This window comes from Pogona vitticeps, chromosome 12 (assembly GCF_051106095.1).
Source record: "Pogona vitticeps strain Pit_001003342236 chromosome 12, PviZW2.1, whole genome shotgun sequence".
Taxonomy (NCBI): domain Eukaryota; kingdom Metazoa; phylum Chordata; class Lepidosauria; order Squamata; family Agamidae; genus Pogona; species Pogona vitticeps.
In genome coordinates, this window is record NC_135794.1 from 11928347 (window position 1) to 12413889 (window position 485543).

Genomic DNA, 485543 nt, shown 5'->3' on the forward strand with positions numbered 1-485543 from the left:
TAACCCTGTCTTTTGCCAGGGTTCAGAGCCTGGTTATATATGAAGTTTCCTGACCAAACTCCAGTGAGGGGCACTTGACCCAGTGCTTCTAGCAAATGAAGCCCATCTTCACAATCAGCAGGATTTTTCTGTCCTCATCACAATTTACCAGCAATTAAACCCTCTCCTAGCTCCAGAAGAGGTAACATTTTGCCATGTACACAGAGGACAACAACTTTCCTTTCTGAAGAATTTACTCTTTAGTTATTAGGTACATGTGTATCATTCTGTTCCTCTAGTGCAGTGGTCCTCAACTTTGGGCCTCCAGATGTTCTTGGACTTCAACTCCCAAAAATCCTGGCCAGCAGAGGTGGTGGTGAAGGCTTCTGGGAGTTGTAGTCCAAGAACATCTGGAGGCCCAACGTTGGGGACCACTGCTCTAGTGAGCCAAAAGGCGGTGTTTATTGATCTCTTCTTCCCCATATTGTCCGTAATAATGTACTTTAATATGCTATGGTAAAATATGGTATGGTATGGCTGGATAGCTCAATGAGTTTGGTTGCATTTGTCTGAGGAAGTAAATTTGTCAATGAAAGCTTACATAAAAATATAGCAGTTATTCTTTAAGATGCTACACTTCTTTGTCTTTTTTATTTATTTATTTTGCCTCAGTGAGTTAGGTATTTCACTGTGGAGCTAGAGGCTGGTAGTTTAATTCCAGAAGAGCCAGTGTGCATGGCATTCAGCAAGTTGCACAGACTGGGATGCCCCCAGAAAAAGAGAATTCTAGACTACTTTTGAGTACTGTCTACTAGAAAACCCTGAAAAGGGTCGCCATAAGTCAGAATTGCAAGAACTAGAAAAGATGGCAAATGAAAAATCAACAGAGAACAATGACAAAAGCATGGAAGACAAATGGAGGGTAGAGGTAGATGCAATAGTGGAAGAAAATGTATCAATAGAGGTACAACTTATGGAACAACCCAGAAATCATGAGTTGATGGTATGGCAGATACCACTGAAGGGGGGGGGAACCCAGATTAGCCAAAACAAAGAAAAACAAAGGCTTTCCATTTTGCACCAATTACAAAACAAGCCAGTAAAAGATCTACTGAGATGCAAACGTAGTAATCAGAACAATCCCAACCAACACACTATATGAAATAAACCAGCTCATGTATAGCACAACTACAGTAATAGCCATGAAACATAGTTACAAGCTGCAAAACAAAACAAAAAAACAGAAAACCATTGGGCTACCATATTTCAAAACAACCAGGAAAAATCAATAATCTGTTATACATGTATGATCTAAAACTATATGCAAAGAGTCCCACTGAGATAGAATCACTGCTAAACACAAGCAAATATTCAGTGGAAAATATTTAAATGAAATTTGGAATGTGCAGCTCTGTCTATACACCATAGCAAGATCCAAAAACTAGATGGAACAGAGTGAAAAAATAGCAATATTATAAAATCACTATCAAGTGATGAAAATTATAAGTACAGTGGAATACTAAAAGCAGATAACATTCTGCACACAAAAGTTAAAGAACTGAAAGAGAATATTTCAAAAGACTGCAGAAAATATTAAAATCAAAGTTAAATGGTAAAAATATAATCAAAGCCAAAAACAGACTGGCAGTCCCAGTAATTAGAAGCCAAGTGGGAATAATAGATTGGACCCAAAATGAATAAGAATAATTGCATTAAAAACTTGGAAACTAATGAACACTATATCCCAAAAGTGATGTGGACAGATTATCCTACGAAATATTGCAGGTCATAGATATCTGAAAATACAGCAGGTGATAGAGGAGGAAAAAGGAAGCCTAAATGATTGTATCAGTACAAGGAGAGAAAAATTACTTCAGGTGGTGAAAATGGAGAATATTTCAAAAACAACAAAAACAAAGGCTTAGTATAAGAAACAACAATTTGAATATAAATTATACAGTTGGAAAAATAAACCACTACATGGACAACACCTGAGAAATATTGATGGAAAGCATCATCATGATTCAACATAGGCATGGTTAAAACTGTGACCAACCACTAAGGAAGAACCTGAAGGCTTGATTTTTGCTGCACAAGAACAAGCACTCTAAACCAATGTAATGAAAGCTAAGATTCAAGAAATTGGTGCTAACAGCAAATGTTAATTCTGCAAAGAAAAATATGAAACTATGTCGCACCTCATCTGCAAATGTCCAAAGATTGCAGAAACAGATTACAAAATCAAATATAATAGAGTGGCAAAATTAGTGCCAGCCTTCAAAAACCCATGGGAATGTCAGGTAGAGAGGGTGTCAGAAAACAACAAGGTCAAGATCTTGTGAGATTTCCTAATCCAAACTGAGCATAACACACCAGACATAGTAGTAATAGAATGAAGAAATGTCTGGATCATTGACAATTGCAGGAGATGCCAGAGTTGAAAATAAACAATTGGAAAAACTAACTGTGACAAACCCAGACCTACTGGGATCTGTCACACAGTTACACTAAGCTGCCACCAACCATTCCCTATAAAAAGTCACACAGACCAGGGATGGATTTTTAAACAATAAAAAGAATAAGGTTTATTTTAAATACACACAGGGAAAAATAAACAATCAGGTGAATAGGATAAAGTAACGTGGCTTATTCTCACTCATACATACACACAGTTTGGTTCACACAGAACCCTTACTTGAAGCACAGACCCTGAACCTATCAGTTCTGGCTAACCAACAGACACCTGAACCTATCAGGTTGGTACTCTGACACACAGTAGTACCCTGTCTGACACACAGACTCCCACAACAGCTTCTTCTTCCCAGCTGCTGCTTCGTCACAACCCAGTGTCTCTCAGTGTCTCTCAGTGTGTCCTTTCACCACACAGGCTTCACATATATATACAGTACAGCCCCTCCTCCTGATGTCCCGCCTTCCACTCCCCATAGGATGGAACTTTCCCTCCAAACCCATGACAGACAGGTAACACCAGTGCTGTATGTAACACCTCCCCTCTTTATAAGTTGTTTTGTAGGGGGAAAGCTAACGTGCTTTTCACCAAAAAACAACCTGTATAAAATACACAACAACAGTTATACATACCATATTATACTTACTCATACTTACACTCTAAGTTAACCATAGCAATTATGCATTTAAACATTTACCATATACATTACATCAATTTACCTTTATTCATACAAACCAAATTCAAAAAACACAGGTACATTTAACTTTTTGTCCTCATTATATACATATAGTCCATGTTCTTTCGCCGTCTTCATTCTTCAGGTCTTCTTGATAAAGCGTCAGCAACACAGTTCACTGACCCTCTGACCACCTTCACTTCAAAGTCATAGTCCTGTAGGTTTAAAGCCCACCTCATAAGTTTGCTATTGTGGGTCTTCATTGTCTTTAACCATTGCAATGGTGAATGGTCAGTACACAGAATAAAATGTCTTCCCCAGATGTAAGGCTTGGCCTTCCGGATCGCGTAGACTATGGCCAAACACTCCTTCTCCACGGTTGCCAAATGTCTCTCACCTTTTTGAAGTTTCCTACTCAGGTAGGACACTGGATGCTGGTCACCATTCTCATCCTCCTGGCACAGAACTGCTCCTACCCCGCTGTTAGACGCATCGGTGTAGATGATGAACTCCCGGTCGAAGTCTGGAGCACGCAGGACAGGATAGTTGATTAACGCCTCCTTCAACCTCTGGAACGCCGCCTCACAGTCGCTGGTCCACGGGATGCGGTCATCAGCCGTCTTCCTCGTCAGATCGGTCAGCGGAGCCGCGATCTCGCTAAACCTCGGGATGAACTTTCTGTAGTAGCCCACCAACCCAAGAAATGATTTGACTTTTTTCTTGGTGTTGGGTCTAGGCCAATCACGAACAGCTTCTATTTTGGCCTCCAGGGGTTTTATCATTCCTCCCCCTACCATGTGACCCAAGTATTTTATTTCTGGGCTACCCAGCTGACACTTGCTGGCCTTTACTGTTAGCCCTGCTGCACTTAACCTCTGCAGCACTAACTCCAGGTGTATCAGGTGATCTTCCCAGGTATTACTGAAGATCCCTATGTCGTCAATGTAGGCCACTGTAAAGTCACTGAGCCCTGCCAAGGTCTGGTCCATCAGCCTTTGGAATGTGGCTGGTGCATTTCTGAGACCAAAGCTCAGGACTCGAAACTCATAGAGACCAAAAGGGCTGCAAAAGGCAGTCTTTTCTTGATCCCTGGGATCAATTCTTAATTGCCAATATCCCTTTACCAGGTCCAATGATGAGATGAACCGACAACCCCCTATGGTTTCAATCAGGTTGTCTAGCCTGGGCATTGGGTAGGCATCAGGAGTGGTTACACGGTTTAATTTCCTGTAATCGACACAAAACCTAATGCTCCCATCAGGCTTGTCCACAAGGACTATCGGAGAGGACCAAGGACTAGAAGAGGGGACGATTATGTTCTCCCTCAGCATCTCGTCCAGCTCCTTCCGCACCTTGTCCCTATAGGGTCCCGTTACTCGGTATGGGGATACTGCCTGCGGGGGTGCATCCCCTGTGTGGATCCGATGCATCACTCCCTTCACTATCCCCGGCTTGTTGGAAAACACCTGTTGATATTTACTAAGCAGCATTTTTAGTTCTTGCTGCTGGTCTTGGGTGAGTGCAGGACTGATCTTTACTTCCTCTGGGTTGTATTTTACTTCCCCTCTACCCTCCCAGAAGGGTAATTCAGCTTCCTCACTCTCAGCTGCTTTTATCGCGAATAAAACCCTCTGTTCCCCTCTGTAGTAGGGTTTTAGGGCATTCACATGAACCACCCTCCTTGCTTGGTTCTCCTCCTGCTCTATAAGGTAGTTCAGGTCTGACATCTTGGAAATGACCCTGTATGGTCCTGCCCATTTGAGCTGCAGTTTATTCTCTCTGCAGGGCCTAAGCCAAAGCACTTCCTCCCCTGGGTCAAAGTGCCTCTCTCTAGCTTTGTGGTCATACCATGTTTTCTGTCTGACCTTCTGAGCTTGCAGGTTTTCTGCTGCCAGCTCTAGATTTCTCCTTAGGTCATTCATCAAGGTGTCTATGTAAGTCACAGCGTCTTGTGGGTCATCCTGGGTGATCTGCTCCCAAATTTGTTTGATCAAATCAAGGGGCTCTTTCACCCCTAAGTGTGCAGCAAACATGTCAGAGTGACCCCTTTGTAAGATCATGGGGCGATACTTTTCAGGTACCACCAGCTGACTTCTGACCCCATCTCCCCCTTTTGAGATATTCCTCAGGGTTTCTCTATATAAAATCCCCCTTTTCTCCAGAAATCTCACTGGGGTTTCAGGTGTTAGCTGGGCGTCAGTCACCTGTTCAAAACACTTTTGGAGAGTGGCGTCTGCCTTTTGCTCCTGTCCAAATCTGCTGTCTGTGGTTAAGGTTTCCACCACAGCTTCTGAACTCCCCTCTGCTTCCGTCTCTGGCTCATCATTACCCCCCTGAACTGTCCCTGTGGTGGCTTGTGAGCGTGTAATCACTAGCACCCGTTTCACATGTTCAGCCAGGTCATTTCCCACGAGCACGGCTGCTGGCAGAGTCGATGAAATCGCTAGCCTCCAAACTCCCCTCCAGCCTTGAAAGTTGACAGGCACCTCTGCTACTGGCAGAGAGATTACCTGCCCCTCAATCCCTGCCACCTTCATGCTCTCATTTGGGATTATAAACTCCCTAGGAATAATATCTGGATGGCACAGGGTTACCTGGGAACAAGTGTCCCGCAGCCCCCTATACTGACGGTCAAGTATTCCTACGTCCACCCCAGCTGTCTCAAACAACTGAGAATCTGTTTTTATCAGCAAGCAGCGCTTTACCTCCATAAGAGGACCATTTTCCTCAGCCTGATCAGCAGAGGTAGCTGTTCCAGACTGAGTAGCCATGGCAACAGGCTCCCTCAGTGACACTGAGCCTTGCTCTTTCTGGACACAGAACACAGCTTTTGGCTTGGTCCCACTAGAATTCTGAGGCACCATTCCTTTTAGCTGCTTTAATTTCTCACACTCTGAGATTAGATGACCCTTTCCCTGACAGAAATAACATTTTCTGGTGTATTTTGATTCTCTCTCATCTTGTTTTGGTTTTCCCTCCACAATCTGAGGTCTTAGTTTCATGTCTGAGGGCTTCCCTTCACCATGGGCCCCTCCCCCTTGCTGGCTTCTCCCTGGTCCCTGAGAGTACTTGCTGTAGGTTTCTTTGGGTTTACCCACAGATTTCCCCTCACCCAAGGGCTTTCTTATTTGGGAAATAAAATCTGCAATCTCTGCGGCTGCTGCCACAGATTTCGGTTTCCTTTCCCTCACCTGGAATTTCAATTCCCCATGCAGGACTGAATAGAACTGTTCCAGTGCTATCAAGTCTTTAAGCTGTTCATAGGTCTCTGTCCCCTCCTGCGATAGCCATTTCTCAAGCAGCCTCACCAATTGGGCCCCCACTTGGGTAAAAGTCTGCTCTGGCTTCTTGGTTAGGGACCTGAATCTTTGTCTCAGCTGCTCTGCATTTATCCCATGTCTGGCAAACACCAGTTTTTTAAACTCTGCAAAATCTTTCATCAGTTCCTCAGGCATCTCGGCATAAACCTCAGCCAGGCTACCACTGATTAAAGACCGCATGATGGTCATCTTCTCAGTTTCCCTCACTGAGAAGTCCACAAACGCTCTTTCCACTAAGGAAAAGAACACCTCAGGACAATCTCCCTTGTGGTACACAGGGAATTTCTTCAGGTCAGCTTTAGACAATTGGCCTCCCTCAGTATCCCTATTATTATTATTATTGTTCTGATTCATCAGTTCCAATTTTTTTAATTCAAACGCCATTTTCTCTCTCTCCATTCTTTCTTCCCTCTCCATTCTCTCTCTCTCTAATCTTTCTTCTTTTTCCAATTTCTCTATTTCAAATTGCCTCTGCCTTTCCCTTTCCCTTTCTTCTCTTTCCCTTTCCTCCATTTCAAATTGCCTCATCCTCAGTTCATGCTGTTGGGCTATGAGCAATTTTCTAAGTTCTGGGTTCTGCTCTCCTGTGCTGTCACCCTGCACTGAGCCAAATTCATCCTCAGAACCTTGGTCAATCTGGGGGTCTTTCACTTCACTCATTTCGGCCATCTGGCTTCGAGTCAAGGGCATAATCCCCCCTCAGAACAGGCTGCTTTAAAAAGTCAAGCCTCAAAATAAAACGACCACTTTTTTTCTTCTTGCCTCAGAACCAGCTCTCCCTAGAGATTGCTGCTGTTCTTCAGCACTAAACTTGCAACAGTATCGAGTCAGAGCCTACCCCCCTCTGCTGGGCCTCTCAGCTGGCAAGCTAGATCACTGTTGCTACGCAGTTTTGCCTCAGCTTTTTCCCGCCAAAACTAGGCTGCCTCAGAGCACCTTAATCTAAGTCTCCCCAGTTGGCACGTTCTTCTACTAGCGCACCTCCCCGTGAGGTACACCTAGAAGATTACCTACGCGCCTCAGACTGTCCCTGACTAGACCCCCCTTGCTCTGGGCACACTTGCCAAGGCTTTGCTGGACCACTGGACAACTGGACCAGTCGTATCCCACACGCTGGACACCAATCAATGTGACAAACCCAGACCTACTGGGATCTGTCACACAGTTACACTAAGCTGCCACCAACCATTCCCTATAAAAAGTCACACAGACCAGGGATGGATTTTTAAACAATAAAAAGAATAAGGTTTATTTTAAATACACACAGGGAAAAATAAACAATCAGGTGAATAGGATAAAGTAACGTGGCTTATTCTCACTCATACATACACACAGTTTGGTTCACACAGAACCCTTACTTGAAGCACAGACCCTGAACCTATCAGTTCTGGCTAACCAACAGACACCTGAACCTATCAGGTTGGTACTCTGACACACAGTAGTACCCTGTCTGACACACAGACTCCCACAACAGCTTCTTCTTCCCAGCTGCTGCTTCGTCACAACCCAGTGTCTCTCAGTGTCTCTCAGTGTGTCCTTTCACCACACAGGCTTCACATATATATACAGTACAGCCCCTCCTCCTGATGTCCCGCCTTCCACTCCCCATAGGATGGAACTTTCCCTCCAAACCCATGACAGACAGGTAACACCAGTGCTGTATGTAACACTAACAAGATACAAAATGTTCCTGGCAAACCAGAACATCTTGCTTGTGGATATAACTCACTTCATTGGTCCCCGTGGCCATCGTGGCTTTGGGAACAATATCAAGAAATTTCACACAGTGTTATAAGCAGTTGCAGATCTCAGAAATTACTCAATGAGAGCTACAAAAAATGGCAATATTAGGAACAGCATACAGTGGGGTCTTGACTTGAGAACTTAATCCGTATTGGAAGGCAGTTCTCAAGTCAAAAAGTTCTCAGGTCAAATCTGCATTTCCCATAGGAATGCATTGAAAACCATTTGATCGGTATCTACTCTTCCATCCATAGAAATTAATGGGAAGCTGCTATTCCTCCTTCAACCACTAGAGGGAGATATTTTGTTTCTTTTTTTCTTAGGTCAAGAAAGGTTCAGGAAAGGCAGGGAAAATACAGTCTAGGCAGTACAGTGGACCCTTGATTTACAGAATTAATCCGTATTGGAACGGTGGCTGCAGGTCAAAAAGTCTGTAGGTCAAGTCTCCATTGAGCTACAGTGTATTGAAAACCGATTAATCCCGTAACAGGCCGTTTTTGTTCCATTTTGGTTTTTTTCTGGTCTGTAAGTCAAATCTCAGTCTGCAAGTCAAATCTAAATTTTGCGGCCAGAGACGTCTGTAACTCAAAAAGTCTGTAAGTCAAGCCATCTGTAAGTCAAGGGTCCACTGTATATACTGCGCCGATATTTAACAGATACTTAAGTTTTTGTTTAAAACTTGTATCTGTTATATAATACCAATAATTTTTAAACAATTTTGAATGATTGCCTCGTGTTTTGGACTACTACTACTACTAGTAGCAGTAGCAGTAGCAGTAGCAGTAGCAGTAGTAGTAGTAGTAGTATAACATGATAACATAACAATCAGATGCCAGATGAGAGGGAAAGGATTACAAATCTAGCATCTGAAAATAGCATACAGTAATTTAATCCCCATTTTTAAAAAGCCTTAGTTTAAGTAAGGTACTCTGTATCTGCAATATGGCCCTGATTTAACAAGCTTAAAATGCTATCTGAAAAAGATATAAAATCAATCTGACATAACTTTTTTAAGAGAAAGCCATGCTGTAATCATAATATTCTTTTCTAAGTGATCACAGATTCATTTTAGAACTTTCCTTGGTATCGATGTAAGTAAGACAGTTTCTCAAGTCTTCTCTCTTTTTTCTTTACCCTTTTTGAAGGATAACTTTTTTTCTCCATTTCCAGTTTTCAGAAGTTTCTCCAAGAATTCTCAATGATAGAAAAAGGCTCTAAAATTTTATTTGCAGATTAAGTGCTTTTGCAGGCAGCTCCTCTGACCCTGGAAATCTGAATTCAATTTAACAAGCTTGGTGTCATTTTATATATTTCTTGGACTGCAGCTCCCTCACCGCATCATGCATCCCGTTTTCACCAGCTTGATCACTGTTTTCCTTCTGGGACATTAAGTGAGTGTTTACCAGTCCTGTCTTTTTCTGTCACCCATTAGCATTTCTCCATACTGCCCTGCAACAGACCAGTTGCATCTTTATTTTTCCTCTTATTTCAAATGTTGCAAAGAACCACGGCTTGTTATTATTTTTGTAATGCCTTCATTTTGATCCTTGGGTTTTTTCCCCTGCCAAACAAATTTCATTATTTTTCTTTTAAACTCCTGTATGAGTGCTTGCTTTAACAACATTGGTATGGTCTGAAAAAGAAAGATCAGTTTAGGTAACACATTCATTTTAATTCCTGCTATTCTTCCCATCAGTGAAACTTGTAGCTTATCCCACTTTTCCAAGTCTCTCTGTATCTCCTTAAAAACTTTCCTATTATTATCTTTTATCAGTGTACTTCTTTTGTTTGTTATCTGAATTCCCAGATATTTGATTCTTTTTTCCTCTTGGAAGTCCGTCGTGTTTGTCAATTTGGGGACCTCTTCTCTTCAGATATTCTTGCCTAAAATTTTTGTTTCCTGTCGATTAACTTTCATTCCTGCCATTTCCCCAAAGTTTATTAGTGTTTCCCTCAGTTCATCAATAGATTTACTGGGCTTCACCTCAGCTGCAAGCCTGAGCTCCTTCTGAGGTCCTCTTTATTTCCTACAAAATATAGATAGCTCATTTATCTGCCTTAGTGATTTGCCTCTCTTCTGTTTTGTATACATGTCTCTTCCACATCTCAGTTTATCGAAAAGCTCCTTGCGCAGCTCTCCTGACTTCTTCAGATGCCTCCCACTTTTCTTTCTTGGAATTATTCCTTCGCCATGCAGTTGCTGCAACTCTTTGATAATTTGGGTTGCCTTTTCTGCATCTCCTCCAGTGCACAATACCCTTTTTTTATCTATAGTGACTAGAATTGTGAATAAGCATTGTAAACAGGTGAAATAACACCACAGATTGCTGTAAGACCTTAATTATTTCAGAGGGGTTTTTTCCCTCTCCGTTTTTTAATAATGGCAGCAGGATTTTAACTCTAACAGAACAGCCCAACAGTTAGTCACTGTTTTCAGTGAACTACCTATCGTGACTCCAGTGTCAATCTCCGGGCCAGTCTCTGTGTGAAGAGGACAGTGGCAATTGCATTCCCACCCAGGGCCTGGAGCTCTAAGTGAGATACCTCTGGACTCCACTGAGGTGTCAGAAGACTGGGAGGGAAAACAGGTGGACAAAGGAGGAAAAAGGAGGAGAGGCCCCACTTCCAGGACGGTGGGTCTCAAACCAAGGCCCTGCCCGTGGAGGCCGTGACAGAGACCTTAGGAGGAAAGAGAGTGCTTGCTTGCCCCTGGTGCCTAGGGGGAGGTAAAAGCCACCTTGCCACAATACGAGGCAGAACCCCAGAGGAAAAGGCCTGGCAGGAGATGGGCTGTCAAACTGAGGAGATCGACGAAGTCGAGGTCCTGGCTGTCCTGTCAGAGAGGAGGAGCACCTGGAAGAAGGGGCTGGGGTGGGAACTGTTGGATGGTCAAGCAATCTAGATGTAAATTTCAAAGGGGAAGGGCCTGCAACACAAACTAACTTGTTTGCTTGTTTGTTTACATGCTGACCAATTAGAAAGTTTGTTGTTCCCGGGTAGGGAGGCTCCACCCCTGTTTCCGGCCCTCCTGGCCATGAGGTGATTCAACCACCATTGTTGGTCACCATTCCTGCACACGCTCTTCACCTGGAAAGATGTAAAGGTTCCATGCCGGCCCACTGAGCCTGGAGACCTCTCCAGCCACGTGGGGCCAGACCAGAAGAACATTGTATTCGCTATTTTTATTCCTGTATCTACCTGAAACCTTCTAAATGCTTATCTTCGTGAGTACAATATAGATTTCTTTCTTTTATATAAAAAAGGCCTCCTGAGTGTTATTCTTGAGTGCTAGTGTTTGGTGAGGGGCGGGTACAAAGGGAAACTTCTAGCTAATTCTGCCTGAACCGGCTGGCACTTCTGCTGTGCATTTGTACTGGAATTCAGTACAGTACCAGAACTCTCAACAGGTTATGGGCCCAGAGTGACTAAACAGCCAGAAAAAAAAGGAAAAGATTAGCTAAGAAGTATTTTTCGGGCGTTTGTTGTTTTCCAAGTGTATATTGCATTTCTTTTTCTCCCCCCCCCTCAATATACCAAACTAGCTGAAGAGAGTTTGCTATTGTTTGCTTGTTGATTTTGTGCTGAAAAGGAGGCAGGAATGGCAGAAAAGAAGGAAGTTAAATTGCCAGCCTTAACCTCATTTAATTTTGTGAGATGGAAACAAAGACTATTACTGGAATTTAAGGGCATGGAGCTCAATGATTGCTTAAATTCAGACAAACCAGAAGAAAGCAAAGCTAAAGTAGAATGGGAAAAGAAAGATATAACTGCACAAACAATAATTTTTCGCAACTTAACTGATGAACAATTGGCCTATGTTGCAAATTGTGAAACAGCAAAAGAAATGCTCAAAAATCTGGAGGAATCTTTTGGGATTGCAAGCCATCAAACTGAGGCAGCATTAATTAAGGATTTAACCAGGATCCGCTTAAATAATAAGAAGGATTGTGAAAAACACATATCTGAATTTTTAAATATTACAGATAATCTGATTGCATCTGGTCATCAAATGCCTGATAGGATGAAAAGGGGATTTCTGCTAGCATCCCTAGGAGAACGTTTTGATGCTTTTGCCTCAGTTGTAAATGCACAACAGTTGTCTTTTGATGCCAGTGTTAAGGCTCTGAGAGATGAATGCAGAAACCAGGCAGTAGGCTATTTCAGTTCCCAAGAGGCAAGTGGATCAAATTACCTGATTCAAAACAGGAGCCATAGAAAGGCTCCGCCCCACGACCAATCACGTATCAGCTGCTGGTCTTGTGGGAGGAAAGGACATAAATCAAGGGACTGTGACGCCCACAAGGAGGCTCCAGCCAATGGGAGCTCTCACCAAGTTGAACAAAGAGCTAGCAAAGGCAAGAATGCAGCTTCTGGTCACAAGAGGGACAGAGCTACAGAAAGGCCAAAGAAAGAAACTAAACAGAGTGCATTTATAGCTTATGAAGTTACACCGAGCTACCAGAGAAATAGAGGCTCATGGATTATTGACAGTGGATGTTCACAGCATGCTACGCATGACAAAACATTTTTTAAAACTTTTGATTCATCAGCCAATGGGCAAATTAAGGTGGCTGATGGGAACTGTGTGGAGGTGCAAGGCAAGGGGTCTGGAACTTTGATGTGTCTAACACCAAATGCAGTCTATGAAACTACTGTAAGTGACGTGGTCTATGTTCCCAACCTTGACTGCAATATGCTCAGTGTGTCAAGTCTCGCGAAAAAGGGTTTTGATGTACATTTTTATGGTGAAAAATGCACAGTTGAAAAGGACAATGAAATATATTTGGAAGCTTATGAATCTAATGGCATATATAAAGTCAGTCTCTTAGATGAACAGGTGCAGATCAACACAGCGCAGACGGTGCAAGAAGAAGTGAGCAGCCTGGACCTGTGGCATCGCAGATTTGCTCATAGAGACACAAGTGCAATCCTGGAACTGCACAAAAGGAACCTGGTCAAAGGACTTGAGGTAAAGCCACATGACAGTAACAAAACATCCAGGTGCGTAAGTTGCCTTACAGAAAAAGGGGTCAGACCCTCATTTCATTCAAGTACTGAACAAAGAAGCACAAAAGTGTTAGACTTGATTCACACTGACTTATGTGGACCAATTAATGTACCATCGATGGGAGGCAACAGATATATTCTAATTTTTCTGGATGATTTTTCAAGGTACTGTGTCACCTACCTACTGAAGGACAAGAGTGAAACCCACAACCTTCTGAGGAAATACGTGGCCATGGTGAGCAACAAATTTGAAAGAAAACCTAAGGTTTTTCAGTCAGATAATGGTGGTGAGTACATTTCAAACCACACACAGACATTCTTTGAGGAACAAGGTATCCTACACAGAAGGACTGTTCCATACACACCAGAACAAAATGGAGTAGCTGAGAGAAAACTAAGGTCTCTTCTGGAGATGACTAGATGCATGCTTGCAGATGCAGAGCTACCCACCAGGATGTGGGGTAAAGCTATTATAACTGCTACTTACCTTCAGAACAGACTACCAACAAAAGCTACCACAAAAACACCATTTGAACTTTGGCATGGTAGAGTCCCAAACATCTCACACATTAGAGTTTTTGGAAGCATTGCATACTCTTACATTCCCAAAGAGAAAAGGCATAAGTTGGACTCTAGAACTGAACAAACAATTCTTATTGGGTATGCTTCAGGTGTCAAGGGTTACAGAGTCATGAATCTGAGAACTGGTGAGGTCAGTACAAGGCACGTGGTTCACTTTGATGAACAAAGGAAGGCTGACAAGAGAGGGACTGTGCTAGACAACTCTGATGAACAGAATCAATACAGCCAACCTCTCCTAGACATACCTATCCCAGTGCCCTCACAAAACGAACCAGAGGAAGAGGAAGATGAGGATGAGATGAAGAATGAGATCAGTACACCAACAGAAGGGGATACAGATGAAGCAGTCAACAACTCTGCAGAACCAGAGGATGGCACCACGCTGCCAGAGGTTCCAGAACCAGAGGTCCGATGCTCATCACGATCCAACAGAGGTGTGCCGCCGCTTCGCCTGTCCTACCTTGCAAGGTCGCCGCAGACAGACGAGCCAGCGAGCTGGGAAGAAGTTGAACAAATGCCAGCACAAGAGGGAGCCAAATGGAAACAAGCTGCGAAAGAGGAGATAGAAGCCCTACACAAGAATGAAACATGGACATTGACAAAGTTACCAGCAGGAAAGAAAGCAATCGGATGCAAATGGGTATTCAAAGAGAAAAAGGGAGCAGATGGACAAGTGGAACGCTACAAAGCAAGATTAGTTGCCAAAGGATTTCTACAAAAGTATGGAGAAGACTTTGATGAAACCTTTGCTCCAGTTGTGAAACACAGCACTATAAGAATGCTCCTGAGTATTGCAGCATCCAGACAGATGCTAGTCAAGCACCTAGATGTCAAAACTGCATTTCTTCATGGCGAAATTGAAGAAGACCTCTACATGCGACAACCACCAGGCTTCATTGACAAGAAGCACCCCGACTTTGTCTGCAAACTGAAGAAAGGCCTTTATGGACTGAAACAGGCAGCCAGAGCCTGGAATGAGAAGTTGAACAAAATGCTACTTCAGCAAGGCTTCACGCAAGGAAGAGCAGATCAGTGCCTGTATACTAGGAACAGGAATGGACACTACACATATATTCTAGCCTATGTTGATGACCTCATAGTAGCAACCCATGAAGAAGGGGAGTACAGAGGTATAGTACAGAATCTGAGCAAAGAGGTAGAAATAAAGGAGCTGGGAAATGCGACATATTATTTGGGTATTCAAATTGAGAAAGCAGCAGATGGCTCATATTTATTGAGTCAGAAACAAAAGATACTTGAACTGTTAGATATGCTAGGTATGCAGGATGCCCATGGTGCTGCTACACCAATGACTACAGATTTTTACAAAAGTAAAGAGAAAGGAGAACCTTTGCCCGACAATAACCAGTATAGAGCAGCTATAGGGAAGCTCTTATACTTGACAACTACTGCAAGACCTGATATTGCCACTGCAGTAGGAATATTGAGCAGAAAAGTCAGCTCACCGACACAGAGTGATTGGACAGCAGTAAAAAGAGTAGTTAGATACTTGAAAGGGACCATGGACTTTAAGATAAGACTGCCAGCTAGTGACACTCCAAAACTTGTGGGAATGGTAGATTCGGACTGGGCTGAGGATCCAGAAGATCGTAAATCCACTAGTGGTTTCCTCTTTATGTATGGGGATGGTCCTATCTCATGGGGCAGTCGTAAACAGGATGTTGTAGCTTTGTCTTCCACAGAAGCAGAGTTCATTGCAGCGGCAGAAGCATGCAGAGAACTGCTATGGCTGGAGAAGCTGCTGACGGACTTCGAGATAGAAGGAGGAACACCGTTCCAGATGATGGAGGACAATCAAAGCTGCATCAGGCTATCGCATGCAGAAAAGATGAACGCGCGCACCAAGCACATTAGTGCGAGACATGAGTTAGCGCGAGACCTGGTCCAGAGGGGTACCATTCAGATGACCTACTGTCCGTCCACGGAGATGAGAGCAGACATCCTGACCAAACCTCTACCAAGAGATCGCTTCCAGAACCTGCGAAGCTTGATGGGACTTGTTGAAATTTAGCATGCTAGATTGAGAAGGGGTGTTGGATGGTCAAGCAATCTAGATGTAAATTTCAAAGGGGAAGGGCCTGCAACACAAACTAACTTGTTTGCTTGTTTGTTTACATGCTGACCAATTAGAAAGTTTGTTGTTCCCGGGTAGGGAGGCTCCACCCCTGTTTCCGGCCCTCCTGGCCATGAGGTGATTCAACCACCATTGTTGGTCACCATTCCTGCACACGCTCTTCACCTGGAAAGATGTAAAGGTTCCATGCCGGCCCACTGAGCCTGGAGACCTCTCCAGCCACGTGGGGCCAGACCAGAAGAACATTGTATTCGCTATTTTTATTCCTGTATCTACCTGAAACCTTCTAAATGCTTATCTTCGTGAGTACAATATAGATTTCTTTCTTTTATATAAAAAAGGCCTCCTGAGTGTTATTCTTGAGTGCTAGTGTTTGGTGAGGGGCGGGTACAAAGGGAAACTTCTAGCTAATTCTGCCTGAACCGGCTGGCACTTCTGCTGTGCATTTGTACTGGAATTCAGTACAGTACCAGAACTCTCAACAGGAACACCAAGGAGGGCTTTTCAGAAACATAATATGAGGCCATGGAATCCCCTAGAGAAGGGAACTACAGTATACATATCTTTAAGGACGTTGGTGCAACTGCGGGTCCAGAAAGGAGAAGGAGAAAAGCATCCACCTCCCAGCCTCCAGACTGGTCACCCTACTGAGAGAGGAGTATCCATCACCTAGAAAGGAAGATGAGGACAGAGAGCAGAACTGGAGAGCCAGTGGCCACCCAGCTCTGACACTGGTGGAGAAAAGGCCAGTGGGAACACCAGCACCGGATGAGAGAGAGAGGATATCAGGCCTTTGGGCTGGGGGGAGTTTGGGGGGCTTTGAGAGAAAGACCACTCGCATACGTGCCCTCATGGCATGCATCCTGACCCTTGCTCCTAAGTGCAGCCTCGTCCTGGCACAGCCCCAGCTACATTGGCACTGGCCAACTAGCATTGTTCTTGCCAAACTGTAATTCTATTTTTGTCACATTACAACAAGCACGTGATAGGAGTGCTCTTACTCTGGTTTGTAGGTAACTCATAGTAAAAAGCTTGCTGTGGGCTATCTACAACACGTCGCTCCAGCCTAGGCTATTTATGAACACATTTAAGAACTCATACCAATATTGCACCTAGAGGAACCCCATTGTTTACACCTCCCTGTCGAGAGAATTGTCCACTTACTAGTATTTTCTGATTTCTGCTCTTTAACCAGTTGTGATTCGACCTCATCCTATAACTGGATGCCCACTGAGATTATGCAGCTGTTACTACAAGTCTCCTGCTTTGTATCCCACCCCTGAGATTCATGTCATGTGCCAGGCTGTGCCTCTTACCGATGACCATTTAGAGCCCAAATTTTAGCGCCACGAAGGCAGAAGCCAGGCCAGCTCTGTTATGGACCTTCCCAGGAGGGAAATTCTCACCTAGGACAACATTCCCATGAGAAAGAAGCCCTACACTGGACTTGGCACTTTTGGGGCTGCCAATAAGAACTGGGAGGAGAGGGGGACACAGGTGCCCTTGGAGTCAAGGTCCTGTGAGGGCAACCTCTAGGTGGGAGGGAAGTTGAACAAAGAGACACGGCAAAGAAAATTGACAGCTCATAGGGCCGTGTGAATTGCTCCCTGCACACTTCCCAAGCTCAGGGTGACAACAATTAAAGAGGAGAGCAGTGAAAAGTCACACTTAACAAATAGAGCTGCTTCTCCTACAGCTCTCGCACTGGATTCCATGGCCTTTGACCCTTCCTTTCTCACCAAGGGATTCTCCTTTCTTTTCATGCCCCCCCCCCAGCCAGGCACAGCTCCCTTTCCCCCACTTCCTAGGGCAGGCTCAGGACTCCAGCCAATGAGCCCTGATGTGGGGCCCAGCCAGCCTAAAATGCACTTCCTTCAATGGTTCTGGCTCTCATCGACCTCCAGCCCCCCCCCCGGTTGTCCTTCAGCAAGGCCACAGCCTGCTACAAAGCACAGAGCGTCCCCTAGGCGCGGCAGGCAGAAGGCATGGCACCAGCTGGGTACCACGGGCAAGGCACTCTCTGTGCCAGAACACCCGTCAGCACAAGCAGGACCCCATCCATGGCCCGCGTCCTGCTCCCTGGCCAGCTCCATGGCTCGCCAAAGACAAAGACAAACATTGCACACATTTTGCGGCTCACCACCACTGAAGGGTCTGTTGCTTTTTCACTTCTTTCTGTTTGTTTTCTACTCCACAATAAGGAGAACAAGCAACTCCATTGGAGTCCAATAAGAATCTTCATAAAAATGTATGGAGGCTACAAATCACATCATCTCCAGTGTCTACGTATGTACGAATGCCAGGAGTATGCTTTGGTTTCCTTTGAAATTAAGAACTCAAGTAGAATATAGTCATTTCCCTTCAGATTTCCTCTTGCTGCCACTTCTTCTACCAAGTCATCTCTATTGGTAAGGATCAAGTCCAGGATAGTTACTCCTCTGGTTCTGACAGATGGTGCTACTCCACTGCGCTTTCTATTGTTTCTGTTCTTTTTGAAAAAATTACGTCTTTCAACTGTTACATTTCAGTCATGGGAATCATCCCACAAAGTTTCAGTTATGGCTACTGAGTCATATTTGCCCTCCTGAACTAGGATTTCAAGTTATTTCTCATATTCTTGCCATTTGTGTATAGACACCGGAGATTGTGTGATTTGATTGCCTTCGGCCAGAGAGACAGTATAAAAATGAAATGGATGGATGGATGGATGGATTTGCAGCCTCATTAGAGGCACTTGGTCTGTTCCTCTTTTTTATACATACCTTCATCTATCTTTACCTTGTTGATTAGCAGCAATTGACAGTTTATGCCACTGCAATTACCCTGCTGTAACCAGCCCATAAGATTCTGGACAATGAGTTTCAGATTCCATTTCCTGTCTGTGGAATGGGAATAGTGGCCTTTATATAACTTCACAAGATCATTGTTAGGATCAGTCAGATAACAAAAGTAAAGGGTCTTAAGAGGATCACTACAACAGAGTCCCTATTCCCTTACTCGTATTTACAAAGGTCGTGCAGATGTGTTGGCCATCTCAATGGATAAACTGTGCTGCTTCCCCCCCACATAGAAGGTAAGGGAATCCCTAGTGGTCTGAGCACCAGGTTAACTACAGGAAAAGTGAACCTTCAGTGCAATGAACAGAAACCACAATGCCAGTACAGGTTCCGAGGGATGTAGCACAAGCAGGATGCTAAGCAAAGAACAATGGCTAGATACTGAGGTTCACCCTCTGCTGTCTTCAAACTGCAATTGCTCCAAAGTTAAACCAGAGAGAGAGCATGTCTGAGCCGGTGCGGGTCTCCTGTATATGGTAGTCACCTGTAAGGATAATGAGTGGACCTGGGATAAAGTGGTAGCGGGTCCAGGAATAGGAGCCTGTGTTGGTAACGAGCGGTGGGGGCACTTCGGCAATGAGGCTGGATAGATGGCATGCAGTTTGGTAGGAGAAGACCACTTGAGATGGCCGTTGTTCAGTCTTGATACGGAAGGAAGGGGTTGGAACTCCTCATTGGAAAAGAAGCCCCAAGTACTGTGGTGGGCAAGGGTCCCTCTAAGACGGGGAAGATCTCCACCTGCCTCCGCGCAGCTCTGTTCCTCCTCCGCACAGCGATCACATCCAACCCCCTTTGGTTCCAGTCGCAACAGAACCTTGTGCGCGGGGGAGCGGAGTCGCACGCACCTGCAAGGGTGAAGTCGCATGAGAGAGGTGAAGCCCCGCCCAGTGGGGCTGAAAATTAGAGGGTATGTAAGTGGTGGGGAGGGTGACCCTGTTGAGTCACAGCAGTAATAGGAGTAGTGGTGGCACCTAGACGCCAGATAGAATCATGGGTCCATTGGCTCTTCTCAGTATGACCTGGGCTGGTGCTCATAGTAGGTGGGATGATCATAAAGAGCGACACGCTTTGGGTAGCGATGTACAGCCTGAATATCAGGCTATGCTGATGGTCATTGACTCAGAAGAGGCTGAAGTGGCTCAGTATCCTATCAGCAGGTGTCTGCAGCATGACAAGCTTTCCTTGCCCACTTGCAAGGCAGCAGAAGGTCCACCACAGTGAAGGCTGAGTCAGAACTCTGGGCCTACACCAGCAAGCATCCCATAAACCTGGGGCTTGAACGTGCCAATTGGAGAAGTGCCGTGACTTCAGCCAAGGTCCTAAGGGGCTGGTTCTGGTGAACGCACGCTAAAGTTCTAGAAGATTCTGTGAACCTCTGCACACATGCAAAACAACCCTATTGTGTGCATTTACAGAGACCACCAAGAAGAACTTACTTTTTTGTACTCCACTTCTTCCAGCCAGCACACCAGGAGTTCAAATGAGTAAACTCTCCGAAATAGGCCAATTGCAGTTAAGTTCCTTGCCCCTCATTAGATCTCAAGAGACTGGCAAGAATAGATCTTCTTTGCTTCTCTGGGGACCCACATTCGATTTTCAGTGCCTAGGATCCCCCTGTTCCAAGTGTTGAGACATGCACTTTTTTGTCTGTTCAGAACTTGTCTGCTTCTCAGCTGGATACAGTATTCCCCTACAGAAGAGCACCCAATGTGCCTTCCCTTCCCTTCCCTTCTTTTTTTACTCCAAGGTGACATAATTCTTTTCTATCAGTGCTGACTTTGGAAGAAGGAAAAAAAACCCTTTTTTTTAAAAAAAATGTTGTTTGGAGACAACTGAGCACTCCTTTGCAGGTGGCCACACGTGACCGAAAGAAGAGAAAAATGATGCCAGTCAGTCAGAGCAAAATTAAACCTTTCCTGCCGGATGAACAAAAAGAGGATAATTTCCTGCAGAAAAGATATGAATCCCAATTGTGCTTTACTGCATTGAGCTTTATGTCATGTAGCCGGGTTTTAATTATTTCCTCTGTCCCAAATCTGATGCAAATTGCAGAGTAAATGGCCAGTGAATTTGCCCACTGATTCTGTTGCAGCAGAAACAACAAAGCATGACGCAAACTGTCATTCACTTATCTCTTACTTGGGAATTTTCACCCTCTCACCAAACATGAGTCTTTTGTGCAAACCATGACATTTAAAGCAGCACCCAACCCTGCTTATTTTGACAGTGTGGATTATAAAAGCCAAGCAGCTCCTTGAAGGTTCTACTCAGTTCCTTTATCAAACAAACCTACTGTGTCGAACAGACAAGATTGCCAGTTTCCTAGCCACAGTGGTGACTTGTGACCATGTGCACAAGCCGCAGTCCAAACACTGGTCTCTGTTGAAATGAGCAAGAGGGTGGGGGACCATCACCTAAAACTAAGATCATAGAGGAGGGGCAGAGTGGGAGAACAGATAGAATGGCTGGAGAGATTTAAAAAAAGGGGGGAGGATGGTAGTGACTTTATATGGGAAGTTGGTTCTTCCTATATAATAGGGCTAACATTCAAGGAAGCTCCATTGCTGCCTATTATTTAGAAAGGGGTGAGCTGTCTTCCTCTCTGTCATCTATTGTAACCTAGGTGTTCTTGGACTGCAACTCCCAGAAACTCCAGCCAACACCAACTGGTGGTGAAGGCTTCTGGGAACTGCAGTCCAAGAATATCTGGATTACCCAAGACTGGGAATCACTGGTGTATTGTACGGAGCAAGTGAAACTGTTTTGAGTTGTCAGGCACCTCCAGCAGTTTTGCCTGCCTTGCACATTAGATAAAAGTGAGGGAAATGGCTCCCAGCTTTCTAAACAGCAGGTGGACAGTAAGGATGCGATCAGATGGTAACATAAATTGAAACTCAGTCCAGACAAGATGGAAGTGCTGTTAGTGGGTGCTTCGCCGGACAGGTTGGAGGGCCATTTCCCTGCCCTGAATGGGGTTGCACTCCCCCTAAGGGACAGGGTCCGCAGCTTGGGGGTGCTCCTGGACCCCAGTCTAACACTGGAAGCCCAGGTGGACTCGGTGGCCAGAGGCGCCTTCCTTCAGCTGCGGAAATTACCAGCTACAGCCCTACCTGGATGAGCGGAGTTTCATGAGAGTCACACATGCACTGGTAACATCCCACATAGATTACTGCAATGCGCTGTACGTGGGGCTGCCTTTGAAGACGGTCCGGCGACTGCAACTGGTCCAGAATCGAGCTGCGCGGCTGGTGAGTGGTGGGGCTGCTAGAGAACACATGCAGCCAATTCTGTTCAAGCTACATTGGCTACCAGTTGCTGCCTGGGCCCGATTCAAATTGCTTGTTTTGACATATAAAGCCCTACCTGAAGGACCGCCTCCTTCCATATGAACCTACCCGGCAGTTAAGATCAAGGAGGTAAGAGGGACGGCAAAGGGCCTTTTCGGCAGCTGCCCCCACACTATGAAATGCCCTCCGGACTGAAATGCGTCTGGCATCGACACTGATGACATTTTGGTGCCAGGTAAAAACCTTCCTGTTCCAGAAGGCTTTTAATTGAAATAATATTAGCTGTGGGTCCTGTGGCAATTTTATATATATATTAATTGTATTTTAAATGTTGAATTTTATTGTATTTTAAATGTTGTAAGCTGGCCAGAGACCTTTGGGTAGTGTGGTCAGCATATTAATTAATTAATTAATTAATTAATTAATTAAAGTTTGTGATGAATAACCAGAAAGGGTCCTAGAGTTACACACACACACACACACACACACACACACACACAGCTGTTTCTGTCCTCCTCCCTCTCTCCACTCCCACCATGCTTTTGAAACTGAATATATAATTCAAGAAACTTCTTTAATTTACAAATTTGGAGTTGCAAAATTAAACAGAACTTTTTGGACAGGAGGGATATCATAGTCATGGAGAAAAAGAGTTCATGTCCCACCCTTACCTCTCACCTGATCCTTCCAGGACCTCTGATATGGTCACTGAAATGTGGTGCAAAATAAAACTCTGTCGTGCAAAGCATGGTAGGAACACAAGTAAGAGGCCACCAACAGTAGCTCTACATGCAAAAGGCAGTTGTGTACATCATGAGAGCATGTAAACTAGAGCAGGCATTGCAAAGCTTCGTCAGAGGTCTGTCAAGAACAAGGTGCGATTGGATTAACAGTGGGGGCAGGGGAGGCCAGTGTGTGGTCATTTGACACACAGAGAGGCCGCGAGAGGAGGCATTACAGAGCTTGGAGGATGTTGGAGAAGAGGCGGAGAGGATTGGGCCACTAAGAGGCACCCCAGAGACGCCCTGGTCCCACTCTTTCTCCCAGCCACAGGACTAGCCACCTCACAATGTCTCTCTCTCAAACCACTTCATCACCGGCTCCTTGTTTTCTGACACCCAATTGATGTTGGCCCGGGTCTTCTCCAGAGCCTGCTCAAGGGCCCGGGTGCCCGAGCCAAACCCCACGTCCATGTTGTCTGCTTTGAACTGCTCCAGCTGTCGTGAGAGACAGAAAGGGTGGGGTGAGAAGGATATTCATCATCATCATCTTGTACATTTGTTAAACTATACTCTGCACTGCACACCACTTGCTAAAAGGTTCTTGATAATTTAATTTTCCACACGATCATTACTTTTTTTCTCCATATACATCCCACTACGCTCCACCCACACTAGAAAGGATGACATCGCCAAGTGGATGAAGACGAACAATAATTTATCTCAGTAGCTGTATTTTTAAAAGGGATGAAAATTGAGACTGATTATATCAATTTTCTTATATAAATGTACGTGTGTGCTTCATTTTTCTTTAAGAAAAATCTGTGATTTCATTTCTGCTCTAGAGTTCCAACTGTGTGTGGTCAGTTGCCCTCATGAACGTTAGGAAAGCGAGACTGCCGTCCTGCCCTTGAGAGCCGCTGGCTGTATTGGTTGGCCTGCGATCCTCCAAGCACCTCTCCAGCCCAAAGATCCAGGTGGGGCCTTTGGGAGAAGCAAATCTACTCTTTGGACCCTTTCCTGCAACTTTTCTTGGACTGCGGTTCTCGGGGTCCACCTATCAGTCTCTTTTCCTGTTTCCGTAAAGGGGAGGCAGGGTGTCTTTTCTCGGCCATGTGCTCTCCTGGAGCGTGGGTGCCTCGCTAGACGATGATAATCCGTTCCACTGAAATCGCTGTTTAGCGAAATCATTGTCTAGTGAAAAGCATTTCCCCATTGGAATGCATTGAAACCTGTTTAATGTGTTCCAATGGGGAAGAATCGTCGTTGTCTAGCGAAGATCGGCCATAGGAAAGCCGCTTTGTGAACCGCTGATCGGCTGTTTAAATCGCTGTCTTGCGAAGCTTAGGTCCCGAAAACCCCTGTTTGTGAGCGTGGAGGGAGCTGTCAAAATCCTTGTCTAGTGAAAATTGGTGTGCGAAGCAGGGACCAAACATTGTCCAGCGAAATTCCCCCATAGGAATCACTGTTTTGCGAATTGCTATAGCGATTGCAAAAAGCCAATGTCTAGCGAAAAAACTGTCATGTGGGGTAACTGTCTAGCGAGGCACCACTGTAACTGGGTTTCGGGTTTAGGCTTTCCTATCTGAAATGTATTTGATATTAGTTATTTGATATTCTGTGTCAGGAGACTGTTTCATTGTGGGTCTAACTGGGACTCTTACAGCCTCCTGTGGCTGGATTTTGACTCTAATGCATTGGCAAGTTGTGAACCTGGCTGTAGAGTTTCAGTTCTGGGCCTCCCAGAGGAACAGCCGGCCTGTGGGGCCCTGGGCAAGCTGCACAGTCCCAGGATGTGACCCAGGACGAGGGAACGGTAAACCACCTCTGAGTATTCAATACTTAGAAAAACTCTGAAAGGGTTGCTCTGTGTCAGAAAACACCCTTAAAAAGCAGCATAGATACAGATGAAGTGGAGGATTAAGAAAGAAAGGAGGGAAATGGGGCACATAAGACAAAGACAATAGTGCAAGAGACGATGCTCATCTGGGAATGTTTTCTTTAAAAGGGCAAAAAAGTTCCCAAATGATGAGCTGAATGCATCTCAAGCACCAGAAAGAGGACATGTTGGGTAAAGCAAAGAATGGTGGCCCAGAAGAAAACGGGGGGGGGGGAAGGGGAGAGAAGAGCAAAAACTCCTCAAACGCAAGAGTGAAGTTCACTTTAAACGTGGGTCCCACAAGAAAGGGCCATTACCTGCTTGAGTTCATATTCAGAAGCAAACCTCTGTGTCACTCCCTGGATGAGGTTAGAGAAAGAGAAGGAACCTCCACCATATCTGGTTGCCGGGAAGTGGGGATTGGAAAAAAAATGGGAGAAGGTTAGCCCAGGCAGGTGAGCAGTCCTCCTCCCTGACCCCCCAACATCCACCAACCCTCTCATCATCAACACAACACACTCACTGGTTGAAAAGAGTCTTCCAGTTGGCACGCACAAAGTCCCAGACCAGGCTCTGCCCAATGACGTTGCTCGCAATACTGGTGATAGTGGACGTGGCGTCCTGTCGGCGGATCTTGCTGGGATCCAGAGTATATTGAAGGTATCTGTGGGGTGGGCATGGCCATGAGTTGGGGCACCCTCTCCCCACTCCCCCCCCTCTGTTTCTGGTCCAGCTCCAGAGCCCACGTCTCCTTCTTCATCTCTCTTCTCCTAGTCTTGAGTACGGATCGAATTGGTGTGGAGGCCACAGGACTGAACTCTGGCGCCACAAAAGGGCTGCAGGACGGGCTCCTCCCTGCTCATCCCAGACAGATTGACTTCAGTGCTCCAGATAGCTTTCCCCACACCCAAAACAAAACAGAAAGCCTGTGACGATGGCTAGAAGGCCACTTGCCTCTGGAGGATCCAGGGCTCCTTACTGCAGGTAAGGGCTGAACGGAGTTTGTCAGCCTCAACGACCACAGTAGCATTCTTGAACATTTCCCAGGCAAAGTCCCAGGCCTCCTCACCACCTGTTTTGATGGCGCTGCAGTAGATGGAGGAGCGGAGGTTGGGCGGGATCCTGAAAGCAAGGTAGGAACTATGAGGAGATGGTGGCCAGGGGTGCATTAAAAAGCAAAGGGTAGGATAGGAGGAGAACATTCTTCATCAAAACAAACATGGTAGCAATTAATAATTAGTATGTCCCAAATGTTGCAGAGGAAAAACTGTCTACATCAAAGGCATCAGCATGTTTTTGCTCATCCTGCATAATGTATCATTAAAATGCAAAGGGAAAGCATATGGATATACAAACGATGGAGCACCTGAAATTGTGCAGGATTTTTGGAGAGGTTCACAAGCGGGTCTTACTGGTTCCTAAGCAAAGTCCTTTGCAACGCTAAGTGTCTGACTGGCCTATAAAAGGGGTGTGTTATGATGATCTAGCAAGCTTAGCTGTCGAAGAATCGTAACTCACCAGCACAGCTGTCTAAAAGTGCATGTTTACTTTGATAATGCCATCTGATGATAAAGTGGGCTGCTGTCCGTGGAAGTGGGGGTCTTTAAGCAGCCCCAAGAGGGGTCTGGGTTGCCCTCTAAGGACCTGCAGGAAAGGGTGTGACCCACTGGACAGCCCTGAACATTGAACGAGGGTGAACCAAACCCCAACGAGGCCATGGCCTGCTCCGAGGTGAGAACGTCAACCAGTCCTTTCCTGGCATTTTCAGAAGCAACAGGAAGCAGCACGGACAAGGTAGGCACTTACGGGTTCACAGCAGGGTTTCTCCTCCAGGCATCGAAAAAGTCTGTGGCAAGCCTCTCGCACTCAGAGTTGCCATAGGAGCAGGCGGTGCTGATGGCTTGAATCTGGTTGTACCTGAGTCACAAGGACAAAGCAGTTGGGGGGGGGGGGGGAAGGGACAGAGCCTATAAGAATCTCTGTCCCCTTCCTTTCACTCCAGGAGCTGTTTCCCCTCTACCTCCTGGGGATTGTTCCCCATGGGGCTAATGGGGAAGGATGCCCTCCACCACCACCTGCAACCACAAGGAATCCACTCTGGCTCCCAGGCCATTCTAGTTTCCTTTGGTCCTTCCCTCCCTCCCCCTCCCCCCCCCCACTGCCCCACAAGACTCACTGGTCCATCAGGCTGTTGGGGATGGTGGCCCAGTTGGAGGTGATGTTCTTAAAATAATTGAACAGAGGAGTGACCTGTTTTTGCACATATTTCTGCAAAGGGAAAAGAGAGCACAGCGCTGGATTTTGCCAACTGTGACCTTCACAGCCGCCCCAAGAAGAAAAAGAAGGAGAATTTGGGTGCCTGACATCATGCCCCTTCCTCCCTGACCAGCACCCTCTGTAGGAAACTCCCTCCGGTGCCCATTGCAGTGAAGGAAAAGGGAGGAATCTCTCCTAGGGAAGCCCACGTTGCTGGCGTGCCCTGTCCGTCTGGTCCCCCCCCCCCGACCCCTGGACGTGGCTCACCCTCATGGGCCCATAGACTTCGGAGCGATCGAACATGAGCCGGAAGTAGCCCAGGTTGCTGACGGCAGCACTCCAGGGCAAGTACTCCATCTCGTTGGCCAGGTAGCGTGTCGTGTCCAGGGCCAACACTGTGCTGACGTGCTTGGCTCTGGAAAGGGAAAACAGAGGAGACAGTTCAACGGGGCGGGCGAGTCGGAGGCCGGCTGTCACCCCCTCTCCCACTTCCCTTCCCAGTGCCGCAGCCAAGACCTGTCGGCAGGACTTCCCCTCCCTGCCCTCCATGAAGGCTGGGGCCTGTTTTCAGTGTCTGAGCACCAGTGAAGCAGCCGGGCCACAGAGATGGCTCCTAAGCACGTGCGCTAGCCATCTCTCTTGGCCTCCCTGCTCAGGAGCCAAACAGACCCTTATAGGGATTTCAGGGACAAGGAGGGGTTAGGGTTTCGCAGGGGGAGGGGGCTTCCTCTCTGGCCCTCCGCATTCCCTATTTCTTCTTTCCACAACCTCAGTTGCTGTCTTGGAGAAAACCATATGCTGTACATTTCACATGGGATATGCAGGAATCTCTGATGGGCCGAGTCATGCCCCAGACCTAATTCTGCCCCAAATCTGACACGGAGAGGAACAAAGAGGCTTCTCCAGGGTTGGATTATGTTCAGCAAGTTCAGATGCCCTGCAGTATTTTCATTTCCCACCAGAGGGCATTTGGACACAGGTTTGGCTAAGACTGTTACTTCTTTCAAAGGGACGTGGTGGCGCTGGGGGTTAAACTGAAAACCTCTGGGCTGCAAGGACAGAAGACCAGCCATTGTAAAATCGAATCCACATGACTGAGTGAGCTCCCATCACTTCTCCCAGTTCCTGCCAACCTAGCCGGTCGAAAGCATGCAAATGCAAGTAGATAAACAGGTACCACCTTGGTGGGCAGGTAACAGCATTCTGTGTCTAGGCCACGTGACCACGGAAACAGTCTTCGGACCAACGCTGGCTCTACAGCTTGGAAACAGGGATGAGCACCACGCACTAGAGTCGGACACGACGGGACTAAATGTCAAGGGGAACCTTTACCTTTTTTACCTTGGCTAAGACTGGCAAAAAAGAAGCAAACTGATGGATGGGGTGGAGCAAAACGCAGAAGAGTGGGTGCAATCGGGCTACGATTCCCAGAGGAAGGCGTGCAGGGAAGGAACTATTTGCTCACCTGGCCAGGTTGAAGGCATCATCAATCATCTGAGCCCGGTTCAGAAGTGGAATATCCTGGAAAAGAGCAGGAGTTACTAAGCAGGTTGACCACGAAAGCAGCAGACAAGAGCAGGTGGGTGGGAGGGAGCTAGAAGGAGAAGGGGCCTCTGAGAGCGAAGGGCAACTGGGTGAAGGCAGCCGGCTGCCCGAATCCAGTCCAGTCATGGAAGAGATTCATCTAGCTCATACGCCTGGGTTCTTCCATTGGTTTTGAGTACAGGCTGACATTTCCGGCTGTATCAGAACTGTGGCCCAGTCCCAGCCCCAGGGCCCCCCGGCTGGCCACTCTGAAACTGTTTCAAGAAGCCAAAAGGAAGAGATCAGCAGCAGATGGGGTGGGAAAGGGATGCCCCAGGGCAGCTCCATCAGTCTAAAAAGCACAGAGGAGGTGGGAGGCCAGGGAAAGCAGCCAAGGAAGGCCAGGATGCAACAGGGACAGGCAGAAACACTGGGGTCGGGGAGCCTGAAAAAGTGGCCATTTGCAGAGCAGCACGTGCAGGGACTGAGAGAGCAAGACGTGAAACTCGTAAAGACCCCGTGGATATGCAACCCTGCAGCCCACTTGCTGACCTCCAGCCACATAATTCTGGTCATCTCCTTCCCATCTAGAGACCAGCTGTTGCAGGTGCGGTTCCATTGAGTGGAACAACCTCTAGGCAGACAAGTGAAAGAATATTTGGGGAAGAGCCTTTAAGTCTACCTCGTGTCTGGTCAGCAGCTGCTCCATAAGCCGGTTCCAATTTTCCAAGTCGTAGTTCACCCGGAAATAGCCACTGACATCAATGTTGAGTAACAGCCACTTGTCTGGTGTAGCAGCCGTGGCAAAGGTGTCGTTTTCAGCTGCAAGGAGAAAGAGCAGGGACCTTCTGTCTTGCCATCAAGAGGCAGCAACCCCAGGGTGGACTTTTCTCTCCTCTTTCCCTCCTAAGCTGCTTGGGGAGGAGGTCCCCCAGCCCAATGCCAAGCAGAGCTGCAATGAACACTGGGGAGATGGCCAAATAGCTGGACTGGTGCCACCCCCAGGGGCCACTCCCAGTCAGAGAACCAGGGAACATGAGGTGGGGCAATCTGCAAGACACCGAGGAGCTTCCATCTTGGCGCATGGGAGAGCTGCCTCTTTCCACCCAGCCTAGACAGCAAGGACCCTATATATTTCTCTGCCCAGCTGGAATCAAAGGGATCGCATCCCCAAATACCTGTTTACCAGAGCTATAACTAGACACCTGAGGCTTCACATCTCTGAGTAATGTGAGATTGTCAAGGTAGGGGAGAAGGGAGCGGAACGGGAAGGAACACCTGGATCTAAATGTACAACAGCCATACTAGTCTCATTACACACCTTCCTGTTTTTGTTTCCTTCCACTTGAGGAGGAGCAGCAGCTGGGGGTCATATATGCATGTGGCATGGTTGGGTTTATGGCTCTTAAGCAGCAAATACCAGCAGGTGAGTGCATGTCCTCCGAGCAGCAAATTTTTATGCTCACTAAACTTCAGCAATTTGGATCAAAGCCTCGGTTGCCTCACCCTAGTGATGGCTCTGGCTCTTAGCCACGCTGAGGGCAAGTAATCTGGGCCCTGAAAAGTCAAATCTAAGACATTATTGCAATATCCTCGCTCTGCAGCTTCCTGGGACAAGATAAAATATTAGGATGACACAATTGAACTGTACCTTCTTTGACTGTGAGCCAGTACATGTTTCTTGGAGTATCTGAAGTCATCCAGGAAATAGGGATAATCCAGGTGTAACTGCAGAAAAATGAGACATCAAGTGGGTCTTGGGCCTCCTTTATCCTCATCATTTTATTGTAATGGTTCCCACTTTGGATAACCCAGGTGTTCTTGGACTATAATTCCCAGAAGACTATACCACCAGCTTGCTGGGCAGGGTTTCAGGGAGTAGAAGAGGGAGTGGGCAACTACACAGCAGAAGCTGCAAATGGGTACATGGCTCCATCTAAACTCTCTTTTTTTCTCCAGATAATTTCTCCATAGAACCAAGTGTGCGCTCTGGAACGGAGTCCAGATTTGGTATCTTCATGGATTCTATGGGCCAAGGCTCCCCACTTACTTGAATGCAGAGGGGCGCTCAACAATAGATGTAGGGTCCAGTAGGAAATGCTGCTGGGAGATATGCCCAGTTGTGGTATCCACGGTCACCACTGGGAAGCCCATCTGTAAGGTCCAGGTGTCCATGATCTCCTTGATAGTGCCGGGGAGAACAAACTTATCCTCATCTACTGCCTATCCAGCAAAGGAAGCAAAAAGAGGGTTTTGGCAGCCATATATTGAACGTATCCGATCATTTCCTGAACTCTCTACTGGCTTCAAGGCATATTGATAAGGCTAGGCCTGCCAGTCTCACTGGAATATTTGGCCTCTAACCTTATTGATGGACTTCCTTAGACAGCTTGGAAATAGCCCACTCTAGTTTCTGCGTCAAGAATAGAAGAGGCTGCCTTACAACAAGCTAAACCATCCTTGGTAAAATAACGGTGTTTATAGATGGGGGAGGGGTTGCACTAGATGTAATTTGGTTTGACTTTGATGGGGACAAAGGTCTCTTTCTACCAGGAACTCCAAAGGAAACTCAAGAAATATGGGCTGGAAGCATGTCATGGGTGATGGCAACAGCTCTTGACTCCAGATAAGCATCCCACTCTTCCCCCCCGCCCCCACCCCACTAATTCTGGCTGCCCCACATCCTCTATATCAGGCAGCCTGGAGGCCCTGCCAGTGCCTGCTGTGCCCACTGGCCCCCCAACTCTCAGCTCCTTGCTGCCTGAGCCACTGAACAGAGTTCCTCCTTTACTTGGGGGCACAGACCTACCAGGAAGGAAAGGGGCCAGAGCAACACAGGATTTGGACACAGCAACAAAAGCAACACTGCCTTGTTCCAGGTGCTGTCCTTGCACCTGCCAGGTGTGCCAACATCCAAAGAACAATGCCATCCTGCACGCACTCAAGCCATCTCTATGACACATGAACATCTAAATATGATCCTCTATGCCAGGAGAAGGGACGTGGTGGCGCTGCAGGCTAAACCACAGAAGCCTGTGCTGCAGGGTCAGAAGACCAAGCAGTCGTAAGATCGAATCCACGCGATGGAGTGAGCTCCCATCGCTTGTCTCAGCTCCCGCCAACCTAGCAGTTCGAAAGCATGCAAATGTGAGTAGATAAATAGGGACCACCTCGGTGGGAAGGTAACAGTGTTCTGTGTCTAAGTCGCACTGGCCATGTGACCACGGAAGATTGTCTTCGGACAAAACGCTGGCTCTATGGCTTGGAAACGGGGATGAGCACCGCCCCCTAGAGTCGAACACGACTGGACAAAAAATTGTCAAGGGGAACCTTTACCTTTACCTTTATGCCAGGAGAAGCCTGCCATCTAGATCTGAAGGGAGGAAGGGGAGGGGGCAATACAAGTCGGGGGGGGGGCAGAATTAAAGGAACCAAGGCACCCAGCACTGCCAGACACCATATAGGTTCCCCAATGGCTGGACAAACAGCCTGGGAATTACACTGAAGGCTTCATAGAAAAGGTGGATTTTGCTGGGATATTAGAAGGAAAGGACAGAGGTAGACCAGAGTGGGCAACCAACAGACTTTATTTCAAAAGCCTCCGCAAGCAATCCGTTCAGACCTCTGCTTCTCTTATAGCCTAGCCAGGGCTCATCCATAAATCCCATTTGCTCCTGTTAAAGAGGTGGTTCTGCCATCCATTGATCTGGATTCGTTTAACAGATCTACTTGATGTCACTGGAGACTCCAACTGACCCCTTCCACTTCCCTTCTACTTCAGGATTATTATTATTTTTTCCCCTTGGGAACGGGCCACCCAGTTCATTCCAGATGTGACTGCGCTTGTTTATTTCCACCCTGCCCGCTCCCAGCACACAACCTTCAAGGAGGGATTCAGCCCCCAAATTTAAATCAAGCAGAAAAACAAAGCACTGTCACCACCACCCCCAGGACAGATGATCTGGGAGGGAATGGATCGGAGGAGAGAACCTTTGGATCCGTTCGTGGGGGCCGTGGAGCTGGGAGAACGGAAGCTATCAGATGGGAGGAACACTTGGAGAGATCGGTTGAGGAACTGTGGGTGAAGCCAACACTTCAGGACACCTGAGGGGACCCCTGGGGAATATGCTTCTCAGGTAAAGCTGGCACCCTCATAAAGCAGGAAATATAAATGGTGGTAAAGCCCACAGGAGGGAAGCAGAAGGGCTGGGCTGGCAATGCCGGGCGTCAGTGACATACTGTTGAAAGCCTTCTGACAGCCCAGCAGCCACCGAGGAGATGGCAAACTGGCAGAAAATGTCAAAGTGAACTGAGCACCTGCCCTGGGAAGAACGCATGGGATTTTTTAAAAGGCCATTTCTTTTGCTCTTTTTGTTCCACCAGGATTCAACCAGAAACTGAGAGAAAAGGATGATGAATGAAGAGACTGTACCCTAAGCGGGTTCTCTTGGAGGTCACATGGAAAGGCAAGAGCCCCTTAATGCTCTGGCCCAGCACCAGCCTCCCCCCCCATCATCCCCGGGGGGCCTGCAGGGGCACGGATGCCAGACTGCCAAGATCTGGGCAGGGGTAAAGCTACGGCACATAAAGTCCCAAGTTCCCTTCCTGGCCTGACAACTCTGAAAACATCCCTGCCAACTAAGCTATCTTTAAGAAAAGATATGAAGATGATCAAAGGTCTAGGAAGCTTCTCCTCAGGTGAAAGTCTGGGGTGAACGTTGTGCAATGATTATCCCGGTCTTCCTCTGGAAAGGCCAGAGAAGGGTCAGGGGAACAGCAATCTGCTCTGCTATCAGTGATGGCGGAACAAGAAACAATAAAGGTGCCAGTCAGAGGCAGGAGGGGAGGAGCAGGACGACCTAGCAGGGACAGCTGCCTATGCAACTGCCTGGTGCAAAGCCAAGTCCAGCCAGGACAAAATGGAGGGGGAGGACCCTTCCCACCAAAGGAACCTTTTCTGTGGAAAGAGGCTCCTGGTCACCAAAGGCCACCCAGAGCAGTCCCTTGAGCTGGAGTCGGTGATGGCTGGCATTTTAAAAGGGTTCCCACTCTGCCCCAAAACGTACCCTCTGCAGGTGCACCCAGAGGTCATCGTAGATGGTATTTCCGTACGCAAAGGTGTGAAGGTATGACTGTGGAGAAAAGAAATTTAAATGAGACGGCCTTTCCAAGGGTGGCTGGTTTCCTGGAAAGTCACCCCCTGGCATCTAAGGAAGGGAGCCATGGACTGAGGGCCAGTGTGGATTCTGGCAGCACAATAATCCGGGATCTTCATGTGATCAACGAAACTGAATGCATCTGTAAAAGGGACTGTGAATGAAGCTGCAGCGAAACCGAATCACACAGATTTGGCTTGATGATGTAGCCACACCTTCACTCAGCTTCTTGTCTCAAATTGCAGAGGGGGGGGGAAGGCAACCAACGAAGGACATTCTGCCCACCTCCCACCTTTTGCTTGCCCACCTCAGGTGACAGTGTGGCTTGGGCCACATGACCCATTGCAAAGAATCTGGGAAGTACTAAGTGAGGAGGCACACCCACCCCATGGTGCACCATGGGGACAAGGCCTTACCTGAAGTCCTTTTTTAAAGCGGTCCTCTGTAAGGAATTCCGAGAGCATACGCAACACGGATGCCCCCTGCATGAGAGAGAGAAGGGAGGGACTGTGAAGGGGGAGGAAAGAGGGTTCCCTCCATCCATCCTCTCCCCCAGACCCACATGTGTTACATTCAATGATTTCCCAAAGGATCTTTCGGAAAGAGCAACATTTACATGAGTTTGTGAGCCTCCTAAGGCTCTACAGTGATCTCCCCCAACATTTCTTGACAGAGAATCTGCCTGTGATTACCTGGGGTGCCCAAATGGTAAGGACTGGGAAATACTAGGAGAACAGCTGCAGTTGTCATTTGGATTTCCAGCAGCCGGTGGTTCCATGTACAGGAAGGACAGCACGGAATTGTTTAAAATAAATGCATTACCATGCTCGGGTAAAGGACAGGATGGGTCAAGAACCACACGCATCGTCCCTGAATATCCTCACCTTGCTATAGGCAATGGAATCAAAGACTTCACTGATTTGTGCTGGGCTGTTGATTTCATCTTCTTCGAAGGACAGAGGATGGGAGGAAACCAGCGCATCAATGGCCATCACCCGGTACATTTCACTCGCTACCATCAGGTCTGTCTGCAAATTAATTTCTCAACACTGAAAAGCCTGCCCTCTTTGCATTGTGCTTCTTCCCCTCCAAAGAACTAAGGGGAGGGGGGGGATACGTGCGAGGAATCCCCTCCCATCCCCACAAAAACCCTATGAGGCAGACTGTGCTAAAAGAAAGGAATCGCCTTGTATCTCTGTAGGGCTTTGACTGCCACTCCTCTTGGTCCAGCCTCATCCAGAGGGCACCCTGGATCTCAGAGCCCCTGGGGCAGCATGCTCTGATCATGCTCTCGGGGCACTTCCTGCACAACAGGGAAGCCTTTTTCATCACAAGTAGCCACTCGTCTACCACCAAAGAAGAAGGGAAACCCTGCACCCAAGAAGATGCCGCAGAGTCTCCTCACGGGCCACAAGTGCAGGGATGTTTAAAAGCCAGCTTGATTATCACAAAACATGGGGATTATGATTCTGAGGGGAAATGGGAAGAAGGTTTTGGGGAAGGGCAGAAACCCAGGCAGCACACCCCCTCAGAGCCCCAGCTGGCAGGCATCTGCTCTCCCTGTCTCCGCTGCCATCTCATCTTGGCAAGCAGAACTCCAGCAGCGGAAGACCCTGCCCAGGGCCTTGCATCCCCCTCCCCTTGAAAAGAGGACTTACAATGTTCCACGTGGGCTCGGCTGCATTGGCACCAAGATATTCCACGTATGACGCAAAGCCCTCGTTCAGCCACAGATCGTTCCACCAACGGAGAGTCACCAGGTTCCCAAACCACTGGGGAGAGACAGGACGCTAGTCAGCCACAAACCCTCCATCCTGAAGAACCCATCAGGAGCATGCCAAGTGCCCAGCCAACTCTCTGAACAAATGTTATACAACCCTAGGAGGAGAGGACCTGCTGCCAGAGGATGGCCTGTGGGAGCCAGCCAGCCAAAAAAAAATCCTTTTGCATAGCTCCCAAGCAGCTGCGATACCCCCAGCCCGAAACACAAGAGTACATACCTGGTGGGCAAGTTCATGAGCGATGACGGTCACTATCCGCTCCTTGTTGCCAATGGAAGAGAAGTTTGGGTCAAAGAGCAACGAATTCTCACGATACGTCACCAGCCCCCAGTTCTCCATGGCTCCAGCATTGAAATCTGGGAGGGCCACCTGGTCTAAGGAGACAAGGTCCCATTAGCAGATGATAGAACCACCCCTGGCCTATTAGAGTAACGAAGCTGTTAGCTTTCTTGAAAGCAAGAAGGTCTTTTAAGAAACAACCCCAAGCATCCCTTTGGACCCACAGAATTTTTAATCGGCACTGATAAGCTACGGGGCTTGTGTGTGATGGTATTTAATTCAACTGTGCATTCTAATCATAGTGATATTTTCAGCTACAAGAAATTGAAATGTCATTCTAAGCTCTGATTTTGAAAATGTCGAAGTTGAAGGGGAAAGGGATGGCCTATAGTCTACGTGGCAGAGCCAGAAAGGGACGACCGTGTGGGTCAGGGATCCTTGCTTGAGCGTTCCGATTCAGCTCCCTCCTCCCCCTGAACAGTGAGTGCTCCTTGACCCTGTTTCAGCTTTGCACCCGACATCACACCAACCTGACTTTTCCAGAGGATAACTTGTGTTGTAGTGGCTCTCAAAGAAACTGAGGATGGGCCCAGTGATGTTGAGTGCATAGTCGCCTTGGCCTTCTGCGATGGCTCGGGGACGGCCCCAAATCCGGATCTGAAAACGACAAAAGCAGCTTAAGAAAGGCTGGGCCTAAGTAATCTAGTATATTAGGGGTCGGTCGGTCGGTCTGTCTGTCTGTCTGTCTGTCTGTCTGTCTGTCTGTCTGTCTGTCTATCTATCTATCTATCTATCTATCTATCTATCTATCTATCTATCTATCTATCTATCTATCTATCTATCTACCTACCTACCTACAGTGGGGTCTTGACTTGAGAACTTAATCAGTATTGGAAGGCGGTTCTCAAGTCAAAAAGTTCTCAGGTCAAATCTGCATTTCCCATAGGAATGCATTGAAAACCATTTGATCCGTATCTGCTCTTTTCCGTCCATAGAAACTAATGGGAAGCTGCTATTCCGCCTTCGACCACTAGAGGGGGATATTTTGTTTCTTTTTTTCTTAGGTCAAGAAAGGTTCAGGGAAGGCAGGGAAAATACAGTCCAGGCAGGACAGTACCAGGCAGTCCGAAGACTGTCTCCCAATCCACTCTCTAAACGCTGGGAGGAGTGAGGAAGCAGACAGGCACCCTTTTCACTGGCCAACAGTTAACTAAAAGTTCAAATTTTGCACTTTCCCTGCCTCTCACGTGGTTTTTTTTCAGTTCTTAACTCAAATCTAAGTATGTAAGTCAAGTCAATATTTTCCTATGAGAGCGGTTCTTCAGTCAAAATGTTCTTAACTCAAGCCGTTCTTAAGTCAAGACCCCACTGTATCTATCTATCTATGAAAGTACAGCCAGCAAACCAAGTCACAAATCAGTCAATCAGCAGATAAAGATCTCCCAACATGTGCTAAGTCAGACAAAAAGTCAATCAAAAAAACTTTCCAAGGAGAACGTATCCTAAATACAATAGATATAGTCCATATTATTCCACTTCAGATGTCTAAGTTTGAGGAGGTAAAAAAAGAAAGAAGAGGCAAAGCCAGGTGATTCAGCATTCTGGGCAGCTTTCCAGACCTTGAGTGAAGGGAGATAAGATAAGGTTTTGTGGAATATAGAGTCCTAAGGAAAAAAAATAATAAAAAAGGGAAGAGCAGTCTCTTTCAGCGTCATCACAGATTTTCAAAAACGACAAGAAAATTAAAATAATGAAACCCAAAATTTAAATTTTTTTTTCAACCCCTCCCCCAACCACACTCAACAGAAGAAATAAAGTCAAAAAGAAAGGAAATGAAACCCCAATCTATTCTCTTTCGTAATCCAAGGTGTCACTCCGGTCATAAGCAGTTTTCTTGGACAAAATCAAATCGAAATGGATAAGTAATCTTCCTTAAATAAACTTCCAGCAAGCTTTAATTAGGTTCTGGTGAATAAACTTCCAGTGGGTGTAGGCACCTTCAAAGTGATTAGTATTATTCAATAATGTTCATTAGTAACAGAAACACTAAAGGGAAACTTTACAGATAAATAGTTCAGCAGCTCATCAGGCTGAGATCTCTTTTTAACAAGCTTTAATGCTCTGTGTTCCTCCCGTCTTCTTCAGCAAACCATTTCTCCCTTGTTCAGTCTTCCAGCCTACTCTCACCTATCTTCATATATCACTATAGCTTTATAAATGTTCACCTCAAATATAGTAATGTCATAAATCTGTTTACAGCAATATCTGTAAATCTTGGATATATAGTTAGAATGGTAGGCTGATATACAATCACAGCATTTATTTATTTATTTATTTATTTATTTATTTATTTATTTATTTATTTATTTAATACCCCACCTATCTGGCCCACCGGACCACTCTAGACGGCTTCCAAATATAAAATCAAATAATAAAACATAGACAAATACATAATAATCAAACAAGAACAGCAGTAAAAATAAAAAGGAAAAGTAAGAAAAAATCAAGAGTTGGCTGGAGGGAAGGCCTGAATAAACAGCCATGTTTTTAATTGGGTTTTAAAGGTGCCCAGCGTGGGGGCCGCGCGAATCGCCGGAGGGAGATTGTTCCAGAGGCAAGGAGCCACCGCCAAGAAGGCCCGGTTTCGTGTCTTCTCCTTCCGGGCCTCTCTCGGCGTCAGGCTCCTCAGCCTCACCTCCTGACTCGCGCGGCTGATCCGGGTAGACCTTGGTGGGAGGAGGCGTTCCACCAAATATCGAGGTCCTAAACCGTTTAGGGCCTTATAAGTGAGCATTAAAACTTTGAAGTTGACACGGAAACAGATGGGCAGCCAATGCAATGCGGCCAGCGTTGGAGAGATGTGTTGATATTTTCTCACTCCTGTAAGGAGCCTGGCCGCCGCAGTCTGCACCACCTGAAGTTTCCGTGTCAGCCTCAAAGGCAGCCCCACGTAGAGCGCGTTACAGTGATCTAATCTTGAGATTACGAGCGCATGCACCAAGGTAGTGAGCGCCCCCATGTCGAGATAGGGTCGCAGCCGGGCAATCCGCCAAAGATGGAAAAATGCAGTGCGAACTACCAACGCCACCTGAGTTTCCATGGTGAGCGTCGGGTCCAAATATATGCCGAGGCTGCGGACCCCACTCTTCGCGGCCAAGGTGGTCCCCCCAAATGTGAGAGAGCCACCCAAGCCACCTACCACGGGGACGCCCACCCTCAGAACTTCCGTCTTATCCGGATTCAGCCTCAGTCCGTTCTCCTGCATCCATTGCAGTACGGCCCCCAGGCAGCGCTGAAGGGAAAGGACAGCATCACCTGCAGTTGGTGAAAAGGACATGTAGAGCTGGGTGTCATCGGCATATTGATGACACGAAGCCCCACACCCCCTGATGACCCCACCCAGCGGCCTCATATAGATGTTAAACAGCATTGGGGAGATAATCGACCCTTGTGGGACCCCACAATTGAGAGTCCACAGGGCTGAGACATTCTCCCCAAGCTGAACTCTCTGGGGATGGTCCCCCAAGAAGGAACGGAGCCAGGCCAGTGCCGAGCCACCAATTCCCAACTCAGAGAGCCTCCCCAGGAGGATACCGTGGTCGACGGTATCAAAGGCCGCCGAGATGTCGAGGAGGACCAGCAGGGAGATTTTGCCCCTGTCGGCCTCCCTCAACAGGTCATCGTACAGGGCGACCAATGCCGTCTCAGTACCGTGACGCGGCCTGAAGCCCGACTGAAATGGATCCAGGGCATCCGTTTCGTCCAGGTGAGCCTGGAGCTGATCGGCCACCACCCTCTCAACCACTTTGCTCATGAAAGAAACATTGGCGACGGGCCTATAATTGCCAATTTCGTCCGCCACCAAACTAGGTTTCTTTCTTATGGGCCTAATGAGTGTCTCCTTGAGGGTGGATAGAAATCTACCCTCAAGGAAAGACTCATTTATTATTACTGTGGCCCATTCTGTTGTTATCGGCCTGGCTGCTTTGATTAACCAAGCCGGGCAAGGGTCCAAGGAGGAGGTGGTGGCTCGGCAGCAGTCAAGCACCCTGGAGACGGAATCAGGCGTTACAGGCTGAAAAGAATCGAAAGTCACCGGGTAAGACTGGACATCTGGCTGGACATCTCTGCTCGACTCACTGTTTTTAAAAATGGAGAGAGCTCCCGGCAGATGGCCTCCACTTTAGATTTAAAAAAGGCTGCAAACTGGTCAGGGGAAAAACTAGGGGGAGGCCTATCACCTGAACCAGTTCCAGATAGGTCGCGCACTATACGGAATAACTCCGCCTGCTGGTTGGACGCTTCGCTTATCCGGTTAGCGAAGAATGATCTACATGCAGCCTTTACCTTAGTCAGGTAAAGGTTAGTTGCGACCTAGGAAGAGTTACTTTTAAATACAGTACTAGATAAATATTAACAGCTACATAATTAATAATTAGAATTACAAAATACTGTTATAGGTCTGAATTTGGACTTTCCTTATACAGTATATTGTATATATTCTCCTATGTTATCTACTCTTAGAAGGGATTATTTAGAATTATTATGAAAATAATGATTTTTATTGTGTTTGTTCAAATCCACCCCCTCTAAATGTATCCTTGTCCCAGTTATCCCCTACCCTGCCCTACCCTTTTAAAGATGATGATGATAATGATAATGATAATGATAATGATGATGATAAGAATAAGAATAAGAATAAGAATAAGAATAAGAATAAGAATAAGAAGAAGAAGAAGAAGAAGAAGAAGAAGAAGAAGAAGAAGAAGAAGAAGAAGAAGAAGAAGAAGAAGAAGAAGAAGAAGAAGAAGAAAGTCTGGGCCCACTCCACCTGCCATGCCCAGAACATGGCCAGCTTAGAGGTACCTGCCCTGTGACCTCAAGGTTCCTGAGGAGGCCAAGAAAGAAATCACCCTCCTAGAAGGACTCCCTCACTTCTCCTACCTGGATCGTGCCCTCATACGTATCCACAGAGTCAAACTGGCTGACAATGAAGGCAAGCAAGTAGGTGGACATTTTGACGGTGGTCTCAAATGTGGTCCTGTTCCAGAGCTCCCCATTTTCCATGATCATCTGCTCACTGCCTGAGAGGAGAAGAAAGGAGAACTGGGCCTGTCAGGTGCATTATCCTCCAGCCCAACTGCCACCCCTTCGGCTTGTGATCTCAGACCGACACTGACACTGGCACCCCAAGGAGAGGAAAGGAGGGGGTGTGCAGCACAAGAGACAGGTTCTTCCCACCCAGCCACTCTCCCACCACAACCGAGGACCCGCTGCTCAGGGATGGAGTGCCTCTTTCCCAGACAGAACAAAAACTTCAGACTCTGAATAAACATCAGGAAGAACTTCCAGGCTGCTCTAACTGCGGAGCTGTTCAGCAATGGAATGGACTGCCATGGAAGGCAGTGGACTCTTCTTTGTCTAAAGTTTTAAAACAGAGGTAGGAAGACCACCTGTCCGGGATATGTTACCTGTGCGTATCCTGTATAAGGAGCGGGTTGGACCCAAAGACCCTTGGGGTCCCTTCCTGCTCTACAATTCTATTGTGATCCTTGAGGCAAGACTAGAAAAACCCACCAGAAATCCTTGGAATAGTGCTGCATCTGCCGCTCTTAAGCAATATCAGCCACACTGGGCTTGATGGACCCAGGATCTCACTCAGTATCAGGCAGCTTCTGTGGGTCGCCCCCATTCAGCCCCACAAATGCCAACAGAATTGCAACCGTTGAGGTTCCTGGATCGTCAAACTCAAATCCTCAGTTGGTGTTCAAGTACCACTGACTGGCCCCATGTACCCACAAGCATGCTGTCACAGCAGGCTCAACACACTGGGGAAATGGTCCAGTTCCTGCAGATACCAAGAGGCCTTCAGAGTTGAAGACCAATCCTTCCCTCATCCCTCTCGCCTTCCTTTCTCCGCCCCCCCCCCAACTTTCCCCTCTTGACTTTCAGGGAAGCATTTACTACCCCCTTGACAGAAGAAAAGAGGGATAGGTGGGGAGGAGGCCAAGGTGCCCCGGCTTCCTCTAATCCTGCACCGAGCGTGTACCTTTCCTCCCCCTTTGCCCATTATTCCCTTACTTTGGACAGGCATGTTGGAGAGGGCCTTGTGGTCAGACAAATGGATCAGCACCACCGAGAAGCTGGCCTTCATGGCAGGCTCATCAAAGCAGGGGAAGGCTTTCCGGGCATCCGCGGCTTGCATCTGCGTGGTGGCCAACACCCTGGAGGAAGAGCAAAAAGACTGCTCGACACATGGAGCTTGCCACAATATCTAGCACCACCACCTTAATTTTAAAAAAAAATGCCCCACCAGCCATCTAGGAGCTTCTCTAGGTCTTGAACACACACGCACAGGCAGAGTAGTGTACAGACATAGGGCTCACAGGGTCACGTTGTCAGTCTCCATTGGCAAGAACAATTACCTTCCCTGTCCCCTTCTCCTGGCAGTTCCCCGCTAAGCTTCCTTCTCCACTGCAACAGGAACGGGGGAAATTGCCAGCAATTTACTGAATTCTCCTTGTTGCTTTACTGCACAATGTATTTTGGAGTCTCGCAGCCATGGACAATGGCCTGGTCAACCATCTCTGCCTAGTGGAGCAGAAAGCTGCGGGACCTGCTTTGTTGACAGGGCTCAACATGGCAGACTGTATTTGTGGGTTTACTTGGATGCTTAAGCCATGGAGTCACAATCAATAGCTGCATGTCAGAATTTAATCATTTCACACAAGTGTGCACCTGTGCATGCACACACGCATACATGCACAGCCAGAGTGCACCTTTGCGTCTGACTGAAGCAAAGAGGGAGGCTGCTCATCAAGAGTGAACAAGGAAATAAGAATGCTGAGGTTTTGCAGGAGCGAAGAGGCCCCATGCTCAGAGGTATATCTCTGCAATTTCTCCCTGGGCTGGCACAGGTCTGGGTCCCAGAGCTTGGCCCCGCATTTCTTAAAGGAGTCCTCCGCAGTGCATCAGCTTCCTGCAAAGCCATTCTGCCCCTTTCCTGCAGAGCCCCTACAAATGTCTCTTCCTGACATAAGCCAAAAGGAAAAGGGCAGGAACGAGGGACTGGAAGCACCTGCTCTCTCTCAGAGCTTGACATTCAAGAGTTACATCAGGGATAAATCACCTTGGTGAGACAGCTCAGCACAGAAAGCAGCCGCAGCAGCCATGCCGACAGCAACGTATGGCTGCGGGAGGATCAAAAAAGGAGCTGAAAACCAGTGGGAAGAGGCAGCACATGGTTTTGAATAGAAGGAAGGAGTCAAACTGTCCCTTCTTGCTGAGGTTCCTCAACCTCGGTGATTTATCCTCCAAGCTTTTCTATAAGGGTTACCAACTAGAGGCCAGGTGGGTTCCTGTCTCCTTCCACCTGCATATTTTGCCCCTGCTGCTCCAGTGGATGCCACCTTCCCACAATTACGTACCACTCTCAGCCTCCAGGTTCTTTCCTTGCTCTTTCGCAGACATGTAGGCTTGCTGGTGGGCCATATTTGCTGCTTGGGGACAACTCACCCCTACCCACCCATGAAACATTTCCCTCCCACCACTTCCTTCCACCTACTTGGTTTGGCCATCCTCAACGTATTCACTGCGGTAGAAGCCAGCCAGGTCATCTGCCAGCTCGCCAATAAAGCTGGTGTGCAGTTCATAAGCTTGGCCTTGCTGGAGAAGCCCACCGAGCTGTACCACCAGGTAGTCCCTGTTTTCCTGTAGCCATGTCTGAGTGATGCTAGGCGGCACGGCACTGTCCACTCCAGTTAGGGAGGCGAGGAATCCCCCTCGGCTCGTGTAGTTCAGCTTTTTGCTGTGGATGAGGATGAGGTCTGTGCTGTTCTGGCACCTGAAGCGCACTGTGCTGTTGCCATGGAAGACGTAGAGGCCATCACCGTTGCGAGTCAGGAATGGCCTGAGGGTGACATTGTAGTGCTCAGGGACTAGGCTTTTGGGCAACCGGTAGCTGTTCCAAGGATTGTCTGGCTGGGTTGTGTTGCCAGTGCCTGTAGTGCTGATGGCAGCGTTGCCGGTGGTGCTGATGCCAGCATTGCCCGTAGTGCTGGGCCCAGCGTTGCCTGTAGTGCTGGGGCCGATGCCACTTGTGCCAGCACCACCGGTACTGACGGCATTGACTGCTGTCGAGCTGCTTGGGGTCGTGGCAGACACAGCATTTTTGGTCTTTTGCTTCTCCTGCGCGTAGACAACCGAAAGGGCGATGATCGTGGCCACAGCAGCCAGCCCAAGGACAATAAAGCCAATGCCCAAATTCTTGCTAATAAAGAAGCCTTTGGCCATGGTTGGGATGCCAGGAAGGAGTCTGTGAGAGGAAGGCTCAGTTAAGACACTGCATGCCTTTAATACCCTGGCTTAGGATTTATTACCCTGGGTTAACTAGTCAATCATTTAACAGCCAAGAGGTGGGTAAAGGTCACTGCTATAGTACTCCCTAGCCTTGAGCACAGTATCTTCTCTTGCCTTGAGGGATAGTTAATGGAGAACTGTTTGTCCAGGTACTGCTCCTGCAGAAAGGGAAAAAAAAAAGGGGGGGGGGACACTCAGTAGCTTTTAAGAATGAGCATCACTCCATCCTGAGCAAATTTGACTCATGGTAAGGATGGGATCAGGACATACAATGAAGGAAAACGGCCCAGGAAAACAGGGGATCAGGGTCTGGGGCTTTTGGGTCCACTGATTTTACCACCTCTGGAAGGAAGAAGAATAGCTGGTGACTTGTATTCCACTCTCTCAGCTATGGATTCAGAAAGATTGTTGTATTCTTGCTCTACCATGAGATCCTGGAATTCTCTCTTCTCTCCCACCCCATTAACATGAACGTATAAAAACATGTGGGTGGGTAAACTGGAATTTGTCTTGCGAGGGCACAACTGCTCACCTATCTGTGCTCTAGGGAAGATTTTTGCACTAGGTCCCAGTGATGGACATCCTGGGCTTTGCCTGAGGGTATGAAGACAAGCCACAGGTATATCCAAATGTGAAGCCAAACTTGCCGTTTGGTTGAGCGGCTTTGTTCGAAAGGCTACTAACAAATCAGAATGATCAGAGTGTACATATGATGTATTGTTTGTTTTGCAGTGGCTCACTTCTGCTTTCTCTCCTTCACCAACACCTGGAGCAAAAAGCACAAACAAGACCTTCAAATGTGCTTTTTCGGGACATAAAGCAAACTGCTTCAAAAGGCAATACATACATGCTATTTTGGCACACAATTGCTGAAGATAAATAATCAGACTGAGACATCTGTATTCGTGATTGTCTGATATTGCTCCTTTTTAAAGTTTAAAATGCTTCTCATCTCATAATCTTTTCATTTTGAAGTTCTTGTTTAAATCAAATTATTATCCATATGCTGTCTCATCAGCTATATTTTTTAAAAGGATCCCTCCATTGTGTAAGCTGGTCAATAAAGCAACTGCACATGTCATGCGAAAAGTTAGTCAACATCCTGAGTTGACAAACTGTTCAGCAGAGAAGGTGAACCTGCCATAAGTGGTATCAAGGTAGAAAATAAGTACTGTAACCTGTTATATTCTGTATTGTTTATTCCCCAGAATGTTCTAACTAAACGCATCCCAATAGCCTTGCCTCCGTCACTGGCTGCCCCCCATTTTGGAGGGGAAGAAAAGCATAAGAAGAGAGCCGAGTCCTGGCAAGAACCTTCAGGACATGCCTCTGTGTGTGTGTGTGTGTGTGTGTGTGTGTGTGTGTGTGTGTGTGTGTGTGTGTGTGTGTGTGTGTGTGCATGTGTGTGTGTGCGTGCGCGTGCATGTGTGTGTGCGTGCGTGCACACACACACACACACACACACACACACACACACAGAGTCTGAGCTCCCCCCCCCAGATCTTTCTCTTGACTTTGCTAGATACTGAGAACTTGCTGAATTTCATTTAATGTCATGAAGAACTACAGCCCTTCTAGTTGGAAGGAAAGACATTGAAAAAGGCTGGGAAGTCAGTTTACCCACATTGAAAGACACCTTTCACATAATGTATGCCCATGGTATACCTGGAGGCTGCTCTTTGTTTGTTTGTTCCCCAAAGGGACACAAGTCAGCTCACATCATCAAAAGACCATTTTCAAAAGCTCGAAACAGTAAATTGACAAATATTTAAAAAAGAATTAAACAAGCATTATTTTAAAAAGAGAAAAATAAAATCAATACTAAAACAAATTTAAAACAACAGCGCCCAAGCTCCATTTAAAAATCCCTCTCAGGCCACCAGTCATAAAGGAAAAGCCTGCCTGACAAGAAAGGTCTTTGCCTGCTTGAGGAAGGACAGCCAAGATGGGGCCAGTCTGGCCTCCAGTGGGTGGCAGTTCCAGAGTCTGGGAGCAGCCACAGAGAAGGCCCTCTCCCATGTCCCCACCAAGCACACCTGTGAGGGTGGTGGGACCGAGAGAAAGGCCTCCTCTGGTTATCTTAATGCCCAGGCAGGCTTACAGAGGGAGATGCGGACTTTTAGATAGCTTAGACCCAAGCCGTTTGGAGCTTTATAGGTTAGAACTAGCCCTTTGAATTGTGCCCAGAAATGGATCAGCAGCCAGTGGAGCTGCTGTAACAGAGGAGGTATATGTTCCCTGTTACCAGTTCCAGTTAGCAATCTGGCTGCTGCATTTTGGACCGGCTGAAGTTTCCAAACACTTTCCAAATGCAGCCCCACATAGAACACATTACAGTAATCCATCTGAGATGTAACTGTGTCACCATGGCCAGATCAGACACTCTATAAAATACTCTTGTCATCCTGCCTGATCATTGCCTCATTTCTGTGTATTTCTGCAGATGATGCTCCTATCCCAATCGTGGCTGATGACAGATAATAATCAGGATATGCCCCTGAAAGTAATTTTCAGACCATTCCATATACACCAAATATTATTTATACATATGTAGCTCTCAAGAGCGATGGCTTCTTGTCTCCTCTTCTTCTTCTGGGACTTTATCAATTAATAATGTCTTGAGCGAGTTGCAACTCGAAATGAGCCTTAATCATACATCTCCATGACCAAAACATCACTCTCTTTAAGATACGCAGAGGTTTCTCACTAACGTTTCTCGCCTGAAACCTTAGTGTTGTGCAACATATACAGTGGTGCCTCGCTAGACGATGATAATCCGTTCCACTGAAAACGCTGTTTAGCGAAATCATTGTCTAGCAAAAAGCATTTCCCCATTGGAATGCATTGAAACCTGTTTAATGCGTTCCAATGGGGAAGGATCATTATTGTCTAGCAAAGATCAGCCATAGGAAAGCTGCTTTGTGAACCGCCGATCAGCTGTTTAAATCACTGTCTTGCAAAGCTTAGGTGCTGAAAACACCTCTTTTGTGAGCGCGGAGGGAGCTGTCAAAATCGTCATCTAGCGAAAATCGGTTTGCAAAGCAGGGATCAAACATGGTCCAGCAAAATTCCCCCATAGGAATCACTATTTTGCGAATCGCTATAGCGATCGCAAAAAGCCAATGTCTAGCAAAAAAACTGTCATGCGGGGTAACTGTCTAGCGAGGCACCACTGTATTAACACCTATTGTGGTCAGTACGTTTGAGAGGGACTTACACCAAAAATGACACTTTGGACAAAAAACACTTCCGACCCATCTCACAGGGACCATTGTTTGGGATGTAGCTTGTTTTGGTTAAGTGTCATCAGGCATTGGGCCTGAGAGATAACTTGCACAGAAACGAAGCACTGGGCTGGACATGGCACATCTCATGTTCTGGCTGTCATGGGAGCATGTATGGCTTTCAGATGACTATCCAGTGACTTATTCCTCAATGTGACTTAGGGCCATTATATGTTGAAACATTTTGCAACAGAGGAGGGGGAAAAACTCTTTTAATCAGAGGGTGCTAAAACATTAGGCTAAACTCCAAAAAGTTTAGGCCCAATAGAATTTGTTAATCTTTAAGGTGGTTGTTCTAAAAAAAAAAAAAAAAAGGGACCAACGGTTTGCTTTTCTCTCTCCCTGTCTCAAACCTACGATCTGGGTTGGCCTGGAGCTCATTCAAGTGAGCAGCTGTACCGTCATAATCCCACTCCTTACCTGAGCTGCTTGGGTTGAATAACAAACTGAATTACAAACTCTTTGGGGCCTTGTGGAGGAGGTCCCATCCTCTCAGCGCACACGCATGACCCTGTTTCCAGAAGTGCTGCTGACTCTAACTTCTCCTCCTCCTCCTCCTCCTCCTCCAGTGGAAAGAGGACCCAGCTCTTGCGACTCACCTTGTTACCCCCATTCCCAGCTTGCTCTCTCTTTGCGGCTGTTTTTTCCACGGGTTCCCCGCCCGGGCTGGGTCCCAGGCAGCTTTGCCTGCTCTCTGTTGCTCTCTCTCTCTCTCTCTCTCTCTCCAAATCCGTCACAAGGAGAGGGTTCCTTCCAAAGCTCTAAAGGAAGTAGCCAGCCCCGCACTGATCCTTCCCTGTCTTAACTCTTGGGCTGCTGGCCTGGTCAGAAAGCAGGCAGTGGGACAGATCAACAAGAGCCCTGCGTTGGGAACAACTGGGGGCGTTAGCAAGCTGGGAAGCGGGAGCAGAGCCGGCTGGTGAGCGTCTCCCTCACACCACACCATTGGGGGTTTTGCTGGCCCTTAAGCACTGCCCCACATGAACACAGACTGGAGACACACAGAGAAAGAGACAGCGACACCACAATCCCCGTGCACACTGAAGCCACCTCCCTTCCAGCTTCTAGACCATCACATCTGGAAAACATCTGTGGATAAATACTCATCAAGGGAGGAGGAAAGAAGGGCTGTAAGCTGAGATCCCCTTATGGGGGTGGGAGGAGATGGAGGCTGTGCACATAAGGCTTCAAGCTTTCTTTCTTGTTTTCTACAGCCCCCTAAGAGAACCAACAGTTTCAATGCCAGTCTGGTTCCTAGTTCACTCAAGCAGTTCTGGAGCAACGAAGCCTGCTGAGGATCTGGCATTTTACCCACTTCCTCTCTGCTGCAGCCTGTTGGCCCTTCCAGTCCTGTCCAGCCCTGCCCTGCGGCCCAAGAGGTCATCGAGATGGAACTGAGGCTCCAAAAAGCTCCTTCCTTGGGGCACCAACCAGCAGCAAGCCACCAAATGTGGTGGCAAAATCATAGGGGCATTGCTGTAGGCATGAATGGCTCAGTGGTTTTTAGGCACCTGGCTGTGGAGCCAGAGGTTGGGAGTTCGATTCCCCTGTGGGGTTCCTTCACAGGGGCTGGACTCGGTGATCCAAAAACTCTCTTCCAGCTCTGCCGGGCAGAACTCCAGCCGTGGGCAGTTCACTTTCTGTTAGCCTCAGCTCCCCATCAGTTAAACAGTGGTCTGCCTTGCAGGGTTGTTGTCTTAGCAAAAACAACGAAACCACATGCGAAGCTCAGCGATAATTTTTTAAAAAGTCCAACATACATGAGAAATCACAACAGCAGGCATAGAATCCCTGGCCCAGCTTGTCTTTGGAAAGCACAGAGGGCTCTATAGATCACCCACAGGAGGGAAAAATAACAGGGGCCTCTTACCAAGTACCACTATCCCTTTAAGCTCCATCTCTAAACACACACACACACAAAGGAAGACAGACAGTGGCTCCTTCCTCACTGGTGGGTATTATTATCCTTCTTCAGAAAAAGCCAAGAAGGGGCAGGAGGTGACCACGGGAACATTCCTTCCCAGTCCCGTCATCATTAAGCCGCACAGGATGGTGCGTGGGACGAACCCTTTGAGAGCCGGCAGGCATAGCCCTGCCGCAGCCGCTGGAAGCTGTGGGCCCTGGAGGGGGTGGGAGCTAGGCTGGGGAGAAAGAGGGTGGTCCCTGGAGGACTCACTCCCCCTTTGGCCACAGACAGGTGGAAGGCAAAAGGAAGCAGGAGGGTGGCTGTCACCACAGCCTCCGCTCATGGCATCGGTGTGCTCACATCAGGAAGGCCCTTGAGAGAAACCGCACCTGCAGGTCAGTCCATCTTTCAGCGACTGAAGTGGAAGGAAACGGCCACGCACCGACCCATCCAGAGGCACAAAGGGGTTCTGCGTGTTTTACTGATTCCAGTGCCTCGTCCTCTCACGAGAGAAATCACCACAAGATACCACAGCCACCACTGGCTTTAAAAAAAAGACTCGGCACATCTGTGGAGGAAGCTCTCTCCCACTGCCTGCATCGAAAGATGATTCAGCTGCCCATTTCTAGAGAAGAAAAACCTGTTGAACTTGGCCACAGGGAGCAAAAAAAGTCTTTGCTGGCCCTGCCTGAGAACCACCAGCAGGATTCAAGTGCAAAACGGTGGCTCTGACAGCACTAATAATCAAGGAGCAAGCACAAATCCAGCCCAAGAAATGGGGGATCCTCCTGACACGAAGCTCACAAGTGCTTTCCATGTATTAATCCCGTTCAAATGTTCTTTTTATAGAAAATAATTTCTGACAGTTAGTTCTTGCTATTCATCAGCAACCCACCCAGAGATCCACGAAGAGATCCTTATCGCCTTCTCTCAAGCTATCCTTGCCTTGGACGTGGCAATGCTTGGATAATTTTTGCTCCTTGTGACTTTAATGGGCTCATAAGGAAGTAGGCAGCGCACCGCCTAAGGTCCACAGGGGGCCACTTCTTTGGTTACCTTTGAGATTGTCACTCAAAATCTGTCCTGTAGGTTGCTCTGTAGAAGAAGAGGGAAAGAGAGGAAAGGAGGAAGGAGAGCCAAGGATTTAGTCAGTCATTTTGAAATATTGGAAACCAAGTACATTCCAAACATAGCCTTTTCCATCTGTAGCAGAGTCAGAGTTGAGTTAATGTGCTCCTCAGTTTTTCCTTCCCTCCAGAATTGTATGTGTTTCGTGTAAAATCACACCATCCACAACATCATCTTCAGGATTTGTTTTTAAAGCAGGGATTAACCATATTGGTCGAAAACATATTTCTAGATCCATATTTGAAGGGACAACTTTATTAGGCCAACTGAGAAGCCCCCTCCCCCCCTCCAAAAATAGCGTGCAAGCAGTCAAGAATACTATGCCTTAATCAGGGAAGATGTTAAAAGTGGCAGCAGGGAAGGCGAGAAGAAGAGAGGCGAGATCTGAAGTCCTTGCTGTTTGTATTATTTATTTCAAGTTTTCAGTTCACTTCATGTGCATTATCTTTTTCAACTCACTTCAATCTTCTCTCCTGCCTGATTTTCACGTTAAGACAGCCTTGGTCACTTGGAAGAATTAACTTTGCCAGGTCAGAGACAACAGGATCTCTTGGCAGCCCTTAACGCTATCCATCTTGGTATCTTGCTGCAGTGACCTGGTCAGCAGGGGGACTGGTGTCAAGGTTGTTTCCACTCCTGCCTGCAAGACCCTTGTCAGAGGTGGCATTGAGAAGCATCCCTCCATTGCCATGGCAATTGTATGCTATTCTGTCTCCCCGCCTGCATCTATATATAAAGACTGGGCAAGAACATCAGCAGTTTTGGGGTCAGAATGTCAGTAAGAATAATACTGACATCCAGCTCAATTTGTTACACAACCTGGATTGGAGATGGGAAACAAGAATAGCTATGCTGAGTTGAATTAAGTCCAACTAACTTACATGGAATCCAGCAAGATCTTGTTCATGGGAGTTTTCAGGTCTGAAAATTAGTGGGCGCTCTATTTTGGATGCATATGTTCCAAGTGCCGACCTGTAAGTGGTGGCACTCCTTTGCCCGGTCTTCTCACTGCTGGTTCAGGCAGCTGCTGTAGTAGGGACTGCTTTTTCTTATCTTCAGCTGGAAACTGAACAGTCCCCCAAGCTCTGGTAACCTCTCTTTTGACTTGTTATTCATGTACTTTACCAGGGGCTACTGCATAAAATAATCCAGAAGTTACAGCTGGTGTAGGGACGTGGTGGCGCTGTGGGCTAAACCGCAGAAGCCTGTGCTGCAAGGTCAGAAGACCAAGCAGTCGTAAGATCGAATCCACACGACGGAGTGAGCGCCCGTCGTTTGTCCCAGCTCCCGCCAACCTAGCGGTTCGAAAGCATGTAAATGCAAGTAGATTAATAGGGACCACCTCGGTGGGAAGGTAACAGCGTTCCGTGTCTAAGTCGCACTGGCCATGTGACCACGGAAGGTTGTCTTCGGACAAAACGCTGGCTCTATGGCTTGGAAACGGGGATGAGCACCGCCCCCTAGAGTCGAACACGACTGGACAAAAATTGTCAAGGGGAACCTTTACCTTTACCTTTTACAGCTGGTGTAAAAGTGTCTGCAAATACGCTGTCAGGGAATAACATCAACGTAAGTGTGTTGGTTGCCTACCTGTGACTGAGCCAAATATAAGGTGTTGGTGTGAATGTCCAAAATCATGAATGGCTTGGGACCCCAGTACCCCGTCTTTCCTGTCCTTCCGCAAGCAGGCAAAGACCTTTCTCTTCAAGCAGGCTTTCCCTGAGTGACTGGCTGTCTAAGAAGAGTTTTTAAAAAGGATAGCAATGCTTTTATCTGATATTTTAAATATAATGTTTGTTTAATTCTTTTAAAATATTTAAATAACTTACTGTTTTTGGCTTTTAGATATTATCTTCTGAAATGATGTAAGCCACCTTGAATTCTTTTTTTATAAGAAAAAGGTGGGTTAAAATATTTTAAATAAATAAATAATATTGGTATTACCCAGACTGGGATTTTTATGAAGAGGAAAAAAATGAGTAGAATTAAGAGCATTATGCCAGAAACCCTTGTAACAAACTTTAAGGTGGGCAAATAATATTAGCCCCCCCCCACCGTACTGCTGATACTGAACTTAACAAGGAACTTAAGAATCACCAGCAGTGAGTTGTTGAACTGTATTACTATTACTTGGTCTGTTGTGTTGTATGTTGTGTGGATACTGTGTGCTCTTAGGCGGGGTTCTGGGTTTTAGGATTGTTATGCGGGTGTGTGTGTTTTGGTCTGGTCTCTGAGTGTTCTTTGTGAATTTTGTTATACTGTATGTGTATACAGTGTATATACGTTCAATGACAAAATTATTATTATTATTATTATTATTATTATTATTATTATTATTATTATTATTATTATTATTATTATTATTATTATTATTATTATTATTATTATTATTATTGTATGGGGATCTGATCCTGAAAGATACCACCTAGTATAATAATTTGATTAGTCCTTGCTTGCTTATTATTGCACCACCACGTTCACAAACAAAATCAGAACAAGCTCCTGGGGAGTTTAGATGAGACCAAATGAGATGCAAGAAGGCTAAAATGCAATCTCTATAACCATATGTACACACAAAGAAAAAACTGGGAGGGAGCAGCATATTGGACGGAAGTTAGGGGTCTATAAAGGAAGATAACACTCTTTTCACAGGCTGCTTTCCTGTTCTGTTTTCCACGTTCCCAACCCCTCCAAATGTTTTTCCAGAGGGACAAACAGCAAGCTTGGGGCCGGGAACTGTTGGCTATCTGCCCTTGATCCCATCTGTCCCTATCTCAGCTACTTGAATCCTTACTGTTCACGAAACATTGTTATCCTAGTGTTTAAAAGGTACAATGGATCAATCTGGGCAAGCCCTCTGACGAAGGTGTGCAAAAAAACAAAAAAACGCCCTGCTCTCCAAAAAACACCAGGTGACGCTGCTGGAGTTCTGGGAGGATTTTTTTTTTCCTCTTGGGAAGAATTTGTTCCAGAATTGCTTGACGGAGAAAGTGTATGAGCCTCAAGCAGCTGATAAAAGATGTTGTCAAAGAGCACAGAATTGTTTGTTGCTCCAATTATTATGACTGTGTTTTTAATGCCTGGGAGGGAGAGAAGTACTTGGAATTTCAGCCCTGTGTGCTAAAGCAATTTGGCCAGTTTTAAATACAGTCCTATGGACCTTGATGGTGGTGGCCCTGTTTGCTGCTCCGCCTCAGGAAGCAATATGGCCCAGGCTCCCCAACTCCTTAGTGGTTCAGAGCTGGCTGAAGGAGTATTCGCGATGCCAGACTGAAAGGACATTACAGTCGTTGGCCTTCAGCAGAGAAAGGTTTGTGCTGAAGAAGACAACAAGTAGCCCTGAGGGGCCCCTGGGCTACTAGTGAATCCAGGTGGCCACTGCTTGGGGGGAGGGAAGGAAGCCACAGGGCATTTCTGCCCCACCACCTTCCACCAACTTGAGGGGTGCTTACAGTTTCCTCTCTGCCTGCCAGCTGGTGCCTGCTGGGAAGGAAGAAATTGACTAGGAAATCCTGGGGCAGAGTAGCTGCCCAAGAGCAAGGAGAGGAGAAACAACCACCTTGTGTGAATCCTCCAGAAAATCTTCTTTCCTCTAGGAGGGTAGGCTCAGGTGGCCTTCTGTGCCTTGTAAGCACATGCCTATCCAGGATTGGGGTGCAATAAATCTGCCATAACAAGGGGGCAAAAGTCCTACCAGGAGAAAGATCAGCAGTCCAATCAGCTTGGCAGGAAACCCCCTGTTGAGCTGCATTTTGCTTCCTTGAACGTTTCAGGAGCCCTGAAGGGCTGAACAAAAAAGAGAAGCAACAGGAAGCCACCTGGACCAAAGGGTGCTCAGGCTGGTGCAAGGCCTCCTCCCTCTTCCCCTCTTAGTAAAGGTCACCAAGCTCCCTGTCAGGAAGGACCTGCAGGTGGAACATGTGCAGGTAGGCAAGCAACTGGACCGCTTCAGGCAGCCTGGCTGAGCTCCTGCCGGCAGCATCACAGGGACAGGTGTGGCTGCAAGAGGGCTGGAGGCACCACCAGAAACCACAACAAACTCTTTGTAGATACACCTCTGATGAACCGGGCCTCTCTATCACCATCCTCCCTCTTAGCCTTCACTGCTGTCCCCAACGTATGCAGGTGGTAGGCATGCCACTTTTCGGCTTCAAGGGGCTCAAGGCAGCTCCCGAAAGAGCGTGAGAAGCATCCAGAGAAGTCATGAGAAAACCACATGCTGTCAAAGCTGCGCAGGATCCAGTCGGGCTGGGTGCTTGCCCTCTGGCCCGCCTTGAGATGGTGGTTTTCCTAGCTTCTTTTCATAACTGTTTGGGATTTTTTCCCCCCTGATCATGCGGTTGAATAAATGTTGTTGATATTTAGATGAAAAATAGGTAAATAAAAGTAATACTTTGCTCCTTCTTCTGAGTGAGCTGTAGGACAACTGGCCCACGAGTGGCCAAGAGAGTCCCGATCTCTCCACACACCTTCAAACCTCTGGGCCAAGAAGCTCTGCAAGTGAGACAGCCAAACCAAGGGCTGACTTCTAATTACAGTTCCCTAGAATCCAAAGGGGCCACTGACTCCGAGGCAGAAATGGACCCCTTTCCTACAGCCCTCAATACCAGAGCTGCCACCTGACATGCCGGAAGACAGAGCCCCGCCCAACGCCGCTGAGTCAGCAGCCCTTCCCAGGCCTTCGGGGTAAGGTGCTCTTCCCCTGACAACATTGATTATAACTGATGAATTGTTTTATGGACTCTTGCTCTCTATCAAAGTTGCCGATGGAGAGGTTCCCAGCCAAGAAGATGACTCAAGCCGAAAGAGGAGTTGTGGAACCGATAGTGCCGCCTGCCGCTTTGCCTACCCACGCTGCTAGAAAGCACCCCTGTGCCCTCTTTCCAGCATCTTTTAGAAGAAATGAGCTTTTCCACTTTTGAACACTGGACAATTTGGTTCTAGGCGGAAGCACCTGGAGCGTCTCACCAAACACACATCAGTATGAGAAACTATAATTGCTAAGTGCCATGAAGGAAAAGCTGCTGGATAGTCCCAGTTGGCAGGGGTGGCCCCCCAAAGAGTAGCAATGAGCTGCAAGGACCTCCTGGACCTCCTGTGGAGGGGTGGAGGGGTGTGCGCAAGCAACCATCAGCTCCACTCCCAGCTCCTGCACGACCTAAAAAGTTGCATTCTGCATTCTTCCAAATACTAACTAGGGTCCTAAGAGCATCATAACTTTCAAACATCCACAGTCAGCAATACTCAGCATTCAGGTTTACCTGACGAACCCGCAAGACAGACCAGCAGCCTCCCTGGAGAGATGGAGAAATCGGTGCTGCACAATCAAGGCAAGAACTTGCTGTTCTTTGAAGCAGAGGAAACAATGGCAAGTGGGGCTTCAAGCATAAAGTTCTAGCTCTCCAGTTGGGCAATCTTCTGTGGGTGTGGCATCCCTTTCTTGGACTGGCTTAGCTGGTTTCTTTGGAAGCGATGGAAATCAGTGGGCCAACGAAGTGACAGATCCAGCCAAAAGGTGATGACTTGATTTTGGGCTTTCTCAAAGGATTAGAATCTAGGGGTGGGTCCAGCTGCACAGTTCTATGATTCTATGACTTAAGGCCAAGACTTCCTCTTCTTGCACAATCACAATAATGCCTGCTGGGAAGAGGATGCTTAGGTCATTTGAAAGCAGGCAAATTCTCACTTCCAAGAAACAAAGATGCTAGAGATTGTGCCAGCATTTTTACAAGGGTGAATTCAGGAGAAAGCACCATGACCAACAGCAAGGCTGACAGCTCAAGGGGAAGTCACACATAAGATTCTTGACAGCATCTTCCGATAGAGGACCTCAGAGAGAAGTGCTCTGGCTAAGACTCTGGCAAACAGCTGCCTCCAGTCAGAGCACAGAAGGCTTCAGTGGTGGGCCAGCAACCTTACCTGACAGCTTCACAAATCTTAATATCACACATCAATCATTTTGTTTTTTAAAAGATCCAGGAAGAAGAATGCCTTCCAGCACTGATGGCAACAGAAGTACAAACGTTCTTGTCTTTTCAGCCATTCATAACTGATTATACCACAGAGAACTTTTTAGTATCTTCCAAGTGATTTTGAGAGTTGATATACACAAATAGTTATTCCCCTTTTAAGGGACAATGCTTAAATTGGCTTATATTTTGAAGAAAAGGGAGCCCCGAGATGCCCATGCCACTTCCTGCCAATCTCCCATCTTTCAACCAATGATTTGCCCTCCAAGGTGATGCTTACTGCAAACATCATCTTTGCAGGTAGATAACCTCTGCTGAGATTGAGTAAACATCTGAACAGAACCTCTTTTTGAAAGCATGAATATTATAAGAAGCAGTTAGGTATTATAACTAACATAACTGTCGTAAGAAATAGTTACCTGACAACTTCATAAGTCCCAATATCATACTTCAATCTGAGTAAATACCCTGCAAGACAGGTTGTAAATTTATTAAAATATGGGTTTCCAAGTGAATCCTGCTATATTACAAGGGCGAAATCCTAGGAAAAGTTGAGATACGTTTTGCTGAACTGAGGCTGGGGAGGAGCAATACTGTATTTATTTTCTGTTTGTTTTTGTTTTACAGTACAGTATAGCTGCATGATAAACCAGCTATGTTGTTGTACTGCAGAGCAAATCAAATCTTGAAAAACAATGGTTAGGCCCACCTTTTTTAAAATTTGGAACAAATCCAGGGTGCAGGTGTGAAATATTGATCCATGTGGCAACCCCAGACCTACTGGAGTATGCCACCCTGTAATTATGCTGCCACCAACCATTCCCTGTAAGGAGTCACACAGACCAGGAATGGATTTTAATAAATAAAAGAACAAGGTTTATTGAAATAACAAACAGGGTAAATAAAAGAATCAGGTAAATAGGATAATGTAACGTGGCATAACCCCAATCACACACATACAACAGATTGGTTCCCACTGAACCCTTTAAGGTAACGCACAGACCCTGAACCTATCAGTTCTGGCTACCTAGAAAGAAACCTGAACCTATCAGGTATGTACTAACTGACAAACAGTTGTACCCAGTCTGACACACAGACTCCAACTTCTAACTCTCCACACAAGCTCCAAATATATATACAGTACAGCTCCTCCCCCCTGATGTCCCGCCTTCCACTCCCCATAGGATGGAACTTTCCCTCCAAACCCATGACAGACAGGTACCATCAGTGCTGTATGTGACACCTCCCCTCTTTATAAGTTGTTTTGCAGGGGAAAAGCTAAAGTGCTATTCTCCAAAAAAACAACCAGGATAAAACACAAAACAGTTATACATTATCATACACAATCCCATACTTACTCACTCTAGGTTAAACATATCACTTATACATTTAAACATTAATATTTGCAATACATTAAATTACCTTTATTAATACAAACCAAGCCTGTTCAATAAACAGGTACATTTAACTTTTGGTCACCAAAATATACATAGTCCATGGTTTCTTCGCCGTCTTCACTCGTCGGGTCTTCTTGACAAGGCGTCAGCAACACAGTTCATTGACCCTCTGACCACCTTCACTTCAAAGTCAAAATCTTGCAGGTTTAAAGCCCACCTCATAAGTTTACTATTATGGGTTTTCATTGTCTTTAACCACTGCAGTGGTGAGTGGTCAGTGCACAGAACAAAATGTCTTTCCCAGATGTAAGGTTTGGCCTTCTGAATCGCGTATACTATGGCCAGGCACTCCTTTTCCACGGTTGCCAAATGTCTCTCACCTTTCTGGAGTTTCCTACTCAGGTAGGACACTGGATGCTGGTCACCATTTTCATCCTCCTGGCAAAGAACTGCTCCTACCCCGCTGTTAGACGCATCGGTGTAGATGATGAACTCCCGGTCGAAGTCGGGAGCACGCAGCACTGGATAATGGATGAGCGCCTGCTTCAACCTCTGGAACGCCTCCTCACAGTCGCTGGTCCACGGGATGCGGTCATCAGTCTTCTTCCGCGTCAGATCGGTCAGCGGAGTCGCCATCTCGCTAAACCTCGGGATGAACTTTCTGTAGTAGCCCACCAACCCAAGAAATGATTTGACTTTTTTCTTGGTGTTGGGTCTAGGCCAATCACGAACGGCTTCTATCTTGGCCTCTAGGGGTTTGATCACTCCTCTCACTATCCCCGGCTTAATTGAAAAAACCTTATGATATTTAGTGAGCAGCACTTTTAGTTCTTGCTGCTGGTCTTGGGTGAGTGCAGGACTGATCTTCACCTCATCTGGGTTGTATTTCACTTCCCCTCTACCCTCCCAGAAAGGTAATTCAGCTTCCTCACTCTCAGCTGCTTTTATGGCAAATAAAACCCTCTGTTCCCCTCTGTAGTAGGGTTTCAGGGCATTCACATGTACCACCCTTCGTGTTTGGTATTCCACCTGTTCTATAAGGTAGTTCAGATCTGACATCTTGGAAATGACCCTGTATGGTCCTGCCCATTTGAGCTGCAGTTTGTTCTCTTTGCAGGGCCTAAGCCAAAGCACTTCCTCCCCTGGGTTAAAGTGCCTCTCCCTGGCTTTCTGGTCATACCAGGTTTTCTGTCTGACCTTCTGAGCTTGCAGGTTTTCTGCTGCTAGCTCTAGGTTTCTCTTCAGGTCATTCATTAAAGTGTCTATGTACGTCACAACATCTTGTGGGTCATCCTGGGTGATCTGCTCCCAATTTTGTTTGATTAAATCAAGTGGACCTCTTACTTTTTTCCCAAACAAAAGTTCAAACGGACTGAACCCGGTACTGGCTTGTGGCACTGATCGATAAGCAAACAAAAGGGATTGCAGCTTCTGGTCCCAATTGTTTGGATTCTCTGCCAAGTAAGCCCTAATCATGCGCATCAGAGTCCCATTGAACTTCTCAGTTAACCCATTACTTTCGGGATGATAGGCAGTGGTTTCCTTGTGTTTAATTCCACATAACCGTTTCATGAGCTTTGATGTAAACGATGTGCCCAAATCTGTGATTATTTCTGAGGCAAATCCCATCCTGGACATATACCCCACCAAGGCATCTGCCACTGTGTTAGTTTCGATGTTAGTCAAGGGAATGGCTTCGGGGTACCTCGTGGCATGGTCCACAATGGTGAGAATGAACCGGTTCCCCCTCTTTGTGGCCTTGGGCAAAGGTCCCACAATATCCACTCCTATACATTTGAACGGGGTGTCAATCACAGGCAAAGGGCACAACTTCGCTTTGGTCCTGTCACGGTTATTCCCCTGCCTCTGACACACATCACATTGTTTACAGAACTCCTTGATCTGCTTCCCTATTTCAGGCCAGTAAAAATTTTGTGTGATTCTCTGCTGTGTTTTGTTCACCCCTAAGTGCGCAGCAAACATGTCAGAGTGCCCCCTTTGTAAGATCATGGGGCGATACTTTTCAGGTACCACTAGCTGACTTCTGATCCCATCTCCCCCTTTTGAGATATTCGTCAGGGTCTCTCTATATAAAATTCCCTTTTCCTCGCGAAATCTCGCTGGGGTTTCAGGTGTTAGCTGGGTGTCTGTCACCTTTTCAAAACACTTTCGGAGAGTGGCGTCTGCCTTTTGCTCTTGGCCAAATTTGCTGTCCGTGGCTAAGGTTTCTACCACAGCTTCGGGACTACCCTCATCTGCTTCAACCTCGGGCTCTTCAGTACCCCCCTGAACTGTCCCCGTGGTAGCTTGTGAGCGTGTAATCACTAGCACCCGTTTCACATGTTCAGCCAGGTCATTTCCCACGAGCACGGCTGCTGGCAGAGTCGATGAAATCGCTAGCCGCCAAACTCCCCTCCAGCCTTGAAAGCTCACAGGTACCTCAGCTACTGGCAGTGAGATCACCTGCCCCTCAATCCCTGCCACCTTCAGGCTCTCATTTGGGATTATATACTTCCTAGGAATAATGTCTGGATGGCACAGGGTCACCTGGGAACAAGTATCCCTTAGCCCCCTATACTGATGGTCAAGTATTCCTACGTCCACCCCTGCGGTCTCAAACAATTGCGAATCTGTCCTCACTAGTAAGCAGCGCTTGACCTCCACAAGAGGACCATTTTCCCCAGCCTGATCAGCAGATGTAACTGTTCCAGATTGAGTAGCCATAGCAACAGGCTCCCTCAATGGCAAGGAGCTTTGCTCTGTCTGGACACAGAACACAGCTTTTGGCTTGGTTCCACTCAAATCACGAGGCAAATTTCCCTTTAGCTGCTTTAATTTCTCACACTCTGAGATTAGATGGCCCTTTCCTTGACAGAAATAACATTTTCTGCTGTACTTGGAGTCTTTCTCATCTGGTTTTGGTTTTCCCTCCAAAATCTGAGGTCTTGGTGGTTTCATGTCTGAGGGCTTCCCTTCAACCTGGGCCCCTCCCCCTTGCTGGTTTTTCCCTGGTCCCTCAGAGTACCTGCTGTAGGTTTCTTTGGGCTTACCCACAGTTTTCCCCTCAGCACCTAAGGGCTTCCTTATTTGGTAAATAAAATCTGCGATCTCTGCCGCTTCTGCCACCGATTTAGGTTTCCTCTCCCTCACATGGAACTTTAGTTCCCCATGCAGGACTGAATAAAATTGTTCCAGCGCTATCAGGTCTTTGAGCTGCTGGAAGGTCTCTGTCCCCTCCTGAGACAGCCATTTCTCTAGTAGCCTCACCAGTTGGGCCCCCACTTGGGTAAAAGTCTGCTCTGGTTTTTTTGTGAGTGACCTGAATCTTTGCCTCAGCTGTTCCGCATTTATCCCATGTCGGGCAAACACCAGTTTTTTAAACTCAGCGAAGTCCTTCAGCAGTTCCACTGGCATCTCTGCATAGACTTCTGCCAGGCTGCCACTGATTAAAGATCGCATAATGGTCATCTTCTCAGTTTCCCTTACTGAGAAGTCCACAAACGCTCTTTCCACGAGGGAAAAGAACACCTCAGGGCAATCTCCCTTGTGGTACACAGGGAATTTCTTCAGGTCAGTTTTGGACAATTGGCCCACCTCAGAATCTCTATTGTTATTATTGTTCTGATTCATCAGTTCCAATTTTCTTAACTCAAACGCCATCCTCTCTCTCTCCAATCTTTCTTCTCTTTCCATTCTCTCTCTCTCTAATTCCATCTCAAATTTTCTCTGTTTCTCCCTTTCCTTTTCCTCCATTCTTTCTCTCTCTAATCTTTCTTCTTTTTCCATTTCCCTCACCCTCAGTTCATGCTGTTGGGCTAGGAGCATTTTCCTGAGTTCTGAGGTCAGTTCTCCCGTGCTCTCTTCCTGCACTGAGCCAAATTCCTCCTCAGAACCTTGGTCTCCCTGTGGTTCTCTCACTTGCCCCATTTCTGCCATCTGGCTTCTAGTCAAGGGCATAATCCCCCCCCAGAACAGGCTGCCTTCAAAAGTCAAGCCTCAAAATAAAACGACGACTTTTTTTCTTTTGCCTCAGAAACAGCCTTCTATAGACTGCTGCTGTTCCTTCAGCACCAACTTGCAACTGTTGCCAGGCAGAATCCACCCCCTCTGCTAGGCCTCTCAGCAGACAGGCTAGATCACTGTTACTACACGCAGCTTTGCCTCAGCCCTTTCCCGCCAAAACGGGTTGCCTCAGAGCTCCCTAATCTAGTCCCCCCAATCCGAGTGTGCACGTTCTTCCACTAGCCTACCTCCCCGTGAGGTAAGCCTAGAAGATTACCTACGCGCCCTCAGATTGTCCCTGACTAGACCCCCCTTGCTCTGGGCACACTTGCCAAGGCTTTGCTGGACCACTGGACAACTGGACCAGTCGTATCCCACACGCTGGACACCAATCAATGTGGCAACCCCAGACCTACTGGAGTATGCCACCCTGTAATTATGCTGCCACCAACCATTCCCTGTAAGGAGTCACACAGACCAGGAATGGATTTTAATAAATAAAAGAACAAGGTTTATTGAAATAACAAACAGGGTAAATAAAAGAATCAGGTAAATAGGATAATGTAACGTGGCATAACCCCAATCACACACATACAACAGATTGGTTCCCACTGAACCCTTTAAGGTAACGCACAGACCCTGAACCTATCAGTTCTGGCTACCTAGAAAGAAACCTGAACCTATCAGGTATGTACTAACTGACAAACAGTTGTACCCAGTCTGACACACAGACTCCAACTTCTAACTCTCCACACAAGCTCCAAATATATATACAGTACAGCTCCTCCCCCCTGATGTCCCGCCTTCCACTCCCCATAGGATGGAACTTTCCCTCCAAACCCATGACAGACAGGTACCATCAGTGCTGTATGTGACAATCCATTGTTGTAGTTTCACAGCCTGAGAAATTAGATGTTTGAAAGATAATTAAAAGTCACAGTATGAATGGGTTCAGATTCCGGTTGGGTTGGTTCCTCATTTAGGGCGGGAAGTATCACAGGAGTCGCCTTCTTAACTTTAACAGCATCATCTTTATTGGTTACAGAAGGTTCAACATTATTAGGAAACGGATCGAAGAAACTCAATTCGGGCAAAAAGCCAAAACTGTCCATTGCATAATCTGTCCTCTCACCAACCGAACTCAGACGGGTGCAGGACCAGATCTCTCTGCATGTCGGCTTCCGCAGGGGTGCGCTCCGCACCGTGCAAATGTTGCCGCAACATGGGTGCCTTGCCCAATCTCCTTCTATTGGAGGAGTGTTGTGCCGAGCATCTGGACGGATGACTTGGCGGCCCGTCCCTTTGTTCTTAGGGAAGACCACCACCGACCATTCAAGAGTCTCGTAACTCAACTCTTTCCCTTCTCGAGGTGGCGGATCAGGAAGCAACCCTCCCAACTTTAAGTTAGGAAAATCCCTCAGCAATTCTTGGGTCTTCACCCATTCGTATTCTCTCAGCCTCTCAATCTCCTTCTTCCTTCTTCACAGCTCTATTTCTACCTCAAAGCGGCATTCACCCGCTGGTATTTATACTTTCCTCCCACAATGACAGTTCCTGCTCCACCCCTTTTGCGCCTTCTCTCTCCTCCACTAAACTAACTTCAAACTTCCCGCCTTTTCGTGTTTCTCTCTCTGGGGTCGAGTTTTCCATCTGGTCTGCTTGTTTTTGCCCGTTCTCTATTTCCCTTCCCTCTCTGGGACTTTCGCTAGTAGGGGACAGCACAACCTCCAGCAGTACTCCTTCACACACAGAAACCATCAAAATATAGGGTGTTGGTATTTTTAAGTAAAGAACAAAAAAACAAACAGACATGCTTTAAAGAAAGCAATGGAAGGATAGTCCTCCAGCAAGGGACATTGTGCCATGTACCTCCAGGGAATAAGCATACGATTTTATAAGGTGTATTCAAAGTATTTCTGAATTACAAAAGCCCTGAGTGCTTTCAGTAAACATTGCATCAGGACTTCTGAGACCAAGCTCTTGACTCAAGTCTCCAAAAAGGAAATAAACTCCAGGTCTGGGGCAATCTGGACCTCTGAACCTGTCAATCAGGACCCAATTAGCTGATTTCAGAAGGTGAACAGTTTAACTCTTTCCGGGCCAAAAAGGGATTGGTGCTGGAAAAGAGATTCTGTGTCTGGTTGTAAAAATATTTTAAAAGATTTTTAAAAGAATAAATATTCAGAAGTTCACTTATTAAACTGTGGAATTATTGGGGTGAGGGTTGTGGTGTTTTGTGTTTTGTATGTTTTTTTTCTTTATGGCTGGGGATGGTCTTACTTGATATTAGCAGAGCTTTGGTGCCTATATCCTGTCATAGTTTCCAGCCTTCCATACATCTTGTCACTATACAATTTTCTAGTAATTAAAAAAATATTCAAAGATGTTATATGTCATTAAGCTGTTTTTGATGTGTGATGACTATATAGGTTAATGACTTTCAAAAGGTGCTAACAGCACTGCACAGATCTTGCAAACCAACAGCATCCCATGTTAGGTTGTTCTCTTTTTAATGCCCTCCCCCACAATATTGTGTTTTCTCCAGTAACTAACAGCTATGGCTTCTTTATTGAGGCAATCTATCTCATGTTAGGTCTTTCTTTCTTCCTACTGCCCTTTCAGCAGCTATATTCTTTTCTGGTCAGTTCTGTATTTTCATTCTATGTCCATGGTAGGTTAGCCTCAGTTTAATCCTTTTGTTCTAGTGAGAATTTAGGCTTCACTCGATTGAGCACCCACTTTTCTAGTTGCCTGGCTGTCTGTATCTTCTCCGACTCCACATTTCAAATTTGTCCCTGTTTTTCTTCAACTTTCTTTCGCATATAATGGATGATTTTGATTTCCAATGACGATTTTTGCTAACTCTCAGTTTTCCCTTTTTTAAAAATTTCGAAAGATGAGAAGACATCCACCACTCACTACTATGCACACTTTTTGATAAATAGCCATGGTTGCTTTGCATTTGGGTAAGAAGTGGTAAGGAGTCAACTTCTCGGATTTTCCCTAACTTAAGTGTCACTTTGTGAAGGTACTGATACAAGTAGTTATCCTGAAGGCCACCTTGACTGCTGCCATTGGTGTTGCCAAAATTCACCCTAACCATAACACTTTGGTATGTAAAGCTTGGCATCCTTCTTCCTGTTGGCAATGCGGGCACAATGTTATGCAGCAACATTGGGCCATTTCCTAGAGTTTTGAACCATGTACACTGTATACAGAAGTACAATATGCTAAATTAATAAACTGGAGGTTTTTTTGAACTGAGTAAGACCCTTTTTTACAAAAGCCACACCAGCTTTCTCTTTCCTCTTCTTCTCCTCCAGAAGACAGCAGTTGCCTCGGAGGGATGTTTGCCTGTTCTATAGCTGCTCCAGCCAGAGTGGCAAAGGGCAACTCCATCAGCTCTAGCAGCACCCAGATTTTGGCCACTTGGGGCTTCTGTCACCTGTTCTTCTCAGGTGATTTTCAGCTGGGCGACTTCCAGCAGCTACAGCCATCATGCACTAGTTATAGATTGCTGCAGCCAAGTCACTGCCTTCAGCACAACAATGGAGCAGGAGAGGGAATCGGAAATTAGAAACAGAGATCAGGGACCTCTGCCATGTTCTGCCTTGCTTTCCAACAACTAATTCAAAGCTGCCCGCCTTGCCTTGGGTCCCTTCTACTGCCAAGACAGATTTCTTGGTGAAGGGTGCCACCATCAGGCAAAAATAGGCTGTGTGACATATATTTAAATGCTGAAGGAAATGGGAAGCAAAATGGATTGAGGCCACATTATGGCTTATGAGATAGTGCTTGACAAGGCGGTTAGTTAATTTTCCCTTCCCCCACTTTTTTTTAAATTCCTCTAGTTGACATGACTGTGCTGACAGCAGGCCTCAATGACCATATTGTGCTGCAAAGTTGGTTCTTCAACAAATAAGTCATTCTCCCTCCTGTGTATTTATTGAATATTTATTTTATCTTGAATGATCAACTTTAATCATTTGTGCTTTCTGTTTTTTCTTATATGATAGGATGTATTCTGGCTTTCTGCATTTGCATGTTCTATAATGTCTTGGTTTTCATACATTTTTTTCAGTACTTCGTCTCTGATCATCCTCTCAATCCAAGAAATCCTGTAATGAATCCACATTTAATATGCTTCTGCCTTTTAAAATACAGTAGTTGCTTATATTAAAGTCCACAATTCCATAGCATACAATGGAACTGAGAATACATGGCATTTCTCATACAATGCATAGTCCCAAAGCCATTGTTTTTGTTGTGTATTACCACCTTCATCTAAAAGAAGCTGTTCTTATTCTTGTTGTTGTTGTTGTTGTTATTGTTGTTGATGATGATGATGACTGATTGATTGATTGATATACCGCATATCTGGCAGCCAGGACCACTCTGGGCAGTTTACAACAGATAAACAAACAACAGAAAAACTAAATAATACATATAAAAATAATAATAATACAATTGGGGCATAAATCAAAGACAGTTGTGTCCGCATAGCGACGATAATCCGTGCCAAAAAAATTGTCACTATCCAGATTCCTCGCTATGCGGGGCAAAAAACCGCATAGGAACGCATTAAAACACATTTAATGCGTTCCTATGGGGGGAAAACTCACCGCTATGTGGAAATCCTCCATACAGCTGCCATTTTCGCCGCCCGGTATGTGAGGAAACCGCGCAAAAATGCTGCGGGTGGCCATTTTGTTTACCCGGCGGCCATTTTGGAACCGCCGATCAGCTGTTTTCTAAACATCGCAATGCAAAAATTGGTAAGCGAAACGCTTACCGATCATCGCAATGCGATTTTTAGCCATTGAAAACATCACAATGCGATAGCTTTTGCGATCGCAAAATCCACATCACTATGCGGATTTGTCGTTAAACGGGGCGCTCGCTATGTGGGACACCACTGTATCATAAAGTGCAATAAAACAAGTACAATACAATAAATTACAGTTAAAAGCATAAAATATAAAAGACATATATATTTGTCAACAGGCTCCACCCTTTCATTCTGGATTCTTGACTGCATTTCTTGGGCTGCTTGCTTTTTACTGGTGTGAGGGTTCAGGTTGGATCTCGCGTTGTCTCCCTTCCTCTCGTATTCCCATATCTCCAAACACGGACACCATTCGTGGTTGCAGTGGTTGAACATTTACAGTATTTCAGAACTATCAAATAAACATGTTTACTTCAACTGGAACACAGTCTTTCTCCTTTCCATCCAACTGGGCCGGAAAGGGTTTCCACTCTTCTTGAACGAAAGGGTACCCAAAACCCAAAATCTAGGGGTCTGGTTTCTCAGCCAGTATCCAGTCCTTTATTGTTGTCCCCGTTGATATAGGTAACAGGGGCATGGACACTTCTCCCAAAAATTCCTCCCACTTTGTCCTCTCCCCATGAAGGTGTGACAAACCCAGACCTACTGGGATATGTCACACAGTTACACTAAGCTGCCACCAACCATTCCCTATAATAAGTCACACAGACCAGGGATGGATTTTTAAACAACAAAAAGAATAAAGTTTATTTTAAATACACACAGGGAAAAATAAGCAATCAGGTGAATAAAATAAAGTAACGTGGCTTATTTTCACACACACCAGCATACAGTTTGGTTCACCTAGAACCTTTAACTTAAAGCACAGACCCTGAACCCATCAGTTCTGGCTAACCAACAGACCCCTGAACCTTTCAGGTTGGTACTCTGACACACAGTAGTACCCTGTCAGACACACAGACTCCCACAACAGCTTCTTCTTCCCCAGCTGCTGCTTCGTCCCTCCCAGTGTCTCACAGTCTGTCTCAGCATCTCCCTCTCACCACACAGGCATCACATATTTATACAGTACAGCCCCTCCTCCTGATGTCCCGCCTTCCACTCCCCATAGGATGGAACTTTCCCTCCAAACCCATGACAGACAGGTAACATCAGTGCTGTTATGTAACACCTCCCCTCTTTATAAGTTGTTTTGTAGGGGGAAAGCTAAGGTGCTTTTCACCAAAAAAACAACCTGTATAAAACATACAACAACAGTTATACATACCCTATAATACTTACATATACTTACACTCCAAGTTAAACATAGCAAATAGGCATTTCAAACATTTACCATATGCATTACATCAATTTTACCTTTATTAATACAAACCAATTTAAAACCAGGTACATTTTAACTTTTTGTTCTCATTATATACATATAGTCCATGTTCTTTCGCCGTCTTCAGTCTTCAGGTCTTCTTGATAAGGCGTCAGCAACACAGTTCACTGACCCTCTGACCACCTTCACTTCAAAGTCATAGTCCTGTAGGTTTAAAGCCCACCTCATAAGTTTGCTATTGTGGGTTTTCATTGTCTTTAACCATTGCAAGGGTGAATGGTCAGTACACAGAATAAAATGTCTTCCCCAGATGTAAGGCTTGGCCTTCTGGATCGCGTAGACTATGGCCAAACACTCCTTCTCCACGGTTGCCAAATGTCTCTCACCTTTTTGAAGTTTCCTACTCAGGTAGGACACTGGATGCTGGTCACCATTCTCATCCTCCTGGCACAGAACTGCTCCTACCCCGCTGTTAGACGCATCGGTGTAGATGATGAACTCCCGGTCGAAGTCTGGAGCACGCAGGACAGGATAGTTGATTAACGCCTCCTTCAACCTCTGGAACGCCGCCTCACAGTCGCTGGTCCACGGGATGCGGTCATCAGTCTTCTTCCTCGTCAGATCGGTCAGCGGAGCCGCAATCTCGCTAAACCTCGGGATGAACTTTCTGTAGTAGCCCACCAACCCAAGAAATGATTTGACTTTTTTCTTGGTGTGGGGTCTAGGCCAATCACGAACAGCTTCTATTTTGGCCTCCAGGGGTTTTATCACTCCTCCCCCTACCATGTGACCCAAGTATTTTATTTCTGGGCTACCCAGCTGACACTTGCTGGCCTTTACTGTTAGCCCTGCTGCACTTAACCTCTGCAGCACTAACTCCAGGTGTATCAGGTGATCTTCCCAGGTATTACTGAAGATCCCTATGTCGTCAATGTAGGCCACTGTAAAGTCACTGAGCCCTGCCAAGGTCTGGTCCATCAGCCTTTGGAATGTGGCTGGTGCATTTCTGAGACCAAAGCTCAGGACTCGAAACTCATAGAGACCAAAAGGGCTGCAAAAGGCAGTTTTTTCTTGATCCCTGGGATCAATTCTTAATTGCCAATATCCCTTTACCAGGTCCAATGATGAGATGAACCGACAACCCCCTATGGTTTCAATCAGGTTGTCTAGCCTGGGCATTGGGTAGGCATCAGGAGTGGTTACACGGTTTAACTTCCTGTAATCAACACAAAACCTAATGCTCCCATCAGGCTTGTCCACAAGGACTATTGGAGAGGACCAAGGGCTAGAAGAGGGGACGATTATGTTCTCCCTCAGCATTTCGTCCAGCTCCTTCCGCACCTTGTCCCTATAGGGTCCCGTTACTCGGTATGGGGATACTGCCTGCGGGGGTGCATCCCCTGTGTGGATCCGATGCATCACTCCCTTCACTATCCCCGGCTTGTTGGAAAATACCTGTTGATATTTATTAAGCAGCATTTTTAATTCTTGCTGCTGGTCTTGGGTGAGTGCAGGACTGATCTTTACCTCCTCTGGGTTGTATTTTACTTCCCCTCTACCCTCCCAGAAGGGTAACTCAGCTTCCTCACTCTCAGCTGCTTTTATAGCAAATAGAACCCTCTGTTCCCCTCTGTAGTAGGGTTTTAGGGCATTCACATGAACCACCCTCCTTGCTTGGTTCTCCTCCTGCTCTATTAGGTAGTTCAGGTCTGACATCTTGGAAATGACCCTATATGGTCCTGCCCATTTGAGCTGCAGTTTATTCTCTCTGCAGGGCCTAAGCCAAAGCACTTCCTCCCCTGGGTCAAAGTGCCTCTCTCTAGCTTTGCGGTCATACCATGTTTTCTGTTTGACCTTCTGCGCTTGCAGGTTTTCTGCTGCCAGCTCTAGATTTCGCTTTAGGTCATTCATCAAGGTGTCTATGTAAGTCACAACGTCTTGTGGGTCATCCTGGGTGATCTGCTCCCAATTTTGTTTTATCAAATCAAGGGGCCCTTTCACCCTTCTCCCAAATAAAAGTTCGAATGGACTGAACCCGGTACTGGCTTGTGGCACTGATCGATAAGCAAACAAAAGGGATTGCAGCTTCTGGTCCCAATTGTTTGGATTCTCTGCCAAGTAAGCCCTAATCATGCGCATTAGAGTCCCATTGAACTTCTCAGTTAACCCATTACTTTCCGGATGATAAGCAGTGGTTTCCTTGTGCTTTATTCCACAGATTTGCCATAAGCGTTTCATGAGCTTTGACGTGAACGATGCCCCCAAATCTGTGATTATCTCTGAGGCAAATCCCATCCTGGACATGTACCCCACCAAAGCATCTGCCACTGTGTTAGTTTCAATATTAGTCAAGGGTATGGCTTCAGGATACCTTGTGGCATGGTCCACAATTGTTAGGATGAACCTGTTCCCCCTCTTTGTGGCCTTGGGCAAAGGTCCCACAATATCCACCCCTATGCATTTGAACGGAGTGTCAATCACAGGCAAAGGGCACAGCTTTGCTTTGGTCCTGTCGCGGTTATTCCCCTGCCTTTGACACACATCGCATTGTTTACAGAACTCCCTGATCTGCTTCCCTATGTCAGGCCAGTAGAAATTCTGTGTGATTCTCTGCTGTGTTTTGTTGACCCCTAAGTGTGCAGCAAACATGTCAGAGTGCCCCCTTTGTAAGATCATGGGGCGATACTTTTCAGGTACCACCAGTTGACTTCTGATCCCATCTCCCCCTTTTGAGATGTTCCTCAGGGTTTCTCTATATAAAATCCCCTTTTTCTCCAGAAATCTCACTGGGGTTTCAGGTGTTAGCTGGGCGTCAGTCACCTGTTCAAAACACTTTTGGAGAGTGGCGTCTGCCTTTTGCTCCTGTCCAAATCTGCTGTCTGTGGTTAAGGTTTCCACCACAGCTTCTGAACTCCCCTCTGCTTCCGCCTCTGGCTCATCATTACCCCCCTGAACTGTCCCCGTGGTGGCTTGTGAGCGTGTAATCACTAGCACCCTTTTCACATGTTCAGCCAGGTCATTTCCCACGAGCACGGCTGCTGGCAGAGTAGATGAAATCGCTATCCGCCAATCTCCCCTCCAGCCTTGAAAGTTGACAGGTACCTCTGCTACTGGCAGAGAGATTACCTGCCCCTCAATACCTGCTACCTTTATGCTCTCATTTGGGATTATAAACTCCCGGGGAATGATATCGGGATGGCACAGGGTTACCTGGGAACAAGTGTCCCGCAGCCCCCTATACTGACGGTCAAGTATTCCTACGTCCACCCCGGCTGTCTCAAACAACTGAGAATCTGTTTTTATCAGCAAGCAGCGCTTTACCTCCACAAGAGGACCATTTTCCTCAGCCTGCTCAGCATAGGTAGCTGTTCCAGACTGAGTAGCCATGGCAACAGGCTCCCTCTGTGACACTGAGCCTTGCTCTTGCTGGACACAGAACACAGCTTTTGGCTTGGTCCCACTAGAATTCTGAGGCACCATTCCTTTTAGCTGCTTCAATTTCTCACACTCTGAGATCAGATGACCCTTTCCCTGACAGAAATAGCATTTTCTGGTGTATTTTGATTCTCTCTCCTCTTGTTTGGGTTTTCCCTCCAAATTCTGAGGGCTTGGTTTCATGCCTGAGGGCTTCCCTTCACCATGGGCCCCTCCCCCTTGCTGGCTTTTCCCTGGTCCCTGAGAGTACTTGCTGTAGGTTTCTTTGGGTTTACCTACAGATTTCCCCTCACCCAAGGGCTTTCTTATTTGGGAGATAAAATCCGCGATTTCTGCGGCTGCTGCCACAGATTTCGGTTTCCTTTCCCTCACCTGGAATTTCAATTCCCCATGCAGAACTGAATAGAACTGTTCCAGGGCTATCAAGTCTTTAAGCTGTTCATAGGTCTCTGTTCCCTCCTGCGACAGCCATTTCTCAAGCAGCCTCACCAATTGGGCCCCCACTTGGGTAAAAGTCTGTTCTGGCTTCTTGGTGAGGGACCTGAACCTTTGTCTCAGCTGCTCTGCATTTATCCCATGTCTTGCAAACACCAGTTTTTTAAACTCTGCGAAATCTTTCATCCGTTCCTCAGGCATCTCGGCATAAACCTCAGCCAGGCTACCACTGATTAAAGACCGCATGATGGTCATCTTCTCAGTTTCCCTCACTGAGAAGTCCACAAACGCTCTTTCCACTAAGGAAAAGAACACCTCGGGACAATCTCCCTTGTGGTACACAGGGAATTTCTTCAGGTCAGCCTTAGACAGTTGGCCCCCCTCAGAATCCCTATTATTATTATTGTTCTGGTTCATCAGTTCCAATCTCTTTAATTCAAACGCCATTCTCTCTCTCTCTAATTCAAATTGCCGCTGTTTCTCTCTTTCCCTTTCCTCCATTTCCCTCACCCTCAGTTCATGCTGTTGGGCTATGAGTATTTTTCTGAGTTCTGGGTCTTGCTCTCCTGTGCTGTCACCTTGCACTGAGCCAAATTCATCCTCAGAACCTTGGTCAATCTGGGGGTCTTTCACTTCACTCATGTCTGCTATCTTGCTTCGAGTCAAGGGCATAATCCCCCCTCAGAACAGGCGGCTTTAAAAAGTCAAGCCTCAAAATAAAACGACCACTTTTTTCCTTCTTGCCTCAGAACCAGCTCTCCCTAGAGATTGCTGCTGTTCTTCAGCACTACTTGCAACAGTATCGAGTCAGAGCCTACCCCCCTCTGCTGGGCCTCTCAGCTGGCAAGCTAGCTCGCTGTTGCTACGCAGTTTTGCCTCAGCGTTTTCCCGCCAAAATCAGGCTGCCTCAGAGCACCTTAATCTAAGTCTCCCCAGTTGGCACGTTCTTCTACTAGTGCACCTCCCCGTGAGGTACACCTAGAAGATTACCTACGCGCCTCAGACTGTCCCTGACTAGACCCCCCTTGCTCTGGGCACACTTGCCAAGGCTTTGCTGGACCGCTGGACAACTGGACCAGTCGTATCCCACACGCTGGACACCAATCAATGTGACAAACCCAGACCTACTGGGATATGTCACACAGTTACACTAAGCTGCCACCAACCATTCCCTATAATAAGTCACACAGACCAGGGATGGATTTTTAAACAACAAAAAGAATAAAGTTTATTTTAAATACACACAGGGAAAAATAAGCAATCAGGTGAATAAAATAAAGTAACGTGGCTTATTTTCACACACACCAGCATACAGTTTGGTTCACCTAGAACCTTTAACTTAAAGCACAGACCCTGAACCCATCAGTTCTGGCTAACCAACAGACCCCTGAACCTTTCAGGTTGGTACTCTGACACACAGTAGTACCCTGTCAGACACACAGACTCCCACAACAGCTTCTTCTTCCCCAGCTGCTGCTTCGTCCCTCCCAGTGTCTCACAGTCTGTCTCAGCATCTCCCTCTCACCACACAGGCATCACATATTTATACAGTACAGCCCCTCCTCCTGATGTCCCGCCTTCCACTCCCCATAGGATGGAACTTTCCCTCCAAACCCATGACAGACAGGTAACATCAGTGCTGTTATGTAACATGATTTCCCCGGTTCTCCCGGTGCCGGCCTCCTCCTCATGTCCCATGCTCGCCATTCGATCCTCTCTCATCTTTCCTGCTCTACTTTCTTCCTCTCTTCTCTTATCCTCTTTCCCTACTCCCTCACCTTGGCTTCTCCCCAGTGTGAAGGTCTTGGGGGAATCACCACTCTCCTCCTGTGGTCTGCTTCTTCCCAGGGTACTTTTAATCTCTCCAATCAGTGAGTCCAAGGATCTTCTAACCAGATCCATTCCCATCCTGGTGGTAGTGTCTCTTCCTCTTTTATCTCCTCTCCTTCCCCTGCTTCTACAGTACTACTACTGTTGTTTCTCCTTCCTCCCCCACCTTCTAATTTCCTTCCTCTCCTCCTCCTCCTCCTTTCCTACCTTTTCTAATTGTTCTCTTAGCTCTCCCATCCACCCTAAGCCCTGCAACGATTCTTCTCTCTTGGCCCCCTTGAAGGAATCCTCCAAAGTATCCTTTGAGGCAGCTAACAGTCCATAGTCCCCTTCTATCTTTCTTTCCTTTGCCAACTGTGTGACAACTCCCAGATGATGGAATGCTCTCCCTTGGGAAATTAGGTTGGCCTCCTCCCCTTTATCCTTACGCTGACAGTTGAAGAGCCACAATTTCAGACAAGCATTTAATAATTCAGTCCTGCATGCTTGTTTTTAGCTTACAGTACTTTGTTTTTAATTTTTTTTAATGTTTTAAATCATTTAATGTATTTGTAATTATTGTGATGGTTTAATTCCTTTTTCATTCATAACATATTGTGTTTTTAATTCTGCTTGTTTTAATATTTTTATTTTTTATTTTATTTATTTATTTTATTTATACCCCGCTTATCTAGTCATTTCGACCACTCTAGGCGGCTTACAACATAAGGATAACAAGTTCTTAAAAAATTTATAACAATTAATTGATTAAATGATTCTATAAGATGGGAAAAATAAAAATAAATCAAATAAAGAGAGAGAGAAAAGGAAAGAGGACAGGAATTAACTGGAAGGGAAGGCCTGCCTATACATCCATGTTTTTAGTTGGTTCTTTAAAGTACTTAAAAAAATTTAAAAATATTGTGAGCTTGTTACCTTAAATATACATTTTAATTGGCACTTACTTGACATATTTAAGAAAAATCATAACTACCTAATGCCCACTGGAGATGGAGGTCTTGTACCCTTGGCTTGCAACTGGACTCCTAAGCAACATCAGCTCCAGGTTCAAGTCCCCATTCAGCCATAAAGTCACCTTTACCCATCCTAGCCTACTTAATGTGAGAACAAAATGAGTAAGAACAGTGTGTGTTGCCCTGAATTCCATGGAAGGCAAGGAACAAACAAAAAGCATTCTGGGCTCAGTGACCATTGCTTCTTGCAGGCTTAGGTTCGTGCTGTTCTTACCTAACAAAACAATCATATGCATGCCTACTCTTGCTGCCAGGAAAAAGGGTACACCTGGGTTCTTAATAGCTTCTCAGTGGATAAATCTATTGCACCCAGGCCTAACCCATATCACAGCAGAGCCATTATACTTTTTTTTTACACATGTGGAGATTTCCCTGTTTCCATACCACCTTGTTTAAAGAGAAACACAAAGTGCTCAGTTGTATTTTTCTTCCCAAGACTGCAAAACATGCAAACACCTTGCATTTTAGTGGCACAGAAAATATGGCACAAGAGTTCTAAGTTATACAGTGGCTCTAGCCACTGAATAGTTGTAACTGATGAGAGGTTTCCATGTCATCTTCCCATAGAAGCCAACAGTGGAGACTGTATTCTTTTCCCTTTTATTTTGGCAAACTTTTAGTTACAGCTATTATTCAGGATACTGCTGTTCTACCTCAGCCTGCTACTTCTGAAAGCTTGAGGTCTCTTCTAGTGATTTTTACCCAAAGGGAAAATGCAGAGTGGCAGTTGTGTGGTTTTCTTACCATACCCTGGATACTGGAGGACTAGTTTTTGGTGGGAAACATCTGATCCCTGAATGCAGTTTCTAAGGAGCAAACATTAAGCAACTGTGAGTGGGTTCAATATTGGGAAAACCCCATTCCCCTTTTTGTTCCCCAAAGAGTGGAGACAGATCTTCTTGATAAACGTTTCTTTTTTTTTTTTCCAAACACTGGAGAACCAGGAACAACTTCAGTTGGACCAACAGATCCTTCATTTCCCCTGCATTCTACATAACAGTCCCTCAACTCAGGCGTTGCAAGAGAGTTCACCATCGGGGATTCACTCCAAACTGTTTGAAATCTGTGGGTTTTCTTGTGGGCCTCCTCACACTGCGACCTATGGTACTGCAACAGGGGTGTTGAGCCCACTCTCCCTCCGAGGGCATTTCTGGGTGAGACATCACCACCAGTTTGGCCCCCTTCTTCCATTGGTCTTCCTTTTTGGGATAGATAGATATCTACCGTCCATTCCATGGGTTCTGCTTCCCCCAGCTGTACCTCAAATCCTTCCTTTCTGAAAGGAAACACAAGTGTTGATTAGGTGAATACAGTATCTAGAAACAGCAGTTACAATACAGTCCTATCTAGTCCAATTCCATTAATCCGTACTGAGGCAGGAAATTTGATTGTCTTTAATGGGCCAAAGAAAATAGAAAATATCACTGCTTTTGTTTGTGACTTCATGGTTACCTTTGGTTGGCCTTTAGCAGTCTGTAAAACTTGAAGAATTTATGTCATCAGAGACTGGACATCATCAAGGAATAAACCTGTATTGTTTGCCAACATTAACTTCCATTACCTAGTCCACTTTTTACGTGCATGCATGTGGATCTGATCTCTGGATGCCTGTATGAATTTCATTGTATGGGTTTACCATGTATATACTTACAATGACAATTATTGTTATTATTGTTATTATTGTTATTATTGTTATTATTATTATTATTATTATTATTATTATTATTATTATTATTATTATTATTATTATTATTATTATTATTATTATTATTATTATTATTATTATTTCAAATTAATTCTGGCTTGGGCACTGCAGACATTTACTTGCTGGCTGTGTTTTGCATTACCCAATGAGCCTTTCTGGGGAGACAAGATAGATGCAGTTTTGAGTTCACTGTGGGGGAACTTGCTTTATGTAAAATGAGGTACGTAAAGTTTATGCCTTTCCAACATTCAGTAGGGCTGTGGGCTACCTTGTGTAAAACCAAGACTGCATCATGTGAGAAGACCCATTTCTTTATCCTCTTCCATTAATTTCCTGAAGCAACAGATAGACAAGAAAGACTTAAAGTAAACTCATCTCCCCCTGTAACATGTTGCCAGATGAAGAGATAATATCCTAGAACACCAGCACATCCTATGCCTTTTTGATGGAGCTATGAAGCAATTGCCTGAGTATGGAGCTCAGTATAATTCTAATCACAGATATGGAATTCAGTTCTTGATTTTGAACATCCACTTTTTGTTGCATTTGTTGTGAGAAATTGATTAAAGTCATTATCAAACCTAAAATGAACTGAATAGCTCAGTGGTTTAGGTCTCTAGCTGCAAAGCCAGAGGTTGGGTGTTTGATTTCCCACTGGGCCTCCTCGACAGGGCCTGGACTCAATAATCCATATACTGTAATCCTTTCCAGCTCTTCAGTTCTATGATTATTGATATTTATTGGCATTTATTGATTCTCAAGCCTGGAGACATTCATGTTGATGCTTAATATCCAACTTGAGAGTCTGCAGACCTTCTTGGACCATCTTTCTTAATATGCAAAGTACTTTGAGATCAAATAATTCTTTCTCAGCCAGCTTTTTTTTTTAAACATCACACCTAACAAAGTGACTTGGAGAGCTTGAAAATTTGAAGAGGACCTCCAAAGCTTGCAGCAATTGGGGTGGTGGTGGATACAGACGTAGTAAATATGTAATCGTGACTTAAATGAATCCACTCCGGTTCTTCAGGTAAAAGTTCTCATTTTTTTCTTTGCTCAACTACCTCAACAGTTACAACAATGTGCTTGCAAAAAGCTGGCTGAGATGGAGTTAAGAGGAGCCACAGACTGGACGGTTCTTCCCATCCTGCAGCAGGAGGGCGAGCTGCTGCAGAGGAAGAAATAATGCCAGGCTTCTCTCTCTCTCTCTCTCTCTCTCTCTCTCTCTCTCTCTCTCTCTCTCTCTGTCTCTGTCTCTCTCTTTCCCCCTCCCCTCATTCCTGCTCGAAGGCCCCTCGTCTTCCACCCCGTTGCCAGGCAACCCGCGTCCACAGCCTGCGACCGGGGAGGGCCGTACCGGAAACCTTGCCTGGGCGCTGAGAGACGCCGCTCCGACTCTGCGCCTGCGCAGAGAGACGACGACGACGAGAGCGTCACGAGCTCGGGCGGGGGAAGAGAGCGGATGGCCAAGCCACAGGCACGGAGCGTCGGCACAAGGGTGCCCCTGGGGACGTGAAGAGTGCGCTTCCAGGGGGCAGCTGTTCGGGTGGCTTCGGCTACGGAGCACCCCGCTCGCAATGCAGCTCAGGGCAGCAGGGGGTGGGGCGGAGGGCCCCCCCCGCTGAGAAAGCGGGACGTGTCTGATTGCTAGGCAACGGATTGGCTCTTCCATCCTTAGCGCGGGAACTCTGTCGCGCGGCCGTTCTTGCACGAAAGCGAGAATGGCGGGGAAAACATCCGAGCGGGAAGGGGGTTGCACGGGCAGGTGGATGCAAGCTAATCCGCTAGGAGAAGGAGCCCTGCCGAGTCTTGCTGCCTTGGCAGCCGGCGTGAGGAAAGCGGCTGGGGTGCTGGAGTGGAAGAGAGGCTCCTCCAGCTTTTGGGGGGCCTGAAAGACTGAGGGCTGGACGGTCCGGGGTGCTCCGCCGCCTTTCCCAGGACTTGGGCGAGGAGGCCGTGACTGCTTGCCAGCTGAGAGCGACTTGGGGCCGCCTGTGAGTCTGGGTGGTCTCAAGGCCGTGCAGACCCGGAGGAGGGGCAGGAAGGTGGGGGTGCACCTCTTCCAGGAGCGAGCTCAGCACCGAAACAGTTCCCTTGCTTTGTCCCAATGAGCTGCTACTGGTGGAGCAGCAACAGCAGCCACAAAAGGAGGATACCCTGGCCCTCCTGGGGAGTGCAGGGGATCTAAGAAAGTTCTGTAAGTGTGCAGGTTCTTGGCAGTGTGGAAATGGATGAATTAAATAACTATGCAGAAGAAAAAGTTCTGGGACCTACAGAGCAGAATTAGATTCAGGTCTCCCCTCAGTAGACCACCCCTTATTGCTTAGTGCTCCTCAACTGGCGCTTACTGTCTCAACTCACTCAGACATATTGGTAAAAGAATAAAAAGGGTTCCATTTACTCACAGTTCTGATTAGATCAAAAACAAACAACATTCTGTAAAAAAATAGTGATTATTATATGAATAAAGTTTAACCGGCTAACCAGCTTCATAGTCTGCTTACCAACTACAGTGGTGCCTCGACTTACGAACTTAATTGGTTCTGGAACTCAGGTTGTAACTCAAAATGGTCGTAAGTCGAAGCACCATTTCCCATAGGAATGCATTGAAATGCAATTAATCTGTTCTGGCCGAAGAGAAAGATCACCAAAAAAAACACTGCAAGACCCATCTGAAACACAATTCGTTCTGGGGGGGGGGGGAGAAAAGCAAACTGCAAGACCGTTCAGAAATGCGAAAAAGCAAACAAACTGCAAAGCCCATCGGAAATGCAAAAAAAGTAAAGCAGAAAGCAAACAAACCATGCAAGACCCATTGGAAATGGGGAAAACGTAAAGCAGAAAGCAAACAAACCATGCAAGACCCTTCGGAAATGCAAAACAAGGCAAAGCAAAAGGCAAACCCCGCAAGACCCATCAGAAATGCAAAAAAGAAAGGCAGAAAGCAAGCAAATAGTGCAAGACCCTTTGGAAATACAAAAAAAGCAAAGCAAAAAGCAAGCCCCACAAGACCCATTGGAAATGGGGGGGGGGACACAAACCATCCAAGACCCATCACAGCATAGAAACATAATCCCATCACCCAGCCCAAAACCACGCTGCAAAACCCACCCAGAAGTTTTTTTAAAAAGCAGAAAGCAGCACCTTACCTTACACGGCAGTCCGAAGCCTCCTCCAATCGCACACTCTAACCGCTGGGGCAAAAGAGCTACAAAGAAGCAGCTCTTTGCCTACCAACGGTTAGCAATTTGAATTCCCTGCCTTTTTTCCCTGTCTTTTTTTGGTTGTAACTCGAAGCTCCGGCCGCAATTTGAAGCAAGATTTTGCAGCCAGAGCTGGTCGTAACTCAAAATGGTCGTATGTCGGGACGTTCATAAGCGGAGGCACCACTGTGCATAGCTCACTCCTGTCTTCAAACTGTCTGACTAAAAAGAGCAGGAAAAGAAGACCTGAGTAGAGAGCAAAAGCAAAGTGTGTGCTACTAAAGCACTCTCAGGGTGGTTTACAATTTAATTGTATAGGCTACACATACCCCCCCCCCCCGCGCACAAGATGGGTACCCAACTTCGGAAGGATGGAAGACTGAATCAGCCTTGGGCTGGCTGCCAGAATCTGCTGGGACTGTAAACTGACTGTGAGCAGGGTTTAGATTGCAGTGCTACCGTTTAATTATTGTGCCATGAGGACGTGGTGGCGCTGTGGGCTAAACTGCAAAAGCCTGTGCTGCAGGGTCAGAAGACCAGCAGCCGTAAGATCGAATCCACGCAACGTAGTGAGCTCCCATTGCTTTGTCCCAGCTCCTCGCTAACCTAGCAGTTCGAAAGCATGTAAATGCGAGTAGATAAATAGGTACCATCTTGGTGGGAAGGTAAAACAGCGTCCCCTGGTCATGCTGGCCACGTGACAACGGAAAACTGTCTTCGGACAGGCGCTGGCTCTATGGCTTGAAAAGCGGGATGAGTGCCGCCCCCTAGAGTCGGACAAGACTGGACTAAAAATGTCAAGGGGAACCTTTACCTTACTACCGTTTAATTATTGTGCCATGAGGAGTGGCTTCTCTTTAAAATTCTGAAGCAGAAAGGAAACATTTGGCTACTGCTGGGTTGACATCCACCTCAGTCCAGAAAGGTCCCTCCCAGGCTGGGCCCTGAGCTTTCAGGTGTTTCGGGACCCCTCTGGCACTTCAGTCTTCTATCCAACTAAAGCTGACAGGCTGACTCTGGTGCAGTAGGTACAGTACTAGACTGGAGTCCTTAGCCCTATATCCATTTTGAGGGTCTCCTGTAGTTCCTTTAACCCTTGGACCCCAGTCTGCCTCAACTAAAATAAAATAAAATTGACATGCCCCCTAGGCTTCAGCCTAGTCAGTCTGATGAATAATACGGCATGCTCCTATCCAAAACCCCTTAAGGGCAACATATGAAGGTTGCTGTAATTCCAGCGTGGTTCTCTCCGCCAGCTCCCACTTCAGTTTACTCACAAGTAAACAAGGGTATCCTCTTCTTTTGCCCACCTTTGGTCTTCCTTTTGTCACTGGACATCTCTTTGAGGGAAAGGAGCGTGAGCAGCCTTTCAGGGAGCTGCTGAAAGGCATTCCATCAGCGCTGTTGAAAACGGAGGATTCAGAGAATGCAAGTAGATGCACTGCAAACCATACTGGGACAAAAATGTCTGAAGTTCACACAGTGTGTGGTAGCAGTCTGCTTTAGTTTGTTAGGGATGGTAAGACCCATAGTGTTAGGAGTGGGCTCATTCAAGCCCAGTTGAGCAGCTGCTCAATGTCCCCTAACAATCGGAAAGCAAACTCAGTGGAAAACATTCTGTAGAAAGAAAACAAATGACACAGTGCCACTCCGTGGTCTCTTTATAGTGCAGTCACTTCCAGTCATGGCACATCTCAAAAAGACTATTGGCAAACCATGATGAGTGTTCATGTGTCCACGAACTAGTTCTTCAATTGCAGAGGGAGCACATCTTATATTTGTGAGGCGTATATATTCATCTTAGCTTCTGTTTTCAGAAGGCTATAAAGCACGACCATGATTTGGATAAAATTGGGAGGACATGGTGCTGGATCCTGAGCATTCCATTAAGCCGTTCCCATAACTGATGTGAAATATGTACAGTACTGTAGTTTCTTCTTGAATTATTCTAGCCGACTGTGATTAAATTGCCTGAAATCCCCCCTACACTGGCAAAGCACAGCACAATACCAGCAAGATAGCTGTCTTTTCCTCGCCATCCAGCCCCAACCACAGCAAAGGACGTTCTTTCTCTTTTACTGAGTGTACTAACAAACTCAATGCCTGGGTTACCTATAGTAGGGAGTGAGAAAACAGTTGCTCTGGAACAGCTCTGCAGATGACATAAACCTAGGAGGGACAGCCCAATATTATCTGAGACAGGACCAAGGCCCAAAAAGTCTGGACAAGCTAGCTAGACCACTAGGCCAAACCTAACAAGATGATTTTAAACAGATATTTAAAGTCTTATTTAGGGTACCACCAACAATACCACCCAGTAAAGCACATGCTTGGCACACGGTGGAAGTATACATGGAAAGAACCTGAGGCTTAGTGGCTCACAAGCTGAATGTAAGCCAGCAGTGCAGCACCCTTTGAGGAATGCTAGAAGGAGCTGCATATGTTTAGTTCAGAAAATAAAATAATAGCAGCCTTCAAACAGCTGAGAGGAAGACATGCAGAAAATGGGGCAGGCCTATTCTGTGTTGCTTCTGAGAACAGGACTGGAACCAAAGGTTGCAGATTTAAGTTAAACATTATTAGAAGTTTCCAAAGAGTGACAGCTGTTCAGCAGTGGAATTGATTGCCTCAAGAGATCTTAATACAGTATCTCCTTCATCTAGACCAGTGGTTCTTAACCTTTGTTACTCGGATGCTTTTGAACTGCAACTCCCAGAAACCCCAGTCAGGACAGCTGGTGGTGAAGGCTTCTGGGAGTTGCAGTCCAAAACTCCTGAGTAACCCAAGGTTAAGAACCAGTGGTCTAGACTGTTTCAGCAGATCCCTAGACAATCATGTCACTGAATCCTGCACTGCGGAGCCTACACTGAGCATGGGTTGAACACAGTGATCTTTAATGGACCTCCTACTCCATGATTCTAATAACCAGACTATATGGGAAATTATATGAGGATACATAGATGGGTAGGATGACAGCTCCAGAGAGATAGCTGTGTTATCTGTAGTCAAAGTTAAGTCAACAAAGAGTCTTGTGGCATCTTAAAACGTCTTATTTGGCATAAGTGTTCACGGGCTCTAGTCTATTCCTCAGATGCTGTGATTTTTCACTGTGTGTGTGTGTGTGTGTATATGTGTGTATATGTATTTTACATATGTGAAAGTTTGCATTTGCATGGTAAACAAGTGGGGTTGATTGACAATTGAATGGGGAACGTGTTCCAGGAATGACAGCTATCGAATCTGAGAAATGTAAATGAATGGAATGTTTATGAATGGAACTGCAAACTCATTGAACTACATGTTTCTTTGCTGGATAGGTCCTGTTTGGTATATAAAGGAATATTTGAAGAAGAGTCAAACAGAGTCAATTTGTGCTGCCAAGGCAGAGCTGTTAGTGAACATCTTGAGTGTGGAAAGAGAGAGTAGGAATGAGTCAGTCTGTTTGTGAAGAGACTGTGCATAATAATGTGGTCTTGTTAGTATCTGTGTCAACACAAGTATTTATCTGTATATGAAGAACAGAAAGTTTATGTTATAAATAAATAAATAAATAAATAAATACTGAAAAAACTGGCCGCTTGAAATATTGTTCTTTTTTAATGTGTTGACTGAACCTTATTTGTTTTTAATTAAATTATTTTTGATGTATACAACTTTATTATTTTATAAATAACAATCACCAGAGATATACCCACACATACTGCTAGTCATTGCTATGACATGTGGATTATGCAGTATCACCAAAGGAAACAAGGCTCTGTTTTATCAAGAACAATATTTTAAAAAGGCAACGTCTAAATCATCAATGAACTGCATCAGAATTAAAACAGCAGTCTAAAAGGAATATGGGTTGTTTGCCTGGATTTGATAGGGATGGTCCAAAGGAAGGAGTCCCTATTCACAAGTTTAAATGTTAACACCAAGCTTAGTGCAAAGGTTTGGGGACTGCTGTCACTTGTGTGGCACCACACACAAGTAGTGGAGGTGGATGCATTTGAAGAATGTGAACAGCAGTTCGCAAAATTTATGCCAAATACAATATATTAGCATTTAAAACATTATAGGACTCTTTTTCACTGTGCTGCAAGAAAACCAACAAAGATATGCTAGACAGGATTGGATTAACTAGTTGACTGGCTCATGTGCCAGCCACATGACTGATGTATTTACTCTTTCCCTTGGAAACCCAGAGGCATTGTGTTGAGTTGTCTGTGACTCCAAAAAGGAGTAGTAATAAGGGGTTGGGGTACGGCATCCTTTATAACATAACTAGTAGGGTCATACCTTTAGTAGGCCAACAGGAAAACTAAACAAAAAGTACAGTGTTATGTGCATGCATCATCAGACATGGGGTTATAAAAGAAAATAGGGGAGAGTGTAGGAATTAGGAAAGGAGAGCCTTTCTGTGATTCTACAGGATGATGGTCTCTATTCTTGCAGCATCTCCCTATCGCTACCTAAAGTTACTGTTATGTTTAGAAACTCCAGAATAGGAACATTGCCTATTTAAACTAGATTGCTGCTGATGGAATTACAACTAACTGGCTAAGTTATTTCTAAAGTTATTGTTTTAAAATATTTTTGTTTCATTTGAATTTGTTTTCCTTGAGTATGATTATCTTTAATTTCTTTGAAGGACATTTTCTGGGAGAAAGGCAAGAGATGAATTTAATTAATAAATGAAAATATCAAGCTGTTTATATACAGATAGGATCTGTGCATTGAGAGTTGTTCCCTTATCATAGAGCCTTTCCCCTTTTGCTGTTAAACGGCTGCTGCAGCCTGCTTCCTCCTTTGTTCGAGGATTCCGAAGCTTTCCCTGTGAAAAGCACCTTCCAAACACATGAAAGATGTTGCCCAGGCTCCCAAAGCAGTCGAGCTCACATAATTCTTCTTTGGGGAAGTATATAGTTCTTCTTTCAAGTTTCGCTGGGGCAGAGGGGCACAGAAAGAGGACTGGGTTGGGTAATGCATATAGCGGTGTCTTGAACGGTACTTCCATGGATGGCAAGTAGAAATGTTATGCCTTGTTGGGCAGCAAATCCTTTGTGGATCGTGTCAAAATTTCCAGGAATGTGCCTTTGGGACTACTGCTGTTGAACTCCCTCTGCAGGAACTGCACTGCTGTTCAGTTTGGCAGTCCTGCCAGCCTAGTTACCGCCTTCTGTGCAGGGAAAATTGTGGTACCAAAACAACAACAAAACCGATGCTTTGGAGTGCTTTACTCTGGAGGGAAAGCGAATGCATGCGAGAGGGTGGGTGGCCGAGTGTTTCCATCAGACTGTAAAGGGGAGAAGCGATTTATCCCCTTTGGAATAGCCTGACCTGGGCTTACACCAGTGAAAGAGAGCAGGTTCAAAGAAGCAAAGGACACCCTTAGAGCCCAGAGAGTGAAACGGGCACTGGTGTGCGCGCGTGCTCCCACCAGCAGGCCTCGGGGCACGGCGTTGCACCCTGATGGGCTTGGGCCCACCCTAGGCACGCGCTGGCACCCTCTTCCCCCCCCCATACCCGACAGGCCGAGGTCCCTGACCGGGCCCAGGCTGGGGGGGGGGGCTCTGTAGGGGCCACGACGCTTTTTACTGGCGCGCCTCGCGGGTGGCAAGAAGGGCCTGCCTGGGCCCCACTTTGCAGGCCACATGGAGGGCGAGGAGGGCGGCGGCGGCGGCAGGGGCTCTTGGCGAGGGGGCTCGGTGTGAAGGCCCGGAGACGAGGGGGGGGCAGAGCGCAAGAGCGCGAAAGAGGAAGGCTGCTTGTGGGGCGGAGGAGGGAGAGAAAAGAAAACTTGGCGAGGGACGGAGAGAGAGAGGGAGAGAGGAAGTGCGAAAACAAAAGCGAGATAAAAGGGCTGCTGCTGCTGCTGCTGCTGCCGCCGCTCTCCCTCCTCCGCTGCTGCTGCGCCTTTCTTTCTCTCTCTCTCTCCCTTTTCTCCGAGCTGGGCTAGGAGGGGCTGTTTTGCATCCCTTCACGTCAGCCCTGCCTCATTCCCTTCTTCCTTCCTTCCTTCCTTCCTGCTCGAGAGAGAGAGAGAGAGAGAGAGAGAGAGAGAGAGAGAGAGAGAAAGGGAACCGCCAGCCATCGAGGAGGAGCAGCCGGCGGCGGAGCCCAGACCGGCGGCAGCAGCAGCAGCAGCAGCAGCTCCGGGAGGCGAGGTGGTGGCGGCGGGGCCTCGCCCGGCTGCCCCCTTCTCGCTCTCTCTCCCCCCGAAGCCCGGCGGCCCGCCTGCCCGCTCGCCCGCCCGCCCCTTGCCAGGCCTCCACGGGAGTCCCAGCAGGGTGAGTTCGCCCCGTGACCGGCCGGCAAAAAAAGCGCCTCTCTTCGCGGGCCGGAGAAAGGGTCTCGGGGCCTGTGGCCCGCTGGCGACCGCTTTCCACCGGCCACCTCGGCTGCCCGGGGCCGGCGCGGAGGGAGCGAGAGAAAAGAGCGATGGCGCCTGGAGGAAAGAGAGAGAGAGAGGGAGGGAGGGAGGGAGGAGGGAAGGAAGGCGAGGGAGGGAGGGAGGGAGCGAGCCAGGCAGGCAAGCAAGCAGGAAGGGAAGGGGAAGGGGAAGGGAGGCGCACCCGGCCGGGCTCGGGGCTGCGGCTCCGCTCCGGCGGGCAGCACGTGGGGGGCGCTCCTTCGAGGCGGGCCGGGGCTCCCCGGACGGCAACTTTCCCCTCCGCCCGCCCGCCCGCCTGCCTGCCTGCCTTCCTCTCTGCGCGAAGTTTGGCTCGCCCACCTAGGTGAGAAGAAGGGGAGGGGGGGAAGGAGGGAGGGAGGGCCAGCCGAAAAGGGTCTCTCCTCCGAAGCCACGATGGACGCCTCCACCTCCTCCGGGACTCGGCGCGTCTGGGGCTCGAACCTGTTGCGCACCTTCGCATTGCCGCAGGCTCGGTCCCCGGAGCGCGCCCTGGCTGGCGAAGGGAAGCGCCGGCTGTCCTCCCTCCCTCCCTCCCCCGACTCGACTCTCCACCCCGCTTCGCGTCTCTCGGCGTGATGAACTTAAAAAACAAACAGTTCGCCCCCCCCCGACTAGATTGGGGGCTGGAGAGCGGGTCTCTTGTAGCTCCCATGCCGAGTTTGCTGCCTGCCGCAGCCTGGCCGCGAGGCTGAGACACCTCGCAGGACCCGGGGTGCAAAGGATCGGGCCGATTTGCTCTTCTGCTCGGCTGTCAGAGCCTTTTTGCCCCCCCCCCCAACGTCAGACGCTGGTGCCCGGTTCTCTCCCGACAGGAGAGTGGAAGAAAAGACTGCCAGTCACGTCGTTTGGTGCAGCATCTTGGCTGCCTGCTGCTTGTGGGGGGGGTTGGTACGGGGGTACCACTGCGGTCTGGACCTTTGGGCACCCCGGAGTGGACAGGTCCCAAAATGGTTTTATTGATGGGCGTAGGAGCGGCTCTCGCAGAAGGGGTTGGCCTGCCCTGTAGTACATCTTATCCATTTCTTTCCTTGGCCGGGACCCCTCTTCTCCCTTCCTTTACTTCTCCCTTTTAGAAGTAGTTTGGAAATGTACTTCAACGCTTTTAGGAAAGGAGATTTTCAAAAAGTATACAGAGAGATATTTTACAGAGAGAGATTTTAAACCTATGAACAGCATGGTGGACACTGATGTTTGTTTGTTTCTAACAAACGAAATGTTTGTTTTTCGCTCTGAGTGTCTTGAAGTTTTGGCCTTGAATTGAAAGTTTGACTGTTAAGGACTTAATAGAGCAGATATTAGAAAAGGGAGTTTTGGGATTGGCAAAGCCGTAGTCCCATAATTTGGCCTGGAGGTTTCTTGCTGAATTATAGGGATGGGAGTTTTTGTTTATTCTGAAAATCCTGTCCAGAGTGGATACCGAATATTTCCCAGGAGATTTCACCTGAAGGATACTTGATATGTGTGCAATAGACATCATGGGAAAAGGCTGTCTGTTCACTGTCTCCCCAAGACTTGGTCAAAGGTGCAACTCTGCTCTGGTTAGAGAAACCCCTTAGCCAATGTGGCTTCAGATTCCCCATTTACTCTGAAAGAGTTAAAGATGCTCTCCGACTTTCAGCTCCCTTTCCATGGTTGGAAAGAGGTTATGTGGGAAGAAAGACCTTCCTTTTCTGCACAACTTGTGAGGAATAGTCTGGGAAGAGTATGTTCCATTGTGAGGAAGAAATGCCTGCAAGGAAAGATTAGGTCTTTAGATAGTAGTCAGTTAAAGGCTATGATTCTGTGTCAACATGCCGATAGGTTCATACCAGCTGCTCTTTAAAATAGCAATGATAGTAGTAGTAGGATTTGTATACAGTCTTTTGCTCCAGAAATCCTTAGTTCTGTGCTGAAGATGGAACTCAAAGAGTCTCATAGCTGTCAGCCTCAAGAAGTTGTTGTCCATGTGTTTGGAGGCTCGGATATAGCTTTTGTGTGTGTGAAATACCATGCTATTCCAAAACTCATTAACCCACTGAAGAGTTAACACTTTTAGTTGCCAAAGAGAAGCACAAATCATTCAAAACACGTACACATATATACCTTTTCTCTCCTTGCCTTTGATATCATTAAGTTATTATTTGAAAGAAGAAAGAATAGAATATATTGAAAGTACGCCGGAAACTTTCAAATGTTTTGCCACTGTATTCTCAAATACAGTGTATTCTCAAATACGTTTTGCCACTGTATATAGATGCTGCAGAATTTTCTGCCTGCAGGGTTTATGGTTGAACAGAATGAATGAAAAGATACAGCTCAAGTCCCATCTGCAGGACAGTAGTTCTCCCACCTATGCAGTATGGGGGGGGGGGGGGGACAAGGCATTTGAAACGGGATATGAAGTTCCAGGACGAGGGTGGATCCTGCAGTAGGTATTGCTTTTCTTGCCATAGAAGCTGTAGAGGAGCAGCAAATACATGCAACTTTGTGTACTGTTTCTGTGTACTTGGTTGTTTAAAAAATAGCTGTTGGCTGATTGTATTATTATGAGAGGTTTAAAAGGTTTGAAAAACATGTGCTGCAGGAGGGAAAAATTACATGTACCCTGTTTCCCCTAAAATAAGACCTAACCTGAAAACAAGCCCAAGTATGATTTTTCAGGATGCTCATAATATAAGACCCACCCCCAAAATAAGCCCCAATTAATTGAAACTCCACCCTCCACTACTGTGCAGCAACCAGAATAAGATGACAAAGATGACACGACTGTATTTAAGTAAACGTAGATTATTATATACGACAAAAAATCCCCTGAAATTAAGCCCTAATGCTTTTTTGGAGCAAAAATTAATATAAAACCCTGTCTTATTTTCAGGAAAACAGGGTAGTTGCAAAAGGGATCCATAAACAGTAGATTTTGGTTCCTGAACCACTTTGCTTTTCCCATATGGCAAAATGGTGGGAGAAAGTAGGTGACACTATAGGTATAATGTGTAAATGTGTAACCTTTATGCAAAAGGTTCAAGAAGCACAGCTTTATTTTTGACTGCTTCCAAGCTGGTGTTTTACTTATATTAATATCTGGAAATCAGCTCTGAACATTTTAAAGTATACACACACACACACCTTAAAAAGCTCATGAAAAATGTAGGTAAATATATTTATTTTCCTGAATCTAACTAACCTTAGCTAACTGAGTGATATGTCATGTTTCTTCTCCAGCGAAAGGTCCAGAATGGTTCCTATCAATCCAAGCACCGGACAATATTACATGTGTGCATAATAGAGTTAGATTGGGCTGCAGGAACAGCAGCATTTTCCTTGTGATGTCTGTCCATCATAGGTGATCAGTTGTAGAAATGAAGAAGGAAGGAAAGAGTCCTAGAATTACAGAAGAAAGATAATTTTTATCTTTCCTATTTCAGTCTGCCTATCCTTGCCACTGAGTGCATGTGTGTATGCATGCATGCACACCAGCATGTACTCTGCAATATTTTGCAGTATCCCATGACACTTTAGCAGTCACATTTGCCATAGCTTCACCTCTACATACTTAGGTATTATTTCCTCAGTGCTTTACAGCCATTGGCATCTTTACATCTTGGCATCTTGGCAGCTGTTTTGCCTCTTACAGTTCTCCCTCTGTTTCTTCCTAGCCCTTTTCCTTCAATTGGTCCCAAGAATGTTGGGAGGCCTTGTGTTCCTCTCCCCCACTACCACTATCTATGGGGGGGAGGAGAGCAACGTTTCCATGGAAGCTGCATTCCCCTTCCAGGATCCAGTGTATGCCAGCTGTTCTATGGATCTTTTAAAACTCTTTGAGATTAAGGGTACTTTGGTTTATGTGTGCTCCTAGAGAACAGTATTCAAATTAAAAGAAATGATTTGGGGAAGAAGGCCGGAGATGTTCCTTGTGGAGGCCTTTTGTGCGGTGAACATAATGGGTTGCTCTCTTTTGCTTGAAGACTAAAATATGAACATTACTTCCCTTTTCTAATTTGCTGTCTCATAATTGTTCTCATTGTTGAGCATTAATCCCAGCACCACTCTTACGCCATATGAGCCTTTCCAATGGATTACCCCATCACCCTGCTACTCCTTCTAACTGGATCTTGAGCTGCTCTGTGGCCTGCAACGGCTGGTCCGCATTTAGACAAGGAGTAGGCAGCTTCTGGTTTTGCAAATGCTTTTAACCACACATTCCATCATCCTTAGCCAGCCAGCCTGTTCGCCATCCCTGATTTATATGGACAGGTTCTTGGCATGAGCTGCCACTTGAGATGTGCACTGTGCGCGCGCATTCTTTCTCTTTGCAGCAGCTTCATTGTGGAGTCCAACCTGGAAGGGCATGGGCGCGCGCGCGCACACACACACACACACACACACACACACACACACACACACACACACACACGTTGTTTTGAGAAAAAAAAAGAATCTTGAAGTCAGTTCTTGATAGTCTAAGGAGGACACTGTCCAGCAGCCTTTTTTCTCTTTCAGGCTGTTTTGCTTCTGTTCTTGAGCCCAGTTCTTCAGCATTTACGTGGAAGTGTGTGCCAAACGGTGGCTGTTCCTCAGTCACAATGGACTAACAGAACTAGGCTTTGTTTTTTTCATTTCTCATCCCTGGAAGAAGCCTAGCGATCAGAATAGTGTGAACTGGATTGATCAAGGAAACATATACCGTAATCCCAGTATCCTGCTTGTAGTAGTGGTAGCAAGGAATGTGTGAGAGAAATGGCCTTTTATCATTTCTTTAGTGCTAAAGCATAAACTTGCCTCTGAAGGTGACTGTTGAGGAACAAATCACTGTTGATAGATTAATTTGCCGTGGCTACCGCTGATGGCAGCAAATCCTATGAATGAATTATGTATGTTATGGGGAAGAAATCCTTCTCTCCTCTTCTATCAGTCCTTGGCCCCCAAGCTTCTAATATTATGGGAAGGTCTGGGTTTTCTGGAAAGCTTGGAACTGGAAATCTTTCTGCAGCCATAAATGGTTTGAGATCTGACTGTGCATGTTATTTGACTTACTTTTTAGACTTCTTACTAAATAAGTGATTTATAATTTTCACTAAATAGGACCTGATAATTTTATGTGCTATATAAGTTCCTTTAAAGTGTCCCAGTAGCCAGAGATGGCTAGAATGAAACATTTCAGTAGAGGAAAAAAATCATACTTGGCCTGCAATTACATGTATAAGTTGTATCAGCTTCAGGTTGCAGAGCAAGGCGGAAGTGGCACTGCGTCAGCAGAATGTGAGGGGTTTCTCTGTCACTAGACATTGGCTGGTGTGGGGTTGCACAGTGTATTTGCAGCATTGCCACAACGCTTAAGGCCTGAAAGAAGGTGGAGGATTAATATGGGCGGAAGGATAGAACTTTTGCCAAATGTATGCCATTTCAAACTCCAGTGCCAACTCTGTTAGGTGCCGTCAAGTAACATCCAACTTGTGGTAACCCTAGTAGGGTTTTCAAGGTAAGTGAGATACTTAAAGACTCATTCTGCCGTTACTGCCCCACAGTGAGTTTTCCTGGCCAAGTAGGCATTTGAATCCAGGGATCCTTAGTCACAGAATCCTGAAGTTGGAAGGGGCCTACAGTATAAGGCTATCGAGTCCAATGCCATGCTCAGTGCAGGAATACAGATCAAAGGATATCTGCTGGGTGGTTGTCTACATTTCTCTTGAATGCCTCCAGCATTGGGGCTCTCGCCACCTCCTGAGGCAATTGGTTCCACTGTCGTGCTGCTCTAACAGGTAGGAAGTTTTTCCTGATATTCCCTTGAAATCTGGCTTCCTGTAACTTAAGCCCATTGCATGTCCTGCACTCTGGGATGATCGAGAAGAGATCCTGCTGCTTCTCTGTATGATAGCCTTTCATGTATTTGAAAACTGCCTTCTTTTCTCAAGGCAAAACATGCTGAGTTCAAGTCTAATCCATCACTCCTATTCCATCACTCTCTTCACTAGGCCACAGGGGCTCTTGCAGTGCCAACTACATTGCATCTATTAATAAAACATAGCCTGTTGGTCTTTATGGACAGGAAGGTAGAATCCATTTCTCCCTCATGTCTTTGTTACCACAACAGTGTAGGATACCAGTCTCAGCACTCAATGGGAATACTGTCGCTTAGGTCAGTGGTCCCCAACCTTGGGCCTCCAGATGTTCTTGGACCTCACCTCCCAGAAATCCTGGCCAGCAGAGCTGGTGGTGAAAGCTTCTGGGAGATGTAGTCCAAGAACATCTGGAGGCCCAAGGTTGGGGACCACTGGCTTAGGTGACAGGGTGTGTGGCATGGAATTACCTGCCCTAGGAAAAGCACACTGCTCACACTCATCTCCACAGCACTCATGACTCCAGAGATAAACTCTGAAGACTCTAGTAGGAGCTCCCCCTCCACATCTATAAGTTAATATAGCTGGAGAACACACCATGCCACCTCCCTTTCTGAGCAGCTGTAGCTAGTGGCTGCGCCTTGACTAAGCTGCTTTGATGAAACTATCTCTGACAGCAAGCCATGTTTCTCCTGCTCAGGGCACACAATGCCAATCCTACATGCAGGAGTCTTTCCTTCAGCCCGCACCTTCCAGTCCTCGGGGCTGCAATCCAAACACTTCTTTGGCCATGCAGGATCGCAGCCTGGGTCATGCAGTCTGGCAAACTGTCCCATTGCAGCTTCTTGCAGGGGAGACGTATGTATTGCCCAGACCACAGCTTATGCCATGGGAAGACCTGAGGCAAATGGACTGTTGAGGAGCATAGGCAGCGCTAATCCCCATCTCAACAACCTCTGGCCATGCATCTAGGAAAGGTGCAGTGCTCCAGTGGGCCCACATTTGCTCACTCCTCCCAGTGCCCCTCTCCATGACAGATGCAGAGGGCAAGACCTGTCAGCTCTTATCCACATTCATGGAGATCAAAGTCCTCACCACCTCCCAAAGGTCTTTCCCATGGGAAGTCTTTGTGACTCTTTTTTTCCCCAGAACTCCAGCGCTGTCCAAGAAAATTGGCCATCCCGTGTTTTTGACCCCTTTGCTTCTGTAGCAGACAGACTTAATTTTTGGTATTCAGTCACTGGAACTCTGTTCAAGGCGCAGCCTTGGTTGACCTTATGGCCACTGGGACAAGGGGTGGGTGACCCCTTCGCCCCCTCCGTGCTTAGCTTGTGGACAGGTCTCTTGCAGCAAAGAGGAGATCCGGGAAAAGTGTGCTGCTGCTGTGGTGTGTGAAGCAGTCAGCTGAGTGGACAGAATTCCCTTCCTCTACCCAGGACGATAAATTGCCTGTTAGACAAAAAAGGGGGAGGGAGGGAGGGCGTGTAGGTGTGCTGGAGGGCAAAAAGGGCTAGTGGCCTATGCAGTGCTCACCTTGGTCGGCTCAGGGACCTCGTTCTCTTGGGGATGCCTGTTTGTGTGAACCCATTCCGAATGTTTGTAGTGAGGAAACATAGTGTGGATTTGAACCCAGGCCCTTCTGTCCATTTCCAGGACTAGGAATCCTCTTGCAGTCTCTTCTGACCCGGTGCATTTGCAGTATTCTGGACTGCAGCTGCCACCAGTGCGGCCACTGGGGGAGGGCGCTGGGAGCTGCTGTCTCACAATATTAGGAATGTCTCCCTTCCCCCCCCCCTTTTCCCTATGTGTAGTACTAGGGCCATGAACCCCAGGATAACGGAGGGAGCAGAATGCCTTCTAGAGGGATTCAGGAGACTGAGTGCTGTATTTGTGGAGTGGCTTTTATTCTGAGGACAGAGTTGGCTTCCTAGCTCTTGCTTCAGTTCTGGCTGTTGATGGCCAAGGAGAAGAGGGGAAGGGCCTCTTCCTGACATTGGTCTGGATCAGGAAGAAGTTGTTGGCCCTCACAGGTTTTGAAGTTCAGCCGGCGGTCGCCTCAGCCAACGTGACCAGCAGTTTGGGATTCTGGGAGATTAAATCCAAAAGAGCTAGTTTAATAATTATGTCCTCCCCCCCAAAAAAATGTCACACTGGCAGGTACTGGTGGGAGTTGCAGTCCAGAAATACCAGAAGGGACTGCAGGAAGATTCCTAGTTCTGGGAATGGACAGAAGGGCCTGGGTTCAAATCCATGCTATGATTTCTCACCACAAACATTGGGAAGGCGTCCACACAAACAGGCAACCTGAGGGCGGTGCTTCTTCACCTGACTCTCTCCACGGGGACGCAAATCCCTGCTGTGGCCAAGGCTGCCTTTTTTCATCATTGGCAGATTTAATAATTGCAGAGCTGGTTGGACAGGAACTTCCTGATCACACTGGTTTCTGTGTTGTTAATCTCTAGCATTGATTACTGCAATGCTCTCTACACGGAGCTGCCTCTGAAGGTGGTACGGAAGCTTCATCAGGTATAAAAGATGGCAGCTAGGTTAGTATCGTCGGCTTCTGAGCCAAATTCGAAGTGTGAGTGTTAATTTATAAAGCCCTTCAGAGCCTGAGACCTTGTTACCTCCCAGAGCATCTCTCCTTAAGATTGTCAGCCTCAGCCCTCTGGTCTATCCAGGCTTGTGGTTGCAAGTGCTCACACCCAGGTGAGGCCTGGAAAACTACCACTAGGAACCAAGCTTTCTCGGTGATAGCCACACACTATGGGACATGTTGCCTGTTGATGTACGCCAGTTTCCCTCCCTTCTGCCTTCCAGAAACATGTGGAAGCTGAACTTTTCAAAGAGGCCTTTGGTAACATCCTCCCCCTTGTGATGCTCTCCCTGACCCGCATGTTTTAATTTGATTTTTGTTTACTGTTGCCTCTAATTGTGGATTTATGTTGTGGGCAGGTTATTATTTCTTTTTCTTTTTTTATTGGCCACCCAGAGTAGTGCTTTGTTACCAGATGGGAAGGGTAAAAATGCAAGCAAGCAAGCAATAAATTAAATAAATAAATAAGTTTCTTAACATTTAGGTGGGGTCATATGGAAGAATACAGTTGTTCAAATAGCTTGGTCCCAAATGGATTTGAGTCTGAACTGAACAAAAACAAAACAAACAACTAGGACAACAGCAATATGGTATATTAATGTAAATGATAAGAGCACTGACTGTTTTTAAATGGTTGTAGAATGCAGTGGTTATTCAAAAGAAAGATGTGCTTCTGCTGTGCTAGCAAATATATTGTGTGCAACCCAACAATGTAGAATCAACCCATACACATATTCACTGTATTTCCTTACAAAAGTCACTATGCAATTATTAGAATGCTAACGATAGCCAGCAACAATTGCTGAGTAACAAACTACTATAGGCAGACAATAATGTATAGATATTTAATGCAAGGCAGACAAAATTTGTAAATATGAAATGTAGCCTGGCAATTTAGTATTTTGTTGTCGGTCGGGATACAATTTATTTAGAAGCATGAGCACTTATTTTGAATACCTTTGTTGCGTTTTATAAATCTTTGCACAACAGTTAGGGATTTTGTACCCACATTGTACAGGGTTTCTGAAGTCTGCCCAGAAATAGATTGCTAGTCAGTGAAGCTTCCACAAGGAAGAAGTCACAGACTTTCCCTGTATCCCTGGTGGAGTATTTTCTCACACCTACCCCCTTCTTCAGTGAACTGGTAGAGGTGGTCCCTGCTCTGATTTTACCTATTCTCCTTTCCTGTGCTCCAAGAAAAGTTATCTACTCATGGATCAATCAGTCTATCCTCTTTGTAGATCTCCTCTGTGGGTGCTGTACTGTCCCTCACAGAATCAGGCTGAAATCCAGTTGCTTGTCACAATAAGGGTGCAGTCAGAGGTGAAGAAAGGATCATTATTTGATTGAACCAGAAAGGGTTGCTTTGCTGAAAGTGATCTCCCTTAAAGTCATGCTTTTATCTGTTGGGATTTCACTCAAGTCTAGCCCCAAAAAAGATTAGCCTAGTGACTGGGCTGAAAAGGTCTAGTCTGGACACGGATCAGGGTCAAACTGGGTTAGGGTTAGGGTGGGGCTATCGCCTCTGTGTTAAGTGATCACCTGGGAACAGCTCACACCTGACTGTGTCATACGTGGTCCAAAATGCGAGTTATTTTCCTGTTTGAGTGCACCCTAAGTCACAACTAGAGTAGGCCTATTGAATCAGTGGAACTTACAGAGGAATTAACTTACTAACCCCCCACTTCTTCAGTGGGGCTACTCTAGTTGCAACTTACTACACTAAGCAACAGCATTTCAGCCATAGGGTTTGAAAGAATTTTGAATGTTATTTAGTTCAAACGCCTGCTCAGGCTTAGGATGCGAATACTGAATCTCTGAAATGCCAGCATCTGTTTAAACCCTTCCAGCAAAGTGTTTCACCTGTTAGATAGTCTGTTCCACTGTTGAAATGCTCCTAGCAATAGGAACTTTTTCTTGAGGACTAGCGCAGGAATGGAGAATACAGTATTCTATATTTAGAATATTCTCTAAATGTTCTATGATGCCAATCAGCCCTATCTCATATGGCAAGTTGTAAAATCAGGACAGCCATAAGATTGGTCTGTCCGTGGTCTGGCTGAAACCTACTTCCCTGCAGAAAGGATTGGTTCCAGTCCTGCCTTTTGGAGCAACAGAAAGCAACCCCGTTCCATCTGCTGCATGATAGCAGTTCAGGTAATCTGGAAACCCTTTAAGTATCTCTTCTTAATCTTTTATTTGCTGAAAGAAAGAAAGAGCGAGAGAGAGAGAGAGAGAGAGAAAGAAAGAAAGAAAGAAAGAAAGAAAGAAAGAAAGAAAGAAAGAAAGAAAGAAAGAAAGAAAAGAAAGAAAGAAAGAAAGAGAAAGCTCTTTCAACCGTTTCTAATACGTCTTGGTTTCCAGACCCCTTCCTGTTCTTTGTATGCATTCCAATATGCAAGTGCCCTTCCTAAAATGTGCCAAAACTGGTCATAGTACTGCAAATGTGGCCTGACTAATCCAGAATGGAGTAGAGCTGTTACCTCCTGTGCCTAAACTGGAACTGTACATGCTATGCTTCTGTAAAGAAGCCCATGAGCTTTGATGCTGCTTTGTGTGCAGTGCTGGCTCATGTTCAGTTTGTGGTTAATTAAGATACCTACGAACCTAATAACTGAAATCGTTTTCATGTACGCACCTGCCGCTTCAGGTCCACTCATCCCATACTTGTGCCTTCAATTCTTTGTACCTAAATGCAAGACTTTACATTGATTTTTGTAGAATTTCATCTCAGAGGGTTTTAGTCCAGCATTTTAGTTTGTTAAAATGAAGATGGTGAAGTTTTGGAATCATGGTCTCACTTCTGTGATGCTGCCTCTGTGTCCTCTGCTTTGACAGGTTGGACTAGAAGACCCTTGTGATCCCTTCCAACTGTACATTATAGTATTCTGTCTGCAGATTTCATAAGCACCCTGTCCATTATTTTATCCAAATCATTTAACAATGTTGAATCAACACAGTGGCACTATACTTGGCATTTTGCGGTACTAGAAATCTCCCTCTAGTTGCAGAGTGACTAATGAGCACTGGCAGAGTACAATACTAGCATCCAACCCACATTTTACCAGCTTGCCAAAAAAGTCTGTCCTAAGGAACCTTGCCAGAAACCTTGCTGGAATCAAGGTTCATTTTCATCAGGATTTGAAATTATAAGTACTGTACAGGAGGGCAGGAAGAAGAAAGAAAGAAAATGAATAAATGATAAAGGATATGATCATAGACTAAGCATACACCATAATATAAGCAGAAAAGATATCCAAAAAAAGATTTGCTTGGATTTAGCAATGTCGTTACATCTGCATAACTAAAGAAGCAAGGTTTTCTAACCACCGCACATGTTATCTTTCCAGGCATGGAGTATTACTCTTTCAGAAAAAAAGCCTTAAGATTGACCATGTCAATGACATTCTTGTGCTTTACTGTTGTTTTTTCAAAGTTGTGTAGGTCTGGCATGACTTATGGCACAAGAAACTTTGCCTTTATGTAGCATGATCAAAACTATTTAGACATTACAAGGGAATTACCTGTAGCTGAGTTCTTAACTTGTTCATGGCTGTGTACAAGTTACAGCTGTGTAGTTCCTGTGTTGTTGTTTAGTTGTTTAGTCGTGTGCGACTCTTCATGACCCCATGGACCAGAGCACGCCAGGCCATCAGCTTCAGGATCTGTCCTTCCAGTGAGCACTCAGGGTTGATTTCCTAAAGAATTGATAGGTTTGCTCTCCTTGCAGTCCAGGGGACTCTCAAGAGCCTCCTCCAGCACCACAATTCAAAAGCATCAATTCTTCGGCGGTCGGCCTTCTTTATGGTCCAGCTCTCACTTTCATGCATCACTACAGGAAAAACCATAGCTTTGACGATGCGGACCTTTGTCGGCAAGGTGACGTCTCTGCTTTTAAAGATTCTGTTGAGGTTTGTCATCGCTCTCCTCCCAAGAAGCAGGCGTCTTTTAATTTCGTGGCTGCTGTCACCATCTGCAGTGATCATGGAGCCCAAGAAAGTAACATCTGTCACTGCCTCCATATCTTCCCCTTCTGTTTCCCAGGAGGTGATGGGACCAGTGGCCATGATCTTAGTTTTTTTTATGTTGAGCTTCAGACCATTTTTTGCACTCTCCTCTTTCACCCTCATTACAAGGTTCCTTAATTCCTCCTCACTTTCTGCCATCAGAGTGGTATCATCTGCATGTTGGAGGTTGTTGATAATTCTTCCGGCAATCTTAATTCCGACTTGTGATTCATCCAGTCCAGCCTTTCTCATGATGTATTCTGCATATAAGTTAAATAAGCAGGGGGACAATATACTCCTTTCCCAATGTATCGCAGGGTAATAGACATTGTTATGTCTATCAGTTGTGTTCAGAATGGGGCAAAGAAATCTGGATATGTGTCCTCGGTGTCATGAATATATATTGGCTTCTCTTATATCTTGTCATGTCACTATACAATATTAGTCTTTTTTTCAGTATTGGTTAATGCTTGATGGCACCCCCTGCTGCAATGTGTGTTGTTTCCCCAGTCTTTGCTTTTCAGAGTAATGTGGTTCTCCTTCCTGATCTACACTCTGCATGCACAGAATATTGAAACTGTTTCACCTCTGTGTAACTAGAGTATAGAATTCTAGTCAAACAAAGCTAAAGCTGTATTAGGATATTATTTTTATGGGGATATTAATTCAGGCATGTAAAAACATAGCAGTAGAGAATGTTCCTTTTTACATCACTGTTGGAGAGAGGGTCAAAGTACCCAATTCTAGAATTCTTTATCAGATGTTTATAGGTTGGTTATCTTCTCTCAACAACTGCGAATCAGAATTAGGCTCTAAGAATGCAATTGCTTCCCTGGGCTATCTATTAGGATCAGTAGATTTTAACTTGTTTGTACATGATCTAGAGTTGGAGTGAACATCAGGGTTATCAGTTTTTTTTTCATGAAAGGACCCTGTTATTTCAGGTAGTTAGCAGTTTTTTAACAGGGACCCTATTATTCCAGGTAGTTAGCAGTAGCAGCTCATGGACCAAACAGGGGGGATGCCTCACCGTAAAACCTCAGAGGAAGCCTTTCCCCATTCAGTCTATGACCAGTCTGTGCTGGGAAAATTGAAAATAAGTTTTAAGGAGCTCAACCTTGAATGAATAAACATTAAAACGTGAAATGCAGTTCAGTGTAAGAGAGTATAAAGTGATGCACACTGGAGGCAAAAAAATTAAGAAACAAGTAAATAAAAATCCTACCCTCTAGTAACTGCTGGTCATAAATAGAAGAAGATTAAAAATAAAGCTGTTAAATAAAAAATAAATAAAACTGTTCTTAGGCTGATCCATGGTGCAACCACATTTGCAGTTTGGAGCACAATTCTAATCAGCGTACATGAAAAAGGATCTTGCACAGCTAGAAAAGTGGAGCGAAACATCAACCCAGATGATTAAGAAACTGATGCTGTCTTACGAGGAAAGGTTACAATAATTGGGGCTGCTCAGCTTAGGAAAAAGGTGATTCGTAATGTGAGGTTGGCAGAAGCGTATGAAGTTATGCATGGTCTGAAGTAAGTCAGAAGGGAGACTCTTCTAACTGCAATGGATAACCACAGATGGTTATCCATTGCAGGTGAATGATGGGAAATTCAGGACAGATGTAAGGAAGTACCTCTTGACGCCATAGTTAAAACTGTGGAATTTGCTACTACAAGCTGTAGTGACCACCCCGACTTAGGCTATATATCAGAGTGCTGGACGGCCTGCATGTCTTGCTGATAGGCTTTTGTCAGTACCTGGTTGGCTATTGTGCCACACAAAAACTGAACTAAGTACGACTTTGGTCTGATCCAGCATGGCTTTTCTTAGGGAACAGAGGAAGGAAGTACGCTGGTTTAACTTGAGCTTTTTGGAAGCTTGACAGAAGCTTAAGGTGCTTCTAGCAAAAATGTTTGTTTAATGGCTTTTCTTGCCACCCTGAAGATGCCAACGAAGGTTGTGCTGAGAGGAATCTGGGTTGTTTGTGAATCACTTTTTCAGCTACAGAGAAAGGCTGTGGTGCTCTGTTCATTACTGTGGCTGACTTTTCAAAGGACGTTTTCGTCCCCTGTGAATAGACAGTGGAGCTGTAGAAACCGCAGTGAAGCTTCTGGGGCTTATGATGAGTTAGAAATGTTCTGACTTTGGCTGAAGTTGCAGTTTGGTTAATCAAGTGGTCACACAGGTTCTTGTTGATTTGAAATGCTTTCTTGGCTCCTTAGTTCATCTTCTGGTGGAGATCTTGGTGATATTTTTGAAGTAGAGAACGCAGTTAATATTACTATGTGTTCTGTAGACATACACACTACTGAGACCCAGGATGTCTTTCTACACTGGACAGTTGTGTTATATTTATGAGAGGAGTTTAGCTAACTATGATCCCCCAAATTTGGTATCCCTGCACAACCTATGCCAATTTTTTTTGCATTTGTTTTGCCAAATTTTGCCCCAGAATGCCCACATTCTGCAGTGCTGTCCAAAACCATGTGGCCAGGATTTGGCTGCAAAATGCTGAAAGAACTTCCACAAAACCTTGGCACATATTTTGAGAGAAAAGACAGAATGTGGGTTTGAGGAGACCAGCAGGATCTCACACAGGATACATCAGTTACATCGTTTGGGGTGGTGTTGCAAGAGTCAGGTTATTTTGGTTGGTCTTTTCTCAGGAACCGGCTGCCTCAGAAGGGGGTCTGCTCGGGGTGTGTGTGTCCCTTCCATTTTTTATATCATTCTACTATTTAAAGCCACCTTGGATCCTCCTGAGGAGAAGGTAGAATATAAATATTTTAAATAAATAAGTAATAAAAAATACAGTTTGCACTGCAGCATGATTTTGCTTATAATTAACAAAGCTCATGAGAGGCTTATGAGATTTTCTGTCTAAAAATACACTAATTTTTGTGTGTACTACAATTTCTGGTTTCTGTTCTCAATGTTTTACAGTATTTTTCTACTCCTAGTATGCCAAAAAATACAGTACGTGTGCGGAGGCACACAGGGTACAGCAGTTTCTCTCTCTCTAGTTCATTGTCTTCCTCATCCTCCCTAATATTTAATATATTTGCAAATTAAATTACGTAACTTTGGATGCTGCAGTCCCATATGCATTTGCTTCTACTAAACAGTGGCTGAACTGTTGCTTAGCATAGTCAGAACTGGAGTAAACTCACAGAATCAGTGGGGATTTGGTGAGTCAAGTCCTCCATAAAATCCATTGATTCAGTGGACCTAGTCTAGTTGTGACTTGCTACCCTAAGCAACAGGATCTCAGCCAGTGAGTCTTTTCTGAGAAGGCATATTTGGTAAACCAGGGATGAAAGCCCTTTGAATGCTGGTGGAGCAGAATATTCTGCCAGCAAAGTTCTACATCGTCTTTCAACTCGCTATCGCACAAGAGAACCAATTTGAGCAAACATGTCCAAGAAGTTATTATATTTTTCCATACACATCTCCCCCCAAAAAAATCTTGCAATATATCCATTGCATGTGAGCAACCTGACATGTACAGGATACCCCCTTCATTTGATAAGAAACTAGATGTGGCACATATTACAGTTTTTCTCTGAATATATATTTCCAGGAAAAACATGTGGATTTCTGTACATCTCCAAAGTTTCCATATATTGTACATGTCTAACCTTTTCTAAAGACTGAGACTGTATATGTGTTGAACTTGAAACTGTGGAACAATCTTTCTTTCTTTCTTTCTTTCTTTCTTTCTTTCTTTCTTTCTTTCTTTCTTTCTTTCTTTCTTTCTTTCTTTCTTTCTTTCTTTCTTGGAAGACAAAACTCACATAGTGTCTTTCAGTTAAAAAGATAATGTGGATGTGCACTGTAAACGAGCTGGAGTGTAATTTTCTTCCCACATAGAGCTACTTATGCTTCCTGAAGTTTCTCATGGTTTAGTATACCAAGGGTGTGGCCTGTTTCTTGCTGCTGAGAGCAATGCAAGCAACAGCAAATGGCACTTCCTCTTGAAGAAGGAAAGGGACAGACAGAGAGAGAGAGTCGTGCTGCCCTGAGGTCCATGCCTTATCACCCTTGAAGTTCATCTCATTTTGTAACCTTTGCTTCAGCCTTGAGGGTTCATTCTGTCTCCATTCAGCTAAGGACAGTGGACATGAATGAATGAATGCATCCATCCAGGGCACTTTGCTCTGGATGCATTCATACCATTTTGTCTGCTGCACAAGGACGAGAAGCACCTCTTTGCCCCACCCAGTCCCCTGATTTCCAAGTGGAACGCAGTAGGCATCTCTTGATGCTGGCTTGTTGGGCTGAATGACGCTGCTCTTTTTATGGCTTCTTCTAAGATAACCTGATCTTTAAGTGTACCAAAGAGTCTTTTAGTGTTTTAAAGTGAATTAATAAACCATTAATTGTCTTAAACAACCTTATACACATTTACAAAAACAATTGAAATAATTTCTGGCAACTACAGCCATTTCATGGTTAGCTATTGTTTCCTTGATTTGCGTCACAGAGAGCCCAAGTTTAGTTGCTGTGTGTGCTAAACAATGGCACGGAAAGATTCAAGTCCCACCACTGGTCAAGCCCTCAGTACTTCCGAACGCTGCTGTGGAGGCTATGCTGTGTCAAGGAGGATGGCCAAGCTTTCCATTACCAAAGCACTCTCAACCGTTACTGGATAAGCTGTTGCTCTGCTCATGATTGCTAGATGCACTCCTAGATGCAGTCTGTGAAACAACACCATGGCCACCTAATGTCAGGAGATAGAGGCCAACTCATCAACGTTGTCTCTATTTTGCTGAAGAGGCTTAGCAAGATCATTATTGCTTTCCAACTGTGCATTATGATTTCCTTGGCTTCAGTTCTGACCTTTGGCCATTCCCAAAATTAGTGATCTTCCTGTTGCACTCGTTTGGGTTCAGGTATGAGACTTCAAGTATTTCCTGCTAGCCCATCCGCTGTTTCCTTGTCTGTCCTTTCCTTTGAGGTGTGTAAGAGAGAAAAAAAGGACTGCTTCCTTAGAATCCGAATGCTATCAAAGTGAGCGACTGCTAACCAGAATTTTGTTGAACTGAAACCCTCCATCTGTTTGCTAGCTCCTGTCAGAGTCAGCTATTGAATCAACTGCTGAATGGTCTATCAACACCCGTGTAAATCACTTGGATTCAATGCATCTTCTCTAGTTGGAGCTAACAGTTGATTTATGCCAGTGCTTTGAGGCTCTTTCCCAAAGATTTTGAGTGGCTGGGCCTCTTTGGAGAGTGTAAACATTTCTTTCTTCACAACAGAAGGCAGGCGGATGGGATGGTCTTTTGTCTAGTCCTCCTAGAATCCAGTCCTGCAGAATCTGTCTGTCTGTCAGTGGAAAGTTAGCTCTTTGGGTGCTCCAGAGGTGGAGGTTGTTCACAATAGGTTGTTTGGTTGTTCCTTTTATCTTCAAATAGTTGCCCAACCCTTTAGGAGAGAAAGCATTTCTCCTGATGCTTTGTTTTGCTGAAGCAGAAGCTTGCCTCTTAAAACATTTTTATTTTCCATGGCATGTTTCTATGATTCCTAAGCAGGTTTCTTAGCAGTGGCTCCTCTCTTTCCTTTAACCAGATTCTTTTTTTTCTGTTGGGTTCAGAATTAACTCTTCTTTCCCCCTTTCCTCTCCCCCACTGGAAAGAGGGGGAATGTAGAAAAGAAGAAAGGGTTTATACATTGTGCTGGTGATTGGCACAGCCTGAGAATCAGGGGTCATTTTGTGTAGCTGTTTCTTTTCAGGCATTCTCTCTTTCTTTCTTTCTTTCTCTTTTTTTTTCTCCCTTCCCTGCACATTCTATTCAGGCTGAAGGCATTCTTCCTTTTCAGAGCCTTCCTGCCTTTCCCTCTCTCTTTCTCTCTTACCCCCTCCCTTATTTTTCATCTCTTTTCATTCTGTTTCTCTCCACCCCCTTGAGGCTCTTTCTCTCCCCCCCCTTTCCTCCTTCCTCTATTCGGTTCCCTTTTTTTATTGCTTCTTTTTAAATAGAACTTCTATTTTGAGAGAGGACAGGGAACACTGAGGAGGAGAAGTCATTTCAGCAAGAAGGAACTTGAAAGTCTTTCTCCATTTGCTTTAGCAAAGTTGTTTTTTTTCCAAAAGAGAACTGGAAGTCTTTTGAAGAGAGCCCTGTATGAAAATCTCCTCTCTGCCTTGCTCCTAGGGTGAGGGCTCCTTCCACAAGCAACACCACCCAAGAGCGCTCCAGAGTTATCAACAAACTTATTTCCTATGCTCACTTTGTAATTGCCACCACCACTATTTAATTAGGAGTTGGTTTCTACCTCTGGTCAAGACCTATAGAAAGTGGGGTGAGGGGAGGAACAGCATCCGTCAGGGTGGGGCACTTTCTTCAAGATGGGTCAATTTTGCCTGGCTTTCACAAGGAGAGAGAGAGAGAGAGAGAATCAGCCACACTTAATGTTGGGATCACAATTTCATTATATATGTTATTCAGGAAACAATCCCAGGAAAAGCAGCTGTGAAATCATGCAATACAATCTTGCACCTGGAAGCTTCTAGATGTGCACGGCTGAAAGGAGGACTGCTGAGTCCTCATAATTCAAACTTAGTCATTAAAAAACATACCCAGTATGTTAAATGTTTGGCTCTTGAAATCATTATGATTAGTTACTCCTTCTTAGCAGTAATTGAGCACCTTTTGTAATATAGGTAACATTGGCCAGGGGTTTGGATTCTCAGTTTTGAATTCACAGCCAGCAGACTCTTGGACAGAGGGCGGGGGACCCGGGTGGCACTAGAGATTTTCTCCCAGGGCAGCAGGTAGGCGTTCAGAGGTTCCTTCTTGTGCCTGGTTCTCTTCTAGAATGTTGCAAGGTTCTCCTTTGCATGCACGTGTCTGTGACATCAGCCAGCAAAACTATTGGTGCAAGACAGTTCTCATGCTTTGCCAGAGGATTGCACTACATATTTTACCTAAACTGTTGTTGTTCTTTGCCAATCTAACCCTGGCAAAAAATATCAACCAACTTCCCTCCCCTGTTTGTGAGGCATGACTCCTGCTTTGGATGAGAACAGGTTGGACTCCCTGATCCTTGAGGTTCTTGCCTGCTCAGTATCTCTATGATTCTATGAGAGAGAGTCGTCCAAGAAATATGTGAACAGGCCTTGCCTGGAGCACATGGATTTCCCCATTTCTGAACAGCTCTTAACAGCTGGCCACCAGGATTAAAGAGAGGTCCTTCAGGTAGGAATAGGAGTGGGCAGTATCCATTACCTATTTATTTTATTTATTTATTTATTGTATTTATACCCTGCCTATCTAGTCATTTCGACCACTCTAAGCGGCTTACAACATAAAGGATAACAAGTTCAAGAAAAAATTATAACAATTAATTAAATGATTCAGCAAGATGGGAAAATTCAAAATAAATCAAATAAAGAGAAAAAGAATAAAAAAAGGAAAGAGGACAGGAATTAACTCGAAGGGAAGGCCTGCCTATACATCCACTTTTTTAGTTGGTTCTTAAAAGTGCCCAGCGAGGGTGCAGCGCGAATCTCCGGAGGTAGGTTATTCCAGAGGCAAGGAGCCACCGCCGAGAAGGCCCGGTTTCTAGTTCTTTCCTTCCGGGTCTCTCTCGGCGTCAGGCTCCTCAGCCTCACCTCATGGGTCGCGCGGGTGACCTGCTGTTGGAAAGAAAGAACAGAATAATGGAAGCATCTGGTTCGCCATCAGTGGAAGCAGCAGGACTGAGATGAATCAGGCGGTGCTATAGTTGGGCCACTCAGCCAACTGCTAGGTGGTTCTGCCCTGATTAACAGTCTCGGTCGGAGTTATTTCTAGAAAGGCAATGCTCTGCAAGTGTGGTGGAATGAACTTCATTTATACAAAAGTACGATTACAGTAACTTGGGAAAGTGTGAAGGCAGGAGAAGGGGACGACAGAGGATGAGATGGTTGGACAGTGTCACTGAAGCGACCAACATGAATTTGACCCAACTCTGGGAGGCAGTGGAAGACAGGAGGGCCTGGCGTGCTCTGGTCCATGGGGTCACGAAGAGTCGGACACGACTTAACGACTAAACAACAACAGAATACCAGGAGGCAAACATCTGCACCCATGTTGGCTGTCGATGCTTGTACAGGAGATAATGCTGGCCAGGCCTGCCTCCTGGGATGGAGCCTGTGAAACTTCAGCCTGGTATAAAGCAAGGTTTTTGTTGTTGTTTTGTTGCAAGAGGGTCCTTCCAGAGGAACGAAGGAGCCTGTGAGGAAGACTGGCTGAATTCTTTGGAGCATTCTGTTTGGCCAAATGCTTGTGGGCTGCCAGAAAGGCTGATGTTCTAAGAGAGGGCCTGCATTCAAGTAATGGAGTCTGGTAGTGAAGAGTTTTCTTAACTGGGATTCGTATCTAACATCACCTGGAAATAGAGATGGGGCATCAGCGAAGATGAAAGAAGAAAAGGGGGGAGTGAGAGAGAGGTGCAGTGTTGGAATACAGAAGGAGATCAGGAGATTGATGAAAGAGAAAAGAGAGAGATAAGAGAGGCACAGAGGACAGAACCACCAAGCTGAGAGAGGCGTTGCTAGGGAAACGGAAAGAATGAGAAAGCAAGGGAAGGAGAGAAGAGGCAAGAATCAGAAATAGAGGGAATGAAGTGGGTGGGAGGGCAGTGGATTTAAAGAGACAGGAAAGCGGGTAGATGTGGAGGCTTGAAACGCACGCGGCTGGCTGGGACCCTCCATTCCAGGCAGGCCAGCCGGTCCCACCTCAGCCCCCAGCCTCGCCTGGCCCTTCTTGGGCTTTGAGGAGGCTTGGAATGGGGTGCAGGTCCCCTGCCCTGCCGAGGGGTGGATGGCTTGGGTGCAGCATTAATACTCCGCTGACTCGGTTCAGTAAGGGAAGCAAAGTGCATCCTGTGCACATGTAAGCTATTGAAATGAAGGTGCCGCCTCAGCTTCCCTGCTCTACCCCCACCCACTCACCCACCCACCCCATCGTTGTGTCTGAGTTTACACACAAAAATGGGTCAGGCATGGAGGCCAGCCTGTGAGTAGCACAATGGGTTTCTTCTGCTTTTTCCTGGATGACCTGATGGGGCACAGTTTTGCATGGCTGGGCTCCTTGCCACTCCATCACAGCTTAGCCCCCACCCCTAGCAGCCTCCTTTCTTCCTTCCTTCCTTCCCTCCCCCCTCTTTCTCCCTCTTTTCTCCCCCCACTCCTTCTCTCCTTCCTGCCTCTCCCTCTCCTCTTTGTCTTGGCCTCCACACACCCTGCCTGCCTGCCTCCCTTCCTCATTCCCTTTCTCTCTCTCTCTCTCTCTCTCCCCACCCCTCCTTTTTTCTTTTGTTCACGTATTCCTTCTCTGCACCCACTATGCTTCCCCACCCCAGGGGTCAAGGGGAAGCTGCTTTTCCAGGCAACTCTTGCTGAGTACCAGACTATTTCCCCCCCCCCCCAAGTGTTCAAAACAAGGAAGTTCTGTCTTGGTTCCATCCAGCTGTTCCCACGGCTGTGCCTTAGCCCCAGCTTCCTTGCCTGTGTTCCTTGAAACACAGAGCCCAGGAAGCCAGTCTGGCACTGGACTCTCCCCCAGCCTTAAAAAAAAAGTTTCAAGACAGAGATGCCCCTCCAGGTTCTCCCTGCAAGGATGTCCCTTTAGGGTTGCTGCATGTTCTGGTACCTTGACTAGAGTAAAGGAGGGGAGGTACTGGTTAGGCCTGGTGGGCTTCATGGTGGCCCATTCAGAGCGGTCGCTCTTCCTTAGTGACGGGACCTCTGCTGGTGTTTGTCCAGCTGCTTTCCCCAGTTAAGGCCACCCCTCTGGCTTTGTCTGGCCTTCTCACCGCCCAGCCATAGAGGGTGGCACTGAGTGCATCTATTCCTGAACAGATCCCCCCCATCAGGCCTGATTCTTTCTTTCCTTTCTTACCATTTTCACAACAAAGGGAATGGCACAAAGAAATCTTGCTAAAGCAGGCAGCCGGGCTCCCGGCGCTCTCTGGGGTTTCCTGTGAAAGTGTGTGCTTGCTCGTTGGAACTCGGCCTTGGTGCCGCTTCACATACAACCTTCACCCCTTCAATTTAAAAAAATTCCATATTGTCTGGACAAGGTATACCAAATAAAAGTTTGCTGCCAGCTGGCTCATTGGTACCTACAACAAGTAGGGTCTTATTGTAAATACATGCACGCCTCCCTCGTGTCCCTATAGGAATCAAGAAGTTTGGGGCACACCCTATATTGGGCTCCAGAGCCGTAAAGAGGGAAAAACACATAAAGAACATCAATGTTAGCAATCTATGTCCGTAGTCTGCCTATGAAATTCCTCTTCTGCACCATGTTTCTGGTCTCACTGGCCATGACAAGAAGCCTTAGGCCCTGTTAGTCCCCTATATACACATTTCTGATCCTAGGGGGTCACATTTCCTTCCCCTAAACCAGGGTTTTGGAGAGAAATGTTGTCTCATATAAGCTCAGCATTTTCTTCTACCTGAATTCAGAGAGTTCATCTCCTGCAGTCATATGTTTCACCTGCCCCTGTTCCCTCCAGCTCTGTTTTTCTTATTTTGCATTCAGGAGGGTAAAGCTTAAGGGGTATCTTATGAGCACCAGTCATCTTCAATCCCACATCATCACTTTTCTAGGTCCTACTATGAGGTCTTAAGAGTATATCTAGACTACACAGTTATAACAGTTTATATCCCTTTGCCTGCTATGGCTCCATCCTGTGGAACTCTGCAATTTGTAGTTTGACATTCCCTACAGAAAAGTCTGGGGCAGTAAATTAGAATTTCTGCTTAACAAGCTCTATTGCTCCAGCAAAAAAATAAAAATTCTAATTCCCTCACCAAACTACAAATCCCTGTTTACCATGGGAATTAGCAGAGGTAATGGAAAAACTAGAGAGACTGGCATGCTGCCTTTGTGGACCCAGACGTTCTGCAGGAACATCAGCAATCTAAACTCTTACCTGTTGGAGTAGGTAGTAGGTATTACCTGAATTGAAAGGTACAGAGCTAGCAACTGGCACCGTGTAGGGACTGCTTGATAAAAACATACACAAAATGTTGGGTCACAATAAGGAGAATGGGTTTAGAGCAGTACACACAAACAACACGTCTGTCGGCCTGCCTAGAAAGATGGGAATTTCCCCACCTGTGATAATGAACCAGGATTTAAGCCCAGAGGATGGAGAGGACCTCTTTTGTTGAGAGTTGTGTGGAACTCGTGTGAATTCCCCCAAAAATGTGCAGCAAGAAGTGCCAGCCGGTTAGGCAAAATTAGCTGGAAGTTCCCCCTTTTTTGGTACTCTCCCCTCACCAAACACTAGCACATAACAAAATACTCAGGAGGCCTTTTTGTCATTGAATAAAGAAGTCTATTTTATTCACATGAGGTTATCATTCTTAAAGGTTTCAGTTTGTTACATAATAAACATTTTAAAGATATGAAAACATGTAGCTTAATGTGTAAAGATCTGAGAGGGAACAAGTGATTGTCTGTTTTGAGGTTTAATCACCTCGGAGAGAGAAGAGGCAGTTACAGACCAGTAACAGTCAAAGCTTCCCTCTGATTGGTTAGTATTCAAAACTATATACTAGCAAGTTAGTCTGTGCACTGGATGGTCTTTCCCCTTTGAAATTTACAGTTAGATTGGTTGACCATCCAACACATCCAACATCTTTGAGGTGCTGATCATTGTGATGCCTAATCTGAAAACGAATGCCCTGGAGAAACTTTTAAAACAAATGTAATTTAGCATGCAAAGCTGTGAAACTTTTATACTTCCTGTAATTCACATGCCTGGCATATACAGACACAATAGCCCTGGGCTGGACTCTGCTATCTGGTAGGCTCTATCTAGGATGGCCCATGGCGAACTCTTGCTCATGACTGCAGGGACCGCATATTGATGTTCTTTGTGCAAAACAAGACACATCTTATCCCAGAGAACAATGAAGATGTTTCCTGGTGAGAGGATTGTGTGATATTGGATGTCTTATTAGGGGGCGGGGGGGAGGTTGGTGGTTTTTTGGGGGGGTTGTTTTTAGTGTGGGGTCAAATTTAGCTGGTTGGATAGTTCTATGATATAGCGCAACTGGCTGCAAAGTCAGAGACTGAGCATTTCATTCCGCACTGTGAGAAAAGCCAAGCTGGGTCATCTTGAACAAGTTACACAGTCCCAGAGTTAAAAAAAAACACACACACACACACACACACACAGAGAGAGAGAGAGAGAGAGAGAGAGAGAGAGAGAGAGAGAGAGAGAGAGAGGACATTTTGGAGTACTTTGCACCTAGAAAACTCTGAAGTCACCAATGGTTCAATAAAAATACCTCCCCACCAATTGCATGCTAAGCTTTTCTTAATTTAGATAACACCCCTTCCGGAACATTCCCCCCCACTGCAATGCTAGTCACAGATTCTGGCTGGAGATGTAAAAAAAATTTTTTTGGAGGGGAATCCATTTTTTTCTGGGGAAAAAACAGGGAAAAACATTTTTTTTCCAGGGGGAAAAATGGAGATTTCAGACATTTTTCATCTTTACTAGTCACCATAAGTCAGAATCAACTTGATAGCACCAAATTCAGCGATATAAAGCCCATCTAAGACCGAAACAGCTGTAAAGTAACTACTTTTTTTTTAACTGTTGAGGTACAGATTGATTGATTGATTGATTGATTGATTGATTGATTGATTGATAGATAGATAGATAGATAGATAGATAGATAGATAGATAGATAGATAGATAGATAGATAGATAGATAGATAAATAAATAAATAAATAAATAAATAAATATCCCTTCGATTTTATTCAGCATCCTTGGTACTAGTCTACCATTTTTGGTGGTGTGGGTTGTGTACTGAGCAGCTTCTCTTTTTGTCTTGTTCTTTTAGGCGGTTCTGGATGGTGTGAGGCATGGATCGTTTTGCCACCTCTGGAACACAGACAGACGCGGTGGTCGTGCTCTCCCTGGCGCAGGCAGCCGTCCTGGGCTTGGTCTCTGAGAATGAGTTCTTTGGCGCCACTGCCAGCCCTGGGGGCTTCTTCTCAAGCTTTGCAAGCAAGATGGATGACACGGCAGCCCCACTAGAAGGGAAACAGACGGAAGGGAGCCACCACTCGGACAACGAAGCCCCGAGCCAGGCAGAAACCCCCGAGGAGGAAGGGATGGAGGCCGAGGCTCCCTTTGGGAAACATGCCCGGAGGAGAAAGCGCCCCCCTGTCAGGCTGCTGCCCAAAGTGAAGCATGAGGAAGGGGAGGCCGATCAAGAGGAGGAGGAGGAGGAGGAGGAGGCCTACGAGGTGCCCGTCTCAGGGGAAGAGCAGGAAGAGCAGCCAGGAGGCGAGCCCGCCTGCTTGGAGGATCCGGCCTGCGAGCCGACGGTGCAGAGCAGCGCCACCAAGATGATAGACCTGAGCGCATTCCACAGGAAGCCTCGGGGCCTCCGGCCCCTGCGGAGGCCCCCGTGCCAAGACCTCTCGCCCGGCACGATGTTTGAGGAGAGCGCCCCGCAAGCCAGCCTGGATGGGGCCGAGGCCTTCCCGCAGAGGGACTGCAGCAGCTTCCCGCCCGGCACGCCCACCCTGAGCAGCCTGGGGGACCACCTGCCCAGCTCTCCTTCCGAGCAGGGCAAGAGCAAGGCCGCCTTCCTGTGGCCGGAGCCCGGGGATTTCGAGGCCGAGGGCCACGGGGAGCACAGCAAGAAGGTGCAGCTGGACCGGCTGGACATCAACGTGCAGATCGACGACTCCTACCTGGTGGAGAAGCGGTGGCAGTGCCGCCTCTGTGAGAAGTCCTACACCTCCAAGTACAACCTGGTGACCCACATCCTGGGCCACAACGGCATCAAGCCCCACTCGTGCCCCCACTGCAACAAGCTGTTCAAGCAGCCCAGCCACCTGCAGACCCACCTGCTCACCCACCAGGGCACCCGGCCCCACAAGTGCCAGGTCTGCCACAAAGCCTTCACCCAAACCAGCCACCTCAAGCGCCACATGCTCCTGCACTCCGACATCAAGCCCTACAGCTGCCGCTTCTGCGGCCGTGGCTTCGCCTACCCCAGCGAGCTGAAGTCCCACGAGGGCAAGCACGAGAGTGGCCGCTGCCACGTCTGCGTGGAGTGCGGCCTGGACTTCTCCACGCTCACCCAGCTCAAGCGCCACCTGGCCACCCACCAGGGCCCCACCCTCTACCCGTGCCCGGAGTGCAGCAAGTCCTTCCACTACCGCAGCCAGCTGCAGAACCACTTGCTGAAGCACCAGAATGTCCGGCCCTTCGTCTGCACTGAGTGTGGCATGGAGTTCAGCCAGATCCACCACCTCAAGCAGCACTCCCTGACGCACAAGGTAGGCCGAGCGGGGAGGAGAAGGGCCTGGGATTTAGGGCTGAAGTGATTGGGGTGCCTTTCCCGAAGCATGAGCCTAAGGGGTCCTCCTCACCAAATAGAAAAAGCCACGTGTGCTGCTTATATACCACTCCATAATGCTTAAAAGCATTCTCCAGGCAGTTTATAATTTAATTTATGCAAACTATATATGCCCCCCATCCCCCATGAGCTGGGCAATTTCACTGACTTCAGAAGGATGGAAAGCTGAATCAATCTTGAGCATCTGCCTGAATCCACTGGGACCAAAATCAGGTCTTGAGTGGAATCTTGACTGCAGTACAGTGGTACCTCGCTAAATGACAACCCCGCTAAACAATGAATCCGCATGACAATGACTTTTTGCGATCGCTATAGCAATTTGCAAAACAGTCATTCCTATGGGGGATTTTCGTTGGACGTCGATTAGGTCCGTGCTTCGCAAACCGTTTGTTCGCAAGACAGCGATTTTTTCGGCTCTGCAAAATGGCTGTCCTGTGTTTTCCGGACCCATGTTTCGCAGAGGAGCCATTTTTACAGCTGATCAGTGCTCACAAAATGGCTTCCCTATGGGCGATCTTCGCTGGACGACGAGGTATTTTCCCCATTGGAAAGCATTAAACCGGGTTTCAATGCATTCCAATGGGGAAAGGGTTTTCGCATTATGACGATTTTGCTAAGCAGCGATTTTCCCAGGATGGATTATCGTTGTCATGCATACTGCATTTTAATCACTGCACCCCGAGACTTTCTATATTATAAACTAATATAAAGTGGGTGGGTTTGTGGGTGGGATAGGCATGTCTCTGCTTGACTGGGCAACAAAACTTTAGAAAGGCAATCATGAGCAAGATATGGCATTCCAGGTGTTGTGAGATGGTAACGTCCCCCATCCCCTCATCGTTGGTACGGATGGAAGTGGCCGCCAAGCAACAGGTGGAGGACACGCTTTGTCTGCCCTTGCCCAAGGACGGTTTCTTGGTTGGTTCTTTCTGGCAAAGAAACGTCTTCCTCCCACTGGCCAAGGGCCCAGCTTCTACCTCTCCATTTGGACTTCCAAGAGAGAGGAAGACATGTAGGGCTTGTGGATCTCCCGTTCTGTCTCGCACTGCTCTGAAAGATCCCTGGAAGGTTGGCCCAGAGGGGGACCCAACCTGGCCAGGTTCACTCTGCTTAGTCTTTGTCTGTGATTCTTCTCAGGGTGTGAAAGAGTTCAAATGCGAAGTGTGTGGAAGGGAGTTCACCCTCCAAGCCAACATGAAGCGGCACATGCTGATCCACACCAGCGTGCGCCCTTACCAGTGCCACATCTGCTTCAAGACGTTCGTCCAGAAGCAGACGCTCAAGACCCACATGATTGTGCACTCACCTGTCAAGCCTTTCAAGTGCAAGGTAGCTGGGCTGAGGGGGAGGGGAAGGGAGGGGGCTGCGGAGGGACCCGGAGGGAGAGGGCTGCCAGGGAGAGGGAGGGCCAGGCCTGCAGGGGGGCCTTGAAAGGGCTCCCCAACAATCCGTGTCTCTGTCTAGAGCCTACATGAAGGTACGACACCCGATGCTCACGTGTCCATGTTCAGAAACATGGTTGGGAGGGATGGGGCCGAGGCCTCAGCTGAGCTGGGCTGGGGTGGGGACCCATTCCTCACCCCCTGGGGTCCAGCAGCCCTTGGCCTGGAAGGGCCAGGAGGGACCTGCACAGACCTGGAGTCCTTGCTCCTCTGAAGGCTAACAGCTGCCTTCCCCTTCAGGTGTGTGGGAAAGCCTTCAACCGCATGTACAACCTCCTGGGCCACATGCATTTGCATGCAGGCAGCAAGCCCTTCAAATGCCCTTATTGCTCCAGCAAGTTCAACTTGAAGGGCAACCTCAGTCGGCACATGAAGATCAAGCATGGCGTGATGGACATCAGTCTGGACAGTCAAGGTAGGTGAACCGGGACGGGAAGGAGCAGCAGCTCGGAGGCCTCCACGAAAGGGAGGGCCTTTTCTTGGCAAAAGGCAACACCAGGGCTCCCTCTGCAGGCCGCTGCTGCAACTGCTGAGCCCGCCTCCCTCCCATGGAGGGGCTCACACAGAAACCTCTGACTTCAAACCCCCAGCAGTTGCCCCCCCACCCCCGACTCACTTTGTCCTCTGTTGTTTGCCCAGATCCTATGCTGGACCTGCCAGGCAGTGAACACGCAGAGCTGGATGGACAGCCAGAGATGGAAGACTACGAGGAGGAGAACTCGTACGACTATGGGGTGGTGGGGAACGCTCCCGACGGGTCTGCCCTGGCAGAACAAGCCATGAAGGAAATGGCCTACTACAACATGTTGTAGCGGGGGAAGAAGCAAGAGGCAGGCATCGTACAGAGAAGAGGGAGCCTCTCTGGGCAGGGGGGGGGGGCAGACCACCTGATTCTGCGCCTCCTGCCGTTTATCCCTGCAATGGACCTGTGGAAGCCTCACCTCCCCCTCTTGCCTCAGTTCTGCTCAGAGGGGACGCCCATACTTTCCTCCCCAGCCATAAAGGGCCAGAAGCATCCTTTGCGTCATTCTACCTCCCACAGCACCTGGCAAAGGTGATACTGCGCACCCAGCACAAAAACATCCCCCTTCAGAGCAGGAGCACCCAGAGGCTGGGTTGCAGAGCCCGATCGGATCCGCCCCTGGATGTCTCCTTTACAAGCTACCTCTGCCCTGCACCAAAAGGATGGCCGGGGCAGGGGGCTCTGGCCCCAAAACCTGTGGGGCTGGAGCACGGCTGGGCAACCTGTGGCCCTCCAAATGTTGCTGAACTGCAGCCCCCATCCCCCTTGGCTACACGGCTCGTGGAGGTTGCAGCCAAGCACATATGGGGGGGCGGTACATTTCCTAGTAGCCCATGAACCTCCACCCCCACCCCTGCTGCCCTCATCCTGGCAGAGCAGTCCAGCCAACCTGCTGACCAGAGCTGTCCTGTGCAGTTTGTGGCCATGTTAAATTATTATGTCACTTCCACAAAGTGGATTATACCACTTGTGCATAGATCTACTGTGTTTATTTTCCTGTTCCGAAGAAGTTGAGCAATAAATATTCTTTGACAGAAGCACCAGGTGGTTAGTGCTGGAGTAAAGATACGGGAGGGGGGGAGGGAGGGAAGAAAGCTGGAGAAGCATCTGTAAGCTGGCCAGGGGAGCCTTTCCTCATCAAGAGTCACAGCAGTGGATTTGTCAGCACTAGAAAACAGAAGCCAAAGTGAAGAAGCAAAACAGGGTGTAAAAGCTATGCTTTAATCGTTCTGTTGGGCCCCTTGGGCCTGAACCACCAGACATAAATTACAGCACAGAACCTTCATCGCTGCCGTTTAAGGTGGGGAGACTAGCACTGAGCCTTCCCCTCCCCCCCCAAGCCAGCCAGATAAGTTCTTGGGCCCCTGCGGGCCACCTAAAAAGAGTCTAAAAAAAACAACCATCAGAAAACAGCTTATAAAAATGTTTTCCTGGTTGAATGGCCGGAGCTTATTCTGTTAAAAAATGAGGTAAAACACCTTCACTGAGTGCCTCCCGGCTCTTTCCAGCCTCCCTGGGCAGGCAGCTGCTGAATGCTTCTCCTACTGCTTGCCCAGCGCTTTGTCCAAGTTGTTCTTGATGGCGTCCAGGAAGTCAGTGGTGTTCACAAAGTGCTCGTTCAGTTTCACACTGGAAATGCACAAAGTGGGGGCAAAGGTTAGCAGCTGAAAAGGCTGGGGGGGGGGGCTACTGGTGCCTGCTGGGCAGGAGCCCCCACCCCACCCCTAGAGCCAGTGGGGTCGCTGCTGGAGAAGAGGCTCCCACGTGGTCAATATCTCCCTCTCTCCCTCCCCACCTGCTTACTTGCTTAATCCATGGATGCAGCCGGCCAGATCTTTTGTCATTGTCCCGCTCTCCACCGTCTCGACACAGACCTTCTCCAGAGTCTGGGCAAACCTGGCAAGGGGGCAGAGATTAAGGCTGAGATAGGAGGAGGTGCAGGAGGGGAAAGCCAGGCGCAGATCCTGCTGTGGATGCCACTGTTCTCACCTCCTTGACAAGGACAGGATGGTCTGGGGCAGCCCAACATTTTGCAAGATTTCCTCAGGCTTGCTCTGCCAGGATCTGCCTCCCCTGCTCATCCTTGGGGTTCCCATCAATCACATACACCTCTGTGTTCTTCCAGCTGTTGCCCCACCCCGTGGATCACTTCTGTGCACAAGCCCAAGGCAGCCTCCGTGCTCCCCAGTTCTGCTCTGAGCCCGGTGGAGCTGCCAGCACTTCCCCTTCTCCCACCTGCCACGATGCGAGGCACCATCCTTACTTGATGAGATCCGGGGTGTTGTCCAGTTTGCCCCTATGCTCTAGGCCTCGTGTCCAGGCAAAGATGCTAGCAATGGGGTTGGTGCTGGTGGGATTGCCCTACAAAGGAGAGGAAGGGGGTGAGCATGAGCACGGGGGTTGGCAAAGTCACTTCTGGCCAGGACTAACCCACATTGACGAGCCTCTCATCCTCAAGCTCCGAAGTGGCAATGCCATGCATGACCAGGAGAGGGAGCACCAAGTCTTTGCTCACTCACCTTCTGGTGCTCCCTGTAATGGCGTGTGACAGTACCGTGGGCAGCCTCAGCTTCAATGGTCTTCCCATCCGGGCACACAAGAACGGACGTCATGAGGCCCAGGGAGCCAAATCCTGGAAACAAAGCCAACCATCAACAGACAAGCCCAGCCTGCCAGGGGAAGGGGCAGCCAGGATGTGTGTGTGTGTGTGGGGGGGGGGAATACTTGACAGTACTTTGGGAGAAGAGGTAAATTGCTCTATGGAACGTACATCACACCTCTTGGGGCACTGATTAGAAGGGGCTGGAGCTTATCAAGCTTCCTGGCCTTGCCTGGTGCCATCGCCCTCCTGAGAACTCTCCACTGCAAAAGCACTTTGGTGGCCACTGAGGTCACCTTTATAGATGGCTTATGCTCAAGGGCAGAAAACTGCCCTTTTGATTCAAACGCCATGTTAGGGAAGGCCTGTAACTCAGGAATCAAGCACACAAATTGCACACTAGCACTCCCAGGCACAGTCCCTGGCCGTGCCACCAGGCAGGCCCGAGGAGGACGTCCTCTCTGGAATTCCTGGGAGCTGCTGCTGCTGCCGCCTGTCAGGGAAGAGGGTGCTCAGCCCTGGCCCAACATGGTTGGCAGATCTCCTCTTGCAGGCCACAGAGGAACCAAGATTGAGTGGAGGTGGGGTCGTCATGCGACAGCCAGAGACTCACCTTCCCCATCACCTTCCCCAGGGCCCTTGGTCTGCAGGAGGTGCCCTTTAGGGTCCCAACACAGTACCCACCTTGGGCCAGGATGTCAGACTGGACGTCGCCATCATAGTTCTTGCAAGCCCAGACAAAGCCGCCCGACGACTTCAGCACCTGGGCCACCATGTCGTCAATGAGACGGTGTTCATACCAGATCTTGAGTTTGTCGAAATTGGTCTTGTAGTGCCTGGCAGCGTAAGGCAGACGATGAAGGGGGGAACAAAGGGGAGAGGAGGCAGCTAGGCTCCAAGGCCAGGCTGCGACAACACCCTCGGTGCCCTTGAGTCCTGGGGTGGCCTGGGCTCTTCTTGCTCTCTGAGATGGAAGGAAAAGGAGGCACCACCACGGCCACTACCGTTGCCCCCCACACCCTGACCCCTCATCTTAGGGTGGTGGGGGTGGCCCTGCCTGTCCATCCTCTCTTCAAAGCGGCACTTTGTGCAATAGATAGGAGACAAGCAGTGACACGATACAAGGCAAATGGACGGATGGGGAAAGGAAGGCAAAGCAGGGAAGGAAGGACACACAGAGTCACAGACGTGTGGAGCCAAAAAAAGGTGGCAGGCTCAAGCGCAAGGCTGGAGAAGGAGCCAAAGTTAGGCAAAGCAGGCAAATGCTCAAAGGAAGCCCTCGTGGCCAGACTCCACCACCGGAGCCAGGCTCAGCTCACCTCGGTGCACAGGGTCTCCCTGGGAAATGCTGGATAGGGGAGGGGATGTTAACGCCCAGCTAGTCATCCACCCTCCAGGATGGCAAGCCAAGAGAGGACTGGACCGGCTTACTTGTCAAAGATTTCCTGGAAAATGTCCTTGAAACGCCCATCGTAAGCCTTGAGGATGGTGTTCTTGGTGCTCATGTAGAGGGGCCACTTCTTCTGGATGGCATACTGGAAGCAGCTGTGGGCGAAGCCGGAGATGGACTGCAAGAGGGACAAAGAAGGGAGTCGGGGAGGTCCGGAAAAAGCCTGTAATCGTGGGCCCAGCTCCAAAGCATCCCCCTTGAGGAGGGTGGGGAGGCACGTCTTCCCTAGGAGGGTCCCCACCCCTGCCCTCAAAAGGCCACACTCTCACCTCATCCGTATTGTACATGCCCATGCCGACGCCTCCGCCGGGGAAGTTGTAGACTTCCCACTCCTTGACTCCGCTGCCATCTTTGGGAGTGAAAATGATCTTAAATGTCCCCGACTTGTCCACAACAAAATCTGTGGCTTTGTACTGAAAAGCAGAAACCAAAGATTATTGACCTCCGTGGTGCCTCAACTTCCCACTAGCTAACGTACCCCATGGCCCCACTTCCTCATGCCCCCCATCTCCACAAGTTCTTTTAATATAGCCTTCCTAACGCGGTCCTCTTTGCTAGCTTTGTCCCCACAGAATATCACACAGTATCTGAATTCAGGAGAAACCTTTCCAAAAGCCAAGCCTCTGTCCCTTAAGGATGATGGGGATATGTTATCAATAGTGCCGGCCAAAGGGGACGGTGACACAATGGGCATCAACGGCAAACCCTTCCAGTAGGATCCCAACCGGATTCCCCTCCTGTCCTTCACTTCACACTGTCTTTGGTTCTTGCTACAAAAGTTCAGCTGCCAGATTCTGTGCAAAGCGTGGAAGATGCCCCGTGTAGGCATGAAAATGAGCAACTCTGCTGATCCTGCTGATTTCCGTGCATTATTTCAGCAACAATAGACACGTCTATGGGGGAAGGACAGACTGGAAGCAGCTTCTAGCCGTCCAGATCATAAAGAACAGGCTGAGGGATGAGGTGGGGCAGGCTGTGACCCTCCTTTCCCACAACACAAAAGGGGGCAAAGGGGCAATGAGAGCGTCATCTGCTGCGTCCAAACCATGTCCCAATTCCTGGGCAAGCTGTGACTTAACAGGAGACCGACCGCGACGAACGTGTTGGCAGTCTTTTCCAGATGCCCTTTCCAGCCACACGAGAGGAGGACCCTCTCAACCCACCTACCTGGTCGCCATGGGCGTGCCTGCCAATGGTGATAGGCTTTGTCCAACCAGGGACCAGGCGAGGAATGTTCTTGCAGACGATTGGTTCTCGGAAGACTGTCCCGCCCAGAATATTCCTGATGGTGCCGTTAGGGCTTTTCCACATTTTTTTCAGCTTGAATTCTGGGACAATCGGAGAGAAAAAAAAACAGAGCCCAGAGTAAGAGCACATTTCCATGGCTCCAGAATCGGCCCACGTGGCACCAGACACCCCTTCATTCTTATCAGGCTTGAACCTTACGAAGGAAGTTGACCTGCATGACCTGGAGTGAACAGCAGCTCTGGAGCAACTGCTTTCAACCTCTGGCCTCCTCTGGAGTCAGCAAACAAAAGCAGGATCTCCACTGTAGGGCCAAGGGCCAGATGGCCCACCCTCTGAGCCCACCCACAGCTGCACGTACCTTCCACTCTGGCCTCATCGGGGGTGATGGTTGCACACTTGACAGCCACACTGTACTTCTGAGTGGCCAGGGCCGAGTCAATCGTGACCTGGTCATCCGTCTGGTCCCGATGGGGCAGCCCCAAGTCAAAATACTTCAGCTGGACATCCACATTGGGCAGGATCAGCTGGAGGGGGAGGGGGACTGAAATTGAGTCAGGAGCAAGAGGCAGGCAGCCACCCTCTCCGGGAGGTCTGTGAGTCACCAGCGAATTGTTGCAGGTTTATACACGGGCTTTTCCCAGGCCATCCGATCAGAGCTCTACTTCACAGAGCTTCCTAGTACCGAGGTCTTTTTTTAATTAAACACCTTTCTAATTATACAAAAAGACTTATTTCGTAACGTGTTCTAACATATTACCTCCGTTTTATCTCAAGGTAGCACTTCAGATGCAACAAAAAAACACCCTCCGAGCTCTCAGCATTTTGTACCTTCCTTGCCCCCCCCCAGAGCACATGTCGTTGTCATTGTCGAGTTGTGTGCAGCATCTAGTTGCGCTAGAGCCATGTTTCCCAACCTGGGGGTTGTGCTAAGTGCCTGTTGGTCACTTTATATGTGTCATAACCCTTAATCATATCTTCCTTGACCTTTTAGAGTGGGATATTAAAGTTAGGGTGTTTATTTATGTATCAGAAATAGGCCCTTTGGGGGAGAAAGAAGCCTCTGCTTTGTGAGAAGGGATGGCTTTACCCCATTAACATGCTTTTTTAATGCAAACATGGCAAGGGGTGGGGTTGATGTTTACTCGGCTGTGATAAAAAGGGGTCACGACTCAAAAAAAAAAGGTTGGGAACCATTGCACTAGAATCAACATTCACCGACAAATTTGAAATCATGACGTGGAAAAAATGCCTCTCTTTCTCTCTCTACACACACACACACACACACACCATTTCACTTTATAAGGCACACCTCCTTCTCTCGGCCATCTCTTTTCCTAAGCCTCAGACTCGTGTGCTTCATCCAATCCCCTTGTCATTACAGTAGTTGCCATCTTCCGGCTTTCTACCTTTCTCAGAACTCCACCGCATACTTTCAGTGTGGCCAGATCCAGCCAGGTCAAACAGGTCATGCCTGCGGTCTCGGCCCTTTCGCGTTCAGGCCCTGCCCGCTGGCTGCCCGTTGGCCCAGAATGTCAACGTACCTTCTCTTTGATGAAGGCCCAGATGATTCGGGTCATCTCGTCACCGTCCATCTCCACCACTGGGTTGGCAACTTTGATCCTTCCTCTGTCAGCATCTGAGGGAGAAGAGGTCAGAAGGCTAAAGGCCTCAAGCCACCCCCTCTTCTGGGAGCCAGGATCCTGGCCACAGCCCTCCCCCTGCCACTACTACTGAGGAGGCCCCTGTCAGTGAGAAAGAACCTCTGCAAACTGAGGGAGTTTACGGACGACGGAAATCGTGAGAGCAGCCGCTTGCGGCCCCTCCAGGCCATCGCTTTGGGGAGGCAGAGGAACCCTTGCTTCCAACGTACGTACGGTGCCCAGCCAGGGAGCGGCCCCCATCTGCCCCACCCTTCAGCCAGAGTCTCTCTCAGAGCCCCATCCATTCCCCAGCAGTTGATGAGACAGTGGGCTGTGCCATGCCAGAAAAACCCCAGAGTCTTGGATTGTGCCCTGTGTGTCCATCCCAACACACCAGTGCCAAAACCGATCTGGACATGAGTACCCTTAACATCCCGCTCTCGGGGCAACGGCCTGTTTCCCCTTCCAGCAAGGCCCGTCCCTTCGTAGGCGACCTACAACTGAGGCCGGTGGTTAAGCACTGGAAGGATGGCTACAGAACAGAAGCGGCAAGGGGCTCTTCAGGGAGCAGGGCAGACCGTCAGCCGGCAGCCGACCCGGCCAGGGAGAAGGGAAAGTGAATTAACTGCTGCCACTGCCCAGCAGGGCTCTAATCCCAAAGCCTGACTTTCACAAACCGCCCTAATCTGGGCCTCGGCCTGTGCCTGCCCAGGGGGGGACCTTCCTCCTCGCAGTCCAGGACAGAGGCAGAACCGACAACCACGCCACAGTTCCTGCCGGTCAAGAGACAAGGTCACCCTCAGAGGACAGTGGGCAGGCGGGCAAACACACTGACTGCACCTCTCTCTGTGTGTGCGTGCGTGCAGCTGCCGGCCAGGCGGCCTCTCCGTGACTGAGCTGGCACTCTTCTTCTCTGGGAGAGGCTCCCAAGGCAGACGGCCAAGCCGGCTTCAAGCGAGGGGGGGGAGAGGAGGTGCCATCCCAATTCTGGGTTCAGGCTCTGGCCAGGCTCCCCAAATGCATTTGGAAAAGAGCTGCAGCTCAGCGAGGGGAAATTTCACCTCCTCCAGAGAAGCAGACCCAGGGAAACAGCCCCTCTGGTGTGCCAGTTGGATTGGATTCGGTGCCTTGAAGGTGGCAAGGCTCCTACAGAAACCGGGGCAGATGCGAGCTCCCCCTCCCCAAGCCCAGCGGAGGCCTGACCTAGATTCCCTGGGGGGGGCGGGTTGGCGCAGCCCTAAGGCACCCGAAGGGGCGCCGGAGATAAAACACAGGCCAGCGATGTGGGTGCAGAGAATTCAGGGGGGCTCCAGTTGCTGGTCAACGGGAGGGTGCAGGCCACGGGGTGGGGGGTCCTCTCGGTACCCCGAAACAGGTGCTTCGTGCCCCCCCGCCACCCACCCCCGCTCGTGTTTCTGCACAGCTGCTCACGGAGGGGGGGCATCGGGGCGCCCTTGGAAAAAGGCCTGCCCAACTTCTGCCCCAACGCGAGGGTGTCCCGCTGCCATCAGGTGGCTGGCGAGGTGAAGGGCAAAACTGGCACCGGCGGGGAAGGGTCCCGGCCCGGAGCCGAGAGGCCGGGGGACAAGGCGGACCCACGACCCGAACGCGGGACCCCCGCGCCCGGAGAGGGGCTGAGCCCGGGGCCCCACCCCAGACGAGCTTCGGGCGGCACTAAATATAGTCGCCTCCGGCGGGGCTGCCGCCAAGGTCACCGGCAGAGGGGAAGGAGGACTCGCCTCGCCGGGGCGCTTCGTGCGCCGCCAAAGGGAGCGGCCGGCGAGGCGACCGCCGGACCGAGAGCGCAGCCCTCCCCGTAGGCGCCTCGGAGGGAAGCCCCGCGAAGGCTCCGCCGCGCCAGGCCCCACAAGAGCGCCGCGCCGCGCCCTGCAGGCTCCCCGGCCCCGGCTCCCCGCCGAGCATCCGGCCCCCACTCACAGTGCCGTCGCGGCGGGCGAGGCGAGGCGCTCAACACCCGCAGCAGCGCGGCTGGCGAGCTGCCCAAGACGGCCGGGGCCGCGGCGCGGAGATAAAGAAGGGCCATCGCGGCGTCGGCCGGGAGGACGAGCGAGCCGAGCGGCGGCGGGCGGGCGGACGAGCAAGAGGAGGAGGAGGAGGCGGCGGCGGCGGGGAGAGCAGCGAGCGGAGCCTCTCCCCCCGGCCTCTCGCTGGCTGGCTGGCTGGCTGGCTGGCGGGCCTACCCCACGAGTGCCCGCGCATTGGGCCCTCCCTGGGGCGGGGCGGGCGAGGAGGAGGCGAGGCCACGCCATCGGAGCCGGGACCCTCGCGGAAGGGGAGAGGGAGGAGGAGGAGGAGGCGCGGGGCCCCCCGGCGGCTTCCTTCCCCAGCCTGGACGGGGCGGGAGCCACGTGCGCTTGGGGGCCGCCGCTTTCCCCGCCGCCTGCTCGCTCGCTCCCTCTCGCCCGGGGCGGCTGCCGGGCCTTCCCGCCTCGTGCAAAGCGCCTTCTGGTCTTGGGTTTGCCTCGGAGGCCAAGGCCGAGCGCGATAACCGGCAGCCGCCGCCGCCGCAGCCCCAGTCCGTCGCTCCAGCGCCAGCAGGCCGGGGAGGGAGGGAGCCGCTCCGGGGAGGCAGCTGCAGGCGAGGCGCTACCGGTTCTCCCCCTCGGCGCTGCAGGGCCAAAAGGCTCTCTCGCCTAAAGAGGCGGGGGCTGCGGCCGGAGAGAGGCCGGCGGGGCGAAGTCAAGCGCCCGCCGGCTGCCAGGGTTAGTCTGCAGCCGTCCAGGGAGCCGGCGCTTCGGGCCCCTTGAGAGCTGGAGCGGAGCCCTGAGGGAAAGAAAGCTCCTTTGGCCCTGGGCTGGCCTGCAAAGGCTCCGCGGGCGATGGAGAACCTCAGAAGAAGAGCCCGGCTGGATCCGGCCAAGGGCCCCTCGAGTCCGGCTCCCTGACTCTCACGGAGGCCCCGCCAGATGCCTCCGGGAGGCCTCGAGAGACCTGCCGCCTGATCCCCCTCCCCCGCATCCGAAAGGGAAGACGGGCCTCCCCCCCCCCCCCCGGGCTTGGTGGCCGAGGCAGAGGGTCAGCTTTTCCCAGTCCTGACCTAAAACTGTAGCATTTCTTCATTTAAATCTTTGGGCATTAGGTTTCCAAGTTGCCAACCTCAGAATACCTTCTCCACGAAGAGAAGTTTTATGTCTAGACTTCGCAATGTCTTCTACATCACAAAAGGCCAGTTCATAAGCAGCCGGTTGCTACTGTACATGATATTGCCCCTGGTCCTTTATATTTCTACACAATGTACCAATCATCTGTTCTGTGGGGAAGAGATGTGCCACACATGATACTCCATTGAAAAACATAGAGGACTGTCAATTTTAGTGTCCACTGTGCACATGAAAGATTAACATTTTTGGCACATTTGCAAAAAAAATGAAACATGTCCGTGATGTCTTTTTCTAGAAGATGAGCTGGACTGCTTTCGATCAGCTTCCAAGCCGGATCAGTCCTTCAGCTTTCTCGAGAATTCTACTCTGAATCTAGGGCATCCTCGCACCTGGTCCTCTGCAGCTTGTCGGCAGCCCCTCACCCACCCAAATAAGACTGCTGTTGTTGGACTTTGGCCCTTGACCTTTTACCAAACAAGTTGGGGTATAAGGCTCATGTTTGGGACAGCATTGTGATTACTTACAGATAACCTTTTCTATGTAAACCTAGTTTTGTAACAAAGCTGACTTGTGTCTGCATAAACAGATAAAGGAGCTGTGTCTCCCTGTCTTCAAAATTGGGCTCTGTGACAAGACATTGTAAGAATTTTGGGTAAAAGCTCCTATAACACAAATAACATTTCCAATTTGTTTCCATTTATGCAGATTTTTAAAATCTAAGTTTTTTAAAAGATTGAAGTTACCTGTGTAAGTTGCATTATCATTATCATGGCAATGATGATGATATACTGTAGATATACTGTAATTAGTATCTCCAACATGCAAGGACTTTAGATCTTTGTAGCACTAATTTCAAGATACAGATTCTAAACACCTTTCTGCCTTGAGTCATGATTTATGCCTCTAAGACAGCCAGTTGTAGTATTTGAGCACAACCCATGAGAGATCTAGAGAAAAGAGGGAGATCTTCATATGGGTAAATTCCACAGTTAAACTTTAACCAAACAAGACTTTTTGGTTGTTTATAATATATTGTCAGATGCATTTATTGTCATGAAATGAGTGCCTATGGGGAAGCTTTTCCTTCTTTTACAAGATCAGAAAGGCTAGGAGGAAAAAGTTAATAGACAACTACCAGATGCTCTAGTCTTGAGGAACAATTTCCGCAGAGCTGCCAGGACAGTTTTTGGAGTTTCTGTTGCTTGCCATTCATTCTTGGAGTGTGCTGTTTTGGGGAGCTTCGGTACATAGTCTATTTTTTTTTTACAAATGTTCTAAAACATCTCTACAATCGTTTGTATAAAGACGTTTGTTCATCCAGTGGCTATTTATGCCTGTATAAGGAAAATCCCCTTCACTGATTGCTGACTTGTCGTGGCAAAAGGGCTTGAGTAATTCAGAGAAGCTATGATGGGCTATGCCATGCAGGGACACTCAAGATGGACAGGTCATAGTGGAGAGTTCTGACTAAATGCAATCCACTTGGAGCAGGAACTGGCAATGCCACTCCAGTATCTTTGCCAAGAAAGCCCCATGACCAGAAACAAAAGACTAAAAGATATGATGCTGGAAGATTGGACCCTCAGGTCGGAAGGCATCCCACATGCCACTGAGGAAGAGCGGAGGACAAGTACACGTAGCTCCAGAGCTAATGAAGTGGTTGGGCCAAAGCCGAAAGGACGCTCAGCTGTGGACGCGCCTGAAAGTGAAAGGAAAGTCCGATGCTGCAAAGAAAAATACTGCATAGGAACCTGGAATGTAAGATCTATGAACCTTGGGAAGCTGGATGTGGTCCAACAGGAGATGGCAAGAATAAACATTGACATCCTGGGCGTCAGTGAACTAAAATGAGTGGGAATGGGCGAATTCAATTCAGATGATTACTGTATCTACTATTGTTGGCATGAATTCCATAGAAGGAATGGAGTAGCCCTCATAGTCAACAAAAGAGTGGGAAAAGCTGTACTGGGATACAATCTCAAAAATGATAGAATGATTTCAATACAAATCCAAGGCAGACCTTTCAACATCACAATAATCTCGGCGGTGGCTCCTCGCCTCTGGAACAACTTACCTCCTGTGATCCGCAGGTCTCCCTCGCTGGGTGTCTTCAAGAAGCAATTGAAGACATGGTTGTTCCGGCAGGCCTTTCCATCATACTCCTCTTGACCCCCCTCTTTTTTGTTTTTGTTTTTTGTTTTGTGTATTATATGATTTAATGTAGTGCCTTCTTCTTTTAGAATTGTCTGTTTTCGTTGTTTTGTATTATTTTTATGGTTGTTAGCCGCCTAGAGTGGTCCGTTTGGACCAGATAGGCGGGGTATAAATCAAATAAATAAATAAATAAATAAATAAATAAATAAAATTTATGCACCAACCAACAATACTGAAGAGGCTGAAATTGACCAGTTCTGTGAAGACTTACAACACCTTCTGGAACTGACACCAAAGAAAAATGTTCTTGTCATTATAGGGGACTGGAATGCTAAGAGTTCAAAATGAAGCAGGGCAAAGGCTAATAGAGTATTGTCAAGAGAACAAGCTGGTCATCACAAACAACAACACAAGAGGCGACTCTACACATGGACATCACCAGACGGGCAATACCAAAATCAGATTGACTATATTCTCTGCAGCCGAAGATGGAGAAGCTTTTTACAGTCAGCAAATACAAGACCTGGAGCTGATTGTGGTTCTGACCATCAGCATCTCATAGCAAATTTCAAGCTTAAACTGAAGAAAGTAGGAAAAACCACTGGGCTAGTCAGGTATAATCTAAACCAAATCCCTTATGAATACACAGTGGAAGTGAAGAACAGATTTAAGGAACTAGATTTGGTGGACAGAGTGCCTGAAGAACTATGGATGGAGGCCCGTAACACTGGACAGGAGGCAGCAACAAAAACCATCCCAAAGAAAAGGAAATGGAAAAAAGCAAAGTGGCTGTCCAACAAGGCAAAGAGAAGACTCTCTGGAAAAGACCCTGATGTTGGGAAAGTGTGAAGGCAAGAGGAGAAGGGGATGACAGGACGAGATGGTTGGACAGTGTCACCGAAGCTACCAACATGAATTTGACCAGACTCCGGGAGGCAGCAGAAGATGGGGTCACGAAGAGTTGGGCGTGACTTAACGACTAAACAACAAAAAAAGGAAATTTGTTTAAGCCTGGGCAGAGAAAAATTATTGCTTATTGATATGCATGTTCAAGAATAGAACAAGCGCCTTGCTAAGGAGTGGCAATTTGTTTCCAATGCTCACAAGATTTCCCTTTTCAAGCGTAAATCACCAAAAGGACTCTGGCCAGTGTTTGGTAAGTTGGATTTAGCATAGAATTGCATTTTTTTTTTACTCACCAGCATTTTTGTTTGGTTAATATCCAATCTTAATCATGTGTCTGGAGAACTCAGTGCTTTCTCATTCCTTTTTGTCATTTTAATTATTCCCAATAAAAGTATTAACCTCTTGTGCCCTTGGGTCAATGGGTGGGTGGCTGACCCGATTGGTTTCTAATGGACATGCAAGCTGACTACACATCTTGCTCTTTGATTTAGGTGATTTTATTCAGCAGGAGAGAGTTGGATGTCTTACTTCTGCCTGGCAATTTGGGAACAGGAAATCAGAAAAGAGATCATCCCGTTAATTGGCAGAAAGATAAGGTGCAAAATCCCACAAAGAGGAAAAATAACTTATTCCAGCCAGAAGACTGGAGCATGAAACCAAAGAGGCTGTGATATCCACACTCTAACGGTGGAAGAATTTTCCTTTGTCCTGCTGTTACCTACCTTTTATCTAGAGATCCCTCTTGGAATTTTTCTAGAGTTCCACCTTCCATGAACATTGATGATTCTGTTTCTCCCTCTACCCCACCTTAAATTAGGCCCTCAATGCCTGAAACATCTGCTTCCTGTATCCCCATCGGCCCTCTAGATGGCACTGCCCCCTCATTCCCAGGGACCAACAGACAATTTTGAGAAGGAACCATCTGTGTAGACCTGTTTTGGAAGCCAGTAGAGGTGAAGTTGCTCACCTTCCACAGGGAATAAGGACTGAGGACGTCAGGCAACACTGTAGCACTGGAACTGAGCTTAACCCCTTCTTTTCCAAAACGTCGGTGGTCCTTTCTTCCTGTGCTTATCTCTGGATATGGTTTTCAAAGTGCAATAATAAAAAAAAAATCTGGCAGCAGGGACAGATCCTTTCAACTTACTAGACAGTGTGTGTGCACTTAAGAACAGGCAGTTACACCAAGATCCCTTCTACATTAGCCCAAAGTCTCACTAATAGTCCACTATTTTGTTTCCATACCTGATATGATGCCTCTGGAAAGCCAACAATTAAGACATGAATACAGCAGCCCCCTGAGTATGTGCGAAAACTATGTGCAGGATGAAAGGCCTATGCACTGATTTTTTTTCATGTGTCAATCTAGCACCACAGTGAAGGCTTTCTGATGTTAATGTAAGCTCCACCAAGCCAGAAAACTGTTACGGCATCTGCCTTTGGTTCCAATTTCCTGGCTTTGCACAGCGTGGACCAATATGGAATAGCTTTCACTCTAGTCTTATAACTAGCAGATCTGAAAGCAGCAGCAACAATATGAATTTTCCTGTTTTTTTAAAGAGAATTTTGTCTTTGCAATGTTGGCTGTACACCAAGCAGTATATGAACGTATATGTCAGCCTATATGATACATATGCCAATCTAGCAGTTCGAAAGCATGTAAATATGAGTAGATAAATAGGTACTACCTTGGTGGGAAGGTAACGGCGTTCCATGTCTAGTCGCACTGGCCACGTGACCACAGAAACTGTCTACAGATCAATGCTGGCTCTATGGCTTGGAAATAGGGATCAGCACCACCCCCTAGAGTCGGACACCACTGGACTAAATGTCAAGGGGAACTTTTACCTTTATGATACATATTTATTTTGCTCATTTATGAGTCATCCTATAGATGAAACTCTCAGGGTAACATGTAATTGTGGTCACGATTTTTTCTCAAGGTGCACCCTTAGGTGTACATCTCAGACAAAAAAGGTGATTAACCATGTTTGCTATTATAACAAATCAGAAGCATAATAATAGGATAATACTTTTATTATGAATAGCCCAAATCACAAACTAGGAAATCAGTTTTTGAGTTATACTGAACATTTTTTTGAGCTAAGTTAATTACCATATACTGTATGTGTTTTATGTGTCATCAAGTTGGAACCAACTCATTCCCTATAGGGGTTTCAAGGCAGGTGAGATACTTAGGGGGGGAGTCTTACCATTGCCAGACACTTCCCCATAAGAACTATGCCTGAGCAGGGATTGGAACCTAGGTCTCCTGTCCATCACTTTGTCCACTATACCACACAAGATGCTGTATTTCTGAGTTATGGTGACCCTTTTCAAAGTTTCCTAGGTGCAGAGTGAAGTGGTTTACTCTTTCCTTTACTGGGACCATTCTGGGATTGTGCAGCTTGCCCAAAGCCACACAGGCTGATTCTTTCCTTGGGAAGCAGCAGTCAAATTCCCAGCCTCTGACTCCTAGCCAGAATTATCAGAAGGAAGGCTTTATTGGACTCCCATCCTGCAGTTTATAATAAATAAGGTATGTTGTCTCTCTGTCCTCCACGGCCTTTTCTTATAATTGAGGCTTCCATAGACTCCTCCCGTGGTCTCCCTAGTCTGGAATCATGCACCCTTCCCCAAATCCCTCTGCCAAATCTCTTACGGCATTCCTCAAAGTCCCAGAGACTTGTGTTCTAGGCATCCTGCACTTCCATAAACGTCTGGAAACTGCACAGGTCTGGTGTTCGTAGCACTTTGACGCTTGTACTTGTAAGGGCCCAACACACAGGATCCTGGGAGACGATGTCAACTTCTATCTTTATTTATTTGTAAAGCCTGGAGCCAATTCCACCAGCTTCGCCATGCTTCTGAGGGAGAGGTGGAGAGGGTGGAACGCAGGCCTGCTGAGCTTCACCATGTATACCATAAATTTTATTGTACTGAGCAGTGTGACACAAGAGGGTAAATAAAGTACATAACCAGGCAGAGTTCATCTTCCTTACAACTCCTCCAGAAGCACTGCTAAAGAAACGGAATGGGCCCCAGGCTAAAAACATCAAGAAGCTTCTGCGGTCCTTACCGTTAGCTCTGTCACAATGCTGACACAAATGAATACATCAGTGGAAGAGCCCTTTCACCAGGATGGGAAACAAAGCACTTGAGCACGGCAGCGCTCCTGGCCTTGGTCTCTCCGGCCCTCGGCCATAACAAACAAGAAAGGATTGAACGGGTTAGGCAAACATGGGAAGTTGCTTTCACAAGGGGGAGGGGACTTGCAAAAGAAGGGGATCCAAAAGATAACAAGTTCAGACTTGTCCATTGTTCATAGTTCTAAATATTGTCTTTTAATGATGTTAATCACTGTTGTACACTCATTGTTTTCACCTTTAAATATTGTCTGCTCCACGGGCACTTGCAATTCTAAATGAGCACTTGTTGTGCGCCGCCTTGGGTCCTTTGCAAGGAGAAAGGTGGGGTAAAAATATGATAGATAGATAGATAGATAGATAGATAGATAGATAGATAGATAGATAGATAGATAGATAGATAGATAGATAGATAGATAGATAGATAGATAGATAGATAGATAGATAGATAGATAGATAGATAGACAGACAGACAGACAGACAGACAGACAGACAGACAGACAGACAGACAGACAGACAGACAGACAGACAGATCATTCCAGAGTTGCCCAACTGCTAGTTAGCTAGCTAGCTAGCTAGCTAGTTAGTTAGTTAGTTAGTTTAATATACCACCCAATTAGTGCCAAAGCACTATTCTGGGTAGTTTAGAGACATTTAAAAGCCAAAACAAACAAACAACGGACACTAAAATATAATGCAGAACATAAGCATATAAAAGCCAATAGTACCAACAAATTTTCACAAGCAAGCAGACTAGATGGGAGGCACTTGCTCAAGGAATTGCCTGCTCCTCCTTGAAACTCCACTGGTGCATTAGCAGCCTTCACAAACCAGTGCTTGGCCTGTCCTCCTTTCTCTCAGGGTGTGTGCTTCCCCCGCCCCACACGCACGCGCACACACACACACAGATAGGAAACCAAAGACAGGCACAAGTTGGTGCAGGAAGGTAGGTGTGTGCTCTTGAGAAATAAAGCCCCCCCAGCTGCCAGAGACCCACATTCAGCACTGATACAACTGCTCTGCAGTCTCTCCCCCTTTGGAAAGTGTAGCCTGTTCCAAGAGCATAGGCCAAAGGGGACATGGCAGCCCCAAATGCTCTGGGGTCCCAAGCCTTCTAGTGACCACTTTCCCTCTGCCTGAAGTCACATTCGTTAGAAAGACACTCTGCACAGAACGCCCCCAAGACTCCCTCTGCAACATGGAAAGCCTGTGAAAATACTAGCAACAAATCCAGCTTCAGAATGAAACTAAATACAGTATTCATAATTTTGTTAGCTGCTGCTATCAGAGGCAACAATGGGTCAGGAAACCCTTTTTCGAACTGCAGCTCAGAATACCACCAAATGAAGGAAATTAAGGAAAAGACATCCTATTTATTTTATTTATTTATTTATTTTATTTATTGCATTTATATGCCGCCCATCTAGATATGGTCTACTCTGGACGGCTCACAACATACAAGATAAAACAATTTAAAATATACACAGTTTTACATAAATAAAAACAGAGCGATATAAAATATAAATCATGGGTTTACGATCCTAGAAACTAGAAAAAGTATATCCAAAATATTACAACATTTTGACAAAAATTTATGATATGCCTTCACAAAAAAATGGTCTAAAAAGACTTGTCAATTTTCAGCACTTGCTGCACAGGGGCAATTTTTACTAGTTTCTTTTGAAATTGGGCACCTTTGTAGCAGTTTAAAAGAAGACAATGGATGCCAAGGGTTCATTCTATTAAGTCAGCATTTATTTATTCACCCCATCCATCTAGTGGGGACACTAGGTGCCAACAGCTGTCATTTTTAGAGACACTAGAATTGGGAGACTAATAAAGGCAGGAAGCTCTTATTTGCACTGGCCTATGGCAAGGTTGACAGATTTTAATTTCTTGGGCTCCATGATCACTGCAGATGGTGACAGCAGCCACAAAATTAAAAGACGTGTGCTTCTTGGGAGGAGAGTGATGACAAACCTAGACAAAATTTTAAAAAGCAGAGACATCACCTTGCAGACAAAGGTCCGCATAGTCAAAGCTGGTTTTTCCAGTAGCAATGTATGGAAGGGAGAGCTGGACCATAAAGAAGGCTGACCGCCGAAGAATTGATGCTTTTGAATTGTGGTGCTGGAAGAGGCTCTTGAGAGTCCCCTGGACTGCAAAGAGAACAAACCTATCCATTTTGAAGGAAATCAACCCTGAGTGCTCACTGGAAGGACAGATCCTGAAGCTGAGGCTTCAGTACTTTGGCCATCTGATGAGAAGAGAAGACTCCCTGGAAAAGACCCTGATGTTGGGAACGTGTGAAGGCAAGAGGAGAAGGGGATGACAGAGGATCAGATGGTTGGACAGTGTCATCGAAGCGACCAACATGAATTTGACCCAACTCCGGGGGGCAGTGGAAGACAGGAGGGCCTGGCGTGCTTTGGTCCATGGGGTCACGAAGCGTCGGACACAGCTTAACGACTAAACAACAAATGGCAAGTCTGACTTCTGCACCCCTTTCCTCTTCCCATAAGTACCCAAAGCAGTGGGAAGCTCACTCAAGACCAGGAGTACAACAGCACACACCTGGCTGCCCTCGACCTGCACCCGCCAGCACACAAGCTTCACCCCACTCCATACGATTAAATGTCTTTTAAAGGAAGAAAAGGTACCGTCGCCTTAGCTGACGGCGGCCGCCCCGTCTCTGCCTCGCCCTCTCGGCGTGGTTAGGAAGCGAGCGGACCTGCGCGGACCTCCCGTCCCTGCTGCACCGCTGGCGGCAGTCCCCCAGGGGAAGGGGGGAACAGAAGAGGGGACTCTGCTCAGGAGCCTCCCACCTCGGCCCGGGCTCGAGTCCGGCCCCGGTTCTCCTCCCGCCTCCCTCGTGTCCCCCCCCCCCACCTGAGGGACTCGCATCAGGGCGACGGAGCGGCGGGGAGAGCCGGAGGGGGACCCACGCCCGGCCGGGGGCTTCTCTCTCTCTCCTGCTTCCTCGACGTCACCGCCTGGTCCAGCCTTCTGGGGGGCCCCCCCGGGCAGGGCGGTGGGAGGGGGCGTGGCCGGGTGGGGGGGCGTGGCCAACCACAAAGGCAGGAGCCGCCGCCGTTCCCGGAGCAGGACTCGGGGGTCCCGGCGAGGCGGGAGGGGCGCCGGCGCCCAGCCGAAGAAGGTGAGCGGCGCGTGGCCGGGAGGGAGCGGCCAGGTCCGGCGGGCGCCTTCCTCGAGCGGCTCCCGAGAGCCGAGGCCGAGCGAGGAGGAGGAGGAGGAGGAGGAGGAGGAGGAGGAGGAGGAGGAGGTGACGGCGTCGCTGGCCCCACCGCTCCTCCGGCGGAGGGTGAGCTGGGCGGCTCGCTTGCCCGCGATGCCAGACGTGCCCGGGAGAAAGAGAGAGCCCTCCGGAGGGGTTGGCGGCGATTGCCCGTCTGGAGTGGCGCTCCGTGGCGTTGAGGCGGGGAGGATTCCCCCCCACACGCACACACACACACACAGACACACACGCCACTCCAGGGCTTCAGACATTAGGCGACGGGGGGGCCACGAGAAGGGGGCTGGCCGGCGGAGGAGGGAGGAAGCTTTGTGTGTCCCCTCCCTTGCAGGGCTGCTTCTCCCTCCGGCTGGGGCACAAGGATGCAATGGGGGGGCGGGCGGGTGGCATTAGCTGTGGATTTTGAAAGGGCTGAGCCTTTAGCTTCTGCCCTTTGATCTGGGTGACTGGCAGAGGATCCAGTTGGGTTGGGCGGAAAAACACCTGGATCTCAGGATCAAGAAAACGGGGACATGGAGCACCGCCGCCCCTTCTCCAGCAGCGGGTGAGTCTGACATGTCGGTGCCCTGTTCTGGTCACTCTTAAAAACCATCATCCATGGTGGGTGTGGCCAGACACAAAGGGGCAATTCCCCAACCTAAGAGGCAGGCAGGTGAAGCTAAGAGAGCGCTTTGGTTCAATTTTCTAAACACATGCCACTTGCATTCCAAGAATTAGGAACAGGGTATGTTCTCTCTCAGGCCACAAATCAAGAAAATCAGAACTGCACCATGAGCAGGAATCAATGTGTGTGCTTGTCTACAACTCATACTTCTAGGCTCCCACACCTAGCTCCCTTAATATTTCAGGCAGGAATCCTGAAATAGAGGGATGGTCTGGCACCAGCAGAAATGGTCTGCCTTGTCTTCATGCTGGATTGCCTTGGGGAGCATCAAAGTGTTGCTGCATTGCTAGAGGAAAGTCCTATGTTTGTTGCTTCCATCAGGAGCTGGGGGGACGGGTGAATTCTTTATGCTTCTAGCACCCCAGCCATCCTTTTATGGGCTCAACAAGGGGAGGCTTTTGAGTAGAGCTACACAGAGAGGGAAAACATTCTATTTATTTATTTATTCATTTATTTATTACCCCGCCCATCTGGTCTTCTGCCCACTCTAAGCCTCATCCTCTGAGAAGAGGGAGAGTCAGGAGACCAACTTAGCCACACAGCTCCAGCAAGGAGGGTTGTTGAGATGCCAGCTGAAATGGGGCATGATCAGCACCTCATAGCCTCAGCTGACTGCTTTGCTCCTCTCTTGCACAGGTAAGGCAGAAAAAAGAGAGAAGATGCCGTAAGGAAAGCACTGGCTGAAGAGGCATGAACAGGTACCACTTTTATGCACAAGTGAATTTTGAAACATATCATGTGGGTCTCTTCTCCTTTTGTGCTCACCTGATACCAGGCAGGGAGGGGTCCCTAGTTTCAAAACACAAAGCTTAATACCTCTAATTTTCTGCCTCACTGGTATCTCACAGAAGGCAAACTGGTGAAGCTTAGAGGTAAGTAACTTGGGTGAAAGAATGTACAGGGTAGAAGTGAGCACTGACTCTCCAGTGCCAAATCACATATTTGGTTCGACAGCACAGCAAAATACCCATTACACAGAAAGCAAATTAATACCAAAACACAGAAACCACTCACATATTAGAAAAAGGTAAGATACAGAAATACATAAAAAAAAAAAACTCTTGGCAAAACACACACTTAAAATCAGCCAGCCACCTAATACATACAGTACAGCTCCCCATAGTTAAAAAGCCCCCCCCCCTCACAGCATAAGCAAGAAGACTTCCCTTGAGCCCTACCTTGAGCCCTCTGAGATGCTTGCTTGTTCCTTTCTCTCTGGGCTTGCTCTGGGGCTCAGGTACATTTTTGCAGACACCACTGGTATTGAAGCCCTTGCCATTCTCCTTACTTAAAAAAATAAAGGAAAAAACGAATTAGGAGGGGCATGGAGCCCAGTGTGCGTGCCATTTTGGAATCCCAGAAGTAAGGAGTTAGAAATTGCTATTCTTAGCATCTTCTGATCAGAAAGAAGCCTTCTTGCAAAGCTTTTAGTTTGTTAGGATTTGTTAGCTTGCTACTTCTCTCTTTCTTCATTCACCTGGTTCCATAGGTGCTTGGCCTTCAGCAAAGGACCATCCCCTTCTAAGGGAGCTGAGATCAGTGAGCCCAGCTGCTTCCATTGGTGGCAGCAATTGTCTTGTGGCATCTAGCTTTGTTTCTGAAAGTGTGTTGGAAGGTGAGTAATCTGGGGCCATGGCATCTCTATGTATTGCGGGGCTGTGGGATTCAGGCTAATGCTGCTAGGAGCGACACGACCGGTTTTTAAAAATAGCCATTTCTTCTTATAAGACCTTACAACAGTTCAAGTCCCAGGGCATTGTTAGAAACCATGTATTTATACAGTATTAGATGCCAAATGCTACTATGGTTTAAGGGTGTTTTAATTTCTGTATATGCTTAAAGCCTGGGTGGCTTTGAAGCAATCAATTATTTGTTAGAAATCAAGAGGGCAGTTGTAAGTTGTCAATTCCATGTTTGGGGAGACAGTTCCTAATTATTCTTTTAAAGTGGAGATCCAATTTTCTGCTCTAAATTTTCATCTGCCTGCTTCACATCAATCTATGGATTACCGTCTCTCACTGTATTCCAGGAGTCAGCAGCAGCACAGTTGTTTGTTTGTTTGTTTGTTTGTTTGTTTGTTTGTTTGTTTGTTTGTTTGTTTGTTTGTTTGTTTGTTTGTTTGTTTATTTATTTATTTAACTTATATGCTGCCCACACTACCCGAAGGTCTCTGGGCGGCTTACAACATTTAAAATACAATAAAAAGGCAAAATAAAAGGGCAAAATAATTAAAATGCATTTAAAAATATATACTGTAAAAATTGCCATGCAAGTCATTTTCTTTTGAGAGAAAGCAGTTACAGAGGAGATCACATCTGGCAACAACAAACACATACAGTTTAAATCCAGTAGTATGTTACAACTAAAGTAGGCCCATTTCATGAATCAACTTATCTGTAAGCTCCATTGATTCAATGGGCCTTCTCAAGTTGTGGCTTACTACTGGATTTCAGCCACTGTATAACTGATAGCATGAAGACAGTTATTTTGCACCACTCAGCAGTCACCACTACGCATGGGGAAACCACTAGAGACACGATTTCTGGGGTGGGATTTGCAAGAGATGTTTTATGGTAGCCATAGTCCTGTTTGAAGGGGCAAGTTCCAAACATCGCTCTGAAAGATTCCTTGGCTTGTGGAGCCCCCTCGTGCGATTGAACATGTACATTAAAACACTGTGGGAAAATTAGGGATTATGTGACATCAATAGGCTGCTGACATCCAGCTCTATTTCTTTTCTTCCATCTAAATTCAAGAAAGCTGTTTCAGTTATAAAACCAGTGTTTGATGTCAGTAATGGATTTGATATTGGCAACTACTGAAGCTTAATTAAGAAAAGACGGTATGTTTTTGTCACTCAAAAGGCAGAGAAAAGCAATACATCCTGTGCTGATCAGGATTATGTTCCCCTGAAGATTCAGGTTTGCAGTTTGGATGTACATCTGGATTTAGCCCCAAGCCTAGATGCCCAAGTTTCTATGGTGGTGAGATGTGTTTATATAATTAAACCTGGTGCATCAGTTGTATGTTAACAAAATAAGGCAAAGAGGAAGTCCCGAAACCAGCAAAACCAGGGAGCTGGACAGGGGACAGATTGGATTTGTCTTCAGTGTGGAAGGGATTGTCACTCTCGAATTGGTCTTCTCAGCCACACTAGACACTGCTCCAAGTCCTCCATACAGAGCACAATACCATAGTCTCTTGAGACTGAAGGATGCCTAATCTAATAATTTAACTGTCCTGTGATATAACTTTTCATATCTTAGTGCTACCTTTTAAATTACTTTGCTTTGAGCAGCTTTGAGTCTCAGTTTATGGTGAAAGACAGGATATGAGTTCATTGGCCTTGTTCCTTCAAATCTGGGGAATGCAGACCACCAAGCTCTTTTGCCTTGACTTTCTGGCTTGACCTCCAAGGTTTGAGAGGTCCACACGCCTTCTGCATGGGTGAGATGCGGAGGTCTGTGCATTTGGCAGAAAGGCTTTGTGCAGGAGAAAGAGATAAAAGGAGACTACTGTAGGTAAACAAAACTGGTTACCATTGGCCAACTCCTAGGGACCAAGAGGTGGCATCCAAACAGCTGCTTTGGGGGAGTATCTGCCTGCAGATGGGCTCCTGATCATTTTTGGACAGCACTGGAGACGAGCAGGTGGGTCTTACTGTTGAGGGGCAAGTTTTTAACCCAGCAATTGGAGACATAGTGCAGACAAGCATTGGTGAAGCAATGGAGAGGAAGCACTAACCAAAGAGTTTGAAGGGTCAGAAATGTTGAGGTGATGCACAGTGCTCTTGCAGCAGCAGCAGTGCCCATTTTCTGGAATTCAGCATAGAAGGGAGAGCAGGGTCTGTCTTTGAGCGATGGGGAGTAAATGACAACACAGAGGAAAGCAGTCTCTTGGCAATGTTTCGTAACCACCTGCTCCCTCCATTCTGGCACAGTTCTGACATTCCTTAGCTGTGTTGTGACAGCTTGGCTCCATCTGGCCTTTGAGGCAGCTGCCTCTCTGCCGAAGGGCCCCCAAAGCAGTGGAGGTAGCCAAGCATGTTGAGAGGGAAGGTGTTGTGGCCTCCCATCACACCTAATACAGAACTGCTCTTGCTCCCCCCTTTGTCCCCAGTCTTATGCCAGGCTCCCCCCTCAATCCCACCCCAAGCAGCACACCCCTGTCCCCGAACAGACTGCACTGCAGGGCTTGCCTCAGTGTCAGGAGCCTGTGTGCCCTTTTTCCTAAGGAGGACTCTCTGTGAAAGAGACATTGGTGTTGACTTTTAAAAGAACCCTATTGCAGTCCAGGTGAAGACCTGAAAGAGACCACTGTGGCCTCACGGCAGGCCCCGAGTGCCTTCTCCCATGAGGTCTCAATGGCCCTTCTAACCCCTTTGGCCAGGCCCCGCCTCAATCCCCAGTTCACCCCTTCACACATGCTCAGGAGGAGCAAGAAGGGTAGCTGAACCAGGAGGCAAGGTGCTCTTGATGGTCAGGAGGAGCTGTGAAGGTTGCTTCCAGTTGGTCTTCTTCTCTTCATCCCAGAACTCCTGGGCTCATTTCCTGCACACCTCACCCCCAGTCTTGAGAACTAGAACTCAAGCAGGCCTCCTAGATATACACTCCAGGGAGTTGGGAGCTGGATATTTTGGACGTGTTTAGAGGAGTTCCCGTACTTCCTTTGGCCTTACAAATTCCAGAGCCCTAAAAACAATTTGAGCCCAAGCAAGCCCTGTTTTGAAGACTCCAGCCCCCCCCCCCCCGCTCCAGCAGCATGATGTGGTGAGGGGGGTGGGCGGCAGGACAGAAATCTGTTTTGTGCCTGCCTGAGGTGTTCTCTGAACAGCCAGGCCAGAATTCCTGCCCTCCCTTCCTTATTCCACGGTTTGTGTGAGTGGAGCAGAGCAAGAAAGGGAAGGCCAGAGGACTCCATTTGGGGGGCTATTTAAGAGGGCCGTGTAGGATGGAGGGTGTGACTCGTGTGTCACCGACATTGCCTGCCTATGGGACGGTGGAAGCTGCTGGTCCCAAATGAAGATTGTAGAAAAGGTAGTTGTGCTCCTCTATAAAACATCAAAAACTAAAAAAAAGAAATACTGTACTAACAAAAAAAAATCCTTGTGACACCATAAATACTAACTTTTATATTTTAATGTGAGCTTTCATGGAAGCGGACTCCTCGACCAAAGCCCACATGAGAATATAACCGTCTTCAAGGCGCTACAAAGTTTTTGTCTGGTTTTAAAGGTTTATTTTTCTTCGGCTTTTGCCCCGAGGCCCTGAATTAAGGCGCCCGGAGGGTCTGACTCGCCCACCGCGGTGCAGGGGGGGAGACTGGAGCCCACCCGAAGAGCTCCCTCCCTCCCTCCGGCCGGCCCCTCGCCAGGCCCTTTGTTATCGCGGGCGGCGGCCGAAGCCTCTCGGCGGGGGGGGGGGAGGGAGGACCTCCTGGAGAGCATCCGCGGGTCCGTCCCCCCCCCGCCCGCTGCTGCTGCAGGGCTTCCGGAGCCTCTTTGGCAGGAGGGGGGGGGAAGAGCCGCGCAGCTGGTCGGAGCAAGACGGGGGGGTGGGGGTGGGGGTGTCTCCGCCGCCAGTGGCGCCCAGGCTCTCCCCTTCTCTCTGCGGGCCGGGCTGGGCCCGCTCCCCTCCCCTCCCCTCCCTGAGAAGCTCGCTGACCCGGCACCTTGACACCACCGGGCGAGCTCTCTCTCTCTCTCTCTCTCTCTCGGCGGCGGCGAAGCGGGGGCCCTTCTGTCCGGCTCCCGTCGCCGTGGCAACAGAAGCGGCCACCGGCCATCTCGTCCTGCCGTTGTCGTGGCAACCGCTGTGCGGGCGCGGGGCTGCCCCTGCCCCCCTCTTCCTCCTCCTCCTCGGGAGGGGGGCCCCCTCCACCCCGGCAGAGTCGCTTGGGTGCTTTGCCCTCCTTTCCCTTCCACGGTCGGGATGCTCGAGGGACTCCTTGGCCAAAGAACCTCTCCCTCCCCCCGCCTCCCACCGAGAGAGGGCCCGGAAGGGGGCTCCGAAAGCCGCCCCCGCCCGCCGGTCCCCTGGAGCGGCTCGCCTCAACGGGGGCAGAGAAGGCGGCGGCCGCTTTCGCGAGGGCGGGGGGGGGGCGAGGCTTCCCCTCTTTGCCCCGCGAGACGAAGGGGCCGGAGGAGGAGGAGGGAGATTGGAGGCATCTGCTGGGAAAGCACGCTTTTCAGATCCTCTTTCCCACGTTGACTAGTAATTTGAAGGGAACGGGGGATATTGTCACCGACCGACCGACCGCCCCCCCCCCACCCGTTTTTGCCTGCCCGCCCCTCTCCTCCTCTCCCTTCTACCGCTGCTGCTGCTGCTGCCTCTTTAGAACTTTATTTTATTTCACCCCCGGAGCCTCTTTGGCAGGAGGGAGGGGAAGAGCCGCGCAGCTGGTCGGAGGAAGGCCGCGGTGGGGAGGGAGTGGGGGGGGGGGGCAGAACGACGACAGGGTCTCCCCTGCCAGTCGCGCCCAGGCTCTCCCCTTCTCGCTGCAGGCCGGGCTGGGCCCGCTCCCTCCCCTCCCCTCCCCTCCCTCAAGCTCGCTGCTGCCACCAGCTATAAAACCGGGAGCTTAGAAGTTCCTAGAGTGTTTTTAAAATCACTTTCATATTTCTTACAACAACCCTGCCAGGTTGATATTATTTTCTCTTTTCCTCGGAGGCTGAGAATTTGCTTGGCCTGACGTCCGATTTGTGTCCATTCATTCTTTTACGGGGGGGGGGGGGGTTGGCCTGTTGGTCTTATGTAGAAAGCAGAGAGGCTTTGTGGCAGAAATCACATTTGAAGATGAACAAGTAAAAGAGATGTTGTGGCTGACATTGCTGGGATCCCTGATGGTGCTGCCATGGTAGATACAGTACAGGGTTACAACTGACCTCTCGGTTTGTAACGGAGCCTGGCTACTGTCTCCGTCTCCATGTTGTGTTACCTGTTTCCACAATTTTCCATGTCAGTAGGTGTTTCAAGTTGAGAGCCTGCCTGAAGGCATCGGCCCCCAAAGGTCTGGAAGAAGGAACTGTTCTTCTCCAGAAGGGGCTGCAGGTCATTGAGGACACAATAGTCAATCCCTCTCATTTGTGAATAGATACACTTTCCAAAAAGGCCATGAAACATTGAACTCATTGAACTGTTTTAGGAAAAGATGTTCTGTTTTGTACAGTAAGTCTGAAACTTTATGAACAAGGAAAAGGTTGTGTGGTCTCCATAGCATAGCATAGGCATCCTTCAGTCTCGAGAGACCATGGTAACATGCTCTGTATCGAGGAGTGTCTTCTCCAGAGCATGAAGCCTGGGTAAAGTAATATGGAGGATAGGCTGTTACCCAAGCAGCAGATCCCCCCCCCCTCCACATCGCTGAAATAGTCCAATGGAAAGGCAAGAGCCAATACAACTGGTTCCAGCAGGAGTTGGCAGAACGACACGAACTGCCTTTGGGACTACAGCTCTTGATTTTGCTCTAGGTTAACTCCTGAAGCCGTTTCCATGAGCGTATATAGCCACAGGACAGTGGAGGTTTGAAATCAGAGTTTTCCTTCTCCTAGATGGATAGAACTACACTGCAAATGTGCTGTTTATATATGTTGTTGATGATAATAATTTTAGAGCTGCAGAGCTGGAAGGGACCTTATGGAACTCCCAACCTCTAAACCACGGAGCTATCCCACAGTTCTGTCAAAGCCTGTTTCATTTCATCCAGACTAATTATGTGATACGTAGGAAGTAGAGTGGCCAGTGGGATTATCCTGTTGTATTTGCCTGAGATGGAATGGGACCCTCCACATAAATATAAAACTGAAGGCTGTGGGTAACAGAAGAAACACCCTAAGTAGAATTCAAAGTAACCTTGACAGAATGGAGAATGGGCCAAAACTAACACAGTGAATTTCAACAGGAAGAAGCAAACAGACAGATTCAGGAAGGAATTGTCAGACAGAATGGGCAAATAGGGTGGAAGGGAACTTTCGAGAAAGTGAATTTAAATTGTCTACAAGAGCTGATTGTTGAAATAAATGCAGCATTTACTGGAAGATGGAGTCTTCTCATGCCATCAGCCTCTCATGGCAGGTGACTATCTTCTGGTGTAATTTTACCATGTTTCCCTAGCACTTTGCCTGTCTTTCTTCCTGCCACTTTGTCACAGAGGTAAAGAAAACACTCCCACACCTTCAGATATCGAAAAATCATGACACCTTAATGCTACAAGTGCATAATAGCCTATAGTTACTTGGTTTATTCAATAAATTAAACCAGGTAACTCCCAGGGAAAAAAAAAATCACTCAAAACAAAGTTGGTGGGACTTTAGGGAAGAGGTGTGATCAATTAATGATGATGATGATGAAGATTGATGAATTTTGTATGTATGCTGTCTGTGGACAGTGTGGTGGGTGGAAAGCCTCTACTGGAGTGTAGAGGAAGTGAAGAAACTGAGGAACTGGGGGAACCTGGAATTCTTTTAGAAAATTCTGGTTTCTTTGTAAGGGAAAGCTGTGCAAAAGGTGAGGGGGGGTGTCAATGTCTGCCAATTAACAAGGGGTAAATAACATTTCTTAATAGAATATCAAAGTGGTACCAAGGAGGAACTAACACCTCTACTTTATCTCTTCTCAGAATAACATCAACACCATTCTGCTTCCTCCCTGGAGCCGTGCAAATCGAGGGAGGATTACAGCCGTGTGAAAGGAGAGGGGCAGAAGGTGCTTTTGTCTTGGTAAACATTCAATTAATTTAAATATTGATTGGAAAGGTCTAGAAAGGGTGGTGTGATGTATAAAAATGGGTCAGAAATCTGGTGGGATGGTTCATTCTCTCTCTCAGGCTGGAGGCTTTGCCTAACTCCTCGGCTCCCTGCCTCCCAGTGGGCGGCAGCAGCCATTCTGTGAAAGTTCTCCCTATTATGGTCCAGTCTTAAAAAGAATTAGAAACAGCAGCAGCGGTAGAAGGGAGAGTGGGGTGGGGGGCTGGAAGGGAGGCAGTGACAATGCTGTCCAAAGATGCCTGAAAATACGCACTCTGTGTATGCTTTAGAACTACTCTGACTCTACACTAAGGCATGTATCAGTTAGTTCAGTTTTGTCATTTTTTTGTTCTGTTCTTTACCTTTGTCCCAGGATTGTATTTTACTCCATGTGTGTTATTTTTAAATGCTTCTTAGGAACATGAACCCCCCCTTTGTTGTTGTTATTGTTTCTTTTAATAAAATACAGAAATATCGTCAACCAACTGACTAGGTTTTTGGCTCAGGGTGTTTATGGTGCTATAACCAGGTTTTCCTTGCTCAGCTACCAGGCATATTAGTGTTTGTTTGGGTGTGGTGGCAGTTCTAGCTTGCAGGGCGGGTGCATCAGTTCTAAGTGCGCAGTCTTGTGGGTTGTGGGACTCCCTGGAAGCACTACCAAGTCTGGGTAGACAGGAGGGTTTTGGAAGGCACTGGTGCCAGGCAGAGTCCATAGGCACAACCACAACTAACTCTCACCCACTCCAGGATAAGCAGGGTAGTACTGCTCAGTGGTTAAAAAGAAGAACTGAACCTGGATATCATCATAGGAAAGATACGTGGTGCTTTGCACAGCTGTATGACAAGTATTTGTGCACTCCTCTTCATGGTGGACACAAAGCTGGCTTATGTAGTCCAGATCCCCACACAATCTATTTAAAAAGTAGGACATTGAGCATTGACCCTTTCCCATGATGAACAAATTCTGAGGGATACAAAACTGATATTTTTATAATTAAATTATTAGTTAAACAATTTAGTTTCATTTTAATTTTTTTTAACTTTTCCCACTCATAAGGCAAAATGCCATGAATATAAAGTAATGCTGCAAAGTTGTTCTAATGGCATCATTAAATGTGAAAATTTAAGTGTATAGAAGGGAAGCACCTGTATGCATAAAGTATGTAAAGTATTTTGATAGAAGTAAATGAGTGTTTCTGGACTGCATGGTTCCCAGAAATCCTGATCAATCCCCCAGGCTTCTGGCATCAGCAGTCAAAGTGTGGGAACCACTGCTTTTTTACAGACACAACAATCCGATAACCACTTTTTCATAAGCCTTTATGGCATTATGAAAACAATCTAACTCATTGTTCTACAATTGCATAACAATTCTGCTAACAGTGATGAGCTCTAATATTTTTATTTATTTATTTATTTAAATTACACATATGCCACCTTTCTCCCCATTGAATAATATCCCTTTTAAGTGAAAATCACACAGATAAAAATAGTGACTTCCACTATCCATGGATAATTTTATTGTAAGAATGCCATTAGAAATGTTTAAAATGCTTTTTGCTTTTGAAGGCATTTGAAGCCATCAGCATCTAATTCAAAGTGGAAAAGAAGACTAGAATGATTTGCAGGGCTTCTCCCTAAAAACATCTGCCATAACAGAGTCATATGGAGTGTCTTGTATACAGCATTTTCTTGACTGCAATGGAATAAAACAGTTCATCCAAAGCTCTCTTTGAAATGAAAAGACAAGTGGTTTAATTTGCAGTGCAGTGTGTAGAGGGAAAAATAAAGACTAGAGAGGAACTGTTGTGGCCATTCACTTTCACCTACTAAGAAAACTTTGCTTAGAGGATCATGCAATCATTCAAGCTTAATTTTCTACCTTCCAAAAAGTACACCAGCTTCTTGCTGGTTCTGCCTTTAATTCAAATGTCTAGCTGCATTTTTGTAAATTACACTATCCATGGGAAACTATAGTTTTAAGTGACATGTTGTGATAGCTGGTCTCAAAGCAGTTGTGTAGTAAATGCTTTCTTGATGCACTTTCTCTAACAATTATGCTTAAGAAGTCTGTTTGAAGATTGTAAAACAATTATCCCCAGTCTGGGGGTGTAAAAAGAGGCAGAGAGAAACAAAAAGGAGACATCTTGTGTCATCTTAAAAGACTAAATTAAGGGCAGCAATATTTTGCCTTTTGTATTCTCTCTTTTGTTTTTGACAATACAGTAGTTTTCTCCTTGAGGAACCAGCCCTGCCTTGCAGAACATCCCAATTCCTGGTCATAGTTTTAACACATACTGTGTGCTGGCTTGTAGTCTTTTAGCAACTTGGGGAAGTAAATCCTGCTGTTCTTATTTTGTCAACAAGTGATTTTAATGGTAACTTAATGTGAGTTCAACAAGTTAAAAGTGATGCCTTAAATGTTGACCCTGATGTTCCAAGCTTTTATGTAGTACTGACATTTTATAACAAGAAAAGCTATTTTTAATTTAAAACATGTTTAATACTTTGATTTTAGTGTATACTCTTATTTTTTTTAATTTACATGTTAATTTTCTGTTGTGGTATGAGGGTAAAAGGGAGAGTAAGAATTTCCCCCAAATCAAAAAGAGGAAAAGTAAGCGGAAATAGGTGGGAATCGCCGCCCGAGAGCCCAGTGGGTTTGTCCTCTGAGTCAGCAGCTGCCTTTTCCTGGCAGTCCTCTGCCAACCTGGGTGGTGAAAGTTGGGAAGCGGGGGCGCGTCCTCCCGGCCCTCCCTCCTCCGCCAGCACACCTGCAACTCCAAAGGACAGGAGGGGCAGGGCGCTTCCGGTGCCCACAGGTTCTGTCGCGGCCGATCCCAGCCAGGAGCGCTGCCAGGGCGGAGGGGCAGCGGCAGCGGCGAGCGCCCGAGGGAGCGCGACGGAGGCCGTCCAAAGTCCGGCGGGACCTGCCCAGTAGGCGCAGAAACCGGGGCGGGGGCGGGGGCGGGGCCCTGGGCGGGTCCGGCTTCGGGACCCAGTCCGCTCCTGCCCGTCGGGGCCCCTCGAAGGAGGTTGCGGCCGTCGGAGGCGAGGGGCGCCCGAAGAGTCCGTGGGGTCGGACCCTCACCAGGGGCGGGGCGAAGCGTGCCTGGCGCAGCGGAGCGGTCCCGGGCCCGCAAAGGAACCGCGGGGGCGGCGGCGAAGGGCGGTGGGCGGTGGGGAGCGAGCTGGGCGCCTCCCCGCCCGTCCGCCCTCCTTCCCTCCCTCCTTCCCTCCCTCCTTCCCTCCCTCGGCTGATCGCTGCCTCTCTCGCCCGCTCTCAGGTCTAGACCTGCCTCTCCCGGAAGAAACAGGCGGAGGCGCCACCGACACAGCCGCCCGGGCAGGCAGGCAGGCGGGCGAGCAGGGAGAAAGCCACGGGAGCGGCCACGAAGTTTTGCAACTTGATCCGTCGCTCCGCCCGAGCGAAGCCTCCCAAAGGGTCCCGCACCGCCGCCTCCCGGGCCCAGGCCGCGCTCCCGGAGGGCTTCCTCCTGCGCCATGGGGCTCGGGACCCAGGCCCTGTGCGGGGCGGCGCTGCTGATCCTGCTGGCCGCCTCCGAAGACACGCGACCGCGCCTGACCCTGCGCTACGGTGAGTGCGGGGAGCTCTGGGGGGGGGGCGGCCGAGCGGCGGGGAGGGAGGGAGCCGCGGGGCGTCGGGGCTGTTGCTGCTCCGTTAGCCCCGCCGCCCGCCTGGCCCCCGAGAGGCTGGCTGGCTGGTTGGCTGGCCGGAGAAGGGTCGCCACCTGCCCGGGTGGACGGGACGGACGTGCTTCTCGGCCCCCCGCTCGTCGGGGGAGGGGAGGGAGTTTGAACGACTTCGCCAGTCTGATGGAGAGAGAAGCATGATGGTGGGCGGCGTGGTGCCTCTCTGCCCCCGTCGCGGGGGCAAAGCATTGTAGCGCCTCGCACGCTGGTGTAACAATAAAGAGATGGGGGGAGACCCACCCTCGCACCCCTTTTACTGCTGGCTCGTTTGTGCCCCTTGGAGAGCTGCGTGCTGGGGCTTTGGTGCCGGAGTGGGCACCTGTGGCCGTCCAGGGGTCTTGGCCTACAACTCGTCGCCGTAATGGTCGGCATAGCCAAGAGTGAAAATGACGAACCACGAAGCCCTGCCTTGTGAGAGGTCAGACGACCTTGGTTCATCTAGCCTGGTATGGCCGCCTTCAATTCCAGGCAGGGTTCTTTCCAGAATAAAGCTGGGGCCTGCATTTAAAGCAGGAGCTCTGCCTCTTTGCTGCAGCCCCCTCCCCAACACAGCATCCCGGTAGTCTCCTGTCCAAGTCTTAACCAGGCCTGACCCTATTTCGCTTTCTCAACCAGATGTCATCAGGTGGGTGATGGGGCCCCAAACGTAGGTGGAGGGGAGTGCCCATCCCTGCCATAGCAGTTCAGTACAGTATATGGTGACATGTGGGGTCTCTACTGGAATCGGGACAGCTGGGAGAAAAGCCATGAAATCGTCTATTATTGTAGTCTCTTGTCCTGGAAGATAAATGTCTGAACCTGCAGCTGGCCTGTGCCATGGACCTGTAGTGAAATGAACACTAGTCGTTCCACACTTGCCAGAGATAGGGACCATATTCTGTGTCCCTAAGTGTCGGGACCATGATGGGCATCCAGAGCTAAAGGTTCTTCTTGTCTCAGTTCCCCTGCATTGCTATGTTCAGGCCCACACTTCTCCAGTGGAACTTTTCTGCCTAGGATTCCTTGAGCTTCCTTGGGCAAAGTCTTCTGGACTTGTGGGAAGTGATGTCAGGAGGCTAACGGGCAGGAGTCTGCATGGAGCTGAGTGGTCTTGACTGGGCGAGTCAGTCCTCCATAAGGGTTGGGCTTCTTGAGCTGCGTGGACCTTTCTCTTTGCCATCAGCTTTGTGACGTTTCTTGCCTCCCACCTGCAGCTCTTGCGGCAACGCATGAGCTGTGCAATGAAAGTGTTCGGATGTCTCCCTGTGTCCTCCTTGCAATGAGGAGGCTGCTCTGTGGATGCAAAGAGTGAGGTTCTTTTTCCCTGTGAGTGTTGCCACAGTCCAGCCAGCGGTTTATACTGTGTGTGGGAGAGTTTAGGAAGGGTGGGGTTTAGATGGGTGCCAGGCATCTTCCATTGCTCCCCCTACCCTGGGGAGTCTCTGGATTTCCACCATTACATCGCTGTGTTGGTCCAACACCCCCAAACGTATGTGGAGCAGAAGTCCAGCTAGGTGGAGCCTGAGTATCCTCTCTCCATCTGCTTTGCCTGAAGGCAAAATTGGGACCTGTCCCAACCAGCTTCTTTGGCAGCAGCATTTTGTATAGTGAAAGCAGCTGGGACATCTGGGGGCCTGAAATAACTGGTTTCTCTGCATCAGGCTGGAGGGAGGAGCAGCAGCAGCGGAAGAACCTGGGCCTCCCCTTGTCAGAGGCTCCCTGTCGGACCCAGAGTCTCTGAAAGGGCCACTGGAGTAGGATAGGCAGAAGATTCTTACAGATGCTTGTGTTCGATCCCTGGAAGCTTTTGATGTGAAATCTTTTTGTTTCCCCAAAATGTATTAGTCATTAGAGAAGGTGAATGGGTAGATGGTGACAGTGAACCCCTTAACAAAAGCAGGCATGAAACACAAAACCACAACTTGTTCTGACTACGTGGTGGGATGGAGGAGAACGCCTAAGGCAGTCAGTCGGCTGCTGGGACCTCAGAAACTCATGGGGAGGGGGGGGAAGGCGGGGAAGGGAGGCAGCACCTTTCTGCTCCCCTTGCCAGCTGCTGCATCACGCCCAAAAAGTCTTTCTATCCAGGGCAGGAGGGCAGGTTCAGTAGGTTTAGGGAACTAGAGAAGACATGCGTGCTCATCCCTCAGCGAGTGTAATTTCAAGTAATAACATGCCCAGCCAGGAGAAGGAGAGGCCGATATAGGTGATCTCAAAAACAAAACTTTCTAAGCTCTAGCAAGAAATCAGCTGCTGAATAATAAGCTGTCCTCCACTTCACAGCAGTGCGATGCTGCAGTGAAACACCAGCACAGCCTGTAGCCGAACAGGTTGTGGGTGTCCCCGGTCCCAGCAGCAACCACCCTGCCCTAGCTCCTAGAATCCGTTCAATAGTTGAGGAGACTTGTTGTAGCTGGAAGATCATGCTGAGAGCCATCTTGACCACTTCAGAGAGCTTTGGAGTTCACCTTCCCAGATTGCCTACAGGAAGGTGAAGGCATGATGTTACCCCCCCTCCCAGTTCATCTAATCCAAATATGGTTGGTGTTCCTGGGCATTAGCAGTTGCATTCATTTTGGCAGGTATGTGTGTCCCTTATTTACTTCTCTTTTGACCCTTTGGTTGGGCTAGTCTTGTGTCTCAGGTTTTTAATGTGCAGCAAGGTATATGGCTGATCCTGTTGGTGCCCCAGATCAGGAAATTAATGGCTTGGATCATCTGTTGGGAATATCTCTGGCACAGTCGTCACCTCTGCCCCTTCTCATGCCAGCACCCACCCCACCCTCACTGCTGTACTTCAGCAAGAGGGAAGGGAAACTGACCATCTCAGTAACAAGGTTTGGAATCCATGTTCTCCACTTAGCCATTCAGAAGATGTTGCTCTTTTGATGGCAGGAAGCCTTTGTCTCAGGGTAGTTTGTAGAAAGCAGGTGGAGATGGGCACAAACTGCCGGTTCGTCCTTCAGATGAACAGCTGTTTGGTGGTTCCAAGCCACCGATGGGCACCCACTTGGAGGCAGTGCACAGAGGAGGCAGGGCAGGGAAGCCAGGGCGCTGCCTCTCAGTGGCTGCCTGCTGGAGCCCGCAAGGCTGAGAAGTGCCAAACAGCTGTTCATTTGAAGGAACCACCAAACCCATACCCATCTCTAGTAGCAGATTCAGGCATTTCCATAGGACTTATTCCAGGGAGAGAAAGTTGACTTGTGTGTACTTTCTGTGTGCTTCTTGTGGCATTTTTCCTGCCTCCTGCAGGGTAGCTGTTCTTGGGTGTTCTGTCAATCCGCAACCTGAAACCCCCTGGACGCACTGCTCTTGGGTGGTTGGTAGCTGGCTGTGTATCAAGAAAGCCTATGAGATAAAAGGACTCTCTTTGGCATAACAGAGGTTCCTGGGGTGCCTGTCGTGCCTCCCGAGGTGTCTCATTGATTGCCAAGCCAATGATGGCAAGCTTGAGCAGGAGTTAACTTGGCCAAGAAGTTGTTCCCTTGTTTGCTATTGGTTCTAAGAGGATGTGATGGAGTCCTGTTACGCTTCAATATGTCCCCTTATGGTGGGTGAAGGCACCCTTTGAAGGCTTGAAACAGACCATGAGGCTGACCATAGTAACAAGTGGTGCTAAAGGACGGGGCTGCTCTGAAAACAAAAGTCTGTGTTTTCTTCCCTTAATATTTTAGTTCCTTTTCTGAACTACAGTCACACAAAATGAGAAGCAACCCACTCGATCATGGCAAAGGTTCTTCTCGTCCTGTTCCCATAGAGGCTAACCAGATGATTCTGGGAAGTCCACCAGCAAGAAATGAGGGCAGCCATCCTTTCCTATAGTTTTTTCTATTCATTTGGTCCTCCACTGATCTTAGAGACTGATTATAATTATCATGATTATTAACCATTAATAGTATTTATGTATGAAATGCATAATTAAACTATATAGTTCACCACCACAGATTATGGCCACCAACTTGGGTAACCCTAGAAGTGGACTTGACCAATTCATGGAGGATGATGACTATGTATTTCCAGTCTACACATACTGGTTGCTAAGGAGCGCGGTTAGGAGGGTGTTCTTGTACCCATGGTTTGACTGTGGACTTTCCATTTGAATATCTAGCTGGCCCTGGTGCTGGACAGGATTCTGGAGTAGTGTGTGGCCTGACCCAATAGCAGGGCTCTTCTGATTCTCCATGAATATGTCTGAAACAGATAGACCTCTTCTCCCTACTATCTAGCAAGTCCATATTATGGGAATTCTGGCCACACCATTAATGAGGAAACTTAAAAAACATCAGTGATGCAGTGTGTGTGTGTGTGTCTTAGAAAGGTTTGAATTAGAAAAATGTCTGGAAAATGTGCACTCTGCTATTTTAATAACTAACATGGTGAGTTTCTTACCTGTATTTGGAAATTTAATCTAAATGTTAATAGAACATGCATAGACGTATGGATATGCATAACAAGAGTCTTTCCAGTTGCCAAAAGATCATTAAATGATATGTTTGGTGAAGATAGAGGGCAATCCATAAGTGCATTTGTAAAGTTTGTGAATCTCCTGTCATGACAGCACCTTATAGAGGCAGTTTTCTAGAAGATCCATTATATTTCATCTTTGTGGGTAGTGTCTGCACTGAGAGAGATCAGAGGTATTCTCACTTTAATGGCGTACAGTGTTGCTCTCTCCAAATCAGCACCTAAAAAGAAACTCTCTCTAGGGTGGTCTTGTTAGATAACTGGGATGATGCTTGAAGCTTTTTAAGGGGGAAAGTGCACTTTGTATGGTTTCAGTGTTGCCTTCAAATAAATATATTTGGTCATTGTTCTTACTAGGGTACCTCTAAATATTTCAAAGACGCTCTAGTTCAGTAACATACACTTACCGTACAACATTTTTTTGTTTAATTAGAAGAATTCTCAATTGAATTCAAGATGACACTCAAGTAATTATTTACAGGGTTGCAGCCTTATATTTTCTGAAGAAATGTAGTGAAATTTGTTGCCATATTAATTTTCATGTATCTGAGGAGTTGTGCGCATAGATATAGTTACTTCCTAGGAATGGTGATCTGGAAAAAACTGAATTAATTACCGTTTTGATTTTATACGTAGTTTGCATTGTATTCATTCCACCACAACCTCCATTTAACTTGTATTATACATTATATTATTAATTTATTACAAAATATTTAGTATAAGATAATGCATCTGTGAAAACGGGCTTTTTCCAAGGGAAAAAAGATATAGCCTGTGGCCGTCCTTCTTGGCATTTGGTTCCCTTGATGTTTTAGATGTCAGCTGCCAGAATCCCTGACCAGGCTGCCTGGACCTTCCGGAGAGTTGACATCAAAAGCATCTGGAAAGAAAGGGGCCTGTGGTATTGGCTTTAATATAAGTAAGCCTAATAAGTAAGCCTAATGGGCGATCCTTTGTTGTGTATAAACTACCAGAGTAGGCCTCTCATTCAACCTTTCCAAAGTGCCAACTGGAAGGAAGACAAGGTCTTTAGAAAGCAGAGCAGAGAACTCTTAAGTAAAGCTCCGTGTGATTCCACAACTTATTCATGTCCAGTTAAAATGGTGTCCCAAGAATTAAAAGAGGCTTGGTTGCCCAAAATTGCAGTGCTGTGCTCAGCAAAACTGAGGCAGCTCCATAGTGCAAGGAAGTCTCTTGTAAGGAAAAGCGCACGGTCGTCCTCCGGTGAATCATATCCAGACTTCCTTGAGAGAAATGTCTGCTAAACTGGAGGGAGGGCTTGGGCCCTGGCCTCTTTCCCTCGGGAGGTCCTCTTGTTTATCAGCCCGGTGGTCTTACTTTCTCATGCAAATACCTGTGCTGGCCCGAGGATCTGCTTCCTCAAGGCCTCCGTGGAGGCAAGGCAGAGACACTTCCTGGACCGTGACTTGTACAGTACTGTACATTCTGTCTTCCACGTGAGGCATGCCATTAATCCTCACTGCTGGCCTGGCTTGCCCATAGGCCGTCACGATGCCAGAGAGAAGCAGGGGGTGAACACGGCAGCTTGCCTGAATGGGCAGATCAACGGGCTGGGCTTAAACTTCACTGGACTCAAGCAGAGTCTGTGGGAATACCAGCACCAAGAATAAACCAGGCCCTTTCTTTCTGTGCTAAGAAGAACCTCCAGAGGTTCAATCATAGAATCATAGAAAAGGAAAGTTGGAAGGGGCCTACAAGGCCATCAAGGCCAACCCCTGCTCAACGCAGGAATACCATCAAAGCATATCTGCCAGGCGGTTGTCTATGTTTCTCTTGAATGCCTGCAGTGTTGGAGCCCACACTACCTCTTGAGGTCACAGGGTCCACTGCTGTACTGCTCTAACAGTTAGGAAGTTTTTCCTGATATTTAACCGAAATCTGGCTTCCTTTAACTTGAGCCCATTGTTGTGTGTCTTGCATTCTGGGATGATCGAGATCAGATCTTGCCCCTCCTCTGTATGACAGACTTCCAAATATTTGAAAAGTGTTATCATGTCTCCCCTCAGCCTTCTTTTCTCAAGGCTAAACATGCCCAATTCTTTCAGCCTTTCCTCATAAGGCTTGGTTTTCAGGCCCCTGATCATCCTTGTCGCCCTCCTCTGAACTTGTTCTAATTTGTCAGCCTCCTTCTTGAAGTGTGGTGTCCAGAACTGGACCCAATTCTCAAGGTGAGGCCTAACCAGTGCTGAATATATTGGGCTAACACCTCGTGGGATTTGGAAACTATACTTCTATTAATGCAGCCTAAAATAGCATTTGCCTTTTTTTTTTAAGCCACCTCACACTGTTGGCTCATATTTAGCTTTTCATCTCCGTTGATTTCAAGGTCCTTCTGTCTCATAGTTTTGCTGAGCCAGGTACTGTATCCCACATTTTGCAGCTCAGTGGCTGCTCTGTCACCAGGGTGACTTGTGGCTCTGACCTTTGGCTCCTCATGAAGTACAGTGGGGTCTCGACTTACGAACTTAATCCGTATTGGAAGGCAGTTCTCAGGTCGAAAAGTTCTTACGTCGAATCTGCATTTCCCATAGGAATGCATTGAAAACCATTTAATCCGTATCTGCTCTTTTCGGCCATAGAAACTAATGGGAAGCTGCTATTCCGCCTTCTGCCACTAGAGGGGGATATTTTTTCTTTTTTCCTTTTAACCTAAGATGACTTAGCTTTTAAAAAAAGGAAAAAAATAGTTCGTAACTCGAATCTAAGTTCGTAAGTCGAGTCCATATATTCCTATGAGAGCGGTTCGTAAGTCGAAACATTCGTATGTCGAGCCATTCGTAAGTCGAGACCCCACTTGTATGTTTTGCCTCCAAGCTAGTCCCACCTTGATTGTCTGGGGGACTGCCATGAGAAGATGAAGTGAAAAGAACTTACCTGCTTTTGAGGAGCATGGGAACTGAGAAGAAACGGGAGTGCTCCCTGTCATGGAGGAGTATCTGAGACTTATTTATTTATTGAACTTCTACCCTGCCCATCTAGTGGCAAGGCACTGCTTTGGGTGGCTTACAACAGAAGTAAACAAAAAGCTAAAACAATAAACATAAATTGAAACAACAAGTAGAAAAAAAACCTTTCCAGAACCCCACAACATTATATCTGTAAAAACACTAAACTCTCAGGATGGTAGGAATAGCAACAGCAGTTAAACAATAAACAGTAAACACAGGGACATCACAAAATTAAAATAATTAGACAAATTAAAAAGGGGTAAGGGTTTCAAAGACCTGGGTGAAATGTGATGTTTTAATTGCTTTTTAAAGGCAAGGGGGGTAGGGGCTGATACACTTCCACTGGAAGAGAGTTCCACAGTGTGGTGGCCACCACTGAGAAGGCCTGCCTCCTAATTTTGTCGATTTCCGGGTCTCCCCTGGGATGGCCACCCTTAGCGTCGAGGAGCGGGAGATGCAGGTGGGATGGAATGTCGGTCTGAGAGAGAGGGGCTATGCCAGGTAGCAAGGTCCCAAAGAATTCAGGGCTTTGTATACCTTGAACTTAGCCCAGAAACTTACTGAGAGCCAGTGTAAATGAGCCAGGAAAGAAGAAATGCGGTCATATTTTGATGTTCCTGAAACCAGCCCAGCTGCTGTACTTTCTGAACCAAAAGGGTAGCCCCTTTTGGAGAGCATTGCAATAGTTAATCTGCAAGACTACCAACATGTGAACCAGTATTATTAGGGACTTCTTGTCGAGATAGGGTCAAAGGTGTGCAATCTGTCTAAGTTGGAAAAAGGCAGATTTGGCCACAGCCGAAGTCGGATTCTCCATCAAGAGGGTCCAGGAGCAAACCCAAGTTACAAAACAGAGCTGAGGAGAGAGTCTTGCAAGCTGCCTTGTCCACATATACCCCCCCCCCCCCCGGCTCAATGCAGGAAATCTAGGCTAGAGCAGTTCCTGAGGGTTGAGTGTCTTGTCTCTGTTTGAAGGTTTCCTACAAAAGGGGCAGCCCAGCATCCTCTGGCTAACTGCTTCTACTATCAGGATGGTCGTCTCATTATGACATTTCTACCAATAATCAACCAGATTCTGCCATCCTGCAATGTAAGCCCGTTAGATCTGTAAAACTCTAGAGAGCAATTCAATTATGTTTTCTGGATCAACTAGTACAGCTTCCTTTGGCAGGTAACCTCTGAATGCCATCTGCTCATAACTTCTATATAGCTTTGATTACATTTTCAGTGGGTGACTTGCCTGGAAGAGAGACAGTAACTCCATGGGAAGACGAGGAGCCCATTTGACCTACTTCCCTTTCCTCCTTAGGACAAGAATTTTGCCTGCAACATGTTCTGACTCAGTCTGATGTCATGAAATTAGCTTATCTTTCTCTCTTGGAATACCTTTTTCACTCCTCACACATATTTTATTTATTTATTTATTTTATTTAATTTATATCCCGCCTATCTAGTCACGATGGACTACTCTAGGCGGCCATAGACCCAGCCGAAAGACCAAGTCTCTTCAGCATCCTAAAATCAAGGGCATTTGCCAGAATACTCTGCTGGGAAGATTTCCATGAAAGTCAGCAGCGCATTCTGGTAACATTTTGTGTCTCTTGACCTTTTCCCAGAACCGGTATTCCCGGAACGTCACTCTTGGCTGTGTGACAACAGTTCTCTTCACAGAAAGACAAGGAGTGATCGTTCTATTGTTATAGTGCCATTTGTGATATTGGCACAATATTCAAGCTTTTTCGATTGGTTGGGAGCAACAGCACACTCTGGGCAGGACTTAATGGCATTCTTGGGGATCCACATGGCATAAGAGTTTTACATGGTGGCGCCATCGCTCTGAGGAAAGCTGCAGGTGGCTGTAGTGCAAGGAAGTCACAGAGGCCATGCCCAGGACCTGACAATGCTGGATGAACCATGGATCATCTAGTTAGTCAGGAAAGGTCAACAGGACAGTCCCAACCAAGAGCAGCTCGGCTCTAGAAGAAACCACTAATGGAGAATCCAGGCTCTTTTCTTGACTGTGCTAGATGGAGGTGCAGAGAGATAACCGTCACCTGTGCCTACACTGGGTCACAATAATGTGATTCTCAGAGGTGGGGTCGAAGTGGGAAGAACTCCCCAGGTTCCTTTGGAGTAGGAGGCGAACCAGGTTGCTGGCACCGTTTCTTCTCTGGAACCAGAGAGCCTGTTGCCTTTCTTGTTTGCACCCGCCACCCAAAAACCAGAGAGTGTTTCAGTCCCGGCGTGCCGCAGCCTCTGTGGAGCAGCAACAACGGGCTGGAACCAGTCCAGTTACTGAGAGCAGGCAGAGGCTTGCTTGAACAAACAGAACAAACGAGGCGGGAGAGCTGGAATCACGTTAACAGGGAAGGTCACTTGAGGTCATTTGGGCTGGGCTTCCCAAACAAGTGTTGAGACCGTTCCCAAGCTCTGGAGACCAGCTCCTGGCCAGTGCCCACCCAGGCAGAGGGGCTCAGCTAGGCTTTCGGGGGCAAGGCTGAACGTGGGAGGGGCTGAGCTGGGCGCTGCGCTCGGTAGGCGTTCTCAGGGCTTGTGGCGTGCGCTGTCTGTGACAAGCCAGAGTGCAAAAAATAAGACTGAATTATATTTAACCTCCTTCCCCACTTCCCATAGTTCTTGAAGTGGCTTGAGTACTGATTGTGGAACCGAACTTGTATCCGTTAGCTTTAAAGCTCCTGGGAATGCAGGTCTTCCCTACAGGCATCCGAACTGGAGGCTGACTGTCCAGAAGGAGAAGACAGAGTGAGCTGTGGGCCAGCCTGAACAGAGAGAGGGTGGGCGCCTGCTCTCCTGCTTAGATAAGGGCTCGGTGACTCAGAGCGCATCATGCCTCCCAACCCTGGTTTCATGACATCCCATCCTGCAGGCGCCTGAGTCACCGGACTGTTGATACCTGAGCAGCTCTCCAAGGTGTCTCTCATTTCCTGTTAGGTAGAGCCAAATGGGATTTAGTAACCTGAGTAGTCACCCTGAGTTTTTCCTCCAGAGCCGGGCCCTCCTGTCAGTTGTTGTACAACTGGGGGGGGGGAATGCATCGGAGCGTGGCATCCATGCTGGGCAGCCTCCTTTCGGAGAGTTATCTTACTAGAAAGTGTCCTGAAAGCACTGGGCACCTGCCCCCGTTCATGATCCAGGCATTTTGCCCCTCCAGAATACACCCCCCCTGTGGGGTGGAGTGGGCTGGGGGAGGCAGCACAGCACCATCTTGGCATGTTGGCGTTGTTGTTCTGGGTTTTTCGGGCTCTTTGGCCGTGTTCTGAAGGTTGTTCTTCCTAACGTTTTGCCAGTCTCTGTGGCCGGCCTCTTCAGAGGACAGCAACCTGTTGGCGTTGTATTGAGGGAGCCATTTCTGTGTTCTTATTATTTTATTGGCAAATGTGCCCAGCTGCACCCAGATTAAAAATCCATCGTCGCTCTAGTGCGTTCTTTCTTCTCTGCCACCTCAGCTCTCCCCTCTTCACTCTACCCTCACCCCCCCCCCATTAGTCTCTTTTTCTCCATCTTAACCCTGAGGTTCATTCAGCTTTTGCCAAGGCTAAGAGATCCATCAGCTTCTCCTAGGGCTTCATTGCCCCTCTCCCTCCACCCCTGCGTTTTTTTCTTAGCACTAATTTTTTTTAATTCCCACACCCCAGTACTCACCCCAGTTCTTGTGGGACTCGAGCCCCAGAGGGTTTTGTTTTTGTTTTTGTTTTTTGCCGGCAAGGCCAGTGGAGGTATAATCTATCCATTTATTTTAGTTTGGAAGCCAGTAAGTGTTGTGCAAAAATTTGATTTTCTAGTTCTTACCATTTTAGTTAGAAGACCACAACTGCCAGCATCTTTCTGGTAACATCTTTGAGTTAAAGCTGCTTCAGTAGGACAGCCAAGATGGCCAACTGAGATATAACCCATTCAGTAATATAAGTTTGGGACTAGCTGTACCTATACAAAATTCTGTATTTACTGCTCTTACTGTTTCAGGTATACTTCAGAATAAACGCAGAAAAATTGGGTTTTCTTTGCAAGTGTCACAAGCTTAAACTAATTACATCTAAATATTTCTAATGTACACCAGTCTTAAAACAAAAAATCAGAGTTGGGTGACACCTTTATTAGATCACTAAATGATAATCAAAAAGCATTTTTTAAGTCCTTCTTATCAGTCTAGACATTTCAAAAAAATTGGCTGGTGGTGAAAGTGAAGCCCAGACATAGTTCAACCCAGATGTTATAGCTGTGGTCTCTGAAGTGAGACTGAAGTCCAAAGTTGGAGCCTGCATGCTGGAAGAGGCAGCTTGAAATGCAGTGATATTAGCTGACCCCTTGGGCAATGCAGGACCCCTTGCCTGTCTCCTCCTCTAAAGGACTGATAGGCACACCATGAATTATGCAGTGCCTTTCTCCAAAACACCTGGTTCTTGTGTTGACTGGGAGCAGTAGCAGAAGCACCAGGAAACCTTGGGCTTTGAGCCTAAACTTCAGACTTCTTGGCTATAACAACCGGCTGGGATTATTTTTGCCCTTTTATTGTTTCTCTTCCTCATGCCCTCATCCTCCACCCAGTTTAGCAGTCCAATAAAAATATTACCCAGATCTGATATTTGCCGGTACTCATGAAGCAAAGGCTTTTTTTTTTGCTTTTCTTAGAAGCGGTAAAACAGACACTATAAAACAACTCATTAAATCTTTGTAAAATACATAGAAATAAATCTGTTGGTCTTCAAGTTGCTGCCCGCCTTTCTTGTTGTTATACATACTGAAAGAGCTGTGTTTTCTGCATGCACCAAAAGAGGGAATGGTTGATAACCCTGCTCTGTGGAGTTGCCCTAAGCGGGTCCTTGGGCACAGGTGGCTCTGGGCAGAAGGCGCAGACCACCAGGGCTGCGGGCATGGCTTTCCTGTCTGCTGATGTGGCCATCGGAGTGCAGACAGAGATTTAGCAGACAGGGATGGTTGGGGAGTGGGCAAGGGTTTATATGATCTCAAGTGAAAATACTCACAGGTTGCTTCCTTTTCCCCCCCTGTTGGCATCCCCAGGCTCTCCACGCAGGCCCCTGAACTACTTCGACATGCCTGGAATCACCAACTACACAACCATGTTGTTGAGCCCAGATGGCAGCCTCTTGTATGTGGGAGCCCGTGAAATGCTACTCGCCCTCAACACCACCGTCTTTTCCCCTGGGCCACAGCACCAGCACGTAAGTGTAGGACAGCTGTGCCCTTCTACCACTTAATAGCAATACAGTGTTGCCTCGCTAGACAGTTACCCCGCATGACAGTTTTTTCGCTACACATTGGCTTTTTGCAATCGCTATTGCGATTCACAAAACAGTGATTCTTATAGGGGAATTTCGCTGGACAATGTTTGGTCCCTGCTTCGCAAACCGATTTTCGCTAGATGACGATTTTGACAGCTCCCTCCACACTCGCAAAAGAGGTGTTTTCGGGACCTAAGCTTCGCAAGACAGCGATTAAAACAGCTGATTGGTGGTTCGCAAAGCGGCTTTCCTATGGCTGATTTTCGCTAGACAACGACGATTCTTCCCCATTGGAACACATTAAACAGGTTTCAATGCATTCCAATGGGAAAATGCTTTTCGCTAAACAGCAATTTCAGTGGAACGGATTATCATCGTCAAGCGAGGCACCACTGTAAAAGTCTTCAGCAAAGGCTTGTTTTGCCTGGCAGGTGTTTTTGGTCTGGCAAAACATGGAACCAGATTGGGCAGCCATCCCAGGCTGAAAGCAGTCAACAAGCCACACCCCGAGGCTCCCAGTCTGGGCAAGAGCAGCAGCCAGGTGGATGGTGGGAGAGTCCCTAGCTCTGCTCTTTCCTTGCCCAACAGGAGCAGTGAGCCTGGTCCAGAATCTGGGAGCTCCTCTAGGAAGAGTGTTCAGCCTTTGGCCAGAGAGCCCAGCCTGACCATGGCTCTCAGCACCTGTTGCACTTTCAGAAGAGAAATGCAGGGCTCAAGGGATAAGGCTCTGATGCTCTTCCATCACAAGATGTTTGCCCTTCTCGGCGTCCAATGTGGATTGCCTGGGTCGGTCCTGAGCACCACTGGGCTGGCACCTGTGCAAGAAACGGGTGACCTTGCAGGCTGGTCAGGCGGTCAGTCCTTTGGTGGCAGGCTCTCTTGTAGCTGAGAAGGGCGGAGGGAGGAGCCTCCCGCAAGGAACGATGGGAGTGAAGACTGGCCTCCTGGTGGAAGGAGATCCTGGGCGGACATGGGAGTGGGGTCAGGGGAATGCCTCCAAGGTTGGCTGGCCAGCCAGCCTGGGAGATGTCAAGCAAGATGCAGGGCTCGGACCGGAGGCCACGATGCTGTGCCTGCATCAGGTCTTTCTTCCTTTCTTGTAGCTGCCGTGGGAGGCCGAGGAGGAGAAGAAGCGACAGTGTGTCTTCAAGGGCAAGGACCCCCAGGTGAGTACCAGCCCCTTCCCCACCCCCTGAATGGAGGAGACCCCCTTGGGTTTACCGGAGGGAGCCCCGTCAGGGGTGGGGGGTTCTCCCGCCCATTGGATTAACCCGCCCGTGCTCTTGGTTGCTTCCAGAGAGACTGCTTCAACTACATCAAGATCCTGCTCCAGCTGAACAGCACCCACTTGTACACCTGCGGCACCAGCGCCTTCAGCCCCACCTGCGCCTACATTGTGAGGACGAGGGGGGGCCTTCTGGGTCAACAGTCGCCCCTCTGCCCACCCCTGCACACACTCCCTGTCAGGCGTCGTGTGCCTTGTAGTCTTATAGGGGGTGAACTCAGAGGGGCCAAAGGTCATTTTTTCGGATTTGCCAGCAGCTGCCTGGCTTTTAGATTTGTACTCCCAAGAGGGAGGGGCTAAAGGGTGCTGAACAAGAGGCCATTTGGCACACAGTTGGTGGTTATAATGTTTAAACATCGTAAATGTTGTAACAGGGATCCTTTCTGAACCGAAAAACTGGCTTATCTTTTTAAACACAGAATTTTCTGTTGTTGCTGTTGTTGTTATGTGACATCAAGTCACATCTAACCTACCGCAATTCTAGTAGGGTTTTCAAGGCAGGTGAGGTATCTAAGATGTCACTTCCCAGTGAGTTTCTCTGGCCAAGTGGGGTTTCAAACCCAGGTCCTGTTTCTTCCCTCACTCTGTTTGCTAGTCCATCACTCTGCCCACTTGAGGCCATACTGGTTTTCCAGGTCTGCTGAGGGGCACCAAAAGGCCCTCCCTGGGTCCTTTGGGGACGAAGGTCCCTCCACAGGATCCCTGGGCTGTTTGGCCAAGGGCTGAGCAAGCTCCTGACACGCCATCAGCCCCACTTCCCGGGGAAACATCAGGCAGAGCCGAGCCCAGTCCTGCCGCCCAAGCCGTGCTGTGCTGTCGTGTAAGGGCACTTGACCCACCAGAGTCGGGTAAGGGCGGAATGTGTGGTTGAATGCAGTGGGGCTGTGCAGACATCTCTCTCAGGGCTCATGCAGGGTGGCTGCTGAGAAATGTTGGCGATGGGGGAGGAAGTAATGCAGAAACAAGGGTGCCCCCGGTCTGTGGTCCTTTGGCTCAGTATGATTTGGCCATCGCGTTATTTTCTGGGCTGGCACAGAGGGAAGGAGGCAGGCGAGCGGGTGGGCAGGCGGGCAGATTCTCGGTCTTGCAGCAGAGGCAGAGGGCTTCTCCATTCGTTCCCTTGGGAGTGAGAGAGGGGGCTTCTAGCTGGAAGAGTGTTGTTTCTTGGCCCGTGGAAGGCCCAGTTCTTTCCTTCATGAAAGCCAAGCTCCCCTCCTGGCACCCTTCTCACCTCCTTCCCTCAACTCACCTGCAGAACCTTCCAGACTTCAGTCTGAAGCGAGACGCATCTGGGAAGCCGGTGCTGGAAGACGGGAAGGGACGTTGCCCCTTTGATCCCGAATACAGGTCGACCGCCATCATGGTTGGTAAGCAGCTCCTGGACAGAGCCAGCAAGGAAGGTTGAGCCCTCCTCCTCCTCCTGTGGGACAAGGCGGAAGAGGGGCTGAGTGGCGGCCGGGTGGAAAGGGGAAAGGAAGCGGCCACCGGCCACGTCTCTGCCGCCCAGGCTTTGGGAGGGACCCGCCCCTCCTAAAGCCCTCCCACCGCTCGCTTTCCCCTACCTGGAAGGCAAGGTCACTGGAGGGATGGGGTGGGGTGGGGTGGAGGACTTCTCTTGCCCTCTTTTTCCTTGGGTGGACACCACAGGGTGGATCAGGACGGCCCTGCCAGCTCGTGGCCCTGACAGTCCTGTTTTTTCACAGATGGTGAGCTGTACACGGGGACCGTAAGCAACTTCCAAGGAAATGAGCCAACCATCCTCCGAAGTCACGGCAGCCGCCCCGTGATTAAAACAGAAAACTCTCTCAACTGGCTGCAAGGTGCACGCCTGCAGGGAGAGGGAGGGAGGGGTGGTGGTGGTGCTGGGAGGCATTTTTTTTGGAGAAAATGGAGGGGGTGGAGCAAAGTTTGTCTGGGACCTCGGGCTGGCCCTTTGCTCTGGGGAGGCCCGTCTGGAGCGGGAGGTGCAGCTCTCCTGCCCAAAGAATCTGCTCCTGGCTGTGAAATCAAGAGGTTTCACCCGGCGAGGATGAAGTTTGGGAGGGAAGAGGTGCCTGCCGGAGGAGATGGCCTCAGGTTTGTGGAACTTTGTTCTGAACGGCATTTATTTTTTTATTATTATTATTATTATTATTTTTTTTAATTAAAAATATATAAAATACCTACTACTACAGAAAAAAAAGACTATATAAAATACAAAACAATACAATAACATACCATTACCCTTATGCACCCATCACCCTCAGGACTAGCATTACACTTCATTCCATCGATTTTCACTCCAAAATTTCATTGTTTCTTCCCTCGGTGTAAACCCCCTCCCTCTCTGAAATACATGATCTAAAAATACATTCCATATTTTCTTAAAATCGTTATTTTTCATTTGGCCTCTACTTATTTTCATATCACATGTCAGTTTATCGTTAATTGCCATATCCCATAATTCTCTATACCATTCCTCCAAGTTAACTTGATTTTCATTTCTCCAATTCCTTGCAATAATTATCCTTGCTGCAGTAATCATCATTACTATTAAATCCTTATTTTCTTTCACCAGTTGATCTTCCTTAATCAGATTCAGTAAAGCTATTAACGGAGACATTGGAATATTTGATCCAATTATTTCAGATATTTCTTTAAATATTAATTCTCATTCTTTCTTTCTTTTTTCACATAACCACCACATATGTAAATACGTCCCCTTCTCTTTTTTACAACTCCAACATAACATTGACACACTTTTATCCATTATATTCATTTTGACCGGCGTTAAATACCATCTCCATATTACTTTATAACAGTTTTCTTTAATCCTTACTGACATGTTCTTCATAATTCTCTGATCCCATATTTTATCCCATTCCTCTCCTATTTCTTCTTTATCCAAATCGTTTTGCCATTGCATTTTTAACTCTAAACTAGTCTGTTCTGCTTGAGTTAATAACTTATATATTTGGTTTACTGTTCCTTTTCTTTCTGTCATTTCCTCTGATTTCAGTCTTTTTTCTATAATCTCTTCAAATTTTGTCATTTCTCTACCTTTCCCTTCTTTAATATGCCATTCTTCCGTCCACCTTTTTAATTGAACAGCATTTGTGAGACCCATTGAAGCAGGCATTGAAAATGGATTTTTCAGCTTGCTCTTTGATGTTTTCACTTTATTTAGGGTGTCAGGTCATTCTACGGATTTTGAATTTTTGGATCTCTGATGGTTAGGTCAAGTGGCTGCAATGTCTTGATGTTCTCCTTGGCAGCTGTGGATGCATAATTGTATTGAAATTGTTTATTTAAGTTAATTTTAGCTATGATACTTTTACCTATATATTGTTTGGTTTTTCTGTTTTTGTCAGATTTTTTTCCCTTCCAAAAGTCAGCACATGCCTCTGTTAAACACCTGCAGTACGGTGGCCGTGTCCACAAAGCGCAGCTGAGTTGTAGTGGTTAAAATGATTTTCCCTGAGGCGGAAAGGTCCCCTGTCTGCATTTCTTCTCCCCTTTGTCCACCATAAACTTTAAATCTCTCATTGCTTAGCTAATTAAAAAAATACTCATTTCATTACAAAGATCTCCCTTTTGTAGGCTTACGAAAAATAATTGGCTTATAGATACAGTAGCTCCGTGGTTTAAGGCTCTGGCTGCAGAGTCAGAGGTCGGTGGTTCGATTCCCCAGTGGTGCCTCGATGATCCACAGGGTCCCTTCCAGCTCTGCCGTTCAAAGGTGGTGGTGGTTATTCCTCAAGTAGAAAGGTTTAAAATTTCCCGTTTTCAAGCCGCAGCAGTGTGAGGGCAAGTCATGAGGATGTGGCAACCTGACAGATAGAGGCTGGAAAGGAAGGAAGGCGGATTTGTCTTTACGGGCTTGTCTCTTCCGTTCCGTGCAGATCCGTTCTTTGTGGGTTCAGCCTACCTACGCGAGAGTCTCCCATCAAGCGACACCCCAAGAGACGATGACAAAATCTACTTCTTCTTCAGCGAGAGTGGCAAGGAATTTGACTTCTTTGAAGACACCATTGTGTCACGTATTGCACGTGTTTGCAAGGTGAGTGGTACATCTTTGAGTAAAAGTTTATGAACAAGCCATTTCAAATGTGCGAAAGGTAATGGTCACTTTTTACCCAAATACCACCTTATCTGGATCGGTAGTGCCCCCTGGTGGCCAGCTGTTGATGAGGCATGTGTTTACCTTATGTTTTTCATCAAAGGCAATCTGGAGTACTTCAGGAGCAAAGAGCTATCTAAGCAAACAACCAGACCCTTGGATGACAATGAAAATAAAGGCTTTATCCTGAAGAAGGATAAGGAGGTCCCAGAGAACATGCATGCAGTGTTCACTGCTAGAGATACAGGTCCCATGCCTGAGTCTGAGTGAGGTTTACAGAGGAGGAAGAGAAGAACCAAAACACATAAGGAGGACAGGAGAGGAAACTCTTGGCAGGCCTAGGAGCTTCTTTCGTCCCCCAGCAGACACTGTGGGTCACCCCAGACCCAGAAAAGCAAAATAGGTCTTTTTTTTAAGAGTCAAATCCAGATCCCCAAATCCAGGGGAGAGAGCCTCCCTCTCTAACCTATTTTATAGAAGAAGCACAGCTATCTCTATGTTTTCATAAAGGAAGGAGCACCGTTCTATCTTCAAATCCCCCCAGGAATGGTGACATGTCATCGGATACCTGCCTACCTCATTCTGTCTGAAATGCAGATCTCACGGCCACAACATACTAGAAGCCGCCCAGAGTGGTCGTATAGACCAGATGGGCAGGATATAAACCAATCAATCAATCAAACAAACAAACAAGCCCTGCCTGTCCTTTTCTCCCCAACCCACTAAGAGTGGGGACCAAGCCACGGAACGTGGGCAGAAGGGAGGGAGGGGTTGGGCTCAGCTGAAGAGCCACCTCTGCCCTCTTGCCTGAGCAAGATGAAGAATTCAATAGTTGTCCTAATTCTGTCAAATTTTAGCTGCCCGCCTAGGAATTACCAGGCTGGTGGGGGAAAAGAGATAATAAGTGTATATACACAGTGTATATCCTTCTGTGTCAAAGGAGGGAGGAAACCCGGGCACAGGGGTGGAGCAGAAGAATATTTTAGTAATTTATTGTTTTAGCTTCTTATAATGCTGCTTCAGGCCACCTTGGATCCTTTTGAAGAGAAAAGTAGAATATAAGTATTTTTTATTATTACTAATAAATGGAAAATTACAAATAACAAAATTAAAACTAAAATACAAACTCAGTGGTGACTACACGCAATACACATGGAAATTCTCCCACCCGTGCCACCTTCACCGTTGGGACTAGGTGACCAATAATATCAGTTTGTTCCCCCTTTCACCCCATTCCGCCCCAAAAGTACATTCATTCTTCTGCTGGCCTATAGCCTTTCCACTTCAAAACGACATGCTCCACGTATAAATTCCATACATTTTTGAAATAATTAGACGTTACCATTCCTCTTCTAATTTTCATTTCACTTGTTAACTTATCATTAATTGCTAAACACCACATTTCTTGATGCCAGTCATCAAGACTGATTTGTTTGTTGCTTTTCCACTTCAATGCAAATATTAATCTTGCTACTGTAACCATTATAACAACTAATTCTTTCTGATCTTTTTTCAAATGGTCATTCTTAATTATGTTCAGGAGGGCAATGATTGGTGATATCTGAATATCAAATCCAATAAGTTTTCTAATTTTTTAAAAAACCAGTGCCCATTCTTTCTTTCTTATTTCACACATCCACCACATATGGATAGAGGTCCCTTTTTTTTTCATTTTTTGCATCTCCAGCATTGGGATGGTATATTTTTACTTATTATGCTCAATAAGTATTTTAAATAAAATAAAGAGATCTGAAGGGCTGGCTGGAAAAGTAAGAGGTTGAAGTGGCTTGCACTGGCTGGCTCATCCCAAATGGCTCAGTGGGGCTGGACCCTCTCTCATCTCGAGGTGCTCCCGTTAGGACTCTGAAGGAGCAATAAAGAAAGTTAGGATAGTGCTCGGCTGGAAATGGTGGTTCCCCACTGTCAAAAGGAGCAAGGGTTTCTGCTCTTCAGTCCCCAGTCTGTGGCTGCAGATTTTGGTAATACAGGAAGGCACGTCTGCCACTGCCCACATGACACCAGCGTTCTCTTGAATTATTCCAACACATGTGCAGGATTCAGGATTCCTCTCTGGCGCTGTTCAACTCCAAAAGAAAATAACTTTTCCTTTTGAACTAGAAAGTGGGAAAGGTGGTCCTGAGATACCTGTGCAATCTCAGTCTGTAGTCTCTGCATGCACTCCATTTTCTGTCTTTCTCTGACATTTGAGGTGTTATAGCAAAATATATGACATTTCCATCATTTTCTCCCCTCTCCTCCTCCTGGTAGGGTGACGTGGGGGGAGAGCGCGTGCTTCAGCGGCGGTGGACAACCTTCCTGAAGGCCCAGCTGCTCTGCTCACGCCCTGAGGATGGCTTCCCTTTCAACGTGCTGCAGGACATGTTTGTGTTGACTCCCGGCGAGCCCTGGTCGGAAACAGTCTTCTATGGGGTCTTCACATCTCAGTGGTGAGCACAGAAGGGGTGATGGGGGGAGGTGGTATGTCAGGGAGCCCTTCAAGTAGGTGATGAGCTTACCACTGTGCTCAAGCACCAACCCACGTCCTTCATGGCCTCCTCTGATTCCAGCATGAGAGACAATTGAGTGTCAGTCAACAAAGTGATGGCACTTCCATCTAAATTGCCCACCCAGCAGTTTCACAGAGGTATTAAACAGTAATAGAAGATGGGTACCTTGAGGCGCTCCAGAACAAGCTGCTGGAAGGTTGACATCCCCTGGTGCTCTCCTCAGGAGCCTGCCCTATCGATGGGAGTGGAACTACAGTGGTGCCTCGCTTGACAAGGATAACTTATTCCGTTCAAATCGCTGTTAAGCGAAATCCTCGTCAAGTGAAACGAAAAAACCCATTGAAATGCATTGAAAACCGGTTCAATGCGTTCCAGTGGGTGAAATACCTCAGCATCATTGAAGATCCTCCATAGGGCGGCCATTTTCAGTGCCTGTAAAGCGAGGAATCCATCCTAAAACACAGCGGGGAGCCATTTTAAACAGCGGGCGGCCATTTTGAAGATCAGCTGTAAAGATCGTCGTTAAGCGAAACATCGGTTCCCTGCTTCCTTGACTGTGGCCACATTGAAAGCACCTGGGACGATTGTTCTTGGGGTCACCAGCACCACCTTTGGGGCCCCTTTATCCAACTCAGTCGGGGACACCCCTGGGCAGTGGAGGATGGAGGGCAGTTACACCAGGAGCAGCCTCGGTCAGCCTCTTCTCTTGGACAAGCACAGGCCCTCGGAGCTCATCAGGGGTGGAGGTGAAGGGCGGGCAGGGAAGATGGCACCTCTCTAGATCACGAGCGGCTTTCTTTCCCCCTCCCCACCTGTGGCCTACCTGGGTGCTTCTCTTCTGTCCCTCCACCTTGACGGCTTGCTTTTCTCTCCCAGGGACAGGAGGGGCCCCAGGGGGGCTGCCGTGTGCGCCTTCTCGATGTCTGATGTGAGAGAAGCCTTCAACGGCCTCTACAAAGAAGTCAACAGGGAGACCCAGCAGTGGTATACGGACACCCGCCCTGTGCCGGAGCCCCGCCCGGGAGCAGTACGTAGCTTGCCTGCCCACCCCAGGTCTTGTTGCTTTGAGACTGCCGGCCAGCCTTTTCCCTTTTTTATTTTTCCACCCCGTGGTTTCCCAGGGGGAAAAGGGACCAAGGGTGGTTCAAATCTCTGCGGCAGAGTTGGGAGAGCCAGCAGGAAGCCGAAGGCTCTGTTGGGCCTGAGAGGCAGCCCTCGGGACACCGGTTGAACTGCTCTTCCCTTCTGCGCTTCCCTCCTCCCCAGTGTATCAACAGCCACACGCGCCAGATGAAGATCACCTCCTCCCTCCAGATGCCTGACCGGGTGCTGAACTACCTCAAGGACCACTTCCTGATGAATAGCCCCGTGCGGAGCCGTCCACTCCTCTGGCAAGGCCACTCCCGCTACCAGCAGCTCAGCGTGCAGCGTGTCCCGGGCCTCCATCGCCCCTATGACGTCTTGTTCTTGGGCACAGGTGGGGATGGGGAGCCTGGAGGCTGGGAAAAGCCATGCTGGGGATTGATCTAGAACAAGGGACGGACTGCCCGGGGCCCTTGTCTAGCCAGGCGAGTTGGTGACTGGACACGGCAGGACATGGCAGGACCCTGGTTCCTGCCCTGGAAGGCCCCTGCGGCCGGAGGTGGCCTTCTCCCAGGCGGTGCCGCAGGCTTGGGTCTTCACTGGAGAATTTGCTCCCCGTGTTGACAGACACGGAGACAGAGGCGGTGAAGATGAGCTGATTTTTCAGGTTGTCTTTAGAGATACCCCCGTGCCCCCTCTCCCTTTGGCTAGTGTTTTTGTGGCTGTAAAATAGTACATAGAGAGATAATTTCAAGTAGTATTCAACATTCCCCTAACCTTCTTCTGTTTTCAATCCAACTTTTTACATGCTTGTTCTAGTTTAACAATTTGACAATGAGCTATCCTTGGATCCATCTGGGAACAATTTTTAAAACAGCATTATTTTATAAGTCCTGAATGCCCGGCTAAGCCTGCAGTGAATAGAAGAGACATGGCACAGGGCTCCCATCTTTTGAAATTTACAGAGGCAGCACCATCTGCCTTGGTACATTTTACCTTTGTAAATCTGTCCTCTGTAATTTTTAAGGTAAACAGTTGAAGCAAGCCAGAGGAAAAACTGTTTCTGAATTTAGGAATTGTCAACAATTTTAAGTAAGGCACATACATACAGTTCTTAAGGGGCTTGGAGTGCAGGGCTGGGGGGGGGGTTAGCTCTAAACTGGTCATCTTTCTTTTTGAATAAAGAGATCTGTCTAAATCGACACCCAAGAACAACAAAGAGGAAACTTAAAAGCCAGTGGCAAAAACATGTGGTGGCACAAATTTAACTATTTATGTGTGATGATACAATCTTTATTTAGCCATCTTTTCCCTATGAAGTGGCTGAGTGTTAATAAATACACGATAAATAATGGTCTTGGAACAGGCTGGAGCACAGATCTGAAGTCAATAAAGAATAACATGGTTCCAAGCTCTCTCTCTCTCTCTCTCTCTCTCTCTCTCTCTCTCTCTCTCTCTCTCTCTCTCTCTCTCTCTCTCTCTCTCTGTGTGTGTGTGTGTGTGTGTGTGTGTGTGTGTGTGTGTATCTATATATATCTATATCTATCTATATCTATCTATATCTATATATATCTATATATCTATATCTATATCTATCTATCTATCTATATATATATATATATAAAATGGCTACCTTCCAAAGGAAACTGGAGGCCTGGGAGCTACTTTGCGACATGTGTTGAATCTGAGGTGTCATTTTTGCCTTCTAAATGTGCAATTCTGCTGAAACAAACTTGCCACCTTCAGTCCTAAAAACAACAACAGCAACAACAACAACAAGGTGTGGGCGATCCTTCCCACATGTTACTCTGCTTCCACCTTTGCCAGGTTAACCTCTTAGCTTCTCAGTTGAAAGAAATGCAAAGCCAAATTCCAAGATGTTTAGGAAAATGTATTTGCTCTAGTCTGTGACTGGCAAGACCCTGGCTTTTATCTTGAGAAACATCAGTCTTGGATATTGCATAACTTGAAAAATTAAGACTGCATCACCAGCATATGGAATAATTAACATTTTGATTTAGGGGATAAGAGTCAATCAAACTGAGGAAAAAAGGAAAGAAAGCCAAGTATAAGTTTAAAAGAGTGGCCGCTAAAACACAGTTTTGCCTTATTCCAGGAATACACTGAATTTTTCTGACACATAATCTAAGTTTTTGCAATATACTTACGTTGTTGTTCTTTGATCAGACTTATAAAACGGAACAGTAAACACTTTCTGATAGTAGACTGAACTAGAGTGCTCCAAGGTGCAATTTGCACTGGTTAAAAGTGGAGCATGTCAATGCATATTACACGTGAATACTTTTTTTGGGGGGGGAGGGGAAATGTCATGCAGCACTGTGGCTTCCCCCGATCTTAAGAATTAAATCCTCAATTTCTGATATGCTAAATAGTGACAGAGACAAAAAAGAGAGCTGATTCTCTCAGATGTCTTGTCAGGTAGATGTGAACACAATGCTCGAATGTAGGAGGAGGGTTGCTTTTAAAAGGTCCGGAAATCACCCAGAAGGGATGCATTTCTGCAAAGGACCAGCATCGAGAATGTTCATCTTAAAGTCAGCTTGACCAGGAAGGGTCGCTTGTGCTGCTGCCCTTTTCTCAGGAGAGCAGATGGGAAACCAGTCCAGTGACAGGAGGAAAACAGGCATGGGGATATAACTAAGAAGGGCCTTGGGCATTCATGATTGAGGGCTTCAGACCAGCAACACCGACAGGTATTGGTGACCATCCTGGATGTGTATGGTACCATATCGTTTGGGATCTGGTGGTGGGTAGATCTATGGTGGTGGTGGTGGTGGTCAAAGAGGAGCCTCAAGGCTTAATTGTTGGATGCCCTTTTATGTTTTGCAGATGACGGGCGGCTGCACAAGGCTGTGATTGCAGGAGGGCACATTCATATCATTGAGGAGATCCAGCTCTTCCCTGCTGGGCAGCCAGTCCTTGAGCTGCTGTTGGATCCTGCACAGGCAAGGCAGAGGAGCATCAGGGGACCCTCTTCCCACCCAGTACCCTCATTGGGGGGGAGGGGGGATAACTCACCCATCCCAGATGTTGAGCTCTTTTCCTCAAACCAAGCCAAGGAGCCCATTGTATAGCTGTTTCCCCACAAGCAGAGGTCAGCCTCTGAGACCTCAGAGCAAGCCTTCCTCAGTTACGTAAGCAAAGAAAGGGGACGCCTGGGGGGCATCCTGGAGGCCTTTTGCTTCCAGCCTCTGGTTAAGGCACCAGTTGCTTGCCTAGAAACGTCCCGGGGGGGGGGAAGGTTGCATCCTCCCAAGAGATGCCCGTTTGTACCTCAAGGCAGGGCAGATTCTTCTCCTGACCCCGACCAAATGTGGGGCTCTGCCCTGTGCTTGGAGCGCCAGCCACTGTGTAAAAGTGAAGCGGGCCATTGGAACCCCTGGAGACAGTTCCACTAGGAAGGAAGCGGACGCCGGTGTACATAGAAGGCTTCCTGGAGAATCAGCCTCTCCTCTCTCCCACAGGGTTGGCTTTACGCTGCCTCCTATACAGCATTGGCCCAGGTGCCTGTTGCCAACTGCAGCCTGTATCGAACGTGTGGGGAGTGTGTCCTTTCCCGGGACCCTTACTGCGCCTGGAGCGGACAAGCTTGTCAGCCGTCTGCCTTACCGCACACAACGTAAGTCCTTCCGCTGGAGGTCATTTTTCCTTGTGCTGCCTTCCAAACCCTGACCCTGTTTCCTCTTTGCCTCCGCTGAGTTCCCCCTTTCATGGAGTCATAGATTCATAGAGTGGGAAGGGGCCTATAAAGCCATCAAGGCCAACCCTCTGCTTTGTGCAGGAATCCCAATCAAAATATATCAGGCGCATGGTTGGCTAGCTTTCTCTTGAATGTGAGCGCACACCACCTCCTAACGCTGATATTCAACCAAAATCTGGCTTTCTGTAAGCTGGGCCAGGTGACCACGGAAACGGTCTTTGGACAAACACTGGCTCTACGGCTTGGAAATGGGGATGAGCACCGTGCCCGAGAGTCGGACACGACTGGATTAATGTCAAGGGGAAACTTTACCTTTACCTTCCAATCTGGGATGATCCGCAACAGATCTTGCCCCTCCTCTATATGGCAGCCTTTCAAATATTTGAAAAGTGCTATTATATCTCCCCTTAGTCTTCCTTCCTCCAGGGTAAAAATGCCAATTTCTTTCAGTCTTCTCTCATAGGGCTTGGTTTCCAGCCCTCCTGATCATCCTCGTGGCCCTCCTCTGAACTTGTTCCAGTTTGTTGATATCCTTCTTAGTGTGGTGTCCAGAACTGGACACAGTACTGTAGATAAGGCCTAATCAATGCTGAACAGAGAGGAAATAGTACTTCGCAGGATCTGGAGACATAGCTTGCCAGCACCCGGGGCAAGTATTGTACCCCTTAGTCCATGGACCTGAGCCCCTCTTCCTCCCTCCGTTTCCAACAGGAGTGCCCCTGAGGCACCCCCCTCCTCCTCCATCATCATCATCCCTTCTTTTCCCATCTTCCCCCGACTTCCCCTCGCCTACCTGTCACTGGGCTCACCCAGGGTGTGGGGCCCACCCCACCCCCCGCTGTGCCTTCAATTCCCACTGTGACGCAGCTGCTGCCACCTCCTCCTCCTCCTGCTGCGCCCACATGGGCCTCTCTGCTCCCACCACCAGCCCAGCAGGGAGACGCTGCCGGCCAGGCTCAGTGCCGCCAGTCGCCTGATGGCAGTCAGGAAGAGGCACAGCAGCGGCTGGGCCCACGGCACCCCCAGCCCGGCCCACATGGCTCCAGCAACCCAGCTGCAGCAGTGGCAGCCACATCCCCTCCACCAGCCCCGGTTGGATGGAGGCTGCTGGCAGACTGTCCTCAACTGGGCAGTCTCTTCCCGTTCCTGGACCGGTGCTGTGCTTGTGTTGGGCCCAGGTGTGGCTGGCTTGCCTTGTTTGCCAGACAGCCTCACCAGGCAGAGAGCCGGGGAGACAGCAGGAGGGAGAGAGGATGGACGGTCAGAGCCTAGCCCAATGGCAAGATGGAGCATGGGAGGCACAAAAGGGCAGCAGTTGCACCCCTAATAAGGTTGTGCACTGGGGCGACCCCCCCACTCCCCTGCAAGGTATGCCACTGTGACTATATTAAGGCAGCCTAAAATAGCATTTGCCATTTTTGCAGCTACATTTGGGCTGTTGGCTCATATTCAACTTTTCATCTACAACAATTCCAGAATCCTTCTTACTCACAATATTACTGAGCCAAGTATCCCCCATCTTGTAACTGAGTGTTTGGTTGGAATGTTTTCCCCCTAGATGTAGAACTTTGCACATGACCCTGTGAAATTTCATTTGGTTGTTTTCAGCCCTCTGCTCAAGCCTATCAAGATCTTCTTGAATTTTGTTCTGTCTTTCGTGGTGTTAGCTATTCCACCCAATTTTGTATTACCTGCGAATCTGATGAGCATTCCCTGCACCTCCACACCCAGGTCATTAAAACAAATATTGAAGAGCTCAGGGCCTAGGGCTGAACTTGTTATCTCCTCCCAACTTAAGAAAGAGCCATTGATGAGCACTCTCTCAGTACGATTCCATACCCAACTGTATATCCACCTGACAGTTGTTTTATCCGTCCCACACCTAGTTGCTAATCACAATATTCTGGGGTACTTATGTATTACGTCTGCAGAATTTCCACTATCTACTAAGGAAGTTAACTGATCAAAGAATGAAATGAGATTAGTCTGGCAGGATTTTTTTAGGCATCCTTCAGTCTTGAGAGATTATGGTAACATGTTCTGTATGGAGGACTTGGAACAGCATCTAGTTTGGCTGAGGAGGTCAATTCAAGAGTGACAATCCCTTCCACACTGAGGACAAATACAATTTGTTCCCTGTCCAGCTCCCTGATTTTGCTGGTTTTGGGAGTGCCTCTTGGCCTCGGCCTGCTGGACAAGTGCCTATTCAAAATAGAAGAGGCCACAATGCACCGCCTGCCTCCAGGCTGAACATTCAGATGTGAAGGTTTCCCATCTGTTGAGGTCCATTCCTAAGGCCTTCAGATCCCGCTTGCAGATATCCTTGTATCGCAGCTGCAGTCCTCCTCTGAAGCAATTTCCCTGCACTAATTCTCCAGACAATGTAGTTGCTAATCTTGAGCCAGACATCCTGGAGAGTGAAGCCAAGTGGGCCTTAGAAAGCCTGGCTAACAACGAGGCCAGTGGAGGTGATGGCATTCCAGGTGAGCTATTTAAAATCTTGAAAGATAATGCTGTTAAGGTGCTACATTCAATATGCCAGCAAATTTGGAAAACCCAACAGTGGCCAGAGGATTGGAAAAGATCAGTCTACATCCCAATCCCAAAGAAAGGGAGTGCCAAAGAATGCTCCAACTACCATACAATTGCACTCATTTCACATGCTAGCAAGGTTATGCTCAAAATCCTGCAAGGAAGGCTTCAGCAGTATGTGGACAGAGAACTCCCAGAAGTGCAAGCTGGATTCTGAAGAGGCAGAGGAACTAGAGACCAAATTGCTAACTTGCGCTGGATTATGCAGAAAGCCAGAGAGTTCCAGAAAGATATCTACTTCTGCTTCATTGACTATGCAAAAGCCTTTGACTGTGTGGACCACAGCAAACTATGGCAAGTTCTTAAAGAAATGGGAGTGCCTGATCACCTTATCTATCTCCTGAGAAACCTATATGTGGGACAGGAAGCAACAGTTAGAACTGGATATGGAGCAACTGATTGGTTCAAAATTGGGAAAGGAGTACGAAAAGGCTGTATATTGTCCCCCAGCTTATTTAACTTATATGCAGAATACATCATGCGGAAGGCTGGACTGGAGGAATCCCAAGCCGGAATTAAGATTGCAGGAAGAAATATCAACAACCTCCAATATGCAGATGATACCACTCTGATGGCAGAAAGTGAGGAGGAATTAAAGAACCTTGTAATGAGGGTGAAAGAGGAGAGTGCAAAAAACGGTCTGAAACTCAACATCAAAAAAATTAAGATCATGGCCACTGGTCCCATCACCTCCTGGGAAATAGAAGGGGAAGACATGGAGACAGTGACAGATTTTATTTTCCTGGGCTCCATGATCACTGCAGATGGAGACAGCAGCCACGAAATTAAAAGACCCCTGCTTCTTGGGAGGAAAGCGATGACAAATCTTGACAGCATCTTAAAAAGCAGAGACATCACCTTGCCAACAAAAGTCCGAATAGTCAAAGCTATGGTTTTTCCTGTCGTGATGTATGGAAGTGAGAACTGGACCATAAAGAAAGCAGACCGCCGAAGAATTGATGCCTTTGAATTGTGGTGCTGGAGGATGCTCTTGAGAATCCACTGGACTGCAAGGAGAACAAACCTATCAATTCTAAAGGAAATCAACCCTGAGTGGTCACTGGAAGGACAGATCCTGAAGCTGAGGCTCCAGTACTTTGGCCATCTCATGAGCAGAGAAGACTCCCTGGAAAAGACCCTGATGATGGGAAAGTGTGAAGGCAAGAGGAGAAGGGGACAACCGAGGGTGAGATGGCTGGACAGTGTCTGCGAAGCAACCAACATGAATTTGACACAACTCCGGGAGGCAGTGGAAGATAGGAGGGCCTGGCGTGCTCTGGTCCCTGGGGTCACGAAGAGTCAGACACGACTAAACGACTAAACAAACGAATTCTCCATACAGGAGATCTTTTGGAATCTGACCATCAGCCACTCTCACAACATGCCCAAGCCAACGTAGACATCGCTGTTTCAGTAATGTATACATGCTAAAAATTCCAGCTCGTTCTAGGACTACTCTGTTTGGATACCAAAAATGCATCGAAGACAACACATATGGAATGTGTTCAGTTTCCTCTCCTATCATGCACAAAGGGTCCAGGACTCACTGCGTTACAGGAGTGTGCTCAGGACACAGGCTCTGTAGACCTGGATCGTGGTATATGCCGTCAACATCTTATTAAGCCTTACTCTCTTTGTGAGTCTAGAGAACATAGTAGCTGCTTTGCCAATGCATTTATCCAGCTCAACATCTAAGGAGAGAGTGTTAGAGATCATTGAGCCAAGGTACACAAAGTCATGAACAACCTCCAATTCTTGTGTGGAGATGGTAATAGAGGAAGGTGAGTCCACGCCCTGGCCCATGATTTGTGTTTTCTTCAGAGTGATTGTTAGTCCAAAGTCTTGGCAGGCCTTGCTAAAACGAGTCATGAGTTGTTGGAGGTCTTCAGCAGAGTGGGCAACAACAGCTGCGTCATCGGCGAAGAGGAAGTCCTGCATGCATTTCAGTTGGACTTTGGTCTTTGTTCTCAATCTAGAGAGATTAAAGAGCTTTCTATCTGATCTAGTTCAGAGATAGACACCTTCTGTTGCAGTTCCAAAGGCATGCTTTAGCATGACAGCAAAAAAGATCCCAAACAGGTTCGGCACGAGGACACAGACCTGTTTCACTCTGCTTCAGATGTCAAAGAGATCTGATGTTGAGCCATCAAAACTACAGTGCCCTTCATTTCCTCATGAAAGGACCTGATGATGTTAAGGAGTCGAGGTAGACTTGGGAAGTATTTTTAAAAAGGCCGTCCCTGCTAACCAAATCAAAGGCCTCTGTGAGATCTATGACGGCCACAAAGAGTGGCTGTTGTTGTTCTGTACATTTCTCCTGCAACTGTCTGAAGGAGAATACCATGTCAGTGGTGGATTTATTAGCTCGAAATCAACACTGTGATTCTGGATAGACTCTGTCTGCAAGCACCTGGAGCCTCTTCAGAACAACACGGGCAAGCAGCTTCCCTACAACACTGAAAAGAGAGATGCCACGGTAGTTATTGCAGTCGCCCCTGTCTCTTTTGTTCTTGTACAATGTGACGATGATTGCATCCTTCATTTCCTGTGGTCCTCCACCTTCCCTCCAGCAAAGACAAAAGACTTCATACAGCTCTGTGGTGATGATCTCTTTACACTACAGCACTTCAAGCACTTCAGCAGGGATGTTATCTTTCTCAGATGCCTTGCCGGAGGCAAGGGAATCCAAGGCCACTTTTATTTCTACTGTAGTTGGTTCACTGTCCAACTCTTCCAATACAGGCAGGCACTCGATGTTATTTAATGCCTTTTCAGTTACTACATTCTCTCTGGAATATAGAGTAGTGCTGCACCCAGCGTTCCATCTGCTGTGCTCAGTCCTGGATGATCATGCCTGTAGCAGACTTCCAGGGAGCAGATGTCTTCTGGCAGAATTAGTTCTTGACAAATCCATGTTGGCTTCTAGTTATTACTGCATTGTTTTCAGGTTGCTTGCAGAGTGACTGCTCTATAATCTACTCCAGATTTTCCCTGGGATTTATGTCAGGCTAACTAATCTCCCCATGAGTAGCTGAGCTACTAGTCTTTTGCTACACACACACCTGAAGAATGCTTTTTTTTTTTTGCTTTTAACATTTCTTGCTAACCTTAGCTCATTCTCACCTTTTGCCTTCCTAACACCATCCTTGCAATTCTTTGATACTTGTCTGTATTCCTCCTTCGTGGCCTGAACTTCTTTCCACTTCCTATATATGTGTTTTGTTTTGTTCTCTGAGCTTTTTATGAAGCCACATGGGGCTTTTTTGCTGCCTTCCATCTTTTTTTTTCTTGTTGGAATTGTTTGCACGTAGTTGTGCCTTTAAAATTTCCTTGTTTCTGACATTTCCTTGCCCCTCCCTTTACTCTGTCCTTGTCCCTCTCTCATCAGGCCCTGGGTCCAGGATGTTGAAAATGGTGATGCCACACGCCTCTGTCCGAATAGCAGCCAGGTGTTTAGTCAACCACCAGGTAGGTAGCTGGGAGTGGAGATGGGGTGCTGAATGGTCTGAGAGGTGGGGAAAAGGAGAGGGGCATCGTCAGCCCCCTCCTCGCTGTCTCCAGGAAGGGAAGGTCTTTTCTCTCCTGTTCTTCAGCCTAGAAGGGTTCCCATCTTCTACACTCAGAGTGAGTCGACTCTTGCAGGATGCCAACTCCAACCTGATCTGGTTCATGTTCTCTCTCCACAGCGAAAGAGTCCCCATGCCAGCCGGTGGTGCTGCACCCCAATGCCGTGAAGCTTCTGCCCTGCCCACCGCTGTCCAATTTGGGCTCCCAGCACTGGATGCACAACGGGGCCCCCGTCAATGCCTCCTTCCTCGTGCTGCCAGATGGGGAGCTGGTGCTGCTGGGCAATCCAGATCAAGCTGGCCTCTATGAATGCTGGTCCCAGGAGGGCAGCTTCCGACAGCGGATGGCCAGCTATTGTGTTGAGATGGTGCACCCGCTGCCTGATGGGCTTGTGCCAGTCCAGAACCCTCTGGACGCGATCAGCACCTCTAGGAGCACCTCGGCAGCTGCTGCAGGGGGCATCTCTGCCGTGCGAGAGGGCAAAACCTACTGGACCGAGTTCCTGGTGATGTGCGTGCTCTTTGGGGTCACGATGACGTCGCTCACGCTGTTTGTGTTGCACCAGCACCGCACCGCAATGAAAGTCTTCCTCAAGCAGGGGACGTGCACCCGCACCAAGGCCTCGCGGAAGACCGGCCTGCCAGCCGAGAGCCTGCCCCTGAATGGCGCCAACCTGCCCAGTGCTTTGCCAGACCACAAGGGCTACCAGGCGCTCAACGACCGCCATCTGGCAAGCTCCCCTGGGCATGAGACGCCAGCCCGTCCCGGCGTGGCTTTTCTGGTATCCGACCAGCGCCCGCTCAGTGTCCACGACAGTTTTGTGGAAGTGCTGGCTCCTTCCCAACGGCCCCGCGTGCGCCTCGGCTCGGAGATCCGGGACTCCGTGGTGTGAACCTGCCAGTGCCCATGGCACCCGCCAACCTGCTGCTCTGAGCCATCCGTGGAAGCGGGCCTTGGGCTTCTGGTGCTCTCCCTCTGCAGGAGGACAGACCTAATGTTGCCCCTGCTGGGATGATGAGAGGCCAAGGGCCAGGGCCTCCAAAGCTCTGCCTCGGGGCCAAGGCGAGAATTCCACAGACCTGCAAAAAGTAGACACCGTCTAACTTTGATGAAAAGGGAGGCCTCCAGCTGGCAAGAAAACCCTTTTGGATGTGATCCCCTCCTCCAGGCTTGAGAACCTTTGCTCTTCTAAATGCCAACATTTGGGAACAGAGGGGGAGGCCGTGGCCTGGCTCGCCAGCCCAGCCATGTTGGAGGGCTCAGTGCCTCCAGGGACTGCCCTTTTTCCTGCCCAAGAGTGCCAAGGCATGGCTGTATACAGACCTGGTGTGGAAGGCGATCTCCCCGTGTGGGTGGCATGGCATGAAGAATGAAGGGGGTCTGGTAGATTGGCTTATCATCAGTGGGGGGGTTACCGGGAAGAGGCAGCTGAACACTTCAGCCTTCGACCCCTGTGCAGATGTTGAAATGACAGCAGCCGTCAGCTTGCAGCAGTGGGGGGGGGGGGCGCTCTGCTCATGTTGAAGGGCTGCTGAACACCAAAAGCTCATCCTTGTGCCCCCTTCCTGGGCTCCAGCACTGAGAGAACAGCACCTCCTGCCCTACACCTTTCACAAGTGTACTTCCACAAAATGTTGTGTGTTTGTGTGTATTTTTACATAAAGTGGATCCTTCGGCACCACTATGGGTTGGCACATCCTGCAGGACCCGGTCTCCTTTCTTCTTTTGAGACTCCTGATTATCATAGGTCCAAAGGAGACACTGGGTGCTCCTTGGGCTGCATCGAGAAAGGAAGCTGGGCTTGCAGGCTACGGAGTCACTGAACAGGCTGCAACAGTCTTCCTGGCCATATCTTTCCACTTGCAGGTCTAGAGGTTGCATGTATCGGGTGCCTCATTCTAGTCCTGCAAGTGGAAATAAGCAGGTGGGCGGAGGGGACAGCTCATTGTTAACAGGTTGGAGACTTCAGGAACGCATAGGAGTGGGGGTAACCTTTCACAGCCTTTTCAACGGTTCACTGAGCCAGGCTTTATCACTGCTAATCCTACGACGGGGCACCGCTAATGCCTGCTTCCTTGTGTTGGTGGGCAGAACTCTGTCCACCCCCCACACCTGGGGCCCTCCTTGCCAGCCAGCTGCCTCTGGGGTTGTAGAGGAAGCATTTATGAAACTACTAGGGCTCTCCCAAGGTCCAATCAGCTTCTGCACCTCTGCAAAGATGGCAGCAGGGGCAGACATCCTATTTTGTGCCTGATGCTGCAAAATGGTTTGGGTCCTGCCTCTTATTTTTGATAAGAGAACAAGTGAGATGACCCCCACCCCGCCGTGTGTGTGTGAGAGAGATCTGTGCAGTCCCAACCCTGTCATCATCCCAAGGTAAGGTCACTCTTCTCCCACACCGCATTTGAGGGATAAAGCACCACAATAAAGGCTTCCAACTGCTGAACTTTATTGGTAGATAGAAACCAGACAAGGCCATGAAAGTGAAAGTTTTGTTTAAAAAGAAGGTCTGGTGCTCTCCCTCTTAAAGCTAAGGCTTTAAGAAGCAACCACACGGTTGTCCTCACCCAGGCTCAGACCTGGAGCCCCAGAGGTGGGCCCAAGCAAGTCTGCAGGCAGGGCTCCCGCACTTGCAGGCGGAGATGCAGGTGAGAGAGAGGCTGGAGTTCAGAGGTGGGGGGACACTGGTGGGAGACAACAGTCCGTTGCCACTAATAATCTGCCAAGGGGTGGAAGCTTTTAAAGTTGCTGAGCATCACTGTAAAGGCACTGTATTATTTGGAATGTCAGCCACGCTCTGCTGCTGGGATGGGCCCTGGCAAATCCATACCACGTAGCGCACCAAAAGGTGTGTGAGATGATGTCCCACTTCAAACTATTAGCAGATTGCCAGAGAGCATGGTTTAAACAAGTAAGGCACCCATGGCAAGGCAGTGGCTGGACTACAGGGAAGGGGGGGGCAAAAACCCAAGCCGCAGCCTCACCAGCCCTTGCTCCGTTTCCCTCCCCACACAAACGCCAGCTGCAGGGGAAAGAAGATTCAAAGGGTCTTCCAGGCACCAGGCCATCCAGGGGTACAGCTTGACCAGGCCAGCCTTGCGTGATACCTGGACTCCGGCATGGGTGGGTGCATAAGGTTGAGCCTTCCCTTGACACAGCTGCCTTCGGCTGTGGTGGAGAGACAGAAGTTAATCTGCAGAAACACGGTTGAGTCTTCCAGCAGACGTCGGTAGAAGGGAAGAGTCAGAGCACAATTTTGAAGGAACTGGAAGTGCAAATGGAAAGAGTGAAGCTTGTGAACTTGGTTAGCAATACCTCAAAAGTGGTTATCATCAGAATAGGCTTCCAAAGACCATCCCCAGGTGAAGCGAAGGTGAGAGGTACCTGGTGAAATCTGGTGATCGAGAAATGATGTGCTGGAACTCGGAGAGATTGATGGTCCCATCTTTGTCAATATCCGCCTCTTCTAAGATCTGCAGAAAATGAAGGAACCTTGAAGGGCAGACAGCCAGCTCCAGCTACCCATAGCCAACCTTCCACCTGGGCAGTGACCTGCAGACCCAATGTGATACCCCAACCATGAGCCAGAGTGAGGCAGCTGCCTCAAGAAATAGGTTTGAGGCTTCATATGGGGAGCACGTTATCAGTTATTTAAGTATGGTATTAGAATATCAAGAAGAGGAAAAGATACTTGTGTGATCTTTGGCCTCTGCTTCTAAAATAACTGGACCATTCTTAAGTACTTTGCAGCTTGACTTATTACGTGGGGTGCAAGGGGCACCCTTTCTCCTCCGTCTCGAGCACACAAATATCTTCAGCTGTCTTTGTGTACTTCCATCCCCCCTCCACAGCACTCACATTCTCGATGAGCTGCTCCATTTCCACGGAGGTCAGCCGGCTGTCTTCTCCTTCCCCAGTCAGACAGTTTACCAGATTCTCTAAATCCTTCTTGTCCAGAGTTCCATCATCATCAAAATCTAGGCAGAAGGAGCACCAAGGCAGGGAGCCTGCAGTTAAGTTGAGCTCAACAAGCCAAAAAGGGTTATTCACTCACTGCTACAGCTCTTCTTCAAGAAGGGGGGAATGGCTTGATTTCTGTATCGTCAGACTCACTTCCCCATCACAAGTTCTTCTTTTCAGGGGGGGTGGGGGGTACTTCTGAACTTTTCCACGGACCTCCTTTGGGAGTAGATCCTCTCTACTGAATCGGAGGAATGAGGATGGCTCTGGCACTGTCCATGCACACAAGCAGCTCAAGGTCTAAGGAGACGTGTCCCTCTGTGGCCTGGTCTCCTCACCTACTCTCTTTCTCATTCAACCAGAAACCGCATGGAGGGATTATTCAATTGATGTTATTGCTCCTGCAAACACAGCAGCGCTGAGATCCCAGCTACATCATGACAAAAGGCCACAGGAGCAACATTTGTGTGCCCAAGGTGACAGCCCAAGCTTGGTCAATATAATGGCACACTATTGTCACTCCAAATTGGATTCATAACAGGGCTACTGGTCAGCCAGTTCTGGAATAGGGCCAAAAGGGCACCTCTGCATTCTGGCAACATCCGAGCAGCTCGGGGATGGAGAAAATTAACAGGCTATACCTCCCACTCGACCCCAGCCATAAGGGCCAACGGTAAGGGGCGATGGCTGTTCCCCAACAATCTCTTGGAGGGCTTCCTGTTCCCCACCTCTGGCCTGACCTTGGCCAAACACCACTAACCCAGCTGCCATGTTCCCCTTGACTCCGGTGCTTTCTTGTCCAGGAAACTGCTCGCAAACACAGAGATTCTATATTGCATCATCACATGCACCCCGCTGTCATCAATTACTAACGAGCAATCTTATAGCGATGGTGAATCCTACAGTTGTGCAACATGCCTCATTTGATATCACTGGGTGAATGGCACATTTTTCCGAGCTAGTTCTGTTTAGCTGCTGAAAAGTGTGGACTATCGTCAAACTGCAAAAAGAGACTGAACCTGTTTGACCTGCACATCTGACGCATCACACATGTCAAATATTATAGACAGCTGCCACTGAAAAGTCAGAAGGCTCTGGGCTTCTGCAAAAGCACAGGAAACGAGCACACGTGTCAACAACATACATTGGTTTCTTTTCACCTTGAGTAATAACAGAGGGGAAAACTGGGAAATGGTTCACTCCTTCACTTCCCTGTGAGTGCCAAGTTGTGCAGGAAGGAAAATGCTTCCACCCGAGGTAACAAGAACACAGAGGTCGCAAAATGCAACATTGCCCACCACCACCCTGCCCCCCCGGGCTAAGTAGGAAAGAGGTGAATGGCACCTGCATGTTCAGCAATGATTGTCACTGGAGATTGTCACTGGTCAGACTGAGCCAGGGAGGCTTATGCTCAAAACCACTGGTTCTTAACCTTGGGTTACTCAGGGGTTTTGGACTGCAACTCCCACAAGCCTTCACCACCAACTGTGCTGGCTGGGGTTTCTGGGAGTTGCAGTTCAAAAACATCTGAATAACAAAGGTTAAGAACTACTGCTCAAAACAATGCTTAAGCATCCAGCTGCCATCACGGCAATCTAGGTCTATTGCTCTGAAATTTTTGGAGACTGTGTTAACACAGCACCGGATGCTAAAATTAGAAAAGATGGGAAAGCATCATGGTGCAGGTCCTTTTTAAGAAGAAGATGAGGAAGAAAAAGAAGAGAGTTTTGTGTACACCTGGCGAAGTTTGATGCAAGTTCACATTAAAGTGACCGTCACAGTTGAGCTCCCTCATTTTGAAAAGATCAACCCCATTCACAGTTTTCTAGAGGTTGTTTTTTGTTTTGTTTAATACATTGTACAAATCAAATAAGGCAGGCTTAATTTCTTCTGTTTTGCAGTCAGTCTATGGACTACAGTTGTGATATCCTCCCCATTCCAACACTCACCAAAGATGCGGAAGGCATAATGTGACTTGATCTCTAGCGTAGCCGAATCACTAAAGACACTCAGCATGTCCAAAAAGTCCTCAAAGGACATACTGCCATCCCCATCCTCGGCTGTAGAGAAGACATGGCAAATCCGGTGCCGGAAAGGGTTTGCCTGCAGGCACGAGAAGGAAATGTTAAGCCGTGACCAAAAGATCAAGCATATTGTTACTATGAAATATTATGCTGAAGCTCTGCTGGGAAAGTCACACCATACAGATAAGATCTCAGCTTCCTGGAAGGAGCCAAGAGGTATTTGCATGGCAGGGCAGGGGTGACTGATGGAGCCCTGTGTGGGATCCAGGCCAAGAAGGTCATCCAGCCAACCCCCCCGAAGAGTCACATTCAGAGAGTACGGGACTCTGCAGGAAGAAGCCAAGCGATCCATGGCGTCTAATTCTCCATCCTGTAATGGTCAGACCAGGGCCCTTCACCCTCCCCACCCTCCCCCGATGCCACCGCCGCCTACCCGCAGCTCAGGCAGCATCAGGATCTTGCTCTTGGGCACCCTTGTCAGGAAAGCCTGCTCCCGCTCCTCCTTGGGCAGGAGATCGCTGAAGCGCCGGTGAGCCCTGGAAGAGAAGCCCGGAGGGCAGCGAGTGGGAGGGCCGCCGGCCTTTCCCCTCCCCGGCTGGTCGCAGCATCTCTCCGGCACAGAAGGAGGAGGCGGCCCCGCTGGCACACTCCCGGGAGCAGGGAGGCCAGCAAGCAGGAAGCCGCTCCTCTCTTGCCTGCCTGCCCTTGGCCACTGTGGCAGCCCGGAGCCCTGCCCTCCCCGTTCCCTTCCCTTCCCTTCCAAACCCGGGAAGCCCCTTCCCGGGCTCCCCCCCCCGCAGGGACTCCCTGCCTCCCTCCGCGGTGACTCCCCGCGATGCCAACCAAGGGCCAAAGTCCCCAGAAGCGCCGGCGGCGGCGGCGGGGGTGGTGGGTCCCTTCCTCTCTGCCCTTCCTTTCCGTGGCTGGGCTGGGAGAGGCGTCCTTCCTGGCAGGACGGGGCCAAGGCAGCGAGCGGGCGGGCGGGCGGGCAGGGGGAGCGGAGGGGTCCCGGCAGGCTTGGCAAAGCTGGTGGGCAAGGTGGGCTCCGGACGCCCGCCGACGGGCAGGCTCCGCTCCAGCCGAGGAGGCAGACGATCCCCCCCCCCTCCCGCTCCCCTTCGACCCTCGGATACTCACAGCAGAATCTCCTGCTTGGTCAGGAAGGTCAGCTCCTGGGAAGGACGGAGGGCAGGGTCAGCCCCTGGCTGGACGATCGCCCCCCCCCCCACGCCCCGCGCCGCCCCAATCCACCGAGAGCCCGATCGCCCCCGTCCCGCCAGGAGGAGGCTCCGCGGAGAAGCCTCGCCCAGGGGGACCCGCCCGGTCCCGGCGGAGGGTCTCGTCGGCCTCCGCTTCAAAAGAGGCGAGGAGCGCAAGCCCCCCACCACCACCACCCACCCGCACGCACGCACACACACACACACACACACACACACACACACAAGGGCAGGGGCCGCCTTTACCTGATACTCTCCCAACAGGTCCCGCGGGAGGCGGCTGCCGGAGCCCCCCATGGCTTCGGGACCGAGCGCCACTTCCGCGTCCCGGGCGCCGGGGGGGCCTCCCCCCTGCTTTAACCGCCCCGAGACGTCACCGTCGCCTGGCAACCCCTCCCGGGGCTGGCCCCGCCCTCCCCTTCCACAGCGGGCGGGGCCAAGCCCGCGAGTCCCGCCGCTCTTGGGAGGGGGGGCGCCCTGCCGGGAAGGCTCCACGTGGATAAGCCCTTCGGCCGCCCGGGAGGAGCGCCGGCTGGAGAGCCGGGAAAGGGCTCGCGTCCGCCCCGTCGCGACCGCCGCCGTGTGCGCGCAGCCCGGCCTCTCCTCCGGCCCCGATCCCTGCCAGAGGGCGCGCCCGCCACGGGCAAGTGGGCGAGGAAGGAGCGAGCCCCCCGGGGGGGGCGCGCACGCGGGTCAGGGCTTTCCCACGCCGGCACGCCTGGCTGAGCCTGCCCGGAGGAGGCGGGAGCCGCGCGGCCGTCCTTCGGTCCCCGGGAACGGCTCCGAAGCCCGGCAGGCGGGGAAGGAGGGAAGCCCTCCCCCCCCTCCGGGACTGGCCCCGGGCAAGCGCCGGGGAAGTGAGGCCGGGGTCTCCAACCCGAGCGGGAGCGAGCTCGGCAGTTGTGTGTGGGGGGGGTTGAGGCGGGAGAGCGACCTCCTTCGTCCCCCCCCCCCCCCCGGCAGGCGCCGCCGGCTCACCGGCCGGAAAGCGAGGCGCCGCCGAGCAAGGCCGTTCCCCGCGGCTTCTCCCTCTTGATCCGGACTGCGGGCAACCGGCGCTTGTGTGCGGAACCGCCTGGCATCAATCTGGTGCGAGAGACCTTGAGATTTTAAGGGAGTGGAAGGCTTGAAAGTGAAGCAAAGCGATCCCTGGCCAGGCTGGGGGGGGGGTGTGAGCGTGTGTGGAGTGGCTGCCCAGTGAGCCGCTTTCCGACTGGTGGTGTGGGGACCATAACAGAAGCAAGAGCGACTCGTGAGTCCAAGAAGGTATTCACAGCTTTTACCTTTGCTCGGATCTGTTTCAGACCAGACCAGCCCCGAACCTTCGCCAGCCGGCCTTCATCATGGCTATGGAGCTGGCCACCCCCGGCCAGGACCTTCTAAGCCCCGCACCACAGCCACCAGAAGTCTTTGCTTATGAGGAGGAGGATTTTGCCCTGCAGGGAGTGGAGTGGCCGGCCGGCCACCACCTCTCGCCTTTCGACAGAGTTCTGCAGTCGGGCTGGGAGGACAGGATGAAGAGGGGACTTTTCCGCTACCCCTTGGGAGACCTGCAGACCCGGATCCTGCCAGGGACGGTGGGGTTTGTGGCCCAGCTGAACATCCAAAGAGGGGTCGAGAGGAGGCGACCCCAGGAGATCCGCAGCCTCCAGCAGCCCTTTGACCCCCAGCAGTTCAATTTCAACCAGATCCAGCCCGCGGAGATGCTTTTCTACATGCGCAGGGGCGGCCCTCCCTGCCTGGGAAGGGCTCCGTCTCCAGCTGGCCCTGCTTGCATCTCAGTAGTGATTAATGTCAGTCCTCTGGAATTTGGGCACGTCCTCCTCGTCCCCAGTCCTGCCCTCTCCTTGCCCCAGGTCCTCACACCCGAGGCCCTCCGCTTTGGCTTGGATGCCGTCCTCCTCAGCGCCCACCCGGGTTTCCGCATCGGTTTCAACAGTCTTGGAGCTTTTGCCTCTGTTAATCATTTGCACCTCCATGGGTTTTACTTGAACTGGGAGCTGCTGGTGGAAACTGCCCCCTGCGTTCCCCTGCTCCCCGAGGCAAGCCTGTATCGGCTGCAGGAGGTCCCGGCCCCTGGCTTCGTCTTCTACAGCGAGGGGCAGCAGTTAGAGAAGCTCACCCGCTATGTTGTTCAGGTCACCGACTATCTGGTAAAGAAGGAGATTGCACACAACCTCTTCATAACCCGGGGTGCTAGACCTGAGGGGCCCATTCATTCAGAGGCTCGCCCTGGGATCCGGATCATTGTCTGGCCACGGAGAGCCTGCTTTGGTGCCAAAGAAGAGTCTGCCTTCAATGTGGCCCTCTGTGAGTTGGCAGGACACTTGCCCATTAAAACAGCCCAAGATTTCAAGGACCTTACAGAGGCTTCTGCAATTCAGATCATTCAGAAATATCTCCTCTCAAATGGTCAGTTTGCCCGGCTCCAGAGTGACCTAGTTAGCCTCCTTAAAGGGTGATCTGCCACTGGATTGTGCCAACTCAAATATGCTGCTGTTTTGTCTTTGCTACAGTCTGTTCAGCAAAGGCAAAGCGAAGTCATCACCCTACATACACACAGACGACATGGCAAAACAACATGCAAGGGTGATGATCAATAAAGGACACATACAACTGGATCAACTGTTCTTCAGGGTTGTCTTTGAGGTACTTGTCCCTCTTAGAGGGGACGTTGGTGGAGCCAGGCTGCCTGGCAAACAGAGGTACAAGACCATCTTTGCAGGGGAAAAGGTTGTGGCCTTTTTATGTCTGAACTCTACCACTGCCAATTTGTCTCTGAATATGAGAGGCGTTTCATGCTTCTTCTTCACTTTGACCTTTCATTCACAACTGAAATGCCATTTATCTATGTATTCAATTTACAACCAGCCTGTGAGGCAGATTAGTGATAGGGACAGTAACAAACCCAGGATGAAATCAGAGACTGTTCTGCTCCCTAAAGTCTATTCATAGTTCCAATTAATCTTATAACTTCTGAAAGCATGCTAAAACACAGTTTCTCTTACTGGAGAAGGAATCTGTCAAGAGACTTTGGCCGTAAGCAACTACTGTATACTGGATTCCAGGAAAACTGGGAGAGATCTCTCTGAAGCAAAAAAGAGGTGTGTAAACTGACAAATGTATTACAACTTTTGCAAATTGGAGTCAAAAACATTCAAGTGTAATCTTCAGTTGCCGGGTATATGGTTAGAGGATCTGTAAACAGATCAGAGGAAACTGGGCTGCAGAATATAAAGTGAGAGATAGTTAAGAGTGGCCATTCACAAAATACTTGTTCAGTGATAAAGCCAATGTTTATTTATTTATTGTATTTATACCCCACCTATCTAGTCGAACGACCACTCTAGGCGCCTAGACAGAACTGTACGTATCTTGTGTGGCTTTGCCTGCCCAACAGGAATGACATCAGTGGTAGATTGCTGCTAATTAAAGAATTCCTTTTGTGGTTTTGGTGTTTGTGTGACACATTTAATAAAATTACACAGACCACAAAATCAAAAAAGGAAGTCTTTACACAGCGGGAATGTGTTGCTGCTGATGACATCATTCCTGTTGTGTAGGCATAGCCTTGCAACAGGATACTGGGCACAATGTACCTAACAAACACTTGGACATTCACTAAAAAGCTTATCTTCTCATTTGGTCACAGGACATACAGTTGAATATCCTGCAGAATTGTAATTCAGATACCTGCTCATAGGAGCCTCCTGGCAGAGTGGTTAAATTGCAGTATTTCAACCAAAACTGCAGTTTTGGAGGAGGGGAGCAATGTATAGCCTACATAATTAAATTGCAAACCACCCACAGAGTGCTTTAAGCGCTATGGGGCAGTATATAAGCAGCATATTTGTTGCTTTGCTCATCTCCAAATATATTACATGGCATCATGGCTTACTATATCTCTATACAGGACAAACAGACCAGTCTCTGCAAAATAATACATGGATGGCATCATATCCAACATAAAAATATTAGCCATATTAGAAAGCCACTGGGGGAACGCTTCTAGGACAGGGCACTTGTGACTTTAAGTGGCCATTTTGAAGGAAATAGCATTTCAGAGATACATTCCACTGCAAATGATCTGAGCTGCATCAGAAAGTCCAAATATATCTTCTTGTCTTGGACAAGAAAATTTGTCTTTTTGTTTTAATTTATTTTTATTTTTAAAAACTAGGGATAACTTTTACATGGAAATAAAGAACATTATAAATCTCACGTGGATTGCTTTGGAGAGATTATTTCTTCTTGCATATGCTGAACTCCCCCCTGTAAGTTGCCTCCATATATTGTTGCAAGTCGGCTGCTTCCATCTCTATTTCTGCAGCTGAAGCCTTACTAATTAATATCTCTAGATCCTCCCCTTCTTTTTCTGCCATATTTTGGAATCTAAGCATCTTCGATGCTCTCTCCATCTCTATCGTCACTGTTTTTTATTCTTCTGCACTTCCTCTAATGTTCCTTCAGTGTGATTTACTCTAGCATCTGTTCCTCTCACTTTTTCTTCAAGATCTTGTCTTTGTTTTGTTTTCAGCTATCTATTGTTTGGCATCTGAAATCTAGTGTCATCTCTTTCATCTGCTGTTTGGCTGAGACATTCATTTACTTCTTGAAAGCCTGCTGTTAGTAAATTTTGCATGGTACTGTAGTCTGCCATTCTTTGTCTGGTTCTTGTGCCACTAGTTTTCCCAGACTGAGACTGGGCAGGAGAGGTTCCTGGCATTTGGGGCTTTTTTTTACGCCATTTCGATCTTTTCAATGACAATACAGGTATCTCAGTTTTTCCTCCTACTGTCTCTAAATCGACTTTGTATGAGTTATACTACACCCTTCACCAGAATGTCCAACCCTCAAACATGCCACATGCTCTTTCAGATGTTTCCACTGTTTTATCCAACAACCAAAACCCACAATCAAAACCCTCCCCCAGGTTCTTCCTCCAATCCTTACACAGGTATTATGTAAATAAGCTTTTAGCCCAACAGTTTAAAATACAACCATGGCAAAATGTTCCTTCTTCTCAAGAAGCCTAGCAGAGTGATTATGTCTCTCGACCTCTATTACCAGAGTCCCACACAATCCAGAGAGAAAAACCAAGCTAACAACAATCACAGGCTTTCAGACCTCAATACTTTGTACAGTTCCAACCTCAATATGATGTTCTAGAATCCCAAACAGCATTCCACATATCAAATCAAAGCTAGGAAAAAATTCAGGCTTTTCCACTTCAATATTTCTACAGTTCCAATCTCAGTGCGATGTTCCAGAATCCCAAAAGGCTTTCCACATATCAAATCAGATGCCACAATTTCATCTAATTAGTCCACCCCCATGGAACATTGCTTCCCTGCCAAGTTGCCATGAAGTCCAAGGAATGCCTGCCAACCTCACATACAGTATTTGTAATCCAACCTGCTCCTTAGGCAATGAGGTGTGTTGAGGCTGTCATTCAGTTTTTCCTCCAGTAGGTGTCCTTATAATCCACCACATGTTCCTTCCATTAATCCATAAATCCAATCAACAAATTCAGTCCTGGTTTCCCAGTGCCACAGTCCACCCTCAGGGACAATATCTCTCTCCCCTCAAATTAGTTAGCTTCTCCCAGTACATAGCCCTTTATAGCCATAGCCTCTGAGGGATCTCCCAAAGCTTCCCCACCCCCAGGTATGTTATGCAGTTCCAAAGTTTTGATGGCACTGTCTGTACTGTTGAGAAATCTGGCAGCGCGATGTTATGTTTTTCACTCTGTTTTGCTAACTGAAAACAGCTTTAAGCTGGACAAGGAAATCTGTTAAACTGTACAACATTTGAATGGAACTTTTACATGTTAAGGAATTGGGACTTCAAAGCTGTGTAGGAAAACCAGTTGAGTGTACTTCCATGGATAGACATGTAAGAGAAAGAATTGAAGTTATTGGCGTTTAGCTTCTTGTATAGCTATTGGAAATACATGGATATTTATTTGGAAACATCTCTAGACTATGTTCTAGGACAGACCTGGGCAAAGTGCGGCCCGAGGGTCACATACGGCCCGTGAGCCGCTCCTGTCTAGCCCGCGGACAGTTTTGAACATCAAAACCATTTAGAGCTTTTTGTCTAAAGTTGATCAGTTGCTTATCTTTAACATACCGCCAAAAACCTCTTTAGTATTTGTGAAGATTAACAAGTTTAAAATAAAAACAATCATAACATCACTGTTTCATTTTATTTTTAAGTAAAGTTGGTTCGGCCCCCAAACACAGTTCAGATTTTTCATGCAGCCCTCCTATAGAAATTAATTGCCCAGCCCTATTCTAGGACAAACATTTTTCCACATATTTCATTGTTATGAAATACTATACTGTTTTTTTTTTACGCACAAGCTAGATAGGCGACAATTTTAAAACAACAACAAAAAGCACTTCTGAAGGACATCATTCAAAATGTGCTATTAAGGGTCAGTCAGCAATGGTTCCTTCATTAAAATAATATGTTTCAGTGCATTCTAGACAGTCTACGGTACTCAGAAGTGGTTTCCCATTCCCCACTTCTGGGCCTGCCCTGGGACTGTTCAGCTTGCCCAAGGTCACCCAGGCCGGCTGTTCTGGGAGGCACAGCGGGGAACTGAGCCTCGCGACAAAAACCCGGCCTTCTTCTCCGTTCAAATCAGCCGCGCCGCGCGGGCCGACCGCCCCGGAGCCCCCCCCCAGCGAGGTCACAAAGAGCCGGTCGCCGGCTGATGAGGTTCCACGGGTGTGACGGAGTTTGGAGGCGCCGCCATCCCTGAGAGCGCTTTACGGTGGCCGCGTCTCGGCTCCGCCCACCAGGGGGCGGGGCCCGTCGTCGGCATGGTGACGGCGTCAGGGCTTGAGGGAGCCCGAGGCCCAGGCGCCGCCGTCGCCCCGGGGCAAGCCGCGGGGCCCGGTGAGGGGCGAAGGCGAGGAAAAGTGCCGCGAGGTGCCCGCCTTACGGGCCCGGGAAGCAAGGCTGAGTAGGCCTGCTCGGCCCCTCTTGGAGTTCTTGGCATTCCCACTTTCCACCTCCGGGCAATGGATCCGCTTTAGGGACCCCTTTCACAGAGAGAAAGCGTGGCTCTTCATGGGCAAGATGGACAGCCTTGTAAAGTACATACTGGCCGAGTAGCACTGCTAAAGCAGGAACCTTCATTCGGCGGCCTCGCTGAAGTCGTAGTCTCGGCCCAGCTGCTCTCCCTCTCCCTCTCGCCCCTCCTGTCTTGTTGCTTTTGAGTCTACAGATAATCCGGTTCTCAAACTGAGCGCCTCCTGGGCTGCTGATCTGCTAGACCTTGCCTGGTAATTTGGGAAATAAAACAACGAAAGGAACTTAGGTCAAAAAGAGGAGAATGTGGCCCCAGGATGGAGAAAATATAATGTTCTTTATTTCCGTGTAAAACGCCTGATGCGTGTCGGGCATTAATTGATTGATTTTAAGGAGCTGGTTACAGACGGAATAAACAGAGAAGGAGCTAATTAGAGTTTTATTTATTTATTTTATTTATTTATTTATTTATTTATTTATTTATTCATAAATAAATAAATAAATAAATAAATAAATAAATAAATAAATAAATAAATAAATAAATAAATAAATAGAGTTTAATAGATACGCCCTTGAGGAAGGGTGATGTGCCAAAACTCGTCAGGCATTTTACACTGAAAAAAAGGACACTGTATTTTCTACAAACTGGGACTTACAATTCCCTCTTTCTGACCTATAATTTTTAAGACAGCAACTCAGCAGCAGGATGCCATGTTGTTATAAGCTCAGTCAGCAGCAAGGTTCCCTCTTGAGAGCAGCCCTAGAGAACATGAAAAGTCACTGTTATGGATGAGGAGTAGATGCAGTGAGAAAGTACATGGAAACGGGGTGGGCACAGGCAGCTTACTGTGGCTAGGGCAGGTTGGGGAGAAGACAACACAGAGGGCACTCAATGTTTATTTATTTTACTTGAGATGTTTGTACCTTACCATTCCACTTGTTGCTAGTGTGGCTAATAAAAAGTTCTGATTAGTATAAGAGAATTCAAAGCATCAAAACAATAAATGTGAAGGGAAATAAGTGTAAAGCAGACAAGTGTGCTTTGATTTCATTATTGGCAATTCCTAAGGAATGCTGCAGTGACAAGTTCTGCTGACACTTTCTTTTGTGTTCTTTGCAAGACTGCCTGAGAAAATGAAGATCAGCACAGATGAAAGCAGTGGGTCTGAGGATGGAACTGATGAAGATGATGATGCAGAGGAGGAGGACGGAGGAGGAGGTCTGTCAGATGAGTCTGCAAATGAATGTCTTAAGAGTCTGGAGGCAGAGAATAAACTGTCTCAGCACAACAGCTCTCAGGACCAGGAACAAGTCCTGAGCGGAGGGCACAGAGTCAATAGGCAGGCAGGCAAGAAGAGCGACCAGTCAAGTGTCTCTCTGATAGATCTGGAAGAACAAACTGCAGAAGAATGTGAACCAGAGGAATTAAGGCAAAGAAAAAAGAAAAAGCACAGGTGGGTCATCTTTCCAAGTGAACCGTTGGTGAGGGGAACACATTTAATGTCTATGTAAGGGAATCCACTCCACGTTCTCACAGGTCTCTTTTCTGGCTCATGAATCACAGTATGTTCTGCATCCAAAACCCACATGGGTTAGTGGCCATAGCCTTGAGGTTTCCTTGTTAGACTCCATATTTTGTAGGTATTTCCCATGCCAAACAGTCACTGCTTTCCATACCAATCTGCACTCTGGCTCACAGAGTGTCTCTCTCCACACAGCCACTGAATTGCTGCTTTCATCTTGATTCTAGGCTGCTGTCTATCAACTTGGCCAACTGCAAATATGAGAGTGGTAAGTTACAGCTCCTTCTTAGTGGCTTTCTCTTGCAGCTTGAGAGCTTGATTTCCCACATCAGTGCTGGTAATTCTTAAAGGATTGTTGTATTGCCAGAAGGGTGATTCCTGCTGCATAGGTGGATGTAGTGCTACCCCACCCCGCTGGAGGCCTGGCCTAGATGTGATCCAAGTAACTTTTGTGATCCTTGGCCCTTTGCTTATTTTACTGCAGTTAGGCGTGCTGCTCGGCGCTGTGGTCTAAAAGAAGTGGGGGAGGACGAAGAATGGACTGTTTACTGGACTGACTGCTCAGTCTCCCTGGAGCGTGTCATGGAAATGAAGAGGTTTCAGGTACCTGCAGTAGAAGTAGGAATGAAGGAGCTGTAATTGGGAAATGTGTTAGCATATAAAATAGGATGATCCCAAACAATTTCTGAAAGATAGCAAAATCACACAGTGCCCTTAACTGGCAAGTCTGTGATCTTTTGGCTGCTCAGAAGAGCCCTTGTGTAATTTTGATGATCCGTGCAACTATCTGGAGGGAGGACCTCCTGCTGTTGAACAGAGATAGTCCTAGACCATCTACCTCTTTGCCCCTGTCAGGGACCTGTGCCTCCACTGCCTTGCTCTGATTTGAGCATCACAGAGAAAGCTATGAACTAGGGCTAGCTTGTGGGACTAAAATAGCTTGACAAACATAGCAGTACCCTTGGCACATCCAGATTGAATTACTGCAACATGCTGTAAAAGCAATATGGAATATTTTGCCAGTGTTAGAACAGGTTTCCTGGCTTGCTGTATATGACTGAGTACAATCCAAAATGGAACAGCTTAGTTGTAAGTTGTCACCTACATATCTTTTGCCAGGTGACTCTGCCTCTGGAGGTGGGGGGGGTGTCACAGGGATATACCCTGTGATAGCACTCCAGCTGTCAAACTCCCATTACAAAGGCTTTAGGCTGACACTTACATTGCTTATTTATCTTCAGATCAAAGCTTTCCTCTGCCTGTGATAGGTTCCTTTGTGTTTTCATTCTTCCATTTTAATTTTACTTCAGATTGCTTTTTCTGTTTCATACTTCAGTAGTATTTTGTGTCTGTGTTTTTAGAATTTTCATCAATGTTTTATACTATTTATATTCTGTTTTAATATGGGAGATGCCTTGAAAATCTTGTAATAAGGTTAGAGGGTGGGTTAACTCCTAAATATATAAAAGTAAGACTTAGAGATACTCACAAGGACATTTACTGACATGCATCCCTTCCCAAAGCTACAGGAATGTCTCCTCCTCTTGCCTTATTTCAGAAAATCAACCACTTTCCTGGCATGGCAGAGATCTGTCGCAAGGACCTCCTTGCACGTAACCTCAACCGCATGCTCAAGCTCTTCCCCAAAGAGTACAGCATCTTCCCCCGTACTTGGTGCCTACCAGCAGAGTGAGTGACAGAAAGCATTTCAGAGCTAAGAGGGGCAGCTTCCAGTTCTGACCTAAGTGGGGTAAAAAAGGAGGGCAAGTGATGGGCTACAATTGTGATTTCTCTGTCTCATTTCCCCTCCTCATTTTATATCAAGAACAATTCTTATTGTTGGCTTAGGAGAAGTTGGTCTAGGCAGTGCAGGGCTGGAAGGGTGATGTCTTGAGTGTTTGCCCACCTGCAACTCTGTTGTCTCGGCACAGCTATGGGGACTTCCAAGCCTATGGGCGCATGAGAAAAAACAGAACCTACATCTGCAAGCCAGACAGTGGCTGCCAAGGTCGAGGCATCTTCATTACACGTAATCCTAAGGAGATCAAGCATGGCGAGCACATGATCTGCCAGCAGTACATAGCCAAGGTGAGTTGGGTATCTGAATACTTCGCCTAGTTTACCCTGGCCACAGTTACAGTAGAACACAGAGGTGATGCCGTGCCCACAGAGAAAGTTGGTTTCATGGGGGACATTCACTGCAAGGCTCCTGAGCAAGCCAGCTGCCTGGGGAAGGGCTCCTTGCACCCTTCCCTCCTCACTTGGTTCATCTCCTTGCAGCCCTTCCTAATTGATGGCTTCAAATTTGACATGCGCATCTATGTCCTGATTACCTCCTGTGACCCGCTGAAGATCTTTGTTTATGAGGAGGGGCTGGCACGCTTTGCCACCATGAGGTACATCGAGCCCAGCAGCGGCAACCTGGTAAAGAAGGGATGTTTCCCAGGAACTGGCATATGCTTTGTAGGATAATAAGTTGCTTGTGCCTCTTGAGGCTCCTGGCAACTCGAGTCATTCTCATATGGTGGGTGGTAATTTCCATGTTAAAAGTCACCCCAGGTTTAGTCTCCAGACATACAAAGTTCCTTCCACTTGGAAATGCTGCATAAATAGATCATTGCTTTGACATGCTGTAAAGCAATGGCTGTGAGTACACACTGCTGTGGGAAGCAGGATTTGGATGCTGCTGGTCAAAGAAGGGGACCTGAAGGAGTGGGGGAGTGAATACTCCTGCTGTCTCTCACACAGGATGATATCTGCATGCATCTGACCAACTACGCCATCAACAAGCATAATGAGAACTTTGTACGTGATGACAACACAGGCAGTAAGAGGTACCGTGTCTGCCAATCCATTACTGGGGCAGAGTTCTGTCTTCTGTGTGGGATCATGTGAGGTAGATTAGATGGCAAGTCGAACAAGCTGGCAAGGGGGGGGGAGGAGTACAGTTCTGCTTCTCAGTTTGCTAAAAATGCAGAGATTTGCCCATAAACCATCTGCAAAATGAGCTGATTCTGTAAGCGAAATACCTGACAGTTTGTCTGCTGAGAGTGAGAGGATTATGAAAAATCATAGGCTGAAATCCTCTTGTACAACTTTATGCCATGCAAGTAGGATGATGTCATCATCCAGCAATAGTAATATGTAATTTTAATTGACTGAAACCTTCCTACCACCCTCCTTAATGTTCTGATGCTCCTTTCTGACCCGAAGAAGCCTTTGGGAGCAGCAGGACTGGGGAGCAGGAACCTTTAATAGCCAAAAATCATCACCAGCAGACCCAATCCCAGTGGTGGCAACCCAGCAGCAATTTTTACACTAAGAGGATTTCATTCATTGTATTGTTCTTGAAGGCAAGAACAATATCTCAGTGGCAGAACTTCAGTTTCACATGTACAAGGTCCATGCCAGGTCAGTTCTTGGCAGCCCTCTGGCTAAAAAGGGTTGCAGGTTACAAAAAAACCAGTAGGGACATGGAATTGAATTAAATGGATTCTTGGTGTCATATGGCTTCATTGTACAGCCATCGTGACACATCCTTCTACATATGAGTTTTAATGTGTCCTTAGACCTCAACCCTAAGGACACTTGTTTGGGAAGAAGCTCCATTGAAATGAGGATAGAAAGAGGATATAATCGACTGTGTCAGTTGTCCGACTTTGCTCTCTGCTTGTGGATGGCAGGGCCAGAGTTTATCCCTTGTTAGTGGCAGAGTCTGGCCTTGCCATCACTGCAGCTCCTGCCTACTCTCCCCTTCTGATCCCAACAGAAAGCTATCCACACTGAATACCTGGATGCGCGAGCACAACTACGACACAGCTGAGCTGTGGCGGGACATTGAGGACATCATCATCAAAACCCTAATTGCTGCCCACCCTGTACTGAAACATAATTACCGCACCTGTTTTCCTAATCATATTTCGGGCTGTGCCTGCTTTGAAATCCTTGGCTTTGACATCCTCCTTGACAGGAAGCTCAAACCTTGGTTGCTGGAGGTAAGGGGGAATCTGTCAATGTGAAATAGGATCTGGGAGGAAGATGATGCAAATTCTCCCTAGAGCATTCCCCAAAGATGAGATACCCAGATGCCTTCCAGGCTTCTCTCCTGATCAAGGTCTTGTTTCCCTTGTAGGCTACCCCCACCCCCAGCTGTACATTTGCTGTAACATGTGCACCTTTACATCTTAAAAGTAGGATGCAACAAATGCTATTTGGGTAAAAGTGATGTAAACAGCCAGCTTGAATCAATATTGGCCATGCTGAGAGGCGACTAATTTCAAACTACCACCACCCTTCCAACCAGCATTAAAATCCTAGGCAGAAATCATCCAGGTTTTACCACTTGAGGTCTCAAAGTAACAGTCTCCTTCTATCTGAAGCACCTAGTTTGGATCTACATACTCAACCTGCATTTTCTTCTTCCCCGTACCCTAAACATAGCTTTAACAAATCATTTTGCTTTAAATACAAACATCAGAATAGTCTTCATTGACTTTGAGAGTGTAGGTAAAGGTAAAGGTTCCCCTTGACAGTTTTGTCCAGTTGTGTCCGACTCTAGGCGGCAGTGCTCATCTCTGTTTCCAACCCATAGAGCTAGTGTTTTGTCCGCAGACAATCCTCCATAGTCACATGGCCAGCGTGACTAGACATGGAACGCCGTTTACCTTCCCACTGAGATGGTACCTATTTATTTACTCACATTTTTGCATTTTGCATGCTTTCGAACCACTAGGTTGGCAGGAGCTGGGACAAGCGACGGGGGGCTCGCTCCGTTGCGTGGATTCGATCTTACGACTGCAGGTCTTCTGACCTTGCAGCCCAGAGGTTTCAGTGGTTAATGCTAGAACATTCAGTGTACAAGAAGCTATGTGTGCAGAAGAGTATCACTTGGGCTCAGGTGTTCTTGTTCCTTCAGGTCAACCACTCACCCAGCTTTACCACAGACTCAAGGCTGGACCGTGAAGTCAAGGACGCCCTGCTCTGTGATGCACTCAATCTCATCAACTTGCGTGCCTGTGACAAGAAGAAGGTCCTGGAGGAGGACAAGAGACGTGTGAAGGAGCGTCTTCTCCAAGTCCACCAGCCACCTCGTGAAACCAGGTATTGCCAGGCAGAAGCCCAGGTTGAAGTCCTCCTCTGGGCCTTGTAGGCATTTTAACTTACTGGAAGCGACCACCTGCCAGGATGTTCTGCCTCCGGAAGGTACCACTAGACATCTGCCTTCTCCTACCAGCATTTTCACTCTTCAGATTCCACTGAGAAGAAATGGTACAAGCAGAAAAATGACAACCCACTTGGTTCTTTAGAAATAGTGCTGGGAGGGCCAAGTCCTGATCCTGAGTAGCTGGTTGTCTTGGAAATAGCAGTTCACTAGGCAATGCCTGTTCAAGGTGCAGGAAAATGCAGGCAAGGCTCTTGCCCTATGTGAGAATCTCCCAGGTAGAGCACTGTGTCCCACATGTTTTTCTCCCCCAGAATGTATCCCCTGTGGCTGCTGCCACCCCTGACCTTTCTTGTGTTCTAGGCGAGAACAGATGGAGAATAGCCAGGCTGCCTGGCTGGCCCAAGCAGAACAATATGAGAACAGCCACCTGGGTGGTTACCGGCGCATTTTTCCAGCACGTGGTACAGAAAAGTATGCCCCCTTCTTCAAGCACAGTGGATCCCTCTTTCAAGAAACAGTTGCCTCCAAGGCTAGAGAGGAGTGTGCCAGGTATCTGGGAAGGGCACTGGGCTTCTGCCCCTGGCATGTTGAAAACAGGTACAGAGGAAGGAAACATCGTCTCACAGCCCATCATGACAACTTGGTCTCTTTTAGGCAACAACTGGAGGAGATTCGCCAGAAGCAGGAACAGAGGGAAAACACTGCTGGAAAGAAGAAAAGGGAAGTGAAAGAGAATTTGCAAGGAGAATCTGCAGGAGAGAAATCCCATGAGAAAAACAGGGGCAAATCTTCCCTCACTCGCATAGCGTACAGCCACAGCAAAACTTGGAATCCAAAGGTACCTCGTAGTAGGTTCCCTCAGGAGAACAATCTGTTGGCTGCCATTCTCGTTCTCTCTCTTCCCCCTCCCTGATGCCAAGGGGGAGCAGTTCTAGGCCAAGATACCCTGTTCTTTATCATCAGCTTTTCTGTTGCTCCAAACCTGGGCAATGCTTTGTGGGTTTGTGTAGTTCTGCATGTACAGGATGAACTCTCTTGCTGCTTGTCATGGAGAAAGAAGCCTTGAATGGTACTAAAGCCTCCCTCTTTGGATATCTCTCTTTGGATATCTCTGTCCCTTTTGCCTGGCATTGCTTACATGTTTTCAGATTATTCTCCTCCAGCAATAAAAAAGAGGTCTGGCTGGTTGGTTCCTTTTTGCTGAAACCTGAGGTTTCAAGAAAGAGTTCTGCTAAGTTGAGTTGCTGGCCTTGTGCCTGCAGACAGACACAAATTATCCTTGCTGAAGCAGAGACCATTGCGACCCTTTTCTTCTGCTTCCTGGGGCTTTCTGCTACCCTGAGAATTCTTTAGACAGTACAGAGCCAGCAAGTCTTAGGAATAAGAAAGATGCCCTTTTTGCCTTGCCGAGTGACTGATAAAGGAGCTGGCTAACCGTTCCAGTATGATACAAACTGAGGACCAGAGCATTGCCCAGAGGTTGAAGTTGGAGCACAAGAGCACCCATTTTTGCCTTCTGATGCTGGCCGGTTTGCTTTTGCTTGACTGATGGAGAGGAGGATTTTTCTGTAGTTCTGTTAAACTTTTTATTTAATGTAAGACTACACATGAATACCAACTCTCAAGCTACCTACCAGTCTTTAAGAGGAGCGAATAGGCCTTATGTACCCAGGATCTATGCCCAAAGTTGACCTAAGCAGTTTCCTTCCCCAGATGCCCTCCTTGCCATATGACAGCATGAGTCCCCAAGCTATTGTAGAGGAGGAGGAAGTAGAGCGAGTCAAAGCCCTTCTGCGGCGTGAAAACCTAATCCGAGGGCTTGGCATTGTCGACCAGCTCACCCGCCTGCTCCGTCACACAGAGCCAAGACCAATGGAAATCCAGAGGCCCCACATCAACATCTCTGAAAGCCAGGTAGGTGGACTGTGGGTTGAGACCTTGAAATGCTTTGGAGTGAGAGAGTATTACACTGCAGAGGCGGCTTGGGAGCCAGTATGATCTTCCAGAAGGAAGAATGCTGATCTTGCAGATAGCTGGGAGACATGTGTTCGTCGTCCACCCCTGCTGTGGAATTTGTCCTGACTTCTGTTTCCAATTTGCAAAGCAGGAATCTTGTGCCTCCTCTTATAGGCAAATGGTTGTATGTCCCCAGTGCTGCAGAAATGCTTAATGGTTACTTTGGAGATGCGTACACCCCTTTGAGAGAGGAGAATATTCTTTCTTAGAGGAGCATTAAAAATGGTTCCAGGAACTGTGTAACCCCCAGTGGGCAGAGAAGCAGGAAGCGAATGGGGAGGGGAATCTCTTGACTAATAGGCAAGTCAGGTGGACCACTTCAGACTTCAACCTGCTGCTTTTTTCTTCCAGCCACACTTCCTCCAGGATATGTTTCATAACCGTGAACCCCAGAATCTGATGACCCTCGTCCCCCTCTCCCTCCTAGGGGGCTCTGTCCAGGAGTTTGGGCAGCATATCCTGCAGCAACCCAGTGCACGTGTCCAGTTGCTGGGTAACCAAGGCTTCATTCCCACCATCCTGGGTGCTCTGTCAGGCCTAGGCCCTTCCCGAGAGTCCTCCTACCCATCACACCTGAAACCACAACTCCACCTCCAGCCACCCAAGAACATGAGCTGGCTGGGTACTGCCATGGTGGGAGAGCCCTGCACCCTTGCCCAGATGCTGAAGACAGGAGGGAGACGCTTTGCCAGTGCCAAGAGCAAGCTGGAAGGCAGTAAGTATCAGGAGAAAGAGTTGTGGAGGCACAGAGGTCCTCAGGCATGGGGCGGGTGAATGGCTTTCTCTGCTGCGCTGCAGTAGGGCATCTATTTCATTGTGAGCCACAGCTGTCCTGTAATGGCAACAGGGCAGACTCATATTCTGGCAGTGGTGCCAAAAGGTTACCTGGCTACTCAGAAATTGAGGGGCACAACTACAGCCAAGCTTTTTCACCTCTCTTTCACTACACCAAATCCTGAGATTCTCCCAGATGCCTGAGCACCATCACACTGCCTTGATACCTTCCCGGTTCTAGCAAAGGCAGGATCTCCGAGACTTGAGCCTCCATGCCATGCTTTTTGCCTCGCCTTGCTTCTTTTCCAGGCAGCCCTGTCAGCAGGAGGCCCCTGTACATGAGCACCGGCTCCTTGAGCTGCCTGTCTCATACCGGGAAAGCGTCCAGCCACATGTACAACAGCTTCCCGTTCCCAGCTGCGCCGGCCCCCCTAAATCGCATGGACATGCATGGACTGGCCATCAACTCTGCCTCAGCCCCTCTTATCCGGCGCACGAGCCCACACCGCTCCAGCAACATGACTGCCCTGCACTTCAACCAGCCAAGGTAGCCAACTTACTCTCCCACCCCAGAGTCGAGACCTGCGTGAGCAGAGCAGAATGAATTGTGGCCCGTGCTGTTCAGCCACCCTTCCCAGCCATGGCCTTGGCCTTTTCCTCCCACAGGAAAGGGACTTGACTTGAATTCTCAGCAGCATAGAGATTCTAAGAAGAACTGGGGCTTGGGGAGAGGTCCATTGCTGATGCCAAGGCCAAGAGGGACAAGAAGAGTATAGGAGCCTCTGCCCTATTGCTGTAGCCTGGTGTGATGGCCCTGATGTGAGACACGCCCCACATCCCTTTCAGGCCACTGTGATTTTTGCTACAGACAGCAGCCAACCGAGACCAGGATCAGGCACCTTTGGCTGTACCATTCCACCACCACCCCTGCCACGTGCATCTTGGCTGTCCTGCCCCAGCTGCCAACCAGCCTACCAAAGTCCAGGCACCGCTCCTGAAGAGTACTATGGGCTGGGAAAGAGGAGTGGTTCTTTTATAGCTGACTTTCTATTAAAATTTTATACAGTTACACAATCTGGAGTCTGTCTGTTCTTTACCATATAAGACATACCATGTTTTTAAAAGAACATTTTTTTCTTTTGGATGCATTTTTCTTTTGTCTATTTATGTGCTTTAGGTTTTCTTCTTTGATCTTTATGACTTAAACAGAATGAAAAAAGGAATAATTATTTTTTTAAGAACATATGAAGAACACTGCCAAATTAGACCTGTTGAGGGAAGCATTCTCTTTCCCAGAGTGACTGACCAAATGCCTATGAAATATCCACAAGCAGAACAGAAATGCTATATGTTTTTTTTTCCAGTAGCTGGGTGTTATCCTCCATTTTTTCAGTCCCCTTCTCAGAGCTGTCTAGATAGAAACCATTATGATATTCAATGGAAATGAATGGTCTCTTTTCACTGTGCTGCTGTTGTAAAGAAGCTCTTTCTTTTGACTGTTATAAATCTCCCTCTATCCCATTTCATTAACTGACCCCACTGAGTTCTAGCACGATGAGAGAAAAAGAAAACCGCTCTGTCCTCATTTTCCACACCATATATTGTTTCAAAGCAGTGGTTCCTAACCTTGGGCAGCTCAGGTTTCCTTGGACTGTAATTCCCATAAGCCTACATCACTAGCTGTGCTAGCAGGGATTTCTGGGAACTGCAGTCCAAGAACACCTCGTTACCCAAGGTTGGGAACCACTGTTTTATATAACTTTGTCATATCACCCAACTTGTCTTTTTATTAAACATAAGACAAAGGGGAGCAACTCGCCTTTTTATATAGAGGGGTTGCTCCAGTTCATTTAACATTTCAGTGGTCTTTTGCTGCAACTCTTCCAGCACTGCACAGTATTATTTTTTACAAGAAATAATGGTTGTGTTATAATTTAGCAAAAGGACAATACTGTACTGTATAATATTGAGAGTTTTATGCTTGCTCTCTTTCCTAATGATCCCAGGGAAGATACCTTTTTTGCAACTGCAGTACATTTGATAAACATTTTAATTGAATTGTGCACTACAGTACCACGGTCCCTTTCTTGATTTGTTCCTCGCCACCTCCACCTTCCATCAGTGTGGATGTGAAGTCAGAATTGTTGCCTTTGTGTGCATCACTTTACACTTACGTTGAACTACAACTGCTACTTTAATGCCTGTTCCCCCAATTGAAGTGGTCGTTTTGGAGAGCTTCATAATCCTTTTTAAAATTTTTATCAGCTTATATTAACTTGGCATTTCTTGTCAACACAGACACCTCACTGCTCATTCCTAGCTGTAAATAATTTATAAACAAGTCTCTAGTCCCACTACAGAACATCAGGAGTTCTGCTTCTTAACATCTCTTTCGTGCGAGAACTGTCCAATTCTTCCTACTCCATGCAAGAGCGTATTTAGATCCTGTTCCTCTTCTAGAAGCTCTCAGAAAGAGGGGAAGCTCCTAACAGCACAAAGCCCCCTTGCTAACATTCTGGCTTTCTTCTCACTTGTTGGCAGGGCCAGTGCCCTTTGTGGAAATGGCACCAGACACTTGGTAAAAGCCCAGGTATCTCAAAGGCAGGTGCTTGCCATATTTCACATTGATCACCTACTGGATCCTTTAAGGCTAATAATGCTGTTTTTCTGACCTAGTCTCTTTCCTCCTCGGATCATCAAACTTGTGATTTAAGGATTCCCAGATTAACAGTCTAACTTTGACACCTAGAAATTTTACTTGTGACGAAAACACAGTGCAAGCTATTTCTGCATCTGAAGTGGGAAGCCAAGATCCTGCTCCAGACACATTGCACAGAGGCTGCTCCTGCTTGACAGGAGAGGCCTAAAAGAGGGAGGCTCACACCCCCTGGACACAGGGAGGAAGCCACAGAGGCATCTTTGCACCCCTACCATACCATAAAATTAAGAACGGGAGAAGGCAATGCTGCAGTACTTTTTACCCTGACATTTGTCATTTACAGGATTTCATGCAGTGCTTTTTACCCCTGGGGCTCATCAGACAAAGTCAGCTGTTTATGGAATGCCTGGCTCCTCAGGATGCTTGTAACCACAACATGATGGGACGGATGATCAGCATAGACAATTTTTGGGGATATCCTTTCTCTAAGGCTGTGGCTCCAAGGATCTCAGACAGCAAGTCATGCAAAAACTAAATCTGTGCTGTAGAGCTGCCGGGTCCCTTTGGAGATGCAGGGGAGAGATACAGCAAATCAGGCATTCCTGGTGCTCAGTTGCCTAAGACACCCCCACCCCACCCCCCGCCTCATGGTAAGATTCTGCCTGAATCTACTCAGTGTAAGGGCAACTGAAGTCACTGCTATATTATCTGGCCAAAAACACACACACAACTGCCTTAAATGTGGGGTTTTTTTGTATGTGTTGATTTTGTTTACCATTTTAGTGTGGTACTTGTTTGATCTTTTTTAGTATGTTATTGTTTTTGACTTTTAAATACTGTATTGTCTTTTACTGATATAAGTTATCTTGGATCCTTTTTAAGGAGAAAAGTGGAGTAAATTTTTTTAAAATAAATAAATAAAATTTGGTTCTCTATCTCAAGACGACCCACTGTATTTTCTTCATTGTGAGAGAGGGTGGGGCAACTAATACTTTTTGCCCTGCCATTGCAATTTACAGGCCTTTCCCCCCCGATTGCTAGTGTACCACTATCTGAGTTCTATGAGATAATATTTTTATACAAGTATAGCAGACACAATGTACTTTAGAAAAGTGTGTGTGTATTCAAAGAGCAAAACAACAGCAATAGAAGCACAGTCCAAACTGGATGTTCTTGACTTCCATTATCCCACTAGGCCAGAGCAAGAGTTGCATGTAAAAAAAAAAAAAGCAAATATCCCTTTTAAGCAAAATCTCAGATATTTTTATTGATCAAGGCAAAATATTCACAGCACAATATAGCTTTAGGTGCACAGCCTTTTAAGTTCTAAAGCAAGGTGGTCAGGATCTGTATCATCCTTTAGCAGAATAGAACCTCCAGCCCTCTCCAAGCAATTTCTCTCCCACTCAAATAACTGACCTGTGGAATCGCAGGAGTTCCCTAAGATTCCCACCCGGTCGGCGGAACCAAGCAGCCCATAATAAGGGGTTCTACCGGCTCAACGGAGCCCTTTCGCTCCGGCTGAGCTCTCTCTCTCTCTCTCGCTCCCTCTTTCTCGCTCTCCTTGCGCCTCCTCCGGTCATGCCCAGGCGTCCCTTCCCGGAAGAGTCCCTTCACCTCTACCAGCAGCCGGCAAGCTTGTTTACGACACTTCCGGGACTTGTTTACGACACTTCCGGGAGCGGGCAAAGGCGTCGAAGCCCGCCTCGCCGGTTTCCGGTTCCTACTCGTTTCCCTTTCCCGGAGCGAGAGAGAGAGAGAGAGAGAGAGAGAGAGAGAGAGAGAGAGAGAGAGAGAGCCGGAGGCGCCGCGTCCTCGGCGGCGGCGGGGGTCCCTCCGTCCACCTCGGGGGAGGTCGCTCCGGGTAGCCGTGCCCTTCCCGTGGCCCGGCGCGCCTCTTTCTCTGCCGCGACCGAAATGGGGTCGAGGCGGGTCCTGGGGCTCCGGAGGGCGGTGACTCGCCTGACCGCTGGGAGGCCGGCCGCCGAGCTCCTGGTGGAGAGGCCGGAGGAGGAGGAGGAAGAGGCGGTGGCGGCGATGGAGAGGTAAAGGCCGGGCGTCGCACCCCGACCGGCCGGGTCCCCCCCCCCGCCCAGCTCCTGCCGCCCCGCCGGTCCCCGCGAGTTCCCCTCTCTTCCTCCTCCTTCTTCCCCCCCTCCAGGGCGCTGTGGGGCCGGGAGAAGGCGGCCCGCGAGCGCAGGATCCGGAGGCTGATGGAACCTGCGGGACCCCCCGAGCGCACCTTGACCCGCCAGGCCATGGAGCAGATCCGGTGAGAGGGCGGCCCGCGCTGGCTTTCGGGGGGCGGCAGCGGCGGGCTGTGGGGGCCGCTTGGTCCACGGCTGCGGGGCCGCGGGAGGGGGCGAGGCTCCGGGCCCAGGCCAGCTCCTCACTCACCCATTTCCTTTCCTCCGCCTCGCCAGGTACCTCAGCCGGGAGTTGCCCGAGGAGTGGCCAGTGGACCGCCTGGCGCAGGGCTTCCAGGTGCCGCCCGACGTGATTCGCAGAGTCCTGAGGAGCCGCTTCGTCCCTTCTCCCGAGCGGGCCCAGAAGCAAGACGCCAGAGCCTTGGCCGGGCGGGGAGCCGGGCGCCAGGGCTGCTTGGAGGCCTCTCTGCCCCGGGAGGCCACCTTCCGACTACTGACGCCGCTGCCCGGAGGCTCTGCGGGCGCCCTCCCCCCGGGCGCGTCAGAGCTCCCGGTCCCCATGGTGGCCCAGGGGAAGCCAGAGGTTGAGGTCCGCAGGGCTGCCCGCCCCGGTCCTGAGGAGGAAGCCGAGACTGTGCCCATGCTGAGCCTGGAAGTGGTGGAGGAACTGGCAGCACAAGACTGGCACAAGCACAATCCTGCCTGGGTGCCCGTGCAGAGGGGCTGGGAGTTCTTCGACAGAGAGGGCAACTTGCTCTACAAGGTCCCCCTGGGGCATCTGAAGGATGGCAAGGGCAGCCAGTAGCCAGGGACTGTCTGGCTTCTGGGGGCCACCTTCTCGGCTGCCTCTGGAGCTCCTGGTGTGGGGCCTGGTGGCCCTGCCTCAAGAACAATGGACTCCTACAAACGAACATCCTTCTTTGAGGTAAAAATGGAATGTTGCTGCCACGGTGTAACAAGTGATTTCTTTACAACAGCAGACTGGCTGGCACCTTCTCAGTGAAGGAGCCAACTGTTTCCTCACCATCTGCTCCAAAGAGGAGAAGGCAAAAGCTCAGAAAGGTCGGAGTTGTTCAGCCTGGGGCAGAGTTGGAGCCTGGGGCAGTTCTGGAAACAGTCTGCCCTCTTGTTGCACAATCATATTCAAGGAGTAGGATTGTGATGTAAAAATTAAATAGACAACAAATAAAAGTACAATTTCTGCAGTTACAGCTATCATAAAATTATAGAATAATTGAGTTGGAAGGAGCCTGTAAATCCATTGATTCCACCCCCCTGTTCCATGCAGGAATCTCAGTCAAAGCAGATCTGACAGATAAGTGTCTAATTTTCTCTCGAATGCCTCCAGTGTTGGAGCACTCACCACTTCGCAAAGTAATTGGTTCCATTGTCTTACTGCTCTGACAGTTAAGACGTTTTTCCTCATATTCAGCCTAAATCTGCTTTCCTATAGCTTGAGCGAATTATTACATGTTCTGCACTCAGAGATGAATGAGAACAGATCCTGCCCCTATCATATCTCCTCTCAGTCTTCTTAAGGCTAAACATGTCCAATTCTTATATCCTTCCTCATAGGGCTTGGTTTCCAGTATTTTGATCATCCTGCTTGCCCTCTTCTGAACTTGTTCCAGTTTGTTGGCAGCATCTCTCTTGAAGTGTGGTATCCAGAACTGGACACAGTATTCTAGATAAGACCTAATGGGTGCTGAACAGAGGGGAACTTGTACTTCACGGGATTTGGAGATAATGCTTCTGTTAATGCATCCTAAAATAGCATTGGCCTTTTTGTAGCCACATCAGACTGGGCTCATATTTAGGTTTCGAGCAACAACAATTCCAGGATTCTTCTCATTCATAATTTTACTGAGCATTTTGTAACTTATTTGGGGTTATTTCCCCCCTAGGTGTAGTACTTTGCAGTCGCTATTCCAACCATTTTTATGCTAGTTACAGCCATTAATTCTGCTGTAAATCAGAGTGAAAGCAAAGTAACCTTTGTTCCAAGTGGCCTTTTTTACAGGAGATGTGAGGGAAAATAAACAATTTATTCATTCATTCAATTTATATACCGCCCATCCGGCTATTAAAGCCACTCTGGACGGTTCACAACAAAATAAACCACAATAACAGAATAAATAATTACCACAAAACTTAATCACAGTAAAAATCAAATAAACATATCAGTAATTAACTAAAAAAGCAACATAAAAACAATTCATCAATGTAAAATTAAAACATAACAACTAAATATTTAACAAAGCAAAATGGTGGAGTTGGCAGTTTAAGAACCTATTTAAAAGAATTTCTGTGCTCTTTAAGCAGTTTCTTTACACCAGTGAAGGTGTTATTGGATTAAGTAAAGAGATTAAGCAGTTCCTCTTTTTTGGCAGGAACAAATAGCGGAGTCTCATTATTTTCACTTAACTCTGTTAAAATTAACATCAGGAGAGGCCACAACAACTTCAATAGGGCCAGTTGTGCCAACATTCATCAGGGACTCAATCTAAGACAACATTAGTTCTCCATTTAATTTTTCTTCCTTTATGGGGGGGGGCTGGTCCAAACTGCTCATGGTAGGTAGGCTTTTTCAAGGGAGCGTTCTGGATTGCACAAATTGTCCCGCAGCATGAGTGGTGAGCCCAATCCCCATCCGGCTTGCAGTTAGTAGGCATAGGTCCTGGATGAACCTCCTTCCTCCAGGGATCTTGTCCATTCTAAGGGGTCAGGTAACAATCCTCCAACTTTTATGTTAGGAAAGTCAGGTAATAATCCTGTAGTCTTTACATTCAGTTCTCTTCGTCCTCTCTGCTCCAGGATCCTTTCCTCTCTCTAACTCCTTTATTGGTACTCTAAAGACTCAAGACCCTCTTTCATCTTCTTCCTTTTCTCAAACTGACAACTCTTCTATCTTCTCTATGCCTTTTCCCACTGAAACCAGAAAAACCTCTACCCCCCTTTTTCTCCCTTTAACCCCACCTCTCTTTTCTCCTCGACACTCAGATCTTCCATCCATTCTGTCATGCCACTGTTGTCTCCTCTTTTTCTTCTGTCTCAATGGTAAGAGGGGACGGCTCAGTCACTCCTCTTTCATTTACATCTATCACTCCTTCACAGAAGGGGTCAGGTGAATCTTGGGTGGGAGTTTATTCCACAGGTGAGGCACAACTACAGAGAAGGTCTCTTGTTATGTGCTGCCAAGTTGCCCTCCAACTTATGGCAACCCTCCAAAATGTCCTGTCCTCAATAGCCTGCTCAGCTCTTGCAAACTTAAGCTTATGGCTTCCTTTAGGGCTAACAAGCTAACATCCTGTATCTCAGGTTGGGCAACCTTTGTGAATCCAGGGGGCAATTTTCTGTTCCAGAAACTGTGGGCTGCACAGCCTGCAAAAAAATTCCAGAACTTGGTAAAAGTCTACTTCTAGTTTTTGAAAAGTGTGTATTCTCTGCTGGTGATAGATGCTGCAGATGGATTTTGCAACAGACTTAAAGGTCTCCAGGAGCAGCAGTTTACCTTTTTCGGTGAAAGAAAGAGCTGGGAGAGAGAATAAGCAATTGCATGTTTTTGTCCACACCTGTTGTATGTGGGCAGTAAAAAAGAAAGAAAGCATGCTGTACCAGCAGGGGTGAGGAAAGTAGTAAACCTCCATAATCTGGAATGATCGCTGTAGCTTTGCAAGTGGATGGGTTTGGGAAGAAGCGTTGTGTGGTCTTGCCTGCCTTCCATCTCTTAAACTGTCCCAGAAGTGCTTAACCATTGGGCTTCCAGGTTTTCTAGACCACATGTGCCTCTGAAGCCCAGACCAGCTGCCAGACGTCTGGGAGCTGAAGCACCATTGGTGTAGAGAAAGATTATGTAGAAAGATGATAGTGCAGAGGGCTGAGTTTTCCTCATTTAAGAAAAAAAAATCTGCTGTGAATGCCTAAAGATCTTACCACAGTTAGTGCCTGTCAGAGAAGATTAGGACTAGAAAACTAAAGTGTATGAAAATTGAGTATACTCAGGATTGTGCAGTCTTATTTTACTATAGTTAAAATCAGTTTTATTTCCCACGTAGTGGTACCTGTGAAAGCAGGAAGGCTAGCCTTTCCTTTATGAGGAAGGGGAGGCTGGTGGAGGGAAGGCTGCTGTTGAACGACAGTTAGCGCTGAAATCTCGGAATTCTCCCTAAGGAGCTCCGATGAAGAAGAGGTAGAGCGCCATTAAAAGGTTTCAGACGTTCCGTCCTCTTCAGTTACTTTTTTTATTTAAAAATGTTAGCCTGCTTCAGCACGTTTAACAAAAATTAGAACAGAAGCAGGGCGACATCTTAAAGACATCTATGTGAGTTTCCGCGATTTATCCTTCCCTTCCGCCCACACAAAATCCGCCACGGGTCATGTCACTCTACTCTTTTACTTCTGTTTACGTCTCCCCGACGTACGTAGGCCCCGCGTGCGCGGCCTCGCCCAATGGCTTCTCGTTTCCTCCCGTCGCGTGCGCGGATTCGCTCAGACATCGTTTGCCCTGAGGGGGGGGAAAGGAGGCGGGGCTTTAACGACGCCTTAGCTTAGGAGCTTTCGAAGGGAGGCTTTCCTTTTTTTAGGCCCGGAAGCAGCGGCGCCAGCAGCCCCGCCCCTTTTCTTCCCTTCCCCGCCGGCCCTCAAAACCGGCTGTGGGTCTGTCGCCCCGCCATGAGCGCTCCCGAGGCCGTGCGGCTTCTGGACGCGGCCGACTTCGCCGCCCGCAAGCACGCCTCCCAGCGCCGCAAAGATCCGGAGAGCACGCCGTATATCAATCATCCCATCGGTGAGCCGGGAAGCGGAGGCTCCGGGGCTCGAATCGCGCCTGTTTCCCTCCGGTGGGTGAGGCGGGCGGAGCGTTCCCTCTTTTTTTTAGAAAGCAAGACCTGTTCTTTTGTGTATCCTCAGGTGTGGCCCAGATATTGGCACAGGAGGCGGGAATAACGGACGTTGTAATACTGCAGGTAACCTCCTCACACCCTCCTGCCTAGTGCTGTTGTTAAGCCCAGGCCTACAGCAACAGCAAAAATAATTCAAATCGCAACTATGCTGCTACGCATGGGCAGAGCGCCCTTTCCCCCTCAAACCACTGCAGAAAAGAGAAGTCTGTTGGACTCCGTGCAGACCCATCCCAGCATTTTTGTGTTTAGAACCAAACTACATACTAGCCTTTTCTGTGTTTCCAGGCTGCCCTTCTGCATGACACAGTCGAAGACACAAACACTACTTTCTCAGAGATTGAGGAGCACTTTGGGGAAGAGGTAAAGCGCATTGTAGAAGAAGTGACTGATGACAAGAGGCTGCCGAAGATGGAGCGCAAGCGCCTGCAGATTGAACATGCTGCTCATTGCAGCCAGGCTGCCAAATTGGTGAAACTGGCTGATAAACTTTATAACCTGCGAGACCTGAACCGCTGCACCCCTCAAGGTTCATCTTGTACTATTTATTCTTGGTGTGTTTGGGTCCATGTTTATTCTTTTTTCTTCTTTATAGAACAGAAAGTTAAAACGCTTGGTTCTTCTCAATTTCTGGCTTCCTGTAGCTCTAAAATTTGGGTGTATTACAATATATTGACAGATATAATGTAGTGAAAGGGAAATGGGCAAAATAAACCATGAAGCATTTCCCGAGTCAAACAAGGTCAAAGCAAATTCATACAGTGGACACTCGACTTACAGACGGCTTGTCTTACAGACTTTTCGAGTTACAGACTTCCCTGGCCACAAAATTTAGGTTCAACTTGCAGCCGGAGAATCGACTTAACAGACCAGAAAAAAACCAAAATGGAACAAAAACAGCCGGTTACGGGATTAATAGGTTTTCAATGCATTGTAGGTCAATGGAGACTCAACCTACAGATTTTTCGACCTGCAGCCAATACGGATTAATTCTGTAAGTAGAGGGTCCACTGTATATCAAAACAGGCTATGGGAAGCATCACCATGAGCCAAGCCTATGACAGGGAATGAGTGACAAATCTTCAGTAGGTTTTGTCAGCAGTACTGCTGTGGGTCGGTCAGCCACTGGAGCATCTTCCCCTCTTTCTAATAGGCATTGTAATTTTCACTCAAAATGAACAGATCCACAGCTAATTTTAAAGACTAATGACCCCCCTCTTTTTATGACAAAAGCTTTTGTGGACTGAAACCCATTACCATGAAAGCTTATATGAAAGAAACTGCCTTAGGTTTTTGTTTTGTTTTGTGCTGCAGAGAATACAGACTAAAATCTACCATTCTTGAAACCACTCAAAGTTGTGAGTTGATCTAACTGTCACATGAATATGGCCAATCAATTAGGTAATTTCTGTATGTGTTTTCTAACAAGTGGATCATCTCTCTTTGGCCAGGTTGGTCTGAAAAACGGGTTCAGGAGTACTTTCTTTGGGCCTCGGAGGTGGTGAAGGGGTTGCATGGTGCAAATCCGGTGCTGGAAGAGAAGCTGTGGCTGTTGTTTAAAGCAAGAGGGCTATCAGATTGACATGGCAGGGCACTGCCCAACTCTACTGGAAAGAAAACCACCTGGATATCTTGATGTTGGGTGAATAATGAAGGGACTTTGGACCAGTTCTCCTGAACCTACTTTCCTGTCCCATAGTCTTTGCACTCTCCACGATGGACCTTGCATGTGTTTGGATTGCTCTAGTTCTGTCTGAGAAGTTCATTTCAGCTGATGACTCTTCTGCTCTTTGATTCAATAGCTAAGGTGGCAAGATGCAAAAAGACAGTCCAAAAGCAGTTTGGCCACTCTGTAATGAAGGCAAATTCTATAGCAGAAGAATCCCCATATAAGAAGATAACTTCATCAGTCCCTCACTTTTCTGGCCTTGATCTCCAGAATCTAATGACCTGTAAAAGTTGTTCTGCAGTTGAATTGAGGAGGAAGAGTGCAAGAGAATACTGAGAAATCCTTTTTTTGACAAAACTTTTTGACAGGATTCTAGGATTGCCTGTCATTTGTTGTTGGGCTAATATTGAAAGAATGACTATTGGTAGTGATGCTTAATAAAATCTCTATCCAATATCTGATTACTGGAATACATTTTTATTTTGATGAAATGATGGACTTGGTTCAGAGAGTAGTTCTTCAATCTGAATTGGGGCAGAGGTATGGGGTTATTTATTTCAAAAGCTTTATACTGTCCAGTTAGTACTAGGCACTGCTCTGGGTGGTTTATATTGAAGGACAATCAATGAAATATAGTATAACAGATGAGCCATTAAATCACCAGAAAGAAACAAAATGAAACATCGGATAAAAGGCAATAAAACTATGCATAAACTTGAGTAACCAAGCAATAGCAAGACAATGGCAAAATCCTGATAATCGATTAGCCAAGGATGCCCCTAAAAGCTTCTTGAAACACCTTAATTTTTCACATCCTCTTAAAGGCAGCAGGGAAGGGGGCCAGACACAGTTCCAACCGGGAGCCCATTCCGTAGGGATGGTGCCACAACCTAGAACAGGGGTTTTAAACTCAATTTACCTGGGGGCCGCAGGAGGCAGAGTCTGGGTGAGGCTGGGCCGCATCAGATTTTCTGCCAAGCGGAGCAAGAGCCCGAGGAAGCTGCCCAGGAGTTTCCATAGCCGACAGACAGGTGGGCTGGCTGGCAGGCTGCAGTTCTGGATGGAGGGTGCAAGAGGTGCTGTCTTGGGAGAGAGCTGGTGAGCGAGGCAAGGCTTTTTTTTTTTTACTCTTGACAGAAGAGGATGTGTGGGCGCTTTGGGGGGCCAGGCAAGGCGAGGGCCACAAACTATCATCTGGGCCACATGTTTGAGACCCCTGACCTAGAAGGTCTGGTTTCTTGTGGATGTCTTTCTGGCTTCTCCCAGAGTGGCAGCCCAGAGGAGCACAGTTTATGTGGATTGGGTGGTGTGGGCTGCTGTTCTTGGGGAAAGGCACTGTGACAAGTAGCAATTATGATACCAACAGCTTCTCCTTCTCATCATGAAGCAGGATTCTTCCATGTAATAATTTTTTCTGTATGTTATTGAGGCCAGACAGAGCAGTCAAGTTGATATTTTGACACCTCTTGAATATAACTGCTATCAGAAAAGGGGTGACAAGATAAGCCCAGGGATTAACTGACCATAGAAATTGACCATATTATTATAGATTTGCCTGTAATGCTATGTATTGGATGATGTAGATCATTGTATTATATGGTGCTGTATTACAACTTGCTTATCTATTTTTCTAAGGCATCTTAATAGAGAATAAAGTTTAAAAGAGTAATAATGATAATAAAATGCTGTTGAAGTGAGCCATACAGATCCTAGCTCATGTATTTCATCGTACCACCATGGCAGAAAAACATCAGTCTGGAGCATAGACCAGTTTTTTTCATAGGGAATCCTACCAAAACTATGGTCAAAGTGCATCTGAATCCATTATAACACCTCAGATTTTGGACTTAATAGCACTCCTGTGATAGAACAAACTATGTGTGGGATTGATTCCCTGGAATTTTACAACAGGTACAACTAAATTCACCATAAAGTCTTAAATCTAACTGGTGGCCATGCTTTGTACCCCAAACATTACACACCAGTGATTCATTGTCCTGCCTTGGCACAAAAGCACGTACCCATGAAGCCTCATAGGGTTTTAATGCAGTTTCCTATAAAGTCACTAGAGCCATAGCACATCCCCAGAATGGTTTGGCACCAGCAATGTGCAAATCATGGTACTGGTATACAAAATTCTTTGAATTTTTCTATCATAACCTCCTAAGACCTAGAGCAGTAACCTGATATTTGATCAATAATCTGTATCCATGGTCCACACACAAGATTTTGGTGCAGAGCCAAAAATTAAATTCTCATTTAAAGTTGGCTGTCTACTTAAATTTTTTTAAGTGATTCAATTAACAAGTATCATCTGCTCCTGCATTTGTACAGGGGGAAGGGGAAACCACGCAGCCTTTTTCTATGACAGTATTTCACAGCGACAAAGATTACTGCTCTGCGGCTTCCTAGCGCTGCCATTGGGCAACCAAACCACAGCGCCCTCCCTGGCGGCGGTGCCAAACTGCAACACACCCGGAAGGACAGGAAGGCGTGGCCGGAAAGCAACGGCCCCCGGATGCCGTGGAAACCGGCCCCTTCCGGGTGCCGGGGCGGCCCGCTCCGCCTTCTCCCGGTCCTGCTGCCGGTGGTTCCGGGCGGTACGGTCCTTTGCCCCGGCGCCTCCTGCTGCGGGGATGGCCTCCCCGGGCTCCTGCGATGCGCCGGGGCTGCCCGACTTCCACCTCCTGAAGCGCCTGGCGCGGGACCAGCTGGTGTACCTGCTGGAGCAGGTGGGGAGGGAGGCTCGGCGGGGGGCTGGCGGGAGGGCTCCCCTCGGCCGCCTCTGACCCCGCCTCGCCTCTTTCTCTCTCCCTCGCAGCTCCCTGGGAAGAAGGACCTGTTCATCGAAGCCGACCTGATGAGCCCTCTGGACCGGATTGCCAATGTCTCCATCCTCAAGGTGCCAGAGGCCCGGGAGGTCTGGCGCCTTCGTGGGGTTGCAATGGCCCGGCCATGCTGCCAAAGGCGTTGCTGAGGTCCTGCCTGTTTCTCCCTCCGGGCAGCGAGCGGCTTCGGGGATGGGCCTGGCAGGCGGATGCGGACAGAAGCGCCTGGATCTGCAGGCAGTGTGAACGCAGATGCCTCTTTCCCTCCCAGTGGCCTTACCTAGCAATCTCCCTTCACATCCGTTCATGTACACTTCCGAGTAAAAGGGTGTATGGGGCGGGGGGGGGGAGAGCCACAACTCTTGCCATGCCCCATCCTCTCCAAAATACATGAGCTAAATCTCTCCCTCTCCCTTTCTCTTGCCTTTGCAGCAACACGAAGTGGATAAGCTTTACAAAGTGGAGAACAAGCCGGCCCACAGTACCAGTGACCAGTGAGTGGATGGTAGATTCACACACACCCCTTGTGTGCCGAGGAATGGGAGCCGTACTTGCCCCTTCCACCAAGGGGCTGCACAGATGCTCCTGCTGGCCAAGGGAAAAAGAGATGTTTGAGTGTCTCTGGAGCTTACAACGACCAGCTCACCAAGAAGAGAAGATGTAATGTCATTTTCTTGCCTGCTCCACTGAGTTTGCCTCTTTCTCTTTTCCCCCAAGGTTATGCTTTCTGCTCCGGCCACGCATCAGGAGTGTGAAGTATGTGGCAGGTGAGAATCTGGTCAATATGACTTGATCTTGAGGAGAAGGAAGATTTGTAGCTGCAAATTATACAGCTACAGCCAAAGGTGCCAGTTTCTTGGAAGGAGATGTAGGGGCAGGGGATTGGCTGGCTTCATCCATCAGCCCGGGAAAGCAAGCTGGAATAGGTTTGCTCCCCACTCCCTGCAAATGAGAACAGGTCATTGCAAATGTCACTTATCCCCAAGGCTGCAAAATTGTAGTAAAATGCTCCGGCTGTTTCTGTTAGACATAGTACCCAAGAGTGCAGGCATGTGGAAGAGTGAATTTGAATGTTGCATGTTTTTAAATTATTGTGAGCCTTTACAGGCCTCTTTCAGAATGGCATGGTTTTAAAGGGAGGGTTGCAACTTCAAAATAAATACGGTAACTAATATTGGGACAGGTGGAAACAAATCTTGAGGCTACTGAGAAAAGGCACAGAAAGAGTTTGACTAGCCTCAACTGCTGTCTGACATGTGTCTTTTCCCAGACATGGTAAATGCTGATAAGGCGGCTGGTCGGACCCGCAAGTACAAGATTATCTTCAGCCCTCAGAAGGCAAGTATTCAGCAGGATGCTTCTTAGGACTCGCCATCCCTGTGCCACTTCTGGGCCAGCCACTACTCAGCCATTATTGTGCTGTCTTTCTGAAGTGCTGCCCAGTTATTAGTCCCTCTGGCCCGGGGCTCCCTCTTGGGTTGTGTGTTGTGGTTGTTTCCCATGGTGTCATGTCCAGAGCTGGACAGATTTATCTCTGCCCCTTTGGTGTGGTGCAGTGGGCAGTGTTGGTCCGGGGAGGGAAGGAGGGGACCTCTAAAAGAACCACATTTTATTAGCACCCAGTGGTTTTGAAATGATATTCTTTTCAGGGGCAACCATAGACACCACCAATTCTTGACTTTCTAGTAACGCATGGAGGCCAAAGACTCAAAGTGATTGTACCTACAGTTGTTCTGAAGAACACTGTGATTTGAAAGGCCTTGAATACAAATAAAAACTGTGCCTGTGTATTTAGAAATCTCCCTTCTTTCGTTGTAGGAGGGATCTCTGGGGACACCCTTGAAAGCAGCAGGGCTGGGACTGAGGGGAAACTGGTTTACATGGAACTGACTATCCTCTCCACTTCCTGCAGCTCTACACCTGTGAGATGGTGCTGGAGGAAGAGGGGATATATGGAGGTAAGTTTCGGAACCTGGAGGCAGGGTGCCAGGAGCTTTTTTCGTTTCGTTTAGTCGTGTCCGACTCTTCGTGACCCCATGGACCAGAGCACGCCAGGCCCTTCTGTCTTCCACTGCCTCCCGGAGTTGTGCCAATTTCATGTTGGTTGCTTCGCAGACACTGTCCAGCCATCTCATCTTCGGTCGTCCCCTTCTCCTCTTGCCTTCACACTTTCCTAACATCAACGTTTTTTCCAAGGAGTCTTTTCTTCTCATGAGATCACCAAAGTACTGGAGCCTCAGCTTCAGGATCTGTCCTTCCAGTGAGCACTCAGGGTTGATTTCCTTTAGAACTGATAGGTTCTGGCATCGTCTTCTGTGAAGTCTGTGGTAGCCAGTGCAAGACAGGGGTGGGTCCTGTCTTAAGCAAATGCCCATCTGTGCTCTTCTGTTCCTCCAGATGTGAGCTGGGATGAGTGGTCCTTCTACCTTCTACCTTTGGATGATGATATCCTCAGCATGGAACTGCCAGAATTCTTCCGTGACTATTTCTTGGTCAGTATTAAGGAGATGGAGCTGTGGAGCATGGAATATGTTGGTCAACTAGAGCAAACCCTTTGATCAATGAGTCTTAAGTAAATGTTTACTCGCATTGGAACTAACAACTGGATACTGTATTTTTCCGTGTATAAGATGATACTTTTATCTAAAATATTTAGATTAAAAATTTAGGTTTGTCATACACAGAAGAAGGGGGAGGGACCAAAGCGCTTTGATCCCTGTTTTCCCCCTCCACTTTCTTGTGAAGAAAGAAATTTTGGGTTAGAAAAGGGAGGGCATCTTATGCAAGAGGGAGTCTTATACACGGAAAAATACGGTATATAGGATTATGTTATGCATACATATATTATTCATAGAGGCCTATGAGAAAAGATTAACTGTACCTTAATTAGCTTAAAGTGATCTTGGACTGAGCCACAGATTTTGAGAACACAAGACACCTAAACAGTTTAGGTATCTTGTGTTCTCAAAATCTGTGGCTCAGTCCAAGATCACTTTAAGCTAATTAAGGTTGGGACTCCAAGCTGCAGCGCCAGCCCTACTGTTCGACAGAGGAAAGGGGTCATGGAAGACAGCAAATACTGGAGAGCGGATGAAAAAAAGAAAAATATTGGCCAAAAGCATAATCCCAAGAGAAAGTATGCTTATTCATTTTAGTGCTAAGTGTTTATTAGGCTAATTCAAAGTTCTCAAAATCTGTGCTAATTTTCAAGTTCTCTCAAACTCTTCTTCTTATAATATATTAAACAGAGCAAAGTGTAGAAAGGGAGGAGGAAGTGGCTGGTGTTTGAGCAATGGCAACTGTTACCCAGTTACATATGTAAGAAGGAGAAAGAAGGCTCCAGATATTCAAATTAAGTTCCAGAGAAAAAGAAACATTTTTTCTACAATATAACATGCAACTGTTTTCAAAACCATCTGTGTCTATAGACAAAACATGCAAGTTCTTAATGTTAAATGGCCAAAGTATAATTTTTTTAAATGCACAGATTTTATATATGGAGACTGATTTAATTGTTTGTCAGGTTTACAGACTAACAGCTAGTGTGGTGTAGTGGATAAAAGTGTAGGCCTAGAGGTTAGGAGAACTGGATTCAAATCCTCATTCAGTCATTGGAAATTCACCTGGGTTTGACAGTTCTAATACACGCCTCTCAGAAACCTTATTAGGATTGCCATAAGTCAGAAACAACTTGATGGCACATAAGATATTTACAAAAGTCAAAAGAAACCAAAACTATGCAGCTCTACCTAATAGCTAGAAAATATATTGGCTGGGAAGGAGTGGCAGCAAGGAGCTGCAGATTAGAATTTAGGATCAGGTGGCCTCCCAGGTGCCTTCTTGTCCTCAGTTACTAGAGAGATGCTGTCCTCTTTCTGGGGCTGAAGTAAGAGGCACCTGCCAGTCTGTCTTTATAGGAAGTGGAGGGCAGAACTGCCTTTTCCTCAGGCAACAAAATGCCTTTGAGCCCCATCAGCCTGCAGGATGCGACTGGTACTTTCCTGGGCATACTGTTTGCTCTGACTTGTGTTTGTAGCACCCAGAATAGGCTGGTGCCTGCTCCCCAGTGTGTTTCAGATATCACCTGTGGTGCTGTGGGCAGGTGTGGAATAAACTCAAGCATGTAAGAATGCAGCAATGACAAACATTTCAGCATAATTTTCATCTTGACCTGTTTGCGCCTTCCTGTTGCTATCCTCCCAGATCCCTCCCATCGTGTTGCTCTTGTGCTCCTGCAGGAAGGGGATCAGCGCTGGATCAGCACAGTGGCCCAAGCTTTGCAGCTGCTCAACTCCCTCTTTGGCCCATTCACCAAGACCTATGGAATTGGACGATGTGCCAAGGTGTGGCATTGTCAGGAGAGGAGACCCTGTGCGTCTGTCTGCCTGTGTGTGTGTCTGTCTGTCTTAGTCCAGAAAGGGAGAACTGGCAGCAGATACGTAGAATCAAAATGAGGGTGATCTAGAACACTGGTTCTTAACCTTGAGTTACTCAGGAGTTTTGGACTGTAACTCCCAGAAGCCTTCACCACCAGCTGTGCTGACTGGGGTTTCTGGGAGTTGCAGTTCAAAAGCATCCGAGTAACAAAGGTTAAGAACCACTGATCTAGAAAGTGGCCCTACTTCAAGGATGGGGAACTACTGGCATCCCATCTTTTGATCTGCCACAGCGATTATGTCTACTGCTCCCCCAGGGGAAAAAATAAGAGAGGGAAGTTAGCCATAGCCAGCTCTGTCCTGCCACCGAGCCAATATGTGCAGTACCTTAGGGACTTTTCCGATGTGCATGGTGCCTTCACAAAAAACAGCTGTACACTGAGATGCTTTCGGAAGCCTCCTTCCATACAAGCTAGGGCTGCACATCCTCCTCTTTGGATTGTGGCATGGTAAGTGGTACATGGCAGGGAAGTCTACATGTCCTGCCAAATGATTTAAAGGGGGGCAGTGGGCAGAATCTCTTTCACATACCAAATTTCTTTGGCTGATGATCCGTAGGCTGAGTGAATGAGTAGATCTTATCTCTTTCCAGATGGTCCATGAGCTCTGGCGTGAGATCACAGAAGAGACTGAGGTAGACAACGCAGGCCAGAAGCCAGAGATCGGCCCTGTCTTCCTCATAGACCGAGGTAGGAAGATATAAAGCATTGGGTCGGTTGTGTATTGATTTCGGGATGTGTGTGAGGGCTGTTGTTGTACTTGGACCCCCATGAAGGCCCTCTGCTAGTTTTCTTTGGGTGCCTACTCCCAACCCCCTGTTAGTGGGCTGATCCTCTTCACCCCAAGTGCTTTTGTGAACCAAGAGGCAAGGAAACCACCACCACCCGCAATTGAGCAATATGCCTGATGAGCCTGGGTGATATGGGAGGGGGAAAGGCCCTGACCAACTAGAAGGATGGCTTAAGGGCAAGATGGCCTGACATGCTGGAGAGGGATAGAATGAGTCTTCTTGAAGACAGAACTGTGATCTCTCTGTGCATTGGCTGCACTGACCAGAACCCAGGCTCCGTTGGGGTTTGGGGCAGGCGTGGGTCTTGGAGGTGGTGCTGAGCGATTGGGGGAATCACCCAGCACACATCTGCTGGTGCTCTTCCACTAAGTGGTGGGCCTTCCCAACCGTGGGGACTCAATTGGCTTTTTTTTTTCAGATGTGGACTATGTCACACCTCTTTGCTCTCAGGTGGTGTATGAAGGCCTGGTAGATGATACTTTCCGCATTAAGTGTGGTAAGTTTCGCATCTTGAGGCCTTAATGCTACCTTAACCCCAGCCTTCTTGCCAATGACCAGCCTGCCTGCATCAGGAGGGTAGTGTCCTAGAATGACCCCTGAGTAGCAGCAGGGAGTCTCAGGGATGAGGATCCTGGTGAATCTGTTCCCTGCAGGGAGTGTGGACTTTGGCCCAGACGTTACCTCCTCTGACCGGAGCATCAAAGTCCTGCTGAATTCCCAGGACAAGGTAGCCTTTCCCCACTCCTTCCTCCCCGGGAGCCTGGCAGGATTGGTCCGATGGCTGCCTGGCCTTGCTGAGCAGCTGGGTTGCTCGCTTATGTGAGTCACGATTTGAGCCTTGGCGCCAGCCATTCATGCCACCCTGATGCCCCTCTCTGCAGGTGTTCAGCCAGATCCGCAACGAGCACTTCTCCAGCGTCTTTGGTTTCCTGAGTCAGAAAGCCCGGAATCTGCAGGCACAGTATGACGTGAGTGGGATTCGGCGGGAAAGGGCAGCAAAGGCGGTGGGCAGGGGAGTGGCCTCTTGGGTCAGTCAGTCCTCTAAGCACTTTCTTCCCCCTCAGCGTCGGTGCGGGATGGATATCAAGCAGATGAAGAACTTTGTGTCCCAGGAGCTCAAGGGCCTGAAACAAGAGCACCGCTTGCTAAGTTTACGTATGTCCTTCTCTTGCCCTTTTCAGGCGGGTGGTGCCAGACGGGAGCGCTCGGCCGCTTCTTGGCCTTGAAGCCTCAGTACCCAACCCTTGCGGGAAGCGTCTCCATTCCCCTCCATCCTCGGTGGGAGGCAGGTCTCTTCCTTGGCAGACAGCATGTTTTGTGAGTGTGTGTGTGTGTGTGGGTGTGTGTGTGTGTGTGTGAGAGAGAGAGAGAGAGAGAGAGAGAGAGAGAGAGAGAGAGAGAAAGAGGGAGAGAGACTGAAAGACAGCTGGGCAGACCAACCGAATGGACTTCAAGGATACTCTTAAGGGAATGCAACCCTTAAGGTGGGAAATGTATCCTCTTCCTCATGGCCCATGGGCTGCATGGACCACCAAGGATGCTCTTTTCATCCCGCACCACATTGCCACAATTCACTGTCTGCCTAAGTTGTCCACTCCTGCCCCAATTAAAAAACCGAGGAATCACAGAGTTGTTGAACAGGAAGTGACCCCAAGGCTCATCAAGTCCACACCCTTCTGAAGCAGCAAATTATTGTGCCGGCAGATATTGGTGCCTGTGAGTCCATCATGAAGAAGAAAACCAAGCAAGACTTCCAGGAACTGTTGAAGACAGAGCATGGTAAGAGAGAGAACCATGCCCCCAAATCAGGCCATCTCCAAATAGCTTCCTGTGCTGTGTCTGGAACATTTCCAGGCATGTAAATGTCTCTGAAAGCCAGGCGCCTGGCAACTCCTGATGTTCCCCAAACTGGCCTGGCAACAAGTGTCTGAGTCACTGAAAAAGCCAGGAAACTTGTTTCTCCTCTTACATAGATCCTAGACAATCTGGCTGCTGTTTGAAGTTTGAAAAATCACATCCCAGAACAGCTTTGTACCCCTGGTGCTTTCATACATTAGTATTTTTCTTAAATTCCTTGTTTGCCCCACTTAGGGATTGAGAGAGGTAATAAAACTGTAACGACAGGGTCCCCACGTCACCTGTTAAAACAGGGTGCTAGTGACCTTGACTATGAATGGGAAGGGTTTATGGCATTTGTGCAGGCATCAGACACTGATTGTGGAGACTCTTGGCAGATGAGGGGGGGACGTCATTTGAGTGGAGGGGGAAACTGCCATGCATACCCCCTCAAGGGCCCGGCCTCCTCCACATGGGCCCAGCAAAGGCACTGCCTCTCAGGACCTCTTAAAGGCTGGGGTTGGAGCAGGATATTGGGAAGGTGGCGGTATCTGTAGTGAAATGGTCCTGCTCAATAGTTCGTAGGCTTTGCCACAAACGTTTTGGTCTTGGCGACTGGCATTTCTGAGTGGAGCTGGTCTAAAGTGCTGCCAGGCACCTAAGGAGTTCTTTTGGTATGGCACTGGTCAGAAAGGGACCCCCGACATTCTTCCAGAGTTGTTACCTAGGACTGCAAGAGTGTGCAGGTCCAGGCAGGAGTCTTGAGACCTTCAGTAGCTGGCTTAAGAAGGGCCTGGGGGGCCAAGGCTGGAGCAGGCCCTGGCTCTGCTCTCAAGGTCTCCCACTTGCCTTGCAGCCCTTCTGGGAGGGTTTGATATCCGAGAGAGCATCAGCTTCATTGAGGAGCACATTGATCGCCAGGTGAGGGGCTGCTCAGGGAGCAGGCCGGGGCTGGGGTGCAGGCGGTGGGCGGGGAGGCCCTCCACTGATGCCTTTCTTCCTCTCCTTGCTGTGGCAGGTCTCCCCCACGGAGAGTTTGCGGATGTTGTGCCTGTTGTCAATCACAGAGAACGGTGGGTGTCGAGTGAGCGCAAGGAGTGAGCTTGCACTTTGGCAGGTCCAGGGCTTTGCACTGACCACTCCCTTTCTTTCTGGCTTCTTCAGGACTCCCTCCCAAAGACTATCGCTCCCTTAAAACCCAGTATCTGCAGGTGAGACAGAGATTGCTTTGTCCCCTTCCGAATCCGAGGTGAGGCGTTTGGCTCTCCTTCGCACTGGGCAGCCCTCTCTGCCCCTCTCTGCCCCTCTGTGCTGGTTTTGCCCCCAGTCCCACCCCCTCTGCAAAGGTTCTTGCCCTGGCAGCTGTCGCGTCACCTTTGCCATGTTCCCAAGCTAGATCTCCTCACGAGGGAGCTGCCTTGATAAAGCTTCTGTGCTCACACCCAGTAAGGTGCTCCTACCCTTCCTTTCGTTCTGCTAGAGTTATGGACCAGAGCACCTGCTCACCTTCCACAATCTAAAGCATCTCGGGCTTCTGACAGAGCAGGCACCTGGGGAGACACTGACTGCCGTGGAGAGCAAAGTCAGCAAGCTGGTGACTGACCGGGCTGCAGGTAGGGAGCACTCTAACTCTTCTGCGGGAAGAAGGGGCGTGCTTTGTAACCAGGCGGCTGCGTGAGCTTCTTCCCCTTGGCTCTCTGTCTCCCTCCAGGAAAGCTCTCTGATGCCTTCAGTTCCCTGGCCAGAAAGAGCAACTTCAGGGGCATAAGCAAGAAGCTGGGCCTTGTGAGTCCTGAAAGACAGCAGGGGAGGGAGGGTGTTGAGAGATAAAGGACCGGGGACGGCAGCAGGCATCTTGTCATGGAAACCTTGCCTCCACGCAGATCCCACGATTCGATGGGGAATACGACCTGAAGGTGCCCCGGGATATGGCCTATGTTTTCAGTGGTGCCTACGTTCCGTTGAGCTGCAAGATCATAGAGCAGGTACTTTTGAGAGCGCGGACAGCCCAATCTTCCTCGGCCCTGGCTCCCTAGCCCATCCGTTGCTCTCTGAGCCCTGTTTCCGTGCAGTTGCTGCTAGCCCCAGACACCTTACTGTTCTCTGCTTCGTCCAGGTGCTGGAGCGCAAGAGCTGGCTTGGCCTGGAAGAGGTGGTGCGGCTCCTTGGGAGCAATGAATTTGTGGTCACAGGTAAGTGGGCATGAGAGGAGAGTGGCGAAACAGGGTCATTGCATTTTCCTGCTGCCCTCTTGAACCAGCCAAGCCTCTTCTTCCCTTCTTGTGCCACTGGTTGGCTTCCCTCCTTTCCCAGCTGTGGATCATAAGCAGTTCCCCAGAGGCCAAGTCTGAGAAGCAAGCAAACGCTTTGCACGCTTTCTCAGTGTTTTGCTTTGTGGGTTGAGAGGGCCTTGTCGGTAGAATTTCATAATTGATTAAAAAAAATTATGTCCTGACTTCTTGTCTTGAAATATTTTAAAATCATTTAGTAAATTTCAGTGTGAACTCTTTAAAAAGAATATTACAAAACCACAGTAAAGTTTACCATTTAACAGATCTAGATGAAATCTAATCCCAGCTACCACAGGGCACGGTGGCCTGACTGCCCTTCTTCCTACTAAAGGTAGCAGGACACTGGGTTTATTTAGGGTAGCTTGACTGTTGTCATTTTGGGAGGAGAAAAGCTGGCTTGATTATGTGTGCAGGTACCTTTTCAGCTTGCCCTCTGCAGGCGAACCATTTCTTCCATAGCCCCACTCCTTTCTGCCATGATTTTCCTTTTATCTCATCACCACCCAGCCCTGTTCTTCCCTCCACCTACCCTCATCTGTGAATGTCCCTCACCAAACGTATCAGTACACAACAGAAGTATTTTCTGTATGGCTGCATCATCAACAAAACCAATAATGAAGAAAAACGTAAATGTGCAATATCGCCTTACTTTTCAGTAATTCAGCTGACCTTGGTTCAACCTGTGCCAAACCATGTTCTCTTTGCAGCTGCAGAGGAGAATCCTACTTGGGACTCCCAGCGTGTCATTCTGGCTGTCTTTTTGGGGGGCTGCACCTTTTCTGAAATTTCAGCTCTTCGCTTCCTTGGCAGAGAAAGAGGTACAAAATCCACAGCTGGGGTGTGGCGGTGGCAATAAGTCTGGTTGTTCTGTGAACTCCAGTGGCAGCCAGCTGGTGCTGCTTATTTCAGTAGTTTTCAGTTTAAAAAGGGAGCAGGTTTCTGCCCTTATGGAGTAAGCAATAACTGGAGATGAGATCAAGGTAGTGCTGCTGTTGGGGGCTTCAGTTCTGCAGAAATAGCTTGTAGCCACTCCTTGTCCAGGAAAAAAGCACAGATAAACCGACATGCAGAGTTCCCCAATTTGCCTATTTTCAAGGCATGGATATTGGCTAGCTGCTGGAAAACCTTTGTAGTACAGGCTGCCTAGTTTGCCTCTAGAAGAGCTGGTGAGTTTTTGTTCTGAGCAGATGCTGACCAGCCTTTGGCTGCTCTTCATTTCTATGCTTTTCTTATTTTAGGACTGCGGTTCATTTTCCTGACAACGGCCATCACGAACAGTGCCCGGCTGCTGGAATCCATGGTAGAGACAAGGGTGTGCTAATGTCTGGGAAAGGGTGATGGGAATGGGCAGGCACGCTTTACTACCCCAGCATCAATCCCTCCCTCCCATAACTTTCAGCAGCCTGGAGGTTTGCAGAATCTCTGCCCATCACCACCTGGCAAAGGAGGGGAGGCCAAACATTATTTTCTCCCTGCTCACCCCACAATTGCCCATGACAGACACTGCAGGGTTCCTCCCACAATTCTGAGCATCCTGTTGGAAATTGGGGCTGCTGCCTTTTATGTGGCTGGGCACCCTCTCTCTCCAGTCTGCCTTCTGCTAGATTTGATTTTTATGCCAACTCTAATGGTAAGAGGAAGAGCACTTTTCTTTGAATAAAGATTTTTCAGCCCACTCTGTGTCCTTGAGTTCCTTCTTGTTCCCTTGTTGTGACACGCAGGACTGCCTTTTTTTCTGGGCTACCCAGATGAATAAGGTGCTTCTTGGAAAAGCAGTGAAATCTCTAGAGCAGGGCATGCTGACTTTTGATTATAATAAATAAATTATAACCTATAATGTGACTATAGGTAGCACCAATCTAGTATTTATTGCGCAATATGAGGGACTGAGTAGATCCTGAAAGGTCTGTTTTAGTTAAACAAATGAGCCAGAATATCAGCCAGCCACTCTTTCCTCTCTCGTATATTCTTCAGAGAAGGGCCAGGAGCATGTTGGCCACCACTGGTGGTCATGTGGTCAGCCCCCTTCAGGACTCTATGCAAGTGAGGGTGCTACTTCCTATACCTTGCAGACAGCTGCCTGGGAAGATGCAAAAGTGAAGAGGCAAAGATTAGATGTGCAAGAAGAGGTACCTACCATGTTTCCCCAAAAAGAAGACGGGGTCTTATATTAATTTTTGCTCCAAAAAACACATGAGGGCTTATTTTCAGGGGAATTTTTTAAATGTACAACAATCTGCATTTATTCAAATACAGTTATGCCGTCTGGTTGCTGCACAAGGATGGAGGGTGGGGTTTCACCTAACGGGCTTATTTTGAGGGTAGGGCTTATATTACGAGCATCCTGTAAAACCATACTAGAGCTTATTTTCAGGTTAGGTCTTATTTTGGGGGAAACGGGGTAGGAGGAAGGGAGCAAGAAAGGCAGGACACCCTGAATGTTCTGCCTGCACTGACATCCCAGTGTTGCTACTTTTGGATGAAATGGAACAGATCACACTCCAGGCTCCCTCCACTTCAGGGCTTGCCTCTTAATTTGTACATGCAAGGGCTCATTGTTCCACTCAGTGGATTTGGGGGACTTCAGTGGGCTAGAACTATAACCTGCGCAACTAGATTCGTGCCCAAAGGAGCCCTTTCTCACCCCAGGTATGAGTGGTTCTTGCCAGATGGATAGAGCTATCCCCCCTTTTCCCATCTCCTGCTTTGCTGCCCTGTGTGTCTGGAGTCATGCAGCCCTGAAGGCGACGGCCACCAGGCTGCACCTTGGCTATTTCTGCATTGGAAGCCTTTAACCTCTGTTCCAGGACAGCTGAACAAGACCACATTGGATGGGTCCTCCTCCTATCTCTTCTTCTGTCTTGTGCTCCAGACTGGAACACATGCTGGTCCTATTAGTATAACACATTTTATAATGCCAAGGAAAAAAGCCTAATGTGCAAGTTTCCCACAGCTCAAAGTTTCGATATCACACAGATAACATTCACAGTGCTTCAGGCAAAAGACTGTAACATGTTTCTAACTACACAATGGGTCACTCAAATTCACAAACTTGGCAGCCACTAACCCTGGGATGCAATTTGGATATTTCTTCTTACATCTACCACGGCCAGTGGGATGGCCCAGAGGGCACACATGGGGTTCAGGAGGCCAATGAGGGGATGCTGTGCTTTGTTGTCCTTTGTAAGAAGCTTATAAAATGCTTTACCAATGTATAATGAGGATCTCCGATCCGGCTTTAGGACGGGGTCAAGTTCTATGTTTAATAAATTGGCTTACATAGACTGAATATGCACTGTCTTATCTGTTTTTCCTGCTGGAGAATTGAAACCTAGAATTGGATGGTAACACTTGAACATTTTTCTTCCAAATTCATGGCTTCCAAGGAACCCCCATTCAAAAGATGCTTGGACTGTTCAGCTAAAATGGCCATCAGCGATGGCCATTCGCGCTGCTTGTATTGTCTGGGTGAAGCCCACCAGCCCTGGATCTATCATCATTGTCGAAAATTCACTAAGCTCGAATTGAAGGACCGGAAATGTGACCTTAGAATCTACCTGATGGAGGAAGCACTACAGCCTCCGGATTTGCCCTCCTCACCGCCAACCCCCAGACCACTGATTTTGGGGTGTAAAACAATCTCGAAAAAAGTAAGCATGGAAAAGGCAGTTCCTGAACCGATGAAGGAGTTAGAAGAGGACAGGAGTTCTAAAGAGTCAGAAGATCTGGCAGTTCAGTCAGACGGACCTTCAACTTTGATGCCTATCCCTCAACCAGCTAAGCGAAAAACACCAGATTCTGGAAGACCACCCAAGTAACCTGCATGCTCGGTATTCGTCCGTCTGATCCATCTAAAGCCATATTGCCTGTGATCATGATGAGAATCTTTAAGCCTTCAGGCCACAGGCAGGCCCCAAAGGCTGTTTTGCAGCCCTTGGAGCACCCTTCCTCAGAAAAACATCCCTCCCCCCCAAGGGAATGGGGGTGGGTGGGAATTCAGGTTTCTGATTGCAGAATTGGGGTTAGTTTGGTGCCAATCTTTTTTTCTTTTTTCTCTGTTGACTCATTGGAGTATCCACAGTGTAAGTGGCAATTGATTTTATGAGATAAGGGCAGAAAAAGGAAAAAAGGAAAAGAAGTCTCCCAAAGGCAGGGATGAGCATGGGAATGGAGTCTCTCCCCCTCGGCAATCAGACAAGCAGTCTGTGGAAGACGTTCAGAGAAACTCAACTTTGGAAATATTTTTTGTATACTAAGACTTTTGGCAAAGCAGCTGAAGTTTGGCTAGAAGGCATTCTTTTTGCTTCACTGGCTGCCTTCCAATATAAACTAAAGTAGTATCATTTCTAATTTAATGCTTTTCGTTGAGTGGCTTTCTCCTCCTTGAGTTCTTTCCAAGGAAAGGAGGGACGAGAAATGATTGAAATGAATTGATGGGTTGGATGTCCCTCTCTTCTCTTTAGGCGGATGGAGTGGATCAAAGTCCTGCGAGAAAGAAGCAGAAGACAAAGGAGGACGAGGAAGGCAAAGAAAAGGGGACTGCGAGTAAAAAGGGGAAGGAAGGAGAGAAAAAGATAAAGAAAAGAAAGGGCAAAAGAGAGAAGGTACACAAGATACCTGTTGCACAGAACCGGACAGGATCTATCCCTTTCTTCCTGCTTACACCAGCAGAGGTCATTTTGGCTGCCCTCACATGATTCACTTGCATATGGGTTAACAACTGGGGTGTTTGCATGCGTTGGTGGTCTATTTATTACCATCGGAGCACCACGGGTACATCTTTCCTTCCTCCTTGCTGCATCTCCAAAACAGGGCACCTTCAAGGATGCTGTTCATATGTTCTGCTGTCACCTGTTTTATATTTTGTTTATATCTTGTTTATGCTTGCACAGATTGACAAAAGTGCTGTCCGTATGAACATATGCCACTGCACCATGGCAACCTCTGCTCTGTATCCTCTATACAGAACTAAATTTCCATCTATTTACGTTTTGCTTTTATCATTTAAGCCCGTTTGCATGACTTCTCTCAGTTTGCATGGTTTTATTCTGGCTTTGCCAGTCTCTGGGGAAGCCAGGTGGCGATACAGTGGTGCCCCACATAGCGACGATAATCTGTTCTGGATAAATGTCACTATCCGGAATTGTTGCTATACGGGGCAAAATACCCCATAGGAACACATTAAACCCAGTTTAATGCGTTCCTATGGGGGGGAAACTCACCGCTATGTGGAAATCCTCCATCCGGATGCCATTTTCACTGCCCTGGTAAGCGAGGAAAATGCGTGAAAGTGCTGCGGGTGGCCATTTTCTTCACCCGGCGGCCATTTTGGAGCCGCTGATCAGCTGTTTAAAAAACATCGCAATGTGAAGATCGGTAAGCGAAACGCTTTTGCGATCGCAAAATCCGCATCGCTATGTGGATTTGTCGTTAAACGGGGCGCTCGTTATTAGAAAATGCACCAAAGTCTCTCTGAAAACTGTAGCCAGGGAATCGGGAGGTACCTTTGGATATTTGTGTCCAAGTTTATTGAACTGGATGGAAAGAAGCTCCACAAACTCTATAAGATGGCTCACAAGAGTCGGCTGCAGGATCAGGAGGTGAGGTTCAAAAAGGAGGCGTGTTTCTCTTTCGAATCGTTACCTTGGGGGCAGACACTTGACCCTGAACAGCAGAAGAGAGGTTGAACTAAATAAATAGAGGAGGCAAAAAAGAATGTACCCTATAAAGAGAAGGAGAGAGGTGAGTCTTCTAGCCACATTCTTAGAAGCTGGGGTGTATTTGGAAGAGGTTTGCTTCATTCAGTACAGCTCCTGCTCTTTTACTGGAAGAACTTTAAAAAAGATATTTAATTGCTCATGAAGTCCAGGGATCAGCGTTTCTTGACTCCAGGGCTGGACATCCAGCTGAATGCAGTCACTCTGTCCTGAAGCTTGCTGGGTGACCTTCACTTAATTATCTCCTCAGATTAACGTACCTCCCAGGATAGTTTGTGAGGGTAACTTGGTGATGATGTGCATTCAGACTACAGTACTCTGAAAATTTTTGGTGGTTTTTTTTGAAAGAAAGATGGGATAGACATATAATAAGTCTCATATGAACAGGGCAACTAAATGTATGCCTCCACCCCATTAACTAGGAGAAGAAAGATGGGCATGTGAGGGGAGACGGAATCTAAATGTAAAAATGGCAGGCAGTGAAAATGGCCTACACAGAACTTCCTCATCAACACATGGTTAGGAGATCACAAGGGTATCCTAGCTTAGATAGGAAAGAGCGTATCTCCCTGTCTAGAGACCCATTTGTGGTGTGAAGCCCTCTCGTAGTTTGCTCAGGTGGGTCAGCGAGCACAAAGCTTTTTGAAACCATTCCTGTTGCTCCTAGTATCTCCCTTTTCTCCATTTTCTTTTCCCTCAGCAAGAACAGAGGAAAAAGAAGGCCGCGGGGGATGAAGACCACTTGGAGCCTTCTGAGTCCACAGAGGAGTCTACAGTGTCTCAGGTCCCTCATGGCCCTCCTCCTGAGAAGCTCCACCCGTCTCCACTTCATCCTCCCGAGGTGCACAGCGAACCAACGGGACAATCAGTGTCACCCAACCATTCTCAGCCATGAAGCTTGGTGAAGCAGAAGCAGCTGAGCAAGACCGGTCTGATTTTCCTTTGACGTACGACAGTGAAGCCCTGCCATTTGTTTTTCTTCTCAAGGACTCTTGTTTGGGTCTAATGGTTGCTGATTACTATAGTTGACCCTAGCCCTTGAAATCCCTTATTGGCACTAAGTAGCATACTTATAACCACATCTGAATGTCTTGCCTCAGCAGAGTCTTTATTCTAAACTTTATATACTTTGTATACTTTATAGTTACAGTTGATATGTACCGAACACTAAAATATAATTGGGGGGTGGGATGGGGGTGGGTGGAGAGGGAAGCAACTTTCTGTTCTTTTAATCTTTGGAATAAAATGAAATTAAATCAACAACGGAGGAGGCCTCGTTTGTCTGTCGGCCATTCTACCCGTGCCCTCCAGAGCCCTGAGGTTCCCCCCCACAACTCTCTTGATCCCCAATTCTAGAAAGGAACACCACTCTTAGCAACTGAGTGATTACAGCGCCTCAAAGGAAGAAAAAGGCCTTCCTGGGAAGGGCAGAAGTGGGAGGAGGGTCCCCCCCCCGGGCTGAAAAAGTGCTCCCCATAAGAGCCACCCACCTCACCTTCTTTGACAGCCTTGCCTAGAGAAGTAAGTTTCTACTCAGATCTTCAGCAGGGTGATGGTAGAACGGCTTAGCAGCAGTCAATGAGTTCCACCTACTGCTAAGATACCTGTACTATCGTCAATCTATACCCAAGATTTCAGTCTGCTTTTGGTATCCCCCCCCCCCCATTTTGAAGCTCATTCCTGTCTGGACTGCCGACAGCAAACGAGGGGTCAAGGTACTTTCTTTCCAAATGGAGTCAAGTTGGCTTGACGGTAGGTAAAGTAGGCTTCATAGCAGACACACTCCTCAGATTTGTTTTTATTATTATTATTATTTTGAATGTGAGAGCTCTCATTACTGAGTTCTTCTCTGCAACTTACTTTCACAAGGTTGGCCCAAGAGGATTTATTGGCCGAAGGAAAAGACAAAAGGGTGCCTCCGCACACAAGTAAGCCTCCCACTTACAGCAGCTGGCCAGACTGGTAGTTGAATTATTACCTCAGCTTGACTGAACCGTATCCTCTCCAACATCCTCCACCATGCCCGAGAGGAACACACTAGCTTAGATGTTGAGAACAGGCCACTTTGGACACTCGGCCCTGTGGATAACACACCCAAGCAGACAAAGCAGCAAATCCAGAAGGACAGACTGATGAGGAAGAAGCAAACAACCTATCCAGTGGTTATGCAAAATCAAATGTGTTAACCGAAATCCTATGGTTGTTTGTGTGCATTTTGTGTAACTAGGTGTGGATGATTGTGGCTCATTGATGAGGTGGAGAGGTGCCTCCTGGTTATGAGACAGGGAACGTGAGCAGGCATGGCCCATGGGGGTGGGGGATTCAGTGCCATGGGCTTCTCAAATGGAGCGCACCCCCCCCGAGTCCTCTCCGGGTCCTTTTCACCCACATCAGGATGGGTATGTGCTGGAAAGGGAGCTGCCACCAGCCACAAGGCTGCTCTGCACAGGAGAGATTTACTGGGAATGGGGGCTGGGGAAAACGGCTCCTTGCGTGTAATGGAGCTGCACGAGATGGGTGTGGAAGGCAGCGTCTGGTCTTCTTCATGCATCTCTTTCCCAACCCCAGAAGCAGCAGCGCTGTGGCTGTCCAAGAGGGCAGGGTTGGTCTGAATGTTGGCGCCATCTTGGTCCTTCTCGGGCACATGGGCTCTTGGGGACCAAAAGGCTTCATTCAACATCTTTGGGAGGGTGGGATTTGAGGGGGGGGGGAGAGAAGGAAATTAATGAACATGGATCACACACGACATCCAAAAAGTGGTGTGGACAGATGATATTTCATGTGGAAAATGGGAGGTTGTGGATAACAACCAATCGAACAGGCCACAGCGGGAGAAAGAGGAAGCCCCAATGATGAGATTAATAGAAGTAGAGAAAAATTACTTAAAGCAGTGGAAAATGGAAAATATGGTGAAAATAACAGACACCAAGGTTGAATGTATGAAGGATCTTACGGGGCTTTCGGATCCGAGTGGGCAGACAGAGCCCTCAGGTGGTGGCTTCATAGAGTGCTCGGTCAAGACCCTGGGAAGCCCCTGGCCCTCACGTGGTCGCTGGCACGGGCGGGCATGGTGTTGGTTCTCCTGCGTCCAGGCTCCCGCCCACCGGGCCTCAGCCCTCTGCGCATGGTCCGCCTCTTTCAGTGGGAAGGAAATGCGACCATCTCCTCCATCGAGGGGTCACGGCTCCTCACCGTCTCCAAGCCCTCAGTTGCGGGACTTGCGGCCGTGGGCCCCTCCTCAGCTTGGCAGGCATCCTCGTCTATGTCGTTGGCTGAAGCCGCCACCGCCTCCTCTTCCTCTTCCTCGCTGCTGGAGCCCCCTTTCTCAAACGTCCCTGCTATTGGCATGCCCGAACCTCTCCGGGCGCATCCGGGAGCTGCGTCGTTCCAGCCCCAATAGTTGGGTGAGCGGCCGGTGCTGAGTGCCGAGGTGTTTTGAGGTGGGACATCCACCTGCAGGGAGACGGGCTGATGCCCGGGAGCTTCTGGCAGTCTCCCACAATGCCATCCCTGCAAGAGGGTTGAAAACAAGACCATTGTATGGAAGAAGTTGACGGGCCGCCTGGAAGCTCCTGAACAGACTCCAAAATGAAGTTGGAAGATCCAAGGTGGGAACAATCAAGTCCGATTGGGGCTACCTGGATAGCGGAGAATTTTTCTTGACAGTGGAGAAATTCAGTCCATGAAGCCCACGTGTACATACAATTCATTCCCCAACACGTGTACAAAGGAAGAGCTGGCAAATGGCTGAGATAATGCTACCGAAGTAGCCCACTTTTGGATCAAAGGGGTCTAATTATCTTATCATTTCAATTTGTTTTAATTTTACCATATTTCATATAAATTCATAATTTTGAATCGTTCAAGTCTCTGGCATGAATAAAGAAAGAAAAAAAAGAAAGGAGTTATGTTTACATGTTGCCCCAAATCACTAGCTACAGATTAACATGATCTTTAATTCATTCCTTTCAAGCTGTGACCCATTTACCCACTTCTTGTGATGATCTTTTCATAGAATCGTACAACAACAGAGTTGGAAGGAGCCTCTTAGGCCATCGGGTCCAACCCACAGCTCAAGGCCAAAACCCATGTCCAAGCAGATCTGACAGACAGTTCTCCAAATTAGAGATTTTTTTAAAAAAATTATTATTATTTTGGCCAGAAGTGTTCAACTGAAGCCACCACCGCCATTGGGGACTTAAATGTGATGGTTAGAAGTTCGCCCTTCTCTTGGCCCCACTTGGCATCCGAGGCGTCTTTGACAAGGACGTAGAGAGAGGGGCTTCCCTCCGGTTGCGAGATGCCCTCCCTTGGCACGGAGGTGGGCCACCTCCCTTTTCTCCTTTCAGCAACACTGAAAGACCTGCCTCCTTAGGTAGGTTTTTAATATCTAAGATTCAGTGGATGCTCCAGGATGCTGGACATGCATTAGTTTTAAGCGGGGTTTGAAAGTTAAAAAATGCCTTTTGTTATTACATAATGAACAAATTGCTTTTTAATCATTCCTGTATGCTTCACTTTTTAAAACATTGTCATGCATGGTGTATTTAGGCTGACCAGGTGTTTTAATGGGTACGGGGCACCTCGGGTGCCCTCACCAGGAGAAGGTTGACCAAGAAATGGGACGAAGCAAGCAATCCGTCGAGGACTCTCCAAAAAAGGAACCTCTCCTCTCCGGCAGCAGCTTGAGCGACGTGGCAGAGGAGGCCAAAGGAAAGGAGCGCCCTCTTCTCCTTCGGGCCTTGTACCCATCTGCCCTCGGCTTCAGTCTTGCCCATCTCGGGCACAGAGCCCCCAACCAATTCTAGAGGAAGCGTTCAGCCTTGGAGGAGAATTCTCTCCTCGAACGGAAGGCAACCTTCTTCAATCTGGCCCCCCTCTCCCTATCTCTGACCCCCAGACATGCTGGCTGAGGCCCGGGAGAGTTGTAATCCCGGACGCCCAGAAGGCCTTGGCTTGACAAAGCTTGTTCTCCAAGGAGATCGAGAGAGCAGACGGGGGGCCTTGTGATTTTTTCCTGGGGTCTGATCTCACCCAGGGCTCTTTCAGATCAGCAAACTCTACGTATTTAATCCCTAAGGTGGTGGAATTCAGTAATCAACGCAGGACAGAATCCCTCTTTCACACAAAGCTAACAAAAAACAAGACTGCATTCAAATTTGTGAAAACTTCTGTATCACATTTTAATAAAGAAGAATCAAAAGTATAGCCGTTTTACAAGGTGGGAAACTTGAATACATTCTCTATAATAACGTACACATTGACATGAAAAATGATACGGACGTCTTAATCTTATCCTTCTTGACTGGTAGTTTATTGTTTCAGAGAGATACTGTATGTTGAGGCTCCACCCTGTAGATCTCTTGTTGTGCAAAACGAGGACTGCTCGTGAGACGTCTTCTTCTTCTTCTCCACTGAGGACAGAGGGAACTTTTTTTTCATCTTCAAGCTGTGTTTAGAGGCTTTAAGCTGGAGGTCTCTTGTTAGGAGTTACAGGCTCTTGTGGGATGTCGTCTTCATCCCTGTCGTGCAGAGGGTTTTCTGGTTTGGGGTTTCCTGGCTACAATTTGTAACCTCACCCAAAAAGATTTCCTTTGGTCTTCCAGAAACTTTACAGGTGTTTACAATCCCTTTGATCAGTTGTCCATCATATTCTGGTTCTGATTAACTCCCAACCCCATCCGTTAACATCTGAACAGAAAACAACAAAGATTTGGTGAAGAGTCGGCATTTTTTTTTGTTAGGTTTTTAGGTCCAACGTATCACCTCTTCCTCAGATCCTTTTCAAAGTAGACCCAAAGGGTTTTGTGAAGTCTGCAGATTTGTCCACCGCTGGACCTTTGGATTGATTTCTAAGGCACCCATAGAAGCCAATGCATGATGGAACTAATGCTTTCAGGAAAGCTTTGTCAAATATGCAGCCCTACTTCTGGGCAGAAAAGGGAGCGATTTCATGTCAGCTCTCAGGTCTGTTTTCCTGTAGAGAAATCAATATTTCCAGGAGAAAAGTACAAAGGCACTCGGAGGGGGACTAATCTGGTCTACCTTGGGATCATAAGAGAAAAGCTCCTGGCGAAACCACCTTTCCACTTTTCTTTTTTATTGATAGGATTATTAGTCTTTTCTTCTTTATAAAGTTTACCAATGGATCAGATTTCTAAATCTTGAGTGACATGGTAGTTGTGGGTTTTGCGGACTCTCTGGACATGTTCTGAAGGTTGTTATTCCTGAACTTTCGCCAGTCTCTGTGGCCGGCATCTTCAGAGGACTGGAGTAGGAACTCTGTCATTGCTCAAAAGAGCATGGGAAGTGGGGGGGGAGGAAAGGGGGAGGAAAGGAGTTTAGACAGGGTTGGAAAAAGGAAAGGGGGAGGAAAGGAGTTTAGACAGGGTTGGAAAAAGGAAAGGGGGAGGAAAGGAGTTTAGATAAGGATGGGAAAGGAAAGGGGGAGGAAAGGAGTTTAGATAAGGCTTCAAAAGGAAAGGGGGAGGAAAGGAGATTAGATTAGGGATGGGAAAGGAAAGAGGGAAAAAAGGAGATTAGTTAGGGAAGGGAAAGGAAAGGAAAGGGGGAGGAAAGGAGATTAGTTAGGGAAGGGAAAGGAAAGGAAAGGGGGACGAAAGGAGATTAGTTAGGGATGGGAAAGGAAAGGGGGAGGATAGGAGATTAGATTAGGGATGGGAAAGGAAAGGGGGAGGAAAGGAGGTTAGTTAGGGAAGGGAAAGGAAAGGAAAGGGGGAGGAAAGGAGATTAGTTAGGGAAGGGAAAGGAAAGGAAAGGGGGAGGAAAGGAGATTAGTTAGGGAAGGGAAAGGAAAGGAAAGGGGGAGGAAAGGAGATTAGTTAGGGATGGGAAAGAAAAGGGGGAGGAAAGGAGATTAGATTAGGGATGGGAAAGGAAAGAGGGAGGAAAGGAGATTAGTTAGGGAAGGGAAAGGAAAGGAAAGGGGGAGGAAAGGAGATTAGTTAGGGAAGGGAAAGGAAAGGAAAGAGGGAGGAAAGGAGATTAGTTAGGGATGGGAAAGGAAAGAGGGAGGAAAGGAGATTAGTTAGGGATGGGAAAGGAAAGAGGGAGGAAAGGAGATTAGTTAGGGAAGGGAAAGGAAAGGAAAGGGGGAGGAAAGGAGATTAGTTAGGGATGGGAAAGGAAAGAGGGAGGAAAGGAGATTAGTTAGGGAAGGGAAAGGAAAGGAAAGGGGGAGGAAAGGAGATTAGTTAGGGATGGGAAAGGAAAGGAAGGGGGAGGAAAGGAGATTAGTTAGGGAAGGGAAAGGAAAGGAAAGGGGGAGGAAAGGAGATTAGTTAGGGATGGGAAAGGAAAGAGGGAGGAAAGGAGATTAGTTAGGGATGGGAAAGGAAAGGGGGAGGAAAGGAGATTAGTTAGGGAAGGGAAAGGAAAGGAAAGGGGGAGGAAAGGAGATTAGTTAGGGATGGGAAAGGAAAGAGGGAGGAAAGGAGATTAGTTAGGGAAGGGAAAGGAAAGGGGGAGGAAAGGAGATTAGTTAGGGATGGGAAAGGAAAGAGGGAGGAAAGGAGATTCGTTAGGGAAGGGAAAGGAAAGGAAAGGGGGAGGAAAGGAGATTAGTTAGGGATGGGAAAGGAAAGGGGGAGGAAAGGAGATTAGTTAGGGAAGGGAAAGGAAAGGAAAGGGGGAGGAAAGGAGTTTAGTTAGGGATGGGAAAGGAAAGAGGGAGGAAAGGAGATTAGTTAGGGAAGGGAAAGGAAAGAGGGAGGAAAGGAGATTAGTTAGGGATGGGAAAGGAAAGAGGGAGGAAAGGAGATTAGTTAGGGAAGGGAAAGGAAAGGAAAGGGGGAGGAAAGGAGATTAGTTAGGGATGGGAAAGGAAAGAGGGAGGAAAGGAGATTAGTTAGGGAAGGGAAAGGAAAGGGGGAGGAAAGGAGATTAGTTAGGGATGGGAAAGGAAAGAGGGAGGAAAGGAGATTCGTTAGGGAAGGGAAAGGAAAGGAAAGGGGGAGGAAAGGAGATTAGTTAGGGATGGGAAAGGAAAGGGGGAGGAAAGGAGATTAGTTAGGGAAGGGAAAGGAAAGGAAAGGGGGAGGAAAGGAGTTTAGTTAGGGATGGGAAAGGAAAGAGGGAGGAAAGGAGATTAGTTAGGGAAGGGAAAGGAAAGAGGGAGGAAAGGAGATTAGTTAGGGATGGGAAAGGAAAGAGGGAGGAAAGGAGATTAGTTAGGGAAGGGAAAGGAAAGGAAAGGGGGAGGAAAGGAGATTAGTTAGGGATGGGAAAGGAAAGAGGGAGGAAAGGAGATTAGTTAGGGAAGGGAAAGGAAAGGGGGAGGAAAGGAGATTAGTTAGGTATGGGAAAGGAAAGGGGGAGGAAAGGAATTTAGATAGGGATGGGAAAGGAAAGGGGGAGGAAAGGAGATTAGTTAGGGATGGGAAAGGAAAGGGGGAGGAAAGGAGATTAGTTAGGGATGGGAAAGGAAAGGGGGAGGAAAGGAGATTAGTTAGGGATGGGAAAGGAAAGAGGGAGGAAAGGAGATTAGTTAGGGATGGGAAAGGAAAGGGGGAGGAAAGGAGATTAGTTAGGGAAGGGAAAGGAAAGGGGGAGGAAAGGAGATTAGTTAGGGAAGGGAAAGGAAAGGGGGAGGAAAGGAGATTAGTTAGGGAAGGGAAAGGAAAGGAAAGGGGGGAGGAAAGGAGATTAGTTAGGGATGGGAAAGGAAAGAGGGAGGAAAGGAGATTAGTTAGGGATGGGAAAGGAAAGGGGGAGGAAAGGAGATTAGTTAGGGAAGGGAAAGGAAAGAGGGAGGAAAGGAGATTAGTTAGGGAAGGGAAAGGAAAGGAAAGGGGGGAGGAAAGGAGATTAGTTAGGGATGGGAAAGGAAAGAGGGAGGAAAGGAGATTAGTTAGGGATGGGAAAGGAAAGGGGGAGGAAAGGAGATTAGTTAGGGAAGGGAAAGGAAGGAGGAAAGGAGATTAGTTAGGGATGGGAAAGGAAAGAGGGAGGAAAGGAGATTAGTTAGGGATGGGAAAGGAAAGAGGGAGGAAAGGAGATTAGTTAGGGAAGGGAAAGGAAAGGAAAGGGGGAGGAAAGGAGATTAGTTAGGGATGGGAAAGGAAAGAGGGAGGAAAGGAGATTAGTTAGGGAAGGGAAAGGAAAGGAAAGAGGGAGGAAAGGAGATTAGTTAGGGATGGGAAAGGAAAGAGGGAGGAAAGGAGATTAGTTAGGGAAGGGAAAGGAAAGGAAAGGGGGAGGAAAGGAGATTAGTTAGGGATGGGAAAGGAAAGAGGGAGGAAAGGAGATTAATTAGGGATGGGAAAGGAAAGGGGGAGGAAAGGAGATTAGTTAGGGATGGGAAAGGAAAGAGGGAGGAAAGGAGATTAGTTAGGGAAGGGAAAGGAAAGGGGGAGGAAAGGAGATTAGTTAGGGATGGGAAAGGAAAGAGGGAGAAAAGGAGTTTAGATAGGGATTGGAAAGGAAAGGGGGAGGAAAAGAGATTAGTTAGGAATGGGAAAGGAAAGACGGAGGAAATGAGTTTAGATAAGGATTCGAAAGGAAAGGGGGAGGAAAGGAGTTTAGATAAGGATTCGAAAGGAAAGGGGGAGGAAAAGAGTTTAGATAAGGATGGGAAAGGAAAGGGGGAGGAAAAGAGTTTAGGTAGGGATGGGAAAGGAAAGGTTTAGGAAAGGAATTTAGATAGGGATGGGAAAAACCCACAACAACCATCTATATATATTTTTTGTACCATATTGGAAACCTCTGATTTTTGTCTGGGTTTATTTGATCAGTGTGACCAGAAAGTTTAATCCCCCCCAGTTTGTCTTCATCTTATTATTATGGTTTTTTTAACCTATGGTTGTGCATCTCCTTTGCTTTGGCGTTTTTTCTTCAATGATCTAAATAATTTTTCAACAAAAGAACATTCAGGAAGAAGAGCTGTCTTCAATCCCTGACGGATTCCAGTTCCTCAGAGAAGATCAGCGGTGGACCAAACCTGCAGAATTCATTCGTTACCTGACCTTCTCTAGGCCAGAGGAGGATCTGAGAAATGGCGAGGAGTTGGTACCCTCAAACCTGAGCCTCTCCCTTCTTTTCTCAACGTCGAATCCGTCGGTCTGTTCCTCCAGTCCCACGAGTCAGTTCTTGGATCTCGTCTGATGGTTGGCGAATGCCCGGCTGTAGAAGTTCTCTTTCATGGGGTGAAGCCTTTGCTCTCGATGGATGGCCTGGAAGAAGAAAAGGGCAAGAAAGGAATGGAAAGTCTGCGGAGAGGCCCTGGAGGGTCCTACTGATGTTTCCAAGGAACGTTTGAGCTCACTTCCCCCCTTTGTCAATGAAGCACATTAACCCTTCTTTCTAAGGATCTAGCGGTGTGATCACACGAGGAAAAAGGTCTCCATTCAGGCTTCCTGTAGAGTAACCCGGCGCCCTCACTTTCCCGGCTCCAGTCCAACCCCGATGCGTGTCCAAGGTGTGCCTTTCGGGAGGAGCTCAGAGAAAAACGGTTGTAACAAAGGAGAAATTACCTTCTCCTCTTGTGCTGCTGTTGAACCCTCCCCGCCACCTCCACCTCCCCTCAAGTTGCTCCTTCCTCAACCGCCGCCACCACCACCGCCGCGGCCAGAGTTGGGTATTCGGCCTTCTCTCCCACAACACCTGGGTGGAGTACTTCAGGAACGCCATGTAAAACCAACCCTGGCTTTTAACACTGTAGAAAACCGTTTTAGAACCACATACGTACATTTAGTGCCGCCGAAAACCAAGTAGCCGCCGGTACCACGTGGCTGAATTCTGAGTGGTGCTGCTTCCACGCGTGGCGTCGTCCTGAAGCTCTGCCCTCTTTTGATGGACGTGGTCCTCTAGAGCTTCCGCTGCTGATTGCAGGGTTGTGCTCGCGTCCCCCTGCAATGGGGCGAGTTCTGAAACAAGAGGTGGGCAAAGCATCCACAGATCAGCCCTGCATTAGGCGGCCAATGCAGGAGCTCAACGCTTGGGCTTCCTCCAGACCCTCCGGAATCCAATGTCTGGTCAATGGAGGGTCAAACCTGTATTTTGTGATGGGGCCTCCTTCTGGAAGCGAAAGGAATCTTCATCTTCCCTCCCTTTCTTCCCCCCAACGACCCACCCATTCTTTCAGCAAGGAGAGAGCACTGAGGTGGGCAGCGACACCCGATCGCCCCCATCGCTCCCGTGCCTTACCGGTCAGAAGAAGCTGCAGCGTTCTTTCGTCTAGCGCTGTGACTGGGGTGCTCTGGAGGAGGGCTCCTAAGGGAAAGGCATGAAGGGAGCAGAGGGTCAGGTGGCCTTTCCCGAGGCCGGGTTGTGGGGAGGATTTGGACCGAAAGGAAGCGCCCCTCCCACTATTCTCCCTTTGCCCACAGAAGCTGCTAGATGGGATTCCTTGGAAGTCGAGAGAGGGCTCGACCCTTCCCGATGGTGGGAATCCGCTTGAGGCTGCTTCCGACACCCTCACTGAGCAGGGGTTGCAGCACGAATTCCATATAAAAAGGAAAACAAATGTTGGAGAGGGGTTAATGAGGGAGAAGAGGAAGCTGGTAAGACCCGAAGCGTGACAGAATTGACCCCCTGGAGAGCACATGCATTTCTGAGGGAAAACTTCCGTAGAGTTTCCAAAAGAAGTGAAGAGGAGGGAGACTGGGGTAGAGGGTAGCTGGGCGACATTTGAGCCCGGTCGGTAGGCACTTCTTAGAGGTTTTGAGACCCTCGTAGGTGTCTCTTCCCTTCCTCCGGCCTCCCTGACTTCTGGGATTTGTGGAAGGGCCCTTCAGATCCTTCAAGAGACCATCTTCTCCCTCAGAACTGCTGCCCAGCCCGGTGGTTCAGACCTCTCTTTGGGATTCCCCGCTGGGCCGCTCAGAGGATTGTCCGGTTACCTGAGATCTCCACAGCTCTCCTTTGGAGCTCTTCCTGCCTGCTCTGGAAGTAGGGCACAAGGTCTCTCTGGAGGCCCATGCTCAGGTGGGGGCACTCTTGGACCTAAAGATGGAGGTAAAAATCACTTCAGTTCCTTGTGCCGCCCAAATCCATGGTCCAAAGAACACCATGATACTCCTGAGGGTGGCGGCACGGATTTTATTCAAGTCTTGGGCCGATCCCTCACAATGCTGTGTTGCCTTTTTTGAAAGAGACACTTTTTGGGTGTTTTTTTCCTGATTACTACTGTACATGTCAGTAAAACCGATCCATCCCTTTTCCAGCTTACGAGAATGGCCAGATTCCTTTCAGGGGTTCTGTCCTGTTTGTTCCTCACTTGCCACATCCAATCGACAAGGTCTCCGTCTGCACCTCCGTGGTGGAACCGGAGGCACGACCGGGCGTGTGGGTGCAACGGGCCCTGGCACCTGGTCTCCTCGCCGCAGGGAGGATGGAAAGCCAGGCTTCCGGAGTCCTAGTCCACCGCTCTGTCCACTACATACACCACCCTGGGTTCTCTGTGGGGGACGAGGGAGTGTGTCCTCTCGTCCCTGCGTGGCCGAAGGAGCTGGATTCGGTTCCTGGCAACCTTCCAGAGAAGGCTGTCAAGGGGTAGCTTTGGAACCAGATCAGAACCAGCTTTTTTTCTTCATTGGGGAGTTTTAGTAGGAGACTCGTGTCATGCTTTTCAAACACTGCAACCGTTTATGATTAGATTTCAACTTTTTTTTAAAATAATTATAAAAGCCCCCTTGGAACCTTTCGGAAAGATGTGGCCAATACATTAGCTAGCAATGACAGTATACTTAGGCTTGGTTAATTCAACTCCCTCTCCCTCCCCCGCCTTCTCACTCCCGGTCCAAAAGCCTCTCTTCCTCCCCCCTTCTCTCTTGCTCACTAGCTGTTGGCAGAGGGCATTTATGTTGCCGCTCTCGGTGTTCTGGTGCAGCTGCTGAAGGTGTCTTTTGGTCACAAAGGGCAGACACTGCAAAAAGGCCATTTTGCATGCCTAAAAAAGGAGAGGAAAAGACAGAGAATGGACTTTCAAATTTCGGATGTACGCATCATACGAAGATAAGGCATGCACCATACACACATAAAGCATCCATAATGCCAGCAGGTAGATTTACAAGTTTTCCTCCAAAATCAGGCCAGTTTGAGTGCTGCTCATCTTTATCTAGCCCAAGATCACATCGAGTCATATTTTAGAAAAGTCTGTTTGAAGCCATCTTTGTCCAATTGATGTATTTGAAAAGACCTCTTATTACAAAGTGGGTTCTTAAGGAGGAAAAGCCTTTTCAGACCATATCGCCTCGGCTGACCCCTGGACATCTGACCAGGCTGGAGGCAGCGTGACTTCCCGGATGGGCCTCCTTTCCTTGAGGTGCTGGTCCGGGAGAAGCCTGGTCTCCCGCACCCACCATCCCAGCCTTCCAACAAGGTCGGATGTGCAGCAAGGACCCCCCTCGAAGAGAGGGCCTTCCAGGTGTCTTGGCCCAAAGTGGCTGAGACTTTCTTGCTGAAACTCAGCCCTCGGATTAGAACAGAAATCTCAGCCATCCGGCTCAGATCTATTTCAGAGTGTGGAAAAGCTTCTTTACGGGAGGAAGAGATGCAACATGAACCACTGCCCCCCCTTTTTTTGGCATGACAGCTTCCAGACCACCCTCTCTCCCTTACTCCCCTACAATCCAGTCCAAAACAGCCATGTTTCCATGCTCTGCTCGTGTAGTGCCCCAATTCCCACACTGTGGGTTTCTCTATTTCCCTGACCTCCATGGGGACATCCCCAGGCACCATCGTCTCCTGTGCAAGGAGCAGAACCAAGCGCCGAAGAAAGGCTGGCTGAGCATTCTGCAGTTGAGCAGAGGGGAGGACGGAGGCCCAGCCAAGGGGTCATCGGGTCCCGTGGGATCCTGGGACTGTTGCTTAGAGAAAACCCCCAGCATCCTCTTTCGGGGAGGTTGCTGGCACTCGGAAGCTGTCTCCCAACCAGGTCTCTCTGGGCCACGGACAGGACGTTCGAAATAGGGTTGGGGACTTTGATCAGAAGTCATTTTGTCGAAATAGGGTTGGGGACTTTGATCAGAAGTCATTTTGTCTTAAGAAGGGAAAACACCTTGAACATTCTCAACATCCTATGTAACATCTACTTTAAAAATACCTTTTGCAGGAAAACAGAGAACTATACATATGTAACCAGCGCCTTAATGCTCCAGTCGTACCTCTGAGATGTTGGGGTTTGGGTCACCCTGATAGATGAGCAAGAGTGCCAAGTTTTCTTTCACTAGATTGGCAAAGAAGGTCTTGTACCCCTGCTTGGCCCGGGTGGCCAAGGCACCGAAGAGATGGAACGCTGCAGCACGGATAGCATCGTCCTCCTAAAACCGGGGAAAGACAAGACTTCACCTTCATGGACAGCAAAGCCACTCTTTGGCAAGAGATCCAAAAGGCACCGCGACGTTTTGGCGAAGAGGAGGAAGGCCCCGGAATCTGCCTGGACAGACCTCCCCTTCTCGGCGCCTCGCTCACTCGCCTGTGGTGCTCAGCAAAGGAGGGCTTGCCTTTTCCTAGTGGAAATCTAGGGCGACCGGCATCCCTGGGAGGCTCCTTAGGAGCAGGTGAAGGTTCCTCCCCTCTTAGTGGAGGCCCTGGCTAAGGGGATGGGTCGCCCTGAAGGCTGAGTTCTTCCCTCATGGGGTGGAAGAGAGATTATAAAGTTTCCAAGGGCCTGGGAAGAGGAGGAGGAGGAGGAGGAGGCAGGCTCCCCTGGTGCCATCACAGGGAACCACTTCACCCACGTGGGTCAGTTCAGACTGGCAGCCCTTTTGTCAACGTGGACAGGCAAACCCTCTCCTGAGCCTCTCTTGTGGTGAGGATTATCAGCTCAGAAACCATCTCTGGGCGGACAGTGGGCAAAGCTAGAACATCAGCCAAGCCTGAGTCAGGGAGGGAAATTGGGGTGGGCCCTTGGAGGGGGGAGACGGCCATCCCCTTACCTCAGAGAGGTACGTGCTGGCCCTCCAGCAGAGATCGCGGAAGAGGAAGGCCACTTTCCCCATCCTCAGGCACGGCACAACGAGCGCCAGTGCCTCCAGAGCTTCGTCAACCGCCGCGCTGTCCCGGAGGTGGTTGAAGAGAAGGATGAGAAGGTCCTTCTTCAGTCCTTTCACCTGGAAGGAGGAGACAAGACCAGGACCCTCTCTCAGCCCCTCGTCCTTCCCCAGAGCCCGCTGGCCAGAGGAGGTGGCGGGTCGGAGCCCAGACCTTCTTCCCTAGCGGGCGACCCGCTCCTCCCAGGGGCTTCCCTTCCGAAAAAAAGCTCGCTTTCTGCTCTCCCAGAAGGTAGTCCCAAAACGGGTGGGTTGAAAGGACAAGGAAGGCGATGAGGAATCCAGGCGAGAGAGATCATCCTGATCAGAAGAGGTGTCTGAGGAAAGGGCCGGCTGCCTTGTCTGCTTCGGGGATTGGCACCGTGTCGCTGAAGATGGGCGTGGGCGCCACGCAGAACCCGGTGAGTGGACTGGGCGAGTTCTAAGGGAGCGAGGGACCCTCGGTGGCACCTCTGGGGCCGCGCTTCGTCCTCGTCTCCCCGGGAATAGGACTACGAAGTGCCCGTCTCTCTACTCGGCAGGAATGGAGAGCCGGACAGGCTTCAGCTTTTTAGTAAAGAGAGGATGGGGGGGAAGAGGTCATGGTTGACCTGACTTGGTGCCGGAGGTTCCCACGACCACCAGCCCTTGGAAGGCTGGACCACCACTGGGTCCACCTGAGATTGGCCTTTGGCCCTCCGTGGATCCACCGAGGTGGACTGGAATCCAGGAAAGGGCACCGAACCCCCTTCTTCTCCAAAGTGCCCTGAATGTGGATTTTCTACCATTTCTGGCGTCTCTGGATTGGTCCCTGCTTTTATCCCCAGCGAGGAGGGAATGGGGAGGGTGTGTCTTGAACCCATTACCAGCCCACGCCTTTTGAAACAAGGGCCGCTCCAGGGGGAAAGGGCTGACCTGATCCGGTGCCACCAGGAGAAGGCGACCAAGGCTGCGCAGGGCCATGCGGCGGATCCCGGCGTTCTGATCTTCCATGTTCCGGATCAGGGTCGGAACGAAGGCCCTGAGTGCGGCCCATCGGGTAAAGCTGGGCTCCTGAATCACCTGCAAGAGTTCGAGACGTTCGTTACACCCTGTGTCCCTGGACCCTTCGGCCTCCAGAGCTCAGCCTTCTGACCCTGCCAGAATCAAGGGACTCGGAGTTTCAAAGAGGGACGTAAATCTGGCCTCATTTGTGTGTGCAAGAAAGGACAGTTTCTTCCTCCTCGTTTCATGCGGTGCCATAGATTTCTTGCCCGTTTCATCTAGGGCAAGTCCAATGTTCTCAGCTGAGGGAGGAGACCTCTGCCTTCCACAAGGATCTGCTTAGCTCCGTGGGCAAGTACAGAACCAGAAAACAGCCCCAGATCCCCCCCCAGTGCCCCAACCCCTGGCTCTCACCTCTGTGAAGAGAGCGGTTCCTGCGAGCCGCAGCTTTTCTGAGCTGGCATCCATCCAGGGGAGGACGTCCTGGATGACCTGGTCTTTCAGCAAGCCGTTCTCCAGCAAGCACCTGGGAGAGAGGATGAACAAGGGAACCGTCAACGAGAAGACCAGCTTCCACAACTGCTGCCCAGGGAAGGAGCCGGGCCAATTGGTATTGAGGCAGGGAGAGGTTGCCCTCCGTGGGAGGAGTTGTGGGTGCAGGTCGCCCTGGAATGCAGGAAGGGTGGCCGGATGCGTGCATGAAAAGCGCCCCACAAGTGCGAGAATGGGAGGGAGAAAACAGATTTTTGCAGACATAGAGGCAGGGAGACCAGTAGAGCTGAACAGCAGGAGATGAAGAACTGTAACCCTCCATATTTATGAGCCAGAGCGTGAGCAGACCTGGAGAACCCAAAGGAACACAAAATCTATTCACTTCAATTAAACTCGTTCTTCCTCCTCGCTACACCTCTCACCTGAGCACAAGTACCAAGAGAATGAAAAAGAGGAGTAGAAGCTGAAAGCCAATGGACAAAGAACTAGCTTGCTTGCTTGCTTCCATTCATTTCCTTCTCTTTCCTTCTTCCTCCTTTCCTTCCTTCCTTTCCTTCCTTCCTTCCTTCCTTCCTTCCTTCCTTCCTTCCTTCCTTCCTTCCTTCCTTCCTTCCTTCCTTCCTTCCTTCCTTCCTTCCTTCCTTCCTTCCTTCCTTCCTTCCTTCCTTCCTTCCTTCCTTCCTTCCTTCCTTCATTTCCTTCCTTCTTTCCTTCCTTCCTTTCCTTCCTTCCTTCCTTCCTCCCTCCCTCCCTTCTTTCTTTCCTTTCTTCCCTTCCCTTCCCTTCCCTTCCCTTCCCTTCCCTTCCCTTCCCTTCTCCTTCCCTCCCTTTCTCTCTCCCTCCAGGTTTCGATTTCCCAACAGAGGGAGAAGGAGGGGAGGTGGGGAACACCTTGGATGGGATGAGCTTCTGGGGGTGCCACCACCCCTGCCTTTCTGTCATCAGGGGAGCAGGAGGGGAAATGGCAGGACTCCGTTTCCCACAGGGGACTAGGGATGCTTCTTGGGAAGCCCCTACGCCAGACGTGGGGCAACCCCACTCTCCCTCCTTTGCTTCTCATGATCCACTCTGGCCGATGATCCAGGCTGGAGGCCATTCTACAGCCACCTGGATGACCAGCCATCGCAGGGATAGAAAACCTGTGTCTCCTGGGCTCCACCTCCCAGAATCTCACCAGCCCCAGAGCCCTTTCCTCTCCTTCGGCTATTCGTAAGTCACTTACTTGGTCAACTGGCAAAGGCCCTCAGGGTGGGTCCGAGGATCCCCGAGGAAGGCCCAGAAGTCTGCCGTCTTGATCTCCTCCTGGGATGCAATTGGTGTCCCCTTCACGACCAGAGCCTTCAGGGTGTCCACAGAGAGGCTGCAGAAGGAAAGGACCCAGAGAGGGCCTCAGAATCGCCCCCCCCCTCCGAAGAAGAAGAAGAAGAAGAAGAAGAAGAAGAAGAAGAAGAAGAAGAAGAAGAAGAAGAAGAAGAAGAAGAAGAAGAAGAAGAAGAAGAAGAAGCAGCAGCGGGGAAATTCCAGGAGCAGGGCTGGCAAAGACCTCCACGCGGCCGGGAGAGGATGCTGCCTTCGGCCCAGAAGGGGACCCGGGCAGAGGTTCGTGGGACGGGGCCATTCCTTGCTGCACGTAAGACGTGGGCACGCTTCCCCCATGCAGAAAGACTGCCTCCGGCCCTCCCAAAAACCCTCCCCTCAGGCTTGCAGGGCTCCCAAGCCTGCCCAAGGGAGGGGACGTTACCTGCAAGGGTTCCCGGGCGTCAGGTGCTGCTCCCTCAGGAACAGCCTGCGGCGACCCTCACACGGGGGCATCTTCTGCCCCAGGGTTTGGCTGACCTGCCACAGGAGGGTGAACAGGAGCTCCGGGAACACCTTCTGGAGATCCACCTCAGAGGGCAGTCCTGAGAGGACCTCATAGATCGCACAGGTGGCCTGCAGAGGGGAGGAAGAGGAAGGGAACGAGGGGTGGGGGGGGAGACGAGAGACCAGGTGTTACTGGGGGTCTCAGATCCTCCCCTCCTCCCCAAGGCAAGGGTTCTGGCCTCCTTGGAGCCACCCATTTCAGCGGCTCTCAGAGCAGAACAGCCGAGACAGTTTTCCCAATGTGGTCTAAAAGGATGGGCCATCCCGTGTCCCTTGGAGCGTACTTTGAGCGGTTCTTCCTCCGCATAGTCCCCGCTTTCATCAATGCTAGAGCTGGTTTTTGATCTGAGGATGGAGGGCTGGTTCACACACGACATCAGCTTGGCCAGGACTCGCACAGCCAGGGATGGGTCTCGATCGAAAGACCTCCACAGCTTGCCAGTCTCGCTATAAGGAGAGAAGGTGGGAGTTGCAGAGACGGCCTGAGCCTGGACTTGGCCTTCAGAACCAGCAGCTTGGGTGCAAGAAGCCCCTGGTGGGTCGGCAACGCCCGGCAGTGAGAAACCAATTTCTCACAGGGTGAGGAGAAACCTTGTGTGGGGTCTCCCACCAGGACTGCATCCGTCCTTTCGATCTAAGCGCCCCAGTTAAGGGACCGGGGCCTGACCGAGAAGAAAGAAGCCTCTTCCCCCAAGGACGGAAAGCCCTCTTTTCCCTCCAGCACCCACCTGTCCAAGGGGAGGCTTCGGCGGAGGAGGTGGCCCAAGACTGTGTCCAGGTGGGAGCGGGCCATGATGCAGACCGCCTCCAGCAGGACCTCCTCCATGCCTCCCTGAGTGACGATCGGCAGGCGGCTGCAGAAAGTATCGAGGAGCTCGGGCACCTGGAAGGAGCAAGACGGGGATCCCTGGCTCAGATTTTTATTTATTTATTATTCGATTTATACCCCGCCCCTCTAGACAAAGTGAAGAATGGTTTTATTTCTTTATTATTCTATTTAGCAATCAGAAGGACAAGATTACTCTTCTCTCCCCGAAAGGACACCGTTCTCGTTTGAGCAAGTCTTAGCTTGGCTGAAGTGACTTGGAACGGAAGCCCATCCATTGGGGCCTCCAGTGAGCTCACGACCACAGCGGCGCCCCCTTGCCGCTGCCCCCCCCGGGTTGAGGTGACAGCCCACGTGGTTTATAGAGCTGGGCCCACGTCTGGACGTGGCCAGAAAGGTCGTCCCAAGACCCTTTTGTCCAGATCAAGGCCCAACCTAGAGAAAACAACGGGGATGAATAGGAGACGAAAAGGGCCTTTTTTGGACTACAGCACCCAGAATCCCCCACCCAAGGTGGCCATGGCTCTGCTGGCTGAGAAATTCTGGATTCTGCAGAAGGGCAGAAGTTTACAAAAGGAAGTTCAGCATCCTTTGGGCAAAGCTGAAAAGATGCAGGTGGAGATCTCTTTCTGACTTCTGCATCTCCTGCCTGGAGAAAAGGAGGGTTCCTGGCAAATGGCTACCTTGCTCTTCATGGCCTCCCCGTGGTTTTGGAGGTTGGCGAGCAACCAGTAACCACCAGCCCTGGCACAGCTGGGGATCCCTGACACGAGGTCTTCCAGGATGGCTTCGGTGAAGTCCAACAGCTGATCCTTCGCGAGATGGATGCTGACCACCTGCCAAAAAAAGAAGAAAGGACAGGCTTTTTTTCTGTAGCTCAGACCTTCTCCTTCCCCAGTGAGATTTCCTGCCAGACCAAGGATGGGCAGCTCTATGCTTTTCCAAAGAGTCCTGCCCAAGGATTTTGCCCAGGGATTGCAGGAATTCTCTGCATCTTGCTCTTTCTTCCAAAACAAGGCGGCCTTGGCACTTCCCCGTGGACTCCAGCAGGTTCCCCTAGAGAACCGGAAAGGCCCAAATGTGGGCTTGGAGTTGGACAAGGACTGGAGCCTCTCCGCGAGGACACAGGATGGCTCAGGCCATCTGGATTTCATACCAAGGGACCACATCTCAGAGATGAAGGCACTGCCAATGAGCCTGGCCATTGACTCGGCTCGCTGAGAAAACAGGACTCCAACCGATTCGGGAGGTGGATGTGACCCAGGCGCTCGGGAGATTCCCACCCGATCAAGGGAATCACCTTAGCCAGTCTGGCCCAAGCCCCAGACAGATCGGTGGGGACTTCTGCCTGGAGATCACAGAGGGCTGATGTCACCTCTTTTTCTTCCGCCTCCGTGATTCTCGATCCGCCTGGAAAGAAAAGAGGGTGAATCATGTTATAAAGCCTGTGCTCTCGTTTAGGTAAAGAAATGGACTGCTTTAGAAACTGACAGAAGATAGAAATCAGAAGGACATGATATAAATCTAGGATGGCACCACCTTCCTATGGTATCAAAAAGCAAAAGACGATAAACCACTGAAGAACCATCTGATAAGGAAAGCTTTAAACTGGGTATGGACCAAGATCCGGGAAGAAAAGGACCAGAAAGTTCCTGAATGGGTCTCACCCACAGAAGCATTCACACAACCCACATTAATGGGGAAAAAGAAACTCTATTGAGATTTAGAGGTTTGTTAAAAGCGGCCTTAAGTGTTGAGAGTAAGGGAAGAACTAGAAGAACAAGGCACAATACTTGATTGGTGGGCAAAAACACAAAGAGACTCAAGATGTACAAGCGATAAAGCAGTCGGTTTTTGTAAGGAAAACCGCATAAGATACTTCTGAATGTAAGGGAAAAACGGATTAAAATGTGGTATCGTTATCTACCAAAATTCAAAACGCAAGATGAAATTGTTAAAGAATGTATGACAAAACGGGCCCAAAATGTGGGCCACAATATTAACTGAAAGTCAGGGTCACAAATCTGGGAAGGGAATGTTGACTAAAGAAAGGAACAAACAGAGAAGCAGACCAGGGGAAAAAAATCGCTGACTTGCTAGTTCGGGTTGGTTCGGGGTCGTCTAAACTGGAGGACTCAAAGTTTTCGGAATCCACTGATTTTGCCCGATTTCACAAACTTCCTACTCCATGTCACCCCGCCCCAGCCTGCCCCTTCCCTTCCCACTGTCCGCCACTGCTTCCCTGCCTTGTCCGGCCACCTCTCTCTTTCCTTTGGTTTTGGACTCCTAAAGTCATGAATTGGTGACACATAAAACGTCACTGGAAAGAACCAAAAAGGGCTCAAAGTGGAATTCACACCCACAGGGTCCCTCATTGTTAAAACTAACATGGGTCAACCTGGGATTCTTGGTGTCCTCTAATGGCTAAACCAAATTGTTTGAAGGTCATCCTCGTCATTTTCTAAGCCCTGATTTGCAGGCTTGGGGATGAAGCCACCTCGAAGGGGCAGCGTTTTTCACCCTTGGGATCTGACGCCTTGAAGGAGCACCTTCTGCCTCCTCTGAGGATAATCCCCTTGTCTGTTTGTAAGTGGGGTCCATCTCAGCAGGAAAGAGGTTTCCCGGGGTCCTACATCCATCCAGGTTCACCTCCAGACAGGGTCACTCCAAGAACGCTAGCGGTCACAGAGTGAAGGCACCCATTGATTGGCCTTGAAGCCCTTGATCCCATCTCCTTCCACACACACATTCTCACCTTGAATATGAATCAGGCAGCTTATGCACTTGGCTGCCCACTGCCGGCATGCGATGGAGTTCTCCAGGATGTAAGGGGCTAGGAAGGCTACCGCGAAACCGTAGCCTTTGAAATTCTCTCCGTCCTACCAAGAAAAGAACAAAACCGATTGAAATGGCCTTGGAAGGCCTGAGGATTGGCAGAACCGACCTCTCCTCCAAGATCTGCAGCAGAAGGGATTCTCGGAGGCCTGAAACAGACCTCACAGAGAGCCTGGTCATTGACGCGAATCGCATGTTCATCTTGCCAAGAGGCGAAGGAGGTGGCCTTCCTGTGTTTGCGAAAGCCAACTTCCAAGGGAACCCTCCTTGCCTTTGGAAGGCCAGTCCCCAAACCGAGCAAGCTCGTCTGCATCGTCCCAGAGGGGAGAGGAGCTCTGGATCAGGCCTGCCCTCAGCCCTTGGGGCCGCCTTCTTGTCCAGGCTTGGGACACATCAGGCTGGCATAGGTGGGAAGAGAAACGGGGAGGAAAGCCACAGCCAGCCCGGGTCCAAGGTGAGCCCACCTGGCTCTACAGCCCCTGCTGTGGGAGGTGCTACCGGGAGGGGAGTGAGTGTCAATCGAGGAGAAGACAGTCCTAGTGGAGACCCAGGGCGGTCGCCAGACTCTCGTCTCCTCTGAGACGTCTCTTCTGCAAAGTCACTTCTGCTCTTTGGTGCTGATTGAGAAGGAAACCATTCATTGCTCGTTTCTTGGACATCATCAATGATTTCCATCACTCCGAAAATGCACACCCACCCCACCCCAAGACCAAAGGCATGAAGCCTGATGGGCGTCGGATGGAAGGGAACCAGATGGACGTGCATATCATCACATCAGCAGAGCAGAAATGGCCTCTACCCATCGAAAGAAAGGCATTCCCTTCTATAGACACACTCAAGCTGAGTTCTCTCATGCTTGTCCCATCTGATCCGATGGCAGAGCCCACGCAGGAGAAGATGAAATCCTTCTTCTAGAGAAGCCCCCGGGCTGGGAAAGGCTGGTCTAAAGTCATGGAGCCCAAGTCCAAAGACACCAAGGAGAGGGAGAGTTTTGCCTCTTTCCGGGGAGCCTTCCTGAATATCGGGACTCTTCCCACAGGGTCTTCTGGTCGGCCAGCAAGAGGAGGAGGAGGAGGCGGGAGGAAGAGGAGGAGGACTCACCGGAAGACGAAAGCTGGCCTGGAAGGGAGCCAGAACCTGGAAGCTGGCCTGCAGGGCCCTCTCTCGGCTCCCCTCACACTCCAGGAACCAGGGCTCGATCAGCTGGAGGCCAAGCAAGAACACAAACCCCTTTATGAGACCTCTCTGAGGGGCAAACCTTTCTCATTTTACAAACCTATTCTGCTTTTCCCTGAGATATCCCTCAGCCGGATGGGAGCCACGTAGCCCATCTGCCTGCCAAACACAGCAGGTCATTCATGGCCCGGTGGGTGAAATGTGGAAACGGTGAGAGAGAGGGAAGGCTCCCCCCCCCCCGATCTACATGCTGTGGATCATCCCTCCTTCGAGCACTCCTAGAGAGCTCAGGGGTTCAGGGCTCTGGCTGTGGAAGTCAGAGGTGGGGAGTTCGATTCCCCACTCGGCCTCCTCGAGGAGGGCCCAGACTTAGGCCTCCCTTCCGGCTCGGCCGTTCTAAGAGGCAACATCACTTCGCTCTTGAGGAAAGCTTTCGTGTCTGAGAGATCAGTCTGGGCGATGCAGACTGGCTGGGACAGGTGGAGAGGAGGGCCACGAGGGTGATCCGGGGACCGAAAACCAAGCCCTGTGAGGAAAGACGGAAGAAACTGGGCATGGTTAACCTTGAGGAAAGAAGGCCGAGAGGTGGTCACACCGAGGAGGGGCAGGAGGGGTTCTCAGTCATGCCAAAGCGCATCAGCACGTAAGGGGATGATGGACTCAAGGGACAGGAAACCAGATTCCTGTCGAACGATGGAACCAAGGAGTTGGCCGAGCGCTCCAACACTGGAAGCCCTCCAGAGAAAGTTGGACAGCTGCGTGTCATATCTAGTTTGATCCTATATAAATGCTGAAATGATCTGATGGGGACAATTCGGACAATATGCTAATTAAAGATTATCCTCAATTTATAGTTTGACCATGAAGTTGGCAAAGTTTCTGCAATACTGAATGTAAATGGCCAATCCAGGGGATTTCCTTTTGGGTTTATGCTTACCTGGAACATGACATCAATCCTCTCTGAGGTTGGCTCTTCTGTAACGAGGACCTCGAAGAGTTTCCCCCTGGCCTCAATGGATCTGGTGTACATGAGCTGAAAGGACAACCCAGGGAGTGAGGCCCGAGAGCTGCACCATTCCCCTGACGCCATGGGCTCCTCATAAACCAGGGGGTGGGCAAAGCGAGGCCCAGCAAAGAGTGGAAACAAACAGACATTGACCGCACAATGACATTAGGATGTTTAAGAGGCCTTGGCGGTTAAAAAAAAAAAAGCAAAGCGACGTTTCAGCCTTCTATCCTCTTCTATATTGCATCCTCCTATGCAATAGGATGTTTCGGGAAAGCTCCCATCAGAGGTTAAAAAGGAAGACCTAGAAGAAAACCTGCCTGACATACCTCGATGTTGGACGCATCCTGTTCATCATATGCTATCCTTTTAAGACGCTCCAGGGGAGGGAGGAGAAAGAGGCTCTTGATGACTCCGTCCAGCATTTCCTGGAGAGCTTCCACTGGCAGGCGCGGCTGGAGGTGGCTAGCAGAAGGAAGGTAGATTGAGAATCCAGAGAGAGGTTTAGAAAGGTCCCAGGCAGAAAGGCAGCCCAAATCTCAGGCTGGCTCTTTCTCATTCTGATCTACATGTGAGAGCATCGTGACAAGAAATCAGACTGCCTCTGCCTCTGTATAATCATTGGCGAGTGGGCAGGGCCAGGACAGCAGCTTTGGAGGACTGTGTCTCTGGAGGGAAACCCTGTGGCCTTGAAGCCAGCCGGCAGCCTCACTTCCCTGCCCGTCTCGTGCCCGTCAACCAAACGCACTGACAGGGGAGCCCCCCTGTCACGTCGAAGAGCCGCCCCCGCCCCACACCAGTTGCTGCCTGAGGGAGGCCTCCCTAGCCCAGCTGGCCTCTCCGTTGCCTATCGATAACTTACCTCAGGGAGACTAAGGCCGAGATGGTTGCTGGGAGAAGGGAGCTTCTCAAGTTCTCAAGGCGCTCCGTCCCAAGAAAGGCCTGAAGACCCCCGTGGTGGTGGTGGTGGTGGTGGTGGAAGGAGCAAAAAGGAAGGAAAAACAAGAAGGAGGGGGAGGAGAGATGAGGGTTTCATCCACTCAACAGAGGATACGACCAAAATGCTTTCTAAAATCGCCCAGAAGGGGGTTGAAGGTGCTTTCCTGAGAGGGGGTCCTGTCTTTTCCACGGACAGCCATTCCCCGAGGTGTTGGGGCAACAACCGTTCTGAGCAGAGCTGCCGGCTGGACGCTTTGCTCCCAAGGAGACCCCTCCCCAAAGAGCGGGTGGGGCCCTCGCGGTGGAAGCCCTCCAAGAACGGTCTCCCTCATGGAGCTTCCAAAACTCTCCTTTGTGCCACGAGGAAGACCCCCCCGGGTCTGAAGAGACGCCCCCTCCCTCTTCTGGGCTTTCTGGGAACCCCACCGGACCCTTCGGGTGTCCCACCCCCCCCCCACGTTGCTTACCAACAAAGCCTCCAAGAGCTCTTTTTTGCAGCCCAGCTGGAAGTTCCCGTCCTGGGCTTCAGAGATGGCTTTGCAGATGCTGGCGACGCTCTCGCAGAAGAGCAGCTTCAGGTGGGTGTCCTGTCTTGCCTAAAAGAAACCAATGGTCATCCTCCTCCTCCTTTGGTACTGGTACCAAATGTATGTCTACAATCTGCTTCTTTAACTTCCCTCAGCAGGGAGATCATGAACTTGGGGGCAGCCCCTGAGAAGGCTTCCTCTTGCCTCCCCATCAGATTCGCCTCGAACGATGGCGAGTCTCTCTCAGAAAAGATCAAACCCGAGAGAAGGATGTGGTTCAAAGAGCCTTGCCCAAATTCAGGAAGGATTTCGTTCAAGACTCTGCGAAACCACCAGCCACAGAAATTGCAGTGAGCAGCCACGAATTCCACGGGGGTGGGAAGGAACCCCTTTTAAGGAATTCTGTCGGCCTATCCAGCTGATTTCTCTCGGGTCCCTCCACCTCAAGAAAGAAGCCTCCTCAAAGGGTTGATCGTGTGAGGATCCTTTCGCAGTCCTGCCGCCTTCCGAGAGCCAGCATGCTATAGCCAGTTGAGTTTGGAACGGGGCTCAGATCGCGGCCTGGCCCTGGGAACTCGCGAGCGGGAGTCAACCCTGGAGGCCTTCAAGAGCCAACTGGGGAACCCTCGGTCGGATCTGCTTGGATTCGGATTCCTGCCTCGAGCAGAGGGTTGGACTCGATGGCCTCCCAACTCCAGGATTCCAGGATTCCAGGGTGAGCTTGGTGTGAACGTCTCCCACCCTCTGGAAGCGGCACGAGGGCTGCCATCCAGAAGCGACTGGACAGGGCAACAACAATAGCAAGCCCTCCCCCCCCCCGTTTCATGCCGTCTGGCGGCATCTCTCTAGGATTCCTCAAGTGGGGGGAGGAGTTGATCATCATCATCATCATCATCATCATCATCATCATCATCATCATCATCATCATCATAGTAGGACAAGAGATTCCACTAGGGGAAATGCCACATATGAATAGGGGCCCTAGCAGGGGCCCTCCATCCTGCTTCCACTTCAAGGGGAAAAATCCGGACACGGAGGTGCCCAATCACACCCTCAGATCTGCGACAGCTTACCTGGCTCTCAATTTTGACTCCCAGGACCTGAAAAATAAAATGGAGAAACTGACCTCTTTGCACAAGCCTAGAAAGGCAGCTGGCCTTTTTTAAATTTATTTTTTAAAATGTTAAGGACACAGGCCTTGGGCCAGGGGATAAACGGCTTTGCTATGCAAATGGCGCAGAATCATCAGAGGGGGTTCCCCCTCAATGGTCTGGATTTTTCTTGAATGGTTCTGAATGGAAAAAGCCCAAAACTGAAGGGTTCTTGGCAGATGTCACCTCTTCCTTGCTAGGAAGGAGGGAAGTGAGATTTCGCGATTGAGACAGACATTTAAGAGAGAGATCAATTCTCTCTCTCTCTTTCTCTCTCTCTCTCTCTCTCTCTCTCTCATTCTTTCTTTCTCTTTGTTTTGGCTCCCAGAAAGAGATTTCCTCAGAGCCAGATGCCTAGACAATCCAAGATGAGCACTGAAAGTGGCCACTCATGAAACAAAACCTACAAAATGCAGGGGATGAAGGTGAGGGAAGTCAGCTACTATGGCAACCAGACATCTTTTACCACTTGAGGAGCACCACTTCTGAATAGGAGCTAAGCGTCTCATCTGCTTCAGTTCTCAGTGAGGCAAGAAAAGGCTAATGGCAGCACCCTGAGACACACAAGCTGCAATGTGGCACCTGAATTTTAGGGCAGGTCACTTTGGCTGGTTTCTGGAGTACAGTGAACTCCCTCTCTTCCATTCCCACCCCTCCCCACAGCGACCTGCTCCCTCCGTGCCCCATTTCACCAGAATCCAACCCTCCGACCCCCTTCTACTTCTTACCTGGAAGCTCATCCTATAAAGGTTGAGGACTTTCTTCAGGATCTCTGTCTCCCCACTCTTCAACAGGAGCTCTTTGGGGGCCCGGATGGCAACCCGGCCATAGGCCAGAATCAGGGTCTTAAGGAGGTGCCCTCGCCTGCCAGTCTTGTAATCCTAAGTAGGCAACAGAAAGGGGTGTTTTGGCAAGGTGGCAGCTGCTACCTTATCTGTTTGTCTGTCTGTCTCTCTCTGCCCGTTTCCCTCTTCTGTCCCTTCTTTGATCGCCAGGGCAGCAGGATTGATTTGGTTTTATCAAATTACTTATGTCCTGTGATCTGGGGGTGAGTGGGGGAAAGCGGACTGACTTTCCCCCATTAAAAATGCTTCAGGATTGTATGCTTAACTTCACTTTTTGGGTGTTGGAAACAATCCAGCACTCCACCTGTCTCATCTGCAGAAGCCCAGGGGCTGAAATCCTGTTGAGCAGCTCCGCAGGCACAATGATTCTGTGCACAAATCGACTGCAGAAGATGCCGCTTGGTGACAGGCTTCTCTTGGCAATTTTGGGGTTCTGCATCCTGAAATTGCCATCAAGCAGCAGCAATGGGCTCATAATGAGCAGGGATTTGCCACCAATGATGATGATGTCATCCCCAGGTGCAGGTGGAGCTGCCCAACAGGAATTCAGCCACGGAATGCACTGCTGAGTCGTATGTCAACACTTAGGTAAATCCCATCAGTTGAGCAAACCTCCTCATTCTGCAGCCAGCGATCCTATGGAATGTGAAGATGAATGGCTGGCATCAGAGGAGGCTCAGGCTCCAGTTTTAGATCCTGTTGAATCCAGGGTAGCTTATTTGAGAGTTGGCATTGACCTGCTGGCCCCGGCCACTGGCTTACCTTATGGTGGGTGAGGAGGGCAGACAGCCCCATCTTGAGATCCATGCCAGCTCTGCAGTTGTCCAAGGTGGCCAGGGTCAAATCTAAATGGTCCAGCGCAGCAAAAGAAAGGATTTCGGCAACTTTCTGTAAGGGGGGGTGGGGGGAGAGGGGACCGAGAGAGAGAGAAAGATTGGAGAAGGGATGCTGATGTGAGAAATGACTGAAACTGGATTAGATCTCCCTGTGTGGAAGGGAGGGAAGACCACCCCTAGCACACCATCATGTTCCTGACTCTGTGGCATCCTAGCACAGCCAGGTGCTCTTCACTCCCTTGCAATGTTGTGGAGGGTTTCAACTTAAGAGAGGTAGAAAAACCTTCTTGGTTGAAGAGCAGGGCGTCCATCTATTAAGAAGCCGCCACCGTCCCCACCCCCCAAAGGACAAAAGAGACGCCAGGTGGGTACAGAACGCTGAAGGCTGCCCTGAATCGCTAGAGACTCACCTCTTTCTCAGCTGCTTCCAAATAATTGGCGTTCTCAATCAAACGCTCCAGCCAGTGCAGGACGTACGTGCGGTCCGTGCAGCAGGCCAGTGACAAGCCCAGGACTTGATAGAGGACGCTCTGAAAGAGAAGGAGGGGTAGAACGGGGGGGGGGAGGTTTCAGTCGAACAATCGGACACCTGTCTAGATCTTTGGGTCGGCGGTCCTTCACTGGAGGCCGTCCAGCAGAGGCTGGACAACTCCGGCCGAAATCCGGTTGCTTGGTGTGGAAAGTGGCCCTCAAGAAGGCCCACTGAAGCAACAGAATCCTGAGGGAGGCGTTGACCCATCCCACCCCCGCCCATTCAAGGGGCCTCCACCAGGGCGACTTCCTAGGCGAAGCAACAGGATTTCCGCCACTATGTTCTGCAGCAGCTGCTTTGGACGAATGTTGGCTGAGAGGGACTGAGGTCTCCCCCAGGTTGCAGCAGCTTTCCACGCTCGGGGGAGAAGCTGAGGGGCGACAGGACTGCAGTTTTTACGAGAAACGGGGGAACAAACCTTTTCAAGGGACCCATCCGCATAGCTGCCCATCTGATCTTCCAAGGCTAAGATCAGGTTCTTGGTCCACCTGTCGTCCTCCATGGTCTTCAGGGACCTCCTCAGGAACTAAGGAGGAGAGCATGAATGAATCCAGACATTTGGTTCACGAGGGCCTCGACGTCTGCTCCTAAGACTCCACTCCTGCCCTTTCCCCTGCCCAAATGCCTTAAAAATGTCCTTGGAAAATCACTTCTTAAAGGAATGGAGACTATGACTTCCCACAGGAGCTGAGGGAAAAGGGGCTAAGCACTCTCTTCACCTAGTCTAAAGCCAATAGGCTGCCAAACCGGAGAGCCAAAATGGACCAGCTTGGTCTCTGAGTCAAACACTGGGGGAGGACGGTTCTCCGCTGTGTCCTACGTCGTCTACACCTGTCTGTCCTTCTTCCCATTTGCTGCCCAGGATATCTGACTTCACAGGCTCTTCCTTTTTGCCCTCAGGCTAATGGAGACCACCCCCCAACCCCCAGCCTGGTCTGTCGAAGAGATCCCTCTTCTCCCTCCAGCCAGTTCCTGGTCGAAGAAGAGCAGAACCTCACCTGCAGAAGCTTCTGCTGCCACTCAGGTTGGCTTCCTCTGGTGCCTTCTGGAAGGAAAAGAGGACATTGTTGTACCAACTCAATTGGGACGGGTGTGGGTGGGTGTGGGTGTGATGTAGAGTTTGGGACTGTATTTTTCAAGAGTAGTACTTGAGCCATGACTTCTTGAAATGGAATCTGTTGGTCATCCCTCACTGTTTAAAGAGGAACGTCCTACTAACGTACTCTTAAAAATAGGCAAAAACCTCCCTCTTAGAGACCCCCAGGCAGGATTTTGAAAGGCATCTCTAAATATAATTGGCTACATGTGAAAAAAGGAGGCAAAAGTAATGCTGTTTACCAATTGTGGTGCTATTTCACAAGAATAACATTTCCTTACTATCCCTCAAACTAGCCGAGGATGGTCAACATCATCACTTGGAACACATGACTTTCACACTATAGGTGTGTCATGCACAAGGTGCAGACATTTTTCACAATCTTTCAAGTACCAAATGGTAGGAAAATCAGTCCTGTTTTTATTGTCTGTGCCCTGTTTTTGTGTAAACCCTATTAGTAAACATCGTGATCTTTACATATAGATTCAATATATATATAGAGAGAGAGCATTACAATGTTTCGACATCACCAAAATGACTAAAGTTCTCTGACATGTTAATAGAATCCATGTAAAAATACAAATAGAAAATGAATGTATGTTACAAAAGTAACATAACTATTTCCTTACTGTTTCCTTTATGAATTTGAAAACTGCTCAGAGACTTTAAGCCACCCCCCCATGCCTGCCAGAACCTATATAGAGGTCCACCTGCTTCGTGTACGTCCCTGGGAGGTGGGGGGGGGCTGTCTAGGGAAGCACTTCAGAACTGGGGCAAAAGGTCTGAAAAGGCAAACCTATTTTTGGATTGCTAGGTGCTCCTGAATTTGTCCAGGAAAAAATCCAAAATCAGGTGAACGGATAAAACGAATGTCAGGAACTTTAGAAAAATGGAAGCAAGATCAAGGGGCCTTCTGGAAGACAGCGCTATTCCTCTGAGAGCTTGCAAAGTGAAGCGCAGCACTTTTAAGATTTTGAGACGGGCCGGGGGGGGGGCGGGAAAGCATTTCACCATGAATCCTCCTGTCAGGCACCCATCGGGCGACCTACCTGCCTGGCAATACCCCCAAAGCGCTGGGATTTGCTGCGCCCACAGATGAACAATGGCCTTGTGGATGTCAGCTCGCAGGGCGTGCAGAAGCTGGAGGGCCCAGAAGCCTCTTTGGCTCCCGGAGGAGGACAATACCTGTAGGCAGGAGAGGAGACATGAGAAAGGAGGGCCCCCGAAGGAGAAGCCAGGACTCACCCGTCCATCTCTAACTGCCAGCGGCTCAGATTCAGGAGCAGTTCCTCTCCTGGAAATAGGCAGGCAATCGCCCTCCCGAGAGGAGGGGGGTCCCAGGGACCCGTTGGCGCCTTCTCTGCTCAGTCCGTTTCCTATCCGGGGGGGGGGGGGTCCTGCGCTGGGCAACATCCCGGCCTTGAAGAGGATGTTCAAAAAAAGGCTGCTCCCTGAAGCCTCGGAGGGCATCCTCTCGTCAGGCTCAGGTGGCAACGAGGCCACCCTTTGTGCCATCGCCTGGTTAGTCTGATTTATGAGCTGCGGTACGGATGGTTTTGATTTCCTTGCTTTATATGAGATGCGTTGCTTTTAGATGATGTTCTATTTATTGTCCTTAATTATTATTATTTTTTACATAAACCACCCAGAGTAGTGCCTAGCATTACGCAGGCACTATCCTAACTTATGCTTTCCTTAGAATTCTGGGTCTCTCCGCTGGATTTGGACAGGGGAGCCCTTCCACTAGATGACACCATCCCACAGAAAACTGCCCCCCAAAAAAGCAAAGTGGGTGGTTTCCTCACTGAGAGACCAGAACAAGACCGGGACGTCTTCTCTAGTTCCCTCTCGTGGCCCCTTCGGTTGTTGTGTTTTCAGTTTTTTACACAAGCGGGGGAGCTGGTTGGCCCCAGCAGGGCTGAGGGCTGCATTTTGCCTCTCCCTGGGTTGTCATGAAGCCAGCTAACAATATTGCAGCTGAAGGAACTTTCCGATCCTTCGGGGAGTTCCTTTCTTCCTACATTTCTCGTTAGCCCTCCTTTTACTAATTTTCTGCAATGAAGAAGGCAACGACATCTCCGTTCAAAGGGGGGGAGGGGGAGCACTTTGCTACGGGATGGCCAGAAGGGTCTCCCACTCAGCTCCCCAGCCAGCGTACTGGGCCGAAGAGGTTTCTGCAATACCTCTCTTTTGGAATTCCTGCACCGAGAAGCCACCACACACTCTGGGAAAAGGGAGGTCAAGGAACTGAGAGGACCTTTCACCTCCATACTCTCCTCCCACCCACCCCCAAGACAAAAACGTAGATGCTTTTTCTAAGCATTGCTCACCAGAAGCCGTCCGAAGACTTCTTGCGGACTTGGAAGCTTTACTAAAAGGAGAAGAACAGGGGTCGAGGGGGGGGGAGGATGTTAGTGATGCAAGCCCTGGAATCATGGAAAGGTTTCCCACGGTTCCTCATCTCCTTCCCAGGTCTAGTCACTAGGATCCTTCCAGCAACGGACCGGGCTCCTTCGGAAAGCCACAAAAGGACATGGAGGTCTGGGGTGGGCCGGAGGTGGGCCTGCTCCTTTCTGGAGCGCCCCGGACTCCCCTTGGCCCGAGCTTTCACTGAGAAATAGGAGGATTCCCCTTCCCTCCGGGCTCAAGGAACGCCGAGCCTCCTTCAAGCCCAGAGGCCCTGCCTTGCATCTTATCGCATTGATCTCTGGCCCCTCTGGGGGTGCTCTGGCCTGCGTTTTCCTGGGACGTCTCTGACATTGGCCCCTGGAAGGCTACCCACCCACCCGAGACCTCTTCAGCGAGGCATGACCTCTCCAAAGGAGAGAGGGATCCATTCCTTCCCATGGGAAGTGAGGTGAGTGCCAATCCCACCCAGCCATGCACAGTTCAAGCCCAGGGGACTGCCTTTGGTACCCAACCAACCCACTGACCAACTGACCTCCTCTGCAGGATCCCAGGAAAAGGACGGATCCTTCCGGCCGAAGGACGGCCAACTCCTTAAGGCATCTGCAGAGCGGAGTCAGTGCTGGCGTGTATTCCGGAGGAAGCAAGAAGGATAAGAGCTTCGGCCACAGAGCCTGCCAAGAGGAGAGAGGGGACTGTCAGAGAATCATAGCCCATCCTCGGTCTCGAGTAGCTCGGCATCACATATTGGGGCCAGGCTGGCGTTCTCTTCCCCGAGTGTCGTAGGACTGCTGGGAAATAAAGCGCCCCCCCAGGCTAAAATGCCAGCTCTCTCCCCGCCTGACCTCACCCTGAGTAGGAAGAGGGGTGAAACTCCTCCGGTCTTCTGAAGGGCAAATCCACCCAAGACACTCACTTTAAACATCCCGGTGGCCGAAGTGTTGACGTGCTCCAGGACCTCGATGGATAAGTCCTGGACATCGGCTTCCCTTGGCATCAGGCCTCTGGCACTGTCTCTGACCTGCCATACACAGACACACAAGAACCACAGAAACAGCAAGGTCAGGAAACCAGAACCGTCTCCAGAGAAAAGGCCCCCCTTCCAAAAAGCGCCCCTTCACCCACGGGGAGTGACACAAGCACAAAGCTTGCGCACCTCGGAAGCGTTTGAGCCAGACGGTGGTGGCAGCACCTGGAGGAGGTGCCCCTGTGCCAAGGTGCGACCCAGCCAAGGCTGGAACGAAAAGGAGGGACTTGGACACACAAACACACACACAGATGGGAGGGCCTCTTCCCCACCCAGCCGATTCCAAGAGGGGCTCGACTGCACACCCACCCCTGCACAACGTTTCCAACCAGTGCACTCCTGATGATGGAGGGATGATGGGACGCCTACTAGAGCCCAGAGCTTGGGAAACGTCTTTTGGAATGGCAGAAGGCAGGCGCTCACGAGACGGGCAGGCCCAGAGAGGCCTCCCGATGGGCTTGGAAGGGGTCCCCGAGTCGCCTCGTCCCTGCCAGAGGAAGGATCTCTCGGGGCTCTTTCACGCTGACTTACCCCTTGACTGGTACGAACGGCGACCTGACGGAAGAGGTAGGTGACCATCTCCCATTCCAGACATCCCTCGACCTTCGGGGAGCTCAGGAGCTCCTTCAGGAAGAACAGGGTCGCTTCCCTCGCCTGGCAAAAGAAGGGAGGAAAGTCATCTCGTCGCTTGCCTCCCCGAGCCTGCCTCCCGTGCTGAAGACACCCCATCTGAGGCGGGATCCGGAAGCCCCTAAAAGCGCCTTGGGAGGAGAGCTCCTGGTCCCGGTGGCCATTCCTTCTGCAAGACCAGAGCCTGCTTCCTGCCAGGGAACGTTTCTGAGGACTGGAACCTCCTTCTCTCGGCCTTTACTCTCTCTGTTGAGCAGACTCAGGTCGTGCAGATGTCTCCTGGCTGTGGCTCCTGTTTGGACTCCCTGGCAATTTCACTGGGGCCCCGGCAGGGATTCGTTATTGCCAGAGTTTGGACAATTCTTTTTTTTATTTGGTATGCTTTTCTTTTTCCACCCTCCCTCCCTCCCTCCTCTTTCCTTTGGATTACAGAGCTAACATCACACAGCCAGAATGGTCTTTTTTACTATAGTCCAAAAAAAGTAAATTTCTTTTTGGTTGGGCATGGAAACCACTTTCCATCTGGACTGCATGGTTTTCTCTGAATCCCCTCAATGTTTGGGCCTCACCCTTTGTCTGTGTCGGGTTGCAAGACTTTGCTTTTACTCCTGGCTTGGAAAGCCAGACAGACCTTTCTGCCTTGCACCCACGTCTCTAGGCCCTCGTCTTCATCTCAGCTCACGACATTCTCCTTGTGGCGATGGGATCCACCCTTCCTCTCCATGACGTGAAAGAGGCTGGAGAGATCTCCAGATCACCAGAAGGGACAGCAGCAAAGCTCTTGGGGAGTGGGATGATTTTCAAGCTGCTCTGGGATGGGGTGAAAACTGTTCCGCATCCCTGTGTCAGCTGGAGGATTCTGGGCAGTGTAGCCTAGTGATGCCACTCTTATGATATCTTTCTAGCGCCCCCCCCGGGCATGTGGAGAGCAACCAACGGGGGCTTCCGGTTTGGGTGGGAGGGATCGCCATCAGAGCCTTCTCTGACTTACCTTGCTGAACGTGGACTTCTCAAGAGTCCGGAAGACCTTCTTGAGGTTTGGCGGATGACAGTCCACGGAGTGTTCCAGGAACAGATAAAGTCCCTAAAAAGAAAACACGGGCGGTGGGGGGGGGGAAGAGAAGTCAGTGTCTGTTTGGTGGTGTGCCTTTTCTCAGCCATGCAAATTGAGCCCCTGGGGCTGAAGAGCAGCACGACCGCTTCCTGGGCAGGACAGTGGTCAAGGCCCCAGAGAAGCCTGCAAGGGGGCCCTTCCTGTTCTCCCAGAGCTCAGAAAGGCTTTCAGGAGGGGGGGGGGGTTGGACTACAATCTTTTGACTCTCCCACCCAGCAACAGTGGTGCTCTTTACGGTGCCCCGTGCGCAACTCTTGGCGCTCAGGGCCTGTAAATGTCTTCCTAGGTCTGGAGCCGTTTCACTGCCCCCTCACCCCCAAAAATCCTGGCGTCTCCACTCTCCTCTGTAGGGCTGCCTCTGGCAGCTTAAGGGATGGCCTGGCTTTGGTGATCCAGGACAAGCCCAAGCAGGGAGACCCTGGCGAGCACCTCTCTGCCATCATCCTCCTGAGCGCGCCCGTCTCCAAAGAATGTATTCCCGCCTCCCCCATGACTATCCATTTACTTTGGCCATGAGGGAAGCATCCACCATCCTGCTCTCCTTGATGACATCCGGGAACTTCCTTAGTATTTCATCCTGCTGTGGCTGGTACCGAACGAGAACGGCCAACATTGGCCACCGAGCCTTCAAAGCCGCCTCGCTCACCTGCAAGAGAGAGAAATGCAAAGAACCTCCTTAGGGTTCGGTCCCTCAATCAATGCAGGGAAACAGATCCATCCCCAGAGGAGAAGGAATCTCATCCCAAGCCAGGACAAGCTTGGCTGGCCTTCGTCAGAGGTGAAACCAATGCTGACCATAAGATCCCGGCACTCTGGACAGACAGGATTATTCCCAGCTGTGCAGTCACCGGGCAAAGCAGCCCATCATCCGGACGCTTCACGATGACCAGCACAGGAGCAAAAGAGGGGCTGTGTATCTTTTTCATTCTTTTTTTGCAAGGCATCACTGGGAGGGGAGAATCAAGGTTGCCCCCCCTCCGCCCAATGGAAGAGCAATCTTTGCATTGCAGCTCCTTCCCCAGCAACTATTCCGAGTGAGGGCACTACGTCTCGCCTTCCCTCCCGATTGGCTTTGAGTCAGAGGGAAGGCGCTGCTCCCCCTTCCTTGGCCCTTCCTGACCAGAGCCAAGGCAAGGGAAGCCCTTTTGTGTCAGAGACACGAGCCTCTTCCTGTGCAGGGAGCAGCGAGAACGAAAAAAGACTCCCCTCTCCCAGGCTGGCACGACTCCTTCTACCTGATACAACCGGGAACTCACCCAAATTGAAATAAAAATGAGTTTGCTTACATTTCTGTCCTCCTCCTGCTGCCAGTATCCACTCAGCCGCTGGTAGATGGACAGGAGGGGACGGCAAAAGCTGGACTCCGCCTCCCGAGGGTAGTGGCACTGCCTCCAGTTCTTATAATAGTGGGCGACGGAGACACACATTTTCTCCACAGCTGTGAAAGAAGAGGACGAAGGTAAAAGCCTGACCCCTGAGGACCTTCCCTGGGGTCAGAGACATGGAGCTTCTAGCAGGCGGACAGGGTTTGACCCTTAGGGGAAATGGACCGGATCCTTCCCCATTGCTCCTTTCCCAAACCCGCTTGGCTTTCTTTTGCAGAACCCTCGCTCGACCTGCTCTACTTGCCCCTTGCACCTCGTGTGTTGCTTTTGGTCTCCTCCCCTTCTAACACTTGGGGTTAAACTGAACAATCCATTTCTCTGCCCTTGAAGAAAGCCATTTGTCTCTTCAAAAGCTGGAGCAAGTCTCAGGAAAGTCACCGGGAAACGCAAGACGGGAAGAAGACGGGAAGATGGGATGGTGGGGAATATGCCAATGACCTCGGCACAGAAGTCTGTACTTTAAGGAGAAGAGGGGCTCCGTCTAGAAAGGCCGTCAGACGGATAGGAATGGGGAGGACTCTTAGGCCAACTCCCGAGGAAGAGATCCGCTTTCCCACTCACCAGAACAGATGGCCACCTTCTCTCGGCTTCCCAGGTCAAGGATCAGGATGACCTGAAGGTAAAGGAAGCTGGTAATGATGTAGGGGACAGTCCGGAGAGCTGCAAAAGGAGAAAAAGACCCACACCATGATCTACTCATTCATTTCCATCAAGATGTGATGGGGAAGAAATCAAACAGGGTAGTGAAGCCCAGCAGGAAGCTTAAGAGGCACAACCCAAACACTCCTTCGAGGGAAGGCAACGGGCATTCTGAGGAGGAGGAGGATCACGCTGTAGCCGCTTTCTGCTACAGCTCAGAGTCAACATCACTCCGGGGCAAGCTTGGGCGAGTCTTTTTTGAGACCCAAGGTAGAAGCAGGGAAAACAGCAAGGCGAGGGGGTCCGGCAGAAAAGACACCACCCTCTACCAGGGATTCAAGAACAAACAAGGAACACTAGGGAAAGGGTGGGCTTTCCTGCAATTAGTCGGACATTGTGCAGTTGGGGAAAAGGGGGTCCCTTTCCACTTCTAATTTTAATGGAGGTCTCATGAATTTGGCACCTTTGGTCCAGCTTCTTCAGTTCACTAGTCCTCCCCCAATCCCCCTCCCCGCAAGCCATCTGGGAAAGGAGGACATCAAAACCCACAACCATGGAAGAAAAACTCGAGAGGTGCAGACCGTAGCGAGAGCTGAAGTTCTCCAGGGTCTTCAGCAGCATGGGGTGGGGCGGCGTGTCCACCTCCTTTAAGATGTTCTGGAGGTATCCCATGACCTCATGGAAGTGGCCTTTGGCCAAAGACAGAAGGAGGTCACTGGCTCTCTTGCTGCGGTCCTCCGGAGCTCCCTAAACAAGCAGATCAGGTTGAGGCATCATTACTTCCTTCTTTATCCCCTTGCAAACTTGAAATGGGGGACAGGCTTTCGGGGAACCAATGAATCCAGAGGTCAGGAAAGTTTTGGCTGTCCGTGGCCAGAATCTCCCATCCAGCCGGGCTGGTAACGAGGGCGACTGGGGGTTTCTCAGAACTGTCATCTTCAGAAAAAGATACTAACTTTCCTAAACTCTGGATTGATTCCATGATCCGACCCTGGCTAGAAGTGCTGGTCAAATGGCCCAGCGTGCACAATCCTTCCGGCAGACAGCGACCAAACCCAACCCTGCCCCCCAAAGCCAATATTTTAACTAAACTATCTTTTGTCTTACACCACTGACTAAAATATTACTGGTAAGCACCAAAACAAATCTGTTCCCCAGGCTTGCCCTCATCCGTTTCCTATCGTCTGGTACCCCCCCACCCCCATTGCTGAAAGAGTAAAAAAGCACGCATAAACTTTAACTTAAAAACATTTTAAAAACAGCAAACATGAGGCTGTTTAAACCATTGTTATGCTAATCAGGTGACCCAAAATTTAATTGTTATGTGAAGCATGGTCCCAACCATCGCTAAGCGAAAATCGCCCATAGGGACCATCGTTAAATGAAGCGCAAAAAGGCTCAGAAAAAGTCATCGCTAAGCAATTTCATCGTTAAATTGAGCAATTGCTAAGCGAGGCATCACTGCATTTGTTATCTATTTTCAACTCTCTGTACATTTCAAGTGCCCAACCATTACAGTGCACCTAGTCCATATTATCAAGGTGTTTACTCTGCTAGATATCCCATGTATTACAATCTTTAAATGCTCATATGACATAAAACTTCTAAAAAACCATCAATTTCACCAAAAATACCGAGAACAACAAACATTTTGTTAAACATTCATTGCAAACGACCCCCACCCTGTATTTTCGAGTAACAGGACACCCAACCCGAGCCAACTTTAACAAAACAAGCAATATAAGCAATAGCCCCACCCCAAGAAAAAAAGACAGACACCCCAGCTGAGTACAACAAGGAAATTCCACCGTAGCCAGAGTCTAATATACAAGCCAACTCACCCCACACCCCAGTTAAATCTAAATAATTTCCCCACCCATGCAACGTACTGACACTCCTCCAGCAGATCTTTCCAGAAGACATCAAGGCCCTTTTCCAACACTGCCTAACAACCACCTACTTTCAGTAGGATAACAAGTTCTATGAACAGACAGATGAAGTGGCCATGGGGAGCCCCCTCAGCCCAGTTATAGCAAATTCCTACAGTGGTACCTCGACTTACAAACTTAATCCGTATTGGAACGACATTCGTACGTCAAAAAGTTCGTAACTCGAAGTACCATTTCCCATTGAAATGCATGGGAATGGAATTAATCCATTCCAGCATTTCAAAAGGCAAAAAAGCAGGGGGAAAGGGCTGGAAAATTGAATTTCCAGGCCTTTCTCCCTGCCTTTTTGGCTTCGGAGGTCTCAAAGGGCTTCCTCCAATCTCGGGGGGAAAGCCCTTTGAGAACAAGGTCGAGGCTCTGTTTCCAAATCAATGCCTTTTTTTTTTTTTTTGCCTACGGGGCTGTTCATAAATGGCTCCCTGCAAAAAGGCAGGGAGAAAGCGCTGGAAATTCGAATTTTTGCCTTCGGAGCTCTCAAAGGGCTTTCTGCCCAACATCGGAGGAAGCCCTTTGAGAGCTCTGAAGGCGCAGATCATGGCGGCAGGGACCCCCAGGGAGGGGGGTCCCTTCACACCCACAGTCTGGTTCCGATACATGGATGACACCTTCGCAATTTGGAACCATGGTGAAGAAAAACTGGAAGAATTTCAAAACTGTCTTAACAGCATCCACCCAATTATACAATTCACCAAGGAAAAAGAAACAGAGGGCCAGCTCCCTTTCTTAGATGTTGTGGTCATACACAAAACTGGCCTCCTATTGGGACACAAGGTCCACAGAAAACCCACACACAGAGACCGGTACCTACACAAACACTCCAACCACCACCCACGACAAAAAAGAGGCATAATCAAAACTCTGGTAGACCGTGCAAATGGGAACTGTGTAGCTCAATTTCTCAGCACCGAACTCAACCATCTGAATTGGGCCCTACAGGCGAATGGCTATTCCAAGAATGAAACCAAGAAAACAACACCAAACTGAAGAGGAAAAACAGGCACCCACAAATAAAGTATTTCTGCCTTACATCAAAGGGGTAATGGACCGCATGGGGAAACTTTTGAAAAAACACAGCCTACAAATATTACACCACAAATATTACAGTCAGCAAAGGACAAAAGGAAGCCCCTCACCACTGCAGGAATATACCGGATACCTTGCAGTTGTGGACAGGTATACAGTGGTGCATCGCAAGACAGGCGCTCCGTTATCGACGAATCCGCATTATGACAAGATTTTTGAATGTGGGAATTTTGTTGTGCGATGATCGGTTCCCAGTTTCAGGAACCAATTTTCGCTTTCCGATGATCAAAACAGCTGATCGCCGGGGTTTCAAAATGGCTCCCTGCTGTGTTTAGGAGCCATTTTTCGCTGCACAGGAACCCAAAAATGGCCACCCCTATGGAGGATCTGTGCTGGACGGTGAGTTCTTAGCCGATTGGAACGCATTAACCAGGTTTTAATGCATTTCAATGGCTTTTTTATTTTGCTTAACGACGTTTTCGTTCTACAGCGATTTTGCTGGAATGAATTAATGTCGTAATGCGAGGCACCACTGTATATTGGAACCACAAAACGCAGCTTTCACACCAGACTCAAACAGCATGAGAGACACTGCAAACTACAGCAACCGGAAAAATCAGCAGTAGCTGAACATTCCCTAAAACAAGCCGGGCGTGAAATTCTATTTCAAAACACTGGACTACTGGACAACCCCAGCAAGCTTTATGTTAGACTGCACAGGGAAGCCACTGAAATCCATAAGCACCAGCAGAGCTTCAACAAAGAAGAGGAAAGTCTATAAAACTTAATAAGGCCTGGCTCCCAGCACTGGAAAATACAGCCTGCAAAAGGTCAACCAACTCTACCCAGCCACGAGAGCCAGGGGTCATTGCACAAAAAAAGACCAGCTAAAGATACCCATCAATCACAGTGACAGATAATCTCTCCCTCTTATCATAACAATACATCCACAACAAAAACACGCTGATCACCATCATCAACCTATCTCCTGAATAGGACAAAAAGCTGTTCCCACAGCTATAAATGCTCAGCTATCCAGCAAACAGCAACAGAGCATGGACTGAGTTCCTACTCCAGTCCTCTGAAGATGCCAGCCACAGAGTCTGGCGAAACGTCAGGAACAACAACCTTCAAAACACGGTCAAAGAGCCTGAAAAACCCACTACAACCACATATAGATATCATTTCCTCTTCTTTTCACTTTAAAATACTGATTTTTCTTGATTGCAAAAGCATTGACACTCTGATGTATAACTGGATTGATAAGGATGCAAGAAAAGAATCTACAAATTTATTTTTTCTTAAGTAACTATATTAAGATATATTGTTAGCAACTCTGGACGTTCATCTATATAGGTAATAGATAAGAATATATAATTCTTAAACTTGAAATGTTTCATGTTAAATATAATAATAGAAAATGCTTAGTGAAAGATAAATATAGGTGTAAGATTATACTTCAGATAATGTATGTATGTTAATTATTATAAATCAGGAAGGTGTTTACTAAACTTAATAGTTGAAGCATTGATACAAAATATACATACACATACACACATACATACACATACACACACACACACATATTAAAAAACTTTTATTACATCACAAACAGACATAAAAAACAAACAAAAACCTATATGCGGGAAGGTGTTTTCCATACAATCATATCCAGTATATAGTCTGACTACATAAACCATATTGCCCTACTAAGATATTTAAACCATATTATATATACACACACACATATTAAAAACTTTTCTTACATCACAAACAGACATAAGAAACAAACAAAAACCTATATGCGGGAAGGTGTTTTCCATACAATCATATCCAATATATAGTCTGACTACATAAACCATATTGCCCTACTAAGATATTTAAACCATATTATATACTGTATACACACACAGATATTAAAAACTTTTATTGCATCACAAACAGACATACAAAATAAACAAAAACATATATGCGGGAAGGTGTTTTCCATACAATCATATCCAATATATAGTCTGACTACATAAACCATATTGCCCTATTAAGATATTTAAACCATATTATATTCTCCGTTTTAGAATATAATATGGTTTAAATATCTTGGTAGGGAAATATGGTTTATGTAGTCAGACTACATATTGGATACAGTGGTGCCTCGCATTGCGACGTTAATTCGTTCCAGCGAAATCGCTGCAAAACGAAAACGTCGCTATGCGATATTAAAAAGCCCATAGAAACGCATTAAAACGCGATTAATGCGTTCCTATGGGCTTAAAACTCACCGTTCAGCGAAGGTCCTCCATAGCGCGGCCATTTTTGGTGGCTGTAGAGCAAGGAATCCATCCCAGAAAACAGCGGGCGGCCATTTTGTTTACTCAGCGGCCATTTTGATACTGCCAATCAGCTGTTAAAAAAATCACAGCTTTGTGATGATCGGTGCCCGAAGCAGGGAACCGATCATCGCAAAGTGAAATTCCCCCATAGGGAATATCACAAAGCAATCTCTTTTGCAACTGCAAAAAATGTGTTGCAAAGTGATTTCATCGCTAATCAGAGCGATCGCTATGCGAGGCACCACTGTATGATTGTATGGAAAACACCCCCGCACATATGTATATGTTTTTGTTTGTTTTGTGTGTCTGTTTGTGATGTCATAAAAGTTATTTAAAAAAAAAAAAAAGTTAGATCCTGCCTTTCAGACTGTCCCCTCCTATCAGACCTGCCCTCTGGAACGATGGAAAGATTGATAAAAGCCATTGCCGAGATGCCCTCCTCTGCAGCTCCAAAGACTCCGAAGACAACTTTCCAAACAAATTGCTGTTGATTGTGAAAAATTGCCTCTTACCTCTTTCAGCATCTCTTCGGTCAACAGAGGGACCAGCAGCTTCGTCTTGCTCTCTCCAGCTGTGTGGAGGAGATCTTGGGCAGCCACATCAGCATCTTCCAGGCCCTGCAGCTGGATGCTAACCTGATGCTGAAGCTCTGAAAGGGAGAACATGGGATCGGTGGTTACCAATAAGAGAGTTGTAAGCCACCCAGAGACCTCTGGGTAGTGTGGGCGGCATATAAATAAATAAATAAATAAATAAATAAATAAATAAATAAATAAATAAATAAATAAATAAATAAATAAATAAATAAATAAATAAATAAATAAATAAGAGGCGCAAGGAACAGAGTCTGGCAAATCTGTCCTAAGATGGTGGGCTTGGAAGGGCTGATGAGACCATCCAATCCAACCCCCTGCTGGACCTGGAAGCCAAGCCCTGGGAGGATAGACTGAAAGAACCCCCTCCCTCCCGCCCTCCTTCCGCCCCCCCACCTACCTTTCTTTAAGTGGCCCTCCATATTGGACCACTTTGGCCCCAGAGGGGCCCTGGCTGCCAGATGGATAGGATGTATCAATAATTAAACTACTACTAATAATGATAATAATATTGATAATAATAATGAAAATGATAATAATAATATTGATAATAATAATAATCAGAATAATAGTAATCAGAATAATAATAATAATAATAATCAGAATAATCAGAATAATCAGAATAATAATGATAATGATAATGATAAGAATAACAATAATTTGAGTGAACTAAGCAAAAAAAAATCCTTTTTTGCTCAGGACCACATTCACTCTGAGGGAAAATTTTGAGAGGGGGACAGAGGGCTTGTCTTTCCTCTATGACATGTCTTGATGACCCGAGCTGGCCAAGGGGGGCAAGGCTGCTGGCCTGCAGGCTGCTTTCATCATCCTTAAAACCATTATGATCTGGCCTGTTTACTGCCCCCTGTTTACCACAACATCCCATCCCAGGAAGCCCTCTGGGACGCGTGAGGAAAGCCCAAGCGGCTTTTGCCTCTCAGGGAACCAGACCCGGGAGGCCAAGTCGGCTTCCATCGTTCCAGGATGTCCTCTCAGCAGAAGAGGCTGCCCGGCCCTTTCCTGACTTATATGTGGGTCTGAGGTCTGCTCCTGGTCCTCTAAATAAAACCCACGGTGGTCCCAGCCAAGCATTTCTAGTCCTTCTCTAAGGGTGTGACTCCTCTGGAGAGCTGAACAATTCAACATGGCTGGGGTTTGATTCACAACCCGTCTTGTGTCTCAAACCGCCATCGGTGCTCACACGGGAGCCCTGGGTTGGTTCAAGCGTTCACCACTCATCCTTGCTGCACCGCAGGGAGCCTTCCCGTGCCCAACTCCCTCCCTTCCTCTGGTCCTGCCTCTTGGTCGCTACTCCTTCCTGGGCCTGCCTCTGCCGATTCTTTCCTGGTTGGCAGCCCCGAGGGCTCTCCGACTCCAGGGCGAAGGGGATATGGGGGGGGGAGGTGCACCCAAGAACCCAGGAGAAGGTTGACTCCCTGGGGACGCCCAGGCAGCACAGGGAGAACTCCAACAGATGAGTCCCAGAAATCCCATAAATGGAGCAAAACGCGGATAGGTGTGGCCAGAAAAGAGTCCCAGGGCAGGGTGGGGGGTGGGTGCTGGAGGGTGGGCGAAGCGTTGCAAGTGTCCCCCTGATATGGTTCTAGAGGAGCCAGGGAGGGGGTACGTGCCCGAAAGAAACACGCCAGGTCTTGTTTGCAGACAAGTGGGGTAGAACTTCCCAGGTTCAGCCCAGGAGCCTGTCCGAGGATCCTCCCCCCCAGTCAAGCCTGAGACAACTATATTTCTGAAAAAGCTTTTTATAGAAAAAGAACATGATGGAAAGGTCCTTCCTCGTTTCAGAATACAAAATATCAAAGGTCTGAACAGTCATGTTGCAAAGCACGCCACGATTCACAACTGAGAAAGAACCCCGATAGAATCACACACACCTCAATCCGTTACTTCTCTTCCTTGCTCTTAAGTAAGGCGTACAGGACTGACCTCATCTCTGGGGACATTAACTAGTTTAAACTAAATTGAAACCGGATGTCACCAGAGAAGCGTCATCCCTGCCCGCGTTACTTGAAAATAAGGGAAAGGGGGAATAGATGGGTGGCGGGACTGATTTGGGAGTTCACCGTTGTCACGTTCCCGCGTGGCCCCTGGTTGTTCCACCAAGCGAAGGGCTCGCACTATGTGTCATTCAGCTGCCACTGGTTGATGACATCAACACTGTTTATCTTTCAGAACCAAACAGACATTGTTTCTTGTTACAGGTGATGACAGTACAAGCAGAGTTGTTAACTCTTAACCAAACATCCTCCATTCTCCTCCTCCTCCTCAACCACCACTCTCCCTCACCCAGATTCCAGCATCATCAAAACTCTATTCTCTCCCTCTCTTCCTCCTGCAGAGATTCTGGTGACTCCACCTCTAGAACACTCTCATTGGTCCATGCAGATATATCTCATTAATATTCATTATCTGGGCGGATGCCACTACCATTCATGCTGGTTGCAACGCTTGCCCAGAAAGCTTGCAGGGTCTCATCCGGCCATGGGGACACATGTCTTAGTGACCTGCTGGCTAGAGCAGGGGTCCCCAACTGTTTTCACCCCACGGACCGGCTGGGGAAGGCGAGGCACCCCCGCACCCATCTGCATGTGTGAATAAGTGCATGCGCTCTCTCTCAAGAGGGTGAGCACGCATGTGCGAGCAGCGTGCCACTGTATGCGCCTGCGCAAAGCACGGGGGTGCTCGTGCGCATGCAGAAATGGCGATGCAGCGCTCGCGCATGGCGCAGGGGCGCTCGTGTGTATGTACAGTGCAGTGCTCACATGGGGTGTGGGGGCACTTGTGCACATGCACAAGCAGTGGTGCAATGCTTGCATGGGGTGCAGGGGCGCTCATGGATATGCGCAAATGCGGTGCATCACTTGCATGGGGCGCAGGGGTCATGCGCCTTTTTCTTGGGCCTAACACCTTTGCAGGTGCATCTGATGGAGACAGAGGAAAAGGTATTCTCTGTTGCTTGTCCCAGACTTTGGAACTCCCTCCCACTTGAGGCTAGGCAGGCCCCATCTTTGCTGTCCTCCTAGAAGCGAGCCAAGGCCTTTCTCTTCAGTCAAGCTATTCCTCCCTTGCTGGCTGCCCGAGTGGGATTTTGAAACGGATGGTTCTGCCTTTCTGTTATCAGTGTGTTTTTGAGGTGGCTTTTGTTGACCTTGTAATGTGTGCTGTTTGATCCTTTTTAGCATTTGTATACCTTTTGGTTTTAGTTTTAAATATTATATTTTAATGATGTGAGCCACCTTGGGTCCTTTTGAAGGAGAAAAGCATGGTAAAATATTTTAAAGAAAATAAAATAACAACAGAGGTCTACATGCCAGCTTGAAAAAGGAAAAGTTCCCAGTGACGGGGGGGGGGGAAGCTACTTTGGGAGCAGAAAAGACAGGAACTAATTGCAAGCAGGGTTTGTATCATGTGGTCAGTCAAAGACTTGACATTCACCTCTTTTAGAAGCAGTGCAAACCAGGTAGCCTACGTATGGTTCTGTTAATGCATCCTGGCACTAGCCTTCTTCCCCGTTTTCATTACACTCATTGACAGCTGAACATAACAGAGATATTTTCATATGTACCAGTGATACCCTGGGGATCTCCCACTGGAGCTTTGGCCACGCGTCGTATTATTTTGTTCCAAAATACAGAGCTGAGTCTTGATCTGTTATCAAGAAAAAAGAGAGAAAAAATTCACAATCTTCAGAACAGGGTGTGATGATCTGAAGGAGAGTGGGATTTGTAGTCAGAGAAAATGTAGACTGTTACGTTCAAAGTGACATGATTTTAAAGTCTCGGAATGTGTTAGGCCGTGAGACTGTTTTTCAGATCCACTGACTGTCCTCTAAAGCCCACCGTGGTCCCAGCCAACCCACAGCTTGATCTTTCTGTGGCCGAGGGACACGTTGTGCACCTCCTCAGAGGTCTGAAACTGTGGAGGTAAATGAGGCTCAAGAGCTGGCATCAGGCAGTCACTCCTATTTTTCCAGTCATTGGAGCTCCATTGTGCCTTCAAACTAAACTAGCAAAGACAGGCAGACACACAATATTTACTTATTTCATTTATTTAAAATGTTTTCACCACCCTTTCCTCCTAAGAAAGGAACCAAGGCGCCTTATATCATTGAAACAGAGGATGAAAGCTAAAAACAGGGAAGCTCTCCCGGTTGCATTCCTGCCTACAAGGCACTCGGGTGTCAACACAGCAAGAGCTGTGGGGAGAGAAGTAGCGCAAGGAGGCCTGGAACTCGGCGGGCGATCGGCAGCCATGGATACGGTTGCCACGGTTTCTAGATGACGCTTCGGCTGCGACGTGGTCTCACTCCAGGCCCCGCCCACGCCGCCTGCTCTCCCCGCCCCCGACTGTGCCTTCGGAATCGGGCGAGCGTGCTTGACGTCATCGCCGCGCGACACCAACGTCTGAGGGAGGAGGAGGAGGCGGGCGGAGGGGCGATGAGGGGCTGGTTGTGGCGGGTCGGGCGGGACGGCTGGAGGCGGGCTCACGGGACGGCGGCGGCCGGGGAGCTTCCCAGGAGGCGAGCGGGGCCGCCCTGGAGAGTCCTTTTCTTCGGCACCGACGACTTCTCCGTAGAGATGCTCCGCGCCCTCCAGGCCGCTCGGTGTGTCCTGTGGCCCAGGGGTAGAAAGGGGAAGCGGGGGGTGGGCGGGTGGGGGTCAGAGGTCAAGCGGAAGTTGGGTTGAAGGGTGGCTGAGCGGGGGGGGGGGGAAGGCAGGGGGAGAAAGCCCCGGGAAGCGGACGCGTGGGCTGGGCGAGGGTCGTGGGCAGCAGACGGGTTCCCATCCATCCCTGCTGTGGAACCGAGGGGCTCAGGGGCTGGAGGTTCCCTCGGGTGGTGCAAGGCTTCGTGGGCCGGACCAGGGCCCAGCAGGCTTGGCTTCAGATCCCTCCAGGGCCATTAAAACCCACGGGGGGGGGGGAGCGTCATTCCTTAAATCCGTCCTTCGGTATCTCCCTTCCCTGGAAAGCCCTTCTAGAGTCTCTCTGCACAGGTTCCATCTTGACAGCCTCAGCAGGGACTTTTCCCCAGGCCCTCAGGATCTATTCATTTATTTAGCTAATTCCTACACTAGCATGAGAAAAACCTCCAAGCAGCTTCTCTCCTTCTCTGTATCTATGATGTGAAACAGTTTTAGAAGCCATCTGAAATAGCAAATGAGAAGCACATCCACAGCAAATGTAGAAATTGTGCAAAGAACTAAATAATTGTATTTTTGAAGGCTTTCACAGTCAGGATCCGATGGTTGTCGCAGGTTTTTCGGGCTGTTTGGCCGTGTTCTTCAGGTTGTTCTTCCTAACATTTCATAAATGTCTGCGGCCAGCGTCTTCGGAGGACAGGAGTCGGAACTCTTTTCTGTGCTCTGGACTTAATAATTACTGGACAAAGTATGCGTTCAACTGCACATACTTTGTCCAGTAATGGAGGCTCTTGAATGACTAAAGGCTTGTAGTCCGTAATTTAACTGTATGGCAGTAAGTCTGCAGAAAGCCATCATAGATGACTTACAAGATACAGAATATTGGGGATCCAGAGTGTTTGGGAGTAGAAGTATGAATAAAAAGACTAGTTCAGCAGCAGAGCATATCCTTTGTGCACAAATGACAGGCTCACTCCTTGTAATCTCTGGTGACTTCTTTGTGACCAAGACTTTAAGAGATGTGAGGCAAGTTTAAGCAGACCTTTCAGTGTGAGAGCCTCATTCTGTTTCAAAAGCAATCTCAGGGTGTTTTTATTTTGATGGTGGGTGGCGTCAAAGGATCAAGCAGCATTTGAACTTACTATATCTTTAACAAAGCCTTAGAGGTTCAACCTTTTTTAGAACTGAGGAAGAAGAACACTGTGCAAAGGTTGGGAAATCACCAAACATTGATCTTACAGGGAAAGGACAACACCCTTGTGAAAGTAGAGACAGACAGTTTTAGCCCCAGGAGTTTTCCCTCCCCTAGAGGAGACAGTACTGGCTTAGATGAGCAGATATCTGACTTGGTATAAAAAAGTTTTCTTGCGGGGTTCAAATCTTGGCATGGTGGTAACTTGGCATTGTCAAATCTTCCATTTGACCTCTTTTTTTAAAATGTCCTGTTGCAGGGAGTCCAGACCGAATGCTCTTGTAGACCATCTGGAGGTGGTGACTGTACAGCCCCAGCTGCCAAGAGGACTGCCTGTCTATGCAGAGCAGTCTCAACTCCCTGTCCACTTCTGGCCAGATGTTGCCTCGTGCGAGCACTTTGACGTCGGTGTGGTGGCATCATTTGGCCATCTTCTCCATGAGGACCTCATCTTGAAGTTCCCATAGTAAGACTGTGGTCTTGGAGCATGCTCAGTGTGATCTAAATAATTCAGAGTGTTTGGCTAATATATAAGTGGAAGGTCTCTGACCACTGGGGAGGGATGCTGCGTGGGATGAAGTTACTGGTGCCTGAAGTAGAGCCTGCTAGAACTATTCCCTGAAGTATTTAACTTATTATCATTCTCTTACAAGGTGAAGACAATGGGGGATCTTTATCACTGTGTTAAATTGTTTGTATCTTACAATTTCAGTTTTATGTAACAATTTTTAAAAAATTCAGATTGTTTTCTTGTTTCACTTCCCTTATCCTTCAGTTCTCTGCTTCTCTACTGTCTACAGTTTATGAGGTTAATTGTCAGAATGCCAGACCAGGGTGGGAAGAAAATATTTTAAATCAAATTGATATAAATTCCAATTAAAAATTTTAAAAGTTGATTTAAAAAAATGTAAATAATCAAAAAACCCACAATGTTTTAAATATAAAGCATGATTTAAATTGTGATTTAAATCAAATGCACCTTGATAGCAACATACATTTGTACATAAAGTGGAAAAGGGACCATAATTGAGCAGTATATATTTGCAACAACTTTATTGAATGTTAAGATGCCTATTTAAAGAGGGGTTGGCCTATCTGGAAAAAAACAACCAATCTGGCTGCTGATGATATTAACAACTGTTGTCCAGTCGTCAGTATCCCCTTTATTGGCAAGCTGGTAGAGAGAGTGGTGGCCAACCAACTTCATGCTCTCCTGGAGGAGACTGGTGCCCTTGATCCGTTCCAGTCTGTGTTCAGGCCGCATCGTGGCACGGAGACCACATTGGTCACCCTGCAAGATGACCTCTTGAGGGAGGCCAATAGGGGCAAAGTGTCCTTGCTGGTTCTCCTCGACCTCTCAGTGGCTTTTGATAGCATCAACCACAGTATCCTCCTGGGGAGGCTCTTGGGGTTGGGGGTTGGTGCTCAGGCTTTGGCCTGGCTCAGATCCTTCCTGGAGGACTGTCCTCAGAGAGTTCAGCTTGCGGAGATTTTGTCCGCTCCGTTGACTCTCCGTTGTGGAGTCCCGCAGGGGTCAGTCATCTCCCCAATGCTCTTTAATATCGATATGAGGCCGCTGGGGGATGTCATCAGGAGTTTGGAGCTTTGTGTCACCAATACGCAGATGACACCCAGCTCTATCTCCCCTTCCATCCTTCTGCAGTGGATGCTGTCCCGTCCCTTGAGTGCTGCCTGGATGCGGTGCCGGGATGGATGAGGGAAAACAGACTGAGACTGAACCCAGACAAGATGGATATCCTGTGGGTGGAGGCCTCTATTGTCTGTTGTCTGGGTGCCTCCCTATCTTTTTTGGGGGGCATGCACTCTTTCCATGAAAGAAGAGGTTCACGGCATGGGTGTGATTTTGGACCCATCAATTTCAATGACATCTCAAATAGTGTCTAGTCCGATCGGTTTATTTCCACCTAAAGCTGGTCGCCCAGCTACGTCCTTACCTTGACACCAGGTCCCTCACCATGCTGGTCCATATGCTGATAATCTTGAGATTAGACTACTGTAATGCCCTCTATTTGGGGCTGCCCTTGGAACTGCTACGAAGACTGCAACGGGTCCAGAATGTGGTGTTGAGACTTCTGAATGGGGTTAGAAAATATCTAACCCCACCCTGGCCGCCTTACACTGGCTACCTGTTCGCTTCCATACCTGTTTCAAGGGGACGCTACTAACCTATAAGGCCCTAAATGGTTTGGAAGCTCAATATGTGGCCAAGTGCCTCCTTACGGTTAGGTCTGCCCATCCTATAAGATCATTGCAGGCAGGGCGGCTGAGAGGCCTGACCCCGAGAGAGGCCTGGAAAACAACCACCGGAAATCTGGCCTTTTTAACGGAACCTTCGCAACTGTGGAACTCTCTTCCGCCCGCAGTCCGCCTTCCCCCTTCGCTGGGCACATTCAGAAAGCTACTAAACACCTCATTATTTAGACAGGCCTTCCCTGAACTAACTATACTCTGACACAGTAGTGTCCAATAATATAACTTCTATCATACTGCCATGTTCCATGTTTTTATTTTTCTATACATTTAATTGTGTTTATTGTATTATAATTTTGTATTGTATATTAATGCTGCTATTTGCTATTTTGTTACTCTGCTGTTTTTTGTTATTCGTTGTCAACTGCCCAGAGTGGCCTTGGCTGCCAGATGGGTGGTATACAAATCAAATAAATAAATAAATTGGTCACTAAGTGCTTATGCATATTATAGAATTAGTATTCTCTTCTGATTTCCAAATTTCTTCTAAATTTCTGATTCAGTGGCGTATTGAATGTCCATCCCAGCTGTCTTCCGAGATGGCGTGGCCCCGCGCCAATCATCCACACAGTACTCCATGGAGATACAGTTACTGGGGTGACAATAATGCAGATTAGGCCAAAGAGGTATAAATGCTATTTTATCTAATGGAATAACATGTCAAAACCTATTTTGTTAGCAACTCTGAAAATTTTGTGGGTGCTGAGTGATCTTCCCATCTGTTGAAACTACATTGTGCCATTACAAATGCTTTTCTCTTTTTTATGTATTCAAAGGTTAGGATTATGCAGTTTGATTTTATATTTTTGTGTTGTCTGGAGCTTGTTAAAAAAGTACAGACAATGGCTACTTAATAATAAGTACTAGGAACTTAGTTTGTTATTGTCAGTGTTTTTGGAGCCAAAGTGACAGAATAAGGAGAGCCCCAAGAATGCCAAACATTTTTCAGAAATGACAGGTGGAAGCAGGGTCAAAAAGAACTTGTTTAGGAGGTATATCCTACAGTGGGCATTGAATTAAGACTAGGGGCGGGAGAATGAGAGGAGAGGTTCGAATGGCATTGGTCGTCTGGAACCTAAAGCAAAACTTTCACACTACAAAAATGTTGTAGCAGGTTTCATGTGATCTCCTAAAACCATTGGCAGTATGTTTTATGTAGAGATGTAGAAGTATGTAGAGATGTTCAGCCAAAACTGCCTTAGTTCATGTTTGCTCTGGTATCTCTGTACTGCAGTTTTTAAATTATTTATTTATTTATTTATTTATTTATTTATTTATTTATTTATTTATTTATTTATTTATTTATTTATTTATTTATTTATTTATTAAACTGATATGCCACCCACTCTAACGAAAGTAGAATAGTATATCTACTATCTAGATTTTATAGAATAGTGGCACTTAAAGCAGCCTTGACTGAGGGCGACCTTGTAAGATCAAACACTGAAGGCTTGTTTCTTGCAGGGATGTGTATCTATAATTTTCTGACAGCTTCTTGTCCTCCCATTGATTTACGAACTTTCATGAGCTCTTACTCTTTGTTTAAAAACCATAACTCCAAGATAAAAGTAAAAAGGTAATGCTATGTGTTATGTCCATAGGTTTGATGTAGGTCCCATAATTAAACAGGAAACCATTCCAGTTCCACCCAACTGCACGGCAAAAGAATTGGAGTCAGTGTTATCCAAACTGGGTGCAGACATGGTAAGTTAACTTGTCCCTTCTTCAATGTGGGTTTTGCAACAAGAAATGGTAGTGAAGGTTTTATGTATCAGTGAACCAAACAAGAAGAACTTGATCATCCGAGGGTAGAAGTATTAATTTTTAGACAGATGAAACAATAAAAATGGAGAAAGGTGCTTCCCTGGTTTAGAGATTTGAATAAATATGACCACATTGGTAGAAGTCTATCTTTTGTGATGTATGTTTTGGATTTTCTTTTCTCAGCTCATTGCTGTTCTAGAACACTTAGCCGAAAGTTTAAGGAACAAGAGAGAGCAGCCAAAGGAAGGAACAACAGCTGGTATGTTTGGAGTATTTCTTGAGTGAAGTCAGTATTGCCTAATACAGGGGTCCCCAAGACCCGGGCCACAGACCAGTCCCAGGCCGTGGCCTTGGAAGGAACGGGCCGCTGGGACAGATGAGTGGCGAGCAGGAGGTGAGCGGTGAGCGAAGCTCCGCCTCCTGTCAGTGCGCTCCTATCAGGTTCTGAGCTGCTGCTGATCTAACAGGAGGTGGAGCTTCGCTCCCCTCCTGTTGCTGCAAGATCGGCTGGGCCTGTGGCATTAAAGTCTAATGTAGGAGTCTGCACTCCTATTAGATTTTAAGCCACTGCTGATCTAACAGGAGGTGGAGCTTCAATTGCATCTCACCTCCTGCTCATCACTCATCTTGTCCTGGTACAATACATGTAATGAGCTTAATTCAAACCTGTTTTCCAACAACCTACTGCATAACAAATACCCTCCCCCAGACCTTGGGAGAATGGTCTTCAACTAAACCTGTCCCTGGTGTCAGAAAGGCTGGAAATCACTGGTGTAATAGACTGGTGCAATTCCCTTCTTAATTTACTATTATTTTATTAATTAGGGTTCTTCTACAAGGTGTTCGAAATAAGTCAATCAGTTTTTCACCAGGAATGGTTTCTTTCCCCCCTCTCATTTAGGAAAGTTAGGAGCAGCAGCTGATTCTTCTAATGAATCACCGTAGAGCATCAGGATTTGTGGGTGGGTGGGGAGCCCAAGAGGTGAGTTTGGTGGCATTCTTTTACGATGAGGAAGGATGATGACATTACCGTACACTGAAGTAAATTAGTACTAGTGATGCAATTATCTGAATGGTGGGTTTATTTAGAAGAGGTATCCAAATATTTAAAGAACTAAGGTGTATCTTAAAGCTCCTAAAGTTACTGCTGCTATGAGCTGCATTGAATGGGAAGAGCAGACCCCTGAGCAAATACTAAGGATGCACCGTGCCTTGGGAACATTGGTAAGAACAGTCTTGCAAATAGGTTTACAAAAATTACTCGCTTCCAACTTTTACTTTGCTGTGACTTGAAAAGAACACAGAGGTACATTCAACATCAAGAAAAGCAACAAAAGGTACTGCTACAGTAGCAGATTTGAAGCTTCTGGTCCACCCCCAAATAGAAAGTGACCAAAACCCAAGCATAAACTCTGTGCCTTTTTCCCAACATAACTGTGTAGAGCTTGGCAGGTGAAATATGTGTTATTTTTGTTAGCCTTAGATTTCGCTTCATGTATTAAACGGTCCAGTGACACACTCCTCTTTCTTGGTGCTGATACTTTTAATTGCAAGCCAGAAAAGCTGGTGGTGGATAAAGCCGGTTATTGAGTAAAGTGCTATGTGAAGTATTGGTGGTTTTGCTGCCCTAGACTATCAAGACTGCTCTGCTCCTATGCCTGGAGACCTCCTCCAGGCTGAGCCGACATCCTGTTGATCTTACACATGCCATGCCTCTGTTGAAACACCATCAGGGGAAAGGAGAAATTGGTTCTTTTCTCTACTGGTAACTGAGCATGGCGCCTTCCCAGAGGAGGCGCTCTTGGTCTGTCCAGAGTACATGCTTTGCATGCAGTTGTCCCACGTTAAGTCCTTGGTAGGCCTGGGGAAGTGAATGTCTGAACTCCCTAGAGAACCATTTCCAGTCATTGCAACTCTGGGCCAGGTGGAGTCGTGGTCTGGCTCAATGTAAGACAGTTCCTTAGAATTCCTGTAAAGCAGCAAGTACTGTAACTCTGAATTTCTCCCATATAAGTCAGGCAAAAAACAAAAGAGAAATAAAAAGTAAGACAAAACTCTTGTGGCACCTTAAAGACTAACTGCTATATTTCAATGTAAGCTTTCATGGACAACGCCACTTCTTGAGACATAAGATGTCTGGTGTTTAACATATGCTATGCCTAGATATTTTATTGTGCTTTATCTTTTCAGATGCCCCTGCGAACACTATGGATGGGCAGTGTGGTAAAGCTCCTGGATCTTGCAGCAGTGGAGACATTGCCGGATTTTATTGGTTCGTAAATGAATCATTTAATATTCCCATTTGTAAAACGCTGGGGAATAAAGGTTAAATGGCACTGTGGGGCATTCTGTGAAGTAGGTTATATTTCTTTTGTTCCCCATTATTTGTTTCCTGCAAGTGTTTTTACTACTGTTTTGCCATCCAGCTTGGCTGTATGTCCCCTTCTGAAAGTACTGCTTTGGATCTATAAAGCCTTTAGTAACCGAAAGCTAAGCCACTCCCCTTACATAGGAAAGTGGTAGTTGTGTTATAGTGCATTGTGACATCTAAGGTCAGCGAAAAGCACCATGCATGTATTGATCCCAGAAACAAATTTGGAGAGCATGAGGTGTGTTAAGATTTATTAGCTGATCCAGCTGAGTTATAAAAGTCTCTCCTTGAGCCTTACCGAGGCCAGAACTTAAGGAGCACTGGGAAGCACGTTTAAGATCTGTTGCTTTGATGAGGTTTTGGAAGGAGGTTGAACTTAATAATCACTTGTTGTGGGAAAGCAGTGAGCAGAACACGTGTTTTCCGTCCAGATAGGTTAAGACCTGAAAATGAGATTCTCCCAGGATCAGTGTTTTACAATAAGAAGTCAGAAACATTAGTGATCCATTGCAAGGTATGTTCCTAAGTGTGGTTTTCTATTCTTTAAAATCCCCCTTTCCCTGTTGGGGTAGTGGTCCAGTCCCAATTTGTTAAACTGAAGGAATGGTTTCAAATGTAACTTTATGCTCAACTTGCTTGCTCATGTCGTCTTTACCCTGGCTTCAAAATGCACACTATGGTGAATGCTAATGCCTTTCTGGAACCTCTGCCTCCTCCTTCTCCCAGACAAAGTTCTGCAATTAAATCAGGCCCTGCCCCCCCATGTTCTCCAAGCTGACTCCTGTAGCCGAAGAAAGATGGCATTACAAAGCCTTGAAAGCCGAGAGGGACAGCATGCTTAGCCTCTAGCTGTGGGCAGTGACCCTGTAGACTTGCAGGAGGTGCTCTGGCCTTTCCCAGTCTCACTTTGCCTATTTCCCTTTTCTAGGAAGGCTGGGTTGGAGCAAAGACCGTGATCCTTAAGAAGAAGCTGACAGCTGTTGAATTCTACAATGGATATTTGCATCCCTGGTTTCAGCAGAATTCCAAAATGCCTCTCAGAGAGTGCAGGTTTCAGACACTCCAGATGGCCAGAACAAAAAACAGTTCCAAAAGCAGAGTATTGCATCCACACAAGGCACAGCAGCAATTGACTTGAATTACTGTCCGGAAGAATCAGGTGATGATTCCAGATGACATGGCTGGAAGCCCCTCGGCATTGTTTCAAATCCATCCTTAAGTGAAGGGTTCCTTTTGAACACTTGAACAGATTTTTTAATTTTGGATTTTTCAGTGCAGCCAGAAAAGGATTTCCTGGAATTCATATCCTCTGTTATGAGTATATTCTGAGGTTCTTTTCTAAAGTGCAGCTTTGTGATCCAAAAGAAGAATGCAGAATTTAGTAACAGCCATTTTGAAAAATACTGCAAGAGAACAATGTCCCACTTTCTATATTGGACAACATAAATACCCGTTTGAATTAAATTGGTGGTGTATCGTCTAGAAATGAAAAGCTTCTGTGGTGTATAGATGTGCCAGTCCTTAACATTTGTCACACTCTTCAATTGCCAAGCAGAGTAAGGCCCTAGTCACACTAGGGAAAAGTTTTCCAGTTCTTCCAATACTTTCCATACCTCTGTTGTGCTGTGGTTTGTATCCCAGGACTACTGTCCGAAAAACGTTTATCAGTAACAGTTAATTTCCTCCTGTTTTATTTTATGCCGCGGCATCTTAGAGGGAGACTTGTTTCTGCTATAATGATTTATCAATAAATTATGTTTATTGATATAAAAATAATTTATTTTTATTGACTCGCACTCGGGCATCTTAGAGGGAGATTTGTTTCTGAGAGAGAGCAGTATATACAGTGTTGCCTCGCTTAACGATGTTAATTGGTTCCAAAAAAACCATCGCTATGGGAAAACATTGTTAAGCGAAACACCATTTCCCATAGGAATGCATTGAAAATCGGTTAATCCGTTCCAATGGGAACAGATTACCGTCCTTAAGCAAAAATCGCCATAGGAAACATTGCTAAGTGAAACAATGTTTCCCCCAACGGAAAGCCATTCAAAAGCGTTGCAGCCGGCTGCAATGCTTTTGAATGGCTTTCCGATCTCCGTTTTCGCTCATTTTTAAGTGTCTTAAAATGTTTGAAACCTGTTTTAAATGCTTGGATTCGGTAGTGCACCTTGTGAAACATGTGCAAACTTATTTTGGCTTTGTTCTGAGTCTTCGTTAGTTTTTGGTGATTTTTGTTTTTCCCCTTTAAATCCATTGAACTGTCCCATTCAAACATTTTAAGACACTTAAAAATGAGCGAAAACGAACATTGTTAAGTGAAAATCCTCCACAGAGAACCTTGTTAAACGATGCGGAAAATTCCTCCAAGAAGTACATCGTTAAGTGAATTCTTCGTTAAACGAAGCAATCGCTAAGCGAGGCACCACTGTATATAAAATAATTTATTGATATATCAGTATAGCAATGCAAGTCTCCCTCTAAGAAGCCCGAGTGTGCTTGACTCCACCAACCCCTCCATGGACACACACTTATTGTTTCCAGCCCCTTTTGTTCTAGTTGTGGAATGTCACCCCAGGGAGGTGTGTGGAAATTAGAGAGAATGTTGATCAGGAAAGAGTTTCTGTTTAGGAAAATGTCCCTCTTTTGCACTGGCTGCTCCTGCAGAAATGCATTGCACACAGTGGATTTGGGATGTCCGCACAGTAGTACTGGTCATCATCTCCTCCCCCTGGTGACATTTGCATAGCAACATTTCAGTGTATCTTCCCCCAGGGGAAAAAAATTATTACAGTGGTGCCTCGCATGACGTTAATTCGTTCCGCAAAAATCGGTGTCGAACGAAAACGTCATGCGATTTTAAAAAGCCCATAGAAACACATCAAAACCCAATTAATGTGTTCCTATGGGCTTAAAACTCACAGTCCAGCGAAGATTCTCCATAGCGCGACCATTTTCTCTGTCTGTGCAGCGAGGAATCCGTGCTAGAAAACAGCAGGCAACCATGTTCTCCCTTGGCCATTTTGAAGCTGCCGATCAGCTGGCCGAAAATCATCGCTTTGCGATGATCGGTTACCGAAATGGAACCGATCATCGCAAAGCAAAATTCCCCCATAGGGAACATCGTTTTGCGATCGCAAAATCTTCAACATAATGCGATTTCTTTGTCAAACGGAGTGCTCGTAAAGCGAGGCACCACTGTACTTGCCAGTAATGTAATGGCAGCAGCCCTCCAGGGACATACTTTTGCCAATGTATTGATGTATCGGACATGGAGGTTTTAGAAATAATGTGCACACTTCACGGGTGTTCCAGGCAGTGCATATTTGGTTTCCACAAAATAATAAAATGGAAGCAATTACTTCACTAGAAGGTCATTGCCCCCTTTAAGATTGTGGACTACAAGTTCCACCACTGGCTGTGCTGTCTAAGGCTCATGGGATGTGCAGTCCAGCAGTAGATGGAGGACTGCAAGTTGGTCCATTCTTGGCTTAGATGGAATGGGGTTGCAGAGTCAGCAAAACACACTCTGCATTTAAGCGCCTATCCTGGGCCTTCCACATATTTTTTAAATTATAGATTTTTTAAGACATACTCTGCGTAGCTCAGATGCAATCCCCATTGATGATGGCTTTTCAAGGTAGAGCTTTTCCCTCACCTGTTCCCTGATTCTTGGAGGTGGTGTGAAGCTGGGGTATTGTGTCCCGTGCATTCATTCTGCAGGTGAGGGATAGACCCTCCAATTCTGTTTGTACGAACAGCCTTCATGCAGGTAGAGCCCTTGCAATGTATGAGTTATTTCCACATGCCACAAGGAGGGCCAGCGGATAGTTCATTTTTACAAGCTACTGGGTGCATTGTCCCCAGTGAACCAGCAGGTGGCACTGCTTGCTTCGGGACTTGACAAAAATATGCGTGGGTAAACAGGTAATACAAACATGACAAAACAACAACACACACCTTATTAGAGTAAAGCAAGGCCAGAATTGAACTGCAGTGGTGCCTCACTAGACAGTTACCCCGCGTGACCATTTTTTCGCTAGACATTGACATTTTGCGATCGCTCTAGGGAGTTGCTGCCCAAGACCTCTGGAGTACCCCAACCATCCCAGGAACCAGGAGCACGTTTGACCTGTCAAGGAAGCACAGCCTGACCTTCGGGTCCACACAAACGGGCAACGAGCAGCACGTTCCCAAACCCTTTTTATTCAGAGCTGAGCCCTTGTGTAGAATGATTTCCTTCGCAGCTCTTTACATCAACTGGTTTTGCTGGTTGGGGAGTCTTAATTCACTATACACAGACAGAGGCAAGAGAGACTGGAGTTTTCCAGCAGCTTATTGGAGGATTGGCTTGTGGAGTGATTGCTACAATATGAACTTCCTCCCTTCCATCCATAATTTTTTATCTACTTCAATTTGGCTTTCCAACTTGTATAGGTAAATAATCTGCCTGACCTCCAGAGGATGGTATGCGGCGCAAAAGCAACATTTGTGATTAGAAAAGATACCCAAAAGGAGAACAGGGATGAGCATGGGAATGGAGTCTCTCCTCCTCGGCAATCAGACAAGCAGTCTGTGGAAGACGTTCTGAGGAACTCAACTTAGATTTTTTTATATACTAAGACTTTTGGCAAAGCAGCTGAAGTTTGGCTAGAAGGCATTCTTTTTGCTTCACTGGCTGCCTTCCAATTTTAAAAGCAGTATCATTGTTTTTAATTGAATGCTTTTCGTTGATTGGCTTTGTCCTCCTTGGGTTCTTTCCGAGGAAAGGAGGGATGAGAAATGATTGAAACGAATTGATGGGTTGGATGTCCCTCTCTTCTCTCTAGGTGGATGGAGTGGATCAAAGTCCTGCGAGAAAGAAGCAGAAGACAAAGGAGGACGAGGAAGGCAAAGAAAAGGGGATTGCGAGTAAAAAGGGGAAGGAAGGAGAGAAAAAGAGAAAGAAAACAAAGGGCAAAAGAGAGAAGGTACACAAGATACCTGTTGCACAGAACTGGACAGGATCTATCCCTTTCTTCCTGCTTACACCAGCAGAGGCCATTTTGGCTGCCCTCACATGACTCACTTGCATATGGGTTGACAACTGGGTGTTTGCATGCGTTGGTGGTCTATTTATCACCATCGGAGCACCACGGGTACATCTTTCCTTCCTCCTTGCTGCCATCTCCAAAACAGGGCACCTTCAAGGATGCTGTTCACATCTTCTGCTGTCACCTGTTTTATAGTCTGTTTATATTTTGGTGCGTACCTGCTTGCACAGATCAACAAAAGTGCTGTCCGTATGAACATGTGCCTCTGCACCAGGGCAACCTCTGCTCTGTATCCTTTATACAGAACTAAATGTCTTCCATCTATTTACGTTTTGCTTTTCTCATTTAAGCCTGTTTGCATGACTTCTCTCAGTTTGCATGGTTTTATTCTGGCTTTGCCAGTCTCTGGGGAAGCTGGGTGGCAATATTAGATAATGCATCAAAGTCGCTCTGAAAACTGTAGCCAGGGAGTTGGGAGCTACCTGTGGATATATGTGTCCAAATTTATTGAACAGGATGGAAAGAAGCTCCACAAACTTTATAAAATGGCTCACAAGAGGTGGCTGCAGGATCAGGAGGTGAGGTTCAAAAAGGAGACGTCTGTCTCTTTCAAACCGTTGCCTTGGGGGCAGACACTCGACCCTGAACAGCAGAAGAAAGATTGAACTAAATAAATAGGGGAGTCAAAAAAGAATGTACCCTATAAAGAGAAGGAGAGAGGTGAGTCTTCTAGCCACATTCTTAGAAGCTGGGGTGTATTTGGAAGAGGTTTGCTTCATTTAGTACAACTCCTGCTCTTTTTCTGGAAGAACTTTTAAAAAGATATTTAATTGCTCATGAAGTCCAGGGATCAGCGTTTCTTGACTCCAGGGCTGGACATCCAGCTGAATGCAGTCACTCTGTCCTGAAGCTTGCTGGGTGACCTTCACCTAATTATCTCCTCAGATTAACGTACCTCCCAGGATAGTTTGTGAGGGTAACTTGGTGATGATGTGCATTCAGACTACAGTACTCTGAAAATTTTTGGTGGTTTTTTTTGAAAGAAAGATGGGATAGACATATAATCAGTCTCATATAAACGGGGCAACTAAATGTATGCCTCCACCCCATTAACTAGAAGAAGAAAGATGGGCATGTGAGGGGAGACGGAATCTAAATGTAAAAATGGCAGGCAGTGAAAATGGCCTACACAGAACTTCCTCATCAACACATGGTTAGGAGATCACAAGGGTAGCCTAGCTTAGATAGGAAAGAGCGTATCTCCCTGTCCAGAGACCCATTTGTGGTGTGAAGCCCTCTCGTAGTTTGCTCAGGTGGGTCAGCGAGCACAAAGCTTTTTGAAACCATTCCTGTTGCTCCTAGTATCTCCCTTTTCTCCATCTTCTTTTCCCTCAGCAAGAACAGAGGAAAAAGGAGACTGCAGGGGATGAAGACCACTTGGAGCCTTCTGAGTCCACAGAGGAGTCTACAGTGTCTCAGGTCCCTCATGGCCCTCCTCCTGAGAAGCTCCACCCGTCTCCACCTCATCCTCCCGAGGTGCACAGCGAACCAACGGGACAATCAGTGTCACCCAACCATTCTCAGCCGTGAAGCTTGGTGAAGCAGAAGCCGCTGAGCAAGACCGGTCTGATTTTCCTTTGACGTGCGACAGTGAAGCCCTGCCATTTGTTTTTCTTCTCAAGGACTCTTGTTTGGGTCTAATGGTTGCTGATTTCTATAGTTGACCCTAGCCCTTGAAATCCCTTATTGGCACTAAGTAGCATACTTATAACCACATCTGAATGTCTTGCCTCAGCAGAGTCTTTATTCTAAACTTTATATATATATACTTTATAGTTATAGTTGATATGTACCAAACACTAAAATATAATTGGGGGGTGGGATGGGGGTGGGTGGAGAGGGGAGCAACTTTCTGTTCTTTCAATATTTGGAATAAAATGAAATTAAATCAACAACGGAGGAGGCCTCGTTTGACCCTCGGCCATTCAACCCGTGCCCTCCAGAGCCCTGAGGTTCCCCCCCACAACTCTCTTGATCCCCGATTCTAGAAAGGAACACCACTCTTAGCAACTGAGTGATTACAGCGCCTCAAGGGAAGAAAGAGGCCTTCCTGGGGAGGGCAGAACTGGGAGGAGGGTCTCCCCCCCAGGGCTGAAAAAGTCCTCCCCATAAGAGCCACCCACCTCACCTCCTTTGACAGCCCTGCCTAGAGAAGTTCGACTCTGATCTTCAGCAGGATGATGGTAGAGCAGCTTAGCAGGCAATGAGTTCCACCTGCTCTTAAGATACCTGTACTATCGTCAATCTATACCCAAGATTTCGGTCTGCTTTCGGTAATTTTTTTTCCATTTTGAAACTCATTCCTGTCTGGACTGCCGACAACAAACGAGGGGTCAAGGTACTTTATTTCCAAATGGAGTCAAATTGGCTTGACGGTAGTTAAGGTAGGCTTCATAGCAGACACACTTCTCAGATTTGTTTTTATTATTATTTTGAATGTGAGAGCTCTCATTACTGAGTTCTTCTCTGTAGCTTACTCTCGCAAGGTTGTCCCAAGAGGTTTTATTGGCTGAAGGAAAAGACGAAAGGGTGCCTCCGCACGCAGACATACACGCCACAACAGCTGGCCAGACTGGTAGTTGAATTATTACCTCAGCTTGACTGAACTGTATCCTCTCCAACATCCTCCACCATGCCCGAGAGGAACACACTAGCTTAGATGTTGAGAACAGGCCACTTTGGACACACGGCCCTGTGGATAACACACCCAAGCAGACAAAGCAGCAAATCCAGAAGGACTGACTGACTGATGAGGAAGAAGCAAACAACCTATCCAGTGGTTATGCAAAATCAAATGTGTTAACCAAAATCCTATGGTTGTTTGTGTGCATTTTGTGTAACTAGGTGTGAATGATTGTGGCTCATTGATGAGGTGGAGAGGTGCCTCCTGGTTATGAGACAGGGAACGTGAGCAGGCATGGCCCATGGGGGTGGGGGATTCAGTGCCATGGGCTTCTCAAATGGAGCGCACCCCCCCCCGAGTCCTCTCCGGGTCCTTGTCACCCACATCAGGATGGGTATGTGCTGGAAGGGGAGCTGCCACCAGCCACAAGGCTGCTCTGCACAGGAGAGATTTACTGGGAATGGGGGCTGGGGAAAACAGCTCCTTGCGTGTAATGGAGCTGCACGAGATGGGTGTGGAAGGCAGCGTCTGGTCCTCTTCATGCATCTCTTTCCCAACCCCAGAAGCAGCAGCGCTGTGGCTGTCCAAGCGGACAGGGTTGGTCCGAGTGTTGACGCCGTCTTGGTCCCTCCTTGGGCACATGGGCTCTTGGGGAACAAAAAGCTTTGTTTGACATCTTTGGGATGGTGGGTTTTTTTTTTTTTTTGGTGGGGGGAAGGAAATTAATGAACATGAATCACACACGACATCCAAAAAGTGGTGTGGACAGATTATATTTAATGTGGAAAATGGGAGGTTGTGGATAACAACCAATCGAACAGGCCACAGAGGGAGAAAGAGGAAGCCCCAATGATGAGCTTAATAGAAGTAGAGAAAAATTACTTAAAGCAGTGGAAAATGGAAAACATGGTGAAAATAACAGACACCAAGGTTGAATGTATGAAGGACCTTACGGGGCTTTCGGATCCAAGAGGGCAGACAGACCCCTCAGGTGGTGGCTTCATAGAGTGCTCGGTCAAGACCCTGGGAAGCCCCTTGCCCTCACGTGGTCGCTGGCACGGGCGGGCATGGTGTTGGTTCTCCTGCTGCCAGGCTTCCGCCCACCGGGCCTCAGCCCTCTGCAGCTGGTCCGCCTCTTTCAGTGGGAAGGAAATGCGACCAGCTCCTCCATCGAGGGGTCACGGCTCCTCACCGTCTCCAAGCCCTCAGTTGCGGGACTTGCGGCCGTGGGCCTCTCCTCAGCTTGGCAGGCCTCCTCATCTATGTCGTTGGCTGAAGCCGCCAGCGCCTCCTCTTCCTCTTCCTCACTGCTGGAGCCCCCTTTCTCAAAAGTCCTTTCTGTTGGCATGCCTGAGCCTCTCCGGGCGCATCCGGGAGCTGCGTCGTTCCAGCCCCAATAGTTGGGTGAGCGGCCGGTGCTGAGTGCCGAGGTGTTTTGAGGTGGGACATCCACCTGCAGGGAGACGGACTGATGCCCGGGAGCTTCTGGCAGTCTCCCACAATGCCATCCCTGCAAGAGGGTTGAAAACAAGACCATTGTATGGAAGAAGTTGGCGGGGCCCCTGGAAGCTCCTGAACAGACTCCAAAGTGTGGGCGGCATATAAGTTAAATAAATAAATAAATAAATAAATAAATAAATAAATAAATAAATAAATAAATAAATAAATAAATAAATAAATAAATAAATAAATAAATAAAGTTGGAAGACCCAAGGTGGGAACAATCAAGTCAGATTGGGGCTACCTGGATAGCCGGCCATTTTTCTTGACAGTGGAGAAATTCAGTCCACGAAGCCCACGTGTGCATACAATTCATTCCCCAACACGTGTACAAAGGAAGAGCTGGCAAATGGCTGAGATAATGCAACTGAAGTAGCCCACGTCTGGTTAAAAAGGGTCTAATTATCTTATCATTTCAATTTGTTTTAATTTTACTGTATTTCATAAAAATTCATAATTTTGAATCGTTCAAGTCTCTGTCATGAATAAAGAAAGAAAAAAAAGAAAGGAGTTATGTTTGCATGTTGCCCCAAATCACTAGCTACAGATTATCATGACCTTTAATTCATTCCTTTCAAGCTGTGACCCATTCACCCACTTCTTGTGATGATCTTTTCATAGAATCGTACAACAACGGTGTTGGAAGGGACCTCCTAGGCCATCGGGTCCAACCTCTAGCTCATGGCAGAAACCCAGGTCCAAGCAGATCTGACAGACAGTTCTCCAAATTAGAGATTTTTTAAAAAAATTATTATTATTTTGGCCAGAAGTGTTCAACTTAGATTGCTTTATCTTGGCTAGATGCTAGATCTTCTTTTGTACATGTGGTGGGGCATACATTGTATGCACAGAAGGGCTGCATGGACTGAATTTCTCTACAGTCACAGAAAATGTGTCCTGTCTCCAGGTAGCATCGTTTTACTAGATTATTCTTTGATCTTTCCACTTCGCTTTGACAGAAGAGCCTCCCCCAAAGTGTGGGAAAGCATTGTGAGTATTCATGGGTGTCCTCTGGGCACCGGTGGGCAGGTGGCCGATCCTTCACTTCCGAAAGCATGAAGTTGACTAGCCAAGGCATGAAACTCAGCCTTGATTGCCTGCCTTCCATCTCAAGCAGAGGAGGGGCTTCTAGGTCCCCTGCTACAACAGCTGGACTGGCGATGTGTCTGTTCCCAGGCCCAATTCAAAGTGCTGGTGATGACCTACAGTCGGAAGCCCTTTACCGTCTGGGTTCAGGCTCCCTGGTGGACCATCTCTCTCCTGATGACCCGTCACAGATCCTACCTTGTTGTTGTTGTTGTTCTGCCTCTCTCCTGATCAGGAGACACAAGGCAGCTCACCATGTTAGAAAACTAGATTTGAAAACGTTTAATGCAAATTAAAAAGCAATTAAACGTTCTGTTCATAAAAATACAGTTGAGTAATTAAAAGTGAGCAAATATGAAAAATGATCAGAACTTTTAAAAGGCATTGGGGACTTAAATGTGATGGTTAGAAGTTTGCCCTTCTCTTGGCCCCACTTGGCATCCGAGGCGTCTTTGACAGGGACGTAGAGAGAGGGGCTTCCCTCCGGTTGCGAGATGCCCTCCCTTGGCACGGAGGTGGGCCACCTCCCTTTTCTCCTTTCAGCAACACTGAAAGACCTGCCTCCTTAGGTAGGCTTTTAATATCTAGGATTGAGTGGATGCTCCAGGACGCTGGACATATGTTTGTTTTAAGCGGGGTTTGAAAGTTTAAAAATACCTTTTGTTATTACATAATGAACGGATTGCTTTTTAATTATTCTTGTATGCTTCACTTTTTAAAACTTTGTCATCCATGGTGTATTTCGGCTGACCAGGTGTTTTAATGGGTACGGGGCACCTCGGGTGCCCTCACCAGGAGAAGGTTGACCAAGAAATGGGACGAAGCAAGCAATCTGTCGAGGACTCTCCAAAAAAGGAACCTCTCCTCTCCGGCAGTAGCTTGAGCGATGTGGCAGAGGAGGCCAAAGGAAAGGAGCGCCCTCTTCTCCTTCGGGCCTTGTACCCATCTGCCCTCGGCTTCAGTCTTGCCCATCTCGGGCACAGAGCCCCCAACCAATTCTAGAGGAAGCGTTCAGCCTTGGAGGAGAATTCTCTCCTCGAACGGAAGGCAACCTTCTTCAATCTGGCCCCCCTCTCCCTATCTCTGACCCCCAGACATGCTGGCTGAGGCCCGGGAGAGTTGTAATCCCAGACGCCCAGAAGGCCTTGGCTTGGCCAAGCTTGTTCTCCAAGGAGATCGAGAGAGCAGACGGGGGGCCTTGTGATTTCGTCCCAGGGTCTGAACTCAGCCAGGGCTCTTTCAGATCAGCAAACTCTACGTATTTAATCCCTAAGGTGGTGGAATTCAGTAATCAACGCAGGACAGAATCCCTCTTTCACACTAAGCTAACAAAAAACAAGACTGCATTCAAATTTGTGAAAACTTCTGTATCACATTTTAATAAAGAAGAATCAAAAGTATAGCCGTTTTACAAGGTGGGAAACTTGAATACATTCTCTATAATAATGTACACATTGACATGAAAAATGTTAAGGACGTCTTAATCTTATCCTTCTTGACTGGTAGTTTATTGTTTCAGAGAGATGCTCTATGTTGAGGCTTCACCCTGTAGATCTCTTGTTGTGCAAAATGAGGACTGCTCGTGAGACGTCTTCTTCTTCTTCTTCTCCACTGAGGACAGAGGGTACTTTTTTTTTCATCTTCAAGCTGTGTTTAGAGGCTTTAAGCTGGAGGTCTCTTGCTAGGAGTTACAGGCTCTTGTGGGATGTCGTCTTCATCCCTGTCATGCAGAGGGTTTTCTGGTTTGGGGTTTCCTGGCTGCAATTTGTAACCTCACCCAAAAAGATTTCCTTTGGTCTTCCAGAAACTTTTCAGGTGTTTACAATCCCTTTGATCAGTTGTCCATCATATTCTGGTTCTGATTAACTCCCAACCCCATCTGTTAACATCTGAACAGAAAACAACAAAGATTTGGTGAAGAGTCGGCAATTTTTTTTGGTTAGGTTTTTAGGTCCAACCTAGCACCTCTTCCTCAGATCCTTTTCAAAGTAGACCCAAAGGGTTTTGTGAAGTCTGCAGATTTGTCCACCGCTGGACCTTTGGATTGATTTCTAGGGCACCCATAGAAGCCAATGCATGATGGAACTAATGCTTTCAGGAAAGCTTTGTCAAATATGCAGCCCTACTTCTGGGCAGAAAAGGGAGCGATTTCATGTCAGCTCTCAGGTCTCTTTTCCTGTAGAGAAATCAATATTTTCAGGAGAAAAGTACAAAGGCACTCGGAGGGGGACTAATCTGGTCTACCTTGGGATCATAAGAGAAAAGGTCCTGGCGAAACCACCCTTTCCACTTTTCTTTTTCATAGATAGGATTATTAGTCTTTTCTTCTTTATAAAGTTTACAAATGGATCAGATTTCTAAATCTTGAGTGACATGGTTGTTGTGGGTTTTGCGGACTCTCTGGACATGTTCTGAAGGTTGTTATTCCTGACCTTTCGCCAGTCTCTGTGGCCGGCATCTTCAGAGGACTGGAGTAGGAACTCTGTCATTGCTCAAAAGAGCATGGGAAGTGGGGGTGGGAGGAAAGGGGGAGGAAAGGAGTTTAGATAGGGGTGGAAAAAGGAAAGGGGGAGGAAAGGAGTTTAGATAAGGATGGGAAAGGAAAGGGGGAGGAAAGGAGTTTAGACAGGGTTGGAAAAAGGAAAGGGGGAGGAAAGGAGTTTAGATAGGGGTGGAAAAAGGAAAGGGGGAGGGAAAGAGTTTAGATAAGGATTCAAAAGGAAAGGGGGAGGAAAGGAGTTTAGACAGGGTTGGAAAAAGGAAAGGGGGAGGAAAGGAGTTCAGATAAGGATGGGAAAGGAAAGGGGGAGGAAAGGAGTTTAGATAAGGATTCGAAAGGAAAGGGGGAGGAAAGGAGATTAGATTAGGGATGGGAAAGGAAAGAGGGAGGAAAGGAGATTACTTAGGGAAGGGAAAGGAAAGGAAAGGGGGAGGAAAGGAGATTACTTAGGGAAGGGAAAGGAAAGGAAAGGGGGAGGAAAGGAGATTAGTTAGGGAAGGGAAAGGAAAGGAAAGGGGGAGGAAAGGAGATTAGTTAGGGAAGGGAAAGGAAAGGAAAGGGGGAGGAAAGGAGATTAGTTAGGGAAGGGAAAGGAAAGGAAAGGGGGAGGAAAGGAGATTAGTTAGGGATGGGAAAGGAAAGGGGGAGGAAAGGAGATTAGATTAGGGATGGGAAAGGAAAGGGGGAGGAAAGGAGATTAGTTAGGGATGGGAAAGGAAAGGAAAGGGGGAGGAAAGGAGATTAGATTAGGGATGGAAAAGGAAAGGGGGAGGAAAGGAGATCAGTTAGGGAAGGGAAAGGAAAGGGGGAGGAAAGGAGATTAGATTAGGGATGGGAAAGGAAAGGGGGAGGAAAGGAGATTAGTTAGGGAAGGGAAAGAAAAGGAAAGGGGGAGGAAAGGAGATTAGTTAGGGAAGGGAAAGGAAAGGAAAGGGGGAGGAAAGGAGATTAGTTAGGGATGGGAAAGGAAAGGAAAGGGGGAGGAAAGGAGATTAGATTAGGGATGGGAAAGGAAAGGAAAGGGGGAGGAAAGGAGATTAGTTAGGGATGGGAAAGGAAAGGGGGAGGAAAGGAGATTAGATTAGGGATGGGAAAGGAATGGGGGAGGAAAGGAGATTAGTTAGGGAAGGGAAAGGAAAGGAAAGGGGGAGGAAAGGAGATTAGTTAGGGAAGGGAAAGGAAAGGAAAGGGGGAGGAAAGGAGATTAGTTAGGGATGGGAAAGGAAAGAGGGAGGAAAGGAGATTAGATTAGGGATGGGAAAGGAAAGGGGGAGGAAAGGAGATTAGTTAGGGATGGGAAAGGAAAGGAAAGGGGGAGGAAAGGAGATTAGTTAGGGAAGGGAAAGGAAAGGAAAGGGGGAGGAAAGGAGATTAGTTAGGGAAGGGAAAGGAAAGGAAAGGGGGAGGAAAGGAGATTAGTTAGGGATGGGAAAGGAAAGGGGGAGGAAAGGAGATTAGACAGGGATGGGAAAGGAAAGAGGAAGGAAAGGAGATTAGTTAGGGATGGGAAAGGAAAGAGGGAGGAAAGGAGATTAGATTAGGGATGGGAAAGGAAAGGGGGAGGAAAGGAGATTAGTTAGGGATGGGAAAGGAAAGGAAAGGGGGAGGAAAGGAGATTAGTTAGGGAAGGGAAAGGAAAGGAAAGGGGGAGGAAAGGAGATTAGTTAGGGATGGGAAAGGAAAGAGGGAGGAAAGGAGATTAGATTAGGGATGGGAAAGGAAAGGGGGAGGAAAGGAGATTAGTTAGGGATGGGAAAGGAAAGGAAAGGGGGAGGAAAGGAGATTAGTTAGGGAAGGGAAAGGAAAGGAAAGGGGGAGGAAAGGAGATTAGTTAGGGAAGGGAAAGGAAAGGAAAGGGGGAGGAAAGGAGATTAGTTAGGGATGGGAAAGGAAAGGGGGAGGAAAGGAGATTAGACAGGGATGGGAAAGGAAAGAGGAAGGAAAGGAGATTAGTTAGGGATGGGAAAGGAAAGGGGGAGGAAAGGAGATTAGTTAGGGAAGGGAAAGGAAAGGAAAGGGGGAGGAAAGGAGATTAGTTAGGGAAGGGAAAGGAAAGGAAAGGGGGAGGAAAGGAGATTAGTTAGGGAAGGGAAAGGAAAGGAAAGGGGGAGGAAAGGAGATTAGTTAGGGATGGGAAAGGAAAGAGGGATGAAAGGAGATTAGTTAGGGAAGGGAAAGGAAAGGAAAGGGGGAGGAAAGGAGATTAGTTAGGGATGGGAAAGGAAAGAGGGAGGAAAGGAGATTAGTTAGGGATGGGAAAGGAAAGGGGGAGGAAAGGAGATTAGATTAGGGACGGGAAAGGAAAGAGGGAGGAAAGGAGATTAGTTAGGGAAGGGAAAGGAAAGGAAAGGGGGAGGAAAGGAGATTAGTTAGGGAAGGGAAAGGAAAGGAAAGGGGGAGGAAAGGAGATTAGTTAGGGATGGGAAAGGAAAGAGGGATGAAAGGAGATTAGTTAGGGAAGGGAAAGGAAAGGAAAGGGGGAGGAAAGGAGATTAGTTAGGGATGGGAAAGGAAAGAGGGAGGAAAGGAGATTAGTTAGGGAAGGGAAAGGAAAGGAAAGGGGGAGGAAAGGAGATTAGTTAGGGAAGGGAAAGGAAAGGAAAGGAAAGGGGGAGGAAAGGAGATTAGTTAGGGATGGGAAAGGAAAGAGGGAGGAAAGGAGATTAGTTAGGGAAGGGAAAGGAAAGAAAAGGGGGAGGAAAGGAGATTAGTTAGGGATGGGAAAGGAAAGAGGGAGGAAAGGAGATTAGTTAGGGAAGGGAAAGGAAAGGAAAGGGGGAGGAAAGGAGATTAGTTAGGGAAGGGAAAGGAAAGGAAAGGAAAGGGGGAGGAAAGGAGATTAGTTAGGGATGGGAAAGGAAAGAGGGAGGAAAGGAGATTAGTTAGGGATGGGAAAGGAAAGAGGGAGGAAAGGAGATTAGTTAGGGATGGGAAAGGAAAGAGGGAGGAAAGGAGATTAGTTAGGGATGGGAAAGGAAAGGGGGAGGAAAGGAGATTAGTTAGGGATGGGAAAGGAAAGAGGGAGGAAAGGAGATTAGTTAGGGAAGGGAAAGGAAAGGAAAGGGGGAGGAAAGGAGATTAGTTAGGGATGGGAAAGGAAAGAGGGAGGAAAGGAGATTAGTTAGGGAAGGGAAAGGAAAGGAAAGGGGGAGGAAAGGAGATTAGTTAGGGATGGGAAAGGAAAGAGGGAGGAAATGAGATTAGTTAGGGAAGGGAAAGGAAAGGAAAGGGGGAGGAAAGGAGATTAGTTAGGGATGGGAAAGGAAAGGGGGAGGAAAGGAGATTAGTTAGGGAAGGGAAAGGAAAGAAAAGGGGGAGGAAAGGAGATTAGTTAGGGATGGGAAAGGAAAGAGGGAGGAAAGGAGATTAGTTAGGGAAGGGAAAGGAAAGGAAAGGGGGAGGAAAGGAGATTAGTTAGGGAAGGGAAAGGAAAGGAAAGGAAAGAGGGAGGAAAGGAGATTAGTTAGGGATGGGAAAGGAAAGAGGGAGGAAAGGAGATTAGTTAGGGATGGGAAAGGAAAGAGGGAGGAAAGGAGATTAGTTAGGGATGGGAAAGGAAAGAGGGAGGAAAGGAGATTAGTTAGGGATGGGAAAGGAAAGGGGGAGGAAAGGAGATTAGTTAGGGATGGGAAAGGAAAGAGGGAGGAAAGGAGATTAGTTAGGGAAGGGAAAGGAAAGGAAAGGGGGAGGAAAGGAGATTAGTTAGGGATGGGAAAGGAAAGAGGGAGGAAAGGAGATTAGTTAGGGAAGGGAAAGGAAAGGAAAGGGGGAGGAAAGGAGATTAGTTAGGGATGGGAAAGGAAAGAGGGAGGAAAGGAGATTAGTTAGGGAAGGGAAAGGAAAGGAAAGGGGGAGGAAAGGAGATTAGTTAGGGATGGGAAAGGAAAGAGGGAGGAAAGGAGATTAGTTAGGGTTGGGAAAGGAAAGGGGGAGGAAAGGAGATTAGTTAGGGATGGGAAAGGAAAGAGGGAGGAAAGGAGATTAGTTAGGGAAGGGAAAGGAAAGGAAAGGGGGAGGAAAGGAGATTAGTTAGGGAAGGGAAAGGAAAGGGGGAGGAAAGGAGATTAGTTAGGGAAGGGAAAGGAAAGGAAAGGGGGAGGAAAGGAGATTAGTTAGGGATGGGAAAGGAAAGGGGGAGGAAAGGAGATTAGTTAGGGATGGGAAAGGAAAGGGGGAGGAAAGGAGTTTAAATAAGGATTCGAAAGGAAAGGGGGAGGAAAGGAGTTTAGACAGGGTTGGAAAAAGGAAAGGGGGAGGAAAGGAGTTTAGATAAGGATGGGAAAGGAAAGGGGGAGGAAAAGAGTTTAGGTAGGGATGGGAAAGGAAAGGTTTAGGAAAGGAATTTAGATAGGGATGGGAAAAACCCACAACAACCATCTATATATATTTTTTGTACCAAATTGGAAACCTCTGATTTTTGTCTGGGTTTATTTGATCAGTGTGACCAGAAAGTTTAATCCCCCTCAGTTTGTCTTCATCTTATTATTATGGTTTTTTTAACCTATGGTTGTGCATCTCCTTTGCTTTGGCGTTTTTTCTTCAATGATCTAAATAATTTTTCAACAAAAGAACATTCAGGAAGAAGAGCTGCCTTCAATCCCTGACGGATTCCAGTTCCTCAGAGAAGATCAGCGGTGGACCAAACCTGCAGAATTCATTCGTTACCTGACCTTCTCTAGGCCCGAGGAGGATCTGAGAAATGGCGAGGAGTTGGTACCCTCAAACCTGAGCCTCTCCCTTCTTTTCTCAACATCGAATCCGTCGGCCTGTTCCTCCAGTCCCACGAGTCAGTTCTTGGATCTCGTCCGATGGTTGGCGAATGCCCGGCTGTAGATGTTCTCTTTCATGGGGTGAAGCCTTTGCTCTCGATGGATGGCCTGGAAGAAGAAACGAGCAAGAAAGCAATGGAAAGTCTGCGGAGAGGCCCTGGAGGGTCCTAATGATGTTTCCAAGGAACGTTTGAGCTCACTTCCCCCCTTTGTCAATGAAGCACATTAACCCTTCTTTCTAAGGATCTAGCGGTGTGATCACACAAGGAAAAAGGTCTCCATTCAGGCTGCTTGTGGAGTAACCCGGTGCCCTCACTTTCCCGGCTCCAGTCCAGCCCCGATGCGTGTCCAAGGTGTGCCTTTCGGGAGGAGCTCAGAGAAAAACGGTTGTAACAAAGGAGAAATTACCTTCTCCTCTTGTGCTGCTGTTGAACCCTCCCCGCCACCTCCACCTCCCCTCAAGTTGCTCCTTCCTCCATCGCCGCCACCACCACCGCCGCGGCCAGAGCTGGTTATTCGGCCTTCTCTCCCACAACACCTGGGTGGAGTACTTCAGGAACGCCATGTAAAACCAACCCTGGCTTTTAACACTATAGAAAACCGTTTTAGAACCACATACGTACATTTAGTGCCGGCGAAAACCAAGTAGCCGCCGGTACCACGTGGCTGAATTCTGAGTGGTGCGGCTTCCACGCGTGGCGTCGTCCTGAAGTTCTGCCCTCTTTTGATGGACGTGGTCCTGTAGAGCTTCCACTGCTGATTGCAGGGTTGTGCTCGCGTCCCCCTGCAATGGGGCGAGTTCTGAAACAAGAGGTGGGCAAAGCATCCACGGGTCAACCCTGCATTAGGCGGCCAAAGCAGGAGCTCAACGCTTGGGCTTCCTCCAGACCCTCCGGAATCCAATGTCTGGTCAATGGAGGGTCAAACCCGTATTTTGTGATGGGGCCTCCTTCTGGAAGCGAAAGGAATCTTCATCTTCCCTTACTTTCTCCCCCCCCAAGGACCCACCCATTCTTTCAGCAAGGAGAGAGCACTGAGGTGGGCAACGAGACCCGATCGCCCCCATCGCTCCCGTGCCTTACCGGTCAGAAGACGCTGCAGCGTTCTTTCGTCTAGCGCTGTGACTGGGGTGCTCTGGAGGAGGGCTCCTAAGGGAAAGGCATGAAGGGAGCAGAGGGTCAGGTGGCCTTTCCCGAGGCCGGGTTCTGGGGAGGATTTGGACCGAAGGAAGCGCCCCTCCCACTATTCTCCCTTTGCCCACAGAAGCTGCTAGATGGGATTCCTTGGAAGTCGAGAGAGGGCTCGACCCTTCCCGATGGTGGGAATCCGCTTGAGGCTGCTTCCGACACCCTCACTGAGCAGGGGTTGCAGCACGAATACCATATAAAAAGGAAAACAAAAGTTGGAGAGGGGTTAATGAGGGAGAAGAGGAAGCTGGTAAGACCCTAAGCGTGACAGAATTGACCCCCTGGAGAGCACGTGCATTTCTGAGGGAAAACTTCCATAGAGTTTCCAAAAGAAGTGAAGAGGAGGGAGACTGGGGTAGAGGGTAGCTGGGCGACATTTGAGCCCGGTCGGTCGGCACTTCTTGGAGGTTTTGAGACCCTCGTAGGTGTCTCTTCCCTTCCTCCGGCCTCCCTGACTTCTGAGATTTGTGGAAGGGCCCTTGAGATCCTTCAAGAGACCATCTTCTCCCTCAGAACTGCTGCCCAGCCCGGTGGTTCAGACCTCTCTTTGGGATTCCCCGCTGGGCCGCTCAGAGGATTGTCCGGTTACCTGAGATCTCCACAGCTCTCCTTTGGAGCTCTTCCTGCCTGCTCTGGAAGTAGGGCACAAGGTCTCTCTGGAGGCCCATGCTCAGGTGGGGGCACTCTTGGACCTAAAGATGGAGGTAAAAATCACTTCAGTTCGTTGTGCCGCCCAAATCCATGGTCCAAAGAACACCATGATACTCCTGAGGGTGGCGGCACGGATTTTATTCAAGTCTTGGGGCGATACCTCACAATGCTGTGTTGCCTTTTTTGAAAGAGACACTTTTTGGGTGTTTTTTCCTGATTACTACTGTACATGTCAGTAAAACCGATCCATCCCTTTTCCAGCTTACGAGAATGGCCAGATTCCTTTCAGGGGTTCTGTCCTGTTTGTTCTTCACTTGCCACATCCAATCGACAAGGTCTCCGTCTGCACCTCCGTGGTGGAACCGGAGGCACGACCGGGCGTGTGGGTGCAACGGGCCCTGGCACCTGGTCTCCTCGCCGCAGGGAGGATGGAAAGCCAGGCTTCCGGAGTCCTAGTCCACCGCTCTGTCCACTACATACACCACCCTGGGTTCTCTGTGGGGGACGAGGGAGTGTGTCCTCTCGTCCCTGCGTGGCCGAAGGAGCTGGATTCGGTTCCTGCCAACCTTCCAGAGAAGGCTGTCAAGGGGTAGCTTTGGAACCAGATCAGAACCAGATTTTTTTCTTCATTGGGGAGTTTTAGTAGGAGACTCGTGTCATGCTTTTCAAACACTGCAACCCTTTATGATTAGATTTCAACTTTGTTGTTGTTGTTTTTTAATAATTATAAAAGCCCCCTTGGAACCTTTTGGAAAGATGTGGCCAATACATTAGCTAGCAATGACAGTCTACTTAGGCTTGGTTAATTCAACTCCCTGTCCCTCCCCCGCCTTCTCACTCCCGGTCCAAAAGCCTCTCTTCCCCCCACCCCCTTCTCTCTTGCTCACTAGCTGTTGGCAGAGAGCGTTTATGTTGCCGCTCTTGGTGGTCTGGTGCAGCTGCTGAAGGTGTCTTCTGGTCACAAAGGGCAGACACTGCAAAAAGGCCATTTTGCATGCCTAAAAAAGGAGAGGAAAAGACAGAGAATGGACTTTCAAATTTCGGATGTACGCATCATACGAAGATAAGGCATGCACCATACACACATAAAGCATCCATAATGCCAGCAGGTAGATTTACAAGTTTTCCTCCAAAATCAGCCCAGCTTGAGTGCGGCTCATCTTTATCTACCCCAAGATCACATCGAGTCATATTTTAGAAAAGTCTGTTTGAAGCCATCTTTGTCCAACTGATGTATTTGAAAAGACCTCTTGATACAAAGTGGGTTCTTAAGGAGGAAAAGCCTTTTCAGACCATATCGCCTCGGCTGACCCCTGGACATCTGACCAGGCTGGAGGCAGCGTGACTTCCCGGATGGGCCTCCTTTCCTTGAGGTGCTGGTCCGGGAGAAGCCTCGTCTCCCGCACCCACCAGCCCAGCCTTCCGACAAGGTCGGATGTGCAGCAGGGACCCCCCTCGAAGAGAGGGCCTTCCAGGTGTCCTGGACCAAAGCGGCTGAGACTTTCTTCCTGAAACTCAGCCCTCGGATTAGAACAGAAATCTCAGCCATCCGGCTCAGATCTATTTCAGAGTGTGGAAAAGCTTCTTTACGGGAGGAAGAGATGCAACATCAACCACTGCCCCCCTTTTTTTTGGTATGACAGCTTCTAGACCCCCCTCTCTCCCTTACTCCCCTACAATCCAGTCCAAAACAGCCATGTTTCCATGCTCTGCTCGCTTGGTGCCCCAATTCCCACACTGTGGGTTTCTCTATTTCCCTGAGCTCCATGGGGACATCCCCAGGCGCCATCGTCTCCTGTGCAAGGAGCAGAACCAATCGCCGAAGAAAGGCTGCCTGAGCATTCTGCAGTTGAGCAGAGGGGAGGACGGAGGCCCAGCCAAGGGGTCATCGGGTCCCGTGGGATCCTGGGACTGTTGCTTAGAGAAAACCCCCAGCATCCTTTTCGGGGAGGTTGCTGGCACTCGGAAGCTGTCTCAAACCAGGTCTCCCTGGGCCACGGACGGGACGTTCGAAATAGGGTTGGGGACTTAGATCAGAAGTCATTTTGTCTTAAGAAGGGAAAACACCTTGAACATTCTCAACATCCTATGTAACATCTACTTTAAAAATACATTTTGCAGGAAAACAGAGAACTATACATATGTAACCAATGCCTTAAAGCTCCAGTCCTACCTCTGAGATGTTGGGGTTTGGGTCGCCCTGATAGATGAGCAAGAGTGCCAAGTTCTCTTTCACTAGATTGGCAAAGAAGGTCTTGTACCCCTGCTTGGCCCGGGTGGCCAAGGCACCGAAGAGATGGAACGCTGCAGCACGGATAGCATCGTCCTCCTAAAACCGGGGAAAGACAAGGCTTCACTTTCATGGACAGCAAAGCCACTCTTTGGCAAGAGATCCAAAAGGCACCGCGACGTTTTGGCGAAGAGGAGGAAGGCCCCGGAATCTGCCTGGACAGACCTCCCCTTCTCGGCGCCTCGCTCACTCGCTTGCGGCGCTCACCAAAAAAGGGCTTGCCTTTTCCTAGTGGAAACCTAGGGCGACCGGCATCCCTGGGAGGCTCCTTAGGAGCAGGTGAAGGTTTCTCCCCTCTTAGTGGAGGCCCTGGCTAAGGGGATGGGTCGCCCTGAAAGCTGAGTTCTTCCCTCACGGGGTGGAAGAGATATTATGAAGTTTCCAAGGGCCTGGGAAGAGGAGGAGGAGGAGGAAGAGGAGGCAGGCTCCCCTGGTGCCATCACAGGGGACCACTCCACCCACGTGGGTCAGTTCAGACTGGCAGCCCTTTTGTCAACGTGGACAGGCAAACCCTCTCCTGAGCAGGGCTTGTAAAGCGGTGGGTATCTGGAGGGGGAAGGCCCTCGTCCGCTGATGGCATGGCTGGCCAGTCTCCAGATTTCTGGCCTAGCCCTCCCTGGAGATCCCTGGGATGGAACTTGGGCTCTGGGTGATGGTCTCTGTCTCCGACAGATACTTCAAGCCCCTCAGAATTCCCTCAGTCATCCTGACACGGGCCCTCGTGGGACCGTAGGATTAGGATCCCTCGATGGCCGAGGAGCAGGCGTGGAGGGAGGAGAGCAGCCGAGTTTGTCGAAGTCTGTTTGAAAATAACAGAAGATCTGACACTCGAGACTGGTTCTCGGCCTCTTCTCGGCGGGATCTACCGAGGATCTTGTTTCCCACCCGTGACCAGAGAAGCCTCTCTTGTGGTGAGGATCATCAGCTCAGAAACCGTCTCTGGGCGGACAGTGGGCAAAGCTAGAACATCAGCCACGCCTGGGAAGGGGAGATCTCGGCTCTCCTGAGTCAGGGAGGGAAAGGGGGGTGGGTCCTTGGAGGGGGGGACGGGCATCCACTTACCTCAGAGAGGTACTTGCTGGCCCTCCAGCAGAGATCGCGGAAGAGGAAGGCCACTTTCCCCATCCTCAGGCACGGCACAACGAGTGCCAGTGCCTCCAGAGCTTCGTCAACCGCCGCGCTGTCCCGGAGGTGGTTGAAGAGAAGGATGAGAAGGTCCTTCTTCAGTCCTTTCACCTGGAAGGAGGAGACAAGACCAGGACCCTCTCTCAGCCCCTCGTCCTTCCCCAGAGCCCGCTGGCCAGAGGAGGTGGCGGGTCGGAGCCCAGGCCTTCTTCCCTAGCGGGCGACCCGCACCTCCCAGGGGCTTCCCTTCCGAAAAAAAGCTCGCTTTCTGCTCTCCCAGAAGGTAGTCCCAAAACGGGTGGGTTGAAAGGACAAGGAAGGCGATGAGGAATCCAGGCGAGGAAGATCATTCTGATCAGAAGAGGTGTCTGAGGAAAGGGCCGGCTGCCTTGTCTGCTTTGGGGATTGGCACCGTGTCGCTGAAGACGGGCGTGGGCGCCGCGCAGAACCCGGTGAGTGGACTGGGCGGGTTCTAAGGGAGCGAGGGACCCTCGGTGGCACCTCTGGGGCCGCGCTTCGTCCTCGTCTCCCCGGGAATAGGACTACGAAGTGCCCGTCTCTCTACTCGGCAGGAATGGAGAGCCGGACAGGCTTCAGCTTTTTAGTAAAGAGAGGATGGGGGGGGGGAAGAGGTCATGGTTGACCTGACTTGGTGCCGGAGGTTCCCACGACCACCAACCCTTGGAAGGCTGGACCACCACTGGGTCCACCTGAGATTGGCCTTTGGCCCTCCGTGGATCCACCGAGGTGGACTGGAATCCAGGAAAGGGCACCGAACCCCTTTCTTCTCCAAAGTGCCCTGAATGTGGATTTTCTTCCTCTCTTTTTTGGGCCAAGACCCCTCTGGCATCTCTGGATTGGTCCCTGCTTTTTTCCATAGCAAGGAGGGAATGGCGAAGGCATGTCTTGAACCCATTACCAGCCCACGCCTTTTGAAACAAGGGCCGCTCCAGGGGGGGAAGGGCTGACCTGGTCCGGTGCCACCAGGAGAAGGCGGCCAAGGCTGCGCAGGGCCATGCGGCGGATCCCGGCGTTCTGATCTTCCATGTTCCGGATCAGGGTCGGAACGAAGGCCCTGAGTGCGGCCCATCGGGTAAAGCTGGGCTCCTGAATCACCTGCAAGAGTTCGAGACATTCGTTACGCCCTGCGCCCCTGGACCCTTCGACCTCCAGAGCTCAGCCTTCTGACCCTGCCAGAATCAAGGGACTCGGAGTTTCAAAGAGGGACATAAATCTGGCCTCATTTGTGTGTGCAAGAAAGGACAGTTTCTTCCTCCTCGTTCCATGCGGTGCCATATATTTCTTGCCCGTTTCATCTAGGGCAAGTCCAATGTTCTCAGCTGAGGGAGGAGACCTCTGCCTTCCACAAGGATCTGCTTAGCTCCGTGGGCAAGTACAGAACCAGAAAACAGCCCCAGATCACCCCCCCAGTGCCCCAACCCCTGGCTCTCACCTCTGTGAAGAGAGCGGTTCCTGCGAGCCGCAGCTTTTCTGAGCTGGCATCCATCCAGGGGAGGACGTCCTGGATGACCTGGTCTTTCAGCAAGCCGTTCTCCAGCAAGCACCTGGGAGAGAGGATGAACAAGGGAACCGTCAAGGAGAAGACCAGCTTCCACAACTGCTGCCCAGGGAAGGAGCCGGGCCAATTGGACTTCAGGCAGGGAGAGGTTGCCCTCCGTGGGAGGAGTTGTGGGTGCAGGTCGCCCTGGAATGCAGGAAGGGTGGCCGGATGTGTGCATGAAAAGCGCCCCACAAGTGCAAGAATGGGAGGGAGAAAACGGATTTTGGCAGACATAGAGGCAGGGAGACCAGTAGAGCTGAACAGCAGGAGATGAAGAACTGTAACCCTCCATATTTATGAGCCAGAGCGTGAGCAGACCTGGAGAACCCAAAGGAACGCAAAATCTATTGACTTCAATTAAACTCGTGCTTCCTCCTCGCTACACCTCTCACCTGAGCACAAGTACCAACAGAATGAAAAAGAGGAGTAGAAGCTGAAAGCCAATGGACAAAGAACTAGCTTGCTTGCTTGCTTCCATTCATTTCCTTCCCTTTCCTTCTTCCTTCTTTCCTTCCTTCCTTCCTTCTTTCCTTCTCTTCCTTCCTTCCTTCCTTCCTTCCTTCCTTCCTTCCTTCCTTCCTTCCTTCCTTCCTTCCTTCCTTCCTTCCTTCCTTCCTTCCTTCCTTCCTTCCTTCCCTTCCCTTCCCTTCCCTTCCCTTCCCTTCCCTTCCCTTCCCTTCCCTTCTCCCTCCCTCCCTCCCTCCCTCCTTCCTTCCAGGTTTCGATTTCCCAACAGAGGGAGAAGGAGGGGAGGTGGGAAGCACCTTGGATGGGATGAGCTTCTGGGGGTGCCACCACCCCTGCCTTTCTTTCATCAGGGGAGCAGGAGGGGAAATGGCAGGACTCCGTTTCCCACAGGGGACTAGGGATGCTTCTTGGGAACCCCCTACGCCAGACGTGGAGCAACCCCACTCTCCCTCCATTCCTTCTCATGATCCACTGTGGCCGATGATCCAGGCTGGAGGCCATCTACAGCCACCTGGATGACCAGCCATCGCAGGGAAAGAAAGCCTGTGTCTCCTGGGCTCCACCTCCCAGAATCTCACCAGCCCCAGAGCCCTTTCCTCTCCTTCGGCTATTCATAAGTCACTTACTTGGTCAACTGGCAAAGGCCCTCAGGGTGGGTCCGAGGATCCCCGAGTAAGGCCCAGAAGTCTGCCGTCTTGATCTCCTCCTGGGATGCAGTTGGTGTCCCCTTCACGACCAGAGCCTTCAGGGTGTCCACAGAGAGGCTGCAGAAGGAAAGGACCCAGAGAGGGCCTCAGAATCGCCCCCTCCGAAGAAGAAGCAGCAGCAGGGAAATTCCAGGAGCAGGGCTGGCAAAGACCTCCACGCGGCCGGGAGAGGATGCCGCCTTCGGCCCAGAAGGGGACCCAGGCAGAGGTTCGTGGGATGGGGCCATTCCTTGCTGCACGTAAGACGTGGGCACGCTTCCCCCATGCAGAAAGACCGCCTCCGGCCCTCCCAAAAACCCTCCCCTCAGGCTTGCAGGGCTCCCAAGCCTGCCCAAGGGAGGGGACGTTACCTGCAAGGGTTCCCGGGTGTCAGGTGCTGCTCCCTCAGGAACAGCCTGCGGCGACCCTCACACGGGGGCATCTTCTGCCCCAGGGTTTGGCTGACCTGCCACAGGAGGGTGAACAGGAGCTCCGGGAACACCTTCTGGAGATCCACCTCAGAGGGCAGTCCTGAGAGGACCTCATAGATCGCACAGGTGGCCTGCAGAGGGGAGGAAGAGAAAGGGAACAAGGGGTGGGGGGGGAGAAGAGAGACCATGTGTTACTGGGGGTCTCAGATCCTCCCCTCCTCCCCAAGGCAAGGGTTCTGGACTCCTTGGAGCCACCCATTTCAGCGGCTCTCAGAGCAGAACAGCCGAGACGGTTTTCCCAACGTGGTCTCAAAGGATGGGCCATCCCGTGTCCCTTGGAGCGTACTTTGAGCGGTTCTTCCTCCGCATAGTCCCCGCTTTCATCAATGCTAGAGCTGGTTGTTGATCCGAGGATGGAGGGATGGTTCACACATGACATCAGCTTGGCCAGGACTCGCACAGCCAGGGATGGGTCTCGATCGAAAGACCTCCACAGCTTGCCAGTCTCGCTATAAGGAGAGAAGGTGGGAGTTGCAGAGACGGCCTGAGCCTGGACTTGGCCTTCAGAACCAGCAGCTTGGGCGCAAGAAGCCCCTGGTGGGTCGGCAACGCCCGGCAGTGAGAAACCAATTTCTCACAGGGCAAGGAGAAACTTTGCGTGGAGTCTCCCACCAGGACTGCATCCGTCCTTTCGATCTCAGCGCCCCAGTTAAGGGACCGGGGCCTGACCGAGAAGAAAGAAGCCTCTTCCCCCAAGGACGGAAAGCCGTCTTTTCCCTCCAGCACCCACCTGTCCAAGGGGAGGCTTCGGCGGAGGAGGTGGCCCAAGACTGTGTCCAGGTGGGAGCGGGCCATGATGCAGACCGCCTCCAGCAGGACCTCCTCCATGCCTCCCTGAGTGACGATCGGCAGGCGGCTGCAGAAAGTATCGAGGAGCTCGGGCACCTGGAAGGAGCAAGACGGGGATCCCTGGCTCAGATTTTTATTTATTTATTATTCGATTTATACCCCACCCCTCTAGAAAAAGTGAAGAATGGTTTTATTTCTTTCTTAGTCTATTTAGCAATCAGAAGGACAAGATTACTCTTCCCCCCCTGAAAGGACACCGTTCTCGTTTGAGCAAGTCTTAGCTTGGCTGAAGTGACTTGGAACGGAAGCCCATCTATTGGGGCCTCCAGTGAGCACACGACCACAGCGGCACCCCCTTGCCTCTGCCCCCCCCCGGGTTGAGGTGACAGCCCACGTGGTTTATAGAGCTGGGCCCACGTCTGGACGTGGCCAGAAAGGTCGTCCCAAGACCCCTTTGTCCAGATGAAGGCCCAACCTAGAGAAAACTACGGGGATGAATAGGAGACGAAAAGGTCCTTTTTTGGACTACAGCACCCAGAATCCCCCACCCGAGGTGGCCATGGCTCTGCTGGCTGAGAAATTTTGGATTCTGCAGAATGGCAGAAGTTTACAAAAGGAGGTTCAGCATCCTTTGGGCAAAGCTGAAAAGATGCCGGTGGAGATCTCTTTCTGACTTCTGCATCTCCTGCCTGGAGAAAAGGAGGGTTCCTGGCAAATGGCTACCTTGCTCTTCATGGCCTCCCCATGGTTTTGGAGGTTGGCGAGCAACCAGTAGCCAGCAGCCCTGGCACAGCTGGGGATCCCTGACACGAGGTCTTCCAGGATGGCTTCGGTGAAGTCCAACAGCTGATCCTTCGCGAGATGGATGCTGACCACCTGCCAAAAAAAGAAGAAAGGACAGGCTTTTTCTATAGCTCAGACCTTCTCCTTCCCCAGTGAGATTTCCTGCCAGACCAAGGATGGGCAGCTCTATGCTTTTCCAAAGAGTCCTGCCCAAGGATTTTGCCCAGGGATTGCAGGAATTCTCTGCATCTTGCTCTTTCTTCCAAAACAAGGCGGCCTTGGCACTTCCCCGTGGACTCCAGCAGGTTCCCCAGGAGAACCGGAAAGGCCCCAATGTGGGCTTGGAGTTGGACAAGGACTGGAGCCTCTCCGCGAGGACACAGGACGGCTCAGGCCATCCGGATTTCATACCAAGGGACCTCATCTCAGAGATGAAGGCACTGCCAATGAGCCTGGCCATTGACTCGGCTCGCTGAGAAAACAGGACTCCAACCGGTTTGGGAGGTGGATGTGACCCAGGCGCTCGGGAGATTCCCACCCGATCAAGGGAATCACCTTAGCCAGTCTGGCCCAAGCCCCAGACAGATCGGTGGGGACTTCTGCCTGGAGATCACAGAGGGCAGACGTCACCTCTTTTTCTTCCGCCTCCGTGATTCTCGATCCGCCTGGAAAGAAAAGAGGGTGAATCATGTTATAAAGCCTGTGCTCTCGTTTAAATAAAGAAATGGATTGCTTTAGAAACTGACAGAAGATAGAAACCAGAAGGACATGATTTAAATCTAGGATGGCACGACCTTCCTAGGGTATCAAAAAGCAAAAGACGATAAACCATTGAAGAACCATCTGATAAGGAAAGCTTTAAACTGGGTATGGACCAAGATCCGGGAAGAAAAGGACCAGAAAGTTCCTGAATGGGTCTCACCCACAGAAGCATTCACACAACCCACATTAATGGGGAAAAAGAAACTCTATTGAGATTTAGAGATTTGTTAAAAGTGGCCTTAAGTGTGAGAGTAAGGGAAGAACTAGAAGAACAAGGCACAATACTTGATTGGTGGGCAAAAACACAAAGAGACTCAAGATGTACAAGCGATAACGCAGTCGGTTTTTGTAAGGAAAACCGCATAAGATATTTCTGAATGTAAGGGAAAAACGGATTAAAATGTGGTATCGTTATCTACTAGAATTCAAAACGCAAGATGAAATCGTTAAAGAATGTATGACAAAACGGGCCCAAAATGTGGGCCACAATATTAACTGAAAGTCAGGGTCACAAATCTGGGAAGGGAATGTTGACTAAAGAAAGGAACAAACAGAGAAGCAGACCAGGGGAAAAAAATCGCTGACTTGCTAGTTCGGGTTGGTTCGGGGTCGTCTAAACTGGAGGACCCAAAGTTTTCGGAATCCACTGATTTTGCCCGATTTAACCAACTTCCTACTCCATTTCACCCCACCCCAGCCTGCCCCTTCCCTTCCCACTGTCCGCCACTGCTTCCCTGCCTTGTCCGGCCACCTCTCTCTTTCCTTTGGTTTTGGACTCCTAAAGTCATGAATTGGTGACACATAAAACGTCACTGGAAAGAACCAAAAAGGGCTCAAAGTGGAATTCACACCCACAGGGTCCCTCATTGTTAAAACTAACATGGGTCAACCTGGGATTCTTGGTGTCATCTCATGGCTAAACCAAATTGTTTGAAGGTCATCCTCGTCATTTTCTAAGCCCTGATTTGCAGGCTTGGGGATGAAGCCACCTCGAAGGGGCAGCGTTTTTCACCCTTGGGATCTGACGCCTTGAAGGAGCACCTTCTGCCTCCCCTGAGGATAATCCCCTTGTCCGTTTGTAGGTGGGGTCCATCTCAGCTGGAAAGAGGTTTCCCGGGGTCCTACATCCATCCAGGTTCACCTCCAGACAGAGTCACTCCAAGAACGCTAGCGGTCACAGAGTGAAGGCACCCATTGATTGGCCTTGAAGCCCTTGATCCCATCTCCCCCACCCACATTCTCACCTTGAATATGAATCAGGCAGCTTATGCACTTGGCTGCCCACTGCCGGCATGCGATGGAGTTCTCCAGGATGTAAGGGGCTAGGAAGGCTACCGCGAAACCGTAGCCTTTGAAATTCTCTCCGTCCTACCAAGAAAAGAACAAAACCGATTGAAATGGCCTTGGAAGGCCTGAGGATTGGCAGAACCGACCTCTCCTCTAAGATCTGCAGCAGAAGGGATTCTCAGAGGCCTGAAACAGACCTTACAGAGAGCCTGGTCATTGACGCGAATCGCATGTTCATCTTGCCAAGAGGCGAAGGAGGTGGCCTTCCTGTGTTTGTGAAAGCCAACTTCCAAGGGAACCCTCCTTGCCTTTGGAAGGCCAGTCCCCAAACCGAGCAAGCTCGTCTGCATCGTCCCAGAGGGGAGAGGAGCTCTGGATCAGGCCTGCCCACAGCCCTTGGGGCCGCCTTCTTGTCCAGGCTTGGGACACATCAGGCTGGCATAGGTGGGAAGAGAAGCGGGGAGGAAAGCCACAGCCAGCCCGGGTCCAAGGTGAGCCCACCTGGCTCTACAGCCCCTGCTGTGGGAGGTGCTACCGGGAGGGGAGTGAGTGTCAATCGAGGAGAAGACAGTCCTAGTGGAGACCCAGGGCGGTCGCCAGACTCTCGTCTCCTCTGAGACGTCTGTTCTGCAAAGTCACTTCTGCTCTTTGGTGCTGATTGAGAAGGAAACCATTCATTGCTCGTTTCTTGGACACCATCAATGATTTCCTTCACTCCGAAAATGCACACCCACCCCACCCCAAGACCAAAGGCATGAAGCCTGATGGGCGTCGGATGGAAGGGAACCAGATGGACGTGCATATCATCACATCAGCAGAGCAGAAATGGCCTCTACCCATCGAAAGAAAGGCATTCCCTTCTATAGACACACTCAAGCTGAGTTCTCTCATGCTTGTCCCATCTGATCCGATGGCCGAGCCCACGCAGGAGAAGATGAAATCCTTACTCTAGAGAAGCCCCCGGGCTGGGAAAGGCTGGTCTAAAGTCATGGAGCCCAAGTCCAAAGACACCAAGGAGAGGGAGAGTTTTGCCTCTTTCCGGGGAGCCTTCCTGAATATCGGGACTCTTCCCACAGGGTCTTCTGGTCGGCCAGCAAGAGGAGGAGGAGGAGGCGGGAGGAAGAGGAGGAGGACTCACCGGAAGACGAAAGCTGGCCTGGAAGGGAGCCAGAACCTGGAAGCTGGCCTGCAGGGCCCTCTCTCGGCTCCCCTCACACTCCAGGAACCAGGGCTCGATCAGCTGGAGGCCAAGCAAGAACACAGACCCGTTTATGAGACCTCTCTGAGGGGCAAACCTTTTCCATTTTACAAACATATCCTGCTTTTCCTTGAGATATCCCTCAGCCGGATGGGAGCCACGTAGCCCATCTGGCTGCCAAACACAGCTGGTCATTCATGGCCCGGTGGGTGAAATGGGGAAACGGTGAGAGAGAGGGAAGGCTCCGCCCCCCCTCGATCTACATGCTGTGGATCATCCCTCCTTCGAGCACTCCCGGAGAGCTCAGGGGTTCAGGGCTCTGGCTGTGGAAGTCAGAGGTGGGGAGTTCGATTCCCCACTCGGCCTCCTCGAGGAGGGCCCAGGCTTAGGCCTCCCTTCCGGCTCGGCCGTTCTAAGAGGCAACATCACTTCGCTCTTGAGGAAAGCTTTCGTGTCTGAGAGATCAGTCTGGGCGATGCAGACTGGCTGGGACAGGTGGAGAGGAGGGCCACGAGGGTGATCCGGGGACCGAAAACCAAGCCCTGTGAGGAAAGACGGAAGAAACTGGGCATGGTTAACCTCGAGGAAAGAAGGCCGAGAGGTGGTCACACCCAGGAGGGGCAGGAGGGGTTCTCAGTCATGCCAAAGCGCATCAGCACGTAAGGGGATGATGGACTCAAGGGACAGGAAACCAGATTCCTGTCGAACGATGGAACCAAGGAGCTGGCCGAGCGCTCCGACACTGGAGGCCCTCCAGAGAAAGTTGGACAACTGCGTGTCAGATCTAGTTTGATCCTATATAAATGCTGAAATGATCTGATGGGGACAATTCGGACAATATGGTAATTACAGATTATCCTCAATTTATAGTTTGACCATGAAGTTGGCAAAGTTTCTGCAATACTGAATGTAAATGCCAATCCAGGGGATTTCCTTTTGGGTTTATGCTTACCTGGAACATGACATCAATCCTCTCTGAGGTTGGCTCTTCTGTAACGAGGACCTCGAAGAGTTTCCCCCTGGCCTCAACGGATCTGGTGTACATGAGCTGAAAGGACAACCCAGGGAGTGAGGCCCGAGAGCTACACCGTTCCCCTTACGCCATGGGCTCCTCATAAACCAGGGGGTGGGCAAAGCGAGGCCCAGCAAAGAGTGGAAACAAACACACATTGACCGCACAATGACATTAGGATGTTTAAGAGGCCCATGCGGTTAAAAAAAAAAAAAAAGCAAAGCGATGTTTCAGCCTTCTATCCTCTTCTATATTGCATCCTCCTATGCAATAGGATGTTTCAGGAAAGCTCCCATCAGAGGTTAAAAAGGAAGACCTAGAAGAAAACCTGCCTGACATACCTCGATGTTGGACGCATCCTGTTCATCATATGCTATCCTTTTAAGACGCTCCAGGGGAGGGAGGAGAAAGAGACTCTTGATGACTCCGTCCAGCATTTCCCGGAGAGCTTCCACTGGCAGGCACGGCTTGAGGTGGCTAGCAGAAGGAAGGTAGATTGAGAATCCAGACAGAGGTTTACAAAGGTCCCAGGCAGAAAGGCAGCCCAAATCTCAGGCTGGCTCTTTCTCGTTCTGATCTACATGTGATAGCATCGTGACAAGAAATCAGACTGCCTCTGCCTCTGTATAATCATTGGTGAGTGGGCAGGGCAAGGACAGCAGCTTTGGAGGACTGTGTCTCTGGAGGGAAACCCTGTGGCCTTGAAGCCAGCTGGCAGCCTCACTTCCCGGCCTGTCTCGTGCCCGTCAACCAAACGCACTGACAGGGGAGCCCCCCTGTCACATCGAAGAGCCGCCCCCGCCCCACACCAGTTGCTGCCTGAGGGAGGCCTCCCTAGCCCAGCTGGCCTCTCCGTTGCCTATCGATAACTTACCTCAGGGAGACTAAGGCCGAGATGGTTGCTGGGAGAAGGGAGCTTCTCAGGTTTTCGAGGCGCTCCGTCCCAAGAAAGGCCTGAAGACCCCCGTGGTGGTGGTGGTGGTGGTGGTGGTGGTGGTGGAAGGAGCAAAGAAGAAGGAGAAACAAGAAGGAGGGGGAGGAGAGATGAGGGTTTCATCCACTCAACAGAGGATACGACCAAAATGCTTTCTAAAATCGCCCAGAAGGGGGTTGAAGGTGCTTTCCTGAGGGGGAGTCCCGTCTTTTCCACGGACAGCCATTCCCCGAGGTGTTGGGGCAACAACCGTTCTGAGCAGAGCTGCCGGCTGGACGCTTTGCTCCCAAGGAGACCCCTCCCCAAAGAGCGGGTGGGGCTCTCGTGGTGGAAGCCCTCCAAGAAGGGTCTCCCTGGCGGAGCTTCCAAAAGTCTCCTTTGTGCCATGAGGAAGACCCCCCCCGGGTCTGAAGAGACGCCCCCTCCCTCTTCTGGGCTTTCTGGGAACCCCACCGGACCCTTCGGGTGTCCCACCCCCCCCCCACGTTGCTTACCAACAAAGCCTCCAAGAGCTCTTTTTTGCAGCCCAGCTGGAAGTTCCCGTCCTGGGCTTCAGAGATGGCTTTGCAGATGCTGGCGACGCTCTCGCAGAAGAGCAGCTTCAGGTGGGTGTCCTGTCTTGCCTAAAAGAACCCAATGGTCATCATCCTCCTCCTTTGGTACTGGTACCAAATGTATGTCTACAATCTGCTTGTTTAACTTCCCTCAGCAGGGAGATCATGAACCTGGGGGCAGCCCCTGAGAAGGCTTCCTCTTGCCTCCCCACCAGATTCGCCTCGAACGATGGCGAGTCTCTCTCAGAAAAGATCAAACCCGAGAGAAGGATGTGGTTCAAAGAGCCTCGCCCAAAGTCAGGAAGGATTTCGTTCAAAACTCTGCGAAACCACCAGCCACAGAAATTGCAGTGAGCAGACACGAATTCCACGGGGGTGGGAAGGAACCCCTTTTAAGGAATTCTGTCGGCCTATCAAGCTGATTTCTCTCGGGTCCCTCCACCTCAAGAAAGAAGCCTCCTCAAAGGGTTGATCGTGTGAGGATCCTTTCGCAGCCCTGCCGCCTTCTGAGAGCCAGCATGCTATAGCCAGTTGAGTTTGGAACGGGGCTCAGATCGCGGCCTGGCCCTGGGAACTCGCGAGCGGGAGTCAACCCTGGAGGCCTTCAAGAGCCAACTGGACAACCCTCGGTCGGATCTGCTTGGATTCGGATTCCTGCCTCGAGCAGAGGGTTGGACTCGATGGCCTCCCAACTCCAGGATTCCAGGATTCCAGGGTGAGCTTGGTGTGAACGTCTCCCACCCTCTGGAAGCGGCACGAGGGCTGCCATCCAGAAGCGACTGGACAGGGCAACAACAACAGCAAGCCCTCCCCCCCCCGGTTCATGCCGTCTGACGGCATCTCTCTAAGATTCCTCAAGTGGGGGGAGGAGTTGATCATCATCATCATAGTAGGACAAGAGATTCCACAGGGGGAAATGCCACATATGAATAGGGGCCCTAGCAGGGGCCCTCCATCCTGCTTCCACTTCAAGGGGAAAAATTCGGACACGGAGGTGCCCGATCACACCCTCAGATCTGCGACAGCTTACCTGGCTCTCAATTTTGACTCCCAGGACCTGAAAAATAAAATGGAGAAACTGACCTCTTTGCACAAGCCTAGAAAGGCAGCTGGCCTTTTTTAAATTTATTGTTTAAAATGTTAAGGACACAGGCCTTGGGCCAGGGGATAAACGGCTTTGCTATGCAAATGGCGCAGAATCATCAGAGGGGTTTCCCCCTCAATGGTCTGGATTTTTCTTGAATGGTTCTGAATGGAAAAAGCCCAAAACTGAATGCTTCTTGGCAGATGTCACCTCTTCCTTGCTAGGAAGGAGGGAAGTGAGATTTCGGGATTGAGACAGGCATTTAAGAGAGAGATCAATTCTCTCTCTCTCTCTCTCTCTCATTCTTTCTTTCTCTTTGTTTTGGCTCCCAGAAAGAGATTTCCTCAGAGCCAGATGCCTAGACAATCCAAGATGAGCACTGAAAGTGGCCACTCATGAAACAAAACCTACAAAATGCAGGGGATGAAGGTGAGGGAAGTCAGCTACTATGGCAACCAGACATCTTTTACCACTTGAGGAGCACCACTTCTGAATAGGAGCTAAGCGTCTCATCTGCTTCAGTTCTCAGTGAGGCAAGAAAAGGCTAATGGCAGCACCCTGAGACACACAAGCTGCAATGTGGCACCTGAATTTTAGGGCAGGTCGCTTTGGCTGGTTTCTGGAGTACAGTGAACTCCCTCTCTTCCATTCCCACCCCTCCCCACAGCGACCTGCTCCCTCCGTGCCCCATTTCACCAGAATCCAACCCTCCGACCCCCTTCTACTTCTTACCTGGAAGCTCATCCTGTAAAGGTCGAGGACTTTTTTCAGGATCTCTGCCTCCCCACTCTTCAACAGGAGCTCTTTGGGGGCCCGGATGGCAACCCGGCCATAGGCCAGGATCAGGGTCTTAAGGAGGTGCCCTCGCCTGCCAGTCTTGTAATCCTAAGTAGGCAACAGAAAGGGGTGTTTTGGCAAGGTGGCAGCTGCTACCTTATCATCTGTTTGTCTGTCTGTCTCTCTCTGCCCGTTTCCCTCTTCTGTCCCTTCTTTGAACGCCATGGCAGCAGGATTGATTTGGTTTTATCAAATTACTTATGTCCTGTGATCTGGGGGTGAGTAGGGGAAGGCGGACTGACTTTCCCCCATTAAAAGTGCTTCAGGATTGTATGCTTAACTTCACTTTTTGGGTGTTGGAAACAATCCAGCACTCCACCTGTCTCATCTGCAGAAGCCCAGGGGCTGAAATCCTGTTGAGCAGCTCCGCAGGCACAATGATTCTGTGCACAAATCGACTGCAGAAGATGCCGCTTGGTGACAGGCTTCTCTTGGCAATTTTGGGGTTCTGCACCCTGAAATTGCCATCAAGCAGCAGCAATGGGCTCATAATGAGCAGGGATTTGCCACCAATGATGATGATGTCATCCCCAGGTGCAGGTGGAGCTGCCCAACAGGAATTCAGCCACGGAATGCACTGCTGAGTCGTATGTCAACACTTAGGTAAATCCCATCAGTTGAGCAAACCTCCTCATTCTGCAGCCAGCGATCCTATGGAATGTGAAGATGAATGGCTGGCATCAGAGGAGGCTCAGGCTCCAGTTTTAGATCCTGTTGAATCCAGGGTGGCTTATTTGAGAGTTGGCATTGACCTGCTGGCCCCGGCCGCTGGCTTACCTTATGGTGGGTGAGGAGGGCAGACAGCCCCATCTTGAGATCCAGGCCAGCTCTGCAGTCATCCAAGGTGGCCAGGGTCAGATCTAAATGGTCCAGCGCAGCAAAGGAAAGGATTTCGGCAACTTTCTGTAAGGGGGGGTGGGGGGAGAGGGGACCGAGAGAGAGAGAAAGATTGGAGAAGGGATGCTGATGTGAGAAATGACTGAAACTGGATTAGATCTCCCTGTGTGGAAGGGAGGGAAGACCACCCCTAGCACACCATCATGTTCCTGACTCTGTGGCATCCTAGCACAGCCAGGTGCTCTTCACTCCCTTGCAATGTTGTGGAGGGTTTCAACTTAAGAGAGGTAGAAAAACCTTCTTGGTTGAAGAGCACGGCGTCCATCTATTAAGAAGCCGCCACCGTCCCCACCCCCCAAAGGACAAAAGAGATGCCAGGTGGGTACAGAACTCTGAAGGCTGCCCTGACTCGCTAGAGACTCACCTCTTTCTCGGCTGCTTCCAAATAATTGGCGCTCTCAATCAAACGCTCCAGCCAGTGCAGGACGTACGTGCGGTCCGCGCAGCAGGCCAGTGACAAGCCCAGGACTTGATAGAGGACGCTCTGAAAGAGAAGGAGGGGTAGACCGGGGGGGAGGTTTCAGTCGAACAATCGGACACCTGTCTAGATCTTTGGGTCGGCGGTCCTTCACTGGAGGCCGTCCAGCAGAGGCTGGACAACTCCGGCCGAAATCCGGTTGCTTGGTGTGGAAAGTGGCCCTCAAGAAGGCCCACTGAAGCAACAGAATCCTGAGGGAGGCGTTGACCCATCCCACCCCCGCCCATTCAAGGGGCCTCCACCAGGGCGACTTCCTAGGCGAAGCAACAGGATTTCCGCCACTATGTTCTGCAGCAGCTGCTTTGGACGAATGTTGGCTGAGAGGGACTGAGGTCTCCCCCAGGTTGCAGCAGCTTTCCACGCTCGGGGGAGAAGCTGAGGGGCCACAGGACTGCAGTTTTTACGAGAAACGGGGGAACGAACCTTTTCAAGGGACCCGTCCGCATAGCTGCCCATCTGATCTTCCAGGGCTAAGATCAGGTTCTTGGTCCACCTGTCGTCCTCCATAGTCTTCAGGGACCTCCTCAGGAACTAAGGAGGAGAGCATGAATGAATCCAGACATTTGGTTCACGAGGGCCTCGACGTCTGCTCCTAAGACTCCACTCCTGCCCTTTCCCCTGCCCAAATGCCTTAAAAATGTCCTTGGAAAATCACTTCTTAAAGAAATGGAGACTATGACTTCCAACAGGAGCTGAGGGGAAAAGGGGCTAAGCACTCTCTTCACCTAGTCTAAAGCCAATAGGCTGCCAAACCGGAGAGCCAAAATGGACCAGCTTGGTCTCCGAGTCAAACACTGGGGGAGGACGGTTCTCCGCTGTGTCCTACGTTGTCTACACCTGTCTGTCCTTCTTCCCATTTGCTGCCCAGGGCATCTGACTTCACAGGCTCTTCCTTTTTGCCCTCAGGCTAATGGACCAGAGTCCAGGAGACCCCCCCCCCGCCCCCAGCCTGGTCTGTCGAAGAGATCCCTCTTCTCCCTCCAGCCAGTTCCTGGTCGAAGAAGAGCAGAACCTCACCTGCAGAAGCTTCTGCTGCCACTCAGGTTGGCTTCTTCTGGTGCCTTCTGGAAGGAAAAGAGGACATCGTTGTACCAACTCAATTGGGACGGGTGTGGGTGGGTGGGTGTGGGTGTGATGTAGAGTTTGGGACCGTATTTTTCAAGAGTAGTACTTGAGCCATGACTTCTTGAAATGGAATCTGTTGGTCATCCCTCACTGTTTAAAGAGGAACGTCCTACTAACGTACTCTTAAAAATAGGCAAAAACCTCCCTCTTAGAGACCCCCAGGCAGGATTTTGAAAGGCATCTCTAAATATAATTGGCTACATGTGAAAACAGGAGGCAAAAGTAATGCTGTTTACCAATTGTGGTGCTATTTCACAAGAATAACATTTCCTTACTATCCCTCAAACTAGCCGAGGATGGTCAACATCATCACTTGGAACACATGACTTTCACACTATAGGTGTGTCATGCACAAGGTGCAGACATTTTTCACAGTCTTTCAAGTACCAAATGGTAGGAAAATCAGTCCTGTTTTTATTGTCTGTGCCCTGTTTTTGTGTGTACCCTATTAGTAAACATCGTGATCTTTACATATAGATTCAATATATATAGAGAGAGAGAGCATTACAATGTTTCGACATCACCAAAATGACTAAAGTTCTCTGACATGTTAATAGAATCCATGTAAAAATACAAATAGAAAATGAATGTATGTTACAAAAGTAACGTAACTATTTCCTTACTGTTTCCTTTATGAATTTGAAAACTGCTCAGAGACTTTAAGCCAGCCCCCATGCCTGCCAGAACCTATATAGAGGTCCACCTGCTTCGTGTACGTCCCTGGGAGGTGGGGGGGGGCTGTCTAGGGAAGCACTTCAGAACTGGGGCAAAAGGTCTGAAAAGGCAAACCTATTTTTGGATTGCTAGGTGCTCCTGAATTCGTCCAGGAAAAAATCCAAAATCAGGTGAACGGATAAAACGAATGTCAGGAACTTTAGAAAAATGGAAGCAAGATCAAGGGGCCTTCTGGAAGACAGCGCTATTCCTCTGAGAGCTTGCAAAGTGAAGCGCAGCACTTTTAAGATTTTGAGACGGGCCGGGGGGGCGGGAAAGCATTTCACCATGAATCCTCCTGTCAGGCACCCATCGGGCGACCTACCTGCCTGGCAATACCCCCAAAGCGCTGGGATTTGCTGCGCCCACAGATGAACGATGGCCTCGTGGATGTCAGCTCGCAGGGCGTGCAGAAGCTGGAGGGCCCAGAAGCCTCTTTGGCTCCCGGAGGAGGACAATACCTGTAGGCAGGAGAGGAGACATGAGAAAGGAGGGCCCCCGAAGGAGAAGCCAGGACTCACCCGTCCATCTCTAACTGCCAGCGGCTCAGATTCAGGAGCAGTTCCTCTGCTGGAAATAGGCAGGCAATCGCCCTCCCGAGAGGAGGGGGGTCCCAGGGACCCGTTGGCGCCTTCTCTGCTCGGTCCATTTCCTATCCGGGGTGTGTCTGTCCTGCGCTGGGCAACATCCCGGCCTTGAAGAGGATGCTCAAAGCAAGGCTGCTCCCCGAAGCCTCGGAGGGCATCCTCTCGTCAGGCTCTGGTGGCAACGAGGCCACCCTTCGTGCCATCGCCTGGTTAGTCTGATTTATGAGCTGAGGTACGGATGGTTTTGATTTCCTTGCTTTATATGAGATGCGTTGCTTTTAGATAATGTTCTATTTATTGTCCTTAATTATTTTTTTTAACATAAACCGCCCAGAGTAGTGCCTAGCCTTACTCAGGCACTATCCTAACTTATGCTTTCCTTAGGATTCTGGGTCTCTCCGCTGGATTTGGATGGGAGAGCCCTTCCACTAGATGACACCATCCCACAGAAAACTGCCCCCCAAAAAAGCAAAGTGGGTGGTTTCCTCACTGAGAGACCAGAACAAGACCGGGACGTCTTCTCTAGTTCCCTCTCGTGGCCCCTTCGGTTGTTGCGTTTTCAGTTTTTGACACAAGCGGGGGAGCTGGTTGGCCCCAGCAGGGCTGAGGGCTGCATTTTGCCTCTCCCTGGGTTGTCATGAAGCCAGCTAACAATATTGCAGCTGAAGGAACTTTCCGATCCTTCAGGGAGATCCTTTCTTCCTACATTTCTCGTTAGCCCTCTTTTTACTAATTTTCTGCAACGAAGAAGGCAACGACATCTCCATTCAAAGGGGGGGGAGGGGGAGCACTTTGCTACAGGATGGCCAGAAGGGTCTCCCACTCAGCTCCCCAGCCAGCGTACTGGGCCGAAGAGGTTTCTGCAATACCTCTCTTTTGGAATTCCTGCACCGAGAAGCCACCACACACTCTGGGAAATGGGAGGTCAAGGAACTGAGAGGACCTTTCACCTCCATACTCTCCTCCCACCCACCCCCCAAGACAAAAACGTAGATGCTTTTTCTAAGCATTGCTCACCAGAAGCCGTCCGAAGACTTCTTGCGGACTTGGGAGCTTTACTAAAAGGAGAAGAACAGGGGTCGAGGGGGGGGGAGGATGTTAGTGATGCAACCCCTGGAATCATGGAAAGGTTTCCCGCTGTTCCTCATCTCCTTCCCAGGTCTAGTCACTAGGATCCTTCCAGCAACGGACCGGGCTCCTTCGGAAAGCCACAAAAGGACATGGAGGTCTGGGGGGGGGGCGGAGGTGGGCCTGCTCCTTTCTGGAGCGCCCCGGACTCCCCTTGGCCCGAGCTTTCACTGAGAAATAGGAGGATTCCCCTTCCCTCCGGGCTCAAGGAACGGCGAGTCTCCTGCAAGCCCAGAGGCCCTGCCTTGCATCTTATCACATTGATCTCTGGCCCCTCTGGGGGTGCTCTGGCCTGGGTTTTCCTGGGACATATGTCTGACATTGGCCCCTGGAAGGCTCCCCACCCACCCGAGACCTCTTCAGCGAGGCATGACCTCTCCAAAGGAGAGAGGGATCCATTCCTTCCCATGGGAAGAGAGGTGAGTGCCAATCCCACCCAGCCATGCACCGTTCAAGCCCAGGGGACTGCCTTTGGTACCCAACCAACCCACTGACCAACTGACCTCCTCTGCAGGATCCCAGGAAGAGGACGGATCCTTCCGGCCGAAGGACGGCCAACTCCTTCAGGCATCTGCAGAGCGGGGTCAGTGCTGGCGTGTATTCCGGAGGAAGCAAGAAGGATAACAGCTTCGGCCACAGAGCCTGCCAAGAGGAGAGAGGGGACCGTCAGAGAATCAGAGCCCAGCCTCGGTCTGGAGTAGCTCGGCATCACAGATTGGGGCCAGGCTGGCGTTCTCTTCCCCGAGTGTCGTAGGACTGCTGGGAAATAAAGCGCCCCCCAGGCTAAAATGCCAGCTCTCTCCCCGCCTGACCTCACCCCGAGTAGGAAGAGGGTTGAAACTCCTCCGGTCTTCTGAAGGGCAAATCCACCCAAGACACTCACTTTAAACATCCCGGTGGCCGAAGTGTTGACGTGCTCCAGGACCTCGATGGACAAGTCCTGGACATCGGCTTCCCTTGGCATCAGGCCTCTGGCACTGTCTCTGACCTGCCGTACACAGACACACAAGAACCACAGAAACAGCAAGGTCAGGAAACCAGAACCGTCTCCAAAGAAAAGGTCCCCCCTCCCAAAAAGCGCCCCTTCACCCACGGGGAGTGACACAAGCACAAAGCTTGTGCACCTCGGAAGCGGTTGATCCAGACGGTGGTGGCAGCACCTGGAGGAGGTGCCCCTGTGCCAAGGTGCAACCCAGCGAAGGCTGGAACGAAAAGGAGGGACTCGGACACACAAACACACACACACACACACAGATGGGAGGGCCTCTTCCCCACCCAGCCGATTCCAAGAGGGGCTCGACTGCACACCCACCCCTGCACAACGTTTCCAACCAGTGCACTCTTGATGATGGAGGGATGATGGGACGCCTACTAGACCCAGAGCTTGGGAAACGTCTTTTGGAATGGCAGGAGGCAGGCGGTCACGAGACAGGCAGGCCCAGAGAGGCCTCCCGATGGGCTTGGAAGGGGTCCCCGAGTCGCCTCGTCCCTGCCAGAGGAAGGATCTCTCGGGGCTCTTTCGCGCTGACTTACCCCTTGACTGGTACGAACGGCGACCTGACGGAAGAGGTAGGTGACCATCTCCCATTCCAGACATCCCTCGACCTTCGGGGAGCTCAGGAGCTCCTTCAGGAAGAACAGGGTCGCTTCCCTCGCCTGGCAAAAAAAGGGAGGAAAGTCATCTCGTCGGTTGCCTCTCCGAGTCTGCCTCCCGTGCTGAAGAAACCCCATCTGAGGCGGGATCCGGAAGCCCCTAAAAGCGCCTTGGGAGGAGAGCTCCTGGTCCCGGTGGCCATTCCTTCTGCAAGACCAGAGCCTGCTTCCTGCCAGGGAACGTTTCTGAGGACTGGAACCTCCTTCTCTCGGCCTTTACTCTCCCTGTTGAGCAGACTCAGTTTGTGCAGATGTTTCCCGGCTGTGGCTCCTGTTTGGACTCCCTGGCAATTTCACTGGGGCCCCGGCAGGGATTCGTTATTGCCAGAGTTTGGACAATTATTTTTTTTCTTTTGGTATGCTTTTCTTTTTCCTCCCTTCCTCCCTCCCTCCTCCTCCTCCTCCTCTTTCTTGTGGATTATAGAGCTAACATCACACAGCCAGAATGGTCTTTTTTACTATAGTCCAAAAAAAGTAAATTTCTTTTTGGTTGGGCATGGAAACCACTTTCCATCCGGACTGCATGGTTTTCTCTGAATCCCCTCAATGTTTGGGCCTCACCCTTTGTCTGTGTCGGGTTGCAAGACTTTCCTTTTACTCCTGGCTTGGAAAGCCAGAGAGACCTTTCTGCCTTGCACCCACGTCTCTAGGCCCTCGTCTTCATCTCAGCTCATGACGTTCTCCTTGTGGCGATGGGATCCACCCTTCCTCTCCATGACGTGAAAGAGGCTGGAGAGATCTCCAGATCACCAGAAGGGAGAGCAGCAAAGCTCTTGGGGAGTGGGATGATTTTCAGGCTGCTCTGGGATGGGGTGAAGACTGTTCCGCATCCCTGTGTCAGCTGGAGGATTCTGAGCAGTGTCGCCTAGTGGTGCCACTCTTCTGATTTCTTTCTAGCGCACCCCCCGGGCACGTGGAGAGCAACCAACGGGGGCTTCCGTTTTGCGTGGGAGGGATCGCCATCAGAGCCTTCTCTGACTTACCTTGCTGAACGTGGACTTCTCAAGAGTCCAGAAGACCTTCTTGAGGTTTGGGGGATGACAGTCCACGGAGTGTTCCAGAAACAGATAAAGTCCCTAAAAAGAAAACATAGGGGGGGGGGGGGGAGAGAGAAGTCAGTGTCTGTTTGGTGGTGTGCCTTTTCTCAGCCATGCAAATTGAGCCCCCCGGGCTGAAGAGCAGCAGGACCGCTTCCTGGACAGGACAGTGGTCAAGGCCCCAGAGAAGCCTGCGAGGGGTCCCTTCCTATTCTCCCAGAGCTCAGAAAGGCTTTCGGGGGGGGGGGGGGGTTGGACTACCATCTTTTGACTCTCCCACCCAGCAACAGTGGTGCTCTTTACGGTGCCCCGTGCGCAACCCTTGGCGCTCAGGGCCTGTAAACGTCTTCCTAGGTCTGGAGCCGTTTCACTGCCCCCTCACCCCCCAAAAAAAATTCCTGGCGTCTCCACTCTCCTCTGTAGGGCTGCCTCTGGCAGCTTAAGGGATGGCCTGGCTTTGGTGATCCAGGACAAGCCCAAGCAGGGAGACCCTGGTGAGCACCTCTCTGCCATCATCCTCCTGAGCGTGCCCGTCTCCAAAGAATGTATTCCCGCCTCCCCCATAACTATCCATTTACTTTGGCCATGAGGGGAGCATTCACCATCCTGCTCTCCTTGATGACATCCGGGAACTTCCTTAGAATTTCATCCTGCTGTGGCTGGTACCGAACGAGAACGGCCAACATTGGCCACCGAGCCTTCAAAGCCGCCTCGCTCACCTGCAAGAGAGAGAAATGCAAAGAACCTCCTTAGGGTTCGGTCCATCAGTCAATGCAGGGAAACAGATCCATCCCCAGAGGAGAAGGAATCTCATCCCAAGCCAGGACAAGCTTGGCTGGCCTTCGTCAGAGGTGAAACCAATGCTGACCATAAAATCCCGGCACTCTGGACAGACAGGATTCTTCCCAGCTGTGCAGTCACCGGGCAAAGCAGCCCATCATCCGGACGCTTGACGATGACCAACACAGGAGCAAAAGAGGGGCTGTGTATCTTTTTCATTCTTTTTTTGCAAGGCATCACTGGGAGGGGAGAATCAAGGTTGCCCCCCCTCCGCCCAATGGAAGAGCAATCTTTGCATTGCAGCTCCTTCCCCAGCAACTATTCCGAGTGAGGGCACTACGTCTCGCCTTCCCTCCCGATTGGCTTTGAGTCAGAGGGAAGGCGCTGCTCCCCCTTCCTTGGCCCTTCCTGACCAGAGCCAAGGCAAGGGAAGCCCTTTCGTGTCAGAGACACGAGCCTCTTCCTGTGCAGGGAGCAGCGAGAACGAAAAAAGACGCCCCTCTCCCAGGCTGGCACGACTCCTTCTACCTGATACAACCGGGAACTCACCCAAATTGAAATAAAAATGAGTTTGCTTACATTTCTGTCCTCCTCCTGCTGCCAGTATCCACTCAGCCGCTGGTAGATGGACAGGAGGGGACGGCAAAAGCTGGACTCCGCCTCCCGAGGGTAGTGGCACAGCCTCCAGTTCTTATAATAGTGGGCGACGGAGACACACATTTTCTCCACAGCTGTGAAAGAAGAGGACGAAGGTAAAAGCCTGACCCCTGAGGACCTTCCCTGGGGTCAGAGACATGGAGCTTCTAGCAGGCGGACAGGGTTTGACCCTTAGGGGAAATGGACCGGATCCTTCCCCATTGCTCCTTTCCCAAACCCGCTTGGCTTTCTTTTGCAGAAGCCTCGCTCGACCTGCTCTACTTGCCCCTTGCACCTCATGTGTTGCTTTTGGTCTCCTCCCCTTCTAACACTTGGGGTTAAACTGAACAATCCATTTCTCTGCCCTTGAAGAAAGCCGTTTGTCTCTTCAAAAGCTGGAGCAAGTCTCAGGAAAGTCACCGGGAAACGCAAGACGGGAAGAAGACGGGAAGATGGGATGGTGGGGAATATGCCAATGACCTCAGCACAGAAGTCTGTACTTTAAGGAGAAGAGGGGCTCCGTCTAGAAAGGCCGTCAGACGGATAGGAATGGGGAGGACTCTTAGGCCAACTCCCGAGGAAGAGATCCGCTTTCCCACTCACCAGAACAGATGGCCACCTTCTCTCGGCTTCCCAGGTCAAGGATGAGGATGACCTGAAGGTAAAGGAAGCTGGTAATGATGTAGGGGACGGTTCGGAGAGCTGCAAAAGGAGAAAAAGACCCACACCATGATCTACTCATTCATTTCCATCAAGATGTGATGGGGAAGAAATCAAACAGGGTAGTGAAGCCCAGCAGGAAGCTTAAGAGGCACAACCCAAACACTCCTTCGAGGGAAGGCAACGGGCATTCTGAGGAGGAGGAGGATCACGCTGTAGCCGCTTTCTGCTACAGCTCAGTGTCAACATCACTCCGGGGCAAGCTTGGGCGAGTCTTTTTTGAGACCCAAGGTAGAAGCAGGGAAAACAGCAAGGCGAGGGGATCCGGCAGAAAAGACACCACCCTCTACCAGGGATTCAAGAACAAACAAGGAACACTGGGGAAAGGGTGGGCTTTCCTGCAATTAGTCGGACATTGTGCAGTTGGGGAAAAGGGGGTCCCTTCCCACTTCTAATTTTAATGGAGGTCTCATGAATTTGGCACCTTTGGTCCAGCTTCTTCAGTTCACTAGTCCTCCCCCAATCCCCCTCCCCGCAAGCCATCTGGGAAAGGAGGACATCAAAACCCACAACCATGGAAGAAAAACTCGAGAGGTGCAGACCGTAGCGAGAGCTGAAGTTCTCCAGGGTCTTCAGCAGCATGGGGTGGGGCGGCGTGTCCACCTCCTTTAAGATGTTCTGGAGGTATCCCATGACCTCATGGAAGTGGCCTTTGGCCAAAGACAGAAGGAGGTCGCTGGCTCTCTTGCTGCGTTCCTCCGGAGCTCCCTAAACAAGCAGATCAGGTTGAGGCATCATTACTCCCTTCTTTATCCCCTTGCAAACTTGAAATAGGGGACGGGCTTTCGGGGAACCAATGAATCCAGAGGTCAGGAATGTTTTGGCTGTCCGTGGCCAGAATCTCCCATCCAGCCAGGCTGGTAACAAGGGCGGCTGGGGGTTTCTCAGAACCATCATCTTCAGAAAAAGATACTAACTTTCCTAAACTCTGGATTGATTCCATGATCCGACCCTGGCTAGAAGTGCTGGTCAAATGGCCCAGCGTGCACAATCCTTCCGGCCGACAGCGACCAAACCCAACCCTGTCCCCCAAAGCCAATATTTTAACTAAACTATCTTTTGTCTTACACCACTGACTAAATATTACTAGTAAGCACCAAAACAAATCTGTTCCCCAGGCTTGCCCTCATCCGTTTCCTATCGTCCGGTACCCCCCCACCCCCATTGCTGAAAGAGTAAAAAAGCACGCATACATATATGTATAATCCCCATTATTAGTCCTAAAATAATGTCATCTTATGCCCCATGTATATCGTGCATAGATGTTTTTGCCCCATGCATATCATCATAGACATAATGCTCTTAATCGTACTAATTACGTGTCACTACATAAAGTACAGTAAATTCCCCACCCCATGGATAACAAGCATGCAAATACCTGCTTAATCTTACATAATCCTTGCCCTACCATCAAATATTCTATATTGTACCCCTCCTGAGAGGTCAGCAATCCTTGCATGAAAGGTTTATCATGTCCAGCTTCAGGCTCTTATATCGAGGTTGCATCACAACTGTATTTTCCAAGACCTGTGGTTGTTAAGTCAGGCACATTATGTCCAACTCCGCCCACTCTTATCCTTCCAAGACCACCCGTGGTTGATGAGTATGCTACAACTCACCCATGACCTCACATTCCTTGGCCCCTTCGGCATTTAGTACAGTGGTGCCTCGCTTAGTGATGTTAATTCATTCCTAAAAATTTGTTGCTAAGCGAAAACATCGCTAAGCGAAACACGGTTTCCCATTGAAATGCATTGAAAACCGGATAATCCGTTCCAATGGGAACGAATTGCCATCCTTAAGCGAAAATCGCCATAGGAAACATTGCTAAGTGAAACGCGGTTCCCCAATTGAAATGCATTGAAACCTATTCAATGCATCTCAATGGGGGGGGGAACAACAACAAATTAAAAAAGAGTCAGAACAAATTCAAATTTGGTTAACAAAGCGTTTATTAAGTGCACTTTATTGCCCTGGGAGACCTCCCTCGTGGTCCCCGCCGCCGCGATCGGCACCTTCGGAACTCTCAAAGGGCTTCCCCCCGACATCGGAGAAAGCCGTGTGAGAGCTCTGAAGGCAAAAAGGCAGGGAGAAAGGGCAGGAAATTCGAAGTTCCAGCCCTTTCTCCCTGCCTTTTTGCAGGAAGCCATTTACGAACGGCTCTGTTAGCAAAAAAAAAAAAAAAAAAAGGCATTGACTTGCGAACAGAGCCTTGACCTTGTTCCTAGGTCGAGCTCTGTTCGCAAGTCAATGCCAATTTTTGCCAACGAAGCTGTTCGTAAATCGAAAAATCCGTATCTAGGGACGTTCAGAAGTCGAGGGTTGACCGTACATGGAACATTTCAAAAAACAGGCCCTGGCTTCGGCACCCTTCACACCCCCAGTCTGGTTCCGATACGTGGATGACACCTTCGCAGTTTGGAACCACGGTGAAGAAAAACTGGACGAATTTCGAAACCATCTTAACAGCATCCACCCAATTATACAATTCACCATGGAAAAAGAAACAGAGGGCCAGCTCCCTTTCTTAGATGTCGTGGTCATACGCAAAACTGGCCTCCTATTGGGACACAAGGTCTACAGAAAACCCACACACAGAGACCGGTACCTACACAAACACTCCAACCACCAACCACGACAAAAAAGAGGCATAATCAAAACTCTGGTAGACCGTGCAAATTGGAACTGTGTAGCTCAATTTCTCAGCACCGAACTCAACCATCTGAATTGGGCCCTACAGGCGAATGGCTATTCCAAGAATGAAACCAAGAAAACAACACCAAACTGAAGAGGAAAAACAGGCACCCACAAATAAAGTATTTCTGCCTTACATCAAAGGGGTAATGGACCGCATGGGGAAACTTTTGAAAAAACACAGCCTACAAACAGTATTCAGACCCACCACAAATATTACAGTCAGCAAAGGACAAAAGGAAGCCCCTCACCACTGCAGGAATATACCGGATACCTTGCCGTTGTGGACAGGTATACAGTGGTGCATCGCAAGACAGGCGCTCCGTTATCGACGAATCCGCAGTATGACAAGATTTTTGCGATCGCAAAAGTGATCGCAAAACTATGTTTTGAATGTGGGAATTTTGTTGTGCGATGATCGGTTCCCTGTTTCAGGAACCGATTTTCGCTTCCCGACGATCAAAACAGCTGATCGTTGGGTGCTCAAAATGGCTCCCTGCTGTGTTTAGGAGCCATTTTTCGCTGCACAGACACCCAAAAATTGCCACCCCTCTGGAGGATCTGCGCTGGACGGTGAGTTATTAGCCGATTGGAACGCATTAACGAGGTTTTAATGCGTTTCAATGGCTTTTTTATTTCCGCTTAATGACGTTTTCATTCTACAGTGATTTTGCTGGAACGAATTAATGTCGTAATGCAAGGCACCACTGTATATTGGAACCACAAAACGCAGCTTTCACACCAGATTCGAACAGCATGAGAGACACTGCAAACTAAAACAACCGGAAAAATCAGCAGTAGCTGAACATTCCCTAAAACAAGCTGGGTATGAAATTCTATTTCAAAACACTGGACTACTGGACAACACCAGCAAGCTTTATGTTAGACTGCACAGGGAAGCCACTGAAATCCATAAGCACCAGCAGAGCTTCAACAAAGAAGAGGAAAGTCGATAAAACTTAATAAGGCTTGGCTCCCAGCACTGGAAAATACAGCCTGCAAAAGGTCAACCGACTCTACCCAGCCACGAGAGCCAGGGGTCATTGCACAAAAAAAGACCAGCTAAAGATACCCATCAATCACAGTGACAGATAATCTCTCCCTCTTATCATAACAATACATCCACAACAAAAACACGCTGATCACCATCATCAACCTATCTCCTGAATAGGACAAAAAGCTGTTCCCACAGCTATAAATGCTCAACTATCCAGCAAACAGCAACAGAGATTGGACTGAGTTCCTACTCCAGTCCTATGAAGATGCCAGCCACAGAGTCTGGAGAAACGTCAGGAACAACAACCATCAAAACACGGTCAAAGAGCCTGAAAAACCCACTACAACCATCGTTTCCTCTTCTTTTCACTTTAAAATACTGATTTTTCTTGATTGCAAAAGCATTGACACTCTGATGTATGAATGGATTGATAAGGATGCAGGAAAAGAATCTACAAATTTATTTTTTCTTGAATAACTATATTAAGATATATTGTTAGCAACTCTGGACTTTCATCTATATAGGTAATAGATAAGCATATATAATTCTTAAACTTGAAATGTTTCATGTTAAATATAATAATAGAAAATGCTTAGTGAAAGATAAATATAGGTGTAAGATTATACTTCAGATAATGTATGTATGTTAATTATTATAAATCAGGAAGGTTTTTACTAAACTTTATAGTTGAAGCATTGATACAAAATATACATACACATACACACACACATACATACACACACACATATTAAAAAACTTTTCTTACATCACAAACAGACATAAAAAACAAACAAAAACCTATATGCGGGAAGGTGTTTTCCATACAATCATATCCAATATATAGTCTGACTACATAAACCATATTGCCCTACTAAGATATTTAAACCATATTATAGATACACACACATATTAAAAACTTTTCTTACATCACAAACAGACATAAAAAACAAATAAAAACCTATATGCGGGAAGGTGTTTTCCATACAATCATATCCAATATATAGTCTGACTACATAAACCATATTGCCCTACTAAGATATTTAAACCATATTATAGATACACACACACATATTAAAAACTTTTCTTACATCACAAACAGACATACAAAATAAACAAAAACATATATGCGGGAAGGTGTTTTCCATACAATCATATCCAATATATAGTCTGACTACATAAACCATATTGCCCTATTAAGATATTTAAACCATATTATATTCTCCGTTTTAGAATATAATATGGTTTAAATATCTTGGTAGGGAAATATGGTTTATGTAGTCAGACTACATATTGGATACAGTGGTGCCTCGCATTGCGACGTTAATTCGTTCCAGCGAAATCGCTGCAAAACGAAAACGTCGCTATGCGATATTAAAAAGCCCATAGAAATGCATTAAAACGCGATTAATGCGTTCCTATGGGCTTAAAACTCACCGTTCAGCGAAGGTCCTCCATAGCGCGGCCATTTTTGGTGGCTGTAGAGCGAGGAATCCATCCCAGAAAACAGCGGGCGGCCATTTTGTTTACCCAGCGGCCATTTTGATACCGCCAATCAGCAGTTAAAAAATCAACACTTTGCGATGATCGGTGCCCGAAGCAGGGAACCGATCATCGCAAAGTGAAATTCCCCCATAGGGAACATCACAAAGCAATCTCTTTTGCAACTGCAAAAAATGTGTTGCAAAGTGATTTCATCGCTAATCAGAGCGATCGCTATGCGAGGCACCACTGTATGATTGTATGGAAAACACCCCCGCACATATATATATGTTTTTGTGTGTTTTGTGTGTCTGTGATGTCATAAAAGTTATTTTTTTAAAAAAAGTTAGATCCTGCCTTTCAGACTGTCCCCTCCTATCAGACCTGCCACCTGGAACGATGGAAAGACTGATAAAAGCCATTGCCGAGATGCCCTCCTCTGCAGCTCCAAAGACTCCGAAGACAACTTTCCAAACAAATTGCTGTTGATTGTGAAAAATTGCCTCTTACCTCTTTCAGCATCTCTTCGGTCAACAGAGGGACCAGCAGCTTCGTCTTGCTCTCTCCAGCTGTTCGGAGGAGATCTTGGGCAGCCACATCAGCATCTTCCAGGCCCTGCAGCTGGATGCTAACCTGATGCTGAAGCTCTGAAAGGGAGAACATGGGATTGGTGGTTACCAATAAGAGAGTTGTAAGCCGCCCAGAGACCTCTGGGTAGTGTGGGCAGCATATAAATTGAATAAATAAATAAATAAATGAATAAATAAATAAATGAATAAATAAATAAATAAATAAATAAATAAAAATAAATAAGAGGCGCAAGGAACAGAGTCTGGCAAATCTGTCCTAAGATGGTGGGCTTGGAAGGGCTGATGAGACCATCCAATCCAACCCCCTGCTGGACCTGGAAGCCAAGCCCTGGGAGGATAGACTGAAAGAACCCCCTCCCTCCCGCCCTCCTTCCGCCCCCCCCACCTACCTTTTTTTAAGTGGCCCTCCATATTGGACCACTTTGGCCCCAGAGGGGCCCTGGCTGCCAGATGGATAGGATATATCAATAATTTAACTAATAATAATAATGATAATGATATTGAAAATAATAATGATAATAATAATAATGATAATAATAATATTGATAATAATATTGATAATAATAATAATCAGAATAATAGGAATCAGAATAATAATAATAAGAATAATAATAATAATCAGAATAATAATAATAATCAGAATAATAATGATAATGATAAGAATGATAAGAATAACAATAATTTGAGTGAACTAAGCAAAAAAAATGGTTCTTTGCTCAGGACCGCATTCACTCTGAGGGAAAATTTTGAGGGGGGGACAGAGGGCTTGTCTTTCCTCTATGACATGTCTTGATGACCCGAGCTGGCCAAGGGGGGCAAGGCTGCTGGCCTGCAGGCTGCTTTCATCATCCTTAAAACCATTATGATCTGGCCTGTTTACTGCCCCCTGTTTACCACAACATCCCATCCCAGGAAGCCCTCTGGGACGCGTGAGGAAGCCCCAAGAGGCTTTTGCCTCTCAGGGAACCAGACCCGGGAGGCCAAGTCGGCTTCCATCGTTCCAGGATGTCCTCTCAGCAGAAGAGGCTGCCCGGCCCTTTCCTGACTTATATGTGGGTGTGAGGTCTGCTCCTGGTCCTCTAAATAAAACCCACGGTGGTCCCAGCCAAGCATTTCTAGTCCTTCTCTAAGGGTCTGACTCCTCTGGAGAACTGAACAATTCAGCATGGCTGGGGTTTGATTCACAACCCGTCTTGCGTCTCAAACCGCCATCGGTGCTCACACGGGTAATCTGGGTTGGTTCAAGCTTTCACACTCTTCATCCTTCCTGCAACACAAGGAGCCTTCCCGTGCCCAGCTCCATCTCTTCCTCTGGTCCTGCCTCTTGGCCGCTACTCCTTCCTGGGCCTGCCTCTGCCGATTCTTTCCTGGTTGGCAGCCCCGAGGGCTCTCCGACTCCAGGGCGAAGGGGATATGGGGGGGGGAGGTGCACCCAAGAACCCAGGAGAAGGTTGCCTCCCTGGGGACGCCCAGGCAGCACAGGGAGAACTCCAACAGATGAGTCCCAGAAATCCCATAAATGGAGCACAACGCGGATACGTGTGGCCAGAAAAGAGTCCCAGGGCAGGGTGGGGGGTGGGTGCTGGAGGGTGGGGGAAGCGTTGCAAGTGTCCCCCTGATATGGTTCTAGAGGAGCCAGGGAGGGGGTACGTGCCCAAAAGAAACACGCCAGGTCTTGTTTGCAGACAAGCGGGATAGAACTTCCCAGGTTCAGCCCAGGAGTCTGTCCGAGGATCCTCCCCCCCAGTCAAGCCTGAGACAACTACATTTCTGAAAAAGCTTTTTATAGAAAAAGAACATGATGGAAAGGTCCTTCCTCGTTTCAGAATACAAAATATCAAAGGTCTGAACAGTCGTTTTGCAAAGCACGCCACGATTCACAACTGAGAAAGAACCCCGATAGAATCACACACACCCCAATCCGTTACTTCTCTTCCTTGCTCTCAAGTAAGGCGTACAGGACTGACCTCATCTCTGGGGACATTAACTAGTTTAAACTAATTTGAAACCCGATGTCACCAGAGAAACGTCATCCCTGCCCGCGTTACTTGAAAAGAAGGGAAAGGGGGAATAGATGGGTGACAGGACTGATTTGGGAGTTCACCGTTGTCACGTTCCCGCGTGGCCCCGGGTTGTTCCACCAAGCGAAGGGCTCGCACTATGTGTCATTCAGCTGCCACTGGTTGATGACATCAACACTGTTTATCTTTCAGAACCAAACAGACATTGTTTATTGTTACAGATGATGACAGTACAAGCAGTGTTGTTAACTCTTAACCAAACATCCTCCATTCTCCTCCTCCTCCTCCTCAACCACCACTCTCCCTCACCCAGATTCCAGCATCATCAAAACTCTATTCTCTCCCTCTCTTCCTCCTGCAGAGACTCTGGTGACTCCACCTCTAGAACACTCTCATTGGTCCATGCAGATATATCTCATTAATATTCATTATCTGGGTGGATGCCACTACCATTCATGCTGGTTGCAACGCTTGCCCAGAAAGCTTGCAGGGTCTCATCCGGCCACGGGGACACATGCCTTAGTGACCTGCTGGCTAGAGCAGGGGTCCCCAACCTTTTTCACCCTGCGGACTGCCTGGGGAAGGCGAGGCACCCCCCGCACCCATCTGCATGTGTGAATAAGTGTGTGCGCTCTCTCTGAAGAGCGTGAGCACACATGTGCGAGCACCGTGCCACTGTATGTGCCTGCACAAAGCACAGGGGTGCTCGTGCACATGCACAAATGGCGATGCAGCGCTCGCACGTGGCGCAGGGGCGCTCATGTGCATGTACAGTGCAGTGCTCACATGGGGTGTGGGGGCACTTGTGCACATGCACAAGCAGTGGTGCAGCGCTTGCATGGGGTGCAGGGGCGCTCATGGATATGTGCAAATGCGGTGCAGCACTTGAATGGGGCGCAGGGGCTCATGCGCCTTTTTCTTGGGCCTACCACCTTCGCAGGTGCATCTGATGGAGACAGAGAAGGTCTTCTCTGTTGCTTGTCCCAGACTTTGGAACTCCCTCCCACTTGAGGCTAGGCAGGCCCCATCTTTGCTGTCCTCCTAGAAGCGAGCCAAGGCCTTTCTCTTCAGTCAAGCTTTTCCTCCCTCATTGGCTGAATGGATGGTTCTGCCTTTCTATTTTCAATGTGTTTTCCAGTCAGCATTTGTTGACCTTGTAGTGTGTACTCTTTGATCCTTTTCAACCTTTGTATACCTTTTGGATTTAGTTTTAAATATTATATTTTAATGATGTGAGCCACCTTGGGTCCTTTTGAAGGAGAAAAGCATGGTGAAATATTTTAAAGAAAATAAAATAGCAACAGAGGAGAGGGCCCATTAGAATCATGCCAGCTTTAAAAAGGAGAAGGTCCCAGTGACAGAGGGGGGAAAGCCACTTTGGGAGCAGAAAAGACGGGAACTAATTGCAAGCAGGTTTTGTATCATGCGGTCAGTCAAAGACTTGACATTTCACCCCTTTTAGAAGTAGTGCAAATCCCACAGCATTTGACCATGTCACTTACGTATGGTGCTATTAATGAATCCTGGTGCTCGCCTTCTTCCCCATTTTCATTACACTCATAGACAGCCGAACATTACAGAGATCTTTTCATATGTACTGTACTAATGTTAGCCTGGGGAATCTCCCACTGGAGCTTCGGCCATTGGTCGTATTATTTTCTTCCAAAATACAGAACTGAGTCTTGATCTGTTATCAAGAAAAAAAAGAGAGAGAGAAAATTCATAATCTTCAGAACAGGATGTGATGATCTGAAGGAGAGTGGGATTTGTAGTCAGAGAAAATGGAGACTGTTCGGTTCACAGTGACATGTTTTTAGAGTCTTGGAATGTGTTAGGACGGGAGACTGTTTTTCAGATCCACTGACTGTCCTCTAAAGCCCACCGTGGTCCCAGCCAACCCTCAGTGGCTGCAGGACACGTTGTGCACCTCCTCAGAGGTCTGACACTGTGGAGGTAAATTGAGGCTCAAGAGCTGGAATCTGGCAGTCACTCCTATTTTTCCTGTCTCTTGAGCTTCACTGTGACTTCAAACGAAACTAGCAAAGACAGACAGACACACAGTATTTATTTATTTTATTTATTTAAAATGTTTTCACCGCCCTTTTCTCTTAAGAAAAGAACCAAGGCGCCTTACATCAGAGTTTTAAACAGAGTATTAAAGCTAAAAACAGGGAAGCTCTCCCGGTTGCATTCCTGCCTGCAAGGCACTCGGGTGTCAACACACCAAGGGCTGTGAGGAGAGAATGTGGAGCAAGGAGGCTTGGAACTCGGTGGGCGATCGGCAGCCATGGATACGGTTGCCATGGTTTCCACTTGACGCTTCGGCCACGACTCGTTTGGCTCCTGGCCCCGCCCACGCCGCCTGCTCTCCCCGCCCGCAACTGTGCCTTCGGAATCGGGCGAGCGCGCTTGACGTCATCGCCGCGCGACGCCAACGCCTGAGGGAGGAGGAGGAGGCGGGCGGAGGGGCGATGAGGGGCTGGTTGTGGCGGGTCGGGCGGGACGGCTGGAGGCGGGCTCACGGGACGGCGGCGGCCGGGGAGCTTCCCAGGAGGCGAGCGGGGCCGCCCTGGAGGGTCCTTTTCTTCGGCACCGACGACTTCTCCGTAGAGACGCTCCGCGCCCTCCAGGCCGCTCGGTGTGTCCTGTGGCCCAGGGGTAGAAAGGGGAAGCGGGGTGGGTGGGTGGGTGGGGGTCAGAGGTCAAGCGGAAGTTGGGTTGAAGGGTGGCTGAGCGGGGGGGGGGGAAGGCAGGGGGAGAAAGCCCCGGGAAGCGGACCGGCTTCTCGGAGAGCCCGGGATGGCCTGCGTGGGCTGGGCGAGGGTCGTGGGCAGCAGGCGGGTTCCCATCCATCCCTGTTGTGGAACTGAGGGGCTCAGGGGCTGGAGGTTCCCTCGGGTGGTGCAAGGCTTCGTGGGCCGGACCAGGACCCAGCAGGCTTGGCTTCAGATCCCTCCAGGGCCATTAAAACTCACGGGGGGGGGGGAGCGTCATTCCTTAAATCCCTCCTTCGGTATCTCCCTTCCCTGGAAAGCCCTTCTGGAGTCTCTCTGCACAGGTTCCATCTTGACAGCCTCAGCAGGGACTTTTCCCGAGACCCTCAGGATCTATTCATTTATTTATCTAATTCCTACACTGGCATGAGAAAAACCTCCAAGCAGCTTCTCTCCTTCTCTGTATCTATGATGTGAAACAGTTTTAGAAGCCATCTGAAATAGCAAATGAGAAGCACATCCACAGCAAATGTAGAAATTGTGCAAAGAACTTAAGAATTGTATTCTCGAAGGCTTTCACAGTCAGGATCCGATGGTTGTCGCAGGTTTTTCGGGCTGTTTGGCCGTGTCCTTCAGGTTGTTCTTCCTAACATTTCACCAGTGTCTGCGGCCGGCGTCTTCAGAGGACAGGAGTCAGAACTCTTTTCTGTGCTCTGGACTTAATAATTATTGGACAAAGTATGCGTTCAACTGCACATACTTTGTCCAGTAATGGAGACTCTTGAATGACTAAAGGCTTATAGTCCATAATTTAACTGTATGGCAGTAAGTCTGCGGAAAGCCATCATAGATGACTTACAAGATACAGAATAAAGGGGATCCAGAGTGTTTGGGAGTAGAAGTATGAATAAAAAGACTAGTTCAGCAGCAGAGCATATCCTTTGTGCACAAATGACAGGCTCACTCCTTGTAATCTCTGGTGACTTCTTTGTGACCAAGACTTTAAGAGATGTGAGGCAAGTTTAAGCAGACCTTTCAGTGTGAGAGCCTCACTCTGTTTCAAAAGCAATCTCAGGGTGTTTTTATTTTGATGGTGGGTGGCGTCAAAGGATCAAGCAGCATTTGAACTTACTATATCTTTAACAAAGCCTTAGAGGTTCAACCTTTTTTAGAACTGAGGAAGAAGAACACTGTGCAAAGGTTGGGAAATCACCAAACATTGATCTTACAGGGAAAGGACATCACCCTTGTGAAAGTAGAGACAGCCAGTTTTAGCCCCAGGAGTTTTCCCTCCCCTAGAGGAGACAGTACTGGCTTAGATGAGCAGATATCTGACTTGGTATAAAGAAGTTTTCTTGTGGGGTTCAAATCTTGGCATGGTGGTAACTTGGCAGTGTCAAATCTTCCATTTGACCTCTTTTTAAAAAATGTCCTGTTGCAGGGAGCCCAGACCGAATGCTCTTGTAGACCATCTGGAGGTGGTGACTGTACAGCCCCAGCTGCCAAGAGGACTGCCTGTCAAGAACTATGCAGAGCAGTCTCAACTCCCTGTCCACTTCTGGCCAGATGTTGCCTCGTGCGAGCACTTTGACGTCGGTGTGGTGGCATCATTTGGCCATCTTCTCCATGAGGACCTCATCTTGAAGTTCCCATAGTAAGACTGTGGTCTTGGAGCATGCTCAGTGTGATCTACATAATTCAGAGTATTTGGCTAATATATAAGTGGAAGGTCTCTGACCACTGGGGAGGGATGCTGCATGGGATGAACTTACTGGTGCCTGAAGTGGAGCCTGCTAGAACTATTCCCTGAAGTATTCAACTTATTATCACTCTCTTACAAGGTGAAGACAATGGGGGATCTTTATCACTGTGTTAAATCATTTCTGTCTTACAATTTCAGTTTTATGTAACAATTTTTAAAAAATTCAGATTGTTTTCTTGTTCCACTTCCCTTATCCTTCAGTTCTCTGCTTCTCTACTGTCTACAGTTTATGAGGTTAATTGTCAGAATGCCAGCCCAGGGTGGGAAGAAATTTTTTTTAATCAAATTGATTTAAATTGCAATTAAAAATTTTAAAAGTTGCTTTTTTAAAAAAAATGTAAATAATCAAAAATCCACAATGTTTTAAATATAAAGCATGATTTAAATTGTGATTTAAATCAAATGCACCTTGATAGCAACATACATTTGTACATAAAGTGGAAAAGGGACCATAATTGAGCAGTATATATTTGCAACAACTTTATTGAATGTTAAGATGCCTATTTAAAGAGGGGTTGGCCTATCTGGAAAAAAACAACCAATCTGGCTGCTGATGATATTAACAACTGTTGTCCAGTCATCAGTATCCCCTTTATTGGCAAGCTGGTAGAGAGAGTGGTGGCCAACCAACTTCATGCTCTCCTGGAGGAGACTGGTGCCCTTGATCCGTTCCAGTCTGTGTTCAGGCCGCATCGTGGCACGGAGACCACATTGGTCACCCTGCAAGATGACCTCTTGAGGGAGGCCAATAGGGGCAAAGTGTCCTTGCTGGTTCTCCTCGACCTCTCAGTGGCCTTTGATAGCATCAACCACAGTATCCTCCTGGGGAGGCTCTCGGGGTTGGGGGTTGGTGCTCAGGCTTTGGCCTGGCTCAGATCCTTCCTGGAGGACTGTCCTCAGAGAGTTCAGCTTGCGGAGATTTTGTCCGCTCCGTTGACTCTCCGTTGTGGAGTCCCGCAGGGGTCAGTCATCTCCCCAATGCTCTTTAATATCGATATGAGGCCGCTGGGGGATGTCATCAGGAGTTTGGAGCTTTGTGTCACCAATACGCAGATGACACCCAGCTCTATCTCCCCTTCCATCCTTCTGCAGTGGATGCTGTCCCGTCCCTTGAGTGCTGCCTGGATGCGGTGCCGGGATGGATGAGGGAAAACAGACTGAGACTGAACCCAGACAAGATGGATATCCTGTGGGTGGAGGCCTCTATTGTCTGTTGTCTGGGTGCCTCCCTATCTTTTTTGGGGGGCATGCACTCTTTCCATGAAAGAAGAGGTTCACGGCATGGGTGTGATTTTGGACCCATCAATTTCAATGACATCTCAAATAGTGTCTAGTCCGATCGGTTTATTTCCACCTAAAGCTGGTCGCCCAGCTACGTCCTTACCTTGACACCAGGTCCCTCACCATGCTGGTCCATATGCTGATAATCTTGAGATTAGACTACTGTAATGCCCTCTATTTGGGGCTGCCCTTGGAACTGCTACGAAGACTGCAACGGGTCCAGAATGCGGTGTTGAGACTTCTGAATGGGGTTAGAAAATATCTAACCCCACCCTGGCCGCCTTACACTGGCTACCTGTTCGCTTCCATACCTGTTTCAAGGGGACGGTACTAACCTATAAGGCCCTAAATGGTTTGGAACCTCAATATCTGGCTGAGCGCCTCCTTCCGGTTAGGTCTGCCCATCCTATACGATCATTGCAGGCAGGGAGGCTGAGAGGCCTGACCCCGAGAGAGGCCTGGAAAACAACCACCGGAAATCTGGCCTTTTTAACGGAACCTTCGCAACTGTGGAACTCTCTTCCGCCCGCAGTCCGCCTTGCCCCTTCGCTGGGCACATTCAGAAAGCTACTAAACACCTCATTATTTAGACAGGCCTTCCCTGAACTAACTATACTCTGACACAGTAGTGTCCAATAATATAACTTCTATCATACTGCCATGTTCCATGTTTTTATTTTTCTATACATTTAATTGTGTTTATTGTATTATAATTTTGTATTGTATATTAATGCTGCTATTTGCTATTTTGTTACTCTGCTGTTTTTTGTTATTCGTTGTCAACTGCTCAGAGTGGCCTTGGCTGCCAGATGGGTGGTATACAAATCAAATAAATAAATAAATTGGTCACTAAGTGCTTATGCATATTATAGAATTAGTATTCTCTTCTGATTTCCAAATTTCTTCTAAATTTCTGATTCAGTGGCGTATTGAATGTCCATCCCAGCTGTCTTCCGAGATGGCGTGGCCCCGCGCCAATCATCCACACAGTACTCCATGGAGATACAGTTACTGGGGTGACAATAATGCAGATTAGGCCAAAGAGGTATAAATGCTATTTTATCTAATGGAATAACATGTCAAAAGCTATTTTGTTAGCAACTCTGAAAATTTTGTGGGTGCTGAGTGATCTTCCCATCTGTTGAAACTACATTGTGCCATTACAAATGCTTTTCTCTTTTTTATGTATTCAAAGGTTAGGATTATGCAGTTTGATTTTATATTTTTGTGTTGTCTGGAGCTTGTTAAAAAAGTACAGACAATGGCTACTTAATAATAAGTACTAAGAACTTAGTTTGTTATTGTCAGTGTTTTTGGAGCCAAAGTGACAGAATAAGGAGAGCCCCAAGAATGCCAAACATTTTTCAGAAATGACAGGTGGAAGCAGGGTCAAAAAGAACTTGTTTAGGAGGTATATCCTACAGTGGGCATTGAATTAAGACTAGGGGCGGGAGAATGAGAGGAGAGGTTCGAATGGCATTGGTCGTCTGGAACCTAAAGCAAAACTTTCACACTACAAAAATGTTGTAGCAGGTTTCATGTGATCTCCTAAAACCATTGGCAGTATGTTTTATGTAGAGATGTAGAAGTATGTAGAGATGTTCAGCCAAAACTGCCTTAGTTCATGTTTGTTCTGGTATCTCTGTACGGCAGTTTTTAATTTATTTATTTATTTATTTATTTATTTATTTATTTATTTATTTATTTATTTATTTATTTATTTATTTATTTATTTATTTATTTATTTATTTATTTATTTATTTATTTATTTATTTATTAAACTGATATGCCACCCACTCTAACGAAAGTAGAATAGTATATCTACTATCTAGATTTTATAGAATAGTGGCACTTAAAGCAGCCCTGACTGAGGGCGACCTTGTAAGATCAAACACTGAAGGCTTGTTTCTTGCAGGGATGTGTATCTATAATTTTCTGACAGCTTCTTGTCCTCCCATTGATTTACGAACTTTCATGAGCTCTTACTCTTTGTTTAAAAACCATAACTCCAAGATAAAAGTAAAAAGGTAATGCTATGTGTTATGTCCATAGGTTTGATGTAGGTCCCATAATTAAACAGGAAACCATTCCAGTTCCACCCAACTGCACGGCAAAAGAATTGGAGTCAGTGTTATCCAAACTGGGTGCAGACATGGTAAGTTAACTTGTCCCTTCTTCAATGTGGGTTTTGCAACAAGAAATGGTAGTGAAGGTTTTATGTATCAGTGAACCAAACAAGAAGAACTTGATCATCCGAGGGTAGAAGTATTAATTTTTAGACAGATGAAACAATAAAAATGGAGAAACGTGCTTCCCTGGTTTAGAGATTTGAATAAATATGACCACATTGGTAGAAGTCTTATCTTTTGTGATATATGTTTTGGATTTTCTTTTCTCAGCTCATTGCTGTTCTAGAACACTTAGCCGAAAGTTTAAGGAACAAGAGAGAGCAGCCAAAGGAAGGAACAACAGCTGGTATGTTTGGAGTATTTCTTGAGTGAAGTCAGTATTGCCTAATACAGGGGTCCCCAAGACCCGGGCCACAGACCAGTCCCAGGCCGTGGCCTTGGAAGGAACGGGCCGCTGGGACAGATGAGTGGCGAGCAGGAGGTGAGCGGTGAGCGAAGCTCCGCCTCCTGTCAGCGTGCTCCTATCAGGTTCTGAGCTGCTGCTGATCTAACAGGAGGTGGAGCTTCGCTCCCCTCCTGTTGCTGCAAAATCGGCTGGGCCTGTGGCATTAAAGTCTAATGTAGGAGTCTGCACTCCTATTAGATTTTAAGCCGCTGCTGATCTAACAGGAGGTGGAGCTTCAATTGCATCTCACCTCCTGCTCACCACTCATCTTGTCCTGGTACAATACATGTAATGAGCTTAATTCAAACCTGTTTTCCAACAACCTACTGCATAACAAATACCCTCCCCCAGACCTTGGGAGAATGGTCTTCAACTAAACCTGTCCCTGGTGTCAGAAAGGCTGGAAATCACTGGTGTAATAGACTGGTGCAATTCCCTTCTTAATTTACTATTATTTTATTAATTAGGGTTCTTCTACAAGGTGTTCGAAATAAGTCAATCAGTTTTTCACCAGGAATGGTTTCTTTCCCCCCTCTCATTTAGGAAAGTTAGGAGCAGCAGCTGATTCTTCTAATGAATCACCGTAGAGCATCAGGATTTGTGGGTGGGTGGGGAGCCCAAGAGGTGAGTTTGGTGGCATTCTTTTAAGATGAGGAATGATTATGACATTACCGTACACTGAAGTAAATTAGTACTAGTGATGCAATTATCTGAATGGTGGGTTTATTTAGAAGAGATGTCCAAATATTTAAAGAGCTAAGGTGTAAAATGTGGTCTGTTGACTCCTGCATTTGCTTTTATTTTATCTTAAAGCTCCTAAAGTTACTGCTGCTAAGAGCTGCATTGAATGGGAAGAGCAGGCCCCTGAGCAAATACTAAGGATGCACCGTGCCTTGGGAACATTGGTAAGAACAGTCTTGCAAATCGGTTTACAAAAATTACTCACTTCCAACTTTTACTTTGCTGTGCCTTGAAAAGAACACAGAGGAACATTCAACATCAAGAAAAGCAACAAAAAGTACTGCTACAGTAGCAGATTTGAAGCTTCTGGTCCACCCCCAAATAGTGACCAAAAACTAAGCATAAACTCTGTGCCTTTTTCCCAACATAACTGTGTAGAGCTTGGCAGGTGAAATATGTGTTATTTTTGTTAGCCTTAGATTTCGCTTCATGTATTAAACGGTCCAGTGACACACTCCTCTTTCTTGGTGCTGATACTTTTAATTGCAAGCCAGAAAAGCTGGTGGTGGATAAAGCCGGTTATTGAGTAAAGTGCTATGTGAAGTATTGGTGGTTTTGCTGCCCTAGACTATCAAGACTGCTCTGCTCCTATGCCTGGAGACCTCCTCCAGGCTGAGCTGACATCCTGTTGATCTTACACATGCCATGCCTCTGCTGAAACACCATCAGGGGAAAGGAGGAATTAGTTCTTTTCTCTACTGGTAACTGAGCATGGCACCTTCCCAGAGGAGGCGCTCTTGGTCAGTCAAGAGCACATGCTTTGCATGCAGTTGTCCCACGTTAAGTCCTTGGTAGGCCTGGGGAAGTGAATGTCTGAACTCCCTAGAGAACCATTTCCAGTCATTGCAACTCCGGGCCAGGTGGAGTCATGGTCTGGCTCAATGTAAGACAGTTCCTTAGAATTCCTGTAAAGCAGCAAGTACTGTATTTCAATGTAAGCTTTCATGGACAACGCCACTTCTTGAGACATAAGATGTCTGGTGTTTAACATATGCTATGCCTAGATATTTTATTGTGCTTTATCTTTTCAGATGCCCCTGCGAACACTATGGATGGGCAGTGTGGTAAAGCTCCTGGATCTTGCAGCAGTGGAGACATTGCCGGATTTTATTGGTTCGTAAATGAATCATTTAATATTCCCATTTGTAAAATGCTGGGGAATAAAGGTTAAATGGCACTGTGGGGCATTCTGTGAAGTAGGTTATATTTCTTTTGTTCCCCATTATTTGTTTCCTGCAAGTGTTTTTACTACTGTTTTGCCATCCAGCTTGGCTGTATGTCCCCTTCTGAAAGTACTGCTTTGGATCTATAAAGCCTTTAGTAACCGAAAGCTAAGCCACTCCCCTTACATAGGAAAGTGGTAGTTGTGTTATAGTGCATTGTGACATCTAAGGTCAGCAAAAAGCACCATGCATGTATTGATCCCAGAAACAAATTTGGAGAGCATGAGGTGTGTTAAGATTTATTAGCTGATCCAGCTGAGTTATAAAAGTCTCTCCTTGAGCCTTACCGAGGCCAGAACTTAAGGAGCACTGGGAAGCACGTTTAAGATCTGTTGCTTTGATGAGGTTTTGGAAGGAGGTTGAACTTAATAATCACTTGTTGTGGGAAAGCAGTGAGCAGAACATGTGTTTTCCTTTCAGATAGGTTAAGACCTGAAAATGAGATTCTCCCAGGATCAGTGTTTTACAATAAGAAGTCAGAAACATTAGTGATCCATTGCAAGGTATGTTCCTAAGTGTGGTTTTCTATTCTTTAAAATCCCCCTTTCCCTGTTGGGGTAGTGGTCCAGTCCCAATTTATTAAACTGAAGGAATGGTTTCAAATGTAGCTTTATGCTCTACTTGCTTGCTCGTGTCGTCTTTACCCTGGCTTCAAAATGCACACTATGGTGGATGCTAATGCCTTTCTGGTACCTCTGCCTCCTCCTTCTCCCAGACAAAGTTCTGTGGTTAAATCAGGCACTGCCCCCCCCATGTTCTCCAAGCTGACTCCTGTAGCCGAAGAAAGATGGCATTACAAAGCCTTGAAAGCCGAGAGGGACAGCATGCTTAGCCTCTAGCTGTGGGCAGTGACCCTGTAGACTTGCAGGAAGTGCTCTGGCCTTTCCCAGTCTCACTTTGCCTATTTCCCTTTTCTAGGAAGGCTGGGTTGGAGCAAAGACCGTGATCCTTAAGAAGAAGCTGACAGCTGTTGAATTCTACAATGGATATTTGCATCCCTGGTTTCAGCAGAATTCCAAAATGCCTCTCAGAGAGTGCAGGTTTCAGACACTCCAGATGGCCAGAACAAAAAACAGTTTCAAAAGCAGAGTATTGCATCCACACAAGGCACAGCAGCAATTGACTTGAATTACTGTCCGGAAGAATCAGGTGATGATTCCAGATGATATGGCTGGAAGCCCCTCGGCATTGTTTCAAATCCATCCTTAAGTGAAGGGTTCCTTTTGAACACTTGAACAGATTTTTTAATTTTGGATTTTTCAGTGCAGCCAGAAAAGGATTTCCTGGAATCCATACCCTCTGTTATGAGTATATTCTGAGGTTCTTTTCTAAAGTGCAGCTTTGTGATCCAAAAGAAGAATGCAGAATTTAGTAACAGCCATTTTGAAAAATACTGCAGGAGAACAATGTCCCACTTTCTATATTGGACGACATAAATACCCGTTTGAATGAAATTGGTGGTGTATCGTCTAGAAATGGAAAGCTTCTGTGGTGTATAGATGTGCCAGTCCTTAACATTTGTCACACTCTTCAATTGCCAAGCAGAGTAAGGCCCTAGTCACACTAGGGAAAAGTTTTCCAGTTCTTCCAATACTTTCCATACCTCTGTTGTGCTGTGGTTTGTATCCCAGGACTACTGTCCGAAAAACGTTTATCAGTAACAGTTAATTTCCTCCTGTTTTATTTTATGCCGTGGCATCTTAGAGGGAGACTTGTTTCTGCTATAATGATTTATCAATAAATTATGTTTATTGATATAAAAATAATTTATTTTTATTGACTCGCACTCGGGCATCTTAGAGGGAGATTTGTTTCTGAGAGAGAGCAGTATATACAGTGTTGCCTCTCTTAACGATGTTAATTGGTTCCAAAAAAACCATCGCTATGGGAAAACATTGTTAAGCGAAACACCATTTCCCATAGGAATGCATTGAAAATCGGTTAATCCGTTCCAATGGGAACAGATTACCGTCCTTAAGCAAAAATCGCCATAGGAAACATTGCTAAGTGAAACAATGTTTCCCCCAACGGAAAGCCATTCAAAAGCGTTGCAGCCGGCTGCAATGCTTTTGAATGGCTTTCCGATCTCCGTTTTCGCTCATTTTTAAGTGTCTTAAAATGTTTGAAACCTGTTTTAAATGCTTGGATTCGGTAGTGCACCTTGTGAAACATGTGCAAACTTATTTTGGCTTTCTTCTGAGTCTTCGTTAGTTTTTGGTGATTTTTGTTTTTCCCCTTTAAATCCATTGAACTGTCCCATTCAAACATTTTAAGACACTTAAAAATGAGCGAAAACGAACATTGTTAAGTGAAAATCCTCCACAGAGAACCTTGTTAAACGATGCGGAAAATTCCTCCAAGAAATACATCGTTAAGTGAATTCTTCGTTAAACGAAGCAATCGCTAAGCGAGGCACCACTGTATATAAAATAATTTATTGATATATCAGTATAGCAATGCAAGTCTCCCTCTAAGAAGCCCGAGTGTGCTTGACTCCACCAACCCCTCCATGGACACACACTTATCGTTTCCAGCCCCTTTTGTTCTAGTTGTGGAATGTCACCCCAGGGAGGTGTGTGGAAATTAGAGAGAATGTTGATCAGGAAAGAGTTTCTGTTTAGGAAAATGTCCCTCTTTTGCACTGGCTGCTCCTGCAGAAATGCATTGCACACAGTGGATTTGGGATGTCCGCACAGTAGTACTGGTCATCATCTCCTCCCCCTGGTGACATTTGCATAGCAACATTTCAGTGTATCTTCCCCCAGGGGAAAAAAATTATTACAGTGGTGCCTCGCATGACGTTAATTCGTTCCGCAAAAATCGGTGTCGAACGAAAACGTCATGCGATTTTAAAAAGCCCATAGAAACACATCAAAACCCAATTAATGTGTTCCTATGGGCTTAAAACTCACAGTCCAGTGAAGATTCTCCATAGCGCGACCATTTTCTCTGTCTCTGCAGCGAGGAATCCGTGCTAGAAAACAGCAGGCAACCATGTTTTCCTCCCTTGGCCATTTTGAAGCTGCCGATCAGCTGGCCGAAAATCATCGCTTTGCGATGATCGGTTACCGAAATGGAACCGATCATCGCAAAGCAAAATTCCCCCATAGGGAACATCGTTTTGCGATCGCAAAATCTTCAACATAATGCGATTTCTTTGTCAAACGGAGTGCTCGTAAAGCGAGGCACCACTGTACTTGCCAGTAATGTAATGGCAGCAGCCCTCCAGGGACATACTTTTGCCAATGTATTGATGTATCGGACATGGAGGTTTTAGAAATAATGTGCATACTTCACGGGTGTTCCAGGCAGTGCATATTTGGTTTCCACAAAATAATAAAATGGAAGCAATTACTTCACTAGAAGGTCATTGCCCCCTTTAAGATTGTGGACTACAAGTTCCACCACTGGCTGTGCTGTCTAAGGCTCATGGGATGTGCAGTCCAGGAGTAGCTGGAGGACTGCAAGTTGGTCCATTCTTGGCTTAGATGGAACGGGGTTGCAGAGTCAGCAAAACACATTCTGCATTTAAGCGCCTATCCTGGGCCTTCCACATATTTTTTAAATTATAGATTTTTTAAGACATACTCTGCGTAGCTCAGATGCAATCCCCATTGGTGATGGCTTTTCAAGGTAGAGCTTTTCCCTCACCTGTTCCCCGATTCTTGGAGGTGGTGTGAAGCTGGGGTATTGTGTCCCGTGCATTCATTCTGCAGGTGAGGGATAGACCCTCCAATTCTGTTTGTACGAACAGCCTTCATGCAGGTAGAGCCCTTGCAACGTATGAGTTCTTTCCACATGCCACAAAGAGGGCCAGCGGATAGTTCATTTTTACAAGCTACTGGGTGCATTGTCCCTAGTCAACCAGCAGGTGGCACTGCTTGCTTCGGGACTTGACAAAAATATGCGTGGGTAAACAGGTAATACAAACATGGCAAAACAACAACACCCACCTGATTAGAGTAAAGCAAGGCCAGAATTGAACTACAGTGGTGCCTCACTAGACAGTTACCCCGCATGATAATTTTTTCGCTAGACACTGACTTTTTGCGATCGCTATAGGGAGTTGCTGCCCAAGACATCTGGAGTGCCCCAACCATCCCAGGAACTGGGAGCACGTTTGACCTGTCAAGGAAGCACCGCCTGACCTTCGGGTCCACACAAACGGGCAACGAGCAGCACATTCCCAAACCCTATTTATTCAGAGCTGAGTCCTTGTGTAGAATGATTTCCTTCGCAGCTCTTTACATCAACTGCTTTTGCTGGTTGCGGAGTCTTAATTCACAATACACAGAGGCAAGAGAGACTGGAGTTTTCCAGCAGCTTATTGGAGGATTGGCTTGTGGAGTGATTGCTACAATATGAACTTCCTCCCTTCCATCCATAATTTTTTATCTGCTTCAATTTGGCTTTCCAGGCTTGTGTAGGTAAATAATCTGCCTGACCTCCAGAGGATGGTATGCGGTGCAAAAGCAACATTTGTGATTAGAAAAGATACCCAAAAGGAGAACAGGGATGAGCATGGGAATGGAGTCTCTCCTCCTCGGCAATCAGACAAGCAGTCTGTGGAAGACGTTCAGAGAAACTCAACTTAGATTTTTTTGTATGCTAAGACTTTTGGCAAAGCAGCTGAAGTTTGGCTAGAAGGCATTCTTTTTGCTTCACTGGCTGCCTTCCAATTTTAAAAGCAGTATCATTGTTTTTAATTGAATGCTTTTCATTGATTGGCTTTGTCCTCCTTGGGTTCTTTCCGAGGAAAGGAGGGATGAGAAATGATTGAAACGAATCGATGGGTTGGATGTCCCTCTCTTCTCTCCAGGTGGATGGAGTGGATCAAAGTCCTGCGAGAAAGAAGCAGAAGACAAAGGAGGACGAGGAAGGCAAAGAAAAGGGGACTGCGAGTAAAAAGGGGAAGGAAGGAGAGAAAGAGAGAAAGAAAACAAAGGACAAAAGAGAGAAGGTACCTGTTGCACAGAACCGGACAGGATCTATCCCTTTCTTCCTGCTTACACCAGCAGAGGCCATTTTGGCTGCCCTCACATGACTCACTTGCATATGGGTTAACAACTGGGTGTTTGCATGCGTTGGTGGTCTATTTATCACCATCGGAGCACCACGGGTACATCTTTCCTTCCTCCTTGCTGCCATCTCCAAAACAGGGCACCTTCAAGGATGCTGTTTACATCTTCTGCTGTCACCTGTTTTATAGTCTGTTTATATTTTGGTGCGTACCTGCTTGCACAGATCAACAAAAGTGCTGTCCGTATGAACATGTGCCTCTGCACCATGGCAACCTCTGCTCTGTATCCTCTATACAGAACTAAATGTCCTCCATCTATTTACGTTTTGCTTTTATCATTTAAGCCCGTTTGCATGACTTCTCTCAGTTTGCATGGTTTTATTCTGGCTTTGCCAGTCTCTGGGGAAGCTGGGTGGCGATATTAGATAATGCATCAAAGTCGCTCTGAAAACTGTAGCCAGGGAGTTGGGAGGTACCTGTGGATATATGTGTCCAAATTTATTGAACAGGATGGAAAGAAGCTCCACAAACTCTATAAAATGGCTCACAAGAGGTGGCTGCAGGATCAGGAGGTGAGGTTCAAAAAGGAGACGTCTCTCTCTTTCAAACCGTTGCCTTGGGGGCAGACACTCGACCCTGAACAGCAGAAGAAAGATTGAACTAAATAAATAGGGGAGTCAAAAAAGAATGTACCCTATAAAGAGAAGGAGAGAGGTGAGTCTTCTAGCCACATTCTTAGAAGCTGGGGTGTATTTGGAAGAGGTTTGCTTCATTCAGTACAACTCCTGCTCTTTTTCTGGAAGAACTTTTAAAAAGATATTTAATTGCTCATGAAGTCCAGGGATCAGCGTTACTTGACTCCAGGGCTGGACATCCAGCTGAATGCAGTCACTCTGTCCTGAAGCTTGCTGGGTGACCTTCACCTTATTATCTCCTCAGATTAACGTACCTCCCAGGATAGTTTGTGAGGGCAACTTGGTGATGATGTGCATTCAGACTACAGTACTCTGAAAATTTTTGGTGGTTTTTTTGAAAGAAAGATGGGATAGACATATAATAAGTCTCATATAAACGGGGCAACTAAATGTATGCCTCCACCCCATTAACTAGAAGAAGAAAGATGGGCATGTGAGGGGAGACGGAATCTAAATGTAAAAATGGCAGGCAGTGAAAATGGCCTACACAGAACTTCCTCATCAACACATGGTTAGGAGATCACAAGGGTATCCTAGCTTAGATAGGAAAGAGCGTATCTCCCTGTCTAGAGACCCATTTGTGGTGTGAAGCCCTCTCGTAGTTTGCTCAGGTGGGTCAGCGAGCACAAAGCTTTTTGAAACCATTCCTGTTGCTCCTAATATCCCCCTTGTCTTCATCTTCTTTCCCCTCAGCAAGAACAGAGGAAAAAGAAGGCCGCGGGGGATGAAGACCACTTGGAGCCTTCTGAGTCCACAGAGGAGTCTACAGTGTCTCAGGTCCCTCATGGCCCTCCTCCTGAGAAGCTCCACCCGTCTCCACCTCATCCTCCCGAGGTGCACAGCGAACCAACGGGACAATCAGTGTCACCCAACCATTCTCAGCCGTGAAGCTTGGTGAAGCAGAAGCAGCTGAGCACGACTGGTCTAATTTTTCTTTGACGTACGACAGCGAAGCCCTGCCATTTGTTTTTCTTCTCAAGGACTCTTGTTTGGGTCTAATGGTTGCTGATTTCTATAGTTGACCCTAGCCCTTGAAATCCCTTATTGGCACTAAGTAGCATACTTATAACCACATCTGAATGTCTTGCCTCAGCAGAGTCTTTATTCTAAACTTTATATATATATACTTTATAGTTATAGTTGATATGTACCAAACACTAAAATATAATTGGGGGTGGGTTGGGGGTGGGTGGAGAGGGGAGCAACTTTCTGTTCTTTCAATATTTGGAATAAAATGAAATTAAATCAACAACGGAGGAGGCCTCGTTTGACCCTCGGCCATTCAACCCGTGCCCTCCAGAGCCCTGAGGTTCCCCCCCACAACTCTCTTGATCCCCGATTCTAGAAAGGAACACCACTCTTAGCAACTGAGTGATTACAATGCCTCAAGGGAAGAAAGAGGCCTTCCTGGGGAGGGCAGAACTGGGAGGAGAGTCTCCCCCCCCAGGGCTAAAAAAGTCCTCCCCATAAGAGCCACCCACCTCACCTCCTTTGACAGCCCTGCCTAGAGAAGTTCGACTCTGATCTTCAGCAGGATGATGGCAGAGCGGCTTAGCAGGCAATGAGTTCCACCTGCTCTTAAGATACCTGTACTATCGTCAATCTATACCCAAGATTTTGCTCTGCTTTTGATATTTTTTTCCCATTTTGAAGCTCCTTCCTGTCTGGACTGCCGACAACAAACGAGGGGTCAAGGTACTTTATTTCCAAATGGAGTCAAGTTGGCTTGACGGTAGGTAAGGTAGGCTTCATAGCAGACACACTTCTCAGATTTCTTTTTATTATTATTATTTTGAATGTGAGAGCTCTCATTACTGAGTTCTTCTCTGTAGCTTACTCTCGCAAGGTTGTCCCAAGAGGTTTTATTGGCTGAAGGAAAAGACGAAAGGGTGCCTCCGCACGCAGACATACACGCCACAACAGCTGGCCAGACTGGTAGTTGAATTATTACCTCAGCTTGACTGAACTGTATCCTCTCCAACATCCTCCACCATGCCCGAGAGGAACACACTAGCTTAGATGTTGAGAACAGGCCACTTTGGACACACGGCCCTGTGGATAACACACCCAAGCAGACAAAGCAGCAAATCCAGAAGGACTGACTGACTGATGAGGAAGAAGCAAACAACCTATCCAGTGGTTATGCAAAATCAAATGTGTTAACCAAAATCCTATGGTTGTTTGTGTGCATTTTGTGTAACTAGGTGTGAATGATTGTGGCTCATTGATGAGGTGGAGAGGTGCCTCCTGGTTATGAGACAGGGAACGTGAGCAGGCATGGCCCATGGGGGTGGGGGATTCAGTGCCATGGGCTTCTCAAATGGAGCGCACCCCCCCCCCGAGTCCTCTCCGGCTCCTTTTCACCCACATCAGGATGGGTATGTGCTGGAAGGGGAGCTGCCACCAGCCACAAGGCTGCTCTGCACAGGAGAGATTTACTGGGAATGGGGGCTGGGGAAAACGGCTCCTTGCGTGTAATGGAGCTGCACGAGATGGGTGTGGAAGGCAGCGTCTGGTCCTCTTCATGCATCTCTTTCCCAGCCCCAGAAGCAGCAGCGCTGTGGCTGTCCAGGTTGACAGGGTTGGTCTGAATGTTGGTGCCATCTTGGTCCTTCTCGGGCACATGGGCTCTTGGAGACCAAAAGGCTTCATTCAACATCTTTGGGAGGGTGGGATTTGAGGGGGGGGGAGAGAAGGAAATTAATGAACATGAATCACACACGACATCCAAAAAGTGGTATGGACAGATGATATTTCATGTGGAAAATGGGAGGTTGTGGATAACAACCAATCGAACAGGCCACAGAGGGAGAAAGAGGAAGCCCCAATGATGAGATTAATAGAAGTAGAGAAAACTTACTTAAAGCAGTGGAAAATGGAAAACATGGTGAAAATAACAGACACCAAGGTTGAATGTATGAAGGACCTTACGGGGCTTTCGGATCCGAGTGGGCAGACAGACCCCTCAGGTGGTGGCTTCATAGAGTGCTCGGTCAAGACCCTGGGAAGCCCCTCGCCCTCATGGCACAGGCGGGCACGGTGTTGGTTCTCCTGCGTCCAGGCTCCCGCCCACCGGGCCTCAGCCCTCTGCAGCTGGTCTGCCTCTTTCAGTGGGAAGGAAATGCGACCAGCTCCTCCATCGAGGGGTCACGGCTCCTCACCGTCTCCAAGCCCTTAGTTGCGGGACTTGCGGCCGTGGGCCCCTCCTCAGCTTGGCAGGCATCCTCATCTATGTCGTTGGCTGAAGCCGCCACCGCCTCCTCTTCCTCTTCCTCGCTGCTGGAGCCCCCTTTCTCAAACGTCCCTGCTATTGGCATGCCCGAACCTCTCCGGGCGCATCCGGGAGCTGTGTCGTTCCAGCCCCAATGGTTGGGTGAGCGGCCGGTGCTGAGTGCCGAGGTGTTTTGAGGTGGGACATCCACCTGCAGGGAGACGGACTGATGCCCGGGAGCTTCTGGCAGTCTCCCACAATGCCATCCCTGCAAGAGGGTTGAAAACAAGACCATTGTATGGAAGAAGTTGACGGGCCGCCTGGAAGCTCCTGAACAGACTCCAAAATGAAGTTGGAAGATCCAAGGTGGGAACAATCAAGTCCGATTGGGGCTACCTGGATAGCGGAGAATTTTTCTTGACAGTGGAGAAATTCAGTCCATGAAGCCCACGTGTACATACAATTCATTCCCCAACACGTGTACAAAGGAAGAGCTGGCAAATGGCTGAGATAATGCTACCGAAGTAGCCCACTTTTGGATCAAAGGGGTCTAATTATCTTATCATTTCAATTTGTTTTAATTTTACCATATTTCATATAAATTCATAATTTTGAATCGTTCAAGTCTCTGGCATGAATAAAGAAAGAAAAAAAAGAAAGGAGTTATGTTTGCATGTTGCCCCAAATCACTAGCTACAGATTAACATGACCTTTAATTCATTCCTTTCAAGCGGTGACCCATTTACCCACTTCTTGTGATGATCTTTTCATAGAATCGTACAACAACAGAGTTGGAAGGAGCCTCTTAGGCCATCGGGTCCAACCCACAGCTCAAGGCCAAAACCCATGTCCAAGCAGATCTGACAGACAGTTCTCCAAATTAGAGATTTTTTTAAAAAAATATTATTATTTTGGCCAGAAGTGTTCAACTGAAGCCACCACCGCCATTGGGGACTTAAATGTGATGGTTAGAAGTTCGCCCTTCTCTTGGCCCCACTTGGCATCCGAGGCGTCTTTGACAGGGACGTAGAGAGAGGGGCTTCCCTCCGGTTGCGAGATGCCCTCCCTTGGCACGGAGGTGGGCCACCTCCCTTTTCTCCTTTCAGCAACACTGAAAGACCTGCCTCCTTAGGTAGGTTTTTAATATCTAAGATTCAGTGGATGCTCCAGGATGCTGGACATGCATTAGTTTTAAGCGGGGTTTGAAAGTTAAAAAATGCCTTTTGTTATTACATAATGAACAAATTGCTTTTTAATCATTCCTGTATGCTTCACTTTTTAAAACATTGTCATGCATGGTGTATTTAGGCTGACCAGGTGTTTTAATGGGTACGGGGCACCTCGGGTGCCCTCACCAGGAGAAGGTTGACCAAGAAATGGGACGAAGCAAGCAATCTGTCGAGGACTCTCCAAAAAAGGAACCTCTCCTCTCCGGCAGCAGCTTGAGCGATGTGGCAGAGGAGGCCAAAGGAAAGGAGCGCCCTCTTCTCCTTCGGGCCTTGTACCCATCTGCCCTCGGCTTCAGTCTTGCCCATCTCGGGCACAGAGCCCCCAACCAATTCTAGAGGAAGCGTTCAGCCTTGGAGGAGAATTCTCTCCTCGAACGGAAGGCAACCTTCTTCAATCTGGCCCCCCTCTCCCTATCTCTGACCCCAAGACATGCTGGCTGAGGCCCGGGAGAGTTGTAATCCCGGACGCCCAGAAGGCCTTGGCTTGGCCAAGCTTGTTCTCCAAGAGCCTTGTGATTTCGTCCCCGGGTCTGAACTCAGCCAAGGCTCTTTCAGATCAGCAAACTCTACATATTTAATCCCCAAGGTGGAGGGATTCAGTAAGCCACGCAGGACAGAATCCCTCTTTCACACAAAGCTAACAAAAAACAAGACTGCATTCAAATTTGTGAAAACTTCTGTATCACATTTTAATAAAGAAGAATCAAAAGTATAGCCGTTTTGCAAGGTGGGAAACTTGAATACATTCTCTATAATAACGTACACATTGACATGAAAAATGATACGGACGTCTCAATCTTATCCTTCTTGACTGGTAGTTTATTGTTTCAGAGAGATGCTGTATGTTGAGGCTCCACCCTGTAGATCTCTTGTTGTGCAAAACGAGGACTGCTCGTGAGACGTCTTCTTCTTCTTCTCCACTGAGGACAGAGGGTACTTTTTTTTTCATCTTCAAGCTGTGTTTAGAGGCTTTAAGCTGGAGGTCTCTTGCTAGGAGTTACAGGCTCTTGTGGGATGTCTTCTTCATTCCTGTCGTGCAGAGGGTTTTCTGGTTTGGGGTTTCCTGGCTGCAATTTGTAACCTCACCCAAAAAGATTTCCTTTGGTCTTCCAGAAACTTTTCAGGTGTTTACAATCCCTTTGATCAGTTGTCCATCATATTCTGGTTCTGATTAACTCCCAACCCCATCCGTTAACATCTGAACAGAAAACAACAAAGATTTGGTGAAGAGTCGGCATTTTTTTGTTTTGTTAGGCTTTTAGGTCCAACCTATCACCTCTTCCTCAGATCCTTTTCAAAGTAGACCCAAAGGGTTTTGTGAAGTCTGCAGATTTGTCCACCGCTGGACCTTTGGATTGATTTCTAAGGCACCCATAGAAGCCAATGCATGATGGAACTAATGCTTTCAGGAAAGCTTTGTCAAATATGCAGCCCTACTTCTGGGCAGAAAAGGGAGCAATTTCATGTCAGCTCTCAGGTCTGTTTTTCTGTAGAGAAATCAATATTTTCAGGAGAAAAGTACAAAGGCACTCGGAGGGGGACTAATCTGGTCTACCTTGGGATCATAAGAGAAAAGCTCCTGGCGAAACCATCTTTCCACTTTTCTTTTTCATTGATAGGATTATTAGTCTTTTCTTCTTTATAAAGTTTACAAATGGATCAGATTTCTAAATCTTGAGTGACATGGTTGTTGTGGGTTTTGCGGACTCTCTGGACATGTTCTGAAGGTTGTTATTCCTGACCTTTCGCCAGTCTCTGTGGCCGGCATCTTCAGAGGACTGGAGTAGGAACTCTGTCATTGCTCAAAAGAGCATGGGAAGTGGAGGGGGGGAGGAAAGGGGGAGGAAAGGAGTTTAGATAAGGATGGGAAAGGAAAGGGGGAGGAAAGGAGTTTAGATAGGGGTGGGGAAGGAAAGGGGGAAGAAGGGAATTTAGATAGGGGTGGGAAAGGAAAGGGGGAGGAAAGGAGTTTAGATAGGGATGGAAAAGGAAAGGGGGAGGAAAGGAGATTAGTTAGGGAAGGGAAAGGAAAGGAAAGGGGGAGGAAAGGAGATTAGTTAGGGATGGGAAAGGAAAGGGGGAGGATAGGAGATTAGATTAGGGATGGGAAAGGAAAGGGGGAGGATAGGAGATTAGATTAGGGATGGGAAAGGAAAGGGGGAGGAAAGGAGGTTAGTTAGGGAAGGGAAAGGAAAGGAAAGGGGGAGGAAAGGAGATTAGTTAGGGAAGGGAAAGGAAAGGAAAGGAAAGGGGGAGGAAAGGAGATTAGTTAGGGAAGGGAAAGGAAAGGAAAGGGGGAGGAAAGGAGATTAGTTAGGGAAGGGAAAGGAAAGGAAAGGGGGAGGAAAGGAGATTAGTTAGGGAAGGGAAAGGAAAGGAAAGGGGGAGGAAAGGAGATTAGTTAGGGAAGGGAAAGGAAAGGAAAGGAAAGGGGGAGGAAAGGAGATTAGTTAGGGAAGGGAAAGGAAAGGAAAGGGGGAGGAAAGGAGATTAGTTAGGGAAGGGAAAGGAAAGGAAAGGGGGAGGAAAGGAGATTAGTTAGGAATGGGAAAGGAAAGAGGGAGGAAAGGAGATTAGTTAGGGAAGGGAAAGGAAAGGAAAGGGGGAGGAAAGGAGATTAGTTAGGGAAGGGAAAGGAAAGGAAAGAGGGAGGAAAGGAGATTAGTTAGGGATGGGAAAGGAAAGAGGGAGGAAAGGAGATTAGTTAGGGATGGGAAAGGAAAGAGGGAGGAAAGGAGATTAGTTAGGGAAGGGAAAGGAAAGGAAAGGGGGAGGAAAGGAGATTAGTTAGGGATGGGAAAGGAAAGAGGGAGGAAAGGAGATTAGTTAGGGAAGGGAAAGGAAAGGAAAGGGGGAGGAAAGGAGATTAGTTAGGGAAGGGAAAGGAAAGGAAAGGGGGAGGAAAGGAGATTAGTTAGGGAAGGGAAAGGAAAGGAAAGGGGGAGGAAAGGAGATTAGTTAGGGATGGGAAAGGAAAGAGGGAGGAAAGGAGATTAGTTAGGGATGGGAAAGGAAAGGGGGAGGAAAGGAGATTAGTTAGGGAAGGGAAAGGAAAGGAAAGGAAAGGGGGAGGAAAGGAGATTAGTTAGGGATGGGAAAGGAAAGAGGGAGGAAAGGAGATTAGTTAGGGATGGGAAAGGAAAGAGGGAGGAAAGGAGATTCGTTAGGGAAGGGAAAGGAAAGAGGGAGGAAAGGAGATTAGTTAGGGAAGGGAAAGGAAAGGAAAGGGGGAGGAAAGGAGTTTAGTTAGGGATGGGAAAGGAAAGAGGGAGGAAAGGAGATTAGTTAGGGATGGGAAAGGAAAGAGGGAGGAAAGGAGATTAGTTAGGGAAGGGAAAGGAAAGGAAAGGGGGAGGAAAGGAGATTAGTTAGGGATGGGAAAGGAAAGAGGGAGGAAAGGAGATTAGTTAGGGAAGGGAAAGGAAAGGAAAGGGGGAGGAAAGGAGATTAGTTAGGGATGGGAAAGGAAAGAGGGAGGAAAGGAGATTAGTTAGGGAAGGAAAGGAAAGGGGGAGGAAAGGAGATTAGTTAGGGATGGGAAAGGAAAGAGGGAGGAAAGGAGATTAGTTAGGGAAGGGAAAGGAAAGGAAAGGGGGAGGAAAGGAGATTAGTTAGGGATGGGAAAGGAAAGAGGGAGGAAAGGAGATTAGTTAGGGATGGGAAAGGAAAGAGGGAGGAAAGGAGATTAGTTAGGGAAGGGAAAGGAAAGACGGATGAAATGAGTTTAGATAGGGATGGGAAAGGAAAGAGGGAGGAAAGGAGATTAGTTAGGGAAGGGAAAGGAAAGGAAAGGGGGAGGAAAGGAGATTAGTTAGGGATGGGAAAGGAAAGAGGGAGGAAAGGAGATTAGTTAGGGAAGGGAAAGGAAAGGGGGAGGAAAGGAGATTAGTTAGGGATGGGAAAGGAAAGAGGGAGGAAAGGAGGTTAGTTAGGGAAGGGAAAGGAAAGGAAAGGGGGAGGAAAGGAGATTAGTTAGGGATGGGAAAGGAAAGAGGGAGGAAAGGAGATTAGTTAGGGAAGGGAAAGGAAAGGAAAGGGGGAGGAAAGGAGATTAGTTAGGGATGGGAAAGGAAAGAGGGAGGAAAGGAGATTAGTTAGGGAAGGGAAAGGAAAGGAAAGGGGGAGGAAAGGAGATTAATTAGGGATGGGAAAGGAAAGGGGGAGGAAAGGAGATTAATTAGGGATGGGAAAGGAAAGGGGGAGGAAAGGAGATTAGTTAGGGATGGGAAAGGAAAGAGGGAGGAAAGGAGATTAGTTAGGGAAGGGAAAGGAAAGGGGGAGGAAAGGAGATTAGTTAGGGATGGGAAAGGAAAGGGGGAGGAAAGGAGTTTAGATAGGGATTGGAAAGGAAAGGGGGCGGAAAGGAGATTAGTTAGGAATGGGAAAGGAAAGACGGATGAAATGAGTTTAGATAGGGATGGGAAAGGAAAGGGGGAGGAAAAGAGTTTAGACAGGGTTGGAAAAAGGAAAGGGGGAGGAAAGGAGTTTAGATAAGGATTCGAAAGGAAAGGGGGAGGAAAAGAGTTTAGGTAGGGATGGGAAAGGAAAGGTTTAGGAAAGGAATTTAGATAGGGATGGGAAAAACCCACAACAACCATCTATATATATTTTTTGTACCAAATTGGAAACCTCTGATTTTTGTCTGGGTTTATTTGATCAGTGTGACCAGAAAGTTTCATCCCCCTCCGTTTGTCTTCATCTTATTATTATGGTTTTTTTAACCTATGGTTGTGCATCTCCTTTTCTTTGGCTTTTTTTCTTCAATGATCTAAATAATTTTTCAACAAAAGAAGATTCAGGAAGAAGAGCTGTCTTCAATCCCTGACGTATTCCAGTTCCTCAGAGAAGATCAGCGGTGGACCAAACCTGCAGAATTCATTCGTTACCTGACCTTCTCTAGGCCAGAGGAGGATCTGAGAAATGGTGAGGAGTTGGTACCCTCAAACCTGAGCCTCTCCCTTCTTTTCTCAACATCGAATCCGTCGGCCTGTTCCTCCAGTCCCACGAGTCAGTTCTTGGATCTCGTCCGATGGTTGGCGAATGCCCGGCTGTAGAAGTTCTCTTTCATGGGGTGAAGCCTTTGCTCTCAATGGATGGCCTGGAAGAAGAAAAGAGCAAGAAAGCAATGGAAAGTCTGCGGAGAGGCCCTGGAGGGTCCTACTGATGTTTCCAAGGAACGTTTGAGCTCACTTCCCCCCTTTGTCAATGAAGCACATTAACCCTTCTTTCTAAGGATCTAGCAGTGTGATCACACAGGGAAAAAGGTCTCCATTCAGGCTTCCTGTAGAGTAACCCGGCGCCCTCACTTTCCCGGCTCCAGTCCAACCCCGATGCATGTCCAAGGTGTGCCTTTCGGGAGGAGCTCAGAGAAAAACGGTTGTAACAAAGGAGAAATTACCTTCTCCTCTTGTGCTGCTGTTGAACCCTCCCCGCCACCTCCACCTCCCCTCAAGTTGCTCCTTCCTCAACCGCCACCACCACCGCCGCGGCCAGAGTTGGATATTCGGCCTTCTCTCCCACAACACCTGGGTGGAGTACTTCAGGAACGCCATGTAAAACCAACCCTGGCTTTTAACACTATAGAAAACCGTTTTAGAACCACATACGTACATTTAGTGCCGGCCAAAACCAAGTAGCCGCCGGTACCACGTGGCTGAATTCTGAGTGGTGCTGCTTCCACGCGTGGCGTCGTCCTGAAGTTCTGCCCTCTTTTGATGGACGTGGTCCTCTAGAGCTTCCGCTGCTGATTGCAGGGTTGTGCTCGCGTCCCCCTGCAATGGGGCGAGTTCTGAAACAAGAGGTGGGCAAAGCATCCACGGGTCAACCCTGCATTAGGCGGCCAAAGCGGGAGCTCAACGCTTGGGCTTCCTCCAGACCCTCCGGAATCCAATGTCTGGTCAATGGAGGGTCAAACCCGTATTTTGTGATGGGACCTCCTTCTGGAAGCGAAAGGAATCTTCATCTTCCCTCCCTTTCTCCCCCCCCAAGGATCCTCCCATTCTTTCAGCAAGGGGAGAGCACTGAGGTGGGCAGCGAGACCCGATCGCCCCCATCGCTCCCGTGCCTTACCGGTCAGAAGACGCTGCAGCGTTCTTTCGTCTAGCGCTGTGACTGGGGTGCTCTGGAGGAGGGCTCCTAAGGGAAAGGCATGAAGGGAGCAGAGGGTCAGGTGGCCTTTCCCGAGGCCGGGTTGTGGGGAGGATTTGGACCGAAAGGAAGCGCCCCTCCCACTATTCTCCCTTTGCCCACAGAAGCTGCTAGATGGGATTCCTTGGAAGTCGAGAGAGGGCTCGACCCTTCCCGATGGTGGGAATCTGCTTGAGGCTGCTTCTGACACCCTCACTGAGCAGGGCTTGCAGCACGATTTCCATATAAAAAGGAAAACAAAAGTTGGAGAGGGGTTAATGAGGGAGAAGAGGAAGCTGGTAAGACCCGAAGCGTGACAGAATTGAACCCCTGGAGAGCACATGCATTTCTGAGGGAAAACTTCCGTAGAGTTGTCAAAAGAAGTGAAGAGGAGGGAGACTGGGGTAGAGGGTAGCTGGGCGACATTTGAGCCCGGTCGGTCGGCACTTCTTGGAGGTTTTGAGACCCTTGTAGGTGTCTCTTCCCTTCCTCCGGCCTCCCTGACTTCTGGGATTTGTGGAAGGGCCCTTCAGATCCTTCAAGAGACCATCTTCTCCCTCAGAACTGCTGCCCAGCCCGGTGGTTCAGACCTCTCTTTGGGATTCCCCGCTGGGCCGCTCAGAGGATTGTCCGGTTACCTGAGATCTCCACAGCTCTCCTTTGGAGCTCTTCCTGCCTACTCTGGAAGTAGGGCACAAGGTCTCTCTGGAGGCCCATGCTCAGGTGGGGGCACTCTTGGACCTAAAGAGGGATGTAAAAATCACTTCAGTTCCTTGTGCCGCCCAAATCCATGGTCCAAAGAACACCATGATACTCCTGAGGGTGGCGGCACGGATTTTATTCAAGTCTTGGGGCGATACCTCACAATGCTGTGTTGCCTTTTTTGAAAGAGACACTTTTTGGGTGTTTTTTCCTGATTACTACTGTACATGTCAGTAAAACCGATCCATCCCTTTTCCAGCTTACGAGAATGGCCAGATTCCTTTCAGGGGTTCTGTCCTGTTTGTTCCTCACTTGCCACATCCAATCGACAAGGTCTCCGTCTGCACCTCCGTGGTGGAACCGGAGGCACGACCGGGCGTGTGGGTGCAACGGGCCCTGGCACCTGGTCTCCTCGCCGCAGGGAGGATGGAAAGCCAGGCTTCTGGAGTCCTCGTCCACCGCTCTTTCCACTACATACACCACCCTGGGTTCTCTGTGGGGGACGAGGGAGTGTGTCCTCTCGTCCCTGCCTGGCCGAAGGAGCTGGATTCGGTTCCTGCCAACCTTCCAGAGAAGGCTGTCAAGGGGTAGCTTTGGAACCAGATCAGAACCAGATTTTTTTCTTCATTGGGGAGTTTTAGTAGGAGACTCGTGTCATGCTTTTCAAACACTGCAACCCTTTATGATTAGATTTCAACTTTGTTGTTGTTGTTTTTTAATAATTATAAAAGCCCCCTTGGAACCTTTTGGAAAGATGTGGCCAATACATTAGCTAGCAATGACAGTCTACTTAGGCTTGGTTAATTCAACTCCCTGTCCCTCCCCCGCCTTCTCACTCCCGGTCCAAAAGCCTCTCTTCCCCCCCCCCCTTCTCTCTTGCTCACTAGCTGTTGGCAGAGAGCGTTTATGTTGCCGCTCTTGGTGGTCTGGTGCAGCTGCTGAAGGTGTCTTCTGGTCACAAAGGGCAGACACTGCAAAAAGGCCATTTTGCATGCCTAAAAAAGGAGAGGAAAAGACAGAGAATGGACTTTCAAATTTCGGATGTACGCATCATACGAAGATAAGGCATGCACCATACACACATAAAGCATCCATAATGCCAGCAGGTAGATTTACAAGTTTTCCTCCAAAATCAGCCCAGCTTGAGTGCGGCTCATCTTTATCTACCCCAAGATCACATCGAGTCATATTTTAGAAAAGTCTGTTTGAAGCCATCTTTGTCCAATTGATGTATTTGAAAAGACCTCTTGATACAAAGTGGGTTCTTAAGGAGGAAAAGCCTTTTCAGACCATATCGCCTCGGCTGACCCCTGGACATCTGACCAGGCTGGAGGCAGCGTGACTTCCCGGATGGGCCTCCTTTCCTTGAGGTGCTGGTCCGGGAGAAGCCTCGTCTCCCGCACCCACCAGCCCAGCCTTCCGACAAGGTCGGATGTGCAGCAGGGACCCCCCTCGAAGAGAGGGCCTTCCAGGTGTCCTGGACCAAAGCGGCTGAGACTTTCTTCCTGAAACTCAGCCCTCGGATTAGAACAGAAATCTCAGCCATCTGGCTCAGATCTATTTCAGAGTGTGGAAAAGCTTCTTTACGGGAGGAAGAGATGCAACATCAACCACTGCCCCCCCTTTTTTTGGTATGACAGCTTCTAGACCCCCCTCTCTCCCTTACTCCCCTACAATCCAGTCCAAAACAGCCATGTTTCCATGCTCTGCTCGCTTGGTGCCCCAATTCCCACACTGTGGGTTTCTCTATTTCCCTGAGCTCCATGGGGACATCCCCAGGCGCCATCGTCTCCTGTGCAAGGAGCAGAACCAATCGCCGAAGAAAGGCTGCCTGAGCATTCTGCAGTTGAGCAGAGGGGAGGACGGAGGCCCAGCCAAGGGGTCATCGGGTCCCGTGGGATCCTGGGACTGTTGCTTAGAGAAAACCCCCAGCATCCTTTTCGGGGAGGTTGCTGGCACTCGGAAGCTGTCTCCCAACCAGGTCTCCCTGGGCCACGGACGGGACGTTCGAAATAGGGTTGGGGACTTAGATCAGAAGTCATTTTGTCTTAAGAAGGGAAAACACCTTGAACATTCTCAACATCCTATGTAACATCTACTTTAAAAATACATTTTGCAGGAAAACAGAGAACTATACATATGTAACCAACGCCTTAAAGCTCCAGTCCTACCTCTGAGATGTTGGGGTTTGGGTCGCCCTGATAGATGAGCAAGAGTGCCAAGTTCTCTTTCACTAGATTGGCAAAGAAGGTCTTGTACCCCTGCTTGGCCCGGGTGGCCAAGGCACCGAAGAGATGGAACGCTGCAGCACGGATAGCATCGTCCTCCTAAAACCGGGGAAAGACAAGGCTTCACTTTCATGGACAGCAAAGCCACTCTTTGGCAAGAGATCCAAAAGGCACCGCGACGTTTTGGCGAAGAGGAGGAAGGCCCCGGAATCTGCCTGGACAGACCTCCCCTTCTCGGCGCCTCGCTCACTCGCTTGCGGCGCTCACCAAAAAAGGGCTTGCCTTTTCCTAGTGGAAACCTAGGGCGACCGGCATCCCTGGGAGGCTCCTTAGGAGCAGGTGAAGGTTTCTCCCCTCTTAGTGGAGGCCCTGGCTAAGGGGATGGGTCGCCCTGAAAGCTGAGTTCTTCCCTCACGGGGTGGAAGAGATATTATGAAGTTTCCAAGGGCCTGGGAAGAGGAGGAGGAGGAGGAAGAGGAGGCAGGCTCCCCTGGTGCCATCACAGGGGACCACTCCACCCACGTGGGTCAGTTCAGACTGGCAGCCCTTTTGTCAACGTGGACAGGCAAACCCTCTCCTGAGCAGGGCTTGTAAAGCGGTGGGTATCTGGAGGGGGAAGGCCCTCGTCCGCTGATGGCATGGCTGGCCAGTCTCCAGATTTCTGGCCTAGCCCTCCCTGGAGATCCCTGGGATGGAACTTGGGCTCTGGGTGATGGTCTCTGTCTCCGACAGATACTTCAAGCCCCTCAGAATTCCCTCAGTCATCCTGACACGGGCCCTCGTGGGACCGTAGGATTAGGATCCCTCGATGGCCGAGGAGCAGGCGTGGAGGGAGGAGAGCAGCCGAGTTTGTCGAAGTCTGTTTGAAAATAACAGAAGATCTGACACTCGAGACTGGTTCTCGGCCTCTTCTCGGCGGGATCTACCGAGGATCTTGTTTCCCACCCGTGACCAGAGAAGCCTCTCTTGTGGTGAGGATCATCAGCTCAGAAACCGTCTCTGGGCGGACAGTGGGCAAAGCTAGAACATCAGCCACGCCTGGGAAGGGGAGATCTCGGCTCTCCTGAGTCAGGGAGGGAAAGGGGGGTGGGTCCTTGGAGGGGGGGACGGGCATCCACTTACCTCAGAGAGGTACTTGCTGGCCCTCCAGCAGAGATCGCGGAAGAGGAAGGCCACTTTCCCCATCCTCAGGCACGGCACAACGAGTGCCAGTGCCTCCAGAGCTTCGTCAACCGCCGCGCTGTCCCGGAGGTGGTTGAAGAGAAGGATGAGAAGGTCCTTCTTCAGTCCTTTCACCTGGAAGGAGGAGACAAGACCAGGACCCTCTCTCAGCCCCTCGTCCTTCCCCAGAGCCCGCTGGCCAGAGGAGGTGGCGGGTCGGAGCCCAGGCCTTCTTCCCTAGCGGGCGACCCGCACCTCCCAGGGGCTTCCCTTCCGAAAAAAAGCTCGCTTTCTGCTCTCCCAGAAGGTAGTCCCAAAACGGGTGGGTTGAAAGGACAAGGAAGGCGATGAGGAATCCAGGCGAGGAAGATCATTCTGATCAGAAGAGGTGTCTGAGGAAAGGGCTGGCGGCCTTGTCTGCTTTGGGGATTGGCACCGTGTCGCTGAAGACGGGCGTGGGCGCCGCGCAGAACCCGGTGAGTGGACTGGGCGAGTTCTAAGGGAGCGAGGGACCCTCGGTGGCACCTCTGGGGCCGCGCTTCGTCCTCGTCTCCCCGGGAATAGGACTACGAAGTGCCCGTCTCTCTACTCGGCAGGAATGGAGAGCCGGACAGGCTTCAGCTTTTTAGTAAAGAGAGGATGGGGGGGGGGAAGAGGTCATGGTTGACCTGACTTGGTGCCGGAGGTTCCCACGACCACCAACCCTTGGAAGGCTGGACCACCACTGGGTCCACCTGAGATTGGCCTTTGGCCCTCCGTGGATCCACCGAGGTGGACTGGAATCCAGGAAAGGGCACCGAACCCCTTTCTTCTCCAAAGTGCCCTGAATGTGGATTTTCTTCCTCTCTTTTTTGGGCCAAGACCCCTCTGGCATCTCTGGATTGGTCCCTGCTTTTTTCCATAGCAAGGAGGGAATGGCGAAGGCATGTCTTGAACCCATTACCAGCCCACGCCTTTTGAAACAAGGGCCGCTCCAGGGGGGGAAGGGCTGACCTGGTCCGGTGCCACCAGGAGAAGGCGGCCAAGGCTGCGCAGGGCCATGCGGCGGATCCCGGCGTTCTGATCTTCCATGTTCCGGATCAGGGTCGGAACGAAGGCCCTGAGTGCGGCCCATCGGGTAAAGCTGGGCTCCTGAATCACCTGCAAGAGTTCGAGACATTCGTTACGCCCTGCGCCCCTGGACCCTTCGACCTCCAGAGCTCAGCCTTCTGACCCTGCCAGAATCAAGGGACTCGGAGTTTCAAAGAGGGACGTAAATCTGGCCTCATTTGTGTGTGCAAGAAAGGACAGTTTCTTCCTCCTCGTTCCATGCGGTGCCATATATTTCTTGCCCGTTTCATCTAGGGCAAGTCCAATGTTCTCAGCTGAGGGAGGAGACCTCTGCCTTCCACAAGGATCTGCTTAGCTCCGCGGGCAAGTACAGAACCAGAAAACAGACCCAGATCCCCCCCCAGTGCCCCAACCCCTGGCTCTCACCTCTGTGAAGAGAGCGGTTCCTGCGAGCCGCAGCTTTTCTGAGCTGGCATCCATCCAGGGGAGGACGTCCTGGATGACCTGGTCTTTCAGCAAGCCGTTCTCCAGCAAGCACCTGGGAGAGAGGATGAACAAGGGAACCGTCAAGGAGAAGACCAGCTTCCACAACTGCTGCCCAGGGAAGGAGCCGGGCCAATTGGACTTGAGGCAGGGAGAGGTTGCCCTCCGTGGGAGGAGTTGTGGGTGCAGGTCGCCCTGGAATGCAGGAAGGGTGGCCGGATGTGTGCATGAAAAGCGCCCCACAAGTGCAAGAATGGGAGGGAGAAAACGGATTTTGGCAGACATAGAGGCAGGGAGACCAGTAGAGCTGAACAGCAGGAGATGAAGAACTGTAACCCTCCATATTTATGAGCCAGAGCGTGAGCAGACCTGGAGAACCCAAAGGAACGCAAAATCTATTGACTTCAATTAAACTCGTGCTTCCTCCTCGCTACACCTCTCACCTGAGCACAAGTACCAACAGAATGAAAAAGAGGAGTAGAAGCTGAAAGCCAATGAACAAAGAACTAGCTTGCTTGCTTGCTTCCATTCATTTCCTTCCCTTTCCTTCTTCCTTCTTTCCTTCCTTCCTTCCTTCTTTCCTTCTCTTCCTTCCTTCCTTCCTTCCTTCCTTCCTTCCTTCCTTCCTTCCTTCCTTCCTTCCTTCCTTCCTTCCTTCCTTCCTTCCTTCCTTCCTTCCTTCCTTCCCTTCCCTTCCCTTCCCTTCCCTTCCCTTCCCTTCCCTTCCCTTCCCTTCTCCCTCCCTCCCTCCCTCCCTCCCTCCCTCCAGGTTTCGATTTCCCAACAGAGGGAGAAGGAGGGGAGGTGGGGAGCACCTTGGATGGGATGAGCTTCTGGGGGTGCCACCACCCCTGCCTTTCTTTCATCAGGGGAGCAGGAGGGGAAATGGCAGGACTCCGTTTCCCACAGGGGACTAGGGATGCTTCTTGGGAACCCCCTACGCCAGACGTGGGGCAACCCCACTCTCCCTCCATTCCTTCTCATGATCCACTGTGGCCGATGATCCAGGCTGGAGGCCATTCTACAGCCACCTGGATGACCAGCCATCGCAGGGAAAGAAAGCCTGTGTCTCCTGGGCTCCACCTCCCAGAATCTCACCAGCCCCAGAGCCCTTTCCTCTCCTTCGGCTATTCATAAGTCACTTACTTGGTCAACTGGCAAAGGCCCTCAGGGTGGGTCCGAGGATCCCCGAGTAAGGCCCAGAAGTCTGCCGTCTTGATCTCCTCCTGGGATGCAGTTGGTGTCCCCTTCACGACCAGAGCCTTCAGGGTGTCCACAGAGAGGCTGCAGAAGGAAAGGACCCAGAGAGGGCCTCAGAATCGCCCCCTCCGAAGAAGAAGAAGCAGCAGGGAAATTCCAGGAGCAGGGCTGGCAAAGACCTCCACGCGGCCGGGAGAGGATGCCGCCTTCGGCCCAGAAGGGGACCCGGGCAGAGGTTCGTGGGATGGGGCCATTCCTTGCTGCACGTAAGACGTGGGCACGCTTCCCCCATGCAGAAAGACCGCCTCCGGCCCTCCCAAAAACCCTCCCCTCAGGCTTGCAGGGCTCCCAAGCCTGCCCAAGGGAGGGGACGTTACCTGCAAGGGTTCCCGGGTGTCAGGTGCTGCTCCCTCAGGAACAGCCTGCGGCGACCCTCACACGGGGGCATCTTCTGCCCCAGGGTTTGGCTGACCTGCCACAGGAGGGTGAACAGGAGCTCCGGGAACACCTTCTGGAGATCCACCTCAGAGGGCAGTCCTGAGAGGACCTCATAGATCGCACAGGTGGCCTGCAGAGGGGAGGAAGAGAAAGGGAACAAGGGGTGGGGGGGGGGAGAAGAGAGACCATGTGTTACTGGGGGTCTCAGATCCTCCCCTCCTCCCCAAGGCAAGGGTTCTGGACTCCTTGGAGCCACCCATTTCAGCGGCTCTCAGAGCAGAACAGCCGAGACGGTTTTCCCAACGTGGTCTGAAAGGATGGGCCATCCCGTGTCCCTTGGAGCGTACTTTGAGTGGTTCTTCCTCCGCATAGTCCCCGCTTTCATCAATGCTAGAGCTGGTTGTTGATCCGAGGATGGAGGGATGGTTCACACACGACATCAGCTTGGCCAGGACTCGCACAGCCAGGGATGGGTCTCGATCGAAAGACCTCCACAGCTTGCCAGTCTCGCTATAAGGAGAGAAGGTGGGAGTTGCAGAGATGGCCTGAGCCTGGACTTGGCCTTCAGAACCAGCAGCTTGGGCACAAGAAGCCCCTGGTGGGTCTGCACCGCCCGGCAGTGAGAAACCAATTTCTCACAGGGCAAGGAGAAACCTTGCGTGGGGTCTCCCACCAGGACTGCATCCGTCCTTTCGATCTCAGCGCCCCAGTTAAGGGACCGGGGCCTGACCGAGAAGAAAGAAGCCTCTTCCCCCAAGGACGGAAAGCCATCTTTTCCCTCCAGCACCCACCTGTCCAAGGGGAGGCTTCGGCGGAGGAGGTGGCCCAAGACTGTGTCCAGGTGGGAGCGGGCCATGATGCAGACCGCCTCCAGCAGGACCTCCTCCATGCCTCCCTGAGTGACGATCGGCAGGCGGCTGCAGAAAGTATCGAGGAGCTCGGGCACCTGGAAGGAGCAAGACGGGGATCCCTGGCTCAGATTTTTATTTATTTATTATTCGATTCATACCCCGCCCTCTAGACAAAGTGAAGAATGGTTTTATTTCTTTCTTATTCTATTTAGCAATCAGAAGGACAAGATTACTCTTCCCCCCCTGAAAGGACACTGTTCTCGTTTGAGCAAGTCTTAGCTTGGCTGAAGTGACTTGGAACGGAAGCCCATCTATTGGGGCCTCCAGTGAGCTCACGACCACAGCGGCGCCCCCTTGCCTCTGCCCCCCCCCGGGTTGAGGTGACAGCCCACGTGGTTTATAGAGCTGGGCCCACGTCTGGACGTGGCCAGAAAGGTCGTCCCAAGACCCCTTTGTCCAGATGAAGGCCCAACCTAGAGAAAACTACGGGGATGAATAGGAGACGAAAAGGTCCTTTTTTGGACTACAGCACCCAGAATCCCCCACCCGAGGTGGCCATGGCTCTGCTGGCTGAGAAATTTTGGATTCTGCAGAATGGCAGAAGTTTACAAAAGGAGGTTCAGCATCCTTTGGGCAAAGCTGAAAAGATGCCGGTGGAGATCTCTTTCTGACTTCTGCATCTCCTGCCTGGAGAAAAGGAGGGTTCCTGGCAAATGGCTACCTTGCTCTTCATGGCCTCCCCATGGTTTTGGAGGTTGGCGAGCAACCAGTAGCCAGCAGCCCTGGCACAGCTGGGGATCCCTGACACGAGGTCTTCCAGGATGGCTTCGGTGAAGTCCAACAGCTGATCCTTCGCGAGATGGATGCTGACCACCTGCCAAAAAAAGAAGAAAGGACAGGCTTTTTCTATAGCTCAGACCTTCTCCTTCCCCAGTGAGATTTCCTGCCAGACCAAGGATGGGCAGCTCTATGCTTTTCCAAAGAGTCCTGCCCAAGGATTTTGCCCAGGGATTGCAGGAATTCTCTGCATCTTGCTCTTTCTTCCAAAACAAGGCGGCCTTGGCACTTCCCCGTGGACTCCAGCAGGTTCCCCAGGAGAACCGGAAAGGCCCCAATGTGGGCTTGGAGTTGGACAAGGACTGGAGCCTCTCCGCGAGGACACAGGACGGCTCAGGCCATCTGGATTTCATACCAAGGGACCTCATCTCAGAGATGAAGGCACTGCCAATGAGCCTGGCCATTGACTCGGCTCGCTGAGAAAACAGGACTCCAACCGGTTTGGGAGGTGGATGTGACCCAGGCGCTCGGGAGATTCCCACCCGATCAAGGGAATCACCTTAGCCAGTCTGGCCCAAGCCCCAGACAGATCGGTGGGGACTTCTGCCTGGAGATCACAGAGGGCAGACGTCACCTCTTTTTCTTCCGCCTCCGTGATTCTCGATCCGCCTGGAAAGAAAAGAGGGTGAATCATGTTATAAAGCCTGTGCTCTCGTTTAAATAAAGAAATGGATTGCTTTAGAAACTGACAGAAGATAGAAACCAGAAGGACATGATTTAAATCTAGGATGGCACGACCTTCCTAGGGTATCAAAAAGCAAAAGACGATAAACCATTGAAGAACCATCTGATAAGGAAAGCTTTAAACTGGGTATGGACCAAGATCCGGGAAGAAAAGGACCAGAAAGTTCCTGAATGGGTCTCACCCACAGAAGCATTCACACAACCCACATTAATGGGGAAAAAGAAACTCTATTGAGATTTAGAGATTTGTTAAAAGTGGCCTTAAGTGTGAGAGTAAGGGAAGAACTAGAAGAACAAGGCACAATACTTGATTGGTGGGCAAAAACACAAAGAGACTCAAGATGTACAAGCGATAACGCAGTCGGTTTTTGTAAGGAAAACCGCATAAGATATTTCTGAATGTAAGGGAAAAACGGATTAAAATGTGGTATCGTTATCTACTAGAATTCAAAACGCAAGATGAAATCGTTAAAGAATGTATGACAAAATGGGCCCAAAATGTGGGCCACAATATTAACTGAAAGTCATGGTCACAAATCTGGGAAGGGAATGTTGACTAAAGAAAGGAACAAACAGAGAAGCAGACCAGGGGAAAAAAATCGCTGACTTGCTAGTTCGGGTTGGTTCGGGGTCGTCTAAACTGGAGGACCCAAAGTTTTCAGAATCCACTGATTTTGCCCGATTTAACCAACTTCCTACTCCATTTCACCCCGCCCCAGCCTGCCCCTTCCCTTCCCACTGTCCGCCACTGCTTCCCTGCCTTGTCCGGCCACCTCTCTCTTTCCTTTGGTTTTGGACTCCTAAAGTCATGAATTGGTGACACATAAAACGTCACTGGAAAGAACCAAAAAGGGCTCAAAGTGGAATTCACACCCACAGGGTCCCTCATTGTTAAAACTAACATGGGTCAACCTGGGATTCTTGGTGTCCTCTAATGGCTAAACCAAATTGTTTGAAGGTCATCCTCGTCATTTTCTAAGCCCTGATTTGCAGGCTTGGGGATGAAGCCACCTCGAAGGGGCAGCGTTTTTCACCCTTGGGATCTGACGCCTTGAAGGAGCACCTTCTGCCTCCCCTGAGGATAATCCCCTTGTCTGTTTGTAAGTGGGGTCCATCTCAGCTGGAAAGAGGTTTCCCGGGGTCCTACATCCATCCAGGTTCACCTCCAGACAGAGTCACTCCAAGAACGCTAGCGGTCACAGAGTGAAGGCACCCATTGATTGGCCTTGAAGCCCTTGATCCCATCTCCCCCACCCACATTCTCACCTTGAATATGAATCAGGCAGCTTATGCACTTGGCTGCCCACTGCCGGCATGCGATGGAGTTCTCCAGGATGTAAGGGGCTAGGAAGGCTACCGCGAAACCGTAGCCTTTGAAATTCTCTCCGTCCTACCAAGAAAAGAACAAAACCGATTGAAATGGCCTTGGAAGGCCTGAGGATTTGCAGAACCGACCTCTCCTCTAAGATCTGCAGCAGAAGGGATTCTCGGAGGCCTGAAACAGACCTTACAGAGAGCCTGGTCATTGACGCGAATCGCATGTTCATCTTGCCAAGAGGCGAAGGAGGTGGCCTTCCTGTGTTTGTGAAAGCCAACTTCCAAGGGAACCCTCCTTGCCTTTGGAAGGCCAGTCCCCAAACCGAGCAAGCTCGTCTGCATCGTCCCAGAGGGGAGAGGAGCTCTGGATCAGGCCTGCCCACAGCCCTTGGGGCCGCCTTCTTGTCCAGGCTTGGGACACATCAGGCTGGCATAGGTGGGAAGAGAAGCGGGGAGGAAAGCCACAGCCAGCCCGGGTCCAAGGTGAGCCCACCTGGCTCTACAGCCCCTGCTGTGGGAGGTGCTACCGGGAGGGGAGTGAGTGTCAATCGAGGAGAAGACAGTCCTAGTGGAGACCCAGGGCGGTCGCCAGACTCTCGTCTCCTCTGAGACGTCTGTTCTGCAAAGTCACTTCTGCTCTTTGGTGCTGATTGAGAAGGAAACCATTCATTGCTCGTTTCTTGGACACCATCAATGATTTCCTTCACTCCGAAAATGCACACCCACCCCACCCCAAGACCAAAGGCATGAAGCCTGATGGGCGTCGGATGGAAGGGAACCAGATGGACGTGCATATCATCACATCAGCAGAGCAGAAATGGCCTCTACCCATCGAAAGAAAGGCATTCCCTTCTATAGACACACTCAAGCTGAGTTCTCTCATGCTTGTCCCATCTGATCCGATGGCCGAGCCCACGCAGGAGAAGATGAAATCCTTACTCTAGAGAAGCCCCCGGGCTGGGAAAGGCTGGTCTAAAGTCATGGAGCCCAAGTCCAAAGACACCAAGGAGAGGGAGAGTTTTGCCTCTTTCCGGGGAGCCTTTCTGAATATCGGGACTCTTCCCACAGGGTCTTCTGGTCGGCCAGCAAGAGGAGGAGGAGGAGGCGGGAGGAAGAGGAGGAGGACTCACCGGAAGACGAAAGCTGGCCTGGAAGGGAGCCAGAACCTGGAAGCTGGCCTGCAGGGCCCTCTCTCGGCTCCCCTCACACTCCAGGAACCAGGGCTCGATCAGCTGGAGGCCAAGCAAGAACACAGACCCGTTTATGAGACCTCTCTGAGGGGCAAACCTTTTCCATTTTACAAACCTATTCTGCTTTTCCTTGAGATATCCCTCAGCCGGATGGGAGCCACGTAGCCCATCTGGCTGCCAAACACAGCTGGTCATTCATGGCCCGGTGGGTGAAATGGGGAAACGGTGAGAGAGAGGGAAGGCTCCCTCCCCCCCCCCCCCGGATCTACATGTTGTGGATCATCCCTCCTTCGAGCACTCCCGGAGAGCTCAGGGGTTCAGGGCTCTGGCTGTGGAAGTCAGAGGTGGGGAGTTCGATTCCCCACTCGGCCTCCTCGAGGAGGGCCCAGACTTAGGCCTCCCTTCCGGCTCGGCCGTTCTAAGAGGCAACCTCACTTCGCTCTTGAGGAAAGCTTTCGTGTCTGAGAGATCAGTCTGGGCGACGCAGACTGGCTGGGACAGGTGGAGAGGAGGGCCACGAGGGTGATCCGGGGACCGAAAAGCAAGCCCTGTGAGGAAAGACGGAAGAAACTGGGCATGGTTAACCTTGAGGAAAGAAGGCCGAGAGGTGGTCACACCCAGGAGGGGCAGGAGGGGTTCTCAGTCATGCCAAAGCGCATCAGCACATAAGGGGATGATGGACTCAAGGGACAGGAAACCAGATTCCTGTCGAACGATGGAACCAAGGAGCTGGCCGAGCGCTCCGACACTGGAGGCCCTCCAGAGAAAGTTGGACAGCTGCGTGTCAGATCTAGTTTGATCCTATATAAATGCTGAAATGATCTGATGGGGACAATTCGGACAATATGGTAATTACAGATTATCCTCAATTTATAGTTTGACCATGAAGTTGGCAAAGTTTCTGCAATACTGAATGTAAATGCCAATCCAGGGGATTTCCTTTTGGGTTTATGCTTACCTGGAACATGACATCAATCCTCTCTGAGGTTGGCTCTTCTGTAACGAGGACCTCGAAGAGTTTCCCCCTGGCCTCAACGGATCTGGTGTACATGAGCTGAAAGGACAACCCAGGGAGTGAGGCCCGAGAGCTGCACCGTTCCCCTTACGCCATGGGCTCCTCATAAACCAGGGGGTGGGCAAAGCGAGGCCCAGCAAAGAGTGGAAACAAACACACATTGACCGCACAATGACATTAGGATGTTTAAGAGGCCCATGCGGTTAAAAAAAAAAAAAAAGCAAAGCGACGTTTCAGCCTTCTATCCTCTTCTATATTGCATCCTCCTATGCAATAGGATGTTCCGGGAAAGCTCCCATCAGAGGTTAAAAAGGAAGACCTAGAAGAAAACCTGCCTGACATACCTCGATGTTGGACGCATCCTGTTCATCATATGCTATCCTTTTAAGACGCTCCAGGGGAGGGAGGAGAAAGAGACTCTTGATGACTCCGTCCAGCATTTCCCGGAGAGCTTCCACTGGCAGGCGCGGCTTGAGGTGGCTAGCAGAAGGAAGGTAGATTGAGAATCCAGACAGAGGTTTACAAAGGTCCCAGGCAGAAAGGCAGCCCAAATCTCAGGCTGGCTCTTTCTCATTCTGATCTACATGTGAGAGCATCGTGACAAGAAATCAGACTGCCTCTGCCTCTGTATAATCATTGGTGAGTGGGCAGGGCAAGGACAGCAGCTTTGGAGGACTGTGTCTCTGGAGGGAAACCCTGTGGCCTTGAAGCCAGCTGGCAGCCTCACTTCCCTGCCCGTCTCGTACCCGTCAACCAAACGCACTGACAGGGGAGCCCCCCTGTCACATCGAAGAGCCACCCCCGCCCCACACCAGTTGCTGCCTGAGGGAGGCCTCCCTAGCCCAGCTGACCTCTCCGTTGCCTATTGATAACTTACCTCAGGGAGACTAAGGCCGAGATGGTTGCTGGGAGAAGGGAGCTTCTCAGGTTTTCGAGGCGCTCCGTCCCAAGAAAGGCCTGAAGACCCCCGTGGTGGTGGTGGTGGTGGTGGTGGTGGTGGTGGTGGTGGTGGTGGTGGAAGGAGCAAAAAGGAAGGAGAAACAAGAAGGAGGGGGAGGAGAGATGAGGGTTTCATCCACTCAACAGAGGATACCACCAAAATGCTTTCTAAAATCGCCCAGAAGGGGGTTGAAGGTGCTTTCCTGAGGGGGAGTCCCGTCTTTTCCACGGACAGCCATTCCCCGAGGTGTTGGGGCAACAACCGTTCTGAGCAGAGCTGCCGGCTGGACGCTTTGCTCCCAAGGAGACCCCTCCCCAAAGAGCGGGTGGGGCTCTCGTGGTGGAAGCCCTCCAAGAAGGGTCTCCCTCATGGAGCTTCCAAAAGTCTCCTTTGTGCCACGAGGAAGACCCCCCCCGGGTCTGAAGAGACGCCCCCTCCCTCTTCTGGGCTTTCTGGGAACCCCACCGGACCCTTCGGGTGTCCCACCCCCCCCCCACGTTGCTTACCAACAAAGCCTCCAAGAGCTCTTTTTTGCAGCCCAGCTGGAAGTTCCCGTCCTGGGCTTCAGAGATGGCTTTGCAGATGCTGGCGACGCTCTCGCAGAAGAGCAGCTTCAGGTGGGTGTCCTGTCTTGCCTAAAAGAAACCAATGGTCATCATCCTCCTCCTTTGGTACTGGTACCAAATGTATGTCTACAATCTGCTTGTTTAACTTCCCTCAGCAGGGAGATCATGAACCTGGGGGCAGCCCCTGAGAAGGCTTCCTCTTGCCTCCCCACCAGATTCGCCTCGAACGATGGCGAGTCTCTCTCAGAAAAGATCAAACCCGAGAGAAGGATGTGGTTCAAAGAGCCTCGCCCAAAGTCAGGAAGGATTTCGTTCAAAACTCTGCGAAACCACCAGCCACAGAAATTGCAGTGAGCAGACACGAATTCCACGGGGGTGGGAAGGAACCCCTTTTAAGGAATTCTGTTGGCCTATCAAGCTGATTTCTCTCGGGTCCCTCCACCTCAAGAAAGAAGCCTCCTCAAAGGGTTGATCGTGTGAGGATCCTTTCGCAGCCCTGCCGCCTTCTGAGAGCCAGCATGCTATAGCCAGTTGAGTTTGGAACGGGGCTCAGATCGCGGCCTGGCCCTGGGAAGTCGCGAGCGGGAGTCAACCCTGGAGGCCTTCAAGAGCCAACTGGACAACCCTCGGTCGGATCTGCTTGGATTCGGATTCCTGCCTCGAGCAGAGGGTTGGACTCGATGGCCTCCCAACTCCAGGATTCCAGGATTCCAGGGTGAGCTTGGTGTGAACGTCTCCCACCCTCTGGAAGCGGCACGAGGGCTGCCATCCAGAAGCGTCTGGACAGGGCAACAACAACAGCAAGCCCTCCCCCCCCCCCCGGTTCATGCCGTCTGACGGCATCTCTCTAAGATTCCTCAAGTGGGGGGAGGAGTTGATCATCATCATCATAGTAGGACAAGAGATTCCACTGGGGGAAATGCCACATATGAATAGGGGCCCTAGCAGGGGCCCTCCATCCTGCTTCCACTTCAAGGGGAAAAATTCGGACACGGAGGTGCCCGATCACACCCTCAGATCTGCAACAGCTTACCTGGCTCTCAATTTTGACTCCCAGGACCTGAAAAATAAAATGGAGAAACTGACCTCTTTGCACAAGCCTAGAAAGGCAGCTGGCCTTTTTTAAATTTATTGTTTAAAATGTTAAGGACACAGGCCTTGGGCCAGGGGATAAACGGCTTTGCTATGCAAATGGCGCAGAATCATCAGAGGGGTTTCCCCCTCAATGGTCTGGATTTTTCTTGAATGGTTCTGAATGGAAAAAGCCCAAAACTGAATGCTTCTTGGCAGATGTCACCTCTTCCTTGCTAGGAAGGAGGGAAGTGAGATTTCGGGATTGAGACAGGCATTTAAGAGAGAGATCAATTCTCTCTCTCTCTCTCTCTCTCTCATTCTTTCTTTCTCTTTGTTTTGGCTCCCAGAAAGAGATTTCCTCAATGCCTAGACAATCCAAGATGAGCACTGAAAGTGGCCACTCATGAAACAAAACCTACAAAATGCAGGGGATGAAGGTGAGGGAAGTCAGCTACTATGGCAACCAGACATCTTTTACCACTTGAGGAGCACCACTTCTGAATAGGAGCTAAGCGTCTCATCTGCTTCAGTTCTCAGTGAGGCAAGAAAAGGCTAATGGCAGCAGCCTGAGACACACAAGCTGCAATGTGGCACCTGAATTTTAGGGCAGGTCGCTTTGGCTGGTTTCTGGAGTACAGTGAACTCCCTCTCTTCCATTCCCACCCCTCCCCACAGCGACCTGCTCCCTCCGTGCCCCATTTCACCAGAATCCAACCCTCCGACCCCCTTCTACTTCTTACCTGGAAGCTCATCCTGTAAAGGTCGAGGACTTTTTTCAGGATCTCTGCCTCCCCACTCTTCAACAGGAGCTCTTTGGGGGCCCGGATGGCAACCCGGCCATAGGCCAGGATCAGGGTCTTAAGGAGGTGCCCTCGCCTGCCAGTCTTGTAATCCTAAGTAGGCAACAGAAAGGGGTGTTTTGGCAAGGTGGCAGCTGCTACCTTATCATCTGTTTGTCTGTCTGTCTCTCTCTGCCCGTTTCCCTCTTCTGTCCCTTCTTTGAACGCCATGGCAGCAGGATTGATTTGGTTTTATCAAATTACTTATGTCCTGTGATCTGGGGGTGAGTAGGGGAAGGCGGACTGACTTTCCCCCATTAAAAGTGCTTCAGGATTGTATGCTTAACTTCACTTTTTGGGTGTTGGAAACAATCCAGCACTCCACCTGTCTCATCTGCAGAAGCCCAGGGGCTGAAATCCTGTTGAGCAGCTCCGCAGGCACAATGATTCTGTGCACAAATCGACTGCAGAAGATGCCGCTTGGTGACAGGCTTCTCTTGGCAATTTTGGGGTTCTGCACCCTGAAATTGCCATCAAGCAGCAGCAATGGGCTCATAATGAGCAGGGATTTGCCACCAATGATGATGATGTCATCCCCAGGTGCAGGTGGAGCTGCCCAACAGGAATTCAGCCACGGAATGCACTGCTGAGTCGTATGTCAACACTTAGGTAAATCCCATCAGTTGAGCAAACCTCCTCATTCTGCAGCCAGCGATCCTATGGAATGTGAAGATGAATGGCTGGCATCAGAGGAGGCTCAGGCTCCAGTTTTAGATCCTGTTGAATCCAGGGTGGCTTATTTGAGAGTTGGCATTGACCTGCTGGCCCCGGCCGCTGGCTTACCTTATGGTGGGTGAGGAGGGCAGACAGCCCCATCTTGAGATCCAGGCCAGCTCTGCAGTCATCCAAGGTGGCCAGGGTCAGATCTAAATGGTCCAGCGCAGCAAAGGAAAGGATTTCGGCAACTTTCTGTAAGGGGGGGTGGGGGGAGAGGGGACCGAGAGAGAGAGAAAGATTGGAGAAGGGATGCTGATGTGAGAAATGACTCGACCAGAGAAGCCGCTTGTGCTTCAGTGGAGAAGGATCTCCATGTTTGCCCCTGCCCAGTTTCTGAGACTTGATCTGTGAGCCATTCAAGAAACTGGATTAGATCTCCCCGTTTGGAAGGGAGGGAAGACCACCCCTAGCACACTGTCATGTTCCTGACTCTGTGGCATCCTAGCACAGCCGGGTGCTCTTCACTCCCTTGCAATGTTGTGGAGGGTTTCAACTTAAGAGAGGTAGAAAAACCTTCTTGGTTGAAGAGCAGGGCGTCCATCTATTAAGAAGCCGCCACCGTCCCCACCCCCCAAAGGACAAAAGAGACGCCAGGTGGGTACAGAACTCTGAAGGCTGCCCTGACTCGCTAGAGACTCACCTCTTTCTCGGCTGCTTCCAAATAATTGGCGCTCTCAATCAAACGCTCCAGAAAGTGCAGGACGTACGTGCGGTCCGCGCAGCAGGCCAGTGACAAGCCCAGGACTTGATAGAGGACGCTCTGAAAGAGAAGGAGGGGTAGACCGGGGGGGAGGTTTCAGTCGAACAATCGGACACCTGTCTAGATCTTTGGGTCGGCGGTCCTTCACTGGAGGCCGTCCAGCAGAGGCTGGACAACTCCGGCCGAAATCCGGTTGCTTGGTGTGGAAAGTGGCCCTCAAGAAGGCCCACTGAAGCAACAGAATCCTGAGGGAGGCGTTGACCCATCCCACCCCCGCCCATTCAAGGGGCCTCCACCAGAGCGACTTCCTAGGCGAAGCAACAGGATTTCCGCCACTATGTTCTGCAGCAGCTGCTTTGGACGAATGTTGGCTGAGAGGGACTGAGGTCTCCCCCAGGTTGCAGCAGCTTTCCACGCTCGGGGGAGAAGCTGAGGGGCCACAGGACTGCAGTTTTTACGAGAAACGGGGGAACGAACCTTTTCAAGGGACCCGTCCGCATAGCTGCCCATCTGATCTTCCAGGGCTAAGATCAGGTTCTTGGTCCACCTGTCGTCCTCCATAGTCTTCAGGGACCTCCTCAGGAACTAAGGAGGAGAGCATGAATGAATCCAGACATTTGGTTCACGAGGGCCTCGACGTCTGCTCCTAAGACTCCACTCCTGCCCTTTCCCCTGCCCAAATGCCTTAAAAATGTCCTTGGAAAATCACTTCTTAAAGAAATGGAGACTATGACTTCCAACAGGAGCTGAGGGGAAAAGGGGCTAAGCACTCTCTTCACCTAGTCTAAAGCCAATAGGCTGCCAAACCGGAGAGCCAAAATGGACCAGCTTGGTCTCCGAGTCAAACACTGGGGGAGGACGGTTCTCCGCTGTGTCCTACGTCATCTACACCTGTCTGTCCTTCTTCCCATTTGCTGCCCAGGGCATCTGACTTCACAGGCTCTTCCTTTTTGCCCTCAGGCTAATGGAGACCCCCACCCCACCCCCAGCCTGGTCTGTCGAAGAGATCCCTCTTCTCCCTCCAGCCAGTTCCTGGTCGAAGAAGAGCAGAACCTCACCTGCAGAAGCTTCTGCTGCCACTCAGGTTGGCTTCTTCTGGTGCCTTCTGGAAGGAAAAGAGGACATCGTTGTACCAACTCAATTGGGACGGGTGTGGGTGGGTGGGTGTGGGTGTGATGTAGAGTTTGGGACCGTATTTTTCAAGAGTAGTACTTGAGCCATGACTTCTTGAAATGGAATCTGTTGGTCATCCCTCACTGTTTAAAGAGGAACGTCCTACTAACGTACTCTTAAAAATAGGCAAAAACCTCCCTCTTAGAGACCCCCAGGCAGGATTTTGAAAGGCATCTCTAAATATAATTGGCTACATGTGAAAAAAGGAGGCAAAAGTAATGCTGTTTACCAATTGTGGTGCTATTTCACAAGAATAACATTTCCTTACTATCCCTCAAACTAGCCGAGGATGGTCAACATCATCACTTGGAACACATGACTTTCACACTATAGGTGTGTCATGCACAAGGTGTAGACATTTTTCACAATCTTTCAAGTACCAAATGGTAGGAAAATCAGTCCTGTTTTTATTGTCTGTGCCCTGTTTTTGTGTGTACCCTATTAGTAAACATCGTGATCTTTACATATAGATTCAATATATATATAGAGAGAGAGCATTACAATGTTTCGACATCACCAAAATGACTAAAGTTCTCTGACATGTTAATAGAATCCATGTAAAAATACAAATAGAAAATGAATGTATGTTACAAAAGTAACATAACTATTTCCTTACTGTTTCCTTTATGAATTTGAAAACTGCTCAGAGACTTTAAGCCAGCCCCCATGCCTGCCAGAACCTATATAGAGGTCCACCTGCTTCGTGTACGTCCCTGGGAGGTGGGGGGGGGGCCTGTCTAGGAAAGCACTTCAGAACTGGGGCAAAAGGTCTGAAAAGGCAAACCTACTTTTGGATTGCTAGGTGCTCCTGAATTCGTCCAGGAAAAAATCCAAAATCAGGTGAACGGATAAAACGAATGTCAGGAACTTTAGAAAAATGGAAGCAAGATCAAGGGGCCTTCTGGAAGACAGCGCTATTCCTCTGAGAGCTTGCAAAGTGAAGCGCAGCACTTTTAAGATTTTGAGACGGGCCGGGGGGGCGGGAAAGCATTTCACCATGAATCTTCCTGTCAGGCACCCATCGGGCGACCTACCTGCCTGGCAATACCCCCAAAGCGCTGGGATTTGCTGCGCCCACAGATGAACGATGGCCTCGTGGATGTCAGCTCGCAGGGCGTGCAGAAGCTGGAGGGCCCAGAAGCCTCTTTGGCTCCCGGAGGAGGACAATACCTGTAGGCAGGAGAGGAGACATGAGAAAGGAGGGCCCCCGAAGGAGAAGCCAGGACTCACCCGTCCATCTCTAACTGCCAGCGGCTCAGATTCAGGAGCAGTTCCTCTCCTGGAAATAATCAGGCAATCGCCCTCCCGAGAGGAGGGGGGTCCCAGGGACCCGTTGGCGCCTTCTCTGCTCGGTCCATTTCCTATCCGGGGGGGGTGTGTGATCCTGCGCTGGGCAACATCCCGGCCTTGAAGAGGATGCTCAAAGCAAGGCTGCTCCCCGAAGCCTCGGAGGGCATCCTCTCGTCAGGCTCTGGTGGCAACGAGGCCACCCTTCGTGCCATCGCCTGGTTAGTCTGATTGATGAGCTGTGGTACGGATGGTTTTGATTTCCTTGCTTTATAAGAGATGCGTTGCTTTTAGATGATGTTCTATTTATTGTCCTTAATTATTTTTTTTAACATAAACTGCCCAGAGTAGTGCCTACCATTACGCAGGCACGATCCTAACTTATGCTTTCCTTAGGATTCTGGGTCTCCTTTCAAAGGGGGGGACGGGGAGCACTTTGCTACGGGATGGCCAGAAGGGTCTCCCACTCAGCTCCCCAGCCAGCGTACTGGGCCGAAGAGGTTTCTGCAATACCTCTCTTTTGGAATCCCTGCACCGAGAAGCCACCACACACTCTGGGAAATGGGAGGTCAAGGAACTGAGAGGACCTTTCACCTCCATACTCTCCTCCCACCCACCCCCCCAAGACAAAAACGTAGATGCTTTTTCTAAGCATTGCTCACCAGAAGCCGTCCGAAGACTTCTTGCGGACTTGGGAGCTTTACTAAAAGGAGAAGAACAGGGTCGAGGGGGGGGAGGACGTTAGTGATGGGAGCCCTGGAATCATGGAAAGGTTTCCCACGGTTCCTCATCTCCTTCCCAGGTCTAGTCACTAGGATCCTTCCAGTAACGGACCGGGCTCCTTCGGAAAGCCACAAAAGGACATGGAGGTCTGGGGTGGGCCGGAGGTGGGCCTGCTCCTTTCTGGAGCGCCCCGGACTCCCCTTGGCCCGAGCTTTCACTGAGAAATAGGAGGATTCCCCTTCCCTCCGGGCTCAAGGAACGGCGAGTCTCCTTCAAGCCCAGAGGCCCTGCCTTGCATCTTATCACATTGATCTCTGGCCCCTCTGGGGGTGCTCTGGCCTGGGTTTTCCTGGGACATATGTCTGACATTGGCCCCTGGAAGGCTCCCCACCCACCCGAGACCTCTTCAGCAAGGCATGACCTCTCCAAAGGAGAGAGGGATCCATTCCTTCCCATGGGAAGAGAGGTGAGTGCCAATCCCACCCAGCCATGCACAGTTCAAGCCCAGGGGACTGCCTTTGGTACCCAACCAACCCACTGACCAACTGACCTCCTCTGCAGGATCCCAGGAAGAGGACGGATCCTTCCGGCCGAAGGACGGCCAACTCCTTAAGGCATCTGCAGAGCGGGGTCAGTGCTGGCGTGTATTCCGGAGGAAGCAAGAAGGATAACAGCTTCGGCCACAGAGCCTGCCAAGAGGAGAGAGGGGACCGTCAGAGAATCATAGCCCATCCTCGGTCTGGAGTAGCTTGGCATCACAGATTGAGGCCAGGCTGGCGTTCTCTTCCCCGAGTGTCGTAGGATTGCTGGGAAATAAAGCGCCCCCCAGGCTAAACTGCCAGCTCTCTCCCTGCCTGACCTCACCCCGTGTAGGAAGAGGGGTGAAACTCCTCCGGTCTTCTGAGGGGCAAATCCACCCAAGACACTCACTTTAAACATCCCAGTGGCCGAAGTGTTGACGTGTTCCAGGACCTCGATGGACAAGTCCTGGACATCGGCTTCCCTTGGCATCAGGCCTCTGGCACTGTCTCTGACCTGCCGTACACAGACACACAAGAACCACAGAAACAGCAAGGTCAGGAAACCAGAACCGTCTCCCAAAAATTGGCCCTTCACCCGCGGGGAGTGACACAAGCACAAAGCTTGCGCACCTCGGAAGCGTTTGAGCCAGACGGTGGTGGCAGCACCTGGAGGAGGTGCCCCTGTGCCAAGGTGCAACCCAGCGAAAGCTGGAACGAAAAGGAGGGACTCGGACACACACACACACACACAGATGGGAGGGCCTCTTCCCCACCCAGCCGATTCCGAGAGGGGCTCGACTGCACACCCACCCCTGCACAACGTTTCCAACTAGTGCACTCCTGATGATGGAGGGATGATGGGATGCCTACTAGAGCCCAGAGCTTGGGAAACGTCTTTTGGAATGGCAGGAGGCAGGCGGTCATGAGACAGGTAGGCCCAGAGAGGCCTCCCGATGGGCTTGGAAGGGGTCCCCGAGTCGCCGCGTCCCTGCCAGAGGAAGGATCTCTCGGGGCTCTTTCGCGCTGACTTACCCCTTGACTGGTACGAACGGCGACCTGACGGAAGAGGTAGGTGACCATCTCCCATTCCAGACATCCCTCGACCTTCGGGGAGCTCAGGAGCTCCTTCAGGAAGAACAGGGTTGCTTCCCTCGCCTGGCAAAAAAAGGGAGGAAAGTCATCTCGTCGCTTGCCTCTCCGAGCCTGCCTCCCGTACTGAAGAAACCCCATTTGAGGCGGGATCCGGAAGCCCCTAAAAGCGCCTTGGGAGGAGAGCTCCTGGTCCCGCCGGCCATTCCTTCTGCAAGACCAGGGCCTGCTTCCTGCCAGGGAACGTTTCTGAGGACTGGAACCTCCTTCTCTCGGCCTTTACTCTCTCTGTTGAGCAGACTCAGGTCGTGCAGATGTCTCCTGGCTGTGGCTCCTGTTTGGACTCCCTGGCAATTTCACTGGGGCCCCGGCAGGGATTCGTTATTGCCAGAGTTTGGACAATTATTATTTTTTTTTTTTGTATGCTTTTCTTTTTCCTCCCTTCCTCCCTCCCTCCCTCCTCCTCCTCCTCTTTCTTTTGGATTATAGAGCTAACATCACACAGCCAGAATGGTCTTTTTTACTATAGTCCAAAAAAAGTAAATTTCTTTTTGGTTGGGCATGGAAACCACTTTCCATCCGGACTGCATGGTTTTCTCTGAATCCCCTCAATGTTTGGGCCTCACCCTTTGTCTGTGTCGGGTTGCAAGACTTTGCTTTTACTCCTGGCTTGGAAAGCCAGACAGACCTTTCTGCCTTGCACCCACGTCTCTAGGCCCTCGTCTTCATCTCAGCTCATGACGTTCTCCTTGTGGCGATGGGATCCACCCTTCCTCTCCATGACGTGAAAGAGGCTGGAGAGATCTCCAGATCACCAGAAGGGAGAGCAGCAAAGCTCTTGGGGAGTGGGATGATTTTCAGGCTGCTCTGGGATGGGGTGAAAACTGTTCCACATCCCTGTGTCAGCTGGAGGATTCTGGGCAGTGTAGCCTAGTGATGCCACTCTTATGATATCTTTCTAGCGCCCCCCCCCCGGGCATGTGGAGAGCAACCAACGGGGGCTTCCGTTTTGGGTGGGAGGGATCGCCATCAGAGCCTTCTCTGACTTACCTTGCTGAACGTGGACTTCTCAAGAGTCCGGAAGACCTTCTTGAGGTTTGGGGGATGACAGTCCACGCAGCCCTCCAGGAACAGATAAAGTCCCTAAAAAGAAAACACAGGCGGGGGGGGGGAGAGAGAAGTCAGTGTCTGTTTGGTGGTGTGCCTTTTCTCAGCCATGCAAATTGAGCCCCCGGGGCTGAAGAGCAGCAGGACCGCTTCCTGGGCAGGACAGTGGTCAAGGCCCCGGAGAAGCCTGCGAGGGGGCCCTTCCTGTTCTCCCAGAGCTCAGAAAGGCTTTCAGGAGGGGGGGGTTGGACTACAATCTTTTGACTCTCCCACCCAGCAACAGTGGTGCTCTTTATGGTGCCCCGTGCGCAACCCTTGCGCTCAGGGCCTGTAAACGTCTTCCTAGGTCTGGAGCCATTTCACTGCCCCCTCACCCCCCCAAAAAAAATCCTGGCGTCTCCACTCTCCTCTGTAGGGCTGCCTCTGCCAGCTTAAGGGATGGCCTGGCTTTGATGATCCAGGACAAGCCCAAGCAGGGAGACCCTGGAGAGCACCTCTGTGCCATCATCCTCCCGAGCGTGCCCGTCTCCAAAGAATGTATTCCCGCCTCCCCCATGGCTATCCGTTTACTTTGGCCATGAGGGGAGCGTCCACCATCCTGCTCTCCTTGATGACATCCGGGAACTTCCTTAGTATTTCGTCCTGCTGTGGCCGGTAGCGAACGAGAACGGCCAACATTGGCCACCGAGCCTTCAAAGCCGCCTCGCTCACCTGCAAGAGAGAGAAATGCAAAGAACCTCCTTAGGGTTCGGTCCCTCAATCAATGCAGGGAAACGGATCCATCCCCAGAGGAGAAGGAATCTCATCTCAAGCCAGGACAAGCTTTGCTGGCCTTCGTCAGAAACCATTGGTGACCATAAGATCCCGGCACTCTGGACAGACAGGATTCTTCCCAGCTGTGCAGTCACCGGGCAAAGCAGCCCATCATCCGGACGCTTCACGATGACCAACACAGGAGCAAAAGAGGGGCTGTGTATCTTTTTCATTCTTTTTTTGCAAGGCATCACTGGGAGGGGAGAATCAATGTTGCCCCCCCTCCGCCCAATGGAAGAGCAATCTTTGCATTGCAGCTCCTTCCCCAGCAACTATTCCGAGTGAGGGCACTACGTCTCGCCTTCCCTCCCGATTGGCTTTGAGTCAGAGGGAAGGCGCTGCTCCCCCTTAGTTGGCCCTTCCTGACCAGAGCCAAGGCAAGGGAAGCCCTTTCATGTCAGAGACACGAGCCTCTTCCTGTGCAGGGAGCAGCGAGAACGAAAAAAGACTCCCCTCTCCCAGGCTGGCACGACTCCTTCTACCTGATACAACCGGAAACTCACCCAAATTGAAATAAAAATGAGTTTGCTTACATTTCTGTCCTCCTCCTGCTGCCAGTATCCACTCAGCCGCTGGTAGATGGACAGGAGGGGACGGCAAAAGCTGGACTCCGCCTCCCGAGGGTAGTGGCACTGCCTCCAGTTCTTATAATAATAGGAGACGGAGAGGCACATTTTCTCCACAGCTGTGAAAGAAAAGGACGAAGGTGAAAGCCTGACCCCTGAGGACCTTCCCTGGGGTCGGGGACATGGAGCTTCTAGCAGGCGGACAGGGTCTGACCCTTAGGGGAAATGGACCGGATCCTTCCCCATTGCTCCTTTCCCAAACCCGCTTGGCTTTCTTTTGCAGAACCCTCGCTCGACCTGCTCTACTTGCCCCTTGCACCTCGTGTGTTGCTTTTGGTCTCCTCCCCTTCTAACAATTGGGGTTAAACTGAACAATCCATTTCTCTGCACTTGAAGAAAGCCGTTTGTCTCTTCAAAAGCTGGAGCAAGTCTCAGGAAAGTCACCGGGAAACGCAAGACGGGAAGAAGACGGGAAGATGGGATGGTGGGGAATATGCCAATGACCTCGGCACAAAAGTCTGTACTTTAAGGAGAAGAGGGGCTCCGTCTAGAAAGGCCGTCAGACGGATAGGAATGGTGAGGACTCTTAGGCCAACTCCCGAGGAAGAGATCCACTTTCCCACTCACCAGAACAGATGGCCACCTTCTCTCGGCTTCCCAGGTCAAGGATGAGGATGACCTGAAGGTAGACGAAGCTGGTAATGATGTAGGGGACGGTCCGGAGAGCTGCAAAAGGAGAAAAAGACCCACACCATGATCTACTCATTCATTTCCATCAAGATGTGATGGGGAAGAACTCAAACAGGGTAGTGAAGCCCAGCAGGAAGCTTAAGAGGCACAACCCTAACACTCCTTCGAGGGAAGGCAACGGGCATTCTGAGGAGGAGGATGATCACGCTGTAGCCGCTTTCTGCTACAGCTCAGTGTCAACATCACTCCGGGGCAAGCTTGGGCGAGTCTTTTTTGAGACCCAAGGTAGAAGCAGGGAAAACAGCAAGGCGAGGGGGTCCGGCAGAAAAGACACCACCCTCTACCAGGGATTCAAGAACAAACAAGGAACACTGGGGAAAGGGTGGGCTTTCCTGCAATTAGTTGGACATTGTGCAGTTGGGGAAAAGGGGGTCCCTTCCCACTTCTAATTTTAATGGAGGTCTCATGAATTTGGCACCTTTGGTCCAGCTTCTTCAGTTCACTAGTCCTCCCCCAATCCCCCTCCCCGCAAGCCATCTGGGAAAGGAGGACATCAAAACCCACAACCATGGAAGAAAAACTCGAGAGGTGCAGACCGTAGCGAGAGCTGAAGTTCTCCAGGGTCTTCAGCAGCATGGGGTGGGGCGGCGTGTCCACCTCCTTTAAGATGTTCTGGAGGTATCCCATGACCTCATGGAAGTGGCCTTTGGCCAAAGACAGAAGGAGGTCGCTGGCTCTCTTGCTGCGTTCCTCCGGAGCTCCCTAAACAAGCAGATCAGGTTGAGGCATCATTACTCCCTTCTTTATCCCCTTGCAAACTTGAAATAGGGGATGGGCTTTCGGGGAACCAATGAATCCAGAGGTCAGGAAAGTTTTGGCTGTCCGTGGCCAGAATCTCCCATCCAGCCGGGCTGGTAACGAGGGCGGCTGGGGGTTTCTCAGAACCATCATCTTCAGAAAAAGATACTAACTTTCCTAAACTCTGGATTGATTCCATGATCCGATCCTGGCTAGAAGTGCTGGTCAAATGGCCCAGCGTGCACAATCCTTCCGGCCGACAGCGACCAAATCCAACCCTGCCCCCCAAAGCCAATATTTTAACTAAACTATCTTTTGTCTTACACCACTGACTAAATATTACTGGTAAGCACCAAAACAAATCTGTTCCCCAGGCTTGCCCTCATCCGTTTACTATCATCTGGTACCCCCCCACCCCCATTGCTGAAAGAGTAAAAAAAGCACGCATACATATATGTATAATCCCCATTATTAGTCCTAAAATAATGTAATCTTATGCCCCATGTATATCGTGCATAGATGTTTTTGCCCCATGCATATATCATCATAGACATAATGCTCTTAATTGTACTAATTACATGTCACTACATAAAGTACAGTAAATTGCCCACCCCATGGATAACAAGCATGCAAATACCTGCTTAATCTTACATAATCCTTGCCCTACCATCAAATATTCTATATTGTACCCCTCCCGAGATATCAGCAATCCTTGCATGAAAGGTTTATCATGTCCAGCTTCAGGCTCTTATATCGAGGTTGCATCACAACTGTATTTTCCAAGACCTGTGGTTGTTAAGTCAGGCACATTATGTCCAACTCCGCCCACTCTTATCCTTCCAAGACCACCCGTGGTTGATGAGTATGATGATGTTAATTCATTCCTAAAAATTTGTTGCTAAGCGAAAACATCGCTAAGCGAAACACGGTTTCCCATTGAAATGCATTGAAAACACTGCAGGTTGGAGAAAGATTTATGAAACTAATTAAAGCAATATATACGGAGCAAAAGGCAAAAGTAAAAATTAATGGCGAACTATCAAAAGAAATCCAAATACAGAAAGGTACTAGACAGGGGTGCCCACTCTCCCCACTCCTGTTTATTTTGACTCTGGAAATACTAAACGAACAAATTAGAAACAAAAAAGAATTGAAAGGATTAAAAGTGAAAGGTCAAGTCTACAAACTCCAGGCCTTTGCGGATGATTTAGTTATCATATTGGAAGAACCATTGGATTCAATAGAGGACCTGATGACAACGTTAAGAATTTTTGGTGACATGGCAGGAATGAGAATAAACCAAAAGAAGACTAAATTACTTACCAAAAACATGAGAGAACATGAAAGACAAGAGCTAATAGAGAAGACGAACTTTCATGAGGAGAAGAAAATTCGATATTTAGGAATACAAATTACAAAGAAGACAAGTACATTATTCAAAGATAACTACATGAAACTAATGAAGGAGATACAGAACAATTTGGAGAAATGGGACAAATTACAACTATCGTTGTTGGGAAGAATTGCAGCAATTAAAGTGACTATTTTACCAAAAATCCTATTCTTATTTCAGTCAATCCCTATAATATTAAAACAGTCATTTTTCAAAGAATTTAATAAGATAATCATGAGATTTATATGGCAAGGTAAAAAACCAAGAATTAAAATTAAGGCAATGCAAGATGCTAAGCAGAGGGGTGGCTTTGGTCTTCCTGACTGGGTTCTGTATTATAGAGCTTGTATTCTAGATTGGATAAAAGAATGGATAACTCTAGAAAACGATAGATTACTTAGCTTGGAGGGACATGATTTGCAATTAGGCTGGCATGCCTATTTATGGTATAAAAAGGACAAAGAACAAAAAATTTTTAATTCACATATGATAAGAAGAGCTTTACTGGGAATGTGGAGAAAAATTGTATGGGTGTCACCGTTAGAGGCCTTTATGCAACCCAGTCTTATGACAAAAACAAACTTTTTAAAATATCAAGATCTATTAAAAAAGGATGGTGAACTAAAGTCTAAAGAAGAGCTAGAGTCACAGAATATATATAGAGAGTGGTGGCCTAGAGCACAGCTAGAATCTAGATATACAAAAGATAAAATAGAAGGCTTCTACTTAGAGCAAACGATTTTTGACAAACTTTTATTAGGTTCAAAAGAACAAACTGTTAAGAAAATGTATAATTATATGTTGGAAATTAAGATGCAAGATGAAATGGTTAAGGAATGTATGATTAAGTGGGCACAAAATATAGGGCATAACATTGATATTGATCAATGGCTGAAAATATGGCAAAATAATATAAAGCTTACAAGATCGGTGAACTTTAAAGAGAATATATATAAGATGTTTTATAGATGGCACATGACCCCAGAAAAATTGTCAAAGATGTATACAGATGTATCAAATAAGTGTTGGAAATGTGAATCACAAGTGGGAAGCTATTATCATATGTGGTGGTCATGTGGAGTAGCGAAACAATATTGGAAAAGAGTGCATGTAATGTTGGAACAAATATTGCTCTGTAAAGTGCCATTAACCCCAGAACTGTTTTTATTGAGTATGATACCTGAAAATATAGATAAGTCAAAGAATTATATAGTTATATACATAGTTACGGCAGCTAGAATTTTATATGCTAAAAATTGGAAAAGATCAACGGTACCGAAACAAGAAGATCTTATTGAAAAGATACGGGAAATAGCCGAAATGGACATTTTATCAGAAGTCATGAAGGACTATCCCTTGCAAAAGGCAACAGAAAGATGGGATCTATTTAACAAGTGGACAGAATCAACAGGCAGCTTGTGAATAGTACATATTGAAAGGAGAACTGAATCTAGAAGGCAGAAAAGAGTAAATAGAATAATTTAAAATCTTGATATGGCAATAGGTACAGAATGGATGAAAGTATGTTATTGTCTCCCCTCTTCCTCATCAATCCCAATTCCCTTTTCCTTTCTGTTATCCCTTATAAAAAATAAAAAGTACTCCCTCTGGGAACAGCGAGAAAAAAAAAAGAAATGCATTGAAAACCGGATAATCCGTTCCAATGGGAACGAATTGCCATCCTTAAGCGAAAATCGCCATAGGAAACATCGCTAAGTGAAACGCGGTTCCTCAATTGAAATGCATTGAAACCTGTTCAATGCATCTCAATGGGGGGGGGGGGGACAACAACAAATTAAAAAAGAGTCAGAACAAAGTCAAATTTGGTTAACAAAGGGTTTATTAAGTGCACTTTATTGTTTGAAACATTTTAAACAGTAAACTTTAACTTAAAAACATTTTAAAAACAGCAAACATGAGGCTGTTTAAACCATCGTTATGCTAAAGAGGTGACCCAAAATTTAATTGTTATGCGAAGCATGGTCCCAACCATCGCTAAGTGAAAATCGCCCATAGGGACCATCGTTAAACGAAGCGCAAAAAGGCTCAGAAAAAGTCATCGCTAAGCAATTTCATCGTTAAATTGAGCAATTGCTAAGCGAGGCACCACTGCATTTGTTATCTATTTTCAACTCTCTGTACATTTCAAGTGCCCAACCATTACAGTGCACCTAGTCCATATTATCAAGGTGTTTACTCTGCTAGATATCCCATGTATTACAATCTTTAAATGCTCATATGACATAAAACTTCTAAAAAACCATCAATTTCACCCAAAATACCGAGAACAACAAACATTTTGTTAAACATTCATTGCAAACGACCCCTACCCTGTATTTTCGAGTAACAGGACACCCAACCCGAGCCAACTCTAACACAACAAGCAATATAAGCAATAGCCCCACCCCCAAGAAAAAAAGACAGACCCCCAGCTGAGTACAACATAGAAATTCCACCGTAGCCAGAGTCTAATATACAAGCCAACTCACCCCACACCCCAGTTAAATCTAAATAATTTCCCCACCCATGCAACGTACTGACACTCCTCCAGCAGATATTTCCAGAAGATATCAAGGCCCTTTTCCAATACTGCCTAACAACCACCTACTTTCAGTAGGATAACAAGTTCTATGAACAGACAGATGAAGTGGCCATGGGGAGCCCCCTCAGCCCAGTTATAGCTAACTCCTACAGTGGTACCTCGATTTACAAACTTAATCCGTATTGGAACGACATTCGTACGTCAAAAAGTTCGTAACTCGAAGTACCATTTCCCATTGAAATGCATGGGAACGGAATTAATCCATTCCAGCATTTCAAAAGGCAAAAAAGCAGGGGGAAAGGGCTGGAAAATTGAATTTCCAGGCCTTTCTCCCTGCCTTTTTGGCTTCAGAGGTCTCAAAGGGCTTCCTCCGATCTCGGGGGAAAGCCCTTTGAGAACAAGGTCAAGGCTCTGTTTCCAAATCAATGCCTTGTTGTTGTTGTTTTGTTTGTTTGTTTTGTTTTTTGCCTACGGGGCTGTTCATAAATGGCTCCCTGCAAAAAGGCAGGGAGAAAGCGCTGGAAATTCGAATTTCCAGCCCTTTCTCCATGCATTTTTGCCTTCGGAGCTCTCAAAGGGCTTTCAGCCGAACATCGGAGGAAGCCCTTTGAGAGCTCTGAAGGTGCAGATCGTGGCAGCAGGGACCCCCAGGGAGGTCTCCCATGGTGGCGGGCAAGCCCTGGGATACCTCCCTCGTGGTACCTGCCGCCGTGATCGGTAGCTTCGGAACTCTCAAAGGGCTTCCCCCCGACATCGGAGAGAGCCGTGTGAGAGCTCTGAAGGCAAAAAGGCAGGGAGAAAGGGCAGGAAATTCGAAGTTCCAGCCCTTTCTCCCTGCCTTTTTGCAGGGAGCCATTTACGAACCGCTCCGTTAGCAAAAAAAAAAAAAAAAAAAGGCATTGACTTGCGAACGGAGCCTTGACCTTGTTCCTAGGTCGAGCTCTGTTTGCAAGTCGATGCCAATTTTTGCCAACGGAGCTGTTCGTAAATCGAAAAATCCGTATCTAGGGACGTTCAGAAGTTGAGGGTTGATCGTACATGGAACATTTCAAAAAACAGGCCCTGGCTTCGGCACCCTTCACACCCACAGTCTGGTTCCGATACGTGGATGACACCTTCGCAATTTGGAACCACAGTGAAGAAAAACTGGAAGAATTTCGAAACCATCTTAACAGCATCCACCCAATTATACAATTCACCATGGAAAAAGAAACAGAGGGCCAGCTCCCTTTCTTAGATGTCGTGGTCATACGCAAAACTGGCCTCCTATTGGGACACAAGGTCTACAGAAAACCCACACACAGAGACCGGTACCTACACAAACACTCCAACCACCATCCACGACAAAAAAGAGGCATAATCAAAACTCTGGTAGACCGTGCAAATGGGAACTGTGAAGCTCCATTTCTCAGCACCGAACTCAACCATCTGAATTGGGCCCTACAGGCGAATGGCTATTCCAAGAATGAAACCAAGAAAGCAACACCAAACTGAAGAGGAAAAACAGGCACCCACAAATAAAGTATTTCTGCCTTACATCAAAGGGGTAATGGACCGCATGGGGAAACTTTTGAAAAAACACAGCCTACAAACAATATTTAGACCCACCACAAATATTACAGTCAGCAAAGGACAAAAGGAAGCCCCTCACCACTGCAGGAATATACCGGATACCTTGCAGTTGTGGACAGGTATACAGTGGTGCATCGCAAGACAGGCGCTCCGTTTAACGACGAATCCGCATTACGACGAGGTTTTTGCGATCACAACAGCGATCGCAAAACAACATTTTAATGTGGGAATTTCGCTGCGTGATCATCGGTTCCCTGTTTTGGAAACCGATTTCCGCTTCCCAACGATCAGCTGATCGTCGGGTTTTCAAAATGGCCGTCGGATGCTCAGAATGGCTCCCTGCTGTGTTTAGGAGCCATTTTTCGCTGCACAGACACCTGAAAATGGCCGCCCCTATGGAGGATCTTCGCTGGACAGTGAGTTCTTAGCCAATTGGAACGCATTAAACAGGTTTTAATGTGTTTCAATGGCTTTTTTATTTTCGCTTAACGACATTTTTGTTCTACAGTGATTTTGCTGGAACGAATTAACGTAATGCGAGGCACCACTGTATATTGGAACCACAAAACACAGCTTTCACACCAGAATCAAACAACATGAGAGACACTGCAAACTAAAACAACCGGAAAAATCAGCAGTAGCTGAACATTCCCTAAAACAAACTGGGCATGAAATTCTATTTCAAAACACTGGACTACTGGACAACACCAGCAAGCTTTATGTTAGACTGCACAGGGAAGCCACTGAAATCCATAAGCACCAGCAGAGCTTCAACAAAGAAGAGGAAAGTCTATAAAACTTAATAAGGCCTGGCTCCCAGCACTGGAAAATACAGCCTGCAAAAGGTCAACCAACTCTACCCAGCCACGAGAGCCAGGGGTCATTGCACAAAAAAAGACCAGCTAAAGATACCCATCAATCACAGTGACAGATAATCTCTCCCTCTTATCATAACAATACATCCACAACAAAAACACGCTGATCACCATCATCACTATATCTCCTGAATAGGACAAAAAGCTGTTCCCACAGCTATAAATGCTCAGCTATCCAGCAAACAGCAACAGAGCATGGACTGAGTTCCTACTCCAGTCCTCTGAAGATGCCAGCCACAGAGTCTGGCGAAACGTCAGGAAGAACAACCTTCAAAACACGGTCAAAGAGCCTGAAAAACCCACTACAACCATTGTTTCCTCTTCTTTTCACTTTAAAATACTGATTTTTCTTGATTGCAAAAGCATTGACACTCTGATGTATAACTGGATTGATAAGGATGCAGGAAAAGAATCTACAAATTTATTTTTTCTTGAATAACTATATTAAGATATATTGTTAGCAACTCTGGACTTTCATCTATATAGGTAATAGATAAGCATATATTAAACTTGAAATGTTTCATGTTAAATATAATAATAGAAAATGCTTAGTGAAAGATAAATATAGGTGTAAGATTATACTTCAGATAATGTATGTATGTTATTTATTATAAATCAGGAAGGTGTTTACTAAACTTAATAGTTGAAGCATTGATACAAAATATACATACACATACACACACACATACACACACACACATATTAAAAAACTTTTATTACATCACAAACAGACATAAAAAACAAACAAAAACCTATATGCGGGAAGGTGTTTTCCATACAATCATATCCAATATATAGTCTGACTATATAAACCATATTGCCCTACTAAGATATTTAAACCATATTATATATACACACACATATTAAAAACTTTTCTTACATCACAAACAGACATAAAAAACAAACAAAAACCTATATGCGGGAAGGTGTTTTCCATACAATCATATCCAATATATAGTCTGACTACATAAACCATATTGCCCTACTAAGATATTTAAACCATATTATAGATACACACACATATTAAAAACTTTTCTTACATCACAAACAGACATACAAAATAAACAAAAACATATATGCGGGAAGGTGTTTTCCATACAATCATATCCAATATATAGTCTGACTACCTAAACCATATTGCCCTATTAAGATATTTAAACCATATTATATTCTCCGTTTTAGAATATAATATGGTTTCAATATCTTGGTAGGGAAATATGGTTTATGTAGTCAGACTACATATTGGATACAGTGGTAGCTCGCATTGCGACGTTAATTCGTTCCAGCGAAATCGCTGCAAAATGAAAACGTCGCTATGCGATATTAAAAAGCCCATAGAAACGCATTAAAACGCGATTAATGCGTTCCTATGGGCTTAAAACTCACCGTTCAGCGAAGGTCCTCCATAGCGCGGCCATTTTTGGTGGCTGTAGAGCGAGGAATCCATCCCAGAAAACAGCGGGCGGCCATTTTGTTTGCTCAGCGGCCATTTTGATACTGCCAATCAGCTGTTAAAAAAATCACCGCTTTGCGATGATCGGTGCCCGAAGCAGGGAACCGATCATCGCAAAGTGAAATTCCCCCATAGGGAACATCACAAAGCAATCTCTTTTGCAACTGCAAAAAATGTGTTGCAAAGTGATTTCATCGCTAATCAGAGCGATCGCTATGCGAGGCACCACTGTATGATTGTATGGAAAACACCCCCGCACATATATATATATATGTTTTTGTTTGTTTTGTGTGTCTGTTTGTGATGTCATAAAAGTTATTTTTTTAAAAAAAAAAGTTAGATCCTGCCTTTCAGACTGTCCCCTCCTATCAGACCTGCCCTCTGGAACGATGGAAAGATTGATAAAAGCCATTGCCGAGATGCCCTCCTCTGCAGCTCCAAAGACTCCGAAGACAACTTTCCAAACAAATTGCTGTTGATTGTGAAAAATTGCCTCTTACCTCTTTCAGCATCTCTTCGGTCAACAGAGGGACCAGCAGCTTCGTCTTGCTCTCTCCAGCTGTGTGGAGGAGATCTTGGGCAGCCACATCAGCATCTTCCAGGCCCTGCAGCTGGATGCTAACCTGATGCTGAAGCTCTGAAAGGGAGAACATGGGATCGGTGGTTACCAATAAGAGAGTTGTAAGCCGCCCAGAGACCTCTGGGTAGTGTGGGCGGCATATAAATAAATAAATAAATAAATAAATAAATAAATAAATAAATAAATAAATAAATAAATAAATAAATAAATAAGAGGCGCAAGGAACAGAGTCTGGCAAATCTGTCCTAAGATGGTGGGCTTGGAAGGGCTGATGAGACCATCCAATCCAACCCCCTGCTGGACCTGGAAGCCAAGCCCTGGGAGGATAGACTGAAAGAACACCTTCCCTCCCGCCCTCCTTTCGCCCCCCCACCTACCTTTTTTTAAGTGGCCCTCCATATTGGACCACTTTGGGCCCAGAGGGGCCCTGGCTGCCAGATGGATAGGATATATCAATAATTAAACTAATAATAATAATGATAATAATATTGAAAATAATAATGATAATAATAATAATAATAATATTGATAATAATATTGATAATAATAATAATCAGAATAATAATAATCAGAATAATAATAATAATCAGAATAATAATAATAATCAGAATAATAATGATAATGATAAGAATGATAAGAATAACAATAATTTGAGTGAACTAAGCAAAAAAAATGGTTCTTTGCTCAGGACCGCATTCACTCTGAGGGAAAATTTTGAGGGGGGGACAGAGGGCTTGTCTTTCCTCTATGACATGTCTTGATGACCCGAGCTGGCCAAGGGGGGCAAGGCTGCTGGCCTGCAGGCTGCTTTCATCATCCTTAAAACCATTATGATCTGGCCTGTTTACTGCCCCCTGTTTACCACAACATCCCATCCCAGGAAGCCCTCTGGGACGCGTGAGGAAGCCCCAAGCGGCTTTTGCCTCTCAGGGAACCAGACCCGGGAGGCCAAGTCGGCTTCCATCGTTCCAGGATGTCCTCTCAGCAGAAGAGGCTGCCCGGCCCTTTCCTGACTTATATGTGGGTGTGAGGTCTGCTCCTGGTCCTCTAAATAAAACCCACGGTGGTCCCAGCCAAGCATTTCTAGTCCTTCTCTAAGGGTGTGACTCCTCTGGAGAGCTGAACAATTCAGCCTGGCTGGGGTTTGATTCACAACCCGTCTTGCGTCTCAAACCGCCATCGGTGCTCACACGGGAGCCCTGGGTTGCTTCAAGCGTTCACCACTCATCCTTGCTGCACCGCAGGGAGACTTCCCATGCCCAGCTCCCTCCCTTCCTCTGGTCCTGCCTCTTGGCCGCTACTCCTTCCTGGGCCTGCCTCTGCCGATTCTTTCCTGGTTGACAGCCCCGAGGGCTCTCCGACTCCAGGGCGAAGGGGATATGGGGGGGGGAGGTGCACCCAAGAACCCAGGAGAAGGTTGCCTCCCTGGGGACGCCCAGGCAGCACAGGGAGAACTCCAACAGATGAGTCCCAGAAATCCCATAAATGGAGCACAACGCGGATACGTATGGCCAGAAAAGAGTCCCAGGGCAGGGTGGGGGGTGGGTGCTGGAGGGTGGGGGAAGCGTTGCAAGTGTCCCCCTGATATGGTTCTAGAGGAGCCAGGGAGGGGGTACGTGCCCAAAAGAAACACGGCAGGTCTTGTTTGCAGACAAGCGGCATAGAACTTCCCAGGTTCAGCCCAGGAGTCTGTCCGAGGATCCTCCCCCCAGTCAAGCCTGAGACAACTACATTTCTGAAAAAGCTTTTTATAGAAAAAGAACATGATGGAAAGGTCCTTCCTTGTTTCAGAATACAAAATATCAAAGGTCTGAACAGTCGTTTTGCAAAGCACGCCACGATTCACAACTGAGAAAGAACCCCGATAGAATCACACACACCCCAATCCGTTACTTCTCTTCCTTGCTCTCAAGTAAGGCGTACAGGACTGACCTCATCTCTGGGGACATTAACTAGTTTAAACTAAATTGAAACCCGATGTCACCAGAAAAGCATCATCCCTGCCTGGGTTACTTGAAAAGAAGGGAAAGGGGGAATAGATGGGTGACAGGACTGATTTGGGAGTTCACCATTGTCACGTTCCCGCGTGGCCCCTGGTTGTTCCACCAAGCGAAGGGCTCACAGTATGTGTCGTTCAGCTGCCACTGGTTGATTACATCAACACTGTTTATCTTTCAGGATAGAGGTCCAGGCAACGTGTCATTTTAAAAGCACCAAATACAAATTGTTTATTGTTACAGATGATGACAGTACAAGCAGAGTTGTTAACTCTTAACCAAACTTCCTCCTTCCTCCTCCTCCTCCTCCTCAACCACCACTCTCCCTCGCCCAGACTCCAACATCATCAAAACTCTATTCTCTCCCTCTCTTCCTCCTGCAGAGACTCTGGTGACTCCACCTCTAGAACACTCTCATTGGTCCATGCAGATATATCTCATTAATATTCATTATATGGGTGGACACCACTACCATTCATGCTGGTTGCAATGCTTGCCCAGAAAGCTTGGAGGGTCTCATCCGGCCATGGGGACACATGCCTTAGTGACCTGCTGGCTAGAGGAGGGGTCCCCAACCTTTTCCACCCCATAGACTTTGGAACTCCCTCCCACTTGAGGCTAGGCAGGCCCCATCTTTGCTGTCCTCCTAGATGCAAGCCAAGGCCTTTCTCTTCACTCAAGCTTTTCCTCCCTCGCTGGTTTCTCGAGTGGGATTTTAAAACGGATGTTTGTGCCCTTCTCTTTTCAATGTCTTTTCCAGGCGACTTTTGTTGACCTTGTAGTGTGTGCTCTTTCATCCTTTTTAGCCTTTGTATACCTTTTGGTTTTAGTTTTAAATATTATGTTTTAATCATGTGAGCCACCTTGGGTGCTTTTGAAGAAGAGCATGGTAAAATATTTTAAAGAAAATAAAATAACAACAGAGGTCTACATGCCAGCTTGAAAAAGGAGACGGTCCCAGTGACAGAGGGGGGAAAAGCCACTTTGGGAGCAGAAAAGTCTGGACCAATTGCAAGCAGGGTTTGTATCATGTGGTCAGTCAAAGACTTGACATTTCACCCCTTTTAAAAGCAGTGCAAATCCCGCAGCATTTGACCATGTCACGTACATATGGTGCTATTAATGCATCCTGGCGCTAGCCTTCTTCCCCATTTTCATGACACGCATGGACAGCCTGCGATCGAACATAAGAGAGATATTTTCATATATACTAGTGTTACCCAGGGGATCTCCCACTGGAGCTTTGGCCATTCGTCATATTATTTTGTTCCAAAACACAGAATTGACTCTTGATCTGTTATCAAGGGAAAAAAAGAGAAAAAATTCATAATCCTCAGAACAGGATGTGATGATCCGAAGGAGAATGGGATTTGTAGTCAGAGAAAATGGAGACTGTTCGGTTCAAAGTGACATGATTTTAAAGTCTTGGAATGTGTTAGGCCCTGAGACTGTTTTTCAGATCCACTGACTGTCCTCTAAAGCCTACCGTGGTCCCAGCCAACCCACAGCTTGATCTTTCTGTGGCCGAGGGACACGTTGTGCACCTCCTCAGAGGTCTGAAACTGTGGAGGCTCAAACAATGAGGCTTAAGAGCTGGAATCAGGCAGTCACTCCTATTTTTCCTGTCTCTTGAGCTCCACTGTGCCTTCAAACAAAACTAGCAAAGACAGACAGACAAACACAGAATATTTACTTATTTTATTTATTTTAAAGGTTTTCACCGCCCTTTCCTCCTAAGAAAGGGACCAAGGCGCCTTACATCATTGAAACAGAGTATTAAAGCTAAAAACATGGAAGCTCTCCCGGTTGCATTCCTGCCTGCAAGGCACTCGGGTGTCAACACAGCAAGGGCTGTGGGGAGAGAATGTGGAGCAAGGAGGCCTGGAACTCGGTGGGCGATCGGCAGCCATGGATACGGTTGCCATGGTTTCTAGATGACGCTTCGGCCGCGACGTCATTTGGCTCCAAGCCCCGCCCACGCCGCCTGCTCTCCCCGCCCGCAACTGTTCCTTTGGAATCGGGCGAGCGCGCTGAACGTCATTGCCGCGCGACGCGAACGCCTGAGGGAGGAGGAGGAGGCGGGCGGAGGGGCGATGAGGGGCTCGTTGTGGCGGGTCGGGCGGGATGGCTGGAGGCGGGCTCACGGGACGGCGGCGGCCAGGGAGCTTCCCAGGAGGCGAGCGGGGCCGCCCTGGAGGGTCCTTTTCTTCGGCACCGACGATTTCTCCGTAGAGACGCTCCGCGCCCTCCAGGCCGCTCGGTGTGTCCTGTGGCCCAGGGGTAGAAAGGGGAAGCGGGGGGGTGGGTGGGTGGGGGTCAGAGGTCAAGCGGAAGTTGGGTTGAAGGGTGGCTGAGCGGGGGGGGGGGGAAGGCAGGGGGAGAAAGCCCCGGGAAGCGGACCGGCTTCTCGGAGAGCCCGGGATGGCCTGCGTGGGCTGGACGAGGGTCGTGGGCAGCAGGCGGGTTCCCATCCATCCCTGCTGTGGAACCGAGGGGCTCAGGGGCTGGAGGTTCCCCCGGGGGCTGCAAGGCTTCGTGGGCCGGACCAGGACCCAGCAGGCTTGGCTTCAGATCCCTCCAGGGCCATTAAAACTCACGGGGGGGGGGAGCGTCATTCCTTAAATCCCTCCTTCGGTATCTCCCTTCCCTGGAAAGCCCTTCTAGAGTCTCTCTGCACAGGTTCCATCTTGACAGCCTCAGCAGGGACTTTTCCCGAGACCCTCAGGATCTATTCATTTATTTATCTAATTCCTACACTGGCATGAGAAAAACCTCCAAGCACCTTCTCTCCTTCTCTGTATCTATGATGTGAAACAGTTTTAGAAGCCATCTGAAATAGCAAATGAGAAGCACATCTAAAGCAAATGTAGAAATTGTGCAAAGAACTTAAGAATTGTATTCTCGAAGGCTTTCACAGTCAGGATCCGATGGTTGTCGCAGGTTTTTCGGGCTGTTTGGCCGTGTTCTTCAGGTTGTTCTTCCTAACATTTCACCAGTGTCTGTGGCCGGCGTCTTCAGAGGACAGGAGTCGGAACTCTTTTCTTTGCTCTGGACTTAATAATTACTGGACAAAGTATGCGTTCAACTGCACATACTTTGTCCAGTAATGGAGGCTCTTGAATGACTAAAGGCTTGTAGTCCGTAATTTAACTGTATGGCAGTAAGTCTGCAGAAAGCCATCATAGATGACTTACAAGATACAGAATAATGGGGATCCAGAATGTTTGGGAGTAGAAGTATGAATAAAAAGACTAGTTCAGCAGCAGAGCATATCCTTTGTGCACAAATGACAGGTTCACTCCTTGTAATCTCTGGTGACTTCTTTGTGACCAAGACTTTAAGAGATGTGAGGCAAGTTTAAGCAGACCTTTCAGTGTGAGAGGCTCATTCTGTTTCAAAAGCAATCTCAGGGTGTTTTTATTTTGATGGTGGGTGGCGTCAAAGGATCAAGCAGCATTTGAACTTACTATATCTTTAACAAAGCCTTAGAGGTTCAACCTTTTTTAGAACTGAGGAAGAAGAACACTGTGCAAAGGTTGGGAAATCACCAAACATTGATCTTACAGGGAAAGGACATCACCCTTGTGAAAGTAGAGACAGCCAGTTTTAGCCCCAGGAGTTTTCCCTCCCATAGAGGAGACAGTACAGGCTTAGATGAGCAGATATCTGACTTGGTATAAAGAAGTTTTCTTGTGGGGTTCAAATCTTGGCATGGTGGTAACTTGGCAGTGTCAAATCTTCCATTTGACCTCTTTTTTTAAAATGTTCTGTTGCAGGGAGCCCAGACCGAATGCTCTTGTAGACCATCTGGAGGTGGTGATTGTACAGCCCCAGCTGCCAAAAGGACTGCCTGTCAAGAACTATGCAGAGCAGTCTCAACACCCTGTCCACTTCTGGCCAGATGTTGCCTCGTGCGACCACTTTGACGTCGGTGTGGTTGCATCATTTGGCCATCTTCTCCATGAGGACCTCATCTTGAAGTTCCCATAGTAAGACTGTGGTCTTGGAGCATGCTCAGTGTGATCTAAATAATTCAGAGTATTTGGCTAATATATAAGTGGAAGGTCTCTGACCACTGGGGAGGGATGCTGCATGGGATGAAGTTACTGGTGCCTGAAGTAGAGCCTGCTAGAACTATTCCCTGAAGTATTCAACTTATTATCACTCTCTTACAAGGTGAAGACAATGGGGGATCTTTATTACTGTGTTAAATCATTTCTGTCTTACAATTTCAGTTTTATGTAACAATTTAAAAAAAATTCAGATTGTTTTCTTGTTCCTCTTCCCTTATCCTTCAGTTCTCTGCTTCTCTACTGTCTACAGTTTATGAGGTTAATTGTCAGAATGGCAGCCCAGGGTGGGAAGAAATTTTTTAAATCAAATTGATTTAAATTGCAATTAAAAATTTTAAAAGTTGATTTAAAAAAATGTAAATAATCAAAAACCCCACAATGTTTTAAATATAAAGCATGATTTAAATTGTGATTTAAATCAAATGCACTTTGATAGCAACATACATTTGTACATAAAGTGGAAAAGGGACCATAATTGAGCAGTATATATTTGCAACAACTTTATTGAATGTTAAGATGCCTATTTAAAGAGGGGTTGGCCTATCTGGGAAAAAAAAAACCAATCTGGCTGCTGCTGATATTAACAACTGTTGTCCAGTCGCCAATATCCCCTTTATTGGCAAGCTGGTAGAGAGAGTGGTGGCCAACCAGCTTCATGCTCTCCTGGAGGAGACTGATGCCCTTGATCCGTTCCAGTCTGTGTTCAGGCCGCATCGTGGCACGGAGACCACATTGGTCACCCTGCAAGATGACCTCTTGAGGGAGGCCAATAGGGGCAAAGTGTCCTTGCTGGTTCTCCTCGACCTCTCAGTGGCCTTTGATACCATCAACCACAGTACCCTCCTGGGGAGGCTCTCGGGGTTGGGGGTTGGTGCTCAGGCTTTGGCCTGGCTCAGATCCTTCCTGGAGGACTGTCCTCAGAGAGTTCAGCTTGCGGAGATTTTGTCCGCTCCGTTGACTCTCCGTTGTGGAGTCCCGCAGGGGTCAGTCATCTCCCCAATGCTATTTAATATCGATATGAGGCCGCTGGGGGATGTCATCAGGAGTTTGGAGCTTTGTGTCACCAATACGCAGATGACACCCAGCTCTATCTCCCCTTCCATCCTTCTGCAGTGGATGCTGTCCCGTCCCTTGAGTGCTGCCTGGATGCGGTGCCGGGATGGATGAGGGAAAACAGACTGAGACTGAACCCAGACAAGATGGATATCCTCTGGGTGGAGGCCTCTATTGTCTGTTGTCTGGGTGCCTCCCTATCTTTTTTTGGGGGGCATGCACTCTTTCCATGAAAGAAGAGGTTCACGGCATGGGTGTGATTTTGGACCCATCAATTTCAATGACATCTCAAATAGTGTCTAGTCCGATCGGTTTATTTCCACCTAAAGCTGATCGCCCAGCTACGTCCTTACCTTGACGCCAGGTCCCTCACCATGCTGGTCCATGTGCTGATAATTTTGAGATTAGACTACTGTAATGCCCTCTATGTGGGGCTGCCCTTGGAACTGCTACGAAGACTGCAACGGGTCCAGAATGCGGTGTTGAGACTTCTTGGTGGGGTTAGAAAATATCTAACCCCACCCTGGCCGCCTTACACTGGCTACCTGTTTGCTTCCATACCTGTTTCAAGGGGACGCTACTAACCTATAAGGCCCTAAATGGTTTGGAAGCTCAATATGTGGCCAAGTGCCTCCTTCCGGTTAGGTCTGCCCATCCTATAAGATCATTGCAGGCAGGGCGGCTGAGAGGCCTGACCCCGAGAGAGGCCTGGAAAACAACCACCGGAAATCTGGCCTTTTTAACGGAACCTTCGCAACTCTGGAACTCTCTTCTGCCCGCAGTCCGCCTTCCCCCTTCACTGGGCACATTCAGAAAGCTACTAAACACCTCATTATTTAGACAGGCCTTCCCTGAACTAACTATACTGTGATACAGTAGTGTGCAATAATATAACTTCTATCATACTGCCATGTTCCATGTTTTTATTTTTCTCTACATTTAATTGTGTTTATTGTATTATAATTTTGTATTGTATATTAATGCTGCTATTTGCTATTTTGTTGCTCTGCTGTTTTTTGTTATTCGTTGTCAACTGCCCAGAGTGGCCTTGGCTGCCAGATGGGTGGTATACAAATCAAATAAATAAATAAATTGGTCACTAAGTGCTTATGCATATTATAGAATTAGTATTCTCTTCTGATTTCCAAATTTCTTCTAAATTTCTGATTCAGTGGCGTATTGAATGTCCATCCCAGCTGTCTTCCGAGATGGCATGGCCCCGCGCCAATCATCCACACAGTACTCCATGGAGATACAGTTACTGGGGTGACAATAATGCAGATTAGGCCAAAGAGGTATAAATGATATTTTATCTAATGGAATAACATGTCAAAACCTATTTTTTAGCAACTCTGAAAATTTTGTGGGTGCTGAGTGATCTTCCCATCTGTTGAAACTACATTGTGCCATTACAAATGCTTTTCTCTTTTTTTAATGTATTCAAAGGTTAGGATTATGCAGCTTGATTTTATATTTTTGTGTTGTCTGGAGCTTGTTAAAAAAGTACAGACAATGGCTACTTAATAATAAGTACTAAGAACTTAGTTTGTTATTGTCAGTGTTTTTGGAGCCAAAGTGACAGAATAAGGAGAGCCCCCAAGAATGCCAAACATTTTTCCAAAATGACAAGTGGAAGCACGGCCAAAAAGAACTTGTTTAGGAGGTATATCCTACAGTGGGTATTGAATTAAGACTAGGGGCGGGAGAATGAGAGGAGAGGTTCGAATGGCATTGGTCGTCTGGAACCTAAAGCAAAACGTTCACACTACAAAAATGTTGTAGCAGGTTTCATGTGATCTCTTAAAACCATTGGGCAGTATGTTTTATGTAGAGATGTAGAAGTATGTAGAGATGTTCAGCCAAAACTGCCTTAGTTCATGTTTGCTCTGGTATCTCTGTACTGCAGTTTTTAAATTGTTTGTTTGTTTGTTTGTTTGTTTATTTATTTATTTATTTATTTATTTGGTTATTTGGTTATTTGGTTATTTGGTTATTTATTTATTTATTACACTGATATGCCACCCACTCTACCCAAAGTAGAGTAGTATATCTACTATCTAGATTTTATAGAATAGTGGCACTTAAAGCAGCTCTGACTGACGGCGGCCTTGTAAGATCAAACACTGAAGGCTTGTTTCTTGTAGGGATGTGTATCTATAATTTTCTGTCAGCTTCTTGTCCTCCCATTGATTTACGAACTTTCATGAGCTCTTACTCTTTGTTTAAAAACCATAACTCCAAGTTAAAAGTAAAAACGTAATGCTATGTGTTATGTCCATAGGTTTGATGTAGGTCCCATAATTAAACAGGAAACCGTTCCAGTTCCACCCAACTGCACGGCAAAAGAATTGGAGTCAGTGTTATCCAAACTGGGTGCAGACATGGTAAGTTAACATGGCCCTTCTTCAAAGTGGGTTTTGCAACAAGAAATGGTAGTGAAGGTTTTATGTATCAGTGAACCAAACAAGAAGAACTTGATCATCCGAGGGTAGAAGTATTAATTTTTAGACAGATGAAACAATAAAAATGGAGAAACGTGCTTCCCTGGTTTAGAAATTTGAATAAATATGACCACATTGGTTGGAGTCTATCTTTTGTAATGTATGCTTTGGATTTTCTTTTCTCAGCTCATTGCTGTTCTAGAACACTTAGCCGAAAGTTTAAGGAACAAGAGAGAGCAGCCAAAGGAAGGAACAACAGCTGGTATGTTTGGAGTATTTCTTGAATGAAGTCAGTATTGCCTAATACAGGGGTCCCCAAGACCCGGGCCGCAGGCCAGTCCCAGTCCGTGGCCTTGGAAGGACTGGGCCACTGGGACAGATGAGTGGCGAGCAGGAGGTGAGCGGTGAGCGAAGCTCCGCCTCCTGTCAGCGTGCTCCTATCAGGTTCTGAGCTGCTGCTGATCTAACAGGAGGTGGAGCTTCGCTCCCCTCCTGTTGCTGCAAAATCGGCTGGGCCTGTGGCATTAGAGTCTAATGTAGGAGTCTGCACTCCTATTAGATTTTAAGCTGCTGCTGATCTAACAGGAGGTGGACCTTCAATTGCATCTCACCTCCTGCTCACCACTCATCTTGTCCTGGTACAATACATGTAAAGGGCTTGATTCAAACCTGTTTTCCAACAACCGCTGTGGGCTAAACCGCAGAAGCCTGTGCTTCAGGGTCAGAAGACCAAGCAGTCGTAAGATCGAATCCACGCGACGGAGTGAGCGCCCGTCGTTTGTCCCAGCTCCTGCCAACCTAGCGGTTCGAAAGCATGCAAATGCAAGTAGATAAATAGGGACCACCTCGGTGGGAAGGTAACAGCGTTCCGTGTCTAAGTCGCACTGGCCATGTGACCACGGAAGATTGTCTTCGGACAAAACGCTGGCTCTATGGCTTGGAAATGGGGATGAGCACCGCCCCCTAGAGTCGAACACGACTGGACAAAAATTGTCAAGAGGAACCTTTACCTTTACCTTTACTGCATAACAAATACCCTCCCCCAGACCTTGGGAGAATGGTCTTCAACTAAACCTGTCCCTGGTGTCAGAAAGGCTGGAAATCACTGGTGTAATAGACTGGTGCAATTCCCTCCTTAATTTACTATTTTTTTTATTAGTTAGGGTTCTTCTACAAGGTGTTCGAAATAAGTCAATCAGTTTTTCACCAGGAATGGTTTCTTTCCCCCCTCTCATTTAGGAAAGTTAGGAGCAGCAGCTGATTCTTCTAATGAATCACCGTAGAGCATCAGGATTTGTGGGTGGGTGGGGAGCCCAAGAGGTGAGTTTGGTGGCATTCTTTTAAGATGAGGAAGGATTATGACATCACCGTACACTGAAGTAAATTAGTACTAGTGATGCAATTATCTGAATGGTGGGTTTATTTAGAAGAGGTGTCCAAATATTTAAAGAACTAAGGTGTAAAATGTGGTCTGTTGACTCCTGCATTTCATTTTATCTTAAAGCTCCTAAAGTTACTGCTGCTATGAGCTGCATTCAATGGGAAGAGCAGGCCCCTGAGCAAATACTAAGGATGCACCGTGCCTTGGGAACATTGGTAAGAACAGTCTTGCAAATAGGTTTACAAAAATTACTCACTTCCAACTTTTACTTTGCTGTGACTTGAAAAGAACACAGAGGAACATTCAACATCAAGAAAGGCAACAAAAAGTACTGCTATAGTAGCATAGTTGAAGCTTCTGGTCCACCCCCAAATAGAAAGTGACCAAAAACCAAGCATAAACTCTGTGCCTTTTTCCCAACATAACTGTGTAGAGCTTGGCAGGTGAAATAGGTGTTATTGTTGTTAGCCTTAGATTTCGCTTCCAGTGACACACTCCTCTTTCTTGGTGCTGATACTTTTAATTGCAAGCCAGAGAAGCTGGTGGTGGATAAAGCCAGTTATTGAGTAAAGAGCTATGTGAATTATTGGTGGTTTTGCTGCCCTAGACTATCAAGACTGCTCTGCTCCTATGCCTGGAGACCTCCTCCAGGCTGAGCCGACATCGTGTTGGTCTTACACATGCCATGCCTCTGTTGAAACACCATCAGGGGAAAGGAGGAATTGGTTCTTTTCTCTACTGGTAACTGAGCATGGCACCTTCCCAGAGGAGGCGCTCTTGGTCTGTCAAGAGTACATGCTTTGCATGCAGTTGTCCCAAGTGAAGTCCTTGGTAGGCCTGGGGAAACTGAATGTCTGAACTCCCTAGAGAACCATTTCCAGGTGGAGTCGTGGTCTGGCTCAATGTAAGACAGTTCCTTAGAATTCCAGTAAAGCAGCAAGTACTGTAACTCTGAATTTCTCCCATGTAAGACAAAGCTCTTGTGGCACCTTAAAGACTAACTGCTATATTTCAATGTAAGCTTTCATGGACAACGCCACTTCCTGAGACATAAGATGTCTGGTGTTTAATCTATGCTATGCCTAGATATTTTATTGTGCTGCATCTTTTCAGATGCCCCTGCGAACACTGTGGATGGGCAATGTGGTAAAGCTCCTGGATCTTGCAGAAGTGGAGACATTGCCTGATTTTAGTGGTTCGTAAATGAATCATTTAATATTCCCATTTGTAAAACGCTGGGGAATAAAGGTTAAATGGCACTGCGGGGCATTCTATGATTATATTTCTTTTGTTGCCCATTATTTGTTTCCTGCAAGTGTTTTTACTATTGTTTTGCCATCCAGCTTGGCTGTATGTCCCCTTCTGAAAGTACTGCTTTGGATCTGTAAAGCCTTTAGTAACCCAAAGCTAAGCCACTCCCCTTACATAGGAAAGTGGTAGTTGTGTTATAGTGCATTGTGACATCTAAGGTCAGCAAAAAGCACCCTGCATGTATTGATCCCAGAAACAAATTTGGAGAGCATGAGGTGTGTTAAGATTTATTAGCTGATCCAGCTGAGTTACAAAAGTCTCTCCTTGAGCCTTACCGAGGCCAGAGCTTAAGGAGCACTGGGAAGCACGGTTAAGATCTGATACAGTGGTGCCTCCCTTTACGATTGCCGCACATTACAACGAATCTGCTTTGTAACAATCACAATTGCGATTGCAAAACGATGGTCTAAATGGGGGAATTTCGCTTTCCGATGATTGGTTCCCTGCTTCGGGAACCGATTCTTCGCAAAATGATGTTTTTTAAACAGCTGATTGGCGGTTTCAAAATGGCCGCCGGATAATTAAAATGGCTCCCCGCTGTGTTTAGGGACGGATTCCTCGCTATACAGGCAGCGAAAATGGCTGCTGTATGGAGCATCTTCGCTGGACGGTGAGTTTTTACCCCATTGGAATGCATTGAACGGGTTTCAACTGGGTTTTTATTTTCACTTTATGATGTTTTCACTTAACGGCGATTTCCCTGGAACGTATTATCACTGTTAAGCGAGGCACCACTGTACTTTGATGAGGTTTTAGAAGGAGGTTGAACTTAATAATCACTTGCTGTGGGAAAGCAGTGAGTAGAACATGTGTTTTCCTTTCAGATAGGTTAAGACCTGAAAATGAGATTCTCCCAGGATCAGTGTTCTACGATAAGAAGTCAGAAACATTAGTGATCCACTGCAAGGTATGTTCCTAAGTGTGGTATTCCATTCTTTAAAATCCCCCTTTCCCTGTTGGGGCAGTGGTCCAGTCCCAATTTGTTAAACTGAAGGAATGGTTTCAAATGTAACTTTATGCTCAACTTGCTTGCTCATGTCGTCTTTACCCTGGCTTCAAAATGCACACTATGGTGGATGCTAATGCCTTTCTGGAACCTCTGCCTCCTCCTTCTCCCAGACAAAGTTCTGCAATTAAATCAGGCCCTGCCCCCCCCCCATGTTCTCCAAGCTGACTCCTGCAGCCGAAGAAAGATGGCATTACAAAGCCTTGAAAGCCGAGAGGGACAGCATGCTTAGCCTCTAGCTGTGGGCAGTGACCCTGTAGACTTGCAAGAAGTGCTCTGGCCTTTCCCAGTCTCACTTTGCCTATTTCCCTTTTCTAGGAAGGCTGGGTTGGAGCAAAGACCGTGATCCTTAAGAAGAAGCTGACAGCTTTTGAATTCTACAATGGATATTTGCATCCCTGGTTTCAGCAGAATTCCAAAATGCCTCTCAGAGAGTGCAGGTTTCAGACACTCCAGATGGCCAGAACAAAAAACAGTTCCAAAAATAGAGTGTTGCATTCACACAACGCACAGCAGCAATTGACTTGAATTACCGTCCGGAAGAATCAGGTGATGATTCCAGATGATATGGCTGGAAGCCCCTCAGCATTGTTTCAAATCCATCCTTAAGTGAAGGGTTCGTTTTGAACACTTGAACGGATTTTTTTAATTCTGGATTTTTCAGTGCAGCCAGAAGGATTTCCTGGAATTCATATCCTCTGTTATGAGTATGTTCTGAGGTTCTTTTCTAAAGTGCAGCTTTGTGATCCAAAAGAAGAATGCAGAATTTAGTAACAGCCATTTTGAAAAATGCTGCAAGAGAACAATGTCCCACTTTCTATATTGGACAACATAAATACCCGTTTGAATGAAATTGGTGGTGTATCGTCTAGAAATGGAAAGCTTCTGTGGTGTATAGATGTGGCAGTCCTTAACATTTGTCACACTCTTGAATTGCCAAGCAGACTAAGGCCCTAGTCACACGAGGGAAAAGTTTTCCAGTTCTTCCAATACTTTCCATACCTCTGTTGTGCTGTGGTTTGTATCCCAGGACTACTGTCTGAAAAACTTTTATCAGCACCAGTTAATTTCCTCCTGTTTTATTTTATGCCCTGGCATCTTAGAGGGAGAATTGTTTCTGCTATAATGATTTATCAATAAATTATGTTTATTGATATAAAAGTAATTTATTTTTGTTGACTCACACTCGTGCATCTTAGAGGGAGATTTGTTTCTGAGAGAGAGCAGTATATATATAAAATAATTTATTGCTATATATCAGTATAGCAAAGCAAGTCTCCCTCTAAGAAGCCCAAGTGTGCTTGACTCCACCAACCCCTCCGTGGACCCACACCTATTGTTTCCAGCCCCTTTTGTTCTAGTAGTGGAATGTCACCCCAGGGAGGTGTGTGGAAATTAGAGAGAATGTTGATCAGAAAAGAGTTTCTGTGTAGGAAAATGTCCCTCTTTTGCACTGGCTGCTCCTGCAGAAATGCATTGCACACAGTGGATTTGGGATGTCCGCACAGCAGTACTGGTCATCATCTCCTCCCCCTGGTGACATTTGCATAGCAACATTTCAGTGTATCTTCCCCCAGGGGAGGGGAAATTATTACAGTTGTGTCTCACATGACGTTAATTCGTTCTGCAAAAATCGGTGTCGAACGAAAACGTCATGCGATTTAAAAAAGCCCATAGAAACACATCAAAACCCAATTAATGCGTTCCTATGGGCTTAAAACTCACTGTCCAGCGAAGATTCTCCATAGCGTAGCCATTTTCTCTGCCTGTGCAGCAAGGAATCCGTGCGAGAAAACAGCAGGCGGCCATGTTTTCCACCCTTGGCCATTTTGAAGCTGCCGATCAGCTGGCTGAAAATCATCGCTTTGCGATGATCGGTTACCGAAACAGGGAACCGATCATCGCAAAGCAAAATTCCCCCATAGGGAACATCGTTTTGCGATCGCAAAATCTTCAACATAATGCGATTTCTTCATCAAACGGAGTGCTCGTAAAGCGAGGCACCACTGTACTTGCCAGTAATGTAATGGCAGCAGCCCTCCAGGGACATACTTTTGCCAATGTATTGATGTCTCGAACATGGAGTTTTTAGAAATAATGTGCACACTTCACTGGTGTTCCAGGCAGTGCATATTTGGTTTCCACAAAATAATAAAATGGAAGCAACTACTTCACTAGAAGGTCATTGCCACCTTTAAGATTTTGGACTACAAGTCCCACCACTGGCTGTGCTGTCTAAGGCTCATGGGATGTGCAGTCCAGCAGTAGCTGGAGGACTGCAAGTTGGTCCATTCTTGGCTTAGATGGAACGGGGTTGCAGAGTCAGCAAAACACACTCTGCATTTAAGCGCCTATCCTGAGCCTTCCACGTATTTTTTTAATTCTGGATTTTTCAAGACATACTCTGCATAGCTCAGATGCAATCCCCATTGGTGATGGCTTTTCAAGGTAGAGCTTTTCCCTCACCTGTTCCCTGATTCTTGGAGGTGGTGTGTGCCAGCAAACACGGGTTCGAAAACACACGTGTATGCCTGAGCAGAGAGCAATCAGGAGTTTGCACATGCTAAAATGGGCTGAATGAGTCCAAATTCAGCTAGCCAAGATACAACACTCCTTCTCGCAGGTCTGCCCACATAAGAACACCCTGGTACTCTCAGATATTATTATGAAAAGGTCAAGTGGGCTTTGTAGTCCTTAGACTTAACTTGCACCACTGACAGGACTCTAAGTAAGCTAGGCTGAGGCAGCACTCTCAGATGACCCTATGACAAGTGTACTGTTCAGGAAACCAAATGAGTTTTATAATCTTTATTTTATTAAAGAAAAAGCATGTTACTAAGTATCAAAGCCAAATTAAACCAAAACAAATAAACTAGCATTGTGCTGTTTAGTTACACAGATGTAGTGAGGCAAAGAAAACATGAAAAATAGAAAAGTATTCAAAAACCTTACAAAAAACACTAAAAGCCATTAAAAAGAATAAAAACAGTTCCAATCCAAGAAATCATTAGTAAAAACAAAATAATCCAAGTAGGTTATAAAAAGGCTATAGTCCTCAGTGATACTGTAGAATAAAAATCCCTTAACAAAAGTAAAAATCCATTATATGTCCCATAGTCCTTAGAAAAGTAAAATCCAGTAAATATACCATAGTCCTTACAAAATTACAAGAGCATAGTCCATATGGAGTATTCCAAGAAAAGAAGTCCATAAAGAATATTCCATAGAACAGTCCATAGAAAATAGTCCATGCACAGCCCTTAGGAAAAATCCCATAAGTCCAAAAGTAATCCAGCAAAGCATAGGAACCAGTCCATGTAGGTAGGCCACCAGTCCGTCTCGAAAGACATTAGGGTGAGTCCCAAATGGCTGAATAGTAGGTCACGAATGACTGAAAGGTCGGTCTTGAAAAGACAATGTCCATAGGCAAAAAGTTCCTTTTTCAAGAGTAACTGGCAAGGGCTTAATGCACCTTCCCACGATGTCATCCAATCAGAGTTCGTTACTAGGCAAACAGTCCTGTTGCACCACATGACTTCTTTCTCATACGCACCAGATGTTATTTGGGTTACGGTGGTTTCTCAAAGAGTCACAACAACTCCCATCTATCTAAGCACACAGTCCTTTCTCAGGCTCTCAGAATAACATTCTCTCTGCTCGCCTGGAAAACAACTTGTCAGCATAGCACAGATACTTTATACAAAGAAACAAGATGGAACCTCTCTGGCTTATTTCTTAATTACAAAACCCATATGCCTTTAAAAGATTTTAACTCAAAAACCCATCTCATCACAGTGTGAAGCTGGGGTATTGTGTCCCGTGCATTCATTCTGCAGGTGAGGGATAGACCCTCCAATTCTGTTTGTACGAACAGCCTTCATGCAGGTAGAGCCCTTGCAACGTATGAGTTCTTTCCACATGCCACAAGGAGGGCCAGCGGATAGTTCATTTTTACAAGCTACTGGGTGCATTGTCCCCAGTGAACCAGCAGGTGGCACTGCTTGCTTCTGGACTTGACAAAAATATGCGTGGGTAAACAGGTAATACAAACATGGCAAAACAACAACACACACCTTATTAGAGTAAAGCAAGGCCAGAATTGGGCTACAGTGGTGCTTCGCTAGACAGTTACCCCGCGTGACCATTTTTTCGCTAGAAATTGACATTTTGCGATCGCTCTAGGGAGTTGCTGCCCAAGACCTCTGGAGCGCCCCAACCATCCCAGGAACCGGGAGCACGTTTGACCTGTCAAGGAAGCACCACCTGACCTTTGGGTCCACACAAACGGGCAACAAGCAGCACATTCCCAAACCCTATTTATTCAGAGCTGAGTCCTTGTGTAGAATGATTTCCTTCGCAGCTCTTTAAATCAACTGCTTTTGCTGGTTGCGGAGTCTTAATTCACTATACACAGACAGAGGCAAAAGAGACTGGAGTTTTGCAGCAGCTTATTGGAGGGTTGGCTTGTGGAGTGATTGCTACAATATGAACTTCCTTCCATCCATACATAATTTTTTATCTGCTTCAATTTGAGTTTCCAGGCTTGTGTAGGTAAATAATCTGCCTGATGTCCAGAGGATGTTAGGTGAGGGGAAAGCGACATTTGTGATTAGAAAAGGTACCCAAAAGGAGAACAGTTAAACTATGGAAATTGCTGCCAAGAGGTAAGGTAACGTTTCCCCTTGACGTTTAGTCCAGCCGTGTCCGACTCTAAGGGACGGTGCTCATCCCCATTTCCAAGCCATAGGACCAGCGTTTGTCCGTAGACAGTTTCCATGCTCACATGGCCAGTGCAACTAGACACGGAACACCGTTTCCTTCCCACCAAGGTGGTACCTATTTATCTACTTGCATTTTTACATGCTTTTGAACTGCACCCGGAGAGGCTCGGGCATGCCAATAGCAGGGACGTTTGAGAAAGGGGGCTCCAGCAGCGAGGAAGAGGAGGTGGCTTAATCCAATGACATAGACAAGGATGCCTGCCAAGCTGAGGAGGGGCCCATGGCCGCAAGTCCCGCAACTGAGGGCTTGGAGACGGTGAGGAGCCGTGACCTCTCGACGGAGGAGATGGTCGCATTTCCTTCCCACTGAAAGAGGCGGACCAGCTGCAGAGGGCTGAGGCCGGGTGGGCGGAAGCCTGGACGCAGGAGAACCAACACCGTGCCCGCCCGTGCCAGTGACCTCGTGAGGGCCAGGGTCTTCCCAGGGTCTTGACCGAGCACTCTATGAAGCCACCACCTGAGGGGTCTGCCCTCTTGGATCCGAAAGCCCCATAAGATCCTTCATGCGTTCAACCTTGGTTTCTCTCATTTTCACCATGTTTTCTATTTTCCACTGCTTTAAGTAATTTTTCTCTACTTCTATTAATCTCATCATTGGGGCTTCCTCTTTCTCCCTCTGTGGCCTGTTCTATTGGTTGTTATCCACAACCTCCCATTTTCCACATGAAATATCATCTGTCCACACCACTTTTTGGATGTCGTGTGTGATTCATGTTCATTAACTTCCTCCCCCCCCCAAAAAAAAACCACTATCCCAAAGATGTCAAACGAAGCTTTTTGCTCCCCAAGAGCCCATGTGCCCGAGAAGGACCAAGACGGCGCCAACACTCGGTCCAACCCTGTCCTCTTGGACAGCCACAGCACTGCTGCTTCTAGGGTTGGGAAAAAGATGCATGAAGAGGACCAGACGCTGCCTTCCACACCCATCTCATGCAGCTCCATTACACGCAAGGAGCCGTTTCCCCAGCCCCCATTCCCAGTAAATCTCTCCTGTGCAGAGCAGCCTTGTGGCTGGTGGCAGCTCCCTTTCCAGCACATACCCATCCTGATGTGGGTGAAAAGGACACGGAGAGGACTCGGGGGGGGGAACGACTCCATTTGAGAAGCCCATGGCATTGAATTTCCCCCCCCCCATGGGCCATGCCTCCTCACGTTCCCTGTCTCATAACCAAGAGGCACCTCTCCACCTCATCAATGAGCCACAATCATTCACACCTAGTTACACAAAATGCACACAAACAACCATAGGATTTCGGTTAACACATTTGATTTTGCATAACCACTGGATAGGCTGTTTGCTTCTTCCTCATCAGTCAGTCAGTCCTTCTGGATTTGCTGCTTTGTCTGCTTGGGTGTGTTATCCACAGGGCTGAGTGTTCAAAGTGGCCTGTTCTGAACATCTAACCTAGTGTGTTCCTCTCGGGCGTGGTGGAGGATGTTGGAGAGGATATGGTTCAGTCCAGCTGAGGTAATAATTCAACTACCAGTCTGGCCAGCTGTTGTGGCGTGTATGTCTGCGTTCGGAGGCACCCTTTCGTCTTTTCCTTCGGCCAATAAAACCTCTTGGGACAACCTTGCAAAAGTAAGCTGCAGAGAAGAGCTCAGTAATGAGAGCTCTCACATTCAAAATAATAATAAAAATAATAATAATAAAAACAAATCTGAGAAGTGTGTCTGCTATGAAGCCTACCTTACCTACCGTCAAGCCAATTTGACTCCATTTGGAAAGAAAGTACTTTCACCCCTCGTTTGTTGTCGGCAGTCCAGACAGGAATGAACTTCAAAATGGAAAAAAAATTACCAAAAGCAGACCGAAATCTTGGGTATAGGTTGACGATAGTACAGGTATCTTAAGAGCAGGTGGAACTCATTGACTGCTAAGCCGCTCTGCCATCACCTTCCTGGAGATCAGAGTCGAAACTTACTTCTCTAGGCAGGGCTGTCAAAGGAGGTGAGGTGGGTGGCTCTTATGGGGAGCACTTTTTCAGCCCTGGGGGGACCCTCCTCCCAGTTCTGCCCTCCCCAGGAAGGCCTCTTTCTTCCCTTGAGCCATTGTAATCACTCAGTTGCTAAGAGTGGTGTTCCTTTCTAGAATCGAGGATCAAGAGAGTTGTGTGGGGGAAACCTCAGGGCACTGGAGGGCACAGGTAGAATGGCCGAGGGTCAAACGAGGCCTCCTCCATTGTTGATTTAATTTCATTTTATTCCAAAGATTTAAAGAACAGAAAGTTGCTTCCCTCTCCACCCACCCACACCCCACACCCAATTATATTTTAATGTTTGGTACATATCAACTATAACTATAAAGTATATAAAGTTTAGAATAAAGACTATGCTGAGGCAAGACATTCAGATGTGGTTATAAGTATGCTACTTAGTGCCAATAAGGGATTTCAAGGGCTAGGGTCAACTATAGAAATCAGCAACCATTAGACCCAAACAAGACTCCAGTGAGAAGAAAAACAAGTGGTTTAGAAAAAATACAGGTTGGGAGCACAAATGGCAAGAGAGCAAACACAAATCGGGAAGGGCAGGGCTTCACTGTCGCACGTCAAAGGATAATCAGACCGGTCTTGCTCAGCTGCTTCTGCTTCACCTTCACAGCTGAGAATCGGTGGGTGGCATTAATTGTCCCGTTCATTCGTTGTGCCCCTGGGGAGGATGAGGTGGAGACGGGTGGAGCTTCTCAGGAGGAGGGCCAAGAGGGACCTGAGACACTGTAGACTCCTCTGTGGACTCAGAAGGCTCCAAGTGGTCTTCATCCCCTGCAGTCTCCTTTTTCCTCTGTTCTTGCTGAGGGAAAAGAAGATGGAGAAAAGGGGAATATTACGAGCAACGGGAATGGTCTCAAAAAGCTTTGTGCTCGCTGACCCACCTGAGCAAACTACGAGAGGGCTTCACACCACAAATGGGTCTCTAGACAGGGAGATACGCTCTTTCCTATCTAAGCTAGGCTACCCTTGTGATCTCCTAACCATGTGTTGATGCGGTTCAGTGTAGGCCATTTTCACTGCCTGCCATTTTTACATTTAGATTCCATCTCCCCTCACACACCCATCTTTCTTCTCCTAGATAATGGGGTGGAGGCATACATTTAGTTGCCCCGTTCATATGAGACTTATTATATGTCTATCCCATCTTTCTTTCAAAAAAAAAAAAAAAACACCAAAAAATTTCAGAGTACTGTAATCCAAACGCACATCATCACCAAGATACCCTCACAAACTACCCTGGGAGGTATGTTAATTCGGGGAAATAATAAGGTGAAGATCACCCAGAAAGCTTCAGGACAGAGTGACTGCATTCAACCAAATGTCCAGCCCTTGAGTCAAGAAATGCTTATCGCTGGGCTTTATGAGTAATTAAATTTCTTTTTTAAAATTCTTCCAGAAAAAGAGCAGGAGTTGTACTAAATGAAGCAAACCTCTTCCAAATATACCCCAGCTTCTAAGAATGTGGCTAGAAGACTCACCTCTCTCCTTTTCTTTATAGGGTACATTCTTTTTTGCCTCCTCTATTTATTTAGTTCAACCTCTCTTCTGCTGTTCAGGGTCAAGTTTCTGTCCCCAAGATTTGAAAGAGACAGATGCCTCCTTTTTGAACCTCACCTCCTGATCCTGCAGCCGCCTCTTGTGAGCCATCTTACAGAGTTTGTGGAGCTTCTTTCCATCCAGTTCAATAAACATGGACACAAATATCCAAAGGTACCTCCCGACTCCCTGGCTACGGTTTTCAGAGAGACTTTGATGCATTTTCTAATATCGCCACCCGGCTTCCCCAGAGACTGGCAAAGCCAGAAGAAAATCATGCAAACTGAGACAAGTCATGCAAACGGGCTTAAATGAGAAAAGCAAAACGTAAATAGATGGAAGACATTTAGTTTTTTATAGAAGATACAGAGCAGAGGTTGCCATGGTGCAGAGGCACATTTTCATACGGACAGCACTTTTGTCAATCTGTGCAAGCAGGTATGCACCAAAATATAAACAAAATATAAAACAGCAGAACATGTGAATAGCATCCTTGAAGGTGCCCTGTTTTGGAGATGCAGCGAGGAGGAAGGGAAGGTCTACCTGTGGTGTTCTAATGGTAATAGATAGACCACCAAGACATGAAAAGGCCCAGTTCTTAACCCAAAATGGCCTGTGCTGGAGTAAGCAGGAAGAAAGGGTTAGATCCTGTCCGGTTCTGTGCAACAGGTATCTTGTGTACCTTCTCTCTTTTGCCCTTTCTTTTCTTTCTCTCTTGCTCTCCTTCCTTCCCCTTTTTACTCGCAGTCCCTTTTTCTTTGCCTTCCTCATCCTTCTTTGTCTTCTGCTTCTTTCTCGCAGGGCTTTGATCCACTCTATCCACCTAGAGAGAAGAGAGGGACTGTTAGCACCCAATTTTAGGTTTTAGTTGGTTTTAGTTCTCCAGCAGGGAATAACAGATAAGACAGTGCATCAATCAGACTATATGAGAGTCAATTGTTATTTTTTATTAAACATATACGTGACATGAGAAGACCTTTATTGGCATAAAACATACAACAAGCCGGGGTCCTCAGATAGATGGAGGGTATATACCCTGCATGAAGCAGATCAAAAAGCTTCAATGCGGACAGAATAAAGCATTACATAGTTTCAAGGTATACAGTAGTTGTAGACCACTGCATCATGTAGATTAGGAATGCTTAATACAAAGCTTAAATCAATAAAAAAGCTGTGGAGAGTAACAGAGCCATGACCAGATTACATTGGGAGAGTGATTCAACTATGCCTGGGGGATTGTCTCTCTGATTTGGATCGCGCTATGTAAAAAGCGAGCGACATAGGTAGTGACATGGTTAATATTCCCCTGGACTAAAAAGCAAACCTTGGCCTTATCGGAGCGTCCTTGAAAACTGGAGAGCAATGGTTCTAGAAATCTTGCTCGCAAGCTGTTGTAGAAAGGGCAGTCCAAGAGAACGTGAGAAACTGTTTCGATGGCATCATATTAACCATATCATCCAACTTGCCAAGTTTTGTATTCAATATGACAAACAAGTGCTAAATGGTTCCACCACCAGAGATTCCCCGGGAGAAGTTACTTTTGCATCAACCCGAGGTTGCAGCGTTTTAGACTATATTTTAACTCCCCCGTCTTTTAAAGATAATTTAAAGCATTTTTACATTGACCATCGCTCTGAGAGCGACCACTTTCCCTTGGTTTTTATATTTAACTATTTCCCGATGACAATTCAGCTTGTGCAATAGCTGATATGTCAACGGGGTCCTCACCCAGACTTAATTGGTCACCTAACCTTGCCGCAAAAGCTCAGTCAATAATCACCGAGCAACTACTTGAGAACCTACGTTTTATCCTTATGTCCCCTGCTAACCCCGAGGAAGTTATTACTGCTTACAATAATCTCATTTCCAACTTCATCTCTTTGCTTAACCCTTCTTCTTCCGCGGTCTCAAAAAGCAAACCTAAATATAACCCCTGGCATAACAGAGAATGTCTTCATCTGAAGTCCACCCTTCGCTCCATCTTCCACCATTATAGATGCCACAACATGCCCAGTCTACCCCAAGACTATTTTACCATTAAACACCAACTATCAGATACGGTTAAGGCCAAGAAACTTCAGCTCGCTAGAACCCAATGGGAGCGCTTGATTGAAGCTTCCAGGTCCAAGGATAGCGGGAAATTCTGGGCACTAATCTCCGGGGATCTGCAGGGGAAACCCAACCAATCAATAACAATCTCCCCCCAGATTTGGCACTCATACTTCACAAATCTTTTTAGTAACGATGGGGCAAACCTTTCCAACCCCCCTGAAACCGATATCAGCGAACATCCTGAGTGGCCACCAGTATCCCCCGAGGATATTATTACTTTGATCTCGCAACTTACTGTAAGCCCAAAAAGGCTCCTGGCCCTGACGCAGTTATTCCAGAACTATTGAAGTTCTTCCCAGAATGGTGGGCTCCCCCTTTAGCTGCCCTGTTCACTACAATAAACAGAACTGGAATAATGTCCACAACATGGACCAATGCTATTATAGTGCTTATTTATAAAAAGGGCAGCCCCTCACTCCCTGAGAACTATCGGCCAATCAGTCTTCTATCAATCATCGGTAAGCTCTACGCTAAACGTCTTCTAGCAAAATTAGAAGACTGGCTAACAACGTGTAACATACTAGGCCCAGAACAAATAGGGTTTCGTCATGGCAAGTCTACCCTTGACCATTGTGCAATATTGTCACACTTAGTTTCCAAATACAGTGGGAAATATCGGAATAGACTCTTCGCTGCCTTTTTGGACCTTAAGGCGGCATTTGACTCAATCCCGAGAGAGTTGCTGTGGGCCAAGTTAGCCAGGTTGAATATAGATCCCAGACTGCTCTTCCTGATTAAAAATTTATACTCATCCACTAGTTGCCAAGTCAGGTATAATCTTCAGGGGAACCTAACTCCAGGAATTCCAATATGCAAAGGCATGAAACAGGGCTGTATTCTTGCTCTTATTAAACATATAGCTGGACTCCCGTCTTAAAAGGCAGATCGGTGGTCTTCATCATACATTGGTAAAGCATTTTATAAGCTTCTTACAAAGGACAATAAAGCACAGCATCCCCTTATTGGCCTCCTGAACCCTATGTGTGCCTGTTGGGTCATCCTATTGGCTGTGGTAGATGTGAGAAAAATTATCCAAATTGCATCCCAGGGTTAGTGGCTGCCAAGTTTGTGAATGTGTGAACCATTGTGCATTTAGAAACATGTTACAGTCGCCTGAAGCGCTGTGAATGCTATTCTGAGTTGGCCTTGGGAATGTTTCTGTGAGTGCCAAGCGGGAAGAGACAGTTACTTTGAGATGAAATGAGGATACAAAATGCATTGACTATACAAAATGCATATAAGGTACAGATACAAAAATGCATAGAGAATATCATTATAGTAAGGAAATAGTGAAATCATATTTCAATTACAGGTACAGGGTATGATTGCTTGTGTAAGTACATGTGAATCAAATAGCATGTGTTATCTTAAATTGTAAATCCAGTACTTCGTATATGTTATATCAGAACCTCATCCTTGCCCCTATCAGGACATCCAACCCATCGATTCATTTTAATCATTTCTCATCCCTCGTTTCCTCAGAAAGATCTCAAGGAGAAAGTCACTCAAATAAAAGCATTCAATTAAAAACGATACTACCTTTAAAATTGGAGTTTAATTTAGAAGACAGCCAGTTAAGCAAGAAGAATGCCTTCTAGCCAAACTTCAGCTGCTTTGCCAAAAGTCTTAGTATACAAAAAATCTTTCCAAAGTTGAGTTTCTCTGAACGTCTTCCACAGACTGCTTGTCTGATTGCCGAGGGGGAGAGACTCCATTCCTATGCTCATCCCTGCCTTTGGGAGACTTCTTTTCCTTTTTTGCATGGGGCCCCCTCTTTTCCACCTGGCTCTAGGGTAGGAGAAAAGCCAGCTGAAAGGAAAATACAATAAACTTCCAACCTGCCCATTTCATTCTTTGGAGTGAGCACCTATCTTCCCTTATCTCATAAAATTGCCATTTACACTGTGGATAGTCCAATGAGTCAACAGGGGGGAAAAATTGGCACCAAACTAACCCCAATTCTGCAATCAGAAACCTGAATTCCCACCCCCCATTCCCTGGGGGGACGGATGTTTTTCTGAGGAAGGGTGCTCCAAGGGCTGCAAAAACAGCCTTTGAGGTCCACCTGTGGCCTGAAGGCTTAAAGATTCTCATCATGATCACAGACAATATGGCTTTAGATGGATCAGACGGATGAATACCAAGCACGCAGGTCGCTTGGATGTTCTTCCAGAAGCTGATGTTTTTCGCTTAGCAGGTTGAGGGATAGGCATCAAAGTTGAAGGTCCATCTGACTGAACTGCCAGATCTTCTGACTCTTTAGCACTCCTGTCCTCTTCTAACTGCTTCATCGGTTCAGGAACTGCCTTTTCCATCCTTACTCTTTTCGAGATTGTTTTACACCCCAAAATCAGTGATCTGGGGGTTGGCAGTGAGGGGGGCAAATCCGGAGGCTGTTGTGCTTTCTCCATCAGGTAGATTCTAAGGTCACATTTCCGGTCCTTCAATTCAAGCTTAGTAAATTTTCGACAATGATGATAGATCCAGGGCTGGTGGGCTTTACCCAGACAATACAAGCAGCGCGAATGGCCATCGCTGATGGCCATTTTAGCTGAACAGTCCAAGCATCTTTTGAATTGGGGTTCCTTGGAAGCCATGAATTTGGTAGAAAAATGTTCAAGGAACTGGGAACAAACAAAAATAACTCTCCTTTTTCTCTTTTTTCTTCTTTGGGACTCTCCAAGGATCAGGAAAAATCAGAAGGGTTGGACTCACAGGAAAATAGGAAGGTTGGGAACCTGAAGACTGAGGTAAGTAGGAGCTGCTAGGAAACACCAACTTCAGTCACCAACGGCTGAAAAGTAGTGAGGAGAGTGACCGTTGGGCATGGTGTTCTACTCGGAGGGAGGGGGAAGGCTGCTCCCATCTTGCGTTCCATGGAAGCTTTGGGATTCCAAGGTTCCATGGATGTGCAGAAAAGCCCCATGCGTGCGATTCACAGGGACCACGAAGAAGAACAGAAAGTTTCATGCCTACATGGAGTTTACCTTGGGGTCTCTCTGTCTCCCTACTCTTTGAAGAACAACAATTCCCTTTTTCCCAAGCCCACTGCTGCACGGCACTACCATGGCAGAAACGCATGGATCAGACGCCGGTTCTTCTCAAAACCAATGTAAACTCATCAACTTCATCTGTGCCTACCAAATCTACTGCAAAAATGATTCACCCAAACTGTACTGCCCTGCTATGTCTCTAAAACATGACTGTGCGGCGGGGGCAGGGTAATCACAGATCTTCATCAATCCACCATGGTTTTATTTGGCACTTGCTTCGAACCACATATGCCTCATATTCCTCCTTGGTGTACACAGAGAGCCCCTAAACACCACAGATCCCTTGTTCTATTGTACCACTGAGGTCTGAAATCAGGGATCCATACAATTAGCCTACACAAATCACCTTCAAATCACAGTGCGTGTCTTTGTCTACAGGCTGAGCCATAGCAATCCCATTTGCAGTTATGATCCCTACAGATCATCCTTCTGAGATCAATAAACTGAATAACCCGCCTCCACAGTTCACTCCGTGGGCAATATGTGAGCTGTGTGTCTAAGTTGTAAACCCTCTTTTAAAACTCTCCAGATTTATGATCATGTACCTCTTGGTGTGGTGGCGCTGCAGGTTAAGCCGCAGAAGCCTTTGTGCTGCAAGGTCAGAAGACCAGCTGTCATGAGATTGAATCCACACAATGGAGGGAGCTCCCATCGCTTTTCCCAGCTCCTGCCAACCAAGCACTTCAAAAGCATGTAAAAATGCAAGTAGATAAATAGGTACCACCTTGGTGGGAAGGAAACGGTGTTCCGTGTCTAGTTGCACTGGCCATGTGAGCATGGAAACTGTCTACGGACAAACGCTGGTCCTATGGCTTGGAAATGGGGATGAGCACCGTCCCTTAGAGTCGGACACGGCTGGACTAAACGTCAAGGGGAAACGTTACCTTACCTCTTGGCAGCAATTTCCATAGTTTAACTGTTCTCCTTTTGGGTACCTTTTCTAATCACAAATGTCGCTTTCCCCTCACCTAACATCCTCTGGACGTCAGGCAGATTATTTACCTGCACAAGCCTGGAAACTCAAATTGAAGCAGATAAAAAATTATGTATGTATGGATGGAAGGAAGTTCATATTGTAGCAATCACTCCACAAGCCAACCCTCCAATAAGCTGCTGCAAAACTCCAGTCTCTCTTGCCTCTGTCTGTGTATAGTGAATTAAGACTCCGCAACCAGCAAAAGCAGTTGATTTAAAGAGCTGCGAAGGAAATCATTCTACACAAGGACTCAGCTCTGAATAAATAGGGTTTGGGAATGTGCTGCTCGTTGCCCGTTTGTGTGGACCCGAAGGTCAGGCTGTGCTTCCTTGACAGGTCAAACGTGCTCCCAGTTCCTGGGATGGTTGGGGCGCTCCAGAGGTCTTGGGCAGCAACTCCCTAGAGCGATCGCAAAGTCAATGTCTAGCGAAAAAATGGTCACGCGGGGTAACTGTCTAGCGAGGCACCACTGTAGTTCAATTCTGGCCTTGCTTTACTCTAATCAGGTGTGTGTTGTTTTGCCATGTTTGTACTACCTGTTTACCCACACATATTTTTGTCAAGGCCAGAAGCAAGCAGTGCCACCTGCTGGTTCACTGGGGACAATGCACCCAGTAGTTTGTGAAAGATGAACTATCCGCTGGCCCTTCTTGTGGCATGTGGAAAGGGCTCTACCTGCATGAAAGCTGTTTGTACAAACAGAATTGGAAGGTCTATCCCTCACCTGCAGAATGAATGCACGGGACACAATACCCCAGCTTCACACCACCTCCAAGAATGGGGGAACAGGTGAGGGAAGAGCTCTACCTTGAAAAGCCATCGCCAGTGGGGATTGCATCTGAGCTATGCAGAGTATGTCTTGAAAAATCTAGAATTAAAAAAATCTGTGGAAGCCCCAAGATAGGCGCTTAAATGCAGAGTGTGTTTTGCTGACTCTGCAACCCTGTTCCTGAAAGCAGACCTTCAATACCTTCCATCTAAGCTCGGAATGGACCACTTCCAGTCTCCCGGCTGCTGCTGGACTGCACATCCCTTGAGCCTTAGACAGCACAGCCAACGGTGGCACCTGTAGTCCAAAATCTTAAAGGTGGCAATGACCTTCTAGTGAAGTAATTACTTCCATTTTAATATTTTGTGGAAACCAAACATGCACTGCCTGGAACACCCGTGAAGCGTGAACATTATTTTTAAAAACTCCTCCATGTCCGATACATCAATACATTGGCAAAAGAATGTCCCTGGAGGGCTGCCTCCATTACCTTACTGGCAATTCATAATTTTTTCTCCTTGTGGGAAGAGACATTGAAATGTTGCTATGCAAATGTCATCAGGGGTAGGGGATGATGACCAGTACTGCTGCGCGGACATCCCAAATCCACTGTGTGCAATGCATTTCAGCAGGAGCAGCCACTGCAAAAGAGGAAAATTTTCCTAAACAGAAACTCTTTCCTGATCAACATTCCCTCTAATTTCCACACACCTCCCTGGGGTCCCATTGCACAACTAGAACAAAAGGGGCTGGAAACGATAGGTGTGGGTCCCCGGGGGGTGGTGGTTGGTGGAGTCAACCACACTCTGGCTTCTTAGAGGGAGACTTGCTTTTGCTATACTGATATATCAATAAATTATTTTATATATATTCTGCTCTCAGAAACAAGTCTCCCTCTAAGATGCCCAAGCGCGCTTCAGTAAAAACTTATCTTTATATCAAAATGATATTTATTGATATATCAGTACAGCAGAAACAAGTCTAAGATACCAAGGCATAAAATCAGTGATTCAAACAGGAGGAAATTAACGCGTACCGATAAAAGTTCTTGGGACAGTATCTTGGGATATAAACCACAGCACAACAGAGGTATGGAAAGTATTGGAAGAACTGGAAAACTCTTCCCTCGTGTGACTAGGGCCTTAATCTTCTTGGAAATTCAAGAGTGTGACAAATGTTAAGGACTGCCACATCTATACACCACAGAAGCTTTCCATTTCTAGATGATATATCAGCAATTTCATTCAAACAGGTATTTATGTTGTCCAATATAGAAAGTGGGACATTGTTCTCTTGCAGCATTTTTCAAAATGGCTGTTACTAAATTCTGCATTCTTCTTTTGGATCACAAAGCTGCACTTTAGAAAAGAACCTCAGAATATACTCATAACAGAGGGTATGGATTCCAGGAAATCCTTTTCTGGCTGCACTGAAAAATCCAAAATTAAAAAATCTGTTCAAGTGTTCAAAAGGAACCCTTCACTTAAGGATGGATTTGAAACAATGCTGAGGGGCTTCCAGCCATATCATCTGGAATCATCACCTGATTCCTCCGGACAGTAATTCAAGTCAATTGCTGCTGTGCGTTGTGTGGATGCAACACTCTGCTTTTGGAACTGTTTTTTGTTCTGGCCATCTTGAGTGTCTGAAACCTGCACTCTCTGAGAGGCATTTTGGATTTCTGCTGAAACCAGGGATGCAAATATCCATTGCATTTATTTATTTGATTTGTACCCCGCCTATCTGGACTACCAGACCACTCTAGGTGGTTTCCAATATAAAATAAAAAAAATAAAATAAAATACAATAAAAATACAAAAATGCGCCTAGACATGGAATAATAATTACAATCACAGTAAAATAAGGAAAAATAGTATAAGGAAAATTAGAAAAAGAATTCAGGAATTGGCTGGAGGGAAGGCCTGGATGTATCGCCATGTTTTTAATTGGCTTTTAAAAACACCCAGCGTAGGGGCCGCGCAAATCTCGGGAGGGAGGTTGTTCCAGAGGCGAGGAGCCACCGCTGAGAAGGCCCGGTTTCGTGTTTTCTTCTTCCGGGCCTCTCTCGACGTCAGGCTCCTCAGCCTCACCTCCTGACTCGCGCGGGTGATCCGGACAGACCTAGGTGGGAGCAGATGTTCCGCCAAGTATCGAGGTTTAGGGCCTTATAAGTAAGCATTAAAACTTTGAAGTCGATGCGGAAACGGATGGGCAACCAATGCAATGAGGCCAGAGTTGGAGAAATGTGCTGGTATTTTCTCACTCTGGTAAGGAGTCTGGCCGCAGCATTCTGCACCACCTGAAGTTTCTGCATCAGCTTCAAAGGCAGCCCCACGTAGAGCGCATTACAGTAGTCTAATCTTGAGATTCCGAGCGCATGCACCAAGGTGGTGAGTGCCCCCGTGTCAAGATAGGGCCGCAGCCGGGCAATCCGCCATAGATGGAAAGAAGTGGAACGGACTACCGATGCCACCTGCGTTTCCATGGTGAGCATCAGGTCCAGATGTATGCCCAAGCTGCGGACCCCACTCTTTGCGGCCAGGGTCACCCCCCCCAAACGTGAGTTTCCCAAGCTGCCAACCACGGGGCCACCCACCCTCAGAACTTCCGTCTTGTCTGGGTTCAGCCTCAGCCCATTCTCCTGCATCCATCCCAGTATGGTCCCCAGGCAGCGCTGAAGAGACAGGACGGCATCACCTGCAGTAGGTGAAAAGGAGATGTAGAGCTGGGTGTCATTGGCATATTGTAGAATTAAACAGCTGTCAGATTCTTCTTAAGGATCACGGTCTTTGCTCCAACCCAGTCTTCCTAGAAAAGGGAAATAGGCAAAGTGAGACTGGGAAAGGCCAGAGCACTTCCTGCAAGTCTACAGGGTCACTGCCCACAGCTAGAGGCTAAGCATGCTGTCCCTCTCGGCTTTCAAGGCTTTGTAATGCCACCTTTCTTCGGCTACAGGAGTCAGCTTGGAGAACATGGGGGGGGGCAGGGCCTGATTTAACCTGGGAGAAGGAGGAGGCAGAGGTTCCAGAAAGGAATTAGCATTCACCATAGTGTGCATTTTGAAGCCAGGGTAAAGACGACATGAGCAAGCAAATTGAGCATAAAGTTATACTGGAAACCATTCCTTTAGTTTATCAAATTGGGACTAGACCACTGCCACAACAGAGAAAGGGGGATTTTAAATAATGGAATACCACACTTGGGAACATACCTTGCAATGGATCACTAATGTTTCTGACTTCTTATTGTAAAACACTGATCCTGGGAGAATCTCATTTTCAGGTCTTAACCTATCTGGATGGAAAACACATGTTCTACTCACTGCTTTCCCACAACAAGTGATTATTAAGTTCAATCTCCTTCTAAAACCTCATCAAAGTACAGTGGTGCCTCGCTTAACGGCGATAATACGTTCCAGGAAAATAGCCATTAAGCGAAAACATCGTAAAGTGAAAATAAAAACCCAGTTGAAACCCGTTCAACGCGCTCCAATGGGGTAAAAACTCACTGTCCAGCGAAGATGCTCCATACAGCAGCCATTTTTGCTGCCTGTATAGCGAGGAATCCGTCCCTAAACACAGCGGGGAGCCATTTTAATTATCCGGCGGCCATTTTGAAACCGCCAATCAGCTGTTTAAAAAACATCATTTTTGCGAAGAATCGGTTCCCGAAGCAGGGAACCAATCATCGGAAAGCGAAATTCCCCCATTTAGACCATCGTTTTGCAATCGCAATTGTGATTGTTACAAAGCAGATTCGTTGTAATGTGCGGCAATCGTAAAGGGAGGCACCACTGTATCAGATCTTAACCGTGCTTCCCAGTGCTCCTTAAGCTCTGGCCTCGGTAAGGCTCAAGGAGAGACTTTTATAACTCAGCTGGATCAGCTAATAAATCTTAACACACCTCATGTTCTCCAAATTTGTTTCTGGGATCAATACATGCAGGGTGTTTTTTGCTGACCTTAGATATCACGATGCACTATAACACAACTATCACTTTCCCATGTAAGGGGAGTGGCTTAGCTTTGGGTTACTAAAGGCTTTACAGATCCAAAGCAGTACTTTCAGAAGGGGACATACAGCCAAGCTGGATGGCAAAACAATAGTAAAAACACTTGCAGGAAACAAATAATGGGCAACAAAAGAAATATAATCATAGAATGCCCCGCAGTGCCATTTAACCTTTATTCCCCAGCGTTTTACAAATGGGAATATTAAATGATTCATTTACGAACCACTAAAATCAGGCAATGTCTCCACTTCTGCAAGATCCAGGAGCTTTACCACACTGCCCATCCACAGTGTTTGCAGGGGCATCTGAAAAGATGCAGCACAATAAAATATCTAGGCACAGCATATATTAACACGAGGCATCTTATGTCTCAGGAAGTGGCGTTGTCCATCAAAGCTTACACTGAAATATAGCAGTTAGTCTTTAAGGTGCCACAAGTTTTCTTTTTATTTCTCTTTTGTTTTTTGCCTGACTTATATGGGAGAAATTCAGAGTTACCTGATGCTTTACAGGAATTCTAAGGAACTGTCTTACATTGAGCCAGACCACGACTCCACCTGGCCCAGAGTTGCAATGACTGGAAATGGTTCTCTAGGGAGTTCAGACATTCAGTTCCCCAGGCCTACCAAGGACTTCACTTGGGACAACTGCATGCAAAGCATGTACTCTTGACAGACCAAGAGCGCCTCCTCTGGGAAGGTGCCATGCTCAGTTACTAGTAGAGAAAAGAACCAATTCCTCCTTTCCCCTGATGGTGTTTCAGTAGAGGCATGGCATGTGTAAGATCAACAGGATGTTGGCTCAGCCTGGAGGAGGTCTCCAGGCATAGGAGCAGAGCAGTCTTGATAGTCTAGGGCAGCAAAACCACCAATAATTCACATAGCACTCTACTCAATAACCGGCTTTATCCACCACCAGCTTCTCTGGCCTGCAATTACATGTATCAGCACCAAGAAAGAGGAGTGTGTCACTGGAACATTTAATACGTGAAGCGAAATCTAAGGCTAACAACAATAGCACGTATTTCACCTGCCAAGCTCTACACAGTTATGTTGGGAAAAAGGCACAGAGTTTATGTTTGGGTTTTGGTCACTTTCCATTTGAGGGTGGACCAGAAGCTTCAAATCTGCTACTGTAGAAGTACTTTTGGTTGCTTTTCTTGATGTTGAATATTCCTCTGTGTTCTTTTCAAGGCACGGCAAAGTAAAAGTTGGAAGTGAGTAATTTTTGTAAACTGATTTGCAAGAGTGTTCTTACCAATGTTCCCAAGGCATGGTGCATCCTTAGTATTTGCTCAGGGGCCTGCTCTTCCCATTGAATGCAGCTCTTAGCAGCAGTAACTTTAGGAGCTTTAAGATAAAATAAAAGCAAATGCAGGAGTCAACAGACCACATTTTACACCTTAGCTCTTTAAATATTTGGACATCTCTTCTAAATAAACCCACCATTCAGATAACTGCATCACTAGTATTAATTTACTATAGTGTACAGTGATGTCATCATCCTTCCTCATCTTAAAAGAATGCCACCAAACTCACCTCTTGGGCTCCCCACCCACCCACAAATCCTGATGCTCTACGGTGATTCATTAGAAGAATCAACTGCTGCTGCTAACTTCCTAAATGAGAGGGGGGAAAGAAACCATCCCTGGTGAAAAACTGATTGACTTATTTCAAACACCTTCTAGAAGAAACCCTAACTAATAAAATAAAATAATACAGTGGGGTCTCTACTTAAGAACTTAATCCGTATTGGAAGGTGGTTCTCAAGTTGAAAAGTTCTTATGTTGAATCTGCATTTCCCATAGGAATGCATTGAAAACCATTTAATCCATATCTACTCTTTTCCGTCCATAGAAACTACAGTGGAACCTCTACTTAAGAACTTAATCCGTTTTGGAATGGTGTTCTTAAGTTGAAATGTTCTTAAGTTGAAGCCAAATTTCCCATAGGAGTGGACTGAAAACCAATTAATCCGTTCTGGCTGTTTTTTTGTTATCTAGAGGTGCGTTCGTACATTGAAGCATTAGTTCCCATAGGAACTAATGCAAAGCTGGTTAATACGTACTCTACGACTAGGGGGAGAATTTTTTTTAACCTAAGATGACCTAAGGTTAAAAAAAGAGCAGGAAAGGTTTTTTTTCCTGTTCTTATCTTGGATTTCTGTTCTCAAGTAGAAGCAAAATTTAGCAAATGGAGCTGTTCTTAAGTTGGATTGTTCTTAAGTAGGGACGTTCTTAAGTAGAGACCCCACTGTAGTAAATTAAGAAGGAAATTGAACCAGTCTATTAGACCAGTGGTTTCCAACCTTTCTGACACCAGGGGCTGGTTTAATTGAGGACCATTCTCCCAAAAACTGGGGGAGGGTACTTGTTATGCAGTAGGTTGTTGGAAAACAGCTTTGAATTGAGCTCATTACATGTATTGTACCAGGACAAGATGAGTGGCGAGCACCTGGTGAGATGCAGAGATACCAGAGCAAACACGAACTAAGGCAGTTTTTTGCTGAACATCTCTACATACTTCTACATCTCTACATAAAACATACTGCCGAATGGTTTTAGGAGATCATATGAAACCTGCTACAACATTTTTGTCGTGTGAAAGCTTTGCTTTAGGTTCCAAACGACAAATGCCATTCGAACCTCTCCTCTCGTTCTCCCGCCCTGGTCTTCATTTAATGCCCACTGTAGGATATACCTCCTAAACAAGTTCTTTTTGACCCTACTTCCGCTTGTCATTTCTGAAAAATGTTTTGCATTCTTGGGGCTCTCCTTACTCTGTCACTTTGACTCCAAAAACACTGACAATAACAAACTAAGTTCTTAGTACTGTACTTATTATTAAGTAGCCATTGTCTGTACTTTTTTAACAAGCTCCAGACAACTCAAAGATAGAAAATCAAGCTGCATAATCCTAACCTTTGAATACATTTAAAAAAGAGAAAAGCATTTGTAATGGCACAATGTAGTTTTAACAGATGGGAAAATCAGTCAGCACCTACAAAATTTTCAGAGTTGCTAAAAAATAGGTTTTGACATGTTATTCAATTAAATAAAATAGCATTTATACCTCTTTGGCCTAATCTGCATTATTGTCACCCCAGTAACTGTATCTCCATGGAGTGCTGTGTGGATGATTGGTGCGGGACCACGCCATCTCGGAAGACAGCTGGGATGGACATTCAATACGACACTGAATCAGAAATTTAGAAGAAATTTGGAAATCAGAAGAGAATACTAATTCTAATATGCGTAAGCACATAGTGACCAATTTATTTATTTGATTTGTATACCACCCATCTGGCAGCCAAGGCCACTCTGGGCAGTTTACAACAAATAAGAAAAAAAACAGAGTAACAAAATAGCAAAATTAATACACAATACAAAACGTATAATACAATAAACACAATTAAGTGTAGAGAAATAAAAACATGCAACATGGCAGTATGATAAAAGTTATATTATTGGACACGATTGTATCGGAGTCCAGGGAAGGCCTGTCTAAATAGGTTTTTAGTAGCTCTCTGAATGTGCCCAGCGAAGGGGCAAGGCGGACTGCGGGCGGAAGAGAGTTCCATAGTTGCGGAGGTTCTGTTGAAAAGGCCAGACTTCCGGCGGTTGTTTTCCAGGCCTCTCTCGGGGTCAGGCCTCTCAGCCTCCCTGCCTGCAATGATCTCATAGGATGGGCAGACCTAACCGGAAGGAGGCACTTGGCCAGATATCGAGGTTCCAAACCATTTAGGGCCTTATAGGTTAGTACCGTCCCCTTGAAACTGGTACGGAAGCGAACAGGTAGCCAGTGTAAGGCTGCCAGAGTGGGGGATATATGTTAATATTTCTAATCCCACTCAGAAGTCTCAACACCGCATTCTGGACCTGTTGCAGTCTTTGTAGCAGTTCCAAGGGCAGCGCCACAGAGGGCATTACAGTAGTCTAATCTCGAGATTACCAGCACATGAACTAGTGTGGTGAGGGACCTGGTGTCAAGGTAAGGACATAGCTGGGTGATCAGTTTTAGGTGGAAATAAGCCGATCGGACCACAGACACTATCTGAGATGTCACTGATAGCGATGGGTCCAAAATCACGCCCAAGCTATGAACCTCTTGGCGCAATGGTTAAAACGCTGTACTGCAGCTAAAACTGTGCTCACGACCTGGGGTTCAAATACCAGGTAGCCGGCTCAAGGTTGACTCAGCCTTCCATCCTTACGAGGTCGGTAAAATGAATACTCAGCTTGCTGGGGGGGCAATGTGTAGCCTGTATAACTAAAATTGTAAACCGCCCGGAGAGTGCTTATAGCACTATGGGGCGGTATATAAGTCCAAAAAAAAAAAAAAAAAACCACCCCAAAAAACTTCATCTTTCATGGAAACAGTGCCCCCCCAAAAAAAGATAGAGAGGCACCCAGACCACAGACAATAGAGGCCCCCACCCACAGGATTTCCATCTTGTCTAGGTTCAGTCTCAGTCTGTTTTCCCTCATCCATCCCGGCACCGCATCCAGGCAGCACTCAAGGGACGGGACAGCATCCACTGCAGAAGGATGGAAGTGGAGATAGAGCTGGGTGTCATCTGCGTATTGGTGACATGAAGCTCCAAACTCCTGATGACATCCCCCAGCGGCCTCATATCGATATTAAAGAGCATTGGGGAGATGACTGACCCCTGCGGGACTCCACAACTGAGAGTCAACGGAGCGGACAAAATCTCCGCAAGCTGAACTCTCTGAGGACGGTCCTCCAGGAAGGATCGGAGGCAGGCCAAAGCCTGAGCATCAACCGCCAACCCCGAGAGCCTCCCCAGGAGGGTACCGTGGTTGACGGTATCAAAGGCCACTGAGAGGTCGAGGAGAACCAGCAAGGACACTTTGCCCCTATTGGCCTCCCTCAAGAGGTCATCTTGCAGGGTGACCAATGTGGTCTCCATGCCACGATGCGGCCTGAACACAGACTTGAACGGATCAAGGGCATTTCCTCCAGGAGAGCATGATATTGGTCAGCCACCACTCTATCAGCTTGCCAATAAAGGGGATATTGGCGCCTGGACGATAATTGTTAATATTATCAGCCACTAGATTGGATTTTTCCAGATAGGCCAACCCCAATTTAAATAGGCATCTTAACATTCAGTAAAATTGTTGAAAAGATATACTGGTCAATTATGGTCCTTTTCCCACTTTATGTACAAATGTATGTTGTCATCAGGTGCCTCTGATTTAAATCACAATTTAAATCATGCTTTATATTTAAAACATTGTGGTTTTTGATGATTTAATTTTTTTTTAAATCCACTTTTTAAAAATTTAATTGTGATTTAAATCAATTTGATTTAAAAATAATTCCCGCCTCCCCCCCAGGCTGGCATTCTGACAATTAACCTCATAAACTGTAGACAGTAGAGAAGCAGAGAACTGAAGGATAAGGGAAGGAAAGTGGAACGAGAAAGCAACCTGAAAATTTTTTTAAATTGTTACATAAAACTGAAATTGTAAGACAGAAATGATTTGACACAGTAATAAAGATTCCCCATTTTGTTCACCTTGTGAGAGATTAATAATAAGTGGAATATTTCAGGGAACAGTTCTAGCAGGCTCCACTTCAGGCACCAGTAACTTCATCCCACGCAGCATCCCTCCCCAGTGGTCAGAGACCTTCCACTCATATATTAGCCAAATAATCTGAATTATTTAGATCACACTGAGCATGCTCCAATAACCACAGTCTTACTATGGGAACTTCAAGATGAGGTCCTCATGGAGCAGATGGCCAAATGATGCCACCACACCGATGTCAAAGTGCTCGCAGGAGGCAACATCTGCCCAGAAGTGGACAGGGAGTTGAGACTGCTCTGCATAGTTCTGGACAGGCAGTCCCTTTGGCAGCTGGGGCTGTACAGTCACCACCTCCAGATGGTCTACAAGAGCATTCGGTCTGGGCTCCCTGCAACAGAACATTTTTAAAAAAGAGGTCAAATGGAAGATCTGACACTGCCAAGTTACTACCACGCCAAGATTTGAACCCCACAAGAAAACTGCTTTGTACCAAGTCAGATATCTGCTCATCTAAGCCTGTACTGTCTACTCTAGGGGAGGGAAAACTCCTGGGGCTAAAACTGGCTGTCTCTACTTTCACAAGGGTGATGTCCTTTCCCTGTAAGATCAATGTTTGGTGATTTCCCAACCTCTGCACAGTGTTCTTCTTCCTCAGTTCTAAAAAAGGTTGAACCTCTAAGGCTTTGTTAAAGATATAGTAAATTCAAATGCTGGTTGATCCTTTGATGCCACTTACCATCAAAATAAAAACACCCTGAGAATGCCTTTGAAACAGAATGAGGCTCTCACACTGAAAGGTCTGCTTAAGCTTGCTTCACATCTCTAAAATCTTGGTCACAAAGAAGTCACCAGAGATTACAGGGAGTGAGCCTGTCATTTGTGCACAAAGGATATGCTCTGCTGCTGAACTAGTCTTTTTATTCATACTTCTACACCCAATCACTCTGGATTCCCATTATTCTGTATCTTGTAAGTCATCTATGATGGCTTTCCGCTCACTTACTGCCATATGGTTAAATTACACACTACAAGCCTTTAGTCCTTCAAGAGCTTCCATTACTGGACAAAGTATGTGCAGCTGAACACATACTTTGTCCAGTAATTATTAAGCCCAGAGTACAGACAAGAGTTCTGACTCCTGTCCTCTGAAGATGCTGGCCACAGACACTGGTGAAATGTTAGAAAGAACAACCTTAAGAACACGGCCAAACAGCCCGAAAAGCCTACGAGAACCATCGGATCCTGGCTGTGAACGCCTTCAAGAATACAATTATGAAGTTCTTTGCACAATTTCTACATTTGCTCTAGATGTGCTTCTCATTTCAGATGGCTTCTAAAACTGTTTCACATCATACATACAGAGAAGGAGAGAAGCTGTTTGGAGGTTTTTCTCATGCCAGTGTAGGCATTGGATAAATAAATGAATAGATCCTGAGGGTCTCAGGAGAAGTCCCTGCTGAGGCTGTCCTTAGGGGCTGTCAAGTTGGGACTGGTGCAGAGCGACTCTAGAAGGGCTTTCCAGGGAATGGAGATACCCGAAGGAGGGATTTTAAAAATGACGCCCCCCCCCCGTGGGTTTTAATGGCCCTGGAGGGATCTGAAGCCAAGCCTGCTGGGCTCTGGTCCGGCCCACGAAGCCTTGCACCACCCGAGGGATCCTCCAGCCCCTGAGCCCCTCGGTTCAACATCAGGGATGGGAAACCGTCTGCTGCCCACGACCCTCGCCCAGCCCACGCAGGCCATCCCGGGCTCTCCGAGAAGCCGGTCCACTTCCCGGGGCTTTCTCCCCCTGTTCCCCCCCCCCCGCTCAGCCACCCTTCAACCCAACTTCCCCTTGACCTCTGACCCCCGAGCCCGACTTCCCCTTTCTACCCCTGGACCACAGGACACACCGAGCGGCCTGGAGGGCGCGGAGCATCTCTAGGGAGAAGTCGTCGGTGTTGAAGAAAAGGACCCTCCAGGGCGGCCCCGCTCGCCTCCTGGGCAGCTCCCCGGCCGCCGCCGTCCCGTGAGCCTGCCTCCAGCCGTCCTGCCCGACCCGCCACAACCAGCCCCTCATCGCCCCTCCGCCCGCCTCCTCCTCCTCCTCCCTCAGGCGTTCGCGTCGCGCGGCGATGACGTCAAGCGCGCCCGCTCCATTCCGAAGGCACAGTCGCGGGCGGGGAGAGCAGGCGGCGTGGGCGGGGCCTGGAGCCAAACGATGTCGCGGCCATCTACAAACCATGGCAACCGTATCCATGGCTGCAGATCGCCTGCCCAGTTCCAGGCCTCCTTGCTCTACATTCTCTCCCCACAGCTCTTGCTTGCAGGCAGGAATGCACCCGGGAGAGCTTCCCTGTTTTTAGCTATAATACTCTGTTTTAATGATGTAAGGCGCCTTGGTTCCATTCTTAGGAGGAAAGGGTGATGAAAACATTTTAAATAAATAAAATAAGTAAATATTGTGTGTCTGCCTGTCTTTGCTAGTTTCGTTTGAAGGCACAGTGGAGCTCCAATGAATGGAAAAATAGGAGTGACTGCCTGATTCCAGCTCTTGAGCCTCATTGTTTGAGCCTCCACAGTTTCAGAGATCTGAGGAGGTGCACAACGTGTCCCTCGGCCACAGAAAGATCAAGCTGTGGGTTGGCTGGGACCACGGTGGGCTTTTAGAGGACAGTCAATGGATCTGAAAAACAGTCTCAGGGCCTAACACATTCTGAGACTTTAAAATCATGTCACTTTGAACCTAACAGTGTCCATTTTCTCTGACTACAAATCCCACTTTCCTTCAGATCTAGGGTTGCCAGATACATGTGTACAAAAAGGAGGACATAGAAAGCCATAAAGGAGGACAATGGAGGACATATTGAGGGGGGCTCTGTGCACGGGGTGGGGGGATGTCACTTTTGGAATTAGGTATTGGGGAGAATAGCTCTTTGATCATGGGGCAATACCATAACCATTCAACCTACTCAGTCTTGAAAGGTCATGACTGGGAAAGTTACATTTTTGGACTACAAAACTCAGAATCCACTGGCCACTGTGTTTTCGTGTTTTTAAAAATGTTTGAAAATAAAAACAAAACAAAAATCTACATATACACTTACTGGGCTCCCAGGACCAATGGAGACAAGCTATTCCTTCCTTTAATGGAGACCCATCCCCCTTGTTTTATTTATTGATTTTTTTTATTTTAATAAAAGCATAATAAAGTAAAATAAAAAGTTTAAAAAGTTGTGTGACAGGTTTGAAACACTTTATAAAAACCAGGGAAAAAAACAGAAGGCGTGGATTTCTCTCAGCCTGAGAAATGCAAAGAATGGAGAAAATGGATTTGCAGACAGACAGACAGACAGACACACACACACACACACACACACAAAGCCATTTTCTCCACCCTTTGCAATTTCTCAAGCTGAGAGAAATCCGCTTGTGTGTGTGTGTGTATGTTCCAGCTCCCACAAGCATAGGGGATAACTCTGCATATGCTCCTGGACCTGGAAACACACTCTGCACATGCCCCAGGGTTGGGGGGGCGGGCAGAAGGGGGGGATAAAAGTGCCTCCTGTTCCCCGGCTTTAGGAGGAAGGAGGGATGGGACCGGCCCCTATTTCCCTGTCTTTGAACCAACTACACCCCAAAGCCCAGAACAGCCTCCCCTCCAGCAGGCAAGCAAGTGCACTCACTTCACTCCTGTCCAGGTTTCCATCCATCCATCCATTTCTCTCACACCTTCCTGCCTTATTAAGCTCTGGGCAGGAGCAGCCATCCACAAGCCAGGGATTCATTGCTCAGGGCTGGAACAGCCCTAATCAATCAAGCCACCTTATCTCCCATCTCTGAAAGAACCAGAGGATTTACAGGTGCCTCAACCCAGGAAGTAAAAGGGAGAGGTTTGGATGCAGGGGTGGGGGAGAGGGAGGAGTGGGGTGAGATACAAAAGCTGGACATTTTGACGTTTTTTAGTCTTGCCTGTCGGATGGAGGACATGGTCCTGAAAAGTAGGACATGTCCTCCTTTTGCCGGACGTCTGGCAACCCTATTCGAATCATCAAATCCTGTTCTGAAGATTATGAATTTTTTCTCTTTTTTTCCCCTTGATAACAGATCAAGACTCAGTTCTGTATTTCGGAACAAAATAATACAACGCATGGCCAAAGCTCCAGTGGGAGATCCCCAGGGTAACACTAGTATATACGAAAATATCTCTGTTATGTTCGATCGCAGGCTGTCCATGAGTGTAATGAAAATGGGGAAGAAGGCTAGCACCAGGATGCATTAATAGAACAGAACAATGCGTAGGCTACATGGTTTGCACTGCTTCCAAAAGAGGTGAATGTCAAGTTTTTGACTGACCACATGATACAAACCCTGCTTGCAATTAGTTCCTGTCTTTTCTGCTCCCAAAGTGGCTTTTCCCCCTCTGTCACTGGGACCTTCTCCTTTCTCAAACTGACATGATGCAAAGGGGCCCTCTCCTCTGTTGTTATTTTATTTTCTTTAAAATATTTTACCATGCTTTTCTCCTTCAAAGGGACTCAAGATGGCTCACATCATTAAAATATAATATTTAAAACTAAAACCAAAAGGTATACAAAGGCTAAAAAAGAGCACACTACAAGGTCAACAAAAGCCTCCTGGAAAACACATTGAAAACAGAAAGGCACAAGCATCTGTTTCAAAATCCCACTTGGGCAGCCAGTGAGGGAGGAAAAGCTTGACTGAAGAGAAAGGCCTTGGCCCGCTTCTAGGAGGACAGCAAAGATGGGGCCTGCCTAGCCTCAAGTGGGAGGGAGTTCCAAAGTCTGGGACAAGCAACACCCTCTCCTCTGTCTCTGTCAGATGCACCTGTGAAGGTGGTAGGCCCAAGAAAAATGCCTCTCCTGATGATCTGAACCCCTGAGCAGATTCACAAAGGCAACCACGGTCTTTAAGATAGCTTGGACCGAGGCCACTGAGGTAAGAACCAACACTTTACACTGTGCCCTGAAAGGGATCAGCAGCCACGGGCGCTGCTGAAGCAGAGGGGCGATTTGATCCCTGTGACAAGCCTCAGTGAACCATCTGGCTGCTATGTTTTGGACCTGCAGAAGTTTCCAGACACTTTCCAGAGACAGTCCCAGGGAGAGGGTGTTACAGAGGTCCCCCAGTCCCGGTTGGCAGCCCAGGGCTGGTCCATGGCCTGAGCCTGACCCTGCACGCACTCACCCCCGCACAGCCCGTTTGCGCCTGTGTGCGTACTCCAGTGTGCCCATGTGAGTGTTGTGCAAGCATGCCCAGACAAATGCAGTGCTGCCGTTTGCACATGTGCTTGAGCAACCCCTGTAGCGGTCCACTCTCAAGTCTCTACCAATACAGGCCTCCAAGAGTGCTCACTACTGTTCTTCACTTGCTGCCACCAACCTATCCTTAGTACTCACAAAGGACAAGTTTTTTTTTCAAACAAATAAAGTGTTTATTGATTTGTACAAAATAAAAAGGGTGAATCACAGGTAATGAATCAAGTTGTTAATCACGTTTCTCAATTACTAGATCACACAGACTTTTCTCTCACTGACTATCTCTCTCAAATCTATCTCACTCTCTCAATTAACTTCTCTCATTTTCTCAAACTCCCCAAAACTCTCCCTTTCACACATCACACACACCTTATATAATACAGCTCCTCCCCCTTCTGCACCACCCTCTGTCCTCTCATTGTCTGAGGTTCCCCTGCCCAGCTGTGACGGACAGGTGAGAGCAGAGCTGTACACTACACCCCCGCACTCCATGCAACCACCATGTCGCGTTTGCACATGCGCACAAGTGTCCACGCGCCCAGTGTGAGTGCCACACTGCTGTTTGCACATGCGCATGAGCGTCCCTGCACCCCATGTGAGCACTGCACCACTGTTTGTGAATGTGCACAGGCGCCCCCACAAACCATGAGAGCGCTGCACTGCCATTTGTACATGCGCACAAGCGCCCCCGCGCCACATGCAAGCACCGCCCCACCAATTGTGCATGTGCACAAGCACCCCACACTTGTGTACATGCACAAACAGTGGTGTGGCACTTGCACAGGCGTGTTCGCACTTGTGCAAGAGAGCGCAAAAGCTTGTTCACACATGAGCATGGGCGCGGTGGGTGCCTCGCCTCCCCCAGCCGGTCTGCGGGGTGGAAAAGGTTGGAGACCCCTGCTCTAGCCAGCAGGTCACTAAAGCACGTGTCCCCATGGCCGGATGAGACCCTCCAAGCTTTCTGGGCAAGCATTGCAACCAGCATGAATGGTAGTGGTATCCGCCCAGATAATGAATATTAATGAGATATCTGCATGGACCAATGAGAGTGTTGGTGAGGCGGAGTCACAAGATATAAGAGTCACTGCTGGAGGAGGAGAGGGAGAGATTAGAGTTTTTGTGATGTTGGAGTCTGGGTGAGGGAGAGTGGTTGTTGAGGAGGAGGAGGAGGAGGAGGAAGGAGAATGTTTGGTTAAGAGTTAACAACATGCTTGTACTGTCATCACCCGTAACAATAAATAATTTCTATTTGGTTCTTTTTAAATGACACATTGCCTGGACCTCTATCCTGAAAGATAAATAGTGTTGATGTAATCCAACAGTGGCAGCTGAATGACACATAGCATTCGGTTGGTGAAACCACCAGGGGCCACAAGAGATCCTGATAACGGTGAACTCCCAAATCAGTCCCGCCACCCATCTATTCCCCCTTTCCCTTCTTTTCAAGTAACCCAGGCAGGGATGACACTTCTCTGGTGACATCGGGTTTCAAATTAGTTTAAACTAGTTTATGTCCCCAGAGATGAGGCCAGTCCTGCACGCCTTACTTGAGAGCAAGGAAGAGAAGTAACGGATTGGGGTGTGTGTGATTCTATCGGGGTTCTTTCTCAGTTGTGAATCGTGGCGTGCTTTGCAAAACGACTGTTCAGACCTTTGATATTTTGTATTCTGAAACGAGGAAGGACCTTTCCATCATGTTCTTTTTCTATAAAAAGCTTTTCAGAAATGTAGTTGCCTCAGGCTTGACTGGAGGGGGAGGATCCTTGGACAGGCTCCTGGGCTGAACCTGGGAAGTTTTACCCCGCTTTTTGGGCACGTAACCCCTCCCTGGCTCCTCCTGAACTATATCAGGGGGACACTTGCAACGCTTCCCCCACCCTCCAGCATCCACCACCCACCCAGCCCTGGACTCTTTTCTGGCCACATGTATTCGCTTTGTGCTCCAACTGGGGGATTTCTGGGACTCATCCGTTGGCATTCTCCCTGTGCTGGCTGGGCGTCCCCAGGGAGGCAACCTTCTCCTGGGTTCTTGGATGCACCTCCTTCCCCCATTTCCCTTTCGCCCTGGAGTTGGAGAGCCCTTGGGCTGCCAACCAGGAAAGAATTGGCAGAGGCAGGCCCAGGAAGGAATAGCGGTGAGAAGGCGAGAAGAGCAGTGTGACGTCCTCAGAGTCACAGAGCGCGGTGACTGAAAGTGGATGTACAGAAGGCATATTAATAGAAATAGAGCAGGAGGAAGTGACACTTCGGAGACCGGCTGAAGTGTGTATGTTAGACGAAGGAGGGGAGGAGCTGGACTTGATACTATGGGAAGATATAAAGGGGGAGGGAGAAGCGCGCGTTTTCAGTTGGATTACAGATGGAGCATTAGGAGGAACCGTGAGTCGGGGGGTGCAAACGATCCCTCAGTAACCGGTGCAAAGGGACTTGGATTCGACCAGTTAGAATGGACGGTGGTCGTCTACCCCAGCAAACATCCTGGAGGGAGGAGAGTGATCTGACCTGGTCCCTCTTTTCAGCAGAAACCACCAGAAGGGGACTGGGCCCGGCACCCATGTTGTGGGATGGTTTGCGTGGTGCGGAGTGCCCCCCTGAGACCTCTAACCAATCGGGAGCGTTTTGGCCCGGCTCCCTTTTGAAGGATAATGGATTGTTACCAGACGTTAGAGTTAAAAAATACAAAGTGTTACCAGAAATAAGTTTATTGGATCCGTTCGATTCTGTTGAACTGAACGCTGTTAAAAATAAAGAAGTTGTTGGTGAAAGCTTGGATCAGCCTCCGACTCTTTTTCCCGCCTTTACAACCAGAGCGTCCCCGGCCGAAGAATCCCATTACAAGCGGGCAAGACTCGAGGCAGGACCAGAGGAAGGGAGGGAGCTGGGCACGGGAAGGCTCCTTGTCTTGCAGGAAGGATGAAGAGTGTGAAAGCTTGAACCAACCCAGATTCCCTGTGTGAGCACCGATGGTGGTTTGAGACGTGAGATGGGCCGTGAATCAAACCCCAACCAGGCCGAATTCTTCAGCTCTCCAGAGGAGTCACACCCTTAGAGAAGGACTAGAAATGCTTGCCTGGGACCACCGTGGGTTTTATTTAGAGGACCAGGAGCAGACCTCAGACCCACATATAAGTCAGGAAAGGGCCGGGCAGCCTCTGCTGAGAGGACATCCTGGAATGATGGAAGCCGACTTGGCCTCCCGGGTCTGGTTCCCTGAGAGGCAAAAGGCGCTTGGGCTTTCCTCACGCATCCCAGAGGGCTTCCTGGGATGGGATGTTGTGATAAACAGGGGGCAGTAAACAAGCCAGATCATAATGGTTTTAAGGATGATTAAAGCAGCCTGCAGGCCAGCAGCCTGCCCCTCCTTGGCCATCTTGGGCCACCATTACATGTCATAGAAGAAAGAAAAGCCCTCTGTCCCCCCCTAAATATTTTCCCTCAGAGTGAATGTGGTCCTGAGCAGAAAAACATTTTTTTTTTTGCTTAGTTCACTCCTTAAAACGATTTCAGTCATTTTATGTTAGTATCTTTTTCTGAAGATGACAGTTCTGAGAAACCCCCAGTCGCCCTCGTTACCAGCCCGGCTGGATGGGAGATTCTGGCCATGGACAGCCAAAACTTTCCTGACCTCTGGATTCATTGGTTCCCCAAAAGCCCACCCCCCATTTCAAGTTTGCAAGGGGATAAAGAAGGAAGTAATGGTGACTCAACCTGATCTGCTTGTTTAGGGAGCTCCGGAAGAACGCAGAACAAGAGCCAGCAACCTTCTTCTCTCGTTGGCCAAGGGTCATTTCAACGAGGTGATGTTCTGTCTCCAGAGCATCTTGAAGGAAGTGGACATGCCGCTCCACCCCATGCTGCTGAAGACCATCGAGAACATCGCCTCTCGCTACGGTCTGCCCCTCTCGAGTTTTTATTCCATGGTTGTGGGTTTTGATGTCCTCCTTTCCCAGATGGCTTGCGGGGAGGGGAATTGGGGGAGGACTAGTGAACTGAAGAAGCTGGACCAAAGGTGCCAAATTCATGAGACCTCCATTAAAATTAGAAGTGGGAAGGGACCCCCTTTTCCCCAACTGCACAATGTCCAACTAATTGCAGAAAAGCCCACCCTTTCCCCAGTGTTCCTTATTTGTTCTTGAATCCCTGGTGGAGTGTGGTGTCTTTTCTACCGGACCCCCTCGCCTTGCTGTTTTCTCTGCTTCTACCTTGGGTCTCAAAAAAGACTCGCCCAAGCTTGCCCCGGAGTGATGTTGACACTGAGCTGTAGCAGAAAGCGGCTACAGCGTGATGCATCCTCCTCCTCAGAATGCCCGTTGCCTTCCCTCGAAGGAGTGTTTGGGTTGTGCCTCTTAAGCTTCCTGCTGGGCTTCACTACCCTGTTTGATTTCTTCCCCATCACATCTTGATGGAAATGAATGAGTAGATCATGGTGTGGGTCTTTTTCTCCTTTTGCAGCTCTCCGGACCGTCCCCTACATCATCACAAGCTTCGTCTACCTTCAGGTCATCCTCATCCTTGACCTGACAAGTCGAGAGAAGGTGGCCATCTGTTCTGGTGAGTGGGGAAACGGATCTCTTCCTCAGGAGTTGGCCTAGGGGTCCTCCCCATTCCTATCCATCTGACGGCCTTTCTAGACGGAGACCCTCTTCTAAAAATACAGACTTTTGTGCCGAGGTCATTGGCATATTCCCCACCATCCCATCTTCCCGTCTTCTTCCTGTCTTGCGTTTCCTGGTGACATTCCTGAGACTTGCTCCAGCTTTTGAAGAGAGAAGCGGCTTTCTTCAAGGGCAGAGAAATTGATTGTTCAGTGATAGAAGGGGAGGAGACAAATGTAGGATCCACAAGATCCCCAAGTCTAGCTGGAAAACCAAATTAAAAACCTGTTGGAGCACTTTCAGAACTTTCTCATGCCTTGCATGAGTTTTTCAGACACATTCCTTCAGCCCTTCCGTTGGAATGTCTCTGGTTGTCTCTGGTTGAGGTGGTAAATCTTTTCAAAGTTGCAAGTAGGACAGCTCGTTCTTTGCACAAAAGAAGGAAGAGGGCCCTGAGAAGAGACAGAACCGGTGCAGAGGTGAAGGGGGGTTCCGGCGGCCTCCGTGTCCCCGCCGAGACGCAGCCGTCTTTTCTTCCAGGCAGTGTCACCCTCTGTCTCAAACAAGGACCTTGTTTTCCCTTTCAAAGATGCCACAGGTCATTCCTGGGGAAACCCTCATGTGGCATGTGTGTGTCTCTGTTTTTGAGCTCTGCAGAAGAGCTCTGCTCTGGTTTTAGAACGAAGGGATGTGGAAGCAGGAGAGGGAACCGATGGGACGTGGCTGGAAGAGGGAAAAGACCAGGAAAAACACAGGCACCCCTCAGTTGCTTTTTGTCCCTCCTCCCTGGCTTGGGTCGCCTTCCTTGTCTAATGGAGCAGACGTACGGGGGGGGGGGAGAGCCTGCCAGCCTCCTGGGAGGAAGGGAGCAGAACGGCCAAAAGCAACACACGAGGTGCAAAGGCCAGATAGAGCAGGTCGAGCGAGGCTTCTGCCAACCTGGGAGAGGGGAGTCTTTTTCGGTCTTGCTGCTCCCTGCACAGGAAAGATGCTCGTGTCTCTGACATGAAAGGGCTTCCCTTGCCTTGGCTCTGGTCAGGAAGGGCCAACTAAGGGGGAGCAGCGCCTTCCCTCTGACTCAAAGCCAATCGGGAGGGAAGGCGAGACGTATTGCCCTCACTTGGAATAGTTGCTGGGGAAGGAACTGCAATGCAAAGATTGCTCTTCCATTGGGTGGGGGGAGGGGGCAAACTTGATTCTCCCCTCCCAAGTGATGCCTTGCATAAAGAATTATGCGTCCAGATGATGGGCTGCTTTGCCCGGTGACTGCACAGCTGGGAAGAATCCTGTCTGTCCAGAGTGCCGGGATCTTACGGTCACCATTGGTTTCATCTCTGACGAAGACCAGCAAAGCTTGTCCTGGCTTAAGATGAGATTCCTTCTCCTCTGGAGATGGATCCGTTTCCCTGCATTGATTGAGGGGCCGAACCCTAAGGAGGTTCTTTGCATTTCTCTCTCTTGCAGGTGAGCGAGGCGGCTTTGAAGGCTCGGTGGCCCATGTTGGCCGTTCTCGTTCGCTACCGGCCACAGCAGGATGAAATTCTAAGGAAGTTCCCGGATGTCATCAAGGAGAGCAGGATGGTGGACGCTTCCCTCATGGCCAAAGTAAATGGGTAGTCACGGGGGGAGGCGGGAAGACATTCTTTGGAGACGTGTGCGCTTGGGAGGATGATGGCACAAAAGTGCTCACCATGGTCTCCCTGCTTGGGCTTGTCCTGGATCACCAAAGCCAGGCCATCCCTTCAGCTGGCAGAGGCAGCCCTACAGAGGAGAGTGGAGACGCCAGGATTTTTTGGGGGTGGGGGGGCAGTGAAACGGCTCCAGACCTAGGAAGACGTTTACAGGCCCTGAGCACCAAGGGTTGCGCACGGGGCACCATAAAGAGCACCACTGTTGCTGGGTGGGAGAGTCAAAAGATGGTAGTTCAACACCCTCCCCCCCGAAAGCCTTTCTGAGCTCTGGGAGAATAGGAAGGGCCCCCTCGCAGGCTTCCTGCCCAGGAAGCGGTCCTGCTGCTCTTCAGCCCCGGGGGCTCAATTTGCATGGCTGAGAAAAGGCACACCACCAAACAGACACTGACTTCTCTCTCCTCCCCCCCGCCCGTGTTTTCTTTTTAGGGACTTTACTTATTCCTAGAAGTCTGCGTGGACTGTCATCCCCCAAACCTCAAGAAGGTGTTCTGGACTCTCGAGAAGTCCATGTTCAGCAAGGCAAGTCAGAGAAGGCTCTGATGGGGATCCCTCCCACCCAAAACGGAAGCCCCCGTTGGTTGCTCTCCACATGTCTGGGGGGTGGGGGTGGCCGTTAGAAAGAAATCAGAAGAGTGGCACCACTAGGTGACACTGCCCAGAATCCTCCAGCTGACACAGGGATGCGGGACAGTTTTCACCCCATCCCAGAGCAGCCTGAAAATCATCCCAGTGCCCAAGAGCTTTGCTGCTCTCACTTCTGGTGATCTGGAGATCTCTCCGGCCTCTTCAACGTCATGGAAGGGAAGGGTGGATCCCATCGCCACAAGGAGAACATCATGGCTGAGATGAAGACGAGGGCCTAGAGCCGTGGGTGCAAGGCAGAAAGGTCTCTCTGGCTTTCCAAGCCAGGAGTAAAAGCAAAGTCTTGCAACCCGACACAGACAAAGGGTGAGGGCCCAAACATTGAGGGGGTTCAGAGGAAACCATGCAGTCCGGACGGAAAGTGGTTTCCATGCCCAACCAAAAAGAAATTTACTTTTTTTGGACTACAGTAAAAATGACCATTCTGGCTGTGTGACGTTAGCTCTATAATCCAAAAGAAAGAGGAGGAGGGGGAGGGAGGGAGGGAGGAAGGAAGGGAGGAAAAAGAAAAGCATAGGGGGAAAAAAAGAGGAAAAAAGAGTCCCAGAGGGCTTCCTGGGATGGGATGTTGTGATAAACAGAGGACAGTAAACAGGCCAGATAATAATGGTTTTAAGGATGATGAAAGCAGCCTGCAGGCCAGCAGCCTTCCCCTCCTTGGTCATCTTGGGCCACCATGACATGTCATAGAAGAAAGACAAGCCCTCTGTCCCCCCCTCAAAATTTTCCCTCAGAGTGAATGCAGTTCTGAGCAGAAAACATTGTTTTTGCTTAGTTCACTCATTACAATTTCAATCATTTTATTATTGAAAATCTGTTAAATTATTGTTATTCTTATTATCATTATTATCATTATCATTAGTATCATCATTATTATTCTGATTATTATTATTCTGATTATTATTCTTATTACTATTCTTATTATTATTAGTTTGATTGGTATATCCATCTGGCAGCCAGGGCCCCTCTGGGGCCAAAGTGGTCCAATATGGAGGTCCACTTAAAGAAAGGTAGGTGGGGGGGCGGAAGGAGGGGGGAGGCGGTTCTTTCAATCTATCCTCCCAGGGCTTGGCTTCCAGGTCCAGCAGGGGGTTCGACTCGATGGTCTCATCGGCCCTTCCAAGCCCATCATCTTAGGACAGATTTGCCAGGCTCTGTTTCTTGCGCTTCTTATTGGTAAACCACCGATCCCATGTTCTCCCTTTCAGAGCTTCAGCATCAGGTCAGCATCCAGTTGTAGGGCCAGGAATATGCTGATGAGGCTGCTCAAGATCTGCTCCGCACAGCTGGAGAGAGCAAGACCAAGCTGCTGGTCCCTCTGTTGATTGAAGAGATGCTGAAAGAGGTAAGAGGCCATGTATATATGTGAAGGAGAGGCTATATATCTGGCCTTTCTTTCCTCATGCTGGGTATAGCCTGCTATCCTTATCATAGCTTTCGCTCTATCCTCTTTTATATTTTCTATGATTAGAGTCAATTTATTTAATACTCCTTGCATTTCTATTTTGTCTACTTGCTTAATTTTAGATGCACCTTTTACTTTATCTAGTCCTATTTCTTTATTCTTCCATTTCTTAGCTAGGGTTTCTTGTTGCTTGGTTTTACCTAGGGGTGCAGACACAGAATTATCAGCTCTTTCAGTTAGCTGCATCTTTTCCTTAGATACTACTTCTGCTACCTGCAGTTTACTTCCCTCCAAATCAGGGGTGTCCAACCTTTCACCTTCCCTGGGCCACATTAAAAGATGAAAATTTGGTTTGGGCCGCATGGGGGGGCAGCCCTAGCCTTCCTCTGCAGCCCCGTTCCAAGCGCGCTTACCGGCAGCTGCGATCTTAGCAGAGGCTGCCAGCTTCAACTCCGGCGGCTTTATGGGGCTGGGAGGGGGTCCGCCTATTGATGAGGATGGTGCAATGCAGTCACGCAGCCCCCCTGTCCCCTCCCCTCCCACCTTCCTTCCTTCCCTCTCTCTCCCTCTACTGTTGTGACATGCCCCGGCCACATTCTGGCCGCAAGTGCCAGCGGTGTAACTTGAAAGTTTGGAATTTCTTTAAATATAAAAAATTGCACTGGGCCGCATTACGAGCTGACCTTGGGCCGCATGTGGCCCTCGGGCCGCAGGTTGGACAAACATGCTCTAAAGTCTTCAGTTTCACTATCTCAGGATAGCATGATGTTTCCTGATCCTCATATAAGTTTCCTTCTTTTCCAGGAGTCATCACTAAGGAGTTTTCTTTAGTTACAAGATCTGTGTCTATACAGGTTTTCTCAGGACTTTCAGAGAATAATAGGGTGATATATTGACACTCTTTTAACCAATCCTTTAAGCTATTATTCTCCTTCATCTCCTGGTTAAAACTCCTTTCATTGGGCTCTCTCATACCTTTACAGCTTTCTTCTACCCATTTATTTCTCTGACTCTCTAGCAAATTTTTTTCTCCCCCATGTTCTCTAGTTAGTGTAGTGGGTGTGTTCTGACTATCTTGTGAGCTTACATATATGAAACCACCATTAACATGTATCATCTTACTCCAGTCATCTCTGTCAACTGTAGACCTCTCTCTGTACTCAAAAGGGATATCCATTTGTTTGTGGATATGTTTATCTACCTCTCCTGCAAGTTCAGGTGATTGGCTGACACTTATACCTTCTTCAGGAACCTCACTACTTCCATAAAGATTTTCTATCTTTTCTGTCTGTGAGCGTGTGGTGATCACATTAGTCTTAATATAATTAATCAAATGCAAACCAATTTAACAAGGCATATAAATCTGATCTGAAACAGCTATTTTAAATTTACCAGCCCACCCTTGATAATTTATATGTACTTCAGCTGCTGGTAGCTTAATAACTTATGTCCCAATTCCTTTAACTGACATTTTCTCATTTGGAACGATGTCTTCCTGAGGAATAATATCTGTATGGCATAGTATAGTAATCTGAGAACAAGAATCTCTCAATGCTAGATATTTGATATTATTAATATAAATATTGTCTCCAGCTGACTTCATCCATTCCTTGTTGGTTTTAATATAATAGCAGTGACCAATGTCAGTTAAACTGTCACTCTGCTGTTTTACCTCAGATCTTTCATCCTGCTTTTGTATACAGTATACCTTTTTAGGTACGACTCCTGCTGTTTTCTGTTGTCCCCTTTCTTTGTTTTTAACAAATTCACAATTGGAAATGAAATGTTCTGATTTCCCACAACCAAAACAAGTTTTTAAATTTCTTTGTTCATTGTAAGGGTTTCTGCCTCCCCTTTCTTCAAAACTTTTATCCTTCTGCTGGTACTGCTCTGAGGGTCTCTCTCTAAAATGACTTTCATCTGAATTTTTGTTGGTTTTGTGGAAATCTCTAGTTTCTCTTTTTCTTTCTTCAAAATTTCTGTCTAATTTTAGTTCAGAATATTTTGAACTCCTAATCTCTGATATTAAATCTGCAGATTAAATATCTTAATTCAGCAGGCAAAGCTGAATAAAATTGTTCTAATCCTATGAGGTGCTGCATATCCTCCAAAATTGTAACATGAGGCACCCTCCTGTCCCCTTGAGCCCTCATAATCCTGGCCCTCTTGGTCTGAAAGTTCCTCTTCCTGAGGTAAAATCTGACCTTCAGCAAGTTCCATAACTGCCTTCTTCCCTCTCCTGGAAGTCATACCTAACTTTTTTTTTATTAAATTGGTAGGCTGTGTTAGAGATTTAAACTACTGTATGTAGCTTTCTTTTGGCAGATTAAGATCACTACAGGTTGTATTTTTGGGTTTCAGCCTCGCTGTTTCTTAGTGTCTGTTACTTTGTATCTCTTGGTCTACAGACACCCAGATTTTCCAAGCAATATTTTTCTTTTCTGATAAGCTTTAGTTATATTCACCTCAGCTGTTCATCTGGACTCAGGCATCCACTTTATTTCCCTTTTTGCTCCCTCTCCTCAGAGCTTTGGGATCTTAAAGCTGGATCCTTTCTTGTCCTTTCTCCCTCAGCTTGAGGTAAACTCATTAGAAATCTCCTCAGAGTCTTTTACTTGTTTTTCTTATTAATAAGTCCTAGTGATTTGGAGTCCTTTTCAAGCTATCCCTTCAGCTCTAGGGCCTACTTCACTTTGACTATTCACTATTCAAACAAGTTTCCTAGAGTCAGAGATTTCTTTAGGCTTTCGGGTTCCTTCCCTTTGAATCCCAGACACAGAAAGCTTCTCTTTATTTTTGCCTTACTGGATTTATTTTTGATTCATGGCCAGCCTAATAAATGTCACTTTATGTTGACTCACTGGATTTCATTCGAATCCAACCCGCTGCTCACCACTTTTGTGACGCACCCTAAGTTTCCCCGGTTTATTTCTCCACACAACCCGGATTCACTTTTGGGAGTGACACTTGTTTTCAACCCTTTCCGCTTCCACCAGAGGATTTCTCCTCACTCTGTCAAATATAACTCTTCAATCAGTATTATTCAATCAAACAAGGTTTATTAAAATGTTCATAAGTAAATCATATAAAGTAAATCATGGATGGACTTATTTCATTTAATCAATCAACTGTGCTTTAGTAACATTTATATTTGCTTATGCAGAATCATGTTAATACAAGTATTTATTCATTTCTTTTCTTATTCATTTCTTTCTCTGTCTCTCTATCACTCTTCACTAACACAAGACTGGTCCTGAGTGAAGTCCTCTCTAACTCCTAACTCATTTCTCTAACTCTCCACCCTGACTCTAACTGTCATCCATTCTCTTAAATATCCCTAGTTCCGCCTCTTCTGTACAGCCATTGGCTCCCGAGTCAGGGTTCCATTGTGATGGACAGGAGTGGTTCTTTACCTGTCCATCACAGATGTCTTTAGTCGTAAAATATGGGTGAAGAGGGACTATGTCAAGGGCTGATGTGAAACCGGTTGGTTTGTTGGAGCAGAGTTGGTGTAAGGTTGCTAGATGCGGGCCCATAGTGCCGACAATTACAAATGGTGCGATGAAGTGCAATGTAAAGAATCGTGTAAGAATTGGGTCGTCTAATTCAGTGGTTCTTAACCTTTTTGAAAGAAACGCCCCCTTGAGCCATTGAGGAAGTTATCATCGCCCCCCTCCCCGCGGTGATATCTTGTTTGTTTGTTTGTTTGTTTGTTTGTTTGTTTAAGACACTTAAATGCAATGACCCCTGAAAACAAAATTCAATTCCAAGAAAATGAAATGCCCCCCCCAAAAGTAACATTTAATGATTTAGTTTCAAGCGAATTTTAAGATGCAAAAAGAAATATAAAAAGGGCATAAAAGCAAACTGCAATGCAGGAACGAAAAATTTCAAGACGAAAACTCTGAAACTAAATTAAGATTGGAGGAAAATATATATTCATGCACACTGTAAAGAGGCTGCAGCCATCTTCACAGGTTTGGCTTACTCCAGCGCCCCCCTACTGCTCCCTTCTGCTCCAGTGCCCCCACACCACCCCTTTTCGTTCTACCGCCCCCCTGAAAAATGAAATCGCCCCCTGGGGGGCATTATCGCCCACGTTAAGAACCACTGGTCTAGTTGTCTACTGAGAAGCCACCTCAAACTCATTCTGTGATAGACTTTCCAATGTAGGGGACTGTTGAAATAAGGCTGGTAATTACAGTTCCGGCTCAAAATGACATCTGCCCCCCATGGTAAGATGTAGGCTATGAATGCTGTTAGTACTGATAGAAGAAGAAGTAGGATTCCTAGAGTTGATGTGCTTGTATTTAGGTAAGAGCCACACAGTACTCTAACCCTCGACTGATGTGGAGGTAGAGACAGATGAAGAAGAAAGGGGCCCTGTTTGCATGGAGGTTTTGGAATAGTCATCTGTAGAAAACTTCTCAGAAGATGTAAGAGACAGAATCAAAGGCCAATAATACGTCTGCTTTGTAGTGTACAGTGGTACCTTGCTAAATGACAATCCCGCTAAATGACGAATCTGCATAACAACGACTTTTTGTGATCGCTACAGCGATTCGCAAAATAGTCATTCCTATGGGGGATTTTCGCTGGACATCGATTAGGCCAGTGCTTCACAAACCGTTTGTTTGCAAGACGCCGATTTTTTCGGCTTCGCAAAATGGCTGCCCTGTGTTTTCCGGACCCGTGCTTCACAGGGCAGCCATTTTTACAGCTGATTGGCGCTCGCAATGGCTTCCCTATGGGCCATCTTCGCTGGACTACTAGGTATTTTCCCCATTGGAACGCAGTAAACCAGGTTTCAATACATTCCAATGTGGAAAAGGTTTTTGCATGACGACAATTTCGCTAAACAGCGATTTTCACTGGATGGATTATCGTCGTCATTATTTCCATAGTTGAATAACAATGTTGATTTTTCAGGTCAGAGGTTCAAGCAGGTTTGATGGAAATTATGCACTTGGGTTTTTTGTTGCTTTATGGTTTTTTGGGGGGGGTTATTTGGTTAGCGTCTAATCCGTCACCATGTTTTGGTGAGGGGGCATTGGTTGTTGCTTCTGGGTTTGGGTGTGGTATTTTGGCTGAATGTGGTTATTCTTCTATTTCTTTGATTTTATTTTTAGTTTACTTAGGGGGAACGTTGGTAGTGTTTGCCTATTCAATTGCGCTTGCTTCAGATGTGTCTCCTCAGGCCTGAGGTAATTATATTGTAGGGCTGTCCGGTTTTGGGTATTTTTTTGATTGTCATGATGGTTGCGTGGGTTATTTAGATTTAACTGGAGTGGGGGGGTGAGTTGGCTTGTATATTAGACGCTGGCTATGGTGGAATTTCTATGTTGTACTCAGCTGGGGGGCTGATGATGACCTTGGTGAATAGGGATACTACGTCAAAGCTAATCAGTCTGTCCCCAGGCTTGAGTATCAGGGTGCTGATCTTGCTTATGAAATGTCCTGAGACTTTGATGTAGGATGAGGTTTGTCCAATGTGGGTCTTTACCAGGGTGGCTATATATTTTGCTAATTCTTATTTCGGGGAGCTGATGGCACTTACAATGGGCCTGAGTGGGGTTGAGTCTTTGTGGATTTTGGGATGTCCATATAGTCTTGGTGGGAGAGTTTCTGTCTTGCAGGTTCGTTGAAGGACGTTGGGGTGCAGGGAGGAACTCTTGATCTGCATGTTTGTTTGTTTTGTGATTTTGTTGGTTGGCACCTGTTTCAGTTTTCTTTAGGAGGTGGGGACTAGAGGTTCCTTGATTTCCTTGTATTCTTCTGTTTCCATGATTACTGCAGCATTGCCTTTGTCTGCTGGCAGAATGATGATGTCCGGATCTGAGTTTAGGGACTCGATAGCATTTCTCTCCTTTTTTGTTGTGTTGCTTTTGGGGTTTTTTGCTTTTTGTAGGATCCTTGTCACTTCACATCTTATTTCTTCTGCTTTTTGTTCTGGAAGATGATATAATGCTGATTTCAAGTTGGCAATGATGTCTTCCACAGGAATTTTGCTGGGTGTGACTGCAAAGTTTCCTCCTTTGGCTAAGACCGAGGTTTCTTCCGGAGAGAGTTGACATTCAGATAGGTTGATGATGATGCGTGAGGTGTCTAATGTAGGTTTATGCTGGCTTGTTTGGCATTTGTTGAATTCCTGTTTTTTCATTATATCTATATAACCAAAAGGCTTAACTTTTGAATGGGTTCTTGAATCAGAACTCTATGGGACAAAGTGCCTGCTTTGGAGGAAGATGGACAAACCCTTTTAAAGATCTGATTTCTAATTTAGAAGCAATGCCCTAAAAGCCATGCAGAGGAGATAGAAGGTTGAAAGGCTCCTTTGTCTGAATATGATAATGAATCTCCAGTTTTAAAAAGTGAAGCAAAAGCTGCTCTGAAGGCACTGGGAAGAAATAAATCAAGAGGAGCAGGCGGAATACCAATATTTCAAGCTAAAGAAACTGAATCAGTCCGAATCCTAACAAGATGATTCCAACAAAGATGGAAAACAAAACAATGGCCCACAGACGGGAAACGTTAAATATTCTTTCCAATCTCTGAGAAAGGAGATGCCAAGGACTGTGATTACTATGGGGTCATTGCAGACTATGAAGAAACAGAACGGTTTGCTTTCGGCAAAGGTACTGGACAAGAGGGTATTGGATCTGCTTATCTGTTCAGCCTGTAGAGAATGTATCACATAGAAAACTGGATAGACTTAGAAGGCAGAGATGAGAAAATGGGTAGAAAAAACATCAGTAACTGAAGCGATGCAGATGACAGCATTTTCCTGACAGAAAGCAGCCATGATTTGAAATGACTTTGAGAGAGGAAAGTGCCAAAGGAGGACTGCCGATGAACATTAAGAAGCAGAAAAGTCACAACTACAGAAAAACTACACAACTTTGATGCTGACAATGAAGAAAAGTCTTAAAGATTTGGTATTATTGATTTAAATTATTTTTACCCTGCCTTTCTCCTTAAAAAGACCCAAGGTGATTTACAACAATTAACATTTTGATGGTTTTTGTCTTCCTTGGTTCAGTCATCAATCCAAAGGGAGACTGTAGCCAAGAAACTTGCAGAAAATGGAGACTCAGAAGGGCAGCAATGAAGGAAAGGGAAAAAATCATCACGTGTAAGGATGTGTCCCTGGAAACCAAGGCCAAGATCATCCACACGTTTGCATTCTTGATCACTAAATGCAGGTGTAAAAGGTGGACAGTGAAGAAAACTGGGGCTGCAGGAGAGCTTTTCAGATCCCCTCAGCCCCCAGAAAGACAAACCAATGGATCCTGAAGCAAATCAAGCCTGAATTTCCTCTGGAAAATAAAATAAAATAAACTGAGGCTGTCATATTTTGGGCACATCATGAGAAGGCCAGACTCCCTGAAGAAGATCATAAATCTGGGAGGAACTGAAGACAGCAGGAAAAGAAGGAGACCCAATATGAGGTGGACTGAGTCCCTCAAGGAAGCCCCATCCTTGAGCTTACAAGAGCTGAACCAGGCTGTGGAGGACAGGACCTTGTGGAGTTTGCTCCTTCGTAGGGTTACCAGAAGTTGGAGGCCACTTGACAGCCAGAGAAGACCAATAATCTCCACTATATTCGCGAAGGCTTTCACGGCCGGGATTTAATGGTTGTTGTGGGTTTTTTGGGCCCTTTGGCCGTGTTCTGAAGGTTGTTCTTCCTAACGTTTCACCAGTCTCTGTGCTGTCCATGAAGGTGAAGTCTTTTCTTTCCCCGGTTTTAGGAGGACGATGCTATCCGTGCTGCGGCGTTCCATCTCTTCAGTGCCTTGGCCACCAGGGCCAAGTGGGGGTACAAGACCTTCTTTACCAATCAAGTGAAAGAAAACTTGGTACTCTTGCTCATCCACCAGGGTGACCCCAACCCCAAAGTCTCAGAGGTAGGACTGGAGCATTAAGGCATTGGTTACATATGCATAGTTCTCTGTTTTCCTGCAAAATTTATTTTTAAAGTACAGTGGTGCCCCGCTATGGGGAAACATCGCTAAATGAAACGGAAAAGCCCGCTCTTCGAGGGGGGCCCTGCTGCACGCCCAACCTTGCTGGAAGGCTGGGCTGGTGAGTGCGGGAGACGAGGCTTCTCCCGGACCAGCACCTCAAGGACAGGAGGCCCATCCGGGAAGTCAGGCTACCTCCAGCCTGGTCAGGCGTCAAGAGGTCCTTTGGACAAAGACGGCTGAATTGGACAAAGACGGCTTCAAACAGACTTTTCTAAAATGGGACTCAATGTGATCTTGGGCTAGATAAAGATGAGAAGCACTCAAGCTGGCCTGATTTTGGAGGAAAACCTGTAAATCTACCTGCTGGCATTATGGATGCTTTACGTGTGTATGGTGCATGCCTTATCTTCGTATGCGTACATCCGAAATTTGAAAGTCCATTCTCTGTCTTTTCCTCTCCTTTTTTAGGCATGCAAAATGGCCTTTTTGCAGTGTCTGCCCTTTGTGACCAAAAGACACCTTCAGCAGCTGCACCAGACCACCGAGAGCGGCAACATAAACGCTCTCTGCCAACAGCTAGTGAGCAAGAGAGAAGGGGGGGGGGGAAGAGAGGCTTTTGGACCGGGAGTGAGAAGGCGGGGCAGGGAGAGGGAGTTGAATTAACCAAGCCTAAGTAGACTGTCATTGCTAGCTAATTTACTGGCCACATCTTTCCGAAAGCTTCCAAGGGGACTTTTAGTATTTAAAAAAACAAAGTTGAAATCTAAATCATAAACGGTTGCAGTGTTTGAAAAGCATGACACGAGTCACCTATTAAAACTCCCCAATGAAGAAAAAATCTGGTTCTGATCTGGTTCCAAGGCTACCCCTTGACAGCCTTCTCTGGGAGGTTGCCAGGAACCGAATCCAGCTCCTTCAGCCACACAGGGACGAGAGGACGCACTCCCTCGTCAGCCACAGAGACTCAGGGTGATGTATGTAGTGGACAGAGTGGTGGACTAGGACTCCGGAGGCCTGGCTTCCGATCCACACAGCCCCCCAGCCATGGAAGCTCACTGGGGGCTTGCAACGTCCCAAACCACTCCTTTGATCTCTCCCTTCAGTTGAAAGCACTCCCGGGGCTGCTATAAACCCCTTCAGGGCCCTCGAAAGGGCCTGGCAGGAGGGCTGGTGGTCAGACCAGGTTTCCTCAGGCGCCAAAGCGAGCAACCGAGGTCAGCTCCGGTCGTCCCATCAGCCTTTTTCAGCTCCGGTCGTCCCATCAGCTTGGCCGAACGGGACTGTCGGTCACTGTGGCGAGGAGACAAGGTGCTGGGTCACATTGCACCCACACGCCTGGTCGTGCCACACCACGGAGGTGCAGCCGGAGGATTTGTCGATTAGATGTGACAAGTGAGGAACAAACAAGACAGAACCCCTGAGAGGAATCTGGCCATTTTCATAAGCTGGGAAATGGATGGATTGGTTTTACTGACATGTACAGTAGTAATCAGGAAAACACACCCAAAAAGTGACTCTTAAAAGAGAGGCAACACAGCATTGTGAGGTATCGGCCCAAGACTTGAACAAAACCCTTGCCGTCACCCTTAGGAGTATTGTTGTGTTCTTTTGACCATGGATTTGGGCGGCCCAATGAACTGAAGTGATTTTTACATCCATCTTTAGGTCAAAGAGTGCCCTCACCTCACCATGGGCCTCCAGAGAGACATTCTGCCCTACTTCCAGAGCAGGCAGGAAGAGGTCCAACGGAGAGCTATGGAGATCTCAAGTAATCGGACAGTCCTCTGAGCACAGCAGGGCTGGAAGGGACCCGGTGGATCCTCCCATCCAGCCCTTCTCAAGGAGACCCGGCGGGGAATTGAACTCTCAATGAGAGGACTGGACCACCGGGATGGACAGCAGTTCTAAGGGGCAAGACGGTCTGTTGAAGGATCTGAAGGGCCCCTCCACAAATCCCAGAAGTCAGGGAGGCCGGAGGAAGGGAAGAGATGCCTACGAGGGTCTCAAAACCTCCAAGAAGTGCCGACCGGGCTCAAATGTCGCCCAGCTACCCTCTACCCCAGTCTCCTTCCTCTTCACTTCCTTTGAAAACTCTATGGAAGTTTTTGCTCAGAAATTCGTGTGCTCTCCAGGGGGTCAATTCTGTCATCTTCGGGTCTTACTAGCTTCCTCTTCTCCTCTATCAACCCCCCCACTTTTGTTTTGCTTTTTACATCGAATTCTTGCTACAAGCAAGGATAAGGGATCTTTTGAGCAAAATGAGTTAAAAATGTCTTGGGCAGGACAGAAGGCAGGCCTTCTATAGGTGTAAGTGTCACCATGGATTCCCCCCCTTAAACCCCGCCCCCTAAAACCAAACAAACCTTCAGGGAGTTTCCCACCCTTCCTGCGGAATTAAGATGTGTTCTGGGCATCCTTGATGGAGAGTCCGGCAGAAGACCTTCGTAGCATCCTGGTGACCACGTGGAAGCATTTCCCCTTTGCCTCGGGGACAGTTCCATAGCCTCCCAGCTGTGATTTCCCATCATCTGCTTTGCCTTGTCAAGGCTGCAGCCGCAGGGGTGCCCAAGGTCATTCGCTGGCCCTTTAGCACGGTCGCACCCCTGAAGGCCAGCCTCGCAGGAGTGGTTTCCTCTGGACGGTCCAAAGACCTGGACACAGTCCGCAGCTTAGCTTCAAAGGCCCCATCCCATACCCTTCCGTTCCCACTTTATCTTCTTTTTTTTTCTTGTATATGAAAAAAGGACAACCCCTGCTCATTGAGGGTTTTGGAAGCGGCCTCAAGCAGGATGGGTCGAGCTCTCTCTCGACTTCCAAGGAATCCCATCTAGCAGCTTCTGTGGGCAAAGGGAGAATAGTTGGAGGGGCCCTTCCTTTCGGTCCAAATCCTCCCCAGAACCCGGCCTCAGGAAAGGCCACCTGACCCTCTGCTCCCTTCATGCCTTTCCCTTAGGAGCCCTCCTCCAGAGCACCCCAGTCACAGCGCTAGAAGAAAGAACGCTGCAGCTTCTTCTGACCGGTAAGGCACGGGAGCGATGGGGGCGATCGGGTCTCGTTGCCCACCTCAATACTCTCCCCTTGCTGAAAGAATGGGTGGGTCGTTGGGGGGAAGAAAGGGAGGGAAGATGAAGATTCCTTTCGCTTCCAAAAGGAGGCCCCACCATAAAATACGGATTTGACCAGCCATTGACCAGCCATTGGATTCTGGAGGGTCTGGAGGAAGTCCAAGCATTGAGCTCCCGCTTTGGCTGCCTAATGGTTTGATCCGTGGATGCTTTGCCCACCTCTTGTTTCAGGGCTCGTGCCGTTGCAGGGGGACGCGGGCACGAACCTGGAATTGGCAGTGGATGCTCTGGAGGACCACATCCGTCGAAAGTGGGCACAGGTTCGGGACGACGCCACAAGTGGAAGCCGCATCACTCAGAATTCAGCCACATGGTACCGGTGGCTACTTGGATTTTGCCGGCACTAAATGTATGTGGTTCTAAAATGGTTTTCTATAATTTTAAAAGCCAGGGTTGGTTTTACATGGCGTTCCTGAAGTACTCCACCAAGGTGTTGTGGGAGAAAAGGCCAAATAACCAACTCTGGCCGTGGTGGTGGTGGTGGAGGAAGGAGCAACTTGAGGGGAGGTGGAGGTGGCGGTGGTGGAGGTGGAGGTGGCGGGGAGGGTTCAACAGCAGCAGAAGAGGAGAAGGTAATTTCTCCTTTTTTACAACCGTTTTTCTCTGAGCTCCTCCCGAAAGGCACATCTTGGGCATGCATCAGGGTTGGACTGGAGCCGGGAAAGTGAGGGTGCCGGGTTACTCCACAAGCAGCCTGAATGGAGACCTTTTTCCTTGTGTGATCACACCGCTAGATCCTTAGAAAGAAGGGTTAATGTGCTTCATTGACAAAGGGGGGAAGTGAGCTCAAACGTTCCTTGGAAACATCATTAGGACCCTCCAGGGCCTCTCCGCAGACTTTCCATTGCTTTCTTGCTCTTTTCTTCTTCCAGGCCATCCATCGAGAGCAAAGGCTTCACCCCATGAAAGAGAACTTCTACAGCCGGGCATTCGCCAACCATCGGACGAGATCCAAGAACTGACTCGTGGGACTGGAGGAACAGGCTGACGGATTCGATGTTGAGAAAAGAAGGGAGAGGCTCAGGTTTGAGGGTACCAACTCCTCGCCATTTCTCAGATCCTCCTCTGGCCTAGAGAAGGTCAGGTAACCATGAATTCTGCAGGTTTGGTCCACCGCTGATCTTCTCTGAGGAACTGGAATCTGTCAGGGATTGAAGGCAGCTCTTCTTCCTAAATGTTCTTTTGTTGAAAAATTATTTAGATCATTGAAGAAAAAACGTGAAAGCAAAGGAGATGCACAACCATAGGTTAAAAAAAACCAAAACAATAAGATGAAGACAAACTGAGGGGGGTTAAACTTTCTAAAAGCAAATAGGGTCTGGTCACACTGATCAAATAAACCCAGACAGAAATCAGAGGTTTCCAATTTGGTACATATATATATGGTTGTTGTGGGTTTTTTGGGCTATTTGGCCATGTTCTGAAGGCTGTTCTTCCTGACATTTCGCCAGTCTCTGTGGCTGGCATCTTCAGAGGACTGGAGTATGGGCAGGGGTGGGAAAAGGAAGGGGGGGAAAGGAGTTTAGATAGGGGTGGGAAAGGAAATGGGGAAGAAAGGAGTTTAGATAGGGGTGGGAAACGAAAGGGGGAAGAAAGGGGTTTAGATTAGGGATGGGAAAGGAAAGGGGGGGAAAGGAGTTTAGATAGGGGTGGGAAAGGAAAGGGGGAGGAAAGGAATTTAGATAGGGATGGAAAAGGAAAGGGGGAGGAAAGGAGTTTAGATAGGGGTGGGAAAGGAAAGGGGGAGGAAAGGAATTTAGATAGGGATGGAAAAGGAAAGGGGGAGGAAAGGAGTTTAGATAGGGGTGGGAAAGGAAATGGGAAGAAAGGAGTTTAGATAGGGGTGGGAAAGGAAAGGGGGAAGAAAGGAGCTTACATAGGGGTGGGAAAGGAAATGGGAAGAAAGGAGTTTAGATAGGGGTGGGAAAGGAAAGGGGGAAGAAAGGAGCTTACATAGGGGTGGGAAAGGAAATGGGAAGAAAGGAGTTTAGATAGGGGTGGGAAAGGAAAGGGGGAGGAAAGGAATTTAGATAGGGGTGGGAAAGGAAAGGGGGAGGATAGATAGGGATGGAAAAGGACTGCTCCATCCATAGGGATGGAAAAGAAGTGCACCTTGGAAAAGGTGGTGGGCTGCTCTGTTGCTGTTTGTTGGATAGTTGTGGGAACAGCTTTTGTCCTTTTCAGAAGATAGGGTGATGATGGTGATCAGCGTGTTTTTGTTGTGGATGTATTGTTGTGATAAGGGGGAGAGATTACCTGTCACTGTGATTGATGGGTGTCTTTAGCTGGTCTTTTTTGTGCAATGATCCCTGGTCCTTGTGGCTGGGGAGAGTTCATTGACCTTCTGCTGGCTGTATTTTTCAATGCTGGCAGCCAGGTCTTGTTAAGTTTTAGACTTTTCTCTTTTTTTGTTGAAGCTCTGCTGGTGTTTATGGATTTCAATGGCTTACCTGTGCAGTCTAACATAATGGTTGCGGGTGTTGTCCAGTACTTCAGTATTTTGACATAGCATTTCATGTCCAGCTTGTTTTAGGGCATGCTCAGCTACTGCTGATTTTTCCAGTTGTTTCAGTCTGCAGCGTCTCTCATGTTCTTTGATTCTGTTGTGAATGCTGCGTTTAGTGGTTCCAATATATACCTGTCCATAACTGCAAGTTATCTGGTATACTCCTGCAGTGGTGAGGGGGTCCCTTTTGTCCTTTGCTGACCGTAACATTTGTTATATTTTTGAGGTGGGTCTGACTACTGTTTGTAGGTTGTGTTTTTTCAAAAGTTTCCCCATGCGATCCGTGACCCCTTTGATGTATGGCAGAAATACTTTATTTGTGGGTGGATGCTTTTCCTCTTCAGTTTGGTGTTGTTTTCTTGCTTTGATGGCTCTTTTGATTTCATTCTTGGAATAGCCATTCGGCTGTAGGGCCCAATTCAGATGGTTAAGTTTGGTGCTGAGAAATTGAGCTTCACAGTTCTGATTTGCACAGTCTACCAGAGTTTTGATTATGCCTCTTTTTGTCGTGGGTGGTGGTTGGAGTTTTTGTGTAGGTCTGTGTGGGAGGGTTTTCTGTAGACCTTGTGTCCCAATAGGAGGTCAGTTTTGTGTATGACCACGACATCTAAGAAAGGGAGTTGGCCCTCTGTTTCTTTTTCCATGGTGAATTGTATATTTGGGTGGATGCTGTTAAGATGGTTTAGAAATTCTTCCAGTTTTTCTTCATCGTGGTTCCAAATTGCAAAGGTGTCATCCACGTATCGGAACCAGACTGTGGGTGTGAGGGGTGGCAAAGGCAGGGCCTGTTTTTAGAAATGTTCCAAGTAGAAGTTTGCTATAACCAGGCTGAGGGGGCTCATAGAACTCGTTATTCCATTAAAAGTAGCTGGCTGTTTGGCAGTGTTCGAAAAGGGCCTTGATGTCTCCTCCAGGTGATCTATCCAGAAGACATCAAGCCGCTTTTCAAACACTGCCTAACAACCAGCTACTTTCAGTGGGATAACAAGTTCTATGAACAGACAGATGGAGTGGCCATGGGGTGCCCCCTCAGCCCAGTTAGAGCAAACTTCTACATGGAACATTTTGAAAAACAGGTCCTTATCACAACAATACATCCACAACAACCAAAAAAAAAACAAAACACTGAACACCATCATCAACCTATCTCCTGAAAAGAATAAAAGCTGTTTCCACAGCTATAAATACTCAAGTATCCAATAAACAGCAACAGAGCAGTCCACCACCTTTTCCAAGGTGCAGTCCCCCTTTCCTTTTCCATCTCTATCTAAACTCCCTTCCTCCCCCTTTCCTTTCCTTTCCCACCCCTGCCCATGCTCTGTTGAGCATGGACAGAGTTCCTACTCCAGTCCTCTGAAGATGCCGGCCACAGAGACTGGTGAAACGTCAGGAAGAACAACCTTCAGAACATGGCCAAAGAGCCCATAAAACCCACAACAACCATATTACTCAATATTTAGAAATCTGATCCATTTGTAAACTTTATAAAGAAAAGTCTAATAATCATATCAATGAAAAAGAAAAGGGGAAAGAGGATGGAGATGGTTTAAGCCAGGAGCTTTTCTCTTCTGATCCCAAGGTAGACCAGATTAGTCCCCATCCTATAACCTGTCCTCGTGTTCCTCGGAAATGGACCTCCAGAGTGAAGCCCTAAAATTCAGCCACATTAAAATCAAAATTCTGCCATCAAAAAAGAAAGGATGAAGACATCCTGTGATCTGTCCTCACTTTTCCCAGAAACAGATCTGCAGGGTGGAGCGTCATAAGACAACCACTATCCAAAACCAAAATTCTGCTGTCAACAAGGAAAAGGTGAAGGCGTTCAAATATCTGTTGTCATTTTGATCTCTGGGATCAATCCCCCTAATTGCAGCCAGTATCTGATGCTTTTAAGGTGCTACATTCAATATGCCAACAAGTTTGGAAAACTCAACAGTGGCCAGAGGACTGGAAAAGATCAGTCTACATCCCAATACCAAAGAAGGGCAGTGCCAAAGAATGCTCCAACTACCGGAACATTGCACTCATCTCACACGCCAGCAAGGTTATGCTCAAAATCATACAAGGCAGGCTTCAGCAGTATGTGGACCGAGAACTCCCAGAAGTACAAGCTGGATTCCGAAGAGGTAGAGGAACTCGAGACCAAATTGCTAACTTGCGCTGGATTATGGAGAAAGCCAGAGAGTTCCAGAAAAATATCTACTTCTGCTTCATTGACTATGCAAAAGCCTTTGACTGTGTGGACCACAGGAAACTATGGCAAGTCCTAAAAGAAATGGGCGTGCCTGACCACCTTATCCATCTCCTGAGAAACCTATATGTGGGACAGGAAGCAACAGTTAGAACTGGATATGGAACAACGGATTGGTTCAAAATTGGGAAAGGAGTACGACAAGGCTGTATATTGTCACCCTGCTTATTTAACTTATATGCAGAATACATCATGCGGAAGGCTGGACTGGAGGAATCCCAAGCTGGAATTAAGATTGCAAGAAGAAATATCAACAACCTCCGATATGCAGATGATACTACTCTGATGGAGGAAAGTGAGGAGGAACTAAAGAACCTTGTAATGAGGGTGAAAGACGAGAGTGCAAAAAACGGTCTGAAACTCAACATCAAAAAAACTAAGATCATGGCCACTGGTCCCATCACCTCCTGGGAAATAGAAGGGGAAGATATGGAGGCAGTGACAGATTTTACTTTCTTGGGCTCCATGATCACTGCAGATGGAGACAGCAGCCCCGAAATTAAAAGACGTCTGCTTCTTGGGAGGAAAGCAATGACAAACCTTGACAGCATCTTAAAAAGCAGAGACATCACCTTGCCAACAAAAGTCCGAATAGTCAAAGCTATGGTTTTTCCTGTAGTATTGTATGGAAGTGAGAGCTGGACCATAAAGAAAGCTGACTGCCGAAGAACTGATGCCTTTGAATTGTGGTGCTGGAGGAGACTCTTGAGAGTTCCCTGGACTGCAAAGAGAACAAACCTATCAATTCTAAAGGAAATCAACCCCGAGTGCTCATTGGAAGGACAGATCCTGAAGCTGAGGCTCCAGTACTTTGGCCATCTCATGAGAAGAGAAGACTCCTTGGAAAAGACTTTGATGTTGGGAAAGTGTGAAGGCAAGAGGAGAAGGGGACGACCGAGGATGAGATGGTTGGACAGTGTCATCGAAGCAACCAACATGAATTTGACACAACTCCGGGAGGCGGTGGAAGATAGGAGGGCCTGGCGTGCTCTGGTCCATGGGGTCACGAAGAGTCGGACACGAATAAACGACTGAACAAACAAATCTGAAAAGGAAAATCCTTTCTCAAGGAGCAGGAGAAGAATTCAGTCCACAATTGAATTGTGGATTCCCCCCCCCCCCCGTTACTCACAGGAAGAGACTGTGGGTTGAAGCCAGTATCTGAGAAATTATTATCTGATCCTGCAGCCAGGACCTGGGATGAAGGGGAAACCCTCTAAACAAGGAAGAGAAGGAGGCACCCCACCAACGGTCCCCATTATTCCCTGCAAGAGAGCCCAAGTGCAGCCAGGATCTGAAAAGCAACCTTCCTCTCAGTAAAAGACTTCCTGGGTGAAGCCCCCACTTTCAGCCCCTCTCTGAAACAAAGATCCCCTCTGAATGCAGAGAAAAAGAAGACCTGGTACGAACAGACTCTGTCCTTCTGAGCCAAAGACCTCCAGGATGAAGCCCCTAATTGGACCCTGTATTTGAAAATGGGATCCCCTCTCCAGTCAGAGGAGAAGAGGCCATCGTATAAACTGTTCCCGTGATTCCCAGCGGGAGACCTTCAAGGTAAACCCCTCACTTGCAGCTCATCTCTCAAAAATACAGTGGTGCCTTGCAAGACGAATTTAATTCGTTCCGCGGTTAATGTTGTCTTGCGAAAAATTCGTCTTGCGAAATGCATTTTCCCATAGGAATGCATTGAAATCTAATTAATGTGTTCCGTTGGGCAAAGAAAGCCAGAACAAAGTCAAATTTGGTTTACAAAGGGTTTATTAAGTGCTCTTTAAAGCCATACATATTGTGCAGATGATTTCAAAAATTTCAATCAAAAAACTTTAACTTTTTAAACATCATAGAAAAGCATTTAAAAATCAGCAAACATGAGGCAGGAACAAAAAACAGAAAACATTCTTCTTGCGAAGCACGGCCATAGGACCATTTGTCTTGCGAGTCATCAAACACACACACACCATTGCCAAAACCTTTGTCTTGCGAGTTTTTTTTCCTGCAAGGCATTTGTCTTGCGAGGCACCACTGTAAAGGTATAAGTCAATCAAGACATAAAATCTCCTCTTAAGTAGCAGCAGAAGGAGACAGCCCACAAACGGATGAACTTCTCTCCCCTCCCAAATTGTTCTCAATGTCACCTGAAGTAGCAGTAGATCAGAGACTGGAGTACGTCTTCACTTTGGTGCGGGTTCTTTTTCTTTCCCACAAGCCTGACAGGGCAGGAAAAATCCTGGAGGTGGAATTTGGAGGGAAGGGAGAAAGACTGTCCAGGTTTTCAAGGTATGTTGATTGGAGGGCGGTCCCACGAAGGAGAGATTTGTAGAAATTCTGATCTTTGTGGCAGAGCTCTGTGGTGGCTTCTCTATAGCTTTCAGAACATCTCCTTTGAGGACCAAAGGGGGAGGAGACTCTTCTTACGGGGGGTGAAAACTCAGGTTCCGATGCCATGTTCTTCATAACTTTCTCAAAAACGCTTCCGGAAGACTCACACGGCAGCAGTTGACTGATAATCCTCCACAGTTTTCATTCCCTTCAAGACCTTATGCTTTTCCTGGGGGGAAGAGTCATGAATGGTCAAATGTTAGAAAGAGAAGCTTGCTAAAATGCTGCAGTAGTCCACTATTTGCGGCTGAACGTTTCATGATGATGATGATGATGATGATGATAATGATGATGATAACAACTACAACAACCAGAACCACAATCAACGCCACTACCACCACCACAATCCCCAAGGACTGACATAATTGAACAATGATTCTTGGAGCAGAGAAAGTTTATCATCTGGAGTAAAGTATTCTGAGAATTGGATTCGCCAGAACTAGAAAATTTGGCAAAAGATAAAAAAATCAACACAGAATAATGAGCATCGTATGGAAGACAAAGAGGTGGAAGAGGTAGACGCAACAGTGGAAGAGAATGCGTCAATAGATGTCTCTGCCATCCTCTCAACTCATCATTTTTGGGTTGTTCCAACCTTATGGAACAACCCAGAAATGATGGGTGGGGAGGATGGCAGAGACCACCGAGGGAAACGATAAGGACCCATCTTAGCCAGAAGACAGGAAGAGAAAGGCTCCCCGTTTTGCGCTCATTATGAAGTCAACCCATAAAAGATCTTCTGACAGATGCCAGTGTAGTCGTCTGGACAATCCCAGCCAACACAGCAAAGGAAATAAGCCAGCTCCTCTTTAGGGCAGTGATCCTAAGAACCAGGGCACTTGGTTACAAGCTGCAGAAAAACAACAACAACCCAAAAACCTAAAAGCAAAACAACTGCCGCCGCCACCACCATCAGCAGCAAACACCCGGCACTCCTAAATGGAAAATTAGGCTGGAAAGAAAAAAATGAATTACATGCGGACATGAGCAACTTAAAAGACCTGGAGAATTCCAAACTTACAAATGAAGAAGTGCGCTAAGCTCCAAGGAATTAGTGGCAAGAGCAAAGGTCAACTCTGCCCAGAAAAAGAAGCAACCACGTCACCCCTTCTATGCAAATGTTCAAAGATTGCAAAAGGCAGATTACAAATGAGACCTGATAGAGTGGCTAAATTGGTGCATTGGTCATGATGATGATGATGATGAGGAGGAGGAGGAGGAGGAGGACCTGGAATTGTATTAGGTAGTTACCTTGCATTATAGGATGAAAGACATTTGGAACGCTTGACAGAGGAGTTACACTGATCCAAATTCTTCAGACTGCTTGAGTGTTTTTACATTTCCATTATTCAGCATCTGGCAGAGATCTAGCTATTCTTGAAGTCACGACTTAGCTGCTCCAGCGGCACAGTGTCTGGGTGTTGCATTAACGCCATCAGAGGAGCAGTTTTGAAGATGCCCTTGGGGCAGAGAAGCCATGAATTTGATATTGTTTGAAAACACAGAAGATGTTGGCTCGGTGGGCTAAAGAGTTGAGCTGCTGGAGGGCTGGCACAACAGCTTTCTATTAGAATGTATTGTTCTGAGAAGGTTTCTTATCAAAGGAGAAAAAGACACGCTGGGCATGATCTTCTCAACTCCACAGCTGCCAGCTCTGGGGAGACTTTGAATGACTCTTGGAAGCACGGCGAGATTGAGTGAAAACGGCCTGGTCAAAGGGCTTGCTGGGTCTTGGCCAATGTTTCTCCAGTATTTTGAGCTGTTTTCAGTGCAATCAGACCAGTGGTTCCTCTCGGGTGTTCTGTCAGTTCTGACTGGGATCTGATCTCTAGGATCTTGGACCGAGATTCCTTTAGTCTGTGACTTGCAGAGAGCGATTCAAACCCAAGGTCCTTCTGCGACCAAAACATGAGATCTTAATGGCGTGGTGGCCGTCCTTCAGCATCCCTGATCACGGTCATAATTCCTCAACATGGACCGTAAGCTTTGCTAAATTAGAATGTGTGGAATGCTTTAGTGTGTAAATCTTTTAACTTTTTAAAAATTTTCCATTAGGTTTGTGGGCCAAAAAGCCATGGAAGGTAGTCTGTCTGTCCTCACGGTGAGCAAGCCTTCCACAAGGAGCACCACGATGGAGACCGGTGGAAGTGTGGGGACCCTCAGGGCAGTTCGGGCAACGACCGGAGACATCGCCCATCCTGCAAATGGCCATCTGAGCCAGCAGCGACCGAGGCCACTGAGGGCACGGGGACGACTGGGAGAGGGGAGCAGTTCACCTCACCGAGGTCGTGGGCCGCCACTCCCCTCTCCTTGTGGCCTGGAGTTCTCTGCCCTGATGCCTGCTTCCAGACAGAAGGAAATAAATCTTAATTTTAATTGACATTTGTGAGGAAACTTTGCTACCGTCCGTATCATTTTTCATGTCAATGTGTACGTTATTATAGAGAATGTATTCAAGTTTCCCACCTTGTAAAACGGCTATACTTTTGATTCTTCTTTATTAAAATGTGATACAGAAGTTTTCACAAATTTGAATGCAGTCTTGTTTTTGTTAGCTTTGTGTGAAAGAGGGATTCTGTCCTGCGTTGATTACTGAATTCCACCACCTTGGGGATTAAATACGTGGAGTTTGCTGATCTGAAAGAGCCCTGGCTGAGTTCAGACCCGGGGACGAAATCACAAGGCTCTTGGAGAGCAGGCTTTGCCAAGCCAAGGCCTTCTGGGTGTCCGGGATTACAACTCTCCCAGGCCTCAGCCAGCATGTCTGGGGGTCAGAGATTGGGAGGGGGTGTTTCCGGCAGCCAGATTGAAGAAGGTTGCCTTCCGTTCGAGGAGAGAATTCTCCTCCAAGGCTGAACGCTTCCTCTAGAATTGGTTGGGGGCTCTGTGCCCGAAATGGGCAAGACTGAAACCGAGGGCAGATGGGTACAAGGCCCGAAGGAGAAGAGGGAGCTCGTTTCCTTTGGCCTCCTCTGCCACATCGCTCAAGCTTCTGCCGGAGAGGAGAGGTTCATTTTTGGAGAGACCTCGATGGATTGCTTGCTTCGTCCCATTTCTTGGTCAACCTTCTCCTGGTGAGGCCACCCAAGGTTCCCCGTAAACATTAAAACACCTGGTCAGCCTAAATACACCATGGATGACAAAGTTTTAAAAAGTGAAGCATACAGGAATAATTAAAAAGCCATTTGTTCATTATGTAATAACAAAAGGCATTTTTTAACTTTCAAACCCTGCTTAAAACGAATGCATGTCCAGTGTCTTGGAGCATCCACTCAATCCTAGATATTAAAAGCCTACCTAAGGAGGCAGGTCTTTCAGTGTTGCTGAAAGGAGAAAAGGGAGGTGGCCCACCTCCGTGCCAAGGGAGGGCATCTCACAACCGGAGGGAAGCCCTTCTCTCTACGTCCCTGTCAAAGACGCCTCGGATGCCAAGTGGGGCCAAGAGAAGGGCGAACTTCTAACCATCACATTTAAGTCCCCAATGCCTTTTAAAAGTTCAGATCGTTTTTCATATTTGCTCACTTTTATTTTTATGAACAGAAAGTTTAATTGATTTTTATTTGCATTTAACTTACGTTTTTAAATCTAGTTTTCTAGTATGGAGAGCTGCCTTTCGTCTCCTGATCAGGAGAGAGGCAGAACAACAACAACAAGGTAGGATCTGTGAAGGGTCATCAGGAGACCGATGGTCCCCCAGAGAGCCTGAACCCAGACAGTAAAAGGCTTCCAACTGTAGGTCATCACTAGCACTTTGAATTGGGCCTGGGAACAGACGCGTCGCCCGGTGCAGCTGTTGTAGCAGGTGAGCTAGAAGCTCCTTGCAACTGGCTCCCGTCAGCCATCTGGCTGCTGCTTTTCAAACCAGCTGAAATTGCCCAACTCTCTTCAAAGCCAGCTCCACGGAGAGCATGTTCCAGGAGTTCAAAAGGGATGTAACTAAAGAAATGTGTTGCAGTAACCAGATCCAGCATCTCAAGAAAGAGGTGCTTTCCCACACTTTGGGGGAAGGCTCCTCTGTCAAAGCAAAGTGGAAAGATCAAAGAATAATTTAGTAAAAAGGGGCTACCTGGAGACAGGACAAATTTTCTGTGACTGTAGAGAAATTCAGTCCATGCAACCCTTCTGTGCACACAATGTATGCCCCACCACATGTACAAAAGAAGATCTAGCATCTAGCCAAGATAAAGCCATCGAAGTTGAATTTTGGAGTCTGTTCAGGAGCTTCCAGAGGGCCCGCCAACTTCTTCCATACACTGTCGAAAATTCACTAAGCTCGAATTGGAGGACCGGAAATGTGACCTTAGAATCTACCTGATGGAGAAAGCACTACAGCCTCCGGATTTGCCCTCCTCACAGCCACCCCCCAGACTACTGATTTGGGGGTGTAAAATAATCTCTGAAAAAGTAAGGATGGATAAGGCAGTTCCTGAACCGATGAAGCAGTTAGAAGAGGACAGGAGTTCTAAAGAGTCAAAAGATCTGGCAGTTCAGTCAGACAGACCTTCCACTTTGACGCCTATCCCTCAACCAGCTAAGCGAAAAACATCAGCTTCTGGAAGAACATCCAAGCGACCTGCATGCTCGGTATTCATCTGTCTGATCCATCTAAAGCCATATTGTCTGTGATCATGATGAGAATCTTTAAGCCTTCAGGCCACAGGCGGACCCCAAAGGCTGTTTTTGCAACCCTTGGAGCACCCTTCCTCAGAAAAACATCCGTCCCCCCCAGGGAATTGGGGGGGATTCAGGTTTCTGATTGCAGAATTGGGGTTAGTTTGGCGCCAATTTTTTTCTTTTTTCCCTGTTGACTCATTGGAGTATCCACAGTGTAAGTGGCAATTGATTTTATGAGATAAGGGAAGATAGGTGCTCACTCCAAAGAATGAAATGGGCAGGTTGGAAGTTTATTGTATTTTCCTTTCAGCTGGCTTTTCTCCTACCCTAGAGCCAGGTGGAAAAGAGGGGGCCCCATAGAAAAAAGGAAAAGAAGTCTCCCAAAGTCAGAGATGAGCATAGGAATGGAGTCTCTCCCCCTCGGCAATCAGACAAGCAGTCTGTGGAAGACGTTCAGAGAAACTCAACTTTGGAAAGATTTTTTGTATACTAAGACTTTTGGCAAAGCAGCTGAAGTTTGGCTAGAAGGCATTCTTTTTGCTTCACTGGATGCCTTCTAATTTAAACTCCAATTTTAAAAGTTGTATCATTGCTTTTAATTTAATGCTTTTCATTGAGTGGCTTTCCCCTCCTTGAGATCTTTCTCCTCCTTGAGATCTTTCTGAGGAAAGGAGGGATGAGAAATGATTCAAACAAATCTATGGGTTGGATGTCCCTCTCTTCTCTCTAGGTGGATGGAGGGGATCAAAGCCCTGCAAGAAAGAAGCAGAAGACATCGGAGGATGAGGAAGGCAAAGAAAAAGGGACTAGGAGTAAAAAGGGGAAGGAAGGAGAGAAAGAGAGAAAGGACAAAAGAGAGAAGGTACACAAGATACCTGTTGCACAGAACCGGACAGGATCTGTCCCTTTCTTCCTGCTTACACCAGCAGAGGCCATTTGGGCTGCCCTCACGTGATTCACTTGCATATGGGTTAACAACTGGGCGTTCGCATGCGTTGGTGGTCTATTTATCACCATTGGAGCACCACAGGTGGACCTTTCCTTCCTCCTTGCTGCATCTCCAAAACAGGGCACCTTCAAGGATGCCGTTTACATCTTCTGCTGTCACCTGTTTTATAGTCTGTTTATATTTTGGTGCGTACCTGCTTGCACAGATCAACAAAATTGCTGTCCATATGAACATGTGCCTCTGCACCAGGGCAACCTCTGCTCTGTATCCTTTATACAGAACTAAATGTCTTCCATCTATTTACGTTTTGCTTTTCTCATTTAAGCCTGTTTGCATGACTTCTCTCAGTTTGCATGGTTTTATTCTGGCTTTGCCAGTCTCTGTGGAAGCCGGGTGGCAATATTAGATAATGCATCAAAGTCTCTCTGAAAACCGTAGCCAGGGAATCGGGAGGTACCTTTGGATATTTCTGTCCAAGTTTATTGAACTGGATGGAAAGAAGCTCCACAAACTCTATAAGATGGCTCACAAGAGGCGGCTGCAGGATCAGGAGGTGAGGTTCAAAACGGAGGCGTCTGTCTCTTTCGAACCGTTCCCTTGGGGGCAGACACTTGACCCTGAGCAGCAGAAGAGAGGTTGAACTAAATAAATGTGTTTAGTCATTTAGTCGTGTCCGACTCTTCGTGACCCCATGGACCAGAGCACGCCAGGCCCTCCTGTCTTCTACTGCCTCCCGGAGTTGTGTCAGGTTGATGTTGGTTGCTTCGCAGACACTGTCCAGCCATCTCATCCTCGGTCGTCCCCTTCTCCTCTTGCCATCACACCTTCCTAACATCAAGGTTTTTTCCAAGGACTCTTTTCTTCTCATGAGATGGCCAAAGTACTGGAGCCTCAGCTTCAGAATCTGTCCTTCAAGTGAGCATTCAGGGTTGATTTCCTTTAGAACTGATAGGTTTGTTCTCCTTGCAGTCCAGGAGATTCTCAAGAGTCTCCTCCAGCACCACAATTCAAAGGCATCAATTCTTCGGCAGTCTGCTTTCTTTATGGTCCAGCTCTCACTTCCATACATCACAACAGGAAAAACCATAGCTTTGACTATTCGGACTTTTGTTGGCAAGGTGATGTCTCTGCTTTTCAAGATGCTGTCAAGATTTGTCATCGCTTTCCTCCCAAGAAGAAGGCGCCTTTTAATTTCAGGGCTGCTGTCTCCATCTGCAGTGATCATGGAGCCCAGGAAGATAAAATTTGACACTGCCTCCATATCTTCCCCTTCTATTTCCCAGGAGGTGATGGGACCAGTGGCCATGATCTTAGTTTTTTTGATGTTGAGTTTCAGACCGTTTTTTGCACTCTCCTCTTTCACTCTCATTACAAGGTTCTTTAATTCCTCCTCACTTTCTGCCATCAGAGTGGTATCATCTGCATATCGGAGGTTGTTGATATTTCTTCCGGCAATCTTAATTCCGGCTTGGGTTTCTTCCAGTCCAGCCTTCCGCATGATGTATTCTGCATATAAGTTAAATAAGCAGGGGGACAATATACAGCCTTGTCGTACTCCTTTCCCAATTTTGAACCACTCAGTTGTTCCATGACCAGTTCTAACTGTTGCTTCCTGTCCCACGTATAGGTTTCTCAGGAGACAGATAAAGTGGTCAGGCACTCCCATTTCTTTAAGAACTTGCCATAGTTTGCTGTGGTCCACACAGTCAAAGGCTTTCGCATAGTCAATGAAGCAGAAGTAGATATTTTTCTGGAACTCTCTGGCTTTCTCCATAATCCAGCGCAAGTTAGCAATTTGGTCTCTAGTTCCTCTGCCTCTTCGGAATCCAGCTTGTACTTCTGGGAGTTCTCGGTCCACATACTGCTGAAGCCTACCTTGTAGGATTTTGAGCATAACCTTGCTAGCGTGCGAAATGAGTGCAATTGTACGGTAGTTGGAACATTCTTTGGCACTGCCTTTCTTTGGGATTGGGATGTAGACTGATCTTTTCCAATCCTCTGGCCACTGTTGAGTTTTCCAAACTTGCTGGCATATTGAATGTAGCACCTTAACAGCATCATCTTTCAAGATTTTAAATAGTTCAACTGGAATGCCATCACCTCCACTAAATAAATAGGGGAGGCAAAAAAGAATGTACCCTATAAAGAAAAGGAGAGATGTGAGTCTTCTAGCCACATTTTTAGATGCTGGGGTATATTTTAAGAGGTTTACTTCACTTAGTACAGCTCCTGCTCTTTTACTGGAAGAACTTAAAAAAAATGAATTGCTCATGAAGTCCAGTGATCAGTGTTTCTTGACTTGAGAGCTGGACATCCAGCTGAATGCACTCTGTCCTGAAGCTTGCTGGGTGACCTTCACCTTATTATCTCCTCAGATTAACATACCTCCCAGGATAGTCTGTGAGGGTAACTTGGTGATGATGTGTGTTTGGACTAGAGTACTCTGAAATTTTTTGGTGGTTTTTTTTTTTTTTTGAAAGAAAGATGGGATAGACATATAATAAGTCTCATATAAAAGGGGCAACTAAATGTATGCCTCCACCCCATTAACTGGGAGAAGAAAGATGGGCATGTGTGGGGAAATGGAATCGAAATGTAAAAATGGCAGGCAGTGAAAATGGCCTACACAGAACTTCCTCATCAACACATGGTTAGGAGATCACAAGGGTAGCCTAGCTTAGATAGGAAAGGGCGTATCTCCCTGTCCAGAGACCCATTTGTGGTGTGAAGCCCTCTCGTAGTTTGCTCAGGTGGGTCAGCGAGCACAAAGCTTTTTGAGACCATTCCCTTTGCTCCTAATATCCCCCTTTTCTCCATCTTCTTCTCCCTCAGCAAGAACAGAGGAAAAAGGAGACTGCAGGAGATGAAGACCACTTGGAGCCTTCTGAGTCCAGAGAGGCGTCTACAATGTCTCAGGTCCCTCATGGCCCTCCTCCTGAGAAGCTCCACCCATCTCCATCTCATCCTCCCCAGGTGCACAATGAACCTTCCGAGGTGCACAACGAACCAACGGGACAATTAATGCCACCCACCGATTCTCAGCTGTGAAGGTGAAGCAGAAGCAACTGAGCAAGACCTGTCTAATTTTCCTTTGACGTGCGACAGTGAAGCCCTGCCCTTCTCGATTTGTGTTTGCTCTCTTGCCATTTGTGCTCCCAACCTGTATTTTTTCTAAACCATTTGTTTTTCTTTTCACTGGACTCTTGTTTGGGTCTAATGGTTGCTGATTTCTATAGTTGGCCCTAGCCCTTGAAATCCCTTATTGGCACTAAGTAGCATACTTATAACGACATCTGGATGTCTTGCCACAGCAGAGTCTTTATTCTAAACTTTATATACTTTATAGTTATAGTTGATATGTACCAAACACTAAAATATAATTGGGGGGTGGGATGGGGGTGGGTGGAGAGGGAAGCAACTTTCTGTTCTTTAAATCTTTGGAATAAAATGAAATTAAATCAACAACGGAGGAGGCCTCGTTTGACTCTCGGCCATTCTACCCGTGCCCTCCAGAGCCCTGAGGTTCCCCCCCCACAACTCTCTTGATCCCCAATTCTAGAAAGGAACACCACTCTTAGCAACTGAGTGATTACAGCGCCTCAAAGGAAGAAAGAGGCCTTCCTGGGGAGGGCAGAACTGGGAGGAGGGTCCCTCCAGGGCTGAAAAAGTGCTCCCCATAAGAGCCACCCACCTCACCTCATTTGACAGCCCTGCCTAGAGAAGTAAGTTTGACTCGGATCTTCAGCAAGGTGATGGTAGAGCGGCTTAGCAGCAGTCAATGAGTTCCACCTACTGCTAAGATACCTGTACTATCATCGATCAATACCCAAGATTTCAGTCTGCTTTTGGTATTCCCCCCCCCTTTTGAAGCTCATTCCTGTCTGGACTGCCGACAACAAACGAGGGGTGAAAGTACTTTCTTTCCAAATGGAGTCAAATTGGCTTGACGGTAGGTAAGGTAGGCTTCATAGCAGACACATTTCTCAGATTTGTTTTTATTATTACAGTGGTGCCTCGCACAACGAGCGCCCCGTAGAGCGATGAATTCGCTCTACGAGGACGCTTTTGCGATTGCTAATGCGATCGCACAGCGATGGCCCCAATGGGCGAAAATCGCAGAACGAAGGTCGGTAAGCTGCTCGCTTACCGACCTTCGCTTTGCGACCCGCCGATCAACTGTTCCGCGGCTTCAAAATGGCCGCCGGAACAGCCGAAAGGGCCGGCTGCAGCGTTTTCGCGCCCTTGGTAAGCAAGGGGAGGGCGCGAAAACGCTGCTGGAACAGCCGAAATGGCTGAGCGCAGCGTTTTCGCGCTCTCCCCTTGCTCATCAAGGGCCCGAAAACGCTGCGCCTGGCCATTTCGGCTGTTCCTGCGGCCATTTTGAAGCCGCAGAACAGCTGATCGCAGCCATTTTCGTGCCCTCGTTCAGCGAGGGGAGGGCGCGAAAATGGCTGCCGGACCCCAGAAGCATCGCTGAACTGTGAGTTTTCAGCCGATTTGGAACACATTAAACAATGTCTAATGCGTTCCAATGGGCTTTTCTGCCCCGCTCAGCGATGTTTCACACAGAGAGGGTTAATCCGGGACGGATTAACCTCGCTGTGTGAGGCACCACTGTATTATTATTTTGAATGTGAGAGCGCTCATTACTGAGTTCTCTGCAACTTACTGTCACAAGGTTGTCCCAAGAGGTTTTATTGGCCGAAGGAAAAGACGAAAGGGTGCCTCCGCACGCAGACATACATGCCACAACAGCTGGCCAGACTGGTAATTGAATTATTACCTCAGCTTGACTGAACTGTATCCTCTCGAACATCCTCCACCATGCCCGAGAGGAACACACTAGCTTAGATGTTCAGAACAGGCCACTTTGGACACACGGCTCTGTGGATAACACACCCAAGCAGACAAAGCAGCAAATCCAGAAAGACTGATTAACTGATGAGGAAGAAGCAAACAGCCTATCCAGTGGTTGTGCAAAATCAAATGTGTTAACCAAAATCCTATGGTTGTTTGTGTGCATTTTGTGTAACTAGGTGTGAATGATTGTGGCTCATTGATGAGATGGAGAGGTGCCTCTTGGTTATGAGACAGGGAACGTGAGCAGGCATGGCCCATGGGGGGGGGGGGGAATTCAGTGCCATCGGCTTCTCAAATGGAGTCCCCCCCCCCCGAGTCCTCTCCGGCTCCTTTTCACCCACATCAGGATGGGTATGTGCTGGAAGGGGAGCTGCCACCAGCCCCTAGGCTGCTTTGCACAGGAGAGATTTACTGGGAATGGGGGCTGGGGGAAACAGCTCCTTGCGTGTAATGGAGCTGCACGAGATGGGGGTGGAAGGCAGTGTCTGGTCCTCTTCATGCATCTCTTTCCCAACCCCAGAAGCAGAAGCGCTGTGGCTGTCCAAGCTGACAGTGTTGGTCCAAATGTTGGCGCCATCTTGGTCCTTCTCGGGCACATGGGCTCTTGGGGAGCAAAAAGCTTCGTTCAACATCTTTGGGAGGGTGGGATTTGGGGGGGGGAGAAAGAAATTAATGAACATGAATCACACACGACATCCAAAAAGTGGTGTGGACAGATGATATTTCATGTGGAAAATGGGAGGTTGTGGATAACAACCAATAGAACAGGCCACAGAGGGAGAAAGAGGAAGCCCCAATGATGAGATTAATAGAAGTAGAGAAAAATTACTTAAAGCAGTGGAAAATGGAAAACATGGTGAAAATAACAGACACCAAGGTTGAACGCATGAAGGATCTTATGGGGCTTTCGGATCCAAGAGGGCAGACCCCTCAGGTGGTGGCTTCATAGAGTGCTCGGTCAAGACCCTGGGAAGCCCCTCGCCCTCATGGCACAGGCGGGCACGGTGTTGGTTCTCCTGCTGCCAGGCTTCCGCCCACCGGGCCTCAGCCCTCTGCAGCTGGTCCGCCTCTTTCAGTGGGAAGGAAATGCGACCAACTCCTCCGTCGAGGGGTCACGGCTCCTCACCGTCTCCAAGCCCTCAGTTGCGGGACTTGCGGCCGTGGGCCCCTCCTCAGCTTGGCAGGCATCCTCATCTATGTCGTTGGCTTAAGCCGCCACCGCCACCGCCTCCTCTTCCTCTTCCTCGCTGCTGGAGCCCCCTTTTTCAAACGTCCCTGCTATTGGCATGCCCGAGCCTCTCCGGGCGCATTCTGGAGCTGCGTCGTTCCAGCCCCAATGGTTGGGTGAGCGGCCGGTGCTGAGTGCCGAGGTGTTTTGAGGTGGGACATCCACCTGCAGGGAGATGGGCTGATGCCCGGGAGCTTCTGGCAGTCTCCCACAATGCCGTCCCTGCAAGAGGGTTGAAAAGAAGACCATTGTATGGAAGAAGTTGGCGGGCCCCCTGGAAGCTCCTGGACAGACTCCAAAATGAAGTTGGAAGGTCCAAGGTAGGAACAATCAAGTCAGATTGGGGCTACCTGGGTAGCGTACAATTTTTTCTTGACAGTGGAGAAATTCAGCCCACAAAGCCCACGTGTGCATACAATTCATTCCCCAACACGTGTACAAAGGAAGAGCTGGCAAAGGGCTGAGATAACGCGACTGAAGTAGCCCACCTCCGGTTTAAAAGGGTCTAATTATCTTATCATTCCAATTTGTTTTAATTTTACTGTATTTCATATAAATTCATAATTTTGAATCGTTCAACTCTCTAACATGAATAAAGAAAGAAAAAAGAAAGAAAGCAGCTAATATCTGATTTTTCTGTTTATTCTCCCTTTATTTATTTTCTACTCTATCTTTGTATTGTGTATGTTACAGTATGGTTTATGTAATTTTTGCATTATTTTATTGTTTATACTATACTGGAAGCCGCCTAGAGTGGTCTTTTAGGCCAGATGGGCGGGGTATAAATAAATAAATAAATAAATAAATAAATAAATAAATAAATAAATAAATAAATAAATAAATAAATAAATAATGCTTGCATGTTGCCCCAAATCACTAGCTACAGATTAACATGACCTTTAATTCATTCCTTTCAAGCCGTGAACTATTTATCCACTTCTTGTGATGATCTTTTCATAGAATCGTACAACAACAGAGTTGGAAGGGGCCTCTTAGGCCATCGGGTCCAACCCACAGTTCAAGGCAAAAACCCAGGTCCAAGCAGATCTGACAGACAGTTCTCCAAATTAGAGATTTTTTAAAAAAATGTTTATTATTATTTTGGCCAGAAGCGTTCAACTTTGATTGCTTTATCTTGGCTACAGATGATAGATCTTCTTTTGTACATGTGGTGGGGCATACATTGTGTGCACAGAAGGGCTGCATGGACTGAATTTCTCTACAGTCACAGAAAATTTGTCCTGTCTCCAGGTAGCCCCTTTTTACTAAATTATTCTTTGATCTTTCCACTTTGCTTTGACAGAGGAGCCTTCCCCCAAAGTGTGGGAAAGCACCTCTTTCTTGAGATGCTGGATCTGGTTACTGCAACACATTTCTTTAGTTACATCCCTTTTGAACTCCTGGAACATGCTCTCCGTGGAGCTGGCTTTGAAGAGAGTTGGGCAATTTCAGCTGGTTTTGAAAAGCAGCAGCCAGATGGCTGACGGGAGCCAGTTGCAAGGAGCTTCTAGCTCACCTGCTACAACAGCTGCACCGGGTGACGCGTCTGTTTCCAGGCCCAATTCAAAGTGCTGGTGATGACCTACAGTCGGAAGCCCTTTACTGTCTGGGTTCAGGCTCTCTGGGGGACCATAGATCCTACCTTGTTGTTGTTGTTGTTCTGTCTCTCTCCTGATCAGGAGACGAAAGGCAGCTCACCATATTAGAAAACTAGATTTAAAAACGTAAGTTAAATGCAAATAAAAACCAATTAAACTTTCTGTTCATAAAAATAAAAGTGAGCAAATATGAAAAACGATCTGAACTTTTAAAAGGCATTGGGGACTTAAATGTGATGGTTAGAAGTTCGCCCTTCTCTTGGCCCCACTTGGCATCTGAGGCGTCTTTGACAGGGACGTAGAGAGAGGGGCTTCCCTCCGGTTATGAGATGCTCTCCCTTGGCACAGAGGTGGGCCACCTCCCTTTTCTCCTTTCAGCAACACTGAAAGACCTGCCTTGTTAGGTAGGCTTTTAATATCTAGGATTTTTTTCCACTTTTTTTATTAATTAATGACGCAAACAGACATACAAAATACACACAAAACACATAATTGGGGAGAAAATTTTCCATATATCCATTTAACATACATTACTGACTGCATGTCCCATATTCCCCTATTTAATCTTTGGGCCCAATCCATTTGATATATAATTCTGACTACATAGCCTCCAATAATTAACGTACATAAATTGTCAATATATAAACTTAAACCTGTATTGATCTTATATTCAAGCCACTCTTAATTGCATAAACCAACTATAGTTCATGAACTGCAGTACTTAATATCCT

The 485543-nt window shown here is 48.1% G+C and overlaps 18 protein-coding genes, 8 long non-coding RNA genes and 1 pseudogene across 64 annotated transcripts; 13 read left to right on the forward strand and 14 right to left on the reverse strand.

Moving 5' to 3' along the window:
* Positions 1-22551: 22551 nt before the first annotated feature.
* Positions 22552-48019, reverse strand: ANPEP (alanyl aminopeptidase, membrane). The gene is made up of 21 exons (XM_072981614.2): positions 47832-48019; positions 43155-44106; positions 41672-41814; positions 40535-40674; positions 36121-36247; positions 35531-35685; positions 35189-35302; positions 34415-34558; positions 33947-34012; positions 33441-33506; positions 30425-30597; positions 30026-30102; positions 29057-29196; positions 28316-28371; positions 27118-27265; positions 26771-26862; positions 26401-26511; positions 25549-25716; positions 25118-25258; positions 24912-24993; positions 22552-23213 (listed from the first exon to the last, which is right to left on the reverse strand). Exons 2-21 carry the CDS (start codon positions 43880-43882, stop codon positions 23061-23063), a joined length of 3024 nt encoding a protein of 1007 aa, XP_072837715.2. The 5' UTR covers positions 43883-44106; positions 47832-48019; the 3' UTR covers positions 22552-23060.
* A 25262-nt stretch (positions 48020-73281) lies between these two features.
* Positions 73282-78253, reverse strand: LOC144584541 (uncharacterized). Of its 3 annotated transcripts, XR_013538853.1 has the most exons (3): positions 77137-77505; positions 75907-75960; positions 73282-75730 (listed from the first exon to the last, which is right to left on the reverse strand). It is a non-coding gene; the product is annotated as an uncharacterized LOC144584541 (long non-coding RNA). The 3 variants fall into 3 exon arrangements; XR_013538852.1 differs by lacking the exons at positions 75907-75960; positions 77137-77505 and adding an exon at positions 77517-78253; XR_013538854.1 differs by lacking the exons at positions 75907-75960; positions 77137-77505 and adding an exon at positions 76428-77123.
* A 7246-nt stretch (positions 78254-85499) lies between these two features.
* Positions 85500-115577, forward strand: ZNF710 (zinc finger protein 710). Of its 3 annotated transcripts, none has more exons than XM_072982155.2 (5): positions 85500-85637; positions 111040-112492; positions 113710-113901; positions 114255-114429; positions 114654-115577. In XM_072982155.2, the coding sequence occupies exons 2-5, from the start codon at positions 111062-111064 to the stop codon at positions 114824-114826; spliced, it is 1971 nt and encodes a 656-aa protein (XP_072838256.2). In that variant the 5' UTR covers positions 85500-85637; positions 111040-111061; the 3' UTR covers positions 114827-115577. The 3 variants fall into 3 exon arrangements, with proteins under 3 accessions (XP_072838256.2, XP_072838257.2, XP_072838258.2); XM_072982156.2 differs by lacking the exon at positions 85500-85637 and adding an exon at positions 85942-86084; XM_072982157.2 differs by lacking the exon at positions 85500-85637 and having other exon boundaries at positions 110920-112492.
* Positions 115578-115737: 160 nt separating this feature from the next.
* IDH2 (isocitrate dehydrogenase (NADP(+)) 2) lies at positions 115738-123665 on the reverse strand. Its single transcript, XM_072982158.2, has 11 exons — positions 123413-123665; positions 121376-121470; positions 120193-120358; positions 119754-119914; positions 118856-118999; positions 118568-118704; positions 117821-117972; positions 117057-117169; positions 116801-116898; positions 116341-116433; positions 115738-116166 (listed from the first exon to the last, which is right to left on the reverse strand). The coding sequence occupies exons 1-11, from the start codon at positions 123516-123518 to the stop codon at positions 116079-116081; spliced, it is 1353 nt and encodes a 450-aa protein (XP_072838259.2). The 5' UTR covers positions 123519-123665; the 3' UTR covers positions 115738-116078.
* A 10174-nt stretch (positions 123666-133839) lies between these two features.
* Positions 133840-180401, forward strand: SEMA4B (semaphorin 4B). Of its 2 annotated transcripts, XM_078380846.1 has the most exons (19): positions 133840-133959; positions 135356-135417; positions 136209-136334; positions 142619-142791; positions 143336-143435; positions 146750-147060; positions 159629-159789; positions 160953-161015; positions 161147-161245; positions 162390-162501; positions 162838-162954; positions 165016-165173; positions 167502-167680; positions 168617-168767; positions 169007-169217; positions 171674-171789; positions 172309-172463; positions 178525-178604; positions 178823-180401. In XM_078380846.1, exons 6-19 carry the CDS (start codon positions 146967-146969, stop codon positions 179593-179595), a joined length of 2469 nt encoding a protein of 822 aa, XP_078236972.1. In that variant the 5' UTR covers positions 133840-133959; positions 135356-135417; positions 136209-136334; positions 142619-142791; positions 143336-143435; positions 146750-146966; the 3' UTR covers positions 179596-180401. The 2 variants fall into 2 exon arrangements, with proteins under 2 accessions (XP_078236972.1, XP_078236971.1); XM_078380845.1 differs by lacking the exon at positions 142619-142791.
* Positions 180402-181135: 734 nt separating this feature from the next.
* CIB1 (calcium and integrin binding 1) lies at positions 181136-186286 on the reverse strand. Its single transcript, XM_072981918.2, has 7 exons — positions 186151-186286; positions 185825-185859; positions 185121-185223; positions 184613-184766; positions 182562-182680; positions 182088-182176; positions 181136-181968 (listed from the first exon to the last, which is right to left on the reverse strand). Exons 1-7 carry the CDS (start codon positions 186199-186201, stop codon positions 181947-181949), a joined length of 573 nt encoding a protein of 190 aa, XP_072838019.1. The 5' UTR covers positions 186202-186286; the 3' UTR covers positions 181136-181946.
* GDPGP1 (GDP-D-glucose phosphorylase 1) lies at positions 186200-190125 on the forward strand. Its single transcript, XM_072981917.2, has 2 exons — positions 186200-186547; positions 187209-190125. The coding sequence occupies exons 1-2, from the start codon at positions 186200-186202 to the stop codon at positions 188364-188366; spliced, it is 1506 nt and encodes a 501-aa protein (XP_072838018.2). The 3' UTR covers positions 188367-190125.
* Positions 190126-192672: 2547 nt separating this feature from the next.
* On the forward strand, positions 192673-203496 carry TTLL13 (tubulin tyrosine ligase like 13). 6 transcript variants are annotated; one of them, XM_072981910.2, is made up of 15 exons: positions 192673-192877; positions 194067-194399; positions 194696-194736; positions 194953-195071; positions 196027-196157; positions 196400-196556; positions 196749-196892; positions 197217-197302; positions 198238-198463; positions 199384-199568; positions 199993-200181; positions 200287-200470; positions 201346-201546; positions 202000-202363; positions 202732-203496. In XM_072981910.2, the coding sequence occupies exons 1-15, from the start codon at positions 192735-192737 to the stop codon at positions 202971-202973; spliced, it is 2745 nt and encodes a 914-aa protein (XP_072838011.2). In that variant the 5' UTR covers positions 192673-192734; the 3' UTR covers positions 202974-203496. The 6 variants fall into 6 exon arrangements, with proteins under 6 accessions (XP_072838011.2, XP_072838013.2, XP_072838015.2 ...); XM_072981914.2 differs by having other exon boundaries at positions 192695-192843; XM_072981915.2 differs by having other exon boundaries at positions 192700-192810.
* Positions 203497-206751: 3255 nt separating this feature from the next.
* NGRN (neugrin, neurite outgrowth associated) lies at positions 206752-208433 on the forward strand. Its single transcript, XM_072981806.2, has 3 exons — positions 206752-207126; positions 207243-207353; positions 207505-208433. Exons 1-3 carry the CDS (start codon positions 206999-207001, stop codon positions 208031-208033), a joined length of 768 nt encoding a protein of 255 aa, XP_072837907.2. The 5' UTR covers positions 206752-206998; the 3' UTR covers positions 208034-208433.
* A 3323-nt stretch (positions 208434-211756) lies between these two features.
* HDDC3 (HD domain containing 3) lies at positions 211757-214256 on the forward strand. Of its 2 annotated transcripts, none has more exons than XM_020815598.3 (4): positions 211757-212014; positions 212137-212192; positions 212415-212680; positions 213578-213713. In XM_020815598.3, the coding sequence occupies exons 1-4, from the start codon at positions 211900-211902 to the stop codon at positions 213585-213587; spliced, it is 447 nt and encodes a 148-aa protein (XP_020671257.3). In that variant the 5' UTR covers positions 211757-211899; the 3' UTR covers positions 213588-213713. The 2 variants fall into 2 exon arrangements, with proteins under 2 accessions (XP_020671257.3, XP_072837908.2); XM_072981807.2 differs by having other exon boundaries at positions 211770-212014; positions 212415-212655; positions 213578-214256.
* Positions 212698-216227, reverse strand: LOC144584547 (uncharacterized). Its single transcript, XR_013538872.1, has 2 exons — positions 215017-216227; positions 212698-214685 (listed from the first exon to the last, which is right to left on the reverse strand). It is a non-coding gene; the product is annotated as an uncharacterized LOC144584547 (long non-coding RNA).
* A 90-nt stretch (positions 216228-216317) lies between these two features.
* Positions 216318-294131, forward strand: VPS33B (VPS33B late endosome and lysosome associated). 5 transcript variants are annotated; one of them, XM_078380849.1, is made up of 25 exons: positions 216330-216527; positions 216617-216697; positions 217056-217117; positions 217341-217390; positions 217894-217961; positions 218536-218581; positions 219021-219115; positions 220862-220966; positions 221652-221748; positions 222268-222345; positions 222503-222576; positions 222731-222817; positions 222914-223004; positions 223554-223628; positions 224542-224606; positions 224704-224758; positions 224850-224896; positions 225166-225298; positions 225397-225470; positions 225569-225670; positions 225802-225877; positions 226684-226794; positions 227215-227276; positions 230440-230580; positions 232394-232956. In XM_078380849.1, the coding sequence occupies exons 1-25, from the start codon at positions 216432-216434 to the stop codon at positions 232586-232588; spliced, it is 2166 nt and encodes a 721-aa protein (XP_078236975.1). In that variant the 5' UTR covers positions 216330-216431; the 3' UTR covers positions 232589-232956. The 5 variants fall into 5 exon arrangements, with proteins under 5 accessions (XP_078236976.1, XP_078236975.1, XP_078236974.1 ...); XM_078380848.1 differs by lacking the exon at positions 232394-232956 and adding an exon at positions 293572-294131 and having other exon boundaries at positions 216331-216527; XM_078380850.1 differs by lacking the exon at positions 232394-232956 and having other exon boundaries at positions 216318-216527; positions 229363-230538.
* LOC144584544 (uncharacterized) lies at positions 236852-242962 on the reverse strand. Its single transcript, XR_013538869.1, has 3 exons — positions 242857-242962; positions 242399-242576; positions 236852-241883 (listed from the first exon to the last, which is right to left on the reverse strand). It is a non-coding gene; the product is annotated as an uncharacterized LOC144584544 (long non-coding RNA).
* Positions 243532-265339, reverse strand: LOC144584614 (maestro heat-like repeat-containing protein family member 2B). The gene is made up of 27 exons (XM_078381041.1): positions 265114-265339; positions 264733-264871; positions 264122-264162; positions 262841-262976; positions 261694-261740; positions 261114-261221; positions 260574-260693; positions 260090-260215; positions 259211-259363; positions 258405-258431; positions 257272-257400; positions 255797-255892; positions 254785-254886; positions 253604-253727; positions 252149-252258; positions 251532-251684; positions 250751-250905; positions 250307-250469; positions 249901-250091; positions 249382-249519; positions 248438-248507; positions 248082-248249; positions 247599-247745; positions 246591-246764; positions 245817-245972; positions 244490-244600; positions 243532-243654 (listed from the first exon to the last, which is right to left on the reverse strand). The coding sequence occupies exons 1-27, from the start codon at positions 265192-265194 to the stop codon at positions 243532-243534; spliced, it is 3288 nt and encodes a 1095-aa protein (XP_078237167.1). The 5' UTR covers positions 265195-265339.
* On the forward strand, positions 279312-294131 carry LOC140701272 (methionyl-tRNA formyltransferase, mitochondrial-like). 4 transcript variants are annotated; one of them, XR_013538856.1, is made up of 11 exons: positions 279314-279508; positions 280997-281203; positions 283512-283634; positions 284610-284712; positions 284956-285031; positions 285905-285996; positions 286963-287044; positions 287575-287657; positions 288072-288302; positions 291973-292113; positions 293572-294131. XR_013538856.1 is itself a non-coding variant. In XM_078380859.1 (10 exons), exons 1-9 carry the CDS (start codon positions 279342-279344, stop codon positions 288279-288281), a joined length of 1143 nt encoding a protein of 380 aa, XP_078236985.1. In that variant the 5' UTR covers positions 279312-279341; the 3' UTR covers positions 288282-288302; positions 291581-292043. The 4 variants fall into 4 exon arrangements, 3 of the variants coding, with proteins under 3 accessions (XP_078236985.1, XP_078236986.1, XP_078236987.1); XM_078380859.1 differs by lacking the exon at positions 293572-294131 and having other exon boundaries at positions 279312-279508; positions 291581-292043; XM_078380860.1 differs by lacking the exons at positions 291973-292113; positions 293572-294131 and having other exon boundaries at positions 279315-279508; positions 288072-290509.
* A 3226-nt stretch (positions 294132-297357) lies between these two features.
* On the forward strand, positions 297358-302636 carry LOC144584548 (uncharacterized). Its single transcript, XR_013538873.1, has 2 exons — positions 297358-300896; positions 300942-302636. It is a non-coding gene; the product is annotated as an uncharacterized LOC144584548 (long non-coding RNA).
* LOC140702403 (uncharacterized) lies at positions 298798-306836 on the reverse strand. The gene is made up of 3 exons (XR_012081550.2): positions 305797-306836; positions 305338-305515; positions 298798-304822 (listed from the first exon to the last, which is right to left on the reverse strand). It is a non-coding gene; the product is annotated as an uncharacterized LOC140702403 (long non-coding RNA).
* A 4046-nt stretch (positions 306837-310882) lies between these two features.
* Positions 310883-328381, reverse strand: LOC140702427 (maestro heat-like repeat-containing protein family member 2B). Its single transcript, XM_078381062.1, has 21 exons — positions 328226-328381; positions 327846-327984; positions 327232-327272; positions 325834-326088; positions 324212-324319; positions 323675-323794; positions 323191-323316; positions 322309-322461; positions 321523-321549; positions 319346-319471; positions 318945-319040; positions 317933-318034; positions 316752-316875; positions 315301-315410; positions 314686-314838; positions 313904-314058; positions 313460-313622; positions 313054-313244; positions 312623-312760; positions 311421-311532; positions 310883-311083 (listed from the first exon to the last, which is right to left on the reverse strand). Exons 1-21 carry the CDS (start codon positions 328304-328306, stop codon positions 310883-310885), a joined length of 2721 nt encoding a protein of 906 aa, XP_078237188.1. The 5' UTR covers positions 328307-328381.
* Positions 328382-342177: 13796 nt separating this feature from the next.
* On the forward strand, positions 342178-352010 carry LOC110089258 (methionyl-tRNA formyltransferase, mitochondrial). 3 transcript variants are annotated; one of them, XM_078380853.1, is made up of 9 exons: positions 342178-342587; positions 344105-344317; positions 346629-346751; positions 347759-347861; positions 348106-348181; positions 349094-349185; positions 350053-350134; positions 350665-350747; positions 351163-352010. In XM_078380853.1, exons 1-9 carry the CDS (start codon positions 342193-342195, stop codon positions 351370-351372), a joined length of 1377 nt encoding a protein of 458 aa, XP_078236979.1. In that variant the 5' UTR covers positions 342178-342192; the 3' UTR covers positions 351373-352010. The 3 variants fall into 3 exon arrangements, with proteins under 3 accessions (XP_078236979.1, XP_078236981.1, XP_078236980.1); XM_078380855.1 differs by lacking the exon at positions 350665-350747; XM_078380854.1 differs by lacking the exon at positions 349094-349185 and having other exon boundaries at positions 350669-350747.
* A 2683-nt stretch (positions 352011-354693) lies between these two features.
* LOC144584543 (uncharacterized) lies at positions 354694-357211 on the forward strand. The gene is made up of 3 exons (XM_078380866.1): positions 354694-355204; positions 355774-355836; positions 356653-357211. Exons 1-3 carry the CDS (start codon positions 355034-355036, stop codon positions 356845-356847), a joined length of 429 nt encoding a protein of 142 aa, XP_078236992.1. The 5' UTR covers positions 354694-355033; the 3' UTR covers positions 356848-357211.
* Positions 357212-361063: 3852 nt separating this feature from the next.
* On the reverse strand, positions 361064-366592 carry LOC144584545 (uncharacterized). Its single transcript, XR_013538870.1, has 3 exons — positions 366469-366592; positions 366010-366187; positions 361064-365497 (listed from the first exon to the last, which is right to left on the reverse strand). It is a non-coding gene; the product is annotated as an uncharacterized LOC144584545 (long non-coding RNA).
* A 5022-nt stretch (positions 366593-371614) lies between these two features.
* On the reverse strand, positions 371615-373528 carry LOC144584546 (uncharacterized). The gene is made up of 3 exons (XR_013538871.1): positions 373296-373528; positions 372093-372204; positions 371615-371756 (listed from the first exon to the last, which is right to left on the reverse strand). It is a non-coding gene; the product is annotated as an uncharacterized LOC144584546 (long non-coding RNA).
* Positions 373529-373722: 194 nt separating this feature from the next.
* On the reverse strand, positions 373723-381417 carry LOC140702439 (maestro heat-like repeat-containing protein family member 2B). Its single transcript, XM_078381063.1, has 11 exons — positions 381128-381417; positions 380559-380638; positions 380026-380161; positions 379625-379720; positions 378607-378708; positions 377426-377549; positions 375975-376084; positions 375360-375512; positions 374579-374733; positions 374135-374297; positions 373723-373917 (listed from the first exon to the last, which is right to left on the reverse strand). The coding sequence occupies exons 3-11, from the start codon at positions 380119-380121 to the stop codon at positions 373723-373725; spliced, it is 1194 nt and encodes a 397-aa protein (XP_078237189.1). The 5' UTR covers positions 380122-380161; positions 380559-380638; positions 381128-381417.
* Positions 381418-403761: 22344 nt separating this feature from the next.
* Positions 403762-415813, forward strand: LOC140702462 (methionyl-tRNA formyltransferase, mitochondrial-like). Of its 4 annotated transcripts, none has more exons than XM_078380856.1 (10): positions 405487-405955; positions 407472-407684; positions 409994-410116; positions 411103-411205; positions 411449-411524; positions 412767-412858; positions 413757-413838; positions 414502-414564; positions 414779-414861; positions 415279-415813. In XM_078380856.1, the coding sequence occupies exons 1-10, from the start codon at positions 405630-405632 to the stop codon at positions 415486-415488; spliced, it is 1371 nt and encodes a 456-aa protein (XP_078236982.1). In that variant the 5' UTR covers positions 405487-405629; the 3' UTR covers positions 415489-415813. The 4 variants fall into 4 exon arrangements, with proteins under 4 accessions (XP_078236984.1, XP_078236982.1, XP_072838305.2 ...); XM_072982205.2 differs by lacking the exon at positions 405487-405955 and adding an exon at positions 406063-406666; XM_078380858.1 differs by lacking the exon at positions 415279-415813 and having other exon boundaries at positions 403762-405955; positions 414783-414861.
* Positions 415814-421923: 6110 nt separating this feature from the next.
* Positions 421924-441851, reverse strand: LOC144584542 (uncharacterized). Of its 14 annotated transcripts, none has more exons than XR_013538864.1 (10): positions 441640-441851; positions 439923-440135; positions 437265-437387; positions 435451-435542; positions 434417-434498; positions 433393-433471; positions 432778-432878; positions 425307-430822; positions 423954-424094; positions 421924-422534 (listed from the first exon to the last, which is right to left on the reverse strand). XR_013538864.1 is itself a non-coding variant. In XM_078380863.1 (8 exons), exons 4-8 carry the CDS (start codon positions 435472-435474, stop codon positions 422379-422381), a joined length of 504 nt encoding a protein of 167 aa, XP_078236989.1. In that variant the 5' UTR covers positions 435475-435542; positions 437265-437387; positions 439923-440135; positions 441640-441824; the 3' UTR covers positions 421924-422378. The 14 variants fall into 14 exon arrangements, 2 of the variants coding, with proteins under 2 accessions (XP_078236989.1, XP_078236990.1); XR_013538863.1 differs by lacking the exon at positions 432778-432878 and adding an exon at positions 432879-432989 and having other exon boundaries at positions 433393-433475; XR_013538861.1 differs by having other exon boundaries at positions 432778-432989; positions 441640-441850.
* A 10042-nt stretch (positions 441852-451893) lies between these two features.
* Positions 451894-480591, forward strand: LOC110089860 (uncharacterized). Of its 2 annotated transcripts, XR_012081530.2 has the most exons (6): positions 451894-453278; positions 464256-464321; positions 464599-464776; positions 465300-465511; positions 473619-477039; positions 479959-480591. It is a non-coding gene; the product is annotated as an uncharacterized LOC110089860 (long non-coding RNA). The 2 variants fall into 2 exon arrangements; XR_012081531.2 differs by lacking the exon at positions 464256-464321.
* LOC140702426 (cytochrome b-like) lies at positions 455770-458389 on the reverse strand (annotated as a pseudogene). The gene is made up of 3 exons (XR_013538988.1): positions 458369-458389; positions 457457-457834; positions 455770-456994 (listed from the first exon to the last, which is right to left on the reverse strand). The product of XR_013538988.1 is annotated as a cytochrome b-like (transcript).
* Positions 480592-485543: the final 4952 nt, after the last annotated feature.

Bases quoted from the DNA above. Each gene is read 5' to 3' on its own strand.
- TTLL13 (XM_072981910.2), top strand. From the start codon at position 192,735: ATGGTGACGGCGTCAGGGCTTGAGGGAGCCCGAGGCCCAGGCGCCGCC. The intron at 196,557-196,748 runs GTGAGTTGGGTA...ATCTCCTTGCAG, and splicing joins GCCAGCAGTACATAGCCAAG to CCCTTCCTAATTGATGGCTT. The intron at 200,182-200,286 runs GTATCTGGGAAG...GGTCTCTTTTAG, and splicing joins GCTAGAGAGGAGTGTGCCAG to GCAACAACTGGAGGAGATTC.
- LOC144584614 (XM_078381041.1), bottom strand. From the start codon at position 265,194: ATGCCAAGGGAAGCCGATGTCCAGGACTTATCCATCGAGGTCCTGGAG. The intron at 261,222-261,693 runs GTGAGGTTCTGC...TCTCCTCCTTAG, and splicing joins GGCAGCAGAAGCTTCTGCAG to TTCCTGAGGAGGTCCCTGAA. The intron at 248,508-249,381 runs GTAAGTGACTTA...TGGGTTCTCCAG, and splicing joins GGCCTTTGCCAGTTGACCAA to GTCTGCTCACGCTCTGGCTC.
- SEMA4B (XM_078380846.1), top strand. From the start codon at position 146,967: ATGGGGCTCGGGACCCAGGCCCTGTGCGGGGCGGCGCTGCTGATCCTG. The intron at 147,061-159,628 runs GTGAGTGCGGGG...TGGCATCCCCAG, and splicing joins GCGCCTGACCCTGCGCTACG to GCTCTCCACGCAGGCCCCTG. The intron at 167,681-168,616 runs GTGAGCACAGAA...TTTCTCTCCCAG, and splicing joins GGGGTCTTCACATCTCAGTG to GGACAGGAGGGGCCCCAGGG.
- ANPEP (XM_072981614.2), bottom strand. From the start codon at position 43,882: ATGGCCAAAGGCTTCTTTATTAGCAAGAATTTGGGCATTGGCTTTATT. The intron at 33,507-33,946 runs GTAAGGCCTTGT...TTTTCTCCACAG, and splicing joins GCTTTAAAAAAGGACTTCAG to TCATACCTTCACACCTTTGC. The intron at 25,717-26,400 runs GTAAGTGCCTAC...CCTTGCTTTCAG, and splicing joins AGAAACCCTGCTGTGAACCC to GATCCCGCCCAACCTCCGCT.
- IDH2 (XM_072982158.2), bottom strand. From the start codon at position 123,518: ATGGCCCTTCTTTATCTCCGCGCCGCGGCCCCGGCCGTCTTGGGCAGC. The intron at 121,471-123,412 runs GTGAGTGGGGGC...CTTCTCCCTCAG, and splicing joins TCGCCCGCCGCGACGGCACT to ATGCTGACAGAGGAAGGATC. The intron at 116,167-116,340 runs GTAAGCAGGTGG...GTGCATTTCCAG, and splicing joins TGCATCCATGGATTAAGCAA to TGTGAAACTGAACGAGCACT.
- LOC144584542 (XM_078380863.1), bottom strand. From the start codon at position 435,474: ATGCACCATGCCTTGGGAACATTG. The intron at 424,095-432,777 runs GTGGGTGGCCCC...TCTTCTCTCTAG, and splicing joins ACAAGACGGAAGTTCTGAGG to GTGGATAGAGTGGATCAAAG. The intron at 422,535-423,953 runs GTACACAAGATA...CTTTTCCCTCAG, and splicing joins GAAAGGGCAAAAGAGAGAAG to CAAGAACAGAGGAAAAAGGA.
- LOC110089258 (XM_078380853.1), top strand. From the start codon at position 342,193: ATGTGGAGCAAGGAGGCTTGGAACTCGGTGGGCGATCGGCAGCCATGG. The intron at 347,862-348,105 runs GTAAGTTAACTT...TTCTTTTCTCAG, and splicing joins CCAAACTGGGTGCAGACATG to CTCATTGCTGTTCTAGAACA. The intron at 350,135-350,664 runs GTTCGTAAATGA...TTTTCCTTTCAG, and splicing joins GACATTGCCGGATTTTATTG to ATAGGTTAAGACCTGAAAAT.
- NGRN (XM_072981806.2), top strand. From the start codon at position 206,999: ATGGGGTCGAGGCGGGTCCTGGGGCTCCGGAGGGCGGTGACTCGCCTG. The intron at 207,127-207,242 runs GTAAAGGCCGGG...CCCCCCCTCCAG, and splicing joins GCGGTGGCGGCGATGGAGAG to GGCGCTGTGGGGCCGGGAGA. The intron at 207,354-207,504 runs GTGAGAGGGCGG...CCGCCTCGCCAG, and splicing joins CAGGCCATGGAGCAGATCCG to GTACCTCAGCCGGGAGTTGC.
- VPS33B (XM_078380850.1), top strand. From the start codon at position 216,432: ATGGCCTCCCCGGGCTCCTGCGATGCGCCGGGGCTGCCCGACTTCCAC. The intron at 219,116-220,861 runs GTCAGTATTAAG...GTGCTCCTGCAG, and splicing joins TCTTCCGTGACTATTTCTTG to GAAGGGGATCAGCGCTGGAT. The intron at 221,749-222,267 runs GTAGGAAGATAT...TTTTTTTTTCAG, and splicing joins TGTCTTCCTCATAGACCGAG to ATGTGGACTATGTCACACCT.
- CIB1 (XM_072981918.2), bottom strand. From the start codon at position 186,201: ATGGGGGGCTCCGGCAGCCGCCTCCCGCGGGACCTGTTGGGAGAGTAT. The intron at 182,681-184,612 runs GTGAGTGTTGGA...CCTTCTGCCTAG, and splicing joins TTATGCCTTCCGCATCTTTG to ATTTTGATGATGATGGAACT. The intron at 182,177-182,561 runs GTGAGTGCTGTG...CATTTTCTGCAG, and splicing joins TGGAGCAGCTCATCGAGAAT to ATCTTAGAAGAGGCGGATAT.
- ZNF710 (XM_072982155.2), top strand. From the start codon at position 111,062: ATGGATCGTTTTGCCACCTCTGGAACACAGACAGACGCGGTGGTCGTG. The intron at 113,902-114,254 runs GTAGCTGGGCTG...CTTCCCCTTCAG, and splicing joins TCAAGCCTTTCAAGTGCAAG to GTGTGTGGGAAAGCCTTCAA. The intron at 114,430-114,653 runs GTAGGTGAACCG...TTGTTTGCCCAG, and splicing joins CATCAGTCTGGACAGTCAAG to ATCCTATGCTGGACCTGCCA.
- LOC140702462 (XM_078380856.1), top strand. From the start codon at position 405,630: ATGACGCTTCGGCCGCGACGTCATTTGGCTCCAAGCCCCGCCCACGCC. The intron at 412,859-413,756 runs GTAAGAACAGTC...GCATCTTTTCAG, and splicing joins ACCGTGCCTTGGGAACATTG to ATGCCCCTGCGAACACTGTG. The intron at 413,839-414,501 runs GTTCGTAAATGA...CGCTGTGTTTAG, and splicing joins GACATTGCCTGATTTTAGTG to GGACGGATTCCTCGCTATAC.
- LOC140701272 (XM_078380859.1), top strand. From the start codon at position 279,342: ATGAGGGGCTGGTTGTGGCGGGTCGGGCGGGACGGCTGGAGGCGGGCT. The intron at 279,509-280,996 runs GTGTGTCCTGTG...GTCCTGTTGCAG, and splicing joins CGCGCCCTCCAGGCCGCTCG to GGAGTCCAGACCGAATGCTC. The intron at 281,204-283,511 runs GTAAGACTGTGG...TTTCTGATTCAG, and splicing joins CTCATCTTGAAGTTCCCATA to TGGCGTATTGAATGTCCATC.
- LOC144584543 (XM_078380866.1), top strand. From the start codon at position 355,034: ATGGGTTGGATGTCCCTCTCTTCTCTCCAGGTGGATGGAGTGGATCAA. The intron at 355,205-355,773 runs GTACCTGTTGCA...TTTATTGAACAG, and splicing joins CAAAGGACAAAAGAGAGAAG to GATGGAAAGAAGCTCCACAA. The intron at 355,837-356,652 runs GTGAGGTTCAAA...CTTTCCCCTCAG, and splicing joins GGTGGCTGCAGGATCAGGAG to CAAGAACAGAGGAAAAAGAA.
- HDDC3 (XM_072981807.2), top strand. From the start codon at position 211,900: ATGAGCGCTCCCGAGGCCGTGCGGCTTCTGGACGCGGCCGACTTCGCC. The intron at 212,015-212,136 runs GTGAGCCGGGAA...GTGTATCCTCAG, and splicing joins GTATATCAATCATCCCATCG to GTGTGGCCCAGATATTGGCA. The intron at 212,656-213,577 runs GTTCATCTTGTA...CTCTTTGGCCAG, and splicing joins GAACCGCTGCACCCCTCAAG to GTTGGTCTGAAAAACGGGTT.
- LOC140702439 (XM_078381063.1), bottom strand. From the start codon at position 380,121: ATGCTGGACGGAGTCATCAAGAGTCTCTTTCTCCTCCCTCCCCTGGAG. The intron at 375,513-375,974 runs GTGATTCCCTTG...TTTTTTTGGCAG, and splicing joins CTTGGGCCAGACTGGCTAAG to GTGGTCAGCATCCATCTCGC. The intron at 374,298-374,578 runs GTGGGTGCTGGA...CTCTCCTTATAG, and splicing joins CGAAGCCTCCCCTTGGACAG to CGAGACTGGCAAGCTGTGGA.
- LOC140702427 (XM_078381062.1), bottom strand. From the start codon at position 328,306: ATGCCAAGGGAAGCCGATGTCCAGGACTTGTCCATCGAGGTCCTGGAG. The intron at 322,462-323,190 runs GTAAGCCAGCGG...TTGCCTACTTAG, and splicing joins CCCTCCTCACCCACCATAAG to GATTACAAGACTGGCAGGCG. The intron at 316,876-317,932 runs GTGAGTCCTCCT...TTTTCTTGGTAG, and splicing joins AGGCCAGCTTTCGTCTTCCG to GACGGAGAGAATTTCAAAGG.
- GDPGP1 (XM_072981917.2), top strand. From the start codon at position 186,200: ATGGCTTCGGGACCGAGCGCCACTTCCGCGTCCCGGGCGCCGGGGGGG. The intron at 186,548-187,208 runs GCAAGTGGGCGA...GATCTGTTTCAG, and splicing joins AGAGGGCGCGCCCGCCACGG to ACCAGACCAGCCCCGAACCT.